The sequence below is a fragment of the Diabrotica undecimpunctata genome, chromosome 6 (genome assembly GCF_040954645.1).
Source record: "Diabrotica undecimpunctata isolate CICGRU chromosome 6, icDiaUnde3, whole genome shotgun sequence".
NCBI classification, from domain to species: Eukaryota; Metazoa; Arthropoda; class Insecta; order Coleoptera; family Chrysomelidae; genus Diabrotica; species Diabrotica undecimpunctata.
Genome location: NC_092808.1, coordinates 114,553,083 through 115,129,798, shown reverse-complemented (window position 1 = coordinate 115,129,798; position 576,716 = coordinate 114,553,083). Strand labels below are relative to the sequence as shown.

The 576,716-nt window shown below is 32.6% G+C and overlaps 14 protein-coding genes across 27 annotated transcripts in view; 7 read left to right on the top strand and 7 right to left on the bottom strand.

The window, feature by feature from the left end:
* Nucleotides 1–14,886, bottom strand: part of LOC140443772 (uncharacterized) — a 126,075-nt gene extending 111,189 nt beyond the window's left edge. For both annotated transcript variants that reach the window (XR_011951262.1, XM_072535205.1), the window contains exon 1: nucleotides 14,663–14,886. Coding sequence is in view for 1 of the 2 variants with exons in the window: in XM_072535205.1 (XP_072391306.1) it covers nucleotides 14,663–14,734 (72 nt within the window). In the remaining variant the exon portion in view is untranslated. The remainder of the gene's footprint in view (nucleotides 1–14,662) is intronic.
* Nucleotides 14,887–26,054: 11,168 nt separating this feature from the next.
* Nucleotides 26,055–33,491, top strand: LOC140443771 (uncharacterized). Of its 4 annotated transcripts, none has more exons than XM_072535202.1 (4): nucleotides 26,055–26,249; nucleotides 27,291–31,147; nucleotides 31,527–31,589; nucleotides 33,333–33,491. In XM_072535202.1, the coding sequence occupies exons 1-2, from the start codon at nucleotides 26,106–26,108 to the stop codon at nucleotides 28,110–28,112; spliced, it is 966 nt and encodes a 321-aa protein (XP_072391303.1). In that variant the 5' UTR covers nucleotides 26,055–26,105; the 3' UTR covers nucleotides 28,113–31,147; nucleotides 31,527–31,589; nucleotides 33,333–33,491. The 4 variants fall into 4 exon arrangements, with proteins under 4 accessions (XP_072391303.1, XP_072391304.1, XP_072391305.1 ...); XM_072535203.1 differs by having other exon boundaries at nucleotides 31,527–31,616; XM_072535204.1 differs by lacking the exon at nucleotides 31,527–31,589 and having other exon boundaries at nucleotides 27,291–30,774.
* Nucleotides 33,492–38,326: 4,835 nt separating this feature from the next.
* LOC140443768 (venom allergen 3-like) lies at nucleotides 38,327–54,730 on the top strand. The gene is made up of 7 exons (XM_072535197.1): nucleotides 38,327–38,676; nucleotides 40,201–40,368; nucleotides 44,191–44,287; nucleotides 44,350–44,488; nucleotides 48,294–48,535; nucleotides 50,501–50,704; nucleotides 54,438–54,730. Exons 1-7 carry the CDS (start codon nucleotides 38,551–38,553, stop codon nucleotides 54,614–54,616), a joined length of 1,155 nt encoding a protein of 384 aa, XP_072391298.1. The 5' UTR covers nucleotides 38,327–38,550; the 3' UTR covers nucleotides 54,617–54,730.
* Nucleotides 54,731–54,881: 151 nt separating this feature from the next.
* On the bottom strand, nucleotides 54,882–57,424 carry LOC140443770 (COMM domain-containing protein 4). 2 transcript variants are annotated; one of them, XM_072535198.1, is made up of 2 exons: nucleotides 57,287–57,424; nucleotides 54,882–56,048 (listed from the first exon to the last, which is right to left on the bottom strand). In XM_072535198.1, exon 2 carries the CDS (start codon nucleotides 56,036–56,038, stop codon nucleotides 55,475–55,477), a length of 564 nt encoding a protein of 187 aa, XP_072391299.1. In that variant the 5' UTR covers nucleotides 56,039–56,048; nucleotides 57,287–57,424; the 3' UTR covers nucleotides 54,882–55,474. The 2 variants fall into 2 exon arrangements, with proteins under 2 accessions (XP_072391299.1, XP_072391300.1); XM_072535199.1 differs by having other exon boundaries at nucleotides 57,321–57,340.
* A 3,047-nt stretch (nucleotides 57,425–60,471) lies between these two features.
* Nucleotides 60,472–75,873, top strand: crn (pre-mRNA splicing factor crn). Its single transcript, XM_072535196.1, has 6 exons — nucleotides 60,472–60,599; nucleotides 60,654–60,992; nucleotides 61,726–61,955; nucleotides 65,556–65,851; nucleotides 65,966–66,234; nucleotides 74,727–75,873. Exons 1-6 carry the CDS (start codon nucleotides 60,561–60,563, stop codon nucleotides 75,810–75,812), a joined length of 2,259 nt encoding a protein of 752 aa, XP_072391297.1. The 5' UTR covers nucleotides 60,472–60,560; the 3' UTR covers nucleotides 75,813–75,873.
* Nucleotides 75,874–83,384: 7,511 nt separating this feature from the next.
* LOC140443764 (uncharacterized) lies at nucleotides 83,385–109,232 on the top strand. 2 transcript variants are annotated; one of them, XM_072535192.1, is made up of 5 exons: nucleotides 83,385–83,828; nucleotides 83,890–84,012; nucleotides 90,299–90,472; nucleotides 90,526–90,651; nucleotides 104,990–109,232. In XM_072535192.1, exons 3-5 carry the CDS (start codon nucleotides 90,352–90,354, stop codon nucleotides 106,792–106,794), a joined length of 2,052 nt encoding a protein of 683 aa, XP_072391293.1. In that variant the 5' UTR covers nucleotides 83,385–83,828; nucleotides 83,890–84,012; nucleotides 90,299–90,351; the 3' UTR covers nucleotides 106,795–109,232. The 2 variants fall into 2 exon arrangements, with proteins under 2 accessions (XP_072391293.1, XP_072391294.1); XM_072535193.1 differs by lacking the exons at nucleotides 83,385–83,828; nucleotides 83,890–84,012 and adding an exon at nucleotides 90,141–90,214.
* LOC140443766 (uncharacterized) lies at nucleotides 90,661–96,799 on the bottom strand. The gene is made up of 3 exons (XM_072535195.1): nucleotides 95,181–96,799; nucleotides 94,872–95,080; nucleotides 90,661–94,775 (listed from the first exon to the last, which is right to left on the bottom strand). The coding sequence occupies exons 1-3, from the start codon at nucleotides 95,210–95,212 to the stop codon at nucleotides 94,654–94,656; spliced, it is 363 nt and encodes a 120-aa protein (XP_072391296.1). The 5' UTR covers nucleotides 95,213–96,799; the 3' UTR covers nucleotides 90,661–94,653.
* Nucleotides 109,233–123,623: 14,391 nt separating the features above from the next.
* Nucleotides 123,624–203,697, bottom strand: LOC140443763 (uncharacterized). 4 transcript variants are annotated; one of them, XM_072535188.1, is made up of 5 exons: nucleotides 172,860–173,316; nucleotides 172,676–172,789; nucleotides 141,981–142,154; nucleotides 141,802–141,927; nucleotides 123,624–128,937 (listed from the first exon to the last, which is right to left on the bottom strand). In XM_072535188.1, exons 3-5 carry the CDS (start codon nucleotides 142,099–142,101, stop codon nucleotides 126,125–126,127), a joined length of 3,060 nt encoding a protein of 1,019 aa, XP_072391289.1. In that variant the 5' UTR covers nucleotides 142,102–142,154; nucleotides 172,676–172,789; nucleotides 172,860–173,316; the 3' UTR covers nucleotides 123,624–126,124. The 4 variants fall into 4 exon arrangements, with proteins under 4 accessions (XP_072391289.1, XP_072391292.1, XP_072391291.1 ...); XM_072535191.1 differs by lacking the exons at nucleotides 141,981–142,154; nucleotides 172,676–172,789; nucleotides 172,860–173,316 and adding exons at nucleotides 203,250–203,314; nucleotides 203,368–203,697 and having other exon boundaries at nucleotides 141,802–141,862; XM_072535190.1 differs by lacking the exon at nucleotides 172,860–173,316 and having other exon boundaries at nucleotides 172,676–172,834.
* On the top strand, nucleotides 135,852–140,401 carry LOC140443765 (uncharacterized). The gene is made up of 3 exons (XM_072535194.1): nucleotides 135,852–138,393; nucleotides 138,493–138,701; nucleotides 138,798–140,401. The coding sequence occupies exons 1-3, from the start codon at nucleotides 138,362–138,364 to the stop codon at nucleotides 138,917–138,919; spliced, it is 363 nt and encodes a 120-aa protein (XP_072391295.1). The 5' UTR covers nucleotides 135,852–138,361; the 3' UTR covers nucleotides 138,920–140,401.
* LOC140442791 (uncharacterized) lies at nucleotides 153,068–154,198 on the bottom strand. The gene is made up of 3 exons (XM_072533766.1): nucleotides 153,585–154,198; nucleotides 153,338–153,528; nucleotides 153,068–153,282 (listed from the first exon to the last, which is right to left on the bottom strand). Exons 1-3 carry the CDS (start codon nucleotides 153,695–153,697, stop codon nucleotides 153,140–153,142), a joined length of 447 nt encoding a protein of 148 aa, XP_072389867.1. The 5' UTR covers nucleotides 153,698–154,198; the 3' UTR covers nucleotides 153,068–153,139.
* Nucleotides 203,698–217,560: 13,863 nt separating the features above from the next.
* Nucleotides 217,561–311,393, bottom strand: Ltn1 (E3 ubiquitin-protein ligase listerin). Its single transcript, XM_072535185.1, has 20 exons — nucleotides 311,163–311,393; nucleotides 310,917–311,105; nucleotides 298,920–299,186; nucleotides 296,683–296,941; nucleotides 292,745–292,956; nucleotides 277,862–278,052; nucleotides 268,149–268,566; nucleotides 265,449–265,850; nucleotides 261,768–261,972; nucleotides 257,761–258,262; nucleotides 256,451–256,790; nucleotides 252,192–252,631; nucleotides 247,708–247,885; nucleotides 245,521–245,686; nucleotides 240,936–241,284; nucleotides 238,400–238,543; nucleotides 233,539–233,672; nucleotides 232,030–232,247; nucleotides 224,079–224,267; nucleotides 217,561–217,900 (listed from the first exon to the last, which is right to left on the bottom strand). Exons 1-20 carry the CDS (start codon nucleotides 311,208–311,210, stop codon nucleotides 217,673–217,675), a joined length of 5,079 nt encoding a protein of 1,692 aa, XP_072391286.1. The 5' UTR covers nucleotides 311,211–311,393; the 3' UTR covers nucleotides 217,561–217,672.
* Nucleotides 307,391–309,089, top strand: LOC140443762 (uncharacterized). The gene is made up of 2 exons (XM_072535186.1): nucleotides 307,391–307,596; nucleotides 307,709–309,089. Exons 1-2 carry the CDS (start codon nucleotides 307,467–307,469, stop codon nucleotides 308,023–308,025), a joined length of 447 nt encoding a protein of 148 aa, XP_072391287.1. The 5' UTR covers nucleotides 307,391–307,466; the 3' UTR covers nucleotides 308,026–309,089.
* Nucleotides 311,394–311,519: 126 nt separating the features above from the next.
* rdx (BTB/POZ and MATH domain-containing protein rdx) lies at nucleotides 311,520–575,618 on the top strand. Of its 5 annotated transcripts, XM_072535183.1 has the most exons (9): nucleotides 311,520–311,738; nucleotides 342,549–342,579; nucleotides 497,905–498,055; nucleotides 550,170–550,291; nucleotides 551,971–552,250; nucleotides 562,820–562,997; nucleotides 565,193–565,371; nucleotides 565,671–565,813; nucleotides 569,777–575,618. In XM_072535183.1, exons 3-9 carry the CDS (start codon nucleotides 497,978–497,980, stop codon nucleotides 569,919–569,921), a joined length of 1,125 nt encoding a protein of 374 aa, XP_072391284.1. In that variant the 5' UTR covers nucleotides 311,520–311,738; nucleotides 342,549–342,579; nucleotides 497,905–497,977; the 3' UTR covers nucleotides 569,922–575,618. The 5 variants fall into 5 exon arrangements, with proteins under 5 accessions (XP_072391284.1, XP_072391283.1, XP_072391282.1 ...); XM_072535182.1 differs by lacking the exons at nucleotides 311,520–311,738; nucleotides 342,549–342,579 and adding an exon at nucleotides 397,948–398,211; XM_072535181.1 differs by lacking the exons at nucleotides 311,520–311,738; nucleotides 342,549–342,579 and adding an exon at nucleotides 422,431–422,548.
* LOC140444572 (uncharacterized) lies at nucleotides 386,101–389,518 on the bottom strand. Its single transcript, XM_072536334.1, has 2 exons — nucleotides 388,704–389,518; nucleotides 386,101–386,206 (listed from the first exon to the last, which is right to left on the bottom strand). Exons 1-2 carry the CDS (start codon nucleotides 389,516–389,518, stop codon nucleotides 386,101–386,103), a joined length of 921 nt encoding a protein of 306 aa, XP_072392435.1.
* Nucleotides 575,619–576,716: the final 1,098 nt, after the last annotated feature.

The window sequence follows — 576,716 nt, the reverse complement described above, 5'->3', positions numbered from 1 at the left end:
AAGGCTTGCTTCGAATGTGATAAGCCTATCTGCGATGATGATGCAGTAACCTTTGGTAAGTGTTTAGAATCCAATAAATAAATCTTTTCTTTGGTTTTTTACATAAATTTTCATTATTATTATTACCCAATCCATTTCATATGCATGAACCAAATAAATTACTCAAAATTAAATTTTTCTATGGTGGGTACCCAGGTACCCGGGTGTGTCCGCTTCATATGTATAATTTGAACTTAATTATTTGTGCTTAAAAAAATTCTGAAATATCTCAAAATGCACCATCGCCTTGCAATAACGACGATTCGGGTGTTCAAAGCGAAATTTTAATTTTTAATCAACTTACATGAAAAAATGTGTCGTGGTTGGCACCCGGGTAACCGGGTACGCACACAACAAAAATTGTTTAAATAATTTTTTTTATTGATACCCCATTGTGGTTATTTAAAGTACGCCGTAGCGTGTTTATGGCTAATTCAACTTTCAAAAACGCGCATGTTTTAAAGTGACAATGGCAACATCAACAGTTTTAAATATTTATCTGACCTGACAGGAGTACATAACTTGTAACGTCAAATAAATAAAATATGAATCAAATATTACTAACAAATATTTCAAAAGCTTATTTAAATATTTGGAAATCTTAATCTTTTAAATAAATGTGAAAAGTAAAGTTGGTATTGTTTGAAATATGTGTACTTCCGTTTTTTAAATCAGAAAAAATGCTGCTCAAATTAATACTACATACCGACATTCTCGGAAGCCAATGGGGTTGTACTTTCATTAATGTCACTTTCAATAATTTCTGAAACATTCTTCTCATTCTTCTCTTAAGCAATATACAACCAGTAATAACAATTAATCTGATGTGGCAGATTGTAAATTAATTTTTGTTTTTCCCATTTCTATAATAACGAAAGGTATACTGATGTACATAACAAATTCAACCATTTTACATTATCAGCTCTTATTTCAATTTTTGTAGTAATAATACACGATTTCAAAGTGTACCAATAAAAAAAATAGCGTGAAGTATTCGTGGATAACTGGTCTTTAAAACACTTGCTCTATTTCGAGCACTCCGGCTGCGCCGCCGTCTAGCTCGAAAAATCGCGCCTAAAGACCTCAATATCCACCTATTCTTTAATATGGTAATATAGCTTTCAAATGAAAATATGTATATTTCGAGCGTTAAAAAAGACACGTTTGGAAAATTTTTCTAAAAATAATCTACAAAATGGGAAAAAATATGTAGTTTTATTTTATTGTAAATAAATAAATTTATTTATAATAAAATTAAAGCACCTTTAAGATGTGGTAAAGCGTTATTTAGATTTCTCTCTTAGAGTTACAACGGATTAAAAAAAATACTTCATCGTAAGTCGAGAAAATATATTTTTTTACATATTGACGAACTTTAAAATTCAATTTTCTTCAATTCTAAATATTTTTGGTTTTTCTCACGCGAAATACCGATAGTTTTTGTTATTATAAAATATGTTAAGAATATCTTAAAGATATAAAAATTTTTATTAAGAAAGAGCTACGAAAGATAAGGGTAACGGTTCAAAGATTACCATGCTATTGTTTATAACTTTTTCACAAATGCCGGTTAATTTTGACTGTATGTATCTCAGGAACAACTGCTCGTAATTCAACTTTTTTTTGTTTAATGAAGCGTCTCTTTGAGCTTTTTTCCAATACCGTTTCCTGTATTTAATTCAAACTAAAAGTTACCGAGATATTCTGTTTGTTCATAAGCCAAAAAATTGTTTTACAATTTTAACAAAAATCTGATGCCGCCCAAATAATCCGATTTCAATTCCATAAAGTGCGTAGGATAGATGAAGTGCTCTTTTATAAGTAAAAAAACAGGCAAACCCCTATATGGTTTAATTTGAGTTTTGCAAGATTTTAAAGAATTTTACTTTCTTTTAAATATAAATTTCAACATTATTATGCGAAATCTATTGATATAATTTGTTGGACTGTTTTATATACACTAAGCGGTTGAAAACATTGAATAAGAATATTCTTATTTTTCCCTTTTTTGTATTCATTTGCTGCTATTTTGCAGCAAGGGTAAAAAATTAAAATATTATTAACCAGCCGTATCTTATAGAAAATTTAATTATCACTATTTTATTTCATTGCGACTTTGCTCCAAAATAAATACATAGTTTTAAAGTTATAAGCAAGGAAAGTAGAAAAAAAAACGATGTTTTTAATAATTTTTAAATATTTTCAAAACAGATCCACCCTGATCTATAGAGGTAATAGTCATTTATAGACATATTCAAGACATTTATCAATTAAGTATGGCAGAAGAAATTGTCAAAATACATACACAATACATAATAAAAAAACGGGTTTGGCAGTCCAGTGGGACTGCCGGTGGAAGTTACACTTCTATACACGCATTCGCCGTTACAAATTTATTTGAGAGTCAATCTGCACAATCATTACATATGTAATTCTATAGGTAAGACATAGTAGAAAGAGAAACAGAATTAATAACAACTTACTAACAATGAAGGATTGAATCAATATTTTGATGAAAATGTATATTTTTATTTTCATATATGTATGAAAGGTGTTGAATGCAAAAATTTTTTTATACATACTCTGCAGTAAAATTCATTATTTATTTTGTTATTAATATAATAATACAATACAAATTAAACTGCAATATTTATAAGTATTTAAAAATGACAATAATATACATAAAAAAAATACACTACAATACAGTGCAACATAATTCCATATAATAATACAATACAAATTAAAATGCAATATCCATAAGTATTGAAAAATGACAATAATGTAATAATATTAATAAAAAAATCCTCCCCGACTGGGAATCGAACCCCGGTCTTCCGCGTGACAGGCGGGGATACTGACTACTATACTACCGAGGACATTACACAAACGTATTTCAAAATTGACAGTTCAATCAGGATCATACAGTGATTTATTGAGATTATTATTTTGAAATACAAAAGACTAATATAATTATGAACATTTAATAAATAATACAAAACATATCACATAAATAATAATATTAATAAATATTTTATTATATGTATAATATTATATGTATAATATATATCTTTATATAATATATATAATATTAAATTATATATACAAAAGGAACATTTTTATATTTGAGAGAGGAAGAGAGAGAAAATATATCTTCTGTCTCTCTCTTACTCATTATCTTACATATGTAATGATTTCACAGATTCACTCCCATACAAATTTCCAACGTGAAGTGCGCGTATAGAACTATAACTTCAAAAATATATTAGAAGCAACACAAAAGTGGTTAGATAAGGGATAAAGAACCAAAGATGGATACGAAAAAGAAAGAGAAGATAGCATCTGAGAGAACTCACGTAAATGTCGGCAAACTTGTAAAAAAATAAGTCGAGCGTTTTAACACTAGAAGCACCAGAGCAGACATTTTAACCGCTTTCTGTTTTTAACATTTTTTTTTTGACAATTTTTGACAAATTGATAGCTTGGGACTTTTCCTTAATCTATTTCTTTTTAACAGGTACTTAGTGTAATTACTTTCTTAATATGTTTACCTAGAAAAATGCGGTCCTTATGACGGATTATTCTACTTTTCTGGTAAGTTTTTACTTATTTTCTGTATAAAATGCATCGAAAATTGTTAGTTAGTTTGAGTGTGCTCTTTGCAAGTGCATGTTCAATCTGTATTTTGACTTTCACTGTGATTTTTTTCCTTTATGCTGTTATCATGTCTCGTTGATATTTAACAGAGCAGGAATTGTTCGAGTGTTTACAGAATTCATCAGATAATAAATTTGAAGTAGGGTTGGTTATGTTAAGAAGACATATCCGGTAATGTAGATGACGATAACTGATAAAATTGATCAAGGGCATTCATCGGGTAGCGATTCTGAAGATAAAGTTGAGGTTAAGGAATTGCCCAGTACCTCTGCTTCAACTTTAAATTTAGTTTCCAATACCCCTTCAGAAAGAATTACCGAGTAAGAAGAATTCGCGGAAGCAATTAAGGGACACCATAATATGGGAATTACTTGACAACAGCGCTAGTTCACCAGGTTAGCAACTATATTATATTCAACAGTAGCTTCTATTTATGTATTCACTTATATAATATTTTTATGACTACATAGTAATGTATCTTGTTCATTTTGAAGTACCAGTCAAAATGTTCTAAAGGAAGCTGCTGAACAAACGTCTAATGCTAAGAGAAGCATTATTGGAGATTCTGCAGCTAGTGCATGGAGGCTGTTGATTGATAAACGCATACTTCGTAACACAAAATCATGTACTATTGCTGAAGGTAGAAGGCAACTCAAAGATGAAAATTGTCAAATTTCGATTGAAGAAATCGAAGCATATACCCTTACTGTAAGTTAGGGGAGCTTATATAGCACGAAATGTTAGCATAAAGATACTGTGATCTGGTACATGGTGTCCAAATTTTTTTCAAGAGACGATGTCTAGAAACAAATTTACACAAATAATGAGCTTTATCCGTTTTGATATGAGGAGTATCAGATCTGATCGATAAATTTGAACTTGCGTCAGGGGGTATGGAACCTATTTATAGATAATTGCATGTTATGCTATACACCTGTCCAAAATATATCTATCGACGAACAGCTTTTTCCCACGAAGGCAAGATGCCGCTTTACCCAGTATATGGTGAACAAAATCGATAAGTTTGGAATTAAATTCTGGGGTGCAGCTAATGTCTAGTCTAAATATATATTGAACAGATTTTCTTACCTGGAGAACGATATGCAACGACCAGTCAATTAACTTCTAGGGGAACATGTAGTTAACCGTGTAATGGGGCCATTTATAAATAAAGGAAGAAATGTCGCGACAGATAATTTCTTTACGTCTATAAAGTTGGCAAAAGAATTACGAAAGAAGGCTACCAGCATTGTTGAAACAATAAATCAAGCAAGAAATCCTTTCTTCCGCCGTAAATAAAAAACGAAAAGATGAAATTGTACAAAACAAAAATTTCAAACACGAAGACTTGACGATAATAGTGTACCAGGGAAAAACGAACAAAAATGTTCTAGTGTTGAGTTCTCTACACTCAAATAATATCGAAATGGATACAGCTAACAAGAAGAAACCGGAAACCATTACCTAACTACTACAACCACACAAAATACGTAGTAGACGTTGCAGATCAGATGGCCAGACAGTATTCAACCAAATCAGCTTCAAGAAGATGGTCGTTGCAAGTTTTTTTTTATTATAGATATGACAGGAATAAATGCTTGGATTCTATATGAGGAATCTCCTACTTCAGTTAGCAGAAGAATTGTGACAAGATCATATGACTAAGGTCAGGACAAAATCAAAGGCTACAAATCCTAAGGGTTCAACAAAGCAATCAAATAATAAACGTAGGCAATGCCAAATAGGGAACTACAACAAAAATAAAATATGTGAAATTTGTCATAAATCGTCGAATCCAAAATATGATTTATGAAAATTCCATTTCTTTTCGCAATTCCGATTAAATTTCAGGTGACAAAATTGATTTTAAAAATTCCAGAACCATATCCTCAATACGCTTATTAAAGCCAAGAATTATTCGAGAAGCCATAGAGATAAAAAAAAAGCCAAAGTGTCTCAATAAAAGAGATAGTTTTCTTCTTCTTCTTCTTCAGTGCCTTATTAGGTCCGGATGTTGGCGATTATCAAGGCTATCATGGTTTTGTTGACTGCTCTGCGAAACAGCTACGCGGAGGTCATCCCAAACGAGTTGAAGAATTCGATATTTTTCTTCGTTCCGCATCACGTGGCCGAGGTACTCAACCTTACGTTGTTTCACTAAATTAAGCACTTCTTTTTCTTTTATCATGCGCTGTAGGACCTCAACGTTGGTGGCATGGTCCACATACGATATTTTTAGTATCCTCCTGTAGATCCACATTTCGAAGGCTTCAATCCGCTTTTCTATGGCTTGCGTCAGGGTTCAGGCTTCAACTCCATATAGTAACACTTGAAGAATGCAGCACCTCACTATCTGCATCTTCGTTTCCAAACTGAGATCACTGCAGCACAGCAAGGATCTCAACTTGTTAAATCTCTTGAGCGTAGTCTTATTGTGAGTTGAGGGTAGTTCCTAGGTAAATGAATCTGTCGACTCTCTGGATCTCTTTGCTACCTGCTAGTGCCCCGGAATCTAAATTTGCACAGCTGACAACACTGAATTTAGTTTTCTTAATATTAAGGTCTAATCTGTATGTTACGCTCACAGTTCTCACTCGGTCTAGTAAGGCTTGTAGATGATTTAGGCTGGTTGATGGTAACACAGTGTCATCGGTGTAGCGGATATTATTGATGTATTCACCGTTCACTCGGATTCCCATCTCTAGGTTTGTGAAAGCTGCAGTAAAAATTTCCTCAGAGTATATATTGAAAAGATTCGGCGAGAGCACTTAGCCTTGCCTTACTCCTTGATCTTCACTTGGTCGGTCAGCTGGTCTTTGATCTTGACTTGAGCACGCTGGTTCCAGTATAAATTCATTCTTATCCAATCCTACTCTTTGTAGGGCGACGACCATCTTCTGGAGCTGACAACGGTCAAATGCCTTTACGTAGTCAATAAAACAAATATAGCCATCACAACTGACATCGCGGCAGCTCTGAAGTAGGACTTTGTAAGGTGAAAAGTGCTTCACGTGTATCCATGGAATTGCGGAATCCCAATTGCATTTCACCGACATTTTCTTCACATTTCTTGTAAATTCTGGCATGTATGATTTTAAGAAAAATCTTTAGTGCATGACTCATAAGGCTGATAGTTTGGAAATCTTCGCAAGTTTTCGCAGATCATTTTTTTTGGAGTGTTACAAATATAGACAATAGCCATTCCTCTGGGATACTACCTGAGTCGTATATGGCGTTAAACAGTTCAGTTTACTCCGTCGTGCTCACTTCACTCATCACCTTAATAGGTTCAACGGGTATTTCGCCCGGACCTGTAGGCTTACTATTCTTAGACTGTTTTAAAGCTGCTTTCACCTCGCTTTATAGTATTGACGGCTCTTTCGTGCAATTTAATTCTGGAAGGTTACCTCGGTAGTCCCAGAAAAGTTCTTCGATGTACATTTTCCAGGTCACCAACTTCTCCTTAACTGTCATCGTCAGGTTCCCGTCTTTGTTTATGAGGAGGTGTGTGTTTCTCCTCTTGTATTGACCAGTGGCTTCTCAAATCTTTCGGTGAATATTTATATGATCGTGTTTCACTTGGAGCTCTTCGATTAGTTTACATTTTTCTTGCATCCATGTCTCCTTGGCTCTTCGTATTTCTTTTTTAATTGTTTGGTTGATTTCTTGGTATTTTTTCTCGTCCCTGTTTTTCATTAATCTCCTTTGGTCCATCATCTGCAGAATGTCATCACTCATCCATTCTTTATTTTTTACTCTTGTTTTCTTTCCCAGATGTTCTTTTCCCGCATTTAGCATGAAGTCTTTGATATAACTCCATTTTTGTTCTACACTCTGTTCTTGTTGTCTAGCGGTTTCTAGTTTTTCTCTCATTACATGTCTTACGTTCTGACGAACTACGGGGTCTTTTAGAGTGTCATAATCCAGGTTCTGTTTAGGTTTACTTTTGATGAGTTTCTTTAGTTTGAGTTATATCTGGCCCACTAATAGGCGATGAGACATCTGCTCTTGGGAAGGTTAAGGCTAAGCCAAGCTGTTCTTGAATCTTTTGTTAATGAGAATAAAGTCTATCTGGTTTCTGATTATATTGTTGGTTGTATCTGCAGGTGACTTCCACGTATAAAGTCGTCTCGGGGGAAGTCTAAACCAGGTGTTAGCAATCGTAAAATTTTCTTCCCGACAAAATTGGATAAGCCCGTCTCCCCTTTCGTTTTTCTCGCCTAAGCCGTATTGTCCGACGATGTATTCTATTCTGCTTTTGCCAACTTTGGCATTGAAATCACCCATGATGATGGTAAGCTCGTTCTTCTTGGTATATTTTAGTGTTTTTTGTATAAGTGCGTAGAACTCCTCGAACATAAATTTGAATGATGTTCGTATTAACGGGTCTGCAGCTTCATCAGAATGACTCTATCAGAGAGAGGTATCACGCTAATCACAACACCAGCGACCCTTTTACTCAGAATCACTGCTACGCCATTCCAGTGATGTGGTTTATCATTTCCCGCATAATATACTATACGCTCATCCACACAGCACTGTATCGAGCCTGGCCATCTCATCTGATTCCCATCACGTCGATATTTAGTCTTTTCATTTCTTGAATGATGTTGTGTATCTTTCCCCCTTCAAACATACCAAGTATAGATTTTTTCTCACTTTTATCACTCACACTTTTTCTCTATTAGTGTTTAAATATTGGTAAGAATTTCGTGGGTTGATGACCTGGGAAGCCTTACATTTTCGTGTTCATCCTCCCCTGCCATAGAGATAAAAAAGAGATAGCCTTAGAGATAAAAAAAGGCCAAATTGTCTCAATAAAAGAGATGACGGCATCCGGTTACCATCGACATGGAGACCTCTCAAAGAAAATAGCGTCCGCTTCACCCTTCACCAAAGTTCGGTTCTTTCCAGCCAAACTTCTACACTTGACTGGAAACGAACTTCCTGATGAGTATCAAGACGTCCTAGAATCAACTCCCGTCGAATCAGTGCGGAAACCTTCTTAAAGTATAATTCGCTTGTCATTTTGTAGTTAGTATGATTTCTTCTCACTGTAATCACATTTTCTCTATGTTTTAACTTAATTTTTTGGAATATACTTCAAAATAAAGCAAAAAGCCATAATTTTGTAACAAGACCTGAATAATATAAACTAGGGTTTATATTTTGTTTATTTTTTATTTCACATTTTTCTTTTTCTATTTGGTAAAAAATATAATTTAACTCGTAATTTAGGAAATCTTTAGTGTTATATATTCTTTTCATTTCTATTTTGAAGGTACTGAAGGTACCAAGGTTTACTTCTACAAACTATAACAGCATATTACGATAAATCATCGAAATATCGGGAAACGAAGATTACCGATAAATGCGCTAGAGGAAAACCTGCTGGAAAGCACAGAGGGGGAGGCTGCCGAGGAGATGCAGAAAAGATTACGAAGAAACCGTATTAACTCATCGAAAAATAAACAAGGAAACTAAGGCTATTACGAGTATATTAATCCTAGGTCTATTATTGCATCCACAATTTAAATATTTAATAAAATTTGTTCCTAGGAAAATCTATTAAGTTTGAAATAAAATGCTGAAAAGTTTTGCAATTACTCACATTTTCAGTTTTATGTGACTAAAATAATCTTAACTAGACATTTATACGTATATAAAATGCTTTAAATCATCTCTTGTTACTTTATTAGTAAAGCTTATTAATAAGTTATGAAAAACACTCTTTTTCTGTCTTTTCAATACTCGCTCGTGCGATAAAGTGTACTTATTTTTAATATAAAATACACTATTATTTACATGGTAACTAAGCAATAAAAATACAATAATGAAAATAGTATTACATAAATATAACTTTTTGTAGGAACTAGAGATTTTCGTAAATAACAGTAGATATTATCAAAAATGAGATATTTTTAAAAAGAAAAGTTTCTGCTTTACTACTGTAAGTAACTTCAGGTCAAATTGTAAGTTTAACACAAGAAGCACCAGCATTTTTGCATAGCTAGAAGCACCGGAGCAGTCAAAATGACAGGTAATAGAATTTTCTATCGCCAGCTTTTTCTACTTTTTGTATTCTTTTTTACTTGAAAAAAAAACTATATTAAGTTAATACCTACTAATAAAAGACATATTTAGTTAATTTAAACAAATTATTTAATTATTTAAGCACAATTTATGCAGTAGCAAAATAGCAAAATTTTTGGTTTTTACATATTTTTGTTTGGCCTCTATAAGATTGGAAGCAGTCTGCACAAGGAATTTCATAAACTCCGTGTTGTTCATTTTTAAATGTTGCCTTTTATTGATCGAACAAGAGATGAAAGTTTTTTTTTTGAGGATAAAATATTGTCTTTATTCCTCTTGATTTAAGGATGTTAAAGGTAGTACCCGGGTAAAACCAGTTTTACCCGGGTACTTTGTGTATTATCCAAATTGTCTGGAAAAAAGGCAAATAGGATTGATAACTACTTGATTTATCCAGGTTATTCTAGATATATCCAATGTCAAAATGGATAAAGCAGTACATTTGAACCTTTGGTATAAATTACACTACTTACGTTTAAACTTTATTTGCTTTATTTTCTTTATTAAGAATCTAGGTACTACAGAATTATTGTCCAAAAGATATAACTAAGCATTGAAAACTTTATATAACAATACAACGAAATAAATTCGGATATGTTCGGATAAATTTCCGCGGCCAGATGCATGAAAATTACTAAGTTCTCGGGAAGAACCGCGTTGAGAATTGAAAACTCGACGTTTCGGCACCCATTTTGGAGCCATTATCAAAAGTGATACGGTTCCGTTCGAGTTCAGGGTCTTAATCTACCTACTCCTCATTATGCGCGGGAACGGTATGCGCTGACGTGGTCTGAGCTGACGTGGCCTGAGCGGTGTGGGCAGGAAGTCGCTGAAGCAGGGGTCGCCATGTTGCCGGTAGTTGTTAAGCGTCATCGGGCGTATTTAAGTTGTTAGGCCGTTTTTCAATTTCGATAGCTTCACGGATGATTCTTGATTTTAAGGAGCGGATGGGGGCTATGGTTTTTGCTTTTTCGAAATCTATTTTGTGGCCTGTCTCAATATGATGTTGGTCTAGGGCTGAAATAGTATCGGAATGTTTGACTGATATAGTATGTTCGTAAATACGGTTATAGATTCGTCGGTTTGTCTGTCCTATGTATGTACGTGGGCAACTGGAACAAGGTATCTCGTAGACACCATGGTCTTCATTAGGGATTTGGTCTTTTATGGATCTGACGAGATTTAACAAACTTGGAGTGAGTAGTGAAGATGGTTTTGATGTTTAGAGGAAGAAGAGTTCTACTGATCTTGCCAGTGACACCTTTAATAAAAGGTAGAAAGATTTTGGGTTGATCCGGCGGCAAGGTTTCTTTTTTGGATGGAATGGGGTTTAGTTGTTTTTGAATGCTCTTATTGATTTGGGTTTTGTGGTAGCCGTTTTGTAAGAGTGTTTGCCTTATTGAATTGATTTCGGATGACCTATGATTGCTATCGCTAAGTCTTATGGAACGAGAGATGAGAGTATTGACAACTGAATTGAGTTGGGCGCGGTGATGATGTATGTGACTGGGCATTAAGATAACGGTTTGTATGAGTGAGTTTCCGATACACGAAATAAGAAAAACTGTGAGGTGGCTTTTTCTGAATAAGAACATCAAGGAATGGCAAAGATGCTTCAGACTCAACTTCCATCGTGAATTGAATACTAGGATGTATTCCATTCAGGTGAGAGAGGAAGAGATCTAATGTGTCTTTACCATGGGGCCAAATGACAAAGGTGTCATCAACGTACCGTAACCAGCAGGTGGGTTTGAGATTTGATGAGGGCAGGGCTGCTGTTTCGAAATGATCCATGAAAATATCAGCTATTACGGGAGAGAGGAGGATCCCATTGGGGCACCTTTGATTTGACGATAGAAATGATTTTGGAATGAAAAGTATGTATTAGACAAGCAAGAGATGGTGTGTCTTGGGGGATTTGATGTTTAGAGTCCAAGATGGAAATGGTTTCATCGATGGGAATGTTGGTGAACAAAGAAACAATGTCAAAACTAACTAGTATATATGAGTTTTTCAGAAGATCAATAAAATGAAAAGAGTTTTTGACAAAGGAAGAAGCTTTTTCGACTAATGGTTGTAAGGATAAAGTGAGATGTTTTGCCAATTTCTGAGTTGGTCAGTTGTATGCACTGACTATGGGTCTTAGGGGGACATTGGGCTTATGGATTTTTGGAAGGCCGTATATCTTTGGAATTCGGGATGATTTTTCTCTGGGTATAAGAGATTTTTTGATGTCTGAAGGTAGAGTAGACTTATTTATGATGGATTTGGTCGTTTTTTTCTAGATAGGTGGTGGGATCGTTTGGGACGCGTTTGTATTCTGTGGAATAGAGAAGTTCGAACATTTTGTCGAAATATTTAGAAGAATTAAGAATGACGGTGGCATTATCTTTGCCGGCTGGAATGATGGCGATGTTAGGGTTGTTATAAAGTTCTTTGAGAGCGCGTCTTTCTGAAAGACTGATATTTGACGGTGGGGGTTTGGAAGTACGGAGAATTCTGGCGACATCTTGTCTGGCAACTTCGGCTTGGTCGGAAGGAAGATGAGAAATGGCTTCTTCAGTTTGACAAATAATTTTCTCAGTTGGAATTGAAAGAGAAGTGACAGAAAAATTGGGATATATGGGACATTTAGATATTGGGAAAATATTGGACACTTTCGATTGTCTTTCTCACCAAAAAGCACAACACATTTCTGACAACAAAACCCAACCTCAGAAAAGCAAACTGGACCAACTTATTTCTCAACAAAATCCAAAGCCCATTTCGAATCAACAACCTTCTACTGTTGTTCACAATTTCTCAGATATTCATATATCCGATTCAGCTACCAAAGCTCTGTCAAATTAACAGCGTAATAGAAGCATTGGAGGAAAGTCGCATACATTATCAAATCGAGAACATACACAATAATGCAACCATGACTTTAAGATTACACAGAGATGCAAAATGTATAAAAATCAAAAGAAGAATTAGGCAAGGACACACGTTATCTCCCAAACTCTACGGCAGTTCTGGAACATGCTGTCAAAAAATTGTAGTGGGATACCAAAAGAATTAATGTCGACGGCGAAATGCTCTCCCACCTACGATTTGCGGACCACATTGCTCTGATAACAGATAACTTAAAAGAGATTGGAAAGATGCTTACTGAGTTAGATGCCGCCTGTAATGAAATTGGTTTGAACATAAATATTGGAAGACACAATAAATGACAAATCAAAGAATCACTTTAGCATCTCCCGCATATCGAGCTCTATCAGACATCTTCAAAAGCAACATATTTAAAAAATATTTAAAAAAAAGACGTTCGACCAATGTGTGCTTCGAGTCATGACTTACGGCGCCGAAACACTTTCCTTAACCCAGGCTACAGCAACCAAACTTAGAGTAGTCCAAAGACAATGGAACGCTCGTTACGTGGACTGCCTCTCAGGGACAGAGCTAGAAACGAAGAAAATAGAAAAAGGAAAGGCGTCATAGATGTCATAGAGCGCATTAGCATGACTGAAGTGGAACTGGCCGGGCCATGTGGCCAGAATGAATGACGGGTTGTGAATTCAAAAAATTACACTGTGAAGACCACGAACTGACAGAATAAGCAGACGTAGACCACCAGAAGTAGACAGACGACGTCAAAAGAATCGCTGTAAATAAGCTGCAGGAGCTCAAGACCGAAAAACTGGAAGAAATTAGGTGAGGCCTATGTTCAACTTTGGACGGAGAAAGCTGGATGATATGTATATATATATATATATATATATATATATATATATATATATATATATATATATATATATATATATATATATATATATATATGCATACGGATAAAGCCCTCAACGATCTACGGATGCTGCAATAGACACAGCTCACTACGGGATAGGGAACCTCATTACTTCAATTAAAAATCAGAGTCCGGACAAAAATAAAGTAACTACTGTAATTATTTTATTCTGCTCTAGTTGAATACAGTAATTCTGATATTTTGAAAAAGTATAAGTTTCGAAGTCAATGACAAGTTTATAAAAATGTTATCATATTTCTACGATCCGTGCAAGATCAGAAAAAATAAATAAGAGGATAACTTGATCGCACATTTGATCGTCTTATATTTCTTAAACAAGCAAACATTTTTATTATAAATAGCATAATATGTATTCAAGGAATATTTTTATTAGAATAAACTGATATCGACAGTAAAATGATATACATCTCATAGTAAGAATATTTTGCAAAATAATTTTCGTTGGTAGTATAGAAGCCCCTGCCCTCGATCTTAGTGTTATTTCAACTTAATAAAATAATATATGATATTTATAAAGGTTTTATAGTGGTTGAAAGTAGCCCCTGCCCTCGATCTTATTGTTATTTTAACTTAATAAAATAATATATGACATTTATAAAGGTTTTATAGTGGTTGAAAGTTCTAAGTTGTTTAAGGACATCCTATTTGACAAGACATTCATATTGTATCATACTCTGTATATATAATGTATATATATATATATATATATATATATATATATATATATATATATATATATATATATATATATATATATATATATATATATATATAATGTATATATATATACTAGTTAACGAATTAAACTGTAAACATCAAAGTTGCTTTTGAATAAAATTATTGTTTTATTCTGCTCAAGTTGAATGCAGAAAAATCTGATATTTTTAAAAAGTTAAAAGTCAGTGACAGGCTTGAGAGACATAAATATTGTATTCTCATCTTTCCATGATGTAACGAAACACGCGCAAGATCATCAGAAAAAATAAATGAGCGAATCACTTGATCACACATTTGGTCGCCTTATATTTCCTAAACAAACACACTATTTTTATCACATACAGCACTTACCTTGATATCGTCATTTAAATTTTCTTTCTTGACAGAAACTTTCGTTATGGACACTTCGTCTTGTTTTTCCATGAACTCGGATTTTTTTTTATTTTGATATATATTTTTATTTAACGTGAAAATCAAATTCGGAAATGACGCGCGACTACAACGGCGTGAAGAGCAACTAAAACTGAAAATAGAGCGCGCCGAGAGAATCAGACTTTTGGCTTTTCAACAATGGTTAAAAGTATATTTTCGGACTTGAAGTGGGGTTCAGTCTCGCGCCATACGCGTTTAAATCTTTTCAGCGCACGTGCACAGGCAAATAGCACAGTTGCCATACTACATGAAAATTCATAACTGTACGAATTTTAATTCACTTGCAGGCAACTGCATGAATAATCTGTATAACGAACGTTTACAAACTTCTGGGAAAAGAAAGTCATTTTTTTAATTAGAAAATTTACATCAACCAAATTTAAACTATAATTTTTGTAATATCTATAAACATCTTAAAATTTATCCACCAAAAAATAAATATAAAAAAAGATTTTTTTTCTTATTATAATATTTCCGTTGATTTTCACAAATGTTCGTGTTCTTTATAGTTTGTCCATCAAGATTAACTAATTGTCAATTTCACGTAAATGTAAACACTAATCTCAAGAGATTCTTTATTTCCTCTGATGTTTTTTAATCTATCTAGTTAATCTATCTATAATAGTTATAAAAAGAAAAGTCCTTGTGTATAAGTGTGTTTTTCTAGAAACGTTCAAAATATTTTTCGACCCGAATACATTATACTTATTTCATCTCTATCAAAGTTTTTTACCATTGAAATTTGTTTCTGTTCAATATGTTTATTTTCAATTTCTGCAATATTGTTAAAATGCTAAACCAAATGATTAGGCAATATCTACATTTATATTAGATTAAGTTAAAGAAACCTATGAAAAAAACTACCAACTTCTAGACTTTCTAGATGAGTAGAGAGGCGAAAAGTTAAATCGGGTCTTGGCAGTGAACTTATATAGAGATAATCTGGCTAAAGGACTCCGCAACTGTCATTATGGAAAACCGGCTTCAGTCAAATTAAACGAAATTTGGTTAATGATAGTTCTCAGAGCCTGAGAACCAAGAGTTGTTAGTACGTGTTTTCCTCATAAAAATATTCATAAAGGAACCTGGATGATACCTGGTACTAATAAATTTAATCAAATTGATCACATATTAATATCTAAGCGGTGGGCAACCTCCGTAACAGATGTTAGAACATATAGAGGCGCAAATTGCGATTCGGACCATTTCTTGGTTATATCGAAGATAAAACAAAGAATATCAATGGTAAGAAAAGAGAAAGGAGCCAAACAAAGAAAATGGAATACATATATGTTTAAAAATCCTAAAAAGAAGAATGAGCACCAGCAGAAAATAAAAGTAATATTAAATGAAAGAGGAGAACAAAACAACATTGAAGAAGAATGGAATATCATCAAAACGACAATTACAAATATGGCAAAGGAAACATTAGGTGAAACCTCAAGCCAAAGAAACGAGGAATGGTTTGACCAAGATTGCCAACAAGTAATAAATAGCAAAAATATAGCTAGACAGAAATGTCTACAAAGGGATTCCCGATCGAATAGAAAGGCATATGAAGAACTCAGAAAAGATGCAAAGAAAATATGCAGAAGGAAAAAGAGAGAAATGTTAAATAGAAAAATACAACAAATTACAGATTATAATAACAGAAGAGAGGCTAGAAAATTTTACAAGAAAATCAAGCAATGCACCCAAGGATACATAACAAGATCAACAGTTTGCAAGGACAAAAATGGGGCAATTATCAGCGAGAAAGATGAAATAATGAAAAGGTGGAAGGAGCATTTTCAAGAGCTGTTAAACCCAGAAAAAGAACAAAACGAAGATGAAGAGATAATTCACCACACAGCAGAACAACTAGTTGATCAGCCAACATTGGAAGAAACGATAAACGTCATAAAACATCTAAAAAATAACAAAGCACCTGGCACAGATGGAATAACTGCAGAACTGATAAAGAATGGTGGATATGCGCTATGGAGGCGTATCCATAAACTAATCGACCGCATATGGACACTAGAAGTCATCCCAGAAGATTAGAAAGTGGGAATCATACTTCCTATGTACAAAGAGGGAGACAAACGACTCTGCAAAAATTATAGGGGCATAACAGTTTTAAATGTCATCTACAAGATATTATCAGGAATTATATACAGCCGCCTGGAATCGTTTTCGGAGGAGATTATTGGTGAATACCAATGTGGCTTCAGACCAAAGAGGTCAACTATAGACCAAATACATATGTTAAGAGGTATACATGAAAAATGTGTTGAATATAACATACCTATTTACAACTTGTATATCGATTTCAAACAGGCGTTTGATGGAGTAGATCGACAAAAGATGTTAAAGCAACTATCTATGTTAGGGATAACCAATAAGTTGGTTAAACTTATACGAATGACTCTGGAGGATTCCAAAGCTATGATGAGAATAGATGGAGATATGATGCAGGCATTTGATATTGAAAATGGAGTTAGACAAGGGGATGCCTTATCAACAACACTTTTTAATCTAACTTTAGAAGCTGTTGTTGGAAAACTGGATATAAACGGCTGTATTAATACAAGATCTATGCAAATATGCGCATATGCGGATGATGTTGCCATAATAAGCCGCAACAAAAGGGTATTAAGCGAAAAAGTTATAGAACTGAAAAGAGAAACTGCTATGTTTGGTCTATATATAAATGAAAGCAAAACAAAATATATGGAGTACACAAAATCGAATGAACATGAGAATCTGAAGGTAGACAACCATACCTACAAATATGCCTCCACTTTTCCCTACCTAGGCTCAATAATAAATGACAACAACAACATCAGTCAAGAAATACAAGCACGGATTCTTAGCGGTAATAAGTGCTTTTATGCATACAAAGACTTAATGAAAAGTAAGTTACTGAATCGTGAGTCTAAGCTGAGAATCTACAAAACAGTAATTAGACCAGTGGTCACATATGGATGTGAAACGTGGACCCTCTCAACCACTGATGAAAATCAACTGAGAATATTTGAGCGCAAAATACTAAGGAAGATATTTGGACCAACCCAATGCAGCGATAGTTCGTGGAGAATTAAAATGAACCACGAGCTGGATGAACTAATGCAGAGCGCAGATATTGTCAGATTTGTAAAGTCACAAAGGCTAAACTGGCTTGGTCACATAGAAAGAATGCCAGATAATCGAGCTGTAAAAGTAGTCCAGAGATGGAAGCCCCAAGGAAACAGAACAAGAGGAAGGCCCCGTAAAAGATGGATAGACGACGTAGAGAGGGATCTTAAAACCATGAACATCAGGCAGTGGCGAAGGAAAGTATCCGACAGGGCAGAATGGAAGAACATTGTTAAGCAGGCCAAGACTCACAAAGGGTTGTAACGCCATTAGAAGAAGAAGAAGAAGAAGAGGAAGAGTTCTCAGAGCCTAGATTAGAAAAGTCAATAGGACCTAGGTCTGAAAAACTATTATTCTGAAACTCTAGCCTTCTGAAGTTATTAGATTCAGGTGTTAAGTTAACGTCAAGCGCACTAATTTACAGTTAAGTGAACGATTATATTTATTTTTGAAAATAGATGAATGAAAAATAGATGCATCGTATTTTAGTCTTTAGAAAACCGCCAAAAAGTCTTCGAAAAACTAATGAACAGTGATAGAAAATGTGCTGCTAAAGCGACATAAGAATTATCATGTTTTCACTAATGGTGCACACTTATCCAATGCCAACATAGCTGCAGTTCCGGCTTATCTTTAGAAAACTGATGAGGAACAACCACACCGACAAGTGCTGCTAGAGCGGCATAAGACATCTCACGCTTTCACGCATGCAAAATACATACCTGACCTCAACAAAGCAACAACAGCATTAGATTTAAAAAAAACGCTGAATCATTATTAAAAAAAAATGAAGAATCGCCGCAGTGATACTTGCTACACGATCTACTGTTGTACTATTGTTTCTGATATTATTATATCGAACAAAGCCATGAGAAAACTGTGTCTCTGAGGACTTCGTCTAAGGACTAGCAACTCCAGTGGAGTCCTACGCTACATGTAGCTTTTTCCGTTTATAACTTAAACATCCTGGTTTTTTAACATCAAATATGTAATTTAAAGTTAATTTACCTATATTTAAAGGGTTTTTACCCATTTATTTAGTGGCTTTAAATATGTAAATCCAGATACTACTAATGATCGAATCATCATCATTCTGGCTTTACAACCCTGCGTGGGTCCTAGCCTCCTCAAGAATTTCTCTACACTCGACCCTATCCATCACCTTTCTCCGCCAAGCACGTATTCCCATATTTCTTATGTCTTTATCGATGTTATCAAGGAACATTGCTCTTGGTCTTCCTCTTCTTCTCCGACCAATGGGTCTATCAAGCAGCGTTTTTCTAGCTAGGTAATTTTGTTCCATCCGCATTATATGCCCTATCCACCTCAGACGTCCTATCTAAATATGTTTTACGATATTAGGTTCTTGGTACAATCCATGGGTACAAAGAGTTACTAATGTTGAGGTACTTCGTCGCATGTGTAAACAAAAAGAATTATTAAGAATAATCAAAGAGAGGAAAATGCAATACTTGGGTCATGTGTTGAGAGGCGAAAGATATGAATTACTTCAAGTTATACTGGAAGGAAAAGTACAGAAGTTCGACCGCTCATCCGCAGAGATCTTTCGCGCAGCAGTTTCCAAAACTACAATTGCCATTTGGATCGCCAACCTTCGAAAGAAGACGGTGCAATGAGAAGAAGAAGGTTCCTGGTATATTCTATATACCAGAATTGTCATTCATTGCTCCATAGATTTGCCTTAGTACTTTTCTTTCGAAAGATCCTAACATGTTTTCATTATCTTTTGTCCACTTGTAGAGTTCAGGTCTCTGAACCATATGTTAGAACTGGGCGAATTATTGTTTTGTAGACTTTTATTTATTTTTTTTTTTATCAAATAAAAGGCATATATCGAGCACAGTTTAATTTAATCTTGCCCAAATACTTTCGATCCCTAGATTATCTTCAGGGGCATCTGAAATAAGCCAAGAAAAGTTTTTTTATAACTAAAGAAATTGATTAACTTCGATAAAAACTCGAAGTTTATGGTTGATAAGAGTTTTTATGTGATTAACGTTTATAGACTTACTTCGTCAATTGCGGCCTATCCGACAAAAATAAAATGTCATAAACATATAATTGTACAACACACTACACTACAAAAGGACAAACAAACACTTTAAAATTATTGAAGAATAGCTACATTGCGTACAGAAGCCGGAGACAGAATCGCTCCCGATCTAACGGAAATGTTGGTGTGACATGTGACAAATGACAGCTTGGATGAGCAGTCACAATCATAGATATGTGATCTGCACCTTTTAAAAATTCTATGAAACTAAGTATTGACCAAAGGTCCAACTGACACTACTATAGGAGGTCACTGATGAAATATAAAATTATATAGAATATTTTTTAAGTAGATTGAATAATCCAGATCTCACACTCAAACCTGTCTATAATAATTCGGGTGTTAGTTTGAGAGCAACTGAAGTCGACGTAAAGTAAGAATGCAAGAAAAAGACTAAACGATATATTAGACAGTGGGTAGTTGACTACAATAAAATGGTCTACCAAACACTATCAGTAATGTAGAAAGGAAGAAATCTGACTATGTAATTAAAATACTAAAAATTAAAAATCAAAATTGAAAGCAAAGTATATAAATGTGGTGTAATCCAAGTAGTTCAGTTGAACCCACAGTCAATGGTAGAACTATAAAATTAATATGGATGTGCTCAGTGCAGGAAGTCTAAACCAAAAAAACTCTTATCAACCATAAACTTTTTTTATCGAAGTTAATCAATTTCTTTAGTTATAAAAAAACGTTTCTTGGCTTATTTCAGATGCCCCTGAAGATGATCTAGGGATCGAAAGTACTTGGGCAAGATTAAATTAAACTGTGCTCGATATATGCCTTTTATTTGATCAAAGTTCATTTATTCGAGCATTCAACCTTATATTTATTTACTTTTATTTTTGCTTTAAGAAGGAGATTGAGCCCAAAACAGAATCTGTTTATCGTGCAAATTCTGCCGTTTATCTCTGCGGTAGTAGTATTTTCAGTATTAAGCAGCGCTCCCAGGTATACAAATTTATTCACTGCCTCGATGACGTCGTTTTCTATAACAAGAGGTCGTAGGATTTGTAGTTGCGTGCTTATTTTCATATACTTCGTTTTGTTGGTGTTTATTATTAAACCCATTTTTGTAGCTGATTCTTTTATTGCTACATACGCCTCTCGTACAGCGTTTTCCATTCTCCCAACAATATTGATATCATCAGCATAGATCAGGATTTGCACTGATTTATTATATACTGAACCAGTGATTGTGATTTATGGCACATATATTACTTTTTCCAGAGCCAGATTAAACAGTATATAGGAAAGAGTGTCTCCCTGGCGCAGCCCGTTATTTGTTTAAAAGATTCAGACAGTTCTTCCTGAATTCGTACTCTACATTCAACGTTTTTAAGAGTTAGTTTTAATAAATTTACCAGCTTATTTGGTATTCCTAGCTCTTTCACTGCTTTGAACATTTCTCTTTTATTCACAGAGTCGTAGGCTGCTTTGTAGTCTATAGTCTATAAATATGTGATGAGTATCAATGCCATATTCCAGTGTTTTTCCAAAATTTGTTTCAGGGTTGTAATCTGATGAGTTGCCGATTTACCACCTCTGAAACTCGCCTGGTATTTTCCTACTATCCGCTCTGCAAAATTATGGTGCCATACGGTGACATAGTACTGTGGAAAATATTTTACACGCTGCATTTAGAAGCGTAATTCCTCTGTGGTTAGAGCATTCAAAGATATCTTCTTTTTTGTGTACTTTAATATTCCATTCATTGGGGAGGGATTTCTGTGTCCATATTTCTTTTATAAGCTGCTATAATGCCATTATGGTATTATGGCCACCTTCTTTATATAGTTAAGCTGACGATTATCTATTCCGGGTGATTTGTTTCTGGCTAGTTTTTTAACTGCACCTTTAACTTCAAGAATCTTTGGTGGTTCCTCTTCCCTCTCGTCTATTCCCCTTACCTCATCTCTTTCGTCTTCCAGGTTTGCTTCTTCTTCCTCTATATTAAGTGCCTGGTTAAAGTATTCCACCCATTTAATACATCTTTCCTTGCTGTTAATAGGTCGCCATTCTGACTTCTGCATTATCTTGTGGTTGCCTTTAATTCTTTTCTGTTGATGTTAACTTTCTTATAGAATGCTTTGAATTCCTTCTCTCTGTTGGGGTTTTTTATATATTTAAGTTCCTTATTTAGATGGTTTGGTTTTTTGTGTATCCTCTTTTCTTCTCTTCTCTTTGTACGGTAATTCTCTATAGTTGTTCTAGTTCGTCGGGTAAGCATCCTTCTGTAGGCCTCATTTTTTTCTTTTGTTGCATTCTTGTATTTATCGTCAAATCAATGATTTTTACGGGCACAAATTTCTGTTTCTATTTCCTCTTTCGCTGCTGCTTCAATGTCCTCTTTTATTTGGTTCAGTAGGAGTCTATATCTGTCTGGCCTTCTTTATTTACATTTTGATTACTTAGCTTGTTGGTGATGTTTTCCGAGTACCGTTCTGCAATTGTCGCATCTCTCAGCTTTGCACATTTCTGCAGTTTATTACGTCTGTTCCATGCCTTAAATCTATTAAGATGTGGTCAATCTGACTCGTTGTTCTTCCATCAGGAGAGATCCAGGTGTATGTTCTTGTGTTTAAAATAGGTGCTAGCGACTGTCATATTGAGTGCTGCTGCTAAGTTTATCAGTCGTAATCCATTATCGCTACTGATTTTGTGTAGGCTATACTTTCCTATCGTGGGCATGAAAACTCGCTCTCGTCCTATCCTTGCATTCATGTCACCTAATACAATCTTAATGTGATTTCTGGGACATCTCCTGTAGGTTTGCTCTAGGTCTTCGAAGAACTGTTCTTTTATTTTCTCTAGTTTGTTATCAGTTGGGGCATGTGCATTGATCAAACTTTAATTAAAGAATTTTTCTTTTAAGCGCAAATAGCATTTTTTTTAATGTAGGCTTTAAAGTCAATAATAAAGCCTTTTGTTCTTCGGTTTACAATAAATCCCACCCCATCTATGTATTGAATTTCATTGTAGCTATAATATATGGAATGGGTTCTTTTGTCAAGAGTGCCAGTTCCCGTCCACCGCATTTCCTGTAGTGCTAAAATGTCTAGTAAATATATGGGTAGCAACCCTATAAATGTAGTTTGATTAACTTTGAGTTAAATCTTTGATAATTAAAAACTAAGATGCTTAAGTTACAAAAGGAATTAATGACATGGCAACAAAGACACCACTGGGGCTGCTAGTCCTCACAGACACTTTATCTAAGAACTAGCAACCCCAGTAAAGTCATACGTTGCCATGTGATTAATTTCTTTTGTCACTTAAACATCATAGTTTTTAATTTTTAAACATGTAACTCAAAGTTAATCAAACTACATTTAAAACCCATATATTCAGAGGCAGCGAAGCATGGGTCCTGAAAGAAACATCCAAAAACAAACTCGACACATTCGAAAGAAAAGTACTGAGGAGAATACTAGGACCTGTGAGGGAAAACGGAATCTTCAGAATTCGATATAACAACGAGCTCTATCAACTGTATAAGGAAACACCCCTGTCAGACTTCATTAGAATACAAAGATTGCAATGGGCCGGACATGTGATACGAATGGGAGAGGATAGGCTACCAAAACGAGCACTGAACGCCAGAATGCAGGGAAAGAGACCAGTTGGAAAGCCAAGAAAGCGCTGGGAAGACACAGTAAGCAGCGACGCACAAGCACTTTTAGGAGTCCGTGTATGGAGAAGAGCAGCCACAGACAGACAAGGGTGGAGGCAAAAAATAAAGGAGGCCAAGGCTCATTTTGGGCTGTAGTGCCGTAGAAGAAGAAGATATTCAGAGGCTTCAAACATATGCATCCAGATAGCACTGATGATCAAATAGTTATTCCGAAAACATTCTGTGATGTAGCCCGATAGGGTTTTATTATATTAATATACCTTTTAGGTATAGAGGAACTTTTTAGATAAAAAATTTTGTGATTCATGGTATACAGCCAACTACAGGAATTCAGTTTCCTTGTAGATATTTACAATTTAGATAATAAGGACTTTTAATGTTTGGCTTCAATAAGAAAAGAACAATTCGAGGAACTATTTACTTATTGTGATCTTGTTTTCGAAAACGGTCAACACAGATACATTAACGAAAGGGATTCATTGATGTTTCTATGCCAGTTGAGACAAGATTTGAGTGACAGTTTTCTCATGGTTTTATTTGGTTACAACAGAAGACAATACATTAGTATAATAGTATATCGTGTTAGAAGATTACTAATTCAAATGTTTGTTGTGCAAAACATTGGGCCCCAAGCAATACCAAGAAATCAATTTATTCAGTAATATGTAACGGCTTTCTCTTATATTTTATACAATCCGAATCCGAATGAACCAAAGGTAATTGTATTATTAAATGCAAAATATGCCTACTTACATAAAAGCAACCGTTTTTAAGTATTTCGACAATCTTAACCAATGCACAAAAGTAGGCATGTTTTAAAACCAACATTAGTTGTAGCACCTGATGGCTATATTTTGTCGATTTTGGGACCATACTTTTCTGATTCGTTCAATAATGACGCTAAAATACTTCAACATTAATTTACCAGAGATGGAAATTATTTAATCAAGAGTTTGGTTCCAAAATGGAGACATAGTTCTGGTAGACAGAGAATATCAAGATTGTATACCATTTTTATCATTACTATGCATCAAACATAAAATTCCACCACTTTTAACAAGTGGACAAAAGCAACTTTCAAATGAAGATGCTAATAATTCACGAATTGTTACGAAAAATCGATGGATTGTAGAAGGAAGAAATGGAAATTTACGCATTCTTTAAATTCTTTGTCAATTCTATAAACATGCAACATGTAAAAAAACTAAATGATATCTACCGTATTGCTGGTGCACTATTCAGTGAGCATATAAACGAAGATCTGCTACACCTGACCGAACAAAAGAGGGTACAAAATGAAATTAAGTCCAGAAAGTGGGGTTGGATCGGTCACTCCGAAAAAATAGTTCCAGTATCGCAAAGACGGCCCTAGAGTGGAATCCCCAAGGGAATAGAAAAAGGGGTCGCCCAGTACAAACTTGGAGAAGTTCCATCATGGACGAGATAAGAGGCCAAGGAAAGTCTTGGAATGAGGTGAAGGCCTTAGCGCAAAATAGAACCTGATGACGCGTTTTCACTGAAGCTTTATGCTCCACTTAGGAGTTCAAGAACCTTATATAGATGTAATAACGTGATATTTTAGGTATTATCGATGCAGCAAGTGTCACTGGCGCGATTTTTCATTTTTTAAATAATGATTCAGCGTTTTTTTTTTTGAAAATTAAATGGTGTTTGTTCGTCAGCTTTTTAGAGGTGGTTTAATAGTTTTCTGAAGATAAGACGGAACTACAGCTATGCTGGTAAGTGGTATTGGATAAGTGTGCATCGTTAGTGAAAACATGATAATTCTTCTATCGCTTTAGCAGCACATTTCCTTTCACTGTTTTTCAGTTTTTCAAAGACTTTTCTGAAGACTAAAATACGATGCATCTATTTTTGACTACAGATTTATATTCAGCGTGCAAATGTGCATTAAGAAAAGTGTATGTTCTTTTAAAAATAAATATAATCATTCAGTTGACGTAAACTGAACACCTGAATCCAATAACTTCAGAGGGCTGTAGCTTCTGAATAATAGTTTGACCGCGGCCGGTTTTCCATAAGGATAGTTGCAGGGTTGTTTCACACAAAAGACAAAACGTTTTTTTCAGGTGGCAATTTTTAGAGGTTGGACATGCGATTATGTCAAGAAAAACAAGTACATAGAGCAGAAAATATCAGAACGCTTACCAAATACAGAGTATTTAAAAAATAAAACATAATACCTGTTAATCTTTAAATCTATCCCTATCTACCATACAGTAAAAACAACAATAAACAAAATCGTATAAAAGGCTGGCAAGACAAAATCAATAAAAAATAGCAGAATAGAAAAGCACAAAAAACTTACAAAAGATAAAATGATCTTGGTTAGGCACATGTACAACTGGGACATGAAAAGAAGAAGCGATTACCACAAGTTGTTCGTTGACAAGGCGTTTGCTTAGACAAGTAAAGAGTCTAAGACAAGGCGATTACCAGACAGAAGAGTGTCAAGAGTGAGGTTATTCGTTATTGTTTTTGTTTTGTGATCTGTGATTAAAACATATAAACAAATGGCATTATTAACAACAAATATTAAAAAAGTAGACGTTAATAAAATTTGTAGAATATGTTTGTTACATTGTGATGTAACACCTTTAAGCGATAATAACCATTACGAGATTTTAATAATGCTGCAATTATGCTTTAAAATACAGGTAAAAAATTAGGTGTTTAAGGTTATTTGCTTTTGTATCAATTTTTAAATATGGAATATTATATTTGGATAATACTGTTAATACTCACTTAATTTGACCTTTTGTCAACTTTTCTTTACCAATAAATAATTTCAGTTTTTACCAATATTTATTATCTTAATAGTTACATTTAAAATAGTATTTTCTCTATTTGAGTTCATGTACTGAGTAAACTACATGAAAATAAGTGACTTTATTACATGAAGTCACTTATTTTCTTTATGAAAGTTTTCACCAATGCAATGGTTGTATTTCTCCATTCTCCATTATTTAACAGAGTTAAAAGTACTCAAATATGACAGCTACTCGCTAATGGAGGAAAAATGAAATGTATGTTCGGATCTGTTTGCATTCTGATATGAAAATCAACAAAAATTAAAAAATCTTCTAAAAAAAATTAATGCATAGGTCTTGTGGAAAGTAATAACAAGAAGAAACATCCGCAGAAGAGATTTTATTTTCAAGCTTTCCAGATAACTGCCAAAACCGTTTGTGCACCCCAAAAATTTTCTAAAGATAACTTCCTGTGAGTGCTTTCGCAAGGCCTTTGGGAAATTACATTTAAATGTAATAAAATAAACATATTGCAATGTACCATTGTTTGGAATGTACCAAAGTAGCAAAAGAATACTTTTGTGTAAATTATAAATAAAATTAAGCAGTTGCTGTATTTCATATGTTTTAATTTAATTTAATTATTCACAATTTTGTTAGAAAGTTTGTCAAATAAATTCATTTCAAATACAAAGAGGCGTTCTACCGTGAGTTTTAAAATAAACTTCTAGTGGGAAAATATTTCACATGGTCTGTGTAGGCAGGAGCCATGCGCTGTCCCTCTGGGGTTAACGAAAAATGTACAAAAGAATTGATTTTAATTTCCCATACGCCATAATTATCATATTGGAGATTAGACATGTTTAATAATAAATTTAAAACATTAGTATTATTTTATTCCATATTTGTCAGTTCTACATACAAATTCTAATAAACACTATATTTTAGGAAGATGTTTCATACTCCTCCAACATTTGCCAGATTTGCTCGGATGAGTTGAAATTGGTAAATTTGTTCATTAAGAAGTTGAGACGGAGTGCAGAAATATTTAAAGAGATATACCAGCAGAATCACTATCAAGCAGTACACCGAGAAAGTGAGAATTTAGAGCATAAAAATAATTTGGCTTTCAAGAATGAGCAAGACAATATTTTATTAGAAAGTAATAAAAATCAGATTGAAATAATAATAGAACAGAACTTAAATGATCATAAATCCCAGCCTGATAATGATTTAAATGAGGATTTGATAGAAGACAAAACTTACTGCAATAAAACTGATCAACACATACAGGAAACTGAACATCACAGACAAACTTCCAGTTGTAATAAATTATCATCGAAATATTTGAATGATCAATATTCAGAGATATCATATATAAATTGCAATGGCTCCCATATTTTTGAGACTGAAACTGTGACAGATGATTCTCATGTGTTATCTATTAAACATAGCAGTATATGTAGCAAAAATGACAAACGATATGTTTGTAAAATATGTAATAAATATTTTTCTATTAAATCTAACTTAAGACGACACAAGAATGTAGTTCATGAAAAATCTAAACGGTTTTTGTGTGGTATTTGTGGCGAACAATTTACAGTGAAAAACTCTCTAAAACACCATCTTTACATCCATACAAACACAAAACCATATGTGTGCAGTATTTGTCATAAGTCATTTAGGCAGCCAAATGCTCTGTTAAGACATAAAAGAACTAAGCATGTCAAAGAAAAAAAATTGAATGTAATATTTGCAGTAAAAAGTTGAAACATGAATCTACTTTAAGGAAGCATGAATTAACACATCTTGCAGAAACAAGTTGAGTGTAAAAGAAGAATATATTGGTAGAGTTCATAAAAAATAAAAGATGATTATTCATAAACATTCTGGCTTTAGAACCCTATGTGGGTCCTAGCCTCCTCAAGAATTTCTCTCCAGTCGTCCCTATCCATCACCTTTTTCCGCCAAGCATGTATTCCCATATTTCTCATGTCTTCATCAATGTTATCAAGGAAACTTGTTCTAGGTCTTCCTCTTCTTCTCTTACCAATGGGTCTATCAAGAATATTTTTTCTAGCTGGGTCATTTTGTTCTATCCTCACTACATGCCCTATCCACCTCAGACGTCCTAGCTTAATATGTTTTAGAATATCAGGTTCCTGGAATATTCTATAAAGTTCGAAGTTGTATTGTCTTCTCCACACTCCATTGTCACTCACTGCTCCATAAATTCGCCTTAGTATTTTTCTTTCGAAACATCTTAACATGTTTGCATTATTTTTTGTTAGAGTCCAGGTCTCTGAACCATATGTTAGGACTGGTCGTATTATTGTTTTATAGAGTTTTATTTTTGTATTTCTCGATATAACTGTGGATTTAAGGAGTAGATTGAGCCCAAAATAGCATCTTTTGGCCGTGCAAATTCTGCGGTTTATCTCTGTGGTAGTATTATTTTCAGTGTTAAGGGGTGTCCCCAGGTATACAAATTCGTTCACGGCTTCGATGACGTCGTTTTCTATAACAAGTGGTCGTAGTATTTGTAGTTGTGTGCTTATTTTCGTATACTTCATTTTGTTAGTGTTTATTATTAAACCCATTTTTGTAGCTGATTCTTTTAATGCTTCATACGCCTCTTACAGCATTTTCGTTCTCCCAACAATATTGATATCATCAGCATAGGCCAGGATTTGCAAGGATTTATTATATATTGAACCAGTGGTTGTGATTTGTGTTGCTTTGAACATTTCTCTTCTATTCACAGAGTCGTAGGCTGCTTTATAGTCTATAAATATGTGATGAGTATCAATGCCATATTCCAATGGTTTTTCCAAAATTTGTTTCAGGGTTGCAATCTGATGAATTGTCGATTTACCACCTCTGAAACCAGCCTGGTGGTATTTTCCTACTATTTATTCTGTATATGGTGCCATACAATGACATAGTAAGTACTGTGGAAAATATTTTATACGCTGCATTTAGAAGCGTAATTCCTCTATGGTTCGAGCATTCAAAGATATCTCCTTTGGTCATTTGTTTCTGGCTAGTTTTTTAAATGCATCTTTAACTTTAAGAATCATTGGTGGCTCCTCTTCCCTCTCGTCTGTTCCCCTTACCTCATCTCGTTTGTCTTCCAGATTTTCTTCTTCCTCTATAATAAGTGCCTGGTTAAAGTATTCCACCCATCTATTCAATACATATTTCCTTATTGTTAATAGGTCGCCATTCTGACTCTGCATTATCTTCTGGTTGCCTTGAATTCTTTTCTGTTGATGTTAACTTTCTTATAGATTGCTAAATTATATAAGAAAGTTATTGTAATAAAGTATAATAAACTTAAATTGGGTGCCCAGTTAACAATCAATGTTTTAAACAAGCTCCATGGGCGTATTGAGGCCAATGTTTTGCATCTTGGATGGCCCTGTTATTAGCTGGTATTAGGTCAAGGTGAGTGCATGCCTGAGTCCAGTCTGTACAAACCAATAGATGTTCAGGATTTTGCACTTCGCCACAGTCACACTTTACTCTGTATAGCCCCATATTTTAAGTTTGACCTACATCGTTACATGCCTGTTCTGAGTCTATTTAGAGACGTCCATCAAATAGAAAAGTTTAGAGCGAAAGGAAGCAATGTAAGAGTGTAACGATGTCGTCTGGGCAAAGTGTGTAGAACATCTAATAAATTAATTGAACAGTGGTTTATTAGAGAAGCAAATATGTGTAATATTAATATTGAACCTGTAATAATTAACATTGGAGATAACAGTTCAGATTATGAAGGTGATGAAAATGAAATATGAGAAACGGAAAACATACATTCAAAATCTTGGAACAATATTATTTGAGCTAAATAATTTTTATTCTTTAAATAATTTTACTGTTACATCAACACACTGTAAATATTATTGTATATTTAATTATATTTTTTTATAAATTGTTTATTTATTTATTAATCACTAATGGTATTAAAAGAATCTATTAAGCTACTTCAAATGTAGCTGTAATTCTGCAAAAAAATTTTAAAGCAAAACTAAACATTTTATTTATTTGGTAACGACAAATTTTATAATATCCGTGTTCGGAGCAGTAGCCACTTTCCTTCACTTGCTGTTGCCTGGAGTAAATTTTCCACTTATTTCGTACGCTTTGAATTATGATGCACGGGTAAAGAACCATAGACACAACCGTATTTATTTTTTGTATTCTCGTATCAGCGTCCCCTAAACAAAATTATCACCAGCCGCCACTATTATATACGGTAGGTATCATAGTACATAAAAAGAAATAGTAGTGCAAGAGAGATAGGGCAGCGGGGAAGTTTGTTTGGACGATTCCAGTCGTACGTAATGGCGGCGGCGCTACAGTCACTCTAGGTGGGGGTATGAGACGCATGTGCCGTGGAAGAATTGAAGATTGAAGTTGAAGAATGAAGGTTGGTGTTGTGTTGGTCTGTTGGTATTGTATTATTTGTATTGTACGCCATTGAAATATTGCAAGTTGAATTTTGTTTTGTTTTGTCTTTGTTGTAATCATCTTATTGATTGTTGATGATTGTTGATCGTTAAAATGGAACAAAATAAAAGAAAAGAAAAAGCCAACCATGTTGTGTTCCTGGTTGTAAGGACCACACAAGCAGTAGATTTCGTTTTCCAAATCCGAAAAATGAAATGGACACGTTGGAATGGTTGAAAGTAATTAAGAGAGGAGTATTAAACAATTATACACCTCTTACTGTTTACAATAAATTTCGTGTTTGCTCTAGACATTTTACAGACGAAGATAAAGTGGATTTTTACCAGCAATAGGTAAGCACTGTACCTCATAGCAAATGTTTGTTAGCAAACTTAAATTAAATAATATTTTGTCTGTTTAAACTGTTATTGTTTAAATTAATGTTAATCCTATCATATGAATCTTACTTATATATTTTAAAATCATCAAAACTTATAAATCTAATTGTACTTAATTGTATTCCGCAAATATGACTTTGATTTTTAATATAAGTATTATGAATATTAATTGTAGTTAATTATTATAAATTTTGATGGGCCTTCTGGGCAACATATTATTTGGGTTCATTTCTGATGATGATAAAGATCAAGATATCTAGTACTTGTTTATTTATTAGTCCAACAGATTTATTTATTGGTTATGTTCTGTTAAAATATTGTATTTAAATTTCAGGCTCTCAGAATGCAGCAGATATTGAAGAAGAAACTCAAACTATAAGGTTTATTGATGTACATGGTAATATCAAATATTCTATATTCTTTGGTAATATATTATAAAAATATGTCTTTACATTTTTCATTCAGTAAGTGTGCCAGATGCTATAACCACTTTCAAAGCTTTGCTTATAAATAATTTTATATCTTTTCATTCACCTGAAAGCAATTGTGAAAATGATGTTAGTGAGGGAGCATTAGATAGATGCATTAGGTTTTTTTTAACAGGTGAGGTATTACCAGGTTGTAAACCTTTGGCACCTGAAGTGAATGTTGCACTTCCTCTTTCAGTTTCAAATGTTATGAGAACTCAGGTGGGAAGGTGTACTGTAACCTATGTTGCAGGATATGTAGCAAAGAAAGTATTGAAGGTTTCCTGTGAGCAATGTAAATATAATATGTTATTTAGAGTAAAGAAAGAGGATACAGATTTCATTGAAATTGAATTGTTTAAATTTTTCACCATTCAACTGTAAAATCCATTCAAATACAGGTATAAATATATGTAAATTTATTGTTAGACTTTCTCTGTATATGTGGTGTAAAAGTGTAAATGCAATTGTAAATGGCAGAGACCAGAAGTTTATTAACTTACTTAAAAATAAACCAGACTACACTATGATAGATCCTATGAAATTAGTAGCTCACAGAAAATATGAAAGTAGGAGAAAACAATTTTGTAAGTACAGGTCATAAGTGTAATTAAATTATTTCCAGTATAAAACTGTACAATTTGTATGTTATTCATTCTTGTTTACAGTTTCATATTTCCATTTTGTTGTAAACAAATAAAATTGTGTTTTCTATTTACTGGACTCATTTGGAATCTTTAAAATTCTTTTTATTGTTTTACATATATCTTCATCATCAAACATTTTCCATCTGCTCCTGAATCTAGGTCTTTCACAATTGCTTTCATCTGTATCTACCTTGTCTTATAGAACAAGGGTGAACAGTTTGGGAGAAATGCTATGTCCTTGTCTGGCTCCCCATTGTAGTACATAGTTACATATTTTACTTTAATTATACATAATCACATATTTTCCTTTTATTATACATACTTAGTTACATATTTTACTTTAATTATACTTAGTTACAAATTCATGAAATTCAAAGAAATTGCATATAATTTGTGAACACTGTGTATTTAAAAATTCTCCTTTGATGTAAGTTCTGGAAAGAATGTTACTTACTCTTTGTTTACAAAGGTTTTCAAAACATTTTAATTGTAAATGAATGAGATATTTCACTCGCCATTGTAGTACATAGGTACATATTTTACTTTAATTATACATGGGCACATATTTTACTCATAAACATAGTTTATTTTTTATTTATATATGTTTGTGTGTAAAATACATTAGATACATAATAAATCTCTAACATATACACACACACACACACACACATATATATATATATATATATATATATATATATATATATATATATATATATATATATATATACACAAACATACAAATAGCATAGCAAGACTAAAGAGCCTCATGCTGCTCTGCACTATTCAGTAAATATATAGATGAAACTAGCCTCCCATAGCACATCAGCGTGGTATGGGGGGGAGGGTGAGGAAAGCCTGGGGAGCATTGGGGCTCGAAGGAGTGGTCCCTAATTTACTAGGACCAATCTTTCTCACCTCAATGAATTGTATGCCTGAATATCCATATGGGTATGCAAGTCTCCGCAGGTAGGGCTTACTTATTTCGGTTGCTGCTTGTGTGTAATTCCATATATCATTTTGCAGGTTGCAGTGAATAGATGGTTAAGTTCAGAATGGAGCCTAGTTTCGTGGATACAGGTGAAGACCACCACAATGGCAGTGATGACGATCTTTATAATTTATTATATCTCTGTGATTCCTCAAATTTTATAAATTACAGAAATAAATAAATTTTTAAGAATATCTGTTTTTTATGTTGATGTTTTAATGTAATGGAAAACAGATATAGTCACAAAATAATAAATAAAAACTTTTCCTGTGCCAAAACATATGTCTCTATCTGATATGTTATACATTTATGGTATACAAAATTGCATAAGTGTATACTACATTTTTGGACAGAGAATATATTTTGGCATAGAATAAGTTTTTATTTATTATTTTATGACTATATTTGTTTTCTATATAATATTCAGAACATTTTGAATTTCCCGCCTAAAATTCAGAAATTTATTTTTTGAATTTCCCGCCTAAAATTCAGTATATCCTTTTTGAATTTCCCGCCTTAAATTCAGAACCTACATTTTGAATTTGCCGCTAAATTTTTAGTTCCCGATTCCGAACTTATTTGGCGCTAGAAACTCTCTCCCCACTTTTTCTCCGGCACTTACCTTACTATGGGGGGTATATACTATGGTAGGTATATTTAAACTAATAAATTTGACCGTCGCATGAGACGGGGGATCCAATCAATTGTCATCTACAGCCATTAAATTTTTAAAATAATAAACTTTTTGCATATAATCCAAGTAAATATAAAGTATGAGATGGTGAACTCATGTCGTTTGATTTGATGTGTCATATGCTAGTATCTGGCTAGTTCACTATTTTGTAAATAGTCAGACGCCCTTTTCAGGTCAATAAAGCAAATTTACCTTATGCTTTATATATAAAGCAAATATGTCTATTATCATCCATAGTGTCATATGATATGTCGCTATACATTCAATAATAACGAAGACTATATGTAATGCCATTTTGGAAGTCTCTTTGTTTGTTTTTTCTATCTAAATATATTCGTTATATTCTCTCCTTTTATTTGCTATGTCGCATATTAGGATTTGCTTAGTTGTTTATTTTATCCTCAGCCTGAGGCCTTCTGTAAGTCAAAAAATCAAAATTTGCCTAATGGTAAATCTATTTTTATCTATAGTGCCCTATGATATCTCCTATGTCGCTATAATATATTCATTAATAATGAAGATACCTTTGTCCTTTTAGAAGTTGCCTTGTTTGTTTTTTTTTATCATGTTAGGATTCGATTATTTATAAGTCAATAAATCAAAATTTACACTACAAAATCAAAACTATACGTTCAAAAATATGGAAGATACTGTCTAGTGCCCTTTTGGTAGTCGCCTTGTTTATTTTTTCTATCTGAATATATTCGTGTTATCCTTCCCTTTCATTTGCTATGTCGCATGTTAGGTTTCATTCAATTGTATTTTTTTTACTCAGCCAGAGGCCTTCTTTAAGTCAATAAATCAAAATTTGTCTTTCAGTTAAACTATTTTTATGCATAGGGTATGTAACTATACGTTCATTATTAATGAAGACAATGTGTAATGCCCCTTGGCTAGTGTTTGTTTAGTTTGTTTTTTCTATCTTAATATATTTGTGATATATTTCCCTTTCATTTAACAAATCACACGCCTCAATCAGACCAAATACAACATATTCGCTAAGGTCCATTCGCTTAGCTCGGGCCTATTTTGACAGATCTATAGCTGGAAACCTACAACACAAAAGTTCCTAGGTCACAGTATTAACAACTTAAATAAACTTTTATTACAGACTTCTTTCATTAAAAAAAGAAGAATTAGTATAAATAGTGGAAGATTATACTAAACCCATAAAATTTTGGGTAGTATATATTTAAAAAATATGTTTCAGTTGTTATAATTTAACATAAGTATTTATTATATGGTGCAGATAAATAAATATTGATAGTTGGTAATTCGTAAAGTTCTATTTTTTACTATTTAGTATGTTTTCTACTAATATTGGCTATGAGTACGTGTGCTTGGTTGTATAGTAATTTCCAGCCACTTTTAGTCTGTCAAAAAGTTACTAACTTCGAAAAAAAAATTACTAAATTCACTAGACAGTTCGGACTGGGAATAGCAAACCGACTATACCTCCTCTCCTTTCGAATGATGTATCATACGTCACCATCCGCCGAACTATTCTTCCCCACCACAAAACGCTTAAAAAATTATTTAATTCTACATAATTCTGTTTAACTTGATTCTATTTTATTTTCGTAAAGCTTTGACGTTTGTTAAACGTCAGTTATTTAACCAACAAGTGTATTAAGGGCGATTAACAATTGAGATATTTTAACGCGTGAGCGGAGCGAGCGCGTTATGTTCGAGATTGTTAATCGCCATTTTATTTCACGAGTTCGTTACAAAACTTTTCCGTCGGCCGCACTTTTCAGAATTAAAGATATATTAGTTTAAATTTTTATTTACTTAACGATAAAGCTGGATTTATAGTTTGACGCACTGTAAACGTAGACGCACTGGAAAAAGATCAACATAGAATTTTGTGTACTCTTATTTATAATTGAACGTAAACGCATGACGGATCGTAAGTGAAACGCGCTGCAACGGAAGAGTTGGCCAACTTTCATCTTTTACAGTGCGTTACTTGCGTCTGGCCAATCAAAAGGAAGAATTTTGAGCTGTCAACAAAAGTGAACTGTCTGTCCCGCCCACCATTTTGTAAAGTTGTTTATCAAGATAATCGAATTTTGATTTTGTTGATTATTTGTTACAATGAACGTTAAGAATTTATAAAATAATAATAAATAATAAAAGAATATTATAGTATCATGGTCACCAACTCTAGCCACTGTTTCTATTCATGCGAAAAAATTCCACTCCGTCGATTTATAAATTGAAATAAAATTTATAGTCCGTTTGTTACGTCTGCAGTGCGTCTACGTCTACAGTCCGTCAAACTATAAATCCAGCTTAAACAACAATCTTTTCAGCTTTTATTAACTTTATTCAAAGTTTAATTTTCCTTAGTGCTAGTTTTATTATTGTAAACATTAATATTCGAAATAGTACAATTACTGAAATTAAAGGAAGGTATTGATAAATAATGATCTGCTGTATCTATAGCATTTTGATAAATTTATATTTAAATCTTTTTGGACCTCTGTAAATTCTATGATAGAAGAAGACGCGGTGGTGCTGAAGGAAGAACTTTGACAAGGTTTAGTGGTATTTTGCCCCAAGATATAACCTGCTACAGCAGTCAATTTCCAGCCTGAAAAGTCTGCACCACTGTCACATAGTATTGAGGCAGAGGAACGTCTAAAGCAATGCTCAGTGCAGAGATGCGGGTGCTCTAATTTTAAGAATTTAGCAATAAAGGAAGGAATTTTGGAAAACGTATTTATGCCAACTGGCTGTGTGGAACATTTGTTATTTTTATAAAAAATGAAAAATCGTTTATGTGGTTATGTGCTGGAAGAAATATAGTTTTTGATCGCATTGAGGAAGGTATTTGCTTCGTTATCTACTATGGTAAATATTCTATTTGTGCGTGTTTTTGATGCTTTTATTTGTGACAAGAAACTTTGACCCCAAGTCTTGAACGTTATAAGTTTCTAATAATTTCAATAGTTCGTCCTTTCTTAACGCACCAGCCACTCCGAAAATCAATGCAACCTACAAAATGAAATACGAGTATTAAATATATAAACTTAATTTACTTGTTTATCTTTATCATTAGAAACACGTCGTTAGGAGCATCAGAGATGAATTTCTGGACTTGTTCTTTTTCAAGTGTTTTTGATTTCTTTGGTACATAACCTGTTCTTTTTTTCTTGATAAAAATAATTAACGTATTATATTTAGATATATCAATGTTTGATTTTAAACTTAAGGTTGATTTTTGCATCGAATTTTTGGACCACAAACTTGCTATTAGTCCTTTTTCGGCAATGTTTGAAAAATATGTTAACAATACAGATTCTGAATATCGTATTATTTTTCTCTCGTCACACCATGCAATAAATTCAGCGTGTTTTTTCGTACAACACTCTGCTTTTTTCAGGCAGTAAACTTAAAGATATTTTATTTGCAGTTTCTGTCACTTCTGGTGGAGTTAAATTAAACTCTTCGTCAATATCCATCTTTTGATTTTTCAAATACACAAAATTTTAAACAATTAAGTAAATAATGACATACAATGACAGATAGTACTAACTAATAAATTTTTTAGTGGGAATATAAATAGGTATATGTTTGGTTGCCTACACCACAGGTCACTGCCAAGCACAGAGCGTTTAATTAATTTATGCAAGCAATGTATGTTGTGTTGCCTATAATAAAATCGTTTATTAATAGAAAATCATTAATTAATAGGGGTCATTAATCAATGATTTTGAGGGTGTTAAAATTGATCATAAATGGACGGTCGACGGAAAATATATATTATACGTCATTCATCTGACCTTACAATTACAGTAACCTATATTTTTAGCAATTTTCAAAAACAATAATTATTTGAGATTTCTTTAAAAATTTTTTTATAGAATGCTACCTTAAAAATATTACAATTAATTATATTAATATGTAATTAGTATTATTAATTAAACGTATCGTTTCAATTACAAAATATGATTGAAATGTCAGATATTGGTAGTTTAGATTTTCTTTCCTAGCGCTAGGTGTTAAATCTAAAATAACGTAAAATTTTATAATAAAATCTTCCTTAAAAATATTATTAAAATTAATTATTAATTATATTAATATACAATTAATACAGTATTATTAATTAAACGTGTCGTTAAATATGATTGAAATATGGTAGTTCATATTTCTTTCCTAGATGGCGCCATTATGTGACCGAGAATATAAACTAAATTTTGTATTCAGTGTTTAAGTAATAAATATAACGGTTTTAAAAGATTGATTTACATAAGGTAATGTAATTAAGAAAAGCAAACCAATTTTAGGCCGACAACCGAAAGGCATAATTATGGTCATTCAATCCAAATAGAAGATGATGTGCTGTTATCGGGATACACGTAAAGGTGATTGGTGATTAGTTTCTTAATTTTAAATTCAACAATCATTTTAGTCGTGTGTTTTTAAAATAAAGTTTCAGTTAAAATATATAACGTATGTCAAATTTTTAATTGATTTTAGCAAAGTGGTTTTAAGACATCGCATTTTATGTCACTTAATTTTTTAAAACTCAATTTCCTTTTGTTTATGTCAAAATGACAAAACTAAATAGGATGCTGTTCCGTTTTATCGTGTTGTTGCGAATAGTATATTCTGTAATTGCAGTCGATTACTGTTCCTTGTGCGAAAATAGATCACATACATTGTGTTTATATCCTAATGTAAGTACCTATTTAAAATTTCAAAAAATAATTTTTAAATAGGATATAGAATGTAGCAATAGAGGATGTAAATAAATATAAAAAAATAAAATTAATGTTTATCAATCGTCTCCACTAAAATCAAGGAGGGGTACTAAACTCATTTGACCATCTAAATCACCTGGACTAGACGGTATTCATTCAATAGGTATTTCCACAGAAGGAAAAAAGCTCTCTGTGTAAAAAGTTTTGTTTAATACTACAGGCTAGCTTAGGACTGAGGGGTACATAGCAAAAGCATGGAGGCTCATAGGGGTAGCTTTTATACCCCAACTTGGTAAACTTATATGCAAATACTTGTGTGTATAGAGCAGGATTGCTATATAAACGGCACTGCATCATCTCGGTCAGAGTGTGAGTACTTTTTGGAATTCCAACAGGTGAGGTCGAGTGAATTTCTCAATATAGTGGAAGCCTTCAATAATATCTCCTATGAAGCAATCACACAGTTGCCTGGTCTAAAAGGAATCGACGAAACAAGCTGCAGATAGATATACTGCATGCTGAGTAGTCGTGTGATATATGAAACGTTACTGAGAGATACAGTGTCAGCACAGGTAACCAGAGACTGTCGGCAAAGGGAGTTTTATCTCGCCTCTTATGAAATCTCGTGATGGATGTACTGATAGCTAGACATAGCCTAATCATATCCCGCGGTAAATAACAATTAAAGAGATTGAATGCAACGGGCTCTGACTGTAGTTACAGAATGAAATTCAAGTAAGCCCCTAGAAATCCAAAAACGAAGGTTGGGTCCTCTAAGTAAGCATAAATGGTAAAAATCAAAATCTGATGAGTGAAGTAAAGTACCTACCTTGAAGTAATATTAAACAAGAGGATGACTGATCTACGCGTGAGATCAATTTGTGAGATTTTATTGACAGTTTTATCTTACTTTAGTGTATTTTAATATCAAATCAGCCAAAAAGAGTGAAACGAACAATATCAACATTAAACTCACTGCAAATTTGGACTAAAAAAACTTACTGAATGAAACATCTCGTGCATTAAAACAATTTTTGAAATCAAATTAAATTGTACTTATTTTTCCTCACATTTCCGCTAATTACGTTTATAAGTCATGTTGAGAAACAGCTTCAAAATGTGACTAATCAATATACCAATAAATTTTCTCTAGTTATAATTATTGACTGATAGATCAAAATTGTTGAATTCCTTTGGTTTCAAAATAAAAAATAGCTCTTCTAGTTTTTAAATTATCTATCTATCTAAAAAGCCTAAATTGCCCATTGCTGAACGTATTCCTCCTTAAGGTTTTGCCACTACTCTCTACGTTGTATCCTTTTTATTCAATTTCTAGTAACTCTCTTATGTCGTCGATTCAATCTTCTAGGGAGCCTACTTCTCCTTTGTCAAACAATTTCACTTATTGATGTTTATCATTTACGCTAGCTACATACAAAGCAAATGCAGCAGAAATTTTTTATGTAAATTAAATTTGTATAAATCCGTTTATTTTTTTAGAGTGATCCAGGGCCTAATTGTTTAGAATATAAAAAAATATCCTTATCAAGTGAAGAAAAACAGTATATTGTAGAGATACATAATGATATTCGAAATTTCGTAGCGTCAGGCTTTGAAAAAAAAGGAAAACTTGGAGGTCAACCACCTGCTGCTAATATGATGCCATTGGTAAATAGATATTTTGAAAGTTTGAAGTAGTATAACTTTTGAAAATTTATTAATAAATTTAGGCCTTTAATAATTTTAAAAACTTCCTTTTACAAAATATAGATTTTTAAAGAAGTATTATATTTGTTAATCTGTCTAAGTATTCTTTGACAGAGAAAATGGGAAAAATAAATAACAAAAGTATAATAAAATCATTTTATTGTTATCATTACTTGCACAACAATCCTTTGTGGGTCTTGGCCTGTTCTAAGATATTCCGTCATTTTGATCTAGTATGGGCTTTACTTTTCCAGTTATTCCGGTGCTTTTTAAGGTATTTAGGTCTTGTTCTACCTGCTCCATATATCTAAGTCAGCTTCGGCTGGCTGGATAACCACCGAGAACCATACCTAACCATTTACCCCTCAAAAATCATTAAACCATATAAAGAAAACAACGACATAGTTTTACGACCTTAATAGAATTTATTTAGCCTGGCAGAACGCAGTTGTTTGAAGAAATACAAAGTGGCAGTACTTTTTATTAAGCCAAAAAATATTTGCGAGTATACCTTATCCTGAAATATAATTAAATAAAGTTTAACAGACAAACAAAACAGTAAACAAAAAGCTTAAGTAATATTGTTAATTGGCATACCAATGCCATTTTAAGCATGTAGTTATTCCAATTTCAAATATTAATATTGGAAATTACCTAAGAAAATCATGATAGTTTCAAAGATATTCCTAGTTTTGATAAAGGAATCACCACAACAGCACAGCCGCGCTATAAATGACTCACGTTCGTATTCATAGTCCGACTCCAGCGCGTCGCTGGCTGTTCACCACCATATCTATGTTTCATAGTCGACCTACAGCCTGGTTGACGCAAGCGTAAAGCATCTTTCTCCGAACAGTCGCTGGCATGTCGCTGGATACGCGCCAGTCGCTTTCACAGTCATCTCACACTCGAATGACGCATGCCCTGTTTAGAGATTTTCGAAGCTTCGCCAGAGAAGGTATATGCATGCTCTGGCGATTCGCCGATTCGCCCGTCAATTAGAAATACGTTTGCGATGGACGATTTACATCAATATTATGTAGTTAACCGAGAAATAAATGAACAAAACGATATATTACAAGTACCCAGAAGATATATAAGGGACATGCAAAATCCATTACACTTTTATAATGATAATGAATTTCGAAAAAGATATAGATTTCGAAAACAAACAGTTATTGAAATAATGTTGCCAGTAATAAATGATAAAATGGTGAAAATTAATCGACGTGGATTACCGTTTCCACCCATTTTATGTCTTTTAGTTGCCTTGAGATTTTATGCTACTGGAAATTTTCAGGTAGGATAAATTAAAGAATATATTTTCAGAACATGATATATGTATATATATATATATATATATATATATATATATATATATATATATATATATATATAATGGTAGATCGTAGTATAGTTAATTTTAATTTAATTTTTAGATTGTAACTGGAGATCTTAGAGGATTTTCACAACCCACGGTTCCGAGATACATTTTTAAAATTTCCCGCCTACTTGCTCAGCTATTACCCACATATATAAAATTTCCTGAAGGTCTCGAAAACCAGAGAAAGAACCAAAGGATGTTTTAGGAATATTGCTAATTTTCCCAAAGTAACAGGGTGTATAGACTGTACTCACATACCAATAAAAAGTCCTAGAGGGAATATGGCCGAGATATATAAAAACAGGGAAAGATATTTTTCAATAAACGTCCAAGTAGTGGGTGGACCCAATTTAGAAATTTTCGATGTTGTAGCTCGTTGGCCTGGAAGAGAACATGATTCGATGATCTTCAATAATAGTTCAGTGAAACACCGTTTTGAGAATGGCAGTTTAACAGGATTTCTTTTTGGAGATAGTGGCTATGCTTGTTTACCGTATTTAATGACGCCTCTTTTAAATCCTGGAATTGAACAAGAAGTAAGGTATAACAGATCTCATATTAGAACAAGAAATACCGTTGAGAGATTGTTTGGATTGTGGAAAAAAAGATTTTGTTGTTTAAGTCGGGGTTTAAATAATAAATTGGAAAGAGTTCCAGAAATAATTGTGGCATGTGCAGTTCTTCACAATATTGGGATCAAAGTGAATGATGTAAATGATGAACAAGATAATGTGGAAGAAGAACTAGATGATAATGAACCTCACATACCGAATTAAGCTTAAAATATTGGACGGATTGTACGAAGAAGACTTATTGAACAACATTTTAATTGATTTCAATTTTATGTTACACCGTTTGGCGCTCTTTCACTTAGCTGTGTTGAAGTAATTAATAAATAAATACAATTCTCCCTTTCTAAAATTCCAAATTTTCCTGCTCAAACTACTCAAAATTCCATACAAACCTATCACTTTTTCCATTATAATATCAATAAATAAAAAACAAATCAAGAAAAACAAATGTATGTACGAGTAATTATAACATATTAATGTGTATAAAATAGAAAATCAAATTAGAAATTGTTAGTGGGACATCAGCTAACAATTAAAAGGTCTTTAGAAAATAAAATTTTTATTTAAACTAATATACTGAATGCAATCTATCTGTTGGTTGAATGGTATTTGCGAAAACAATATCCTATGCATAGTCCAGGTTTTTTTTGTCACAATCAGCACACTCGTAAATTGTGTTTTTTCAAATTTTATCCATACAACATATTCTACATCGTTTTTTGTCACGTACTGGTTATATTTCAATATTGATAATGGTCTGACAACATTCCATCCTCTCTTGGTTGTGTGTTCAGTCAAAGTATTGGCAAATTCAGAAGATCCTTTTTCCCTCCTCGTAGATTCGCCACTGACTACCCAACGCTTAGCTACTCTTCATACAATCTGTATTATCTTGTAAAAAACACCAAGCATTTGCAAGAAAATTGCACTTTCATATAAAAAAACGAGTTATTTATCTCGTCCTTTTTTTATGCAAGGCGCAATATTTAATTACTTAATATTATTATTAATATTAAAAAACAATATTAAAAGCTTTAATACTATTACCAATATTAAAAACTTTAATATATTATACATTATAATATTAATATGAATGAGTAGAAACGATTACATTTAAATTTGGCAAATTGTAACTCCAGTCGACTAGTTCACAAGTACGATTGCTGTGTAGATCCTTGTCATCAAATACGTCTATGTTTTCATATCGAGTAGTAAGTAACCGATCGCCCACTAGCGGTTCTCCGAAGATTGACTATGAAATAGGGGATGAAATCTCGATGGAGTGTTCGCTAACTGAAGAACCGCCGGCGACTCTTCCTGGCGACGCACTATGAATACCAGTGTTATGATACGGTGAGAATTGTGCTGTGACTACTGCGCTCACTAATCTGTAGTGCAACACCAATACGCCCAGAGGGTGCATGGTGTAGGGAGAAAAGTTTTAACCAAGTGATGCGTCAGAGGCTGACGAACTTTTGTAGATTATAGCCTTGGTACGGTAAAGGCGCAATACATTGTCTGACAACATCTCGTCTCTTCTACTCTTTGGAAAAAATGGACATGGACAAGAGATAGTCCAGACATCTCGTCTCTTCTAATCCTGGGAATAAAATGCAAATCACAAGAGATGGTTTAGAAAGATACTCAGAAATATGTGATTCATCTGAATGTGCAAATTACAACGTAAATGGAATGTGCGGAGGGCGACCCCAATCGCTGACTACGTTTGGGCCCCAAATACGCCTCAACCACCCAATCGTGGTCTTACGAGCAAACCTGCAGCATAAATAAAATTAACACGAATAAAGATGTATTTTTAATTTTTAGGAATGGGATGAGGAGTTGGCAACAATAGCTCAAAGATGGGTAGATCAATGTATACCACTAAACGCAAGTAGACAACATGATCTTTGCAGACGATCGAGTAAAATATAAAATAAATTTAAACAAAAGTAACATTTATAAAATTGTTAAATTATTTTTCAGGTCAGTACAAATATGTTGGCCAAAATGGTGCGAGTTCATTGCTAAAGAAGGACGAAGTGACAGAATTTGATATTTTCATATTAAAATGGTATCAAGCAGTAGAAAATGTTATTCCGTCCGATATACAAAACTTTGAAGGGTTCGTATTACGATAAAAATAATAAAAATACATATACTTTATGTTGTTCCGATATTTTGACATTTTTTAAAATTTGCAGCCAACCAATGTTTGTTCTTGTGAGTTGTCTCGCACAATTATTGATTCTACAGTTTTCTATTATTCTATAGATAAGGTGATCTGACCTATGATTTTGTTTTGACATTCACCCATTTAACGTATGGTCCTAAAGTTTTGGGAAAAATTTCACCTGGTCTGATTGAGAAGCAAAATGCATTTAACAAAGAAGGCCATGGAATTGAAATGTCATCAGTTATTGACATTTAATAAACAAAGCAGAATATTTTTTGGTTTGTGCTCTGCAAAATGTCTTATAACATTTATATTCGTCGAGGTGTTTATAATATGGTTGGGGGAATGTCGAAACGAGATATTGTTAATATTTATCGAGATCAAAACATAAGCAAATCGACAATTTGTCGCACAATCAGAGAATGTGAAGAAGGGATACCATGTGTTAACTTGCGTAAAAGTGGCCGACCGCGGATTTTGAACCATATAAGAGAGGCAAGACTGATTGAAGCAGCTAAGAAGAAAATTGGGGTCTCACAGCGAATACTGGCCAGAAGATTTCATGTTGGAAAGACTACAGTATACAGGACGCTATCGAGTAACAATATTATCTACCGGAAAAGAAGGAAAGCTCCAAAATACACAGAGGATCAATTAGAGAGAATTCCGAGATGTTGCCGCGCGTTAAGGCGAGTGCATTTCGTCAACAAGTTGATCGTGATGGACGATGAAAAATATTTTACTTTGTCCAACTCTGAGATGAAGGGTAACGATGGGTTTTACACGAACGATTACGAAAATGTACCTGATGAAATAAAATTCAAAAGTAAAAAAAAATTTGAGGACAAAATTCGGGTATGGTGTGCAATTTCTGAGGCTGGCTTTATCTCACAGCCCTACATTGGTGTTGTTCGAGGCGAAGACTTAAACGCAAATATTTATATTCAAAGATGTATCTCTAAATTGCTTCAGTTTGTGAACACACATCATGCAAATGATCAAATAGTCTTTTGGCCAGATCTTGCCTCATGTTATTACGCGAGAATCACAAGGGACTGGTACAAAACTAACAACATTACCTTTGTACCGAAAGCAGACAATCCCGCCAACCTACCTCAGGCTCGTCCAATTGAAGAGTTCTGGGCAATATTAAGTCGGAAAGTCTATAATAACGGATGGCAAGCACAAAATCAGGAACAGTTAAGACGCCGCATATATACAAAAATTAGAGAAATTGACGCCGAAGTCGTCCAAAGGATGATGCAACGTCTCGGGGGAATTATTAGGCAAATCGAAAATAATGGTCCCTTGTCTGCCATTTGAAGTTTGATTTGTAATAAGGATAGTTAAGTTAAATTGTTGAATAATATAATAAAAATATAAGATTATTGTGGTCAGAGTTATATGCTTTTGAAATTTTTCCCAAAACTTTAGGACCATACGTTATACATTTTACAATTCACATCCTGTTTATGTTTCCGCTTCTCTTGCTGGTCAATAAACTTTTTCCTGATATTATTTGGAGAATTATTCTCTCATCATCATCATCACTCTGGCTTTACAACCCTCTGTGGGTCCTAGCTTCCTCAAGAATTTCTCTCCACACGTCCCTATCCATCGCCTCCCTCCGCCAAGCACATATTGACATTTTTCTCATGTCTTCATCGATGTTATCAAGAAACCTTGTACTGGATCTTCCTCTTCTTCTCTGATCAATGGGTCCATCAAAGAGCGTTTGTCTGACTGGGTCATTTTGTTCCATCCGCATTACATGCCTACCTACCTCAGACGTCCTAAATATATTTTACAATATCTGGTTCCTGGTACATTCTATAAAGTTTCAAGTTGTATCGTCTTCTCCACACTCAATTGTCATTCATCGTTCCATAGATTCACCTTAGTACTTTTCTTTCGAACCTTCCTAACATGGTATTATTACTTTTTGTTAGAGTCTAGGTCTCTGAACCATATGTTAGGATTGGACATATTACTTTTTCCAGAGAAAGATAAGACAGTATACAGGAGAGAGGATCTCTCTGGCACAGCCCGTTGTTTGTTTTAACAGGTTCAGATAGTTCCCCCTGAATTTGTACTCTACATTCAACTTTTTCAAGATATTAAAGTTATGTTAAATTTACCAACTGATTTGGTATTCCCAGCTCTTTCAATGCTTTGAACATTGCTCTTCTATTTACAGAGTCGTAAAATATGATGAGTATATTATGTCATATTCCAGTGTTTTTTCTAAAATTTATCTCAGGGTTGCAATTTGATGAATTGTCGATTTACCACCTCTAAAACCAGCCTGGTATTTTCTTACTACTCGTACATACTTATTCACTCATCACCAAGGGTTTTTACGGCCGATGTTCTGTAATGAAGTTTATAGGCCATAGTCTGGAATAATTTCTTCTTGGCGTCATTTAGGCGCAGAAAACCTTATTTTGAAATATCTGTAAGATGTTTATATTGGACAAACTAAGTGGATAGCTGCGGAATTTAAGAACATGGTTTAAGAAAACTTCAACGGAGCTGTTTCGAGCCGCAGCGAGCAAGGTCATGATTGCCAATATGATTTCCAACATCCGAAACGGATAGGAACCAGAAGAAGAAGAAGAAGAAGTGGATAGCTGGATTTCATAGGTCCCAATGGGCTGATATAATAAAACCTTGCTATTTAAGGACAATTTTGATTTGTAGCCAATAAGCCACTACACATTACTTCATTTAACGTTTGCGTTTTGTAAACATATGTTTTTTCTAAGTTAGATGGCGGTTTAAATGCCTGCTGGGATATTTGGCATCTTTTGGTTTATCTCTGGTTAAAAAAAGTCATCATTTGACATTTTTTAACCAGATTGAGGAAGTTAACAACTGTCAATATATACAGGAGAACATGTTTCTCTACGTAGCGTAAATGTTACGTGAAGTGATTTAGTTCTATTAGATTTTATGCGCCATATTTTAACCATTGCTTAATGCTATTTAGGTTTTATCGAAGGTGTCTTGAGGGTGATAATTGATCTGTGTGGGATGCCAAAATAGAAGTATCGTCTGCATACGTTGCTACTGTAGTTGTTCTTATTGTTGAAATGTCTGCTGTATACAAGAGATATAGTATTTTTCGCCAAGGACGCTGCCTTGCGGGACGCCTGAATATATAGAATATATTATGTGTACTAGGTCCCTTGTTTTATCAGGAAGTGTCTATTTTTCAGGTAGGATTTTAAGAGCTAGAAGTGAGGACAAGGTAAGAGCTTCTTTAGTTTTGATTTTTCACATCATCATCATCATTATCCAGCCTTCATTTATCACGTCCACTGCTGGCCATAGGCGTTCCTTAACTTAAACTCCTCCATTCTTTACGAATTGTGCTCTTTGTTGCCAATTTTTGGTGATACGCCTGATGTTGTTAGCCCAACGTGTACGTGATCTTCCTCTACTACGTTTGTCTGATCTTGGTCTCTAATTTGTAATTTTGCTCATCCATCGTAACTCATGCATTCTCGCTACATGGTCTGCCAGTTCTGAATGAATGAAATGAACGGAACTGAAATGGAACTGGGCGATTTTCCACAACTTCGTCCTAAATAATTTATTTTTATCTTCATAAGTTTGTTTCTATTTGCTTTGGTAACATCCCAAACCTCCGAACCGTACAGTATAAGGCTTTATACCATATCGACTTTTGACAGAGAAAAGAGTATAATGCTCGTATATACATATGTGTACTAAGTTGAACTTTATATTATAGATTTTATCGAGGAAGAAAAGTAATAGGGCATTATTCCCAAATGGTATGGGCAAATAGTAAAGCTATTGGCTGTGGTGTTGCAATATATAAAGCAAAACTGGGCAATTTTTATCACCAAAAGTTTATTTGTAACTACGGTCCTGGAGGAAATGTAATAGGGCAACCAATTTACATAAGAGGGAAACCATGTTCAAAATGTCCTAACCATAAGTGCGATAGTTTTCGAAACAATTTATGTGAAAGTAAGTATTTTTGTTATAAAAAATAGGAGACAATGCTAGTTTTTTATTATATTACATATATATATATATATATATATATATATATATATATATATATATATATATATATAATAAAATAATAATATAATATAAAATTAGTATTTCTTGGGTTTAGGTTCAATAAGTAATATTTAATTTGGAACTAGATTTTATTCTCAATTGATATCAACGTTTCGGCAGGAAACTCTTCCCTTGCCTTTGTCAAGATTCTAAAATGTATAAGATTATGAACAAAAAGTTATTGTAAAATATATAATTAATATATTTAAAAACCGAACAAAATAAAAAGAAGAGGGAGATATAAGAATCAATAGAAATAAAAAGAAATACCAACGCAATCAATGACAAAAAAGATACACAGAACCTAAATAAAATATATTTCAATTTGATTTAAATAATAATAAATATAACGCCATAAAAAATTCTTAAAGTCATAACATATCTCCACTTTACCTTTTTTGAATACACCAACGATACGCCCATATAAAAATAATTATTTTATACTAATGACGGTAAATCATGAGATATCAAATATCAATTTTTACTTCAGTCAATTCATTAATGTCAGTGTCCCGTTTTACGTTTTGGTAAGTTTTTATATATTTTACAATATATATATATATATATATATATATATATATATATATATATATATATATATATATATGTATATATATATATATATATATATATATACATATATAAATATATATATATATATACATATATATATATATATATATATATATATATATATATATATATATATATATATATATATATATAGTTTGAATTTAGTTCTTGAACCTTAATATATATTTTTTTAGTGGATTTTCTTGGGCTTAGGTTCATAAAAAAATTTTTGATTTGATACTAAGACATTTTCATATATTTTTTCGACGTTTCGGCAGGAAACCCATGCCTTTTTCAAGAAGTAATATTGACTAAAAAAACATTTTATGACAGACATAATACGGTTTAAAAGTTAAACTTTTGACTTACCAAGCATGTAAAAATTCGGTACTAACAAGTAGACGTCACAATTAAAATAATATTAAAAACATAGGACATACCCACTAAGTCACTACATGTAAAATGTATTTTAAATCTAATGTGTTGTTTATTGATGTTAGTTTATCGTTTAAACAATCAGTTATTTTAACATCATAGGTGTTCTGAGATTGTCTTTTTATGTGTTTTTAAATTAAGTTAAAATATATTTAGTTCGAATTTTTGACATCTTTTTTATCATTTATTGCATTATTATTTTTTTTTATTTGTATAGACTCTAGAAGCTCTCTCTTCTGAAAAGTGAACCCAACAGGAAGAACGGCAACAATAAAAGATTTGGTTGATGGTTGATAATTAATTAATAATAATGTTCATGTTCGTATATCTTTGACATCTTCTTACAAAAGATTTGAACTCATTACGTCAATTAGAGGTTGATAATTTAATTTTAAATATGCTAAGACTGTGTCAAGCTGTAATAAATGATGCTGGAAGCAACAAACAATTATAACATAAATCTTTTTTAAGTATATTTTCATACTACGTTGATAATTTTAATTAAACTATTACATTTTTAATTTTTATGTCAAATTGGAATAATATTATACTGACATTAATTATTAATTGCTACCTGATCGGGAATTATAAACCAATTTTCAACATCCAATTAAAACTGATGCCATATACTATGTGGATGTGTATGTAAACCCCAATTTTTATACACGAGTGCATTTAGGAAGAACCAAAGATAATATAAGGCTTCGTACATGATACAATATACATATTGGAACGGGCTTAAAAAGTGAAAATGGACTTATTTGTAGTGCAACGAGCATTAATGTATTGCAATATTGATAATTGAAATAAAGGTAAGTTTTTTTTTAATAAACTTATCAATAATTTTCTTCATTTTAGGTTTGGACGTATCAAACTTCAGAAGCATTGGAAATAAAACTCATCTAGATTTTAACGAAATTGAGAATAAGTTTAATGACAGTACTTGTATAATAATCCCAGGAGGCAGCACATCGCATGAATGCAAAGAAATTTTAGGAAACGGTTCTCGTACAAAAGAACCTACTGTATGGAAAATGAGTTCGGCGGTTACAACAATAAAACGTAAGTTATGTTAACCATTTTATTACAACGTTCAATTAAACGATATAATTCCGTATATAGTATCTAACATTGGCACCCCGATTCGAATTTGTCTTATAGTAGCCGTCATACCTCCTTTGTATAGAATGGTCTAAAATCACCCCTATAAACTTTGACCAGTTATGCTTATAGTATGTGCGCAAATGCTGTGCATTTTATTAAGTTAAATTTTGGGTAGGTAGGTATACTGCCATAAACAGCAAATACATTAGGGACCCTGGATCTTTAACCGAGTGACATTAATATCTAATGAGAGACGATACATACTTTCAGCCTAGCATTAGAATTTTACACCTAGATATATAAACAAAATAACAATGTTTTTTTTCTTCAGGTGCCTTCTCTGTTACGGGTGTTGGCCACTGTTCATGCATTATACATCTAACATATTGCAGCTCTTCTTTTCTTAACGCTTTTCTCGTCCATTTTTGGACATAGGCCTCTCTTAACTCCTTCCATCGATCTCTATCCTGAGCAAAATACTTCCAATTTGTTCCGGCTATTCTTTTGATGTCGTCCACCCATTCCATATGTGGTCTTCCTCTTGGTCGTCTACCGTTGTAAGGTCTCCAATGTTGTATTGTGTCGTTCCAACGTTGGTCTTTTTGTCTAGCAGTCTGACCTGCGAAGCTCCATTTGAGTTTGGCAATTTTTGTTGTGATATCCTTAACTTTTGTTTTTGATCTTACCCAGTCGTTCCTCGTTTTATCTGACAGTAGTGTAGCTAACATTGCTTCCATGTCCCCTTCTGTTGTGGCTATTTTAATCATAATTGCCTTGATTAGGGTCCAGGTTTGACAACCACATGTTATGACAGAAAGGATGCATTGGTTGAACGCTTTGCTCCTCAAGTATTGAGGTATTTTGCGGTTCTTCAGTATCCAACTGAGTTTTTCAAATCCTGCCCATGCCAGTCTTGCTCTTCTAGTGATTTCCGCACTTTGGTTTTCTTTGTCAAGTTTCAGAATTTGACCTAGGTAGATATATTCCTGAACTTGTTCTATCTCACTGCCATTTATAGATATACGTCTGGGATCTGTCATTGTTTTTGTTTTTGTCATATTGAGAGCTGTCTGCGAGTTCCTTCATCATAATTTGTAATTCCTCGAATGTGCTCGCTATAATTACGATGTCGTTGCGAATCTGAGGTGGTTTAACTTGTCATTAACGTTGATGCCTATGTTGAAAAATTTGTAGTTTTGAAGACGTCTTCTAGGGCTAGATTAAAAAGCTTTAATATGTGCAACTCGCCTTGTCTAACTCCTCTCCTAATAAGGATGGGATTTGTCTTTTCGTCTAGTCGTACTATCATAGTTGCGTTTTCACACATCTACTAGTTGCCTATATCTCGAATCTATTCTACAATTATTAATAGCTTGTTGTATGGCCCATATCTCGATACTATCAAATGCCTTTTCATAGTCTATGAAGGCAAGAAATACTGGTAGTTGGTACTCATTTGCCTTCTCTATCAGTGTTCTCATTGTCAGCAGATGGTCTGATGTACTATATCCTTTGCGAAAGCCAGGCTGTTCAACCGGTTGGTAATTATCAATTGTGTGAGTCAACCGATTGTTAATCATTCTCATAAACAGTTTGTATATTTGATTGAGCAATGATATAGGTCTATAATTCTTTAAGTCACATTTGTCTCCTTTTTTGTGTAAGAGTACTACTAAATTCTCGTTCCAGTCTTTTGGTATTTTGCTATTATGGAGACATCTATTAAATAGCTTTGTTGGTATAGGGATTGTTACTCTCTTGCTCGTTTTTAAGAGCCCGGCAATTAAACCGTCGTGTCCTGGAGCTTTATTATTTTTTAGGTCTTTCTATTTCGAATCCCTCTATATTCGGTAGTACCTCTGATCCCACGTTTTTATTTTTCTTTTGACGTTTTCTTTTGTTGATTCATTAGGCTGGCTTTGCGAGCAGTACAAAGTTTTGTAGAAGTCTTCGACTATCTTTGTTATTTTATTTTGCTATTTGTTACATTGAGGAAGAATCAATATTCCACTGCATCTTAATCTTTCATTCATTATTTTTTGTAGATATTGTAAAATTGCGGCTATTATTACTGTACTATCGGCATCGCAAATATTGTTAATTAAAACCCATTCTCTTTTATCTCCACCGTTTCTGATTCAATAGCTTCTAGTACGATTTCTTGAGAGTAAGCGTTAAATTATGAACGGAAACTCTACATCCTTGTCTAACTCTTATCTAGTATTCAAACAGTTTTTATATTGGTGGAGATACGTAGTTGATGTACTGGTAAGTTTTACAGGAACTAACAGACAACTTGGCCAATTTTTATCGTATATTAATTCACTCCATAGTCAAATTGAATTTACAATAGAAACAGAATAAAATCAATACATTTTTTAGAGTTAAAAATTATCAGACTTAAAAACAAACATGAGTTCTCCGTATTTCATAAACCTACCCATACTGACACGACTATACACAATTCATCATCCCATCCTACACAACATAAATTGGCAGTCTACCATAGCATGTTACATAGATTAATAAAATTTCCGATGTTAAAATACAACTTTAAGATAGAATTAAATATCATCAAGCAAATAACAGTAAACAATAGGTCCAATGAACAGACAATTAATAAAATTTTAAATCAAAACCTACATAAGAAAACCCAGAAATTAGTATTTCCACCACCAGAGAAAAAAACCCAGTACCTTCTGCTCAATTACATATACATGCATGATATCAACAAAAATAGGTAAACACATAAAAAAGAAAGGAATAACACCAGCTTTTAGAACAAACAACAACTTAAGCAAATATATTAAAAACAACAAGAGCCAAAATAAAAAGCACTTACACAGTGGTGTATACAAACTTTAATGTAGGGACTGCCCAAAAACTTACATGGGTCAAACTGGTATAACGTTTAACAAATGTATAGAACATAAAATAGCTTTCAATAATAGAAAAACAGTTTCTACATACGCATATACCTTCTAGATCATAATCATTCTTTTGATGACGAATTTCAAATTCTTCACATCCAATATAACGGCCTTATATTAGAATCTATGGAAATTAACAAATTAAAAAATACAGACAATTTTGAATGACCAACTTGAGACAAACAGTCCTCCTCAACCTATTCAGTTAAAGACTATAAAGTGTAAACACATACCTAAAATAGATCACTTAAGAAAGGCACTTTGTCCAAATAGCTGTAGTGATAAGATATTATAATAAATTTTGTGGAGGTTTTAAAAGTTTTCAGTGTTTTATTGTTATATAAAATGAATTTCCATCCAATAAGGGTTGAATCCATCACTTATTTCATATTCTTACTTCAGCTATTTCTATGAGCTTTTTATGCACATTGGAGTTGTCTTATTTATTTTGTAATTCATCTTGCAAAAATTTCCTTTATCGTTTCTGAATAGTTTTATTATGACATGTGGTTTATGGTCTGAAAACAAAACAACTAGTCTTAACAATGGAAGATTCCCTCCTAGTGTCTATGTTGATTTTTTTTTTTTCAATTATAAAGGTCTTGTTCACTGAGTAAGCTCCAAGATGTTATAGAATAATCAAAGAACGAGCTGGATGATAAAAAATAATGCATTACAAAGATTACTTTTGGGTCAGATCTGCTATCTACTAATGTTTAGTTTCGATAATATTATTTAATTTAATTCTGATAACTTTTTAGGTACAAATCAGACGAAACCACCAGACAATAAATTTAACAGTAAATATAAAAGAGCTTTGGGTAAATGGTACCAAGGAGAATGTAGATGTGACATCATATATCGCTCAAAATCCATTAGTCTGTCTCCCTTCTTATCCCTAATACTTGTATGTCTTAATATTTTATTACTTAGGACATAGGTATTGTTTTATATAGATTATATTTAATCGTATTCAGTTTAATCAGTAAACTTTTCGACTTTTTCGTAAAGTATTCAACCAATTAAATATGATGTAGAACATGTATTCTTGGCTGATAGCCTTAGACACATTATTTCATTTTGTTTATACTCAGCAATCAGTGAAAATTTTTATCGACATCTCTCAGAAATTTGAAAATAATGTGTTGCAACTATTTTTGGAATGCTTTTTGTATGAAATTTTGGATTATAAAAGAAATAACAAATTAATAAATTGACTTGTATTAAGACCAAAAATATACATTTTATAAATACAAGAGTTATTTATTTAATAGTTCATCTAAAATATATCATATGACTTTTTAAGGAGTACTTAAATGCTATAAAAATAATGGAAAAATCATGTCTTTTCCATGATATCGAAACAAAGGTAAATTCATTAGAGTTCATGATGGAGAGATCACAGAGAACCCTTCAAGAATGATAAAATAGACTTCAACATCATATATATTGTCTCATAGACATTTCCACATAGCTACAGATCTATGTTTAGTCCAACAGATCTAACATATCTGGTGAATTCATAGTTCTTTTATAATTCTTAAAATTATTATTTACGATTTTTAATGAGAATTAACCAAAATTTCAGTTTATTAATTCCAATTAAAGATATTAAATGATATTAAAATATCCCAACAAAAAAGCTTCAGAACGATCTTAAGCTTATTGTCTTTTATTATCTATCCCATTTCCCAATACTAAACAGTTTCACCACAGCTGCTTGTTGAAGAACAGATATCCTGTATATATGTATGTTTTAAAGAAATTTTTAAATCTATTTTAAAACATCTCACTTTTGTCAAGAAGCTTCCTTTAATTCCACCATAGTCTTCCTTACTTCTTCTAAATTCTCAAGTAATACATTCACTGTGAAAGGAGTTAAAGCTACAGAACGGTTCTCACCATTAATTTTTAAATCTAGAATAGCACATTTAAGATCTGCATCTACAGTAGCAACAATATCTTCTAGAGGATTAACTTTAAGAGATGCTGCTCTAAATTTATCTGTAAGAGCCCCGATCTGATCATCCACAACTCTCTTCAGAGATGTACTGTGCTCCCTAGGCAATCCTAGTTGTTGCAATTCATTCTGTAAAGCATTGCTATCACAGTTAAAACGAGTAGTTGAGGTTAATATATAACTTATACACGCTATACAAGCTTTCAAATCTATATCTGCATCTAGTTTAGACTCTGAAAATAATTTTTCTGCTTTTTCCATTTGTAGAGGTGGATTAATTATACCCTGAGCAACTACTTGGGCTAAAAGTTTCAGTTTAATGGATGATAATTTCGAAAGAGTATTAATTTCCACCAAAACCCAATCTGGACAATCTGCATCTCCACAAAAACGAAACCTCATAATGGTTTACCTAAAACAAAAAATTGTATGTTAGTCATATGAGATTGGTTAATGACTTATTTGATCTTAAATACCTACTTAAATAATTAAAATATTCTCACAAAATTTTATATTATTTTATTTAGTATAGGCTAGCACAGTGACAAATGATATTTTGAAAATAAAACAAATACTTTTCTTTATTTAAGAATAATACACTATTTCTGACCAATGATGAATTCAAATCAAGAGTTGAAGTTATTGTTTTAAACATTGATGTCTAAAGTTTTTGAAATTTCTTATTACAGTGGGTTATTAAAATATATCAGTTATGTATTTACAGTTTAAATATGTAAATCAATACAAGGAGAACACACCACTAAAGAAAATGTGGAAAGGTTACTGGCTTTTTTTAGTCATAATATTTTGCTATTATTAAATATCAAAATTTGATATAAAATATCAAAACTTTTTTTTTTCAATATCAAAATACACTTATTTTAAAGTAAAATTGTGGCTTATTTCCAGTGCAAATAGTAAATTACATGGAGAACTTCATAACAAACTGCTATGTGGTGAGTAGCTATGTCCTGAATATTAGCCAAATCCGAAAATTTTAGTGGAAGCAGATGTGTTTTATAATAAATACAAACTATTTGTTTGTTGTATATACAACTGATTTATGTATTTTATCATCAAGTTCATTGTATCAGTAATGAAAATAATCTTAGCATCATTACTAATGTTGTCAATTTTATAAAAATTTAGCATAACTCAGTTATCACGTTATGATGTAACATAAACATGTTTATCCATCACAAGTCAGTTATTTACTCTCTTCTGCAAATAAAAACATAAATCCCGCTAGACACTCAATATTAGTTGACTAAATTAGCACAGTGATCAAAGTGTTAATTTACTTAGTAAAAAATTTAAAGTTCAAATCCAATTGAGTATGAGAATTTTGTTTTTCATATATTATAAGGGATTTTTTGTTAAGACAATAAAGCCGACCTGACTTAATAAAGAAGACATATTTAACTATTAACACAATAGACAAAATGTTAATTTTAATATATTACTTCATGGTTGGTACTGATAGTTAATATATTTAAAAAAACTATTGTTATGTGTAAAAATGTAAGCAATTTGGTGTATTAATTATTAAATAAATATGAATCATATTGTCAAAAAAGTAATCATGTTGACATTTAAAAATTTATTTCAGATGCATTATCAAATAATATTGAAGAAAAAAAAGATTATCACCTAAGATCTAGAAATAGACTGACATATAACTTGCCAAAGGATGGAGATGAATGTGTTTGTTTGTTCGATTAATATTTAATAAAATAAATATTAAACTATATTCTTAAATCAACTGAGCTCTTTTCTTTTGCATTATAACAGACATCATTATAATTTGATTTGACGTTGTCCGCCCACCGGTTAAACGCCAAAGTCAATATATTCTTCTGTGTTTTCGTGTGCCTTGACTTTTCGGTTTTTAATTTCAATTTTGGTGATACTTTACCACAGAACAACTAATAATTGCTTTCATAATAGGACCATATTGTAGTATGTAGTTAAACCATCGAGCAAAAAGACAAAAGAGGGAATCTAATCGTTATGAAAAGGAGACCAAAAAAGTGGCCTCTGATGGCGGACATATCCGGAAATGCGAATGCGCCAAATTTAAATTTTATAACACTTCACAATAATCATACAGTGGTGTAAGTGTATTTCCTGGCTTCAAAATTTACGAAAGTGGTATAACACGACTATCACTGAACTGTTCCGCGCTGCAATAAATAAAGTAAAGATAGCCGTGATGATCGCCAACATCCGGAACGGATAGGCACTTTAAGAAGAAGAAGGTGTAGAGGTTTTAATTTATCTATTTATTTGTTATATTACATAATATTAATATTACATAATATTAATACATAATACACTTACAATACTTTTTTTAACACTAGAACACGATAAAGTTTTAATTAAATAATAACAATAATAGTCTAAAATGTGAAACAATTGTTAAAAAACTTCAATAGAAAATAAAAATAATCTTTCATGTGACAGTTGGGACAAACAATAACATCAGCAATAACATAACCCATAGTACATAAAAGAAAAACATAACCCAACTAAATTTGATTTCTTAAACAAGGAAAGAGTCTCTCTTTCCTTGTTTAATGTGGCCTCTCAAGATGGCACTTCCTGTCTAACAATATTTTTGCCCCCACTACCTTTACATTCCCTCTTTTGTTTTTTTGCTCGATGGGTTAAACTGTGATTGGACTTTTTATCAGGTGCCATGTTTTTCGTACAGTACAGAGAGATTTGACAATCAGCCCTGTGATATATCAAAAAATGTTAACAAATGTTAAAATAACGTTTGATACAGACCATACATACTCATATGTTACATATACATACATAGAGTATGTATGGTTTGTGCGTTTGATCATAACAGCCTGTATAACGTGTTGCCAACAATTAGACGTGATGTATCAAGCGTATTAAGTTTTTAACGTGCACGTTATGAAGCATGTAAAAAGCTGGATTTATAGTTTGACGCACTGTAAACGTAGACGCACTGGAAAAAGATCAACATAGAATTTTGTGTACTCTTATTTATAAATGAACGTAAACGCATGACATGGGCCCTGATTCTAATTGAGATTTCGACTCAAAACATGTCGAAATTAATATGGCGACGTCGAAATGCGACTTTGCGAACCTTGTGGATTTCAGCTGAACTAACCAAACGACGTCACTAATTTTCGACTTATCGAAATTAATTTCAACTTCAAGAAAGTGGTTGAAATTTCATTTCGAGTCGAAATTAATCTGACATGACTGACTGGACTGGGAGAAGTGAACTTAGGTTCAGTTTAGGTAGGCGGTGTTTTGATCCTTGCAAGGAAAACTGAGGCAAAAAGTATTAATATGGCTGTGTTTTAAGGACATTTGCTAGTTTTCTAGATTTGACTGGACTGGGAGAAGTGAACTTAGGTTCAGTTTAGGTAGGCGGTGTTTTGATCCTTGCAAGGAAAACTGAGGCAAAAAGTATTAATATGGCTGTGTTTTAAGGACATTTGCTAGTTTTCGAGGAATTAGAGAGGATAGATATCCGACGCTCATAACGGAGGATAAGAAGAATGTTACGGGATACTCAAAATTCTTTTTCACTAAGTGATGCTCAATTTAGGCAGCAATTCCGGCTTAATAAACAAGCTGCAAATTATTTAATAAGGGTATTAGAACCATATTTGGAAGAAGGTGTTTATGCCTCTAGGATACCCAAAATGTTTAGGGTTAGTATTACTAAGCTGCAGTAAATTTAAAAATATATTAGAATATAACCACTAAGTCAAATCTTAGTGGTTATAACTTAAGGATCTCCCACATTGCCTTTTTTTCTTGCCATCTTTTCTTTCAATTCAAAATATAATTGAGAATGGCCACTATTTATGATTTAACAACTCAAACAAGAAAAAAAAAAGACGTTCACGTAACGTAAACAAAACAAACATTCAACAAGCGTAGTGCAGCCAATAAACAACAGGGCCAACCCAAATTTTCAGCTGTGTCAAAATGATAAAGTAAATATCCCCAGTTTTAACTACAATCGAAATGAATGAGAATCGCTAGCGATTGCGACTGTCATGGCGTAGTCGCTTTTAAATTTCGACATCGAAATGAAATAGAATCAGGGCCCAGATAAGTGAAACGCACTGCAACGGAAGAGTTGACCCAAGGTTAGTAGACTTACTAACCTTGGAGTTTACCAACTTTCATCTTTTACAGTGAGTTACTTGCGCCTGGCCAATCAAAAGGAAGATTGTGCTGTCAACCAAAGTGAACTGTCTGGCCCGCCCACCATTTTGTAAAGTTGTTTATCAACATATTCGAATTTTGATTTTGTTGATTATTTGTTACAATGAACGTTAAGACTTTATAAAATAATAATAATAAATAATAAAAGGATATTACAGTATCATGGTCACCAACTCTAACCACTATTTCTACTCATGCAAAAAAATTCCACTCCGTGGATTTATAAATTGGAATAATATTTACAGTCCGTTTGTTACGTCTGCAGTGAGTCTACCTACGTCTACAGTCCGTCAAACATCCGTCAAACTATAAATCCACATCCAGCTTTTTCTCAAAACGTTAAAAGGCTACATCAGCGCGTCATCAAGACGGAAAACGCGTTCCAAGATTGTAGCTTTAATTTTGAATATTTTGTCGAGATATTTGGCACACATATACGTAATGTAATAAAGAATGGCGGTGCAGAGCCCAATTTGAGAAATATGTTAGTGTGTGGAAATCACTCTATAATTAAATAAAATATTACAAAAAAATAAATAAACCTAACTGAATAAGAACAGTTGACAGTTAAAGTAAAAAGAGAAGACTGTGAAGTTATACATTTCATAGACGTCAAAGTCAAAACAAATACATAACCTAGTTTTCTTTTAGATTCTAGCTTCTAGGTTCTCCATATTAACCAGTTATTTTGTTTACAAAAATGGATACAAAACATCATAAAATGCCCAAAGTGGCAAAGGTAATTTATGAGGAAAACTCTTCGTTACCACAATCTAAATACTTTTTGTTACAGGTTAAGAACAAAGCTCCAGCTGAAATTCAAATCACTGCGGAACAGCTTTTAAGAGAAGCTAAAGAGCGAGATTTAGAAATTTTGCCCCCTCCTCCTAAACAGAAAATCTCAGATCCAGCTGAATTAGCAGACTATCAATTACGAAGGAGAAAACAATTTGAAGATAATATAAGAAAAAACCGAACTGTTATATCTAACTGGATTAAATATGCTCAGTGGGAAGAATCCCAAAAAGAAATACAGAGAGCCCGATCAATATGGGAGAGAGCACTTGATGTTGACCATAGGAATATTACCATTTGGTTGAAATATACTGAAATGGAAATGAGAAGTAGACAGGTAAATAATCATATATCTAATATCACTGTTTTAAATGTACTTGGGATAATATATCATTTTTATATATTTTCTGTAGCAAATGCATTTTATCAATGGCAAACCTCCTCCTCCTCTTTCTCTCACACACACATACAACATACCATTAGCATTAATATATTATCGTAATTGAGAAATATTAAGACCTGTAAAAAAATTTTGCTAAGGAATATATATAAACTGAATGTTATGCAAGTTTATAATAAAATAATTTTTTTTCTCATCCACATATCATCATCCCACATATCAGTTTAATCCTCATTTTCATGGATACTTTTATATTGTTTTATAACTGATCATACTTTATTTTATGACATATTCTTTTTCTTTTATATATGATTCAGTTAAATGATATATTTATGCATTTTTTTCGTTAGTACATTCATTGGTAAAACAATGTTTAATTATATTCTTACGTAAATTTCTTTTTATTGCTAAACTTTTATTTATTACATACTACTTTTTATGATGTGTTATCTTATTCAGTTTACTAGACTAAATATTCATCTGTTACCAGAATTTCTACTTCGACTCCTTATAAAATTACATTTACATACATTTTCGGGTAAACAATGTAATGTTGTTTATATTTAAAATTCTTAAATAAAAAGGGTGTTATGTTAACTGGAGATATCAAAATTATTTTCCTTTATATATTTACCACCTATTTATTTTAATCTGAAGATTTTTGTGTCAGGTTAATCATGCTAGGAATCTATGGGACAGGGCCACGGTTCTTTTGCCAAGAGTTAATCAGTTTTGGTACAAATACACTTATATGGAAGAAATGTTAGAAAATGTACCAGGTGCTAGAGCAGTTTTCGAAAGATGGATGGACTGGCAACCTGATGAACAAGCCTGGCAAACCTATATTAACTTTGAACTCCGCTATAAAGAGATTGATAGAGCCAGACAAATATATGAAAGGTAAGCAATTTTTAAATGTTTAAAACGTTTCTGAAACTGTTTTCTTGTGGCATGTATAAGTTGAATATTATCTTTATATGGGATTAAGCTACATTTGATTGTAGTGAAAATCACTTCAAATCGTTAAATGTTAGTTAAAAGTGTAATTTTCATTTCGACAAATCAATGAATCAATGTGGCTTAAACACTGTTCACAGAAAATCTCATCTAATCCCCAGTTAAACATTGGCCAACCATAACAAATTTGATAGTTTTGACCAGGTTGCCAAATGCTAAAAGTTTCAAGAGTAGCAAAAATAACTATTTATGTGCTTTTTAAGTTTCGAAAATCACTTGATGTTGTGAACTATAAGAAATTGTTAGAAGCCATGGGTAATATTGAAGTAGATTAAAAAGATTTAAGTACAACAAAAATTTGTACTTAATACTAGCATTTTATTGCACTTGCAGGTTATGCATGTTACTTTTTTGCATTGTATTATTTGGAGGTTGCAACAGAGAAATAATCAATTACAATATGAATTTCTTTATTTTTCAGTATTTGATATTACCAAGCCTACTCCTAATTACACTTTCCAATTGATTTCACATGGATCGGATGACTTTTCTAATAAATTCTTGAGGCATTGCTTCCCATTCACCATTAAGTGCAGCTCTCAATTCCATTATGCTCCCTGGTGTATGATTTCTGTTCCGGACCCTCAGTTTAGTCTCCTTCCAAACATGCTATATTGGATTTAAGTCTGGGCTCAATGCAGGCCAATTTATTATAGGTATTCAGATCTCAGTCAGATAGGTGGTGGTGACGCGTACGGTATGACATTGTGCATTAAAATAAAGGCATCGTCAATAAATGTTGCATATGGAACCACACATTCCTCCAAAATGTCTCTGATGTAATGATTCGCCTTTAAACCTTCCCCATATTCTCTTCTACCAGGCACTAAAACCAACTAGGTTTTTCCATCCAGGGAAATGCCTGCCCAAAACATACAAGAAGCACCTCTATGTGATCAGTTTCAGTATACAACATTGTGCAAATCACTCTCCTGACCTTCTATAGACTCGACGCCTCTTGTTGTTGCTGTGTAGGCAGATCCTACTTTCGTCCGAAAATAATACCTGACTTCATTGATAGTCATCCCAATCCAGATGTTCGCGATCAAATTCTAATAGCCCTTGCTTCTGGGCTGCAGTTAGCTTGAGGCCTGTAGCTCTTTTGATGTCAGGTTGGCTGCCTTTAGTCTCCTTCGGACTGTTTAAACTCTGGTTATGCCACTTTGGACGTCAAGCTCTTCTAAGCTCTCTCTAAGCTCTTCTTTGAGATGAGCACCAGTCAAATGTCAATTTCTCAGCAGTTTCAATACAAGAAATTAATCATCTCTCTCCATTGTTATTTCTTTATGACCTCCTCCTTGTCGGCAGACATAACCACCAGTATATTGGTGCCGACAATACACAGGGGACAGGCTTATTGGCTTAAATTTAGTTGATTTGCCACTGCCCTCTGGCTCAGACCTTCTCTCAATAATACTACTGCTTGAGCTGCTTTGACAGATGAAGTATCCATTTTTAATGCACTTGAGAACTTCATATAAGTGACTGTGACTGATGTATTAGTGGGTTGCTATAGAAATTGATGCTTATGACGTTAACCAAAACAAGTTGGTTTTTGTGTCAATTTCAATGAGTCAAATTCTGACCCCCTCTCTATGTGTTGCATTCTCTATTTGTAATATGTCATCTGATTTACGAAAAAAATCCGATTCACAAAATGAACGAGGGTGGGTGGTTCTTACGACATTCTTACTACCCAAAAAAAATTGAAGTGAAAAAAAATTATAAGATGATAGGTACTAGAGCTAAACCGGAAGTTTTGAATAAATAAGATAAAAAAATTATAAACAATTTGTCATATACCTTCAATAATAAAAATTATCATTAACCAAAATTTAAATGTAAATTTGCATGCTTCAGGTAAAGCTGTGAGCATAAACAAACTCCACTTTGGAAAATAGCCCAACTAATCTTAATTCCAAAACCTGGAAAATCAATGGAAAAAATAGAGTTCTACAGACATATTACCTTGCTCCCCATAATGTCTAATATTTTGGATAAACTGCTGTTATCAAGCATAGAGCCAATTTTAAGTGACAAACAAATAATACCTCATTATCAGTTTAACATTAGACTACCACTTTAAGCACCCTACCACTGAACAAATTCATCAGGTTTACCAGCGAATACACCAATCACCAGAAAACAGAATATATCGCTTTGAAATCTTCTTAGACATCTCCCAGGTATTTGACAGAGCTGGCATAATAGTATATTATAGAAAATCAGAAAATCTTTTCCCAACATTTACTTCCAAATCCTAGAGTCCTATCTGATTGACCACCATTACTGTATAAAACATTATGATGAGTATACCAGACTTTATCCAATTATAGCTGGAGTTCCGCACTTCTGTGTCTTCGGTCCAGTGATGTACCTGATATTCACTGTGGACTTACCTACATCACCAAAAGTTACAACAGCAACTTACGCAGATGACACAGCAGTAATGTCTTCTCATGAAGACCCAGCCGAAGTATCACACAGAGTCCAGACTAACCTAAACGCAATACAAACATCATCATTAAACATTCAACCTTGGCCATAGAAAGAGGACATAAAATATTATGGGATATATTTTGAAAACACATTATTTACCAAGCAAAAACGGCTGGATCTTAAATTCAGCAATATATACTGGTTAATAAGCCGGAAGTCAATCGACAACTAAGTTTTGACACATAAAATTATTCTAAAACCCATTTGGAGTTATGAAATTCAACTATAGCGAATAGCAGCTAGATCCAGTATCAACATTCTTAAAAGATTCCAATCCAAAGCCCTCCGAATGATAACTAATGTTCCATGGTACATTTCAACCAAGACGATTGCATAAGACCTAAAAAATGACAACTGTTAAGGAAGAAGTCACCAAACTCAGCCAACGATATGAACAGAGACTAACAGACCATTCCAATAATCTAGCCCAAACTTAGTAACACAAACAATTGGACGAAGGATCAAATAAAAGACCCAATCGACCTATTAACCATAAACTAGTTGCAAAAACCCAATAGAATTTAGAAACAGAAGTCCAACCAAATCCTAAGACACACTTTTCCAGTGCCAAGAAAATACAAGAAATTGACAACAGGCAATTTTCTACAATCCTTGTGTTAAATATTGTATAGATTTATTGTAATTATATTACAGATTGTAAATCCATAAGATAAATAAAAGCTTTAGAGATATGGGTATATGTTGAATCTTGAAAATATCTTTGACATCAAATATATCAAATGAAGAAGTTCTACAATAACCAAATAAAGAGAAAGTATCCTGAATGAGAAGCATTAGGACTGGGACAATGGACTGGGACAGGGAAAGTTTGCCTAGAGTAATCACTAATATATTTAATAGACATTTAAAGAAGACTGACTTGAAGAATTAGCACTTTAAGAAGAGGAAATTATTAATTGAATGGTTCTGTCCGAATCATTAAATATTTTACTAATCTCAACTAAAGTGATTCATTTGTTACAGATTTGTCATAACACATCCCGAAGTAAAACATTGGATAAAATACGCCCGCTTTGAGGAAAACCATGGCTTCATACACTCATCTAGACAGATATATGAGAGAGCAGTACAATTCTATGGTGACGAGCATTTAGATGAGAAACTCTACATTGCGTTTGCCAAGTTTGAAGAAAATCAAAAGGAGCATGATAGGGCGAGGGTTATATACAAGTATGCTCTCGATCATATACCTAAAGATGAGACTAAGGAACTCTACAAGGCGTATACAATACACGAGAAGAAATATGGTGACAGAAGTGGTAATTATTAGATTTATTTATTTTGTTATAGAAAATATCTTTTGTATAATATATTATCAGTTTTGTTTTATAATATAATATAATATAATAATATAATAAATATAATTTTTTCAGGTATCGAAGAAGTTATTATGTCAAAACGGAAACTTCAATATGAGCAGGAAATACTACAAAATCCAACCAACTATGACGCATGGTTTGATTACCTTCGATTAGTGGAAGGAGAAGATGATCTCGATATTACACGAGAAACATATGAAAGAGCTATTGCTAATATTCCTCCAACGAAAAACAAACAGTTTTGGAGGAGATATATTTATTTATGGATTAATTATGCGATATTTGAAGAACTTGAGGCTAAAGATTATGAAAGAACTCGCCAGGTAAAGTATGTAATAGAACAGGTCTGTCTCCGAAGTATCCCGCCGTTTTTCACAACTTCAGTGCGTTTATCCTTTGTCATCCAGCTCATTGCATCCTTCGTAGTAATCCATATTAGTTAACAACACGCTCTCATCGGTGCTTTATTAATTTTGGTAATAATCTTTAATTCGTCTGTATATCATCGAAACGTTGTTCTTTAAGCACCATTTTCAGTTTTGGAAACATGAGAAAGTCGCAGAGTATTATGTTGGCATTGTGTATTATATTTTCATCATTAATTAATTTGGCACACACGCTAGTCGCTTCCAAATTATCAGTTAGAATTCTTGCTCTCGGAATTCTACGATTCCTTTCTAGTTCGAGCACATTCAAGCTACGATCTTCGATCACTAATCTCACATTTCGGGTGTTATGCTTTATGGTCGACCACAATACGAGTCACTGTTAACAGCTGTGCGGGAATTTTTAAACCGTTCTTTTATTTTTGCTTATAAATCAATGGAATTCAATTGTTCACATCTCTCCGTCATTTTCTTGTTCTGATCTTCCGATACTTTTGATATGTTTCTCGTATCTATTAACTCTTAATTTATTAAATTATTTATTTAATATATGATCTATAACTCGACTGTAAACTGTAAAATTCTGAATAATTATGTAACAAATGTAATTTAAGTACAAACGTTTTATAGTAAAGTTTCAAAATTGTAGACACCAAATTCTGAGAAATTGGTAATCGAGTTTTAACGACGACACCGTTGCCAGGTTGTGATTATAGATAATTTATCAACTACTATATTAATAATTCACATAGTGTTAAATAGTAATTTAGAATATAATAGACGGCGAAAAACTTAACCATCTCCGTTTCGCAGATGACATTGTCCGTATCACAGATAATTTAGGAGAAGCCACAGATATGTTAAATAAATTGGACTTTGCATGTTCGAAGGTGGGCCTCAGAATGAACTTGTCCAAAACTAAGTTTATGACAAATACGGTCCCCAATAACCATTTAACTATTCAAAACAAAGTAATAGAACTGGTGGAAAAATATACGTATTGGGCCACGACATAAGAATCAGCAGGGATAACCAAATATGCGAAATCCAAAGACGAATTACTTTAGCATGGGCAGCCTTTGGAAAACTGCGATACACACTTAGGGCTACCATACCAATTAGCCTCAAAAGAAAAGTATTTGACCAATTCGTATTACCGGTCATGACCTGTGGGGCGGAAACTATGACTCTAACCAAGACTAAGGTTTCGAAATTGGGAGTGGCAAAGAGACGAATGCAACGGTCTATGCTGGGAGTGACGTTGCGGGACCGAATAAGAAACGAACTGGGCAGGCCATGTAGCGAGAATACATGACTCACGATGGACGAGCAAAATTACAAATTGGAGGCCAAGAGCAATCAAACCTAGTAGAGGAAGACCACCTACCCGTTGGGCTGACGACATCAGGCGTATCACGAAAAATTGGCAACAAAGAGTACAAAATCGCAAAGAATGGAGGAGTTTAAGGGAGGCCTATTCCCAGAAGTGGACGTGATAAATGAAGTCTGGATGATGATGATGATATTCATGATGTTAAGCAATATAATATTTATCAAATAATATTTTCAGGGCTCGTCTTAAAATTGTAAAATTTCATTATAGAGCAACTTAGTACAGGCAGTATCACCCATGATTTGTGTGACATTTGTGATTCAAGAAGCGATGAAAAACTAGTAAATGTTAAGCGTTAAGGGGAAATACATTAAAAGAGGTATTAATTCAGAGAGATCGTAAATTTGTAAAACTCTATGTTTCGGAACCAGTATTTGTTCATGTTACCTGCAGGAGCTATTACATACATCTTAACTGTTAGCGGTACTTTTGATTCTGGAAAAAAATGTTTTATCTGTGGAGAAGAGGCTACTACAGAAAAAGAGAGGGAAAACGCCAAGACATCAGAAGAAAAATATGTTTTGTTGAATCTACTGAATTTACGAATAATATTTTACATAAGCGAGTTATTTAAATTTAAAAGACGATTTTCATCGAGAAGTTTACAAGCGGCTTTTCCATACTAGAGTTAATCAGTTTACTAGCAAAGTATCATCTAGACTGCTATAAGGTGATTTGTGAATATGAACAGACAATAAAAACTTTGTACAGTAGACGACCATGACGGGACCTGGCCATAGGTTGGATAATCAAAAAGTCGGTTAAACCGTAAATCTTTAAAACCACCCTCAGAAAGACATTACATATGTAACTCTATTAAAAATATATATATTTTATGATCTATAAACAAAAAAGTAGTATGTACATACATATATGTAATTAACAATATCACTCACATGATAAATTATAAAACTTGTATAAAATGTACATATATTTATACAGTGAACGGCTAAATTATGGAATATTATCATTATTTCGAGAACCGTCAAGTTTTGAGGGAAATCCCGAAACAGGTCGATTTTTGTTATAAAACACCCATGTTATAACGTACATGATGTCACCGGTGTAGGTGTAGTGACGTAATCGCTAATTTTTTTTAAATAGAAATCGGTATAATGTGATACCTCATTTAAACGAGAATTTAATTCTCTATTTAACGACATTACATGTTTAACTAAAATATTTTTTTAAGGGTACAAAAACAATTTTTTTTTAATTTAAATTCAACTAAATCTTATATACTAAAACGCTAAGCCCTTTTCTTGTCCACCACTTTACTCAAAAACCATATTAGATAATTAAAATATTTTTTCGGAATATTATTAGTATTACGTATGAGATTGTCAAGATATACTTTTGGTACAAAAATTCACTTCCAGTTTTGAGATGACCGGAAGTTAAAATTTACTTTAAGTTTTAGACCCCACAATGTATATATGGATCGAAAGGTCTCGTCGAGACGAATCTAAATATGTACTTCCGGTTGCGATCCGACACCGGAAGTGACCCGAAACGCGCATAAAACGTCAAGATAGAGTAAATCTGACACCGGATTCGTGATCAGCATGCAAAATTAACTGCTAAATGATAACATTGTAACAAAAAACATTGTTTTCGACGAAATATTTCGTGATATTTAATACACTTTTTACTTGCATTATTATTGATGAATGTTATGTATATTCTTGCTTATATTGTTTGTATTGATCTCTTAATTTTTCTCGCAAAATAAAAATTTCATTTAAAAAACTCGATGTCGAGTTGGTTCGCTAGTTACAACTAATTATTTAATGAATAATGTACTTTAAAGTAACCAAATTATGCATAATAATTATTTTAAATTAAATGTTCGAACTGCCATCCATCGGTTTTTTGACAATATGCGAATCTACGGATACATTCATCAAGTACATTGCGGATGACTTCTGGAGTAATTAGACTCATTTCATGCCTAATTATATCTTTTAAGTCCTGTAAGTTTTAAGGTCTATTGACATAAACTTTTAATTCTATGTAACCCCACAGGAAAAAGTCTAAAAGTTTTAGATGTGGCTACCTTGCTGGCCACTCTATAACATCTCGTCTTCCGATCCACCTCCTGTGAAAACAATGATTTAAAAATTGACGTACTTCACGTGCGTAATGCGAAGGGACTCCATGTTGTTGAAACCAGATATTTTCACTAGGTAAATTTGGATTATTGGCATTTAGATACATGCTAGCAAGGACAGGTATAAGTTGATTTTTCAAAAAATTAAATAACGTTCTCCTGTTAGATTTTCTTCAAAGAAAAAAGGGCCAATGATTCTGTCATTAATGATCCCTTCCCATACATTTACTTACTGAGGATATTGCGTGTGTGGGTTTTCTTGACTCCAATATCTGCAATTTTGACGATTCACGGTACCGTGTATAAAAAATGTGGCTTTATCGGAACATAGGATTTGATTGATGAAATGTGGATTGCGGATACATAAATCCTGCATAATTTCAGAACATTGAAGCCGGCGATCGGGATCGTCGTCTTTTAATTCCTGATGTAGTTGAATTTTGTGGGGATGGTATTTTTCTTTTTTTTTTAATACGTAATACCGATCGTTGGGAAACTCCAGCATATTCACCCATTTGTGTTGAACTACTGTGAGGATTGATATTGGCGCCTCATTGATAAAACGTTAACGTTTTTGAATGCTCGAGGTTTCTTAGCCTTTCCGATTACGAGCAGGGGGATCTTATGAGTTCCATAGGTATTGCAACAAACAGAAATAGTAATTTTCTCTTTGTTCATTTTGAATCCAGCAGCTGATTTCTCATTACTGGCAGCAAATATTTTTACAGGCAATCGCTTAAAGTTTAGTCCAGTCTCATCCATATTGTAGACCTGTTCGGGCAGTAATTCTTCCTTTTTAATTAATTCTTGTGATTTATTTTTCCATTGGTCTACTGCAGTTGGATTAGCTGACCACTTTTCACCGCACACGCTTAAAAGATGAACACCGTGACGTTTTTTCCAGCGTGCCAACTAGCCATCGCTCGCATAAAATGTTTCTCCATTATCAAACTTACCATGTAGTATCTCAGCCTTTTCTTTTAAAATCGGGCCGCTTATAGGCGTACCTTTACGACGCTCTTGCATAATCCATAACCATAATGCATCATCTACACGTCCAGTAATTGGTTTCTTTAAAGTGCACCTAGTCAAGAGGACTTTATCAGACTCGATTTGTGTGCAATAATCTTGAATGGTTTTCTTGTTTCGGCGCCAGTCTTTTACGGTTGTCATTTCTACACCGAATTCGTCACTAATCGATTTTATAGAATGACCTTTTTCAAGCCGCTCTATAGCATTTAACTTGTCTTTCATTGACACTACAACACGTTTTCGTTTAATTCCACTCATTTCGAAAAGTTCACTATGTACATAACAGTATGTATGTATGTATAGTTAAGTTTGTAACTTGCACAAAAACAAACTACGACGTTTAGACTTTAATACGGCAGCGAGAGATCGACTAAACTCATTAGTGGCTAACGTACATGTAGTCGTACAGTACGGTGCTAACGGAAATACATGAAATCTAATCTAAAAATAGTATCATCCAAAAGGCGTAGGGTCGGTTGGTTAAGCCGATAATACTTTTAACACTCAAAAATGAATTTTCAAAGGGTTGAAACATTTTTTAAAGATTATACTTAGTACACCAAAAAATCATTATTCAAGGGGTAATTTTCACGCTTAAAAAATAAATGTTGGAGGATTGAAATTATATTAAGAATATCAAACTATTATTATCTAAATCATCTGATTTAAATTTTATCCTCCTTAACCCTCTCACGAATTGAGTCCACTGCAGTGGACAGATTCTTTTAACTTCAAAAAATATATTTAATTCTATGAAACTTGTGCAAAATGCATGAAATCCTTTTCAGTGGACTCTAATCAAGTAACTACTACCGCCGTCTACAATATTTATTTTGAAATTCAAAGTTTGTTTATGTTAGTATCTATAAATAACCTGACCGCGATGGCCACCTGTGAATTGCCTGAAATACGTGCCCGTAGTTTTTATGGAAAAGCAAACAAAAAGGTAAGAAAATATTTTTCTTATAGAATTATGTATTTTACACAATTGGCCCTTGTTATAATTTCAAAATAATTGAAAACTCACTGAAAACATCGCCTTGAAGTCATGTCCACTAGACTGGACGTCATGCAATATGTAACTTAGAATTTCACTCTTGTGGTATGTTTATAATGTGAGTATAATTTTCAGAGGGGTAGTAGCTTTCTTGTTCACAATTTTTTTGTTATTTTCTTGTAAGATTTATTATTGATTTAGGGATTTTCGAGGACATTTTTTTATGTACTTACCTATATTATTTTAGTACAAATAAATAAATTTTATTTATTGACATAATAGTACTTCTTCAATGGGAAATTTTATTCTATTTCAGAAAATACTTTTTGCCGATGAAGACGACAATAGGGATGAAATATGTTTACCAGAAAATGAAGAATTTATAGGTATTGACAATGATGACATTATTTATGATTTACCAGAAGGTTCCGATTTGGAATCTGATTACAATGACGAAGAGACGTATTCGCTCTTCTAAAATGGCTTAGAAGAAATACAGCCTGAAAACAGTGACGATGATATGAGTGAAGATGACATTCCATTAGCTCAGCGTATTTTGGCATTTTCATTAAAACATAAAAGTCAAGAACAAAAAACAAAAAAGGCTGAGAAAAAAAGACTGGAAATGGTGCAATAATGACAGCATGTATGGGCCAGCAACTTTGCCACAGTTTAGAGTTTAGAAGAACAGAAAATATTCATGTTCAAGGAAACAATCCAATTGATTATTTTTTATCACTGTTCACCGCAGACATAATGGATGATATCGTCTTTCAGATCAATTTATATGCTGGCCAAAACAATAAATTAAATTTTGGTTTTACAAAATATGAGTTATATGCTTTCTTGGGCATAAATTTAGTGATGGCGTACATCAGATATTCCAGAATACGGCTTTACTGGTCAAGTGATAATGGTCTGAGGATGGACCTTATTGCAGATGCTATGCCTGTTAATAGATTTGAATCTATTTTGAGGTTTTTACATTTCGTAAATAATGATAATGTAAATCAAAATAACATGGACAACTTGCGAAAAATCCGACCATTTTTGGATAAAATTCAGAAAAACTTTTTAGGTGCCACAGATCCAGAGGAATATTAATCAGTTGATGAGCAAATTATTCCAAGGAAAATTAGGTATAAAGCAATACTTACCAAAAAAACCTAAAAAGTGGGGAGTCAAAGTTTGGGTAAGAGCTGGAATTAGTGGATATATGTATCATTTTGAGGTTTACCAAGGAGCCTCAGGAGACAGAAGTCAAATTAGTAAATTTGGAGCGTGCACTGATGTAGTTTTGCGTCTAACTGATGACTTGGAGAGAATGAACCATAAAGTATTGTTTGATAATTTATTTTGCTCACTTCCCCTTATCGAAGAACTGCATAAAAGAGGTATATGGGCGACAGGAACTCTTCGATTGAATCGACTACAAAATTGTAATTCTGTTGAAAACAGATAAACAAATGAAACAAGAGGGTAGGGGAACTTCATCCGTTGCAAGTACTGAAGGTGGCAATATAATTGTCTCTAAATGGCTAGACAACAAGACTATTTACATTGTTTCTAATTGTGCTGGAATAGAACCTCGGAATAAAACAAAACGCTGGTGTAAATCTACTAAGACTACTATAGAAGTGAACAGACCATTTTCTGTTCAGTTTTATAACAAAAATATGGGAGGAGTAGACCTGATGGACCAGTTGTTGGCCCTGTATACTCTAAGGAGAAGAAAAAAACGCTGGTACATAAGAGTTTTTATGCATTTTGTGGATGTTCTTGTTGTAAATACATGTGTACATTGTGTACAAGAAAAACGGAAATCCAAAAAAAGATGTGCTTGAATTTAAAGCAAGTATTGCCAGAGCATTAATAAATTTGGGAACACAGAAAGAAAATAAACGAGGTAGACCTTCGTCTGGTACACCACCTCCCATTTTGAATAAGAAGAAACCGAATCATCATACACCCCCTGAAATTAGACAAAGTAATTGGGGGCACTGGGCACAACTAATTGATATATCAAATGCTCGAAGATGTCACTCTAAAGCTTGCAAACGAAAAACAAAACACATCTACAAAAGGTGCAACGAGCCGCTGTGTCTATTTTTTAATTTTTAAGAAAAATTTTTATGTTTTTTCACTTAATATACTATTTTCTAATATTAATTTTTAATATTTTGCAATAAAATAATTTTTCTAAGAAAAAAATTTTTCCGTAAAATTATGCATGAGATGGTCAACCTTTTTTTATAAATTTGAGCAATTAGGGAAGTTTTCACCCTTAAAAATGAATTTTTAATTTTTAAGGGGTTGAAATAGTCAACAATTATAATTAGAATATCAGACAATCATTATTTAATTCATGTGACTCTTTTAAGCTTTTCTATAGATTTTGGAAATAAGGGATAGATGTGTACTTGATAATGCTGTTAACGATAACTCAATAACAAAAATGGTTTTATAACCGTTTACCTAAGACGAATAATATGAATTGTTAATTAAAAAACTAAAAAATACTAGATCTTGTCGATTTGACAACAATCCAGAGTTTATCACATTGGTGCAATAATTGGTGCATTAGTTTAAGCACGCTGTATGCATATTTTGCCCTTTTGTTAGTTCATATAGTCCGATATCTAAACTATTTAGATGCTTCATGACCGATCCCATATATTTGCTTAGAAATTTCTTAGCGTTAGGGAAAAAATAGTAGTAGAAAAATGTTTGTTTTTGTACGCCCCTGGAAGACCAAGAATAACGCTAATCCCTAAATAACCATTTCCACTGAATTTAGTGCCTTCAATTTTGAGACTATACTGTAGTGTTTTTACAATTTAATAAAATGTCTATTGGAGAGCATTTACTTGAAACTAATAATGCTTTTTTATTTTTAGGTTTATAAGGCTTGTTTAGAAATACTTCCTCATAAGATATTTACTTTTTCAAAAATATGGTTGCTCTTTGCTCAATTTGAAATTCGTCAGAAGAACTTAACTACAGCAAGAAAAATTCTTGGAATGTCAATTGGTATGTGCCCTCGAGATAAACTTTTTAGAGGATACATTGATTTAGAGATTCAATTAAGAGAGTTTGACAGATGCAGAAAATTATACGAAAAATTTCTTGAGTTTGGACCAGAAAATTGCATCACCTGGATGAAGTTTGCCGAATTGGAAACACTTTTGGGAGATATTGATAGAGCTAGAGGTATATTTGAATTGGCGATTAATCAAGCAAGGCTTGACATGCCAGAATTATTGTGGAAAGCTTACATTGACTTTGAAATATCACAAGATGAACCGGACAATGCACGGCAGATATATGAAAGACTCTTGGAAAGAACCTCCCACGTTAAGGTTTGGCTATCGTATGCTAAATTTGAACTTAACAATCCAACAGAAGATGAATTAAATGTGCGCTTAGCTAGAAGAATCTTTGAAAGGGCCAATGAAAATCTAAAGAGCTCTCCGGAGAAAGAAGCAAGAGTGCTCCTATTGGAAAATTGGAGGGAGTTTGAAAATAATCATGGGGACGAATCGAGCAAAGAAAAAGTTAATGCCAAAGTACCAAGAAGAATCAAAAAGAGGCAGAAAGTTGTTGATGAGGACGGTGTGGAACAAGGATGGGAAGAAGTATTTGATTACATATTCCCCGAAGACGAGGCTAGTAGACCCAACTTGAAACTTCTTGCAGCTGCTAAGAACTGGAAGAAAAAAGCGGAAGATGGAGATGAAAAAGAAAATACTAATATTGTTGTTAAAAGTAGCAGTGATAGAATAAGAGAAAAGTTGCTAGCATCGGCTAAAAATTGGAAGAAAAAACAAGATGGACTTAAGGAAAACAATCCAGAAGAAAATACGAGTGAAGATAAACAAGAAGATAATAATCCAATCCTGGAACAAGAAACTGAATCTAACGACCTGGATAATGAAAATCAAAACTTCAGTAACGAAAATGATAGTAATGATGATTCCTCTTAAAAGTATTTATTCTATAGTAAATGACTGTACATATTGTTTTTGATAAAATCCTTTTATATTTTTCTTTACTTTTAAGTACCCTATCAACATTTCTATACATCATCATCATCATCACTGGTACTATAGCACTAACATATTTCGCACCTGTGAGTTTTTAAAAGACAACTCTCTTCACTCTAGTTCTCCAAATGTTTGTATGCCGAGCGAAATGCAAGCATGAGCTCTGTATGTAGGCGTTGATTAAATATCCGAATAGATCAGCAGCGGTTATGGGCAGAAGCGTGTTATCTTTACCACTCAAAAAAGTAAAAATTCAGTCAATAATCAGCGACTCTAGTGGTTATTTCTGGAAACAACTAGATATGTTTTTTCTGTTACACGAGAAAGACATGCGGATACTTCCCCTACCACTCCCACCACAACCAATTCATGGCAGTTTTCGATATGTGAAAGCAACATTGGGACATCGTAATTTTCGATGAACTGAGAAAACGTGCAAAATGTATTTTATTAAAGGAATAATTTTCTTACTGTACAGGGAACTGTATTTATATTTTGAATATAACTTGTAAACTGAGTACAAGATTAGCTAAAATTGTACCAAAATTTTGAAAAAAAATCACTTTTATTGTTGCACAGAAATGTTGCTGGATATATATATATATATATATATATATATATATATATATATATATATATATATATATATATATATATATATATATATATATATTGCAATAAAAGTAGTTATCTCACTGTTAAACAACATATGTATTTAGAAACAATTTTAAAAACATCTGATGAATAATCTTACTTAAAGCTCTAAAGGTTCGGTTTAATACGGAAAATTTTCGTTTACATTAAATTTTCGGGAAGAAAAGAAAGGCTTATATGAGATAACTGATTTTATTAAAAAGCGGTTTTGAATTATAAAAAATATAATAAAACAAAAATTAACATTTGTTTTTCAGCGATTAAAAGTAAACAAAATAATCAAACAGATATTACTTATGTAGCTAATGCTTTTCGTCGGATGATTCTTCAGCTTGCGCCTTATTTTTTGGTGCACTCTTTTCTTGTCTAAGGCATAGACATCTTTCACGTAAAGTAAATTTTTATTGCATTATTTTATGTATTCTGCAATGTTATAGTTTACTAGCTGACCCGGTCACGCTTTGCTTTGGCTTGGTTATTATACGATTAATATTATGTTAAAATTTATTTAACAGAGTTAAGTAAATATCATGAAATCCGTGGATGCATCCCCGGTATATCCAGAGAATTTAAAAATTATTTTGGATAATGTACGCCTTCGTCTTCATTAACAATATAATTATATGTCATAACAATAATGTGTAATTTAAAAGATATCAGTAGATTCAAGATTTAAATATTTATTCAGTATAGCCGGGAAGACACAATTAAGTCATGTTTGATCTCAACAAAAGTGCAGAAATTATCTAGAAGGTTGATGCATTGTGTATTTGGATGCAGTTTTATTGCTTGGAAATGTTTGGAAAAAATTTTCGCTGATAGATCATTTTGCACATGTACTCTTATATTAATGGTCAATTGAATTGGTTCGACATTTCCCCATGAAAACGATTGTGTATGCATTAATCTCATCCGCATATGTAAATCATCATCATCATCATTTTGGCTTTACAACCCTGTGTGGGTCCTAGCCTCCCCAAGTATTTTTTTCCAGTCGTCCCTATCCATCGCCTTCCTCCGCCAAGCACGTATTTCCATATTTCTCATATCTTGATCAATCTTATTTAGGAATCTTGTTCTGGGTCTTCCTCTTCTTCTTTAACCAATCCTATCCAAACCTATCAAGGAGCGTTTTTCTAGCTGGGTCGGTTTGCTCCATCCGCATTACATGGCCTACCCACCTCAGACGTCCTATCTTAATGTGTTTTACGATATCTGGTTCCTGGTATATTCTACAGAGTTCGAAGTTGTATCGTCTTCTCCAGACACAATTTTCATTTACCGCTCCATAGATTCGCCTTAGTATTTTTCTTTCGAAATATCCTAACATGTTTTCATTGCTTTTTGTTAAAGTCCAGGTTTCTGAACCATATGTTAGGACTGGACGTATTATTGTTTTGTAGAGTTTTAATTTTGTATTTCTTGGCATAACTGTACATTTAAAAAGGAGATTAAGCCCAAAATAGCCTATCTATTAGCCGTGCAAATTCTGCGGTAGTGTCATTTTCAGTATTGACGAGTGTTCCCAGGTATACAAATTCGTTAACTGCTTCGATGACGTCATTTTCTATAACAAGTGGCCGTAGTATTTGTGGTTGCGTACCTATTTTCACGTATTTTGTTTTATTGGTGTTTATTATTAAACCCATTTTTGTAGCCGCTTCTTTTAGTACTACATACGCCCCTCGTGCTGCGTTTTCCGTTCTCCCAACAATATTGATATCATCAGCATATGCTAGGGTTTGCACAGATTTGTTATATATTGAACCGGTAGTTGTGATTTGTGACGTACGTATTATTTTTTCCAGAGCTAGATTGAATAGTATACAGGAGAGTGGGTCTCCCTGACGTAGCCCGTTATTTATTTTAAAACTTACAGAGAGTTCCCCCTGGATTCGTACTTTGCATTCAACTTTTTCAAGGGTTAGTTTGGTTAGACTTACCAACTGATTTGGTACTCCTCGGTCTATTATTGCTCTAAACAGTTTTCTTCTATTTACAGAGTCGTAGGCTGTCTTGTAGTCTATAAATATATGGTGCGTGTCTACACCGTATTTCAGTGTTTTCTCTAGAATTTGTCTCAGGGTTGAAATCTGATGAATTGTTAATTTACCACCTCTGAAACCAGCCTGGTATTGCCTATTATTCGCTCTGCATATGGTGCCATACGATGGCATAGTATATTGGAGAATATTTTATACGCTGCATTTAGGAGCGTAATTCCTCGATGGTTAGAGCATTCAAAGTTATCTCCCTTTTTGTGTATGCTGCAAAATATTCCAATCATTGGGAAGTGACTTCTGTATCCATATTTCTTTTATAAGCTGCTGTAGCGCTATTATGATATCGTGGCCACCTTCTTTATATAATTCGGCTGGGAGATTATCTATTCCGGGTGATTTGTTTACAGCGTCTTTAACTTCCAGGATCGTTGGTGGATCCTCCTCCCTCTCGTCTGCTCCGCTTACCTCACAGCTTTCGTCTTCCGGGTTTTCTTCTGCTTCCTCTATATTAAGTATCTGGTTAAAATATTCCGACCATCGGTTTAGTACGTCTGTTCTTGTTGTTAATAGATCGCTATCTTCACTTGAAAACAACACCAAAATTTCAAATAAAAAAATATAAAGTAAACTGAGATATTTAAGAAACGATAAATAATAAACTGAAAGATAATTACTATTAACAAACTGTGATAATAAATGGGTTTTGTATTCTTGTGTACTCTGATGACGTAACTCAAGCATCCCACCCCAGTCGGAAGAGGCAACCGTAGTCGTAGCACAGTTTAACCACAAACTTTTCTTTTCTTTTTTCCTTTACAATTACAATGGACCGTGGAAGTGTGACGTCACAACTGTCAATTACTTTCCAAACAAAAGTTGAAATGTCCAATCTCAAGACTTTTTAATTTCTATAAAGTTAACATTTTGCTTCCTCTGCTGCTTTTTCTTTTAAGTATAGTGTTTTTAAGATAATACCATCATAATTCAGTGTTCTATTTCTATGAAATATAGTTTAAAAGTTTAAATTAAAGACATTCTAACCTTACTTTATTGATACATGCATTTTATTCTATTTTTATAAAACAACATGCTTTATTGTTTACACAACCTTGTAAAATTGTTGTAGTAACTATTAGAATACTTAGATATTGCAAAAAGCGGAAAGATTCTGTAAAAAAAATGAAAAAATAACGAAAAATACAAATTATCCACACTAAACAAGGTTTGTTTGGAAAGTGAAACTGACATATGTCAATAAAATCTACGTCATCACTTCCACGGTCCATTCACAAAATTCAAACTGCATACGAACGAGTTGCGCTTGCGCTTGTTCTGTGATTCTAGAACAATTCGCTGGTTTAGCCGGAAGGAGGCCTCAACGCCAACTTAAATTTTTGTGTTGTGTTGATTATATGTCCAATGCACGTAACATTTGTATTCTAAATTTTTCTAATTTTTAATATTTCAGATCGAACCCTGAATATAAGAGCTCAAATATAAGTAATACATAATAATCTACAAGTAAAATTCACTTTTTTTATTTAACAAAATCATTCATAATTAAGTCTTCAGATATCTTCAAATTTTTATATGTTGTCCATAGTAATTTTATATGTCGTAGTAAGGTTGTTCGGTGGTAAGTCTACGAACCTTGGGACGGTGCTGTGCCGGATGACGGACGTGATGGTACGACGGTACCTTTATATTCCGCATGATAAAATCATTTGATTTTCGGAACGTTTTCGGTAACACCAACATTTTTAAATATCGCGCCTTATTCTTAGGTCAATTCAGCGACATTTCCTTACCGAGAGACAACATCCTTTATTTATTTATTTTTTGTTTGTTGCATTGATGTCATATTATGATAAAATCATGTAGTGTAAAGTTAACTTTACTATGTAAGCAATAAAAACACAATAAACTTAATGATATTATAAAATATGTTAAATAACCAAGGGAACATACCTACTCTTTGATATTTTGTTCTGTCAAGGTGTTAATCCTTTGGGGCCTAGTGGTTCCATGAAGATACCACAAATAAAATAATTTTTGTTAACGGCCTAGAAATTATTGCTTGGAACCACAATGTCGGAGTGCATTTCTGTGTATATCCTCACTTCATACAAATCTTGCCGCCGTAATATTTTATTGTTCAGACATACTAATCGACCATGGTACAATGTGTATTCATTGTACCATGCTAATCGACAGTTGTTTTGTATAAGTCACGAGTGTTGTGAAGTGAAGAACGATAAACAATATATTTTATTTGAAATCAGCAATTTATTCGGTAAGTTTTTGTTATTTCTGTTTGTTATGCGGTTCTTTTGTGATATTTGATAATTTGGTGTTTGTAAAACTTAGCATAAATTTACTATTTGCAAATAAAATGTGTGGTTCTCCTATGGAACCACCAGGTCAGTGGGATATGCCTACATCTCTGTTTTTGTTTTACTTTAGGTGTTGGTCATTGACATTAGGAAATTGGCCTCAGACGAGACATATGCTTTGATTGACGAAATACCATCAGATTTAGAGTATGTCACTACAGGGGCTTCATCTGAGGATGAATTAGATGAGTTTGAGGATGACGAGTTTCAAGTCATATCAAATAATAGCGACAGTGTGTCAGAAGAATGACGAGGATGCTGACATTGAGGCAGCTCCAAATCAAAAATTCAAATGGACGAGTAATGCAAATTTTTTTACTACAACTGCACCCTTTACCGAAAGTTTTGGACCCAGCATACCTGAGCAAAGTGAAAGTCCTACAGATACGTTTTTATGTCTATTTCCGAATGAATTAATTGAAACCATGGTTTTTCAAACAAATCTGTATGCAACGCAGCAATTTGGTGAACGTATTATTCCCACGAATGTTGTTGAAATGAAGTGTTTCCTTGGAATAAATTTGATGATGAGACTTACGAAGAAGCCTAGTTATAAAGACTATTGGTCATCTTAATTTCAAGTAAGGGATCATTTTATATCATCGGTCATGTCCAGGGATCGATTTTCATGGATGTTGGGAAATTTGCATATGAACGATAATACAGTACAACCCCAGAAAGGTGACGAGGGCTATGATAAACTATACAAGCTACGACCAATGATTGACAGGCTAACACATACTTTTGCAAACTACTATAAATCTGGTTATAATCAAAGTATCGATGAATCGATGGTCAAATGTAAAGGGAAAATAGGTTGGTTTTCGTCAATATATGCCTCTCAAGCCAATAAAAAGGGGGTATAAAATTTGGATACGAGCAGATAGTTCTGGGTTTGTATATCAGTTCCAGATTTATACTGGAAAAATTGGCTCCGGCGAAGAAGGTTTAGGTTCCAGAGTAATAAAACAGTGATACAGTGATACAGTGTTAATTGCGGATTCCGACGTAGGTCTACAACGACTCATCGACAAGACCAACTCGACCTGTGAGCAATTTGGTATGAAAATAAACATTAAAAAAACCAAAGTGATGTCAATCCGAAAAAACCAAAACGTACCTCAACCTTGCACAATAAATGGGCACATTTTAGAACAGGTCAATAGATTTAAGTACCTGGGATGTTGGATCGATAGCTGCCTAAATCCTGATCTAGAAATAAGATCGAGAATAGAACAGGCCAGAAAATCTTTCGAAAAAATAAAAAAACTGCTTTGTGATTCTCGAATAAAACTCGAAATTCGACTACGTTTATCAAAATGCTACGTTTGGTCGACTCTTCTATATGCAGTTGAAACGTGGACCCTAAAAACATCAACCGTAAATAAATTGGAGGCCTTTGAAATGTGGATCTACCGGAGAATGCTCAAAATTTCATGGACATCGCATACCTCAAACGAAGAAGTGCTGCATAGAATAGGCAAGGAAAGAGAACTTTTTAACACAGTAAAAGTTAGAAAAACATCATACCTAGGCCACATACTGAGAAATAATAAGTACCAATATGCCCAACTTATAGTGAAAGGAAAAATCGAGGGAAAGAGAGGCCTAGGAAGGAAAAGACTATCGTGGCTCAGAAACATCCGACAATGGACAGGGCTAAATTTTGAACAGCTAATAAGAACAGCTGAAGATAGAGAAGATTTTAAAATTGTAGTAGCCAACCTCCATTGAGGAGAGGGCACTTTAAGAAGAAGAAGTAATAAAAGATTTAACCCGTCTACTTGTAGGCAAGCATCATAAAATATATTTTGATTATTTTTTTAATTCTATCCAGTTAGCCAGTAACCTTTTGAAAGATGGCATTTACTTATGTGGAACTATGAGAAAGAAACGTAAGAATCAGCCAACAAATTTAGTCAACAATAAAACAAAAATGGCAAGAGGAACTTCAGAATGGAGGATCACTGAAGAAGGTCTAGTATATCTATAGTGGATGGACAGCAAGCCAGTTCTATTTTTTAGTAACTTCCACAACCCAAATGATATCCAAACTGTTTCCAGAAAAAATAAAGATAGTAACTCTCAAGACATTGCTTGTCTTCAAATAGTCAAAGACTATAACAAGCATATGGGGTATGTCGACCAGTCCGCAAGTCTAAGAAATGGTGGCATAGGTTGTTTTGGCATTTTCTGGATCTATCTCTAGTAGTTATATTTTACATAGAGATCGGGCAGAAAACGTAACAAGTTTTTCTCTGAAAGACTTTAGATTGGCTGTAGCGTTGGGATTAATTGGAGCACAACCAGATCCAGATAAAAAGGGCAGAAGAAGTTCTCAAGGTGTACCAAATAAATTTAAGACTATAGTTCCCCCTGAAATAAAATATGATAAATGTGCCCATCTTCCAATCCACGGAAATAAGGTTCGTTGTGCCCATTGCAGTACGCGTGCGCAACAACATCGTTCTAGGTGGCATTTTTCTACATGTCGTGTTGGACTCTGTGATTCTGATTTTGGTCTAGTTTCCTAGTGGTCACTTTTTGGAACCACATGTTTTTGAAAAAACTAAATAAAAGTAATTTTTTTTTCTATAAAAATATCTCTTATTATGTGTACCGGTTCATATATCAACCAAAAAAATCAGTATTAAAAAGAAAAAAATTAACTTTGGCCACAAAGGGTTAAGTGTCAAGCTGTCAAGTCAAACTCATTTGAATGAAGCTATCTTCATCGGAACCGTCCATATTTTCTGATTTGTGTCATTGATGTGGTTTGTTTACTATGGAATTTAACGTTGAAATTAAGGAAGAGTCTTTTGAATATGACGAAAGACATATAGAGAGTCAGCTATCCACTTCAATAGATCTTGGATACTTGAAGAATGAACCAGAATTTAACTCAGGTAAGGCAATTAAGAAAATAGGTTAATTAAAAGTGATATACTTAATCTCTATTTTTATTAGCTCTGTCAGTAAAAGTTGGTGTTAAGAAAGAGTACGTTGAAGGTGACCTACGGTTTGTGGAGAGTCAACTATCCACCTTTGATCTGGAATGCTTGAAGAACGAATCAGATGAATATAACTCTGGTAAGATAAATGATAAAACTATGGGACAATCAACGATGTAATATACTACATCGTACTAAAAGCTAAAGTAAAGTATATTACATCGTTGCCCGTTGGGGACAATGATTAGTTTAGGGCAATAAACATAACGATTTTTTTTAATTGGGCCTTTGTATGTTTTATTGGATCCTTTTAACACTTTAGGTTATTGAGTACTAGTACAAGTATCTAAGCTTTAAGAACTTAAAATGTAAGTCAATTAAAAGGTTAACTCGTTATAGAGATACTGATATACTGTAAAGATTAAAAATGTTCTGCAAAAACTATTAGAAATGTATTATAACCAATAACAACATCCTATACTCCAGCCAAGAAATAATGAAATAAGTCCTATGCCTTATATCATAAGTTATCATGTAAGTTAGCTGTCCTTATGAGTTTTACCAAGAAGCATATCTGTAGCGGAGAATTTATTTTTTATTTAGCATTATAGTATATTAAGAACACAATTAAAAACAATATTTTTATAAAAAAAACATTAAATGGAATATTACAAACATCTAATATATTAATATATTCTAAAACATTTTCGATCTCATTCAGGAATTCCATCTTCTTAGTTTTTCTTGCTGTTCTGTCAATATATTACTCTCACTTATCTCTTTACTTCTTTTGTTTGAATTCCTTTTTGCTTTTGTTCAGTTTCTGGTAAAATTTTCTCGTCTCTATTGGCTTACTTAGATCTTGTAGTTCTTAAGTTCTTTGTTCATTTTTTCAAGTTTCTCTCTTCTTTCTGCAGGGGGTTTTCTTTTCTTTCTTGTATAGTTTTTTATATTCCTCCTGTGCTTGTTGGCTTCTGTATCCCTGTTCCATCATTAAATATCGTGGGCATACTGGAAAACTCAGTAGTGTCAAAGTGTTGAGAAAAACGCATTTAAATATTATTAAACTTCTTAAAAATCAGGTACACTGGCTATTCAAGTTTTGGTACCTGGATATGATTTTGAAAGATATTAACCACAGGTGGTGTGCACATGCATGTAACAATATTTGAAAAACATTATTTTATTTATGAAAACAGTGAAAAATATGGAGTTACTTGATTTTCCTTGTTATTGAATGTACCTCTTTAATATAACAGTTCATACATTTAAATCTATAAATTAATATTTATGGGGTAAAACCTTTTAGAGAAAAGAGTCTTTAATCTTTATAATATTAAAAAACAGATATACAGAGAGTTAATTTCAGACACTAACTCAGAAATAATTGTGATCACTTATGTCCTCTTCAGTATCACTGTCCTGAACAGCTGGTTCAAGTATGACAACTATTACAAGTTTTGATGTGGGAAGAGACCTGTACCAATCTCAAAATTCATCTGGTATAATGTTGTTTTTGCACAACTTCTTCATTCTTGTTCTGAAATCTGATAGGTAGCTGTTCTTTGTAAAGCATGGGTAAATCTTTTGGTTGATTTGTTGGCCTCTATCCGAAATATATTTAACCAATCGTTCAGGGAATACACAATTACTTCCTTTTTTGCTTTTTCTATCGTACAGAGATACAAGAATAAAGTTGTTTTTACATTTATAAACATTCAGAGATTTTACTGTTCTACCTACTTTTATGGTGTACCTTCTCACCTTTATTTTTGTCGCTCCAACACTTGCTTAAACTCATCGTTTAACGGTGCTATACATCACACGGAATTTACCTTAAAAGATATCGAAATAGTTATCTGCCAGAGTTATTTTAGCTTAACGCAAAACGTTAAAAATAATTTCGGTGGTACATCTCAGGGCTGATTAATTTATTAGGGGTACAATGAAGAGCTACTAAGCTATATTTTAATTATGAAAGATTAAACTGTGAAACCTGACTAAGAAAGCTCAAGTTCTCTATTAACTCACAGACGAGAAAAGGCGATATCATATCTACTTATAGAATTCTTCGGGGGATTTTGGAGGACATCAAACTTTTTTAATATCGGCAAAGATGTTAGACTAAGAGGTCATAGCTATAAATTAAAAAACAAGTCTTTTAAATCTATTGTAGGGAAAAATTTTTTGATTAACCAAGTTTTTGACAATTGGAACAGTATAGTAGAATTTCATAGTAGAATCTACTAGTTTAAATAGTTTCTAAAACAAGTTTGATGAAAACTAACTGAATATTGTACCTAATCTTATGTTAACTTTGTAAAATGTTTGTAATTTTTTTTATGGAAACTGTTAATAATGTAAGGATATATTTTATATGTTTTCTCTTCATCAGAATACATTTTGAAATTTTATGTATATTTAGTAATGTTTGCATTTTTGTAATTTGCTATTATTGTAAGAACTTTTTCTAAGAACTAATTCTTTTGGATATTATTTTCACCTTTTATTTTTATCTTGTTAGAAAATTTGTTTTATATTATATTATTTAGTTTAGTAACTCTCCTTTGGCTAGATATCATTGTATAATAATAATACTCATTAAATTACCTTTCAAAGGTTATAATTTTTTTTGGCCTGATTAAAAGTTTATGAAAAATATATAGTTCAAATTAAAAATTGTTTGTTGTGTATGCAAGTTTAATTTTTATTCATTAAAAGTATATGTTTTATTATACTTTCGTTAGTAATAGTCATTAATAACCTTTTAATGGATCGAAAATCATTAAGTTTAGATTGTGCAAAATTTTCCTAATTCTAGTCAATAGACATTGGATTTTTAAAATTTTCTGTTCCATTGCATTAATTTTTTTTTTATTAAAAAAATATATATTTTGTTTTTTATTTTAGGCTTTCTCGAAGAAGAAAACACTTCAGAAAGTATGAAAGCAATATCGCTACGTTCATGTAATAAAAAACAATGTATGGGCCAACCTGTTGAAAAAGAAACATTTAAATGTGAAATTTGTTTTAAGCAGTTTTCTTCAAAATGTAATTTGAAGAAACATTTGACATTTCACACTGGAGAAAACAAATGCGAAATTTGCTTTAAGCAGTTTTCTCAAAAATCTCATATGAAAGAACATTTGAGGACACACACAGGAGAAAAACCTTACATGTGTGAAATTTGTTTTAAACTGTTTACCTATTCATTTTCTTTGAAAGAACATTTGAGAATGCACACTGGAGAAAAACCGCATAAGTGCAAAATTTGTATTAAACAGTTTCCTACAGTAAGTAGATTAAAAAAACATTTGAGAGTGCACACTGGAGAAAAGCCTTACAAGTGTGAAATTTGTTTTATGCAGTTTTCTCGAATGGATGTTTTAAAAAAACATTTGAGATTGCACACTGGTCATTACAAGTGTGACATTTGTTTTAAGCAGTTCACAGTAAAAAATTGTTTGAAAACACATATGAAAGTGCATGGAGAAAAACCTTACAAGTGCGAAATTTGTTTTAAGCAATTTGCAGTAAAACGTTTGGTAACAATACATATGAGAGTGCACACTGGAGGAAAACCTTACAAGTGTGAAATTTGTTTTAATTCATTTTCTCATGCTGGCGCTCTGAAACTTCATATGAAATTGCACACTGAGGAAAACCACAAGTGTGAAATTTGTTTTACACAGTTCGCAACAAAAAGTTGTTTAAAAATACATATGAGATTGCACACTGGAGAAAAACCTTACAAGTGCGAAATTTGTTTTAATTCATTTTCTTATGCTGGCGCTCTGAAACTTCATATGCAATTGCACACTGAGGAAAACCGCAAGTGTGAAATTTGTTTTAAACAGTTTGCAACAAGAAGTTGTTTAAAAATACATATGAGAGTGCACACTGGAGAAAAACCTTACAAGTGCGAAATTTGTTCTAAGCAGTTTGCATATAAATCTTCTTTTGATAAACATGTGCAAATTCACACTGGAGAAAAACCTTAATTGCGTGAAATTTGTTTGGAACTATTCTCTCAATCAGTTAACTTTAAACAACATATATTGAAGAAAAACCCTAAAAGCGTTGTCATACAAATCACTTCTTGAAAACTGGGATAATTTTATTTTCTTAATGATTATTTGTTTCTTATGAAAGAATGTCATTCAATTTTATTCTCTAATTTCAGAGGTCTTAGATGAAAAATTGTATTGTAACAAAAATAAATCTACCAAAGAAATAAATGTATTTCATTATATTCCTTAAAACTTGCATACAAAACCTGTCAACTATTAAAATACCTGAGAAAATAAAATAAAAAGTTTTTACTTATAATACTGCATATGAGTATGTACAGTAATTGTCATTGTCTTTTCCTGTATCCTAATGCTTTTCTACAATGTAATTGTAATTACATATCTCCATAGAGAGCATCTCAATATCAATCCCCTTATCGACATGTCCTCTCTAGACGTCTCCCTCAAGTTTTCTTCTTTCTTCCGCTCCTACTCCTCCCAGGAACTGGTAAATCAGCATTTTTTCGTATTTGGTGATTAACGTCTCAACGTTGAACATGCTTAAAACTCTCTCATTTTGGTCTTAATTGGTGCCACTTTTAGGCTTCCCGTACTACTGTCATTCTTAATTTTACCCATTTTTGTCACTCTAAGCATTCACATTTCCGCCACATGCATTTTTTGTTCCAATTAATCTTAAACTGCCTAAAGTTTCGTACATAATAGCTACTCTTATGGCAGTTTTATCGAATTATCTCTCTCCTATTTTCATGGTGTGACAAGTAGTTTTATGCTCCTGTATTAAAGTTACTTTTTTACTCTACACAACTGTATCAAGGTTAGTAGATGTTAAGTTAGTTAACTTAAATATCTACTAACCTTGCAACTATATAATAGACGGGTTTGACAGTTGAAATGTGTACTAGAGATATTACAAAAAGACTCATCTAGTGATTCATATTTTAATTAAGCTATTTTTAAATAAACAAGCTCCTTATTTTGCTCATAACTTAAAAACTTTTCTAGTTAGAGATTTGACGTCACCAAGTAAATTAAAGTCGGTTAATAAACCAAAAAGTTATTGCAAAATGAACAACAAAATCGCTGTTTTTTAATATTTTTATAATTTTTTATTGTTTATTAAAATTTGTTTAAATGAACCTGAATTTGAGGATCTACTGTGTTTAAACTGTGTGCAAAGATGTTCCACATTGGTTAAATAGTTTTTGCAAAATTTAATTCCTTTATAAAATTTTTTGAAAAAAGAGCTAATTTCCAAAGTTAATCAGGATAATTTGAATGTATGGATCTCATTTATCTTAGGCTTATTTTCTTCATTAACACTGACATAAGAAATTGTATTAAAACTGCAATTTTTTGTTTTTAATATCTTTTAGTTACCTTTTAATTATTTCAAAACTACACAACATACTAATGTTTGTATTTTGAGAACGATTTCCGAAGTGGAAATTGAAACGTCAATAACCGTACTTTAACCTTTAATTGTAGCTTATTCCCATTTAAATAGTAATTATGGAAAATAAAGTAAAAAAATTACATTTAAGCTCCATTCGCTCAGCTCGGGCATATTTTGACAGATTCGTAGCTGGAAACCTAAAACACAAAAGTTCCTATTTCACACTATTAACAGCTTAAATAAAGTTTTATTACAGACTTCTTTCATTGAAAAAAAGAAGAATTATTACAAATAGTGGAAGTGTATACTAAACCCATACAATTTTGGGTAGTATACAATTTGAAAAATATATTTCAGGATGAATTGTTGGAAAATTACTAATATTTGCTTTGTTTTTTATAGTATTATGTATTTGCTTTGATAAATCCTCTTTGCATAGGAAAGTATAGTATACTTATTTTGTAAGACAACAAAATCACAGTTTATGTTGATTCTATCCTATGAAAACGTCAACAACAATTAAGTATGCCCTCTTGCCCTCTGATTGACTGGTGCCTGTTAAATTTTGTGGAGTTTATTTCCGCAAAATTATAGTGCTTTCTGGCAACTAGTGTTTTGACAGTATTGCCAAGTTTATCCGCTTTTTTTCTAACTAACTGCAACTAATATCAAAAGAAACAAATATTCCTTCGTCCTGTGTTTTATATAAATTAATTTTTTTTTTAAGTACCAGATTCCATAAAATAATATAAAAATGTATTGTTTCAAAGCATATTTGAGGCATAAAACATATACATAATAAGGACATGGCAATACCGCAAACGCAATTTTGACGTTTCAGGTTTCAGTTGTAGCTGTAGCTAACTTAACCGACACAACCAACATTTTCTACAGAGAATTCTTTGTTTTATATTGTAAATACCAAATTTATACTTTTGCCTAAAAATCTACTTTTAAAAGCTTTCTCTCTTTGTATTTGATTTGAGCTTTTCTTTCAGCACAGTTTACAAAAATTTTTTGAGGGCTACGTCTAGAATTACCTTTGTTAGCTATGGAAGTAAAAGCTGAAATTAAGGATGAGTTTGTTGAAGATGACTTAAGATATATAAAAAATCAACTATCCACATCCCTTAATCTGGATAACTTAGGGAATGAACTAGAAGATAGCTCAGGTAAGAAAATAGAATCCTAGTAAACAATGTGATTTAATTCCTATTTTTATTAGTTATGGCAATAAAAGCTGAAATTAGGGAAGAGTTTTCTGAAGGTGACTCAAAATATATAAGGAGGCAGTTATCTACATCTCCCAATCTGGGAGTCTTGAAGAATGAACCAGTGGAATATAATTCAGGTGAGATAAATAATAAAAGGGTGAATTTTTTATTCTTTATTATGGTTTTAAATATATTTAGCTGTATATAAGCTTAATTCTTTTCTGTATGTTTTGCTATAAATGTCACTATAGTGTTAACTGTTGGTGCATTTCGGTCTTAGTATCAAAGAAGATAGACGCTTATAGAAGACCAGTTCAAATGAACGATTTGGTTACGGTTTAAGAGGGTGGCTGCATAAACTCACAGCGTGGTGCCGTGGCCGTCGGCTTAAAACTATCTTGAAAATTTCATAATGAAATATGTAGTTAGGGGGAAGTGGGAAAGGAGTACGAACGGGTAACTTTGCACCTACGCCTAAACAAATTTCGATGCCATTGATTTGCAAACTGTCTTTTTTTTGTTTTTTCACAATAAAATCTTTATTTTCAATATATTAAATTGTTAAATTTTTAATTTTAAAACTTAAAAATGTATGATATTTACAATATTCAAAGTATTTATTTTTTTAATTGTATAACTTTGAATTAAAAATTGGTTTGTTCCAACACAACGAAAAACCGTCACATAACTTTTTATTATACTGTTTTTCTGCCCAGAAATTAACGAAACAATTTTAAAAAATTTCAATTTAAAAAAAAAGTATTCAATGAAACTTTTTACTAAATTATGAAATTTTCCATTTCGCCAAAACTTCCATTTCATCCATAATTTTTCAATAACAACAAAAAGCATTCCTGATTTATTTTTGAAATAACAAAATAAACTTTAACAGTACATTTTAATGAATAGTACCTATATGTGAAAGTTTTTACGCTGTATGGGTACTATTTAATCTTGTTTTAAAATAACAACTAATAGTATCTAAAACATAATTTTCACAATGAATGAATATTGGTGAAATTATTACAATATAGTCTTAAACTGATTTATACTTAAGATTTGTACATATTTCAATTAAAAATTTGAATTATAATAATTTTTCTAAAAAGATTAATTTATTAAAAGTTAAAATAATATTATTTTCTTTAAACAATTTTATAAAACGCAAAAATTTAATCCTATTCTACGACCACGCGGCATCTACATATAAAAATATCTAAAGTTGCATTTATTGCCCCACTCTTTCATATTTTAGAAGCAAACCGCTCCTTAGTGGTACCACGTGCAACACGTGCGTTCCACTCGACCCACTTTTCTTTATCTATGACCCATCTTTTGCTAACACTCAAAAATAACAGTGAACAATTCTTCTATAAGCGTCTATCTTCTTTGTTGGTATAATGTTTTCCTGGTTCATTTCATGACACTTTAGATTATTGGGTACTATAGTGGGTCCCACCTTGACTTTAAAGTACAGGTTCTTGTGACCAACAGTGATGCCAAATTCCATCAGAAACAGGTTTGAAGCAAATATACTTTTTTTTCTATAGGATAACTGTAAATAACTTAGGAATTAATATTATTGACATTTTGTAGCTGTCAGGGGTTCTAAAACATTTTTTTTTTTTTCGAAAAATACTTTTATGTGAATAAAATAAAATAATTTTGTATAAAACATTTGTAAATGTATTTAAGCACATACATATGTCAAACCTTAATAAATATGCAGGTACCTACATAAATAATTAAAATGTATTTAAACTGTGTATTTTACATTTCTTCTGTACTCCCGCCTTCCTCACTTTCACTGCCACTGTTGCCATTAAGGTTCATTATAACTGGGTCGATATTGTCAAGTAAATTATCCATATACCACATCTATTCTGTTTTTCTATACTAATTATGTGTCACATGTAATTATTCCATTTTTGTGGAATAACTTGAGAGTATGCTTCATGTATTAGATTTTCTACTTCCTTCTTAAAGTTTGTGTTATGTCTTGCCACAATCTTTTTATTTCACTCCATACCAGCTTTATCGGATTTAGTTTACAGTGATATGGAGGTAATTTTAGCAACTTAACATTTTTACTTTTTGCAATTTCATCTACAATATTCTCATCATACTGCGATTTTAAATGAGCTACAACATCCCACAGTTCAGATTTTAGGTAATCTTCTTCAAAATAAATATCCTTTGAACGCAACCACTCCTTTATTTCTTCCTTATTGTCAGAATTGTTCGGAATTCTTTCCAACTTTCTGGAGTGATACGACACATTGTCCATTACTATTACAGTTGTATCAGGAATATTTGGAAGAATATTTAGTTAGAAGAATATATAGTTTTAAACCAATTTTCAAAAAGAGGTCCATCCATTTCGTCATGATAGTCTGCTGTATTTTTCTTTGCTAAAAAAATTATTTCTGCTCCAATAACCCTTGTGTGCATACCCGGGTGCACACCACGACTCATTTTTTCATATAAGTTGATTAAAAATTAAAATTTTTCTTTGAACGCCCTAATTGTCGTTATATAACTCAATTTTAAGGCAATGGTTCATTTTGGGATATTTTAGAATTTTTTTAAGCACAAATAATCGAGTTCAAATTATACATATGACGCAGACACACCCGGGTACCCACCATAGAAAAATTCAATTTTGAGTAATTTATTTGGTTCATGCATATGAAATAATAATAATAATGAAAATTTATGTTAAAAACCAAAAAAAAAGATTTATTTATTGCATTTTAAACACTTAGCAAAAGTTACTGCATGTTCATCACAGATAGGCTTATCACATTCAAAGCAAGCCTTTCGTGTTTTCCTTATGTTCTTGATTGTTTGTTTGTCACAAATATGAACCGATGACTTTCTTCCTGATGCATCTCTTTGAATCGCCGCACCTGGAGCAGTCTCCACGGGAGTTACTGGCCGACCGATAACACTTTCAATAGCGATCTTGGTGTTATAATTTCTCATTATTTGAATGTTAAAATGAGGTATGAAGCTAGTGAAGCAACATCTAGCATGTTAAAAAACATGACCACTGGCCATCTCAAAGTGCGACGTTTTGTAATATATCTACTGATCATTTGGTCCATAGTGTCGACGCCAGCTTTATATTTATTGTAATCTGTGATAATATGAGGCTTCCTTTTGGCATCATCGTTTACAGCTATGTCGGAATGCAACGTTGATAACAATATAACTGCTTTATTTATTTTTTTTTTTCGGAACATATGAGCACATTGTTACTCTTTCATGGTATCCAAAAACAGTAGAGTATACTTCTCTCGATTTATTCGGAGCCATCACACTTAAAATGTAAGTTTTGTTTTTCTTCAAAGTGCCAACTAAACTTAACTTCCATGAAAGTAAGTGTTTGACAAGAGGTAATGTTGTAAAATAATTATCCATGGCAATGTTTCTACCGCTGCCCCGGTACGCGGCTGCAAGCGCTTTAACCACTCTTTCTCCTTGATTTTTCTCCCGATTATTACTTGTTTTGCCTGTGTAAATGATTCTGTGCAAGGGATAGGAATTTTCAGCGACGCAAATCCACCAAATCTTGATGCCATATTTGGCTGGCTTTGAAGGAATACACTACGTAAACTTCGTGCGACCGCGAAAAGGATGAAAGTTGTTCATCAATTGTTAAATTCTCCGTCGGCTTGTACATCTGAGATAAATTTGCGTTGAGCATCGTCCAGAGATCACGGATCGGAGCTGCTTTATCTTCTTTTGCGCTTTACTGGCGTGTATTAGCGTCATCAAATCTAATAAACCGCATGATGTTTCGAAACCTACAGATCCCCATTTGAATATGAGTTTGAATGCCACATATCACTTGTATGATCGTTGTTAGAATTATTTACACCAGAGCAAATCAAAATAGCCATGAATGAGTATATTTTTTGTACAGTAACATTTTTCCACTCTCGCTTCGAATCTGGATGCACTGCGTTGAGTGTCTTTTTATTTATATGTCGAACGATAATATCTACCATATCTAAGGTAAATATCTTCTTGAAAGTGTCGCTTATTGAAAGTGTTACAGTACTTCGATGAGGACCACTTTGCAGACGTAATAGATTATGAGATGCAGTTTGATGTTGATGAAGCGGCGTTTTATTTCATACGGTTTTGTCTTTGGCTATGTAAGCGCATGGTGTTTCCATTGCTGCTGCTTGATCCTCTCTGTCACTTTCTCCTTCTTCCTCTCTCTCTTCTTCGACGTCCTCGTCTTCTTCGTCATCTAAAAATAAAAAAAAATCATATTAGACCAAAATAAATATTAGTTACAATTTTTTATTTTGCTCGGCAAAAATGTATTATAATTTTATATATTTACCTTCTTCGGTAGATGTATCGATTTCTAGAGCAGCTGGTATTTCTTGATTATGTATATTATATTCATCGCTATCAAGAGTCTCACGTTCAGGCAAAATATCATCCGGTGGCCAGTCATTGTCATCGCTGTCAGACTCCCTGTTTGACACATTATCATCACAATCTCCTAATAATGCGCTCAAATAAGCTTCTCTTTCCGTGGCATTCAATCTTAGACAAAATTCATGCATTATTCACTTTTTCAATAGAATACATAAAGAAATTTTCAAATGAAGCACTGAAAAAACCACTGATATACATTTTGTTTTACCTTGCAAATTCAGTCCTCGATAATTCCTCCATAACGCTAAAGTATACTGCTTAGATTAGATTAGTCAAAAACTCCAATAACTGTAGCACTTATATGCACTTCCGTACTAACAAAGAACACTATTGACACTGCTTGAATATGAAGGTCTTACTATTGACACTGACTCACATCTACTGTTGGGATAGCGTCATAGGCGATAAGAGGTAAAGGCGTCTTTGAAAATCTGGTTTTCTCTACCCTTTGTAGCGGTAATGGATTTTGATAAGAGCTATGAGTCATGCCGATGCAGTACACAAGTTTACCTACGTGTTATATACAAGGTCATAGCTCTTATCAAAATCCATTACCTCCACGAGCTATAGCACGCCAATTCATTTACAAATGCTTCGGTCACTCATTTTTAACGTTTATTTACTGAGATAAATGTTAAGGAAGCCATTTCAATTGCATAAATAATGAAAAAATATCCCCGGTATGTAACAACTTTAGTAAAGTTGGTTGCGTTACTGACTTTAAACCAGATAAACTAGAGGCTGGTTCAAACTGTCAAACTTCTACCAAAGAATTCAAACATTGGTATATAACATTCAAGAATTTTTTGAAAAGCAATGAATCTAAAGATAAATCGCTAGAAGATAAAAATAAGTACATGCTTTTAATAAATTTTGTCTCGCATACAGTCTATGATTACATAAGCGACGCAATCAATCTGGAAAACCCATTGCTTTTTTCACACATACCCTCACAGATTCTGAATGAAAACATTATGCAATTGAAAAAGAAGCACATGCGTTGAAGTATTAAAAAAATGCAGACATTATCTGGTAGGAAGGCAATTCAAACCAATCACAGATCAAATCACTATTTTGTTTATATAGAATTTAAAAAATTATAGAAATTAGGTTTTTAATTTTTATTTTGATTTACCAGAATACCGCGGTATTGATTAATTAAAAATCCACCAAAATAAATAAATACATCTTTGGAATCATCTTCTATTCGATTCACCAAACAACGCTAATGACAAAAGGAACGAATAATTGACAATGACCACATCAACCTCATAGCAATTTTTATAACAAGATCTAAAAATTACCGGAACCATTGACACTGGACTGGAAAAAACAAATGATAAATGAAGAAAAATATTGGAATGAAGTACGTAAACGCATGGTAGCGACAATTAAATTTATTTCTTTAGGGTAGCAGCACCATTTTTGGCCATCTTAAAGAATTTCTTGGCCTTAATAAATCATTAAAAATCAAAAATTAGAGCTGCGGACTTGTAATTGAGCAAACGTATGACGTTAACTTTGTTTGATTTAATAGCCACGTTTGAAGTTAAATTATAAGGACATTTTGTTAGGTATTTTTAATTCAGAAAGCATATAAAAACTAACTTTGTACCATTTGTGACCACTTTGCTCCTAATGTGGTTTATTCAGAAACCATTTGTGGCCATTTGTTTAATTCTACATAGATAAGGATGATAGTTTCTAGTATTTTTAGTTACCTAACACATGTTTTTACTAAAGGTAGAAAAATTATATTTAATTACTAGAAATGTTAATAAAATTACATGAAAAGGATAGTAGTTTTAATAAAAAAAATTGTTATTACAACAGTTTTAATCAACACGAATTACTAAAATTTATAATATTTATTGATCTCTTCAACAAAAAAGTAACCCCTTGAATTTTTTTTTAAAGGTGGTTGAATTTCTTCCATTACCTCATCCTTTTCATACCAAATTTCATCCTTTTTTTGTGGCCACTTCCAATCATTCCCATAGTTTTCCATTGTGCTGATTAAAACCTTGCCATTTTTTTCGTCAGTAATTATTCCTGGGAAAAACTTACTTTCGTACTGTACAATTACGTATGTAGATACTTTGTCCGCAGTACATATGTCAAGAGGGTTCTCTTCAACTACATTCTGTATATTTTTGGCCTCCTCACAGACAGGTTCCTCCCCTGATTCTTGTGTGAGATTGGTCTTTTCTAACCCGTTTCCAATTACTTGTTTTACATCTTCAGGGGCCTTTACATTACTCACGGAAACTGTTTCACTAGAATGCCGGCATATATAAAATCTGACAGGAGAACTAGCTTTACTTCACAAGAATTTATTAATTATCTACACTCTAAAGGAATATGTTCAAGAAGAACAACACCATATAACCATGAAGGAAATGGTTAAGTCGAAAGATACAATGAGTTATATGGAAATTGGTGAATCTACCAGTGAAAACCAAAAATGTAGACATCACTAAATGGGAAACTCCTTTACCAGGTGCTCTGCACTATATACGAAGTTTACTGTTGAATTGAATTGTTATATTATTGAATCACGATAATGATGAAAGTCCAAATAACACACTAGAGAATTCTACTACTGAATCAATACCAGATGAGACAAAAAATTTACCTGTTCAATAACCTGATGATAATTATGAACCAAGATTGGAAAATTCAGATTTTCAATCTAGCTGTAAATCAGCTGGAACTAAAAATAAACCAAGATAATTGCAATATTTTGTTCGAAAATAGGGACGGGTGAATGTAGTATAATTTAGTGTTCTAAATGTTGTGACAAAATCTTGTCAGTATTTAAATAATTTGTTTGTAATTCTAATATCAAATAAAAGCCTAATAAGCAACAAACATCGGCCAGACATTCTGAGTTCTTTGTAGCACTTACACCCTAATCTAATAACACAAACTACCAGCGGTCAGTGAGAACTCTTACAGTTTGGCGTTCTACTCACAGAGAACACAAGAACTCTGCTAAGTTAAAAACAGAAAAATTAAATGAGTTAGTTCTAGAATGAAGTTTATATACATATATTTTTATTCTTATTTATATATAATATACATATATAATTATATATAGACATTATATATATATATATAGATATATATATATATATATATATATATATATATATCTATATATATATATATATATATATACAAAAAACTCAATTTATTAGGGCGGCAGTCAGAAGTTTGGCCTGGATGTTACAGAAACACTCTTTTGACTTTTGGTCTAGCTTTCGGAATTGTTTTATTTCTTTTTCAAAACACTGTAATAAGAGGAATGTGTAAATATTTACAATATATCACAATTCGTCAGTGCAACTTACTATAGTAAAATTCATTAAGCGATGCTGGGAGATGTAAACATTACCACGTGTAGGCCTGCAACAGGGCCGCATTTGGGATTATCTTTTTGTTTAGTCAAAATACATATTATCTTATAAAATACGAAATTTATATTTTAATTTTGCAAAGGTGCTCGACAAAGAACCTGATTGTTTTAGTTGAAATCCGATAATAGGGACCATTTATACAGGGCGAAAACCCCAAGAATTTATTTTTTTTGCCAACAATTTTATGTACAGAGTGCCTGCAAAAAATATAAGTTTTATTTTTAATTTTTACTATACTTAGTTGTTTGTACAGTTCTAAAAAGTTTCATAATAATTCATAAATATTATATATATATATATATATATATATATATATATATATATATATATATATTATTTAATTATATATTTATATTTAATATATATATATATATATATATATATATATATATTATTTAATTATATATTTATATTTAAATATATATATATATATATATATATATATATATATATATTATTTAATTATATATTTATATTTAAATATATATATATATATATATATATATATATATATATATATAATTATATATAATTATTAATATGTCGTGACTCGTCACTGTTAAATTATCTAATTCAACAAATTGTTTCTCATATATTAGTTTTTTCGTTACCGTTAAGTTTGGCAGGAAAGCGCTGTTGCCAAATAAAAACATATGTATTTATTACAACAGCTACCGGCCAAACCATGCCATCATGAATTGCCATCAATCAATGCCATCACTTGCCATCGTGAATTGGTGTCAGCATATAAACATTACGTTTGTTTTTCCAGTTCACTGCTAAAATATTGTCTTTGGTGCTCATGTAGAACGTTCCATGCGGTACATCTTGCGAAAACGTTGGAAAATATTTTCGGTTTCATTTCACACAATGTTTTTGTTACACAAATACTTGCTAAATTTGGACTTGCGTACCAATTGTCCGTCGAGTATATGTCCTTTATTTTCATATTTGGTTATAAAATATTTTACTACGCTACCACTAAATCCTAATAAATTGTCTCGCACTGATGTAGCACTGTATAAACTGTTAATAAATCTGATACTATTCCAATTTCACCATCACACAGCACAAACATTTTTACTCCAAATCGGTGTCTTTTCGAGGGGATATATCTAAAAAAGGAGATATGTCTAAAAAGGAGTCTGTCATGCTCTGCTGGATTTACATTGTCGACGAAGTGTAAATATCGAAGTAGTTGAAGAATGCGATCTCTGGTCATATATTTTGTAAAAAGTCCGTTTTTATCAATTAATCTGTTGTCCAGAAGTTTTTTCAATATTCGGTAAAATGTGGTTTTCGAAAAATTTGTCAAATCAGGGTCATCGTTCACCTTCTTTAAAACCTTATCAACGGTAAGTATTTCGTTGCTCATAAAAAAATTATGAATCAATCTTCTAATGTCATTTTTGTCAAAATCATCAATTTTGTCAAACTTCTTTTTCCGGGTCAGACATACTTTTGGTCCAGCGAATTGATGATTCGTTTTGTATTCCTTTATCACCGTAAACACACTTCTATCACAAACTCCAACTTTATTAGCCACTTTTTTCACAATATCTTCAACCACAAACCCGGGATTTTCTTGTCTTTCACATTTAAAAACATTTAAAATGATTTCTTTAACTTCTTTAACTTTAACAGAATCAGTGGATGACATTTTTGGTTTCAATATCAGTTATTGAAATACGTGGTTATTGTTACAGTAATCATAATCACGTATAGATAGGGTCGTTATACAAATAAAAATATATATTTAAATAGTTTTAAATCGCACAACAAATAATTGCTAATTCAACATTAACAGCATAAATATAATTTATTGTCCTTTAACCATCAAGATGACTAAAAATATACTCACAAATCGATTCAAATTACAAAATTTCAATACCGAAATTAAATACCTACTTAAATCGTGTCCGAACCTGTATGAGTTCCGACGACGTCGGCAGTAACTTGAAGAACTGTTACTTGCATGTATGCATAAAATATTCAATAATTTTATAAATCGGATTATTTTTTTACATACTATGTATTCAGTGATAAAAATAATTATATACTATGCAATAAATACTAATAGTTGAGAAAATAAAAAAATTAATAAAGTGTCATAATTATACTGTTACTTATCGGAACGAGTAGACTCATTTGGAACATTTTAACAATCATCTGTTAAATTTATCTTTGTTTATACGCCCTGCATCGCTTAATGAAAGTAGGTATAGTCGTTGAGATTATTTATATAAAGCTTTGACACTCAACATTAAAACACACATATAATATATAACATATAAAATAATGGACAAAATACATTTTAAAATTTTGTTAAGGATAGTAAAACTTCGTTTATTTAAAATGTATTTTGTCCATTATTTTATATGTTATATTTTATATGTGTGTTATTAATGTTTAGTGTCAAAGCTTTATATAAATAATCTCAACGACTAGTAAGTTGCACTGACGAATTGTGATACGATTCTATGATGCTAACCTCAGAAGGATAACTGAATCAGTATTAGTAAGATATTAGTAATCAGTATCAGTATTAGTTAGACTGAAAAAAACTAATTTGAGCGATTTTCATTTGTCAACGATAAAAGATGTAACTTTCGGATGTTGCAAATCGAAAGTCTGTAAGGCCCTACCAAAATATTGCTTATTGCAAAAAGAAAACCTAAGAATGAGGAATAATCGAATGATAGCGAAAAGAAAAAACGAGCAAAAAAAAAGAACAATGGATTAGGTAAATCAGTTATTTCTAAGGTATGTTTAAAGTTTTCACCCAGAATGCAAGCTTTGCTAAAACCTGATATAGTAACTATATTTGCTCAGTATAAACTCCAAACAACAGAGGATAATAACGTTTTTATGCCTGAAATGACAAACACAATTACAATCAACAGATTTTTTCACCAGTATGTCATCTTAAGATCAGTCATCCCATGTTATATCCCTATCATCAACAGAATAGGACAGATACCTGTCGACACATTAAAATTTATTTATTCAGAACTCTGAAAGCCTGACCGCTGTCTGTGTGGATGCGGGCTAATATAAGGGACAAACCAATTAAATGTTACAACTTACAATAATATACAAAATAGTGGTTAAGTACACAGTATTTTAAGATAATAAAATTAAATAATGTGGACTAAAAATATATTATGTATACAAACACATGCATGTACACATGTATATATATATATATATATATATATATATATATATATATATATATATATATATATATATATATATATATATATATACAAACAACACAGTTTATTAGGGCTGCAGTCAGTAGGTTTGGCCGGGATGTTATAGAAACGGTCTTTTGACTTTTGGTCGAGCTTTCGGAATTCTTTTATTCCTTCTTCAAGACACTGTAATTAGAAGAAAGTGTAAATATTTACAACATATCACAAATTGTCATTACAACTTACTAAGATATGTTGTAAATATTTACACATCATGTCGAATAAAAGAATTCCGAAAGCTCGACCAAAAGTCAAAAGAGTGTTTCTATAACATCCCGGCCAAACCTAGTGACTGCAGCCCTAATAAACTGTGTTGTTTGTTTATATCGACAGTCAATAATATCCAGTACTTCTTGTATATATATATATATATATATATATATATATATATATATATATATATATATATATATATATATATATATATATATATATAAACATGTAATTAAAAATTAAATTTTAAAACCTATAAACCCAACAGTTAGTTCTATGATTCTAAGATCCAGCACTATAAAGATGGAAAAATAACATTAAAATAAAAAAAAATATGTAAAGTATTACCTAGTTACAATAAAAACATGAAGTATTTTACAAAGTTAAGTTTCCAAACTCTATGGTACCAGTAACTCTTTTCTACTAATATTTATATATTTATTGAGAGACATATTAAATACATTTACATTTAGGTTGTTTAACAAAGATAAGTATCTATTCAGTGGGCTATTAGCACCATAGGTTGTTCTACAAAATGGAACATTAAAAGTACATAGATGAGGCAATCCAATGGTAATATGGTACTCTAAGACCAATCTGACCGACAAGAGAGGGACATATCCCTCCTCATACTTAAAGCAGGCAAGCTCATAGACCTCCCCATGATAGTGTAGTCATGGTCTGCTAATCTAATCCAACTTTGAAAGGCGCACACCTGTAGAAATTTATGCCGAACCCTCTCTAAGGTGATGCTTTAGATAGTTGTTGAACCACCACCTACAAATAATTCAAATAGTAAGCTAAGTAAGACTGGTTTTATAATATATAATTTTAGGTTAAATTTATAATTAACTAATTTTATATGTAAAAGGTCACATATTGGTATAATAGTTCTTACCTGGTCCTGGTAAAAACAAACTCGGAACGGCTGTTCTCGTAATACCGCTATATCCAACATTGATGATTATATTATCTTCCTCTTTAAAATGACTAGCGAATACACGAAAATTGATATAAATAGTTTCTGTTGCAGCATTATCTAATTAGGGCTCTTAACAGCATTCACCCATTTATCAAACATATCCATATAATTTCGTGGACTTGGAAAACGGTAACGCTTGCTAGTAGTATCCATGCAATCTGGAACACAACATCTTCTTTGTTCATTTCTTCGTTTTTCCATTGGTATTCCATATAATGTGTTCGAACCCATAATAAATCGTCTAAAATTGTACCTTTTTGCACTACTTATATAAAAAATTTTAAATTATAAAATAAATTATAAAAAATAAAACAAATACAAATATGGCGCCGTATTTGTCTAAACTCAACTTTGACTTGATCACAGCACACTCCCTCCGCGCAGGAACGAGACTAGCAGCGCAACCAAACGAATGGGCGCCTAATCCGAACGTGATTTGACCTTCGCTATCCCTGTTACCAATCTAGGTGTAATTTTATCATCGAGTTTAGATTCTAACTCGATGAAGTTTATCTATGTGACTGACAATATATTTTATATTTTTCTTGACATTACTTCAGAACTGTCTATACTGTCAATACATAAATTAACAACCATAGAACAACATCCACTTTTAATGTTGGATATTCTATAATTCTTTACAAAAAAAAGTTATTACGCATATCGATTATAAAATTGCTGATTACTTTTCGAAAACACTATCACTCGCAAAAAACAATGAAAAATATTGTTTTTCTACAATGCTATTGATTATAACGGGTTAGTTTTAATTTAACATTTTTAGAGCCCTACATTTTTGGGACCCTGATTTTTAAGTTGCAAAAAAGAGCAATTCGTTATCTATTTGGCCTCAAACAAACAACTTATTGCAAGACCTACTTCAAAAATCACGGAATTTTGACGCTTCCCTCTTTATTTATTTTGGAAACGGATTGTTTGATTCGCAAGCATCTAAACATTTTTCCCGATAGACCTGATCATGGCTACTTGATCCCGTCCACTCAGCTAGTAAAGAATTCTATTCTATATAGTGCAAAAAAACTTTATAATCACCTTCCAAGAGAAATTAAATCCGCAACATCTTTCATTAAGTTTCGTAAGATGACAAAAATCTATCTCTCTGAAAGACCATATTATTCAGTTGACGAGTTTCTTAATGTATAACAAAGAAACAAAATTAGTATTGTTTATAATTACATTTGGGTGTCTCAAGCAGTGGCTACAATTTCTCTCATTTGTTGTTGTCTTTACAAATTATGTAAGTGATATAATAATTTTACTAATTTAAAATTGTATTGTTCTGTTTTTTTATTATATTTGTTTTTGTTTTATACTTTTTGTACTTTTTGACCGATTTTTTTTAGCTTTGCCCATAAAATTGTTCAATAATTTTCAGTGACAATAAAGCATATTTCTATTCTAATGTTGAATTGAAAATTCTTTTGAAGAAAATCTGCATCACCGCGCTAAAAACTCTCATAAGGATAAGTAAAGTCAAGGAGGGACAACTATAGTGTAGAGTATGGTATAAAGAAAAAGGATATGATCTTAAGGTATACGCTGATGGAAAGGTCCACGATTGCCACGCCCAGCATTTTTCCCGGATCAAGAGTTTCGTCTATGGTTGCTTGAATGCGATTTGGGTCCATACTGTCGATGATTTTGAAAAGGTGGTATAGCACCGAGATTGGGCGATAACTTTTAGCTTCCGATGGATCTTTTCGAGATTTGAGTAGAGCGATGACATGAGATTTCCTCCACAGCTTCGTGAAGTACATGCCATTGTTGACCAAGTCCAGTAAAAAATCATGCATTAAGAATACATGGGAATGTGCATGTAATAATAAACCATGTAAAATTTGTTCAAATTTCAGCATTTCTGTAAAAATGTATCTAAACTAGAGAGAGATTACACAGTATTACTTAATGGGAAAACAAAATTCGAATTATTAAAAGTTCTCTTTTATATATAATAATAATTAATAAGTAATAATCTATACATAAAAATTGCCTATTATATACTAATGCCTATTATGTTCCTACTAGTTGATATGTGCGCACAGAATATTTAATATATATTGGGATTAGTATATTGCATTAAATTTTTCCTTAAAATAAAAAATATATATTTTGATTTTTATTTCAGGCTTTCTTGAAGAAGACAACACATCAGAAATTATGAAAACAATATCGGTATGTTCATGTAATAAAGAAATACCTATGAGCCAACTTGTTGAAGAAAAAAGAATAAAATGTGAAGTTTGTTTTAAGCAACTTGTCCATAGTTCATTAAACAAACACATATTAGTTCACACAGGAGAAAAATCTTACAATTGCGAAATTTGTTTTAAGAAGTTTTCTCAGAAAAAGAATTTGAAAACACATCTTAGATTGCACACTGGAGAAAAACCTTACAAGTGCGAAATTTGTTTAAAGCAGTTTTCTCAGAAAATTAGTTTGAAAACACATCTTAGAGTGCACACGGGAGAAAAACCTTATAAGTGTGAAATTTGTTTTAAGCTGTTTACTCATAAAAAATCTTTGGATGATCACAAAATAGTTCACACTGGAGAAAATCCTTACAAGTGCGAAATTTGTTTTAAGCAGTTTTCTCAGAAAAGTGGTTTGAAAACACATTTTAGATTGCACACTGGAGAAAAACCGTACCAGTGTGAAATTTGTTTTAAGCTGTTTAATCAGAAAACTTCTTTGGATGGACACAAAATAGTTCACACTGGAGAAAAACCTTACAAGTGCGAAATTTGTTTAAAGCAGTTTTCTCAGAAAATTAGTTTGAAAACACATCTTAGAGTGCACACGGGAGAAAAACCTTATAAGTGTGAAATTTGTTTTAAGCTGTTTACTCACAAAACTTCTTTGGATGAACACAAAATAGTTCACACTGGAGAAAATCCTTATAAGTGCGAAATTTGTTTTAAGCAGTTTTCTCAGAAAAGTGGTTTGAAAACACATTTTAGATTGCACACTGGAGAAAAACCTTACAAGTGTGAAATTTGTTTTAAGCTGTTTAATCAGAAAACTTCTTTGGATGGACACAAAATAGTTCACACTGGAGAAAATGCTTACAAGTGCGAAATTTGTCTTAAGCAGTTTTCTCAGAAAAGTATTTTAAAAACACATTTTAGATTGCACACTGGAGAAAAACCTTACAAGTGCGAAATTTGTTTTAAGCTGTTTACTCATAAAAAATCTTTGGATGATCACAAAATAGTTCACACTGGAGAAAAACCTTACAAGTGCGAAATTTGTTTTAAGCAGTTTTCTCAGAAAAGTGGTTTGAAAACACATTTTAGATTGCACACTGGAGAAAAACCTTACAAGTGTGAAATTTGTTTTAAGCTGTTTAATCAGAAAACTTCTTTGGATGTACACAAAATAGTTCACACTGGAGAAAATCCTTACAAGTGCGATATTTGTTTAAAACAGTTTTCTCAGAAAAATAATTTGAAAACACATTTTAGATTGCATACTGGAGAAAAACCTTACAAGTGCGAAATTTGTTTTAAGGTGTTTACTCAGAAAAATGCTTTGGATGTACACAAAATAGTTCACACTGGAGAAAATCCCTACAAGTGCGATATTTGTTTAAAGCAGTTTTCTCAAAAAAGTAATTTGAAAACACATTTTAGATTGCACACTGGTGAAAAACTTTACAAGTGTGAAATTTGTTTTGAGCTGTTTAATCAGAAAGCTTCTTTGGATGGACACAAAAAAGTTCACACTGAAGAAAATCCTTATAAGTGCGAAATTTGTTTAAAGCAGTTTTCTCAGAAATGTAATTTGAAAACACATTTAAGATTGCACACTGGAGAAAAACCTTACAAGTGTGAAATTTGTTTTAAGCTGTTTTCTCAAAAATCTTCTTTGGATGGACACAAAATAGTTCACACTGGAGAAAATCCTTACAAGTGCGAAATTAGTTTTAAGTAGTTTTCTCGGAAAGATATTTTAGATTGCACACTGGAGAGAAACCATACAAGTGCGAAATTTGTTTAAAGCAGTTTTCTCAGAAAAATAGTTTGAAAACTCATCTTAGATTGCACACGGGAGAAAAACCTTACAAGTGTAAAATTTGTTTTAAGCTGTTTAATCAGAAAACTTCTTTGGATGTACACAAAATAGTTCACACTGGAGAAAATGCTTACAAGTGCCAAATTTGTTTTAAGCAGTGTCCCCAGAAATTTCATTTGAAACACATTTGACGTTGCACACTGGAGAAAAACCTCAAGTACAATGAAAACCTTGTAGTAACCTAGTAATCAGTATCCATAAACAAATAGCGGCAGCAGAATGGTCGCGTTTTACATTGGCAGTGATCTAACTCGTTCTGAAACATGGACAGAAAAGTAATACAAAATAAACCGGCATTTCGTCGAAACCGAATTCGTATAAAAAATTGGTTATGTGGTGTAATGAAGTAACTGACTAAGGTTTTTCATAATCATATTCGTCGCTTATATCTACGTCACTTTGATACGTGCCACAATCGGGGGCATTTAAAGATGACTCAAACAGCAGATCTTTCACATATGCTGGTCTTTCTCTTCTGATGTTTGCATGTGCTGAAAGCTCGATATAGTGGCTCTTCGAAAGAGCACCTAGAAGTATTACTTTACTTGCACACATTTGCCATAATGCCATACTGTTATTCCAACGTAAGCAATATAGCGTGCGATTGTCGATTGGAGGACCGAGAATTAGTATCCTGCGGTTTGCCGATGACACATTAATAATCGCTTTAAAACAAGAAGAAATGGAAAACAATGTCTGGATGAGAAAAGCAAAAATATGGTCTACAACTAAATAAGAATAAGACAAAAATCATGCTTTTAGACGGAGCACAGAACAATATTAAACACATTAAAGACATTGGGGGTGACTGAAATTGTAGTGGTGACTAGAATTGTGTGTGCTGGTAAATTTTGTTTCAGATTATAATGTAGTCAAAGAAGAAATGAAACTCGATTGATAGTCGATAAAACTTTATTGTTCTGTACACTTGTAGCGTCAATGATTGACTGAGAATCCGCTAAGGGCAACTGTTATACACCTTGACTTATGGCGGCGTTGCCAGTGGGTACAATATTGTCAGGTGTATTACAAATTAAAAGTAAAAATATACTGAACATAACTTACCCCTTTGAAGGGACTTCAAAAAACATACAAATATTGATGAAAAGAAATACAATATAGTAATTCAAAATTAAAATGGAATTGTCTTTAACGGAATTTAACACTAAAATAAATTGTTAATTCACTGTGTCTTTTTCTATAGGCAAAGGACACAAATGTCTCACGGAACGGATCACAACTTTTGAAAATATTTCCACTTCTGCCACTCAAGAAACTCCATCCTTTCCAGGGAACAACCGTAGAATTCTTCCCATTGGCCACTTGTCTGGACGTTGTTGATCATTCTTGATGAATACTAGTGCACCAACAGCAACCGGAGTAGCCTGGTTTTTCCATTTATATTGAAAGCGCAGTTGAGAAATGTATTCTTTTGTGAATTATATCCCAAATTGTTGGTATAATTGTTGAACAAATCGTAGTCTAGACAGCTTGCTTGGCGGAACTTCATATACTTTAGGTTCAGGAAGCATTGTAATTGGACGACCAATTAAAAAATGTGATGGAGTAAATGATGGAAGAAGCGGATTAAAATTTTCATAAATTAAAATTCTATTCAACATTGTTTGCTGTAAAAAATGTTTTGTGCTTTTTACTGCTGCTTCCCATAGACCACCAAAGTTGGGCGAATATGGTGGTATAAAATGACAATGAATATTGTCTTTTGATGCATATTGAGTAATAGCATTTTCTTTTTTTAACAAGAATTTTCGAAACTCTTTTAATTTATTTCTCGTTCGGACAAATGTACTACCGTTATCTGAATAGACATCTGAAGGTACTCCTCGTCGAGAAGTAAAACGTTTGAGACAAGATAAAAAACATTCTGTTGTGAAATTTGATACCAATTCTAAGTGAATTGCTTTTGTGCTAAAACAAACCAAAACACAAATGTAACTGTTCAATATTATTAGATCCCGTCAAAATCAAAAGGTCATCTACATAAAAATCATTGTGAATAGTTTTAGATGCAATTGGAAATATGTTTTCATATTCTGTAACTACTTGATTGAGACATTTTATTGCTAGATAGGGAGCAGATTTTGTACCATATGTAACGGTATTGAGTTGATACGAGGATATCATCAAAAACAACTCTTATTTTTGATGTTCTACTTATTTGCTTCAAAACAGCATGATGTGGTAAATATTAGTGTGAGCTTGTTAGATTGTCTACTGAAATTTTAGTCATGACCGAATTGTATGTATTGAATAAATTGTTTTTATAAATTATAAAATACAGTGTTTGATTTAAAACGTTTTTCAAAGACAAGAAACATTGAATTGCTTTCTCGTCTGAGTCGCCAAGAGTACCTATATGAGTTTTTCCAAAGACGAGAAACGTTGAACTGCTTTCTCCTCTGAGTCACCTAAGAGTATACGAGATCATTTTAATGGAAATTTTACTATAAGTTGACCATTTTTATGGCGAGAAGTATCATTGCCAAATAACTCCTCACAATGCAGTTCATCCGTTGACATTTCAATATTGAGTTCCCAAAATTTTTTTAATTGATGATCTTGTATAACAAAATTTTTTGAAAAATTGCAAATAGAATAATTTATTGAATTATTTAAAGCACCAGAAACGATCCACCCTTATTTGGTATTTTGGAAAATTGGGTTTTTTTTCCTACAGTAATTTTTTCATCCAATATTAAATCCCAAAATAATCTAACTCATGAGCATATCAATCTCATTAGCAACACACGTTAGCCAAAGCTAATAGTATTAACCTACCGGACAAGTAGGAACAGTCAGGCCAAGCATCAATAGATTGATATAAAGGATTTCGAAAACGGCATCCAAATTTGAGCCTACGAACCCCCGAAGGTTTCGAGCCTACAACCCGCAGAAGGATTTAATCCTGCTAATGTAAAATTATGTTTTGAAAAACTATAATGAAAATATTTGATATAAATGAAAAGTGTTTAATATCGGTTGACTGTTAAAAAGATTCAATAGGAGCTGTACTTTTGCAATAAGGTCAACCAGTAGCTTACATATCAAAAGCCTTAACTTTAACACAACAAAACTACGCACAAATTGAGAAAGAACTTGGAGTTCTGGTGGCATGCGAGAAATTTCATAAATATGTATATGCTTTAAAGTTTGATATAAAAACTGATCACAAACCATTGATATCCATAGTAAAGAAACCTTCAATGAATGCGCCACCACGACTTCAAAGAATGTTATTTAAATTGCAGAGGTATGATTATAATGTGATGTATAAAAAAAAGAAAAGAATTATATATAGCTGATACGCTATCGAGATGTTGCTCGGAATTGCCTGTAATAAAGAATGATTTAGATTTGAACTTGAATCACAAATTTGTTTAGTAAGATTAAACATCAATGTTTCAAATAATCAACTGCAAAGAAGAGACTAGCAAAAACAAAACTTTAATTGATCTAAAGATTTTCATAAAAAAAGGTTGGCCAAAACAAATAAATAATATACATAAAGATTTAAAAGCATTTTTTAAGATTAAAGATGAATTAACCTTTGATAGTTTGCTGATGAGGAATAGTCAAATTATAATTCCTGATGCAATGAGGAAAGAAATGTTAAAAAGAATTCACTATGGCCATCAAGGAATAAATAAATGTAAAATGTTAGCAAGACAATCATTATATTGGCCTTCCATGACAGTTGAAATTGGGAATGAAGTTAAAGGTTGCCCAATTTGAAAATGCAAAAAGAGAACCTTTAATTCCACACAATATCCCAAAACTCCCCTGGGAGGAAGTTGGCTCTGATATATTTTACATAGGTCAAAAAATTTAATGGTGGTAGATTATTATAGTAAATATCCAGAAATTAGTCTGTTGAAAGATACAACCAGATTAACTATAGTTACACACTTAAAATCGATATTTGCTCGTCATGGAATATCAAAAATCTTTACTCTGATGGTGGACCACAATATATAGCCAATGAATTTGTTAAATTTTGCCAAGAATGGGAATGTAAAAGCATAAAGTCAAGCCCAGAAAATCATAGATATAATGGTCTAAGTGAAAGATATATTCAAACCTACAAAAAAGCGTTAAGAAAATCTCATAAAGATGGTAAAGATACATACTTAACATTGCTACAACTTAGAAATACACCAATTGATTCAAATTTATCATCACCATCTCAACTTTTAATGTCACGAGTTCTTAAAACTCAGATTCCCACTACTGACAAAATTCTAAAACCAAAATTATGTAATGCTAAAATAGTGATCAGTAATTTTCAGAAAAGACAGAACATTCAAAAAGCTTATTATAATAGAGGTACAATAAATTTAAAACCGCTTAAAAATAATAAAAAAGTTTATGTTAAAGATAAAAGCAAATTGAGAGAAGGTCTTATCACACATAAATTAAGAGATAAAACCTACTCGATTAAATTAAGAGATTCTGGGTCAGAAATTGCAAGAAATATACAATTTTTAGTTCGCATTCCTGCAACTTCTGATGATGAACATACAGATAATGAATCTAAAACTAGTGAGTCACAAAATCTTGAACGTGTCTCTGATCATCACTCTCCAATAAACTTACCTTCACAAACCTCTTCAGGTCGAATTGTTAAAAACCTGATAGATTAGATTTATAAGTAATTTTATTATAAAATAAAGGGGGTAAAGGATGTATGGAACAATTGAGGAAATTCATAAGTGTTTATTTAAAGATTTGTTAAAGAAATTTATATTTAGTCATTTTAAAAAGAGCGGGATGTGGTGTATATAAATATGTAAATATTCGGAACTCACTCCGATTGGTAACATTGTAAGAGTGACGTGACGGACAGGTGCAAGGAAGAGGAAATAAAACATAAAACCATTCTGAATCTAGATACGATAGATAGAAGATGTTTCATTATAACCTAACCTCCACTCTCCAGGCTAACCTATCCACGTGTCACACATATGTAACGTTATTGAGTTAATACAAGTATAATCGTCCTCAGGTTTGTTTCTCCAGATTATGCACTGCTGTACATTTTAGTTACATTTGCCGAAAAAACATATGATCTGAATCTACGTATTATATCAAAAATCTTATTTAACGTTTTTCCAAAGACAAGAAAAGTTTAATTGCTTTCTCCTCTGAGTCACCTAAGAAGAGTATACGAGATCATTTTAATGGAAATTTTACTATAAGTTGTCCAGTTTCATGGCGAGAACTATCATTGCCAAATATCTCTTCACAATGCAGTTTATCCGTTGACATTTCAATATTGAGTTCCCAAAATTTTTTTAATTGATGATCTTGTGGTATAACAAAATTTTTTGAAAAATTGCAAATAGAATAATTTATTGAATTATTTATAGCACCAGAAACGATCCGCTCTTATTTGGTATTTTGGAAAATTGGGTTTTTTTCCTACAGTAATTTTTCCATCCAATATTAAATTCCGAAATAATCTAACTCCTGTGAGTATATCAATCTCATTAGGTGAGTAAAATTATGGATCTGAGAGTTTAATATTGTCTGGAATTTTAATATTTGTTAAATTAATCTTTTCTGAAGGAATAAATGACGAAATCATAGGTGTTACCTAGCAACATACGTTACTGACATTGGAAAATATTGTTAATGAAGTATTTTTTGTCAATGTAGACATTACTTGATTTATACCAATAATTGATAAATTTCCAGAAGATAATGGCATAGGGGAAAAGAGGAGGGTACAGTGAGACATTTGGTAAATTGAATTTCGATTGTTGGCACCACAAAAAAAAAACGAAGTTAGCGGTATGACTATGACATTGATCTTTTAGAAGCAGTGACAGTTTGAAGCATTTTGTTCTTAGTCGACGTCAAGTGTTCAGTCTTAAGTCAGTCTGTTTATAGTAAGTCTAAAGCATGTTATTTTCTTACGCATTAGTTTCAGAAACATTTTTAAGTCGTTTAACTGAAAACATTGTGATGTGGGTACAGTGAGACATTTCATATGTGGGACATATAACTTATCTCAATGTTCCCTTATAAGATTATGTTATTTTCCTTTTGGTAAAAAATTAAACTAACTAAACTAGTCATTGTTTATTTGTAGTATGGTGCGTCCCAAGAAAACTGCGAAAACCGTTCTTTGGTTTACTGACGAACAAATATACATACAAATGAGGGAGGCGGTACTTTTAGTTACAAATGGTATGAAAATACGCTGTGCTGCCAGGGAAACAAACTTTAAGCAGATATGTAAAAAAATACAAAGAAGACCCTACTTGTAGGATGAGTCCTAACTATAAAGTTAAACAAATTTTTTCGTCAAAGTTAGAAAAAGTTCTTGTTCAACACATTGTGACTTGCTCAAAGATGTTTTATGGGCTAACTGTAACCGACTGTCGCAAGTTAACCTATGATTTGGCCAAAGCTAATAGTATTAACCTACCGGACAAATAGGAACAGTCAAGCCAAGCATCAATAGATTGGTATAAAGGATTTCGAAAAAGGCATCCAAATTTGAGCCTACGAACCCCGAAGGTTGTAGTTTAAAACAGCAGGATTTAATCCTGCTAATGTAATTTTTTTTTTTTGAAAAAATAGAAAATGTTTTAAGAGGTCACGAAAATTTCTCAAATGGTTAAGAATTTATAACCTGGATGAAACAGGGACTTCAACAGTCGCAAAAAGTTCAGTCTGAATGCCTGTTTAAATTGCCAAAGATTTTCAGTCATAAGACTTGATTATGATGACAAAAATAAAACAGTGAAAAAGTATTTTGTGGGGCAAGTTGCAAAACACAATATTATGGCTGTCGAACTTTATGAGAAAAAGTTCAAAAAACCATAAATGTTTTGTATTTCCTCTTTTTCTGCAGGTCAAATTGTTAAAATATTTAAAGAACCGCATGTTACCAGACGGCGCCATTTTTTGTTAATTTAGTAACTGATACTATTTCTTAAAGTATGTATGAGTGATCCAAAGTGTGTTTTTCTTCTCTTTTTGTAACAAGCCTTAAAAAAAGCAATAGAAGAATGTCTATTAGTTTAAACAATAATAAATCAAAAATATAGTGTTGTTTCACTGTTCCCCCAAGGGAAGGGTACAGTGAGACAATTGCACCTATTATTTTGTTTGATTAAAACTTTTTTCTATACGATATTTTTTGTAGTTTAAGTGTTCATACCCATTACCAATTAACCTAGTCATGTCTTTTCGCCATACTTTAGTAAATACATACATTTTAAATATATATATATATATATATATATATATATATATATATATATATAAATATATATATATATATATATAAATATATATATATATATATATAAATATATATATATATATATATATATATATATATATATATATATATATATATATATATATATATATGAAGACCTAAATTTTTTCGTCTCAGTGTACCCACGTTTCCCCTACCTATTTTTTTACAGAATGCTTCTGTTACTAGATTTGATTGTGCTCCAGAGTCCAATAAGTCTCTACTTACTTAAAAATTGCCACTACTGTCTTCAACCTTGAATGTTACTGTGGATAATAGAATTGATGCATTTGTTATAATTATAATTTCGTCGGTAGAACTTGGATTTGTTTGAAATAGCACAGTAGACTGCTCACTTGTTTGATTACTCGTATTATTGCAAGTACTACTTGTACTTGGTTGACTAATTGAGTTATTTAATACTAAAAATTAATTTGAATTGCTATTTTGTTGATTTGTAAAATCATTATGAAATAACTCTTAAATGCCCCTATTGCATTACAGGCACCTAAATGGCAAGTATTTTAAAATGTCCAATGTGTAAACAGAACAAAGTTTTAACAGTTTTATTTTTTTACCATCGTACATTGACATTTATTTGCATAAAATTTTGACATGATTGGATGCTTTGGAAAATTGAATGAATTGAGGTTTCACATTCACTTCTTGTTATGACTGCAAAATATCTTCTCTATCTTTCAAAAAATCTAGAAATTCATTTACTGTAGGAATCTCTGCTTTTTTGCATAGCCATCTAGGGCAGTTTTGATAAAGATGTACATAAAATAATCTGGATCTCTCTTGATTGCAACACAAACACCAAATAGACCATGTTTCCATTGAAAGTGGCCATATATTGACAATAGTCACACTTAAAGGAGAAATTCCCAAACAACCAACAAAATACCAAGTAGGGCAGCTTCAAGATAAAGAGGTAGCAAAAAATAAGCAATAGATTGGGAAACATCACGATGGGTAACCTATAGTAGGAATGGGAACTAATACAAACGGGCATGATACAAGCAACAGCCTTAGCATTGGAAAAACAGAAAAAGCCAAATAGATGAGGCACTGGCTTGATGAGGATTGCAATAGAATCCTAGCACAAAGGAACACCGCAAAAATCGAAAATATTATATAATATATATTATATAATAATATAAAAAAGACATAAGTGACACGAAGTGAAAGTACAATGTTTTTCAGAAATTGAGACCACAATAAAAACAATCAGCCGTGAGATCTATTTAGAAAATACGTTACATAATAAGAGACTTTAAAGCCAGAACTTGGGCCGTTGAAGACCACACATGAATCTTGAGAACCAACAGAGAAAATATTGCAGAGATATGGAGATTATATTGCCGAAATCTATATAAAAATGACCAAAGCCAGGAACTTTTCACCGGACACCTGAAGATACCTTCAGGGTCAGAGAAACATTCTTCGATAAAACACATACAAAGAAAAATACATAAAATATAAAATCGACGAGATGTGCATAGAGAAAAATGTTGCCATTCTGAGACTACTTCAATCCAATTGTGAGTTAAATCCACCTGAAATGGTATGGAGTCAAGTCGAAAGACATGTTGCTTCACACAACACAGAATTTAAGACCGCCGCTATGGAACAATTAATAAGAAATGCGTTTGGTGTAGTAACAGTGGAAAACTGGAAAAACTGTTGTAAACTGGCTATTAAGGAAGACCAAACATTTTGGGTTATTGATGAGTTGATGTACGATATTGATCCTGTGGTTAGCAGTCTTCGCAAATTATGTTCAACCGGGCGGAGCAGTGTTCCCAAAAGTAAAAAAATAAAATCGGTAGAATTCTTTTAAAAAATCGGTAGATTGTGGAGTAAATACGGTACATTTTGTAAAATTTAATATTTTGTTTAAATTTCATTATGTTTTGCAATTCGTTTCTTTAAGAAGAAATCAATATGTTTATTCATTTAAATCTAATAAAATAAAAAATGAGAACCGAGATACTGAACTGAAAACGAGAAGGTTGGCACTGCTGACACGTTGGCACTTGGCTGGCAGTAACATTTAACAGTAACGAAGTGGGAAATACAAGGCTTCTCTCATCTGTTGCCACATTTAAATTGGGTACATATACAAAATATTTATATTAAGGTAAAAAAATTAAGGTACAAATATAATAACACGATGTTGCGACTTCACAACTGACTGAAATTTAAATAAGTCTGTGTTTATGTTTAGTATGCTTTTTCACTGCTAAATACCTCGCTGGCTCTCCTCTGTCGCTTTAGTGAATTCCCCAGATTCCTTACTTGGAATCATATAGTAGTTACTTTATTTTCTTGGAATCCCCAGTAAATCTCAAGCCTTTGAACTATCTGTCATACCGCCGAATGTCAGCGCATTTTACGGAAGAATACTATTAATATCGTAATTAGTGTTGCCTAAATATGTCTTATATTTTATGGGTTTATAAGTTAAATAATATTGTACTAATTAAACTTATATTTTTTTTACAATCTTATACAATAACAAAAACATGTCAATCTCATATAATATGTTGATTGTTGACTGGCCTGAAGTAAGCCATGTCATGTATATGTAACGTAGCCCCCTGCTACACAGCTATATATTATATTAAAAACCTTCCCCCTAAGATCGATATCTATAAGGGGTTTTTATATTACGACCAACTCTGGTCTTATAACTGTTAGAAGTCGTCTCAATATTTGGGTTGACATTATGACTCAACATAGGTACTAATTTTACATTTGGGCTTGGACACCCAATTATTTTATTAACACTATCATTTACGTGGCTGCTAGCAGTATCTTTATGAACACTCTGTGAGTGAATATCAGGGTACAACTCGGGTTCTAAAATGAATTCTTTTTCAAGCGTTCTGGTACATGAGTGTTTCATTTGGTGTGAGTTCCGTCTAATAATTCTATTGTTACCTTCTTTTCTCACCCAATATGATCTAGGTTCATTTGCCTTTTCTAATACAATTGCTTTATGCCAATAATTATCTTTTGAACTTCTTATTACTACACTATCTCCCTTTCTAAACTCTACTGGTTTTCTTCGTGATGTCTTATCATAATGTAATTGTAATTTTTCTTTTTCTCTGCACAAATTATCATTATCATATACTTGTTTCTGGATTGTAGGTTCTAATTTATTAGCTGTAGTTGGTAATTGTCCTCTCAGGATCCTGCTCTGTAAAATTTGAGCTGGAGATGCATAAAGATTTATTATGCAGGTATTATTATATTCCATTACAAGATCTCTAAAATCATTATTTTCCTAATGGCTTTTTTTTTTTAAATTTGCTTGCTTATATTGACTGCTTTTTCTGCAAGTCCATTACTCTGGTGGTAATGTGGGGTGCATGTCATAATTGTAATGTCTTTTTCTCTATAATAATTTTTACATTTTGCTGAGGTAAATGGTAGATTATCTGCAATTAAAATTTCTGGATATCCAAATCTACTAAAGGTATCTTGAAATGAGTTGATTACCGAACTGGAGGTTTTATCTTTTAATACTGAAATGTCCAACCAATGCGAAAAATAATCTACAATTACTAAATATGCCTTTCAACCATACTCTAAAATGTCTGTACCAACTTTATTGAATCTTAGTCTAGGAATGTCATGAGGCATCATTGGTTCTTTAAAATTATTTGGTCTATATTTCTCACATATCCTGCACTTTTTTATATAGTTTGTTATATCATAATTAAGTCCTGGCCAATAAAATATACTCCTGGCTTTTTTTATAGTTTTACTGACTCCTATATGGCCCTTATGAAGCAATTTTATCATGTCAAGTCTAAGTTTTCTCGGAATAATTATTTTGTCATGCATGAATGCAATACCAGCTTCAAAATACAGTGAATCTCTTATACCATATGGTATAATTTCACTATTTGAGAGAGTGAGTCATCGTTTAAAGGCCCAGAAATGCGGAAAGCTGTTTGGAAATCCAGTGACGTACACTTACTTTTATTTTAACGTTAATTATATTTTATTTTTCAAATATTAATGTTCGAAATAGGCCACAATATATTTATTTACAAGTTTTTACTGACGTTTCGATCTCTATATCCAAAGACCGCTTTCAAAGATATAAATGATAGTTATATTTATTTTATTTGTTTATTATTATATATTTTTATAATCTTATATTGTTTATTTTTTTTTCTATCTTTAAAAACGGAATAGAGATCGAAACGTCAATGTATTAAACATGTAAATAGATATATTGTGGCTTATGTCCAACCTTCTCCCTAAAAATACAGAATGCCACAAACAAGCAGCTATAGAAAAATAAATATATCTGTCATTTGTATGTTTGAAAACGGTCTCTTTATAGAGATCGAAACGTCCGTAAATTAAACATTTGAATAAATATATTGTGGCTTATTCCCAACATCATTTCTAAAAATACAGAACGACAAGCGAAAAGCCATAGAAAATAAATAGTACTATCATTTGTATAATTGAAAACGGTCTCTGGATATAGAGATCGAAACGTCAATAAATAAACATATGAATAAATATTTTGTGGCTCATTCCCTACATTCCCCTAAAAATACAGAATGCCACAAACAAAAAGCTATAAAAAAGAAGTCATTTTGCAGAAAGTTAACTGATACCAACCGGCTGTCGCGGAAGTTACGCTAAAACGTCTTTTGACGTGACCCGTCCTTAAAGAGTTACACAATGAAATTTTTTTAAAACAAATTTTAAGACAGTTTCCACACCACCCCAGAGGTATGTCTTGTGGCGCGATACTTTTTTTAAATGGGTGTTCGCCAAGAGCCATATTGTCTTATTAAATAAAATGAACAAAACACTTAAACAGTATAATACAAAACAAAATAAAATCCTATAAAACAAAATAAAATTCTATAAAAACAAAATAAAAATAATGTTTGATGTGTTTAAACACAAACACTATACACACTTATTATGTTCTTCTCGTTTTTTTTTTGTTTTTGGTTTTTTTATGCTAATGTTCTTATTAAACTATTAGAAAATATTATTCGCTGTCTAAACCTGAAGATGCAGTGCTGCTATCGCTGTCATTATCTTCACCACCTGGTGTAATTATAATTGGCTCTAGTAAAACTTTTATATTAGTGTCAAGTTCCCACATACGATGTTCTTCTTTAATTATGTGGCCTATACATTTAGCTCATTTCTCTGGAGTTACATGGAGGATTGCTTGAATCAAAAGTTTCTTAATTTCGTTTAATTTGAACGTTTTGTTATTGCGTGCTACTTCTCCTTTCACTTGCTCCCAGATAAGTTCAATGGGATTAAGTTCGCAATGATAAGGTGGTAGACGCAGAACTTTGACACCATAATCTTTTGCAATTTCATCTACAGCATATTTAAGATATTCAATTTTCCTTAACCGTGCAATGTCAAGGAGCTAAATTTTGAGCATTGATTCTTCGTATGCAATCCCCTTTTCTGTAAGCCATTGTTGAATCCTCCCTTTCAATTTCTTTAATAATCACCTGTTTTTTTCGACTCAAATTGAAGAAAACCATCATCAAGAAACCCTGTATCACTTCCTATATGGGTGACGATTAAACGCCGTCCCTTTCCTGATGGAGCTTTTAATCCTGTATATCAGCCTTCTATAAATGCTTCGCGTTTACTTTTGACATTTACATCTTGCCAAACTTTTCCAACCTTGGTTAATCCAGGTTCCATCCAAATAATATATTTTGCATCCAGTGCTGCGAATTTTTCGTATTTTTTCTAAATATTTTCTTCTCCACAGAATAATTTCATTTTTTTTCTAATAGCATACTTTTTCTGTTGCGTTTTACGTATCGAAAGTTCATTTCGTGCATGGTCCTGATTAAGACAATACGAGATATCTTGGGTAAAGAGTCATCATTTTCGAACTCTTGAGAAATTTTTTTCAGTGTTGTAATTTCACTCCGAAAATAAAATGAATGAATTTTTCGACGTATAATATTCCTTGTCTCGTCATCCAAAACAATGCTTTTCCTACCTCTAGTTTTACCTTTTTCTTGCTTTTTATTTTCCGATGTATTTTTAAGTACACGATAAATACAGCTAACGGATACTTTTGTTAAACTGCTACAAATGTCGACCGCTTGGCTAACGTTTAATGCCATTTTTCTGCCGACAATTCCTTCATAAACGTTTCGTATCATTACCTTCTCTTCGGACGTTAACATTTTCCGTCTCTTGCGGCTTTTCATTCTTGGAATCAACATCAGAATTTTGCTGTCTTCTCTTGGAACAACTCGGTTTTTCGTCCATTGTATTTCAGTAATCTGGATATATACTATATATACAATAATTTCAAAGAATATAACTAAATATTTACTATAAAACGACAAACTATAACACTCTTATTATCAATAACACGTTTTATCAATACTACAATACAGTATTGATAAAACAGTATTGACAACAATAAGTTTACAAACTTATCACATAAAATATACTCACAAAAACACATGCACTATTTACCCATAGAAACACCAATGTTTTCTTCGTTCATTTCTTCGACAAAAAATAATAAAAACTAGTTTTACTGCATGTCTTGATCCGAATTGTAAAACCGAGTTCCCTCGCTAATTCCAACATTGCCAAACGATTGAAAAATAATGTTTTAAAATATCGATTTTTATTTTATAAATTTAAATAGGTAACGAAACGGAACTTATAAATAAAATTTATTTTATTACAATTTTGTGCTTAATTTTTACTATTGAAAAAATCATGTTTTTTGGTATTTTTATGACGGTAATAATCGCTGCGTGGAAGAATACAGGTTTTGTATGACCATAATTACTACTTGTGAACAAGATTTGGCTACACTGTACGACAACTCCTGGTCAGTTTTTCTATAGAGAAGCACAAATAAATATACTACTTTATATATTCTGTAATTTCTTATGAGGAAACGCAAATTGCAATTGAGAAAACAGGCAGTTTTCGAGGGCCGCTGTGTACATTTAAATTTGAGGATATTCCGCGTTTAAACTATGATATCACTCTTCTGAATTGAGGGTTTCTACTTTAGTACTTTTTACATGCTTGAACATTTTTTTCTTTTGGCCACCCATTGTAATAAAAATCAAAAATTACTGCCAATGCTTCATCCTGACTAGTAGCTAGTCTTAATTCAGATTGCTTTTCCTGACTCATAGGTAAATGTTTACTCACGGAATGGACCATTTCAAACATTTCTGGGTCTTGTGTATTTATATTTAAACTAGACCTAGATAGCATATCAGCAAAATGTATGTCTTTTCCAGGAACAAAATAAACATTTAATCTATACTTGAGAAGTTTAAGTCTTAAACGTTGGAGTCTAACTGATCCAATTTTGCAAATTGGCTTATTCATAATGGAGATTATAGGTTTGTGATCTGACTGAACATCAACATCAAAATTATAAATAAAATTGTGAAATTTTTGAGTAGCATAATAGATTGCCAATAGTTCCTTCTCAGTTTGACTATAATTTATCTCACTATCATTCATATTTCGTGATGCACAAGCTACTAATTTTAAAACTTTCTCATATTTCTGGAACATACAAACACCTAAGCCATTTTTAGATGCATCACATTGTAAAATAATTTTTTGATTAGGATCATACGGGACTAAAGCTGGTGATTTACAAATGATGTCCTTTAAATTATCGAAACATTTTTGATGTGAAGGGAGCCACACCCATTCTACATTATTTTTAAGTAATTGACAAAGAGGTTGAATATGTTCAGCCAGATTCGGAATATACCGTCTAACATAATTGAATGCACCCAAAATTCGTTGCAATTCTATTTTACTATTTGGTTCTTTGAGTTTGCAAAGTGATCCCACTCTATCAGGATCTATTTGCATCCCTTTGTGTGAAAAAACTTGGCCCATAAATTTGACCTCTTCTTGACAATATTGGAATTTGTCACTATTAAACTTCGCTCCTACTTCTTTAGCCCTTTCTAAAACTTTTTTAACAGTTGTATCATGTTCTTTTTGTCCGTTGACGCCCTTTTGGGCTAGAACCTTAGCAGAACTGTTTGCGCCTGTCAAAGTCCCCCTTTCATCCAGGTTATAAATTCTCAACCATTTGAGAAATTTACGTGCCTTCTTAAAACATTTTCTAGTTTTTCAAAAAATAATTTTATATTAGCAGGATTAAATCCTGCTGCCCTAGCTAAACTACAACCTTCGGGGGTTCGTAGGCCAAATTTGGATTCCGTTTTCGAAATCCTTTTTACTAATCTATTGATGCTTGACCTGACTGTTCCCAATTATCCGGTGGGTTAATATTATTAGCTTTGGCCAAATCATAGGTTAACTTCCGACAGTCGGTTACAGTTAGCCCATAAAACATCTTTTCTTTGAGCAAGTCACAATGTATTGAACAAGAACTTCTTCTGTGACGAAAAAATTTGTTTGACTTTGTAGTTAGGACCCATTCTACAGTGTAGTAGGGTTTGCTTTGTATTTTTTTACATATCTGCTTAAAGTAGACTTTACACTACATGATTTTATCATATGACAATTTCATATGATATTTGTTATGATTCCTCGACTCTATGATGTTTTAAAAAATCGTGTTTACATTGCATGATAAGTTATTGACTTATGATATGAGTGACAATGAGTGAGGTTTTATTGATTTTTTTTTTGTTTACGGTCATAGAGATATTAGATACAGTATAGGTATCAACTATTAGATTTTGAAACCATTATAATGGAAAATTTTAATAATAATACGCTGCGTACAGCGTACAGCAGTAAGAAGGAAAAGATCAGACGCTTTTGGGCTTGCAAGTGGCTCTTACAAAGAAATCGTGGACAGTGTATATCAAATTTAGTGTTGAATTAAATTAAATTAAAAATAATTAATAAAGAAACTAAACTAAAATTATGACTAAGAAGACTATCAAACACTAAACTAAGAATAAAATAAACTAAATAAATAATAAAAGAAAAATACGACACAATAGCAAACATTAGATAACAGGTTCAATATCAATGCAACAAACAAAAAATAAATAAATAATGTTGTCTCTGGGTAAGGGAATGTTACTGAATTGACATAAGAATAAGGCGCGATATTTAAATATGTTGGTATTACCCGTATTATTACCGAAAATCATATGATTTTATCATGCGGAATAGGCACCGTCCTATTCTCCTGTGACAAGCTATAAATAATTCAATCAATTATTCTATTTGCAATTTTTCAAAAAATGTTGTTATACCACAAGTTCACCAATTAAAAAAAATTTTGGGAACTCAATGAGTTAGATAATTCTATTGAAATGAGAAAGCAATTCAACGTTTCTTGTCTTTGGAAGAACGTTTTAAATGAAACACTGTATTTTATAATTTATACAATTTATTCAATACATACAATTAGGTCATATGACTAAAATTTCAGTAGATAATTTAACAAGCTCACACTAATTTACTAATCACGCTATTTTGAAGCAAACAAGTAGAACATCAAAAATAAGAGTTGTTTTTGATGGCTCGTGTGCCAATAGTTCTGGGTGGTCTCTAAATGATTTGCAATACATGGGACCAAAGGTCTTTGCATAATCTGGAGAAATAAACCTGAGGACGATTTATCCCCGTATCAACTCAATACCGTTACATATGGTACAAAATCTGCTCCCTATCTAGCAATAAAATGTCTCAATTAAGAAGCTACAGAACATGAAAACATATTTCCAATTGCACCTAAAACTATTCAAAATGATTTTTATGTAGATGACCTTTTGACGGGATGCAATAATATTGAAGAGTTACATGTGTGTTTTGGTTTGTTTTAGCACAAAAGCAATTCACTTAGAATTGGTATCAAATTTCACAATACAATGTTTCTTATCTTGTCTCAAACGTTTTACTTCTCGAAGATGAGTACCTTCAGAGATCTATTCAGATAACGGTAGCAAATTTGTTGGAACGAGAAATGAATTAAAAGAATTTGGAAAATTCTTGTTAAAAAATGAAAATGTTATTACTCAATATGCGTCAAAAGACAATATTCATTGTCATTTTATACCTCCATATTCGCCCAACTTTGGTGGTCTATGGGAAGCAGCAGTAAAAAGCACAAAACATTTTTTAAAGCAAACAATGTTGAACATAAGTTTAATTTATGAAAATTTTAATACGCTTCTTCCATCATTTACTCCATCACATTTTTTAATTGGTCGTCCCATTACAATGCTTCCTGAACCTAAAGTATATAAAGTTCCGCCAACCAGGCTGTCTAGACTACGATCTGTTCAACAAGTTTGGATACAATTCACAAAAGAATACATTTCTCAACTGCGCTTTCAATATAAATGGAAAAACCAGGCTACTTCGGTTGCTGTTGATGCACTAGTATTCATCAAGAATGATCAACAACGTCCAGACAAGTGGAAAATGGGAAGAATTGTACGGTTGTTCCCTAGAAAGGATGGAGTTTCGCGAGTGGCAGAAGTGAAAACATTTTTAAAAGTTGTGATCCATTTCGAGAGACATGTGTGTCTTTGGCCTATAGAAAAAGACACAGTGAATTAACAATTTATTTTAGTGTTAAATTCCGTTAAAGACAATTCCATTTTAATTTTGAATTACTATTTTGTATTTCTTTTCATCAATATTTGTATGTTTTTTGAAGTCCCTTCAAAGGGGGAAGTTATGTTCAGTATATTTTTACTTTTAATTTGTAATACACCTGACAATATTGTACCTACTGGTAACGCCGCCATTAGTCAAGGTGTATAACAGTTACCCTTAGCGGACTCTCAGTCAATCATTGACGCTAAAAATGTACACAACAATAAAGTTATACCGAATATCAATCGAGTTCCATTTTTTCTCTGACTACATTATAATCTGAAACAAAATTTACCAGCACACACAATTCTAATCACCGCTACAATTCCAATCACCCCCAATGTCTTTAATGTGTTTAATATTGTTCTGTGTTGCGTCTAAAAGCATAATTTTTGTCTTATTCTTATTTAGTTGTAGACCATATTTTTTGCTTTTCTCGTCCAGACATTGTTTTCCATTTCTTCTTGTTTTAAAGCGATTATTAATTTGTCATCGGCAAACCTCAGGATACTAATTCTCGGTCCTCCAATCGACAATCGCACGCTATATTGCTTACGTTGGAATAACAGTATGGCATTATGGCAAATGTGTGCAAGTAAAGTAATACTTCTAGGTGCTCTTTCGAAGAGCCACTATATCGAGCTTTCAGCACATGCAAACATCAGAAGAGAAAGACCAGCATATGTGAAAGATCTGCTGTTTGAGTCATCTTTAAATGCCCCCGATTGTGGCACGTATCAAAGTGACGTAGATATAAGCGACGAATATGATTATGAAAAACCTTAGTCAGTTACTTCATTACACCACATAACCAATTTTTTATACGAATTCGGTTTCGACGAAATGCCGGTTTATTTTGTATTACTTTTCTGTCCATGTTTCAGAACGAGTTAGATCACTGCCAATGTAAAACGCGACCATTCTGCTGCCGCTATTTGTTTATGGATACTGATTACTAGGTTACTACAAGGTTTTCATTGTACTTGAGGTTTTTCTCCAGTGTGCAACGTCAAATGTGTTTCAAATGAAATTTCTGGGGACACTGGTTAAAACAAATTTGGCACTTGTAAGCATTTTCTCCAGTGTGAACTATTTTGTGTACATCCAAAGAAGTTTTCTGATTAAACAGCTTAAAACAAATTTTACACTTGTAAGGTTTTTCTCCCGTGTGCAATCTAAGATGAGTTTTCAAACTATTTTTCTGAGAAAACTGCTTTAAACAAATTTCGCACTTGTATGGTTTCTCTGCAGTGTGCAATCTAAAATATCTTTCCGAGAAAACTACTTAAAACTAATTTCGCACTTGTAAGGATTTTCTCCAGTGTGAACTATTTTGTGTCCATCCAAAGAAGATTTTTGAGAAAACAGCTTAAAACAAATTTCACACTTGTAAGGTTTTTCTCCAGTGTGCAATCTTAAATGTGTTTTCAAATTACATTTCTGAGAAAACTGCTTTAAACAAATTTCGCACTTATAAGGATTTTCTTCAGTGTGAACTTTTTTGTGTCCACCCAAAGAAGATTTTTGAGAAAACTGCTTAAAACAAATTTCACATTTGTAAGGTTTTTTTCCAGTGTGAACTATTTTGTGTACATCCAAAGAATTTTTATGAGTAAACAGCTTAAAACAAATTTCACACTTATAAGGTTTTTCTCCCGTGTGCACTCTAAGATGTGTTTTCAAACTAATTTTCTGAGAAAACTGCTTTAAACAAATTTCGCACTTGTAAGGTTTTTCTCCAGTGTGCAATCTAAGATGTGTTTTCAAACTATTTTTCTGAGAAAACTGCTTTAAACAAACTTCGCACTTGTAAGGATTTTCTCCAGTGTGAACTATTTTGTGTGCATCCAAAGCATTTTTCTGAGTAAACACCTTAAAACAAATTTCGCACTTGTAAGGTTTTTCTCCAGTGTGCACTCTAAGATGTGTTTTCAAACTAATTTTCTGAGAAAACTGCTTTAAACAAATTTCGCACTTGTAAGGTTTTTCTCCAGTGTGCAATCTAAGATGTGTTTTCAAACTATTTTTCTGAGAAAACTGCTTTAAACAAACTTCGCACTTGTAAGGATTTTCTCCAGTGTGAACTATTTTGTGTCCATCCAAAGAAGCTTTCTGATTAAACAGCTCAAAACAAATTTCACACTTGTAAAGTTTTTCACCAGTGTGCAATCTAAAATGTGATTTCAAATTACTTTTTTGAGAAAACTGCTTTAAACAAATATCGCACTTGTAGGGATTTTCTCCAGTGTGAACTATTTTGTGTCCATCCAAACAAGCTTTCTGATTAAACAGCTCAAAACAAATTTCACACTTGTAAAGTTTTTCACCAGTGTGCAATCTAAAATGTGTTTTCAAATTACTTTTTTGAGAAAACTGCTTTAAACAAATATCGCACTTGTAGGGATTTTCTCCAGTGTGAACTATTTTGTGTACATCCAAAGCATTTTTCTGAGTAAACACCTTAAAACAAATTTCGCACTTGTAAGGTTTTTCTCCAGTATGCAATCTAAAATGTGTTTTCAAATTATTTTTCTGAGAAAACTGTTTTAAACAAATATCGCACTTGTAAGGATTTTCTCCAGTGTGAACTATTTTGTGTACATCCAAAGAAGTTTTCTGATTAAACAGCTTAAAACAAATTTCACACTGGTACGGTTTTTCTCCAGTGTGCAATCTAAAATGTGTTTTCAAACCACTTTTCTGAGAAAACTGCTTAAAACAAATTTCGCACTTGTAAAGTTTTTCTCCAGTGTGAACTATTTTGTGATCATCCAAAGATTTTTTATGAGTAAACAGCTTAAAACAAATTTCACACTGGTACGGTTTTTCTCCAGTGTGCAATCTAAAATGTGTTTTCAAACCACTTTTCTGAGAAAACTGCTTAAAACAAATTTCGCACTTGTAAGGTTTTTCTCCAGTGTGAACTATTTTGTGATCATCCAAAGATTTTTTATGAGTAAACAGCTTAAAACAAATTTCGCACTTGTAAGGTTTTTCTCCAGTGTGCAATCTAAAATGTGTTCTCAAACCACTTTTCTGAGAAAACTGCTTAAAACAAATTTCGCACTTGTAAGGTTTTTCTCCAGTGTGAACTATTTTGTGATCATTCAAAGATTTTTTATGAGCAAACAGCTTACAACAAATTTCGCACTTGTAAGCATTTTCTTCAGTGTGAACTATTTTGTGTCCATCCAAAGAAGTTTTCTGATTAAACAGCTTAAAACAAATTTCACACTTGTAAGGTTTTTCTCCAGTGTGCAATCTAAAATGTGTTTTCAAACCACTTTTCTGAGAAAATTGCTTAAAACAAATTTCGCACTTATAAGGATTTTCTCCAGTGTGAACTATTTTGTGTTCATCCAAAGAAGTTTTGCGAGTAAACAGCTTAAAACAAATTTCACACTTATAAGGTTTTTCTCCCGTGTGCACTCTAAGATGTGTTTTCAAACTAATTTTCTGAGAAAACTGCTTTAAACAAATTTCGCACTTGTAAGGTTTTTCTCCAGTGTGAACTATTTTGTGTCCATCCAAAGCATTTTTCTGATTAAACAGCTTAAAACAAATTTCACACTGGTACGGTTTTTCTCCAGTGTGCAATCTAAAATGTGTTTTCAAACCACTTTTCTGAGAAAACTGCTTAAAACAAATTTCGCACTTGTAAGGATTTTCTCCAGTGTGAACTATTTTGTGATCATCCAAAGATTTTTTATGAGTAAACAGCTTAAAACAAATTTCACACTTATAAGGTTTTTCTCCCGTGTGCACTCTAAGATGTGTTTTCAAACTAATTTTCTGAGAAAACTGCTTTAAACAAATTTCGCACTTGTAAGGTTTTTCTCCAGTGTGCAATCTAAGATGTGTTTTCAAATTATTTTTCTGAGAAAACTTCCTTAAACAAAATTCGCAATTGTAAGATTTTTCTCCTGTGTGTACTAATATGTGTTTGTTTAATGAACTATGGACAAGTTGCTTAAAACAAACTTCACATTTTATTCTTTTTTCTTCAACAAGTTGGCTCATAGGTATTTCTTTATTACATGAACATACCGATATTGTTTTCATAATTTCTGATGTGTTGTCTTCTTCAAGAAAGCCTGAAATAAAAATCAAAATATATATTTTTTATTTTAAGGAAAAATTGAATGCAATATACTAATCCCAATATATATTAAATATTCTGTGCGCACATATCAACTAGTAGGAACATAATAGGCATTAGTATATAATAGGCAATTTTTATGTATAGATTATTACTTATTAATTATTATTATATATAAAAGAGAAATTTTAATAATTCGAATTTTGTTTTCCCATTAAGTAATATTATGTAATCTCTCTCTAGTTTAGATACATTTTTACAGAAATGCTGAAATTTGAACAAATTTTACATGGTTTATTATTACATGCACATTCCCATGTATTCTTAATGCATGATTTTTTACTGGACTTGGTCAACAATGGCATGTACTTCACGAAGCTGTGGAGGAATCTCATGTCATCGCTCTACTCAAATCTCGAAAAGATCCATCGGAAGCTAAAAGTTATCGCCCAATCTCGGTGCTATACCACCTTTTCAAAATCATCGACAGTATGGACCCAAATCGCATTCAAGCAACCATAGACGAAACTCTTGATCCGGGAAAAATGCTGGGCGTGGCAATCGTGGACCTTTCCATCAGCGTATACCTAAAGATCATATCCTTTTTCTTTATACCATACTCTACACTATAGTTGTCCCTCCTTGACTTTACTTATCCTTATGAGAGTTTTTAGCGCGGTGATGCAGATTTTCTTCAAAAGAATTTTCAATTCAACATTAGAATAGAAATATGCTTTATTGTCACTGAAAATTATTGAACAATTTTATGGGCAAAGCTAAAAAAAATCGGTCAAAAAGTACAAAAAGTATAAAACAAAAACAAATATAATAAAAAAACAGAACAATACAATTTTAAATTAGTAAAATTATTATATCACTTACATAATTTGTACAGACAACAACAAATGAGACAAATTGTAGCCACTGCTTGAGACACCCAAATGTAATTATAAACAATACTAGTTTTGTTTCTTTGTTATACATTAAGAAACTCGTCAACTGAATAATATGGTCTTTCAGAGAGATAGATTTTTGTCATCTTACGAAACTTAATGAAAGATGTTGCGGATTTAATTTCTCTTGGAAGGTGATTATAAAGTTTTTTTGCACTATATAGAATAGAATTCTTTACTAGCTGAGTGGACGGGATCGGTAAGTAAACGTTACAATTTACGAATTTCTAATGGAGTAGCCATGATCAGGTCTATCGGGAAAAATGTTTAGATGCTTGCGAATCAAACAATCCGTTTCCAAAATAAATAAAGAGGGAAGCGTCAAAATTCCGTGATTTCTGAAGTAGGTCTTGCAATAAGTTGTTTGTTTGAGGCCAAATAGATAACGAATTGCTCTTTTTTGCAACTTAAAAATCAGGGTCCCAAAAATGTAGGGCTCTAAAAATGTTAAATTAAAACTAACCCGTTATAATCAATAGCATTGTAGAAAAACAATATTTTTCATTGTTTTTTGCGAGTGATAGTGTTTTCGAAAAGTAATCAGCAATTTTATAATCGATATGCGTAATAACTTTTTTTGGTAAAGAATTATAGAATATCCAACATTAAAAGTGGATGTTGTTCTATGGTTGTTAATTTATGTATTGACAGTATAGACAGTTCTGAAGTAATGTCAAGAAAAATATAAAATATATTGTCAGTCACATAGATAAACTTCATCGAGTTAGAATCTAAACTCGATGATAAAATTACACCTAGATTGGTAACAGGGATAGCGAAGGTCAAATCACGTTCGGATTAGGCGCCCATTCGTTTGGTGGCGCTGCTAGTCTCGTTCCTGCGCGGAGGGAGTGTGCTGTGATCAAGTCAAAGTTGAGTTTAGACAAATACGGCGCCATATTTGTATTTGTTTTATTTTTTATAATTTATTTTATAATTTAAAAAAATTTATATAAGTAGTGCAAAAAGGTACAATTTTAGACGATTTATTATGGGTTCGAACACATTATATGGAATACCAATGGAAAAACGAAGAAATGAACAAAGATGTGTTCCAGATTGCATGGATACTACTAGCAAGCGTTACCGTTTTCCAGGTCCACGAAATTATATGGATATGTTTGATAAATGGGTGAATGCTGTTAAGAGCCCTAATTAGATAATGCTGCAACAGAAACTATTTATAACAATTATCGTGTATTCGCTAGTCATTTTAAAGAGGAAGATAATATAATCATCAATGTTGGATATAGCGGTATTACGAGAACAGCCGTTCCGAGTTTGTTTTTACCAGGACCAGGTAAGAACTATTATACCAATATGTGACCTTTTACTTATAAAATTAGTTAATTATAAATTTAACCTAAAATTATATATTATAAAACCAGTCTTACTTAGCTTACTATTTGAATTATTTGTAGGTGGTGGTTCAACAACTATCTAAAGCATCACCTTAGAGAGGGTTCGGCATAAATTTCTACAGGTGTGCGCCTTTCAAAGTTGGATTAGATTAGCAGACCATGACTACACTATCATGGGGAGGTCTATGAGCTTGCCTGCTTTAAGTATGAGGAGGGATATGTCCCTCTCTTGTCGGTCAGATTGGTCTTAGAGTCCCATATTACCATTGGTTTGCCTCATCTATGTACTTTTAATGTTCCATTTTGTAGAACAACCTATGGTGCTAATAGCCCACTGAATAGATACTTATCTTTGTTAAACAACCTAAATGTAAATGTATTTAATATGTCTCTCAATAAATATATAAATATTAGTAGAAAAGAGTTACTGGTACCATAGAATTTGGAAACTTAACTTTGTAAAATACTTCATGTTTTTATTGTAACTAGGTAATACTTTACATATTTTTTTTATTTTAATGTTATTTTTCCATCTTTATAGTGCTGGATCTTTATAGGTTTTAAAATTTAATTTTTAATTACATGTTTAATTATATATATATATATATATATATATATATATATATATATATATATATATATATATATATACAAGAAGTACTGGATATTATTGACTGTCGATATAAACAAACAACACAGTTTATTAGGGCTGCAGTCACTAGGTTTGGCCGGGATGTTATAGAAACACTCTTTTGACTTTTGGTCGAGCTTTCGGAATTCTTTTATTCGACATGATGTGTAAATATTTACAACATATCTTAGTAAGTTGTAATGACAATTTGAGATATGTTGTAAATATTTACACTTTCTTCTAATTACAGTGTCTTGAAGAAGGAATAAAAGAATTCCGAAAGCTCGACCAAAAGTCAAAAGACCGTTTCTATAACATCCCGGCCAAACCTACTGACTGCAGCCCTAATAAACTGTGTTGTTTGTATATATATATATATATATATATATATATATATATATATATATATATATATATATATATATATATATATACATGTGTACATGCATGTGTTTGTATACATAATATATTTTTAGTCCACATTATTTAATTTTATTATCTTAAAATACTGTGTACTTAACCACTATTTTGTATATTATTGTAAGTTGTAACATTTAATTGGTTTGTCCCTTATATTAGCCCGCATCCACACAGACAGCGGTCAGGCTTTCAGAGTTCTGAATAAATAAATTTTAATGTGTCGACAGGTATCTGTCCTATTCTGTTGATGATAGGGATATAACATGGGATGACTGATCTTAAGATGACATACTGGTGAAAAAATCTGTTGATTGTAATTGTGTTTGTCATTTCAGGCATAAAAACGTTATTATCCTCTGTTGTTTGGAGTTTATACTGAGCAAATATAGTTACTATATCAGGTTTTAGCAAAGCTTGCATTCTGGGTGAAAACTTTAAACATACCTTAGAAATAACTGATTTACCTAATCCATTGTTCTTTTTTTTTGCTCGTTTTTTCTTTTCGCTATCATTCGATTATTCCTCATTCTTAGGTTTTCTTTTTGCAATAAGCAATATTTTGGTAGGGCCTTACAGACTTTCGATTTGCAACATCCGAAAGTTACATCTTTTATCGTTGACAAATGAAAATCGCTCAAATTAGTTTTTTTCAGTCTAACTAATACTGATACTGATTACTAATATCTTACTAATACTGATTCAGTTATCCTTCTGAGGTTAGCATCATAGAATCGTATCACAATTCGTCAGTGCAACTTACTAGTCGTTGAGATTATTTATATAAAGCTTTGACACTAAACATTAATAACACACATATAAAATATAACATATAAAATAATGGACAAAATACATTTTAAATAAACGAAGTTTTACTATCCTTAACAAAATTTTAAAATGTATTTTGTCCATTATTTTATATGTTATATATTATATGTGTGTTTTAATGTTGAGTGTCAAAGCTTTATATAAATAATCTCAACGACTATACCCACTTTCATTAAGCGATGCAGGGCGTATAAACAAAGATAAATTTAACAGATGATTGTTAAAATGTTCCAAATGAGTCTACTCGTTCCGATAAGTAACAGTATAATTATGACACTTTATTAATTTTTTTATTTTCTCAACTATTAGTATTTATTGCATAGTATATAAATTATTTTTATCACTGAATACATAGTATGTAAAAAAATAATCCGATTTATAAAATTATTGAATATTTTATGCATACATGCAAGTAACAGTTCTTCAAGTTACTGCCGACGTCGTCGGAACTCATACAGGTTCGGACACGATTTAAGTAGGTATTTAATTTCGGTATTGAAATTTTGTAATTTGAATCGATTTGTGAGTATATTTTTAGTCATCTTGATGGTTAAAGGACAATAAATTATATTTATGCTGTTAATGTTGAATTAGCAATTATTTGTTGTGCGATTTAAAACTATTTAAGTATATATTTTTATTTGTATAACGACCCTATCTATACGTGATTATGATTACTGTAACAATAACCACGTATTTCAATAACTGATATTGAAACCAAAAATGTCATCCACTGATTCTGTTAAAGTTAAAGAAGTTAAAGAAATCATTTTAAATGTTTTTAAATGTGAAAGACAAGAAAATCCCGGGTTTGTGGTTGAAGATATTGTGAAAAAAGTGGCTAATAAAGTTGGAGTTTGTGATAGAAGTGTGTTTACGGTGATAAAGGAATACAAAACGAATCATCAATTCGCTGGACCAAAAGTATGTCTGACCCGGAAAAAGAAGTTTGACAAAATTGATGATTTTGACAAAAATGACATTAGAAGACTGATTCATAATTTTTTTATGAGCAACGAAATACTTACCGTTGATAAGGTTTTAAAGAAGGTGAACGATGACCCTGATTTGACAAATTTTTCGAAAACCACATTTTACCGAATATTGAAAAAACTTCTGGACAACAGATTAATTGATAAAAACGGACTTTTTACAAAATATATGACCAGAGATCGCATTCTTCAACTACTTCGATATTTACACTTCGTCGACAATGTAAATCCAGCAGAGCATGACAGACTCCTTTTTAGACATATCTCCTTTTTTAGATATATCCCCTCGAAAAGACACCGATTTGGAGTAAAAATGTTTGTGCTGTGTGATGGTGAAATTGGAATAGTATCAGATTTATTAACAGTTTATACAGTGCTACATCAGTGCGAGACAATTTATTAGGATTTAGTGGTAGCGTAGTAAAATATTTTATAACCAAATATGAAAATAAAGGACATATACTCGACGGACAATTGGTACGCAAGTCCAAATTTAGCAAGTATTTGTGTAACAAAAACATTGTGTATGCAGTACGGTGAAATGAAACCGAAAATATTTTCCAACGTTTTCGCAAGATGTACCGCATGGAACGTTCTACATGAGCACCAAAGACAATATTTTAGCAGTGAACTGGAAAAACAAACGTAATGTTTATATGCTGACACCAATTCACGATGGCAAGTGATGGCATTGATTGATGGCAATTCATGATGGCATGGTTTGGCCGGTAGCTGTTGTAATAAATACATATGTTTTTATTTGGCAACAGCGCTTTCCTGCCAAACTTAACGGTAACGAAAAAACTAATATATGAGAAACAATTTGTTGAATTAGATAATTTAACAGTGACGAGTCACGACATATTAATAATTATATATAATTATATATAATATATATATATATATATATATATATATATATATATATATATATTTAAATATAAATATATAATTAAAGAATATATATATATATATATATATATATATATATATATATATATATATAATATTTATGAATTATTATGAAACTTTTTAGAACTGTACAAACAACTAAGTATAGTAAAAATTAAAAATAAAACTTATATTTTTTGCAGGCACTCTGTACATAAAATTGTTGGCAAAAAAATAAATTCTTGGGGTTTTCGCCCTGTATAAATGGTCCCTATTATCGGATTTCAACTAAAACAATCAGGTTCTTTGTCGAGCACCTTTGCAAAATTAAAATATAAATTTCGTATTTTATAAGATAATATGTATTTTGACTAAACAAAAAGATAATCCCAAATGCGGCCCTGTTGCAGGCCTACACGTGGTAATGTTTACATCTCCCAGCATCGCTTAATGAATTTTACTATAGTAAGTTGCACTGACGAAATGTGATATATATATATATATATATATATATATATATATATATATATATATATATATATATATATATGTATATAAACTTCATTCTAGAACTAACTCATTTAATTTTTCTGTTTTTAACTTAGCAGAGTTCTTGTGTTCTCTGTGAGTAGAACGCCAAACTGTAAGAGTTCTCACTGACCGCTGGTAGTTTGTGTTATTAGATTAGGGTGTAAGTGCTACAAGGAACTCAGAATGTCTGGCCGATGTTTGTTGCTTATTAGGCTTTAATTTGATATTAGAATTACAAACAAATTATTTAAATACTGACAAGATTTTGTCACAACATTTAGAACACTAAATTATACTACATTCACCCGTCCCTATTTTCGAACAAAATATTGCAATTATCTTGGTTTATTTTTAGTTCCAGCTGATTTACAGCTAGATTGAAAATCTGAATTTTCCAATCTTGGTTCATAATTATCATCAGGTTATTGAACAGGTAAATTTTTTGTCTCATCTGGTATTGATTCAGTAGTAGAATTCTCTAGTGTGTTATTTGGACTTTCATCATTATCGTGATTCAATAATATAACAATTCAATTTAACAGTAAACTTCGTATATAGTGCAGAGCACCTGGTAAAGGAGTTTCCCATTTAGTGATGTCTACATTTTTGGTTTTCACTGGTAGATTCACCAATTTCCATATAACTCATTGTATCTTTCGACTTAACCATTTCCTTCATGGTTATATGGTGTTGTTCTTCTTGAACATATTCCTTTAGAGTGTAGATAATTAATAAATTCTTGTGAAGTAAAGCTAGTTCTCCTGTCAGATTTTATATATGCCGGCATTCTAGTGAAACAGTTTCCGTGAGTAATGTAAAGGCCCCTGAAGATGTAAAACAAGTAATTGGAAACGGGTTAGAAAAGACCAATCTCACACAAGAATCAGGGGAGGAACCTGTCTGTGAGGAGGCCAAAAATATACAGAATGTAGTTGAAGAGAACCCTCTTGACATATGTACTGCGGACAAAGTATCTACATACGTAATTGTACAGTACGAAAGTAAGTTTTTCCCAGGAATAATTACTGACGAAAAAAATGGCAAGGTTTTAATCAGCACAATGGAAAACTATGGGAATGATTGGAAGTGGCCACAAAAAAAGGATGAAATTTGGTATGAAAAGGATGAGGTAATGGAAGAAATTCAACCACCTTTAAAAAAAATTCAAGGGGTTACTTTTTTGTTGAAGAGATCAATAAATATTATAAATTTTAGTAATTCGTGTTGATTAAAACTGTTGTAATAACAATTTTTTTTATTAAAACTACTATCCTTTTCATGTAATTTTATTAACATTTCTAGTAATTAAATATAATTTTTCTACCTTTAGTAAAAAAATGTGTTAGGTAACTAAAAATACTAGAAACTATCATCCTTATCTATGTAGAATTAAACAAATGGCCACAAATGGTTTCTGAATAAACCACATTAGGAGCAAAGTGGTCACAAATGGTACAAAGTTAGTTTTTATATGCTTTCTGAATTAAAAATACCTAACAAAATGTCCTTATAATTTAACTTCAAACGTGGCTATTAAATCAAACAAAGTTAACGTCATACGTTTGCTCAATTACAAGTCCGCAGCTCTAATTTTTGATTTTTAATGATTTATTAAGGCCAAGAAATTCCTTAAGATGGCCAAAAATGGTGCTGCTACCCTAAAGAAATAAATTTAATTGTCGCTACCATGCGTTTACGTACTTCATTCCAATATTTTTCTTCATTTATCATTTGTTTTTTCCAGTCCAGTGTCAATGGTTCCGGTAATTTTTAGATCTTGTTATAAAAATTGCTATGAGGTTGATGTGGTCATTGTCAATTATTCGTTCCTTTTGTCATTAGCGTTGTTTGGTGAATCGAATAGAAGATGATTCCAAAGATGTATTTATTTATTTTGGTGGATTTTTAATTAATCAATACCGCGGTATTCTGGTAAATCAAAATAAAAATTAAAAACCTAATTTGTATAATTTTTTAAATTGTATATAAACAAAATAGTGATTTGTTTGAATTGCCTTCCTACCAGATAATGTCTGCATTTTTTTAATACTTCAACGCATGTGCTTCTTTTTCAATTGCATAATGTTTTCATTCAGAATCTGTGAGGGTATGTGTGAAAAAAGCAATGGGTTTTCCAGATTGATTGCTTCGCTTATGTAATCATAGACTGTATGCGAGACAAAATTTATTAAAAGCATGTACTTATTTTTATCTTCTAGCGATTTATCTTTAGATTCATTGCTTTTCAAAAAATTCTTGAATGTTATATACCAATGTTTGAATTCTTTGGTAGAAGTTTGACAGTTTGAACCAGCCTCTAGTTTATCTGGTTTAAAGTCAGTAACGCAACCAACTTTACTAAAGTTGTTACATACCGGGGATATTTTTTCATTATTTATGCAATTGAAATGGCTTCCTTAACATTTATCTCAGTAAATAAACGTTAAAAATGAGTGACCGAAGCATTTGTAAATGAATTGGCGTGCTATAGCTCGTGGAGGTAATGGATTTTGATAAGAGCTATGACCTTGTATATAACACGTAGGTAAACTTGTGTACTGCATCGGCATGACTCATAGCTCTTATCAAAATCCATTACCGCTACAAAGGGTAGAGAAAACCAGATTTTCAAAGACGCCTTTACCTCTTATCGCCTATGACGCTATCCCAACAGTAGATGTGAGTCAGTGTCAATAGTAAGACCTTCATATTCAAGCAGTGTCAATAGTGTTCTTTGTTAGTACGGAAGTGCATATAAGTGCTACAGTTATTGGAGTTTTTGACTAATCTAATCTAAGCAGTATACTTTAGCGTTATGGAGGAATTATCGAGGACTGAATTTGCAAGGTAAAACAAAATGTATATCAGTGGTTTTTCAGTGCTTCATTTGAAAATTTCTTTATGTATTCTATTGAAAAAGTGAATAATGCATGAATTTTGTCTAAGATTGAATGCCACGGAAAGAGAAGCTTATTTGAGCGCATTATTAGGAGATTGTGATGATAATGTGTCAAACAGGGAGTCTGACAGCGATGACAATGACTGGCCACCGGATGATATTTTGCCTGAACGTGAGACTCTTGATAGCGATGAATATAATATACATAATCAAGAAATACCAGCTGCTCTAGAAATCGATACATCTACCGAAGAAGGTAAATATATAAAATTATAATACATTTTTGCCGAGCAAAATAAAAAATTGTAACTAATATTTATTTTGGTCTAATATGATTTTTTTTTATTTTTAGATGACGAAGAAGACGAGGACGTCGAAGAAGAGAGAGAGGAAGAAGGAGAAAGTGACAGAGAGGATCAAGCAGCAGCAATGGAAACACCATGCGCTTACATAGCCAAAGACAAAACTGTATGAAATAAAACGCCGCTTCATCAACATCAAACTGCATCTCATAATCTATTACGTCTGCAAAGTGGTCCTCATCGAAGTACTGTAACACTTTCAATAAGCGACACTTTCAAGAAGATATTTACCTTAGATATGGTAGATATTATCGTTCGACATATAAATAAAAAGACACTCAACGCAGTGCATCCAGATTCGAAGCGAGAGTGGAAAAATGTTACTGTACAAAAAATATACTCATTCATGGCTATTTTGATTTGCTCTGGTGTAAATAATTCTAACAACGATCATACAAGTGATATGTGGCATTCAAACTCATATTCAAATGGGGATCTGTAGGTTTCGAAACATCATGCGGTTTATTAGATTTGATGACGCTAATACACGCCAGTAAAGCGCAAAAGAAGATAAAGCAGCTCCGATCCGTGATCTCTGGACGATGCTCAACGCAAATTTATCTCAGATGTACAAGCCGACGGAGAATTTAACAATTGATGAACAACTTTCATCCTTTTCGCGGTCGCACGAAGTTTACGTAGTGTATTCCTTCAAAGCCAGCCAAATATGGCATCAAGATTTGGTGGATTTGCGTCGCTGAAAATTCCTATCCCTTGCACAGAATCATTTACACAGGCAAAACAAGTAATAATCGGGAGAAAAATCAAGGAGAAAGAGTGGTTAAAGCGCTTGCAGCCGCGTACCGGGGCAGCGGTAGAAACATTGCCATGGATAATTATTTTACAACATTACCTCTTGTCAAACACTTACTTTCATGGAAGTTAAGTTTAGTTGGCACTTTGAAGAAAAACAAAACTTACATTTTAAGTGTGATGGCTCCGAATAAATCGAGAGAAGTATACTCTACTGTTTTTGGATACCATGAAAGAGTAAAAATGTGCTCATATGTTCCGAAAAAAAAAAAAAATTAAGCAGTTATATTGTTATCAACGTTGCATTCCGACATAGCTGTAAACGATGATGCCAAAAGGAAGCCTCATATTATCACAGATTACAATAAATATAAAGCTGGCGTCGACACTATGGACCAAATGATCAGTAGATATATTACAAAACGTCGCACTTTGAGATGGCCAGTGGTCATGTTTTTTAACATGCTAGATGTTGCTTCACTAGCTTCATACCTCATTTTAACATTCAAATAATGAGAAATTATAACACCAAGATCGCTATTGAAAGTGTTATCGGTCGGCCAGTAACTCCCGTGGAGACTGCTCCAGGTGCAGCGATTCAAAGAGATGCATCAGGAAGAAAGTCATCGGTTCATATTTGTGACAAACAAACAATCAAGAACATAAGGAAAACACGAAAGGCTTGCTTTGAATGTGATAAGCCTATCTGTGATGAACATGCAGTAACTTTTGCTAAGTGTTTAAAATGCAATAAATAAATCTTTTTTTTTGGTTTTTAACATAAATTTTCATTATTATTATTATTTCATATGCATGAACCAAATAAATTACTCAAAATTGAATTTTTCTATGGGGTACCCGGGTGTGTCTGCGTCATATGTATAATTTGAACTCGATTATTTGTGCTTAAAAAAATTCTAAAATATCCCAAAATGAACCATTGCCTTAAAATTGAGTTATATAACGACAATTAGGGCGTTCAAAGAAAAATTTTAATTTTTAATCAACTTATATGAAAAAATGAGTCGTGGTGTGCACCCGGGTATGCACACAAGGGTTATTGGAGCAGAAATAATTTTTTTAGCAAAGAAAAATACAGCAGACTATCATGACGAAATGGATGGACCTCTTTTTGAAAATTGGTTTAAAACTATATATTCTTCTAACTAAATATTCTTCCAAATATTCCTGATACAACTGTAATAGTAATGGACAATGTGTCGTATCACTCCAGAAAGTTGGAAAGAATTCCGAACAATTCTGAAAATAATGAAGAAATAAAGGAGTGGTTGCGTTCAAAGGATATTTATTTTGAAGAAGATTACCTAAAATCTGAACTGTGGGATGTTGTAGCTCATTTAAAATCGCAGTATGATGAGAATATTGTAGATGAAATTGCAAAAAGTAAAAATGTTAAGTTGCTAAAATTACCTGCATATCACTGTAAACTAAATCCGATAAAGCTGGTATGGAGTGAAATAAAAAGATTTGTGGCAAGACATAACACAAACTTTAAGAAGGAAGTAGAAAATCTAATACATGAAGCATACTCTCAAGTTATTCCACAAAAATGGAATAATTACATGTGACACATAATTAGTATAGAAAAACAGAATAGATGTGGTATATGGATAATTTACTTGACAATATCGACCCAGTTATAATGAACCTTAATGGCAACAGTGGCAGTGAAAGTGAGGAAGGCGGGAGTACAGAAGAAATGTAAAATACACAGTTTAAATACATTTTAATTATTTATGTAGGTACCTGCATATTTATTAAGGTTTGACATATGTATGTGCTTAAATACATTTACAAATGTTTTATACAAAATTATTTTATTTTATTCACATAAAAGTATTTTTCGAAAAAAAAAAATGTTTTAGAACCCCTGACAGCTACAAAATGTCAATAATATTAATTCCTAAGTTATTTACAGTTATCCTATAGAAAAAAAAGTATATTTGCTCCAAACCTGTCTCTGATGGAATTTGGCATCACTGTTGGTCACAAGAACCTGTACTTTAAAGTCAAGGTGGGACCCACTATAGTACCCAATAATCTAAAGTGTCATGAAATGAACCAGGAAAACATTATACTAAGACCGAAATGCACCAACAGTTAACACTATAGTGACATTTATAGCAAAACATACAGAAAAGAATTAAGCTTATATACAGCTAAATATATTTAAAACCATAATAAAGAATAAAAAATTCACCCTTTTATTATTTATCTCACCTGAATTATATTCCACTGGTTCACTCTTCAAGACTCCCAGATTGGGAGATGTAGATAACTGCCTCCTTATATATTTTGAGTCACCTTCAGAAAACTCTTCCCTAATTTCAGCTTTTATTGCCATAACTAATAAAAATAGGAATTAAATCACATTGTTTACTAGGATTCTATTTTCTTACCTGAGCTATCTTCTAGTTCATTCCCTAAGTTATCCAGATTAAGGGATGTGGATAGTTGATTTTTTATATATCTTAAGTCATCTTCAACAAACTCATCCTTAATTTCAGCTTTTACTTCCATAGCTAACAAAGGTAATTCTAGACGTAGCCCTCAAAAAATTTTTGTAAACTGTGCTGAAAGAAAAGCTCAAATCAAATACAAAGAGAGAAAGCTTTTAAAAGTAGATTTTTAGGCAAAAGTATAAATTTGGTATTTACAATATAAAACAAAGAATTCTCTGCAGAAAATGTTGGTTGTGTCGGTTAAGTTAGCTAAAGGGCTACAGCGTGCTACAGCACAGTATATTGCTTATAAAGAATCAGTAGGTTCACTCTGCCGCCAGTCCTTTGTTCTTCATGTTCCATTTTTTTCACGCGCATTACTTCCACGCGCAGATAAATTCCAGTTTTTGATACACTGCTCAATATAATTTTTAATACACTGCTCGAAAATAAATAGGAAAAAAGTGACTTGTGGCGAAATAAAATTTAATTAGATTTTCGGAATAATGAATACTTTCCTAAATTTAGCGTTTTCGACAATTATCAATAGTTTCCCAAAATAATTATTACTGTTTGCCCTTCAAAATGTATTATGTTGAATCCATCAGTTTTGATTAATCGAATATTAATTTTTTGTATTCATTAGAAAATCACACTGTATTCACTGTTACTGGTGAGAAATCTCATAAAACGAAGAGCTAATGAGGAAACTAATTTCTATAGATGAAAAAATAATAATACATTCGAATTATAAATTATATTTTGAAAATTTGAATTTTACAATACCAGTTATAATAAAAATAGGATTATAAAAACACAAGTAGCGAACTATGAATACAAGTTAGAATAGAATATATATATTTTCACAATCACAACTTATTAATAACAAAATAATGAAATGAAAAAAGTCATATAGCCTAAAGATCCCACTGTAGGATCACTACGTTCATAACGTAGTTAGTCAAACTCATATTTTTACGTACATTTAAAATTGGAAGAATCTATCTATATAAAAGGCTAGGATGAAAAGTCACACTGTTTATTCAGTAAGGTAACTACGCCACCTAGAAAAGAAATCTGAACTACCAACATCTACCAAAATTAAATGTAATTAATTAAAAGCTGTAAAAACGTTGTTGAGGCAGAAAAAATACACTTTCGACATTGGAGCGTGTGATACGTTAAATGAAAGGGCACTACACAGTATCTTCAATATTAATGAACGTATAGCGACATACGAGATATGATAGGGTACTATGAATAAAAATAGATTTACCATAAGACAAATTTTGATTTTTTGACTTAAAGAAGGCCTCAGGTTCAGTACAAAATAAACAACTGATTGAATCCTAACATGCGACATGGCAAATGAAAGGGGAGGATATAACGAATATATTCATATAGAAAAAATAAACAAGGCGACTATTAAAAGGGCACTACGCAGTATCTTCAATATTAATGAACGTATAGCGACATACGAGATATGATAGGGTACTATGAATAAAAATAGATTTACCATAAGACAAATTTTGATTTTTTGACTTAAAGAAGGCCTTATTTTCAGTACAAAATAAACAACTGATTGAATCCTAACATGCGACATGGCAAATGAAAGGGGAGGATATAACGAATATATTCAGATAGAAAAAATAAACAAGGCGACTATTAAAAGGGCACTACGCAGTATCTTCAATATTAATGAACGTATAACGACATACGAGATATGATAGGGTACTATGAATAAAAATAGATTTACCATATGACAAATTTTGATTTTTTGACTTAAAGAAGGCCTCAGGTTCAGTACAAAATAAACAACTGATTGAATCCTAACATGCGACATGGCAAATGAAAGGGGAGGATATAACGAATATATTCATATAGAAAAAATAAACAAGGCGACTATTAAAAGGGCACTACGCAGTATCTTCAATATTAATGAACGTATAGCGACATACGAGATATGATAGGGTACTATGAATAAAAATAGATTTACCATAAGACAAATTTTGATTTTTTGACTTAAAGAAGGCCTTATTTTCAGTACAAAATAAACAACTGATTGAATCCTAACATGCGACATGGCAAATGAAAGGGGAGGATATAACGAATATATTCAGATAGAAAAAATAAACAAGGCGACTATTAAAAGGGCACTACGCAGTATCTTCAATATTAATGAACGTATAACGACATACGAGATATGATAGGGTACTATGAATAAAAATAGATTTACCATATGACAAATTTTGATTTTTTGACTTAAAGAAGGCCTCAGGTTAGGTACAAAATAAACAACTGATTGAATCCTAACATGCGACATGGCAAATGAAAGGGGAGGATATAACGAATATATTCAGATAGAAAAAATAAACAAGGCGACTATTAAAAGGGCACTACACAGTAAATTCAATATTAATGAACGTATAACGACATACGAGATATGATAGGGTACTATGAATAAAAATAGATTTACCATAAGACAAATTTTGATTTTTTTACTTAAAAGGCTGAGTACAAAGTTAATTGATCGAATCCTAACATGCGATATAAATCTTCTCAGCTATTTAATATTCTGTTTAAAAAGGTTCAAGAAAATTATGTTTTTTACATAGCTTAAGTTTTTTAAGTTTAAAATTTAATTTTTGTTTTTAAGACTAAAGCATGAAGAATCAAACCAAAGCTGGATTTTAGGAGGCCTGTTTTATAGTTTCTGCAAATAAGGTAATACTCAAATTCTTGCAGAATATAAAATAGTAGAACATATGTTACACCTAGCTAAGATACTTACTCACAGACAGGAACAGTAACAGTCGAATCTTAATTTTGAAAGACAAAATCAGATTCCACTTTCAGACAACGATGGCAAAGTGATAGCATATATATCGCTGTTCCGGAAGTATAATGACATAACTGTAAAATTTTGAAAAATTACTTTATTGTGTTGGAGGAATCATAACTTAATTTTTAACATATTTGTAAATCGTCGTAATTGTACTTACGAATTTCGCCATGACCGGTGATTCCGAAAGTACAGTTATGATGATTTAAAGATATATAGAAAATGCAGTTTTGACCTCCAACACAATAAAGTCATTTTTCAAAATTTTACAATTATGTGTTTATACTTCTGGAACAACGATATATTGATTTCCAAAGGATGTAGAAATTCTTTATGATTTCAAGCTTATCAGTACTGCAGTTCTACAAGTACTACTTAGTACAAATCTATTTCACTTTGACTTAATGAACTTTGGGGGAATGATTAGTTTAGAGCACTCAGCATAACCAAATACGGTATACTCCCTCTATAACGAACACGGTTATTACGAAGTTTCGCTTATAACGTGATACATTAGATGTCCCGTGACATTCTATTGAACTATAACCGTCTATAGCGAGGCAAATTTGGTTATAACGACAGAAAATAAGATCCAAAAACGTGTTTTTTACGTTTTTGGTCGGGTCGTGGCTATAAATAAATACCTTTTCAAACAGCCCCTCAATAAACTTAACTCCAGCCCGAAATAAACTTCTTTACAATGAATAAATACAACTGTTTCACATCTTTAAAAAATATGATAGAATGATACTGGACCATTTAAAGCAGTTAAAAATGACAGAGTTCTTAAAATTGCAGAAGCAATAGTTTATGTTATCCTTGAAAATACATTATGTAGTTGGAAAAAATATAAGTACATATTTTTTGTTTTAACGTATATCATTGATAATAAAAGTAAACAACTCTTTTATGTTTTAATATATTTCATTGACAATAAAACTAAATAACTTTTTTTCAAAAACGCCATTCAAACAATATTTATTAGCATCTTATATTGCTCCGAATGGCTTCACTGTAGGAAGTTAATGGTTTAGAAAATTACATATTCATATGTATGCGCAGTATTATTGTTGTCTGATATAACGAGATCGGCTGATAACGAGGTAATTAGTCTGTCATTTCAGTTCTCGTTATAGAGGGAGTCTACTGTATATTTTCCTCAAGGCATCGCGCACGGTGTTACAATTTTTTTTTGTAAAATATGTATATGAATGTTTAAAGTTACTTTTACGAAATAATAATTTGTTTTATGAGAAGCTACAAATTTTGAATAAAAGTATAAACTTGCCATAGTAAGTAAAATGTGAACTTGTGAATCATAAATTGTAAATTTCCGAAGAAGTTTTTATTGTATATGCTTTTAATTATTATCTTTAATTTAATTAAAATCTATGAATTTTTATATAATTTCAATGCATTTCTATAATTTTATGTGAGAGTATTAAAAAAAATGAAGATATGAAAACTGTGACACCATTTAAGCTTACATTAAATGCCAAATACAAGTTTGGTTATGATGGGTGCCCTAAACTAATCATTGCCCCAACTTTGTGTTTTGTGACTCGTTTTAATTTGGAGGTTCATTTCAGAATGTGTTTGTTCTTTCTTTTTTCTAACTAGCACTGTTGCGCACTTTTTGTCTCTCTCCTCTCTTTCTTATGGTTGAATATTTCTTCCTTTTCTATTGTCCACTCATTCTGAAATAATTTCATTTTTTCTTTGATTAGATTCATTTCTTCAGCGTTCATTTTTATGTTCAATTTCAGTTCTCTTGTACCTGCTTAATGTTTTGGTGTTCAAGAATGAGTTAAAATTTTCAGTTTTAAATTACTTTTATTGGTCTTAGTTGAAGATCTGATGTCTTGGTTTAAAAATTTAATAGTATAATAAATTCTTACTCTCACAAACAGTGCTATTAGATAATCTACCGGAAATTCCTGACAAGGTTTTGGAGGTTCTATATTGGAAAGCATATTTTTTAAATTTTTTCCAATGTCTTGACTTGTAGCCATTTCTGGAAAATATTCACAAAACACATTCTCTAGGGCATGGATGTATGTTATAAAATTCATATTGGGCATTTGTAAATTACCAAATGTATCATTTTCTGCATTTGGGTATGCCTTAAAAAAACTATATATTGTTGATTCACTCAAATCAGTTTGTTCTTTACCATATTGTAAACATGAAGGACATTTGTGTTTCTCTAAAATTTTTTTCATGAAATAGCCTCCTACATATACAAAACCATTCTTTTCGCTTATGTTTAAATTGGTGTAGTCTCTAGATTCTATTTTCAAAGATTTGAAAATATTTGGCTCAGGTATGAGTATTTGACATCTTTCAATTACTTCTGGTGTTATATTGGCCAAAATTTTATCAAATTCATCAAGACAATTTGTACCTTCAGAATTATTAAAATAACTAACCGCAAACATTTTTTTGAACGCTCTTTGAAATTGAATTGGTATTGGATTCCGGCAATTTCCACTTTGCTGTCTGATTTTACCAAATAAATTCTCAAGACAATCCTGGTTCAATCGCCTTGTAAAAATTTGGTTAATTTGCCTGGCCTTCAATACATCCCATAACCCTAGCAAAGATGATATGGTTAACCTCCAGCCAAATGTAAATTTTATTCTTTTTGTTACATCTCTGTTGCCTTGAAGAACTGTCAAAGTATTGAAAAATTCTGACATTTCCTTCAGAAATTTTATTTGTATAGAGGTCCCCATAAAAGGCCTATTAAAACATTTGGCTTTACTGAATTTAAAAGAGTTCATTAAGTCAAAAAGTTTGTCCATTTTTTCTATAAATTCTGCAGTTGTTATGGCTGCTGCTGGCAGTTTTTGGAAAGAAATGTAGGCATTGATTGCTGCTGCCAATGTTGCACTAAAAACTTGGGCTGCATATTTTACTTTCATTTTTTGAAAATTCGATGGAAAAATGTGACAATCTGTAATCCTTGGGGCCAAACGAAATTTTTGTTGTTTGTCTTGGACATAAAATGTCTCCAAATATTTTTTATCAGTAAGACCACTGTCAAATTTAAAGTTATACTTGAAAAAGTTATTTCTAGTTGATTTCAATAAATGAGGTACATCTATTATATAAAAAATTTTGGCAGAGTCACAAATAAAATAGGGTTTATCCACTAATATATTAAGCTCTTTAATTAAGCTGGAAAAATTACTGCCATGGTCTGATACAACCGAGAGAACATTCATCCCAACATCTTTCAATTTTCTAATAGTTGCAAAAAGAATGGTTTTTAAGTCATAAACTGGACAACTTGAATTAACAAAAAAATAAGCAATTGGCTGTTTCCAGTTTTGATTAATGCCTCTAGCCATCAACACCAAAACATTTTGAGCAGGTTTAAATGACTTTTTCAACGGCGTTTCATGAAATCCAACAATCTCATCCTGAGCTATATTATAAAATAATTGAGATTTTAGAGACATTTCATCCAGGCATAAAATGCAATCTCTGAAAGTGTTGGGTAGCATTTCAGCTTTTATTTTAAGAGCGTCAAATAAAAATTGGTTGAACCCAGACCTTATATTCCATTTGGCAGTAATCCTTTGTAATGTACTTTTTGAAGGCAATCGAAATATTTTCGAGAGAAACTTGTAGACTTTAGGCCCCAAGAAGTGTACTGTTAAGGCAAACTGCTTGAAATCATTGGAATACCTTGATCCTTTTGGCGATTTCTTTGACAATGATAACTGCACCTTTAAGAACTTAGCTAAGTTTGGTGTAACATGTTCTTGGAGAAATCGAGAAACACTCTCCATTGTTAGATTATGATTTTGTGTTGTGTTTTGAGCTTGAGGGCTAATTAATTTCCTTCGAAGGTTTTTAATTGTTTTTCTCAAACGGGCTTTCCTGGGAGTTCCAAATGATAATTTTGTTGGTGTTTGGATGCCTAAAAAATAGTCTTGATTTGAATGCTGTTAATAAGTAAGTAAGTAGTTAAGAAATAAGTAAATTTTCATTAAAACGAGGTAACAAGTGATTTACCAGGGTTTCTACTATCAAATACTCTAATAAGAAGTTGGAGGCACTAATTGATTATTAGATTCATCACAAATATGAAGAAATTGAATGTCATTATATATTTGCCTTACCCTTTGATTTGTGACCTTTCTCTTGATATATATCTGAAGATATATTTGCTGTCGTTGGGGAGAAAACACACTCTCCAACATTTTCGGCATCTGAAAATTATAAATAAATAATTCAACATCAAGAAACGAATGTTTTAGGGAATCCATTGACTTATCTTTCTCTTCTTAATGTATGTAAAAACTAATTTTGGATATCCCCATAAAAGGCCTATTTTGGTTGGCCTTGAAAGATTTGGTTTTATTGAATTTTGAATTCATTAATTGAAAATTTGGCTTGTTTTTTTTCTATAAACTTAACAGTTTTAACATTGTTATTGTAAGTTTTTAAAAATGAAAAAATTTATGCATCTATAAGCTTCTGGGACAAACGAGTTTTTGTTGTTTATACTAGATATAAAATGCCTCCAAATGTTTTTCTCAGTAAGACCATTGTCAAATTTCAAAATATTATTTGAAAAAAGTATTTCATGTTCACTTCAATAAATGAGATACATCTTTCATATAAAAATTGTTGTCAGAGTCACAATTAATTTTGATAATATATGCATACCTTCAATACTATATGGCATAGATTCCCCAGAGGTACTTGCTATTGCCTGTAATTCCTCAGCTGATGTCCCTAGAAAGAATAACATATATATATATATATATATATATATATATATATATATATATATATATATATATATATATATATATATAATATTAAAAGCATATTCAAAGTATATTATTGGTCAGCAGCATTGAATTGATCATAAAAATATTTTTTTTTTCTATTAAACTATTAAAGATATAAATATCATGGGATCCTTTTGCAGAACTTGGTGTAGAGCAGACCCATCTACTCTTCTTCAAGCACATTACAGCCTAGTAAAACTCATCTAGATTTTTGAAATAGCTTCAAAAAATCAGCATATAAATTATTAAAAAGTTAGACCCAGTCAAATTTCAAGCGTAGGAAGAGGCTGTATGAAATCTATGTAGACAAATGCTATAGAAGTCAAAACAGGTGAATGATTTCTAGAGTTTAGATACAGACAGTTAGGTATCTACCAAATGCATGACCAAAATTTATAATTTAACATAAATATCCAACAATTAATCTTAAAAATATATGCATACCTTCAATACTATACATCATAGATTCCGCAGAGGTACTTGCTACTGCCTGCAATTCCTCTACAGCTGATGTCCCTAGAAAGAATAACATATGTATCATATTAAGTAAAATATATTAAAATCATATTGAAATTATATTGATCAGTAGCATTGAATTTATCATAAATGATTTTTTCAGTTGAATTCTTCTCATTCACATAATTTGATACCAGATAATGTGACCCTACTCTCTTATGCTAGTGCTTAGTTCAACTATATAAAGCCTAAACCTCATTTTGAACTCCACTCCAATTAACCCATATTTTTTGTCAGATATTCATGAAGGGTGTAACCTCCACAATCTTCAAATTTCGGTTAATAAAAGTAAGATTATTTAGTTAAAAAAAAAACAATTTAACAACCTATCAGATAAGCGTATTGAAAATATAACTGGAAAATCTATTAAAGGTCTAAATATCATGGGATCCTTTTGCAGAACTTGGTGTAGAGCAGCCCCATCTACTCTTCTTCAAGCACATTACAGCCTAGTAAAACTCATCTAGATTTTTGAAGTAGCTTCAAAAAAACGGCATATAAATTATTAAAAAGTTAGACCCAGTCCAATTTCAAGCGTAAGAAGAGGCTGTATGAAATCTATGTAGACAAATGCTATAGAAGTCAAAACAGATGAATGATTTCTAGAGTTTAGATACAGACAGTTAGGTATCTACCAAATGCATGACCAAAATTTATAATTTAACATAAATATCCAACAATTAATCTTAAAAATATATGCATACCTTCAATACTATACATCATAGATTCCGCAGAGGTACTTGCTACTGCCTGCAATTCCTCTACAGCTGATGTCCCTAGAAAGAATAACATATGTATCATATTAAGTAAAATATATTAAAATCATATTGAAATTATATTGATCAGTAGCATTGAATTTATCATAAATGATTTTTTCAGTTGAATTCTTCTCATTCACATAATTTGATACCAGATAATGTGACCCTACTCTCTTATGCTAGTGCTTAGTTCAACTATATAAAGCCTAAACCTCATTTTGAACTCCACTCCAATTAACCCATATTTTTTGTCAGATATTCATGAAGGGTGTAACCTCCACAATCTTCAAATTTCGGTTAATAAAAGTAAGATTATTTAGTTAAAAAAAAAACAATTTAACAACCTATCAGATAAGCGTATTGAAAATATAACTGGAAAATCTATTAAAGGTCTAAATATCATGGGATCCTTTTGCAGAACTTGGTGTAGAGCAGCCCCATCTACTCTTCTTCAAGCACATTACAGCCTAGTAAAACTCATCTAGATTTTTGAAGTAGCTTCAAAAAAACGGCATATAAATTATTAAAAAGTTAGACCCAGTCCAATTTCAAGCGTAAGAAGAGGCTGTATGAAATCTATGTAGACAAATGCTATAGAAGTCAAAACAGATGAATGATTTCTAGAGTTTAGATACAGACAGTTAGGTATCTACCAAATGCATGACCAAAATTTATAATTTAACATAAATATCCAACAATTAATCTTAAAAATATATGCATACCTTCAATACTATACATCATAGATTCCGCAGAGGTACTTGCTACTGCCTGCAATTCCTCTACAGCTGATGTCCCTAGAAAGAATAACATATGTATCATATTAAGTAAAATATATTAAAATCATATTGAAATTATATTGATCAGTAGCATTGAATTTATCATAAATGATTTTTTCAGTTGAATTCTTCTCATTCACATAATTTGATACCAGATAATGTGACCCTACTCTCTTATGCTAGTGCTTAGTTCAACTATATAAAGCCTAAACCTCATTTTGAACTCCACTCCAATTAACCCATATTTTTTGTCAGATATTCATGAAGGGTGTAACCTCCACAATCTTCAAATTTCGGTTAATAAAAGTAAGATTATTTAGTTAAAAAAAAAACAATTTAACAACCTATCAGATAAGCGTATTGAAAATATAACTGGAAAATCTATTAAAGGTCTAAATATCATGGGATCCTTTTGCAGAACTTGGTGTAGAGCAGCCCCATCTACTCTTCTTCAAGCACATTACAGCCTAGTAAAACTCATCTAGATTTTTGAAGTAGCTTCAAAAAAACGGCATATAAATTATTAAAAAGTTAGACCCAGTCCAATTTCAAGCGTAAGAAGAGGCTGTATGAAATCTATGTAGACAAATGCTATAGAAGTCAAAACAGATGAATGATTTCTAGAGTTTAGATACAGACAGTTAGGTATCTACCAAATGCATGACCAAAATTTATAATTTAACATAAATATCCAACAATTAATCTTAAAAATATATGCATACCTTCAATACTATACATCATAGATTCCGCAGAGGTACTTGCTACTGCCTGCAATTCCTCTACAGCTGATGTCCCTAGAAAGAATAACGTATGTATCATATTAAGTAAAATATATTAAAATCATATTGAAATTATATTGATCAGTAGCATTGAATTTATCATAAATGATTTTTTCAGTTGAATTCTTCTCATTCACATAATTTGATACCAGATAATGTGACCCTACTCTCTTATGCTAGTGCCTAGTTCAACTATATAAAGCCTAAACCTCATTTTGAACTCCACTCCAATTAACCCTTATTTTTTGTCAGATATTCATGAAGGGTGTAACCTCCACAATCTTCAAATTTCGGTTAATAAAAGTAAGATTATTTAGTTAAAAAAAAAAACAATTTAACAACCTATCAGATAAGCGTATTGAAAATATAACTGGAAAATCTATTAAAGGTATAAATATCATGGGATCCTTTAGCAGAACTTGTAGAGCTGACCCATCTACTCTTTTTTAAGCCATTACAGCTTAGTAAGACCCATCTAGATTTTTGAAGTAACTTCATAAAACCAGCACATACACAATTAAAACGTTAGACTCCAATTTCAAGCATTAAGCTTAGAAAGAGGCTGTATGAAATCTACCCAGACAAATGCTCTATTAGCCAAAATAGATGAATTATTTCTAGAGTTTAGATTTAGACAGTTATCTACCAAATTCATGGCCAAAACTTACAATTTCCCACAAATATCCAACAATTAGTTTTAAAAATATATGCATACCTTCAATTCTATATGCCAATGATTCCGGAGTACTCGCAAATGATTGTAACTTCTCCACAGGTGTGCCTACAAAATTACAAAAATGAGTTCTCTCATTATTCACCTGAAAGAAAGAACATACCTTGAACTGGAATGTTTAATCTCACAAGATGAATAGATGGTTTTGCGTTTTTTTTCAACCTGCTTTTAAGCATTCCTGCAAAGGCAGGTTCCTCAAAATGTAAACTGCATATTCTAAAGTGATCATAACAATATTGAGCACTGTACATGGCAAGTTTTTCACATTGAACAATTTTCTTCCATTCTGCAAACCTAAAAATACAACACCGATGAGGTCAATTATATTAAATAGAGAATTTAGTTCTTACCGATTTTCATCCTTGGGAAACCTGAAGAAACTCAAGTTCAAGTTGTTATGGTCCCTGGAATTTTTTCTACATACACAGCAATAATAAACACTTGTTTTAGCTGAATTCATCATAATCCGTCGTTTAAAATAATAAAACCACTTAGAAAACTGGAGAAATATCACAGTAATATGTATTAAAAACGAAATAAACTTATAAAACCAACTAAATAACAACAAATAAATGAAATTTATATTATATAAATTACTGAAATAACTGTAATTTCTAGTTTCACAGCATAAACACAAACACGTGTTTGGGTAAAATCAATGTTGCCAAATGTAATCAATCAATGGATAGATACTTATGATTAATTATTTGAGAATATATTAAGTCAATTAGGCAATATGATTTTTCAAACTTTAGAAGTGTGTATAGTGGCTATGTAAAGAATTTTACCATTTATGAAATTAATTTTCCTCTTTTTGAAGAACTTCTATAATAATTATTTTATTATAAATTTGAAATATTCTTTGAAACTGATGGAATATTTTAAATCTTGCAACAGCGGCATTTTTCGCCAAATCTATTGCGCATATCTTCCAGGAGTGGATTCGAAATTGGAACCGTGAAAATGCGAGAGTGAACTTACTGATTCTTTATAAGCAATATACTGTGGCTACAGCTCAGTGTTACCAATGGCTGGGCATGGAAAGATGCACCTCCCTGTCAAAAATTATGCGATTTTGTCCAAAATTATGCGCTGTGTTGTAAAACGTGTGAAGCAATCAACAAACATCAAACAAACCTTATTTTTATGTCCTTACTGTCATCTGTCACGTCCTGTCAGTTGTCATTGTAATAGTGATTGAAAATCATGATTGAAAATGGATTGAAAGCGTGTCACAGTCACAAAACAAATAAACAAAATGGTAAATGATGGTAAACAAAATAAACAAGAAACTGAAAAGAAAATAAGTAGGATTGAGGTTTAATTTTTATTTGTTGATTTAAGAGTATGTTAACTGTCATATAAAAGCTTGGCTAGGTTAGAGTGCCTTAAAATGCGAAATGCCCAAAAAAAGTGTGTGATACTGGTACACCCTTGCCCTTGATGGTTATGTTATAACTTAAAAACAAGAATATGGCGCATCTAGACTGGATTAATTTTAATAGGTGAGTACATAATTATATATATTTTTATCCTATTTAACTACAAGTCATTTGATTGTGGAACCTGTTCACTTTTTAATGCTTATATGGTACTAAGAATAAGAACTATTCCATCATCATAGGCATATGAAAATATGCTCTTAAAGTGGCAACTGGGAACTGCAAGGTTCTAGTAAAATATCTATGGAAACTGAATACAATAAAAATTATAATTATGACTCTTTCCTACATATTTGTAATACTTTTTTTATAATTATGTAGTTTAACTTTTTTTTATTTTATTTCAGAATACCTTATGTACTGTGTCCTGTGTCATGAGCAATTGATGAACCTGTCTAGTTCCTCCATGGTATTTTTCTATGTTTCCTAGAGACAACTTATTGTGGAAGGAGTTTACTTATGTGCTTTTGAGGATAACAATGATACTCCTGTTATTCATATCAGCAAAGAAAATGTACCTTTGCAATTGAAAACTGTTGCATATACCTCAGATCGGTAAAATGTGAATACAAAAAGAACATGTTCAACTAATTTGTCTTCCTCAGAAACTGAAGACATAAAAGTTTGCAAATTATTTGCCAAGTTATTTTCTTTACTTAAAATATTATCAGGAAAATAGGATATTTTGAAAAATATACATCATTTGTAATATTTTAGCTTTAATAATCAGTTATGAATGGTACTTACAAGTAAACAACAGATTAAATATCTTAAACTAATGTAAATTATTCTATTAAAACAAAAACATAGGTATACTTAAAGTAGAAACATACTATATTAAAATACAAGCTACTGATTGTCTTTCCATGTATTATGGCCTAGCATTTTTTTGGATGGTATGAATTTTAAGCAACCGCCATTCTTTTCAACTCCTGCTTTGGTTGCCAAAATAGCCTTTGCTGTTGAAGAGTTTAATAAATTCCGTTTGTCACTTTTTATGTTAAACAAATCACTAAATATACGTTCTACACTAGCATTAGAGAATGGCAAAACAAAAAGTAGCTGTAGCGTTTTTTTTAAATTCGGAAATAAAAAAGCATTAGCATCATTTTTTAAATTAAATATTTGAGACCAATATTGCTCACAGTCATCTGAATTTAAATTTAATTTTTCAAAGTCTAATAAAGCGTGTCTTCTCCATTCATTATCTAACTCCTGAATATTAACATATTCTTTTAAAATAGGGAATTGATTAGTTACACATTGTAATGATTTTATTTCAAAGCTTTGTGCAATTTTGGGATCCAATATTGAAATTATTTTATAGATAGGGTCGTTAAAGGTGAATCGATTTTTAATATTACTAACTAACTCTATATAGAATTCTAAAATACATTTAAAAAAACTATCAAATTCTTTTTGGTTCAAATTTGGCTTTTTTTTTAATTCTTTCAAGCTTTCTGTTGCAGCAACTCCTATATAAATATCATGTAAACTAACAAAATTTGTAGGGTTTTCATGGTTAAGTCTAAATATGTCGTTGGTTCTTTTTATTACAGACATCTTTATAAAATTAGAACACAGCGTTCTCAACAGAGTTTCAGTTTGTGGCTGAACCTTACAAAGAAGTGGTTTTTCTGACTGAAAGAGTAAATTGAAATCTGTCATTAGTCCTAAAGAATATGACATAAACTCTAGATACACCGGTGTGAACAAATTTGACATGGTTTCCAACATTGTTTCTGTTGTAATTGACGGGTCTTCAAATACATACTCTGTCAAATATGCTCTAAGTGGCTCATATTGCTCAAGTACTCTATCGACACATTCTTTAATAGATAACCATCTTGTTATGGCTGGAGAGAGTATCTTGTGAATTTTCACTTGAAAAAAATTTTGGAACTCTATAAATTTGTGTCTCCTCAAAGCACTCCTATTAAAATGACTGCCTATGTTCCGTAGCAGATCTTCCACATGCCTAGGTAATTTTAAACAGGCTTTTGATGTAGCTAAATGTGCCATATGACATGAGCATCTAATGCATACTATGTGTGGAAATTCTTCTTTTAACTTGGAAAATACAGAGTTAAACTCTCCAACCATAACATTGGTGGTATCTGATGAAAACCCTACAAAATTAGTCAGTGGAATATTCTTTGAAGTTAAACAGTTCTTTAGAATACCATATAAATCACTAGCTGTTGATCCATGAGCCTCGACAAGATCAAAAAATTGTGTTTTGGTTGAATTATTTTCATAAATTATAGTAGTGAATGCACATTGCTTTTTTACTGAAATATCAGTAGTTTCATCCATAACCAAAGAAAAAAAACATCCTGGCTCCCTTAATTTAATATATAGTTCTTCAAGAAAATTATACCCCAAGTTATTGCAAATAATTGACTTAGCTTTGGTTCGTTTTAAGTGTAATTGTTTAGCAATTTTCGAGTCATAACATATATTTTGAATTAAAGGAGTTAGGGTGTCTACTAATAAAAATGGCAGGTTATTGCTTGCCAACAAGGCACATAACTTTAACTCTGCCGTTTTTACAGCTACATCATCAGCATTTGGTTTATACAATTCAGTGAGTTTAGTATTGCTCGCCACTTTTGTCCAATTTAATTTATGCCTTTCACTTATTGAATGTTTTAGTAATACACTTTTATGAGCTACAATATCACAATCACATACCTTGCAATAGGCGTACTCATTACCCTCAGATGATGGTTGTTTTATTGATTTTTCTAACCAATTCTTAAACTGTGGTACACTTTTCCAAGAGCTGTTAAAAGTCTTCTTTTTTTCACTCTTTGATGCTTTCTCTATTTTTATTTTCTTTTTTGCTGGTTTAGGATCATTCTAAAAATATAATCATAATTTAGATGGTGTAAATCAATAAAATATTAGTCAAAGTCAAATACAAATGTATTTCACTACTGTAGTAGTTTTAAATCTTTCTCATATTATACCTAATTTCTGTAATTATATCTGATATTTGTAGTTTATAGTTTAATTTAATTATATTATCTATATAATTTTAATAAATAAATACGATATGAAGTCTGTGTTTTTATGTAATTTTTATAAAATTATCAATTGCTTCAATACATTACCATAGTATCGCCATTGTCACTCATAATATGAGAATGTGTGGGAGCAGGATAAATAGGGGAGCCTTCAACTTGATGACTGCAACCTGGCTTTTCTACATCAAGTGGTACTGGGGAATCTTTCTGCTTATTTGTCTCTGTTTCCTGATGTTTACTCTAAAAAACAATTTGCTTTATTAAAACACAAAATTTAATTTTAAGAAGCTTAAAAGATCTATACAAAATCTACTGAACTTTTACCTCTCATTCACAGCAGGTATATGTTGGTAATTTTGATTTTTGAAGAAGCATAAAGATATTGTAAACTATATGGTACTTAAAAAAACCAATAAGTACCATTAATTATTGTATAGGAAATGATTTTTTGATGTGAACAAAAAATAATTATTTTAAACTATTGAACATGCATCCTAGAAGGTACAAATTTAGTTATGGTTAATGCTTATGTGATTTCTCTATTATATATATATATATATATATATATATATATATATATATATATATATATATATATATAAATGATTGTAACTTTTAACTATTTTTTATATTTACCTTAAAACTGAAAAGCCACTTATCCATTTTCTATATATTTTTTAGTTTCTTTGCACAAACACAACACACAAAGTAACAGTTGAAGAAGTACACTTGAATAATTAATTTTTTTTTTCAATTTGTGCCTTATATTTATATATGTAATTTAATGTGAAATCCCTGTAAATACAAATGTGAAGTACCTACCTACTCAAATATATGTGAAACCTTTCCTTCAATGTGTATTGATTGGGTATTGTCAGATAGGGGGATTTTTCTGGTGAGAAATATTTGCTTGGGGAATAACAGGGCACTTTATAGTTAGATTCTTACTACAAAGAATGAAAAATGATTTTAATGTAAATGTTATTTATATTATACAAATGACCTTTTCCTTTTCAGTACCTTTCAATAATTGCTCCCTCCAAATAATGGTGAAATTTTTAAAACAAATTTATTTTTTGGTTTTGAGATATTTAATATGTCTTGGCAGACCTCACCCGCCTACTCCTGTTACTATGGGAAATTGAGATTCATATACTTGTTATGCAGTTTTTTTCGGTTTCTTACAAATTATTACATATATAGAAATTATTACATTTTATGATCTGACAAAGTAAGGAATAGAGATTCCTATAATTTTGTTAGATACACTTCTAGATGTTAACCTATGGTATTATTCTATGGCCTCATGAATGTTGCTGCTGTCAATTCGTTCGAATTATAAAAAAAACAATTCAGAAGAATTTAAACATTGCTGAAAAATATTTGAAAGATTTAGGAATATGACAAAATAAAATATGAGGAAAGCTTTGAACCCTCATTTAGCTTGAGTTGTACAACAACCAGCATTACACTTATCAAATACCCCTATACCAGGCCCATTAGAAATGACCACCAATAAAAAAAAGAAATTGCAAATACTAAAAAAGATAGAAAACGCGATATTTTTGCACATTTTGTCTGTCCTGGTTGTGTATGGAGAACATTGTAGCATGTTGCTCTGAATGCACAGAGAACAATTTGGAGTAAAATTCAAAGTTGTATTTTGAGCAGAGAATTTTTCTGTTTATTGTTATAACCAAATTTGTGTAGGTTAATATTTGTATTTTAATAAAACATCTGTAGGAATTTTGGAAAACATTTGTTTACCAAGTGCTAATAAAAGTTAAACAAAGCAGAAAATTAAAGGTTTTAGATTAATTCCTATATTTTTTGAAAAATAAAACAACAAAAATAGAATAACATAAGGTCCTTAAGTAATAGACACGTAAACCGACAAAATACTTAAAAACATTATGTGAATGTTATCTGAAATTTGTAAGTCATTTAAATTTTGGTCCTGATGGACTCCACAGGTGACTTTTTCAGACCACCCGTCCACTCCCGGGTTAACCCTAAACCACTCTTAATGAAGGTGACTCAGGTGGCCGAAAATCAATTTTTACATGTTGTAAATTTATTTTCGATATAATGCCGCCATAGAATGGAAATTTTCTTCCATAAAGTAATTTTTATTTGCTAAAGTTAATGCTGTATAACTATAAAATGTCAGGTCAGTACAAACATCTTTTTTTAAAGGAAAAAAGAAGACGCGGACTCTTCTTATAAACGTTGTAAGCTGTGGCTTGGCCTTGGCTTTTTCTTTTGCTTAGCTGGATTATGCGAAATTGTGCGATTTTATGAAGGATGCGAAAATTATGCGCTGGGAATTAAATTATGCGCAAATCGCATAATTATGCGCCGATTGGCAACACTGCTACAGCTACAACTGAAACGTCAAAATTGCGTTTGCGGTATTGCCATGTCCTTATTATGTATATGTTTTATGCCTCAAATATGCTTTGAAACAATACATTTTTATATTATTTTATGGAATCTGGTACTTAAAAAAAAATTAATTTATATAAAACACAGGACGAAGAAATATTTGTTTCTTTTGATATTAGTTGCAGTTAGTTAGAAAAAAAGCGGATAAACTTGGCAATACTGTCAAAACACTAGTTGCCAGAAAGCACTATAATCTATGGGCGCGTTCAGCAGACGGAGCAGCTACCGCTCCGCTACTTCCGAATCCATCGGTTAGCGCTGGACCAAATGTCATAAGTCAAAACCTGCTGGATTCCGCTACCGCTACCTTATCTGTCAATGTCAAATAATTTGTCATTTTAAAAATTAAATATTTTTGTTCTTTGTTTACGTTTGTCAGTAGATTGCCAATTTAGCTTGACTTTTAAATATTATTTAACTTTACGTCACATTCATATAATAGGAATATAGAAAGGAATGACATAATTAGAGTATTAGTGGAAGAACTTGCGGACGAGGAAAATAATATCCAGCTAATTGGAAATGTTGTGGATCAGTTGACACAAAATGAAGAATTAGAGCTAAATAATGTTGAGAGAGCTCAAGTGCCTCCTAATCAAAATTTTTATGAGGAAACCATTCACCAATAATATATGGGAGATCTTTTTGTAAAGCATTTTCGCATGAGTAGGGAATGTGATGAAGTAGGTTTTAGTAAAGATTATTAGTTCTTTGAAAACTACATATAAATATTTTAGGTAATTCCCATATTCGTCAAAAACAAAGCAGGAAATAATATAAGCGGGGAAACAGAAATTGCCGAAAGATGGAAAGAGTATTTTGATGAATTACTAAATGGCAATAATAAGTCAAACCAAAGAGAATACGTGGAAACAGAAGCAAGAATCGAACACTTAGAAGACATAGAAGATAATTCACCCAGCAAAGAACAAATCGAGGAAATCATAAAAAATCTGAAAAACAACAAATCCCCTGGAAGCGATAACATAACAGCAGAGATGATGAAATATGGTGGAAAACTGCTAAATAATTGGATATACAAGATCATAAAGGAGATATGGATAAAAGAACGAATACCCGAAGATTGGAAGGAAGCCATTATTTGCCCATTACACAAAAAAGGAGACAAAACAGAATGCAGTAATTACAGAGGAGTAGCGTTACTAAATACCGTATATAAAATCCTATCAAAATCCATAAAAGATAAGCTAGAAAAAGAAGTTGAAAATATAATAGGCGAATACCAATGCGGATTTAGACGAGGGAGAAGCACAACGGACCAAGTATTCATAATCAGAGAATTACAAGCAGAAAGCTATGAACACAACTTACCAACGATAGCGCTATTCATCGACTTCCAGCAAGCATACGATAGAATAAAAAGGAAGGAATTAAAAGAGACCCTTGAGGAACTGGGAGTTAGCAGAAAGTTGCGTAACATGATACATCTTACTTTAGAGAATACAGAAAACAGAGTCAAAGTAAACAATCATGTATCGGACAAATTTATAGTAAACGAAGGATTAAGGCAGGGCGATCCTTTGTCATCATTACTCTTCAATTTATGCCTAGAAAAAATAATGCGAGAAGCGAAAATCAATAGAGAAGGACTCCTATATCATAAAAGACACCAAGTTTTGGCATTTGCGGATGATATAGTGTTGCTGGCAAGAGGAAAAAAAGAGCTACAGGAGATAGTACAGAGAATAGTAAAAGCAGCAAAGAAAATGGGACTTTACATAAATGAAACTAAAACAAAATGTATGCAGTGGACAGATGATCAGTTCAGGGATGGACAAAAGTTTAAAGTAGAAGTAGAAGAAAGATTATCATACGAATTCGAAATGGTAGAAAGATTTACATACCTAGGTACAATAATATCACGCAAACCTAACATTAAAGAAGAAATACAAGCTAGAATAATGGCAGGCAATAGAAGTGTACATGCTCTTAGTGGAATGTTGAAAAGCAAGTTTTTATCAAGAAAGGCAAAAATACAGTTATACAAAACAACTATACAACCAATAGTAACGTACTGCAGTGAGACATGGACAATGACAAAAAATGAACAAAATTTACTGGAGATATGGGAAAGGAAAATCCTGAGGAAGATATATGGAGGAATAATAAGGGACGGTTTATGGATAAGAAGATCAAATGATGAGTTAAAGAAATTATATAATCAACCTAACATAATAGGAGTCATAAAGGCACAGAGACTAAGATGGCGAGGTCACCTAGAAAGGATGCCGAACACGAGGACTTCAAAAAGGGTAATGAACTACACTATAACTTTAAAAAAGAGAAAAGGAAGGCCAAAAAATAGATGGAATCAGGAGGTAGAAAAAGATATGGAAGAAATTGGACTACAAGGCCAGAAAAGAAAAATGAATAACAAGAAGGAATGGAGAAAAATCACATATCGAGCCAGAGAAGATCTCAGTACATAAAGAAAAGCGAAAATGAAGAAAGAACAAACTTTTTAAGCCATGGGCCTCTAAGGCCTTTAGTGCTATTGTATATATACTCAGCAACTAGGAAATTTAGGAGTTATACCCATTTCAATTCAATACCCTACAATTCCTTTAGATAAAAAGTGGAACATCTATTAATGTGGCGAAAAGGCAAATAGAACGATGATACTTGTATATATTTTGGTTCATTAATATTTATGTTATATTTACAAACTTTTCTTATTTGGCTTATAAACACACTTTCCTCTGTAAAATAATTAATTTTAATAAAACAAAAGCTACTAAAAATATATCATTTTATTTACAACATTTTACAAGTTTTATTTACAGTGCTATAAATGTAGTTAATACAATAAACTGATTTGGAAGAAGAATATATGAATAGTATGATTACAAAAAAAAATAACATATACAGTCACAAAATAAGATAACAAATCAATTCAGAAAAAGTCACAAGGTATAATGGTATTAAGTTATCTAATGCATGCAGATAATGTAACACTAAACACAATACAAAAGCTGAAGTCGAAAGTATTACAAAGTTGGATCAGAATTATCACTTTTGAAGGGGAAAACTGATAGATTAAAAATTTGGAGCTTCTTTGAAGAGTTAGCTAATAGAAGAGTTCTGGGAGTAAAGCTGTTATAAGAGTAATTGAATCTATGAAAAGAATATAAAAAGTCTGCACATACCTAGTTGCAATATTGGAGAATAATAAACAAATATTTTGGAGAGAAGTTTGAAGCAGGTGCACAGGCTGTTGATAATTTTAAATAGAACTATTAAGTCTTTTTGATTTCTATATACCTCAAGAGAAGTTCAGTATACATTCTAATGCAACATATTCACAGTATACATGCATCCATACAATGGCATGACAGAAAATTGGACAATCTTAAGTTTCAGTTTAGATGCAATGTAATAGGAGGACAAAACTGTAGACCAGTAAATGAAAAGGGATCTAACCATGGAGAAGGAGATCAAATAGCAGAGATGTAAGAAAAATCTTTGATGGTTCTCTTCACAAATCCAAGTAGCTTCATAGATTTCTGTATTGTTGTGGAAATGTGTGATTTATAGTTATGAGTCAAGGTTCACACCTAGATCCTTGGTTTCAAAAGTAGAATATATGGTTAAATTGTGTTTACTATATTCGAATATTATTGGGGGATGAGGAAGGTGCAAATGAAAACTATGACATTTTGACGCATCCAAATACCATTTTGTGTGCTCCACTTAGAGGCGATCAATATCCTTTTGCAGACTTCGGCCTGGCATTTGTTTATTTTAAAGCATTTTAAATCGTCAGTAAATATATAGTAAATTTTCACTTACTTGAAAACAACATATTAGATAGTTGACAATTAGATTAAACATTACACACAATTATCATCTAAATAAGGAAAGCTATATAGTGCCTGAAAGAAAGACTTTGATATGTAAGTAATAAAACCATCAACGAATTGAAACAATAATTACATCTATAGGCATGATAACAACAGAACTAAAAAACCAGAAACAGAGAGGAATATCACCAGCTTTCAGAACAAACAATTACTTAAGCAAATATAATAAGCACCAGAGCCAACATAAAAAAACATTTATACAGTGGGGTATAACAAACTTAATCAAAAACCCAACATACAATATTACATCTGTTAAACCAGTAGAACCTTAAACAAATGTATACCAGAACACAAAAGAGCTTTCAACAACAAAAAACAGAGTCTACATGCACACTTCACTTTTTATATCATAATAATTAGTTTAGTGAACAATTTCAAATCCTTAAATTAAGAAATTTATGAACCCTCACACTGCACCATAGTGAAAAAAAAGGACCCTTCTGGCTGTATATCTTTTTAACTCTATATACACACAAAATTAAAATCTAAGTATATATCTACACATTTCTTTAAAAAAAAACCTTAATTTGTGTTAGTTAGAGGTGAGAATCACTATATGATTCACGCAGCCTTGTTGACTGATATTGTATATTACAGCAGTGTGCATCACATGCCGATTCACACAAAAACAAGTCCATATGATTCATGCGACCGTGTTTATCAATGTAATATCGTTTATTACAATTATATGTCCATTTCCACAATATAGGCCATTTTACAGAAAAATACAATTTTGCTCTAAATGAATATTATTTATTTCCAACTGTTAGCCTGTAGGTGTTTGTTGATTTCACTGTGTACTCTGTGCAATTCTTTATACTGTGAAAATGAGTTAAAAAAAACAAGAGAAACTAAATAGTGTAATGAAAACAATATTTTTTTAATATATAAAGTTTTTGTCAATTTCTTATTAAAATAACAATGTATTTAAATAATAGTTTTCGTTAAAAAATAAATATATAATAGTTGACTTAAGTAGTTTTTATCAGTAACCCACTTTTCAGGCTGTGAGAATCAAACATTGGTTCACATATTTCAGAGGCCAAATATAGTTTCTGTTGCTTACAGCCGACTATGTTTTAACTGCATTAATGATACTTTGATATGAGAGACCACAATTGCTTCTCAGAGCTTTCATAATTTGTGATGTGTGAGCATTACAAATGCGTGTGTATTCGATATTTGATTCTCGCGGCTGTAAAATCGTATTATCCGTGTATCACATTATGCTTCTCATGGCAGTGAGATGTATTAAAATATACAGATATAATTCTGAATGACCAATTTGAGACATACAGCTTTCCCCTTCTTTATTTGTTCAGAGACTATAAAGTGTAAAGCAGACATTTGTTTGTCAATTAAGAAAGACAAAATGCTGAAATAGCTGTAGTGGGAAGAAATTATAATAAAAGTTATAGAGATGTAGAAAACAAAAGTTTTCAGAGTTTTCTTTTTAGATAACATTAACTATAAGTAATGATCAATTTCGACGTAAACATTTTTAATAGCTAATATATGAAGTGAAAAGAAACAGTCATTAAATTGTAAAGATAAATAATGGATCACCTTTTTGTTATTAGGAAACAGCTGGAAAGGAATTAGAAATCCAATCAAGAAATACCTCTAAACAAGTTAAATAAATTCAATGGATATGTCCATATAATAAAGTAATATATGGCTGAAAGTAAAAACGTAAAAACAAAACAAACAAACACCTAACCCTCAATTTTAGTACAGAAATGTCATGAATGACATTTCTCTCAACATGTTGGATGGAGGTAGCGATACATTTTTACGCTACCAAATTTGACAGGCCGCTCCGGAAGTAGCGGAGCGGTAGCGGTTTCATTTTGCAGACATTTACTCAACAGTTGTGGAGCAGCTCCGCCTGCTGAACGCGCCCTATAATTTTGAGGAAATAAACTCCACAAAATTTAACAGGCACGCCACCAGTCAATCAGAGGGCATACTTAATTGTTGTTGACGTTTTCATAGGATAGAATCAACATAAACTGTGATTTTGTTGTCTTACAAAATAAGTATACTATACTTTCCTATGCAAAGAGGATTTATCAAAGCAAATACATGATAATATAACAAATAAAGCAAATATTAGTAATTTTCCAACAATTCATACTGAAATATATTTTTTAAATTGTATACTACCCAAAATTGTATGGGTTTAGTATACACTTCCACTATTTGTAATAATTCTTCTTTTTTTCAATGAAAGAAGTCTGTAATAAAACTTTATTTAAGCTGTTAATAGCATGATACTATGACTAATATCACCATATGGGATGTAAGGGCTTGTCAAAATATGGCCTCTTATACACTCCCACGGTGCCTTACAGAGGGCCTTCGACCAGTCTATTCGAAGTACCCTCTGCGTATCTTCCATCTTAGGTATTTATTACACAGGAAATAAATGAAACTCGGTTTAGGAGGTGGGCAAGGCCCAGCCACAGAGTCTAAAGTGTTCGTAGAACTGGAGCAGCGCCCCGACATCGGACACCCAGGGCGCAGAGACCCTATTTGGGAGCCGAGACTAGACTGACCGAGAGCTGAAAAATGTCGCATATTTATAAGTATATTAATATTTATATGGCATTTTCAGATCTCTCGGCCAATAGAAAAATATAAAGATGTTCAAAGGCGGGGCGATGCGCATCAGGGTGCGTATTAGTCCACGACTAAGGCACCAGGATGACACTAACAAGATAGGATCTTCCCGTAGCACCACAAACCATACATATGAGTATGTATGGTTTGTGCGTAGCACAAAATCGGTCGTGTTCGCGCATGCCGTCATTGGAGATCAGATTTGAATTCTTGTTAAAGTTAAATGGGATTTTTATGCATTCTGTGATGAAATTATTTAATTAGCAAAATAATAATATTAAATAAAGGTTTAATAATTACAATAATCGTACACAAAAGGATATCTCCAAACTATTTAATAAAGATTATTTATTGACACATACAAAAAACTGACATTACGAACGTGCAAGTCTCCAATTACGTCACGACTTATGCGCAATATCTTATCTTCTTAATCATAGTATCATGGTTAATAGTGTGAAATAGGAACTTTTGTGTTTTAGGTTTCCAGCTACGAATCTGTCAAAATATGCCCGAGCTGAGCGAATGGAGCTTAAATGTAATTTTTTTACTTTATTTTCCATAATTACTATTTAAATGGGAATAAGCTACAATTAAAGGTTAAAGTACGGTTATTGACGTTTCAATTTCCACTTCGGAAATCGTTCTCAAAATACAAACATTAGTATGTTGTGTAGTTTTGAAATAATTAAAAGGTAACTAAAAGATATTAAAAACAAAAAATTGCAGTTTTAATACAATTTCTTATGTCAGTGTTAATGAAGAAAATAAGCCTAAGATAAATGAGATCCATACATTCAAATTATCCTGATTAACTTTGGAAATTAGCTCTTTTTTCAAAAAATTTTATAAAGGAATTAAATTTTGCAAAAACTATTTAACCAATGTGGAACATCTTTGCACACAGTTTAAACACAGTAGATCCTCAAATTCAGGTTCATTTAAACAAATTTTAATAAACAATAAAAAATTATAAAAATATTAAAAAACAGCGATTTTGTTGTTCATTTTGCAATAACTTTTTGGTTTATTAACCGACTTTAATTTACTTGGTGACGTCAAATCTCTAACTAGAAAAGTTTTTAAGTTATGAGCAAAATAAGGAGCTTGTTTATTTAAAAATAGCTTAATTAAAATATGAATCACTAGATGAGTCTTTTTGTAATATCTCTAGTACACATTTCAACTGTCAAACCCGTCTATTATACAGTTGTGTAGAGTAAAAAAGTAACTTAATTGGCCTAATACAGGAGCATAAAACTACTTGTCACACCATGAAAATAGGAGAGAGATAATTCGATAAAACTGCCATAAGAGTAGCTATTATGTACGAAACTTTAGGCAGTTTAAGATTAATTGGAACAAAAAATGCATGTGGCGGAAATGTGAATGCTTAGATGGATGAGTAGAGTGACAAAAATGGGTAAAATTAAGAATGACAGTAGTACGGGAAGCCTAAAAGTGGCACCAATTAAGACCAAAATGAGAGAGTTTTAAGCATGTTCAACGTCGAGACGTTAATCACCAAATACGAAAAAATGCTGATTTACCAGTTCCTGGGAGGAGTAGGAGCGGAAGAAAGAAGAAGACTTGAGGGAGACGTCTAGAGAGGACATGTCGATAAGGGGATTGATATTGAGATGCTCTCTATGGAGATATGTAATTAGAAAAGCATTAGGATACACGAAAAGACAATGACAATTACTGTACATACTCATATGCAGTATTATAAGTAAAAACTTTTTATTTTCTCAGGTATTTTAATAGTTGACAGGTTTTGTATGCAAGTTTTAAGGAATATAATGAAATAGATTTATTTCTTTGGTAGATTTATTTTTGTTACAATACAATTTTTCATCTAAGACCTCTGAAATTAGAGAATAAAATTGAATGACATTCTTTCATAAGAAACAAATAATCATTAAGAAAATAAAATTATCCCAGTTTTCAAGAAGTGATTTGTATGACAACGCTTTTAGGGTTTTTCTTCAATATATGTTGTTTAAAGTTAACTGATTGAGAGAATAGTTCCAAACAAATTTCACGCAATTAAGGTTTTTCTCCAGTGTGAATTTGCACATGTTTATCAAAAGAAGATTTATATGCAAACTGCTTAGAACAAATTTCGCACTTGTAAGGTTTTTCTCCAGTGTGCACTCTCATATGTATTTTTAAACAACTTCTTGTTGCAAACTGTTTAAAACAAATTTCACACTTGCGGTTTTCCTCAGTGTGCAATTTCATATGAAGTTTCAGAGCGCCAGCATAAGAAAATGAATTAAAACAAATTTCGCACTTGTAAGGTTTTTCTCCAGTGTGCAATCTCATATGTATTTTTAAACAACTTTTTGTTGCGAACTGTGTAAAACAAATTTCACACTTGTGGTTTTCCTCAGTGTGCAATTTCATATGAAGTTTCAGAGCGCCAGCATGAGAAAATGAATTAAAACAAATTTCACACTTGTAAGGTTTTCCTCCAGTGTGCACTCTCATATGTATTGTTACCAAACGTTTTACTGCAAATTGCTTAAAACAAATTTCGCACTTGTAAGGTTTTTCTCCATGCACTTTCATATGTGTTTTCAAACAATTTTTTACTGTGAACTGCTTAAAACAAATGTCACACTTGTAATGACCAGTGTGCAATCTCAAATGTTTTTTTAAAACATCCATTCGAGAAAACTGCATAAAACAAATTTCACACTTGTAAGGCTTTTCTCCAGTGTGCACTCTCAAATGTTTTTTTAATCTACTTACTGTAGGAAACTGTTTAATACAAATTTTGCACTTATGCGGTTTTTCTCCAGTGTGCATTCTCAAATGTTCTTTCAAAGAAAATGAATAGGTAAACAGTTTAAAACAAATTTCACACATGTAAGGTTTTTCTCCTGTGTGTGTCCTCAAATGTTCTTTCATATGAGATTTTTGAGAAAACTGCTTAAAGCAAATTTCGCATTTGTTTTCTCCAGTGTGAAATGTCAAATGTTTCTTCAAATTACATTTTGAAGAAAACTGCTTAAAACAAATTTCACATTTAAATGTTTCTTTTTCAACAGGTTGGCCCATACATTGTTTTTTATTACATGAACGTAGCGATATTTCTTTCATACTTTCTGAAGTGTTTTCTTCTTCGAGAAAGCCTAAAATAAAAAACAAAATATATATTTTTTTAATAAAAAAAAATTAATGCAATGGAACAGAAAATTTTAAAAATCCAATGTCTATTGACTAGAATTAGGAAAATTTTGCACAATCTAAACTTAATGATTTTCGATAAATTTGATCCATTAAAAGGTTATTAATGACTATTACTAACGAAAGTATAATAAAACATATACTTTCAATGAATAAAAATTAAACTTGCATACACAACAAACAATTTTTAATTTGAACTATATATTTTTCATAAACTTTTAATCACGCCAAAAAAAATTATAACCTTTGAAAGGTAATTTAATGAGTATTATTATTATACAATGATATCTAGCCAAAGGAGAAATAATAAACAAGCCTAAAGAGAAACAAGATAAAAATAAAAGGTGAAAATAATATCCAAAAGAATTAGTTCTTAGAAAAAGTTCTTACAATAATAGCAAATTACAAAAATGCAAACATTACTAAATATATATAAAATTTCAAAATGTATTCTGATGAAGAGAAAACTCTGATGAAGAGAAAACATATAAAATATATCCTTACATTATTAACAGTTTCCATAAAAAAAATTACAAACATTTTACAAAGTTAACATAAGATTAGGTACAATATTCAGTTAGTTTTCATCAAACTTGTTTTTGAAACTATTTAAACTAGTAGATTCTACTATGAAATTCTACTATACTGTTCCAATTGTCAAAAACTTGGTTAATCAAAAAATTTTTCCCTACAATAGATTTAAGACTTGTTTTTTAATTTATAGCTATGACCTCTTAGTCTAACATCTTTGCCGATATTAAAAAAGTTTGATGTCCTCCAAAATCCCCCTAATAATTCTATAAGTAGATATGATATCGCCTTTTCTCGTCTGTGAGTTAATAGAGAACTTGAGCTTTCTTAGTCAGGTTTCACAGTTTAATCTTTCATAATTAAAATATAGCTTAGTAGCTCTTCATTGTACCCCTAATAAATTAATCAGCCCTGAGATGTACCACCGAAATTATTTTTAACGTCTTGCGTTAAGCTAAAATAACTCTGGCAGATAACTATTTCGATATCTTTTAAGGTAAATTCCGTGTGATGTATAGCACCGTTAAACGATGAGTTTAAGCAAGTGTTGGAGCGACAAAAATAAAGGTGAGAAGGTACACCATAAAAGTAGGTAGAACAGTAAAATCTCTGAATGTTTATAAATGTAAAAACAACTTTATTCTTGTATCTCTCGATTTGTCTTTTCCATTTTGTTATACGCAGTGCACAATTCACATATTGATATTATAGAACATAAATTTCTGGAATCAGCAAGCTGAACCCATGCATAGTACGATAGAAAAAGCAAAAAAGGAAGTAATTGTGTATTCCCTGAACGATTGGTTAAATATATTTCGGATAGAGGCCAACAAATCAACCAAAAGATTTACCCATGCTTTACAAAGAACAGCTACCTATCAGATTTCAGAACAAGAATGAAGAAGTTGTGCAAAAACAACATTATACCAGATGAATTTTGAGATTGGTACAGGTCTCTTCCCACATCAAAACTTGTAATAGTTGTCATACTTGAACCAGCTGTTCAGGACAGTGATACTGAAGAGGACATAAGTGATCACAATTATTTCTGAGTTAGTGTCTGAAATTAACTCTCTGTATATCTGTTTTTTAATATTATAAAGATTAAAGACTCTTTTCTCTAAAAGGTTTTACCCCATAAATATTAATTTATAGATTTAAATGTATGAACTGTTATATTAAAGAGGTACATTCAATAACAAGGAAAATCAAGTAACTCCATATCTTTCACTGTTTTCATAAATAAAATAATGTTTTTCAAATATTGTTACATGCATGTGCACACCACCTGTGGTTAATATCTTTCAAAATCATATCCAGGTACCAAAACTTGAATAGCCAGTGTACCTGATTTTTAAGAAGTTTAATAATATTTAAATGCGTTTTTCTCAACACTTTTTTGACACTCAACACTACTGAGTTTTCCAGTATGCCCACGATATTTAATGATGAAACAGGGATACAGAAGCCAACAAGCACAGGAGGAATATAAAAAACTATACAAGAAAGAAAAGAAAACCCCCTGCAGAAAGAAGAGAGAAACTTGAAAAAATGAACAAAGAACTTAAGAACTACAAGATCTAAGTAAGCCAATAGAGACGAGAAAATTTTACCAGAAACTGAACAAAAGCAAAAAGGAATTCTAACAAAAGAAGTAAAGAGATAAGTGAGAGTAATATATTGACAGAACAGCAAGAAAAACTAAGAAGATGGAATTCCTGAATGAGATCGAAAATGTTTTAGAATATATTAATATATTAGATGTTTGTAATATTCCATTTAATGTTTTTTTTTATAAAAATATTGTTTTTGTGTTCTTAATATACCATAATGCTAAATAAAAAATAAATTCTCCGCTACAGATATGCTTCTTGGTAAAACTCATAAGGACAGCTAACTTACATGATAACTTATGATATAAGGCATAGGACTTATTTCATTATTTCTTGGCTGGAGTATAGGATGTTGTTATTGGTTATAATACATTTCTAATAGTTTTTGCAGAACATTTTTAATCTTTACAGTATATCAGTATCTCTATAACGAGTTAACCTTTTAATTGACTTACATTTTAAGTTCTTAAAGCTTAGATACTTGTACTAGTACTCAATAACCTAAAGTGTTAAAAGGATCCAATAAAACATACAAAGGCCCAATTAAAAAAACCGTTATGTTTATTGCCCTAAACTAATCATTGTCCCCAACGGGCAACGATGTAATATACTTTACTTTAGCTTTTAGTACGATGTAGTATATTACATCGTTGATTGTCCCATAGTTTTATCATTTATCTTACCAGAGTTATATTCATCTGATTCGTTCTTCAAGCATTCCAGATCAAAGGTGGATGGTTGACTCTCCATAAACCGTAGGTTACCTTCAACGTACTCTTTCTTAACACCAACTTTTACTGACAGAGGTAATAAAAATAGAGATTAAGTATATCACTTTTAATTAACCTATTTTCTTAATTGCCTTACCTGAGTTAAATTCTGGTTCATTCTTCAAGTGTCCAAGATCTATTGAAGTGGATAGCTGACTCTCTATATGTCTTTCGTCATATTCAAAAGACTCTTCCTTAATTTCAACCAACGCTTATAGAAGAATTATTCACTGTTATTTTTGAGTGTTAGCAAAAGATGGGTCATAGATAAAGAAAAGTGGGTCGGTCGAGTGGAACGCACGTGTTGCACGTGGTACCACTAAGAAGCGGTTTGCTTCTAAAATATGAAAGAGTGGGGCAATAAATGCAACTTTAGATATTTTTATATGTAGATGCCGCGTGGTCGTAGAATAGGATTAAATTTTTGCGTTTTATAAAATTGTTTAAAGAAAATAATATTATTTTAACTTTTAATAAATTAATCTTTTTAAAAAAATTATTATAATTCAAATTTTTAATTGAAATATGTACAAATCTTAATTATAAATCAGTTTAAGACTATATTGTAATAATTTCACCAATATTCATTCATTGTGAAAATTATGTTTTATACGGGCTTTACACCAACAATAAATTCATGAAGAAATTCATGAAGTCGCTTCAAGGTCAAATTTGACGTGTGTAAAGCACAATTTGACATCCAATTTTGCCGTGAATAACTTCATGAATAAATTCGTGAAGAAATTGACGAAATAGAACATGTTCTATTTTTCACATTTATTGGACGTGAATTCAGTGTCACCAACCTGTGTAGATTTGGCGCGAAGTAGGGATAATAATTATTTTGCTTTTGATTATTGAACCATTTGAACCAAATTGAACTTTGCATTTTTAAGTCGTGTCAAGTAATAGTTATGGAAAAGAGGTAAGTTTAATATTCTATAATAAAAGACAGAAAATAATATTATGTATTTTTTTTTTAGGAAAAACATACAATTTCGAAACAGAAAACTCTAGTTTTATTTACTTTTCTCTTTCTTACATCTTTTTTTCAAATATTATTTATTTAATGCTTTGAGAATATATTATATTATATACATGATATTTTGGAAGATATTCCATTACAAATACGAAGAAACATGTTTTTCATGCATGATGGTGCTACACCACATTACACAAGAATTTGTAGAAGGTGGTTACATGAACATTTCCCTGATAGGTGGATAGGCCGGGGTGCGGATGCACCGATTCATTGGCCTGCTCGTAGTTGTGATCTTAATCCAATGGACTTTACAGTATGGAGTTATTTGAAATCAAAAGTGTATAACACTCCAATTAATACAGTAAATGAGTTAAGAGACAAAATTGAACAAGTATTTACCGATTTACAAAACGATCCAGTAACATTAAATGGATTAATGCGTTCGCTAAATAAAAGAATAAGATTATGTATTCAACAAAATGGAGGACATTTTGAACAGTTATTGTGAAATATTATTTTCGCCATTAATTAAATGTTAAGTATTAATTAAGTTTTCCATTAATTTGTAATATTATTGCTAACACAAGTGTCAATTCCAAAGCATACTTGATGAATATTAAGAAATGTAACGATTACAATAAAATACATGTATACCTTCGAGTTTAAATAAATCGAAAACGGTGATATCTATCGAAATATATTACAAGCGCACCTTTTTTGCGTAGAAAAGTCTAAGGAAACAATTTTTAAAATATGTAAAAATTAAAAAACATGTGACGCAATAACCCCCACTTACCCTCCAAAACTACCCTGTATTAATATAGGATGTGGTAGGTGGTGACATGAAATTAATTATCCTAATGTCTTATAATCACTCCCAAAATATGAACTCCGTATTCAAAACCGTTTGGAAGATATTTGAAAAAATAAGAATTTCAATTCACCCCTTTAAAGGGTTGTATCTCCCTTATTATTGTTTTATAAAAAAGTGTACATAAAGAAGTACCCTTATTTTTGGACGTACTATGAGCTCTAGAAATTAATGTACATAATTCTGGACCACCTTGTATATAGTACCTAAATATTTGTTAATAAAAGATTATATAATTCTACCTTTTTCTTCACCCTTATCTTTTACTTGGTCTAGTCATTAGGTAAATGTTTTTATCATCTTGAAAGTTTAAAAATTGATTAAACAACATTTTCCAAGAGATATGGGTGCTTTTGATTTCTGAAACAGGAAAGGATGGTTTTCTTTGAAATGCCAAGTATTATAAGATTGCAAAATGAAAAGTATGGAGATAGTAGCTAGGTTTTCATATTCGACTCATGATTCTCAAAACCAGCAACTTGCAAAAAAGAGTTATAAATCATTAATTATCCAAATAATATCAAGGATGTATCATGGAATTCTAAAAATTTACAATAAATGCTCTAAATACATCAAAGATTGATTTTAAATTCTGATACTCGCTGGATATATTTTCTTTTTGAACCCAGTATTGATGGAACCGGTATGGATAATTCTGTATTATTGATAGGATTGTTAAATTAAGTTTGCATCGAGTCCATTGATCTATTTTTTAGAACCAGATATGGATTATTCTATATTATTGATAACGTTTTAAATTCACATTCAGAAGTCCACTGAAACAATTCACTAAGACATCCTGAAATTTTGTATAATGAATCCCAGATATGTAACAAAATGTGTATGGAAGAAGAAAGTTTCCCATTTTAGTCAATGGAAGTGGCTGTACAGTTGAAATGATTCAATTGAAAAATCAAAGTGGAGACAATTTTGAAGATGAATTGCTAAATAAAGACATTATTGAACTTAAGTTGAAGATGTTTGAGAGCCCTATAAAATATTTTTTTATGGGAAAACCTCAGTAGGATCATTAATATACATATAATTTCTTTATAAATTTTTTATTAAATTTTTCTTTGAATAATCTAATTTTTAAACCTAATAAATCTATTTCTTTTCAATTCATGTCTTCTGCCAGTTCCATTTCTCTGACATGTTTCTGTTGTGTTCTCTTCTCCGCTTTTTCTACATAAAGACTTTGGCCTGCTACTAATTTTATTCTTTCCTATTAATCTTCTTACTCTTATACTTTATTATTCATAGTTTCCTTCCAAAGTTGACTATCTTTCTTTAAAAATGCAGGATTCCATATCCTAGGAATAAAATCTGTAAATACAATTTTTTATTTAGAAAAAAAATAGTTTGTGTATAACAAATATTAAAACTAGCTTTTATTCCTGTTATTATGATTCTTCATTTACCATTTAAATTATATTATATTTAAAAATGATTGTATTTTTATATATTTAGTTTAGTCCTACCCTACCCTACTATTCAATAAAGTAAATTGTAATATGTTAGACAAATTATTAAAATTGTAAATAATCAGCTCACAAACTAGTGGTAAAGTATTACTGGTTTTTTTTATTTGTTTTTAAGTATTCATTTCTTTACAACTTCTCTTTTTGATTAGAATTGTACACATCTCAATATTCTAACAATAAACATACCCATTTATTTTTATTAGGTATCTCTTGAGAATATATTATGAATAGTGGTTAAAAGATTATAAAAAGTATTGTACCTTTCTTTCTTCTTTACTTCGACTTGGTGCAGGCAGGTATTGTATTTAAATAAAGGCTTTCATCATTCTAAAAGTCACAATGAATTGATTAACATTTCTGCTAACAGCAGTTAATTTTTAGTATGTAATGAATGCTAGATTTTCTTGTTCTATCATACAAAAAAAAATAAAATTACCGCTTTTTCTGTTTCTGTAGCTATGTTGTCCTTATTAAAGTTATTTGAAATTATCTTCTGTGTCCAAAATCAACAGTTTTCACTAATTACATGTAATTTCCACTAATTTTTACCTCTTGGTCAAGCTCTTACTCTTTACCAAATTCAGCATAATTTTTTGTACAATCTTAATCACTATTTTCTTTTTAAAACGATATTGTTTTCTGATTATATTTCCAAATCCAAAATATCTTTATTCAAACAAACAACAATAAATAACATCCAATAATAAAACCATTGGTACTACTGAAATAATGACACTTGATGTAAAAATTTATTTGAAGTCAAAGAAACTTTTACATCCAAGAAATTCACGAATTTATTGACACAGAAATTGATGAATAAATTCATGAATTTCTTCGTGAATTTATTGTTGGTGTAAAGCCCGTATTAGATACTATTAGTTGTTATTTTAAAACAAGATTAAATAGTACCCATACAGCGTAAAAACTTTCACATATAGGTACTATTCATTAAAATGTACTGTTAAAGTTTATTTTGTTATTTCAAAAATAAATCAGGAATGCTTTTTGTTGTTATTGAAAAATTATGGATGAAATGGAAGTTTTGGCGAAATGGAAAATTTCATAATTTAGTAAAAAGTTTCATTGAATACTTTTTTTTTAAATTGAAATTTTTTAAAATTGTTTCGTTAATTTCTGGGCAGAAAAACAGTATAATAAAAAGTTATGTGACGGTTTTTCGTTGTGTTGGAACAAACCAATTTTTAATTCAAAGTTATACAATTAAAAAAATAAATACTTTGAATATTGTAAATATCATACATTTTTAAGTTTTAAAATTAAAAATTTAACAATTTAATATATTGAAAATAAAGATTTTATTGTGAAAAAACAAAAAAAAAGACAGTTTGCAAATCAATGGCATCGAAATTTGTTTAGGCGTAGATGCAAAGTTACCCGTTCGTACTCCTTTCCCACTTCCCCCTAACTACATATTTCATTATGAAATTTTCAAGATAGTTTTAAGCCGACGGCCACGGCACCACGCTGTGAGTTTATGCAGCCACCCTCTTAAACCGTAACCAAATCGCCCATTTGAACTGGTCTTCTATAAGCGTCTATCTTCTTTGTTTCAACGTTAAATTCCATAGTAAACAAACCACATCATAGACACAATGACACAAATCAGAAAATATGGACGGTTCCGATGAAGATAGCTTCATTCAAATGAGTTTGACAGCTTGACACTTAACCCTTTGTGGCCAAAGTTAATTTTTTTCTTTTTAATACTGATTTTTTTGGTTGATATATGAACCGGTACACATAATAAGAGATATTTTTATAGAAAAAAAAATTATTTTTATTTAGTTTTTTCAAAAACATGCGTGTATCTTTACCATCTTTATGAGATTTTCTTAACGCTTTTTTGTAGGTTTGAATATATCTTTCACTTAGACCATTATATCTATGATTTTCTGGGCTTGACTTTATGCTTTTACATTCCCATTCTTGGCAAAATTTAACAAATTCATTGGCTATATATTGTGGTCCACCATCAGAGTAAAGATTTTTGATATTCCATGACGAGCAAATATCGATTTTAAGTGTGTAACTATAGTTAATCTGGTTGTATCTTTCAACAGACTAATTTCTGGATATTTACTATAATAATCTACCACCATTAAATTTTTTGACCTATGTAAAATATATCAGAGCCAACTTCCTCCTAGGGGAGTTTTGGGATATTGTGTGGAATTAAAGGTTCTCTTTTTGCATTTTCAAATTGGGCAACCTTTAACTTCATTCCCAATTTCAACTGTCATGGAAGGCCAATATAATGATTGTCTTGCTAACATTTTACATTTATTTATTCCTTGATGGCCATAGTGAATTCTTTTTAACATTTCTTTCCTCATTGCATCAGGAATTATAATTTGACTATTCCTCATCAGCAAACTATCAAAGGTTAATTCATCTTTAATCTTAAAAAATGCTTTTAAATCTTTATGTATATTATTTATTTGTTTTGGCCAACCTTTTTTTATGAAAATCTTTAGATCAATTAAAGTTTTGTTTTTGCTAGTCTCTTCTTTGCAGTTGATTATTTGAAACATTGATGTTTAATCTTACTAAACAAATTTGTGATTCAAGTTCAATATCTAAATCATTCTTTATTACAGGCAATTCCGAGCAACATCTCGATAGCGTATCAGCTATATATAATTCTTTTCTTTTTTTTATACATCACATTATAATCATACCTCTGCAATTTAAATCACATTCTTTGAAGTCGTGGTGGCGCATTCATTGAAGGTTTCTTTACTATGGATATCAATGGTTTGTGATCAGTTTTTATATCAAACTTTAAAGCATATACATATTTATGAAATTTCTCGAATGCCACCAGAACTCCAAGTTCTTTCTCAATTTGTGCGTAGTTTTGTTGTGTTAAAGTTAAAGCTTTTGATATGTAAGCTACTGGTTGACCTTATTGCAAAAGTACAGCTCCTATTGAATCTTTTTAACAGTCAACCGATATTAAACACTTTTCATTTATATCAAATATTTTCATTAGTTTTTCAAAACATAATTTTACATTAGCAGGATTAAATCCTTCTGCGGGTTGTAGGCTCGAAACCTTCGGGGGTTCGTAGGCTCAAATTTGGATGCCGTTTTCGAAATCCTTTATATCAATCTATTGATGCTTGGCCTGACTGTTCCTACTTGTCCGGTAGGTTAATACTATTAGCTTTGGCTAACGTGTGTTGCTAATGAGATTGATATGCTCATGAGTTAGATTATTTTGGGATTTAATATTGGATGAAAAAATTACTGTAGGAAAAAAAACCCAATTTTCCAAAATACCAAATAAGGGTGGATCGTTTCTGGTGCTATAAATAATTCAATAAATTATTCTATTTGCAATTTTTCAAAAAATTTTGTTATACAAGATCATCAATTAAAAAAATTTTGGGAACTCAATATTGAAATGTCAACGGATGAACTGCATTGTGAGGAGTTATTAAAATGGTCAACTTATAGTAAAATTTCCATTAAAATGATCTCGTATACTCTTAGGTGACTCAGAGGAGAAAGCAGTGCAACGTTTCTTGTCTTTGGAAAAACTCATATAGGTACTCCTGGCGACTCAGACGAGAAAGCAATTCAATATTTCTTGTCTTTGAAAAACGTTTTAAATCAAACACTGTATTTTATAATTTATAAAAACAATTTATTCAATACATACAATTCGGTCATGACTAAAATTTCAGTAGACAATCTAACAAGCTCACACTAATATTTACCACATCATGCTGTTTTGAAGCAAATAAGTAGAACATCAAAAATAAGAGTTGTTTTTGATGATATCCTCGTATCAACTCAATACCGTTACATATGGTACAAAATCTGCTCCCTATCTAGCAATAAAATGTCTCAATCAAGTAGTTACAGAATATGAAAACATATTTCCAATTGCATCTTAAACTATTCACAATGATTTTTATGTAGATGACCTTTTGATTTTGACGGGATCTAATAATATTGAACAGTTACATTTGTGTTTTGGTTTGTTTTAGCACAAAAGCAATTCACTTAGAATTGGTATCAAATTTCACAACAGAATGTTTTTTATCTTGTCTCAAACGTTTTACTTCTCGACGAGGAGTACCTTCAGATGTCTATTCAGATAAGATAACGGTAGTACATTTGTCCGAACGAGAAATAAATTAAAAGAGTTTCGAAAATTCTTGTTAAAAAAAGAAAATGCTATTACTCAATATGCATCAAAAGACAATATTCATTGTCATTTTATACCACCATATTCGCCCAACTTTGGTGGTCTATGGGAAGCAGCAGTAAAAAGCACAAAACATTTTTTACAGCAAACAATGTTGAATAGAATTTTAATTTATGAAAATTTTAATCCGCTTCTTCCATCATTTACTCCATCACATTTTTTAATTGGTCGTCCAATTACAATGCTTCCTGAACCTAAAGTATATGAAGTTCCGCCAAGCAGGCTGTCTAGACTACGATTTGTTCAACAATTATACCAACAATTTGGGATATAATTCACAAAAGAATACATTTCTCAACTGCGCTTTCAATATAAATGGAAAAACCAGGCTACTCCGGTTGCTGTTGGTGCACTAGTATTCATCAAGAATGATCAACAACGTCCAGACAAGTGGCCAATGGGAAGAATTCTACGGTTGTTCCCTGGAAAGGATGGAGTTTCTTGAGTGGCAGAAGTGGAAATATTTTCAAAAGTTGTGATCCGTTCCGTGAGACATTTGTGTCCTTTGCCTATAGAAAAAGACACAGTGAATTAACAATTTATTTTAGTGTTAAATTCCGTTAAAGACAATTCCATTTTAATTTTGAATTACTATATTGTATTTCTTTTCATCAATATTTGTATGTTTTTTGAAGTCCCTTCAAAGGGGTAAGTTATGTTCAGTATATTTTTACTTTTAATTTGTAATACACCTGACAATATTGTACCCACTGGCAACGCCGCCATAAGTCAAGGTGTATAACAGTTGCCCTTAGCGGATTCTCAGTCAATCATTGACGCTACAAGTGTACAGAACAATAAAGTTTTATCGACTATCAATCGAGTTTCATTTCTTCTTTGACTACATTATAATCTGAAACAAAATTTACCAGCACACACAATTCTAGTCACCACTACAATTTCAGTCACCCCCAATGTCTTTAATGTGTTTAATATTGTTCTGTGCTCCGTCTAAAAGCATGATTTTTGTCTTATTCTTATTTAGTTGTAGACCATATTTTTTGCTTTTCTCATCCAGACATTGTTTTCCATTTCTTCTTGTTTTAAAGCGATTATTAATGTGTCATCGGCAAACCTCAGGATACTAATTCTCGGTCCTCCAATCGACAATCGCACGCTATATTGCTTACGTTGGAATAACAGTATGGCATTATGGCAAATGTGTGCAAGTAAAGTAATACTTCTAGGTGCTCTTTCGAAGAGCCACTATATCGAGCTTTCAGCACATGCAAACATCAGAAGAGAAAGACCAGCATATGTGAAAGATCTGCTGTTTGAGTCATCTTTAAATGCCCCCGATTGTGGCACGTATCAAAGTGACGTAGATATAAGCGACGAATATGATTATGAAAAACCTTAGTCAGTTACTTCATTACACCACATAACCAATTTTTTATACGAATTCGGTTTCGACGAAATGCCGGTTTATTTTGTATTACTTTTCTGTCCATGTTTCAGAACGAGTTAGATCACTGCCAATGTAAAACGCGACCATTCTGCTGCCGCTATTTGTTTATGGATACTGATTACTAGGTTACTACAAGGTTTTCATTGTACTTGAGGTTTTTCTCCAGTGTGCAACGTCAAATGTGTTTCAAATGAAATTTTTGGGGACACTGCTTAAAACAAATTTCGCACTTGTAAGGATTTTCCCCAGTGTGAACTATTTTGTGTCCATCCAAAGAAGATTTTTGAGAAAACAACTTAAAACAAATTTCACACATAAGGTTTTTCTTCAGTGTGCAATCTTAAATGTGTTTTCAAATTACATTTCTGAGAAAACTGCTTTAAACAAATTTCGCACTTATAAGGATTTTCTTCAGTGTGAACTTTTTTGTGTCCACTCAAATAAGATTTTTGAGAAAACTGCTTAAAACAAATTTCACATTTGTAAGGTTTTTTTCCAGTGTGAACTATTTTGTGCACATCCAAAGAATTTTTATGAGTAAACAGCTTAAAACAAATTTCACACTTATAAGGTTTTTCTCCCGTGTGCACTCTAAGATGTGTTTTCAAACTAATTTTCTGAGAAAACTGCTTTAAACAAATTTCGCACTTGTAAGGTTTTTCTCCAGTGTGCAATCTAAGATGTATTTTCAAACTATTTTTCTGAGTAAACAGCTTAAAACAAATTTCACACTTGTAAGGTTTATCTCCAGTGTGCAATCTAAGATGTGTTTTCAAACTATTTTTCTGAGAAAACTGCTTTAAACAAACTTCGCACTTGTAAGGATTTTCTCCAGTGTGAACTATTTTGTGTCCATCCAAAGAAGCTTTCTGATTAAACAGCTTAAAACAAATTTCACACTTGTAAAGTTTTTCACCAGTGTGCAATTTAAAATGTGTTTTCAAACTACTTTTCTGAGAAAACTGCTTAAAACAAACTTCGCACTTGTAAGGACTTTCTCCAGTGTGAACTATTTTGTGTCCATCCAAAGAAGCTTTCTGATTAAACAGCTTAAAACAAATTTCACACTTGTAAGGTTTTTCACCAGTGTGCAATTTAAAATGTGTTTTCAAACTACTTTTCTGAGAAAACGGCTTAAAACAAATTTCGCACTTGTAAGGATTTTCTCCAGTGTGAACTATTTTGTGTACATCCAAAGCAGTTTTCTGAGTAAACAGCTTAAAACAAATTTCACACTTATAAGGTTTTTCTCCAGTGTGCAATCTTAAATGTATTTTCAAATTATATTTCTGAGAAAACTGCTTTAAACAAATTTCGCACTTATAAGGATTTTCTTCAGTGTGAACTTTTTTGTGTCCACCCAAAGAAGATTTTTGAGAAAACTGCTTAAAACAAATTTCACACTTGTAAGGTTTTTCTCCCGTGTGCACTCTAAGATGTGTTTTCAAACTAATTTTCTGAGAAAACTGCTTTAAACAAATTTCGCACTTGTAAGGTTTTTCTCCAGTGTGCAATCTAAGATGTGTTTTCAAATTCTTTTTCTGAGAAAACTTCTTAAAACAAAATTTGCAATTGTAAGATTTTTCTCCTGTGTGAACTAACATGTGTTTGTTTGATGACCTATGGACAAGTTGCTTAAAACAAATTTCACATTTTGTTCTTTTTTCTTCAACAAGTTGGCTCGTAGGAGGTTCGTTATTACATGAACATACCGATATTGTTTTCATAATTTCTGATGTGTTGTCTTCTTCAAGAAAGCCTGAAATAAAAATCAAAATATATATTTTTTATTTTAAGGAAAAATTTAATGCAATATACTAATCCCAATATAACGTGTGTTTTTTTTAGAGATATAGAACTTTAAAGTGGAATAAAACAAAGATTATTTTTTATATGAACAGGAAATTAACTTTATTTGAAAGATAATTTTTTGACATTATATTTTAAATATGATTTCTAGCATATGTACACCAAGGCTGGCTCTGACGTAGTCTAATCTGGAGGTCCAATTTTCGACGACTTTTTCCACTATTTGTGGCCGTATACCGGCAATAACGCGGCGAATGTTGTCCTCCAGTTCGCCAATCGTTTCAGGCTTATTGGCATAGACTAGCGACTTCACATAACCCCACAGAAAATAGTCTAACGGTGTTAAATCGCACGACCTTGGAGGCCAATTCACGGGTCCTAAACGCGAGATTATGCGGTTACCAAACGTTTCCCTCAATAAATCCATTGTGGCACGAGCTGTGTGACATGTTGCGCCGTCTTGCTGAAACCACAGCTCCTGCACATTATGGTTGTTCAATTCAGGAATAAAAAAGTCAGTAATCATGGCTCCATAGCGGTCACCATTGACTGTAACGTTCTGGCCAGCATTGTTTTTGAAGAAGTACGGACCAATGATTCCACCAGCCCACAAAGCACACCAAACAGTCAATTTTTCTGGATATAGTGGTTTCTCAACATACACTTGAGGATTATCTTCACTCCAAATACGGCAGTTTTGTTTGTTGACGTAGCCATTTAACCAAAAGTGAGCTTCGTCGCTAAACAAAATTCGCTTATGAAAGTCGGGATCAACGGCAATTTCGTTTTGGGCCCATTCACCGAATCTACGCCTTGCAAGGTGATCGTGTGGCTTCAATTCCTGCACGAGTTGAATTTTGTAAGCACGCAAACCAAGATCTTTTCGCAAAATCTTCCATAAAGTGGATGGACACATATCCAACTGCTGTGCACGATGGCGTATAGACTGATTCGGGTCTTCCTCTATACTACCCTCAACAGCAGCAACAACATATTCTGTACGCACTGTACGACGTCTCTGTGAATGCGTATTATCATTAAGAGTGAACGTGGTGCGAAAACGTTCCACAGTTGATCGAATTAATTGCTCTGATGGGCGATTATATATACCATAAAATGGACGTAGTGCGCGATACGTATTCCGAACAGAACTATGATTTTCAAAATAAATTTACACAATTTGAAAGCGTTGTTCAGGCGTCAGTCTATTCATATTGAAATGTCAAACTAAAGTAAATAATAATCACCTGACAGCTGTCAAAATGGCCGCCCCTTAAAAACGTGTTGCCAACTTCTATTTCTATACCTCTAAAAAACCACCCGTTATATTTAATATTCTGTGCGCACATATCAACTAGTAGGTACATAATAGGACAGTATATAATAGGCAATTTTTATGTATAGATTATTAGTCATTAATTATTATTACATATATAAAAAAATTTTTAATAATTCGAATTTTGTTTTCTCATTAAGTAATACTGTGTAATCTCTCTCTAGTTTAGATACATTTTTACAGAATACGCAGAAAATTGTTTTGAACAAATTTTACATGGTTTATTATTACATGCACATTCCCATGTATTCTTAATGCATTATTTTTTACTGGACTTGGTCAACAATGGCATGTACTCCACGAAGCTGTGGAGGAAATCTCATGTCATCGCTCTAGTCAAATCTCGAAGAGATCCATCGGAAGCTAAAAGTTATCGCCCGATCTCGGTGCTATACCACTTTTTCAAAATCAACGAGAGTAGGGACCCAAATCGCATTCCAGCAACCATAGACGAAACTCTTGATCCGGGAACAATGCTGGGCATGGCATTCGTGGACCTTTCCATCAGCGTATGACACCGTAAATCGTAAAACACTTCTCTCCAAAGCTTACAAAATGTTAGGTTGATCTGCACCCCCCAAAAGACAAACTCCAAATTCAAAAAATCTGAAAAAATTTGAGAAGGTATATGTGATGACTAGAAGTATTTTGACAACTTTTAAGCAAACTTCATGTTTTCGTTTTTGAAAAAACTCAAAAAAACTACTTTTTTCCAAGTATAAAGTGGGAAAACCAAACATAGGATTTTGTTTTGTTTTTTTACAGCATCAAGATATAATTATAAGAAATACTTATGAATTTTTTGAAAATTTTTGAATTTACAGTTTTGTCCCAATAGGAAAAAATAATATGTTTCGGCTTATAATAAAGTTACCGGTAAGAAACCGAAAATTTTTTTAATAACAACATATATAAAACTGTAAAAGTGGAAAATATTTGCAATAAAACCTTAAATATTTTTTCCTAAACATATGAAAAATCTCGTTAAACAAGAATTATGTCTTGAACTGTCGCCTTCCAATTGTAATGTAGGGAGATGGCTCCATCTGAAACAACGGTAGTATTTATCATCGATAGATAGCATTACGTTCGGCTTCGAAACGCTTCAAACGAAACGTCATACTAAAAGGTTGCCATATAAATTACTTTGTACAACACTTTGGCAGATTATAACAAAATTTAATATAAATGTTATCGGTTTGAATTTTGAACCGGTCATGCTGAAACTTACAGAGTTACAGAATAGTAGATACTGCAACTTTTATTTTGGAAGTACGATATCATAAAATTTACACTCTATAAGTAATATATCTATAATAAAAAACCTATTTAGTTTTAAAAAACTATTTAGGCGTTTTTAGTTAATGATTTTAATATTTATAAACAATAGTGCCCCTTGCATAACCAGTGGCGTACTCACAATTTTTCTGAGGGTTGGGTATGGAAATTTTTTTATGCTACCTCCATTGTGAGTCCCTAAAATTTGGGTTTTAGTTTAATTTAAAGTACTCAAGATAGCAGTGCCAAAGATTCAGGTATTTATTATCCTGCCTACCAACTAAAACCACCCTCTCTTACTTCTGTGCATTTGACTGTCGCATGTACCGTACTCCGAAAGTGGGGAGGCCACTGTAAGACTGACGACACTCTTTTTTTGGAACACTCCTTTCTCTTATCTAAATCTTATCTATTGTTCTGAAGCTATTTTCCTGTTGCATTTTAAAGTAATTACTATTTTAATGGGAATAAACCACAATTGAAGGTTAAAATAAGTTTATTGACGTTTGACATTAATCCAACTTGTAAATACAATACATTTTGGAGACAGCTATCGCCGTATTCCCGTTCTTCTCCACCAATCCTGCCGGTTTAAGGCATGCTCCTCCTCCAAACCTTTTGATTCCATTGCTCTTCTAATTCCTTCATTCCATGAGCGTCAAGTTCTATCTCTTTTTCTTCTTCCAGGGGGCTTCCATTTGTGAAGTTTTTGGGGCCAACGTTCGTCAGGCATTCTCAATAGGTGTCCAAACCATTTTGAACCTCTTTTTTCTATTCTGTCAATGACCGTTTGTGTAGCAATCATGTTATTTCTTATATATTCGTTGGTCTTCCTTTCCTGCCATGATGTTCTAGCACTTCTTCTCAAATAATCCATTTCAACTGCTCACAATCTTCTCTTCAGGTCTGCATTAATTGTCCATACTTCAGAGCCATAACAAAGAACTGATTCAACCATGGTTTGCCCTATTCTTTTTTTGTTCCTTTTGGAAATCTTGCGATCCCACCATAAGGAGTTCAGAGATCCTACAATTTTACGTCCCTGATTAATTCGGTGTTTAATTTCGGTTTGTCTCAAGCCGTTCTTAGCAATGAGTGCACTTAAATATTTAAATTTTTCCACTTGTTTGATTTCCACGTCCTCGTCGATCAAAACTTCAAACCTTGCATCTGAATTGATAACTAAATATTCTGTTTTCTTCATGCTGACTTGTAACCCCCATTTTACATATTCTCTGTATAGACGCTTCATCATAAATTCTAGATCATAAGAATCTTGAGCTAGGACGACTTGGTCTTTCGCAAAGTTCAGGGAGAACACTACGTCATTTCCTATGTGGATTCCCATTTCCTGGCAGTGGTTTTTCCAATTTTGGAGGGTTGCCTCAATATATAAATTAAACAGTAAGGGTGACATACTGCATCCTTGTTTTAGTCCTTTAGTTACTTTTATTGGCTCTGATAGTCTATTTCCGATTTTTAGGTAAGTAGTGTTATCCCTGTATACTTCTGTGATTATTCCTAAAAGGTATGGACTAATGTCGAGTTGTTGTAAAGCTTGCCACAATTTAAGTCTTGGAACTGTATCATACGCCTTTTCTATGTCGATGAAGACTAGATCTTTGGTACCAACTACTATTCTTTTTTCTATTAATTGTTGGAGTATAAACAAGTTATCAGTGCAAGATCAAAGATTCAAACGCCAATAAACTTATTTTAACCTTTAATTTTAACCTTATTCCCATTAAAATAGTAATCACATCTTATCTCTGTCGTTGGCCCGGTTGGTGTTTCCTTTTTTCTTCTTTCTTTTTAACCTCTTCAGGGACGAATTAATTCTTTGAATAATAAAAAGTCCAATATTTTTCTATATTTTAATTATTAACATCCGGATACATGAAAAATTGCAAAAAAAAATATTGTCAAATTTGACATTGTAAAAGTCAAAAATGAAAACGTACACATATGTTGCCAATGGGCGGATGATCTATTGATGAAACGATTCCATGCACTCTGGGCACACACTTTCCTGACACTGCTTGCATCTATATCTTGTTCTGCGTTTGCAATTTCTGTCATGACATCTTGGTGGATTTTTGTAGTCCATTTTCATTGAATAATGTTCCAATCCATTCAAGCGAACTTCAGGTGCAACTTTTGTCCACGTCGTTTTCTTTTTTGAAGCAGAATTTTCGGATGAGGGTCTTCCTCGTTTTCTTGTATTTCCATTTAACTCAATTAAAGTTGAAGCAATAGATGCTTTAAATTCTAGTAAAGATATTTTTGACGATTTGGCTTCTCTGAACAACAAACAAGCATTTATAATTGCAACATTCATGAAATGAAAAACAATTCTCAGATAGAACTTCTTGTTTTTGATGGCATGTGGATAATGAGCAATCATTCTATCTGATAAATCTACGCCACCCATGAACCGATTGTACTGAATAATAGCCTGTGGCCTTTGAACCTCAATGTAAGTCTTTTTTTTCCTATCCCATCTTCTTACAGTATCTTGAGGATCCTTACCAGCGAAAGATGAAATCATATGAACAAGGTTATTGTCTGCCCATCGTAGCACTGTAATGTTGTTTTCAGATGTTGTCACGGAACATGAACCTCTACCTTTTTTCTTAAGAATCTTACCATCCGTCAGTTTTTCGCTAGCTTTGTGTATTCTGTTAGCTCTGACAGTTCCTACTACATGTATATCTGCATCTTTTAGGTAGATGACTAATGGTATAGAAGTGAATAGATTATCCAAAAATATTTTGTGATTGAGACCTTCTAATCCTGAACACAGCCTCACAACTGTATCACCAATGATACCCAATTCTGATTTATTTTGATTGTTTGAGGACTGGTACATCTCAAATTTTGATACATAGCCATTTGCTGAAGCTCGTACCCATACTTTAAATCCCCATTTCTTGGGTTTAGATTTAATATACTGCTTATTTCTACTTCTTCCTTTGAATGGAATTATCATCTCATCAATAGCTATATACTCAGTTCGTGTTGCAGCATCAGCAAATGTTCTACTCAGTAAATCAAGAAAAGATCGTACTTTTATAAATGCGTCATCATTATTCTCAGAAATTTCATCGTTATTGTTGAAGTGTAAATATCTTTTTATCTCTTCATATCTTTTTAGGGACATAGTGTTAGCAATTTGATAAAAACTCAGACCTGGAACGGATGACCAATACATCCGATAGGCAGGGTATTTTATGTATGTCATCATGATGTTGATAGCAAAAAATTGTTTTATTTCAGCAATGCTAACCGAAAATGAATGTTTTCCAGATTGAAGCGCATAACGAATTGTTTCTGTAGTAATTAGCTCGAAAATTTCATCAGGAAATAGTTTCACAAAGAAGGAATATGGCGTATCGCCATTTATATTGACTTGATAGTTACCTCGAAAAATTGGTGGATTGTTTATAAAGGCATTATCCTTTTCTGAATACCAGATTTCGGAACTCTGTATTGGTACAGGAGGCTCAGATGACAATGCTGAATCGGTTGCCCTCTTCTTACTGTATTTTTGTTGTCTGTATCTCAAAGCCAGAGGAATGTCATCATAGTCACTATCAGTATCAGAGCTACCATTTGATTCGGAAAGTTCTTCCATGGTATCTCTGTTATTTGGCAATTCCAATAAGGAATCCAATTCTTCTTCTGATTGGCCATCATTCTCAATTTCAATTTCCTCCAAATCTGAATTGTTTGGATTTTGCACAGAACTGGTTACTTTCTCTGTTTTTCTGCTATAAAATGATGATGTAGGTATCTCTCTAAACATGGTGCCTTATTCTAAAATGAAAATAAAAACAAAATTATTTTGACATTTCTGCACCACGTATACAAATGTGTACGGTTATTTTCACGTAATTTACTCAAGACACCAAAATAATATATTTGATTTTATTGTACGATCTTGTATATTAGATATGTATTCTGTACTCACCAATTTTTGTTGCACAAAATTATGTCAAATTGAAAAAATACAGTGCCTGGACTTCTTCTCATAACCTCAAAACACCGTCAAGGAGACACGTGAATATAAAAATATGACGAGATACAAAAGTCAAGCGATTTTGATCTCTATTTCGCTGTAACTTGAGAGGGGGGATTGTAGACGTCCACAACGGTTGCCGCTACGTAAATGAGAACCACGTTTAAAGTATTATTACAATATTTTAAACGAAACGTACACAAATGTCCAAATGAACATTATCCAAATGCTTTTATCCAAAAGTTGATAATTACAAGTCAAAAGAAATTGCACACCCATAAAATAGTACAAGTACTTTCATTCATTGTCATATAACTGTCCTCTTTCTGTATAAAAATATTTTCAATAATTTAACACATATTTCAAAATATATCTCTTTAATAAATAAAAATAACTTTAATAATTTAAATAATATAAAACATCACTTTTCTTTCAACAAACAATAACATATACCTTACTCCTATATCATATGTTAACATCCCTCCCCTTAAGAAACTTCCTCCTTAATTGTCAGACAGTTACAACATTGACCGAAGATCACCCATTATCTGCAATACGGGATAGTTTGAACTATGTATAACCAATCACTATATAAAAACTCTTGTACCCGAATGTAAGTAGTATTTTGTTTATTTCTAATTTATTACAATTCTACAGATTTTTTCTCTTACCAATTTGTGGGTTGTTACTTTGTCTGCTAAAGTAATTTTATGCATATTAATAAACACAGACACGTAATATTGGCATAATTACTATAATTTTTTGGTCTATATCTTTGTAAGACAGCACCCTAATATGGGCTTTTTTATAATTTCAGCATATAATTTACTTTGTACCACTGACCTGATGATGCTTTGCAAATCTTAGAAAGCGAAACCGGTCGTCTTGGGTAGTAAAATTAAATTGATTGTGAGTAAGTCTAATTTCTTTTACCTCTTTTAAAATGGACTCACACAAGCAACACATTCATGATCTATTATCTTTTGTTTATTCCTTACCGACCATCTAATAGTTGATCTACCACGTAAAACCAAAATCTTGAAAATTTAAAACTTGATATTTTGTATTGTGTTGTATGTATTGTATATTAAAATATACTCGCTATATATCGCTACTTCAACACAAAAGAGCCACAAACCGGTAATTGTAAAATTAAGTACAGTTACTTTCGAAATATAATAAACACTAGAGACTTCGCCCTGTGGACAAGGCATTACAGCCTGCAAGTCATATACTGCAACTATAAATATCTCAGTAACTTTTTGTTTGTCTTTTTCTTTTTCTGATCTTGAAAGAATTTTCTCTTTCAGCTGGTTTTTGTTTCGCTTGTAAACTTGGTTTATCGTCAGCATTATTAGAGAATGTACATTCTTCACACTGGTCTTTCTTGGACTGACAGGAGATATTAAAGTCTATCACAAAAATGTGATCATGCATTTGGTGTGGAATATATTGTTTATCCTCAGAAACACATTTATTAACATAATTTCGGTGTAAAGCAGAAATTGTAAGACTGCCTTCTATGTATTCGCTTTTAGAACGAGATCTACAATAATGGCTCTCGATTCTCGGAATGGAGCTAATATGATCCCTGACGTCGTCGTAGAGATGGATTAATCTGGTGATGATTATTGTGTCTTCCTCTAAGATCTTCATCCTGAATGCCTTTGACAGTACAGTTGTTGTTCTTTTTCCTGATGGTTTTCTCGGAAATATCTAGGGTATTCATAAAGAATATTTTGCATACTCTCTTAAGTTCAGTACCTAAAGGCAAATGTATGCGTTGTTAAAATTTTTGCGTCTACTGTCAACGCGTATAATATAACGATACTTTGGTAGAATATAGACTTTTTATTAGATATCAGAGCTGGGAACAAATTAATTACAATTAAAAATTGAGCATGCACTTTACTTAAAAGTAAATGTAATTCATTTCCCTCTGTAGCTGTAATGTGATCGTTATATTTTCTTTTTCGAGATAAAAATGTGATTACTTTTCACTATGGTATTAAGAACCCTAAACAAAATTAAAATAAAAATACAATCAGTCCCATTAAAAATAACTGATACGGAAAGCGAACCAAAAAGGATTTTTTGTTTCCGGAGTGTAAATTTAAATAAATGATTCATTGTAAAATTTAAGTAAAATTGCTTGCTATTTCTATCATGAACTAATTTGCGGAGTATACATATTCAGACAATGTCCAAATAAAGGTAAAAAAAATGCGGTAGGCGGTACGCTCTCACTTAAAATTGGAAATACACACACGTTGTGTAATATTCAAACTTCTAAATTATATTAAAACAAGATTATATATTATCACAATAAAGACAATATACGAGTAAGTAAAAAAAACTGCATTTTACTTTATAATAAAATTTTACTCTCATAAAAAATGCAAAAGAGTTGTATCCCAATATATGGCCCTTTTTTTATTTTAAATGATATAGGGCTCCGATAATATCATAAAGCAAAATGAACATATTTCGTAATACATCCTTTTTGATTAAGAAATAAAAATTACATTAATTTATAAACGTCAAATATAGTCTATAAAAAGTTAATTCTATAGTGGTTTAATAACTTATTAAATTTAATAGCTTAGTGAATAAATAAATTTAATAATTTAGTGAATTTGTAAATAAACAAACTAAATTGTTTCCCCGTAATAGAGGAACACGGCTCAAAAAGGATATCCTTTCAGACGAAAGATCACTTTATTGATGTGAACATTAAAAATTGTGCGATAAAATATAATAATTTTCAAACAAGTGATATAAATAAAATTGCGACTCTTCCTATAGAAAATAAAAAGGATATTAAATGTTTCAAACTGGTCTTACATAAGTACAATTTAGATAATATTTGGGCATATATTAAAAAAATTGGAAGCGAAAATTTGGGTAGACTACATTCCATGACAGAGGCAGTTAAAATTTTGAAACTAACAATCAATAAACAGATAAAATGTATTGGCAGAAATCGTATCAAAGTTTTACTATCATCACGATTAGAAACTAATAATCTTGTTAAAAATGAATCACAAAAAAAAAACAAAATTTAAGAGCATATATACCAAACCATTTGATAGAAATTAAAGGCTCAGTTAGGGATGTAGATACTCAATACGACATTAATTATCTCAGGGAAAACATTGAATCCTCGTCTGTTATACATATTTGTAGGATAAAGCGTAGGGTACAAAGGGAAGATAAAATTGATTATATAGATAAAAAAATCTATAGTTGTAACTTTTGAGGGTAATATTTAACTATATAGCTTTTAACAGAGTTTATTTTCCTGTCGAACAATTTATTGGTAGCGTTGTTCAATGCCATCTTCTTCTTCTTCAGTTCCGTATCCGGTCCGGATGTTGGCAATCATCAAGGCTATCATGGTTTTGTTGACTGCTCTGCGAAACAGCTCCGCGGAGGTCATCCCAAACCATTGTCGGAGGTTTTTCAACTACGATATACGACGACGTCCCGGTCCTCTCCTTCCAAATACTTTACCCTGCATAACGAGTTGAAGAATTCGATATTTTTCTTTGTTCCGCATCACGTGCCCGAGGTACTCAAGCTTACGTTGTTTCACCAAATTAAGCACTTCTTTTTCTTTTCTCATGCGCTGTAGGACCTCAACGTTGGTGACATGGTCCACATACGATATTTTTAGTATCCTCCTATAGATCCACATCTAGAAGGCTTCAATCTGCTTTTCTGTGGATTGCGTCAGTGTCCAGGCTTCAACTCCATATAGTAACACTGGACGAATGTAGCACCTCACTATTCGCATCTTGATTCCCAAACTGCGATCAATGCAGCACAGCAAGGATCTCAACTTGATAAATGTAGACCGTACCATTTCAATTCTGGATCTAATCTCTTGAGCGTAGTTCCATTGTGAGTTGAGGGTAGTTCCGAGGTAAGTGAATCTGTCGACTCTCTGGATCTCTTCGCTACCTGCCATTAGTGCCCCGGGATCTAATTTTGCACGGCTGACAACTATGAATTTAGTTTTCCTAATATTAAGGTCCTGGTTTAAACTCAGACGATAGCTTAAACTTCGAAGATTTTTCCTTCCTTATTATATTCCACAAAAGTAATAATACCAAGTTATTATGAAAATGCAGCTGTCAGTTCCATTGCGCCAGATAAGGGTTATCTGGATTGAGATTGGGATAGTGTTACGATAAATAATGACGTGTCATATGACTAAAAACTGTAAACATATTTATTGCTAATATCTTTTCTGTTCTAGTCATTTCGGCGATACTTGTTTACCTGCCGGCAGAAACCTCTAGTCCCTTAGCCAAAATACCAGTCTATGAGTCACCTTGTCGTCTAATGGGTGGAAGGTCATCGACTCATTGCCAGATCCTTCTAGATAACGGCATTTTATATATAAATGGGACATTTTATTTGGAGGAACAGTTAGTTTTTGGAAGATCGCGCCGCGTTTTTAAATTTGTAACGCACGTATTATAATAAATTAATTATAAAATAAATTAGTACAAATAAAGACTTTAAATAAACTTTTAAGTGTTATAAGTGTAGAACCTTTAATAAATAAATAAAAACAATAAATTAGAATTAATAAAAACATAACAATAGGATTGAATAAAAATAAAAGTCTATGTTCAAAACATTTATCAATGCAAATTTATAAAATATGACTATTCTAAGTAATAATTTGGAAAATAACCAGTATTATTGCCTCATTTTAATAACATTCAACTCTTATATAGTTTTCAAAATAAAAATGCAATTGTCAGCGAGATATCCTAAAGTTTAACAAATTTTGTTAACTTACCAAGTGGGAGTGAAAGTTTTTAAAAGGTTCTGGGTTGTCACCCCTGATTGTCGCCCTTTGTTTCAGCTAAGTCGAGAATTTTCCACGCACTGTTTCTATCGATGCGGAGATATTCTCGGCGCGCGGAAAACGTCGCGAAAGGTTTTCCAGAACATGTAATTCTCCTTATTTAAGCCGCTGAGGCGGCCTTTATTAGTATTGGCAAATTGTTTTGTAAGCGATATTAGTGCGAATTGTAAGCGATAATTATTAATGTAATTAGAATTTGTAATATTTGTAATTATGTGAGTTTTGAAGTTAAATAAAGTTAGTTAAACCTCTGAAGCTACAGAAAAAAAAATAACAGTACAGAAATATATTGGGTTACCTGGATTTTTTTATCGATATCCTAATTTGAATTAAGAAATAAAAGTCTTCTTAGGTTTTGTAATTTATGTAAACAAAGAGAAAAATATTTTAATATACTTTGTTATTTAATGCAGATATCCGTAATTAATGTATTATTTATTTGGAATAAATAAAAAGTACAAAAAAACTGTTTCGTTGATTTTTTAATTTGAAAAAAAAAAACAATTGCTTTATTTTGCAAGTGCTCACTATTTAAGTTTCGTGTAAGAGGTAAATATAAACTTTTTGGTAGTTGTCTTTTAAAAGAGTGTAACCATTTAGTAATTACTAAAAACATAAAAATTTATACGATTCTCAATATCATTTTCCTATCCAGCCTCCGATTATCTTATAAGCCATTTTATGGAAATTATTATTGACATTTGATACTCTAACTAAAATCCATCGGAGTTAAAGCATGGAGAAGAGTTGCCAGAGACAGGGGCGAATGGAAGATTGTTCTGAAGAAGGCTTTGACTCATGACGAGCTGTAATGCCACCGATGATGATGATAACTCTCTCTTAAGTTATTAATTTTAATATTTTTACTACTTTTAGTTAATATTATTTTATAGGTTATTATAATATTGGTTATTTCCAATAAATTTTTTTTGTTGCATTTCATAATTTAGGTCGAAGATGTGCCTTTCAATGCTTCGGATGATGTGCCTAATATTAAAGTATAAGAGTTTCTGCAACGTTTCATTTATTAATAAAATATATTTAACTATTACTTATTTTAAGGCCCAGTAAAAATAACGTCTAATACGAATGTGCCTATTTCACAGGCTCCCTGGTAAACACCAATGATTTGGGGTGCAATTTTATAAAACTATTTAATTAACCAGATTCACTTTATTCTCATTAAAAAAAAGCATCCGGATAAAAATTTCAAAATCTAGTCATACTTGACATATGAAAAAATGTACTTAATCTAGTAATTATTCTATTTTTAGTATTACCTAGGTAAAATCTCCTTTTCTGTTCTATTTTTGCAATAACACTTATAAATTAATCCAGAAGAAATTAAAATATATATTAGTATTTATTGGTTAGCATACATACATACATAATATACCTAATACATAATATGCACTTACATCTCAAATATTAAATTTTTTAAAAATATTTCCACCAGAGCTAAAATACTGAAGTTAGTGGCAACATCGCAGTACCCTCTATTGTCTAGTAAATAAATGCAAAGTGTATATTTATAGTGTTACGAACATGCATTCAGCATGACCACTGTAACGGTTGCATCTCGAAAGCGACTAGAAGTTTCCAGGGATATCGAGTGCGAGAGAGAACAACCCGTCACGTAGGCGAATTAGAGGTGGGAATGTTCTAGAACATAGTAACTTTGGTATATATATATATATGTAACGATGTTAGGAGTTAAGTTTAGTTGATAAGAGAGTACCGAACTGTAAACTTATAAATAAATATATTTATATAAATTCGACGGCGGGCGTAATTTCGGCCGGTAATCCCTTGGCCTACCTGCATAAATCAAGGGGTACCATTTATGACAGGGGTAATTTCGGCCGAGGGGTTGATGTTTACGATGAGATTAAAATATTGGTAATTACGCTTCATAGTTTCTGTAAAATATTAATTGTGTATTTATTTGGAAATACCTAATCCTGTGTACCTGTCGGAAATACCTTTAATTTACTTATCTCTTTATTCTAATAACTATGTTGTACCTACTTAAGATTATTCCTTTAAATGTATAAAATTCACAAATAACAGGTATAAAATTATTATAGCTAGTCAGTATTATAACTTATCTTGAAGCTACTAGTCGATAGAAAGCATAAAATATATTATTTGTATACGATGGCATCTGTTTCAGTAATTAAGAGTTCACGCGGTTGTGACTTACTAGTTGTAGAAAAGTTTCAGTTTTGTAAACAGGACGTATTAAAAAGTTGTGAAGTACGTTGGAGGTGTATAAAGAAAAATTTAAGATGTTTAGCCAAACTGTACACTGTTGGTGCGGAATACACAGTTACTAGAAGTCCAATCCAGTAGAATTAATCCACAACCACGAGTCCGATGAAACTACGTTGGAGAGAAAAATAGTGACGACTTCATGCAAGCGCAAAGCTGAGGAAGACATATCGGAGAAACCTTCAAAAATTATTAAAAGCGTTCTTTCAAATCATTTGCCAGAGAATTTGTCATCGATAGATGTCAGTCTAATAAGAAGAAATTTGTACAACAGCCGCCGTAAGCTCTTACCAGCCCTGCCTAAGGATATTCACGATTTACATTCTGTACTCGATAGTTATGGACCGAAAACCACAACAGGTGAAAATTTTTTGTTTATTAACAGCACAGCTGATAATATCATTGTTTTTTCTTGCCATACAAATATAATAAGTTTATGTAAAATGAAAGATTTTTACATGGATGGCACATTTTCTTATTGTACAAAATATTTTTATCAGTTATTTACCATCCATGGACTGGAAAATGGGCATTATGTTCCTCTTTTGTATTGTCTGTTGCCCAATAAGACCAGTGACACATATATGAGACTTTTTCTGTTGGTAAAATCTAAAATTTTTGAACTTTATAATATTGTTTTTGAACCGAAGGAGGTATTTGTGGATTTTGAAATCGCAATTCATAACGCATTAAAAGTTGTCTTTCCCAAAACCAAACTAAATGGTTGTAGATTCCACTTGCACCAGGCGTGGTATAGGAAAATACAATCATTAGGGTTAACCCAAATGTATAAAGATAAAAACTGCGAGGAAAGCAAATGGCTTACTCATACTTTTGGGCTAACTTATTTAGACCCCTCTGAAGTTGAAGATTGTTTCATATTTGATCTCATGTCATACAAACCGGACCATAAACTTATAGATAAATACGCAGACTATTTATTAGAAAACTACATAGCGCCAGAATCTCATTTTCCACCAAATATATGGGCATATGAAAACCCATCAATTAAAAGAACCACAAATGCCTGCGAATCATTCCATTCGCACTTTAATTCTAGTTTTTATTCAAGTCACCCTTCTATATTTATTTTTATAGAAAAATTAAAAGATTGTCAGATCGATGCATATTTAAAAATAAAAAATTTAAATATTCCAGCAAAAATTAAAGACAAACAAGTAAAAAACAAACTAAAATTTATCGAAAACATGGTAAATATGCTTCGATCTGACAATATTTCTAGAATTAATTTCGTTAAATCTGTATCACATCAAAACGTTTTTTAAAAATTTATAGTTTACTTAATTTATAGAAATAAGTTGATGTAATAATTTTATTGAAATAAAGAAATATTTTAATATAAAGCATTCTGTTATTTTATTTGATTTGCGGCCGAAAATACCTATGAGATAAGGAAGCAACTTAAAACCTCCGGCCGAATTTACCTACCGGCTTTTAGTACCTGCTCTTTTTCCGGCCGAAATTACGTCCGCCCAAATTCGAACCGCTTGTTTTATTTAATCTCGCTACAATAGAAACACTTTATTAGTGTTTACTCTAATAAACTGACAAGAATTAAATGTTTCAATCTTTCATAGAAAAAAACTTTATTTAGTTGCAACTATGGCTATATGTATGTTAAGAAGCAGAATACATTTGTTTCAAATTTCAATACTTCAGATTACTAAAGAGCAAATCCTTTTTCTTCATACCATACTCTACACTATAGTCTGTCCCTCCTTGATTTTACAGTACACGAACATACAGCAATGCAATCCGTATATGAGTTTTTAGCGCGGCGATTCCGATTTCCTTCGAAGGAATTTTCAAATGAACATTACCAGGGTTCTAAAAATGTTAAATTAAAAGTAACTCGTTATAGTCAATAGCATTGTAGACAACAATATTTTTCATTGTTTTTTTGTGAGTGATACTCATTTTCGAAAAGTAATCAGCAATTTTATATATAGCTCTGAAGTAATGTCAAGAAAAATATAAAATAGATTGTCAGTCAAGTTTAAGTAACGTTTTATATTGTTGATTAGTTTAGTTCAATACAGTTGAGAATAAATAAAATTAAAATTGTTGATGGTCAGTTCACCTAAATTAAATTATAACAACGAATATCAAATGAGCTTATAATTATTACTAACATTGTATTGAGTAGCTCACTGCTTATTTGGAAAATTTGGATTCTAATTGCAGTTTTTTGTTATTCTTAACGACTGATTTCCAACCTGAAATTAATGTCATTTTAATGTGTTTACACCCTCATTAAAATTTAGTATAAATTCTAAATATGAAATTTATTTTAGTTAGTTCATTTGATTCATTGCAGTTCGTTAATTGTTAGTTCAGTTAGCTCATTTTTTAGTTAGTTCATTTGATTCATTGAAGTTCATAGACTATAGTTATTATTGTGGTTTTTTGTGTTATGAATTTATTAATGGAGAACAGTACTCTGAAACATCCCCAGGGGAAGGCATTGTCATTGGTTAGACAACGTGGTGAATTATCGTGTAAATCAAGAAAATGATTGACTTAATAAAAAACATAATACATAAAACATAAAAATAATACAAACAGAGCCAGTAGAAACCGACATTTCCGAAAAAACAATTTACTCTGTAAGAAAATTCCTCGGCACTTGGATTACAACCAGCAAAACAGACGATCCAAGAACAAGCTAACTTTATTATTGCGTGATAAAACTTACGACGAAGGAACAAAGAGTAGCATTCGTTGAATAGTGCATGATTTTTTCATAAGAATGCACCCACAACACTACATAAAGACGAACATCTACCTAATTTTTCTAGAACTACACTGCATAGACTAATTAAGGACATGGGATTTGTGTACACAAAACGGGAGAGAAAGTCAATGTTGATAGAAAAACCTGTAATTGGCGCCACCAATATTTGCGAGAAATTTGTACATTTTGGGAACAAAACTACATTGTACATACAAAACATTGTATATTTGGATGAATCATGGATAAATATTAGTCACAGTGTCAATTATCAATGGAAGGACACTTTAGTATACATAGGAATGCATTTTCGTTCGTGGACTCACTACAGACAATGGAGCCAAACTAACTTTTTTAGCAAAGAAAAATACAGCAGACTACCATGACGAAATGGTTGGACCTCTTTTTGAAAATTGGTTTAAAACTAAACTTCTTCCAAATATTCGGATATTTATTTCGAAGAAGATTACCTAAAATCTGAACTGTTGGACGTTGTAGCCCATTTAAAATCGCAGTATGATGAGCGTATTGTAGATGACATTGCAAAAAGTAAGAATGTTAAGTCGCTAAAATTATCTCCATACCACTGTAAACTAAATCCGATAAAGCTGGCATGGAGTGAAATAAAAATATTTGTGGCAAGACATAACACAAACTTTAAGAAGAAACAAGTAGAAAATCTAATACATGAAGAATACTATGAAGTTACTCCACAAAAATGGAATAACTACATGCAACACATAATTAGCATGGAAAAACAGATGTGGTATATCTGGACAATATCGACCCAGTTATAATAAACCTTAATGACAACAGAGGCAGTGAAAATGAGGAAGACAGGAGTACAGAAGAAATGTAAAATCCACAGTTTAAACACATTTTAATTATTTATGCAGGTACTTACATATTTATTAATGTTTAACATATTTATGTGCTTAACTACATTATTATACAAATGTTTTATACAAAATTATTTTTATTTTATTCACATAAAGGTATTTTTCGAAAAAAAAATGTTTTAGAACCCCTGACTGCTACACAATGTCAATAATATTAATTCCTAAGTTAAGGTCCATTCGCTTAGCTCCTGCATATTTTGACAGATTCATAGTGGGAAACCTTGTCAATATTAATAGCTCAAATATACTACTATTGCAGACTTCTTCCTTTGAAAAAACAAGAATTCTAAATAGTGGAAGTGTATACTAAACCCATAAAATTCTTCATGTATATTTAAAATATATTATTTGAGTTGTTAGAATTTAACATATTGTAGTAAATATTTGTATTTTTCGCATTGTTTATTTTATTTAATATAGTTTTATTGTTTTCTTATTTTTGTTTAATTCTTTTGTTAGTTCTGTTTAGTTAATTAGTTAGTTCTATTTTGAATTTTATTATTATAGATATTCAAAATTTTCCGTTTGTTCCATCAGCTAATGCACTGGTAAGTTTTTCTCTAACAAATATGATAAAATGTTCATTAAAAGTTAATATTTTTATATGAGTAAGGATGCTGTTAAATTACAAGGTATTGAAATTGCACAAAAGTTTATTTAAAATGCCTACCATTTTTTTAAATTATTTGCCAAATGAAAACTCTGTTGAGGTAAGTTGATCATTAAAATGTATTCCTCGAATTAGGTAAATGTTACAGATGTTCTTAATAACAAAAATATTTCAGTTAACAACCAAATGTCTGAAAGCCTCAGAAAAAAATGTAAGTAAATAGAAAGTTGGGCCTAATAAAACCCTCACTTTAAAGAAGCAAAGTCGCAAAAGGAAATTAACAACTGACTTAAATGATAACAGCTTCAAAAATTAAATTCGCTTAGAAATTTATGGCATGTATGAAGAAAGTAAGTTTCTATTATGATATGTAAAAAAATATATTTTATAAAAAAGTTAGGCTCATTTAGTTTATACCGTTAAGTTGCGCCAAATGTTGGCAACCAACTTACAAGTTTTTGGTAGCTAGCTTGAGTTTCTTGAGAATAGTTTCAATAAACGAATAAATTTTAATATTATCCAGCAAATTTTTTTAAGTGATGATAATAACGCTGAATAAGCAATATTTTAAATGATATATAATCACAAAACATACTCAATATTTTGTTATATAATCCACATAATAAAGTACGTTAGATAAAAAAAGGTAAAATGCTGTGTCATCCAAAACTAGTTTCTGATATGAATAATAGAATATAAGTATAAGCTTGCAAAAAAGGTCGACAAAATACTCTAATAAAATAAGCTATGAGTACATGTCATCATTCAATCTTCGCTTATCCACTGCTGGACATAGATCTCCCTCATAATTTTCCATCTATTTCGATCTTGTGCCTCTTGCATCCAATTCCTATGACAACATTTTAGATCGTCAGTCCGTGTTGGTGGATGACCTCTACTTCGGTAGGCATCATCTCTTGGTCTCCATTCCAGTATCCGCTTTGTCCATCTATTGTCTGTCATTCGAGCCACATGACCTGCCCAGTTTCATTTTAGTGTTGCTACTCTCTCTACTGCATCAGCCACTCCTGTTCTTTGTCGTAGCTGGCGATTTGGGATCTTGTCTCGTAGTGAAACGCCCAACATAGCACGCTCCATCGCCCTTTGACACACACGGATCTTTTGAACTGTTTGAGTACATGTAATGTATAGAAATTTCCAGCTACTTCTAGTCTGTCAAAAAGTAACTAACTTCGCAAAAAAATAATTACTAAATTCACTAGACAGTTCAGACTGGGATTAGCGAACTGAGTATATTTATAGTTATCCTATGGGAAAAAAAATAAATTTGCTTCAAACCTGATTCTGATAAAATTTGGCGTCACTGTTGGTCATAAGAACCTGTACTGTAAAGTCAAGGAGGGACCCACTATAGTACCCAATAATCTAAAGTGTCATGAAATGAACCAAGAAAACATACTAAGACAGAAATGCCCCAAAATGTAACACTATTGTGACATTTATATTTATAGCAAAACATACAAAAAAAATCAAGCTTATATACAGCTGAAATCTACTGAATGTATTTAAAACCATAGTAAAGAATAAAAAATTCACACTTTTATTATTGATCTCACCTGAATTATATTCGTCTGGTTCATTCTTCAAGACTCCCAGATTGGGAGATGTAGATAACTCTACATAACTCTGTCTCTTTATATATTTTGAGTCAACTTCAGAAAACTCTTCCCTAATTTCAGCTTTTACTGCCATAACTAATAAAAATAGGAATTAAATCACATTGTTTACTAGGATTCTATTGTCTTACCTGAGCTATCTTCTGGTTCATTCACTAAGTCATCCAGATTAAGGGATGTGGATACCTGATTTTTTATATATCTTAAGTTATCGTCAACAAACTCATCCTTAATTTCAGCTTTTACTTCCATAGCTAAGCTAACAAAGGTAATTCCAGACAGTAGGCCTCAAAATTTTTTTTGTAAACTGTGCTAACCCTGTGTGCTAGTGTGCTGGAAACACCTAACCTAACCTAACCCTAACCCTCTTATCTATGGCTGGAAAGCTCAAATCAAATACAAAGAGACGCAAAAGTATAGAAAAAGTCTAAGAAGTCTAAGAAGAAACTGAAGAAAGTCTAAAAGCCCATGAAGTTAGCTACAAATGATCCGTCAAATTTGTGTTTGCAATATTGCCATGTCCTTATTATGTACAGTCCATCTAATTTACCAACCGTTGCACGTCATTATCTACGTCAAAGATCGAAGTTGACGTAGTTGCCAAAGTATAAAAATATCCTGAATCCATTTGATATCAAATAGGTCACATAATTATTATTATACTCTTTACATCGACTATTTAAATTCTTACGTGACATTTTTGAAATAAAACACACTAATTTTGTTCTAAAAAGAACAGAGTTTATTAAATAGGTAAAAATATAAAACAAGAGGTATTCACTTTAAAATTTAAAATAATAAAGTACAAAAAGTGTCAACACCGCAACTGTCAAATAAGTGTTACCAATTTATGCCAAAATTTCACCTTCGTGTGCCTTCCTTCGATTACAGTTACAGTGTGTTCCGAACAAATGTTCTCATAAAAACGATTTATAATGCATTTATACAAATTAAATGAAACATATGGTTGTCTATTTCTTTAAGTTACCATTAATAGAAATCTTTAAATATTAGTTCTACGCGTATATAATAACATATGTCTAGGGGCTACTGGCAATTGCCTTGTAGCAAAGCCATCAATACAACAGAATTTTTTAAGACAAACAATGATATCTTACTCCGCTTAATTTTATTCTCATTATCATTTATACACCGTAAATCATTTAATTTTCAAAAAAATATGCATCTCAATGAGTAGGTAAATGTTTTTTGTTTACATTTTATACATAATAATGTAAAAAAGTAATAGTCTATTTATAGATAAAAACGGATTAAAATTAGGGTGTAGATTCAACCTCCATAAGGAACATTACAGTGAGATATTGGATTATAATGTAATACTGTCACGTTTTTGAAAAGCATTTTTCGTCCCGGATATTTTATAGTTTATAATCTACGTAGGATAAAGTATAATGTTAGTTTTTCACATTTATCGTTTATGTAATAAATAATAAGTTAATTTAGGTAGTTTGCCTGTTACTAAACGTATTGACATAACATACAGTCAACAGTTTGTGTTCTGTTCCAATGTTCCCTGTGCCAATACCCTAAGTTTAAATATCGTTCAACATTTTGGACATTAACTCAATCCTCTCTCTGGTTATTAAATTTATTAGATACGGTTTTTTGTTGTTAATAATAAAAATAATACCTATCTAAAAACTTTATACATTTTTGAACGTTATTTTTTACGCTTTACGTTTTATTTAAATTTACTGAAATTCCGTTATCTGTGACGGCAACAACGAATTGATTCACGAACCATTGTGTCCAGTCTGAATACAGGTTTACATTGGGAAAAAAAAGTGTACCAGTTTTATATGACGGGAAGTGTACCTTTGAAACAGTCATCGAGCAAAAAGACAAAAGAGGGAATCTAATCGTTATGAAAAGGCGACCAAAAAAGTGGCCTCTGATGGCGGACATATCCGGAACTGCGAATGCGCCAAATTTAAATTTTCCGACACTTATTAACAGTAGCTATAAAATAGTTTTCAGAATGTGTCTTAGACGAGAAAATTTTAATTAAATATTAACGATAACAGTCTAAAATGTGAAATAATTGTTAAAAAACTTCAATATAAATAAGATTTCATGTGACAGTTGGGACAAATAATAACATAACCCAACTAAATTTGATTTCTTAAACAAGAAAAGAGACTCTCTTTCCTTGTTTAATTTGGCCTCTCAAGATGGCACTTCCTGTCTAACAATATTTTTGCCCCCACTACTTTTACATTCCCTCTTTTGTCTTTTTGCTCGATGGAAACAGTACATTTTTATTATGCATATTATCTTATAAAATCGGGTATTTTTAAAAAAATTTGGTACTAGTGTAATAAGCCAGAACCATGTCTACTGAGATGAAATTTATATCAATGAATTCTGCTTCACTTACTTATTATTGTGCAATGATTGTTATTCAGTGCAAAACGTTCTTTTTTTTTAAATTTCCATTTAAAATATGCCCGATTTTTAAAAGCCACCGCCATTATTCGACATTATTTATCATGAAACAACAAGAAATGACAGGAATGACAACTGTTTCTTATGGTCAAGAAGGGTAATTTTAACCAGTGTTGCCATAGTTATGTAAAATTATGTTTTCTAATGAAAAATAAAAATTTACCTAAAACGTAAAGTTTATAAATTATTACCTACTTTTAACTGAAAATTCTAGCTTTTTTACAAGAGTCAGGTTAGATTTGGTAACGTTACTTTACGTTTATTATCACGTTTTCTTATGAAAAATAAAAATTTTGATTTTTAATTATACAAAATTTTATTCTTATTACTGCTTTTTTACCAGCGTTAGGTTAGATTTGGTTACGTTGGTTTAGTTTTTGGTTTTAATTTCATGTTTTCTTATGAAATATAAAAATTTTTATTTTTAATTATATTATAACATTTTATTCTTATTACTGTTTTTTTTTACCAGTGTTAGGTTAGATTTGGTTTATTGGTTTACATTTTTAATAATAAAATAAGACGATGGTTAACGGGTACTCGTTTTGCACGTGGTTATTAAGATTGCGTCTACCTGTTTTAATTAACGTAATTTTCATGAAATTTTTAGATCTTTTAAAGGTTAAAACTGGCAACAATGTCAAAAGTACATAAAATTTAACTTCTTGCGCATGGCCGCCATATTGTTTTGATATATTAAAAATCTTGATTATTTTAAACAATTTTACCAATTTTTTCATAATTTAACAGTAAAAAACAGTGATATTTAATATGTCTTAGTTATGTTTTTTTTATTAAGACATGTATATATACTTTTCTTTGCTTTTTATGTAAAATCTTTTTATTAATAGTACTTTTTTTGTTACTTTTTCTGTATTTTAGATTATTTGGGCACTTTTACTAGTTTAAAGCAAAGAAAACATTAAAATTTGAGGGTTTTTTTACTTTTTCGGCTAAGTCCACAAAAAATTTGGCATTTTTGAGGCGTTCCGGATTACTAAATAATTACCAAAATTTTTAAATTTATATAAAACACGAACGAATTAATATTTGTTTCTTTTGATATTATTAGTTGCAGTTAGTTATTAGAAAAAAAATATATAATTGGCCTTTGGTAGATTAGCAAATAAACTTGGCAATACTGTCAAAACTTTGAAAACACTAGTTGCCAGATTGCAACAGATGTTCAGCAGATTTTAATTTTATGACTATCTTCTTATAATTTAGGGATGAAATGGTACCTATATCTACATGGAGATTAAATTATCATTATTGACATCTTAATCCATAAAATGTGAATAACAAAGTAAAAATATATCGATAAAGATGTTTAATTAAATTTAAAAACTTAAGAATTTAAAAGCTTAAAAAATTAAAGTTAATTTAAATTATAATAAATTAAATTTAAATTAATTAAACTTCTTTTAAAAACTAAAAATAATGTTTAGTAACATTAATTAATAATATATGGCATGCTCTTTCCTGATTTATTTGTGATATGGCAACACTGCCAAATACAAATCTGTCCCTCATTTGTAGCTAACTTCATCGGCACTTCCTCTATACTTTTGCCCTTTTGCCCATATAAAATATGTAAACACCATCGAGTTAGAATCTAGATTCTAGATTCTAGAATCTAGATTCTAACTCGATGGTAAACATACAAAATGGCGATGTATTGTGCGAAAATCATAATGTTTTCAAATTTAAATCAAACACACGATTACAAGATCAACTTCGTAATGCTTCGTAAGAAACCATGAAGTTCCTGCAACTTCGTATCAAAACAATAAACAATAACAAAAGTATTCATGTTGTGGACACTTTTTAAAGCGTTCACCGAGTCTATATATTATACGTCATTGGTTGCAACTTGGGTTGCAACAGCCTTTACGCAATACAATCAAATACAATAGGTTCGGGTCAGGGCCATCTATTCCGAAGTGCAAAATCGCGTTGTCCTTGCGCAGCTACGTCACTTGCAGCGTAGTATTCACATTGCTCCTAATTGTATACATAAGCACTCGTAACTTAGTCATCCTAAATATGGATATTTTGCATATTATTTTACTTTCTTCATACATTTTAAATAAAAACAAAAGTTTATCATATTTTATTAGTCAAATATGTCTAATTTTTATGCGAATTAAAACTAATAAGGTATTAATACAAAAAAATAGCTACTTATTTAGGTACCTACATACTTGCACTTTTTATAAACTTCTAAGGAACAAAATTTTTATATTGCACATAATTGGTAAATATATACTTAAATTTAAATACTTAAAACAACCGTCACTTACAGAAGTCAGATGCCAATTTTCAAAATAAATAACTATATATAAAGCAGTTTTTAAAAAATTTAGTTTAAAAATATATAACTATATACATTATGCGACAGTTTTTTGTATTTTTCTTTTATTAGTACGTGCTAAAATAATTTTTTTATTAAAATCTTTTATACGGAAGTACATACGCGATCGAAAAAATATTTTCTTAGCATCTTCAGGACAATCAATATTAATACTTGCGGATAACAGACTTGAAATATATTGTTTGCCAGTAAATATGGTATCTCCATTTAAGTTTTGAAAAATTTGCTCTAGTTTTTCCAAATGAGCCATAAATTCGTTAGAAGGTTTACATAGTCCACCTTCTGTCAAATGATTGGTCCAGGTGTAAGACGTTGAACTTTGTTTAGTTAAATTTGGTAACTTGCCTTTAAGCTTGTTACAAATATATCCTCCTAAATGTTCTAGTCCATCATATCTTAAATCATCGAGTTCTTCAGAGAGGACTATATCATCTCCATCCGTGGGATTGGTGTCAATGATTGTTTTTTTTGAAGCAAGCTTTTCCACCATACTACCGCTCATAGTTAATGTAGGAGTACCATCGTCTTCTACATTACAGTAATCTGAAAAAGCACCTTCGTTTTTTCCCATTAAATAAGAACGCAGTCTGTATTTAAAATCTAAAGAAGTTGGATGATCGTTCAAACCACCTTTCGCTCTTATGACCCCAAAAAAATTCTCCAAGGGATCTTGGTTTAAGCGTCTTGTCAAAAGGTAGTTCATATTGTATCGTTTACCTACATCTTCAAGCAGCAACTGCAGAGCCTTGTTTGATATAAGAATACCTACAATGTTTTATAAAATGTAACAAATGTGTTTTTACTTTGATATATTGTGTTACCTTTTTGGAACGGAAGCAATGATTTCTTGCCTTTAACGCGCATTGTTGAAATCATGTCAGACATTCCTTTTAAAATATCATTTTGCTCTTCTAGCGCCAAACCGTAAGCCCGGTTTCTGGTTCGAGTGTCGCTCACAGGAACGCTTACATTAAAAACATCAAACCAGTCGTTCACCTATAACAAGTTAAAACAAATTTGTAATTAATGTTTACCTTACAAATTATAACACTTACTAATTTAAAAACATCTGCTAGTTGTGTCCAATTTGTGTCTTGATTAATGAGACCAAGCATGCCGTACCTACTAATAGCCTTCGATACCGTATGGGAGAATAATTTTGCGGCATATTTTACTCTCTGTCTATGAGCTCCTCTGACATTGAGCTTTTCTTTGTCTGTTTTGTGGGTAATTTTTAAATCAGAACCTGCTGTAGCATCAAGAACAGATTCAACACAGTCCTTATTCAGTTCTCCTCCATTAAAAATAAAACCTTCATCCACAAAATGATTTCTGATAAGCTTTAATAAGTGTGGCACGTCAGCAAAAACATAAACATTTTGACCATTGTGTGGGTTTTAAAATAAGGTTTTGATTCTGTAATTTCCAATTCTGTGTGCAGTCCTCTATTTCCACCTCCCAAATCACAAACCATGGCTAATACTTGGAAACCTAGAGAAAATTTATAAGTTAATATGAGTACCTAAATATGGTATGCTGGTACTCACCTGCTTCTTCTACAAATGTAATAATCTCAGATATAATAGAAAAAGTCATTTTTGTGTCATAATTGTAATAGACAGGTTGTTTCCACTGTTTAAATAAACCTGTCAGCATTACGACTTGCACATACGCAAATGGCTGTAATACTTGGTCTTCCGATTTATCGTAGACATACTCTTTTTTGATTTTCATCTCATCAAATAACAAAGTACAAACTTTATCTTTCGTACTAAAGCTGGAGTATTCCACAATTTTAAAAGAGTTTTTTAATGTACCAGGCTGTATTTTAATGTTTTTTAACCAAGATTGCAGTGTAGATACTGCGAGATACGGAAAATTTCTTTTTATCATGAGTCTGTAAGCTCGAGGTCCAGCTGAATATAATGATATGGCTTTTGAAATTTCGGATGTAGACCACAATATTCGTTTGTTATTTTTAATTTTTTTAATTTGATTTTTCGAAAAAATATTTTCTACGGCTGAAATAGTATTTTCCATTGCAGACACCTTTGCTGTTGCCACATTTAGTTGTTGCTTTAGAAGTGAAATTTCATTAATCAGTTCTTGATTCCGGTGTATTAGTGGTTCTGTTTGTGTGCTAAAAATATTTTGTTTTTAATATTTATTTATAATTACCATAAATTAAATAATAATTTTACTTTGGAGCACTATGACACGCTCTATAATTTTAAATTTTAAAGCATAAATTTTAGAAAAATTTACCTTTTCTCTGCAGTATTATTGTTAAAACCATCACCCTGAATAAAACTTTGAGAGTTATCTTCAGTGCCTACTTGTTTAATGTTAGCCCCAGAGCCTTCACGTTTGCTACGGAAATTAAATAATAAAGATACAAACAAGCAATAAGTAAAAGATTTCTAAGAAGTTCTAAAGAAGCTTATATCTACAAAAACAATTACATTTAATTACCTGCTTAATAATTCATCAACGACTTGTTTTTTTTGCCTTTTTTTTATTGCGCCATCGTGGCTTATCGTGGTAACCTCAGGTTTCATCATAGGCAAATTCCTGTTGGGTACAACATCGTTTTTCAAACCCCTATAATTTTTCGGCCGATAATTCAGTAGTTGATGCTTAAGATTTACATAAAAGTCAGTCTCTGTAAAATGTTTTGAACAAATATAAGCCGTCTTTGGGTTAAATTTATCTTTCCTACCGGTGGCGTGCACCCACTGTTTAATTAGATTTTCCTCTTTAGGGAAACGAAAAAACCTCGTGTCAAGGCAAGGATTTCGCTTGCTCTGGTTATCAGAGGAACAGACAAATACCGCACAACGCATATCGTAAAAATTAAAACTATTACTGTGAGAAAACTCCGAAATTTATAACTGCACTCTTCGGATGCTAGTTTCTGACTGACTACACTACGCTGCAACTGACGTCACTACCTGGCCGACGGTCATGCGACGTGCGCAATATGTTACCTCTGTAGTTTATTATACCATGCATACCTTATTACAATTCGTCTTCGATGCTCGCGCATCCATGTAATGTCAAATATTTTATTAAGTTATGCCTGTCAGAGGAAGGTTCTGATATATATGATTTAATTCGTTTTTGTGTTTTGTAATTATTGTAATTAAAATTTATTGTTAAAGTTTAATTTTAATAAACTTTATTGTTAAAGTAAAGTTAAGAATTTAGTTTAGAATTACAGTTTAAAATTTTAACCAAAGGGATAGAATATAGTAGTAGTCAGTCTTAATTTAAATTTTAAATATTTGCACCGTACAGAGGGCACAATAAGCCGAGTTCATGTTAGAACAATTGCGATTTTATTTTCATGATTTCCCAAGTCGGCGATAAAAAAATCGAACACAAAACCATAGGAAACATTCATAAAAAAAAACAACGTAAAAATGTAATATCAAAAATTGCGGAAATCGCAATTAAACTTTTCTAGTACAATCTAGGCAATATTTTTAATCGCATATTTTCTATCATTATCGTTCTAACTCTGATTTAAACGAATGAAATCATTAAGTAGCCTGTAATTTTAAAGTACTAACAAATCAAATCATAACCTAATAAAATATTTGACATTACATGGATGCGCGAGCATCGAAGACGAATTGTAACAAGGTATGAATAGACACTTGTCTTTTTGCTGGATGGATTTGTCATTTGTCATCCTAGTATTCCTAGTCACTCCTGTAAGGTATGAATAGGATCGGTTATCGAGAGCTCTCCGTGCCGTAATAGTTACGACGAAGACCGATTGAGGACGCTGGCACGCATTGACATTGGCATGGGCCATCGAGCAAAAAGACAAAAGAGGGAATGTAAAGGTAATGGGGGCAAAAATATTGTTAGACAGGAAGTGCCATCTTGAGAGGCCAAATTAAACAAGGAAAGAGAGTCTTTCCTTGTTTAAGAAATCAAATTTAGTTGGGTTATGTTATTATTTGTCCCAACTGTCACATGAAATCTTATTTATATTAAAGTTTTTTAACAATTGTTTCACATTTTAGACTGTTATCGTTAATATTTAATTAAAATTTTCTCGTCTAAGACACATTCTGAAAACTATTTTATAACTACTGTTAATAAGTGTCGGAAAATTTAAATTTGGCGCATTCGCATTTCCGGATATGTCCGCCATCAGATTCCACTTTTTTGGTCGCCTTTTCATAACGATTAGATTCCCTCTTTTGTCTTTTTGCTCGATGGCAAAAATTCTTATGGTATAAGCATATCAGATGATGGTAGAAGAAATGGAAATGATGCTGTCAGTGTGGACATGTGGGTGCAAGAACAACGAAGTTTTGAGAAAAATGCGGTCATATTTTATAAAAAGCAGGGTATTAAACATGATAATCTTGAGCAGAATGATTTCTATTTAATAATTATGAATAAATCACAGACATATATGTTAGATAAGTTTGGTGAAAACATAATTGCCATCGATTCAACACATGGTTTAAATGGTTATAACTTTGAACTTACAACATTAATGGTTGTGGACGAATTTGGCGAGGGGTTTCCATGTGCATGTAAGTTCACAAACCAACAGGACACATTTATACATAAGCTTTTTTTTTGAAAAACGTAAGGATGCTCTAGGACATATAATTACTCCTAAAACTTTTATGTCTGACATTACGGGGGTATTCTACAACGCTTGGCAGCAAGTAATGGGCAAACCTGGTTATCAATTATATTATGCATGGCACATTGACCGTGCCTGTTAACAAAATTTATCAAAAATATCCAGCAGTGACAAAAAAAGTGGGTGTATAAAACTTTGAAATATTTGCAATATATTCCAGAGACAGAAAAATTTCAAACCAGTTTAATTAACACTTTAAATTTATTTTATAAAGATCCAGATACTGTAGAGTTTGCAAAATATTTTAAGAATAATTATAGTACCTACTAATTCCAAACTTTGGGCAGTCTGCTATAGGGGAGAATGTGAAATTAATACCAATATGTACCTAGAGTCTATGCACAAGACAATAAAATACTTGTATTTGCAAGGTACAACTGTAAAACGATTAGATAAAGGCTTACATGCTATTTTAAAATATATTCGAGATAAAGTTGTTGATAGAACAATAAAAAAAACTAAAAGTAAGCATACTAAACGCATTTCTCCAATTGTTTCAAAACATCGTCAAGCAATAACATTATCTTTTGAGGTAAATCAGAATGAAAATGAAACGCTTTTATCAACATTTGGTGATGATAATACCACTACTGTTACAAAAGTAAACGACATTTCTTGTTGTGAATTACAGTGCAAATACTGCAGTATATGTGTGCACGTTTACCAATGTTCGTGTGTAGATTACTTTTTAAATAACACAATATGTAAACATATACACTACGTAGGATTACATAATAATAAACCACCGACAGTATGAAAATTGTAATACTGAAGTTGAATCTATGCAGAAAAAAGTTTTTACTTTGCGAACAAATATATCTGAATAAGTAAGAGAATCTTCAAATGTACAGGTTGCAAATCTTCAATCAAATCAAAGGTTGAATCTTCAAATTTACAAGAATGTTGCAGCTATTTAAAAAAGGCTTCTTTAATATTAAATGTTGAAGCTAATAATGTGTCGCTGTCGCTACCCAATACTGTTAGATCTGAACCTACAAACAAGAAAATTGAGAAGCAATTGCAGTTTTTCTCTACAAAGAAGAAACAAAAACTTAAAAAAACTTTTGTCAAAACGCCAAATATGGATGAAAAACAGTTAATTTCGGATGTGTTAAATACACGTCCGTATATTAGCTCAAATGTGGATAACGATCACAAATATTGTAAAAGTACTAATAAATAATTTTTACAACAAAAATTCTTGTTTTAAAATTCCATAAAATGAAATAAAATTCAAGTTTTTCAAAACCTGCTTCATTTTATAGTCAACTTTTCTGTAACTCCCTATGAATTTGTCTCTGTTAAAAACAACTATGAATTTTTTCCTTGTCTTAAAACAGATAAAAGTTAATGAAGAATAACTTTCGCTAAAAATAAAAATAATTAAGTTTCTTAGCACAGTCTCCGTGGACACATTGTAAATAATAACTTAATAATTTTTAGAATATACTAATCCCTATGGCTTATAACTTAATATTTTTGTTTTTGAAAAAGCGTTCACTTGCAACAAACGTTTAAATTGCGCGCGGTTTTAAGTAAAGATACCAACCTGTAGCGAATATTACAACCAGCACGGAGAGCTCTGGATAGCCGCTCCTGTATGAATAGATGCTTGTGCAAAAAGACAAAAGAGGAAGAGGGAATGTAAAGGTAGTGGGGGCAAAGGCAAAAATATTGTTAGACAGGAAGTGCCATCTTGAGAGGCCAAATTAAACAAGGAAAGAGAGGCTTTCTTTGTTTAAGAAATCAAATTTAGTTGGGTTATGTTATTATTTGTCCCAACTGTCACATGAAATCTTATTTATATTGAAGTTTTTTAACAATTGTTTGACATTTTAGACTGTTATCGTTAATATTTAATTAAAATTTTCTCGTCTAAGACACATTCTGAAAACTATTTTATAGCTACTGTTAATAAGTGTCGGAAAATTTAAATTTGGCGCATTCGGATTTCCGGATATGTCCGCCATCAGAGGCCATTTTTTTGGTCGCCTTTTCATAACGATTAGATTCCCTCTTTTGTCTTTTTGCTCGATGGACAAATCACACTGTTTGTCCAGTAAGGGAACTAGACAACTTGGGAAAGAAATCTGAAGATATGAACTAAAACTGAAAGCACAGAATAATACTCCATGGCCATGAATAATGAATACTCCTTCAGGCCTCAATGCCTCAACCTCAACCTCAACCCAACAACAAGAAGCCAAAAGCCATCACTTTGTCGGGTTGTTGGAGAACTACGAATCGAATACGAATGTGTTCATGTTCATAGTACATAAAAAGAAATTCATGTTCATGTTCGTAGCATAGAATAATCGAACACACAATCATTGTACCATGGAACACAAATGTGTGTTTGGTTATTCTCTGTTTGACAGGCCGGCCAGGCCCAAAAAATTTATTTCCCCAAATTGTGTTTCAAAAGTTGCCAGATTTTGAACAGAATTCCCCAGATTTATATATTTAAGTTTTTAACAAATCTTCTCCTACATGCATGCAACCCGTGTTGCACTGTGTGTTGCCTGCCATATAGGTTACCGATATTATATTCAGGATCGGTTATCGAGAGCTCTAGGATCGGTTATCGAGAGCTCTCCGCAAGGTTAGTAGATTTTAACCTAAAATCTACTAACCTTGAGCTCTCCGTGCCGTAATAGTTACGACGAAGACCGATTGAGGACGCTGGCACGCATTGACATTGGCATGGGCGCGAAGAAAAATCGTAATCATCTTTAATGTAAAAAATTGTTGTTTAAATTTAAATTTTTTTACATTAAAGATTCATTTGATTTTAGTTCTTTCATTAATAATTTCCAATTACCACAAAATTATGTTTTAGTTAGTTTTGATGTAACATCTCTTTTTACTAATTTGCCTTTAGATTTAATCATAAGTAGTGTTGAAAAACATTGGAATGAGATTTCACAACACACTAATATTGACTTATTACATTTCAAAACACTTATCAACTTTGTTTTTGATTCTAATATTTTTATATTTAATGGTGTATTTTATAAACAAATTTTTGGTAGTCCTATGGGATCTAGTCTTTCACCCATTCTAAGTAGCTATGTCATGGATGATGTTATCAGTGATTGTATCAGTAATTGCACTTTTTTCATTCCTTTTATTAAGAGATATGTAGATGATTTAGTTTTGGCACTTCCTAAACACAAAATTCATGAAACAGTCAACATTTTCAACAGTCATAATCAACATATACAATTTACAGTTGAGGAAGAGGTAGATAATTCTCTACCATTCCTTGACATGAGAATTGTAAGAAATACAAACAATATGTTGAAAACCAGATGGTTCAGAAAACCCATATGTAGTAATAGATTTATAAGCTATTACTCTCACCATCCAAATAAGATGAAAATGAACCTTATAACAGGATTAAAAGAACGTGTTTTAAAACTTTCTCATCCAGATTATCTACAAGAAGATCTTCAATTATTAAAAAATATTCTAATTGAAAACTCTTATCCTCCAGATATGCTACATAGGATGCTTTTTTCTAATATTGGTAATATAAATAATTTAACACCATTTTTTGGTCAATCTCAAAACATTGTATCTAACAATCAGAACATCTATTATCATTCACTACCTTTTATACCATCATTAACACCTAAATTAATACAAACACTAAAGGTTATTGACAATATAAAAATAGCAACAAAGAACATCAAAACTATTTCATCTTTATATTCTAAAACTAAATATCCTATAGACAAATTTGAAAAAACGAATTTAGTATACAGCATAAGTTGTACTCAGTGTGAGGCTGAATATGTTGGTGAGACCGGAAGAAGTCTTTCAAATCGCATTATTTCTCACAAAAGTGATTGCAGAATTAAAAAAACCATCTTGTGCTTTGGCAGAGCATGTAATCGATAAAGACCATATTATGGATTTTGATAACATTAAAATTTTATGTAGTGAAAGTAATAAATTTAAAAGGACTTTTTTGGAAATGGTTTGTATTAGCAAAAGTGATAATAATTTAAACAAAAGATCAGAAATTCAAAATTTAAGCAAAATTTATAATTATATTCTTTCTTTATGATTTATATATAAAACTTGTAAAATGTCATATTTAATTCTCCATATATCTGTTACATTCTTTCAGACATCTGTCAACGGTGAATAAATCTTCTTCTTTTTGTTACTAAACAAAAAAGAATGTTTAAACGAAATTTTACTTTTGGCAATATAATTGTCAAAAATAAAAATTTTACGTTGGCATTTATGACATTGAGGCTATTTGTAATTGGTTGCTATTTGAACTTATTTATAAATTCAATTATTTTTGTATTATAAAAAAATGTTTTCAAAATTATAAAAATTTTCGGAGAAACATTTATTGGATTAAAACATTTTTATACTAAATATTTTGAAGATGTATTAGCAGTAATTTTTACTTACTAAACTAATTTTTATTTGGTAAGTTAACAAAAATTGTTTTTTCTTTTTAGTTCAACCTTGTAAGTATTTTGTCTTTTTTAGCTCTTGATAATAATTGTAAACACAATTGAAAGCTCGAGAATAAAAAAAATAGTTAACCAATAGCCCTTTTATTGACTCCAACCCATCCAAAACAGTTACATAACAGGGGGTGAAAGTAAACATTTGAATGCAAATGATAATGGCCAAAGACTGATTACATTTGACCAACGTAACAATAAAGTAATTCTAGAACTATACTTATATATTTACCACTTTTTTCTTCCATTTATTTTCCTCTGGGAACCATATTTACCCGTTCGGACTGGGAACAGTGAATTCGTGAAGGTTAATCAAATAAACTTATATTTCATGAAAATATATCCTTTATTTTTAGATCCATATTAAGAACCAAGAAAAATAAATATATTTAGAAACAATAATTTCTATTAACAGTCAAAATAAAATTCTGGTTTTAAAACAAATTTCTACAAATTGGACAAGAACTCTTATAGCTTGTTCGGAACCACTTATATAAGCAAGCAGAATGGAACTTTTTCTTGCAAGTCTGACAAGATAACTTCGGCAGTTGGTACGTTCCTTGGTGTAGAACAGCAAAACAGATATAGCATTCCTCTACGCCATCAAACTTCTTTTCTAAATTGTTGTTCCACAAAGAGAGACCATTCCATATTTTTCCATTCTAAAAATTAATAACAGCAATGAAAGTTTTATAGCATAACGCAACTTTTGTATTATACGAGGTATTTTATATGTATATGTTAATAATTTAACAGGAGGATTCTACTTAAAAATGAGACAAAATGTGCCTTGTTACTTCGTTGTAGGCTGTTTAATCCAATAGTTAAAAAATATTTTTATCCCTTACTTTTATAGGTACTTCAAAAACATTTAGAGCGATGTATGCAAAATTTGGTAATACTGTTTCTCAGAAAATAAATACCCTGTTTCCCTGTCTACGGCACAAGTAGTTTTCCAACCTAGGAACAATTCAACTATACAAGATTATGGCAAAAGAGGCTTTGAAACCTTCAACGAAGTAAGACGTACTTGCAGAAAAATAAAAGAAGCAAATAAAACAGTTGCTATTTTTGCAAATTTATGTAGTAATTATCAACAGTTTATAAAGAGTTAAGTGATAATTATTTGTATTAGTATAAAGCTACGAAAGTAGACGTTAAGTCATGTTAGAGGCGCTTGCGCGACCTGAAAACCCTACACTAGACCTTAGCCAGAAGGTTACACGAACTTTACTTTTTTAGTATAAAGTGAATACAAGTATATTAAACTAGTGATTTTGCCCGTCGCCATGTGACAGGGATCCAATCAGTTACTATCTACAGTCACTTCACTCATTTTTTTTTAATTCCTCCTATTTTATCGTATCTCCTGAAATTTTTTCTGACTCTGACTCCGTAAGTATTTTAGTTTGAAGTCGCCGCTTAGATTCGGCTTCTGAGCTCGTTGTTCTTCATTTTGCTGAGCTTTAAATTCCCTTCTTCGAGCATTCTCAAAAGCACAAACTTTCAAAAGAATTAAAAATTAAATTTTTAAAATAATAAACTCATTGCATGTATATAGTAAATATAAAAAAACATAAAGCATTAAATTATTTTTCTCAATAAATCTTACCTTAAAATTATAGTAAGCAATATTTTGTAAATTTTACGAAAAAATTAATTACTGATGAAGTAGTAAAATTTTGGCAAAAGAATATTTGAATCATCAATTTCTAGAATAAATTAGCAATAAATGAACCGTATCGTTTCAAAAATAAAATTTGACTGATAAGGGCTCAGTAGGTAGTTTTGTAGTAGGTTGAAGTGTCAGTTGGTAGTTCAGATTTCTTTCCTATAGCCCAGGAAAATGAGTAGTGTGGACATTTGTAACAAAAACCTACACGTTTCCTGTAGTCGATTTTTTGGACTTAATTAGTTAGGATATTTCTATCCCTATTTGTTGCTTAGAAATTTGAAAAATAAGTCGTAAATTTCGGTTTTTTATAAATGGTAATAACTTTTTTAAAAATCAACTTATAACCTTCATATTACAAGGAATGTTGGATGTTGTAGTGCTTAAAATATTGTAACGAAATAGCCCATCTCCGATACGACATAATTATTAGAAGGATAAATCTAGAAAACGCAAGAATTGACATTTCAATAGCGCCCGTCTTCGATGCGCTTTCGATGAGACGAATTAGAGGTGGGACTACTCCAGAAAATTCGAGAATAATACTTTTTGGTATATATATGTAACGATGTGAGGAGTAGAGTTTAGTTGTTAAGATACTATCAAACTGTAAACTTATAAATAAATATATTTATATAAATTCGGACCGCTCGTTTTATTCAATTTCGCTACAATATGATTAAAATTTCAAATTAATCGGTCAAATAGTTTAAAAGTTATTTAATTTGTCTATCCAAAATTAATTTTTTTGCAATAATATAATTCAGAAAATTATGTAGCTATAGTAATTATACGGGTATCTTCTAAAAGAAGATTTATTCTACTAATATTATTAAAAAAAAATTAAGAAAAATAATTTTAAATACTGCAAAATAATTTTGAAAAAAAAGGTAGATTTTTTGCTCATAAACAATTGGAAAAACTTTTTAACTATTGCCTACAGGAAAATTATTTTTTAATATTTGGAAAGCCTGAATTTTTTTACAAATTTAAAAGAAGAAAAGTTGTCCTAGGACAATTTGGGACGAAGTAAGCCCCCCCTTTTTTTTAATTGATAGTATCTTTGTTTATAACAATTAAGAGATCTTATTAGCGTTATTCGAAAGAACATATTTCAAAGTTTTAATGTGCAAACTTAAAAGATGGCCTGTTAATGGAATCGTTCACTAAGCTTCAAAATTTGGTGGCTTGAAACTTGCGGGAGCGGTGGAGGAGGAAAGAGTTGTTAAGAGAGCTGTTATCTCTGGTTCTTGTTTATGAATATCTGGTTCTTATAAATTTTTCAACATAGCATATTAACACATTTCTTACCCACATTGTATATGTGGGTAAGAAATAGACTTTTTTTGGCAAAAGCCACCCGCCTAGCATGTTTAGCAAGAAATTAAACCCGAGTTTATTTAAGATTATTTCCAAAGCAATACATAAACCTACACTATTTTTAGAAATAACTGAATAGAATAATTCGTTTTTTTTCACAAAATCTATTATAAATAAATTATTTACGAAGTTTATTAAATAGATTTATTTAACCATTTAATTATTTAAATAATACACATAGGAACAAGCTGAATTTTGCAGAGATTATTAAATTTGGGACTCCAAAAAAGATAAATAGTTTACCACTTTTACCCTCAGGCTTACCCATAAAACCCCCATCGTAGGGGGGTGAAAACGCAAAAACATCGATTAACCAAAAATCTGTACACCGTAGAAAAAAATGTTTCAAATAAAAAATGTAGCTGAGATAATTTTAAACAATAATGTTTATTGGCACTTTTTATGTTGAATGAACCGTTCTGTCAGAAACAACACTTTACACCGTCGATTTTGAATGTCAGTTACACACGCGAAATCAAAGTTCAGTAAAATTTGTATCAGATCGACGGTAAAAATTCGATATCTTTTAATACAAGTGTCCTATCGACAAATATCAAGATGCGTTTTAAAGGTAAAGAGTTCAGCTTTCGTATGCAATGTTTGTGTTTTGCCGCAAATAAACTCAGATTTTATAAAGGTGTTCAATAAATAAACGTGACGCGACTTTTGACATTTTTTACGATTCTCGTGAGATTAATAAAATTGATCACTTTCATTGACCAGTCGTAGTAAAATTTCCATTTTTAGAGATCAATCTTTAAAACCTATGACATGAAATTTTAATTTTGAGTTGTGGCAAGAAACATGAGGCATTTGAAATATGACTAAAAAACGCAGAATTTAATGTTTTACATTACAAACGATCGCACGTAACGGGAAAAGTCTCCAAGAAGACGGTTTTTAGATAGTTTGTTAAGTGAAAAGTATAAATCCATCGTTTTTAGGAATATTTTAAATGCCTCACATTTATTGCTAAAACTTTAAAACTTGAAAACTAAAATTTCATGCTATAAGTGTTGAACGTTAGGCTCTAGTAATCGAAACTTCATAGTGGACAGTCAATGAAAGGGATATATTGTATTGATCTTACGAGAATCATAAAAAGTGGCAAAAATGGCGCTACGTTTATTTAACACATTTATAAAATTTTTAGTTTATCTAGTTTGGAGTTTATTTGCAGCAAAATACAAAATTGATTTTTGTCGATAGGTCATTTGAATCAAAAGATATCGAATTTTTACCGTCTAGCTAATACAAATTTTATTGAACATTGATTTCGCGCGCGTAACTGTCATTCAAAATTGACTGTGGCTTCAAGCGTTGTTGTGAGAGAACAGTTCATTCCACACAAAAAGGGCTAAAAGATTTTTGTTTAAAACTATCTCAGCTACATTTTTTTCTACGGCATACAGATTCTTGGTAAATCGATTTTTTTGCGTTTTTACCCCCTTCGAGGGGAGTTTTAGAGAGGAGCCCGGAGGTAAAAGTATTAAATTTTTTTGCTCCCTTTTGGGGGGCCCAAAATTAATATTCCCGGCAAAATTCATATTGATCGTATGATTTTTAGAGGTTCAGTGGCATTTTCGTCTCTGACGACTGGAGTATAAAACGTAATTTTGCACATTAAAACTTTAGAGCACGTTCTTTCAAATAACGCTAATAAGATCTCTTAATTGTTATAGACAAAGATGCTACCAATTTAAAAAAAAATTGACTAACTTCGTCCCAAATAAATTGTCCTAGGACAACTGTTTTTTTCTTTTACATTTGTAAAAAAATTCAGGCCTTCCAAGCATGAAAAAATAATTTTCTTGCAGGCAGTAGCTAAAAAGTTATTCGAATTGTTTGTAGGCTAAATTTTTTTTTCATTTTTTTTAATAATATTAATAGAATAAATCTTCTTCTTTCAGAAGCTACCTGTATAATTACTATAGCTATATAATTTTTTCACTTATATTGTTGCAAAAAAAAATAATTTGGGATAAACAAACTAAATAACTTTTAAACTACTTGACCGATAAACTTTTGATCATATTTTAAGCCCTACAAGACCCAACATTCCGTGTAATATGACGGTTATAAGTTGATTTTTAAACAAGTTATTACTATTTATAAAAAACCGAAATTTACGACTTATTTTGCAACTTTCTAAGCAACAAATAAATCAATTTAGAAGATTACCGGACTTTGCGGAATGCAATGATTTATCAAACTTATATCGTTTGACAATACTCATTTGTTGTTTGTCACTGTTATTTTTGTTAAATAACAACATATGGCAGATGTGGCGCCTGGCGGGCCATGTGGACAAAATGAATGAAGGGCAGGGCACTCAAAAAATTATAGTGTGGAGACTACGAGAAGAGAGAAGAAACAGAGGTAGACCACCTACACAATGGACAGATGACGTCAAAAATCACTGGGAATTGGTTGTAGGAAGCTCGCAGAAGACTGGATGAAGTGCTAGGGATAACTGCCACTACTCATACAATGTAATGCAAATGCATATAACAAACACTATTTGAGGAAGCAACAATATTAATTTGGAAAGTGAACAACTTTTAGAATATATTCTTCTTTGTAATCTGGTTATGCAAAATATAAGGAACAGCCATAACTTTGTAACAAGAAATAGGGAGGAAGTACTAGACATCATACCAAGTACATACATCGAAGCTTACTGATTTAGAGTTGCAGGATATCGACTACCGAGACTAAACCTTCTCTGTCAGATCTCAGAATAATCACATTAAAATTAAACTCGAAAAAACTTAAGTCACCACTCAAAAAGAATCCGAAACTGGAAAACATATAAAAATAGTTTGATAGCGAATCTACGACGGGGCCAGACTAACATACAATCTGAGCACCACTTAGGACTGCGGCAAAGATTACCGAAATAAATGAGATAATATTGGACTCTTATTAGTAAAGTTGAAACATTCAAAGTAGTAAATAAACATCGGTGCAACTTGTTGGAACAATAATCTGTCGAAAGCAAGATCCGAAACACTAAAAGAGTTAAGAGTTACATTAAGAAATTCATGTTTTACAACAAGAAATTAGAAAACCTAAAAGTAACAACTTGAGAAAATTTTTTTTAAGAAATTGCCTCAATGTTTCAACGCTCACTACGGCATAACTAAAAAAGGTCATCGCCTTATACAAGCCAGATGTTGACTTTACAAAGAGTGAGTATGCAAGTGCGATGTCGTTACTAGAAACGCACTTGCTGGGAAGCGAACCGGTACCGGAAATTTATGAACAGAAATACCGTAAAAATCTATCCAGGGGAGCACATTATCTGAGAACATATGAGATAGCAGAAGAATTTACCTAATATAGATATAAGTACTAAGCCCCTAGAAGGAATAGGACTACGTGGGCTACTTTAATTACAGAGAAACTATCTGAGTAGCTAATAGCTATTTAAGATAGTACTTAACAGAATTCAGCGATTGTACGTTTGCGTTTACTTAATAGTCATCGCCCATCTTTTTTCCAGGCTAATAGCAATTATCATGTTTGTTGTTTCAAACAACCTCCTAGCTAGGTTGATTTTTTGACCCAATAACTAAATTTTATGAAACTGCCACTTTAAATATCGTTAACTTATCATACGATGTATCCAATAGTGTATCTCTATCTTTCATTTGTCAAACCGCTATAATCACCCGTCTGATCATATCCCACTAATCTTATCAATAAATATCAACATTAATGGTGATTGCTTTTGAATTTCTTGAATAAAAAATAAGTTATGGGTTTTATATGTGAAAAAGATATACCTGATGTATTACACATTTTTTAAACTGTAACAACCATTGTTTAATACTCGATCCAGCAATCTGTTTTTTACATTGAAGTGTCAGTCCACCAAGAGGGTAGTTTTGAGGTAAACTTATAACTAAATCTTCTTGTATCTCGTCTACCGTGTATATTGCTGTGATTTCTCTTGCCACCTGCGATACTTTAAGCTGGAAAGTAAAATAAAAATATATTAATAATGTACTGCATCATTTTTCAATTAGGTATAGGGTATTTTTGACGCTATAACGATATAATAGAAACAATCAGTACCTGTTTATATTTATAATGTGAAGACATGTTGGGATTGTAACGAATGCCATACGTTTTATTACAGAAATAACACAATCTAAGGCGTTACTTTGTAGCACGCTAAATTTCTTTATTACGTGCCTGTATGGTTAACTATGTCTTGAGATTACTAATTTTTATCGCTTCGAATACGTATAAGTGTTTAAAAGGCCCGTAAACTTAAAAGACTATTTTAGTAATAAATTATGTTTGGGTTTAGAAAATTCATACGTTCCCATAAAAGAATACGTTGTCTTTTAAACCACTCCATTCAAGTATTAATTATGCATAATCCTTCTCAAAATTTTATTGGTTTTTAGTTAAAGGGATATTATTTTCTCATGGGAACAAATATTTCGGACCAAACTACACATCTCCTTCCCAAAAATTAACTAACTTAGGTCTAATTTATAAAAAGCCAAAATCCGAAGTGAGTTCTCAGTTGCCAGTAATTATTTGAACATCAATAAGCATTCAGACGTGAACATTTGAAGTTAAGTTACGATAGAGAAACAATTTTGTGGTAAGTCATTCACAATTCGTTTTTAATTAATTGCTACACTAAGAGATCCATTTTTTTCATATATTTATAGAGTCCGACTGGCAATTCTTTTCTGCCGCTAGCATTCACAGACAAACCCCTTCTGTTAATGTTGAGGGATTTTATCAATATTTTTGCCGAAGAGGCAAACATATCGTTGTGCTACATCTAGAGGGCCACCTTTTTTCAGAGATGAACACATGTTCCCATTAGAGGTCAGTGACTCTGTCAGAATGTAAGTGCCAGAGATAATTTTTTGTTGTTTTTGTGTGCGGTTTATCTATTTTTTATAAATTTTTATAAAATTTTTATAAATTATTTTTAAGATTAATTAATTAAGTATAGAAATGATGGAACTTCCTGTTTTTTTGTAAAGTTAATTTTAGAATAAAACGAAACAATAGCCAATGGAATTCGTTCAGATTGCAGTCAAATATACATTTGATTATCATTTTTTGTTGAGAGATATTAAAGTTTTAACCAAAGTAAAGACTGCTATCTGTTTTAAAGTATAAGGTTATTGATGACGATATGTGTCATTATCTGTTTTTTATTAATATGTATTTATTAATAAAAAATTTTGAGCATTAATAAACAATGCTTATTGTTTAGCAAACTCCCTGACTTGAGCAATGTGGTCTTCGTTAAGTATTAACGAGAAGCTTTTTATTATCTACTTTTGTCAGCTTTTTCGCTACACTACAACTTATGATTTATTTGTATTTAAAACTAATCGATTGAGTTAATGATAAAATTATTTGAACATATTTTTTCTGAGATTTGTTATTTAATTTATTATTATTAATGTTAGTTTTTGGTTTAAAACAGATTTCAAAGTAATGTTACTATAACAATGTGTAAATTGGTATCATCGAAATTCTCGGAATGAGAACTTCCTCATCCCTAAATTTTTCCTTGATTATCGTCGCGTGTATTATATTCAATACGAGTTTTTACACAACCAAACGCGTCAAAGAAATTATGGGGTTGTGAAGCAAGCACACGTCTTTGTTTTTCTTACACAGTCGATAGATTTGAATGTGCGTTATGCTAATCCGGATGTGTCAATCTATAGAAATCCCAATCTAGAAGTAAATGAGGAGATACATAACAAGGCTTTGCTTTTGATCGAAGAAATGTATTACGTCATATGCATCAGTTTGTTGAAGGCTAAACTCAACAGAAACAAGAGAAATTAAAAAAAATAAAAACGAATCAATTAGTAACTCTATAAGAGAACTAAAAAATGACAGCAAAACTAATTATTTCATGTGGAGTAGCAGACGTTATTGAAAGAATAACAACACTAATATGGAACTGGGTACGCAATATAGCAAGAGCAGTTGATGATCGATGGACGAAAATAATTTTGAAATAGAGACCAGGAATACAAGCTAACAGAAACAGATGTCGATTCCATATGAGATAAACAGATGACATAAAAAGAGTGACTTTAAATTGGATGCGATGTAAGAGGAAAAGTATGCGAGGGGACTATGTTCAGCAAATGAATTGGAGGCTAGATGATGATCTTGCCAAATATAGAAGGCTAATACATTAACATCTCGAAAAATGTTTCAGTTACATAAAAGTGATAACACTGGAAAAAAGTGATAACTAGTAACTCCAAAAGAAGTGGACAACGAAATTAAATAAAAACATCAATACTAGAAAAGCACCTGGATTTGATCTAATCACTGGAGAAATCTTAAAACAATTCACTGGAAAAGTCGTAGTAAATCTGACATACTTTAACAGAGCCTCATTCAGATTAAGATATATTCCCAATATATGGAAAGTAGTCGAGGTCCTAATGATCCTTAAACCTTGAAAATAACTAAATAAAATATAATCGTATAGGCCGATTTTTTTACTACCTGTGATTTCAAAGATATACGAGAAGATATTCATGAAAGGGACGGAACCTCTAATAAAAGCTAAATATTTAATTCCTTGGGTTTAGAGTGTATAAAGTAAAAGAATGATTGGAATCGTCCATTTCGAATAGAGTTTTAAATAGAGTAGGGTTAAGCAACAGTACATTTATTTATTTATCGTATGGCATACAATAAGAACACATATTTAAAAAGCAATATAAAACATTACATGGAGTATTACAAACGAACATCTAATGCATTAATATAGTCTAAAACATTTTCGGTCGCATTCAGGAAATCGTCAAAAACTCCAGGGAACCGCCTTCGGGGGCATTCTTCAACAATGTGACGGACGGTCTGTCGTTTCGCACCAGTCACACTCCGGAGTAAGGGCTTTTCCCCATTTATGTAAGCTGTCAGCACATCTACCGCTTCTTGTTCTTATTCTGTTTAGCGTTGTCCATGTACTCCGGGTCAGTTCAAAGCCTGGCGGTTTCTGTTCGATACAGGCCATTTGCTGTGCTTCCTGTGGTGAGTCGCGCTCCCATTGTCTTCTCCAAGCGTTGGTGAGGTCGAAATGTTCCTGATGTAAGGAGGTGGCCCTTAACACGACAGGATATCTGGAGCCCAGTCTGTTCATTTCGATATCACGCCTATCATGGTGGATGGATAGTTGATGGTTAGACTGGATTTTTCGATATTCTCTGAGAAGGGAGTGACTTCTTCGTAGTTTCGGCGGTGGAATGTGACTCAGGATGGGAAGCCAATAGTTGGGTGTTGGTCTAATTGTACCTGAAATCATTCGCATTGTCTGGTTTAATTGGGTGTCAATAATCTTCGTGTGTTTGCTATTGAGCCATACTGGGGAAGCATATTCAGCTGTCGAGTATACAAGTCCGATAGCAGATGATCTGAGTACGGAGGCTGAGGACCCCCATGTGGTACCACATAGCTTTTGGATTATATTATTTCGCGTTTTCAGTTTTGCTGCCGTTCTTTGTAGGTGTTCTTTAAAACTTACAGTTCTGTCAAGAGTCACTCCAAGATATTTTGGTGTTGAGTTATGAGTTAGTAGTCTGTCTTCAAAGTGAACGGACAGTTTTTTGTTGGCTTGGGCATTATTTAGATGGAAACAGCACACTTCGGTTTTCTTCGCATTAGGCCGTAGCCTCCATTTGCGAAAGTATTCTCCCATAATGGCAAGGTCATCCGTTAGTATTGTTTCTGTAACTGCCATGTTATTATGTCTTGCTGCAATGGCCCAGTCGTCAGCGTAGCCAAATTTCTGCGAATTTGTCCTAGGTAGGTCCGCGATGTATAAATTAAACAGTAAGGGTGCCAAAACAGATCCCTGTGGCAGTCCATTGCTGAGCTTCATTTGGACACTTTTTGAGTTGCCCATTGTGACTTGGAAAGGTCTGTCGGTGAGCATGCTATCAATGAGTCTAGTTATCTTTTGACACGGGATGGCACGGATTAGTTTGCAGATTAGTCCTTGCCTCCAGACGGTGTCGTATGCAGCTGATAGGTCAATGAAAGCAACGGATGTTTTTTGCTTTCTTTGAAAACCTGCTTCAATATGTGTTGTTAGGGATAGGATCTGATCTGTGCAGCTGCGGTTAGGTCCGAACCCTGCTTGCTCAATAGGTATCAATTCAAATATGTTATTACTAATTCTGTTGTAGCAACAGTACATAGCATAATAACTTAACAAAACAACATAGCATAATAACCGCTGCTAAAGAAAGCATGGGAACACGGAAGATTAATGTAAATGGCGAAAGAAGGATCAAACCATGGTTCACCAACGAAATTAAAACTTTAACCTGTGAAAAACAAAAAGCGTATGTCCACTATCAAAGTAATAAGAGTCCACAAACCCACAAACTACCAGCACTGTGTAACCACACGGAATAATGTCAACTCGCAAATAAGAAATCTAAAGAGGGAATAATGGTCTAAATTCACAACAGAAATGGAACGTGATTTATACGGTGTACAACGAAAAGTGTGGAAGATGACGAAGAGAAGGAAAAAAGCTATTAACGAGTAAATATAAATAGTATACATGGAGAACGATGGAAAAAGTATATAGAACAGCTTTACAAGGACGAAGATAGAGAGATCGATGTAAAAGATGGAGGAACCGGGAACAATAACGGAAGAAGAGATCATTACGAATATAGAAAGATTAAAATACCGAAAAGTTCCAGGTCCGGATACGATTACGAATGAACTACTAAAATATGTAAGAACAGCATTAACAGAAAATATTACGAAACTATTCCAAAAGATCCTTGAAATGAAATGCATACCAAAGGAATGGAAATCAAGTATAACGATCCCTATACACAAAATAGGGGACAAAAATGAACCATCTCACTATCGAATTATTACGTTGCTCGACACCAGTTAAAAATTACTGAATAAAATTACTAAGATACTTGCTGAGAAAATAATTGAAAAGTATCAAACATGCGAAGAGCAACAAGGGTTTTGGTGTAACAGATCATCTGTCGATGCCATATTCACAAGACAAATATGAGAGAAAGCAGGAGAATTTAATACACCTGCATTCATGTGTTTTATCGACCTCACTAAAGGCTTCGATTGAACTTTTACACAGAGACTATAACATCCACTATAATACAGATAATAAAGAATATTAACTCTGATCACAAAACAAGAATAAAAAGAGGAACTAAACTAACGGAGGAAGTCAACATTCAATCAGGTTTAAGACAGTGTACAAAATGGGCAACAGAGCAATTAAGATTCTATGCTATGCAGATGATGTACTAATAATATCAAATAATGAAGACGACCTACAACGAATGGTCCACACTTTGAAAGCTAACGCAGAAAAGTTTAACTTGAAAATATCAGCACTAAAAACAAAGTCCCTCGTTATTACTAGGGAGCCAGTGAGATACAAAATTGTAATAAACGAAGAAATAATAGAACAAGTATCGAAATTCAAATATCTGGGAACGCAAATATCGTATTATGGAAACATCTCCAAAGGAACCCGCATACAAGCTAATAAAACATCGCACGTGTCATGATGCCTACGAGACGTGATATGGAGAAATAAGAACATGTGGATAGAAGGAAAAACACGGATACATAATACTTGTGTACGACCGATATTAACCTATGCTATAGAAAAAAGAGCAGAAACAACAATTACAAAGAAAATCTTAAGAATAATAGAGATGAAAACACTGAGGCCGATAGCAGGCAAAACTTTAAGGGACAGAGTCAGTACACAAATCAGAGACATGTGTAAAGTATATGATATCGCCCGATTTGGACGCCAAAGAAGACGAGAATGGAATCAACACATTAAGAGAATGGGAAGAGAGACTTGCCCGAATAGTAAGAGATGGAGAACCAGAAAAAAGACCACAAGAGAGACCCACTAAAAGATGGAGAGATAGCTGGCAGTCAACATAACAAATACTGCTAAATCAGATCTGACACAACAGACCTTAATGCCTAACATACGAAGAAAAAGAAGAAGGGTTAAGGCAAGAAGAAGCCTACTCGGAGCTAAAATAAATAAATGCAGATGTACAAGATAGTGTGTCAGGAGCAGTTCTGTAGCTAATATATACTTATGGATAAACTAAACTTAACAACTAAAAACAATAAAATTCAACATAGTCCTGTTAGTGAAAATAATACTCAGGTACCAACTTCTTCTTTTTTTCTTAATTCAGACGAGACACGTTTATCTTTGGCACTTGGTCATAAGACCTTTGTACATACCCTTTTTTCATTAAACAAAGGCCAACAGTTTCCTCATTGATAGTTTTAGGACCTCTTCTGGTTCAATCCTCAGTTGACCAGTGAATATGACTTCAGCGCCCCACATCACTTAACACATTGCAATGGCATAGGATGTGTATGGCACTATCTTCTTCCATTTCGACTTTACTGCATTATGATTCATTCACCTAACCTAGTTTAAACAGTTGTTTTCTTAACCGACAATGTTCAATCACCCTTTTGGTGACTATTTTAATCTCTCGTTGTGTATTGAAGTTTATCAAATTGTCCGAGAGTTTTTTTATTAATATTCTTGATTATTTTCTTAGTCCTGATTTACTCTTGAGTGGCTCTCCAATTTCGTATCAGCCACCTCTTAACAAAGGATTCTCTCGAGCCTTGTTTTGAAAATAAATCTGCTCGTTCGATCAAAGACACTTTGTTGTCTTCTGCCGAGTTGCTGGGAAGATCTTTGCAGTTCCTCACCAGTTTTGTTTTGGTGAGTAGAGTCTTTACGGAAATGTTGCTTTATCTTTGCCTTGGGGGCCTCCATCCACGATTTCATGAATGCAGGCCACTGCATCAAAAACATCAGCCGGGAACACAGTTGTATTTGACCTAGGCTGTATGATTTGTTATAATTCCATATTTGCCCAAAGATTCCTGTTCAAGTACCATCGATAGTTTTAAATTCATCAGTGAACCATATTAAGTCCCCATTAATTTTTGGGACTTTTTGTTTTCTAGATGGTATAATTGTGTTAATATTCTCAGTAAAGAATAGTTCTAGTATCATCATATCCGAGTTCATCTGAAATATGAATTCCTCAGCTATAGTCCCAGTAATTTCGGGTAACTATTAATTCTGCCTCCTGCTCTGGATAATTCTGCCTCCAAGCACTGTTTGCTTTAAGTCTCAGGATGGTTATAAAGACTAAGATCCCATATGCAGATATTGCAAAATATTTGGGTATTATATGAGACGCTAGGTTACGCTGGAAACTGATTTTAAAACGAAAACGTAAAACGTAAAACTTATATGGACATACGACATCTAGTTGCGGGGTTGTGCTAAACAGAATAATTTAGACAGTGACCTCCATAAGGACTTAGAAATGGTACTGTTAACAAGATCATTGAAAAAATTGTCAAGATTCACGAACAATTGTGATGTGAAAAATAAAAAAGGAGAGTATAGTGCAAGTGATGTACACACTAAGGAATACTAGTAAGTTTGTCTTTAGTCTTAACCTTTTTTGTAACAATTTAACTTAAAGAAAAAATTGTCATTGATCATACTGATTGATTAGATTGAATGTTCATAAGCATCTTATTGGTGTTCATTAAATAAAATAAAAAAAAATTCCCTGCACTTCTATTCTCCAGATTATTTTCAATGGAAGTTTGTTATAATATACGAAAAACTTAAAACAAATAAAAGTATGTACTTACCACCATATTCTTAAATTTGCTCTGATATGTCATCACATCGTTCAATTCTTGTGTAATAAGACGAGGAGATACGTATATTTGAGTTACTTTCTCCACTACTTGCGCTAATTTGCTATCCAAAGTTGTCCACCATTGTCGGACTAACGCCGGTAGTTGTGCTAAAGTAGACGAATAAAGCCAGCATACTAGTTGTTCAATTTTCTCGCTATCACAAGCATCTAAAAAAGAAATGTAAAGAATGTATAGAATCGAGTGGAATATATTTGAATCGATTGGAATCTATTTTGAATCGATTGGATTCGATTGTAATCAAATGGGATCGAATGGAATCGATTTAAATCGATTGGAATCTATTTTGAATCGACTGAAATCGATTTTAATAGATTGGAAACGATTGTAACCGACTTTAATCCATTGTAATAATATCGAATCGATTGGAATCGATTTGACTTGATTGGAATCTATTTTGAATCGATTGGAACCTTTTTGAATCGATTGGAATAGATTTAAATATATTGAAATCGATTGGAATCAGCAGGAATTGGAAGCAGCAGATACTGCATCTATTCTAACTCCATATATTCTCACTATGGTTTGGAATCCACCAAAGTAATATCTTTGAGTAAAATTAGATTAGTATTGTCTAAAGCGTCATCTAGAATATTACCTTGTGCACTATCCTATACGGAACTCCTTCTACAATGATGACTAATAAAGTCGCCACCAATTAAAACTCTACCTTTAATTTGGCTAAATAAATTTTCCCAATCTTTGGATGAGACATATATTTTAGGAGGTTTGAAAACACATAGTATAAATAATTTTACTTGTTCCAGAAAAACACCTCAATCCTCTTTATTTGGATTATAATTTATTATAATCTCATAATTTCAAGTTTAACTAACTTTTTCGGTATTCTTAACTTGGATAGTTCTTTTAGCATTTTTTTTCTATCTACTCCATCAAACGCCTGTTTGAAATCAATATACAAGTTGTAAATTGGTGTTATATTCAACACATTTTTCATATATACAACTTCAGTGACAAATGACAATTCAGTTTTCATTCCATTTCTCAATTTTCATTTTTTTTATTACATACATATGTCCCAATTCTAATAAAATAAGCAGCTAAAAACTATATCTAGAGACTAAGAAATGTCGGCATAAATAAGAAGAATCCTTTGATATTTTAGCAATTTTTTTTTGGATGTGCATTAGAAGTTTTTCGAAAAACTAAGTTTTCAGTTTTTAAAAGGATAATACGCAATATTCACAATTAAAGGGCAACGAAAAATTATTAAACGCTATTGCAGCGTTGATATAAATTTAAACCTATATGTGGAACCTTTCAACAGACAGCATAATGAATGGATAACATCCGAAGAAATCTCATATTTATTTTTATAAGCCGCAGTTAAAAATTTATGATCAGTTTGTTCACAATATAAAAAAAAATACTTTTTATACATTTTATACATTTTTATACATAGATATTTAAAACACAAACCTTTTGCGCTCATTTGAGGTTTCTTTACAAAATTGTCCATAATGCATTTCGATTTCCCTTCACCATAATGTAAAACTTCGGTTGGCATTAATTTAAACAGATTGTTTAAAAAAGTGTTCAATAAATTTTCATTCCTAAAAATATGTCGGGGATTAATATACTTAATTCGTATGTACATCAATGTAGAAGAGCAGTCGAACTAACAGAATGGATAATAACTATACTACACCAGTCTATCTTGGAAAAAGTCATTGATTTTAAGTAAAAATCTTATACAGATATTTAAAGGTTCTAAAAGGCATGTGAGGAATAGCTGATAAAAAAATCCGTGAAGACGTACAGTTGATTTTGCTTTGTTTTTGTTTTAAACAATGTTAAAAAATCATTTTTTGCCTATAAAACGCAGTTTAGAGAAAAATAGTTCAAATAAAAATTGTAGATCTTAAAAATTCCTTAAATTTCCGAGTTTCTAAATTAAAATAAAATAATATACAAGTAACCAACATAGCTGCAAAAACCCTTAATTTTGCAGTAATTTATAAATGTTATTAACTTTGTTTTTAGCTATTCATTTCAGATATTTGTTTATTCCGGACAGCAATTATTTAAACTATTCTATAAGGGTTCATTTTTAAGGAATTTTATATTGTAAGGTCGCTCTACAGGAAACAAACTGCGAAACGGAAGAAAAACTGCGAAAAAGGGAAAAAATACCTGGCTTCGAACTACTGGGTGCTATGTACCATCGATTATACGGCACAGCAACGTACGTTAAACAGAACATAGAAAACGCCGTCCTTGTTTCCACGTGTACTGATGATGAAATTCACAATGTTTTTGTAAAAATTGGAAGCATCACCGTTACTAACACCTACAAACCACCGGCTATATCCTGGCCAGCTCAAGTCATCGACACACATCCGCACCCGTCAATATACGTGGGGGACTACAACAGTCACCATGAGCGGTGCAAATATAAACAATGCAACAGTAATGGGAATGCACTAGTAAAATGGGCGGAGGACGAACACCTATCACTAATGTTCGACGCTAAAGACCGACCTACATTCATGTCAGCAGCATAGAAGAAGGAGTACAATCCGGATCTATGTTTTGTCTTTACTAATAAAAACGGGCAACCTCTAGCAGTCTCTAGAAAAGTAATTAACGACTTCCCACCCAGCCAACACCACCCAGTGATCTTAGAGGCAGAAACCCAGATTCCTATAATCACATCCATCCCTCGCCCACGTTGGAATCTAAAGAAAGCCATTTGGGGTAGCTTTTCTGCGGAACTGGACAAGACTCTAGACTGGATACCCCCTATCATCAGAAATTACAAAAGATTCGTTGGAGCCGTAATGAGCACGGCCAAAAATCATATACCAAGAGGCTACCGAAAAGAATACATTCCTGGTTGGTCCCAATAACAGCGAAGAATTGTATCAAAATGTCCTGGAAAGCGGCGATCAAGAATTAGCCGATGAACTGCTCCATAGCCTAGATGCAGCAAGACAACAAAAATGGACGGAAACTGTAGAAAGTCTTAATTTTAAAATATCAAGTAGGCAAGCATGGACACTACTAAGAAAATTATGAAGCTGAACTCCCATAACAAGGAAAAAAACAACAATTAACCCAAACACTATTGCCTCACATCTGGTATCGACATTTAGGGCCCCGAAAGATAAGCCACACACAATCAAGGTAAAACGAGAGCTCAAAACTTTAAAATTCCAATCTGCAGAAAGCGAATACTCTCGCCCTTTCACTTTCGAATAAGTCACTATAGCTCTCAAGGATGTAAAGCCAGGTAAAGCCTCAGGTTTTGACAATATTCATCCCGAATTCCATTCCGAGAGAATGGATGGCCCACTTTTTCACAGATATGAAGACCGGTACCATACCACAGGAACTCAAACGCTCAAAGACCATTGTCATATTAAAACCAGCGAAACCAAATAATAACAACCCTAAGAACTACAGACCAATAGCCCTGCTATCGGCAACGTTCAACCTACTAGAAAGACTTATCTATAACAGAATTAGTCCAAAGCTACTTGAATCAATACTGGTTGATCAGGCAGGTTTCCGATCGAAAAGAAGCTGCGCAGATCAGGTTCTTTCACTTACAACATTTATTGAGGTAGAGTTCCAGAGAAAACTTAAAACTGCAGTCGCATTCATAGACCTATCAGCGGCCTACGATATAGTCTGGAGAAAGGGCATGATATACAAACTCCTCCGTACAATCTCCTGTAAATCCACCGCTCGAATAATCAACAGTTCAAGCTCGAATAATTCAAGTAGTCATGGGAACCGACATCAGCACCTCAAGAAAACTGAAGAATGGACTGCCTCAGGGATCTGTCCTAGCTCCTCTTCTCTTTAGCCTGTACATCGCTGATATACCAGAAACCAGATCAAGGAAGTTTGGTTACGCCGACGACTGGGTCTTTGCAACAAGGTGTTAGTCATTTGAACAAACAGAAGAAATCCTTACGGCAGACTTACACACAGTGGGAAAGTATTTCCGTAAATGGAGGCTCCAACCAAACGCTACCAAAACAGAGGTTTTCAGTTTTCATCTAAATAACAAGCTTGCAGGAAGAACACTGAACATTCAATTCGAAAACAGCACATTCGCCTACAATATAACACCAAAGTACCTTGGGGTGACTCTTGACAGAACTCTATATTTCAAGGAACATCTGTCAAAAACAGCGGAAAAACTTAAATCCAGAAACATCATTCAGAAGCTGCGCGGCACACATGGGGAGCATCGGCTTCCACCTTGCGATCATATGCCCTGCGCCTTGTCTTCTCAACTGCGGAATACTGCTCTTCAGCCTGGCTTAACAGCCCACATATACACAAAGTAGATGCCAAATTGAACAACACAATGAGAGTGATTGCTGGTGTTATCAAATCCACCCCTACGCAATGGCTCCCAGTACTGAGCCACATTCCACCACCAAAACTACGTGTGACTGCGGACAACCCCAAACTATCTGATTTCCTAATGGCGACTCCCGTGTCGATAGAATATATAAATAAGTTAGATGTTTGTTTGTAAACATATATGTAATGTTTTATACAAAATATATGTAAATTTAAATGTAAATGTGTCAAATGCCATACGATAAATAAATAAAACTTAAGGTACATAAAATATTTCATTAAATTTGTTATTAATAATCAGTTTGAAAAAAGGCTGACTTTTTAGCTTATAAACATTTATAATAACTATCGACATTTTTATGTCAAACGCTCGTAAGTAGACTCAATGAAAAACTGGTAAAAAGACAAAATTTCCAAAAAAAGACAAAACCTATAACCAATAGGAAACAAGATAGCATTTTTTTCTTAAAATCATATTTCCATTATTTATTAACATTAAGGGCTGAATATTGAACAGATTATAAACGAAGATCTAAATTTTATGATCCATTTTATAGATGGTATATACCGAGGAGTAAAAAGTTATAACCCGTTAAAGTGATGGTACTCGTAAAATGCCGCCACGGTACATTCCACACTCAACACTCCTTTATCAATTACAAATTTTACTGGCATTATTCTATCACTCGTTCTTACAACATCTACTACGTTACCTTTCATTTTACTATCAGTAACTACACCAACTGCATTCCTAGTGTTACTTTTCCCTACATACCCCACAATTTGTATCACTCACCTAGTTCTGTCGCCCTTGTCTTTTCCATGTAATCTTTTAAATGCAATCAATTTGTACTCTTCCTCTTTTAAGCGCATCTACTAACTCCACACTCTTACCTGTAAGAGTTCGAAGATTCCAAGAAACTATCCTAATTTTTCTTATCTCTAATGATGTTCTCCCTCCCCCTGAAATAGTCCTCACCCGGAAATCCCAACGAAGGCTCAGTTTGCTCCGGAACATTTTACCTCAGAACATGCTATTATTTCAGTATAATTTTTATTAAATTACATTGGAGAAGGTCTTTTCATTTTTATGACCTGAAAAGATTTTCGGACATTTGATGCTTGAATGCCTTTTCTATCAGCATCATATCCTGCACGATTTAGCCAACACACCACCAATTCAACTAAAGTACAGCATTACCCCACACCCGCATGCATTTTTCTGTATAGGCCAGGATCCCGACTGTAAGGACTGCCCCATAAGCCAATGTATTGTTGTATAAGTTTTCAAGGAGTATGCAAGGAAATTCAAACAAAAATATTATTTTAAATTCACGGTCAGGAGATAACAAACACAGAGCGAAGCAAATCTAATATTATTAGTTTTCAAGGAGTATGCAAGGAAATTCAAACAAAAATATTATTTTAAATTCACGGTCAGGATATAACAAACACAGAGCAAAGCAAATCTAATATTATTACATAATCTGTTCTTTTTTTTTTGAAGGACACTAAATGGAGCATGGTATTTTCACTAAAATATACTCAACCGATAGTCATACAAAAATATTCTTTGCATGTTATTTTATACCTCTATTAAACGTGCATTGAATGTACAAAAAACCAGCACTATAAAAGCAATTGTTTGGTTATTTATACAACTTTTCTCATAAAACAAATTACTTTGCATTACTTTGCAAATGCATTTCTTAATAAATAATGTAATTTCTTAAAAATAAAACATTCGAGAGCAAAGATAATAAAAAATTGAGTTTTTTTTAAGCTTGAGATACTGCTATTGTTTTATAATAATTGTTTTCCATTTTAAACGTTTTTATTACCGCTGATTTATTTTTAATTAACTCAGAAGATACATTCTGAATTTTTGAATATATTATTAAAAATTCCTCACATTTAGTACGAAGGCGTTTACTTCTGCTGTGTTAATTGTAATAAATACCTGAGCCAATCCGCATACTGGAAACGAAGTTCAGTGCTAGCACTGTCACACAGCGTCAAAAGAACATCCCAAAGAAGTAGATATGCCAGAGAATAAGTATACGAATCTGTCATCGGTTCAACTCTGCAACTATCTTCACCCAACCTAAAAATATGAAATAAAATACTAAAACGCGTTATATTTTTCTTTTATAAACAATATGGCAGGCCATTACCTATTACTGTCTCGCACTGAAATACTTAATGTTGATACTACTCACTTGAGCTTAGAGCTCACTTACTTAGAGCCTGGTTGACTATTTTCATTAGGTTGATAATAAGAAGCTGCTCAACACAGACATTTGCATGTCAAATATGTCGATCATATTCACATTCACTTATATTTATCTGCTTTAGTGTTCAACTAGATATAAACAGATCAGCTTATAGGTAAAAAGAATAAGACTTACAATCAATTTATTCTACCACCAACGACCGGTTTCGCATACTATAAATTGCTATGCATCTTCAGGTCAACGGTACATGGTAAACTAAATGATGCCGATACAAGGATTATCATTTAGTTTTCCATGTACCCTGGACCTAAAGATGCATAGCAAATTATAGTATGCGAAACCGGTCGTTGGTGGTAGAATAAATTGATTGTGAGTAAGTCTTAATCTTATTTCTTTTTACCTATTTGAAATGGACTCGTACAGGCAACATATTCAAGATCAGCTTATCTTCAACTTATGTGCCGTATTCTAGTCTAGGTATAAACCCAACTTCTGGTCCTCTTTTTTACTCATATAAGTTTATTGTACGTGAAACGGTTAGATAATACATCCCATAATAATGTACAGGTGAATTAGCGGTGTGTAAATGGGTAGGAATAAAAAAATATGAATACTCAATACTCACCAACATGCAAGGTAAGCATGGTACTTAATTACTAAAAATTCAACCACTGAAAACCAACCCTACTCAAAGTGCGTTAAAAATATCACCTCCGACACAAGAGACACCTCAAAATCGCCATATATAATGCTCGGTCACTCTCTGTCGAGGAAAGATTCTAGGAAATGGAGAAAGAGCTCTCAAAAGTGAATTGGGATATTGTGAGTATAAATTAAGTTAGAAAAAATGGAGAGAATCTTATCACAACCCCATCAGGCTATTTATGACACTACAAAGGAGAAAAGAAATCGACGGTCGGAGGCGTCAGTTTCTTTATTCCAAAAAAAGCGAACAGCATTGTGTCAATAAATCAAATCTAAACAAAGTGCAAATATTCTACGATTAAATATCCTGTGCACTCAACAAACGTCTTGGTCACTTTTTAATAATAGGTGACGATTTCAACGCCAAAATAGGCACTAAGAAAGACCCCTCTGATATAATATTGGAGAATTTTGGAACCAAAGGCAGAAATGATAGAGGCAAACAACTTTCCTCTAGAAAAACAATCTCTATCAAATGAACAGCTTCTGTAAAAATAAAAACACAGAAGATGGACATGGGAAAGCCCTAATGGAAACACGAGGGACGAAATCAACTATTTCTTAACAAACAAAAAAGGATTATTTAAAGACGTAAATGTACTTACGTTTCACCGATGATATAGTCATAATAACTAAGGATCTAGGAATGGCCAGAGAGATGATACAGGAACTCGTTGTGGCTACAGAAAATGTAAGTTTAAATGTAAACATCTTGTAAACAAAATTAATGACAAATTTGGTACCCAACCAGAACATCAGTATTGGTGGGCAAGAAATAGAACCCGTAGATAAATATAAATACCTAGGACATGAAATTATGATTGGCAGGGCATCCGCTTAGTTTTGACATATAGAGTGGAAACACTTACCTTAACACAAAAGAATCGACTAACAAACTGAGTGCCACACAAAGAAGAATGGAGCGATTCATGTTAGGAATAACTCTGAGGGGCAAAATTAAAAACGAACAGATTAAGAGAAGAACCAAGGTGACTGACGTCATCGAAAGGATATATCTAGAATGGCAGATAAGCAATGAACCAAGAATGGGGACCAAGGAAAGACAAGAGAAGCGTCGGTCGACCACGTACACGATGGACTGACGATTTAAAAAGGCTAAATAAAAACTGGATGAAAGCGGCGCAAGATAGATGGGGTTGGAAACATGAGGAAGAGGCCAATGTTCACCAGAGGACTTTTGAGGCTGGATTATGATAATGAGATCGGTAGATTAAGATGTTTAGGGTACGTTCAAGCCGGAAAATAGTTACCTGATACGAAAAATCGGGGAGTTGCAAGTTCTTACAATGAGTAGGAGGGAAATACTAAAGGAGACTTGGCGGTAGATGCGTAGTGAAGATCTATGTGCTAAATATGTGTATAAAGAGAATTAATATCGGTATCACCCGAATGACACTGAGTTTCTGAATACATAAATACTTGTTAAGTAAAGCTGGTAAGTTAATACCATTACCCTGTTGCTTTCTGTCAGTTTTTTACTATGATTGTATTAAGTTTTGGATTAAGAGGTTACAAATTATTTACACCAATACTTACTTGAAACCCATGAGCATGCTATTAATAATTTCGTGCGTTTCCACCAATTTTTCCTTAAACTGCTCGAAAATCAGGCCATTGTGATGCGGAGTATTGGTAATGACAGCTTCATTATCAATTTTAACCAAACCAGGTACCAAAACTAACAACATTTTATATCCCCACGACTGCAAGTTCGGTTGTGAGTTTACCAACAAGACACAACCTTGTTTTAAGAATTTTGTCCATTTTGGTAATGTCGATTCACTTAGTTTAAATATTGTATCACAGTTTATGTTATCAAGGAGCTTCGATAGTTCTTGTATCAGGGGTATATATTTCATAATATCCTTCTTGTCTTTAAATTTATCTGCAAATTTAAAATACAAGGTAGAATACAAATATGAAAACATACCAATAAAATCAGATTGCTGGATTATAACGATCCATCAAAAAAAAAAGTGGAACAATAAGCGGTACTATAGACTAGCGATGAGCTTTATACTATATTTTGCTATAGGCTTCTTAAAAACTCAAACACCATGGAAGCATGTGGGCAGTGGCGAAACTTGATGAAAAATTTTGGGTAGACAATTTTAAAGGAGTAATCCTTATTTCAGGAGTGAGGAAAATAAAACAGAATATTTTTTAAATATTTTATTTTCATAAACAAGTAAACACAACAAAAACATGGACACATTTTTTAAAACAAAAAATAAACTTCCTCAATACATAGTTCAACTCCTATAACAACTATATGGAAAAAACTGAACATAATGTCTAGATCAAAACCCCATAACTGAATCAACTTTCTAACTCAAAATAACACTATTTATAAAGGTCCAGAAGAAATATCCAATATACTAGCATCTACTTATGAATATAACTCAAGTAACTTAAATTGGAAGAACCTCTTCTTTTAAAATTTTTTACTGTGTCAACATCAATAATTGTTCGAAGTATATTGGTGCACTCATTTAGGTATATTTCAATTGTATTGTCATTTTTCAGATTTTTAATATTTTGTGTCATTTTATGTATTTTTTCGATACATAAGCCTACATCACCAGAAATTTTTGACTGTAAAATCAAATAGAGGTGGTCTGTGAAAATAAAAATTTTGTAAAAAAGACGTAACATAAGCACAAATTTAGGATTTAATAAAATATTTTTAATAGCAATTGCTAAGTTGGTACTCTCTGGGTCAAATTTGTCTGATTCTATAATTATTTCTGTGACATCCAGTAATTTTTGATAATATTTGTCAATTGTAAAAACCGATCTTGAATGAAAATTCCATCTAGTTCCAACAGTACGTGGCAAATCAAACCCCATTTTACGGAGTTCTGCCATTCTTAACGGAGATCTACTAAAAAATGTATGAAAAGCGGATAAGTTACAAATAAAAAGTTTAACATCCTTAATTTTTTTTTAACCATAGAGTAGAACTAAAATTAATTGGTGTGCATAACAATGAATAAAAATGGCACGAGGGCAGGTTTCTTTAATTTTAGTTTGAACGTTACCTTTGGCGCCCGACATTACACTAGCGCTATGTTTGGCATATTAATTTATCATTTTTTATCTCGTTGGAATGTAAAACGTGAATAATTTTTTCTGCAAGACCATTTGCTGGTTTATCACTAGACACGTCATAAAATCCCATAAATCTTTCACATATGTCTTTTTTGTACACATACCTTAATATTACACTCAACTGGGATTTGCAGGATACATCACTTGTTTCATCAGCCTGAACAGATATAAAGTCCGCTTCTTGCAATTCTTTAAAAAATTTCTGTCTGATAATAGGTACATTCCACCGATTCCAATATATTAAATTTATAGTTCATGAAAATTCTAGAGTTTTTTATAATAAAATATATTTTCGCAATAGTAATGTGATTAAAATTTAGTAACTTCTACTAACCTTTATTTTTTGAAGTACCAGTTTCATCATGTTCTCGAAAAGCTAATTCTTGACAAGCCAAAAAACGAATTACATCTATTAAACGACTGACAATTTTGTGATTTTTAACAACACGCTCGTTGTGACGTTGAGTATCAATTTTTTTCTGTGGTTAATTGCATGATCTATTCGAACTTTTCCCAACAAATGGAACATTTCTTGCGACGAAATATGTTTTTTTGAGGTAGCGTGTTTGCTAGCTTTGTCCACAAATTTTTTTATAGTATCTATTCGACTTCTAGTCCAAGATGAATCGTCTCCAAAAAACAGACAAGAAAAACAATATAATTTATTTTCAGTTTCGCTGCCGCAAAGCCATGTAAACTTCTCGTACCATTTATGATTGAAATGTCTTGTTGTTTTTCCATCTTTTTGTGATAAACTTAATTTAGGTCGTTTTTGACTACTTTTCAATTTAATTTTATCTTCTAAGTTAAGCGCCGAAAACAAATTCTCTTTTAACAACACGACGGGGTCGAAATTAACTGAATCCATGTTAAACTTTTTAAAAAAGAAAATAGATCATAGATCTATTGAACGCTCTTAAATCACCTGTCTGAGAGAAGTTAAAAAAATTAAATAAGATTTCCACAAGTCGTCATAGCATTAAAGCATTCTCCAATAAATCAAATAAGTATTGTTGAAAACCCGCGCGACATATATCAAGGATTTAAGTTGGTCCGTTGTGCTAGACAAATCAGAAACTGTCTCTTCGGGACATAAATTTCGCCATCGTCGGTATATGTCGGACTCTGTCGGACTGTGAGACATCCCTGCGTTTAATAGACAAATATGGTATTGTCTTTATATAGGCTCCAATCGCTAAAGATTTTTCGTCCTAGGTTTAGAATTTGTTCAGTTTAATTTTAATTTTTCTGTAATAATAGTGCAGGATTTTAGTATATTTGGCTAATATTAATTATTTTTAAAGACATTTCTAAAAATATTCTGGGGATTTTTCTATTTGGGTAGACAATGTCTACCTTGTCTATTCTTAAGCGTCGCCCATGCATGTGGGTATCCTTCTAAGTTGTTGGAAACGCCGTTTTACAAATCCCTCAAATGAGAGACGGCCGAAACAAAAACAGTGACTACTCTTATAAAAACTGACACATTACAGTCGAGTATAATTCACTTTTTTTTTACAACAAATTTGCCGGTTAATCCAGACTAAACACGCCAAGTCTGCTCTCTATAAAATCTCTTCCAAATCTTAACTTCACTTCCCATAAAACTTAACACTGCTACTATATTACACATTTTCCCATAATAAAAGACGAAAAACGAAAAAACATTACGAATTTGAAGAAAAATTAGGACCAACACCTAAACCAACTGCCTTCGACAGAGGCTCCACTGAGAGTAATGTAATTATCTTTAAAATTCATTCGCCCAACTCGGTATAAACAAAACATAAATGGGGATATTTCTGTTTAATTGACGCGCAAAATATCCTAAAGTGGCTCTCGATCAAAGAATACCTAAGAAATACGCATCTGTGAAATATAAACACACTTTAAAATGTGTTTCATTATAAATATCGGTGACGCAAAAAGGATTGAAATACTTTTTCGGTGTTTTAATACATACAAAGTGATTTAAAATGCTACAAGTTTATTCGGGGAAAACCCATCCGTTACGGATACATTCTGGTGCATTGCGACCAGTAAAGGTTACCTTGTAAAATTTCATCCCTACACTGGAAGTGGAGATAAATTACAGGGTAACTCGTTAGGAAGTTCCGTAGCAGAAAAACTGTTTATAGGCATTTTACCACAGGAATCTGTTATCTAAATTAATATTTTTTTTACAACTTTACCTTTACTGACAAGGCTGAGGGATTAAAAGATACACTGTATCGGCACAATTAGAAAAGACAGGATTGAAAGAGCCCCGCTAAAAGAAATAAAAAAAATTCGTGGAACTTCCCACCCTCTACATAGCGAAGAACATAAGCTCACTCTTGTTCGCTAGAGTGATAATAATGAAGTTACTATGGCAACTAATATTTCAATTTCAGAAATATTTACCATATGAAGCTGTAACAGATGGTCCATAAAAGATAGAAAAATTATAGTGGTTCTCCAATCAAACGTTGAGCAAATGTATAACAAGGCAATGGGTGGTGTAGACTTATTCGATAAGCTAAGAGATTTGTATAGGATTAGAATTCGATTTAAAAATTGTATTGGGTACGGTATTGGACGATATTCAAATTTTGCTTGAATTAGACAATAGTCAAAATCCTTAAAACATGTTGCTGAGGAAATTTGTTTGGATAATGTGGATCATTTGGTGGATAAAATTGAAAAACAACGAAGGTGTGGCAAATGTGGCAAGTGCACCAAATATCGGTGCTTAAATGTAATGTAGGACTTCATCCCGAGCAATATTTCGTTAAATATCACCAGTTGTAAAAAACTGTAAAAAAATTAATATAAATTAATGTTTTATAAAATATTGTGTCCTTCCTTCATTGCCCAGCGTATAATATATCATACATCATAGACAGTTACAGATAAAAAACGTAAATCTTACACATTGCTATTACAAACGAGTTCTCTTTGTTTCATTCTTAAGTTTTGATTTTATTTAATTTTGGGCATTAATGGGTTAATCATTTATAATATTACTTACCAGCGAGATACAGCCATGTTTGTAATAAATCGGAATGTATACTTTCCACCAAAACATCTTGCCATTCGTCAACAAAACTGCTTGATACATCCTTTTGTTTTAATTCTTTAATCTTGTTATCTGTATTGACGTATAAACTGACCACCGAACAGAGTATTGCTTGGTACTAAAACAGGATTTGTAAATTCAAAATATTTAATGAATATCCATGGATATGATGTTCCTTCCAAAAGATAATATTTGTACGACTCTTTGAATAGTTTGCAAATCGATTAGACTGTTTTCGTGCGGAGAATCGCTCTTGGGTAGCTTTATTTCAATACAAAGTTACGTATCCTGTTGTAATCTTGTATCTTTATATAACCCTAAGATTACAATATGGTTAATTAAAAAAATTAAATTAATAAAGTTTCTGGAATGCACTTATTATATTATATATATTATTAGATTAAATATTAACAAGATCATTTTAAAGTTCTCTACTTTAAAGTGTATAATATGTACGAAAGTAGATATCCGAAGATTTCTATTGACGAAATCCCAATCCAGATTTTTGCTTTAATCTGTGCCTTCTAAGAATTGCAAGTCAAAACAAACGATGCTAAACGATGTAAAGAGAGAAAATGGGGAATCTAAACATTGTATTCCACAACATATCTCCTCATCTAAGCAAAAATCCTTGGCGAATTGGTTTCTTGTACTCATAAAGAGTATATCGAAATAAAAGAAAGACAGTTAAGATTTGATTTCCCGTATAATGCCTCTGTATATTCGCTTATATGTATTTCCTCCTAACAGGATTCATCAGAGCGACATCGAGCGAACAAGCCACAAAACCCTTTTTATAATCAACTGTTTAAAACTTTTAGAACGAGAAAAAATACAAGTGAGTGATTTATGGCTTACAGTTACATATTAAAAGGTAATAAAAGATATTTTACGACTGGCCGTTGAAATCTGTTAAAGAGAAACAGATACACAGTTGTTTTTGTGGCGATTCAGTGTTTTCTCGAGATTTACCTAAATTAACAGACGATTCAAATATATAAAAAATAGCCTGGAGTTGAAGGTGTAGATTGAAAACAAGTTGGGAGATTTGTGAGACATTTAACGTACTATTTTTCGATCCTTTTTATAGAAAATACTTTTAAAAATAAATATATGACAAGGAACCATGTCACAGGGATGCACTGTGTATTATAACGACATATTGGGACCGTATTAAGAGAAAAATATGGTTTGGCGATATGTTTCAAGGATGTAACAGATGCAGTTCTATTATGTTAATAAACTGCATGTAAATATTTTTTTGCTTAAATATTTAGCCAAAATGTAATCAATGGTAACGTAGCAAAAAATAATTCTACATGAGAATCCATGGCATCATTTTAAACAATCTCACACAGAGAAATTTTGAAACGGAATCGTCAATAAAATTTTATAAAGTTTGTTTAATTGTTTATAACCTCAAAAAGTTAGTATACGAAAATAATTCAGGTGGAATAAATTTGGACTCCGCAGTTTTTTTTTTCTTCAAATTTGTCAGAGTAGGGCATAGCGATTTCCATATTTGATTAATATATTTGAATAATTTTTATTTAACATTTCTTTTATTTTTCTTGTACTCACTCCTGTTGCATATTTTTACACTAAGGTATTTCAGAACTCAAAGAAAACCCTGAAATAAAATTTAAACAATATGTATATATATATATATATATATATATATATATATATATATATATATATATATATATATATATATATAAGCCAAAATATAAACTTATGACGAAATTTAATGAGGGGAGGCAATCGGACGCTTTCTAGTCACCGTCAAATAAAGAAACATAAAATGTCATAGTATTATTAGATTTGCTCCTATTTGATTCATTTTAACACTATACAATACATTCACGATTGTTGTTTGTGTTACAAATATATTCAGGAAGTATAACACAAAAATTTATGTTTGAACACAAATTTTCAAATGATTGTTTAAAAGTCTCAGTTTTCTCTCTTTAGTAAGCTAAAGAATTTTAATAATAAATATATTGTTATTAAATTTGAATTTTTCTTATAGTTTTAATATTTATTAAATATTTTTGAAAAAAAATATATATCTTATCCTTTTCTAAGAGATTCTCTAAAGAATATTTGAACACTACAATAAAATCTTTAATACTATACCTGAAGTGAATCATAAAAATCTTTGAATTTTAGGCAATTTGATGCCCATGACACTAGGGACAAAACGGCAAAATCCCAATGTCTTTGGCTAAGTGTGTTAAATTTATGTTCCATCATAGCTGCACACAATCTAATAACCTCAACAATTTCTTGACAGTCTTGCCAACTTATATCACGACTGAAAAATAAATAGAAATATAATATAAAATGTATTTCCATTTTTACCAAATAAACTTAAATTCTTATATTCTACTGTAAATAATTATTATTTTAGGTATTACCATTCGTTCGTTTACACCATAACACGATGAAGCAGAGACAAGAAGTGTTAGTATACAGTGTTAATATGCATACCACCGGTAATGGAGGCTATAGCTCAGTAGCTAATAAATTAGAGGTCCCAGGTTCGCTAGAATTGACAACAGAAATTTTTAAATTTCTCATTTAATTGAGCCGCCACCGTGCTTAGGAAGGTTCGTAAAGCCGTCGGTCCCAGCTCTGTAATTGATCATTAAGTTATGTTAAGGGCGCCTGCGCGACCTGAATACCCTAACACTAGACGTTAGCCAGAAGGTTACACGAATTTTACTTTTTACCGGTTGTACAGGGTGTCCCAAATTGGTATGTTTTGCAGGGTATACTGAGAACTAGAGAAGATAGAAAAAAAGTAGTTAAGATGTCATGACTAATATTTTGTTAAAGTAACCATTGCCCAATGAAATCATCAATAGCTCGCCACATTAGCTAGATACAGGGCGATTATTGAAAAATGTCGAAAACGACAGGGTTAAATATCTTCTTTATTAAGAAAATTTTTTAAAAACTTCATTGGAATTTTTGATAGATATATTATGGAAGAGTTTAGTGGCGCACGAGACATTTTGTTTAGGGGGTCTCAATAAGGAAATATAATACCAACTTTATATGGGACACCCCATATATTTTGACATTTTTCGTTTAAATTTTTAATTCTCTTTCACATGATATAACATGTTATATATCTCTTTTCAGTTTTTGAAGCTACTATGCAAATAAAATGTTTATAGTTGACGTCATGTTTATTTATAGACACTTAAAAATAAAACACTCGCAACAATGGTACCACATTTTAACATTTTATTATGAGGATATTAATCTCTTGACAGTTTTATTTAGCAAAAATAAAATCAGTACTTACCTAACCTGAAAGTAAAGTAAATACTAACTGCTTATTGTTGGTTCAAAGTGGATTATTATTTTTAAAATTGATTCCATATTATAAAAAAAAATAGCACGAAATAGAACACACTGTATTTTATTACCTTTTTCGTTTCCATTTATATTTTTTTTTCCAAAATAATTCTTTTTTTATTATTGCTCTGAAGCTAGTTTTTGTGACAATATAATTTACTAATTTGTATTGGGAATAAGCCTTAATTTTACTTTAAAATAAGTTTATGTTGACGTTTAGATTTCCGTAAATTAAATTTTTTTTTATCTAAAATAACATATTGTTACAGCTTGTAAAAATGTTCATTTCGTAAAGTAGGTTATATAAAAGGTATAGGTAATAGTAAAGATAATATTTAGCGACGAAGTTTGCATATCTAGTGCAGGAATATTTAACTGACACAATGAACTAGAATGACTGAAATCCTCACTTATTTTAGGGGATCTGAAGGTAAGGGAGATTCGGTTTTAACGTTAGTGTTTTGTCAAGCCTAATAAATTAGTTTATCATATATTTGATGATAAATGATAAAATAACTGCTGTCGGATGTATGGGTACCTTAAAAACAAATTGAATAACATTTTTGATGAGAAATGTTTAGCCGAGAGGAATACATTTTTATTTCAACAAAATGGAGCACCTGCCCTTAATGCCGAATTCGTTGGAAAGTGTTTAAATGAAAAATTTTATAATTGATGGATTGGACTTATAGTCTTATGGTCCTTGTCCTTGTTCACCAGAAGACCTGGAGTTAAAGAGCTACGTCGATAAATAGGTTGGAATAAATTGTCGAATTCTGAAGATATCGTGGACGAATCACACTTCCAACGTAGAGATGCTTAGAATGATGAATAGAGATAGGTAACTGCTAAACACAACTAAAGAAAAAGAATGCGATTCATTATTCAGAGAAAACGTCGCAGTTTAAATGCTGAAGAAAAAAGGTTCCACGATATATTATCATGATGACAGCCGATGTCTGAAGATAGATGCACAGAAAATAATGTCAACTTTTAGGATAATTTAGCAATTATATCAAGATCCGATGACTTGATAATGATTCAATGTAAGAGAGCTGATCCTTTTTGTTCCACTACAGATCCACTTTTTCTTACCCTTCTGTCGACCATTTTTAAACATAGGTCTCTTCCAACTCCTTCCATCGACCTCTATCCTGAGCAACGTACTAGCAAATTTATTCCGGCTATTTTTTTGATGTCATCTACCCATTTCCATCTGGGGTCTCCCTTTTGATCGTCTATCTTTGTAGGGTCTCCAATGTGGTATTGTGACCTTTCAACGTGGTGTTTTTGTCTAGCAGTGTGACCTGCGAAGCTTCATTTAATTTTGGCAATTTTTGTTGTGATATCCTCTACTTTTGTTTTTGATCTTACTCAGTTGTTCCTCTTTCTACCTCACAGTCATATACCTAACATTGCCCTTTCCATTGTGGCTGGTTTGTTCATATTTACATTAGTTAGGGTCCAGGTTTGACATCCATATGTCATAATATTGGTCTTGGACTATCTGTCTCAGAGAGGAAAATTGTGGTAGAAAAAGGAGTGGTGGTTGACATGACGGCTGGAGTGCCGCAGGGGTCGGTCCTAGGGCCCACGCTGTGGTATTGGCATATGAAGGAGTTGTGAGCCAACAACACGGAGAGGGTGTAACTCCTTTCGCATTTGCGGACGACCTCGCTATGCTGGTAGTGGCTCGGGACAGCGGGGACCTTATTTTTGATGCACAGCGTACATGCGATTAAATCAAGGAATGGATGAAAATGCATGACCTATAACTGGCTGCGAGTAAGGCCGAGGCTATAGTTCTCAAGGGACCAGGGAAAAGAGACGGGATAACATGCAAATGTGCAGGAAAGAGAGTGGTACCAAAGAAATGCGTAAGGTATTTAGGTGTGACCCTGAGTCAAAACGGAAGGTGGAGGAGCACGTAAAAGCGGTGATTCAAAGAGCTGCGGTAAGATCCGCCGCGTCAATCGTCCTCTACGCTGCGAGTCTCTGGTGTACTGCAGTTTTAACAAAGGCGTACAGAAAGCAGCTCACCCGAGCAGATAGGAAGAGTCTATTGAGGGTGGCATGTGCATACAGAACCGTCTGTACCGAGGCGCTTGGAGTTATCGCCGGGTCTATTTCGATACACGTACTAGTGAAGGAAAGAGGAAGAATATACGAGAGAAGAAATGAAGACATAGCAACAGAACGTTTAAAAAAAGAAAGGGAGAGGTCCATTTTGGTGTGGCAAGAGGAGTGGAAAGAGATGGGAAGGATCGTCACATTCTCTTGTATGAGTACAATGTCTCGTATAACATCCGAGTACTTCAAAGCTACATCGATTTGATGGACAATCCTGGTTACAGTTTTGAATTTGTACCATGTGATTTCTTTGCCTTCCCGAGAATCAAAAAGAAACTACGCGGTACACGTTTTAAGACGCCAGATAAGGTGGTCGAAGCATACAATGTTTTCCTTCTACTATTTCTGCAAAAGTTTTAGTGTACACCTCGTTCCACATGGTATGAGAAACCATAATCTTCAATTATTTGTCTAAATACTAAATAGTCACACGTCCATAGTGCAACACAAGATCATGGACCTTTTTAATATTCTTTTTTGTAATAACGGTTCTGGACGCTCCACACGCATGTTCGTCTGTATAGGACTGTCTAACATATTTAAACTCACGACACCATTTTCTCAGTTTGCCATATGTACCGTAGATTCCCCTAATGTATCTACCAAATCTTTATGAATTTCCGTTGCAGTCATCTATTTAAACGCAAGTAGGCTCGTTGCTGGACCCGATCCATTTTGATACCGATACGTTACTCTCTTGAATTCGAACGTCTGCTGTAGATATGATCTAACGCCTTGAGACTAATAATTTTCTAGACATAACAGGTTACAATGATAATAGATACTTGTTTTGATTTATAGGTGTCTGGAGGCGCAAAGGGATCAACCTTCATATAACGAAATTTACATAATACATAACTGATATCTGTAAAGGCGTATTAGAATAAACCATTTTTGAGCATTTAAAGTACTACACTTGAACTACTACGTAACACTCAATGAGTAAAAAGTATCGCGATGTAATTCTACATTGTTTTTGGGCTTAAAGATTCAGCAACGGTCACGGCGTTCTTCCCGACAGCGGATGAACGTTGATTATAAGCCCGGAAAAAATGTAACAACCGGATACTGACCATGAACTTAAAACTTACAGCTTAATTACATATTAAAACTAATTTACTTACGTATTATACAGGAACTGTGGCACATTCTTGCTTCTAATTTTTTCCATTTGCGTAAATACCTCAGCTATTTGAACGTCAATGTCGTCACACCGAATTAAACTACGCAACGAGACAATATTATCAATCGCATCGGCTTTATTGTGAACGAAATCATAATTAATATTCTGACTAAGAACTTGAGTCAAATGTAACTCATAAGAGATATCCGTTTTTGACGCATCCTGTACAAATTCTTTATAAACACTTTGTAGATCTTCGGGTAATAATTCTGAATACAGAAGATAAGCCACTGCAGGCCACTGCCAACCGTATTTTCTGGTATTTTCTTTTATAATCCTTTTAAGATTTGATCTAAACAACTTATCGGTATTGTTTAATGTGGACTTCATTTTCATTTCTGTTAATACGTAGAAATGCACAATGGAATCAAAATACAGCGTCTAAAAGATAAAAGCAATAGCACAAAAGTTAAAAAGTAAGCATTGTTAATTCATGATTAAATAATCGGTTTCTAAGCCGTTCGTTAATTTCATAGTTAACTTGTAGCAAAATTGTTTCCTTAAATTACGAATATTAAATATATAAAAATTTATTTGATACGCCCCTGACTGATGGCGTGACAGCGACCTAAAGCTGTTGGCTTCTCAAGGTTTTTGCCGAATCGGCTGAAAACAAAAATTAGCAACGTAGTTTGCGAATTTGATCTAACCTAATAACGTTTTAATTTAAATCAGTTTCCACAAAAAATTTGAATATGGGCACGTTGGGGACTAATTTCATTTCCAAGGCGTCGCAGAAGAGGGACCCTATTGGCCATGATGTAAAATCTGATACGAGAATGTACGATTTTGACACGAGGAAGATGGGCATAGCTAGCAGCATAGTCAAGAAGAGCAATGGAGGGACTGGGCGAGGGGCGAGTAAACATCGTATTCGTAAGAGGTTTGAAATACCGGCGAAGTTTCCCGTAATTCCATGTATGTGGTGAGAAGATAATTTTCTTCTGTTTCATGAGATTTGATAACAGCGTCCTGATGGCTAAGTAAGCCGACATGGTTTTAAGTGGAAAATAAGTAGCCGAGTTTGAATGATCACATATAGTTATTATCCAGAATAACCTGAAATCCAGTTTTGGTATTTGAATTCATACTTTATTGTCCCTTTATATCCCCTGCAAGGACTGTTCACTGTCACACTGCGTTTAGACTACAGCAAACTGACAAAGGAGCTAACCTTACATATTTTTATGTCATTTATAGGCAACCCGACAGTAACATACTACAGTAAAGTACATTCGTTCAGCCAATTCCCAACTGTAAACAAACGCACGTGTTGATATTCGCCCTCTCATTCGTCAAGAGGCTATTAATATATTTGATTGCCTTAAGCCAGACGGATTCCCCTTTTACAGGTCCAAACTTGTCAGTCTGTTTATTTATTGATGTTTCGAAAAGTTGTATTTCCTTATTAGTCCATTTATTTACGGGTTTTGCCGTAAATATTAAAGAACCGCTTGGATTAACATGAAATTTGGCATATACATAGCTAACGGCAAAGAAAAAAAGTGATATTGTGCCGATGTGTGCTTTTGCCATGGGGGTGAGTTTCACCCCTTCTCGGGTGTGAAAAAACATGCGTTCAAATTAAGTCCTTCTTCTTCTAATGGCGCTACAACCCTTTGTGAGTCTTGGCCTGCTTAACAATGTTCTTCCATTCTGCCCTGTTGGATACTTTCCTTCTTACCTTTTATTTTATACAGTTTTTGCACAAAGTCAATACTTATCGAGTTATTTGCGAGTAAATATGATCATTTTTTTAATAAAAAAAAACATGTTTTAAGACGGTTTTCCGCAAATAGCTCAAAAAGTAAATATTTTATCGAAAAACATATTCTTAGCAAAAATATAGCTTATAAAAAGTTGAAAAATATGATGTACTTATACTTATATGAAGTCTGTAGACTCAGTAAAAGCAGAGTTGTAGCTAATGAAAAGTGATTCAAATTTCAAATCGAATATTTCAACGAGAAATATCAAAAAAATGAAGCACTTTTCGGGGAAAACTCGCTGTCGGGGAAAGTGCTTGTTTTTTTTTATTCTTTCACGTTGAAATATTCGATTTGGAATTTGACGAATAAGAACCTACTTTTCATTAGCTACAAATGTGCTTCTGGCTTTATACGTACACCATTTTTTTTGCTATTTTATAAGTAATATTTTTGCTAAGAATATTTTTTCGATAAAATACTTACTTTTTGAGTTATTTGCAAAAACCGTCTAAAAACCTTGTTTTTTTTGTTGTTGAAAAATGAACATATTCACTCGCAAATAACTCGAAATGTATTGACTCAGTGAAAAAACTCTATAGAACAAAGGTTGCTTCTAATTTGTCAGTTTATCCAATCCCTGACTTATTTTGAAAGTATGTTTTTTCACCCCTGAGAATGAGTGAAACTCACCCCTAGGGCAAAAACGCACATCGGCACAATATACCTTTTTTTATTTAACATGTTAGCTATGTGTATGCCAAATGTCATGTCAATCCAAGCGGTTCTTTGGGGAGGTTTTATCGTGAGTGAATGGAATATTTCTGGACTTGAAAACGTATACAGAATGCAGTTTCATAACTTTACCGATATTTTCGATGATGCTGGTTTTGTTACAATACATATTATTTTTCCCTAGGCTATTTTGACATTCTCTCAATCAACTAAGTACATTAAGTTATTGAAGATAAATAGAATAACAAAAATGTCAACTCCTTGATATTGATTTAACCCTCACTCCACCTAAAAAAAGACCAGTGAATGGACATTTTGACGTTAAAACGAAGGAAATGATTATAAATGTATTTAAAACGGAAATGCAGGAGAACCCTACAATGTCGAAAAGTGCGATTTCTATTCGAGTAGCAGATAAAACAGGTACTAATATTGTTTCTCCATTATTTTCTGATATATTTCTCCATATTTCTGAGAAAAATTTAGTCCTACAGAAATAAAAACCGCAAAATTTACTACTTAGACGAGACTTGGCTAAACGTTGGTTACACCAAATCTAAAGTATGGGTCGACAATTCGGTAACGTCTTATAAACAAGCGTTTTTAGATGGACTTTCTACGAGGTTAAAAAATCCTGCAGGTACATGTTTATGTGCTTTTTCACTTCAAGTAAGTTTTAAAATGATAACATTTTCAGGAAAAGATGGGTTTGTTCCAGAAGGGCTGAGGGTGTTTGAATAAAAAAAAGTGGGAACTACTATGAAGAGATGGACGGAAAATCTTTCGAAAATTGGTTCAAAAATATACTGCCCCGATTAGAAGACAACTCCATCTTCGTATTGGACAACGCGTCTTATCATTCCAAAAAACTACTGCTTCTAGAAAAGCTGACATCCAAGGGTGGCTGAAATAAAAAAATATAGGGTTTGAAGACTCCATGTTAAAAGTGCAACTGCTGGCTATCGTTAGGGAACATAAGGGACAATATAATAAATATATCATTCATGAGATGGCAAAAAACCAAAACAAAGTAGTGTTAAGGCTGCCCCCATACCATTGCGAGCCCAATCCGATTGAGCTCATCTGAGCAGAAGTAAAAAATTATGTAGCTGCCAAAAACACTACTTTTAAATTTGCAGATATGAAAAATATTTTTTATGATGCAATAAATAATATTAGTCCAACTACGTAGCAGAAATGTGTGCAACACGTTCCACAATAAGTTGAGTCCAAAATGTGGAAGTTGGACAATATAATAGAGAACCATATCGAAAGCATAATAATAAATCCAGACGAAGACAGCAGCACCTCAGGCTCTGAGTAATTTAAATGGTATGGTTTTATGCTTTGATAAACTTATGACAATGCTACTTTATTCAAAATGTTCACTTTGTTATGTATATCTCAGTTAATGAATATTTTATTTTAGCACATTTTTCTTCAATGGAACATTAAATTTTGATCAAAATTATTAAATTTCAAGAAATTCTTACACTAATAGTTTCAAAAGTAAATATTTTTAAAAATCATATGATACACCTCAGTACGACCCTGTTTAGCTTTCACGTGCGTTTATTTACAGGTGGGAATTTGTAAAGTGAATGTAGTTTAATCCTAATCAACAAAACATAGGTCATATATTTGTAGAAAAAGTTGATATCCTGTTCGGTAAATAGAAATATAAATTTTTGTTAATACATTCTTTTTGACAATACAAAAGAGTAAATAAAATATATAAATAACTGATTTTAGTACTTACATTTTTAAACGTTTCAATATATACTTGACATACACACAAATCATGTAGAATTTGTGCAACGTATTTTTCTGGACGGTCAATAACTTTTAAAATAATACTAGGTTTTTCAATATCACCACCAGAGGTGTCTTTGTCTTCCTCATCATCCTCCTCCTCATATTCATCTGGCAAAATATCTTTAAGAGTAGACGCAACTATCCCAAGTTTAAAGTAAATCCAAGTGAAATATCTAGCAATATCAATTTTATCAATTGTGTTCGAAATGTATTTAATTTCTTCACGAGGGTTACTCAACTCACCACTGATATATTTGGCTACTTTGCACAGTTCTTCTATATAACTGTAACATAAAGGATTTTTACTTTACCACAGAATCAATAAACTACGAATAAAAATAATTTGAAATATTGCCGCTTGAAGGATGATAGCTCGAAGGATGCTGATATCAGCTGACGCCGACAACGCTGTCATTTAAAGTTGCGATCATAAACATTGAACTTATTACCACAGCTAAAGCTAAAGATGATGTCTTGTCAGAGTTATTCAATATCACGATATGTACTATATTGTGTGTGGAGATTGATGTTCTTTCCACTCTTAGGTAGAGGATTCTTGGTTAGTCGAATCCAATCTTGGATCCATGATTTTAGCCTTTCCTTCGAAAGCAGAGCGAGTATAATGTAAGAAAATATTAGAAGAAAAGAATTAGTGCGCGTACACTAACATCGCGGATGGTGGGTCTATATTGTAACGCGCACAAAAACTTTGAAGAGCAACTATATAATAATCGTTGGCTTTAAGAGAAGACTCAACCATGTGGATATCGTTGCGTCTTCGTCCATTAATCCATGGCAACTGAAATCCGTACGTGTCGACTACACGACCAATGTATTGATGGAATTTGAACAGGGTCGATGTAGGCTAAGTTTAAATAGTAAAATCTACTCTGAGACACCTTGTATGTAGAAAATATTTAACAATTAAAAAATTGTAATAAAATAATAATTTAATCAGTGGCATAGTATAATAGAAATAGACATGTTTGATTATAGTGAGAATTAAGTATAATTGCAGGTGTTTTAAATTCCTTGAACTTATAAAGAAAAGTATAAAGGAATGTAAACGGTATTAAAAAATTATCAAAATTAATGTTTCTATAATTAAATAAAACCGCACTGTATCTCATGAAGGAGTAATATTTTACTCTGTGACTTGGGTTAAATCATCATATTTTAACATCAAAATTGTACAATTAAAACATTTATACATGATGCAAATGAAAACCTAAGGTTATGGTAATTTTGACTTACCTTTTAAAGGAATTTATAAATTTTCTTTCGACGAATACCATTAAAAATACAGTTAAATGTAGAGGTAAACTTTTATAAACCGCTCTTAAAGTGTTAACAACTACATTGATTAAATAGTTTACATTTGCCTCGTCTAGATTACTTTTCATAAACTCTTCTTCTACCACTACTGCAAGTTTAGACACTAATGTTAAGCTTTCTTCTTTATTCATATTTTTACATAATAGAGTAACCGCATCTTGCCAAGCACTGGTTAATTCATATATCGTTTCTGTCGATATAATTTCGTTATCAATATTTGAATTACAAGACAATCTGAAAAGAGCCAGTAGCAATTGATCGCTGTATGTTAATAATAGGTTGTCTGTATAGATGATGGCACAAATATAAGCTGCAAGGCTCGTACAGGTATCAGCAGTAACTACGTGGTCCGAATAATTTTCTACTACTGATACCAGCTTGGATATGATGTCGGCAACAGCAGAATCACAAATAAAAAGTTCTAAAATACAAAAAAAATTAAAAAATTAATTAAACCATTTAACACAATGTATTTCTACAACTATTTCAAAAAGTCTCTTATGAGTGATTAGTAAATAATAAAAATATAAATTTAAATAATATAAATTTACAGTAGAGTGAAAATTTTCTAGTGTACAATGGTATATATTTAAAATTTAATTCGCATAAAATTTTCCAAACGGATTACAATTTCATCAGAAAGTTTTCGGTCTTATCACACCACCATCAGTAAACACGTAGTTGGCAATTGAAACTAGGCACTTAAAAAGGAGTAATAACCGTTTGATTACATTTTAGATGTATTAAACATTTAAACAAAACGACAAGAAGTTGATTGAAGTAGATAAAAAATTTAACTTTAAGGGAACATATTGTTTATCAGTGCCATCCTAACAGTCAAATTTTCTCTTTCAGAATAGTCAGTTTAATGTCAGTCAGAAATTTTCGCTACCGTGAAATTGTGTTCGGCTCGTTTTATTTTAGGATTTTAATTTAGTAATTAACTTTTTATTTCCTTTAATGAGGAGGGAGAAAATGTTAAAACGATTAGGAAGTGCATTCGTGGTGATGTAGATTCAGCCCTACTCAAATAATTCAAGCAGTGTTGTAGTTCTTATACTCCTGTGTCCGGGCCACTTTTAAAGGAGAAAGCTTCAGAGTTCGGAAAACTGTTTGGTGAAGATTTCACATGCTCTAACGGCTGGCTAGATCGGTTTAAAGCCCGGCACTCAATTTCCTTCGCGAAAATTGTTTTAGAGGCAAAATGTGTGGACGAGAACGTGACAGGTGATTGGTTATAAAACACATGGCCACAACTAAGGCAACCAAAGAAGGATGAAGATATCTTGAGTGACGATGAAACTGGTGTCTTTTACAAATTAACGCCAGACAATACTTTATATTTCAAAAATAAAAAATTTGTCGGTGGAAAGTTTTCAAAACAAAAAGTCACGGCTTTTGTTTGTGCAAGCATGTACAGAGAAGTACAGTTTGTACAGAGAAAATAAAGCTTTTGGTTATTTGGAAAAGTTTACATCCTAGATGTTTCAAAAACATAAAAACACTGCCTGTAAACTACACAGCCAACAAAAAAGCACGAACGACGTCTGCTATTTTTGAAGGAGAATTGAGAAAGTGAGATAAGGAACTCTCTTCAAAAAATGACAATTGTGCAGCCCATTTCAAGCTTAATTTAACCAATATCAACCTAGTTTTCTTACCAGCCAACGGCATGAGTGTCTTGCAGCATATGGACCAAGGAGTCATAAGAAGTTTAAAGTGCCATTATCGGAAACAGCTTTTGAAAAGGATGATTTTTTGTATGGACAATGGGGAACCCGTGAACATTACCATCCTTGATGACGTCTTCAAACCAACGAATATACGGCCAGCCTATCTTCAAACCAACTTATGATATAAGAAAGTCTAAGATGGGCCAAAAATTCAAGAATCCGTTATCCACTCCAGGAATTTACCGCAATTCCTGTAGTTGTGGTGCAGTGTATATTAGACCAATAAAATGCATTGAAATACTAGTTTGACTGAATAAAAGAGAAACTGTTGCGTTGGTTACTGCGAAAAATTAGCCGTGACAGAAAACAGCGTTACACAAGCCAACTACCGAATTTTATTCGAAAAAAGACCAGTGCTCAATACACACTTCTATTCACGGATGTTCAGGGAGGCTATCGAAATTTAAAAACACCCAATTAATATTAATTGTAAGGAAGAAGCTCTAAACAGGATGTGATATCTACTCAATACTACGAAATATAAGAATTCTCCCCAGACGCTCCGAGCGTTTCAATATTGACAAATTCTTGTAGATATAGTCGGTTCGCTATTCCCAGTCCGAACTGTCTAGTGAATTTAGTAATTATTTTTTTGCAAGTTATTTACTTTTTGACAGACTAGAAGTGACTGGAAATTACTGTAGAACCAAGCACACGTGCTCATATCTAATATTAATGTAAACAAACGTAATGTAAACAAACAAACTAACTTACTAACTAACCATTACGGATCTATACCGGAAGGTCGATAACCATTCCTGAAAATGATAAACAGCATTTCCAGTACCAAGTTGTGGCGTATAGGAATCGATCCTGGACCGGCGCAATATTGGATACTGGGAGGCAGGACTGAAGCAGTTTTACTGATGAAACTAGAAGATAACCTAGAAGAGTTGCTAGAAGAGAAGTGATAAAATAGGATATTTTGGTGGTAATAGGTAGGCCATGTTGCTCGAGATAACTCTGAAAATCGACGCAGAGAATAACAAACTGGGGATTAAGTAAGAATATGAGAGGAGTGGGCAGACCGCAGAAGAGGTAAATGGATGATATCAAACATATCGTCAGCAAGCAATGGATGGGAATTGCCCAGAGTAGACATCAGCAAAAACAAAATAGAAGAGGCCTATGTCCAGCAGTGGACGAACACGGACTGAAGAAGAAGATTTTTTTAAGAAGGCAAACACGAGAAGAGTTGAAGGAATGCAACACATTTATGAATTAAATATCATCATACGCATACTCATCATCATCATCAACAGCTCTGCAACTCTAGATGAGTCTTTACCTCTACCATCGGGCATTTTCAAAATGTTGTATTGGGAAACCATTCATCAATAAAATGGGGATCCATTCCATTAGTGAAAAAATACAAAATTTCTTCAAAGTTAGAAAACTTAGAAAGTTTTCAAAAAATCTAAAAGATAGCACATTAAGCAATTTTACAAAAAACACATTAAAAATTCACTTGCGAAGTCACACACATTGTGTGAAGTAGATACATTGTGAAGTCACTTAAAGTACCGTCTTTTACATTCTTTTGAAATCCTTCGAACTTTTGAAGAAATTTTATATTTCTTCACCAATGTCATTCCTCTATAGTAGTAGTACTTTTTAAATTTTTAACCATGGCTCTGAGGATAGCTTTGTAAGCCGAAGGCGCCCAGCATGGAAATAAATATTTTACACACTTTTCAAATACTTTTTCATTCACATTGTCACAAGTCTGTATTTAATTTTTAAAATTCGTAGAATTAGAAAAATAACTTAGGTATATTAAAGAAACTATAACTAACGACTATTATGCATAAACCACTTAAAATAAAAAAAAATCTTAAAAGTAGAGCGTAACTCTCATATATTTTATTTATTTAATAATTTCATGAAAGTACTTCATGAAAGCACTTATATTAAAGAAACTATAATACGACTATTATGCATAAACCACCTGAAGTAAAAAAAATAGAGAGCCTGTCTCTCATATTTAATACTACACATTACTTAGTTATAGCTTGTCATAAGCAGGTTGTACATTTTACTATAAACAAAAATATTTAGTAAGTCAAATTATTACTTTCTTCAAATACTGACGATTCCAACAATAAACTTCCTCTAAACTAGAATAAACAAAATCACCTAATTTAACACTTTATTACAACAAATACCTTAATTTCGACAATCAATTGGACTTACCTCCATCTTGATTCTCAGTTAGCGCAACCTTAAACAATATACTTAAATCTGGTGGACACTCATCGACTACAATCTTATCGGTGATTGACACGATGAATTTACTAATTTTCTCCGTTCGTAACCACTTCTTTACCAATTCATCCTTATTGTATGGATGAGATAAAGCTTCTGAAATACACCAACTTAAACATTCTTCTGATGTTATCTGCAACAATATTATTACATAATTACAAAAATAATGATCAATAGTATAATATCAGCTGACTTTGGTTCTAACCTAATATCTATTATAATAATATAGTACCATATTATAACGATACTTGTGGGAAAAAATGTGATGACACATAATATCACTAGTGGAAAAATTTCAAACTACAATTTTAGCAGTCTAATTAAATTCTGAAACAGAAAGAAAGAAGCCATATTTGGTTTTAGTAGCCAAATTACTTTGGAGACAATAAAAATCCTAAAGAACAAGTGCCTCTTAGGGGTGCTATTCCAACCTCTTGACAAAATGCGCAGGTACTTTTACTACACTAAAGGAGACAAGCACACACTCAAAAATTACAGACCAATAAGCCTGTTACAACATCCATAAAACCTGCTTACCAAAATAATTACCAACAGAATATCAAAAAGTTCGATAGTTACTAGCCTGTTGAACAAGCGGGATTTTACAAAGATTATAGTACCATAGAACACCTATAAACAATACTGATACTTATAGAAAAGTGTAACAAACAAAATGAACCTTTTCATTTGGCATTTGTGGAATACAATAAGGCATTTGATTCTATAGAACTCCGTGCCATATTAGAAGGAATGAATGGCGAAAGGGATTGAATCCAGATATACGGCAATACAACTATGCAAGAAAACGTAGCAGAAGGTCTAATAACGAAAGGAGTTAGACAGGGAGACACTATCAAGAATCCGAACAACTTGGGCAGCAGTAGAAAAACTCAATGTTGTGCTGAAAAACAAAAATATACCATTAAATCTAAAGAAAATGGCATTCAACAGTTGTATCCTACCAGTTATGACCTATGACTGTGACACTTAAGGATTATCAGCCAATAGATTAAGAACAATACAGAGGGCCACTCAACGAGCTATGTTCCTCCCCAGAGCTAAGAGTTGCGCAAATAAAATGGAGCTGACTATGACACGGGGCAGGATAAGACAACGAAAGATGGACGAGAACATTGTACGTTTTAGACCATGTGAACACAGTCGTAGTAGAGGAAGAATACAAAAACGGTGGCTAGATGACATCAAAGTAAAAGTGGAGAGAAACTGGCATCAAATAGCAGAAAACAGAAGAGAGTGGAGTTCTGATTGGGAGGCCTTTGTCCAGAAGCGGATGCAAACAAACTGAAGAAGAAGATTTGGTTTTTCTTATCTTTGAATCACATAGCTCTATAAAATAACAAAGCTGATTCTACAATTTCCGATTTATATTTATTTTACCATAGGTCTAAATTAAAATTTTACTACCTAACAAATAAATGTCTTCAATAACATCCAATGGACATGGCATGGACATAGTGGGAAACTAGGTTAGGGAACAATCCTTTTTGTCTTAGTCCTTAGATTTTACAAGAAAATGTTGGTGTGAAATTGGATACTTCAAATTTTACAGTACAAACGCTGGTGGACTTATTTTTTCCGGATGAGTTTCTTACATTACTGGTGGAACAAACTAATTTATAAGCTGCCCAAGAAATTGAAAAACTCAGAGCAATAAAACAATCTAATAGGTTATCAAAGGCAAGACGTCAGTGCTGCAGAAATGAAAGTTTTTATTGGAGTTTTTGTTGCAAATGGGACCTTGTACTTTTCCATCAATTGAAAATTACTGGAACACAAACAAGCTATATAATGAAAACTTTTGGCGCTCACATATGAACCGAAATCGATTCCAGTCGTTACTTCGTTATTTTCATTTGGTTGATAACTCATACCATCTACCGATAGATTATACAAGGTGAGCCAATACTAACTTGTACCCTTTTGTGTCTTTTCAAACCCATCTGGATGGTATACATCCTAGTATCCAGGTTACGATGGAAATGGAAACTGATTTATCCCTCGACGTTATCATCAAGAAAAACCAATCCCAATAAAAAAGGTTTTTATTACTCTGTTTATCGAAAACTCACACATACCAATCGTTACTTGCATGCCAACTCTCATCATCCACCTTCACAAATTAATTCAGTCCTTAATACTCTTGTCTCCAGATCAATACGCCTTCGCGATCATGCAAGTAGACCCGCTGAGCTCTTTTCTTTAAAATAAGCTCTCATCCAAAAAGGTTACCGCGAAAATCACATCAATAGCAGCATCTGCAAACATGAATCTCCTACTCAATCTCAATCAAAAGACTCAGACTCTCATCAAACGAAAGCTTTTCTTCCTTACATCAAAGGTGTCACTGACAAAATCGACAAAATTTTTTTAAATCAAGAGGAATAAAAACAATATTTATCCCCCAACAAAAACTTTCATCTCTTGTCCGATCAATCAAAGATAACATTCCAAATGAACAACACGGAATTTATGAAATTCCTTGTGCAGACTGCCCCGATTCTATATAGGCCAAACAAGAATCCAAAATAGGATTTATGAACATTCCATTTCTGTTCGCAATTCCGATTCAATTTCAGCTCTAGATCAACACCATATTCATACAGGTCACAAAATTGATTTTGAAAACTCCAGAACTATAGCTCCCATCCGCTTTTATAAACCAAGAATTATCCAAGAAGTCATAGAAATTGAAAAAAGGCCAAATTGCCTCAATAAAAGAGATGAAGGCATACGGTTACCTTCTACATGGAAACCTTTCATAAAAGAAAATATCGTCCCCTCCATCCTCGAATCAAAATTCCAGTGTCAGAAATGTTCGCTCCAACTCCCGCGACAATCCCCACGTTAACCCCTACGCCAACATCGAGTCAGGCCTCGTCACCATCGATAGTATAAATGTACTGTCCCCTGTTCCAAGTGGTAGTAGTGCAGTGAATATTTATCAGTGTAGTAGTGTCTGGGGTCTCGGGAGGACTGAGACCTCGAAAGCCCTGAAGAAGACATCAGAGAGGATGTCGAAAGCTCGAAACAATGCTCATAAAATTCTTCAAAAGGTAACTTCTAGATTAAAACTGCTAAAAGTTCAGAGAAGAATTCGTCCGACAAAGCCATGCCGTATATGTACGCAAGCAAAAAACGCGTTATTTCTGTCTAGCCTGTAACCCTTTGCGTGGAAGATTGTTTTTAAGAAGTTCCACAAACAATAAAATATTATTTTATTTCTTGAATTTGAATTATTTTCTGCATGCATTTTCTGTTCATGCAAGACAATATTAATTATTGTTTTTTTCCCAGAAGCCATCCATAGATATTAGCACTGATATATTCCGAGTTTAATCATAGCTGCACAAAAATGACAAGTAAATACAGTCCGAGATAACTCGTAGTTGACGTCCTAGAAAATAATGAAATCTACGAGTTATTTCGCAGTTGGCAGTCAACGTGTTAATCATCAATTGTATTTTACATTTTTGTTTTGATGTATCGATTTTCAACGTGGAAATCGTTTTTAATTTTTTTTTAAATAAAATGTATTACAAAAGTTAACAAAGGATTGTATTAAAGTAAATGGGAAGACAAACTACTTACCTTCGAAAATGTATTTAAAATCTGCTGTTTTTCCGTACTCTCAAGGTATTCAAACATCAAAAAAATTAAACTAACAACGTGTTTGCAACACCACTCTGGACCAACAAGCCACATATGAAGAATTTTGGTATATACATCAATCAGTTTGGAATCAGGTACTTTTTGTTTCATCTTTTCATTGAGGTTCGAAAAGAAGTTCTTCGTATCAAAATCAATTACTAGTGAGTAAAGGTGTTTAACCAACATTCGCGATTTCTTTTCAGAAATGTACTTAACATAATCTTCACAGATGTCATAGACGAGTTTGTTCAAATGAGTGTAGTACAGTTTATCGTCAGAAATTGTTTTGGAATGTTTATGTTTAGAATCTTGATTATCAGTTTCATCGCTGCTGAACTTAACCTAAAATATATTTATTATTTAAAGTAAAGATATGAATTGAATGTAGTTCAACTCAACAAATATTGGGTTACCATCCTGAATATGATGATCAAAGAAGCTACATGCTGCAAAAACACTGGCTGTAAAGGAAAATCCATGTGTTTTGCACTAAATAATAATATTAGTATAATATTAAATAGTAATATTTATTTCAAACATTTTTATTTAAAAATTCCTTTATATATATATATATATATATATATATATATATATTTATGTTTTAAAAAAAGGGTTCAATAGGCGGTACTGTAGACTAGCGCGAAGCTTTATATTAATCAACAAAATTGCTGCTTTTACTATCCTCTTCACAATTTCTTAATATTTTCAATCAAATTTCTGTTCAGCTGCAGTTTTTGTAGGTGTATCTTTTTTAACCTTTTTTATCGCATTCGCTGAAAGACCTTTTTTACGTTTCCTGTACAAAAAATTGTAAACCATTTCAAAAATCAAAATAACAAATTATGGTCATTTTTGGACATTTTGTATACCCAACGGCCACCCCCTCGTTAGGTACACAAATGGACTCTTCTGCTGTGAATGTATAAAATATCATAATGTTTACCCGTAACTCTCTTTATCGCACTTTAATACAACAGTCGAACTGATAATTGCAAAAATCCAACATTTTATTTATATGACATTATGAAAATATAAATAAATATTATTTGATATTAAATTTAATGATTATATAAACTGAATAAGATGTTTAAAAATAACAAGTTATATTAAAAAATATTTTTAAAATTTAAATAATATATTTAAAATGAAATAAAGCAATTTTATTATTTATCTATTTTTCATATTTTAAACAAATTTAATCAATTATGTTTGCTCCTAACTCCACCTGTTAACGTATTAACAAACCATACGTTGTTTACTTAGGACAAACTTGTCAAATTCAGACAAAATATTAATAATAAAATATAAATAAATATCATTTGATAGTATATTTAATTATTATATAAACTAAATGATGTTTAAAAATAAAATTGTATTTAATTTAATTACTATTTAAATGGGAATAAGTCACAATTAAAGGTTAAAGTACGTTTATTGACGTTTCAATTTCCCCTTCGCAAATCGTTATCAAAATACAAACATTAGTAAATTAAACAATATTTGTTTAATTTATATGAAATTGTTTTAAAACGAGAATTATTAAAAAAATTAAAATATGATTCAATGCTGGTATTAATCGGATGACATTTATGACTTGTATTAAATTTTGACAATCGTTACGAATCGAATCTTTTAGTGACAGATATTATTTTTTATTATTTTTTACTTCTCACTGAATGTCTATATTTTGTTAGTTATTTTGAATGCAATTTTTAATTTAAACCTGCTTAGAGTAAATATATGATGACTAGAAGCCTATTCTATGACGCTACCTGTGACTACGCCGTCTTGTGGCGCTAGTTACGTGACGCTCGCCTCAGCATTTTATTGTAGAGAAAACAAAGTAATACCACGCCAGTATAGAAGATTCGCTTCAAAAAGACCCTTTGAGTTACATCACAGAACGTTTTCGGACTAAAAAATCCATCATCAGTGCAGTTAACAGGTATACATTAGAGATACGCCACTAAATATGTGCGTAAAACCCCTTTAAATGATATTAAATTTATTATTTATTACATCTTTGCTAATAAATTCGTATGATGTTAAAGTTTTAAACAGATATACTGCATGGCAACGCAAGACTCTCAATTGGGGTTGCTGGCCCTAAGCCGTTGTCTCTATATGGACCCTAGGTAACAACTATCAATCATGTATACCTGGTAACTGCACTGATGATGGACTTTTTAGTTCGATAACGTTATGTGATGTATCCTGACAAGGTTTTTTTTTATAAATATATATACTTCCTAATCCTTTTACAAAGGATTTTTTAAATAAATTTTTTGTGATTTATGGTATACAACCAACTACAGGAAATTCAATTTCCTTGAGGATTTTAATATTTATTTATGTTTTGTCTTTCAATTAAACCACAAATAATTGTATGTTAATAACTTTTTTCGGAGCTTTTGATTTAGTTAAAACCCATTGTCCACTGGAATGGACCCTCTTGTCAAGTGGAAAATTATAAAAAACTTATAGAATTAGCTACAATTAAGTAATATATTTTTTTCGTTGATAAATAAATTGGACCTGAAAGGGTTAATGCAGATCTACTGATGTAGACGGACTACAAGCAGTGATATTAATTATTTTCAAGCCAAATTGAATTGTGACAAAAATATTTTTACAACTTACCTTAAACTGTTTCTTTGATTTATGGGTAACTTTCAATGACTGTAGTAGATCCAACTGCTTATCAGCGATCTTTTCTACGCTATGTCCAGGTAATTCCTTAACATTAAACAAAGTATCTCTAAAAACATCTCTAATATTTTCTAAAAAGAATTCTAGGCAAACATTTAGGTACTCGGAGTCAAAGTTGCGGCTCCAATGCTGTATTAACGTCGATATTTGATTAAACAAGGTTTTATAGTTTACTTGATCTTCAATTAGACACCATTCTACTGAATTAACGAGATGCGCTTTTATTAAAGTTTTACAAAAAGGAAGATCAGATTGCCTTTTTAAAATCACGTATTGAAGGCACTCCACGAAAGCTGTGGCTACCGCTACCGATTCTGAACGACTAGAAACAGTGGATTTTTGATTGAGCCTAAAAAGGAAAATTACAGATTTTTATTAAAAATAAGGAAATATAAAATATATCAAAATACAAATCGTATTTTTAGTTTTTTTAATTTTTCTTAAACTTGCCGTATTAACTCTCTATGTGTTAAAAATGTCACTTTTAGGTTTTTATCTACCTTAGTTTTTTATTAGCCTTTATATTTAGCCGGGTAAACAGCTACACATATAGCCCAGGGAAATAAGCATTTTTTCATGACACTCGTCCGGCCAGGCAAACGACAGTTGTTTTGAGTAGTATGGTCCTCTGTAACAAAAACTATATGTTTCCTGCAGTCGATTTTTTGGACTTAATTAGTTATTAACAAATTAAAGTCAAAAAACGGAAAATTTTTGCTTTTTTCGTCCATCAGCAAAAAGTGAAGCATTTTAGACAAATTTTAGAAGAGAAGAAACTTATAAGTCATATAAAAACCTTTAAAATGGCGTTTTCTAAATGTTTTTATCCTTATTTGTTGCTTGGAAAGTTGCAAAATAAGTCAAAAATTTCGTTTTTTTATAAATGTTAATAACTTTTTTGAAAATAAACTTATAACATTTATATTTCATGGAATGCTGTGCCTTGTAGTGCTTAAAATATGGTTAAATTTGGTTATTTCAAAGTGATCAGTCAAATAGTTTAAAAGTTATTTTATTTGTTTATCCCAAATTAATTTTTTTTGCAACAATATAAGTCAGAAAATTATATAGTTTTATTAATTGTAAGGGTAGTTTCTGGAAGAAGAAGACTTGTTCTATTATTAACATTAAAAAAAAAATTAAGAAAATTAATTTTAAATATTGCAAAATAATTTTGCAAAAACATGTCGCTTTGTTGCTTATAAACAATTAGAATAACTTTTTAACCATTGCCTGCAAGAATATTATTTTTTTATATTTAAGAAGCCTGAATTTTTTCACACATTTAAAAAAAAATTGACCTAAAATAATTTGGGACAAAGTTAGCCTCTTTTTTTTTATTATATTCATAGCAGCTTTGTTTATAATAATTAATAAATCTAATTAGCGTCATGTAAAAGAAAATACTTTATAGTTTTAACGTAGCAAATTCTAAAAAGATTGCCCTGCAACGAAATCGTCCACAAAGCTTCAAAATGTGGTCCTTAAAATCGGCTGGCTTCAAAACTCACGGAAGCCGAAGGGAGGGGGAAGGAGCTGTTAGCTGTATCGCTGGTTCTTATTCTTGGGTTTTAACGTTCCTTTTTTAATTTGTATGTACTGTTTGCGTACATTACGAATATGCATTATTTCAATAAATTGTTAAATAAACTATCTAATTTGCTTCAAATTTTTTTTTCAATTTTTATTATAATATTTGAGATAATTTTTATTTAAAAACATAAATATTTATAATTAGTTTATACCTCTTTAATAAAATTGTAAATAATTTATTTATAATAGATTTTATGAAAACAACAAATTGTCCTATTCAATTGTTTCTAAAAATAGTATTGCTTTGGAAATATTCGTATAAGTCGTCCCAAAAATGCAACTCAGTAATATTGGCAATATAATTTTAAAGTCATCTACTTTAAAATATATGTTTATATATATATATACATATAAACATATATATATATATATATATATATATATATATATATATATATATATATATATATATATATATACAGGGTGATTGATTAGTGTAAGGATTAGTTTTAAAATTAGTTACAATCTTACAGGCTCTTCCATAAGATGGTGGCAGACCAAACTTTTGTTTTTTTCTGCTTCACTTCCCCATCACAACAATGTAAAGTTTTATTATATTATACCGGGGATTTAAAAAGTTCTAACCAATATTACCTGAAAATCGTATCAAGTTTAACTCCCTGTATAATTAAAAAGGAGTATAGGAACATTGATATATTGCAACCATAGTTTTTTAATAATTGTTAAAAATTATAAAACATATTTGTTTTTATAATATTCGTTAAATCAAATACAGGGTAAGTCAAAATGCAAGTACATTATTTTCTTGGTAATTTTAAATAGAACACCCTGTATTTTATATCACTATCAAAAAGTACTAATATCGTACTTCAATTTTTATAAAGTACTCCCTATACCTAAAGTTATCAGTTTTCTAGATATTTTTATTTTTCTATCAAAGTATTAATTTGGTAGATATTTTAACGTTTACCAATAATTATTTTGAGTCGGCCATGATTGATTTGTCAGAAACTGACAGTTTGACATTATTGTTTATTAATTCAGTATTGGGATACACCGTAAATTAGCAACAATTATTATTTAGTAATTCAGTAATTAATTCAATTTAAATTAGCAATAATGAATTTTACTACTGATGAAATGGTAGATATGATCTGGATATTTGGGGAATGCAATAAAAATTCATTACTATCAGCTAGAACTTATCAAGAATGGTTTTTAGATAGGCAGCAACCTAGACAAGATACATTTGAAAAAATGAAAGATCGATTTAACCGCACTGGTAAGGTGGTCCCAAGGTCACCGGAATTCAATAAAATGGACTCATTTTTCGGGGGTTACGTTAAGAACGAAGTATATAAAATACCACCAACAAGAAGGGATTATGAAAAATAGAATCCGAATTGCATTTCAAAATATTTCTTTACAAATGCTTAGTAGGTAATGTAAGCAACTCTTTCAATCACCGCTTTCAAGTATGCACAGATGTTTTGGGAGGTCATTTTGAACACCTTACTTAAGTAAGATAAGTTAAAATTACTATTATTTTTTATAAATTTTATTTCAAATAAATTGTTTTCTTTTATGTGTCGCTATTTCGTTACTGAATTAATAATTATTATTGGTAAACGTTAAAATATCTACCAAATTAATACTTTGATAGAAAAATAAAAATATCTAGAAAACTGATAACTTTAGGTGTAGGGACTACTTTATAAAATTTGAAGTACGATATTAGTACTTTTTGATAGTGACATAAAATACAGGGTGTTCTATTGAAAATTACCAAGAAAATAATGTACTTGCATTTTGACTTACCCTGTATTTGATTTAAGGAATATTATAAAAACGAATATGTTTTATAAGTTTTAACAATTATTAAAAAGCTATGGTTGCAATAGATCAATGTTCCTATACTTCTTTGTAATTATACAGGGAGTTAAACTTGATACGATTTTCAGATAATATTGGTTATAACTTTTTAAATACCTGGTATAACATAATAAAACTTTACATTGTTGTGATGTGGAAGTAAAGCAGATTTCAAATTTAAAATAAAATACAGGGTGTTCCATTTAAAAAAACATAAGTTTGGTCTGCCACCATCTTATGGAACACCCTGTAAGATTGTAACTAATTTTAAAATGTGCAGTTTAAATCTGCCTACAATTTTTGTCAATAACTTTTTTTGTAATTCTTACTATAACAGATCTACTGAGATTTCTTAATTGTTATAAACAAAGCTGCTATGAATTAAATAAAAAAAGAGGCTAACTTTGTCTCAAATTATTTTAGGACAATTTTTTTTTCTTTTAAATTTGTAAAAAAATTTAGGCTTTTTAAATATAAAAAAATAATGTTCTTACAGGCAATGGCTAAAAAGTTATTCTAATTGTTTATAAGCAAAAAATCGACATGTTTTTGCAAAATTATTTTGCAATATTTAAAATTAATTTTCTTAATTTTTTTTTAATGTTAATAATAGAACAAGTCTTCTTCTTCAAGAAACTATCATTACAATTACTAAAACTATATAATTTTCTGACTTATATTGTTGCAAAAAAAATTAATTTGGGATAAACAAATAAAATAACTTTTAAACTATTTGACCGATCGCTTTGAAATTTTAACAATATTTTAAGCACTCATAGACACAGCATTTTATAAAATATAAATGTTATAAGTTTATTTTCAAAAAAGTTATTAACATTTATAAAAAACCGAAATTTTTGACCTATTTTGAAATTTCCTAAGCCACAAATAAGGATAGAAACATTTAGTAAACGCCATTTTGAAGGTTTTTATATGACTTAAAAGTTTCTTCTCTTGTAAAATTTGTTTAAAATGCTTCACTTTTTGCCGATAGACGAAAAAAGCAAAATTTTTCCGTTTTTTGACCTTAATTTGTTAATAACTAATTACGTCCAAAAAATCGACTGCAGGAAACATGTAGGTTTTTGTTACAGAGGTCCATACTACTCATAACAACTGTCGTTTGCCTGGCCGGACGAGTGTCAAAAACAGGGTACTTTTTTTGCTCATTTCCCTGACCTAATAGCTTGGTACAAACATAAACAATCAATGGCACCACTCTAATGAAATAAAATAGCGCAAAAGAAAAGCAAGATCAGCGTTCGTAAAGATGAATTCTCTTTTCAAAGTGACAATTCACCATTTCGTACCAAAATCTCTATCATCAGATGCTATGTATTTTCTATGTTATTATATGGACACTTTCTGAAGCTTCTTTAAGAAAGTTCGAGGCCTTCGCAATGTGGTGTTATAGACGCATCAGAATTTCATGGGTGGATCGTGTGAGTAATGTTAAGGTCCAACGTAGAATGGGTGAGATTATTAACACAATCAAAGAGCGCAAATTAGAATATATTGGCCATTTTATGAGAAATGAACAGATATATGGCTTGTTACAACTCATTCTTCAGGGCAGTGTATTTTGAAAGAGAGGACCAGGGAGAAGAAGATTATCTTGGCTTCAAAGTCTGAGAACATGGTTCAATACATCTACAACCGGACTATTCGAATAGCTGCAAGCAAAGTTAGGATAGCCAGGCCGATCCCCAACATCATAGGCACCATTTTATTTACCATTCTGGGCTTTGTCTCTCCTCACCCCCTTAAAAAGCTTCTTTCATTGGCACTTTCCAAAATACTAAATTATTAGAGATACTAAGAAGAGCAACTATCGACGATAGATATATTAATTTGATTTTCAATTCCAAACAGAACGTTACTCTAAAGAATATTTATACACGCTTTGAGTATTTTGTGGGAGTACGTCCAACTTGTATTTTTGGTCCTCTATTTAATATTTACGCTAAGGATATCCGCAGTAAACCATTGTAGGATGACATTAGTGGTATTTCTTTTCTTTTTTTGTATTCTAGCCTTGGTGTAGAGTATAGAACCTTTAGCCACGTAATTACATATAAATATTAGTATTCATTCATTCAGGATTGTACAGGGAGGGCACTTTTCACGATGAGGGGTTCATCAGAGTGACTTCATTATAACACACAAGACATAAATCACGGTTAGATAGGTGGGCAACAAATAGGTACACATACAAAGGAAATATCCATTCAAATGATCAACTTTTTCATTCACACCTTTAATTTAATTTTTTGCAGAAATACCATAATCAATTTAAAAAATGTTGTATTGTCTTCACTTCTTAATGGTACATTTAAGTTTAATAGCATCTCCACACTCACATCTGTCTATTGGGAGAAGTTCGATTTTGTGTAGATGCTTCGGAAAACATCCATGATCTACTTTAAATCTTAGGATGGCGACACTGTATTTCTACTTAGTGCAACAACTTTGTAAAATTGGTTCGCAGCAACTGTTGGTTGTAATTTAAAACAAATCAGTGCCTGTAGTTTCACCGAACTGAATCCAAAGTCTATCCCATTTAAACTAAATAGGCTGTTTTACATATGCAAGGAGATCACATGTGTTAAATTCTTCAATCAATATATGTGGGTGCTTTAGTGGATTTTAAGTAACCGTCATTTTTGTCAAAATCGAGTTTTTTATAAATTTGAAGTTGCTGCGTTTTGCTCTACCTTCTGATAGTTTTAAAACTAACATCGGACCATAAATAAGGAAAATACGGCATTAGCAAAACACAGTAACTGACAGTCCACCGAGGCTTCTCCCAGTGCAAAACACAGTAACTAACAAAAGCCATATCACAACCAAGTAATTGCTACGTAGTTACTGGGTTTTGTAATGGTTTTTGTAGTTACTGTGTTTTGATTTGAGAAATCGTCTTCAATTTATGCGGAATGTCCAACCCCTCCTACTCTGTAACCATGTAACTGTAAACACAGCGTGTTTTTCAAGCAGTTCGAATCTACTCACCAATCATATTCTAGCGATAGCGAAAATTATGACGAAATTAAAATTAAGGCAAAAAAAAAGAAAATTGAATACCAAGAAAAGCCAGTTCAGGAGTCATGTCAGGTAAGTAAGGGTATTGAGTAATGTGGTTTAGGACATTAAAATGATGTATAGGTACAATCAAATTAAATTAAATAATTTTTTAGGATGAGACAAAGAGAACAATAATGTTACGGCTGAATCACCCAATGTCCTTCTGCAAAGTAAAGAAGATACTTTGTTTGTTGGTTAGTTTTTGGTTTATTTTTTAATTAAGTAAATTTACTATTTACTTTGTATTGTTTTAAGTTAATAGTACTGAGACAGAAATAATCAACGAAGTGAATCGAACAACACAAACAAGGAAGAATAAACATAGACCAAGGGAAAAAGAAAAAAATGAAAGGGATAAGGAAAAGCATCCTATGAGAGCCGTGTGTGAAGGTAAATGTGGTAGGATGTGCAAAAAAATAACAGAAGAACATTGGAACAATATCTGGATGGAGTACTGGAATTTAGCGTACACGAGTAGACGAAAGTGGTTGTATAAACAAAAGAAGCTTGGTTCTGTTAAACGTAGAACCCAGTCAGCAAAACGTAAGAGGTGTGAATCAAGGCGTTACACTTTACCGCTAGAAAATTATACTGACATGGAGGTATGCAGATATACTTTTTTGAATACCTTAGGGTATTAACGATTCTGTAATAACCGAATTAGTAGCAGTAATTAATCAGATCAAGGAACGTAGAGGTTGATGCCGTAAGCATATTGAGTCATTTAAGCAATCAGTGAGTCATTATCGTAGAAAAAATGCCACTAATTTTAGGTATTTACCGACAGAGTTGACATATAAGAAAATGTTTGATGCTTTTGTAACAAAACATCCCTCTGTAAAATCGAAGTATACCGTCAAGTTTTAAAGGAAATGAATATTTCACTTTGCCAACCCAAATCGGATATCCGTGAAGAATGCAAAATGTTAAAGAACACGTTGGAAAATAAAGAAGACGATAAAATTCAAGATCAGCTAAATTCCCACCGTACTAAAGCAGAAAAGACTCTACCGAATTCTACTCTAGACTATAAAAAAGACTCTACCGAAATAGCAAGTTCGACGAAAAGTATATACTCTATGGATTTACAAAAAGTGATTATTTTGCCTATTATGCCTCAAAGGAAAAGTGCAATTTTTACTAGCCGACTTGTTGTATTTAACCTTACTTTTGCTACTTTAAGTAAACAATCTAAAAATAACAGATTCTGTGAACTCTGGCACGAAGCTTTAGGTGGACGTAAGGCTGAGTCGATTGTTGACGCTTTATTAGAAGTAATAAGAAAAGAAAGAGATGTCTCTCATTTTGTATTTTGAGCAGATAACTGGTCATCCCAGAATAAAAATTGGGTTCTATATACTTCCTTGATAACTGAAGTCAATCATTCTTCCGGACCACAGGAAATCGTTATAAGATATCTTACAAAGGGCAATACGCACATGTCTGCTTATGGAATTCATGGCAATATCGAGCAAAAAATACTAAGAAACAGAAATATCTATGATTTTCAGGAACTGACTTAACTTGGAATAACTCTGGAAAAAATGTAGAGGTACTTGAGTTAAAAGAGTTTCACTTGTGGCAAAATAAAAAAATGACACCAACTAAGAAACTAGAGGATCTTTTAAAGGGTTTTCTATTACAAAATCTGGTAGAAGTTTTTTTTACACGAGGAAGTAATTGTATAAAATATAAAACAGATTTTGAGGACGATTATCAGGAATTAGATTTTATACAAAAAAAAACACTGTCCAAGCACGTTTACGCCCAAAATTTTAAATATTCTTGGAATCTCAAGCGACAAAAAGGCACTCATTTTGAAAAACCTAGTACCATTAATGCTTAATTTCGGAAAACCGAAAGTTCTTTTGACAAAGCCTACCAGACTCAGAAACATCTTTAGACTTGGTGGAGCATGAACAAATGGATGTCATAGATTCCAATATTTAAATAAAACATATCGGTTCTTTTGCTTATTTCGTTTCTATTGTTTAGTTTTCTGCTGTTACCAAACCGATGTGTGTCTAGTTTATTCTTTTTGTCATTTTAGTAATATTATTTGTTTTTGTTTTAAGTACAGATTTGTTTTTTTTTTGTTAGTTCCTAATTTTTAATCACAGTTTTTACATTAGTACGTTTTTGTTTTATATTCTGTATTTTATTAAAATAAATATTGTTTTATCATATTGTTTTAATTTATTTTTGCAAAACACACTAACAGCACTTACTGTTCTGAAAAATTGAGTATTTTTAAGTATGTACTAAATTACAAAACATGGCAAAGGCAACTACTGTGTTTTGTTATGGAAAAATTTATTTAAAATCTATGCAAAATTAGTTTTCACTTGCGATCTCTACTTCTAAGGCGGGTTATTCCTTTCAATAATATTTTAAAAAACGTGAATAGAGGTTGTCTAACACACCGTCAAGTTTTTGTTTGAATTTATTTAATAATTTCTTACAGCTTGTACATTTTATAAAAATCGAATTTTCTCCATTGTTGTAAAAATGCAATTAATGTGTTTTGCCATGAGACAGCCGAATTACCCTTGTGAATGTCTGTATGTCCTTTAACCCATACGAATTTAACATCATATGATAAAGCTGATAATTTTAGAAACTGTTGAAAAATGTTTAATATGAATACATTGCTGTTAATTGTGACTTTAAAGTTTTGTAATGCATTTAATACTGATAATGAATCAGTGCACACGACAATTTTGTTGTGGTATTTCTTTCAACTGTATTAAAATATTCTACTTGAGGCATGTAGATGATACTATGATTACTTCTACGTTACTGATTGAATGAAATTGAAATCTGGGAATTAACGAGACAATATAAATACTGAATAATAATTGAAATCGTAGAGTTAGTCCAAACTAAGTTTTTATTGTCAAGTATTAAATAAATATTATAAATTATTTATGTTTTAGTGTTAGTGTAAATGAATCATGAAATCAATTTTCAAAGTTAGAGTATCTCAAAGAAACCCAAAACTTTATGAGGTCTATAAAACTTATGAATATTTTAACTTTATAGTTTCAACAATATCATTTTCAATGATTTCCAATCTGATAATAACGCCTGATTTATTAAAAAAAAAAAAGATAACTTAGAGTTGTTATACTTACCCTAACCATAGATTTTCAAAAAATAAGTTGTAAAATTGGGGTGCATTATCATCAATTGTCTGAGGTAGATGAGATATTAAAGGCAACAAACTTGGGTATATAATTGAGGCATTTCCTTGACCTCCTTGTTTGAGAATCTTCCACAATTTTGGTAAAAATAATTTTTCTATATTTATGTATGTCCACCAATCCTAAAAATAGAGCATTTTAAATTTTACATTTGTTAAATAAATGGTGCACTGTATACCCATGTTCGTTCGCCAACCAGGGCACAGATACCCTGGTTGACCAAGTCAGCAGCAACGGTTTCTACACAATAGCCTATGCAGACGATATTGCTGTCCTGCAAAGCGGTAAGTTTGAGAACACACTATGTGGGAGAGTACAAGTTGCTCTCCGGCTAATAAAAACATGGTACAATTAACACTGACTATCTATAAATCCTAAGAAAACAGAGATGGTCCTCTTTACCAGGAAAAGGAGAATCACGGGCTTAATACCCCCAAGGTTCTAAACTACAGTCTAAATTTTTCTGACGAGGTGAAGTACCTTGGTATTACCCTTGACAGGAAGTTAACATGGAACTCACACTTAGATGGTAGAGCTAAAAGAGCATATATTGCCTATCAGCAGTGTTGACGAACAGTCGGACGCACCTGGGGCCTTTCGCCCAGGGTGATCGCCTGGGTCTACACTGCTGTCATTAGGCCAATGCTAACTGACGGAGCTATTGCTTGGGTACCAAAAGTGCTACAGGCAACAGCGATTAACAAACTAAACAATATTCAGCGGATGGCTTGCATAAATATAACAGGTGCCATAAAAAAAACACCAACTGCTGCAATGGAGTTGATCATTGGCATCACGCCTCTAGATATATATGTCAAAGAGGTGACGCTAGTGACAATGATGCGACTGCGCTCAGCTGGTGCAAACCTTGATGTAGGAATGGGACAATTGAGAACTCGTTTCTGGCGGGGAGAGCTGGATGCGCTACCACTGATATAGGCAGGCTGCGACTCAATTGAACCAAAGTTTGTCTTTAACAAACCCTACAAAATAGAAACAAGACAGTATAGGGAGACAAACGTGGCAAATGCCTATTGCATATACACCGATGGTTCCAAAATGAATGAAGGCTCAAGATGCGGGATATACTCCAGATCACTGAACCTAAGAATAAAGTGGGGTATGGGCAAAAATGCCAGCGTAGTTCAGACAGAACTAACTGGTATCTCCATAGTCGCAAATGAGATAACTCAAAAAGGTATAGCAGGGAAAATTATAATGATCTGCACAGATAGCAGACAAGCGCTACTAACCTTGAATAGACCACGTGTCACATAAGGTTTAGTAATGGAGTGTCACGAGTCACTAACTCAAGCTTCGGATGGTAATACCATCATCCTGAGGTGGTTTAAAGGACATAATAGGAATAAAGGCAACCGCATTGCTGACCAATTATCTAGGAAGGCGGCAGACCTAAGACTCTTAGGACCTGGGGATCTTTTTGGTTGGTCAACTACAACAATCGCGGAAATTGTCAAATGTCACTCCCATACGCAAACCGTAAAAAGATGGGAAGAAGGGCAAGGATATAAACTTGCCAGGATAACACTAAGTAACCTTGAAGAGTTAGCATCAAAGAAGTACTTGGGAATGACCAGGAAAAACCTAAGTTTGACAGTTGGTTTTTTAACTGGTCATTGTCAACTAAGCAAACACCTCCACACACTGGGGCTAGCAGATACACCTCTATGTAGGAAATGTGAACGAGAAGACGAAATTGTAGAGCATGTCCTATGTGAATGCCCAGAGTTATCGTTAATACGAGAGTACGCGTTCGGCGAGTCCTGGCCCACACCTGCCCACATAAGAGAGATGTCTCTTGGTGACTTGTCCTCCTTCCTAGAAATGGCAGGATGGACAATGGGCTAAGGGTGACAGCGCCCTGGGAGGATGTACAATGCGTCAATTGTGGCCTAAGTGCTGTGAAACTTAACTCGCCCTCCCTACTCTACAGATACACATACCCATGTTTGTATATCGGCCCCGAGTTATCTAAGGCATTAAATATCTTAACACTTTAGGCAACAGGACCCGAATTTGAAAAATTGTATGCCAATCCATTATACTGTTTTGACATAAAGATATGATGCTTTATGTTAAGAATAATTAAATAATTTTTTATGCATGTTATTTAACAGCTACATGGTTTTTTGAAAGCAAAAGTGTCCAAGATAGTAATAGCAATAATCCAAGAAAATAATTATTTCTCGGAACTTCGCAATAGCCACGAATTTGGCCAGCGTTTCCGTTAATGTATACCTAGAGTAAGAAAACCTATACGTTTTCTGCAGAAATTTCGGCGCTGTTTTTTTTTAAGTATATATTAACAATTTAAGTCGAAAAATATAATTTTTTCGAATTTTCGTTTATACTTTTATGTTAATACTCTTCCCTGAAAACTGTTTATACTTAAATATAAACATTTTATATGTTGAGAAATAGGAAAATCTTCAAAATGGCGTATTCTCAAATTTTTACACTAAATTGTTACTCCAAAAAAAAACAGCAAAATAATGCAAAATCGTTAATTGTTTATAACTTTTATAAAAATTAACTTTTCTGATTGTTTCCAAAGGGGAATCTTGTAATATCTAACAAATCCCCAAAATTTCAGCTCGATCTACTAATTAATTTAAAAATTGTTTATCCCAGAGGTCATTTTTTGTAATAACATAAAATAATGAAGATACCATAATTCTACAGGCACCATATGAAAGGTGAAAACTTTTATTTTTAATATGCAACAAAACAGTTAAAAAAAATTATTTTTATAAGCAAAAATTGTTTGCAAAGATACTAATCACATATTTATAGACTACAAAGCAACCTAAAACTCTGTGAATAGAAGAGAAATGTTTAAAGCAATGGCAGAGCTGGGAATACCAAATTAGTTGGTAAATTTAACAAAAATAACTCTTGAAAAAGTTTAATGTAGAGTACGAATTCGTGGGGAACTGTCTGAACCTATAACGGGCTGCGCCAGGGAGACACTCTCTCATGTATACTGTTCAATCTGGTTCTGAAAAAAGTAATCAAATCGTGTCACGTGTCACAAATCTCAACCATTGGTTCACTATACAATAAATCAGTGCAAATCCTTGCCTATGCTGATGATATCAATATTCTTGGGAGAATGGAAAACGCGGCACGAGAGGCGTATGTAGCATTAAAAGAATCAGCTACAAAAATATGTAGGTTTAATAATAAACACGACGTCATCGAAGCAGTGAACGAATTTGTATAGCTGGCAGCGCTCCTTAACATTGAAAATAACATCCTTCTTAAATCCCCAATTATATCGAGAAATACGAAAATAAAACTCTATAAAACAATAATCCGCCCAGTCCTAACATATGGTTCAGAGACCTGGACTATTACAAAAAGTAATAAAAGCATGTTGGGATGTTTAGAAAGAAAAGTACTTAGCGGTGAATGGACCACTAAGTACTTTTCTACTTTGGAGCGGTGAATGACAATGGAGTGTGGAGAAGACGATACAACTTCGAACTTTATAGAATATAACAGGAACCAGAGATCGTAAAACATATTAAGATAGGACGTCTGAGGTGGATAGGGCATGTAATGCGGATGGAACAAAATGACCCAGTAAAAAAACGCTCCTGGATAGACCCATTGTTCAGAAAAGAAGAGGAAGACCCAGAACAAGGTTCCTTGATAACATCAATGAAGACATGAGAAATATGGGAATACATGCTTGGCGGAGGAAGGCGATGGATATGGACGACTGGAGAGAAATTCTTAAGGAGGATAGGACCCACGTGGGGTTGTAAAGCCAAAATGATGATGAACAATTCGAATAACTTTTAAACTATTATTCGTGCACGAAATATTTTTTCTTATTTGAAAAGCTGACAATTTTTACACGAATTTAAACAAAAAAAGTTACTCTGGAATGATTAGGTAAAAAGTAGGGATTTTTTCATTCAATTTGTTTATAATAATTAACAAATGTAATTAGACTCATTTTAAAGATACAACTTAAAGTTTCATTATACAAATTTTAAAAACGATTAAACTTAAACAGCATTGTTTGTGAGTGTTAAAAAATGAGACTGAAATGAAGATGTCAGAACCTGTGGAGGGAAAACTACAAATTCAAGCATTCAAAAAATGAAAAAGAACTTCAAAATAATGTAAGTTTCTGTCTCTCCAGTTCTAGTTGATGAATTTTTATCTTTTTTAATTTATTTGTACTTTTTGTGTACACTACAAATATGAAATGTGTTAATAATACTATGGGGTTCAAAGGAGTAGTGAGGCGCAATATAAGATGTTGCTTCCAGATAACATCTCTAGCCTCTCCTACTCAATTCCTATCCTCACCTCCAAGAAGTGTGATCTTGATCACACGGGTGAATCCCGGTAAACCTGAGCAACCCTATTGGAGATTGGGTAACCAACCCCAATGGAAGGTAGGGTCAGGGCGGATGAGGAAGGGAGAAAGCATAGCTTGTTCAGAAGCTATAGCCAGCAGCCCTGGCACTGGACTCGGGTGCAATAGGCCGATAACCTGTTCACCTTAAACTCAGCTATCACGAATGCTACGAACAATGAACTAACCGGACGGACCAACGGACAACGACCAAAGCTACGGAATAAGGACTTAATGATGGATTTGCGACTGGGAACCTGGAATGTCCAAACCATGCTGCAGGCAGGCAAAATGCAAAGTATTGCACAGGAACTATTGAAGTACGAAGTAGACATAGCAGCTCTCCAAGAAATCAGATTTAAAGGGCATGGTTGCATAAATAAAAAAGAATACAGTATGTACTACTGTGGAGCAGAAAGACAAGGAGACTTTGGAGTGGGTTTTATGGTAAACCATAAATACCGCAGGTCAGTATTGGGTTTTACTCCAGTTAATGAAAGAATATGCAAAATACGTCTAAGGGGAAAATTTCATAATGTTACAATTATTAATATCCATGCCCCAACAGAAGCAGCAGATGAACTAGTAACCGACCAATTCTATGACCAACTACAAGTAGAATGTGAAAACGCACAGAAGAGAGATGCAGTTATAGTTCTGGGTGATATGAACGCGAAGCTGGGAAAAAATATATGCAGAATCCTTTGGTAAGCATAGTTTACATGATATTACCAGCAACAACGGTATGAGAGTGGCACAGTTGGCAATGGCAAACAAACTAAGAGTTGTTAGTACGTGTTTTCCCCATAAAAATATTCATAAAGGAACCTGGATGATACCTGGTACTAATAAATTTAATCAAATTGATCACATATTAATATCTAAGCGGTGGGCAACCTCCGTAACAGATGTTAGAACATATAGAGGCGCAAATTGCGATTCGGACCATTTCTTGGTTATATCGAAGATAAAACAAAGAATATCAATGGTAAGAAAAGAGAAAGGCGCCAAACAAAGAAAATGGAATACATATATGTTTAAAAATCCTAAAAAGAAGAATGAGTACCAGCAGAAAATAAAAGTAATATTAAATGAAAGAGGAGAACAAAACAACATTGAAGAAGAATGGAATATCATCAAAACGACAATTACAAATATGGCAAAGGAAACATTAGGTGAAACCTCAAGCCAAAGAAACGAGGAATGGTTTGACCAAGATTGCCAACAAGTAATAAATAGCAAAAATATAGCTAGACAGAAATGTCTACAAAGGGATTCCCGATCGAATAGAAAGGCATATGAAGAACTCAGAAAAGATGCAAAGAAAATATGCAGAAGGAAAAAGAGAGAAATGTTGAATAGAAAAATACAACAAATTACAGATTATAATAACAGAAGAGAGGCTAGAAAATTTTACAAGGAAATCAAGCAATGCACCCAAGGATACATAACAAGATCAACAGTTTGCAAGGACAAAAATGGGGCAATTATCAGCGAGAAAGAGGAAATAATGGAAAGGTGGAAGGAGCATTTTCAAGAGCTGTTAAACCCAGAAAAAGAACAAAACGAAGATGAAGAGATAATTCACCACACAGCAGAACAACTAGTTGAGCAACCAACATTGGAAGAAACGATAAACGTCATAAAACATCTAAAAAATAACAAAGCACCTGGCACAGATGGAATAACTGCAGAACTGATAAAGAATGGTGGACATGCGCTATGGAGGCGTATCCACAAACTAATCGACCGCATATGGACACTAGAAGTCATCCCAGAAGATTGGAAAGTGGGAATCATACTTCCTATGTACAAAGGGGGAGACAAACGACTCTGCAAAAATTATAGGGGCATAACAGTTTTAAATGTCATCTACAAGATATTATCAGGAATTATATATAGCCGCCTGGAATCGTTTTCGGAGGAGATTATTGGTGAATACCAATGTGGCTTCAGACCAAAGAGGTCAACTATAGACCAAATACATATGTTAAGAGGTATACATGAAAAATGTGTTGAATATAACATACCTATTTACAACTTGTATATCGATTTCAAACAGGCGTTTGATGGAGTAGATCGACAAAAGATGTTAAAGCAACTATCTATGTTAGGGATACCCAATAAGTTGGTTAAACTTATACGAATGACTGGAGGGTTCCAAAGCTATGGTGAGAATAGATGAAGATATGACGCAGGCCTTTGATATTGAAAATGGAGTTAGACAAGGGGATGCCTTATCAACAACACTTTTTAATCTAACTTTAGAAGCTGTTGTTAGAAAACTGGATGTAAACGGCTATATTAATACAAGATCTATGCAAATATGCGCATATGCGGATGATGTTGCCATAATAAGCCGCAACAAAAGGGTATTGAGCGAAAAAGTCATAGAACTGAAACGAGAAGCTGCTACGTTTGGTCTATATATAAATGAAAGCAAAACAAAATATATGGAGTGCACAAAATCGAATGAACATGAGAATCTGAAGGTAGACAACCATACCTACAAATATGCCTCCACTTTTCCCTACCTAGGCTCAATAATAAATGACAACAACAACATCAGTCAAGAAATACAAGCACGGATTCTTAGCGGTAATAAGTGTTTTTATGCATACAAAGACTTAATGAAAAGTAAGTTACTGAATCGTGAGTCTAAGCTGAGAATCTACAAAACAGTAATTAGACCAGTGGCCACATATGGATGTGAAACGTGGACCCTCTCAACCACTGATGAAAATCAACTGAGAATATTTGAGCGCAAAATACTAAGGAAGATATTTGGACCAACCCAATGCAGCGATAGTTCGTAGAGAATTAAAATGAACCACGAGCTGGATGAACTAATGCAGAGCGCAGATATTGTCAGATTTGTAAAATCACAAAGACTAAACTGGCTTGGTCACCTAGAAAGAATGCCAGATAATCGAGCTGTAAAAGTAGTCCAGAGATGGAAGCCCCAAGGAAACAGAACAAGAGAAAGGCCCCGTAAAAGATGGATAGACGACGTAGAGAGGGATCTTAAAACCATGAACATCAGGCAGTGGCGAAGGAAAGTATCCGACAGGGCAGAATGGAAGAACATTGTTAAGCAGGCCAAGACTCACAAAGGGTTGTAGCGCCATTAGAAGAAGAAGAAGAAGTTAATAATACTATCAATAAATAAAAACTGTAATTTGTTTAAACAATTAAAATTTTTTTTTTTAAATTCAATTTTTTTATTATATTCTAAAGTACATTCGTTCAGCAAATTCCCAACTGTAAGCAAAGTTGATATTCGCCCTCTCATTCGTCAAGAGGCTATTAAATATAATTTATTGCCTTAAGCCAGACGGATTCTCTTTTTACAGGTCCAAACTTGCCAGTCTGTTTAAATTCAAATTGTAGCGTGTTGGTTTTTAAGTTAATATATTGTGTATTATATGATATGTTATAGTTATTGTTAAGTTATTTATCGGTCGTGTTATTGTTTTAGAGTTTAGTTTAAGTGTTTAGTATTAAGTTTTATAGTGTGTAATAAACTTTTAGTATCCAAAAACAAAGTATTTGTTAATCGAAAGTAAAAATAGCTTGCGGTAATCACTTTAATAAAGGTAAGAGAAACCAATATTTTAATTTATTGATGTTTCGAAAAGTTGTATTTCCTTTTCCCGGTTTTTGCTGTAAATATTAAAGAACCGCTTGGGTTGACATGAAATTTGGCATATACATAGCTAACAGCAAAGAAAAAAAGTGATATTGTGCCGATGTGTGCTTTTGCCATGGAGGTGAGTTTCACCCCTTCTAGGGTGTGAAAAAACATGCATTCAAAAGAAGTCCAGAATTGAATAAACTGACTAATTCCAACCAACTTTTATTTAATACAGTTTTTGCACAAAGTCAATACTTATCGAGTTATTTGCGAGTGAATATGATCATTTTTCAATAAAAAAAAACTACGTTTTTAGACGATTTTTCGCAAATAGCTCAAAAAGTAAGTATTTTATCGAAAAACATATTCTTAGCAAAAATATAGCGTATACAAAAGTAATTCAAATTTCAAATCGAATATTTCAATGAGACATATCAAAAAAATGAAGCACTTTTCGGGGAAAACTCGCTGTCAGGGAAAGTGCTTGTTTTTTTTATTCTTTCACGTTGAAATATTCGATTTGGAATTTGACGAATAAGAACCTACTTTTCATTAGCTACAAATGTGCTTCTGGCTTTATACGTACGTGAAAAGTATTGACTCAGTGAAAAACTAGTTTATTCAATTCCGGACTTATTTTGAAAGTATGTTTTTTCACCCCTGAGAATCAGTGAAACTCACCCCTAGGGCAAAAACACACACCGGCACAATATAACTTTTTTTAACATGTTAGCTATGTGTATGCCAAATGTCATCTCAATCCAAGCTGTTCTTTGGGGAGGTTTTATCGTGAGTGAATGGAATATTTCTGGACTTGAAAAAGTATATAGAATGCAGTTTCATAACTTTACCGATATTTTCGATGATGCTGGTTTTATTACAATACATATTATTTTTCCCTAGGCTATTTTGACATTCTCTCAATCAACTAAGCACATTAAGTTATTGAAGATAAATCGAATAACAAAAATGTCAAGCACTGATACAGCCGATGAACTGCTTAATATTGATTTAACCCTCACTCCACGTAAAAAAAGACCAGTAAATGGACATTTTGACGTTAAAACGAAGGAAATGATTATAAATGTATTTAAAACGGAAATGCAGGAGAACCCTACAATGTCGAAAAGTGCGATTTCTATTAGAGTAGCAGATAAAACAGGTACTGATATTGTTTCTCCATTATTTATTTTAGAGTGCGCAAAAATATACTGCCCAGATTAGAAGACAACTCCATCATCGTATTGGACAACGCGTCTTATCATTCCAGAAAATTGGAAAAAATTCCAACTACTGCTTCTAGAAAAGCTGACATCCAAGCGTGGCTGAAATAAAAAAATATAGGGTTTGCGGACTCCATGTTAAAAGTGCAACTGCTGGCTATCGTTAAGGAACATAAGGGACAATATAATAAATATATCATTGATGAGATGGCAAGAAGCCAAAACAAAGTAGTGTTAAGGCTGCCCCCATACCATTGCGAGCTCAATCCGATTGAGCTCATCTGGGCAGAAGTAAAAAATTATGTAGCAGCCAAAAACACTACTTTTAAATTTGCAGATATGAAAAATAATTTTTCCGTCGACCGTCCATTTATGATCAATTTTAACACCCTCAAAATCATTGATTAATGACCCCTATTAATGAATGATTTTCTATTAATGAACGATTTCATTATGGGCAACACAACATACATTGCTTGCATAAATTAATTAAACGCTCTGTGATTGGCAGTGACCTGTGGTGTAGGCAACCAAACATATACCTATTTTTATATTCCCACTAAAAAATTAATTTAAAATGAAGTAGCCGCTGTTAGTACTATCTGTCATTGTATGTCATTATTTACTTTATTGTTTAAAATTCTGTGTATTTGAAAAATCAAAGGATGGATATTGACGAAGAGTTTAATTTAACTCCACCAGAATTTAACTTCTTCTATCACAGAATTTACAGAGGTCCAAGAAGACTTAAATATAAATTTGTCAAAATGTTATACAGCAGATAATCATTTATCAATATCTTCCTTTAATTTCAGTAATTGTACCATTTCGAATATTAATGTTTACTATAATAAAACTACCACTAAGGAAACTTTGAATAAAGTCAATGAAAGCTGAAAAAATTGTTGTTTATCGTTAAGTAAATAAATATTTAAACTAAGATATCTTTATTTCTGAAAAGTACGATCGACGGAAAAGTTTTGTAACGAACTCGTGAATTAAAATGGCGATTAACAATCTCGAACATTAACGCGCTCGCTTCGCTCACGCGTTAAAATATCTCAATTGTTAATCGCCCTTATTAATACACTTGTTGGTTAAATAACTATTTATGATGCAATAAATAATATTAGTCCAACTACGTGGCAGACATGTGTGCAACACGTTCAAAAATAAGTTGAGTCCAAAATGTGGAAGTTTGACAATATAATAGAGAACCATATCGAACCCATAATAATAAATTTAGACGAAGACAGCAGCACATGTAGCTCCTCAGACTCTGAGTCATTTAAATGCTATGTTTTTATGCTTTGATAAACTTATGACAATGCTACAACTACTTTATTCAAAATGTTCCCTTTGTTATGTATCTCTCAGTTAATGAATATTTTATTTTAGCACATTTTTCTGCAATGGAACATTAAATTTTGCTCACAATGATTAAATTTCAAGAAACTCTTACACTAATAGTTTCAAAAGTAAATATTTTTCACGTGCGTTTGTTGACAGATGGGAATTTTTAAAATGAATGTAGTTTAATCGATTTTCTTTCGTATAATAAAACTTTAATTCTTTATCTTTAAAATGGGAATAATTACGTTTTTTAATCTATATCAATAAAAATGAATCATCGATGTTTGTACGGGCATCACATCAGAACGACTGTACCAAATTAGATAATTCTTTTTTTGTTGTGTTTGTTATAAAAAAAATAAATTTCCAAAAAATGTACGGAAAGACCTTAAAATCCGTTTTTCTGTCATTTTAAATCGCAAAATAACTAACAGATGGCGCCATACTATAACTAACAAAGGAAGCTATGATTAACAAAATAAATTTCAGTATTGATTTAAAATCTGAAAATAGAATAAAATAGCGTAAAATAGAATAAAATGGAATGCAGTAGAATAAAATAAAGTAAAATAAAACAAAATAAAATTAATAAAATTTAAAAATAAAATAAAATAATATAAAATAAAATAGAATAAAATAACAAAACTAAAATAAAATAAATTAGAATAAAATGAAATAACGCAGAGTAAAATAAAACTAAATAAAATTAAAATAAAATAAAATAGAATAAAATAGAATCTAATAGAATAGAATGGAATAAATTAAAAGAAAACAAAATTAAATAAAATAAAATTAAAAAAAAATAAATGAAATTAAATAAAATTAAAATAAAATTAAATAGAATAAAAGAAAGTAAAGTAGAATAAAATACAGTAAAATAGAATAAAATACAATAAAATAAAATTAAATTAAAACAATAATAAATTAAAATACCATAAAATAAAGCAGATTAAAATATAATGAAATAGGATAAAATAGAGTAAAATAAAATAAAATAGGATATAATAAAATAAAATAAAATCTTAAATTTTCACCAGTATGCTAATTCAATTGTTTGGTCTGTCATTTGGTCTTTATTTTATTTTTTTTTGTTTCTAATATTGTAGCTTAATATAAGAAAATTTATGACGCACCATTAATATTTGACAATAAATAAATGTTATTTATTTCATTTGTGACTTTATAAAAGAGAATAACAGTTCAACACTGAAGCGTTTGTCAAAAGTTCATACAAATTTTCTACAATGGAATCAACAAAAAAGGATTGCGTACGATACTTTGATAGAAGCTGTGGACATTGGATCTGGTCGAATTTACTTCCTTGATGCTGGGGATCGACAGATAAAACATTACTAATTTTACTGTTATTGACAAGGATCAGATCGCAATAATTTGTTCGGGTTTGACACCGTTTGGAATGAATGTACAATGGCCTACAATCCTCACTAGGATTTCTTTGAGAGCCTAGTATTTTGAATTAAATTTTCCTCAGGGCCGCAAGTACAAGTGGTGGTATGAAATAAGTTTATTACAAGTTACGTAAAAATAATATAATTATAAATTATATGGACTGTTTTGCATGTAAAAAGTAGGAAAATGTCTTTTACTTGACTCCAGGAATGTAAAGTCATGAATTTGTTTTTTTTTTGAAGTCGACGGGCGAAATCTTTCACAGCTCTCTAGAACAGCATCTATGTTAGCAGGTTGGGAAGAAACTGAAATTCTCAAAATGTTTTCAACGTTCTCACTAGTTGGCCTGGATCTGTACTTGTTTTTTATGAACTTCAGCTTACTGAATGTAGATTCGCAGACATATGTATATTCAAAAATACACAAAATTTTCTGAGCACAGTCAATAAAGTTAGGAAATTTGTCATTTTCAACTGCTTCCCAAAACTTATAGTGAGCTTTTTCCTTCTTTTTTTCTTCAAAAATACTTTTGAGCTCTGTATCATTCTGAAGATCAATTAACTCATTTTTCAAATCCCTAGCTTCGTATCCAAAAATAGAAAGATGAGCTACATTTGCTGTTGTTATTGCCCATGGATTTTCCACCAAGCGAAATGGTTCTTGGAACTTCCTGAAGTCACTAAACCTCACAGACATTTCATCCTTTAGGTCTGCTAACAGCTTCGGTAGGTCAGAAATCTCTTGACTTTCATCTAGACTTTCATCAAACAGTGCTTTAACGGAAGGAAAGCTGGAATAATCTTCATTTGATAATTCTTCAATATATGTATTCAGCTTCTGCTCCAGTGAAAACACAATACTCATCATTTTCGTTACAATGTTATTGTAGTCTGCTTGCAATTTGGTCAATGTTTCATTCATAATTCTCATTGTATCAGTGAGAAACGCTACTTTAAGCCACCAACTAAAATTAGGAATATCAGGAAACTCTTTATTCTTTGTCGCCAAAAAAGAGTAATCTCATGTCGAATGCTGAAGAAACGTTCCAAAACATTACCCTTACTCAGCCAACTCACTTCTGCGTGGTAAACAAGGTCCCCATATTGCGACATAAGTTCTTTCAAAAATTCTTGAAACTCTCAGTGGTTTAGTTCATTTGATCTTATGATATTTACAAGTGTTTTCATAACACAGCTGACATTTTCACCAAATTTAGCAGCTGAGCTTTCCTGATGAACGATACAATGGAAACTCAATAAATTATCATTTCCCAAGTGTTTTTTCAACAGCTGAACAAACCCTATATTTCGCCCCAACATTGATGGGCAACCATCAGTATACACAGAAAAAACCTTTTTCAAATCAATGCTATGCTAGTTCAAAAAATTTAATATTGTGTTCAAATAATCAATACCTCGAGTTTGTCCAGTCATAGGAATCATGCCCAAAAAATCTTCTTTAAGAACACAATCCTTCTTTTAGGTTTAAGAAGAAGAGGCGGTTTAAGATTAGAGAAACATAATATTATGTCATATTTATTGGAAATACTCGATATCATTAGCACGAGCAAATCCTACCCTGTCGTCTAATTTCCTATGAAATTAAAATGGTAAATGTTTTTAGAGTCCATTTATTTTTTCGGGCATGCGTATTTATCAGTCCACAAGGTTTTGAAACATCTTTACTGGCCGGAAAGTGCCACTGTGGTTAGGGTAAAGATGACTAATGCGAAATGCGGTACAATGCATGGCGCCGCACTACACTACTGTAATCTGATTAAATACATAAATAGAAACATAATTATATTATAACTCGCAAATTTTGTTTTACTGCCTAGTAGTCTGAGAGCCGCAAAAAATAGCTCTGAGGGCCGCATGCGGCCCACGGGCCGAATAGTGAGTATGGCTGGACTAGACAGAACTTTAAAAGATATTCGTGACAATCAAAAACATTTTTGGTGGAACCATGATTATATTTTCAGACTGCTCCTTTAATAATTATTCCCCAATTAACTGCTGCGGCCGAACTAAACGCATGCCGATACTTTGATGAAAGTACATCATCCAGTTTGTGGCGGCATGTAAAGACGTTCCAATTGACAAATCACATGCGAGTGTTTTTGCAACAAGATCAAAGTGCAATTGAATTTCATAAGCAGTTGTCAAATATTGGATATGGTAAAGTCGCTATTGACACCTCGGCCGAATTCATTTCATTACTCAGAGAATTCTCTTACTTAACAAACTCGAAAGAGGAGATTATTAAACTTTGATACATTTATTTAATTTTAAGGCGACACGGAGTTCCGTGTGTCAGCTAGTTATTATACATAAATTAAGTGCGAATTAAAAAAATTAAAAATCAAAAAAAAGCTTTTCAAATATGAAAAAATATTTCGTTTATGAGTAATAGTTTAAAAGTTATTCTAATTGTTTATAAGTTAAAAATAACAGTAACTTATCAAAACAATTTTTTGTTACAAAAATGATTTTTTGCTACATATTAAAAGTATAACTCTTCATCTCTCATATCGTACGGTAGGATTACCGTACTGTAGAAGAGACAACAAATGCTTAAATTTGGCAATAGACAAAAAGACGAAAAGTGTATTAATGCCTCCAGATTACTAATGATAAAAAAATGAAAAAATAAAGTTAAACATATTAGCGAAAACAATAAACTGGATTGATTAAAAAATGTGGTCAACAATGTACAAAGGATGTTAGGCCAGGAGATACTCAAAATTCAGAAAGCTTTAAATTCAAGGTGATTACAAAATTTTTAGGATAATAATAACTTACCTTTATGTTGGACATTGTCAAAAGTGTGGCTTCCCAAATTTTAGGTAAAACTGTTGGATCATATTCATCAAGACCAACAAAGACACTGTTGACAACTTGGGATCCCTTATCATCAAACAGAAAAGTAGCTTTTTGGCAGACTACTGATATAATACTAAAAAAGGAAGCCCTTACATGAGCTACTTTACTTTTAGAGAATTTCCAAAATTTTGCTAAAAATAAAAAAAATAGCAACGAATACAGAAGAATATTAAAAAAATTTATTTAAAATCCTTTATAAAAGGTATATAATTAAAATACCCAGTCGGGCTATATCACAAAACGTTTTTGGAATCTATATTCCATCATCAGTGTGTCTAGGTGTACATGTTTTGAGCCACTAAATATTTGGGTACAAACTCATTAAATGATATTAGTTTAAATTTATGTTACATTATTCGATCTTATATGTTAAGATGTTAAAGTTACAGTGGAATTGATAACATGGCAACGTAAGACTCTACATGAGGTTATACTCGAATGTAATGTGTCAATTTTTGTCAGAGTAATCACTGTTTTGTTTTCGTGCTGTGTCTCATCTGATGGATTTGTAAGACGGCGTTGAAAACAAATTTAAAAGATACCCACATGGTTCCAAGCAAAAGCTTGAGTTTTTAAAAAGCCAAGTTTCGAAGATTGCGTCAAGATAATTCAGTGCCCAGCTTCCATCCTCATTTTGTTTGTCCCTGTTGTCATTCCAGACTATTTTTGCAGCTTGTGAGACGCATTTATGTTGTTTTGCAGTGAGATTTAAGTCCAGTTCTAACCCCAAAACTTTAAAAGGAGATATAACATTTAGTGAAAATCAGGTACTTTTTTTGTTAAATTTTTTAAAGTTAAAATATACATTTTCCGTCAATAATTGCTTTCATGACAAGTTAAGAAATTGTAATAAGTAAAATTATAAATATTAGGGAGTGGCTAACTGTCATATTAATTATTCTCATAAAGTTTTAAAATTTAATATTGACATATGACAGCTAGTGTTATTTTCTTCACATTTGGTATATACCTAACCATAAATTTAAAATTCGTTTTGTTTTGTTTTTAAAAAGGTTAACCTCTATGCATAGTTCCATTTAAAAAGATATTTTTCATTTGTAATAATTTATTTCCGCTACAAAATGTCGCCCAATAATAATTTAAGTTCCTTATAGTGTTCCCAACGTCTAGATTTGTAAACCGATAGCAATATTGTAAGTCGTTTTTGTATTTTATTATTATTATTTATATTTGTAACTGTTTGTGATGAGACAATAATAAATATGTAATTTTTCTCCCTAAAAAAGAGTATTATTTCCTTTGAAAAGTTTCTAACCCCTTTTTGTATTTTTTAGGAAAGAAAAGCTTATCTTTCCATCCAGCAGGAAGATTATTGTAAGCGGCGTACATTTTAAATAGCTTAGGGACTTTCTTGTGTTGTTTTGTCCAGGAGATCCATGTAAGTACCCCTTTTGATTCACTTTTTGTTGTTACCCCATTCCAGTCCCCTTGTTTCATTCACTTTCTCACGACCCAGCTCTCCAAACAAACCAAGAGCAGCCGTTCGCAAACGTTTCGGTTTGTTCTGCTTACCCTATCCCCAACCAAGCAATTTCTGTCCCCAATTTTCAACCCCCTATAGTAATACCTATGTGGTAGGCAAAATAACCGTCACAACATTATACATTTTAAAGTAGACGACTTTAAAATGATATTGCCAATATTGTTGAGTTGCGTTCCTGTGACGACTTTACCTGTAAGATAGTTAATTCGATTACATGAAATCAACTTTAACTTAAGAATATCCGTCAGAAAAAATCATGGCATGTAATTCGTGTTTAAAAAGACAAACAATTAAATATCATTAATTGTTAATTTTATTTTATAATAGTTATTTTTTTTTGTATCAATCATTTGTTGAACCAAAGGTTTTATATGTTTTTATGTACATATCTATATTTAAACTATCTGTTGAAATAAATTGTTTTTGTTTTAACTTACGTATTTTATTTATTCTACTACCAACAAGTTCCCTGATTAAATATTAAACTTAAACATTTTGATAGTTATATTTCGACCAGACAGAAAGACTCGGTATCAGTCTTAGGTAAGTGTTTTTCTATTTCCACTAAACATATTTGTTATTTATTTATACAGTGTGTTGGCAATAACTAATCGATAATAGTAACTGCAATATCTTTTACATGTTTTGGTTTTCAGAACATAGTTAGTTGTTTCTTAACTTTTTCTAGATCTAAGGTTTCTTAACTTTCTCCTTTTATCTATAAAAAGTTCAGTGGCGCTCTTTTTCTTCGTATCTATGGAAATTTTATCTTATCTAAATATCTATATATCTCTTTATCTATTTATGTATGTCTATATCTATCCTATCTTATTTATCTCTGGTAATTTTTATTTCGAACCCATGACTCGTTCCTCATCAACCATTTAGCTGCCGTTCGCAGTATATCCATTGGTGACCTTTCTAGCAACATGAAACATGGGTTACACATTGGTTTAACTTTACATTGTCATCTTCACTAACCTTATCAGTTTAACAGAAGAAAGGTGACACTATTGAATTCTCTGTTTTTTTCAAGGACGTTTCATTTCATTCTTAATACGAATGTGGTATATTATTGACCGACCACGGTTGAATCCACTGTATTATTCACCCAAAATTTCAAGAGTACAATCTGATCCCCTTTTTTGTATAATGGGCATAACGAACCGATATTCCACTCTTCAGGCATTGGCCTTTCTTCCCATACTCTTGTTGTAATTTTGTGGATTTTGTATGGTAAATGTCCATCTTCATATTTGTTGAGTTCGGCGGGGATTTAATTTTTTCCTGGCGCTTTGTTATTCTTTAATTTATGGATTTCCATGTTAGTTTCCTGTAAAGTCGGTAGATCAACTTCATTGTCATTAAGTAAAATTAATTGTATATCTAGAGCACTATCCTCATCAGTGCACAGCAAATCCTTGAAATATTCCATTCACCTCTTAACGATTTTCTTCTTATTGGCTATTATATTACCTTCTTGCAAAAATTTAATCGCGGTTTAAATTCTTTTCTGGCACTACTGATATTTCAATAAAGAATTCTTGTTTCGTTCTGATTTCTTAGAGTTCCCTGCTCTTCAAGTATTTTAGTCTCAAGCTTCCTATTATTTCTCTTATGAACATGTTATCCCTCCATCCCTCCTGTGCTTCTTATAAGATCCATCTCCTCTGCTAACAGGTCGACGGCAAAAAATATCCTAAGAAATTTTTGGAGAGCCCTTTCGTAGTATTAAATTTCTCACTAGTTTGTTTCCTATTATTGGTACATTATCATATGCTTTTTCTAAGTCTATCAAGGTTATATGTGTTTATCTGTTCTAAATTGTTGATCTTCCGGCTTCCGGCAGAAAATGGTAGCGATTCCTCTATAGTTTTTGAAGTTATTCCACATTCATTTTTATACATTGGAATTATATATGCATTGCGTCATTATTTTCTATTCAGACATCGTTAAAAAAGTTTTTTTACACCTCCAATAATGTACTGCATCCATATTTAGTAGGATCAAATGGAATGTTTCCTGGACCTGGTGGTTATTGACGCTTGAACCGCTTCTAGCATAACGTCATAATGTAGCTCAGTAGGTTGTAATTGTATATCTCTTTCAGTGTATTTTAGTGTTGAAAGCCTTCTTTTAATCGATGGAACCTTTATTTGATCTAGAGTTCTATACGAAGGCATGCACGCTAAAGATGGCCTCCCTCGTACTAAGTTCATTTCTGAATCCAAAGTGTCGTAGATGTGCTTGAAGAGCTTCACGATTATTTGGATGAAGTATAAGATAATAAGTTTAGTTTCATATTAATAAAGCGTGCTGGGAAAAATATTTAAAAATAAAAATTTCTGCTCACCGTTAGAAATAATGCTGTTATTCAATTCAGATGTATTTTTTATTTGTTCAGCAGATACTTTCTCCAAGTATAAGCAATAACCCTGTAGACAAGATATCAATACTCGTTCATATTTAGCTTCCGCTTCTTCTGCTGATACATGTTTTAGATTGCTTAATGTCTGGGCAGTTTGAACTAGTAAATTATCACTTAGATAATTGAGAATTTCTTCTTGACAAAAAACAATTGCCTCTTGAATTTTATTTGGAGGAAAAGCATCCTAAAAAAGAAGAAATTTATTATAGTCAACAAATAAATCCATTACAGGTTTTTTAAAACAAAGTTTGACGTTTATGAATATTGCTGGATTCTTTTGACAATAAATTAAAACAGTTGATGATGGGTAAAAGCATAAACATATAATATCTAGACTGAGCGCTACAATATAAACCCGTTCCCCAGTGCAACAGAGAAAAATGATGCAAAGCAGTAAATAAACTATTGTAAATAAACTCCCACAATGCGGAAACACTTTTAGGCACCGCCACTGTGTGCCGAGAGATCAATTAAGTTCATAGGTTCGCAAAATAGATATCAGTTTTATGACTTCGGAGAATGAACGAGTTGTTTGTACGTTGTCTTTCTTGGAATATGGCTGTTCTGTTTTTCTCTACAGGGAAAGGGATATATACATGACAACAATTTTGAAAAAATTAAATTAAGATATAAAAAAAATTAGGAGACAAGATTATGATAACCGAGCAAACATGAAGGGAAGGTATGTTGGGCTTCAAAAACGCAAATGAAGGTTCTAAGGTGTCAGATGGTACAATAGTTTTTTTATCTTGTGAAAGTGTTTTGAAAATTTTTTTTCGTCATCCACAAAAAGATGGGATGTTATGAGAAAAAATTAGACAATATGGTCCAGCAGAATTAATTCAATAAAGCCCCTTAAACTTTATATAATTAAGGTTTGTGAAAGTCTTCTAGAAGTAGCTAAAGATAATTTCTTTCAGATTGATGCAAGACATAATGCGAGTTCCCTCTTAACGTCCGCACAAAATTTTCAATTTATTTGTGGAATTATTATTTGACATGATGTTTTATTTAATATAAGTATTGTCAGCAAACAAATGCAAAGTGCTACATATTAAAGTATGTCAAACCTGACCAATAATTTTAAGAAATTCTTGTACAAGCGAAAGAAGTAGCACTCCCTCTCGAAATTGAAGAAGACTTTTCACCGTTACCAACCGATAGGATGAAATTTAAATCAAAACTGTTTGACTATTAACACCGAGATGTGACCCCTTATGATCCAAAAACCGCCTTTAAAATTAGTTTTTTCATAAAATTATAGATCAAACTTTAAGCTCACTAAAAAACCGATTTGACTTAAATATTATATGAGTATGATAATATTTTCGGATTTTTTAGCAACATATTCAAGTTAAGTGAAAGCGATCTTTTAAATATATATATATATATATATATATATATATATATATATATATATATATATATATATATATATATATATATATATATATATATATGGCAATATTTCTGTTATTTGTTCCTAAAAAGATGTGATTTTTAGTTTTGGCTTATTTTCTAGTATTTTATAAACAACGCAAGGTGTCTGTACTCTTTACGCCATTACTTAGTTAAGTAAATGATTTAAAATGGGTGTGAACAATAATTTATTTTGGTATGATTTTCTTCTGTTTGTTTCATTTTTATATTTTACTCCACAAATAAATATGACTTCTAAAGTTCCGTTTTTTGCTTTATTTCAAGCACCTACCAACCTAACTACCTTCAAAAAAATAAATAAAAAACATGTTCCAAAATGCCTTAAGTGACGCCAAAATCCTTTTTTGCACACAGACGCTTTTTTCATAGCTCTTATGAGGGCCCAGTTTGAATTGTTGACCTGCTAGATAGTAATATTAGCTGAATTTTAAACAATTATCAAATATAAAAACGATTCTGTATGGTTTTATACATGCATGATATTCATCCACCTACCCTTCTCTGGGTATTTCAATTTTGTAGCTGTTTACTATTCAACTAATCACGTGAGTATTTAAAAATTAATATTTTTATTGATTTTCTATAATTATTCAAATACCTTCCTATATGGTTAATACAAAAGCTTACCATATTTTCTTTATACAATAGTAATCACGTTTTTAAAAAATAAATCTCTTAAAAAAGTGATAAAATATGCATACTATATTAAAAACTAAACATACCTTAAAAGATTGTGAAGCAGCACTGGCAGCAGGTGCATAAGTATCATATTGTGAAGTAAACCAAGGGGCCATTAATTGCTTTAAGTAAGGAGCAATATTCCTTTTCACTTTAAGTATTATTTGATGATGCACATTATGTGTTGCTTCTCTGACTCTATTGTCAGTATCTGTGACAAGAACACTATAAAATCTTGGCCACACTGGCAATAATGTCTTTACAGTATCTTGATCTGACTCTTTAATCAGAGCTGCTAATTCTTGTAGTCCCTACAATAATAATAAAAGAATAATAATTACATAATAGATCTGATCTCACACTAGTTAATAAGCTTAATAGGCAAACAACACTTATTGATGTGGCGATACCCAACATCAATCATTTGCGTGTTACATAAAATGAAAAGATCGCCAAGTACAGAGATCTAGAAATACAAATCAGGAGACAATGGAGAATGGAAAGTACCCAGACAGTACCTATTATTCTATCTACTAGAGAAAATAAAACAGCTAGGTCTAAATGAACATTTCCATAAGGCCATGCAGAAAGCTGTACTCGCGACGTCCAGATGTGTAAGAAAATTTTTGGGAGATACTCCAGCATACCAAGTCACCTAGGGCTCGATAATAATGAATTATGATTTATGTTTAGGGTCGCTGCCTGGAGATCGCCAGGGCACGTCTAGAGTCGGCGCTGGACGTGACAGTATGCGGGACGTCGGTGGCAGGGTGTTAAGGAGGCTGGTCTGTCATACAATCAGCTATAGCCCAACAACAAGAATAACCACAAGTGAACCAAACAACAGCAGGAGCTCCACGCGCTGAAGGTGTTGGGCTGGAACATCAGCCGGCGCTCACTCAAGCGGGACGGCCGAGGCAGCGCATGAAATGGACTGTGTCTATAAACGAAAAAATTTTGCGCTTCTATTACAAGGTGATGAACCTCAGTTGAGAACCGATCGGCTATTGACAACATCTGTATGCCGAATTTTGCAGGGAGTATCCAGAAATTCTGATACTCCAGAGAAAAAGTATCTGAACAGAGAATAGCTGATCAATACCGGGTAATTATAAGAAATGTTTTTATCTCCGAGACTAGACGCAATACCATTAGAAGCGAACGGGATATTCACAACCAAGAGATAGTTGTAGATTAAATCCTTAATGAACAGACTCCTGAGCCTCTCATACAAGAAACTCAACCTGTTAATATGCAGCAGAACAACAACGAGTTGCACGATAGCTTGGTAACTGAAACTTGCACTTGCCGTACAAGAGTTTAATGGGACAAACTCACTTAACATGCCACCGCTACCAAAAATAAACTCTTGTAAGAAACTAAGTGCGCTGTTACAAATTGTGAACACTGAAGTCCTACCTAATTATATTGTGGAAGCTCATACATTAGAATATTTGCATATTCTGATTTAGTGTGCAGCAACAGCAATTGCTAATGTTATGGACATTATGATCAGAACACGATGGGCTACTCTGCCCTACTAGGAAAGAACCCGTATCTACAAAATTTGAAAAATTGGGATATTTGCACCATATGAATAATTATGATTTATATAACATATTCACATAGAGAAAAACCCGTATTTTACATTTCTAAATATTTTATAAAAGAATATAGTTTCCCCATAAACGCCAAAAATGACTATTATCCTTAGTATAAACCTGGCATTTAACGCTTCATAGTAAAAACCTGGTATATGCTTAGCAGATACGGGTTTTTAACGTAGGATAAAACGATATGCGAGGTTTTTTCTAAGAAATAGAGCAACGCCGCTAATAGTTTCCACCACCAAGTGGAACTATCGTTAAAGAAAAAGAAGAAAGCTTATGATTATCATGATTTCGTCAAGGCCGTTAAAACGTGTAATTTGAATCGTGTGGTGGTGAAAAAAATGGGAGTTTCCGATTTTCTTATCTCGAAAGACTTATCATAACAGTCAAAATTAAAGAAAACAGAGTCACGTATTTACCTATCACAAATTGTTAAAGTAATTGTGAAGAAAGATAGCAAGATTTTACACGTTAAGATTGATGATAGCGAGAAATTGATTGAGATGGACTTTTGCAGCTCAGAGTGTTAAAATCTGGGATAGAGGACCCCACACCTGTGACGAAACCTTCTGGGGTTACTAAGAAAAGAAAAAAACAAATATTTAAAAAATTTAGGTCAAATTATACCGGCGAATCAATTTTGGGAAGAATTGCCAACTTACGATTAATAATAATTTTCATTTTGTATTTTTAAATAAACGTTTTTCGTAAATACTTATGTTTTATTTAACAATTTAAAATATTTAAATATTTCGAGGCAGTTATATAAATTTTATAATAATTACATAGTTAAAACCAAGCTTAAGACAAATTTGGATAATACGTGGTTTTGGCTAAGTAAACTTGACATAATTCTTTGCTTTGTTAGCCCGTATGTCGCATAACTAATGTCCATATGGTAATTTGTTCTTTCTTAATAGGGCAGTACTAATATCGGAAGGACTGAAAACAGAATTGCACCCTGGGAAAAAAGACCGTTGAGAAAAATTGAATTATTGCGAAGGGATATTGGACAAATTACGGAATATATCCGAGGAGTAAGAAGTCGAAAAATAATTAAAAGAACTGAAGAAATAATTCTGAACACTCCAAGACACTTACAACATGATCCAGAAAACAACACAGCTCAACACTGCCTAGAAACATTAAAACAAAAACTCTCCATTTATTCAGGTCGCCTAAGAAGATACAAAGTTAGTAATAACCGGAAATGCGACAATATACTTTTTGAGCATACAGAGAAGGCTTCCTATAGGAAACTGAATTCCACTGTAGAAAATAAAAATAGATTCTCCCAAGCCAAGAAGACATTCATGAGTTTTGGGGAAACAAACTTTCGACACCAGCTACTCATAACAACAATGCTGCATAGATTGAAGACATGATTAACAACTGTTAACACTACAGTAACATTCCTTAAGAAACTTTCACCACTGAAGAAGTTTCGAACATTATCAAAGAGCTTCATAACTGAAAATCTCCTGGAACAGATGGAGTTCAAAACTTCTGGCTAAAGAAGTTTTGGAGTGTTCATGAGCTTTTAACAGTATTAATTAATCATGCTATTTCTAATCCGCAGGAAATATCACCATTCCTTACTCAGGGAACCACTTATCTAATACCAAAGGATCCAAATAACACCCAGATCTAGCCAAATATCGCCCAATCACTTGTCTTCCATCTTCGTACAAATTAGTAACATCTTGTGTAGGCCGGCGTATCTACCAACACTATTCTTTAAACAATAGCATAGAGCTCCAACAGAAAGGATGCGCTAAGGGTTCCATGGGCTGCAAAGAACAACTTATAATCGACTCGAACAATTCTAATCAGGCATACACAAAAAAAAATGAACATTTTTACTGCCTTCATTGACTACAAGAAGGCATTTGATTCAGTATCGCATAAATGGCTTATAGATATATGGAAAATATTTAAAGTCAATGATACTATAGTGACCTTTTTAAAATATATAGTGATGGAGTGGAAGAAAATTCACCTTCAAATACCTGGTAAAAACAACATCGAAACTGAAGATATCCCAATTAACCGGGGCCTTTTTCAAGGGGACTCATTGAGTCCTCTTTGGTTCTGTTTAGCGATGAACACACTACTTCAGCTACTGAACTTCACTGGCTCAGGTTTTAGCATCAAAAATAATAATACTGTTGTGGCGGAGCTTAATCATCTGCTGTATATGGATGATTTGAAATTAATAGCTTCCAGTCGAAACCACCTGGATCAGATGCTGAAAACTGTGGAAACATTCTCAAATGATATCAGTATGTTTTGGACTAGACGAATGCCGTATTGTAAATATAGTCAGAGGAAAGGTTCCGTCCGGAAGTTTCGATATGCAAGATGGCCAAAACATTGAGGCAATGGGGGAAAATGATATATACAAATATCTCGGAGTAAAGCAAACATGGAAAATTGACCATAAACAAAGGAAAACCAAATTAACTTCTGAGTTTGTGCAAAGAGTAAAACAACTAAATCAGTAATATATTAATAGTAAAACTCTGTTTAAGGCATTAAATATGTACGCCTGTTCCGCGTACTGTTAGTAACATATTTAATAAACTTTGCGAATATATATTTCTAAATTTTATAAAAATAAAAAACCAAAAAATTTTGCAAGGTACAAAACTCTCCCCTACTATAGTCTAGTCGCTATTGAAAACAGCTTAACCCAGCGTAAGATAAGCCGATTAGAGGAACTATGTACTTTGGTAATGATTAGACTTCGGCAAATATGCATATTGCATATTTTGCATATTTTATGCAAATATTTCATATTTTGGCATATTTGTATAAAAGTTTGCATAAAGTGCATAAAAGTTCAGATTTTTATACTGTATTTGAAAATTTTTAAACATACCAATTTATTTCAATTCTTGTATAAAATTTTGTAGTCATTTTAATCAAGAAATGATCTAAGTACGTAATCTCTACAGGTACAAAACATTTACAATTTCAAAGAAGATCAATTTAAGTAGCCCTCAACATTCTTAGAAAGTCTCGGTCACTGAGGCATTCAGTTATTGGATAATCGCTAAGGGTTCGCTCATTTGCATTTTATGATCTAATCCCCAAATCTATATACAATTTATTGTATCTTAACAGCAGGTAAACGGCTAATAGTTTTGTTCCTAATTTAGGGATTTTCCAAAATCTCCCAGTTTATTGAATTAGGTACCTAAACATTTCTAATTTGATGCTCAGATTTGTAAATCATTTTTGTTTTGATATTCAAAGCGTAAACACTCGTTGTGCGTAACAAAAAGGAAGATTGTGATTTTATAATGTCTAAAACAACCAGTGCTTCAACTTGGATTAAACCTTATAAAGAGCTGTCTATGGATATGGGAAAAATCTACTGTTCAGTCTGTGGCAAAATTGTAAGTATCTAATATTTTCTATTAAATATCTAATATTTCATACATACAGGGTGTTTCCAAATGACACTTACAACGTTTGACTGTAGATACTTCTCGAAAAATTGAACAAAACGATATAGTTAATGAGGGGTCAAACTTATTTACTTTTCGAGATACAGGGTGTTAAAATTAAAAAAAAAATAAATTCTTTTAGTTAATAACAACAATAACTTTATAACCAATAAACGTATTTACTTGAAATTTAGTACTCGTAGGTTGTTTTTAAATGAAAAATAGCTTCCTTTAGTGAGAAAAAATTGTCCATGGTACAATACAATGGTGTGTATTTAGAAAAATGTTTCACCTTTACTTTTTTTTATGAAGTCAGCTATTCTAAAACACAATTATTTTTATTGTAATTGAATTAACAAAAAAAAACTTTTGTTGAATTTTAAAATAAGTTATATGATGTACTAATGGTTAGTAACAAAAACTAATTTGTGGATTAATACTGCATTTAAAACACTTAGCGAGTGTTTTTTTTCCAAACCAGTTATTTGATTAACCAAAAACACCTTGTATATTTTTATATTTTAAAGGTTGGGTTAAAATAAAGGTTTCTATTTTTATTTATAGATAGCATGTGAGAAGAAATTTCAGATAGACCAACATATGAGAACTGCTTCACACATTGCAAAAAAAGGAAAAATAGGAGGAAAACATCAAACTTCAATGGCTAAATGTTTCCAATCTACTTCAAAAAAATTAGATGAGCAAGAAACTTTTAATGAAGACTTGTGTCGCGCATTAGTGTCTGCAAACATACCGCTTTCAAAATTAGCAAATGTAAATTTTAGTTCGTTTCTAAAAAAATATTGCAAACTTAATGTTCCAAGTGATCGGTCTCTAAGAAGAAATAATGTGAACGGGCTATACTCGTCGGTGTTAATTAATATTAAGGAAGAAATTGCAGATAATTATTTTTACATATCTGTAGACGAAACCACTGATTCCTCAGGAAAGTATATTGCTCATTTATTGATTGGTGTTCTTAAAGAAGATACCTTACCAAAATCTCATCTTATTTCATGCCAGCAACTTGAGAAAACAAATGCTTTAACAATTTCGCGTTTTATACAAGAAACATTAGCAACTTTTTTTCTTCCGACAACTATCCTTCTAATAAATTACTGCTTATTTTATCGGATGCTGCTCCTTATATGGTGAAAGCAGGACAAAATTTAAAAATATTTTTCCCAGATTTAATACATGTTACTTGTGTAGCGCATGGATTAAACAGAGTTGCAGAGGAAATACGAAAAAAGTTTCCTCTTGTAAATACCATGATATCCAGTGTCAAAAAAGTATTTCTTAAATCTCCTATAAGAATTCAACTTTATAAAGAAATGCTACCTAACATTCCTCTTCCACCACAACCTATTTTAACGCGATGGGGAACATGGTTAGAAGCAGCTAATTTTTATGCAGATCATTTTGTTAAAATAAAGAACATAATTGATACGTTAACAGATGAAAGTTCCCAATCTCTTTTGGATTCTAAACAAACTTTTCAGAGTAACTTGCTTCAACAAGAACTTTCATTTATAAAATCAAATTTTAGTTTTGTTCAAAAAACAATTACTCAGTTAGAATCACCAAAACTGTCATTGTTCGAAAGTACAGCATTAATAAAAGAATTTGCGTCATGTTGTCGGAACGTTAGAGGTAATATTGGAAAAGATATTTTAAAAAAATTTGAAGCTACTATGGAAAAAAATAAAGGTTACCATATTCTTTCTGAAGTAGTCAGTGTTCTAGCTGGAAATATTTCGGAAACAATTAATTTAGAACCAAATGTTTTGGTTAGTTTGAAAAATGCTCCCGTTACATCAGTTGATGTTGAACGAAGTTTTTCCATATATAAATATATGTACTCAGACAGAAGCCACAAGTTTTTGTAAGAAAATTTTGAACACCACTTGGTCATTTATTGTTACCATAATTCTAAATAAGTTTATTCATACTTAAAAATGATGTAGTTACTTAAAATAAATGTAAATCTTAATGAATAGTAGGAAATATTTAGTTATGTACACTTTTTTTTTTAAATAAAATTGTTACTATTTTACGATTTTTTTATTTATTTGTATGCATATTTTGTAAAATATTTGCATATTTTCGGGTAAACATGTGCATATTTTCTACATTTTTATTTGCATATTTGCCGAAGTCTAGTAATGATACATTGCCGCGTAGGCGCAAAATTTCGGGCCAATGCTTTTTAAATGCATTCATTTTTTTCGAATCCTGAGAAAACTAATAAATATTTTTGAAAAATTTAAATGCAGAATGAAAGATTACATTATTACTGAGGGCCGAAAGTCCCTGAAAACTTCTATAATGTTTATTTTAATAAGTTACAGGGGTGAAAAAGAAGAGAAAATTTAGTGTAATTTTTAATTTCAAATATCTCATTCAAAAAAACTTTTTGTTTATTCTAAGGGACTTTCGGCCCTCAGTTATAATGCAATCTTTCATTCTGCATTTAAATTTTTCAAAAATATTTATTAGTTTTCTCAGGATTCGAAAAAAATGAATGCATTTAAAAAGCATCGGCCCGAAATTTTGCGCCTACGCTCTTAATATCTGCAGAAATATTTATGAACTGACGATTAACAAAATCTCTTTAATCATTTAACTCGGGTACATATTGATTTGATTTTAGATTTATTTATATTAATTTACGCCAAAAAACGAATCTATTCATGTAAATTTTATAGCATTTGCGTAAAACGTTAACTTTTTGCATAAAATGTGTGTGATCCCCTTTATTTAATGTTTTGTATTTTGAGAATGAATTCCGAAGTGGAAATCAAAACGTCAAATAAACTTAATTTTAAAGTAAAAATAGTAAATTGCATATTCCCTTGTTTATTCCCAACAAAAATAGTAAATACAACAAAATAGCTGCAAACAATATTAACCATATTTTCAACTTAAATTGTGGTTACTTGCCAGTACAGACAGTAATTAATTCTAATCATACAGTTACAATTTGCCCTTTATGACTCACCCTTTATATGTAATACGAAAAGAATTCAAAAATATAAAAATCATGCTGAATACAACCCTTAAGACTTGTTTACACGAGTAGAGTTGTGAGGAGAGTAGAGTAGCGAGTAGAGTCAACTCTACTCGCTACTCTACTAAAAATGGCTTGATACCGTTCACACGAGGAGAGTTACAAGTATAGTACTTATGCTAGTATACTGTGGAGTAGGTGTTTGTTTAGTACACTTTAACCCTTTCACTGCTCTTGACGAGTATACTCGCTTATAAGCTGACTGCTCTTGACGAGTAAACTCGCGTAAATCATAAGAACTGTTTCAATATGCAGTAGAGCTTTGTTATTCGATATATGACGTCACCTGCTCATAGACAAGTCGAATCTTGCGTTCCGTCTCTGTCCGCGCACACCGACAGTACATACGCTCAGACTGCTTGACTGCTCTAGACGAGTTAACTCGCATAAGTTACTATACAAAATATTTGCTTGGTTGCAATTTGAACTCGAATCAGTATTGTTTTACCCGTCGTGAAAATGAGTCGGAAATATCTTACTGATGCAGATCTCGCGCGTATGCTAGAAGAAAGTGATTTTGAAGACGATTTTATGAACGATTATGAGAGTGACGATGGATGGCCAAAAAGCGATGAAGAAGATGCAGAAGGTAAACTAAATATATATTTATTAAGCTTTTTGTACTGCACGTTGATCTCAAAACGTGTGTTGTATATTTTTGTGTTTGTGTTGATTTTATATAAGCATTTCTTTAATTTTAGCATCAACGCTCGTGGAAAAATCACAAAATGTTGCTGAAAACGAGACTGAAGATGATGCAGAAAATGAAACTGGAGATGAATTGAACAACACACCAGCCGAACAATTAACAACAACTATGGAAGCTGCGGCATTTGTTTGGAAAGATGAAACGTTTTTACCAGTCATACACCTTTTTGATAATACTAATTCTGGATGTAAAATTGATAGTTTATCAGATACACCACATGCTGTAGATTTTTTTGAAAGCTTTTTCACGCCCCAAATAATAAAGAAAATTGAAGATGAGACAAACCGATACTATGAACAGGAGAAGTAGACAACAGGTTGATGTGAATTCACATCTACAACGATGGAAATCGGTTAATATAAATGAAATGTACTGCTTTTTAGCAATCAATCTGTTGATGCCCCAGACGAAAAAATCAAATGTTAATGATTATTGGACTAGTAAACCTTTTATGAATACTCCAATTTTTGGGCGCTTCATGACAAGAGATCGCTTTCTACTAATTTTGCGGATGATGCATTTTGTTGATAATGATGAAGAGTCTGTCAACAGAGATAGTTTACGTAAAATAAGGATTATAGTCGATCATTTGAAATCTAAATTTAGAGAAAATTTCAGTCCGTTTCAAAATCTTTGCATAGATGAAAGACACATTCCTTCAAAAAGACGTCGGTTTGGAGTTAAATTTTTTCTCCTTTGTTATTGTGAAACCAGCTATGTTCTCGACTTCATCATATACACGGGAGCCACATCTAATATTGAAGAATATGAAGTTGAAAAACTGGGAAAATCTGGTGACATTGTTATGTCACTTTTGAAGCCTTACTTGAACAAGGGGCATAACTTATTTGTAGATAACTGGTACTCAAGTCCTATGTTATTCTCACAACTTCACGATCTAAAAACGAATACCTGTGGAACAGTAAAGTCAAACAGGAAATTTATGCCAAAAATTGACAGAAAACTTAAACGTGGTGAAGTTGTGCCCAGATCTACAGATAAACTTCTCATGCTGAAATAGCAAGATAAGCGTGAAGTTTGCATGCTCACTAGCTGCTACACTACACAACTAAAAAATACGGAATGTGTAGATTATCTTACAGGAGACATTATCAAAAAACCACATTGTATCATTGAATATAATAATAATATGGGATCAGTCGACAAATGTGACATGCTACTTTCATCTATAGAAAGTGTCAGAAAAACCATTAAATGGTACAAGAACGTGTTTTTCAATTTGTTGGATCTGGCTGTATTAAACTCTTATCAGGTTTATAAAGCCAAAACTGGTGAAAATATTCCAGTAGCCAAATTCCAACTCAGGTTAGTAGAAGAAATTATAGCTAAATATCATGTTCCACCTTCCTGCATGGGAGGAGGCAGAAGATGTGGAGCTGACTGTGACTTGATGCTCACAGAAAGACATTTTCCTGATGTAGTTCCACCGACAGCCTATAAAAAAAATCCGACTAAGAGGTGCGTTGTATGTGACAAAAATAAAAAACATGCAGAATCAAGACATATGTGCTCCGTCTGTCATGTAGTACTTTGTGTTGTGCCTTGTTTTGGTATTCACCACACAAAAAAAGACTTTCGATTCAAATGATTTACAAAAATTGACATCATCTTTATAGCTCTGTAAGAATGATAAGTGGTTTCTTATTTCTTTTTGACTTTTGTTCTTTACTATCAATAAAAACTGTCTGTCACTTTGTTAACTCTTATTTCATAATCAGATATCCGAAAAAATCTGAACTAGAAATTGAAAATAAAACTGTTCTGCTGGTGTATTGGTCCTGTATGGTGCGCTGCTCCAGACGAGTATAATCGCCGGAGTGTCAACTAGTCAACTGTCCAATAACGAGTATACTCGCATTCGTGGATTTAACGCGCATGGGACAGGCATCATCTTTTAAGGTTCCCACAGTGAAAAGGTTAAAAATATGATTGAAAATATTATTTTCAAACATCACTTATTTTTTGGGATGATGATTATTCCCCTATAGTTATTGATCATTATTTTAAAATGATTGGATGATTATTTTATATGAATTTTACAAATAACTTAAATAATGACCTGTATAATTCATAAAGAAATATTATAGGAATTTCTCAATATATTAAATGAAAAAAACTAAATCAAAGGATGAGAAAATGAAAAATAATAAATTGTCAGCGAAAGAAGATGGGAAAGACTAAAATAGTTCCCAGTAACTATTATTACTGGTATTGTAAAGTAAAAAATATGAAATTAAAAAAAATTGCTGTTTTTACTATTCTCTTTACAATTTCATAATATTTTCAATCAAATTTCTATTCAGCGGCAGTTTTTGTTGGTGTTTTTTAAAGCTTTTTACATGCTTTATCACATTCATTAGTAAGATCTTTTTTGTTTCCAGTATAAAAAAAATTATGAAACATTTCAAAAATCAAAATAACAAATTATGGTCAGTTTTGACATTTTGTATACCTAACGACCACACCTTCGCTAAGTACACAAATGAACTCCTCTGCTGTGACTGTATAAAAAATATGAAAATGTTTTAATAACTCTTATCACACTTTATAATACAATAGTTGAAGTAATAATTGCAAAAAATCAACATTGTATTTATAAGAAATTATGAAAATTTCTGTATTTTTAAAATTTAAATAATATATTTAAAATTAAATAAAGAAATTTTATTATTTATTTTTTATATTTTAAATAGATTCAATAAATTATTATATTTGCTCATAAAGCCACCTGTTAACATATTAACAAAGCATAAGTTGTTTACTTATGATTATGACAAAGCTGTCAAATTCAGACCACATATTAATAATAAAATAAATATCATTTGATGGTAAATTTAATTTATATATAAGCTAAATAATATGTTCAAAAAAATAATTGTATTTATATGAAATTATTTTAAAATGGGAATTATTATTAAAATTTAAACAGATGATTCAATGTTGTTATTAATCAGATGACATTATGACTTTTATTAAATTTTAACAATCCTTAGGAATCAAATCTTTTTGTGTCAGATATTCTTTTAATCTTTTACTTCCCATTTAATTTACATATTTTGATAGTTATTTTTCATGTAGTTCTTAAACCTGCTTAGAGTAAATATATGATGGCTAGAAAGGAATTGAAGGAGAGTAGTGAATTTATGTCAAAAACCGCTATTCTATGACAGCATATTAACCTTAATCTTTGTAGTAGAATCTTTTTTTGAAATTTTTTTGAATATCACTTGAGTATTTGGGTCCAAGGATGTGTCTATCTCATCAGTAGTGCAGGAAAAACCAAAAGGAGTATCTTTTATTCCTGAAAATCCCGCAAACTGTGGTATAGATGTCCCCAGAAGTTCTGCACTTCTTCCACTATTAGATGGCTGCAATTAAAGGAAATGTAAATATATTTAAGGAAATATGGCATTTAAATTTGTTACCCTCGCATTGTTTTTTGTTCTATTTGCCACTTTATGCTTGCCACCCATGATCTTACTTATCACATATGATTGTTAAAGTTGTTCACAAGTTTGGAATAAAAAATTCTAATATGAAAGTAAGACAATATTTATATTCTGGTTAAAAGCATCCACAAAACTATGTAACTTCGCAAAATAACCATACTTTATGACTTTGACAAGTCTACTTCTTCTTAACACATTTAGACAAGAGTTGCCTGCCTTTCAATGTGAATGGGTATGTCGCTATACAACCAAGAACCAAGTACACCGCACACCAAAGAAAAAGCTGTTAAATGACAATTGGCATAGATATATTGACAGATGCTACCATCTGCTGTCAATATTTGGAAAGTAGTTGAAAGTTGGGCGAGTGGGCTCTAGCAGATTTTTCTGTGGCAGTTTATAAAATTGTTATTTAAATATTAATAAACTGATTTTAAGTGATTTTTTTTGTGTAGATAACGTGACATCTATTTATATTTTTGAAACGGACTGTTAGGACATGCTTGAATATGCCATTTATTGTACCAGAGCAGTCTACTTATGCAATATTTGGTGAGTATACTAGTGTTTTGAAGGTTATCTTCAAATTTGATTTACATTTATACATTGCGAAGCTCTAGCTCTCCTTTTCAAACCAAGGTAGTCATATATATCGTTACGACTTTTGAAAGAAATGCTGATGAACTTCTAAACTGCTTTTCATTGTGTACAGTTTGGTTGTCATATTTATAAACATCAGATCAGGATTATTTTTACTGAAATTCAAATAACTATCGATTATTATGATCTAGTTTTATAAAAAGAAATTAAAGTCAGGCCAAGGGCTTTAGTATTTAAATACCTACATTTATTTATATAAAGCAGATAATATGGTTTTATACAAGGACAGTTTTTTTATTATAAAAACTACAATTAGGTTTTTGTTAGTTTAAAACTGGTTTCTTCTTTACTAGAGACTGGCTAGTCTGTAATTTTTTGGAAACAATATTGAAATGGATTTATTTTCTCTTGACACAGTGAAAATAAATAACTGGGATTAGGATAATTAATAAATATAACAAAATGCAGAAGTGACTTCAAAACCCTATCTGTAATTTTACTAGAACAGTAGCAGTTTATCTAATCCCAATGTTACTCTACAGGTTAATTTCTATTACTATTGAAAAAATATAATTCTGTCTTCAAAACTATCACTTAGTCTATACTGCATCCATAGAACTTATAGAAAAAAACAATTGTAAATGTGAAAAATACTATCAATTGAGTACTAGTTCCTTAAATAAGTAAATGTACATAGCTTGTAGTAATATTCAGTTACAGAATGTATGACTGGTTTCCCAAAAAGATTATGAACTAGTGTTTGACTAAAGTATCCAAATAATATTCAAATGTTATGCAGTTTTTCAGATATATTGACAGAATTGTTTAAAAAAACTGAAAGTGGACAATCATCCAAATATACAGCTGACAATATTGAAGCTGTTCACTTCAAATTCCAAAAACATTAATTTCAGCAGTAGCCTAACAAATTTCTTTTTGTTATATGATAGTTGCCAACTTATTTTAAAGATCTACTTAAACTATCCCTATGAAGTTTGTATTTTAAAGAGCTCATTCTAGTGGATTATTTAAACACTATTGATGTTTTTTAACAGTTTAAACATAATCAAATTAATAAAAATATTGTTAATATAGTGTGTTTCTAAAATGAGCTTTAATTTTTCTGTTCTGAGCAGAATGTGATGTCATCTGGAAATTTTCATTTATGACATACTCAACATAAATCAACTGTAAGATGAGGAATTACAAAATTGATATTTCCAACAGCAAATCAAGAACACTAAAATCCCACTTCCAACTAGGTCTTGAGGTTCATAATCAAGAAAAACTCAGAAATCTCGTAACAGAAAAGTGTGAAGAGGTTGGTACCTCAAAACAAAGTTTACACAAAATTTTACTGTATTGCAGTAATTTGAAAATAATTTTGATATTAAAAAATTGTGTTTCTTTTTTTTGATAATTTTTAGGTTATACTTAATATTTGTAATAAAAATATGTATGTATAAAGATGAGAAAACACAAACAACATCTAAAATAAACTATGCAAAAGTATAAAATAAAAGCTTTCAATAATTTATTTCGATGGATGGAGTCCATTGTACCCCTTGTGTACCATTTGTGAGTGTTTTATTTTTAAGTGTCTTTAACATGACGTCAACTATAAACATTTTATTTGCAGAGTGGCTTCAACAACTGAAAATAGATATGTCATATCAGGTGAAAGAGTATTAAAAATGTGAACGAAAAATGTCAAAATATATAGGGTGTCCCATATAATAAACAAGTTGGTATTATATTTCCTTAGTGAGCCCCCTAAAACAAATTATTGTGCGCCACTGTACCCTACCATAATATATCCTATCAAAAGTTACAATAAAGTTTTTTTACAATTTTTTTTAATAAAGAAGATAATATGACCCTGTCGTTTTCGACTTGTTTCAATAATCACCCTGTATCTCGCTAATGTAAGATGTTTACTTTAATTTTTGCCGAGCTTTCCTTGACTGCATCGTTTTGGATGATATATGTGTTTCTGCATCTTTCTGCTATTCTTTTTTATATACCTAAATACCTTATTGAGTTGTCCTGCAGATTTTCAACTTTTATCTTTGTGGTGTATTCTGGTGTTTTGTTATCATATATAATATATATATATCTGTATCATAGAGGTAAACGGTAGTAACTCCATTTTTTTATTTTTTAATTTGGACTTAATACTTTTGCTAAGTTTGCCATATTCAAATTTTATTTGTGGCAAAAGGTGGTATACGAATTATTATTGGTGGCCTATATATTCTTATAAGAAAAAGTAGTATATCCTTTGGAGAATGAGGTGAAACGTGGTAACTCCATCAGCTGGTGGATTTGTTTATCAGGCGTGCTATTTCTTGCCCAATTTTTTTTAAACACTAAATATTTTCGAAACATTTGTACGCACTGTTCTTAAAAACGATAATATGTGACTGGGAGGCTTTGTGACACAAGATATTAGGGGAAGGCATGAAGCATTTAACAAAACACCTGAAGCAGTTTTGAATCGAATACGAGAAAACATTCAGTCGTTTCCTTGCTATGACAGTCATTATTCTCGGTCAAAAACTGCAAAAAAATATCTCGGACCAGAATTAGGCCCTGAAAAAATGTACAAAAATATATACCTTAAAGTGTGTGGAAGAGAATATTCCAAAGAATGAAACGGTTAAATTAGGGCCGTATAAAAAATTTTCAATACCGATTTTAATTTAGCAATTTAATCGGTTTCGGTTGAACGTGTGATACTTGCGATCGTTTTATGCTACAAATAAGAAACTGTTCCGAACAAGAAACGATATCAATACGGCAAAATTATGAACAACATCTTCAAGATGCAGAAAATCGATAGAAAATGAAGCAAACGATAAATAGGAAAATTCAAGTTATAATGTATGATATACAAAAATACTTACCTACGCCTTGTTTACCCAATAATTAAAGTTTTTGCAAGTTTAAATTATGGACTGTAAATTTCATGATATATGACGCCGCAGAAAATAAATCTTATTGCCTTATCTGGGACGAATCCGAGGCTGGAAGGGGTGGCCACGAAATTGCCTCGGCATTGACTAAATGAGCTATGACAGTTCTATCACAAACTGATGTGGAAGAATTGGTTATTTTGTCAGATAATTGCCCCAGTTAAAACCGCAATGTTATGGTAATGATGAGCTACTTTTGTGTTTTTATTTGCGCTTACGTAGGCACTTAATGTTTTATACACTTTATCTGCTGGCAAATGCTGAGGCAAAAGACCTTAAGTCACAATATTATCCAATATATAAAAAAAAAATTATCACGCTAAGACAATATAAGACAATATTGTTTAACTAATATACAATATTACAATTATATAAATATATAACTTCATAGGTCTTCAGATTTAGAATGATTGCAATAATTTTCTGGAATTCATCTTATTTACTCATTATCCCAAAACTTCACTAGATGGACATACTACCATTTACCTCTACGGTACAGATATATATATATATATATATATATATATATATATATATATATATATATATATATGTGTGTGTGTGTGTGTGTGTGTGTGTGTGTGTGTGTGTGTTTTCATTCGAATTTTACACAACAGTAGCTTATGATCGTTTCCTATTTCTGCTGATGTTAGTGCCCTTACTTTCAAAATTTGGGAAGGAAGTAGCTTTCTATTTAAAAGAATATAGTCGATCATAGATATTTGTCCTCTGGAATTTTCAAATCCAATCAACGTACGGCGTTGATTGGAGACCATCACCTAAAGACTCTGTTGTACGAGCGCTAATGTCGTCGCGTTAGCAACAACCGGACAATGACACTACCATTGAGTAAATTATACGAACGACATTGCCGTCGGCGAGTCCGCGTTATCCTGACGTCAAGCGTTGCTATCGCCGCCGGTAGCGTTGATAACGCGCAGTTCACGTGTTTCACATAGCGCGTATGAAGTTATACGTAGCGCTAACTCGCGGATTTGTGGCACTGTCCTATTGTTGTCTTTGTATTATAAAATATAATTCTTTATTTTTAGTAATTTTAAATAACAACAAACGCAGAAGATAGTGAGCAGGTAGAAGATAGAAGATATTTATTTTACTGTTTAATTTTGAAATATTGCTTTAGTGAGTCAATATTTTAAAATGCATAGAAAGTAATATGTATACATAAGTATCACTTAGGATTGCTTCCGTTTTTGTAAACAGTTTTTATTGCAGATTTTATTTAGAAGAGAATTTTACATTTCTTTATTACTGTGTCCTTCTTCTATATTTTTTCACAGACAACCCCAAGCAGTTCATCAAAAGAAGCAACTGACATCCGACAGTAACCAAAGAATTTATCTTTATACATCCGGTGTTTTAAAAACATTCTATGAAACTGCCCTGTCGACAAACCAGAACACAGCACAGGGTGTTTAGTGTGTACCACACCGTCTATTTTTTCTCCGATTAGTTTCTTCGTATTGTAAAATTTGTAGGAAACCTAAATAACCTATCTGAATCGTATCCATCTTACAACTAGTACGTCAGGACGGCAAATGCGTCCCCAAAACGCTCCGTAAAAGTTTTGAGCCGCGCTAACAACGCGACGCAACTACAGTCAGGTATAACTTGGAACTTATGCGCTCTGTTTTCCGCGGCAACAACGCGACGACATTAGCGCTCGTATAAAAGCATCCTTAGGTATCTGTTATACGAACGCTAATGTCGTCGCGTCAGCAGCGCTGCGTTAGCGTCATCAATGATGTGGCCGTTCGTATAATTTACTCCATGCTATAATGTATTAATCTTAAGATTATAATTACTAGGTTTATTAATTAATTAAGTTAGGTTAAGTTGATTGATTTTATTTTCTTCTTTACCTCAGACCAAAATTATATTCTGAATACATTTCCGATATATTTGTTTGATGTTATCTTATGGTCTAAAAATTAAAAATAATAACAGAGTTGTTGGAGGTAGTTAAAAAAGTAATGACAACCTTGAATTTTTTTTATTTGGCCTATTTATTAATAAGCAAAAATATTCAAATGCATTCATTCATTTCAATAATTAGCCAAACGGGTGGTACATTTAGGACATTTTGATTAAAGTTATGGTAACAGTTTTAATTTAAAATAACTAGAAATAAAGTTTGTTAATGATAATTATTTAAAAGTTACGAATTCGGAAAGGTTATTCTTATTACAAGGGATCGGTTCATGAATCGTCATATTTGTTCAATGCTGCTAAATCTTCATGTTTGTACCTACCATATCTTTATATATGAACTGCCAAAGTTAAATTGTGTTTGGTATTGAGAGAGAGAGAGAGAGAGAGATAAAGAGAGTAATAAATCACTATTAAGTGGTCATTTCTTAGGCGTATAAATATAGGTAGATATATTTATACGTGTATAGACTAATGTGGACTATAACTTTAAAACTAAATACTCACGTGACTACTTCAGGATAAAAGTGCCAAAATAAAAAATTGTCAAAATTTCATTTGTGTGAGATAATGCCCAAATATTTGAGGAGTAACAAAGAGAAGAAAAAGAAATTACGATAAAAAACGATAATTAATAGATTTTGTTCAGAGCCATCAGAGTAGATAGCAACTTTGTACGCTGCCACTTGGCAGGTGGGAACATTTCTAGAGACGTCTTTATGGCCTTTTAATTTGAGTTTGTACACATTTACGCATGCCTGATGATACCAATCTAGTTAGAAATAGTCTGCTATCTCTTGGGCCTACGGTATACAAGGAAGGTAATAGGGCCAGTGCTACGCTTTAAGCGCCTATTATTATCCCTGGTTTTACCCAAGGTACCCATTCTATTCATGTTGAGTCGACCTATTCAAAAAATCTATATGTTTCTGCCGGCGTTTTCATGTACTGCCTTAAAGACATCTAAGTTAAGCTTTTTCGGAAGATGTACATTTTGCATGTGAGTATATGTAATATATATACAGACATCCACCACCTCAGTGAAATCTACTCCTTTCTTTTAACAGTAGACAAACAGCATATGAAATTCAATAATTCAACAGATTCCTTTTTAGAATAAGATTATTACATTACCATATTATCACATAGTTTAACAATAGACTCTTAAGTAAAAAATCATACAGCACATTCAATTATAATAATCAACTTTTCTTTAAAAAAAAATTTAAATACGACATCATTCTATACTACTCCTCAACCTTTACATAATAACTAGGTCTTGGAATTAACCAAGATCTAATTATCAAACTCTTGTTAAAGTGATCTTCAATCACTTTAACAATTTCAATTTTTCTATTTGATTCTAATCAAATACAGGTGCAGACACCCAATGAAGGCAAAGACCACTAAAATCTCCATTCTACTTTGACCATCAAGGAAAGATGAAGATTTTAGAGGTTAGAGTTTTCAAACCTGTAAATCAACCACATTGTCGGCTTTACATGACATAAAGTTCAGGTTAACAATTAAATAAAAAAAGATGTAAAACTCTCTAGAGAGGACTTTCTGTCTAATACACAATAGTAATAATTGTGCGTTGTCTTTATGCCAGTCTTTGTAAATTTACAATACATGTATTTTGTGAAAAAAACTTATACAATTTTTTACAAAATTTTTATAACTTTGACCAGCTTTCTTTACGGCGATAATCTCAAATCGTAAGTAACTTAATAGACTGTCAAATGTTCATGTATAACTATTTGTAGCTCATCCCTGATGATGTCGATGACTATCGACGAAATATTGGAATAATAAAAGAACAAGAGTACACTTAACCTATTCTTTCAGCTGTGTTTACCCAAAGAGTCTCAAAGTTTATTTATATTTATATATATATATATATATATATATATATATACATATATATATATATATATATATATATATATATATATATATATATATATATATATAGAGAGAGAGAGAGAGAGAGAGAGAGAGAGAGAAAAGAGAGGCTATGAAAAAACAAGTACATGAAATCGTAAAGCATAACAACAGACGCGATAGCAGAAAATTCTATAAATCCATAAAAGAAAGCACACAGTCATTTAGACCAAAACTAATGATATGCAAAGACAAGGACGGAGAACTACTAACAGAGAAGCAAAAAATTATAATGAGATGGAAACAATATTTCGAAGAAAATCTAAATGCAGACAACGAAAATGAGCAGAACGAGACAATATATTATACGGCGGAACTGCACATCAAAAATCCGAGTTATGAAGAAGTAGTTCAGATAATAAATAAACTAAAAAACAATAAAGCACCAGGAACGGACGGAATTTCGGCAGAATTATTAAAGCATGGAGGATCCGAACTCTGGGAAAGAATCCATTACCTAATAACATTAATATGGACGAAGGAGCAAATGCCAGAGGAATGGACAGTTGGCCTCATACAGCCAATATATAAAAAAGGAGATAAGAGGGAATGCCAGAATTATAGGCCAATTACATTGCTAAATGTAGTATACAAAATTCTTTCTGGTATAATCTACAATAGATTACTAGAATACTCCGAAAATATAATTGGTGATTATTAAAATGGATTCAGACCAAATAGAGCCACTACAGATAACATATTCATACTAAGAACGATACAAGAAAAAGCTTATGAATACGACATAGACCTATATAATATGTATATAGACTTTAAACAAGCTTTTGATAGTGTGAAAAGAGACAGAATGCTGGAAGACCTTTGTAATCTAGGTATACCTAAGAAATACATCAGCCTCATAAAAATGACGTTGCAGGGTTCAAAAGCCGCAGTCAGAGTAGATGGAGAACTGACTCCCCTGTTTAACATCAACATGGGAGTAAGACAGGGTATCAACCATGCTATTCAACCTAGTTCTTGAGGCAGTCATCAGAAAAACCAATATAACCGGCCATATAAACACCAAATCAGTACAAATTACTGCATATGCAGACGATGTAGCCATCATTAGTAGGAATAAGCCACGACTAATGGAAGTGTTCAAACAAATTGATCCTGAAGCAAGAAAAAGAGGTCTCAAAATAAACGAAGCAAAAACGAAGTATATGACAGTCAAAAGAATAACTGACAATGAAAATAATATCACAATAGACAACTATACTATCGAACGAGTGGATGCCTTTACATATCTCGGCACAGAAATCAATCAGAAGAACTCCGTAAGTAGCGAAATTAATGCACGTATTTCCAGCGGGAATCGTACATACTATGCTAATAAAAGATTGATGACATCGAAATTATTAGACAAAAGAACCAAAATGACTATCTACAGAACACTGATTAGACCCGTAGTAACCTATGGATGTGAAACTTGGGTAATGACGAAAAAAGATGAAGCCCAACTCAGGACATTCGAGAGAAAAATACTGAGGAAAGTATATGGCCCGGTACAAGAGGAAGAAGTATCTTGGATCGTCGCAACATCAATTTTATATTTTTCCTTAGTATATGCTAAATGTTTAATGCTCTCTCCTCATTAGTTCCCTTTACATTGCAGTGTCCTATCACCATCGCGTAATACGGTATAATATCTATTAAAGCTGCAAGAAACTGTTATAATACAACAACTTACTCAATAATTATATTACTCATAATTCATTGCGTGAAATAAACGAATCTTTCGTGACATAACAAAAGCAAAATATAAAAAGAACCACTTTTTCTGTATTTCAAAAAATGTGTAGATGTTTTGTAGGTAGGTTTTCTTCAAGTGGACGTATTATTTAATTGTTTAAAGAGTATGATGTATTAAAAAGAAAGTCAAAAATAATAGGAAGAGTTAATTTTTAATCATTTTAATTGCACTATTCATCACAGTAAAATTAACCTAAAAGTATTTTCTTTAAAAAAAAAAAAAAAAAAAGAGGTTAGTCTTTGTATGTGGGTATATTTTATTTTATAAAAACCCTTAAAAGGGCAACATTACAAGCACGAACGTTTTCGGAACAACTGTTCCATCATCAGGTTAAAATACAGGTTACCATGCCTGAGCCACCAAAATATTTGGGTAAAAACCCTTTAAAATGAAAAATGTTACCAAAGATTGTACATGATGTTGATAATATTATATGATGTTTAATATTTTAATTAGATTTTACTTCAGGTAACATACACCCATGCTTAAGTGAGTTCCAGTGTCCGGAGAGTAAACCTCTTCAAACGGACTACGGCTGGTGCCAGCCGTAGTCCGTTTGAAGAGGTTTACTCTCCGGACACTGGAACTCACTTAAGCATGGGTGTATGTTACCTGAAGTAAAATCTAATTAAAATATTAAACATCATATAATATTATCAACATCATGTACAATCTTTGGTAACATTTTTCATTTTAAAGGGTTTTTACCCAAATATTTTGGTGGCTCAGGCATGGTAACCTGTATTTTAACCTGATGATGGAACAGTTGTTCCGAAAACGTTCGTGCTTGTAATGTTGCCCTATTAAGGGTTTTTATAAAATAAAATATACCCACATACAAAGACTAACCTCTTTTGTTATACGTGGTATACAGCCAGCTACAGGAATTATTTTCCTTGTGGATTTTATTTTCTTTTACTTATTTAGTTTATTAATAAACAAATGATATATTAAAATTTATTTAAAATGTAAATAATAATTTTAAGTTATAATTAAATATACTTGAAATGCTTGTGCCCTTGCTAAATATGTCAGTAGGTGATAAGTTTCTAGTGCTCACTGCTCACGATATACAGGGTGTTTCAAAAAGGCATGTCGTAAATTAAATCACCCATTTCGGGGACAAAAATAAATTGATTGAATCCAACTTGCCTTAGTACAAAAGTGTACACAAAAAAAGTTACAGCCCTTTGAAGTTACAAAATAAAAATTGTTTTTTTGCATTATCCCCTAAACTAGTTGACATTTTCTAATTAAAATGGACACGTTATTTCTTGTTCTGAAAGCATTTTTCATACAAAAAGAAACAACAAAATCTAAGCGCACAGAAAAATTTTAAGGGGGGTGTGCAGCACTAAATTCCCCCAAACTTTTAAGTACGTTCAAATCAAATGAATTTTGTGGCAACATTCGTTTAACACATTATTTTTAAAACTTTTTTGCCTCCTATCACTTTTTCGAAAAACTAGTTTTTTCCTAGTTGGCCATAAAATTACAACTAGTTTCAACCGATACAATAATTACAAGTAGTTCCATCAATAATAGTCAATAATTTGAAGCTATCATTTATTGTGTAAATAAGATGAATATTAAAAATTTTGATATTACAATGGCCTACACATTTCAGGAAATGGCAGATATGCATTTAACTTTGGGTAAGTTGGATCAGATTAAATTATGATTTCAATAAACTATCGGGGTGAATGTCAAGGAAATAGTGATGCAGCCGCAAGGCGTTATGTAGTAAAATACCCCAATCGAAATACACCCGATAGACGATTATTTCTGACCATTGATCGTCGTTTACGGGTACATTCCAACCGCAAGTTGCTGGCAATAGTGGTCGTCCACTAATGGATGAAAATATTTTAGAAATCATTGAAGAAGTCCCTGGAACAAGTACAAGGGTAATAGCTGCTCAACCAAATGTTCCTCACGTAATGGTTTGGAGGCGTTTGACGGATCAGCTGCTTAAATCCTATCACTTAACAACGATTCAAGAGTTATTGGTTGAAGATTAGCCTAAAAGGATTGGATTTTGCGATTGGTTGTTAATGGAAAACACTCGAAATGTCAATTTTATTAGAAATATTTTGTTTACCGACGAGGCTACCTTCAGTAGGAATGGAATAACAAACCATTATATCGAGCACATTTGGGCCGACGAAAATTCTCACGCCAAAAAAACGACTCACCACCAAAGGACTTTCAAAGTTAATGTTTGGGCAGGAATTGTGGGTAAAAATCTAATAGGCCCAGTATTTCTTCCCAACAATTTAAATGGTTATAATTATTTGCAGTTCTTGGCAAACGATTTACAAGAGTATTTGGAAGAAGTGAATATTGCAATAAGGCAAAATATGTGATTTCTACAAGATGGCGCTCCACCGCATTACAGTAATGAAGTCCGGGAATACCTTTACAGGCAGTATCCTGGTCGGTGGATTGGAAGGGGTCGTAACGCACCTATTTCTTGGTCACCCAGAAGTCCAGGTCTTAACCCCATGGACTCTTGCTTTTGAGGGTTTATGAAAAAGAAAGTGTATTCTGTAACAATAGAGGACGAACAACAATTGAGGGTTAGAATAATTGAAGCTGCAAATCAATTTCGTCAGAAAAATATGATTTTTCAGCGCATTCGGTTTTCCTTATTAAAACGATACCGAATGTGTGTTGAAGGAAATGGGGGTCATTTTGAACATTTATTGTAATATCATTTATAGAGGTTATAGACATTTTTGTACTTGTTAATTCATTTAAGCCATTTATTTAGTTGCACGTAATTTTTTAAAGGTTAATGAAAAGGACCGTAACTCAATAAAAACTGTTTTTTGAAAAAAGATAAGAGGCAAAAAAATTTTAAAAATAATGTGTTAAACTAATGATGCAACAAAATTCATTTGATTTGAACGTACTCAAAAGTTTGGGGGGATTTAGGGCTGCACACCCTCCTTAAAATTTGTCTGTGCGCTTAGATTTTGTTGTTTCTTTTTTATAAAAAATGCTTTCAGAACAAGAAAGTAACGTGTCCATTTTTATTACAAAATATTAAGTAGTTTAGGAGATAATTCAAAAAAAAACAATTTTTAATTTTGTAACTTCAAAGGGCTGTAACTTTATTTTTGTCCCCGAAATGCGTGGTTTAATTTATGACATACCTTTTTGAAACACCCAGTATATTAAGAAGCTTGTGTATTTGGTGTCGATGATATACAGTGCGCGTCCAAAGTCCGACTTCCTCTCTTTTTTCTACTATACCATAAAAATGCTTTTTTTATAAATGCTTGTAGTACTGAATTAGGACACCCCTATATTATTTTTATGCTTACTCAGTATGCTCCTGGAAAGTCAAGAATTTTTCTTGCACTGGGAGTAAATTTGAGTTAATTTATCAATTTAAAGATCGCTATCTTGAAACGGCGCGACATCTGTCTATATAAAAATTAGGACAACAAGTTACACTATTTGTCCGGTAGGGTAACTACGCCACCTAGGAAAAAAATCTGAACACCAACATCTGAAATTTCAATCATATTTTGTTCTTGAAACCGTACGTTTACTTAATAATACCAATAATATTAATTACCTAATATTAATAATATCGGTTACTGTAATTTTAAGGTAAGAAGCAAAATCATTTAAAGCTTTATGTAAGTTTAGATTGAAACTCATAGCGACACCTAGGAATGAAATCTGAACTATAGTAACTATAATAACAATATAAATAATATATTGTATTATTTTGTTCTTGAAACGATACTTTATTACTAGTATTTATATGCAAAGAAAAGTAAGTAAATTAGTTGAAATGCAAAAAAGGGTCACTATATTCCGTTTCTAAGCGTCTTTTTAGGAGTAAACCGCTCGCCTAATACGGTTGATTTATTGTGAATCATTCTACAAACTAATGATTTAAATATTCTTACTTGAAAATTTTAATACTTAATCAGTAATTAATTTTTTCGCGAAATTGATAAAAATATAGGTTACTGTAATTGTAAGGTAATATTTTTATTAAGCAAAATATCTTTTGAGCGTTTTGTTTTGGGGGCAGAATAGTTAGATCCTGGATCCTGGTGTATGATACACCATTGGAAAGGAGAGGGGTAGCGAATATGTTAAGACAGAAAAAACTCACATGGCAGCATTGCCAAAAGGGCATTACATCATATTTCCTATCTCCGTTATTATTGGTCCAATTGGAGCGTGTGATGCGTTAAATGAAAGAGGGTGATATAACAAATATTTTAAGATAGAATAAACAAATAAGGCGACTAGCAAACGCGCACTACACAGTATCTTCATTATTAATGAACGTATAGTTACATTCGAGATATCATACGGCATTATAGATAAAAATAGTTTAATTAAAAGACAAATTTGGATTTATTGACTTAAAGAAGGCCTCAGTCTGAATACAAAATAAACAACTGATAAAATCTTAGCATGCGACATAGGAAATGAAAGGGGAGGATATAACGAATATATTAAGTAAGAAGAAACAAAGAAGGCAACTACCAAAAGGACATAATTATTATTTAAATGGAAATAAGCCACAATTAAAGGTTAAAGTAAGTTTATTGACGTTTCAATTTCCACTTCGGAAATCGTTCCTAGCATAGAGCACTATGGATAAAAATATATTTACTTTAAGACACAATTTTGATTTATTGACTTAAAAAAGGCCTCTGGTTGAGCTTAAAATAAATATTGCTCAAATTCCAACATGCGACATAGCAAATAAAAGGGGAGGATACGACGGATATATTCCTATAAGGAAGAAAATCTGAGCTGCAACCAAACCACTCTCTCAGGTTCTTCAACCAGGAAACGCGTCTTCTTCCTACGTTTCTCCTACCCTCTACTTTTCCTTGAATTATGAGTATCAATATGTTGTATCTTTCGCCTCTCATCACTTATGTCCGAGATATTGCAATTTCCTTTCTTTTATTGTATTTTCCATTTTCCTCTCTCTTCCTATTCTCCTTAACACTTCTGTATTCGTTACTCTATCTACCCATGGAATCCTTAACAATCTTCTAAATATCCACATTTCAAACGCGTTAAGTCGATTTATTGTATTCCGGTTTAATGTCCATGATTCATCTCCATAGTAGAGTACACTGTGTACATAACATTTAATTAGCCTTAATCTGAGGGCCAATGTCAGATCTTTGCTGCATAAAATCTTTTTCATTTTCACGAAGTTGGCACGTGCTTTTTCAATTCTGACTCTTATTTCTGCAGTATAATCGTTATTTTCTGTGATTATCGTTCCCAAGATAATGCATCTTCGTTATTAATGAACGGATATGATGATAACAGACACAGTATAAGGTAACTTTGGTTTATTGACCTAAAGAAGGCCTTTTACTGAGTAAAATAAACAACTAGCCGAATCTTAGCAAATGACTTATCAAATCAAATGACGTGAGACGTATAGTACATCTTCTAAATGTGCCTATCTTCTAGAGATGTAGGCGACCACATAGTACATACAATGCAAATAACGTGCCATATATATATATATATATATATATATATATATATATATATATATATATATATATATATATACGGCAGAAGTGCACCAGATCATACTTTTATATTTATTTGGTTTACAATACAAGAAGTTTATTGTAGATGGCAATTTATTGGAACCGCCGTCGCATGCGACTGGCAAAATCACTAGTAATCTTATAAAAACCTAGTAGAATACTGACTAACACAAAAGTTTTTAAGTATCACATGCCATATATAGTCATTTAGGAAAAAAGTGATATCAGGTTGAATGCTCGAATAAATTAATTTTAATCAAATAAAAGGCAGATATCGAGCACAATTATTATTAAACCTTGCCAAGTATTTTCGCTCCTAGAGCATCTTCAGGGACATTTCGACAAAATTAGGCTATCCAACAATATGGATAATATATGAATAATAATAGATTCTCTCTCCTGATGTCACCCAATATGTAGCTTCTTCGAATTTATAAAATAATTTTAAACTGTTGTCCTTTATCTCTTGTTGTGTAAATGTATCGGTTAATGTTTATGACATTCACAATATTGTTGGATAGTCTAATTGTGACGAAATGCCCCTGAAGATGCTGTAGGAGCGAAAGTACTTGGGCAAGATTTAATAGAAACTGTGCTCGATATCTGCCTTTTATTTGGTTAAAATTCATTTAGAAAAAAGGTCCATAACGTAAAAATTTTGAAAGTTACTTAAAAAAATTTTAACTGTACTAGAATGTGAGAAATTAGAAAAATTAATTGATCTGTTCGAGTGTTTTTCGTAAAAGCATATTATGAGAATTAAACGATAGAAATTTTGAAATATATCGCACGACAATCTAGGAACATAATGAGTAACACAAGACTTTTCCAATGATATATTACTTGCCATACGATCTCATTTACAATAATTTGACAAAATGGCATACGTCATACATTTTCTACAGGTACCTTAGTTAAGTTACCCAAAAATGTATTAATTTAAGTTATATATTTCAGAAAATAGTTGGGATGGGGCGGATGTTGGACACTCACTGGATGTGAAGATTAATTCTAAGAAGCCATATTAGTTCATAAAGAAATATGCCTGTAATATATATTTTCCTTCTTCTGGTGCAACTCATATCGGAGATTGGATATCATAATGGTTAGTCTAACTTTAACTGCTCTTAGCATTCACTCAAGTTGCGTAGTCAGGATTAGAATAGTGCGAAATCTTTTTGATTTGAATAGAGGTGAACTCATTTTTGTCACAGAGCATGCGAATGAGATAAAAGAAATAGTAAGAATAACAGAATCATGGATGAAACCCAACTCTGTTACGGACTACAATATTGGAAAAGCTTTAATATATTTATTCGATAAATTGACAAGTTATGGCTCAGCTCTACGAAAGTTGTATATAAAATTAGTAATAGCATTATTCTTAGTAACTTGTCTTATCGATGCTTGCTTCTTATACAAAGATATCACAGGAAAAATAATAAAACTGTCGCATCAATTTAGGGAGTAATTTGAGCACTTCTGAATACGATTGAAGAAACTTCCTCAGATGTTGAGAATACAGATGGACAGAAAATCGATATCTAATTACAAGTTTATATAAAAAAAGAAGGAACCTCATTGAGTAGGTTACAAATACTGCCGAGGTTGCTATGGTAGGTAGCCGATCGTACACTTTCTTGTGTAGATTAAAAAGATCGTATCTTTTTACTTTACTAAGAGCGTATCTTTTTTGAAGATCCTCGATCTCTTTGCATTTCTCTTCAAATTATTTTTCTTCTGTCTACTTTATCATCTTTCTGATCTCGTGGTTAGTCTCCCTGTATTTATTGTTATATGTGTTTCTACGTTGTCTCTATTGTTCCATCATATTGAGTATCTCGTCTGGATTCCCAACTACTTTCTCCGGTGTATCTGCGGGGCTATCGTCATTTATATAGGCGTCTGTCTGTCTGGTGGTTTAAAAAATGTATTGATAATAATCATTGAATTCTGCTCTTTGCAAAATTGCAAGAGACCCTTTTGCATTCTGATTTCCAGACTATCGTTTCCTACACCTAGGACTATCGTGATTTCCCTAGTTTTCGCCATTTTCAGTGCCTGTTAGATATCCCTGTAAAATGCTTCCGCTTCGTCTTCGTCTGCATTCGCCGTAAGAGCATACACTTGATCAAATTCAGTTTGTTGTGAGATTTTACTTAAATATCATTTTTCTTTCTGAGATAGGAAAAAGCCTTCCACTACGCCCTTACATTTTTTATTAACTATTACTGCAACGCTGTGTCTGTGTTTGTTGTCCTCGCTACCTGAATAATATACTGTGCTTCATCTGTCGAAAAACAACCTGAGTTGGGCCATCTGGCTTCACTGATGCGCATCTGAGAAGGAATTCGCTGAGATTAACGACCTGAGAGGTGCTGTATTTTCCTCCCACGTCGGATGTTGGCTTCCGAGAACCATAAGCAGTAACGTCGTTGTTAGTTTCTATCACTATGATGATTGTACTAGGGATATCCACATGGATCTTTAATGTAGTGGTTTCCCCTTGCCTTTTAAAGCCTTATGCCGGTGACCAAGTTTTTGGTTCGTCCACCTTCAGGCCGATTTCTCGAACCCAGAACAAAAGTGTGCCCTATTATTTGATAGGTTTCACATTTTTACGGGTTAGATTTTTAGTTATTGTTATGAAGGTAGATTTCAGCCATTGTTGTGACTTTTTCCAAATTAGATTATTATTGAAGATCTATGTAAGTCTTTTTATTACGTTTTTGTCCATAATTTTCAAGAATTCTGAAGGGAGTAGTCTGGTTTTGTAGCTTGTGGTTGCTACAAAAAGTATAATTTCTGAGTTTGGTCGGTTATTTGCCAAAACAAATGAGCATATTTATGGAATTAGCGATTACTTCATGAAAATTGATGTTCAATAATAAAACGTAAAACAACAGTTGTCTGCAATTAGAGACCGACCGAATGTGATTTTTTTGGCCAAAGCCGATGCCGAAGTTCGGTCTGTAGGATACCTTCGGCCGAAGGTGACTAAAAATATCCCTATTCCTATTATATGTTAATAATTTAAATAATGTGCATTATATTTTTATTACCTGATATGTGATAAACAAAAATATGAAATTATGAGATAAAAAAGTCAAACGAATAGAAGCGGTAATAGAAGCGATAATAAAAATAAATAACAATAAAAAACATTAAAGTCGAAACATTCATAGTCGATGGTCGATGTTTTGCCATTTAGGTATCTAGTCAAAACACCAGGAATCATGAGTTTTAACAAATACAATAAAATTATTATTATCAGAATTTCAGAATTATCAGAATCAGAAACGTTTTAGTTAAGGGTATAAAATTGGGTGTAAATACTATTCAAATTATCAAAGACTCGCCGAAGCATATTGTTTAGAGATTATTTCATTTCTATCGTATAGTATACTGACAGAGCATTTTATTATTCCAAGAGCATTTTATTATTCCACCTTCGGCTTTATTTTGGCCGAAGCCGAATTTTGGCCGAAGGTGGCCGAAGCCGAATTTTGGCCGAAGGTGGCCGAAGCCGATGCCGAAGCCGATTAATCGGTCGGTCTCTATCTGCAATTGCTACATCATCATTCAATCTTCGCTTATCCACTGCTGGACATAGATCTCCCTCATAATTTTCCATCTATTTCGATCTTGTGCCTCTTGCATCCAATTCCTATGACAACGTTTTAGATCGTCAGTCCAACGTGTTGGTGGACGACCTCTGCTTCGGTAGGCATCATCTCTTGTAGCAATTGCTACAGAATATAGTAATCTTGGCATGTTTCGCAGAATTAGTCGGAATAAATCCACAGATTCATGAATTTTATCAAACGTTAAAAATTGTTAGGTTTTTTATTGATTTGTATTTGTTGACGTAAATATGTATTTTGAAAACTTTGATTCATTGATCTACCAACCAAGGCATCGGTCAATGGTCATCTTTAATATCAATGAAACTTTTATGTCAAACAAGCAGGTGACTGGATTAAAAAATAAAATGTTGTTTTGTAGAAAAACTTGGGTTTCTTTTCTTAGCCACGTTACCTAAGAATTCCCTTCAAAAATAAAATTTACAAAAATAATAGGTTTTATTTTGTTTATTCCTGCGGTCAAATTACAACATTCAATTTTGTTATCTTATATTTTTAAAGTTCCGCCACTGGTTATAGTTCCTTAGACTATTATCAAAATGTAGGTTCGAGTGAATGTAAGGTTTCTTTTAGTTCAAGTAACAATCGTGGGTACTTACAGCAAATAACTTAGAAACTTTCTAACTTTATTCGAACTAGCTCATTGAATAGTAAAAAAAAGTTTCGAAATCGCGTTAAAACTGGGGCTTTTATCTTAATCAGTTAATTTTAGTTTTACTTTCGAACTTTTCAATTTTATAGAAATGGAAAGTTTGGGTAAATAGGCATTTTTATGTAGTTTTGTTATTATAGTTTGTTCTTGAGAGCAAAATTGGTAGATTTTATTGAAAATATAAGAATATTTTATAAAAATATGAGAAAAGGTTATTTATATACAAAGACGGGAAAGATACTAAACAAAAAAAAGGAAAAGTGTGAAATATGATAAATTAAGCTACATTTTGTAAAGTAGAAACCTCACAAAGAAAAGTTTATAAATATTTCAGAATACATAATTATTTATCTGCAGAGGAGGAAAAGGCAATACATAAAAAATAGGAACAGATGGAAATATAATCAACTACACTAGATCTTATAAAGTAGAAACCTAATAGAGAAAACTGAAATTAAAATAGTATAAAATAATTGTTTATATTATCAAATAATGTGTTTTAGAACACATTGCCAATGCAGTTCGAGTAGATCTTCTATTATCTGCCGTTTGTATTTAAAATTTACGAAACTTATAGCTTAGAGCTAAGGATCATAATTATTCTCACTAAAAATGCCGTCTAAAGTATTCATTATTCCATTATTCATATTTATTCCACACTTCAGGTCATAACACTTCGCTGTAATTGCAAAACATCGACCACTTGTACAATTAAAAAAATCGTACCTCTCAGCTTTAAAATTGTTTCCCGAAACTAACAGAATATATATCCTAACAGAACTAACTAACAGACTAACAGAAATACTAGAAAAATTAATGGGAATTCTCTCAAATCCAGTGGTCTACCTTGGATAAAAACGTTTAGTTCCGTGAATGTCGATGGAACTATGAACTATGGCCAATATGGTGAACGATACTGAAGAATTACATTTTAAATACAAGTATTTAACCATCCATATTTCGACTCTCAGACTTCTTCTTAAGACTTAAGATTTGAGTTGAGTTGATTTAAGTTTAAGATGGACGTTTTTGCTGGTTTACATTTCGAAATCTTCGATTAGATAGGATGAAATTAGAAAAGTGCTAATTCCACTTATTCTATTTGAGTTTATTACTGGTATTTGCGATAGCTAAATCTGTTAAATATTTTTTGTTTTGTGGTTAAATAGAGCAATAGCTTTAATGAGTCACACACTTAAAACATTTTTGAAAATAATACACAGCAGAATTGTTAAAACTCTTCAATATAAAATTAGTGACGAACAAATTGGCTTTAGAAATGGTATGAGCACAAGAGATGCTTTGTTCGGCTTGAATGTGCTGGCCCAAAGATGCATGGATATGAATCAGGACATGTACTTATGTTTTGTAGATTTTGAAAAGGCATTTGATAAGATTCAACTTGTAGCTTGTAGATATATTAAAAAGCAAAAATATTTTACTATTGACAGTCGTAATATGAAAATTATATTTAATCTATATTGGAATCAAACTGCCAAGGTAAGAGTTGACAACCAGAATACCCGAGATATCAAAATAGAGATAGGAGTCTGTCAGGGTTGCGTGCTGTCGCCACTACTCTTCAATGTCTACAGTGAGGCGATATTTAAAATAAGCGCTCTCAGATTCAATAGAAGGTATATCTATCAATGCAGACGATCCAGTAATAATTACCGATAACAACAATGATTTACAGAACGTAATGCAAAGACTTAATGAATGCTGTCATGAATACGCACTATGGATGAATTTGAAAAAAACTAAATGCATGATCATGACTAAATCAACAGATGCAAACATCCAATTGATTGTTGAGGATACTGTAATTGAGAGTGTGGATGTCTACAAATAATTAGGAACATAGATAGCATCAAACGTAGACCAAACTTAAGACTTGTATTGAAATAGCACGTGCGTCATTCGTTAAACTTAAAAAAATGTCTTTGTTGTCGGAATACAACGTTAGTACTACGCCTAAGATTGCTTCGGTGTTACGTATTCACTACTCTTCTTTATAGCTTGGAAGCATGGACAATAAAACAAGTTCATCTGAATAAGTTGGCCGCCTCTGAATTTTGGTGTTACAGAAGAATCCTACGAATATCATGGACTCAAATAATGTCAAACGCGGAAGTTACTAGAAGACTAGGAAATGAAGCTGAAATAATACTGACTATCAAAAGAAGAAAACTTGAGTACTTAGGCCATGTTATAAACAGGCACACAGTGGAGACAAAAATGTGCGGGAATGGGGTTGAAGCTTAACAACCATTATCTGACAACGCTGTTCTTTGCAGATGATCAAGTACTAATTGCAAGCTGTGAAGAAGATGCAGATTATATGCTTAGAAAGCTCAAAGATGAATACGAAAAATGGGGGATGAGTATGAATATGTCTAAAACAGAATATATGCGAATAGGCAGTGAAGACGAAGACCCGGATTTGGAAATTAGACAAATGAAAAGGTGCTACGAATACAAATATTTGGGAAGTATTATCTGCGGTAAAGGAACAACGGAACGAGATATAGACTATAGAGTGCAACAAGGCAGGAAGAGTGTTCAAATTCTGAATTGGATACTTTGGTCCAACAAAGCTACTATGAGAACTAAAATGACTATCTACAAAGTAATTGTAGAGCCCATTCTTACATATGGAGCAGAATGTTGGCAAATGACAGTAAAAGGAAAGAAAAAAGTTGACACGGTTGAAATGGACTACCTGAGAAGAGCTTGCCGTATATCAAGAGTAGAACGTATACCTAATTCTGAAATTAAAAGAAAAACAGATAGAGTACATACAACTTCTGAAAGAATAGAAACTAGACAGTTAATATGGTATGGACACGTACAGAGGATGGACGACAACAGATGGCCAAAAAGAGCTATGGAATACAATCCAAGTAATAGAAGGAAACGAGGAAGACCAGAGAAGTCTTGGATACAAGGTGTTATGGAAACCATGAAAGACAGAGCCATTGATGAAGACACCTGGAGAGATAGAAAAAGATGGCGATCGAAATGCGGAAAGCGGCAAAAGCTGTAGGATCCCCGCTTATATATATATATATATATATATATATATATATATATATATATATATATATATATATATATATATATATATATACATATATATAAACAGGCAAAGATACTCATTATTGCAGCTTATTATGCAAGGCGAAATTCAAGGAAAGCGAAATGTGAGAAAACGAAGTCATGGCTTAAGAACTTGAGGAAATGGTCTGAATGCAGTAGTACTGAACTATTTAGAACGGCAGTCAACAGCTTCCGCACAGCTATGATGATTTCCAACCTTCGTTAGAAGATGGAACTTAAAGAAGAAGTTATTTAGGAAACTATTTAAACACAAAACAATATATGTCTACTATAATTAGTAGGACTAACTTTTCTGCTTGTTCTCTAGAAAGCATTCTATAAATCAACAATGATGGATACAAAATTTTTGCCTTGCTTAGCTCAATTAGTATTCTTATTATTTTATTATAACAATATTTTTTTCATGGCCTATGATAATATGATAATCTTCCTGTGGTTGCTGATTCTGCTCGAGTTGGTTTTTTTTACTGGCTGCTAAGTTTTTAGTTTTTATAGTAGTTCTAGTCGTACAAATACAATTATTAAGAGACAGTAGTATAGAACCATCTTGGGCGTAGGTCTCTCCTCGCTAGCGAGTCTGCTGATGAATCGATAAACACAAAAAAGGCTCCGTCTTCTCGACCATGGATGGCAACTCTTTTGCCGGGGTCTCTCAGAGCATCTCTCTCGGTAAGGGACCCGCCTTTCTTTCGTTCGATAATGATAGCTTGTCCATATTCTCCCTTAAATGGTCCCTTCATATCGATCTATTATATGTAAGAAACTAGCCATTGCCTGCTATGCAATAAGATTTGTTTCGAAAGAAATCAATTTAGCATCTTCCAAAATAACATATTTTTCCTTGTTCGAGTCTCATCTTCGATATGGTCTTCCTTTTTGGGATTCTAGTACAGCTGCCCAATCTGATTTTTAAATTACAAAAAAGAGCAATACGATATCTGTTTTGCCTCAGAACAACACATTACAGAAACTGCTTCAAATTTAACGCTTTCCTTTTTATATATTTTAGAAACTGTGTGCTTAATTCGTAAACACCTACACGTTTTTCCAGCAAGACCTAGTCATGTCTAATCTACCAGAAATTCAACCTTTGTCGTTTATTTACCGAAATCTATATTAGATTAGGTCTGAAGGATCATATTATTAGTAGAAGAGTTGTTTAACGAATAACTAAGAAATTACAGTATCTTTATGTACAAGTAACTAAAGTATTATATATATATATATATATATATATATATATATATATATATATAATTTTAGTATGCAAATTTCAATTTATTTAAATATTATAATGGCTTGTTTATTTTATCATCTTTTAATTTGTGTAATTAACGATTTATGTAATTTAAGTAAATTTTAATTTTTATTGTTATTTTCTGACTTTTTGTAAGCTTTGTCCATAAAATTGTACAATTTTCAGTGACAACAAAGCATATTTCTATTCTATTCTATTTCCAATTGCTACATTGATTCATAACTTCTTCCATCTAAATATATTTCTAGATTTAAGCAGGTTTGCTTTCATCCTTCATTCTTTTGTTTTATTCTTGATGTATTTATTTTTTACCATTGTCTTGTTCTCGTTAAGTTTTTTATTGGATTTTTTTATTTATGTTAATTCCATATATACATTTAAGTTATTTTGACAAGTTTTTTTATATATATGTTAAATGGCTTTTATCAAAAATTTCGGAAACATTTTCATATAATACCACCTACCTAGACCTTCAAAATATTGCGGTATATCGGATAGTTTGTTTCTGGCTTATGTCTTTTCACAAAATTCAAATAGTCCGGATTACCTTGAATTGTAATTGTTTTTATATAACATAACAACGAAGTCTATTATTTGAGAGTAAGCGGTACGTAATATGACATTAAATATCTGCCCACCTTTTTTCGACATTGGACTTCCTCAATAAAGAGTTACGATTGTTTTAGGAAAATTAATCGACCTCCTTTTTCGTCTGTATGTCAAATGTAATAAGCGATAAATTAAACGTACAGGGTCATTCGTTTATATCATTGAAGTATATACAATAAGCAATAAATAGGAGTTAGAACATTGTCATAAATTAAAGATTCAAATAGAGTGAAAATTATGGCTTATATTGCCACACTTATGATCATCAGTTAAAAATCGCAAAAATATGTAAACGAAAGACTCAATATACGAGTTTGTATACGAGTTTCGTAGATAACAAACATCAGAAGATATTATAACCCTTTTGTGATGGATCATTCTGATTATACACCGTCATGCAGATCGTCGTAATATCTATGTCCACACTGTGCTGGTTATACCGATATCATATTGAGGTACTTAGAGGTTGACAGTATAAACTAAGCGGATATGGGAGAATACTGTACTTTGGTTGCATTGATGGTGTGTTGGCCAGATCGTGCAAGACATGATGCTGATAGAAACTGGATTCAGTCATGAAATGTCCGAAAATCTTTTCAGGGTATATTAATAAAAAGACCTTCAATGCAATACAAATTATACTAAACTGATTGCATCTCAAGCCATCCAGCTGAACCTGTGCCGAATTTCCAAGTGAGATTCGGATTTCCAGGTGAGGACTATTTTAGGAAGCCCACCGTTACAGTTTTAAAAAAATCAGGATAGGGTCATGGAATCTTGGAAGTCTTACAGGTGTTGTAGTTTCGCAACTTTATAAAAATATTTATTAAATATTACATGGAAATTATTTCTACGTCGTACCGGTGACCCCATCTAATTGCCGGTAGTACGAATCATGTTAGAAGAACAAACCACTCGTTGCAAGCATTAAGCAACATCGGCTCTAATAGTCGCCACCACTTAGAATTTCTTTCCACGTAGACTATCACCGCCACAGAATATGAGGCAGTACATTGAGGACTAGAAATGAAGTCGAAAGTGATATACTGGAATTAGCAACAGCATTAGATATGGCGATGATTAACATATATTGTCAAAAGAATGAAAGTCAACTTTTCCCATACAAAAGTGGAGAAAATCACTCCCAAATAGATTTTTTCATGAGAAGAAAGGAAGACACACGTAAATTGAATGACTGCAAAATAATAGTTAAGTAAGACTGTGAGCCAACAACATAACCTGCTCGTGCTGGACATAGAAGTAAAAACGCAACCAAAATATCGAAGGGGGTCATATGGTGGATCTTAAAAGATGAGAAAAACGGGAAAGAAATAAAGGAGAAGAGAAAACTATATAAACAGTGGCAATAAAATAGATCGGACACAGATCTTGAAAACTATACGGTTACCAAAGAGGAAGCGAAAGTAGCAGTAGCAAAAGCTAAAGCAGAAGCGTATACAAATCTATACGATCAACTTGATACCAGCCAGGGTGAAGATAGGATAATATATAAAATAGCCAAACAGAGAAAAGGGAACAAAATATTTTAATCAGATTATAATTAGAACTAGAACTAGAGTATTGAGATGCTAAGTGTTCTCTGTCCTGTTGTATGGAGTTGAGGCGGACAATTACAGAGGCGACAGAGAAAAACTCATTAACTTTGAAATGTGGTGTTATCGAAGAATGTGGAAAATATCTTGGACACAACGCATAACAAATGCGGAAACGCTACGAAGAATGAAAAAAGAAATACTCAACACTATAAAGAAAAGAAAAATGAGCTACTTTGGTCACATACTAAGAAACGAGAAATACGATTGGATGCGGTGGTCATACAAGGATGGGTGGAAGGCAAAAGAGGACCGGGGAGAAGACGCACGTCCTGGCTGAAGAATCTGAGGCAATGGAGTGGGAAAACGTCAATAGAACTTTTCAGAACGGCTGCAGATAGTCAAATGGGCCATGATGATCGCCAATGTCCTTAGGGATGGTGCACGTTAAGAAGAAGAAGAATAATTAGATGTACTTTAACAGTTTATTAAATAAATAATTTGACAAATTTCCCATACAAAAGTGGAGAAAATCACTCCCAAATAGATTTTTTCATGAGAAGAAAGGAAGACACACGTAAATTGAATGACTGCAAAATAATAGTTAAGTAAGACTGTGAGCCAACAACATAACCTGCTCGTGCTGGACATAGAAGTAAAAACGCAACCAAAATATCGAAGGAGATCATATGGTGGATCTTAAAAGATGAGAAAAACGGGAAAGAAATAAAGGAGAAGAGAAAACTATATAAACAGTGGCAATAAAATAGATCGGACACAGATCTTGAAAACTATACGGTTACCAAAGAGGAAGCGAAAGTAGCAGTAGCAAAAGCTAAAGCAGAAGCGTATACAAATCTATACGATCAACTTGATACCAGCCAGGGTGAAGGTAGGATAATATATAAAATAGCCAAACAGAGAAAAGAGAACAAAATATTTTAATCAGATTATAATTAGAACTAGAACTAGAGTATTGAGATGCTAAGTGTTCTCTGTCCTGTTGTATGGAGTTGAGGCGGACAATTACAGAGGCGACAGAGAAAAACTCATTAACTTTGAAATGTGGTGTTATCGAAGAATGTGGAAAATATCTTGGACACAACGCATAACAAATGCGGAAACGCTACGAAGAATGAAAAAAGAAATACTCAACACTATAAAGAAAAGAAAAATGAGCTACTTTGGTCACATACTAAGAAACGAGAAATACGATTTGATGCGGTGGTCATACAAGGATGGGTGGAAGGCAAAAGAGGACCGGGGAGAAGACGCACTTCCTGGCTGAAGAATCTGAGACAATGGAGTGGGAAAACGTCAATAGAACTTTTCAGAACGGCTGCAGATAGTCAAATGGGCCATGATGATCGCCAATGTCCTTAGGGATGGGGCACGTTAAGAAGAAGAAGAATAATTAGATGTACTTTAACAGTTTATTAAATAAATAATTTGACAAAAAACAGTTTTGCTAACTGCTACAGTAACACCAATGGTCACCAAAATAATAAATGATGAAGTTTTTTAAGCACTTCAAAACATAAAGAAAAGTAAAGCAGGTGGACCAGATAATATATCTGGAAAGGTGGACAACTATAAGAGAGACATGAACTAAAATATTTGTTTAATAGAATTACGGAAGTGGGATAAATGCCAGACGATGGGAAGTATATTAGTGCCCGTTTATAAAAACAAGGGAGATGTACAACAGTGCACAAACCACAGGGCCATAAAACTATTTAGTCATACCATGAATATAATATGGGAGATAGTCATAATTAATAGATGGATATGTGAAAAAACCGAAATATCGGGAAAGCAGTTTGGTTTTATGCAAGGAAGATCATCAACAGATGAAATATTCATTATAAGTATGCATTCGTACTCATATGTATTCATTGATTTTGAGGAAGCATCTGATAGATTTCTTCGAGAGATTCAATGGTGGATGCTCAAAAAAAAAGGAATTCCCGGTGAGTATGTGAAGATTGTGAGATACATATGAGGCAGTAAGAACTAGTATTACGACAAGTGTAGAGGAGACTAATACAATTCATATAGGATTGCATCAGGACTCGGTGCTTAGTCCTTATTTATTCACACTAGTGTTGGATCAAATAAGAGGGAAATTACAGTGTAACATTCTCTTGTGCTTGATGTTTACTGATGATATAGTGTTAGCAGAAAATACTGAAAGGGATTTAGAGCAAAAACTGGAACAGTGTAAAGCTGTTGAGGAAAAGAGTTTAAAACCAATAGGACAAAACCAGAATATTTGGAATGTTCATTTAAAGATTGAGTTACTACAAATAAAATCTGTTTTAAAAGTAAAAAGTTTGGATAGTAAAATTATTATGTAAAGTAATATTTTTAAGTACCTAGGATCGGCATTACAGAGTCATAGAAAAATCTGACATGAAGATCTATCTTAAGAGTGGGATCTTCTTCTTCATATGCCGTCCCCATTAACGGAGGTTGGCGACCACATTTTTAAAAGCTTCTCTGTCTTTTGCAACGTGGAATAATTCGTCTACAGTCATGTTTGTCCAGTCTCGAATATTTCGCAGCCATGACTCCTCTTTCTACCTATTCCCTTTTTGCCATCGACTCTACCCTGCATGATGACCTGCAGAAGACTATATTTATTATTTCTTAGTATGTGTCCAAGGTATGCAGTCTTGCGTACTTTTATCGTTCTCAACAATTTTTTGTCTCGACCCATCCTTCTCAGCACTTCCTCATTGGTGACCCTGGCAGTCCATGGGATTCTCAACATTCTCCGGTATATCCAAAGTTCAAAGGCTTCAATCTTTTTAACTATTTGCGCTTTTAGTGTCCATGTTTCTACCCCGTACAATAGTTGCGAGTGGGATAGATAGATAAGTGGGATAGATAGATAGATAAGTGAAAGGTGTGTTGTGTGACAGAAAAATTCAAATGAAACTAAAAGGAATATCCTATAAAACTGCCATAAGACTAGGTATGTTCTATGAAATTGAATGTCGGGTATTACTCAATATATATATATATATATATATATATATATATATATATATATATATATATATATATATATATATATATATATATATATATATATATATATATATATATATATATATATATATATATATATATATATATATATATATATATATACATCAAAATAATCTAGGGGACACCTCAATTAATAGATTTAAATCAGTGTTAGCTGCAAATATAAAAATAAATAATTTATGTTTTTAACCTCTTTTGTCATTTTAACGATTATTGTACCAACTTCGACAGTAATACTGATAAGAATGGCTATAAAAAATTTAACAAAACTTCAATAGCGTTTTTTGTCTATAAGATAACAAGTAATATTTCTTCATCGGTTCTTGATTTTCGATGTCTATGTGGATTTTTATTTAGTTTTGAAATTGCCAATAAGGGAGAGACATCATTTAAATCGCTGAACGCAGTGGCGTACTATCGCGATGTTTCAAGCTGGCAGAAGTCAGCTGTTTCGGACAGATTAGAAGCCTTCGAGTTATGGGCCTACAGAAGGATATTAAGAATAAGTTGGGTGGATAGAGTCATGAATGTCGAGGTGTTGAGAAGAATGGGAAAAGATAAAGAGGTTTTAAATACAATTAAAGTCAGAAAACTGGAATATCTGGGACATGTCATAAGGGCGAGTGTTATAACTTGCTGCAATTAATAATACAAGGAAGAATACAGGGTAGAAGGAGTCGCGGAAGAAGACGCATCTCCTGGTTAAACAATTTGAAAGCTTGGTTTAACTGCACTTCTGCTGACCTCTTTAGAGCAGCGGTATCGAAAGTGCGAATTGCTATGATGGTTGCCAACCTTCTTAGAGGAGATGGCACATGAAGAAGAAGAAGATCTTCTTGGTCTTTACTTCTGCTTTTATTTCATTGTTCCACCGGTTCAAGACCAATTTAAATTGGTTATTGGTTTTGTCATGAAGTATTAAATAACGAGTTAATAGACTTCTTATTTGTGCTATGTAGACCTGAGTCTGTCTACTCAATGGCGTGCCATTAAATACTACATACTGTCTACACTGTTGTATGGCTTTGCGAGATGGACTTTAAAGGCAAGAACCATGTCACGTCAGGATTCTTTTAAGACCCGGTTGTACCGGGGTTATTGAAAATGCCATGGATCGAGAGAGTATCAAGTGATCGAGTGTTAGGAAGTTAAGCGAAGAAAAGTAGCTTATTTTGGCCATATTATTAGAAACGATAAATATGATTTTCTGCAGTTAATCGTTGAAGAAGAAGGAAGGAAGGATGCGAAAGACGTAGGAATGAAAGAAGTTCTCTTCGCTGCCAAACTTAACCAATGGCTCGACATGAGGGACGCCAACACAATTATATGATTAGCACAAGATAAAGAAGAATTCCAGTTAATGGTCACCAACCTGTGATGAGGAGAAGGCACATGAAGAAGAAGAAGAATGACATGACAATGCCCTACTGATTTTTCAGGCAAAATCATCCCAAGCGATGAAGCACATTTTCACCTTGATGGCATTGTTAATCGTCATTTTGTATTTGGGACTATGAAAACCCACTGTAGAAAAAAAAATATGCATCCACAACTTGTTACTGTGTGGTGCGAATTTTGGGTTGAAGGCATCATTGGACCATACTTCTTTAAAAATGCGGCTGCTCAAGTAGTGACTTACTGGTGCTCGATATTGCAACAAAATAACGAGAGGTAATTTCAGCCTAAATTAGATGATATTGATGTGAACGACTTGTGGTTTCAATAAGACGGTGCCACATGCCTTGTCGCCACGTTAACATCCGGTGAAACAATTGAATGTATATATATATATATATATATATATATATATATATATATTATATGTTCCTAAAGATTTCCACGGTTAGTACAAGTAAACCTAGAGCTAAGATTAATACTATTATAAAAATTAGTATTAAACTCAATAGTCTTCCGGGTTGAACCGCATTGATTTTTATTGCGCCAAGCTCTTCTCTCTGATGTCTTCTTCAGGGCTTCCGAGATCTCTCCCGAGCCCCCAGACACTACTACACTGATCGATAATCCCTTCCCTACATTAGATCTGTAGTAGACACTACTACACTGATCAATAATCACTTCACTACGGTAGTAAAGTGAATAATCAGTGTAGTAGTGTCTGGGGGCTCGGGAGACTGAGACCTCGGAAGCCCTGAAGAAGACATCAGAGAGGATGTCGAAAGCGTATCTTAAATATAGATATAGATAGACGCCATAGTGCTTTAAAAAACAACTCAATTTAATTAATTATGATGTCAGTCTTATTATTGATAGAATTTGGATCTTTTTTTATGTAAATCATCTCCAATATGCATCTTTTGCTGTAATTTTGTTCTTTTTCCAAAAATCTGAACCTTTTCAAAATCAAAAGAATGGTTATTTTTTAGAGAATGTTTGGCTAAGGCTGTTGTGTTTAATCCATTGGTCTGTACACTATGTTTGTGTGCAACAACTATTCAATGCAGGTATTGGTATATTCGCCAATTTGGTTACGTGTTTTATTTTTATGTTTTTTGTAGAGTGTTGGTTTCCTTGCAGTTAGAAGTCTTTAAGCATCATCTGTATTATTTAAAGTTTTTGATTACATTTCAATTATTTGAGAAATAGGGAAAGAATTTTAAGTATTTTTTCTGCCATGTATCTATATTATTTTGAAAATATTTTAAAATATCTATTAACGTACTTATATTTACAGATCATCATGCATTCGACTAGAGGCAATAACTGTAAGTATGTGATCTATTTTTTGACTAATTGTATTTTAAATTTGTTAAATTTTAAGAGAAGCCCAGCGTAATATTATACTAGATTGCTATTGCTTTGTATCTAATCAAATTACTCTGATAGATTTTTTATATGCTAACTATTATTTAAGTGAAAGATGCAAATAGTAGGAGTATTACGTTGCAGAATCAATAAAATATTCTTGTATTTTCGTTCTGATATGATTCTTAGGTTTAACCAAGGAATATAGACGCTCATGGAAGCTTAGAGCTTATGACGACGATGTTCTCCCGTTTTTAATTTAAATAAAAAGCATTTGTAATCCGGTCGATGGAGTAGCTGATACTCAAATTGTTTGCGTATTTCATGCAAACCTTATACAATGAGATTTTTGGGGACACATGAAGATTAGAAATTCACAATATTACCGTTGTCGATCAATTTGTGTACCTAGGATACCTGATACCTAATTTCGGAAGGTGCACTGAAGAAATAATGCGAAGTCCATCAATTGTTGGAGTTAAACTAACAAAAATCTGGTAAAGCAATGAAATAACTATCGAGACTGTATGCTGCCGAACACTGGACTCTCAAGGCAGGAGAAATATGAGGCTTATGTATGTATTTGAGATGTTCTGTTGATTGCCGAAGTATTTAATTAAAACTGATCGCTTACCATCACCTGGTGGTCAGAAGAACAAATTGGTCAGTAACACGAGAACTTAACAAGTAACAGAACAAATAATAAGTTATTTCGGGCACGTTTTTTTTTTTAAATAAGAATGGCTCTAAACCATCTAAAAAATAATAAATGTCTGAGAGACGTTAAAATTACGGTTGAAATGTTGAAAATTGGTGACATAAAAATAGAACATCTATTAAATATTTTAATTAATATAATCGTAAAAAGTAATCGACGAAGAAAAGGTTCGTCAAGAATGGTACAATTCTGAAGTCATTCTACTATTCAAGAAAAGAGATAAAGCGGACATCGAGAATTACCGACCAATATTCTTACTACCACCTGTATAAATTACTAACTGAAATCATAATTAACTGCGTAACGAATGAGCTCGACTTTACCAACCTGTGGAGCAGGCTGGATTCAGAAAACATTTTATTACTATAGACCACTTGCACACTGCAAAAACACTAATAGAAAATTGTCAAAAATCATGAGACTCCATCGAATTATGGGCTGTGCTAAAATATATAGAAAACACACCTATGGATTCAAGATAGACCAACTGCATTAAAAACGAAAATGCAAGCATGCAAATAAAGCTGGACGAAAACACAAAAACGATTCCCAAGACTACAATGGGCAGGTTGTAGGTTTTGAAGACTAGTCTCTAAAAGTGAAAATTCCATAGTGACTGTTCAATGAAAGTGATACATTATATTCATCTTATAAGAATCATAAAAATGGCAAAAATTGCGCAAGGTTTATTTATTTAACACCTTTATAAAAACCGACTTCATTTGTAGCAAAATACAAAAATTTCGTACGAACGCTGCACTCTTCACCTTTAAAAAGCATTTTGATTTTTTTCGTTAGGAAAAAAAAAATGTTTTCCGTTTTCCCCCCTACGAGGAGGAGTTTTAGGGGAAAGCCGATGGTACGAGTGGTTAACTTTTTGCATATTTTTGCGTTCCAAAATTGACATTCTCAGCAAAATTCAGTTTTGTTCGTATGATTTTTAGAGGCTTTTTGGTCTCTGACGACTGGAGTATAGTACTAGTTTGTACCTACGGAGTGGAGACCATGCCCCTTATCAAGAATTCAGCTAAAAAAATACAAACAGAGCAATGGAATTTCATTAATTACAAGATTAGAAACGCTGAGTTAGGGTTTAGAACGAAGGGATAGATCAGGGGTATCTTGAAAGAAATAACAAAAATGAAATGCAGCTAGAAAGTTTACATAACCAGATATGATGATAATAGGTGGACACAAAGAATCCTAGAATTGAAGATTGGGAAAACCTCAAAAAAGATGGGTAGATCATATAAGAGCAGTGGCAGGCAAACAGTAGATTATATTGGCGCAAAATAGAGAAAGATAGAAGTAATTGTGAGAGACCTAAATTCAAATAGATGGAAAATCGTTGACGAATAATAGGCTCAAGAAATAACAGACTACGCTGCTATATTCCCAAGATGTAAGAGCAAGGGAAAGAGAAAGTAGTATTATTATTTTTCCCTGGCAACATTTTATTATATTTGGCATATTTGGTAAAATAACTTTTGGTCAAAATAACCTGACCCTAATCCAAATAGTTACAACTATGTATATAAAATTTTTTGATTGGTTATGTGTAGAAATAAACAAAAAATCTCAACCTCTAGGTAACGTAAACAAATCTCTAAAATTAATTTATTACTACTTAACCTCTACATACTAGTGACATTATATAACATTGCTAACTATTCTTACATGCAAAAAGTATAAAACGATCAAAAACAAGATTATTGATTTTTGTTCTCTGCAATTACCATTCCAATTTTATTTTCCTACTACTATTATTTGCAAATTAATCATGAACAACAAAAATCAAACGAGGAAAACCTCGAAGTATAATGCTAACGGCACGGTATTTGTACTAATTAAAACAATTTTAAATAAAAGTCACCTTGCTGCTAAAGTACTATGTCGAGAACTGACAATGAAAATAGTAGTGTGTATTATCGTCGCATATTTTATTTTATGAAGTCATATACATTTTCTAAAAGTTAATTATTGATTTAATTGGATGTATGCAAGATTCTTTTTGTTTAAAAAAATAAACAACCTACATTTTTCAGACGACATAGTCCTTCTTGCAAATAGCCAAGAAGAGTTAATTGATCTCATACGATTGGTTGAAAACGAAAGTCAAATATTGGTCTGCAGTTAAACATATCAAAGATCATGATAGTGGGTAGACTACATAACAATCATCCACACATAACCAAGATTGAACAGTTTGAGGTTGTGAGATCATATTTATAGCTGGGATAATTGATCACAAACACAGGGTCACTATAGGTAGAAATAAAATGTAGATGTGATCTAGCAAAAGTCGCCGTAGGAAAGATGGACAAAATATAGAAGGACTCTCAAATTTCACGAACTCTAAAAATGAGGTTGATCAACTTCAAAGTCCATCTCCAACAATTAAAATACTTTGTTTGACATGTTATGAGAGTAGAAACAGAAAACATGGAAAGACTTATTATCCAAGGAAAGTTGGACGACCGAAGATCACGAGGGAAGATCTCCAACAAGATGGATCGATCAAATTACAGGCATAGGCAAAAGACGTATGCATGAGTTAAAAGAAATGACCAGAGACAGATCTTTGGAGACTATCATCGACTGTTAGAACATCACAGCCAATGAAAAGCTGCTCAAAAACAGATTTGTGATATATATTATGTATATGTACATGAGTAAACATATTGGTATAACGTCGAACTTTAAAATAAGGACCACTGATGGGAATTCGTAAATTTGTGGCTAGTCAGAAGTTAACAAAACAGTTTGATTTAAATATATATATATATATATATATATATATATATATATATATATATATATATATATATATATATATATATATATATATATATATATATATATATATATATATATATATGTGATAAATTTCCGCGGTCAAATGAATGAAAATTACTTAGTTCTCGGGAAGAACCGCGTTGAGAATTTATTACTCGACGTTTCGGCACCCATTTTGGAGCCATTATCAAGAGTGATACGGTTCGGTTCGAGTTCGGGGTCTTAATCTGCCTACTCCCCTCACTCGAGACGTACCAGTATCGTGTTCTGTATTGCAAGAACTGTCTCTCGGCACTGAGGTCTCAATCTGCCTACTCCTCTGTCACTCGACACTGAGGAGTAGGCAGATTGAGACCTCAGTGCCGAGAGACAGTTCTTGCAATACAGAACACGATACTGGTACGTATCTTTTAGCCAAACATAATATAACAGTGGCCCACCAAGGCAACAACCTTTTAAATAAATATTTCACTAAACTAAAAACACAAACTCCAAAACTCAAAAAATCACATGTTGTTTACGAGATACCATGTATGAACTGTGAAGGTGTCTATATCGGGCAAACCAGTCAACTGCTTCAATCCAGAATTCGTTCTCACAAATATGACAAGAACAATGTCACTGCACTTACAAAACATGAAAATGAGAAGAAGCATAAATTTGACTTCGAAAACATCAAAATTTTAAAAACCGAACAAAACAAAAAGAAGAGGGAGATCGATGAATCAATAGAAATAAAAAGAAATTCCAACGCAATAAATGACAAAAAAGATACACAAAACCTAAATAAAATATATTTCAATCTGATTTAAATAATAATAAATATAACACCATAAAAAGCTCTTAAAGTCATAACATATCTCCACTTTACTTTTTTCGAAAATATCAATAATACACCCATACAAAAATAATTACACACTAATGACAGTAAACCATCAGATATCAACTTTTATTTGTCACTTCATTAAGGTCAGTGTCCGTTTTTACGTTTTGGTAAGTTATATATATATATATATATATATATATATATATATATATATATATATATATATATATATTACAATAACTGTTTGTTCTTAATCTTGTTCATTTTAGAATCTTGACAAAGGCAAGGGTTTCCTGCCGAAACGTTGATTTTTATGGAAAATGAAATCTAGTTCCACATCTAATATAATTTATTGAACCTAAAGCCAAGAAAAACTAATTTTATATTATATTATATATATATATATATATATATATATATATATATATATATATATATATATATATATATATATATATATATATAAAGTAAAAATTAATGGCATGTCTCGCAAAACAGAAAACCAAAAATGGTATATCGATTGAAGGTAACCGTATATACGTATTTCTGACTATTGGTCTTAGTACGGTGCAGCCAAGTTAGAAAAGGAGCATATTAATTTGGGAAAGGATCACTACAGGAGCAATGCAACCAATTTGTGGCATTAGAGTTAGAAGACCTTGATGGTTTCCAGGGCAACATCTAACACCAACCACGGAGGAAGCTACAACTACCTGTAAGTGATCCTTTCTTAAGTTAATATGCTCCTTTTCTAACTTGACTGCACCCTACTGAAGACGACCAATAGTCAGAAATACGTATATACGGTTGCCTTCAATCGATATACCATTTTTGGTTTTCTGTTTTGCGAGACATGCCATTACTTTTTACTTTTATTATTCACTCTCATTATCCTTTTCCATTTATATGTAACTCTTGAAGATCTCAGTCGGATGAAAGGAAAAAAGAAACAATCTAGATGGTAACTATTCCATATATTGGCGGAAACGTTTCGTTTTGTATTTACAAAACAGCATTAGTCCATATCTGTAAGAGTAACGTTCTCTTAGAAGGAATTGAAATGATCTTTTAATTAAAAGAGAAAGCCAAAAAGTTGCCTCTCGTATTGAGTGAAAAAGAGATAATAATGTATAAAAGTAACTTCCATGTGAAGTAATACAATATCGATGGTAAATACAGCTAGTATACTACTAGAAGGGATCATATGTAGTAAGCAGAAAAATGCTGTTTCTATTTGCACAACAACTTTAATATATGTTCCGAAAGATATCCGCGGTTAGTACAATTAAACCTAGAGCTAAGATTAATACTATTACAAGAATTAATATTAAACTCAACATTCTTCCGGACTGAATTGCGTCCATTATCATTGCGCCAAACTTTCGACATCCTCTGTGATGTCTTCTTCAGGGCTTCCGAGGTCCCGTTCTCCCGAGCCCCCAGACACTACTACACTAATCACTTACCAATGCATTACCAGCATTTATCTAGCTAGTACAAGTATTAGAAAGAAATGAGGCATGGAAAAAAGGTCGTGAGAAGAACCATACATAGTATATAATTTCTTTTTTATAATCCGCAGAGTTTGTATCCGTTTAAAGTGACCATCTCTCTAAACGGCCAAAATTTGATGACATTTTTATTGGCTGTTATTAAGAAGAAATAAATTGCAAAGCTTTTATAAATATAATTCTAATATCAAAATAATTACGATTACAGTTGTCATTTTTCAGTAATCTTGAATAATTATATACGTTTTGAATTGTTAGCGTAATTAAGGAAACTATAACGAGTCGGTTACTTTATTATGATATAATTTTATCGTTATTGACGTACATCACAAATTGTACCGCAATTTTAACCGCAATGTTATGAGCAAAACAAAAAAATTAAGCGTAAAAATATATTATGGTATGCCACTGTGTGAACCCATTCAAACAAAAACAGAATTTTGATATATTTTGTAACAATAGATCAAAATCCAGGTATGTTAAAGTGATAACCGCCACCCTCAAATAACTGTCAACGTTTTTAATAAATGATAAAACGGGCAATGTTGGGCGTACATTTATAATTAAGAGGGCTGGAGCTGACTAGACTTAAGCGGTATACGAAGGGGCCAAACATTTTGTTTAAGAATTTACCACAGGAAATACTTAAAGGTACATAAAATGTTAACGTAATTTTAATAAAATAAACACATGTAGAACTGATTTAAAAATAATGTTAATTTTAGGGATATTTGATTAGAACATTATAGGTAGTTAAGTTGTTGGGATAATTTTGCACAAAACGCTATGTGTTTAGAAATGTGTTTATGTGTTAAAAAGTGCATCACAGTGTGAAATGTGTGTTCGTAAGAAGACACAATGGGGGCTATGATGTATCGTTTACGTAAACAATTACATAGAAGTGTAAAATTCAGAAAACGTACATCAGATTACAGTTCTAAAAAACATAATGTGTAAAAACGGTATGATGTATCATATCATGCGTTGTTATGCGAAAAATGATCAAGCCACCTGCTTCGGTTATTATACTTTTTCGTACATTTCTAGCTTGTGACGACCGAACCTGTAGTTTTGTATATTCTGACTATATTTCTTACACTATAGCGGACAATTGCAACATATTCGCGATTTCCGAATTGGATCTTCCAGAATTAAAATATCTAACAATAATTGAACAAATTTTCTCATCGATAACTTTACCTCTACCCATTGTACAATCCACAAACGGCAAAAAGCTTTACAAATACTACAATATACATTTGACATATTAACTGACAATATTATTGTTTTGATGCCATTTTTTCATAGCTACCTCTGGATTTAACGTAATTATAAAAAAATCAACGTACAGTCTGTCCCAAACCCTTCTTTCAGTGCGTCACTAATTTTGACTTCATATAGGATTTTAAGAATGTCGAGAATTATTGCATGACATTTTAGTTAAATTTGACAGTTGCAGGATCGTAATCTCTCTTTTTCTAATTGAAAATAATTTAATAATTTTAATATTAGTCTTTGTTCTTTCTCGGCATATTTAAAATATTTTTATGACAAATACAAAATTAAATTTTCACTGTAAAATGTCTGATAATACTATCCTGGAATGACAATTATCATTTTATCAGTTGACATTGTGAAAGTACTGTCACGATCGAGACAATCTGCGTCAAATTATATTTATGCGCATCATTGATTGGATATCTATTTAGCGCATTCTAAACTCCAACCAATTATACATCCGTAAGTAGAATTAGCTTTACGATAAATAATTTTCTATATAAGGTCTATGTATAATAATCACAGACTCACGTTTTTTTCTGTCACTTCTAGCTTAATGTGTTAGAGAGAATTCGATCAACTATGACGCACTGAAAGAAGGGTTTGGGACGAACCATATGTCGACATAAGTGAATGCCTAGCCAGGGTTTAATAAAAAAAAAATTTATTGTTGAAAATAAATAAAAAACCATAAGGGTAATGTTTTTAATAAATATTAATAAAAATGCCATATTAGTTAATATGGGAACTTATAAAAACATGCAGAGTATATGTAATTTGTTTATGGTAATCGACTTAAACTGCAAATTCCATAGTTGGGCCAACTGTTATGGAAAGGGGCTCGTACTCTACCTATAGTCATTGGTTTATACATACATACTTCTGAACTTAGTAAGTCAATGTCAAGAAGTTAATATTACTAAAGGAAGACTGCTAAAATACGGTTGCGGCACTTTGTAGCATTGCATTGTCTATGCCCCTTTGTAATAGAAGAGTAGAGACTTGGAGATGGATACAGTTAACATGAACATTACTAAATTCGAAAAAAGCAGGACAAATAAGTAATCCCACAACATGTTAACGTCGAAGATATCCAGCTCGTCGATAACATACAACTTATAAGAATACCCAACAGAATCAAGATTTTCTTCCTATTGATATGATTTTGAAAAAAGCGGAGTAAAATAGTTAGGAGATATTTATAATAAACGCTGGAATTGAGCTCCTTTGGTTAATTTATAATATCCAAGATGTCTGATGAGTTTTTATTATCTCTTTACCAGGATAAAAAAGTCCATAGGAGTTAAATCTGGTCACCTGGAATGTTGTCAAAGCACACCGCTTCAAGACAACGATTGGAAAAAATTTTAATCAAGAAAATATCTAATTTCTAGAGTATAATGGGCAGTTATTCCATCCTGAAACCAAATAGTATAATCTATTTGACCAGGATGATTAATGCATATAAAATGCAACATGTAAATGCTTCAGAAGTGAATGTTACGAATATCGCGGACACATCGTTCACCAATGAAGCGGTCTTGCAAAAGATAGCTCAACAACAACTACTACTTTTACCGGTAAAACAAAGTGAATTGTCACACTTTGGTCACATAATGCGAAACTAAAAATACCATATCCTTCAGGATAGGAATCATATAGACGACTTATTTCGTGGCTTACGAGCTTGAAACAGTGGACCAGAAAAACTTCGTTTTAATTAAAAAATCCACAAGGAAAATAAATTCCTGCAGCTGGCTGCAGGAATGCATTTATCACAAAAAGAGGTTTAATCTTTGTATGTAGGTATATAGTATAAAACCCTTAAAAGGGCTACATCAAAAAACTTAAACGTTTTCGGAATAATAATTCCATCATCAGGTTAAAATACCTAAAATAAGTATAAACCATTTAAGTAAAACAAACGTGAATGAAATGTTGACTAAGGTTAAAAAGCAAAATGGTTATACTTACAGGTTAACATGCCTGAGCCACCAAAATATTAGCCCTAATAATAATAAAAATAATATCCCTAATGGTTGTTAGGTGGTTGGTTAGGGTTGTACCCTAATATTTTGGTGGCTCAGGCATGTTAACCTGTAAGTATAACCATTTTGCTTTTTAACCTTAGTCAACATTTCTTTCACGTTTGTTTTACTTAAATGGTTTATAGTTATTTTAGGCATTTTAACCTGATGATGGAATTATTATTCCGAAAACGTTTGTGTTTTTTTATATAGCCCTTTTAAGTATTTTTAAATATATACCTAGATACAAAGATTAAACCTCTTTTCGTTTTAATTATTTAAGGAAGCCGTGAATAAGGTTTTGTTGGCTAGAGTTATTGCGCCCACGTCCAATGAGGATAGGGCACTGCAAGAAGAACAGTTACTAACATAGCTGCAGAGCCCATATTTGCTTATACCTTATTCATAATTACCCTGTACATCCATAGGATGTGTAGAACAATATGACAGGCTCCCGACAGGACCTGAAATGCGCCGTGTCGGTTTCTTTTTATACTCGGTATACAGTAAATTAAAGTATGTCATACCATACGACATATGTGGTAGAGTTTGACAATTTTTTGGTATAAAAATATATCCTTTCATTTTATCATTTAAAAAAATATCGATGACGTAATTTTTTGTAAGATGGTTGGCGGTAAAATTAATTTGTTGCAAAAAAATTGCTCGAGCTTTACACCTGAAAATAATCCACTCATAAAATAATGAAGCATTTATACACTTTAGGAAGGCACTGTATTTAATTTGCAACAAAATGTCAGTGATTATTAAGACATTAAAAATGAAATCCATAACTTTTTGGACTTTGCCGAATATAAGGCAGAAAAATAGAGCAAACCAAAATGCAAAATAGAACCGAAGGTACAACATTTGAACTTGTCAATGTATAGTTGCGACAAAACTGGCATAAGTAAGTAAAGACGATATAAATAGATATCAATAGCTTAACTGTTATTTTAAAAGGTAACATAATAATATTGCTGAAAAGATTTTTTTCCAACACAAAATACCTATGTAAAATAAAATAGCATAAAATTTGTATTGGCATCCAAAAATTATCCTTGTAATAATATTTTTGGTTTATCAATATAAAATAGAGAAGGACTTATTATTCCAGAAAACTGGAGTTATGAGGAAATTGGCAACTGAAACTGCTATTTTCGAGTCTCGTTACGATATACTTGCTGCATCTAACGAGATTACGAACATAGGCGTCACAATTAAATCTCTTGTAGGTATACAATTAAAAAGTAGTTTCTATAATATTAAATTAATTTTATTGGTGGTATTTTGTGTATGATTCTACCAGTGTTGTAGTAGTACCAGGATATATATATATATATATATATATATATATATATATATATATATATATATATATATATATATATATATATATATATATATATATATATATATCTTCTTCTTCTTCAAGTGCCATCTCCGCGGCGGAGGTCGGCAATCATCATAGCTATTCGGACTTTTGAGACGGCTGCTCTGAAAAGTTCATTTGATGTACATCCGTACCACTCTCTCAGGTTGCGCAGCCATGACATTCTACGCCTCCCTATGCTTCTCTCTCCTTGGATCTTTCCCTGCATAATCAGTTGGATCAAGGTGTATTTCTCTCCACGTGTAATATGTCCGAGATATTCTAATTTTCTTGTTTTTATTGAATTTAAAATTTCCATTTCTTTGTTCATCCTTCCCAGAACCTCTTTGTTTGTGACGTGTTCTGTCCATGATATTTTCAAAATTCTTCTGTACACCCACAGCTCTGATGATTCCAGTTTTTTCATTGATGTCGCATTCAAGGTCCAGATTCCATTCTCTTAGTTCCAGTTTTAAATCCCTGGTACATAGAACTCTTCTCATTTTGTTGAAATTTGCTCTAGCCTTTTCTATTCTTATTTTTATCTCCTGATTGTAATCATTTGTGGAGTTAATCATTGATCCCAGGTATGCATATTTGTCCACTTGTTCGACGTTATATATATATATATATATATATATATATATATATATATATATATATATATATATATATATATAATAAATCTGGTTGGTTGTCCATAATTGCTTAAATTTTCTGTTAACTTTTCTTCATTTAGCCTGCTTTTGGCATGAAAATTTGTTGAGGCCCCAAAATTAGGTTGTCACTGTTAATGTCCTATTATTAGCTTGGGTATAGATATTTGTGAGATGAGTGCTTTTCATCGATATAATCTACTAAGGATAGAACATGTTGATATTTTTACAGGTAACTGATCACCGATGCAACTGATGTCACATTATCGACTAAAATGTCCGACGTTAATTTGTCAGTGATTAATGCGAACATAGTTACCCCCGACATTTTAATGTTAAACAGGTAACATTATGTGTTAAGTCAATATTTTGGCGTATTCTTTTTGGTAAATCAATAAATTCGTTAAATTTTTAATATTTTGCATCCAGTCACCGCAGTGACGTGCGATGCGCAACTACGTAAATACCTGTAATATATATATATATATATATATATATATATATATATATATATATATATATATATATATATATAATGTTTTATATATATATATATATTTTACAGGTATTATATAATATATATAATATATATATATATATATATATATATATATATATATATATATATATAATGTTTTATATGTTATAAAAATACTAATTTTTTAATTTTACAATGTTATTGTTACAATTTTACTTATTTATATCTTTGATTTAAATGTAAATAACAACGAAAATACATAATTATTGTACATATATGGACAAATCCCCATTATTTTTAACTTCATAGGCGCCTCGATTTATTATCCTTCAGACCACTTCTAAATGATTTTTTTGAAATTTTTTTCAATAAATATACTATTTTCCACTATATTGGAAAGTCCTCAGGCTATTTTTTTTTAATTAATAGTTTGTAAGACGATGAATTGTTAATTTCAATGAAAAATGCGGAATTTACTGCGTGTGTTTTAAAGAATAAGCTACATTTCTTCTTCAGAATTCAGCGGATCGTTCTGAAATGTTTACTGAAGTTGCTTTTGATATAGATGGGTGTATACTACAACAAACTTAAGTTTGGGAATATGACTCATACCTCGACGATGCCCAATGAATCGTGTTTACTAGTGTTACCATGGAATCGATCAGTGTGCTGCTTGGCAGTGTCTTAGTCTGAGCAGTACGGACGTATCAGTACGAGTCGCAGAGAGTATTTGACTTGTCTTGTTGATTTTATTTTGTTGGATATTTTATTATTTTTTTCTAGATTAGTGCTTAGTATAATAGTAGTGGTTGGTAGTAGTAATTAGTGTATTATAAAGTAATTTAGTGTGTTTCGATCAATTAATAATAATAGTTATTTAACAATGTGGTTCCTAAAAAGATAAGAACAAAATTAAACCATCATACTTTTGAAAAGATACTCTTCAAATCATCTGGAACAAATTGTAGGTAGCGAATAACCGGAGACAGTAGGTATGTCCTAATGGAAAGTTATGATATTCGTGTAAAACGAATAGGATATTTAAAACAGCTAATTCAATTTCAATCTCATGGTACATCCATAATTTATACCGACGAAAAAGTGGAAAAACTTTAAAAGAAACTGATTTCTAAGGGCAAAAGGCAGATTATAGTTCATACTGGAGGAGAGACTGGATTTGTACCTAACGCTGTGTTAATTTTTAAATCAGGTGCGTGTTTATAATTAAAAAGTAAATTTTAATAATAATAACAGTAATGTAAGCCATAATTACTTTTAAAGTTTCATAATAAATCAAATTCTATTGTTGAGAAAAAATTCGTAAAAAGCTTATTAACGACTGTCTATGAAACTAAGATCGAGGCAAAGGTTGTTCGGCAACAAGTTTTTGATAAACATTTAGTAAAAATAATAATATACAATGATATAATTCGGTCCTGGTAGTTAATAATGCACTCTATCATAATGTGCTAATAGAAAAAAATGTGACGTCTGCTAGGCGAAGGGATATTATGGTAAAGTGGTTACAGGAAAATAGTATTCCTTTTCAACAAACACTATCCAAACCGGAGTTTGGTTAGTGTTAACCTTGGAGATATAAAATTATACAAGCCCATAAACCACGTTTTCTACCTGTTTATGTATTATATTATGAGCTTGAACAACATGGACATAAAGTACTTCGCTTGCCTCCCTATTATCCGGAGTTAAACCCTATCGAAAAAAATATGGGCTTTGGTAAAAGGTAGAGTGGCAAATGATTCATCCGAAGAAAGCCTTGCTGAGGAAATTCTTGTTTAGATAAATACATATATTATTTAATTAGTTAAAATAAACTACTTAATTATTTTTTTTGTAATGTTGAAACCTCTCCTTCGTGATAATTTAATAAATTATAAGTATTGAGGAATTTATTATTTATTAAAGTACTTCTAATATTTTACTCATTACTTTATCGAGTGCAACTGACTATAAACTGCATAATAATTAAAAACTAAGAAAATAAAAATTATCAAATTCATTTTTCACTTTAATTGAATATACTTATGAAAAATTATTTTAAATCTACCTGTTTCAGCCTGCCACTGGGTAGAAACAGTCCGCCCACCGATGCGACGCTAAACACTACGTCACAATCCCAAACTTAAATTTGTTGCACTCTAACCTATGAGTATGAAAGTTGTGCACTAAGGATAACAGACTTATTATAAAATTAATAAGAGTAGCAAACATTTTATCAATGTCCAAATTTTTAAGTTTTCTCTCTACACCTTTTTCAGCGTTTATGATGTAAAATTTTGCAAGCATTTTATTCGTTGTTGAAAAACAAAAAAAATCTATGATTTGTAGAAGTCTGTGCCATCAAAAATAAACCCTAGGTAACATTGTTTTCGTTGCAGTATTATTCGTGATCAATTTGTGTTATACAACAATATCCCGAAAACCTAAATCGTATACTTAAACGCTGAAAAAAAATATGATAATTGTATTTGTCGAGGTTTTGATTTTTTTTGTGAGTGCACCAACTGCATCGGAAACCAAAAAAAAAAGATTTTGTACGTTGTAATATATTGATAAAGATATTAGTCTAGTAGAATAAAATAGAAATAGAATATATATATATATATATATATATATATATATATATATATATATATATATATATATATATATATATATATATATATATATATATATATTAGCAAAAAGTTCGCTTTGGCAATAAAAGTTTAAGGTAGCTAAGTGCCATACAAAATAATAATATAAAAAATGTAAATATATAATAAACCTTAAACATTCTGTGGAATTTATTTTATACTTCATACATGTTATATAGGTATATATTTCAGCAAATCGAGCATTTTTTTTTTTCAATAAGTTTATACATTTTTTTGTACAGCATTCAGCGTTTCGTTAAATTGATCACGCTCGGTTTTCCCTCATTATCAAGTAATAATATAAGTAATAAAACCCGTTTAAAAGTTGGGCTGTTATTTTAAAAATCAAGTTTTTTTTAAATTATGGATTAAAAAAATTTTTAACAACAAGCCTATTTACAAAAAGAACGAAACTAGTGATATACAGAACTCTTATCAAGCCCATCCTCACCTACGCGTCGGAAACATGGACGACGACAAAGAGCGATGAAGAACGTTTAAGATGCTTTGAACGTAAAATCCTCCGGCATATCTATGGAGAAGTACAGGAGGGCGGATTATGGCGTAGACGCTATAATTTCGAACTGTATCGCCTGTATGACAAACCTGATATTATTAGGTCCATCAAAATAAACCGGCTGCGGTGGTTAGGTAACATAGAGAGAATGAATGAGATGGATTCGCCAAAACATATTTATAACCAAAGAATAGATGGAGTGAGAAGCAAAGGCAGACCCAGAGCACGATTTAAGGATCAGTTGGAGGAAGACTTGAAAATGTTGGGAGTACGAAACTGGAAAGCCAAGGCGAAGAATAGGAGAGAATGGAGACTTATCCTTGAGCAGGCCAAGATCCACCATGGGTTGTGGAACCAATGATGATGATGATGAAAGTTTTTTTTTAATGAAAAATAATGGGGATTTCATATATTTTTTTCGTACATCACTGATATTCCTGAAACAAGAGTCTGCCATTGTTATCGACTACTTTGGACGCAAATATTTATTCATAGGTTCCATCCTTGGTGCTTTTAAATGTTCGGTTATGGTGAGGAGTGTCTTTGTGGGGAGGATTTAAAACACATCAACAGAAAACAGAATTTTTTGTGAATGTCGATCGAATCCAAGATAATCACAATGATGATTATAAAATAATTATGGATTTTTTTTTAGTTTATTATAGAAAATAATTTTTAGGCCTCGATGGAAACTAATGCAGGAAATCATTGTGGTGTATAATGCCAATGACACCCTTTTTGCAAAGAGCCATACCTAGTTAAAACACTTTTCCCAGTCATACAAAATTTCCTTCTAGGCTATAGGATAAATCAGGTTACCTTCTTAGAAATTACTCTTCTTTGTCACAAATTGTACGAAGTTTCTTTGGTTTAATTTGTAGAAAAAGCCGCGCATTTATAAAACAATATAAACATTTTTTTTTACTTTTGTTTTTAAACTGTATATTGCCTACGCCTTTGACTTAAATATTGTGGGTCGATTTGCCTCCTCCACTGTTATCATCATCGAACTTACCGAGTGCAGCTTGGCGAATGGCATGGAACTTGTGCCAGTTCTCGTTTCGTTTCGAGGTGGCCCAAATATCGACAGCTCTGGAAATTATTATAGTACATCATGATTATGTAGTCCGTCAGTGGTCGGTAGTATGGGTAAACGACTATTACTACAACAATAACACGATCAAGGAGATCGCCAAATTTCTTTGTCTGATTATTCTGCCGTAGAAAATGCCGTGCGAGACTGTTACGCCGATCGAGGCCAAGGGCTTTTATTTTACTCGTCTTTGGCCGAGTTCACACAGTTGTAAAAGTGACTAGATCTAAATTTTTTGTTTTTCAATTAAAGTTTTAAATTAAAGACCGTAAATAAAAAAATATCTACATATATACATTATTGTTACAAGATTAAAAAAATAAAAGCACATTAACTTTTTTTTTCAAAGAGTGAATATCGAAATATTTTAAAGAATAATCTCACAATAAAATACTAAATAACTGTGTCCACGACTGTTTTAAAACAAACCCATTTTTTATTCGTTTTCTCAATTAAAATGATATATCTTATGCACTATTGATCGATCAATCACTACTTGATCGTCTGCAAAGCTTAGTGTATATAGGTATTCGTTTCGTACCGGTACTCCCATGTCGTCGCATTTTATTTTCCATGTAGTCAAGGCTTTCTCTAAGTATATTTTGAATAGGTTTGGAGATGTGGAACAACCCCACAGGAGCCCTCTTGCTGTGGTGAAGTCTCCTATGATTCTTGTTCCCATTTTAGTGGACACTTTATTTTCTTTATACAGAGCTTTTGTAGCTTCTATGAGTTCCGTCTGTATTTCTAATTTGTACATTGCCTCCCATAGTTCTGACCTTGGTACAGAGTCATACGCCTTTCTCAGGTCCACAAATGCCAATTGTATATCTCTATTTTTTGCTTTTTTCTTTTCCAACAGTTGGTCCAGTGTGTTTTTTATGGTCTATGCATGATCTTTCTGCCGTGAAGCCTGCCTGATCCTTCCCGATTTTGCCTTTTATCGCTTGCTCTATCTTTTCTTGCAGTATCTTCCCATATAATCTTCCTATTATATTACGCTTATTGCTTATACTTTCTCTGGAGAATATATTAATGATTTTCTTACTAAATCATTAGACAATGCAGTACCTTGCAACTTCTGTATTACATTTAGGTATTTTTAAGGTTGTACTCATAATAGGAACAATGGGTGCTTGCCGGAGTAATGATATGACAATGTAATGAGAGTAATAGAGTACAGGACTGTGGATCAGCTTAGTTAGTAAATGTGCCTAAAACCAAGACAAAAATGCCTCGAAAATTTACGGTTAATTTTTATGACATATGCAAAAAATACATAAGCAGTCGTCCTAGTTATATTACAAGTGATTTTCTATTTATAAAATATAAGAACAGTAAACCCACTTCCAAAAAAAATTTAGCAAAATGGGGAAAGATATTGCTGCTTTTTTAAAAATACCAAATCTAGAAAAATATTCTGGACATATTTTTCGCAGATCTTATGCAGCTCTACTCGTTGATGCAGGCGATGACATACCTGCTTTAAAACGCCATGGCGAATGGAAATCGTCAGTAGTTTCTGAAATATACCCAGACAATTCCTTAAAAAATAAAAATGATACAGCTAAAATAATATCAAGCTACATTCAAGTAAATAATCTTAATTCGTATGTGTATGTTCAGAAAGAGGGGATGGCCTTAATTCTTATGGAAACAATAAAAACATTTGGATAAAATATTAATTTAGATGTTATTAACAAATGCTATAAGCCTAACAAATTGTTCAAATACAACAATTAACTTAAATAATTAATATTCAATTGTAATCAGTTATAAATTAATGTTGATTGTTTTTCGTGTTATAAATAATAAAAATATTATATTTACCTCAATAAAATTATTTTCATAAATATCTAACAGTCGTGGATAAAATATAGTATTATATTCGTTTATAATGGCTATTATTCACACGAGTGATTTACCTACTCCCATTTACTAACGTCCCAAACCCAGGCGTGGTCGTCGTTTTGAGTAAGGGTCAATATGCTCGGTTATCTTTGCTTCTTATATTATCAACATTGCTTATGACGTTTTAATTTTTTAAAACTTCCAATGTAATTTAAATGTATTTATTCCTTTTTGTAAGTGGCTTTTATAAATTCCTAGATTTTTATAAAATCAGACCATGATGGTCTGATCAGACCGAAAACGTTTTGAAAATTATGATCCTTTTGAATATTTTCATTATTTTTATTAATTTGGCTCAAGAGTTCAAACCACAACTCCAAGCGATTCAAGACCAAATTGGAGAAGTAGAAACCGACATAGAGAGCATTGCAGAAACCTGGAAAAATTACTGCTTGTAATTATACAAAGACACTTTAAAAGATGCATAGAACATAAATAACTAAGAAACAAACAAAAATCAGGAATAGATGGCATACCAGCGAAGACTCTTAAGGTAATGTAGGAAATTGGCATAGGTGTAATACTGCATATTATGTGCAACATGATATGGATCCCAGGTGAATGCCCTGATGAGTGGTGGAATCAACCTTTATCCCTATTTATAAAAAAGGACCACTAACCGTATGCAGCAATTACAGAACCATTGACCGAACTTTATACTTCCAGAGACAGCCAAAGAACAATTTACAAATGCTGCTCTGTTTCATGTAGATTACACAAAAAGGCTTTCCCCGTTAATCCAAACAAACATCCAGTGGCTAAGATTAAAAACACATCCAGTTCGATGGCTTTCTTGAAAGACCATGCATAAACTCATATCGTTTTGCTGGACCTAACGTATTAGATTTAATTTCGATGCAGGGCATCCGCCAGCCGCTTATACGTATTTCAACCTCATTAGGTCTTATCAGAGCGACATATGCAGTTGCTCTGAATCGAAACCAAATCTCTCCCGTCATAGGACAATAATTATAAAAATAATTATTTACAGACGTTACAACGCCATCTAATATCAACACTAGGAATCCTAAGATTTCCTACTTGGCGAAACTAAATTCAAATTTTTACCACTATGCCTTCTAAAACTTGTTTTCTAAAAATTTGTCAACAAAATGTACTTTACCGTACAATGATAAGCGTCTTTTTTTCCTATGTTGATTTAATGCAATGGTAAGGCGTTGTACTGTTTGCCGTTTAAAAGTTCCAAGTCTTGTTTGATAATTCGACTCATGGTTCTCAGCTCAATATCCATTTCCATTTCCCCAGCCATAATTTTTTGATTTTGAACAGGATTTCGGTTAATTCTGGACCTAACGGTGTTAATAAAATGTGACGTACGAGCCACGCGAGATCTTTTAAGGTCACTTACTCCTCCCGTATCCAAAAACTTAACAGTACGATACACATAATTACGCGTAATATTTAACGATTCTCTGTGTCTGTCCACTGTCAACCTACCCGCTCAAACTAGAGTGGAACGTCTTAGCACGTTTATAGTTTACATGTCAACTGTCAGTAATGTCAACATAACTTCCGGCTGCGTTCCGTTTGACAGCCGTACAAGCTTCGTTTACACCTGTATTATCCTGAAATACAATACTCTCCAAAATTAACGCACCATCTTGAATGTACCGTAGGTTTGAAGCTATTTTTCTTCTAAATCGTTAATTGGGTTTCGATGGTTCATGTTATAGTTGTATTGCAAGAAATTTACGAGAAATATCACCGGTTTACTCATATACAGGGTGTAAAAATAAAGTTGTGTTTTTCATCTTATTTTCCAACACAATATTGCGAAATAACTTCATCTTTTCTCAATAGTTTTGTAAATAATTCATCTTAATCTTCTTCTTAGAGTGCCGTCTCCCTACGGAGGTTGGCAATCATAATGGCTATTTTTATTTTTGAACTTGCTGCTCTAAACAAATCAATCAATCTGCATTGATACCAATCACGTAGATTTTTCAACCATGAGTTCTGCCTTCGGCCAACAGATCTTCTTCCTTGAATCTTTCCCTGTATTATGAGTCTCAAAATTTCATATTTTGGTCCCCTCATCACGTGGCCTAGGTATTCCAGTTTTCTGGTTTGTATAGTGGTGATTAGTTCTGTTTCTTTACCAACCTTCTCCAGTACTTCTTTATTTCTAGTTCTATCAGTCCATGATATTTTTAATACTTTGCGGTATAACTAGAATTCGAAAGCCTCGATTCTTTTTAAATTGTATTTTTTTAATGTCCGCGTCTCAGCTCCATATAATAATACTGAAAATATATAACAGCGAATGGTACGTAGTCTGATCTCCAAATTTAGATTTTTGCACGTTAGGAGTGGCTTCATTCGTATAAATACTGATCTGGTAATCTCTATTCGCCTGTTTATTTCTGCAGTATGATCATTGGTTTCATTGATCAAATTTCCCAAGTCTGTCTTTTTTCCCTGTCTTTTTGTAATTAGCATGTACTTCGTTTTCTTTAGCGTTTATAGTAATTCCCATCTCAGCACTATTCATACTTAAGCTTTCGATAAGATGTTGTAGATCTTCTATACTCGTTGCTATGATCACAGTGTCGTCTGCATATCGTGAGTTGTTAATTAATTTTCCGTTAACGGTAACTCCCGCTTTGATATTATTGAGCGTGTTTTGGAAAATTTCTTGGAGAATCCTTAATAAGTGAAAAGTATGTTATGAACATTTTGTCTAACCATGTAATTCCCTTTGCTTATTACACAGGAAATAATTTTCTTTTAATGCATTATATCGCACGACCATATGTTGTACATATGGTCCGTGATTTTTTGGACGAGGTTGGTCTACAAACCATAAACTGGCCACCCCGCAGCCCTGATAAATGCCGTATAGAATTTGTGGAATATAATAGTTTGGGATGCAATCAAGAACAAATACAAAGTAATTAGAAATAGAGGCGGAAATACTCGTTGTTACTTGTTTTTGACAAAGGGACATTGTTATAGATTATTTAGGCTATGATTTCTTAAGCTTTAAGACCGCTTTACAGCTCGCAAGAAAACTTGCTGCAATTTCTTGCATGACTAACTTTCATGCAAGTCTTTATGTGCGATTTTACAGCTCGTAACTCGGCTTGCAATGCAATTAATGTCGATATTTTTACCTTTAACCTAACTTATAAACTTTTGTTTTTTTTTTTAATTACTTATTGCTATTGATTTAACACTATTCAGTAAATTTCGAAATGCCACGACTATTAAAAATCAAACTTCCTACAAATTCCCCTAGACTTGCATGAAAACTTGCAGAGAAAATGGCACCAAACCGATTATCGCACAATTGCAAGAAGTTGCAGGAAATAATCAGCTGACGACATACTGCGCATGCCTGTAGGCAACTTTCTTGCGTCTTGCAGGTATAATTGCAAGCTGTAAAATGGACTTTAGTTATTTTAAATGACAATAAAGTTTATGTAAGCAGTGTTTTTTTGCTTTCATTTACTGTAAATATTCATAAAAAATTGTTACATTTAAAGTTTTGTATAATCTTTGATAATAGAGATATCGAGATATTTTTTTACGAAAATGTTGAGAAAAGATGAAGCTATCTCCTAATATTAATAATATCGAGCGTCTGTTTCAAATAAAATATTCCACAGAGTGTTACAAAATAAGATAAAGGACACATCTTTATTTTTACGCCCCGTATATGAGTAAAACGTTAATATTTCTCAGAAAAAATTGCTACAGTAATTTCTTAAAAATAGACCTATAATGTAAAAAAAATCATCGAAATCAAAGGTTTAGAAGAAACAGCTTCAAACTTATTGTATATTTAAGGTGGTGCGTTAATTGTGGAGAAAAGTGTATAATAGATATTAAGTAATAGAAATTATTTATAATTACGATGCCGTACTATATATCTAAGTATTTTATGTAATTTAATTTTAATCTGACCGTCAAAACTCTATCTTATCACAATTGATTATTTCCAGTTTTATTATGTCACAGTAATCCGGACATTCTTGACAATTAAGGAATTTAATAGATATTTCTATCAATATTTACAAGTCCTTGATGTAAATTAAATGACCACAAAAGAAGACTTTCAGTTTTTTTTGTTAACTTACGTAAAACGAATTTATTTGACCCAATAATTTCCTATAAGATTAATAGTAACGACTCTTTAATAATGAGTTGTTATTCCTATAGCGAGGTCGTTACAATTACATGACCTCTACTGATTCGTATTCATAAAGACCCTTTCCTCTTTCCTCTGTTCGACCCTCCCTGTATATAGAAGTCGTATAAGCAGTGCCATGACAGTTATTTTCTTAAAAAAAAACATTAAGAACGTTTTAAAGTTGAAGAATGATTGAGTTTGAGGAGAAAGCTAAAAATAGATTTACACTGTGGACCGTTTAATAAGATTGAAAATAACTTAATATTTAGTGACGAAGAAATTGATTGAAAGTTATAATCACAGCATTTTTTTATATTTTAAGATTTTTTATTAATGAGCTCTAATCTCTCATTGGGAATGAAGCACAAATTGTTTTAAGATAAAAATCCGTTTTCAAAATACGGTTTATATCTAATTAGTTCTTACAGAACACTATGCTCATTTAATATTCAAACAGAAAATGATTGAGAACTTGAGATTAAAAACCAAATGGTAGGTACAAGTAATATAATTTAAATAGAGAATTACCTCTTACAGAGTGATTCTAATAATGTTCCAAGTAAATACTAAGATATAATTCAGGTAGATGTTTATGTTTTATCACATAACTGTCTATTTGGTACAAATTACAATAATATAGTAAAGTTTAAATATTGTTTAAATGCTTGTTAAAAGATGAGGATCTAAACTTCCGAGGTGTTGAATCGGGTTTATGTCCTAACGTAGTGAAAAAAAAATATTACCATAGTTGTATTTATTAACATAGTAGGTAGATATTTTTATTTGTAAGATGTATACACTATGTATTTCATATGACGTCTTTCAATAACTGAATTATAACTGAACAACTGAATTATAATAAAGGTATACTATAGTATTTATTAACATCGTATGTACATTAGCTAAGTACGGAATAATTATATTATTATTATATTAATCATGTTTCACTAATTGACATATTTAAATTCTTTAATAAAGCTCAACTTGATTGAGATTGGCTGAATTACAATTGTCCAAGCCAAGAGGAAAAAAAAATTGACAGTGTCGGAGATTAAGGTAGTAATCATCATTCAATCTACGCTTATCCACTGCTGGGCATAGATCTCTCTTATAATTTTTCATTTGTTTCGATCGTGTGCCTCTTGCATCCAATTCCTATGGCAACGTTTTATATCGTCAGTCCAACTTGTTAGTGGACGACCTCTGCTTCAGTAGGCATCATCTTTTGGTCTCCATTCCAGTATCCGCTTTATCCATCTGTTATCTGTCATTCGAGCCACGTGACCTGCCCAGTTCCACTTCAGTGTTGCTTTTACCTCTACAGTCTACAGCATCAGCCTCCCTTGATGTTCGTCATAGCTGACGGTTTGGGATCTTGTCTCCCATTCAAACGCCCAACATAGCACGTTCCATCGCCCTTTGAGCCACACGGATCTTTTTCACTTGTCATCTTGTTGTCACTTGTTCTCCTTGTCATAGTCAACGTTTCCGCTGCTTAAGTCAACACTGGCACAACACACTGATTACAGGTTTTTCTTTTAAGACATATTGGTATGCCGGACGATTTGAAAAAGTGGTTCAACTTGCCGGAGGCTGTCAAAGTCAGTCTTATACCACGGAGGAGCTCAACGGTTTGATTACCTTTTCCTATGCTAATCTACTACTACAATGTTCATTTAGAGGGATAGGTAAGGATTCTTTATTTCGATAGGATGAACATGTGTGTCCCCGTTTAGGATCTTGCGATCCTCTTTAAGTTAGCTTTGGATGTTGTTGTGGTAAAGCAGAACAGCAACGAAAGATACACTGTGGTAGTGGCGGATGTAGTGGAACATCTTGGAAGCTGTTGAGATGGAGTCGCCAGTTCAATCAGAGATGGAATGCTTTCTGGATGTGATGTTCTTTCCGGAGTGTAGTGTTTGTGTTTTGAGCTAGATGTGACAAAGACCGAGTCTCTATACCCTGGCCGCTTAAAACATGGAATCCAAGGTCGCATGATCACTCAATGCAAGCATCGACAGGCGCTCGAAACTAGACCTTATGGGAAACTGTTTACACCGTCATTATTTGTGTCATGATACTATAACTTAAATGTTTTATGTATCATGATTTGTGTTTCACTTTCGCTGGCTGGTGAATTTTGTGAAAATGTTTAAAATTAATGTAAATCAATAACCTCTAAAAAACGGTGTAAATATATTATAGCAACATTGTTAGTTCGTTTTTGTTGAGCAGTGTAAACGTGGGAAAAATGGTAACATAGGAAGAGAAATATTTAAGAGTGCGTGCCATTCACATGATCATTCCATCTTTTCAGCGGCTCAACTATAGTTGCTATTGTTCCTGCAAGCCGTTTTTACGTCTACATCAAACTTCAGAACTAGTGTATCGCGCTAAAATTCTGTTATTGGATGTTTGCGTTAACGACCAGACCTCGTCAACTTTCGAGAGACGGTTTGCCAGAGGTAGCCCAGTGTGATTATGTTTGTGATAACATGACAGTGATGGACGCTACCGTTTCGATGTTATTTTAGTTTTATCAGTCGCTTAGACGTCCCCAACCGACTCTAGAATTTGTGACAGGGGGCCTCAGCGCAAGGTTACTTTCTTCGGATAATTCGTATCCGTAGATCTTGAATTCCAGTCGTCTAGTCCTTTGGACTAGACGATATGTTTGAACACCTTAATACAAAACTGTTTAGATCAACGAAAAGATGTCTACCTCACCTTCATCGACTACGAGAAGGCATTTGACAATGTTAAACATGATATCATGATGGAACTACTACATAATAGGGCCAAAATTGACCAGAAGGAGATCAGAATTATTCAGAATCTATACTGGAGCCAAATGGCAAAGGTGAGGATTGATCAAGATCAATATACGGATGAATTTAAAATCCGGAAAGGTGTCCGCCAAGGCTGCATACTCTCTCCGATGCTTTTTAATTTATATGTTGAAAATATATTTGCGGAAGCATTAGAAGACACGGAATTAGGCATTAAGGTGAACGGCATACCAATTAGCAACCTACGCTATGCGGACGACACAGTGATTATAACTGATAATTTGGAAGATCAGCAGATATTACTTGATAGGGTGAATAGCATAGGTAAAAAATATGGCCTCAAAATCAACATTTTGAAAACGAAATATATGGTCATTAGCAGAAACCCTCCAGAAAACCCGATAATATGTATAGGTGACGATCCTATAAAACGCGTGAAAACTTTTAAATACCTTGGCACTACAATCAATGACCAATCGGATCCACAAGAGATAAAAACCCGAATACAAATGGCAAGACAAGCTTTTGTGAAATTCAGACCGCTCCTATGTAATCAAACCCTAAATTTCGAAATACGCTACAGAATGGTCAAGTGCTACATATGGTCCATCTTGCTTTATGGCATGGAAACGTGGACTTAAAAAAAAACATCTATCAACAAACTTGAAGCATTTGAAATGTGGCCATTGAGAAGAATGATGCGCATACCTTGGGTGGATAGAGTTCGAACCGATGACGTCCTTAAGAGAGCCGGCGTGGAAAGAGAACTCTTTGAATTAATTAAAAAACGCAAGATTGGTTACCTTGGGCACATATTGAGAGGAGCAAAATATGAAATACCACAGTTAATCCTACAAGGGAAGATCGAAGGTAGGAGAGGAGCCGGCCGCAAACAATTATCCTGGTTAAGGAATATTAAAGAATGGACAGGAATACATAATACAGGCGAGCTGTGTCACGCCGCCAAGAACAGAATTCTAGTAATGAGATAGTCGCCTACGCACTTTGGTGTATGGCATGTTAAGAAGAAGAAAAGTCCTTTGGAAGGCTCTTCTGGTTTTGTTTCTCTCCTTTATTATTTCCTTTAGCTTGTTCAGAATAAGTAGTGATCTGTTGTTCGTCTTTTCCATGGCTTGCTGGATTCTTCTTGTGATTTCTTCTATTTTTCTTTCCACTTATTCTGTTGATTCGAATTCTCTCTTCATTTTCATTTGGTGTAGCTGTCGTCTGTAGTGTAGCCATTTCCATCTTTCTACCTTTCTACCTTTACGCAAAATGTGACCAAGACATCCAATTAACAGCTGCAATAGTTCAATGGATTTGCTTAGGTGTATTTTTGTACATCCCTTTCCGTTAGATTTCTTTCGCACAGCTTACTCCTATTGTTTGTCTTAAAGTCCTTAAAGTCGGCACTGGTAAGATGAAGGTTTATGTATTGCAAGTTGGATTTTTCAGTTTAAATTTATGTTCTTTAGATGTTTTGTATTTACTTCGTTGTAAAGTTATCACCTGGTTATGGCGGATCCTAGATATATGCATTAGTTTACAACCTCAAAACTGTTGTTTTGCACGCTGCATTTTTGATCACCATTTCAATATTTTATATCTGCTGTTCTGTATCGATTTCATTACATTGGTTTCATGTCTTATGTATAAGATATCTTCTTTATATCAAAGTATGATGTAATTTGCTTGGTTAATAAAAAATAGTCATCGTATTGGTCGGTGTAGTGTTCACTTTTCTCTGGTGCTATATTAAAAAGCAGACATGCCATCTACTATTTAACAACTCCCAAAAGTCTCTCGAAAGCTCTTTAAAGTACAAACACGGTATCAGGGGTAATAGCCAATTAAACAGTTTTATATACACATGTAATTCACAATTGTTTGATGATACTCTTACCTATATTTAAAGTAAAAATAAGTTTTTATCTTAAACAATCATTACAAAGTCCAACATAAACAAACGATTAATGGCAAGAAGTTAATAACATGAGGAAAGTGAAATCATATTCTACTTTTGCACGCAAGTAAATATTTTAGCAAAGAAGTCGATAAATAAAAATATTGGTTGCACAAGGCTATCATTCGTAAAAATAGATAACAGTTTTCCAGCGTCGTGAATTTAATTGATATATACAAATCAGTGCGCATCGATTGAGCTATTTAAAAGTTGGACGTTACTGAATTTATGGTGACAAATGTATTCTGATTGTTCTTTTATTAAACAAAGTTTGATAAATTTAACGATCTAATAAACTTCAAACGATTTAATAAAATTCGAATATTATCGAAACATCTCGTTTAAAATCTACTGATTTTGGAGTGGATATTGTTTTTGTAAATTATCAAAGGCAATTACGCAGAGTGTAAATATGCTTTATTTATAGTCTTCGTGTAAGAGGTACTATATTTCCTAGCGCTGAGGTACACATTTCGAATATAATTTGGTGGTTGTCTTGTCTGTTCTGTTCTGTTTGGATTTTTTACAGCGACATACAGTTCCTTTTGTGTTCAATTAAATTTATTTCTACACGGAATTAGTTAAATTCCTGAAGTGGATAACACGTCTCTTAGATCTTTGGTCGACCTTAGTATCTTATTCTTCAACGCTTTTTCTAGGTGTTTGAATTCTCTCCTATCATACTCAGGTTCGCATCTTCGGGTAGCACGTTCCGTTAACGTTTTAAGTCTAATCTCTATTATTAAGGGTGGTGCTTCGAGTAGATGTTTGTAGGATGTACTGATAATTGTAGGACTTGTTCGAATTTTTCCATGAACAATTTTGCTGCCTGTTCATAAAACCCTCCGTCCCGCTGAAAAAGGTTGCAGCATAGTGACCGGCGAAACTGCATTGAAACTTACAAGTAGTCATTCGGTTTTGGTCTGACATCCTTTATTTTTTAAAGTCGTAATAGGAGGTGATTTTATTGCACATGTGGGCCAATCCAAGAAAGGATATGAAGCAGTACATGGAGGACTAGGCTTTAGAACTTTTTTTTTAGAACACTCCACAGTCTGTGCAATTTCCATCCGCAACCTTCCCTATCCTTTCTAGATAGGCCCTGAAGGAGCCGTACCCTGTTAGGAACTGGGTGAAAAAGTAATTGGTGTCTCTGTCCCCGCACTTCATCCAGTCTGCGATATTTGGAATTAATACCCTCGTCCAGGCCGCTCTATGCTCATTTGTCCATTCTTCCTGCCATTCCGTTATGCTCCTATTCCTGGCTATTATTTTCTCCTGCTCATCCTTCCCGTAGGTTTCTGCCCTTTCTTTCACCATCAAGTGGATGGGTAACACACCCGCGATCACTTGTATGGCCACCGTTGATGTTGTTCTGTATGCACGTGCTACCCTTAGTAGTGCTTTCCTTTGGGCGTTCTCTAGCATTCGTCTATATTTCTTGATGTTAAGCACTTGTTGCCATACCGGTGCCGCGTAAAGTATAGTAGAGTGGACCACTTCCATTAGAATTCTCCTTTTGGCGGTCCCCGGACCCCCCACATTGGGCATAATCCTTGTCAGCGCCGCAGTCCTCGCCTCTGCCTTGCTAACGACATATTTCACGTGCTCGCCAAAAGTTCGCCTCGTATCTAGGACTACTCCCAAGTACTTCACTTTTTTGGCAGGTACGATCCTTTCTCCCTCCAGGACAAAAACTATATGGTCTCTGGCCCTCGGACCCTTGAGAATCATAGCTTCAGTTTTCTCGGCCGCTAACATGAGATCTCTGCTTCCCATCCACGTCTTCACTTTGTTGAGGGCTCGATTCCCTCTCTGCATGATTGACCAGTTTTCATCGTGTTCCACCAGCACCACCAGATCATCCGCATATGCTATTGCCTGTACGCCGGTGCCCAGGTCGGTCTCCAAAATCTCGTTGTAAAGAACATTCCACAGCAATGGCCCCAGTACGGAGCCTTGCGGCACTCCTGTCGTGGTTCTCATAGAGTTACCTCTCGCAATGTTGATGCATCTATCTGTGAAGTAGTTCCTAACCAAATTCTGCAAATAGGAAGATATCCCCAAGTCGCCCAGTAGTCTGACGATAATTTCCCAGCTAGCGCTATTAAAAGCATTTCTTATATCAAGGAAGAAAGCCACCATCCATCTGCTCCTACATATGGATATCTCCCTCTTGATCCTGCTTATAGCCTCTACCGCAGATTTCCCTTTCCTGAACCCATACTGCCGGTCGGATATGCCACCCCTCTCCATTATTTCCCTCTCTAGCCTTGTCTTCACAAGAATCTCAAAGACTTTGCCTAAGATATTTAACAGGCATATAGGTCTGTACGCCCCGGGCTCCTCTAATTCCTTTCCTGGTTTAGGGATAAGTATGAGATTTGCCGTTTTCAGGTCTCCTGGGAACTCTTGTCTTCTTAGCAGGTTGTTCATAATATCCTGTACCCATTGCACTTTATCCTCAATGATGGTTTTTATTATCTCGGGTACCACTCTATCCGGTCCAGGCGCTTTTCCTGCTTTGAGCGTTTTGCCAGCTTCCGTCACCTCTTCCCTTGTGAATTCAGTCACCGGTGTCTCTAATTGGAGTGGTATAAATCTTACTTCTTCCCTCTGTGGGAAAAGAGCCTCAGCCAGTTCTTTCCTTCGACTTTCCTCGATCTTAAAGAAGCCTCCTGCCCCTTTAAAACTCTTGACAACTATTCGGTAGACGTCTCCCCAGATATCATTTTCAAGATTTTCGCAAAGTTCTTTCCAACATCTCCTTTTTTCGCCATTTATTTCTCGCACCAGCTCTTTCTTCATGGCTTTTAATCTTTCTGCCTCCTCTTCCATCACTCGATGCCTCCCTCTGTCCCTCGTGACTTTTCTTCTTAGCTCGATGTAGCCTCTTCTTATTTCTTCAATCCTCTCCGTCCACCAATAGGGACGACTGTTTGCTCTCCTTCCCCGCGGACTGCACCTTTCTGCTATATCTTTTATTTTCTCGTATCCCTCTTCGAAGTTTCGGGCCTCACCTTCCATTCCTTGGATTTCCTCTTTAACTCTTCTTTTGTCAAGATATTTCGACCTGCCTCCCTCCCTTGGTTTTGTTACGTTTCCTCTAATTTTAAGCAAAATGTATTTGTGATGAGTGAATATTTCTCCATCCAGAACGTCCCACTCTGCCACCTTTCTACTTATCGGCGTCGTTGCCATTGTGACGTCAATATGTGTCTGACTTTCTCCTCTGACGAAGGTCGCCTTACCGTTGTTGAGTACCACCAAATTTAGAGTCTGGATAATCTCATTCCACATTTCTCCCCTCTCATCATTCCTTGGCGCCCCCCATGAAATAGACTTTGCATTCAGATCCCCAGCAACGATTAGTCTTTTTTTTCCTACTATGGTTTCTGCTATTTCCTCTACCAGATTCTTATAATCTCCTAGTGGGATATTAGGGGAGATATATGTCGCCACTATTGTGACGTTCCCAAGATCCAGGATCAGAAATCCGGCTTTCCTCTGGCAGGTTTTCACCCCCAGCTCTCTATTTCTAATGTAGACTGCTACATCTTGCCTTTTGTCCGTGATCCAGCCTCCTTGGGCTGTAATCTTTTTATTTGGCTCGGACACTATCAGCAGGTCCGCTTTTAATTCCTGTCCCCTGATCCTGAGCAAATCATGTGCCGCCCTACATCTCCCCAAATTCACCTGCACTATTATCAACCCTTTAAATTCATCCCCAGTAGAGTCGAATTTAAAGGCCTAATCTTCCTCCTACCGGCGCACTTGCGCCTCTTCCCCTAGAGTCTCTTTCGGCTACGAGCTTCCTGAACTCAGGACAGTATTCCGAGTCTGTCCTGTGGTCCTCGCTGCAGATTCCACAATGTGGCGCATTGTTGCATTCCCTGGCGCTGTGCCCTTCCTCCCAACAGTTCAGACATTTGTCCCTTACAGCCCTTTCTTTACATTTGTCTCTGGTATGCCCGAAGTGCAGACACGAGTAGCAGCGTATTGGTCGGTATCTGGGTGCCATGACCTTACAATTCACCAGTCCTATCAGGACCTTTCTATGCCGTATCAGTGCATCAGCTGCTGTTCTACTAGCTTTGACTACTACCGTATCTCCCCCAAACCGTCCCTCTTTCCTATTGCAGATTTCAATTGATGCTCCTCCCTCTCTTGATCCCACAGTGTTTCCCAATGCCCTTATGACTTCCCCATCTTCCAGTGTTTGGTCAACGTCGTGTATTAGCACCAGCTTTTCCTGAACTTTCGAGTTAACATCCAGGCCTGTTTTTGACGCGATCTGAGTCGACAGCTCCGTGATTTTTTCCCTGGGTCCTATCAGCTCCAGACGTAGGTCTCCTTGTGCTGTCTTTCTCATCTTTTTGATGTCTACCCCGCTGTGTTTTACATCCACTTTCTGTCTGACCTCTTTTACCATATCCGCGTACAACTTCTCGCCCCCTTTGATGGTGATGTTTCCTCTTTCTGTCCTTCTTCTGCAATTTGGAACCACCAGTGTAATCTCCGCTTCAATATTCTGCAGGCTATATTCCAGCGCCTTTCTTAGTTCTACCCAGGGCATGTTCTCTCCTACTACGCAATAGAGATGTTGCTCGCTCTTTCCCTTGTTCCCTACCTCCTTTATGGCCTCTACTAAATCCATGGCGCTTGTCAAGCTGTTTAATCCTCCCTGTTCGATCGGGATCGTGTAAGCGGCATTTATGGTTTTTCAGCTCCTTCCTCCCCTCATTTCAGAGGTAAACCAATTTAGGACATAGTTTGTATGATCCTTACCTTGTTCTTTTACTAGTTGATCCAATCCCGTGTGGCTTTGTGTCCACTCCGCGATGTAGTTGTCTACTAATTCGTTTTTCTCTCTTTTATCCAACGCAATTATCACATCTTTGTTTCCTGTTGGGACAATTTCCCTTCTCTCTGCTGTTTTTGTCCTTTTAAAGCCATCCTCCGGCCATTCTTCATTTACATATTTCTCGTATTCTTCCTCGCTCATACCTCTCTCTAAACAAGCGGCAATCTCCCCCTCCATTCTTTTTTTCCTCCTTTCCATGTCCTTTTCTATGTCCTCTATTTCCACTTGGACACTCATGTCCCTTTTCTCTATTGTTTCCATTATGAGGATCTCAGGTTTTTCTTGGTATTTTTCCATTTTGGTCTGTAACGACTTAGACATGTTGTGTAGGGCCGTTATCGCAGTCTTAATTTCAACCTTGGTTTTTACGTGCTCCTTTGCCATGTTGAGGAGTGCCTTCGATTTCTTTAGGACCTCTTCCACCGCCTTTCTTATCGCGCTTAGTTCTTCACTTTCTCTCCTCTCTTCTACGGCCTTATCTTCTCTTAAGTCGTCCATATTCTTACTCTTTTGCTCTTCGGTCCCTGCCTTTTTTCCGATTATCCCGTTCTCTCCCAAGCTATCAGTCCTCGCAGGTGATTCACCTATGGAGTCTCTTCTTCCCAAAATCTCCGATTCTCTCTGTTCATCAAACTGTTTCCACTCCGTGTCCTCGTGCCGGTCGTCATCGTTCTCCTTGTGTTTTTCTCGTTTCGTATCCATGTATGTTCCCACGTGTCGGGAAGAATAAAGGTCCAGCTGGACAGTGCTCCCTTATCCAGCTAAGGCATTTATCGCCCCGGGAGGGTGCCAGGTATCCCGGGGGCACCGTTTGCGACTGCTTTCCGCGCAGCCATTCATCCCTTGGTCACGGTGGCTCACGAGCCGGGATTGCGGGTTTTTTATCGAGGTGCGCTCCTCTTGATTTGCCTCGGTTTTCTCCGGTAGCAGTGGCAGCAACGCTCGTATACCGCCTGGTGTTCCTCAGTGTAGCTGCTTACCCTACACTGTGGGGAGAAAGGATAATGGATGGATAAGGAGTGGGTGATGCTATCTGATTGTACTCGCAGTTCAGGTCTGATGTATTTTGGATATTTTGGTCGTTGACCATTTGGTGACTGTGATTTATGCCGTAGACATGGAGGGTGGCAGTGAGGGCCTGAGGGCCTTCAAATTTTTGTCAGGGATTGATACAATCAGATGAAGGATTTTGGGTGGGGGGAGAAGGCGCAGCAATTGGGAATGATTGCTGCGCCTTTCAGCGTCCGGCGGCGGAGTCCGGCGACCACCCGGTGCACCGACGCCGGACGCTAATTTGGACTGTTCTTGGTTTCATTGGTCGTGCTCCCCTCACATTAATAGAGACCAAGACCAATTACTCGGCCTTCCACCACGTCGAGGTCATTCCACAGTCCCGGAAGGAGGCTTTGGAACTAGAAATGAAGCTGGAGATGATATGATTGAATTAACGACATCATTAGATATGGTGATTGTTAGCACATTCTTTCAAAAGAGAGACACTCAACTTATTACGCACAAGAGTGGACAAAATCACTGCCAAATAGATTAATTCATAACCAGAAAAGAAGATATACGTAAATGTAAGGACTGTAATAGTGACACAGTAAGCCAACAGCATATTGATTGTGCTGACCAAACCAAAAATCGAAGAGGACCACAAAAAATAAAGTTTTGCATGTTAATAAATGAGAAAAAAAGTCTATTAAGGGCAAAAATAGTAGAAAAAGTATGTTGGAACGCGAAAGGAAGTCCTAATATAATTTGGAGGTGCAGTATCATTATACATACTGTTATTGAAAACAACGTCAGGAAAATGTTTGAGAATAAAGAGACCTGGTGATGGTCAAACGAAATTAAAAAAAAAAAACTAAAAGAGAAAGGACAATTATATAAACAGTGGCAAGAAAACATCTCAGACAGAGAGCTTCAAAACTATACGGTTGCCAAAAAGAAAGCGAAAGTAGCAATAGCAAAAACATGTAGAGCAAATAAAGCAAAAGATTTTAATCAGGTTAGATGTGTCCGAGATGAAAATAATGAAATCTTAGTTCGAGAAAAGGATATCAAAAAGAGATGGAAAAAGTACTTTAACAGTTTATTAAATGAAGAATTTGACAGAAAACCAGTTGAGTTAACGGAGACAGTAACACTAATGATTACCAAAATAACAAAAGAGGAAGTGGTTCAAGCACTTTAAAAAATAAAGAAAGCAAAAGCCTAGAAAAAAGAATATTCCTGGAGAAGTGTGGACAACATTAGAAGAGACGGGAATAAGTTTGCAAACAGGTTTATTTAATTGAATTATGAAAGTGGGACAAATGCCAGATGAATGGAGAAGCAGGATATCAGTACCTGTTTACAAAAACAAGGGAGATATATAACAATGTACAAAGTACAGGTCCATAAAACTACTTATTCATACAATGAAAATATGGTAAAAACTTAATTGATTGATAGACTTCTTCTTCATGTACCATGTCCTTTCAGAACGTTGGTTACCATCAGCTATCTTAATTTTATTCACTGCCACCCTAAATAGCATGCTTGTATCAACACCATACCAATCTCGCAAGTTCTTCAACCATGAGGTTCTTCTTCGTCCTGGACTGCGTTTGCCTGCTATTTTTCCTTGCATGATATTTTGTAGCAACCTATATTTGGGACCTGTCATTACATGTCCGAAATACTCCAGCTTTCTCTGCTTGATGCTTTTTATGATCTCAGTAGGCTTGCTGAGACGTTCTAGTATTGTGGAGTTTCGAATCTTCTCGACCCAGGAAACTTTTAAAATTCTTCTATAGCACCACATTTCGAAAGCCTCAAGCCGATTTAGATCGATTTTATTCACAGTCCAGGACTCGACACCATAAAGTAAGACCGAGAACACGTAGCAGCGAAGTATGCTCCTCAATGCCAATTTTAGGTCTCTGTTACATAACACCTTGGACATCCTCCTAAAAGCCGCTCTAGCCTACTCTATCCTAGATCTAATTTCGCTAATTGATAGACGAATATGTGAAAAAACTAAATATCCGATAATCAGTTTGGCTTTATGCAAGACAGCTTAACAACATCTGCAATTATTATTACAAGTCAGTTGATGGAAAATACAGGAATAAAAACAAACGCTCGTATGGTATTCACTGATCTTGAGAAATCATTTCATATGATATGATAGTTCCTCGAGAGTTTCTATGGTGGGCACTTAATAAGATAGGAGTTTCCGGTGAATATGCAAGTATTGTTAGACATGTATGAGAAAGTAACAACTAATGATAGGACATGGTGTGGAAGATACTGATAAATTTGATGTGGAAGTAGGATTACACCAAAGTTCGGTACTATATATAATGTCCGGTTTATATCGTCCTGCGCCTTCCGGTTCCCAGTCTCCATTCACGTCAATCGGCCCAGTCTCCTAGTCGTAGATCTCTTTCTGACATTGCCTTTAGACTCCATCAAGCCATGTTCTGGACTGGAATCAAATGTATGGTATCTTAGACACAAATATTGCTTTTACCAAAAAGTCATAAATGGGTACCAAAGGGTTTACCAAAGTTCGGTACTATATATAATGTCCGGTTTATATCGTCCTGCGCCTTCCGGTTCCCAGTCTCCATTCACGTCAATCGGCCCAGTCTCCTAGTCGTAGATCTCTTTCTGACATTGCCTTTAGACTCCATCAAGCCATGTTCTGGACTGGAATCAAATGTATGGTATCTTAGACACAAATATTGCTTTTACCAAAAAGTCATAAATGGGTTAATAATGAGGTGAGGCAATCAGGTTATGAACTGAAAAATTCGCTTGCAGTATCTAGAGTATTTCCTGAATTGCGTAATTATTATAAACATAAAAAAGAGATCATCAGAAGCTTCTGATGTTCTCTGAAATTCAACCAAAAAATACCACTACCAAAATACATATAATAAACACATCTGATAATCCTTCTAAAAGTACTTCGAAAATTATATCGGAATTTTCAAAATGTAAAAAAGGAAAGTAAAATAACACTATCAAACTGGGATAACACAATTACAGATTCATTAGAAATAGTCAATACTTTTAACCTATTTTTTAACAATGCTCCATTGTAAGCAATTGCGACTATCCCAAAAAAAGCGTTATATATATTTGTAACAGCACTATTTTGGATGACCAACTTCTTCTTCATCCGTACACTAGATTAGAATTAAACGAATTATTAAAACAAAAACTAAAAAACAAAAAATCTCAAGACTTTGATGATTCCCTCAGATTTTACTAAAAAAGGTTGTTTCTTTTATAATATCGCAATCAACATGTTTAGTTAATGTATCATTTTCAAATGGCGACTTTCCAGATTATATAAAAACTGGAAAAGTGCTACTACCATTCTTAAAAAACGTGACTCTTAAATAATTACCGTCCAATAACAATTTCTTCGGTATTTTTAAAAGTCTTTGAATACAGCTATTTACAAAGACTTTTTGTTTCGAAATTTAAAACAAGTTTTAACGCAGAAACAATTAATAGTGCTTTATTTTGCCCAGGCCGAATACCGTCTAGGATACGGGATTGCTGGTATCCCCCATTACTAGTTGCAGACAATATTTAAAAAATTTAAAATTCTGCCTTTGGCCTGTCTTTATATTCTGGAGACTTGTATATTTGTATTTAATAACTTCGAAAATTGTAAAACAAATGGGCAAGTTCATAACTTAATACTAGATATAAAGATACCTTACGTGCTCCCATATGCAGGGGAAATATATATTTCAGGATAATTTAAAGGAATTTTTGACTGCAAACATTTTCTATTCAGTTGAAGAATTTTTTAAATTTTAAATGTTAGTCTTTTGTTGTTAGTTTGTTTAGTAATCACATATATCCAAACCGTTATTGTGTTTGATGTGATAGTAAAGTTTACACATTTGGATAAAACATTCACTTCTGAAGTAGGGAGTTTCCTATTATTATTCGGAAGCTGTTTTCCTGTGAAATTTTAATATTATTTATTATCTTTAATGGGAATTAACTACAATTTCAGTTAAAAATATGTTTATTTTGACGTTTTGATTTTTACTTCGAGAACGATTTCAGAAGTGGAAAAGTCGAAAGGTTAAAATACTGAAATTCTCATAAGATTATAGAATGTTTACCTTCTGAAATATTGACATATTATTCCTACCATACTGTCTATTGTGGTATTGGTTTGGATTAATGAAAATTTCAATATCGATTTGGACTAACTGACATATCTTAAGGGTCAAACGAAGTTTTAAATAGCATATATATTCCAGAGTGATCATCACGGAACTTCACAGTTAAGGCATATCCCGCTTCTCCTTTGATAATGTCTTTAGTAATTGCAGCTGAAACGTAATAAACTTATAATTCTAGAACGCTGAGTATAAACCCCAAAAACAATATACCCTTCAAACCACCACCGTTCGCGAAATCCTCGTTGACTACCGATTTTGTTTTTAAAATTATTTCCTTGCTGAAAAATTGTGCATTGTCTTTTTTACAATAAAGTTAAAATTAAGATTTGTTTCATCTACCGATTTTACTCTAGTCCAAGCTGTAGAGACAAAAATGAATGATTTTGAGCATTAATTAGTGAATTTTTGAAACCAGTACAGCGATGGCAACGCCTGGAGAAACCTCCAAGTGCGTGCAACTCCAAACTATTGGTTATAATTTTTTTATGGCACTTTTGAGATGCAAAAACGGTTTTTTGGTTATTTTATTGGATCAAATCAACATTTAAGTGTAAAATGAGTACCTAATTATGAAATTACATAAAAAATGTTGAATTTGAGCTATGCTATAATGAATTTAATCCAATTGTCTATGCAAAATTAATGATTGAAGTCCAAAAATGTCAATTTTACGCCATTTTTTATTTTTGAAATAATTTGGTAATTTTTTTATGCAAATACCATTGTATTATGGCTCTTTTAATTATTACAAATCAAAAATGAGACTTAAAATCCAATCGGTTAATTCCTTCCCCGAAATATGTTTAATTGATTATAAAAAATATTAACAGCCTATAAATTTTACAGACCCGAACTTTTTTTTTTAAAGATAGAGATCTAAGATAGAGATTAGATAGATAGATCTATTTATTATAAACAAATTTACTTCTTGGTGGATTATATGTTTATATAGAAATAAAAGTATTTGCTTAAAACATGTTTCAACCCCTTATTTATTGTTTTGAAGTATGGGCAACTTTTGCGTTATAAATTAATTACTCCGTCACTGTACCTTACACAATTTTTTAGTTTATTGATTCTTATAGCTGAAGTCAAGAAAAACATTAAAAACAGTTTTTTACGACTAATAGAAGTAGAGTTAGCTTAATTTGTTTAAACAATCACAGCTGATTTGTTTATAACAATTAAGAGTTTAAATCGACGCCATTCAAAGGCTTATATTTTATGAGGATATAATTTTTATTTTAAAAAAACCGCTATTTATAGTCAAAAAATATAAGTAAAGTTGACTGTTTTTTCTAGTAGCTGAGTTGGCTCAGTGGTGGGGGAACTCTTCTCTTGTCGGTCGTTTCGGTGAGAAAAATACATAATTCGGAATTTCAAATCCTCGGTGCTCTGAAAAATTTATCATATCTCTATTGAATATGAACCAATTTCGCTCTTTTTTATCTGGGCTAGTGGAAAATTTTGTGAACATTTGCGATATTATTTTTTGTTGCCATTAAAACTTTACTGACTATTAACATTTTTTTTTAAATTATTTTTAATTATCTTTATTTTAAAAATGATATATTTTCTATACTTGTTATCATTTTTATATTTTTTATACTTTTAATACTCTTTATGTCTTGCCGTAATATTTGTCTTTGTCAGTATATTCTATTAGATAAATCTTGCCATAAAATACCTCACACACGTCACGATTTGCCCGATAGTAGCAAATATACGTGTCTAAAGCCCCTTTGGCATGCCGCCATATGTGATTTTTCTTTATCATCGTATTCCATTAGTCAAATTCTGTCCCTTTATTATTTACTTCTTCAGCTACCCTCTTTCCAACGACCCCTTATACGTCACGATCTAACCAGCCGTTCTCGAGCTGAACGACGTCAGAGTGGAAGTGAAGGGTGGTAGCCCAACCGTCGCAACCTCTACTAAAGTTTAAAAAGTTAAGTTAACTCCACTTCTATTGGTTGTAGAAAACTTTTTTTTTAAATCTTTGTCTTGACTTTAACCATAAGAATCGATAAGTTAAAAATATGTCTAATGTCTAGGGAGCGCTGTAGCTTAATTGATTTATAACGCAGAAGTCACCCCTATTTCAAATCAATAAAGAAGGGGTAGAAAAATTTTCTGAGCAAATATTTTTATTCCTACATAAAAATCTAATCTACCAAGAAGAGAATCCGTTTAGAAGTAGATCTCTATCTTTTTTTTAGAAAAAAGTTCTGACCCTGCAACATTTTAAAAATTTTCATAAACAATTAAACATATCTCGAAAAAGAATTGACCGGTTGGATTTTACTTTCTCTCTTTCGTCTCTTTTTTCTTTTCTCTTTCGATTTGTAATTAAAAGAGCTGCAATATAATCGCTAAAAAAACTTTTAAAAAGTTATATCAAAAATAAAAAATGGCGAAAAAAATTGACGTGTTTGGACATTAAATCGTTAATTTTACATAAACTGTTGTGTCAAATTTAATGCAACGTAGCTCAAGTTCAACCCTTTTTTATGTAATTTCATATTTTATTCATTTTTCCATAATATATTCAAAAAGAATAAAAAAAACACCGTTTTTTGCACCTAAAAGTGCCATAAAAAAATTATAACCAACAGTTCACGTTGGTGAACTACGGTAAGAATTACGTTCGGGTGTAACAATTCATTGGAGCGAGTTAAATCAGTTAAAACAGGAGTCACTCCACCACGCTCCAATGCTCCAGACCATCCCTTTCCCCCCTATAGGTCTGATGTGCGATAGGGGCACAACTATCAGCCAAATGCTCTTCATGTGGGAGTCCTGGGTAATAGAACTCCAACATGATTCCCTAACCGAATCAAATTCAGGACAGTATGTCGCTATAATCCTGTTATTTTAATGTGCCTTATCCGCGAACTAAAATTGCTTACTTAGGCCTCAAGTCTCCGCTCTGAGCTAGGCTCAGTTCGGAGACTTGGTGCTAAAGGGGTTGAGCCCTACGTGCCCGGACGTTTTTCTCTACAGCTTGGGCTACTTATTCACTGTTACATTCTTTACACTGTTGCGTGCGAGTAAACCAATTGACAAAACATTTTTTTTTAGTCAAAATATTCGATCAAATTATGTCGATCTGCCATGTTGATCATTTGTCGCACATCACCAATATTGACTGACGGGTTTTCATGCTGTCGGTCCACCTTCATAAATTTCACAATCACTAAGGCTAATCTAACCAAATTTAAATTTGTGTAGTACCTCAAAATTCAATAGTTTTTGATAGTGCCTCATCACCAAATGTAGTTTTTAGATCATCGATTCACTCTTTAACTCAAAACAATCAAAAGAAAAACAAAACCATTGCTCGAAAATTTTCACCACTTATATACATGTTTTTCTTTCTTTATTGTCTGTTGTAAAGTGATACTGTGGTTGAACTGCTCAATATTATTATTTTTTTTTTTACTAAAGACACAGAAGTGTACTTACATTAAAATCTGGTCAGTAAGACCAATTATCAATTTGTTTCTAACTTAAATTACTAATGAAATTTTAAAATTAGGTGTCTACTCACTAGTATCTTTCCTATTATTTCTAATAACTAGCATTAAATTTAGCATGCATACTCGCACAACACTTTACTCTGCTTTTCACTCACTCATTATACCAGTTCAAAAGGCTTTGTTCTTTTGAGCCTTCTTTCTAGGTTCGTATTGTCGAGGAGCTGGATAGCCTCGACGTTTACATGATGATGGAGTCGTTCTTCATGGCTCCCTGCAAATTTCTTGATTATCTGATTGACGTCTTCCATCTTGAGGTCCCGGTGAAGGTCGTTGTTCCTAACATACCAAGGCGCATCTACGATGTTCCTCAGTACTTTATTCTGGAATATCTGGATTACTTTGATGTTACTAGGCTTGGCACAGCCCCAGAGTTGGCAGCCATAGGTCCATACTGGTCTCAGTATTTGTTTATAGATCAGGAGTTTATTATTTATGGATAGAGACGAATGTCTTCCCATTAACCAATACATTTTCTTGTAGCGGATGCCTAGTTCTTCTCTTTTCTTCTTCACGTGAGCTTTCCAGCGAAGTTTCGCATCAAGAGTGATCCCCAAGTACTTTGCTGATGTTGCAATAGGCACTTGGACATCATTTATTCTAATAGGAATATTATTAATTCTCTTATTGGTAAAATTTATATGGACTGATTTATTCTCATTCAGTTTAATTTTCCATTTTTTGGTCCATTCATGGATTTTATTTATTGAATTTTGTAGTTTTTCTGTAGCTTCTTCGACGGTGTCACTTACCGCTAAGACAGCAGTGTCATCTGCGAAGGTAGCTATGGTGTCGTCTTCTAGTTCAGGTATATCCCACGTGTATATTAGATTTACACACATATATATATATATATATATATATATATATATATATATATATATATATATATATATATACATATATATCAATATTATTGATATTTTGAATAATTTCATTGACATCGAAAATGAAAAACTTTCTAAAACACATCTAAAATGAATTTGAAATATTTTTGAGCTGTATTACTGTGATAACTTTCTTCACTTAATTACCTGTGATGTTAGAAGTCAAGGTATTATACTTCCTACACAATCTTTATTGTCATGTCTCTTGAAATGTCAAGTATACACCCAGAAGCTTATAGGATTATCCTGTTTCCTTTCTCTTCTTTCATACCGACGGGTTAAACATACGATTTTTAAAAGTCATATATTTAACTCGACTTTTACTGATATTATATTATTGCGTTATACAATTTGACATCGTTTAAAACTTTTCTTCTTCATTTCGCTATTACTTTTTCTATATTTCTATTACTTCCATTCCCCATTTATTCTTGTGCTTTCTACCGAATTGACCACAGCTAAGAAATCTATTTTTCCTAAATATACGTCTTCTCAGTGGCGGCTCGTATCACTTTTAGAAGGTTGTGCCAGAATTTGGACAGCTGCCTAAATTATGGTAAAAGGCGCGGATACCCTTACATTATGTAGGTATCTACTATTTCTGGGGTGCCAAGAAATTGTACAAAATTGAACAAACCAGTTCCGTAAATTAATTAACAATAAAAAAACTTAACTTACCACCAGTATTTACTGCTGGTAGTACTTAAAGTTTGTTATTACGATTGACTCTCTAGAGTCTATTTACAAAATTATAAGAATAACGCATTACACGAGAAGACGGTCTTCTCATGTTCGAACACAGTGCCGTACAAAACCATATTAATAACAATAGAAACGGTATTATTTCCAATTTTGCAACAAGAAAATGTATGTTTTGTTATGTGTTCAAATTTTATTCTAGTATTGTGATTTCTGTAATATTTAGATTAACTTTTGTACATCATCTTTTAATGTCATATTGGGATATCAGCAAGTGCATGATATTAAACTGAAATATTTTATTTGCTTTGCCTCTCATAATATTCCCTAGATATTGTAACATGTTGATCTTAATGGTATTCAAAACTTTCTGTTCCATCTCTCTCAACACCTCGATATTCGTGACTCGATCTATACAAAATATTTTCAGTATTTTGTAAGATCATAGTTCAAACACCTTTAATCTAGTTGTAATGACCCTTTTTTAATGTAGTAGCTTCCATTCCTTTTAATAATACGTAGAAAACATGGCATCCAAGTAATCTTATGTTAAAAGCAGTTGTGATGTCTCTGCTGCAGAATACCCTTTTTATTTTATTGAATGCATTTCTTGCTTGTTTCTCGACTGGACAGTCCGGTTTTCTTTACGTTTGTCCGGCCACGAAAATCTGGGCAAATCAATGGATTATCCGATTATACATGTCGTGACATTTCTAATGGTACTTGTCTTCTTAACTCAATATACTATTTCAATTTTAGTAGTGTATCATAAAGTCAAAGATGTGTCCTTATACACAGACCCTAAAGCGGTATTTACAGGCCTTTATGGAGTACAAAAGAAAGAAGGACTCATATCTAGGTTAGGCCTCCTGTCCAAATGTATTAAACAAAATGTCAAATTTAATAAAAAAAGAAGTGTGTCGTAATCCAAATTACTCTAGGCATCTGTGTATTTTATATATAATAAAGTACATATACTTTCAACAAATGATATAACTTGTTTCGCTCAGCACCCACCGTTTCGACGTACTGCTTACATATTTTGTGAGAATAGTTATCTTGATTACGTATCAATGTCAAATATCCTAAACAGACTTTCCTGGTAAATTTGTTAATGGGTATTCTACTCGGGTATGGCTCAATTGCATTTATTTTAATGTAATCCTGGAATTTATGTGCCATATATAATGGGTTATTAAAAATAACTGTATGCAAACCCGCAAAAAGATTTATTAAATCTGACTTGTCTAGAAGCCGTAGTACTTATTGTTAAAAAAGTATATAAGTAAAAAGCCTTTTTCGGTACTGTCTTTATTTGATGAAGGTTGTTAACAAGTACAGGTGCACATCTGCTGATTTTGGATAGCTTTGTACAATGCTGTTGTGTTCATATTCATGCAATCGCGGATGTTGTTCATGAGTATTGTCGGGCAACCTAAACCTCGTTTTCCTTCTACTTAGGATTACGATATACATGCCCCAGAGTCCCCTTTCTCCTCCCATTTTTCTCAGAACTTCTTCATTAGTTATGTGTTGTGTCATACCACTACCATAACAAGTTTAAGTTGGCTAACAGGTTTATCAGGATGTCTTCAGCATCCATAAAATTAGGATCATTTATTATATCTTCTAATTCTTGTAAATCGACACATCTGCAAAAAACATAAATATGTAGACTAGTAGCAAAGAGATTTCGTTTACTTTATTTATTTTTACATTTATTATCTAAAATAATATTCGTTAAAATATTAGTTACCTACTTACCGTGAAATAATTTCCCAAATATGATTAAAATTCCAAACTTTTTATGCAAATCGCAATAAACAAAATATTTAAAAAATTCCAACGATTTCTGCACAGATTCACATCGAACTCAATACTGAAATGTAGCATATTTTGATATCGCTACAGCGACCTATTTATAAGACAGTAAGATAAATTTTATTCTGACGATTCAACAATCGATCTTTCCTAGATTTTTTATGAATATTGTTTATAATAAACATTACTCAACAATTATAATCCATTGAAAGATCAAAAAGTGCCGATATGAAACTTTTATTATTAAATGTGTAAATCTCAACAAAGTCACCAAATTTGTCCAATATAATTTTTTTATTGAATGAGTATTGGTAATATATTGAACTGAATTTTTGAATTGAATTTAAATTTAAATAAATTTTAATGATTAAAAAAAAATAAAATTTTCAGTGATCTATAGATACGACGCTGGCTTATAATGGATTAAGAAGCGTTTGGAATTATAGAAATAGTTTCAATAGGTACCCAGTGTACATCATTTTAAGTCAAAGTTTAAAAGGTTGATGTTTATTAATTTTCTTAAGATTTCATTAAAATAAGGTGCAAATATGGAAAGAGTCACCCAGTATACTCGTGTGTTCACTAGACATTCGAACAGAGCGAGCCAACAGACAAAGGGTGGCGGCCCTGCCTTCTGCCTTCAAACCCGCCCCCTGACATCTGTCCTCGAATTAAGGTTATAGTATGTACGCCTGCGCCGGCCGGCTGTTTCAGCTTCCCACGATTCTCTGCTTTTGGTTCAATTCTGATTATGTTGAATGTTGTGTATTATAACGCGGAATCGATTAATCGATTTTCACGCGCGAGGTTCGAAATCTAAAACGATTATTCATTTGTAAAATTGTGTGGTAGCTCGTGTTTGATGCATTTTCTCTTTAGATTATCTCTTAATCAGTACTTGAAATAAAGAAAGCTACAATTTCATTTTTAAATTAAAGGTGGAATTATATTTTAAACATCGATTGTACTATTACAATATCAATTTCTGTTTCCTTGTCAGCTACAGTGGCGTACTGCCTGTATTTTCATTTTATTGCAATTAATAAGAAAAACAACTTTTCTACTAAAGCTAACATAATTTGAAATTAGTTCGTTACAACAGATCAGTTCTTAAATATTAAGAATTTTAGTCTACAAATTTCATAGCACGTCATTATTTAGTATTTAAGTTTTATGTTGTCGTGGTCAACTTTTAATTCTATGCTACACAGCTAGAAATGAAAATACAAATTATTGGTTTAGGCATAATGAAAAAATAAGTATTCCCAACTGTATAACAAACTTTTCATAATGACCAACACATATATCCGCGTTGGAAAGAATTCAATATTCAATCTGGTTTCTGCGATAGATTTTTATTAATAAAGAGCGTAGATTTTTATCACGGGACCCGCACACAGATATCTATCATCATTAGCCATTCTGAGTCCACTGCTTAACATAGGCCTCCTGTAAATATTTCCATTGCATCTTATCTTGAGCACCTTGCATCCAGGTGTGCTGGATGCTCTTGATGTCGTCTGACCACCTTGATGGAGGACATTCTCGATTACGATAAGCATCGTATCTAGATCTCCATTCTAAAATTTTCTTGGTCCATCTCTGACTCTGGCAACATGTTCTGCCCAGTCCATTTCAACGTTGTAATTCTTTTAACTGCGTCTGTTAGACTATTTTTTCTCCTAACTATTTGATGTGAAACTCTGTCTCTGATGGATGTATTCAATATTGACCTCTCCATTGCTCTTTGTGCCACTTGTATCGTATTGATTACTTTTCTGGCAAGGCTCAATGTTTCTGCTCCATACGTTAGAACTGGGAGTATATATTGATCAACGACCTTTCTTTTCAAGCACATGGGAATATCTGATCTAAAGACTTCCCTCAGTTTTCCGTAAGCTGCCCATAGTGCCCATGTTAGTTCTATTCTCCTGTTTAAATCTGTTGTTTGATTGTCTCTTGGCTCGTGGCCCATATACTTATAAATATACTTACACTTTTTCAATTTGCGTGCCGTTAGTTAAAATATTTTTGGTCAGTACAAGGTTGCTCATGTATTGTGTTTTGGAAAAGTTAATTTTAAGGCCAACTCGTGTAAAAGAGCTCTGAAGGTCTTGAAGAAGTTGGCAGGCATGATCTACCCTGTCTGTAATAAGGACTATGACGTATTCTATAACTTTCTCTATCAAGGATTTTATTACTTGTAGGTGGTCATTTGTTCCAAAGCCACTCCTAAATCCGGCTTGCTCTAGTGGTTTTCGAAAATATAGCTTAGGTCCTAGTCTGTTAGTAATTATTCTCATAAAGAGCTTATATAAATGAGATAACAAGCTGATAGGTCTGTAGCTTCCAATTTCTGTTATATCTCCTTTTTCATGCAATAGTATCATAATGCCACTATTCCATTTTTCTGGTGTAATTTCTTCAAACAGAAGAATTGGATCATAAAGAGTTTTTAAAGCTTGTATGACGGTTTCGCCTCCTGGTTTTATCATTTCACTTACAATGCCATCTTCTCCAGGTGTTTTGTTGTTCTTCATACCTTTTAGCGCTGTTGTAATTTCCGCTTCGGTTATATCTGGAAGTTTGTCTGAACCTTGGTTTTGTTTTGCTTCTACCTCTGGAATGTGAGCATCTTGACTATATAATGTTCTGTAGTACTTTTCGATGACTTTCAGGATCTCTTGTTGTTCATTTATGGCATGAACTTGTTTATTTTTTAACTTATAAATATTCCTCGTTCCTGTCTTCAACTTTCGTTTTAGAACTTTTAAGATTTTATTTTGTTCTATGGTATTATTTGGGTATTTAATGTCAAAGTTCCTTATGTCTTTCCTAACGGCTTTTGAAATGGTTTTGTTTAAATTCCTTCGCTCTGAAATGTTCGTTGTGTGCTTATCTTTCATTTCCCGTCTTTTTTCCATTAGGTATCTTGTGTCTTCTGCGTGTTTTTCATTTCTCCTTGTTTGCTTGGTTTGGCACTTCTTCTGTGCCTTCTTTAGGACGTCCTCCAACATTTCTTTAAGCTGATCAATATTTGTTTCATCTGGCACGTCTTTCTGTAGGTTACTCTCTATTCCTTCCTGGTATGCCCTTGTGTTAGTAATCGCAGTAAATGTAACATTTTTAGTCCTTGTTACCATATTTCTTTTTTCCTTTTATATGTTCAAGACTATCTTCGCTCTTACCATTTCTATAATCACTTCCAGTTGAAAATTTATTTAATACGGTTACGTATTGAATAGCGTCTTTTTTGATTTAACAGATACATTGTATTTACTAAAAATACTCTAATTCTAATTATATCTGCTTGTTAGTAATGACAAGCAATGAAACATCAAATGTCGTTCCAGTTAAAGCTTCCTTCCAATTATAGTGTGCGTTAATACTGCTCTGCTTCCCCGCAATTGGTGGTGAAATTATTAATAACATCTGGAGTCTGAAAGACGTTCAAACTCTGTTGAAGTAAACAACGAATTTAATGGAAAGGGCTAACTGTCAGCGAAATGGATGGTGGTCGGAAAATTAATATTGAAGACGTGCTACTACAAGTAGATAAAAAAAACCATGGACAGGGTGGAACACTTTAGATATCTGGAAAGTTTAATTGACTGTAAGGTTGAGAGCGACGAGGAAATTTCGACCAGCATAGAACTGGTACGCAAAAGCTTCATTAGCTGCTGTTTTGTATTATGCAATAGAAGTCTCTCGTTGAAAACGCGTCTAAGAGTGCTACGGTGATACGTCTGGTCTACTTTGCTTTATGGATGTGAAACCTGGGCAATAAATGTAAAAAGCCTAAATAGATTAGAAGCCTTCGAGTTGTGGCGTTACCGTCCCATGTTCAAAATCCCGTGGACAGCACACGTATCGAATATGTCCTAGAAATCATGCACAAAGACCGAGAATTGATGAACACGCAAGAAAACAATTCTCCTGGCTGCGCAACATTAGACTATGGAAAGATGAAGGTAAAGTAATTATTTTATGTAGCTACCGACCGAGAAGCATTCCAGCAGCTTGATAAGAAATGATAGAAAGCCAGGGTGTAAGAGTGACAAACTTTTTTGCATCTTTTTGGGGTCCCAAAATTGACGTTCTCAGCAAAATTCAGCTTGTTCGTTTAGTTTTTAGAAATCAAATCTTAACGACTGGACTATTGGTCGCAATTTTGGAACGTTGCAACAGAATTGTAGAAAAATGTAGGAACAAACCGATTATGTAATAAGTATAAAAGCTAAGTATGTGGAGACAAGTTTGGATTCGAACTGCGTTCATTAGCCACAGATCATATTAATGAAACATTAATGACTTACAATTAAATGTATTATAATATACCCGACTTAAAAAATCTTTAAGCTATTTACGCGAAATATTTATTTTTGTTTTCCGATAAATTGAATTCAATCACACTGATTTGTTGAATGAAGCAACTAAACAATATATATTAACTAGATCCGCAATGTTTAGTTTGTACAATTTGGATAATAACTCTTTGGAAGAGTCCATATATTTGACACATTCGAAAAATATGTGGTTTGTCTCCCAATGAAATGTCGCTACACTCACAAAAGGGGCTTTGAAATACTACTATTTTAAATGGGCTGGGAAACAACCATGATGAATTTTAATTTTAGTAATAGTGGAAGATATGATTTGGAAGGAGAAAAGATTAGGTGAGGAATGCTATTGGGCAGAGTTGGGTGAATTGAATAATAGTGACTCTTAAGTTTAAGCTTCCCATTTGTTCCTGATATCTTATTTTATTAGTGGCAAGAAATCGTTATTACTTTCAATCGTTTCTATTTCAGTGTCACAAGCACTCTTGCCTGCCGGCAAGAGTGCTTGTGACACTGAAACTTGACTTGACTCTGGACTTCTTTATTATCAGTAATACCTGTGGTGCTTCCGCTGTCGATCTCACCATAATACATCCCGCCTTAGTTGATAAGGTTTCATGGCAGGTTCTGCCGTATACACTTGAATGCGATCACTTTTCTATATGTATTGATTTAGAAACAATACCATCGTCCTTTTTGATAAACCCGTCTACTAAGTGGGACGATCTTAGAGCAGATTGGAACAAATTTCGAGAAAATATAGATTACTCTTTTAGTACTCGGCCAGAATTTAATTCGTTGACTATCAAAGATAAGACTGAATTTATATTTTCTCCTATTGCTTTGCGTGCTTCAAAATCAATGCCAATTAAAACTCCGTTTAAACCATTAACTCCTAAACCTATTTGGTGGGATAAACAATGTGCACACCTGTTTAGTGCAAGAAAGCGTGCCTTACATAAATACAAACATCAAGCTAATTACGAAAATTTTCTTATATACCAAAACATATTTAAAACCGCTAAAACTAAACGTATCTTCAAACAAAAACAAAAGCAGAGCTGGATGGGATTCTTAACTAAATTAAATAAAAACACGCCACTAAAAGATATTTGGAACACTATTAGACAGATTAAAAACAAATCCGAGAATAATATCCTAAATTGTCTAATCTAATGAATATTCTAACTTCTAAATAATTTTATACATCTATTCTAATTCTCACATCCACGACATGCGTTTGAGTTTAACTTCTTCTTCTTTAGATGCAGATCCACTAATGGATGTTAGCGATCACATTTTTCATTAATTCTCTATTTCTTGCAATATGTATCAGAGATTGTATGTCGTTAATCCCTGTCCATTGCCTTATGTTTCGGAGCCAGGACATTTTCTTGCGTCCCATTCCTCTCTTGCCTTCAATTTTACCCTCGATTATAAGTTGGAGGAACTGGTATTTTTCATTTCGCATGATGTGACCTAGATACGCCGTTTTCCTTTTCTTGATGGTTTCGAAAAGTTGGCGTTCTTGGTTTATTCTTTTAAGGACATCTATATTTGTGATTTTCGCTGTCCATGGTATTTGTAGGATACGGCGATAGAGCCACATTTCGAAAGCTTCTAATCTGTTTATATCCCTCGTTTTGAGTGTCCAGCCCTCTACGCCATATAGCAGCACTGACCACACGTAGCACTTAGTAAACCTTAGTCTCAGTTGAAGATCGAACTCTGAACAAGTCAGTACCTTCTTGAATTTTACGAAAGCTTGTCGAGCTTGCTCAATGCGACATTTTACTTCCCTGTCCGATGCCCAGTCTTCAAAAAGCCACGATCCCAGGTATTTAAATTTACTCACTCTTTCAATGGACTTAGTATTCAGTGTTATGATGGAGTTTTCAAGTGCATCCAAGTTTCTGGAGATGATCATAAATTTGGTTTTTTTGGTATTAATCTCTAATCCCATTCGCTTACTGTATTCTCCGATTATAGTGACAAGTTGTTGAAGATCGACTATGTTGTCACAAATTAAGACACCATCATCAGCATATCGTATGTTGTTGATCAGTACTCCATTCACTTTGATTCCCATCTTTGCATCCTCCAGAGACTCTTGAAATATGGCTTCCGAATAAATGTTAAATAAAAGAGGGGAGAGCACACATCCCTGTCGAACGCCCCTTCTTATATGTATGGGTTTGGATATAGAATTGTCTATTTTTAACTGTGCCGTTTGATGCCAGTACAAGTTTTCAATGCACAATGTTTGAGTTTAACGTTAATTCGTATAAATTGAATAATGGCACATGTGCAATGACTGTCCAAAATGAGTATAATAATAATAATAATGTAAGTAATGTAAGATCCTCAAGTCCAAAATGACAAATGCCGATATGGATGCCAAGCCCAAGAAACCATCCAACATCTTACCGGTGGCTGCCAGGCATTTGTTGGTACTGATTATAAAGAACGTCATGACTCAGTAGGAAAGATTATCCACCAAGAACTAGCTGACAAACTGGGACTTCTCCAAACCGACCATCTTCCTTATTATCAATACGTCCCTGATAGAATGCTTGAAAATGACAACTACAAGCTATACTGGGACCGCACTGTGCTTACAGACCAACCAGTGGCCCATAATAGACCCGATCTCATACTAGTTAATAAAATTACTAGGCAAACAACACTTATTGATGTGGCGATACCCAACACCAATAATTTACGTGTTAAATACAACGAAAAGATCGCCAAGTACAGAGATCTAGAAATACAAATCAGGAGACAATGGAAAATGGAAAGTACCCAGACGATACCTATTATTCTTTCTACCACTGGAGTCATCCCGAAGAGCCTCCTAGAAAACGTAAAAAAGCTGGGTCTAAATGAACATCTATATAAGATTATGCAGAAAGCTGTGTTACTTTCGACGTCCAGATGCGTACGAAAATTTTTGGGAGATACACCGACATACCAAGTCACCTAGGACTCGATAACATGGAAAGAGTCCCACCAGAGCTCAATCCTTTTGATACCGTAGGTATCTGGGATGAGTGAATTCTTCCCTTAGAGGGAGTGTGAGCCGTATGGCTAAATCTGGATGTAAATAAAAAATATATTTAATAATTAGGAATGAATATTGTCGAGATCGGAATGTTTGGACGGATAAATGCAAAGACCAAAAATAATATAAAGTGTAGAGGCAACAGCTGATTGCCAAGTTCCTTGAAACAGTAAGAAAGGAAAGCCAAAGATACGGTGGAAGGTGGAAGAAGATTAGACTAGATATGATTATCCAATTCTCTCTTTAATGTAAGATCCATGTTCACTTATTCTAACATTTAATGGTCTTAATGTTTCACTCGAATAAAATGTTTCGCATTCACGAGGTATTTTATAAACACTGTCTTACTTTCTTGTTCATTGTTAGGTTTAACTTTTGATAAAACAGATCCAAACGTGTTGATTGTTTTAAATGGCTGGCCTAGATATTAACCTCGCGAAAACAGAGTACCTATCTACAAGTGAAGAAGACATAGAAGATCTACAGATTGATGACAACATAACAATCAAAGGAAAGGATAAATTCAAATACTTGGTATATATATATATATATATATATATATATATATATATATATATATATATAATGATAATAATCGAATGATCCCCTTTTTAATATTTATGTTGGGATTTTTAATGGTAACTTAAATAGCTGTTAGTGTGTATTGGTTTTCCATACTTTATATCCTTTATACTCTATTGAGCTTATAACATCCAGAAAGAGTAGTTAGTTTTCATTTTTCTTTTTTTCGTGGCGAATTTTATCGATTCTTCTTTATTGTTGATATTTATTAGGAATTTGTCCAATTATTCTAATCCATGAGGTCATATTAGGGAGAATATATCATCTAAGTATCTCCAGCATAATATGAGTTTTAAGTATTAATTATAGTTAATATTTGTTTCAAATTCTTCCATGAATATATCTGCTAATAATCAAGGTAAATACCCATTGTTAGACCAAAAATTTGATGTATAGAAATTATTTTTAAATGAAAATAAGTATTGTCAGTTATACCTATTGGGAGCTCTTTACTGTAGTCCTATTACAGAAAACATCGAGACGCGTGAAGTATTCCCGCCATGCTTAAGAGGAGCTCAAATAAGAACGAAAGCTCTCGAATATGAAGAAATAAGGTGTTTCTAGCAATGTCCTAATACCACGCATATCTCCAACTACGTCTAGAAGGAGAACTGATGTGACACAAAAGGCTAAGCAGACTGTGTCTGCCAGAAGTACCGACGAGAAAATTACAAAAAGGAGAAAATTAAACACTCATAACGTCCTTCCCAAAAGATTGTGCTGGTGTAAGTTATAAATCTGCTCTAATTTGGAGTAGCGATTTCCAAGATCTATCCGGACAAAATGTTCTTCGAAAAAAAAATATATAAGACCAGTAAAAGATACCCAATAAAGCTTATCCACGAAGCTGCATGTGCTACTCGACATGAAGGATGTTGACTTTAGTTGATACAGGCTGAGGAATAGTTCTTTAACGCCATAAAGGAATTTCTTGAAGAAAGCTGAAAACTCACTAAATCCAAATATTGGCTGGCGTACCATTCAGTAAAATAAAATACTGAGGATCGAACACTGGACAATTCTGGATTCCAAGTCAGCCGCCGATGGAGGACTACATGGAGTCCCCAAGCGACACAGTAAAATATTTGGTGCAAAGGTCTCACGTCCAAGTGACAGAGTATTGTCTCATAAGGAATAATATATAATACACTTCTCCAAGAAATTAACGCACCACTTTGAAATATTAAACTATTTTATTAGCGTTAATAAAAATTTCCATTGTTATGTTATATTTTGCAAGCCAAGTGTATATGCTATTCCTACACTCTATATTAATTGACTGTGCTTTATCGCTATAGTTTTTTTTTGCAACAAAACAAAACGAAGCAAAAATTATACTAATTCTATAAATATACTAATTTCCAAGTGTTCTCGAATTTTATTCGGCTACTGTTTAATTGTTGATTATTGTTAATTGTGTTTATTATGGAGCGTCAATCACGTAATTTAACCCGAGATGAATGTGCCTAAGCAGTGATACTGTCGGAAGAAGGTTGGAGTTACCGAAGAATTGGTCGTCGGTTTAATGTGTCCTACACATCCTTCTCACGGGTGTTAGAAAGATTCCTCGAAACAGGGAATCATACTCGCAGACCAGGGCAAGGACGAAACCGGGTAACTACCCCTATTCAAGATCGATTTTTAAGAATTTCTGCTCTTCGACAACGTTTTGTAACACATCGAAGTCTACAAATTCAGCTTCGAGACGTGCATGCTATACAAATTAGTACTGAAACTGTTCGCCAGCGACTTAGGGAATACAACTTAACACCTAGGATTGCCGCCCGAGGTCCTCTATTAACTGCAGAGCATCGAAGGGGGAGACTACATTTTGCCAGAGACACGTTAATTGGTTAGAGGCTGACTGGGAACGAGTGCTATTTACTGATGAATCCTGATTTTGTTTGTACAATAACGACAGACGTGTTCGTGTGTTGCGACGACCCAACGAACGATATGCTCTATGTAACTTCTCACATACCACATTTTTTGGTGGAGGATCCGATATGGTGTGGGGTGGTATTTCTTTGACCGCACGTACGGACCTAGTGGTCATACAAAATGGAACTGTTACAGCTGAAAGGTACATATTGAAGATCCTGAAGCAACATGTAGTACCATTCGCTCCTTATATCGGTGAAAATTTCTTACTAATGCAAGATCATGCCAGACCTCACGCTGCACAGATCGTCAGAAATTATCTAGAAGAGGTAGAAATTAACACTACGGAAGGGCCAGCATACAGTCCGGATTTAAATCCGATTGAAAATCTCTGCGATATCCTTGGTAGGTGATTAAGAGCGACACTGATCCAACCAAACAACTTACAGGAAGTGGGAGAGAGGCTGTACAGATTTGGAGAGAACTAGATCAAAATGAAATACGGCAATTAATTTTAAGTATGGACCAACGATGTGAAGTTGTTATACGTAGTAGAGGTGGAAACAATCGTTATTAAGACTTTTTTCATATTTTAGTTTACTTTTCTTGTCATTATTTTTTTAGAATTTTCCGTTTTATTTTTTGTTTCTCCTGTACTTCAAAATTTTCTGATGATTAGACAAATTGTTATAATTACTAATACAATGTAGAATAAAACTGGTGAAGTTTTATTTTTTATTCTTTGCCTGTTTACAAATAAAATTGATTTATTAAAGTGGTGCGTTAATTTCTTGGAGAAGTGTATAATATTAGCGGTATTAAATACAATGTTACGTATGGAAACCGATAATACAGTTCAGTGAATGATAAATAGGAAACTAAAACGAGAAAATGAGAAAAGATCTTTGTTATTCAAAAACTTTATAGTTCTTATCTATGACATCTATAAGTCGAAAGAAAAAAATGTTTTCAAAATGGAATTTAAAATTATTAGTTAATTGGTTAATTATTAGTTAATTTATTTTAAATCCAATTAACTATTAGTTAATTGGATTTAAAATAAACTTTTTCTAAAAATTACCAATACGAAACGCATTAAAACTTAATCGATTATTTCAACCTAGAGCTTCCTGAGTTCCAACAATGATGATTCATATTTTAAGTAAATATGTCTAGTAGCATCAGTATTTTATTATATCAGAAATCTAAGAATAACAAAAAATATAAATATGAGAGTAGCAAGAAGACTATTATTATTTTCCCATTATCTCTAATAAGGTTTATTTAGTGAATTGTTTTTAAAGCCCATTAATTAATTTTCCATATTTTTTATCTCGAGCCAGTTTTTTCAGTTGATTTAAGTTCCCCTTTTCTCTTCTACCATGTTCTTCTATTCGTTATAACCATTTCTTTCTGGGTATTCCAACTTTTTTCTTCAAATTATTGATCCATATGCATGACATTTACAAATTTGCTATAATTTATTATACCACAAATATACATGATGATCTCTCGATATTCTTAGTACTCAGCTTTCCCAATTTTTTAATTTTTTGTTTCTCACAAAGCAAGGAAGTTTTGTTGATGTGACAACCTCGCTTGGAGCTGTAGCGATCACCGAAATGTCCCCGATTCGCTCCGATTGCGTCCGAAATATAACTTTTCCATTATTTGAACGCTGGAGCGGGGAGATTGCACTCGCTTCTTATTCAGTTCATATCGAACTCTTGAAGGTAGTGAGTCGTGTTGTATTTCAAAGCGCATTAACTATTTAATATTTTTATCTAGATATTTTTGATAAGAATTTCATCGATTCAAAATGACAACGCATATAATAGTTTTGTAACATGAAAATTAAGGTGTGTTTAAGTGATACTTCTGTAGTGCAGTGATTTTTTTTTCAAAAAGACATTAAAAATAGTGCACTGGAACCCCCAAATTTGGATTATCTTTTGAAAATGGCCCTCGCAAGGTAATTTTATTATCAGTTATGTTTTGATTAAATCAGACTGCGTTAAGATCTTTATTTTATAAGGATTCTAAAAATAGAAATATATATTGTACTTTTACTACCACTATAATAAATAGGGGTAGAATGCTGGTTTAACTACGAGGACAAGGGGGTGATTATGCTTCCAACGGTCTCGAATCGTAAAGTGGTATCGGCAGTTAGCCTTTTTGTACCATTTTTTATAGCGTTCTTTATCTAAGTACATTGTCTTCTGATGTGTCGGGGCCGTTGGACTCTCCTGGAGTATCCAAGGTCTCGGTCATTGCCCGGAAATTTACAATGAATGCATTTTTCATTTAAACATGCGTAAGATAAATGTAATAATTAAAAACCTTCCAAATGTATAACTAATGTTTTATATCTTTGCGTGTCATTGATTTTCGCCAAAGGCGATATATAAGTTTTGTGTGATTTTAAAGCACGTGTTTGATACTGTTGACTGTTTGTTATTTGCGGCTATGGGAGGCGGGACTTAGAAAAAGGTTGTTGGCATCGAATATTTCCTCAAAGCTCGTTTCTGGTCTAGGTTTATGAAGTCCGTTAATACCTTTTTATTTAAGTTTATAATATACAAAGAAGGGCTATCTAACATCATTTTTGAGTTGTCTTATTTTGCATAACTATTTATAGCATTAGTTTTCTTTAGAACTTTGGTAATGAATATACTTGATCACTGGAGTATTTTGTTTACCACTACTTTTGAAGTTTATTGTGCCTTTGCCATTTTCTTATAGATTGTCAGTAAATTTAATTGCCGTTTACCTTTGATATTTGTGTTCAAAATCGGGAAAGGTCTTCTTTTGTTTATATAGAAATTCTTGGGAGTAAAATTAGAAGTTTTACCCTCTTCTTCTCATCTGCATTAATATTAATTTTATTATTTGAATTACTTCCTCCAGCCATGGCGTTTTGAGTGGGCAGTCAATAAATCTTTTATCTTTTTACTGTTTAATTTCTTGTATCTGTAGTGTTGTAATTATTGATTAATCGGCATTTTTACAAATTGCTTTTATCCTTCAGATGTCCTTTAATAGCATTGTTTCAAGTTGGCCATATTTAGTGCCTTTATGTAAAGTACAGGCGTCAATATGGTCGAATAATTCGTTTTGAAAGTTCAGTAAGTTTATAATAGGTACCTCTTAAATTTAATTTATTGCATTACCACTACCGATGTCTAATACTTTCTCAAAATACAAATTTGTGTTTTAGTTCAATGAAATTAAATTGAAATCGGGGTTTATTTCCATTAAATATATATTTTCAGAACCATATTAAATCGCATTAAAATATCTTTTACGAAGTCGTGGAGCTGCGGTTAATGATACAGATACAGTCCAAATACAATACAAAAACTATTGAAGTTAATGGATGACCAAAGAATTAATGTACCAGTGGAACTGCTGAATTTTTGTAGTCAATATGATCGATACCACGAGAAATGTTAACGTCAACACCTATGCATACCGAAAAAATCAAAAGTGTACAGATACCACCGAACAATAAAATAATCCCCATGTCACACACTGAAAATCATCTTAAAAATAATTTATACCAGGCTATATTCAAAGCTCTAGGTGGATATTATTGAGCTTTATTTGACCCCAACGTACTTATTCAAAACTGTTTTGACCCTTTATCAAAAATAAGTTTTGCTTGACCAGTATGACATAAGATTGGTTACTTAATAGTAATATGTAGTAATATAAAAAAATTTCTTATTTAATTTTATTGTCTCATTCATAATGAAAATTCAGATATATATATTATACATTTTAAAAAGATATTGTCATTATTTTTGACGGATCCAGTGTTACTATGCCCTTTACACAAAAAAAGAGAACCAACTAAAATGCAATAATTACTGCGGAATAACTCTCCTAAATACAGCATACAAGATACTGTTAAACATCTTGCATGAGAGATTGAAGCCTATACCGAAGCATTCCTAGGAGAATATTAGGCAGGTTTCAGGCGTAGACGTTCAACTATTAACCAGATTTTCACACTAGGGCAAATTCTTGAAAAAGACCAAGAGTTGTCAGAAAATCAAACTTCAGCGAAATATTACAAAGTGATTTATTGAGCTATACTATTCCTTTTAGTCAATACCTAACTCTTTACTTTGCCATTTAATGTTTTAAATTTATAGAGAAATTTATAAAACGGTGGTTGAATTATACCTAGCTGAAATTATAGTTCCCAGCCATAAATAACAATTACTATTGGCGAGTTAAACTTTTATCCCTCTATAATATAGGACAATGATTTTCGCTACAAAAAGCAGAGGAAAATGTGTCGGAACAATAAGAGTTTAGATACTTTATTACAATTATATAATTTCCATTGTATAAATGCCTTGTTTTGTTATAACCTTTATGTATCACAAACTACTATACAAATTCCCAGACTGTATTAAATACATTTTTTTAAAACCAAATCGCCAAATTTTGATATTGCTGTACCCAATGGTTTTATATCTTTGGTATCAGGGCCCTGTGTCTATCTACCTGTCTGGACTCAGGTAAAAGGCACTGAATGTTGGTTTTATTTTGTTTACCTGGTTTGTTTGATACTGGATTTGTTTGATAAAACTTTCTTTTTTATTATTCTACCTACAGGTATGTTTTGTATCTAGAAAAAAATAATACAATTTTGTAATCAGAGATGTGAAAATTTTAATAATACTTGCATTCTAGAGAGATTGATCTTTACTTTTACTAAGCCTAATATAAGTACATACAATATTGATAAAAGTACACTACAAATTTTTAATATGTTGTTTGAGCAACGTTTTAAAATTATTAAGAGTATTACATTTTTTTATAGATGCAGCAAACCGATTAAATTTAAGTACCACGCAATTACTTTACCTCCTATACCATATTGTTTAAGTTTAGAAATCAATATTGTCCTGTCGATGGTCTAAAAAGCTCTTTTTAAATCAATAAATTCTAGAAGAATTAAATATGAATAACTCTATGTACAACACAACCTAATTCTGGAAGAATTAAATATAAATAACCCTATGTACAATACAACTTTAGATAGTAGACAAGAAACAAGCTACTTATAAAACATTTGACAAACAAATGTTTATACTCCATTTGGGAATTATGGATAGCACGGTTTTAATGACACAGTTCATTTTATGCGAACGGACTAACTAAAAATTTCAGTGCATTTCCATGATAAGTTCTAAAAAAGTCTGACGTTTTTTTTTTCCAATGAGGCAATACATATTAGTCTTTTAATAAAAATGAAAATATGATTCTTTAACAGGCTTCAAAACGTCAGATTTTTAAAGATGTTATGTGTACTTTTAAGTATACTAGTCAAGCGATGTAATGGCGATTCATGGAAGACCAATCAAATCAAATTGATCATGTATCTGTTTCACTATTAATAAAACATGAAGACTCGAATTTTAAAAACTAAACCAATACAAGCTGTTATTTATATGAACATAGGTCTTTTTATACTATTTGATTAATTGTGTATTCTTCATTAATAAACCAATCTCTATATTCCCAGTTGCACTTTGTGTGTAGCTCTAATTACTTAACGTTCGTCTGTACATGTCCGAGCACTTTTGTTAAACCGCCGAAAATACGAACCTAATCAATTAATTGCTACTCTACATCTCCCTCTGCATGGTCTTTATCATTCAAATTTCGTTTCTCTTCTCCCATACTTTCCCTTATATGAAATCTCTCTCCCTAATGCGACGAGGCAATCCGAATATAGGGATAGGGACAAGGGTGAGAACCTTATTTACCACCCTATGTTCTGCTAGAATTTACGGCGGCCTTAAGCGCTTGGGAGCGGAGATTTTGGGTGTCTTGTTGCCAAAGATACTATCGAAAATTATGGTTATGTGATGGGAGGTTTAGATCTCTCAACAGTAAGTATATGGATTGTAAATGGCTGTTATGAGATTGTATACACTAAGTACTGTTTAGATAAACTAATTTCCAATTTTGCAAATCTGATTTACTATTGTCAGCTGCTATGTTTTTATCGTAGATATAATTTTTACATTGCTTTAGGTCAATATTTAAGGAAATAGCAAATTAAAACACATTACAATTTTTATAAATCCTGCAACTATTAAACTTAATATTCACGTAATCACTTTGACCAATCTAATCTATTTCATTATCTCATTATATCATAACATGATTATCTAACACATGATGGTTATGTCTATGTCTTATGTTTGCTTTGACACGCTGGTATTTGTCCACGTGGGTGGATGAAGCTCACTTGACGGTCGGAATAAAAATTAATAGAAAAAATAAGCATGTGTGCGTTAACAATAATAATTTTTTGGTCGACCCTGAATGAAATCAACCTATAGTAATTAGAGATAATGGTTGTCTGACCTTGTCGTCCAAAAGTTCGTTCTGAACGTAATTTTTGCCATAGTTTTAATATAAAGATAGCATTGCTAAAATTTTCAATAGTCTGGTGGCTTATGTATCTCATATACCGTTCCATTTGATCAAATAATCTTATCCACATCGAGTCAAAGTTAGTACTTCGATTAAAATGAACATTAACAAATCATCAACTTAAAAATAATAAAAGTAGCGCAAAATGACATTGAGTCGACAAAGTTTAAATTGTTTCTTTTGGTTAGGAAATAATAATATACGTACTACAGGGATCTTTATTTAGAACGTTGATAATACTTGACAATGAGATACAGTACATATTTTTAATCGTCTTCTTTTTTGGCTATTTTTAAGCATTTTATCATCTGCTTTTAATCAAAGAAATTTGTTGTTTCAATCAACCTTTTGCAGATAGTCTCGAACATTTTAGTACAGTATGTGGAATTTCACTTTTATGTACATGGGGACCGTTTTTAGCATTGTACCATTTTGACTCGTTAAAATAATCTTCATTAGTTTTAAAAGTGTTTTTGAATACGTTAATAGATAAAAATAATAATTAGATAACTAGTAACCCCTAAGAATATCAACAGACTGATATATCTCTTAGATATGATACGGAAAGATTTTAAAACAAAAATTTAATTCTTAGTTACTACAACAGAAGAATTTTGAATAAAGGAGTAAAATAAGAGGACTCTTTATTTCCAGCCCATTCTTAGTTTTAAAAGAATTCTGAGAAAAAAAGCTGATTAAGACCAATCTCGTGGTAAACTAAATACAAGCAGTTACTTACTCATGCTCATAAAAGCAATATAACGACCTGGACTTGACCAAAACGTAAAAAAATATGGACCGAGAAGTATTTAAATCTGGAGAAAACGAATGAGACAATTACCTAACCACACATAATTATAATTCGAAATAACAACTTAGCTATGATTGGACGATTGGAAAAAGGCCTAAAGAACTAATAAAAGAATGAATCACGATGGGAAATCAGACTTACTGCAAAAACAAGACGTTACAAAAAAACAAAAGATCTTAGAGGAGAAACATTTGTTAATATATGTTTTATTAAAAAATGATTATCCTTTGTTGTTTATAAATAAGGAATTTTCAAGATTCGACCTAATGGAAAATAATAACTTGGAACGGAATCCTACAGCATCAACAAGGAATAATACGAGGAAAATAACAATACCATACATAAAAGAATTATCAGAAAAACTTAAAACGATACGAAATAAATCAAACATTTCAATAACATTCAAAACAACAAACACATTGAGATCTATTTTATCTAAAACTAAACTTAACAATGAACAAGAAAGAACAAAGAATTGTATTCATGAAATACCTTGTGAATATGATCATTTTTATTTAGGTAAAACATCAAGATCATTAGATGTTAGAATAAGTAAACATCAATCTTATATTAAAAATAATAATTTGATAGATCTTAAATATGTAAACACGCATAGGAAAATGAATATAGGATTCAATGGAACTATTCAAGTATAGTCCTAAAAGAAACAGATGGTAAAAAGAGACAAATCAAAGAAGTGGCTCTAGTTATGCTAAATGCGAAATCAATAAAAAGAAGATACCACGATTAGTAAGTCAATAACATATCGGGGATACATTTGTGTTTTTAAATAATATACATATATAAAATCAGAGTTTGGTGTTTATTGAGAGTAAACTAAAATGTAAGACCATTGTAGTATTATGAGGTTTATATCCTGGTTTTTCCTCATGTTTTACTATGGAATCACTAACAGGAGAATTTTACTGTCATCATTGCATGTAATTGTCTTTTTAAAGACGAATCACATGCTTTGATTTTTCTGATGGGTATTCTCAAGTAAAAGTTGATTTCATGTAATCGAATGTAATCTTACAATAAAGTCGTCCCATGAACGCAATTCAACAATATTGGCAATACATTTTAAAGTCGTCTACTTTAAAATGTATAATGTATGTCTGAATTATCAATATAAATGAGTCAGATAAAATTAAATTATTAGAAGAATTTTCCACCAAGGTAACAAAAAACAAAATTTGTTTAATTGATTAATGCTTTGTATTTTGAGACCGTTTTACGAAGTGGAAATCGAAAGGTCACAAATAAACTTATTTTAAAAAAAAATTGTGGCATATTCCCAATAAAAGTAGTAATTGCAACAATATATTAATATTCATAATAACATTTTTGTTATTCGAACAACCATATGTGAAACATATAAAAGCAAACCGATTAGAATGGATAGGACATATAATGAGAAGATACCAAACATATATAATTGAAAAAATGATCATACTGGACCCCAAAGGGCACACAAGCAGAGGAAGGTCAAGAAGGAGATGGAGATAAGTTATCAGAATAATTGGATTTGATAGTAAACTACAGATTTAGAAAAGAGTGGAGTAAAATTATACAGATAGGATGCCCCTAAAAATATAAAAATTAAGAAAATAATGTGTAATCCGATTCATAAAATTAATAATAATGATATAAAAAGTATATTTTAAACAAATTGTCAAAATATAGTTTATTTAATCAAAATAAAAAAACAATAATCCACTCAACTATAATTCCCCTCTTTCAATTCGTAATTTTAGATTAACTGTTTTATTGAGTTGGCAACGGTTTGCCGAATATTTTGACCTCACTGTTGGTTTAATCGACAATGACAGACTAACGTTGGTATTAGTAATGACTGTCCTTAAACACGCACACGCGTAAACTCACAATTCATTAATTACAGTTACCTTAAAATGTGTGTATTCGGAGGTGGTGGTATTGAAATGACGAGGGTCCATGTCGTGTTTTTACATTAAATGAAATAATTAGCCAGTGCTACAAGATATGGATCGTGTAGTCGATTAACAATCAATTTTGTAGATTTTTAATCTTTATAATCGGTAACACTTTTCTATGCTAAAACTACTGTATATTTTTTTCGTACAACTTATATTGTGCTCAAAAAGGTTCTGAAACTGTTTTCTTATAACATGTCTAAGTCAAATACTATGTTTATATGGGAATAAGCCATAATTTATTGCAATGACAATTACATTTTACCTAAAAAATGTAACATTTCGATTTCCGTTCCGGAAATCGTTCTCAAACAAGATTATTAAATATTAATAAAGTCTCATGATTTTATTTTGAAAATACTTGACTAACTAAAACTTCTACGAGAAGTGGACATGCGTTTCTGTTATCTCGCTCCCTTATGGTTCGGTCGCCGTTCTTTGCGCATCTCAGAGACAAAGTGAAACGTGCCAAGTGGTGGATAATTTTTATTAAAATAAATAGTGAACGACAATAAAACTACATAAATTTTATATTGCGAACATTTTGCAAAAGAATACTGATGGTAGAAGCTATATCAGCTTTTTTTTCAATTCCTATTAGCAAACCTTGGCGATTTAATACATCCTTGTATAGATTGTAAGCTCTTTGTAGCAAAATTTATAGTTCTAAAAGGCTCTATTACCTCTATAACATTAAGCGGGTATTTGTAATTAGAGTTGACAGATGTATCACGAAAGTTTTGCCACCACAGTTGCAAATTTTAGTCGACCCAACTTTGGTTCAAAATAAAAAAAATCTAATATAATTTACCTCGTACATACTTCACCTTCCCTTGATTATAAATATGTTTCAGACGCTTCTATTCAACTGAAACTGTGCCAGATACCTAAAAAGTAATTATATTCTATGACTGTCTTGTAAAAAATTATATCACTATTAATAATCTCTCTAACTTTTACATGTACTTAACAAAAGCAGAGTTCTCTAGCTCATTAGTTGATTTTCGTTATAGGTATAGACAATATTGCGGTAACATGTTAAATGACGTCAAGAATTGAAGCGCATTATGGCAACGTTGCTAGGATTTAATAAATACTAATCTCAAGATTTTCTCCTGAGCAGAAAAAAATTCTGTTAAAGTTCGATAATGAAGAGGATTAAATACCTTAGTATAAAAGAGAAGTACTAAAGGCACAGTATACTTCAATTAAATAAAGGTTGAAAATAAAACTTTCTATATTTAAAATTTCAATTTGTAATCACCTGATTATAGCGTTACCAACTTGTAACTACTCGCGTTTTTAATATGCTTAAAATAACCCAATAAGTAAATTAAAATCCAACAAGAGAAAAATTAAATTTCAAAGCGATCGCAATCGTGTATTTCCAACGCAATAGTTACCTACCATGTTACGAGCATTATTTGTGGATTGGAGGTGTATTACGTGAATCTGATTCAGTTTATTATTTTTAGAAATTGCGCGGGAGAGAAAGTTTTCAAACACTTCGAAAGTTCAACTACAAACGAATCGATTTCCTCAAATTTCTCCCTGAAACCGAGAACAGTGTAGGAGACAGAAATTTTTGTGCGAAATAAATATACAAGATGATTTACTATTATTGCATTGATCACGTTTTCAATCTTTAGCGGTTAAATAATACAATGAAAAATTATGAGAGTCAATACGTTGTAAAAGATTTTATTTTTCCATTTAAGTATTATCCACAAGGAAACTAAGTTCCTGTATTTGGCTGTATACCATATATTAAAAAATTTTTGAATAAAATCCTTTATAAAAAGGTATATAAAAAACCCAGTTGGGCTATGTTAAATTGACAAAACGTTTTCGGAATAAGTATTCCATCATCAGTGTCAAGTTAATACATGGATGTAGCCACTAAATATGGGGGTAAAAACCCTTTAAAAATTACTAAATGAAATTTAATTTACATTATGTCTAATTTACAATTAAGATGGTAAAGTTACCGTTGGATTGGTAACATGGCGACATATGACTCTACATTAAGTTGCAAGTCCTGAGACGGTATGTCTACGAGGACTTTATTAAAGCAACTCTGTTTGCAACTCTACCTTTTTATAAAGGATTTTATTCAAAAATTATTTAAGTATTAGTGTTACTATAAGATGTTAAAATATACATTTCTAGTGTGTTCTGAGCCATCTAACAAACAAGTAGGGTGGGAAGTTTAAATTCCACAGAATTACTTTCAATTACTTGATATTTTCATTATTAACCTAGGTTATAATTTCGACATATAATTAAACATAAGTAAATGTTAAATCCAAAACTTCCACTAAAAGCTTGCCACCACTTTCTTAAAAATAAGCTCACATAAATAAAGACAATAAATATCTTATATACCATTTTACAAAAAGAAGTTGTAAGTTTTTTAAATAAATATCTGTTCATAGAATTGAATAGTTACCAAAATTCATTTTATAAAAGCTTCTAAATTCGGGACTTCGCCTATTGTTGTTGTTTAAAGTAAGACGTGTTGAAATTAGCTGGTTAATTAATTAAAATAATAAATAATGGAATAGAATATATTATGCAATCGTAAAATAGGAAAACACTTGGCATAACTCATAAATGTTATCAATTCCAAAAAAGAAACAACCATGCTGGGCGCGTTGCTGTTTGTCAGATCAGTGGCCGTCGATGTATGTTTCAGGGCCCATCCAATCTTCGGTCGCGTCTCATTAATGGTCACGATCATAGTTTGGGAAATGATTATATAATACAGAACTGTTTCCCCAGAATATAATCAACTTGACATGATAAAAACAATTTTTGTGTGCTAATATGTACAACTAAAAGAAGGGTTTTTATACTATTTATTTAACAAAATGACCGTCAGGGATAGTAACGGCGACCTTCCAATATTGATTTGTGGTTAAGAATCAGGACTGATTTAATGGTGGAGAATTTTTAAGACAGTTAATTTCCAAAATTTCGAGTAAAAATTGTAATAAAAATACAAATAAATATACATAAAATGTATAAAATGTTTATGTAAAATGTTGATGTTTACGTAAAATTGCAAAGTTCTGATTTAATTCATGAGCATGTTGGTTAAATGGTCGACATATGTTTGCAAAACTAGCTTGCTGTTCAGATGTATATTTTGAAACTTCTTTCTTTTTGACGTATGTATACTTTTGGGCATATACCCTAGGGAGGTTATATATTCCTGAACTTTGGTTTTTCATATCTGTACCATTTTTCTTCAAAAAGTTTGCTACCTTATAGGTTGTTGGATCTTTGATTTAAACAATTTATCTATAGATCACTATTCTTGTTATTGTTATAATGTTATTTATGCTCATAAATATGTACAATAAGTAACAAAACATTTAAATGGGCTCACAACAGAAGAATTTATTTAAGATGAAGTCAACACTAAAGTAGTTTTATCGAGAAGCGATAGGGCATTTAAACAAATAAATATACCTGTACAGGGGTGTACTCTGACATGAGTAATATGTTTTTTTAAATAATACTTAAAACTACGTAAAATTTTTAACTTGTAATGTACTGAGAATGGTAATACAAAAATTGCTATAATTTACTCTTATTTAGAAAATTAAATTTTTGATGGTCGCTTTAGATTTGAAAATCATGAACATTAGAGCGAAAATAGTTAAAATATAACTATCACTATATATAATGACAAGTGTTTTTTCAGTAGAACTGTATTGCACTTTGTTGAAAATAAATATAAATAAATCTAAACGATATGATATTGATTGTATAATTAAATAGTCATTCAAAATAAATACTTGATAAATTTCCTTGAGATAAGATTTTAAAAACAAATTATGTTTGGATCGTTTATTTTACATATAGATTTGGTCATAAAAATAATTACTTTAATATAGGGGGCTTCCACAATTGGCTCAAACCATTTACAGAAGAAAGTAACGTTATAAATAATCGATTACGCTGTTAATGGTGTATTGAGTGGTTGTATTTAACTAAAATAGTTTTAGAAAGTGATTGGTACTTTTACTAAACCGCCATGAAAAACAAAAAATCATATCAATGCCGTTTGATTGTTAAGAAACTGCAATTGTAGCGAAACGTATTGTTAAGATGGGAAAAATATGTTACTTTTACTGCAGATAATATAAATGAATATATGATTTTATAGCGCAGGGTGTTATAACATTTTTTTTTTAGCATTGGTATTTATTCATTTTTTATTTTATACTTCTAATTTTTATTGATTAAATATATATCGTCCAGCCTTTAACGATAAACTATTAATGTAGATTAACCAATACAATTTTGATTTGTATAATTTGCTTATCACACTCTAAGTTGCATACACGGGGTAATTCTTTGTGAGTTTCAATTAGACGTTAAAAATTAATATCTGAAAATTTAGTACGGTTGGTTTTAAGATATGCCCAATTAATATATAATATTTAGAGCCTTTTACCACTTCCGGTTATATCGGAAGTTGACTGAAACTTATATTATACATTGCCCTCTACATTCTTATACATTTAACGTTTCTTTAGCATTCTCTCAATAGGAAGTCATGCAATCTTATACAAAAGTTGTAGGAGGCTGTAAATATTTTAGATTAATTATGGAGTGTCTTTAAAAATCCCTCATCCTAAATTTTCATATATTAATTACGTTATGTTTGTCTAAATTGTCAAATTGGAAAAAATCGCTCTGTACATATATAGTCACCTACCAGGCCCGGCTGGTAATATTTTTGGGATTCAGAAATGAAATACTGCGGTGAGCAACTTGGACTATATATCAAACAAACGATCCAATTGAGTAGGGAGTTACAGAAAAGTTTGTTATGGGCCCAAGAACTTACTTCATCGTCGCTACACTTGCATAGTATGAGATTTAAATCTTGTATAGTTTATGCTTGTTAACAGCTATTCTATTTGTGTATAATTTGTAAATAATAATTAGTTTGTAAATTTGTTAATTCCATTGATTATTTAGAAATAAAAGTAGTGTCAGCAAATGGAACGTTTTATGCAGCCAAAAAACACGAAAATAACCATTTTTGAAAAGTATGTTTATAATTTGTTAAGGCATTTTTGACCTACGCATAGAATCTGCTTCATACAGGAAAAGACAAAAGTTCATCATCATCATCATCATTCTGGCTTTACAAACCTGCGTGGATCCTAGTCTCCTCAAGAATTTCTCTCCAGTCGTCTCATCCATCGCCCTTCTCCATCAAGCACGTGTTCCCATATTTCTCATGTCTTCATCGATATTATCAAGGAACCTTGTTCTGGGTCTTCCTCTTCTTCTTTGACCAATGGGTCTATCAAGGAGTGTTTTTCTAGCTGGGTCATTTTGTTCCATCTGCATTACATGCCCTAGCCACCTCAGACGTCCTATCCCCTAGAAAAAAGTTCATCAAGTAAAATTCGTTGCTAATATTTAAAACTCTTCTTTTAATATCATATATTTATTATGCCTATCTATTTTAAATATTGTGTTTATATGAAGTTAAGCCAAAATTGATTGTAATGATAATTACATTATTGACAAAAAAAATTGACGTTTCGATTTCCATTCTGGAAATTCTCAAAAAAAATTATGTACTTAAGAATTTTGTTAAAAAGAGTGTATAACCGTCAAAGTTGTAAAGGTTATGGCATTTCAATAGTCATGCGTTGGCTCAACAGATATGAGGGTGGATTTGATGTTTGCCCTTTGGAACTTCAAAATCTAATTATTGTAAGTGTGTTGCATATGTATTGTGAATGATTGAAGACGATGTGTCTTAGAGTTTCTTAATCTGCTATTGTTGGTATATTCTTTTTGTTGACTTCTTCTTTCAATTTGGCAACCAAAGCCAGCTACATTCTGCTGATGGGTTTGCTACAAATTTTTTTTCATTGGGTAGGATGAGGACTGCTTCTTTGATTCTTCTGTTTGTCATGTCTGTTTATTTCATGATTATTGATGCATCTTTCCATTGTACTCTGTGTTCATTGTTCCGGGCATGTAATTTGCCAACGTCGCTGTATTTCATGCATGTTTCATGCTCGCTTATCCTGACAGTGGTCTTGCGGTTTCTCACAGTTTCCTCAAAGCGCTTTACAATTTTTTATACCGTCGCCTTATTGATAGGAGAACGGTTTGGGACAGTATCGTTGTCCAAGTTGTCTACTTCCTTATAAGATCTTTTTCTATCGATGTAGCCCTTCATCATTAAAACAGTAATTCGCTCATTTTCATTAAAAACCATATTTATTATATAGATTTTAAAAACACATAAAACAACTGTCAGCTTTAGTTAATAATACAATTTATTTTACTTTACTACTACTTTAAAACTTTTCAATAAACGTCAAGCCATTGTTAGTTTTATTAATTAATGTCAAAATTACAGCATTATATTTTTACTGAATTAGGTACTTCAAAACTATTTGGTACTGATGGATTTATTTAAGACCTTCGTAACTATATAAAATATTAAGTGTTATGGCCATATGGTTGAACTCTTATTGAAGTAAGGATTCCAGTAATAATATTCCAGAGTTTTGTATTTAAAAAACTAAAGTTACTAATAATATAAAAAAATTATAAATCTGGCAACATTGCAAGCATCAAATTTGAAATATCCTTATTCCAGAATAGGCGTATCCCGGTTTTTGTACAGTTCGTGATAGTAAGTGATAATTCGCTTTTCTGTGCCCCGTTGTACCGGTTTGTTTGCTTATGTCATAGACCCCATCTTAAATCATCAAGGACCAAGGACCAGCAACTTATGTGGAGTCGTACGTTGCCATGTTATCAAATCCACTGGTAACTTCAACATACAAATATATAAGATTGAATAATGTTAACTAAATTGTAACCTACAACTTTGAACGGGTTTTACTCAGATATTGAGTGGCTCAAAACATGTACACCTAGACACTGATGATAGTATATGGATTCCGAAAACGTTTTGTCTTTATGACATAGCCCGATTGGGTTTTTAATTATATACCTTTTATAAAGGATTTTAACTAATTTTTTGTCTAGCTTTTATTATTTTCTCCTCATTTTGTTTACGTTTTTGTTGTTTTTGTTGTAAGCTAAGCCTCTATAGAACGATCTAGCCCTTTCAGATGTGCAAAACTGACTCAAGTGGACCAGATCGTTGAATTTTTCCTTAGAAGTATTCCTTAGCTCTAAAAAACATCTATATGAAAAAAGAGAAAAGGAAGGGAATTTTTAAAACAAACTCACCTGTATATAATTGTGGTGGCAAAATAAAACACTTCATCGGAATTTGTAAATGGTTTGCGTATAATTGACGTGTCCCATTGTCCATTGTCTGGTCCAAAATTGTTACGATCAGAAGAAGGATGTGTTCCTATGCTTTTTAGATTACCAAAAAGCGTTTGATCGTGTCCAACACCACAAGTTAATGCAGATCCTCAAGAAAGTTGATATAGACCAAAAAGATATAAGATACATTGAAAACTTGTACTGGCATCAAACGGCACAGTTAAAAATAGACAATTCTATATCCAAACCCATACATATAAGAAGGGGCGTTCGACAGGGATGTGTGCTTTCCCCTCTTTTATTTAACATTTATTCGGAAGCCATATTTCAAGAGTCTCTGGAGGATGCAAAGATGGGAATCAAAGTGAATGGAGTACTGATCAACAACATACGATATGCTGATGATGGTATCTTAATTTGTGACAACATAGTCGATCTTCAACAACTTGTCACTATAATCGGAGAATACAGTAAGCGAATGGGATTAGAGATTAATACCAAAAAAACCAAATTTATGATCATCTCCAGAAACTTGGATGCACTTGAAAACTCCACCATAACACTGAATACTAAGTCCATTGAAAGAGTGAGTAAATTTAAATACCTGGGATCGTGGCTTTTTGAAGACTGGGCATCGGACAGAGAAGTAAAATGTCGCATTGAGCAAGCTCGACAAGCTTTCGTAAAATTCAAGAAGGTACTGACTTGTTCAGAGTTCGATCTTCAACTGAGACTAAGGTTTACTAAGTGCTACGTGTGGTCAGTGCTGCTATATGGCGTAGAGGGCTGGACACTCAAAACGAGGGATATAAACAGATTAGAAGCTTTCGAAATGTGGCTCTATCGCCGTATCCTAAAAATACCATGGACAGCGAAAATCACAAATATAGATGTCCTTAAAAGAATAAACCAAGAACGCCAACTTTTCGAAACCATCAAGAAAAGGAAAACGGCGTATCTAGGTCACATCATGCGAAATGAAAAATACCAGCTCCTCCAACTTATAATCGAGGGTAAAATTGAAGGCAAGAGAGGAATGGGACGCAAGAAAATGTCCTGGCTCCGAAACATAAGGCAATGGACAGGGATTAACGACATACAATCTCTGATACATATTGCAAGAAATAGAGAATTAATGGAAAATGTGATCGCTAACATCCATTAGTGGATTTGCATCTAAAGAAGAAGATTGTCCATTATAGGAATCTCGGTGTTTGAAAAGGCGTGGATGATTTTTCAATATTTCGAGTTCTCTGATTGGTCTTGATTTATATGTTGGTTTAGTTACGTAAATTTGGTCCAAGAATAGTAACCAGTTTCTTATAAGTGATTGATCGACCTCTACGACATCGAACGGATTTGGTTTTACTCGACATGATCTAATTTTCGTGTACCAATCCTCAGGAAGTTCAGCCATAATTTTTTGGTTTATCACACCCATATCTCGATCGCACTCCATGTAAGTATGACCTCGTATTGGGAAAATTATTTTGATTAAGTCCACCCTTTTTGCAGTATTAACTACATAGTGAAGATAACGGAAAACAGTGAAGCTTTTATTTTGGCCGCCACATGAATCACAGAATATGTGGAGGTGACGAACTGACAGACCAAGCTGAACAAAGATAAAATGGTGCAGAAATGACACTACTTCGTTGCTTTGCCTTTTGTGGTTTCAGGAAAGCAATCAAATGTAGCATTTTCTGTTGACAATACATGAATGTTAAAGGAGTGAAGCGTCAGTTGTCTCTTATAGTAGACGTCGTTGGTCAGAATACTTGGAGTGGATAAATTTTTTTCAAAATCCATAGCGACTGCTTCACAGTTAACATTCTGCATTGCTGCTTCCCTTGCCCTTCTCTTTCTTTCATAAAATGCTTCCGCTATGGATATGTGTAGGCTATTTGCCAAAGTTATTCGTTTTATTTCAACTTCTATCTTTTGTTTTTCAGATGCATCATTTGTTTCATTCAGTTTATTGTGAAGGACCTTAAGGTCAGCCATGAAATGATCGCAAGCACTACACGTATCACTCCGCGGATAGCCGAAACTAATGTTAAAATGCCTATTAAAGATTTTTCGATATGTTTCGTAAGACACAGGAGCGCCCTTATCGGATTTGTACATAGTGTACATTTTTCTTTCTCTTCCTTTAAAATGCTTTAAGTATGTGTTCAATAACTTAATCTAGATGTTGTTTTGGTAATGCGTGTTTTTTTTATTTTTTCCGCGTTTGTCAATTGGTGCACTACCAGTAGCTTTTAAACTTTTTTTTAATATTTTCAAGCCTCTTCCCACCAATTCCATGAAGGCTTAGAAAAGCTTTGAAACAAGCTGGGACGTCAGTAGTTTTATCGTCAGTCGTTATTCTAACTCTAAAGGAATACGTTGCATCATGCAATCTTGATGTAGCTTCATCTCGGGTTCTTCTTTGCTTTACGGGCATTAACGTTATTAGGTCTGCCAAGTAAATATTTTGTTCATCACGCACCATACGGTTAAAATTGTTTATAATGTTTGATCGGTTTTATTGATCTACTGTTTTAAAACACTTAAGTCTCTTACATTGACAATCGTCACCTGTTTCATGGCTCTGTTGTCTTAACCGCTTCATTACTTCATTTATTCGACTTGTAATTTTCCTTTTTCTAGTGTTTTTTTCGCGACCCGTATCATCTCTTGCACTATCCGTCATTTTCGAGCACAATAACACGCACTTTATTTAATGAAGGCTAATCGCAAACTTAGACGTTTTTAGTAAACAAAATGCGGCGTGTACTCCCCCGACGTCCCGACAAGCACACATTCCACCTTTCTCGGATTCACGCGAGGGCCATTCGCCTTTCTTACCTGTACGAAGAATTTTATAACGTGTTTTAAGCTATGAGGATTTGTCTTTTTCCAATGTTTGAATGACTCACATAAAACTACCACTAAAAACCTACATATTGCTGCTCTGAACAAAAAATAATAAAAAATTGACATTTCGCCTTTCTTCCGTGTGGTCGTCATATCGAAACCTCATACTTCAAAATTTACAACTCTTTAGGAGATCGAAAAAACTTCGATACTTTTAATACATATTTTGTCTTTCTTAGTATTTATTTAACAACTTAATTAAATAAAATATAATTTATTAAAATATCGTTGTTATTCTTATTATCAACTGTTGCAAGTTGCAACAGTTTAGTTACTGTATAGCATGAATTACCGTAAAAATTATCAGTTGAAAGTGTGTACGCCATGTATACCTATCGGAAACTGAAAATTCAATAAACTGATAAAATTACCAATAAGATACTCGAGAAAAAGATGTATAGGAGATGGTAAAATAAGAGGATTATTCAGACTCACATTACGTAAGTATAATAAATACTAAATTTGCAGTACAAAATACAGTAAACATAGTGTAGGAGGGCTAATGTTGTCACGAAGTAGAAACCTTTATAAAATCTTTGGGGCAGAACTCTACCCACTTTGTATATTCGATTACGAGCTACCGCCTACAGAATCAGTATAGCACTATTGCTTGTCAACCCCCGTTATCGAATTCGGCACCTGAATATATCGGCCTTACCACTACCAGAAATAATAAAACTGTTCAATAATTAGTAAGTTTATGTTTCAGCTGGTTTGTTATTTTTAATCCAATGTTTTTATCTGGAGGTGTTATCTTGAACTTTCCTTGCCTCAATTGTTGTTAAATGCGGCCGTAAATACTTTTAGAGAAAGTAGTATTTAGAGAAAAGTTGTAGCTTGATTAAATGTCCACATTTTTAAGTGATTAACATTATGTAAATCGTTTACCGAGCTGCTACTGTAACTATTGATGTGAGAAGACTTTGTGAATTTCACAGTTTAGTTTCTATCAAAGCGTTTTCTACAAAATTACATCCAATACCTAATGATTTTTTTCTTGTCTTTATTATCTTATTATCGCACGATTCTTCTCGCGACATAATCAGGCAGTGTAGCGACACGAAAAATTTAACTGCTATCAGTATCTGAGATTTTACATAATAATACTTAATTGCCATCGCAAGAGAGTTCCATTATTTTATTGCTGAACAATATTACGCGCCGTTAATGCTTCTGGCTAAGAAATATATAATATAAGATCTTCGCATGTACGAGGTTCCTTTAAATTTTTAAGGCGATGGACGTAAATATTACCATCGAAAATGAATTTATTGTTTCGCTCGTTGTTGATGTCATATAGAACATGTAAAAAGCAGGTTACTCACACAACATCCTTCATTCGGGCAAAAAATGAATAGCCGTTTTTCTACAGAAACGTTATAAAGATCCACTCAATATTGTACTTTTATATTGGTATCCAAGACGTCATCGTCAGAGGTTTATAAGATTGTTCATTCAAAAGGCGTGAAAAAGACCGTTTTTAAAGTAAACAACGTGAATTGCCATGTGAATGGGCCGTTGCATATGTTGTGTAGTCTGTTTTGAGTACTCAAAATTGTACTTGTTTTAGAGGTCAGATTTTGGTATGCACCATTCCTAATTGACTTATTCCAATGGTATGGTGACGATATGTTTGTTTTTCCTAAAAAACCAGCTGCTTTGATGTGCTTCTTCGTACAACATTTGTTGCACTCGGTTATGGTTCTTTAGTTTCAGCTCATAATGTATGTCAGTTGTTAAATTATTCAGTATCGAACGCGGACAAATCTTCTTGAAGGTCAAACGTTCGAGTAGTGTTAAATATACACCAATGGAGCTAGCATCTTAGTGCCATTGTAAGTCATATGACAAGCTTCCAATATTCGTACAACACGCGGTTTTGAACGACCTTCACAATTTATTTTTGGCGAGAACTAAGAGCAGATTGAATTGAAAAATATTTATGAGCGATAAAATCAAAATCTGATCTATAAGACCTTACAGGAAAATCACTTTTGATGCCTTAAATTCTTCTAGAGCACAAGAAATGCTTAAGTAATAATCTCTCTAAAAAGGTAGTATTACGAGTCCATTGCCATTCAAAATACAAGAAAAATATACACAATTCTCAATTTGAATAGCTGCAGTAAATTTTCGAAAAACCCTCATTGGAATTGGTGAGTAGATGTAATAAGAGAACTATATATATATTAACATTTATTACTAGATAAGTAAAACGCAACTGCTGGGTTATTATCAAACATCCAGATATCTGACATATCTGAGCTGTTGATACAATTGCTGACACAATAGCTAAGCAGTTGTATGTAAATCTATATACCACGTATTTTTTTGTTTATAACAAAAAATAAAACAACCTTTTACGGAAAAATTTAGAAAGTTTTGTTTTCATATAAGAAAATTGTGTTGAACTGATCTTCCAGCGTCTCGAGCAAATTTTATTTTTCCAGTTTTTATTTTCATCAAGAAGTATTGGTTCATTTTATCGAAACAGATAAAAATTAATTTAAAACAAAAATTACGATCCAGCTGATCTAGCTGAATGCTATTATATATATGCATTGTTTCATTAATCATTTACCTTAAAATGTGATTTTTGTGAAGCCTATTTCACGTGAAATATGAGTTGGAAATGGTATAGTATTGGTTCCAATACTAGTTGGTCGCCTGTCCATACGACGTCGAGAGTGCATCTATGCAGTCAGTTTGGACAGCTAGTAGATGATCCATGTATTGCTCCGCAGTCACACTTGTCGTCATTTCTATTCAGCAGGCCCAATTTGATAAGGCTTGACTTGGTCGGTGCTGATCGCTTGAAATCAAACTCTGGAGTTTCTTCTTCTTCTTCACATGCCATACACCAAAGTGCGTAGGCGACTATCTCATTACTAGAATTCTGTTCTTGGCGGCGTGACACAGCTCGCCTGTATTGTGTATTCCTGTCCATTCTTTAATATTTCTTAACCAGGATAATTGTTTGCGGCCGGCTCCTCTCCTACCTTCGATCTTCCCTTGTAGGATTAACTGAGGTATTTCATATTTGGAGTGGAGTTTCTGCTGATGAGTAACAGTCTGGTGATTCGTGAAAGATGCGCTAAAGAAGCTCTTTCTTGATTTTAGTCTGCCGGAATAAAGTTGTCGAAGGTTTGTTTGGATCTTTCGGTGAATTCTTGGACCTTTCTAGGACAGTCAGGATCCGAGAGACATGAAGCTTTATCGAGTTTATTCAGAGGGATTGGTCTCATGCAGCCGGTAATTTGTCTGACGTTTCGTTCAGACTGACGTTTACTTTCTTGGCGTGCCCAGATCTCTTCCACCGTTGAGAAGTATATCGCCTGCGCTGTTGATCTTAGTACTGTGGGTTTCGCGCCCTAATTACTATTGCTAAGTTTCCTTAAAAAGTTGTTACGCGTATCCACCTTTCATCGGATTTTCCCGCAATGAAACTTGTATGTTAACAAACGGTCTTGTGCGACTCGAAATATGTTGGTTTTTTGGTGTTATTCCAGGTGATGTTGAGTTTTCTTTCTTCCTATCGGGACCGAAGGTTGAAGAAGTATAACTCAGTTTTAGTTGAATTTGATCGTAGGAAATTTTCTTTATCATCACCAAATTCAAGACAGCTTCGAATGTTTGTTTCACGCTTCAAAGCTTGAACTTTGGGCTGTGATGTCTAAGTCTGTAAAATCTTCTAATGGTATATTCTATATGATTGTGACACAGGTTCTTAACCCAAATATTATATTGTTTCTTCTTCTTTCGGAAACTTCCATGTAACGAAAAGGCCTGGATTTTTAGTTATACGTTGATTAGAATCAAAACTGCACTCTTTCACATTCAAGAGAAACCATGATCAGGTGAATATAGCCAAAACAATTATAAATAGGATACTTTATCGTTAAATATGTACTTATCTTAATAAAAATTCTTAGTTTATATTTTTTTGCAAATCTATGTTCAAATAATATTCGTTAAATATATGTTCCTAATATTGTGTTTTTATTTTTAGGTAAGTTCCACATTCGTAAATAATCACTCCTAAACTGTGGGTACGTATTACCTGTATTTTAATGTACGTATTACCTGTATTAATGATACTATTGTTTTTTTTATTGTATTTTATACTACAAATTAAAAAAAAAAGTTAATGTGAATTGAGATATATGTTTTGTTGGTCATTATTAATTTATCATAGGAATTTCAGATATACAGACATTCTCGTTTCGTTTTTCGTTTTCATTCGAAGGCCCTGTACCAACAAATCTACAGTTCACAACATTATTTTTATATTTGAAAATACTGGTTGTGTCAAGAATTGTAGAAAATGTACGAATAGTGATGAAGATGAAATCAACCAGCTCGTGTAATTGAAGAAGAACGGGAACAGCGTGAAACTGCCGTATGTAGTCTAACTGAACTCAATTTTCCTTGTCAAAGCACCCTTATTTCAAGAGAAACTGGTATTATTACTAGAACTGTACGAATCATTTTAAAAACAAACAAGTACTATTGCTACAAATTGCAAAAAACTCAGAAAATTTTCCTTGCTGATTATGAACGACGGATGGTATTTTGTGAGGACATGATCGAACTTACTAATCGTGCCGAAGATTTCATGAAAAAAATCTTGTTTACAGATTAGTCTTCTTTTTCTTTAATTAGCCATCACAATCCATCCGTTACCGTAGGGTACTCTAGAGAAAAAAGTCAACGTTTGGGCTAGTATTTTAGATGACAACGTAGTTGGACCTTTTTTCATTGAGGGTACTTTGTGTCGCCGTAAATACCTGGATCTCCTGAGAAATCACATAATTCCAGCAGTTCCTCCATGCACGGGTGGTATTAGATTTTTTAAACATTACGTTTCCAGATAGAGTTCCTCTTCTTCTCTTCTTCTTCCTCTTTATAAGCAATTCTGATTGTTCATTGGCGGATTAGTACCTCTATGGAAGGTTGTCACTTCATCTTTTGCGCGGTCGTCCAATACTTCTTTTGCCGATTGGTGACTTATCTCTTGCTATTTTGACGACATGGGTCTCCTCCATTCTGCTCAAGTGATAAGAAGATAGATGCTTATTATTAGTACAAAAGGTACCATAAAAATGGGTCTCCTCCATTCTGCTCATGTGGTAAGAAGATAGATGCTTATTATTAGTACAAAAGGTACCATAACAATGCCACCTCGTTCTCCTGATTTTGCACCTTTGGACTTTTTCATATGGGTTATGTGCAGCAACAAATTTACCGACATGAGCATGAATGTGTCGGAAATTTAGTTTTACGTTTTAAATTACGTCAAAAAATCATTCAGACCTTTCAAAGCAAAACACCCGAAATGTTGTTCCTTGGCGTAACCTGGTGGAGTTTTTGAAAATTTCGTAATATTTATAAACAAAACGCCCGTAAATTTTTGAAAAATTAGCTAACTTGGGTTACGGGTCATAGGACATTGTATTTTTTTTAAACTCATGTAAAAATGCCAAAATTACGAGTAAAAAAATTAACTTCCTACATGTTGATGAGTAATTTTAAATGTTTATGAGCTTAAAATCTCATTTCTTTTGTAAATTAATTTTGCAATATTTAATATAAAAATTTTAATCGTTAAATGAATTAATTTGATAACGTAAGCCCTTATCTTCAATTTGGTCCTTTTAGATTTCATGTAGATCCAATAGTTAACGCATAATAACGTTGTAGATAAAAGCTTTCTGGGAAAAACAATTTCAATTTTGCAATAACTATTAAGTGAAACTTATAGCTGAATGCTTGAAATTTTTATATCTGAATATTTGTTACTTGTGCATTTTTAGAAAAGTTATTAATAATTTCGAAAAATCGACTTTTAAAGCTATTTTTGCAATAATTAAGCAAAAAATTAACAAAAATAACTGTACAAACTCTCACTTTAAAGTATTTTTCATACTTTTTCAGTAAAATTGTATGACTTTTCCATATACACCAGTAGTATTTAAAATCAAATAGGGATCTTACATTGTTTATAAGTAAAAAATGACGTTTACTATTGTGGATATTTTGTTGATTACATATTGTTATCGCCAAATTTATTAAAAGCATGGTTAGATACCCTTTATCAAAGAGTGCCACGAAATAGGCTTTTATTTTGCTAATTACTCTGGCTTATATGGAAGAATTTTATTTTTCTATTTAACTAACTCTTAGACATTATTTTATACTTGACCATTTAATAATCATACCAACTCCAATCCATTTGCTTCTAGATTTATGGTGTTACGCTTAACCATTTTTATTGTATTGATGATTTCTCCCGATGTACTAAAATTTTCTTGTTTTTTTTTGCAAACAATGACAGAAAATAAAATGAGCATTCAAAACATTGAAATATTGACTCGATTTATTTGGATGGGCGGCTAATTTTGTGTTCATTAATAAAATACTCGTGTTATACCTTAATAAAAGCACTCAAACTTTGTTTCCTTAATGATTGCCAAGTAAATAGACTCTCCCTGTTTACTTTGTTATATAAAACGGACATAGTAACAGTTTTGTTTTATAGTTGTGGCGCAATTTTACCGTGCTTTCATTAAATTTTTAGAAATGATCAAAAATAAATAATCGTTATTGTCGAATTGAAGGACGGGGTTCGAAACCGAAACCAAAAATAACTGATACGAACCTGTATTCGTTTAAGTACGCAAGTAAAATGTATCTGTTTTGTACGTCCTTGTCACGTGTTCCACTCTCGTTGTAAAAAAAATAAACACATGGAAACGTTACACGGTCGTAATCCTGCAAAAGTACAAGCAGGATCTTTCATTATTTTACTCATTAGAGGAAACGTTGAAAATCACGTGTGTTTCAGTTAAGATGGCGATATTTCGTGACTTTAAGTAAGTACTCACCTGGTTCACGTGTTTTCAACGTACGGGATTGATATATTTACCTTTCTGATTGATTAGATGCCGTATTTTTTCCATTAAAGCTTTTAATTAAGGCATTGCAAAAGCACATGTAGGGTATTTTCAATTGTAGAATCGCTTATTTGAAGTGCACAAATTAATAAACAGTTGTTCTTTCTAAAATGTTTCTACAATATTTTTATTAAGTCACAAATAGTTTTGTGGATGAACGTTGTGGATGTTTAAGGTGAAATAATGATCCATTTTAAGTTTTCTTATAAATCATAAGTATTTTTTTAATATATAGTTGATTATAATATTTATTTTTATAAGCTTTAAATTCAAATGTACTGTAAATTTGATTATTGTTTTTATGTTGAGTTGTACTTTGTGACATTTTCAAGAAAAACTGTTTTCGTTATGTACGCGGATAATTTTTTGTAGCGAAAAAAAGTTTTGTATTGTTACACTACTTTAAAATAACTTCATTGAACACCAATTTGTTTACAATACTTTTACAGACTGACAACTATACTAGACTTCAAAATTTCAATTACAACTGTTATAAACTGTCAACAACATCTGTTTATATACAGGGTGGTCCTTAAGTAATTGTACAAACAGAAACCGTAGATTCTGCACTTTAAAATATTACGATTTAAGCCTACTTGCTTTAATAAAATGTTGATATTAAAAAAGATACAGGGTGTTAAAGTGGAAATTTAAAATTATATTTTTCGCTATAACTTTTACGTTTGTAAATATTTTTGCACAAAAATTTACAGTTGGATGCTTTTGCGTAGGATAAATTATAATTGTATACCTACTTTAATGTAACTAATAGAGGGCGCCACATATGCCACATGGTTGGCATAAATTTGCGCTTAACTTTTTTGCTCTTTAAGTTAGCTCTATTTGTGTTAAAGAATATTAAAGATACATTATTTTTATAAAGAAAAGCTATACTTGTTAGTAACCTGAAAATTTAACCGTTTTTGAGATAAATGCATTTTTTAAGTCAGTTGCACAATAATTCTTAGTTTGAAATTTGTGCGGTAAAGTACTGAATACCTGTAGATAAGCATAATTCATAGTTTATTCTTATTAAAACAACTCAAAGATGATAATGTAACATCACAAAATGCTTTGTTATATGTGCTAAATATCTTATTGAAGAAAATATATTTCATCTTCTTCTTTAGGAGCCGTGTCCGTATTCAGACGTTGGCCGTCATCATGTTTACAATTTCCCTTTGCTATCGCTTCTTAAGTTTCTATAATGGCGTTTGATTACTTTTTCTCTATTGTAAAATGCTAAAAACCCAAAATATGTGGTTTATGCAAGATGATACACAACCACATTCTAGAGAGAAGGCAGTTAGAACTAACTTAAATACAACTTTTTTGAACGTTGGATTGGTCGTGGTAGTCATATTCCTTGGCAAGGTGGTGAGATATTGATATAATTATTTAATTCATAAAAAATCCGAAAAGAATACTTATTGTTCATTAGGTGAACTGTTTACCCATTTTTATTAGGACAAATAGAAACTAGAGCACAGGTATTGAATAACACATATTATGTGTCCTGTTTCATAATCCTCTTGCTACAAATCTAACCTGAAAGACTCAGCATTTTTGCAAAAACATCATCGTTGTCCTAATAACCGATATTGTTATAAATATAATAAATACACAGGCAATTTAGTTCAGCATAATATTAGTTCGTTAGTAAATCATAATAGTCCATTTGTTCGAGATGTAATTATAGTTACTAGTAAGCTGTAACGTAATCATATGAATAAGTAATGTCATCGATATATTCATCCATTATACATTATAGCCACTACGTAGCCCCGAATTTAATCCGCTTAATTTTGGAGTATGGGGCGCATTAAATCAACGTGTCTATAAGAATCCCATAAACATTTGCAACGAACTATGGGAAGAAATAAATACTGCAGCAGTTTCTTTAGAATCAATGGTGCTATTTAATATGAGACGATCTTTTATGGAATATATTGGATATATTGATAAAGAAAATGTAAACATATTTATAAAACACTTACTTTGACAAAAAGTTATGTTATTTAGTTTAACTATTTCTTAATTTGATTTCTAAACAAAATGTTTTGATTATGACTTTAATTTAACATAAAACGTAAAACGTTTGATGTCAAATCCTATTATTCTGTTATTTTGTCAAATCCTATTATTAATTATCCTGCTGATATATTTATTTTATTTAATATTTCGTTAACTATTAACTTTAGTTAAAGGTATTTTATACCAAAATTCAGAAGTATTAATGTTTTTGTCTATTTTTTCTTCGTTGCCTGGAGTAATTGCCTTAGATCAGAATTATGCAGCTGATTTTTAAAATGCAATTATCTAGAAAACTGTTGAGTTTTGAAGTTATTAACAAGTATACCTTTTTTTTGTCAAAATAATGTATCTTTAATATTTTTATTCCCAAATACAGGTATCTTAAAGAGCAAAAAAGTTAAGTGGAAATTTATACCACACATGTGGCATAAGTGGCGCCCTCTATCAATTACATCAAAGTGTACATCAAATTATAATTTCTCATATTTAAAAGTACCCAGCTGTAAATTTTTATACATAAATGTTTACAAACGTGAAAGTTATAGCAAAAAATAAAATTTTAATTTTCCTCCTTCTATCGGAGATCGATTTTCTCTTTCCGAACTATTCGTACTATGTTTGCGGCTGCCCTGAAGATATCTACTCAGCTACAATTATACCATTCTCGAAGGTTTCTCAGCTAGAAAATTCTCCTTGGGTAAACATTTCTCTTATTTTTGATCTTTCCTTACATGATATGTCTTAGTATTTCGTATCTACTTTTCATCCCTGGTAATACAGTGTATTCGGTAATCCCTGTATTCCAGTTTTTGCACTTTGATTGCCTTAATGGCTTCGTACTCTTTAAGTTCTCTTCTCACACACTCTTCTCACAATTTAAGTCTATCTTTGATATCTGTGATAAGATTGCCGTCATTAACTTCAATAATTTTTTAATTTTTATATAATAAATATATATAATAATAAAATTTTTTATTAAAAATCCTTTATAAACTTATATAATTTATAAAGGATTTTTAATAAAAATTTTTGTTATATATGGTATACAGCCAAACTACGGGAACTTAGATTCCTTGTGGATATTCAATAATACACTTTTTCTTTCGGTATTTGTTAATTCTTTTATTTTTTTTATTTGTATATTAAAACTCACATATTTTCTTGTTCTATTTCAATGCATTGATTCCTTAACCATTTCGCTTTAGTCTCCTTTATCTTCAATATTTTTCTATGTAGTTCTTTGTAACTTAGTTCATTCGTCCCCTTTTCTTCTCTCTTCCATTAGTGTTAGAATTCTGAGGTCATCCACTTCTGTTTTTTATACACCTTTTCTGGTTGTAGCATTTCTTCGCCCGCCTCAAATAATGCCTTTTGTATGTGAGATCACTTTTCATCGACATCACCTGATGTTAAGATTTTATCCTTCACTTCATTAATTTTTGTATTAATTTGTTTTTAGTTTTTGATAAGTCGCCATATCTTTTATTTTTGGAATATCCATTGTTAGCTTACTTTGTGTCATCAACTATATAATAACTATATAGTCGATAGAGACCACTGTATAAACCTCTGTTATTTCGGATTAATTTATTAACAGTGTTAAAAATTGGAAGTAAAAAAAAATAAATGTACCAGAAGTCCTTCCGGAAGAAGTAGAATCGACAATTACAAATATAAAAAGCGGTAAGCAGCTGGATTAGATGGCATAACAGTGGAACTGCTTAAAAACGCTAGTAAAAAAACCTGGAAAATCCTATTCTTCGTTCACAAATTGTTGAGAGCACGAAATATGCCTCAAACTCATAAAACGGTCGTAAATCATAGGCGTTCCTAACAGGCGTATTCCATAGGCGTTTATAACAGGCATATTTACGAACTGCTAAAGATCAAGATGTATACCAGACTACTGGAATACAGCCAACATAGATCTCATTCATAAGAAAGATAGCAAAGAGGATATCAAAAATTACAGACCTATAAGTCTACTACCAATCATATACAAGATATTCGCAAAGATCATCAACAACAAATTCAGTACCCTGGATCATATCCATAAGCTTCGAGAACTAATGAGAGCTAAAGAAGATGAAATACCGCTAGCATTAACCTTCATAGAAGCATTAACTTCAAGAAGATTTTCAATTCTATATACCCCAAGGCAGAAATAGAACATTGATTAAGAATACCTTAGTCATCTAATATTTGCAGACGACATCGTTCTGATTGCTAATAATCCTGCAGAACTACAAGAACCTATAAGCGACCCAAATGCAGCCAGCAATGAAGTTGGCCTAAAAATGAACTTAACAAAAACAAAAACCATGTACAACGAGCTAGTGGATGTCCTAAACAACACTGCACTTAATACAGTAGACGAGTATGTATACCTGGGACAATTAATACATACATCTGGCTCCTTACTCGCAAAAATCAACAGAAGAATAAAACTGGCTTGGGCATCTTGTGGTAGAAATGCAGTTATATTCAAATCGAAGATGCCACTCCACCTGAAGAAAAAAGTATTCGATCAGTGTATACTACCAATCATTACATACGGCTGCGAAACTTGGACACTAAAGAAAGAGTAGAGAAAAGAATATAGAAACTCAAAGTTACTTAAAGGTAAATGGAGCGATGCATGCTAGATATATCAAAGAGAGATCGAAAAAGGACAGAATGGATAAGACAGAAAAGCAAGGTCACTGATTTAATCCTCAGAATTAGATCTTTAAAATGACAGTAAAATGGATAATTCACTATAATTACACTGCGGTATCCAAAAGGCGTCAAGATACCACGAAGACGTCCAAATTTAAGATGGGACTATGACATAAGGTAAAACATGACACAGAAAAGCGGATATTAGACAATCGTGGGCAGAAATGAAGAACGACTATGTAAGAGACGTAATATGTTAATTATTCATCGATAGAAATTAACCTCTATGATTTCCTACCTGTCGCAACTACATAATTTTTTTCTAATAAAACGATAACATCCAAAAGCTTCTTCTAAAAACTACTAAAAATTTTATAACTTATAACTATATTTATATTAACTGCTAATATTATCAGAATTAACATTTCCAAATTTAAATGTTCAACCTTGTACATGGCAAAAAATATCCCTAACCTCGAGTTAATATTCAAATATATTGACGAATATTATTCATACTTCCTTGTCAAAAAGTTTTTCGATCCACTATACTAACATTTAATATTTTAACGTTGTGATTGTCTTTGTGTACATTAGAGTAGCGCTATTACTTCTAAAATATGGCCGATATATACGAGAAGGTGTCAATAAGTTACTTTTTATTGATTTTACACGCTGAATTCATCTCGGTCATATAACATTTTTAATAAAGCACGTAATATTTTCGTGTTCTACACACACGTAAAGGTATATTCAAGGTAAACCATAAATCTTTCTCTGTATGTAGTCTAAGTCCCAGTGGAGATTGACAACTATTATCTAATTTTCTTGTGGATATGCGCATGCGCACCGTAAAATAATTCCTTCAAGTTCCACAGCTGTGATAAGAATATCTTTTTGTCTTTCCCAATCTCACCTCTGAAAGTCCTAAATTCGGTAATGGTGATCTAGGTAAAACTGATCGAATCAAACCTTCGTGGCTCTGGCCCCACTTTAACTTTAATCAGGTTCCATATACTTTCAATAGCACTAAGATCTGGTGAAGCTGAAATATTAGTGATGGGTCGTTCACGAAATTTAACCCGAAAGACCTGGTTGTCGAACTTATTAGGACTTGGGTCTTTTAATACGCGGTTCGAACATGATACTAGAACTGTATCTGCCACTTTCTTTAGAAGAATAGTAATTTTACAGTATCGATTTTCGTGTGCGATTAATAATTGATATAACCACAAATTTTATTTTTATTTCTCTTTATCTAACCATCCAGTACATGTTTATTCCTAAATAATGAGGTCTATAGATGGTAGTTGCATCAGTAAAGATCCGAATAACCCGAAATACTGATCTAGGTCTCTTAAGCGATCTAGATCCGTTGATCCAGATTTTAAAAAGATCCTATATTTCTTTGGATAATAAATACCTATTTCTATGTTTTCTGTGCTCTCATAAAATGTCCAAAGTATTTTAATTGTTGGAGATGGACTTTGCTGGATAGACGTTTGCTAACTCGTAACATTCTTCTCCAACAGAACATTTCAGTGGCGTCTATCTTTCTTCTTTTCGCTTGTCGTAGGGTCCAAATTTCACAACTGTATGTCATTATTGGGAATATTAAGCAGTTGATCAACCTCATTTTGAGAGTTCGTGAAATTTGAGACTCCTTCCATATTTTGGTCATTTTTTCTATGGCGACTTTTGCTAGATCACATCTACGTTTTATTTCTGCCTGTAGTGGCCCTGTGTTTGTGATCAATTATCCCAGACAGAAATAATAAGAGCTCACAACCTCAAACCGGTCAATCGTGATTATATGTGGATGATTGTTGTAGTCTATCCACTATCATGATCTTTGTCTTTGACATGTTTAACTGCAGACCAAATATTTGACTTTCGTTTTAATCAACCAGTCGTATGAGATCAATGAACTCTTCTTGGCTATTTGCAAAAAGGGCTGTATCGTCTGCAAAACGTTCCCTCTGGATATAGACCGTTAAAATACTTTGCGCTATTTTCACTATTAACAATAAAGAAAGGTAAAGCAGCGCACTGAAATGTTGCACATGTGCAATGTTGCAAATGTCCCAAATTTGAACGGTAATGTTCTCTTGGTAGGATTTTAAATGATTTGTACCAGGCGGGAAAAACCTTTTGTTAGATAAAAAACATTACTGGAGTTTTCTCGAAATCTATTACTCGTAGCATTTGGATATGTGTCTATCATTGCAGGAAATTTCTTCTGGTTTCCTTAAGTTGTACCTTGCGTTTCCAGTAACATGCAAATAGATTGTTTCGACGTACGTCGAAAACAACACAGAGGAATCACTGGAATATCGTAGAAAGCAAAAAAAAAGTTAAAAAAAAGATGGTACAATAATCATGTCTTATGATTATTATATTTACGTTGAGACGAGTAATAGTACTGAGGAAATATATTTAAAAGAAATAAGTTGTTGTACAAGAAATAATAATTTACGTTATAAGACTGGAAAGTCGCGTTTTTCTCTCTTCTATTTCATAGGTACGGTTTTCGAATCTGCACTACTTCAGCTATAAATGCCACCCAATGCCGTCTTCATGGAACCATTTCCTGTGACGTGAGATCGTTTGTATTGTAAAAGTTTAAATTCAGCGTTTTTAGGCCTATTTCAAATGCCTTATATTTATTTGTTGCCGAAACTCAAGATCAAAATTTCATGTTTTACATTTGAAAGATTAGACTCTAACAATGGAAATTTCGCGAAACGCGCGAAAGTTTATTTATTTAACAGCTTTAGAGAAACTGACTTTAATTGGGCAAAATACAAAAATTGCATACGAAAGCTGCACTCTTTGTCTTTAAAACCCATTTTATTTTTTGTCGATAGGACGCTCTGATCAAAAGATATCAAATTTTTACCGTCGAGTTAATACAAGTTTTATTTAAAAAAATTATTTCGCGCGTTAGTGACATTTAAAATCGCCGGGCCCTTCAAGCGTTGTTTCTCAGAGAATGGTTCATTCTATATAAAAAGTGCTAATAAACATTTTTAAACATTTTTTTCTACGGCGTACCGATTGTTGGTAAATCGATGTTTTCCGTTCCTTCCTTACGAGGGGGGGTTTTAAAGGGGAAGCCCTGGGCAGGAGTAGTAAAATATTCTTTGCAAATTATTTTTTGTAGCGTTACTAACAAAATTAGTTTCCTGTATATTGTTTTTGGAACATCCTGCATGGATTTTGTTTGCTATATCAACTTTTTTATTGAATCTTCAAGCTGGCCTTCTGCTACAGGAGGATTTCCATACCCGTGACGTTTTAAATTTATAATATCATCTCCTCCATCTACGAGTAGAGTTGCTGAGCTTCGACGAAAGAAGTGATCTCTGAATTCCGGATTTTCTAATTTAAGATTTTGCTAGCGACTTTTCCTACAGAATGCAGTGCTAAACTAGGGTTGAACACTCCCATTAAAAAAAATAGCCTTTTATGTTTGGTATGCGGTGGTCTCAATTGCAAATAATTGCTATAAAGTTGCAAATCTCCTTCGAGATTTACAATAAATGTTCTGGTGGTATTCGTCTTGGTTATGTGGATTTTAATTAAAAACATGTTTTTGTTTAGAAACATACAATCCACGTCAACCACGCAGTGTTATTAGTGTACTATCAACATTGTTTCCTTATCCTAGATAACATTGTCATATTAACGAGCTTCTTCTTTTTCGTTTTCTTTGCTGCTTTCAAAATTTCTCCTGGAATTCTATTTCCTGTGCCCTTCTTGTGGACAATTCAAAATCTAAATTCATATTTTTTAAATTTGCGAACTCTCGAAACCAGTTTGACAAACAACAAATTAAAAATTAACTGTCACTTCATAATAAATCGCAACGTTGTTATCATAGTAAAGACATCAAGGCCGACTGTATTATCAAACATCGATTGGAAAGATAAAAAATAGGAATCGAAAAAAGCTTTTGGCGGCCCGTAACGCTCATGTTCTGGTTTTGACCAGTCAAACATTATTTTCTTGACAAAAAATTGTCCAGAAATTGCATATTTTCTGGCCGATCTTAAATAATACTATTTGCTCGTGATATTCGTTTAACTTGTAAAAAACGAACAAAAATACACACATTAAATCGAATGTTAAATACAGCCTACTTTCTTTCACACCAGCAATAACAAAACAATTTCACAAACATTCAGAGCAACGAAAATTCATACAAATAAATTATCGGAGATCTAGATATGCCCACTTCATATTTTGAACGGTACTTTGTTTATTGTTCGATTCTTTAAATATTCCGGTCAGATGCAAATTTTTTGACTTATCGAAATAATTATTCTCGGTACTGTTTGTGTTTAGACGGAAACATCCTGCTTTCATAAATTTCTACCAAATAAATACATTGACAACGTCAAATGTTGTATTAATTCAGTATTTTCCTATTTAAATCGAATTTATATTTTAACGAAGCACTGGCGGCATATTGATTTAAAACAAAAACAGACATTTTAAAGGCTTGATTTACACCCAAAAATTTAACCCCGTTGTTGTTTTTTTATTTTTACCTTTATTGCCCTAATTACAAGTTTTTAGCCGCGTGTTTTTAACATTAGGTCACCTATATATAATACAAAAATAAAAATCAGCTATTCTTTTTCGTCTTTTATTAAATACCACTTACATTCTTTAAAGAAAAATGTTATATTTTTAATATACCTTTGGTTAGAGATGTTACAATATCGTGGTAATAATAAAACGAAGAAAAATGAATACACGGCAATTTTGTAGCTGTAAAAACAACCTAACAATAATTTCTGCTATTAGTACTTAACATTATAGTCCAGTCGTTGGAGAGTTGACCCCTAAAAATCATACGAACAAGCTGAATTTTGAGGAGAATATTAATTTTGGGACCTCAAAAAAAATGCAAAAATTTTACCACTTTTATCTCCGAGCTTCCTCCAAAAACCCCCCTTGTAGGGGGTAAAAAAGCAAAAAAATTGATTTTCCAAGAATCTGTATGCCGTAGAAAAAAATGTTTCAAATAAAAAATGTAGCTGAGATCATTTTAAACAAAATGTTTATTAGCACTTTTTGTGTAGAATGAATCGGTCTCTGAGAAACAACGCTTGAAGCGACCGTCGATTTTGAATGTCAGTTACGCGCGCGAAATCAATATTCAATAAAATTTGTATAAGCTCGACGGAAAAAATTCGATATCTTTTGATCCAAATATCCCATCGACAAAAATCAAGATGTGTTTTAAAGGTAAAGAGTGCAGCTTTCGTATGAAGTTTTTGTATTTTGCCGCGAATAAACTCAGTTTTTATAAATGTGTTAAATAAATAAACGTGGCGCGATTTTTGCCATTTTTACGATTCTCGCGAGATAAATAGAATTGATCACTTTCATTGACCATTCGTAGTAAAGTTTCCATTTTTAGAGATCAATCTTGAAAACCTATAATATGAAATTTCAAATTTTGATTTTTGGCAACAAATATGAGGCATTTGAAATATGAATTAAAAACGTAAAATTTAATGTTTTACATTACAGACGATCGCACGTCACATGAAATGCCCCCAAGAAGACGATTTTTGGATGTAGTTTATAACAGAAGGTTTGTTCTTTTGAAAAACGTAATAGTGTAATTGAAAAAATTAAAGTTTTAAACGTTTTAGATCGTTTGTTATGTGAAAGTTTTTTTCAGTTATTCAACGTTTTTTAAACATATTTCAAAACTTAAAACTAAAATTTTATGCTGTAGGTTTTTAAGATTAAGCTCTAATAATCTAAAGTTCATAGTGGCTAGTCACTTGATAGTGTAGAACACTTGAATCAAAAGATATCGAATTTTTACCGTCGAGCTAATATAAATTTTATTGGACATTGATTTCGCGCGCGTAACTGACATTCAAAATCGACGGTCCCTTCAAGCGTTGTTTGTGATATTTTATGTGAGTTTTTATATTAAAATTATTTTAAAGATAATAATAATTTTCACGGCTATCTGACATATAGGGTGTTCTTTTATGGCTCGTAGCTTAGTGAGTTTAAAAATTGTAAATTTAAAGTTGTCATAACTTCGTTATTAATAATAATGTTTTTCATAGCTATTTAAAGTCACTGCAAATTCAGGTTCGTAGGAATTTTTTAATTAAAAATTCTCCGTTTTCGAGTAAGAAAAAGTATCGTAGTATGCGCTGGATGTCGTAGATTTGAATGAACATTTTAAATTATTTTATTTCAAATCCTTAGTAAAAGGTATATAATAAAATACCCAAACGGGCTATATCACAAATACACTACAGAACGTTTTCGGAATGTAAATTCCATCATCAGTGTAACCTGAAAGTATATAACCACTTTAATTTTTACCGTCGAGCTAATACAAATTTTATTGAACATTGATTTCGCGCGCGTAACTGACATTCAAAATCGACGGTCCATTCAAGCGTTGTTTGTGAGAGTTTATATTAAAATTATTTTAAAAATAATAATAATTAAAGTGGTTATATACTTTCAGGTTACACTGATGATGGAATTTACATTCCGAAAACGTTCTTTAATGTATTTGTGATATAGCCTGTTTGGGTATTTTATTATATACCTTTTACTAACGATTTGAAATAAAAAATTTTCTGATACATGGTATACAGCCAGCTACAGGAACTTTAGTTTCCTAGTGTATTTTAAATTATACTCCGAAATAGAGCTTTTAATACATGATATTTGAAAAAAAAATTGGTTAAAATCAGCTAATTGGTTAAACTTAAAATTTTGTATAGGTATTCCAATCTAAATGGATCACACTGTATATATATATATTGTTATGATGTATTGTTTGTTTGAATGATGAGCAATGAGTGTTTTTAATAATATAGGGTTTTAATCGCGGTTCTCAAAGAATTAGTTTGTAAGTACTTTTTTAAATTATCTTTATTATAACTATTATGAAACACACATATATATATCTAACCTAGCCAATGTAAATTTAAAATAAACTATCTTTAAATTGATATTCTTATAAAACTAATTAAATTCTATAGACAATGTAAAATGTAAACAAACTATCTTCAAAATTGAAATTGTTATGACACTAACTAAATTATATTAACAAAATTTTGTACCTTTCTTTCACTGAATGCCTAAATGAACTGTTTTCCACTATATAGATTCTAATCACCACTGAATGTCTTCGTACTTCGGTTATCCTTGTTTTTGTGAAATTACTTTTTCCAATTATCAGCTTCTACCAATTTAAGATATATTTTTCTTCACCATCATTTATAAACCACCAAGCAAACCAGCAAAACAGCATTTATATTTATTCTTCTTTTCAATATACCAATATCCAATTATTATAAGTTGATTTATACTATTACTTTTTTAATCTTCAATAATTATTTGTGTATAATTATAAATGTGCATTAAAATATATGCATAATTTTTAATCTTCATTTAACTCACTATATTAAACAATTGGACTATTTGTAACTGAATGGACTGGACCTACTTTCTTACTAAAACTTTTCTGACTGCACTATCTTGAAAATTCTGAACAATTGACTTCACTAACTTAATGAGTCTATCTTCTACTAACTTTCATAATAAACTGGCCTGACTGACTTACTAAAACTGTCATCTTGAATCCAAATCACGGGTATTTATATCTTTTCGGATGTTCCAGAAACATCTGGTAAGAGATCATGTTCGATTTAGTTCTATTTCTTCTATATCGATGTTCTCGAAAAAAATATATGTTCGTTCCACAGACATAACCATTATTTCGAGAATGTTCGACCGTAAACAATGGTCAAATTCTGCATTCTGGAGAATTCGTTCATGTCCTATTGATAATTTTGTTGACATTTAGGCTTTTCAGATCAGAATAAACATTTAAATTAGTAACTAACACTCTAATTTAATAAAATACACATTTTAAACAATATATTATTATTATAACCCCACTTTATATTCGTATTATGATTAATTTCTGTCTGTCAATTTACTGTATAGTTGGTTGCCTATGCACATGGCTCACTTAAATATATTTACAACATTAAAATACAACTTTTTACAATTATTATATGCTAATTTCTTAAAAATGCCCTCACATAAATAATTTTTATTAAATTCTCTAGTATATAACTTATTAAAATAAACAAATACTTTTAATATCTAATATTATGTAGTATATAATTTATAAATTATTTTCTATAAACCCCAATCGTCACAATATATATATATATATATATATATATATATATATATATATATATATATATATATATATATATATATATATATATATATATATATATATTTCTTGGAAACATTAAGGATTTTTTTAACAGTGCTTTAGATTGGCGTAATAGTGATTGATGCAAAACATAAAAACATTAACTGTACTTTTTGGTTCATTGCCAGATGACTTGTTACATTCCGTGGCATTTGCATCCTGCAAAATTGTATTCATTTCGATTTAAATTACAGCTATTTGTACAATACAAGATTTGTTATTGTTTAGCTGTATCATTAATTCACACTACTCCGGCACTTTTTATTTTATTCGTTCGACAGTAAATCACAATAACCTATTTTACAATTTTCATAATAATCTCACAGACATTTCCCGTAAAACTTCTCTATTTTTATATTTATTTTTTATTTTGGAAAAATGTCAACAACTCATTAGGATATTATTTTGTCTGTTCTCTCTCCAATGGCGCTATAGCCCAAATAGAGCCTTGCCGGTCCAGCGCCGATCATCTCCAGGTTCTCACATCTAGCAAATTTTGCGCGTCCGCTGCCATTTCATCCTCCCATCCGTTGCCTTCCCTTTGGTCTTGCGCCCTGCATTTTACTATCTAGGGCTCTTTTTGACAATCTTTCATTCTTCATTCTAGCTGCATAACCAGCACATCGAAGTCTCTGAAGTTTAACGTTAAAACGTTAAAATTTCATCTGCTATTGTAAGTAAATATGGATTAAATTTTTTTTCTGCCAGGATATTTATTTTTCTTCTACCTTGTTCACGTTTATCTTCAATTTTGCTTTCTATATTAAGGCAATAGTTTTTAGTGTATATTCCTTTTAATATAAATATCTTCTTTATACTTTATAGTGTTAATAATACTGTTCAGTTTATTGATTCGTTTGATTTTATTTATTTTTATGGCAGGCTTTAAAGTTAAAGCCTTTCTAAGTAAAAAGAAGCGGTATGGTATTTATACTCTTTTAGCACAAATCAAAACAAACAATTTATTTTTAATAATAATATAATAACAAAATTTTAATTTAAAAGTCCTATAAAAGCTATATAATTAAAAAGACCCTTTCGGGCTGCATAACAACAGAACGTTTTCGGACTAACTAGTCCATCATCATTACATTTACCAGGTGTACATCATTCAGTAAAAACCCTTAAAATGGTACAAAATTTGTTGTTTATTACATCTTTAATAAGTTGGTGTGATGTTAAAATTTTTAACAGATACCCTGCATTGCAACGTCAGACTCCCAATTTGGCGGTTGTTGACCCTCCGATGGGTTCTCTGTATGGACTTTAGATGGAAACTGATTAAAATGACATTTTTAAGACGGATATATTTCTAATGGATTCCTAGCATTTCTCGCTTGCGAGATATAAGCCTTCAAGCCATTTTTATTTTGACCTATACAATACCAATAGTAGAATTAGAGTAAAATTTTTTGTTTCATTCGTTATATAGCGACCTTATATTCAACTTAGCATCGGAGCACGCCAGGCAGAGCATGCTTTTTCGATTTCCGTTTTTTTTTTTATATTTCGTCAATAATATTGGTTCCTCTAAATTTATCTAATAATCCAAGGAGGCAATCTAAATTATACGCAAGGCGATGAAAATTTAACGATACTATTATGTGGTAAATTACTATGCTAAAAACTAAGGTCATAATAAATTAGCACAAGTTGTAAAAAATCTCGAAATAAAAAGAAACTCTGAGTGCTTTGTGTAAATCAAATACGCCGGAATTTTTAAACATAAAACAAATATGTTCCTGATCGAAAACTAAACTATTCTAGAATAGAAATAAATAAAAAAATTCTTATGATGTTGATAATTTAAAGAAATAATGTTCGGTATGGCTAATTTTTTTTTAGAAGAAAGGTAAAGTAGATTTATTTTCCTCCGTCTTCTGACTCTTAGAATCTGTAGGTCTTCTTCCAAATCATCAATCCATCTCCTTCGTGGTCGTCCTCTGCTTCTTGTGTCCTCTGATTTTTAAAATGTTAATCTCTTCTTGTATTCGTGATCTGACATCCTAGCAATGTGTCCAGCCCATCTATGTCTCTGCACTTTAACGAATTTCACAATATCTGGATCGGTGTATAACTGATATAGTTCAAAGTTGTATCTTCGACGCCATAGCCCATTTTCATTTACGGCCCCAAAAATACCAAGAAGTCTTTTATCATTTTGAGATAAGGTCCAAGTTTCAGCCCATATTTCAAAACCGGTCTTATTAAGGTCTTGTAAATATTGAGCTTTATTGCACGTTTTATATTTTTATTTTTTAAATGTTTCTGGAGACCGTAAACAGTTGTGTTTGCTATTGCTATGCGTCTTTTTATTCCGTCGCTTGTCGTGTTTGTTGCGTTTACTAGCGATCCAAGATATGTGAATTATTTGACTTGCTCAAAAGTATGGTTGTTAATTTGAATTCTCTGTTGGATATTGCGGATTTTTAGAAACCAACATATATTTGGTTTTTTCCTCGTTTAACACAAGTCCTAATTCACTTGCCGCGTCCGCAAGCCTTGTAAAACATTGCACCATGTCTCTGATACTTCTGCCCACTATAACTATATCTTCATCGAATGCGAGAATTTGCGTCGATCTATTAAAAATAGTTCCTGTCATATTTAATTGTCTGCCTTTACCAAGGCAATATTAAAGAGGAGACACGGCAGCGCGTCCCCCTGTCTTAGACCATTATTAATGTCAAAGAACGTAGAGTTTTCTCCTTCAATTCTAAAGCATGAGCTTACGTTTTGCATTGTTAGTTGGGTCAACTTAACTTACTTAGAATAGAAATGATGAATAGCCATGATAGCCATGATGATTGCCAACCTCCGTCGCGGAGATGGCACGTGAAGAAGAAGAAGAACTTACTTAGGTGGGATCCCAAAGTCTATCATTGCATTGTATAATGCAGTCCTTTTCACACTGTCATAGGCTGCTTTGAAGTCGACGAAGAGATGGTGTGTATCTATGTTATATTCAGTGACTTCTAGAATCTGCCTATGTGCTTGAATTTGATGTGTAGGTGACATTCCAGCGGTAAATCCGCATTGATATTGACCAATAATATCCTTTGTAGAATGTTTAAGTCTTTCAAACCATACATTGTCGAGGATTTTATACGCAGATGCTAACAGAGTAATGCCTCTATAGTTCTTACAGTAAAGTTGATCACCCTTTTTATGCAACGGACGTATTATTCCCTTTAGCCACTCTTCTGGTACCAATTCATTCTGCCATATAAGTGCTATTAGTTTATGGATTGCTGAAAACTGTATTTCCTCGTTTCATTTTTATCGAATAAACTTTGTATCTCATTGAGAGTATTTTGTTCGTATTCCCTCTTCTTACGTCGATGTATACGTTTTTCTCTCTCTTTTAAGACGTCTATACTCTTCGTTTTTTCTCCGTGTACAACATGCGTCGATAGTTTTTTTATATGTTTAGATTTAAACTATAACATGAATATTTTGCCTAACAACTTATAATATATAATGCAGTTCTGATAGATATGGTGGGTCAACAAGAAAGGAATATCGAAAATCGAAACGCAGGTCAATAATCAAGGACAAGTTAAAAGATGCGGATAAATATTGTACTGCTGATATATTTCAGTATGGACATGCTACATTTTAATATAACTCTGTTAATAAAATTAATATTGCTTTCTTCTTCGAGATTTTACCATAATCAAATTACTGTAAAAAAGAAACCGTTGTTACACCCACATCAAGATTTTTAAAAAAATATGACTATAAGTATGTTATCAAAACGACCAAAGACAATGTTCAACAGTAATCATCGTAACGGTTATGTAGGTGGATATCGATTTTATTAATAAACAATTTCCGCCCCAGACTACAAAACATGCAAAAAATTAGATTTTTGTTACCGATATTGATAAAGGAAGTAAACAAGTTTAACTACTTAACAAAAATTAGTTTATTAATTAAAAGTTTTATACATATAGCATGTTACGTGAGTGAACACGAAACAATAATTACATTTTTTTGGGTTACTAAAAGTCTGGAAAATAAAACTACAACTCCATGTTAAGTTGTCCTTGATGTGGTACATTTATAACTTTTCCTGTGATCGGAAAAAACTTTTATTTAATGTATATTATCTACCCAATTTGTTGGACTTTCATATATATTTTATAAGCAATTAGTCAAGAACTACGTACTAGTTTTAAATATACATCGAAAAATGTAAACGTCTTAAACTTAAAAAAGTTGAGAAAAAGTTAAAAGAATTGAGGGGCAGGTCAAATCATCTTGATTTATTCCAAATACTGCTTTAAAGCATTCAAATTATTATTTGTGTCTTTAACAATATTTGTACTATATTCCTACTTTAACTTACAACACATTTACAAAAAAATTACATCACTAGTTAACTTTTTGTTGGCACATTGGATAAACTTAATTTGTGTGATCGGTTTGTTAAAATATGACACACAGGCTTAATTAACAATGATTCATCTAACTCATACATTATTCCAAATCAAATTTTGTGTACTGATATAATCTATTTTTTTGTGTTTCATAAATTACAATTGCATCTATTTAATAAGTAATTGGCTATCTGTAGCTGTATCATTAATGGAGAAGTGTAAAAAAAATGTGGTATATTGATATAAACTCTATTGGTTCTTTGCACAGACCCACAGACGTCATAATTCAATTATTGCTTCTTTACACAAACGTCATCGTTCAATTTATACGATTTAAATCAAAACGTTTAAGTCACGCATGTCGTCAATGCGACAATTTGGAAATGGCTTCCCGGTAAAAGTTTTTTAAGCTTTGAATTTTATATAGGTAATTCGCTGAATTTTAAAACCTGCCTGTTATATTTCACTTTTCGGGAATAGACAGTTTATCCAAAAACGACGGCTAAAGTAATATTTCAATCATGATAATGACAGAGAGTTGGAGTAGATCGGTGTGTTATAAACTAAAGAAAGCAATATCAATTTACTAATTGTCTACGGATACGGAAAAAACATTACAAAACGCCAAGGTGCCGAGAGGACATAAAAGTGCATACTCAAACCCCCTGGACCATTCACAGCGCAAACAGACACTAATAATAGAAATAAAAACAATATAAATACACTAAACACATAATAAATCACGCCGTACTGGCTAGTGTAATGTAAACAAAACAAATACTATATTTAACAATGTATTTATATTTAATTTATTTTTATTTATTAATTTTATTTGTCAAAACTATAGAGTGGTTAAAGTTGAAAACTATCTGTAGTATAGTTTAGACACTAAATTCAAGGAAATGGTGATGACCATTCTGAGTTATTCCTGGTCTTCCAATGGCGTACAAAATTTATTTTGTAAGATAGAGATGAGGTAACGAGCCTTGTATTGAAGAATTTTTACAAATTATATATAGGTACTACTATTTTCTTATTAGTGCTTTATCAACACATATGTGTATGCTCAAGTTAAATAAAATAATTAAATTTATCAAAATACAATTTGAGTGAAGATGTATGAGGCGAAATGATTGCATCAGTTACAAATTTTTAGTGGTCTGGTATTTTCAGTTTTTTAATTAGCAATTTATATAATTCGTCCTGGGTAAACAGATATAAAACCATTTTGGTCGCATTATTTCGTTCAAAACGTTTTCAGACTTATCAGTCCATATTCAGTGAACTTAAAAGTAAGCAATACCACTAAATTAATAAAAAGTAGGATAAAATTTTGGACTAAGATATGAAAAACATGTGGTTTGTTACTTGATGCATTCCAAAACATTCTTCCATGATGAAAAAATTGTTTGATTGGGGCTAGATATTAATCTTATTGATAATATACTTTATATTCCAGAACTAAATATTTTAACTTGGTTTATTCATATTATTTTTACTAGTTATGAATAATCGGATTTATAATGACGTAGTTACAACTTATCACGTAGGACATCGGTGCAATAATCCTTAGCAACGATAGTACTACGCTGTAATTTTTGAAAATCTTCTTTAAGCACTAGCTAAAAAACTAATATTAAAGTGACGGATAATATTTGTCTGAGTCTAAGTGAGAAATATTTATATGTCTGGTAGTGTTGATATGTTTTCTGAGCTCTGTCTTGGAAAATGTTAATATTAATTATAATATTGGGATGAATTTAATAATGAGGCAGATTGAAGCACATTTCATTAAATTTGTATGAATAGCCTCTATTAAAATAAGTAATATCTCGTTTTAGGGTGGCTAATCATCATATATGATTGTAACACAAAACTGCCAAGTTTTATCTTATGGTCTAGATACTGAATAACGTCGGAAGTGTTATGTCTTGGTCGGAACTGTCATGGAGCAACTTGTATCATCGATGACATCTGGCCTATCTTGGGATAACATTTTCGAGGTTATGTATGAGGTCCGGTAAGTGATACATGTATGTAACGTGGATCAGCAGATTTCAATCAAGTGTACTGTTGCTTTGCTTTCTTAATATTCTGTCACAATTATATTCGAAATTGTTTTTAATTGTTTGCCAAATTGAATGAAGGATGACGTTTAAGTACAATAAGATGAGTTCGAACATAATGCATTTATGTGAGAGTGTAAAAGCAAACTCATGTGCTTGGGACATCGAAATTATTTCTTCCATCTAATCACCATTGTGTAATAAGAGGTCTTAATTATGTCAGTTTCTTTTCAACAATGTAGTAAAAATAGATAAAAAACAGAGCTGATGAAGGAAGGTACCAAGAAATAGATAATAACTGTAATATTAAATAAAAAGAATAATAATTAAAGTTAATATGCCTAATATCAATATTCCGGAGAGTATTGGAATGCATAGAGAAACAGACAGAGAAATTATGATGTTAAGATTAGAAGATGATATAGAATACACATTTTCGTCTCGTTCTGTCCATGCACAGGCCAAGCAGAGTATATATGTTATTAAATTATGTAAGATTTACCAATATCCAAATGATTAAATGCCTTCAAAATCATATTCCTGGCAAATATAGAAGTATTTCTCTTTAAGTAGATAAGCAAAAAAACAAAGAAAACATAATAGGCTTGACTTCCTGAATTACAATATTAACAATACAGCCAAATGTGAAATAGAAGATTAGGTCATTATACTAATCAAATAATTAAGATTTACTTTGAATAATGAAGCGTAGTGATTAAGACAAAGTAAGCACTTTTGCGGAAGATCTTATGTCTGAATTTCGAACTCATAATTAAGAAGCTCATGCAGAGACAAAAAACCCATTGTAGACATACATTTTTTTGGACATTTGGTCGGGAATCTACAAAGATATCTCAGTCCAGGACGCCACCTGACTGACCTTAGTGTAAGATTCATTCTTGGTACTCCCGGCGGTAGTTCCCGAGGTACTTTAAAACGCCCTTTCGTCGTCGAGTCTACGCCGAACGTCTACCTGCTATACTAGTCCCTCCTCTGTCATCCAGCGATCCGGAAGCGGAATGGTCGCTGTAAGGCCGAGCATTAACTTCCGAAGTACTTCCTCCATTATCCACAGACTGTCAGTAAGGAAGCACCCTGTTTTCCCTGTTTCCTCTTTGTTTGGTCCCAAAAACTTTCTTTTTTATATTGAGAGAAACACCGTTCCAAGTAGCGCGTGGAAGACCCTCATCGTTCCTAGTATGGTATCACTTCCAGCCTAGCATTTCCTCCTTCCCCACAGTCTGACTCACATAGTCTAACTCGTACAGTGTTAACTCTCTTTTCGCCCCATATCAAAATGTATTTCCTCAACTTACAGCATCTTTCCCTCTTACCCTTGCCGTTGGTCCAGCTGTCTTTTTTCCTCTTCTTTCTTCTTGATCACTGCACGGTGTGTACACTAGTTCAACTTGCTTTATTTTAAATAATTTCTCTCATTGTAACAAAATTCACACCTGTCTCTCTTTCCATTCTGTTCGCAGTATAGGCATTCATCCGTGTCAGTCTTTCCGAAACTAGAGAGGTAAGCCCTAAAACACCCGTGTCGTGTGAGCACCTGCGTTAGGAAATAATCCAGTCGCCTGTGACCACAATCTACCCAATCTCTTATGTTTGGAATCAGCATCCTTATCCACTGTATCTCCGTGTTGCTTCATTCTTATTGCCATCTTTCAATTGACTTTTCCCTTTCCTGACTTCTCTCGGCCACAGTAAGATCTCTTCTCTGATATAGCTCTTTTCTTTCCACTGCCAACACATGCAGCGGAACACATCCAGTGATTGCCTACAAGGCTGCATATTTTAGACATACTGGACGCCCCATATCAGATGAGTCTACCGATCAAAAAAATCTAAATTTGTGATATCACAAAAGATATTGCAAAATCAACCAAAAAAAGCAGTCATGATCTTATCACGAGTGGGTCTAATACTAAAAAAATTTACCTGAAGAGGGTAACAGCACAGAGTGTAGCTCCCACTGTGTTATTTTTTCTAGCTGTTTCAAAGATGTTGTTTATTGTTAGATTGATAACAGATTGCAAATTGAAAGTTAAAAAAAAATCTAATATTAGAGATGAACAATTAGTCATATCCATTCGTTCATAAAGTAACTCAAAACATATCTATCTTCTTATTCGGGCACCAACCATAGACGAAGAACACATAATGAAAGTCAAGCGATTATCCAGCGTTACCCTCCCAGCAATACACCTACTGATTCTTTGCATGTTGATATAAACGATATATATATATATATATATATATATATATATATATATATATATATATATATATATATATATATATATGATAATATTTAACGTCGACAAATGCTTCAAAATTATAAGAATAATTTGACAGCATGATCAAAAAATCCAGAAATTCGTCAGGCTGTGACAAATATAATCGCATTAATATCTCTCTCATTATCTTGAGCGTATTTCATTAAATTATCATATTTTCGTCTTATTACAATAGAATACGCGCCTCTGTTCTTAGAGCCTGTTCGCCACTGAGTCAATCGGATATATTTGTTGCATTATTGTAAGAGCCTGAATGTCAGGTGATTTTCTGATGTTTTGTTAAACTAAGATTATTAAATACATTTCTAGGAACTAATTGTAAACATTTCTATAGTAAATAGCGTTTTTATTTTTCTTAATCAAAGTTGATGATGTTCAAATCATGGAATTTAACATGATGAACGAAACTATTATATACTTTTTAACCATCCTAATTATTTTTTACAAGGTCTGTGCCAGATATTGAATATATTCTCGTATCTACATATATAGTCTACACTTAGCTTCGTATTATTTTTCTATGATTATATCGTAACTTCAATAATTTTTACGTTGTTCGAATTTATAAATATATGCAATCAATAAGTTTGCCTCTAGTTTTTTTTTGACAATATGTATTTTAATTTTCATAATTCATTGTTAAAGATGGATATTTATCGATTTTCTCATTTTATCACGTTTTTTTTTTCCTAATTAAACATTTTTATTACTATACCTATGTATGTAACGTAGTAACAAAATTCAACATAGTTTTATTGATCGAGGACTTTCATATTTCTTGTTTAACATACGTATTTATTTGTTTAATCTATATTAAATTTCTAATTTGTAATAAGGCTCCACGTTATCGTTAAAAGTTGGTTCCTATATTTTTAACAGCAGATTTCGCTTATCTGAAGGCAACAACGCGTAGCGCGTGTATTTAATAAAGGTGCGTAATAATTAGTGTGAATAAAGAAAACGAAGGTCGACCTTGTTTGCAACACGAGCGACTTTGAATTTGATAATTCTCTCAAACGACGATGTCGATCAGCTGTTACCTGTTGATGATTGATGCTGCCATTATCGAGTATACATTTTATTGTATAGCGCTTGTGCTCTGTAGATTGTAGCGATATCATTTTTCTTGTTAATTTTTTCGGAAATTAACTCTACATACTGAGTAAAAAAAATTCTCTCTGCAACATGGTATTCGGTAGCAAATTATTTTGACTGTAATACATCAAAAACCACTGGCTGCTTCGTTCTTTAAATAAAAATGTAGTTTTGATGAATAAATTTGTGTAAAATTGATGTTTGCTGGAATTTGAGTAAATTGTATTGTTTTAGTGCTCATGAGTTGCTTTCGTTGGCAAGTTCTTTAATACTTCTTCTTAGATTACATCGGTTCCATTTTCTAAAAGTCCTGTTCTGGGCTTAATTTGCATATTTCAGATTTTGCTCTTTTTTATAAAGGTCTCTATCAACCTATAATTTGGTACTTACTCGAATCTGGATACTGCCACAATTTTTCTGCCCAGTATCGGGCTGCGTCTACTGCCTTTGTATTTGCGAGTAGCCATAAATCATCGAGCGTGCACTGTGATGGACAAAGTGTGCATACCCTCAGGTTTTCCACATTCTGTATTTACCCATATTCACAGAGTGCGGCGTTACCTGTCTTTATAATATTTTTCTTGATTTAAGTCAGCTGTTCCCTGGCAGTTCCTCGAACTCGTATAATTGTGTTTTTCATCGAAAGTTTGCCCGAACTTATCCACTTATTGAGAGACGCATCTGCGGTCTTTTGGTGATATGTACGAAACCAGTTGCCCAGTATAGTAGCATAGGGGGTCGAGACGTTGAGAAACACAAGGCCTTGGCTGTTGACTTTAAAACCTATGGATTTGCACCCCATTTGCTCCCTACAAGTTTCCGGAGAAGGTTGTTTCTCGAAGCCACCTTTGGTTTTGTACATTGTCGACCATGTGCTTCGGGAAGTCCCTGTGTGGTACCACGAGGCTCAGGAGATTTCACCCATGTGGTTAGGTATGTCCCACCAAAAGGTGGACAAATAACAAAGCTTAAGTTAGCGACTTCAGACGTTTTAAAATACTTTCTTGTCATATGAAGATTGATAATTACATTATTAAATAAAAAATAACAAATTGGCAAGAATTAATAAATGAATATAATTATGAAAATAACTTAGTTAAAATTTATTAAAGATGCTAACTGCATATGAAAAGATACAGGTGGGTTAGAGGTTATGTACTTATAAAAATATATATATATATATATATATATATATATATATATATATATATATATATATATATATATATATAATCAATAAAACTATTCATAAAAGCAAGTTAATAATTAGCAACAAAGATATAACTACACTATAAAGTTTATAATTTTGAAACGAAAGTAGACACAATATGAAACAGTTCAGGAAAATGTAACTTTGCAGCAATGTAAGCGGTACTTGCTATGGGACAGCAAACGATGTAATTTACAACAACAAACTTCCACGTTTGGAGTTGGCAATAGACAAGTAATAGATACGAAAAATAAACTCTGATCGGTTTATAAAAAATAGTTGATTAAAGTGAGCCATGAGTTTTTCTTGAACTTGAGAAGAAGACATATACAAACCATCTTTGTGGTACTTCGACCTATTGGAATTTTTAATGATCACTATATATCAAGGATGCCACGAGAAACTATAAAAGATGATGAGGAGTCTCAGAAATATAGAGAGTTTCTGTGAGTCTTTCATGGGGTGTATTGGCTTTCCCAATGCAGGTGTCTTATGTCAGTATGTACGGTGCTACTTACTCTAGCAATTGACAATATGCTGAGGTGTCCATTTGCAAATAGTTGCGCCAGTCATCAGGTTCGTCTCAGTTTTTTCACTAACGCGACGTGAAAATACTGGCTCCTTTTCAGAAGCCACTCCCTTGACCATCTTGTTTTTTCCCTCTTCATCCCTTTCCCCCTTAGTTGTATCGTTATAGTTGAAAAAAATAAAAGAAAGTAGCCGTGTTTCCTCCATATTCCAAACAATGTATCTCAAAAAGATTTACTAAACAAACTTCACATAACTCAAGACTCTGGATTGGAACTAATGTAGAAATCGAAAGAGGAAACACGTAGTGTGTGTACACTGGACAAAACGTGCATTTTGTCGTACGTATTGTATGCCCGACAAAACGTACAATAAGATGTAGCGCGAAACCTTTACATTAAGTTGCGATGTCAAAGTGATTTCAGTTTAATTTTATTTTTACACAAAATTATACATAAAAGAAATAGATGTATATATATATATATATATATATATATATATATATATATATATATATATATATATATATATATATATATATATATATATATATATATATATATATATATATATATATATATATATAATATTTTATATCAGGTGATGAAAACTATTAAGAATTGGTATTGTACCTAGATCTATGTTGGGCTAGCTACTTATTTCGATCCCTAAACTTTGGTGAAATTTATTATTGTCGCTTCTTTCAATGTAACAGAATTGCAAACGACACACAATTGTTTAATCGACAATCTGAGGGTACATTATAAGTACTTACTTTTTTTTGTTCCATAAATTTAAAGATAAAATTGTTTTGGAGTCCAAAAACAAAATAATCTTTTTTAAACTCTTATCACGCTTAATATAAACATAACAAATGACCTTGTTTTAATTAATTTCTTTTTGTCATATTAATTGCCAATTTTAGTATAAAAAAAATGCTGATATCATATCGTTAAAAAATATAATAAACTGTTTTAACAAATGCTGTACGTGCTTACTAGTTATTTAACAAACCGACATAATTTACTGGGAATTGCACAATTTTTTCTAAATTAAAATTAAAATGTTTACCTCCGAAATAGTAAAGTAGTTCACAGCTTGTTTAATCGTAAGAGTAGTAAGAGTTAGCTGATGTGGCCGGTACACGCAATTTCTAGAAAAAGTAGAACGAGATCACCAGAGAGTCTCGATTTCGCATGCATTTTTATTTTACGCGATGCATTAAATGTTGTAAAAATGTATATCGAAGAGAAATTTATGGTATAGTTTATGAATGGCTCTAGTTTTAATATTAAAAAATAAAGAATAACTCAAATCATTTATCCCTGAGCTCATGAAACATTCCTTAAAATCCTGGCGCCAACATAAACAACGCTATATTTTTATTTGTGAGAATGGAAGTTATTAATTAGCGAAGCAGGTCTTTCAACGAGTAAACGATGTATTATACTTCTTTCTTCTTCTTCTTTTGATATAGACATGACTCTGTCTGTTTTTCAATGTGCCTCCAGTAAGTTGTCGTTCCATCGTTTTCGTGGTCTTCCTACTGATCATCTTCCTATTGGGGAACCGTCTCTTGCCGTCTTTACGACTCTATTTGTTGTCATTAGGCTTATATGATCATTCCATTCTACTCTTCTATTTCTTACCCAGTTTTTGATGTTCTTCACCTTGCATCTATGCCGTATATCTGTACTTCTAGCTCTTTCCCATAGTGTCTTACCATCAATTTTTCTGAGTGTTTTCATCTCTGCTGTTTCTAACATCCTTTTTATTCTCTCTGTGTCAGGTCTTGTTTCTGCCGCGTATGTCATTATTGGTCTGATGACTGTTTTGTAAATTCTGCCTTTCGTTTCTTTCCCGATATTTTTATTTCTCCATATTGTTTCGTTTAGGCAGCCTGCGGCTCTGTTTGCTCTATTCACTTGATCTTCCACTTCGGTTTCGAGCTTTCCGTAGCTAGATAATGTGATGCCTAGATATTTAAACTCCATCACTTGTTCTAAGATCTGACCTTCCAGCTCCAATTTACATCTTAGTAAATTTGCTGTTATAACCATGCATTTTGTCTTTGTTGGGGAAATTAACATAAGTTTTTTAGGTATTATACTTGCTCATAGAATATATAGAAACTAGCTATAGCCTGCTCCAGGTTGTACCCAACTTCTTATGAATAATTGCCGTATTCTAGAAAACTTACACAATCATAAAACAGAGTTCTTTTAAAGGGAAACTGAGACTTAATATTACATGATTCATGATTTAAAGGAGCTCTTTCTGAAGTAATATATAAACATTACGTGTTGGGCGCTGGTTCATTGACTGTATATGTGTAGAAGGCAGTTTTGTTTTCAGGTAAGAGATAATATCTCGACAATATTGGTTGTTGGATGGACAATAGGCAACTAACAATGTCAGATCAACCATCGTTTGTTTTCCTGCATCTGGTATTATTCTAGAAATAGTAAGAAACTTAATTCTTTATAGGTAATGGGTAAATAAGAAAAATGGGTATAATACATCACTAAAACGTCAAAAAAATTTCTTTGAAATTAAGAACGAAGATATTCAAAGCCCTTGTTTTAAGTACATTTTATCGTACTTGAGATGAGAGATCTAGACATAGACCATATACCAGAAACAATTTAAATAAGATATAGAAATTTCAAAGAACCATGGAAAGACATATTGAGAATACCATTGCTAGATAGAAGGAAAAATGAGAAGTGATGAAGAATAATGGATCCCAAATGTCTAATTTTGGAAATTTTAATATTATATAAAGGTCATTGGTATAAAAAGGCTTAGAGAGAAGAACTGAAGTACCACCAGCCTAGCCAACAATTTAATTCTAGGATTAAATAGCAACTTCTGATTATAGCTAGACATTAAGTAATGTTTATATTATGTACAATGGATAGCGAATGGCGGTATTGTCCGGTAACACTGTGTTGTGGGATATTTCACTAGACTTCACTAGTTTTAGGAAACACTAAGTACTATTAATGATTGATTTAATAATTAATGGGCTTGTGAGATTTTGCAACTGATTTCTATGAAAGCTTTTACTCAACTGCTGGTAATATCCAAATTATGCAGGCGGCTAGCGACGAGGTTTTTACCCCAAAGTTTTAAGAAAAGCAGAAGATAGAGACGAATTTGCAGTGGTTATAGCCAACCCTAAAAAATTTAAACGCAGAATGAAAGATTACATTATTAAGGAGGGCGGAAAGTCCCTTAGAATAAACAAAAAGTTTTCTTTGAATGGGATATTATAAATTAAATATCACACTTAATTTTCTCTTCGCCCCTAATTTTTTTCGCCCCTGTAACTCACTAAAATAAACATTATCGAAATTCTTAGGGACTTTCGGCCCTCAATAATAATGTAATATTTCATTCTGCATTTAAATTTTTCAAAAAATACTTATTAGTTTTCTCAGGATTCGAAAAAAATGAATGTATTTAAAAAACATTGACCCGAAATTTTGCGCCCACGCTCTTAATGCTACTATTGACTATTTTGACTTTTTTTAATTGTTGTTGATCTGCGTGCGCTTTTTTCCATGTTTGATCCTAAGTATATGAATCTTTCTACTTTTATGTATTTATTTTAAGGCCCATTGTATTGGAATATTTATTAAGCTTGTCGATTTTTTTTGCATGTGGCTGCTATGCTATGTTAAGGGACAGGTGTCGTCTGCGAATTTCAGACCTCGAACTGGTTGTGTAGATTCCATGTAATGCCTGTTCTATTACCGGTTACGTTTCCATTATTCTACAGCAAATATTCTGAGATTGTTCTGAGATATATTATTAGCACAATTTATAATTACAGATGGAATACCAGCAAATGTCATATCTTTCTCAATTCTTCTTTTTTTTTGATTAAATTGTCTCAAAACAAAACAAGCTAGGACATACGTCGCATTTGTGTCTGACACTGACAGTTTTAAAATTTTGTGGCAATTTATGTATGTTGCTGAGCATAATTATGGAATATTCAGTCTGTCTATTGTTATAAATGGAAATATATGCAAAACACATGTAAAGCACGTGTTAAGATGGAGATTTTTTTTACTTACAATTATTAAACATTATATATATATATTTAGGGATTCTACAGTATTCACTGCCTTCCCTCGCTCAACCGTTTCCATCTCTCTCTGTTGTTCCATTCTCCATCGTTTAGTCCTCTCTTACTCATGGCGTCCCATGAGGATTCACCGAAAATCCCACCAGGATTTTCGGGGTCGTCCTCTTTTAATCCTTCCTATGGGGCTCCATTCGGTTATTCTATTTATCCATCTGCTGTCGCTAGTTCTTCTTACATGTCCATACCACTTTAGTCTTTTTTGTTCTATATATGTTAGTATGTCCCTCTATTGATGTCCTTTGCTTTATTTCGTCATTACTTCTCCTATCCATTCTTGTTCCTCTGCAGCATCTTCGCAGGCATTCCATCTCTGTTGCTACTATCTTACTGCTGTTTTTCTTGTTTATGATCCAATTTTCAGCCCCATATGTCATAATACTTCGCACTAATGTTTTATAAATCTGCGTTTTAGTCTTCATATTTAGGTGTCTATCCCACCATACTGAGTTACGTTATCGGATTGCTGTTCTTGTTTGTCCTAATCTTTGTGTAATTTCTTCCTCCGTTGTTGCCTTTTTCGTGATTATAAACCCCAGGTATTTGAATTTATCCTTTCCTTTGATTGTTACGTTGTCATCAATCTGTAGATCTTCTATGTCTTCTTCACTTGTAGATAGGTACTCTGTTTTCGCGAGGTTAATATCTAGGCCAGCCTTGGTATATTCTTCTTGTAGTTTCTTCATCATGTAGCTGAGGTCGTCTTGGTCTTGTGCAATCACTACTTGATCGTCTGCAAAACTTAACGTGTATAGGTATTCGTTCCGTACCGGTACTCCCATGCCTTCGCATTTTCTTTTCCATGTAGTCAAGGCTTTCTCTAAGTATATTTTGAATAGGGTTGGAGATGTGGAACAACCCTGCAGGAGCCCTTTTGTTGTGGTGGAGTCTCCTATGATTCTTGTTCCTATTTTAAAGGACACTTTATTTTCTTTATACATAGCTTTTGTAGCTTCTATGAGTTCCGTCTGTATTTCTAATTTGTACATTGCCTCCCATAGTTCTGACCTTGGTACAGAGTCATACGCCTTTTTCAGGTCCACAAATGCCAAGTGTATATCTCTATTTTTTGCTTTTTTCTTTTCTAACAGTTGTTCCAGTGTGTATATGTGGTCTATGCATGATCTTCCTGCCGTGAAGCCTGTCTGATCCTCCCCGATTTTGCCTTTTATCGCTTGCTCTATCTTTTCTCGCAGTATCTTCCCATATAATCTTCCTATTGATGATATTACGCTTATTCCTCTGTAGTTTTCGCATCGTTTTCTATCTCCTTTCTTAAATATAGATGTCATAAATGCCGCCGTCCATTCCTTTGGGAGTTGTTCTCCATTTATGGCTTTCTGAAATATCCATTGTATCATCCTATGTAATTTTTTTGATCCGTATTTTATAAGCTCAGGTGAGATGCCTCCAGGTCCCGGTGATTTCTTATTTTTGATTGCTTTTATGGCCGTTCTCACTTCCCTATCTGTTATTTCTATTTCTTGTTGTGGGAATCTGCTTCGTCTTCGCCTGTTTTCTTTTCCAATGAATTGTGGTCTTTGTTTTGTTAATAGTTCCTTGTAGTAGTCCTTCCATTCTTTGTCCTGTATATTTCCCAATTTAATTTTTTCTTTTGAGTTTTGTTTCAATCCTCTCAGTACTTTCCATGACTCCGAAGTTCTTGTACCTATTCCATTGTACCATTCTTCATTCTTTTGCTGTGTTATTTGTTTTTTCACTTCTCTATCTTTTTCTCTATTATTAAACATTAACAATTACCTATTACACTCACTATCGCGGAGAGAAAATAATCCTGGTTCAAAATAAATCAAATTATTGGATAGAATGCCATGGATTAAATAAAAGAAGATAAATATATACCACAGATGATGAGTAGATGGGTGAATAGATAAATACCAATTATAGATACTGAATATGGAACAGAAAAAATAAGAGGAGTTAATGTAAGATCGACTGAAAACCAAGTTTTGACCTAAATTTAAAAAATAAAAGTAATGTTTTTCCAGTATATAATTTTATAGAACACAAAATACGTGGATGTCGATCCAAACAATTTTTCTGCCATCTCAGCCGATGTTGCAGAACTAAAGCTTAACTAACCCATTTAGTTAATGTAATCATTCAAATGTTATACGAAAAACCGTGTTAATTGATATAATTATTACTGCAGCACATCAAAGGATTTGGAGTAGGTCGACGCGATGTTGTAAATAGCAATTTTTTGTTGTTTGTCAGTTTATTGGATTTAGATTATATTAATTTACATTTCTTATTAGACTGTCTTTTTTATCTCAGTAGTTGTTTCGAAAGAATTGTAGTTCAGGACTTTCAAATGGTTTATTTTTAAAGGATTTACGATATTGATGTAATTTATAACTATATTTTTTAAAAATAAAACGTAACAGAAAATAAGCTGTAATAATAATTATTATTAGATTAAACTACAAATTCCCGAGAAGTTCCATAATAACCATATATGCTGGATGTAGTTTGGACATACTACTGGACCCATTTAAACAAGGTAAATATATTTGAGACCAATCTTTGTGATCTTTGCAATTTGACAAATTTGGATCATATATTTTTAAATGTAGTAAAATTGGTAAACATTGAACGAGAGTACGTCAAGGGTGAGTTCTACCCTCAATTCCTTTTTAATAGGTATGCTGAATGTATAATCCGATTGTCGCCAGAAGAACGTCCGGTGGACCAAGAATCAAGGGCATTGTGATAAAACAACATAAGGTATATAGACGATACAGTGATCATAGCAGAAAATACAGAACAGCTTCAGATTTTTATGAATATACACACAGAAAACAGATAAGGACACAGAAAACAGACAAGAGAGACAAGGGAAAACCGGCGCAAGAAAGATAAATTTGCACCACTTAGAAATATCTTTGAATTATTGAACGACACATTCCTAAGATACTTTACTCCAGGAGTGAATGTCGTAATTGATGTGATGCTGCCCCCTCTTTGGAGGAAGGTGCTTTTAAAGTTTTCATGAAAGATAAACCAGGAAAGTATGGGATTCTCATCCTGATGTTAGCACATTGTAAATATCGTTACGTTCTAAAAATGGAGGTTTATTCTGGAAAGGTGGAAAGCACGTACCAGAGTCTAGAGGATCAAAATATATTGTGAAGGGTCTAGTTGAACCAATAAAGAATACAGGTCACAACGTTACTACAGATTGCTATTACATGTCCCTAGAATAAAGCCCACTAAAATACTAATTTTCTTATCTACACAACATGGTGATGACGTGGTGAGCAACGATGCCAAGTATAAGTCTGTATAAATGTATTCTATAATGCGACCAAGGGTGGAGTCGACACAATAGACCAAATGGCGAGGAAATACAGTTCGAGCAGATTTACACGAAGATAGCCATTATGGGCTTATTACCCACAACCATGTGGGTAATAAGCCATAACTTATTACCCACAATGGAATATAAAGAAACGTTATAGAAGGGTTCTTTTCTTCCAGGAGCTAGGCATCGAACTAATAAAGCCTCTTGTCCAACGAAGGGCTGTGAATATGAAGCGGTTGCAAATACCTTAACATAACATCAGAGAATGAGCAGAGAATATGAATATGAGCAGAGAATATTACATGTCTCTTGGACATGTAATGAGAAACAAATATGATTTTCTGTAGAACAGTTATCCTGGCTCAATTATTTGTAACATTAATATTAAAGTTATTACTAAGTTCTTTGCTATTGCTATATGTGTGTGCTCAGAAAGAGGGGATGGTATTAGGTAACCTATATTTTAAAAATTAAGGATGTTATATTAAATATTTATTTTAGAACCTTTAAGGAACTGTATGTTGAAGCTTAGTAAGTATTGCTATATAGCATTATTATTTGAGTTTATGAAGGCTTCTCATTTTAAATGATTTTATGATTTTCCTAAATCATACACAAGTTATAAAGAGCCTTGATTAGTTTTTTTTTAATTTATTTCCTCTATGTGCATAACGATTTCATTAGCAATAATACGCTAAACTGTTTTAAAAATACCACTATTACCGTATTTTTTAGATACATCATTTGGTGACGACACTTTATTGTTCCTATCATGCAGGAGATATATTTAATAACAATAATTGACTAGAACCTTGAATAAATTACTCACATTGTGACATTGAAATAATTTTCACGTGGACTAGGAAAGGATTTGTTTCAGTTTTGAGGTTAAGTACTGATAAAATATTGTTATAAGATATAACACATTGACAAGGACACTGTTATTTTTGCAAAAATTATCAACACCTACATAATATTTGGAGTGAAGCAACATAACATTTAAAAAAACTGATAACATTCTTTATCTGTACGTAATTGTGGAGTAGTATTTTTAAGCCATTACAATGTTTTTCGAATGACGCTACATTTCTATTGTTTTCGTACAATATTTTTATTCATTGGTTAAGTTTTTACGCATTTGAACTAATAAATATTTCGTGTTTTATGAATCAAATACTTCGATTGATTTGTTTTCATGTTTATTTCTATTAATTCTGACACGGTTTCTTTTGTTTTTATGATTGAATCTGTCTAAATAATGAATAATGTTGTTGAAGAGTATTTTTGATGTGACTTTGCATTAGCTTTGTGTAGAGATGGCTGTATTTCATATCTCTGATGTATTGGTAGTTGACCTTTATGTTCATTTATGATACCAGTGATACCAATCGGCAGAAAAAATAAAAATGGATGCAAAATCTGATGATGTCAAGGAGAAATGTAAAAAACGACATTAACTTTCGGACGATCGCATTATTTATTATTTAACAGTATAATTATTTATTTTGTTATAAAATAAAAACTATATATATTTTAACTAAGTTTACTAAATTTTAGACAAAATTTAAGTTGAATTTAAGTAAAATTTTTCATTTAATTTCTACAGTTTGTATATAAATATAAATTTGATTACAAGTGAACGCATCGCATTTCTTACGTTTCATAGATGCGCGTGATCTTATTTTTTCTTTATAACAGTTAAGACAACTATCACGTTAAGCTAGATTTGTTTTTCTTCGTCGGGAGTTTTTTGTTTATGTACTAGTCTTCTTTCTCCGAGTGAATATCTCTTTCCAAAACCTTGTCTGCTAGGTCCTTAATATAATAATAATTTCTAATTTCTTCTTGTCATGCTTGCGTTAACAATTTCATTAATTATGTAATTTAAAATGATACATATAAATTAATTCTTATAAACATTTATATTATAAAAAATATATTGTCACTTAAAGATTAACGTTATTTTACAAGTTTGAGGACCAGGTACCCAACAGCAATTGTCTACTTGGTTGCATTATGAAAAACAAAGTAACATAAAAGTTGTCCTTTCTCAAAATTTGTCTTCATAATGATGTACACCAAGACGGAATAAACCGAAGACAATACCTAATGCCTGAGTCACATAGCACAGGCTGTTAAATTTTACAAGGAAGATGTAAATCATGCAGCAAATTTATGCCGCTGGTCCGTCCGAAGGTTAAAATGAATCAGCATTCTTTATTAAACTTTTTCTTTTATTTAAAATGACATTTCAACCACCTAATTTTTAAATACAAATATTACATCAAATCTTTGGACTATACTAATCTAATACACGATTGATTTTCTACACGTACTTTATTTCTACTCGTACTTAGTAGGTACGAAATACGAATACGGGTACAATAATCCGTCATAAATTTTTAATTTTAATGAGCGAACGAAACAAGTAAGTGCTGTAATTCGAACAAGTCCGTAATAGGCCCCTTAAACGAGCTGCGTACTATAGTTTTTGCACGAAGAATTTTTTGTGAAGTGGTCGTGAAAATACTTGAAGAAGTCACATATCTGGATAAATTTAAAAAAGTGGATAATATCCACATATTATGTTTAAGGATATTATTTAAAATTATTTAAACCTAAAACCATATATTCCCAACAACAATGTGCAATAAGCTTTCATTTTTGTTAGTTTGAACTAGATTTCAAGATCTCTCATTGAAAGTTTTACCAACATCGACTTAAAATAATCTAAAACTGATACGTTTAAAAAATACACACATTTACTACAAGACTGACATTTGCATGAGTAGAAAAAGTGTTTTTAATTCTTTGCTGACTTACTACATTTGGAAAAGATTCTAACAACGAATTGATGATATAATTGTGCAGATTTTGTACTAAAAGTCTTGCACAAATTAATTTTTCGACATGTCTAAATTAAATATTCTGTGCTGAAAACGCTTTTGTACTCAAACTACCTAAATTAGAAGTTTTGATACAAAATATTCTCCTGAAGGTAATCGATCGGACTTTTCCCTCGTTTTTGCTCGTTTTCCACCAGCTAAATTTCTGGCTCGTGTTCCAGCTAAAATTCTATCGTGTCATAGGGTTGGTATGCCCTCGCCGTCTTTTCAGCTACGCTCCTCCAACCAACGTACTGAGGGCTCTTTGTCAGGTTCTAAAACGAACATTCAGTCAGTAGGATGTTGCCAAAGTTTACCATCAATAGCTACACTGTATAGAGAATATTTAATTCCCATAAAGTGTGTTAAAAATAATTACAATAATTACAAATCGCAATACAAATTTTTTATAATAAAATATTACCATCTACTGTTTTAAAACTGTTACAAAATTATTATTAATAAATTAGCTGTTTTGATTCTTCTTTATCGCATGAAGTATTTTAATATTAGTCTAAGTATGAATGTACGTAAGGGAATAACATACTTTATTAGGTAATTAGGTTCAAAATTTGCATTATTCTATTTTAAGACTAAAAATATGGAATTATTGTTACATTATTTTTAAATATGTAAGTAATCCAAATATTTTTTAGCTTTGAAGATGGATGTTTATGATTCTTTTTATGATTTTGACGTGGAAATCGATAAAAAGTGCAAAAAATTTTACTATTACTGTAGCAGTTTGCGATGCAACATAATTACCTGCTATCGTTTTCAACAATTATATATATTAAGGTATAAAAATCTTATGGTGATGTTGCCGATATGAGCGCTTTAAACGTATACTTCTTCCCGTCAGCTGCACAGAACGAATACTACAATAAGAGGAATATAATATGTATTGACATTAAAAACACCATAGACAGGGTAAGAAAAAGAGCTAAATTCCTAGGCGCGCTGTCTTTCTTAAATACCTATAAGACTTTCATCAGGCCCATCATCGAATACAAGGCGTATGTCTACGCGTCACTAAACAATCGCCAAACCAACACCATTGTGGCAACATAAAGGACAGAAAGTGCATGAGGAAACTTGCAGATCATCCCTCAGCATTAATGCACCAAATAGCGAATCTACCATCAATAAAGGACAGAGTCCGCTCCCTTAGCAAAAGATACGTACTCCACACAATAGCTAGGCTCCTACAAAAGAGCTAACCAAACGCTAATGACTCCTTTCCACCGCCGAAGGCATATCTCTCACCAGACGCCCCCAAATAAAAGTTCCAGTCCCTCCAACCAAGCTTCTACACTTTGATGGTAACGAACTTCCTGATGAGTATTATGACGTCCTTGAACCCCCCCCCCCCCCCCCAATAACGCAGATAAAATAACTGCACCCCAAAAACGCTGATCCAGAGCTGTACCTCGTATGGCTGGTGACACAGGACGTACCTTCGACGCATGGCTTGGTTGGCTAGTCTAAATTCTCTCTCATTACACTCTTTTCCTACCCTACCACTATCAAATGCCCGCTCTTTAGCAGCATACCACCTAAAAACTACTCACTCGCAACTAACGTTGCCCATCCCTACCAAAGCTTCCGCACAAAAAGGGAGCAGCCATTCCTTGAAGAAGCTTAAGCAAGGTCCTAACGTTCAGATTCATGTATTGAAGAAAAACTTTCTTTCGTGTTCAAAAGCAAAAAAAAAAGAATAAATATCAAAAAATATTTAGCTCAAATACAATAAGATATTAACGCAGTAAGAATACATTGTATCTCGGGAGTTAACAAAGACTATATTGTAGAAATACGTTAACGAAAAAAACTACACATAAACAAATTTAAAAAAGCAGATCTTAAAATACAATAAAACCAGTTGGACAAGATAGAAGTAAATTCAAAACAAAAAATGTCATATCATCATATGCAGCTTTCAGTAGATCAAAGAATGTTTCAACTATAAAAGATATTTATAAAGATCCTGTTAATCCCACGCATCACCTGTTGACTTCGATCTTTTTGACCAGCTTTTTTTTATTTTCTTCTGTTTCTTACTAGCCTTTTTGCTTCGTTTTATGATATTTTGTTTTAGTTCGTTTTCTGTGGATACTGGCATTTTTTGTTTCCAAAAATGGTACGATCCGTTTACCGTGCTTCGGAGAGCACGTAAAGCCGTCGGTTCCCATGGGCGAGTGTGTATCGACACTATCTACTTGAAACGGGGTTAACGATGCAATTGACGTCGGAACCTGTCCGAAAGGATGTCCCCGACATCATAATCATCAAGGCCTTTCATTCCGATGGATGTTTGGCGCTCTTACTTAGAGCTCTCTGATTCGCTTATTTCGGTGAATTACTCCGCATTCTTCTTGTGCATTATCAGAGTTTGATGTACAGATCGAGTGCATAGTTCCGTCCAGTTTCTCACTTACAGTATTTTGATATCTCTCACGCCTTGGTCCTCTCATCTCTCTCTGGGTGTTTCCCTTGGTCTTTAAGTTTCTGGCTTCTATCTGGTGACCTTCTTAATCAGTAGGTCGTTTTTCCTTCTCTCTATGTGTTTCAGCCGTCTTAGTATTTGCGCTTTAAAAAAACTAACTATATTTTCTCCCTTCATTGTCTCTTAGTTTATGGTTCATTTTTCTTCTCATTTCTCCGTTTTCCATTCTTATCGGGCCCATAATTCTTCTGAGGATTTTACTTTCGAATATTCTTAATGTTTCTTCATCTTTATCTGTGAGGCACATTGTTTTAGCTACGTATGTAACTCTGTATATTTTCAGTTTTGTATTTCTGGTTAAGTTATTGTCGTTCATTAGCCTGGTATCTCCAGTATGCTTTGTTGCTTGCTAGTATTTGCTCTGTTACTTATTCCCTTCTGCTATTTTTGCCATTCACAATATTAATCTCAAATATTTAAATTGTTGAACTCTTTCAAAAGTTTAGTTTTCTATCTTGATTTCTTTCGTCTTGTTATCTTGTTTATAGATATTTTGTTTATCCGTTGGTAATTTCTAGACTACTTTTCCATGCTTCAATTGCCAGAATTGTTACTGCTTCTTTTAATCTTTCCTTGTTTCTTATCATAAGAATTAGGCCATCTGTATATGCTACTATTTGTGTTGAGTAGTGGGCTATAGTTCTGTTGCAACATATTAGAAAGAAATGCAGAGACACGTCGATTTTTAAAATTGTTTGTATTTTGGATAATAGCAACTGTGATGGCATCAGCATAACGTCGTCATAATGTCATTCATTTGTTTTTTTTTTAATAGAAACCTATATTTTTTTGTCAAAATTAAATAGACAAAGAAATTCTGTGGATGGCAATATGTACTATTATTGCCTTAAAGTTAGTAGTTTTTGTATATCAGCTGTTACAAATTAAATAATTAGTTAGGCAGTTTAAATAAGATGCTCAAATTGAGATCCTCTCACTTTTTGGCAAAAAGACAACCTTTGTTTGAATTCTGAATAAAGCTCTAGAATAAAATTCTTAGCATGTGAATTGTGCGCATCTATTAGCATGTTTAGTTTAAGGTTGGCGTATTGCCAAGAAGAGAGGAATCTGAATTTGAACTATTTTTTATTGTTTTATGTCTGACACTTTTGTTTGTGCCATTGTAAAAATTAAACATGCTTTCTTAAAATTGTCCAACTAATTATTTGACTTTTAACACCTTGTATATCAGAAACTAATAACTTGTAAGGCAATGAAACATATTGCCGTTCATAAAATTTTGATAGAAAAAAATATAGGTTTCCATTTATGTCATGATGATGTCATCTCAGATGCTATTATCCAAAATAAAAGCAAAAACAAATTTAAATATCGACATTTCTTTCTAATATATCACAATTCTGAAATATTGAGAGTGGGTCCTTGTTAAATGAACACAGTGTATCTGTATTCTAATAATGTCACCTATCTTTTCCATGTGTCGTTATTACGTGATTTTATGTAAATTAAAATATATTGGAAGTTAAGTGACTATGTTCTTTTTTGAGCGAAAATTCGTTATTTCATTTTCGATGTTATTTTATAATTTTTTCTTACAAATAATTTTTTCGCAATAATGCCTTCGTCGAAATTGGCAACAATGCCTTCATCGTACTTTGGCTCGTTTGCTCGTTGTTAGAGAGAGAATTGTTTCCCAACTTGGGGAAAACAAACTCTCTGCCAGTGTTTCCCCTCCAAAAACCATCCTCTGCCAAGGACAGACTTATATAACACGTTACTACACTAACAAAAAGACTAAAATTCTAACAACATTTCAAATCAAAAAGTTTTTCTTTTAACTTGTATTTGGAAAGTAAAATGTTTTTATCATATGTTGAAGAAATTAAATGTGTTTCCTAGTTGGATTAGACAATATAACCCATACATTACATAGCTGATCCAGCCATTAAAAATCGCTTCTGTGGTTTTCCAAATTAATTGAAGGTTTTACTAGTATATATATATATATATATATATATATATATATATATATATATATATATATATATATATATATATATATATATATAATATAAAATTAGTGTTTCTTGGGTTTAGGTTCAATAAGTAATATTAAATTTGAAATTTGGAACTAGATTTTATTGTCCATTGAAATCAACGTTTCGGCAGGAATCCCTTGCCTTTGTCAAGATTCTAAAATATACAAGTTTAGGAACAAAAAGTTATTGTAAACTATGTTAAAAACTTACCAAAACGTAAAACGTAACACTGACATTAATATATAATTATTTTTGTATGGGCGTATTGTTGGTGTTTTCGAATATATATATTACAATAATTATGTACACATTTTGCCCATTCCTTCTTATCTCTTGCTAAAGTCCTTGCTTCGGGCTTGTTTTTCGTCTCTAAGAATCTTGCGAGTGCTTTATCATATGTTTGTCGTGGGATAAAGTACTTCTTTTCATTCACTTCTGTATGTTTGCCTGCTGCATTACCTCCACTAGTCTTGTATCTTTAATTCCTTGTAAAAACCCTATTAAATTAATTGTTTTTCAATAAATTCTGGTGTCGATTCCATCGGTAGGTCTAATCTTATCTTGGTGTTTCGTATTTTGTCCATCTTAGTTATGCCTCTGACTCTTCTCTTCATTTATACATCCTATATTTTCCTTTTTTGCCTCTCTCAATACCCATGATTCACATTCAAAAGCTGATACAGGTTTATGAATAAATTTACATTTTATATTTGTTTTGACGTTTGATCTCTACTCCGGAAATAGTTGTCAAAACAGATTATTAAAAAAAATTGTCAAACAAATATAACCAAAAATTGTTTAGTGGTTAACTTTTTTTCAAAACTGACGTGTGACTTACTTAGCCTCGATCTTTTGGGCAAATAGCCATGCTTTTAGTTGAAAAAATTCTGAGAGTGGTGTTTGTGCCCTCAGGATGATATCAAATTCTGATTATTGTGTGTTTTGTATTAGTAATTTGTACTGTGTGCTGTATATGTATTATGTATAATTGTAAGTGATGTGTCTCCGACTTTCTATTAATCCGCTTATATTGATATATTCCTGTTGTTGACTTATTTTAATATTGGCAACCAGGGCATTGGCAACATTTTTCTTAATTAAGTAGGATGAGAGCTGTTTCTTTAATTTTTCTGTGATTTGTCGGTCTTATATTGATTTGAACACATCTATTTTTGTTTTTTTTTTTTGAAATTTCTCTCTTGCTTATACATTTGGTAATAAACTATTCAGTTAAAAACTATAAAGTGAAAACACATAATAAACACAGATCACTTGAGAAAGGCACTTTGCCGAAACCGCTGTAGTGATTTTAGAAGAATTTATAATAAATTTTGTGGAAGTTTTGAAAACAGAAGTTTACGGTGGTTTATTTTTATATAAAATGAATTTCTATCAAGTAACTGTCGAATCTATCACTCATTCCATATTCGTTTAAAATCTCGTTCCATATATTCAAGTTTTTCTGTAATTGCTTCTTCTTCTCTGCTCGAATGACTATATCTTCTGCAAACGCTCCTTCTGAAATGTCTACCATTCGTAACTGTTTCCTACATATATTTTTATTATTTTTAATGTGCATTTCATTCATATACATTATTAACAATGTTGAGCTTACATCTCTTCATTGTTTCTTAAATTTACTTTTTTTTAAATATTTCTGATTGTCTTTTTCTGACTGAATACATGATTGTGATTGTTTTAATATATTATGTTCCTATGTATACATTGTTCTTTTCATTTTATTTCTGATTCCTCTTTACTTCAATATTGCCCATAATTTTTTTTTGAGACTATCAAAAGACTTAGCAAGATCTTTAAATGCTTAACTGTAAATAATGTGATTATGTGTGCTTCGTCGTTTTTGAAATCCACTATATGTATATATATAGTGGATTTGGAATAGAAATTTAAAAGAGTACACATTTCATTTTTATTGCTGCAAACCCACTATTTAACGTTTACTTCCTTACGTTGTCAGCAAATACTTCTGGTTCATTGTATATATATATATATATATATATATATATATATATATATATATATATATATATATATATATATGATCGTTATATTTATATTTGTTTTGTATATTTCAAGCATTTAACACTTTTTTTTCTTTCCAGGTAAGTTCAACACAAATATATCTATTTTTGGAAAATGGGTATGTATTAAGACTCACTAGCAGGGTGTATGTCTATCCACTTTTTAAAATTATTTTAATGTTTTTTGTTTTTTTAACAATACGATCATTTAGTTCTTTACTTATATGTTTAAAAAACTAAAAAGAATAGTAAATCCAATAGCAAAAAATTACTAAAACTCTCACCAGAACAATTTATCAGTTTATGATTGAAGAATAATCTTAGGCGCTGGTCTCCAATTACGCCGTACGTCGCGTCTGTATATACACACATCAAAATAATCTAAGGGGCACCTATATTAATAGTGTTAAATAAATGTTAGCTGCAAATACAAAAATAAATTTATGTTTTTAATCTTTTTTGTTGTTTTGTCGATTATTGTAACAATTTGAACGGTAATGCTGATAAGAACGGCCATAAAAAATTTAACAAAACTTCAATATGCGTATTTGGCTATAAGATAAAAAAAGTAATATTTCAAAGAGACTTTGCTGAGGTCCTCCACACGACCAGGTGTCATTAATAGTTTGTGGTTAAAGCGTCAAGAAACTGGTGATGTTGCTGAACGTGATGCAGGCCGTATAAAGATAACCAACCAGATTAAAGACCGTTTTTTTAGGTTACAGGCTTTGCAAGGTTACACTGTAAGTGCATCACAATTACAAATGAGGCTGCAAAAGACCCATCAGGTGTTTGTAAATAACCAAACCACTTCAGTGGGCACAAGACCGCGCAAATTGGGTTAGACGTGAGTGGGCCTCTACTTTGTTCACAGATGAGGCCCGATTTGGATATGCATCAGATACAAAAGGGACAAGAATTTGGAGAACATCTGGTAATGCTGAACGATTCACCACCATGCAAGAGGTTAATAGACAGTAAGGCGGCTATATAATGGTATGGGGTGGAAGAACCAATCTCGTTTGTCTGGAACGGTTTCTAAATGCAACACACTAGGGCGATATTATTCTTGAACCTACTGTTAAACCCTTTGCACAACAAGCTGGCCCCCAATTTCAACTAATGCACCACAAGGTGCATCTGCTACTGCTAGGGTCGTGCGAAAATTCCTCGAAGATAATGAAATTGAGGTTTTACCATGGCCTGCACAATCGCCAGATTTAAACCCAATTAAGCACATATGGAACATATTAGGCAGACGCATTTTACAACAAAATATTGGGTTCAATGCAAGACAGCAACTGTTTGAGGGCCTTTCAATGGAGTGGAACACAATATCGCAGCAAGACATTGACCATCTGATCATGAATTATAGATGTAGAACTAATCAACAACCGTGGAGGGCATACACTATAATAACTTAACCTAAACACTACTTTGTGGAAGTTTTGGGGCAATAAATTAGTTTTTTATTATTTTTTTTTGTTGCCATTCTTTGACTTATGGAGTTCTCTTTTAATTTTCTTGAGAATATTGCAATAATTCTAAGAGAAAAATGTTTATTTTATATTCAAGACACTTGTTTACACCTTTTTTACAATAATATTTAAAATAAATTATTTGAAATCCTTCTGTAATCTCGCGTTTTGTATTTGTCCCCTAAATTATTTTGATGTGTGTATGTACTTGTATATACACCAGTTGACGCTGATTTCGGCGTACAATAAGATATCGCATCCATAATTTATTATATTTATAAAGCATACAGACGCGACGTATTCCGCAACGTTAAACGTCTTATTGGAGACCACCACCTTAGCATTTTTTAAACTCTATTTTATTGTAATCACGAATTAAATATTAATTACAAATCTAGATAAAATAATTTTAAATAATCCAATCTCACACATTGTGTTTCTTAGTGTATATATTCAGAAATGCCGTTCTAGTCGCTCCTGATAAAGCGTTTATGAGGAAATAATGTTGGGGAAAGATGAAAGATGAGAACGTGCACAGGAAGAAGACCTCGTGATTGTACTTTTCCAACATGGTGTTTCCAGGGATAAAAGGACAAGGCCACCTTATACCCTTGACAGTTTTGATATTTATTAGTTCTGAATTTCCTTCTATTTAAATGTTGATTAATTGTGATGCTCTAATCCCATTTTTAGATAAAAACAGCCCAATTGTGAAAACAATTTTGAGTTACTGTATAAAAGATTCTTTTAGTAAAAAATTAAGAAAATTAAAAGAGTGTTTATTATAATTGAAATAAAGAATTTTTTTTAATCATTTTTGGAATCGGTCTGCGATATACCGACGATATAATTTTGATATCTGGTAAAAAAACTTAAAATCTTGTTTGAAGAATTAAATAGTGAATCAGAAAAGGTCGGAATTCATATCAGTAATATTATGATGTCAACATATAAAACTATGACAAACTCAAATGAAAACATCTCGATCACATTCAGATTAGATACACAAAACACGTGTATTTGTATTATTGTATTTACTCGAGATAAATAAACAAAAAATAATCTGTTTTTCGCTGTCTGCTTGTTAAGAGAAATACAGCCCGAGAGTTGCCAATATAGAAAATAGACGATAGTTTGACGACAATTTGTCGATTTTAAGTAAGCCTTTAACAGGATAAAAAGAAAGAAGTACAAAAGCTCTGAAATAGACGGAATAATTATTATATAAGCGAGTGGGTCTATACCATTCGGCGTTTCTGGCTTTCTAGCCTCCACCTTTTTCTATTTCTCCAATTATCATTTTGGAGGTTTCTGGTTCACACGACATCTTCCACTGCTTCTTTCCAATGATGCCTCGGTCTCCCTCTTCTCCTTCGATGAGCTGGCTCCCACTTCCATATCCATATTGTTATAAACAACATTTTAAATTTGCAATTTTGTAAAATATAAATAATTAATATATATTAATACTGTTAGTCATTTCGATTTTATTTATCTGTTCTTTAATGTTATTTTTTAAACATTTTTAAACATTTTCAGTTTAGTTATGTTGCTCCAAGAGAAGGTTAAAACTTTTAAGATGTCTTAAAGTAACATTTACTAATGATATTTTGTTTTCTATTCATAGCGAAAAATTAATTTTGCTTTGAGATGCCATATATGTATACACTAGTATCGCAACAAATCCTTTTATAACTACGCACCTCGTGACTTTAGACATAAAACAGAAATCGGTGAAATCGCGTTCTTTAAATATTTCCCGAAGTTTGCAAAACAAAAGCTTATGTGAAAGACAAACCGACAAGAAAGAGTAGGTGGCTTGTACCAATAACGGATAATCATAATGCAATTGTAACGGCCCAGTTAATAAAAGAAAACTCTACACTCTCTCTATCTTTCTTAATTTTCCAGTGCCGCATTAAGGACTATTGCTAATTGTATATATACATACAAAAAATTTTTGGTAAAACATTTATAAATAAACCTAACAAGACATAAGTTTCACGTTAATTTAGCTTTTATTCTGATTGCTGTTGAATATAAAAAAATATTAGTCTTTAATAGTTTTAATTGTTTTTTTATTTCAAATGATGTCGATGTATATTTTATAAAATATTTTTTAACATCAATTTTTAGGATCTATGATGATATACTGATATCTTATTCTTTCAGTCTGTTTGCATCAACTCCTGGACAAAGTCATCCTCATGAGTTTTCCACTCTTCTCTGTTTGTATGTCCTCTCATAGAAACGCATAGCATAACACTAACATAGCTCGTTCGATGGTCTTTGGCGTCATAGTCTCCATTCTATAGGTCATAAGTGGTAGGACACATTGAATGTCCTGTTCTTTAGATTTATTGGTATCTTTTTGTTTTTTAACACAGCACTGAGTCTTCCTACTACGCATTCAAGTACTAAGTCATTCGGATTCTTCTAGTGGTCCGTGCCATTTAGTTCTGTTTGCCTAGTTTGACCGTGTGACCTAGGTAGATATACTCTTCGACATTTTCGATCTTACTTCCATCTAAGTCTATTATGATTTTGATTTGCCATCAGCTTTGTTTTATTTAAATTAATTTTTAAACCAATTTTCGTAGATTCTCGTTTAACACGTTAAGCCTCATATGCACCAGACTGGTGCGCATCATGTTTTTATTACCGACCATGCGTAACAATTTGGACTACAGCATATTGGAGCTTATTGTGTTTAAGTGACTGTGGCCACGGGTAATGAGCAAAATAATAGACATGATATATGGACAAAACATAGGAAAGCAGATCATCCAAATTGTAACGTACAATGGAAGAAAGGTGCCCAGAAGTTAGGTACTATTATGGGTAACAAAAATTAACCCAAGGGGAATTAACCCTTGGAATATAAGTTAGACGGAGGATTCCAGGTCTAGAAATGTTCAATATGCAAATAGGCACTCAGGTGTTTTGAAGGACACAACGGCGAGCTTTGGGACGTGGGTCAACAGATCACTTATTAAGAACAAAGGATACTGAAGTCATAAGGAATAAAGAAAATGAATCGTACTAACGATTGTAACTGAAAAAGATTGTAACTAAAAGAGAAAACCCAAAATACATATATAGATAAATAACAAGAAACAATCACACTCACCTTATATGTGCATTCAACAAACCTGAATTTGAAATACGTGAATTAAAACTTTATACAGAACGGAATTTTAAAACACTACAACATAATATGCTACGAGTGCGATGGTGTAATAATAGCAAAGTGTGGAAACGCCCTACAGAGACTTTTATATACACTTGGTCAACACACATCGTTCTTCTTCTTTTAGTTTCCTCTCCGATTGTCGAACGTTGGCGATCATATTGGGAACTATAACTTTTTTTATGGCAACTCAAAACAGATTAGCAGATGTCTCTTGACACCACTCTCGGAGATTTCGGAGCCAGGATGTTCTTCGGCCTGGGCCACTTCTTCTGGCTATCTTGCGCTGTATTATGAAGTGTGGAAGGTTATACCTGTCTGAATGTCTCATCACATGACCGAAATGTAACTTTAGAATTTCTAATGTTTTTGTAATTTCTGTAATATTTTTCATTCGGTGTGAAACTATTTCATTTCTTATTCGGACATCCCAATGTATACGCAATATTCGTCGGTAAATCCAAATCTCAAAGGCCTCCAATTTTTTCATTAGTGTTTTTTTTAAGAGTCCAGCTCTCCATGCCATATAGAAATATGGAGAATTTGTAACACCGTATTAATCTGATTTTAAGGTTCAATGTAATATCTCCATTAATGAAAATGTTCTTTTGGCGACTCTGGCTTTTTCAATGCGTATTTTATTTCTTTGCTCATATCCCAGTTATCGTTAATATTGGCTCCTAAATAGGTAATATTGTGGACTCTTTCTAACTTTATTCCATACGTTCTGATGTTCATGGGTCGTAGTCCATATTCAACACATGTTTCGGTCACCCTGTTTATAAGTCGTTGTAACAATAATTAGTGCCGTATCGTCTGCGTATCTGACATTATTGACATTAATCCCGTTGATTTTAATGCTTGCATCTGTACTGTAAGGCACCAAACCGCAGAAAGAGAGGAAGACCCAAGAAATCTTGGAGAGAGGGAGTAACGAAGGCGATGAGCGCAAGAGATCTTAGAGAGGGCTAATGGGATGATAGAGTGTCATGGAAATTAGGCATCGGACAACGTCGCAAGACGTTTTAAAACCGATTGATATATATATATATATATATATATATATATATATATATATATATATATATATATAAGAAAAAAGAAGTACTTGTGACTCGTTTGGAACAAATATATAACTGTTTTTGGATGGGTTGGAGTCAATAAAAGGGCTATTGGTTAACTATTTTTTTATTCTCGAGCTTTGAATTGTGTTTACAATTATTATCAAGAGCTAAAAAAGAAAGACAAAATACTTACAAGGTTGAACTAAAAAGAAAAAACAATTTTTGTTAACTTACCAAATAAAAATTAGTTTAGTAAGTAAAAATTACTGCTAATACATCTTCAAAATATTTAATATAAAAATGCTTTAATCCAATAAATGTTTCTCCGAAAATTTTTATAATTTTGAAAACATTTTTTTAATACAAAAATAATTGAATTTATAAATAAGTTCAAATAGCAACCAATTTTGGCAACAATATATATGTTCAAATAGCAACATAAAATTTTTATTTTTGACAATTATATTGCCAAAAGTAAAATTTCGTTTGAACATTCTTTTTTGTTTAGTAACAAAAAGAAGAAGATTTATTCACCGTTGACAGATGTCTGAAAGAATGTAACATATAAATAAAATGTAATATATAAATCATAAAGAAAGAGTATAATTATAAATTTTGCTTAAATTTTTAATTTCTGATCTTTTGTTTAAAAATTATTATCACTTTTGCTAATACAAACCATTTCCAAAAAAGTCCTTTTAAATTTATTACTTTCACTACATAAAATTTTAATGTTATCAAAATCCATAATATGGTCTTTATCGATTACATGCTCTGCCAAAGCACAAGATGGTTTTTTAATTCAAATTCAAAAAACAGTTATATATATATATATATATATATATATATATATATATATATATATATATATATATATATATGTGTGTGTGTGTGTGTGTGTGTGTGTACTAAGGCTTCTTTGAAAATAAATTCGGAGTAAATATTAAAAAGTAGAGGCGATAAAATACATGCTTGCCTTACTCTACGTCGTATGTTTGCACATTGATCCCATAACAATATTTTGATAATACCGAGGTATTTTTGATCAATTTCAACCTTTTTTAAAACACCGATCAGTTTGTCGTGGGTGTAAATTCTCTGATAAGCTAACAACTAATAATATGAGCCAATGATAAAGTATATTATGGCCTTGTTTTACTTATATAACTGATATTAACCTGATTACTCTTCCTATTTGTACTTTTCCTATAGTGCCCCAATTTTATTGTTTATTGATTATTTGTCAAATAATTTTCGACTTGAAAACGTTTAGGGAAGACCTACTTGCGACAACGTATACAAGTGGCTAGGTGATGATAACATTTAACTTAATTATTTATATGTCATGATTGAAAGTATATACAAAAAAAATTAACAAAACACGTAACAAACCTTTATAGATACTTTATCTATAAACGCGAAGCTGCTGAATGACAAAATTTGGAATAGGTTCTCTTAGTAACACCAAAATAGTTTTAAGGATCATCAATAACAAAAAAGATACACAAAAAATGTATTAAAACAGTAGAAAAAGCACCCATCCAAAATGAGATCAAAACATTATGTAACAAGAATGTAACAATTTACAGAAAGTCAAAGAAAAATATTCTAGTGTATCACTTTTTAAATTTATTGCTAAAACTATATTAATTTCACATTTTTCACTATATTCTCTGAAATATACACTATAAACTAATTTGTCCGGCTAAGCCAACCCTGCTATTTTGTCACTTTTCAGTTGGAGAAGAGTGTTCTAAATCGATTGTTTCAGAGTCACAATAACATTAACAATTTTGCGGGCACTTTCTTTTCGTTGTTACACAATTTCGAGAGAGCTGCAACAGCGCCATGTCGGTGAGTCGGCGTGAAAGTTTTCATATTTTTAGTTTTTTCAAACATTACCATATTGTACGTTAGATTTAATACTAGTTAAAAGAGAATCCAGAGCCGTCGATGAGGGTTGTACGAAACACCTCTTTTTAGTAAAATTATTTAAACCTCATTAACTTAATTTAACTATATTTATTAACTTATAAACTAATCTTAATGGTTGACAGCACAGTACACTCACTATATATTCAAAAAAAGAATTATCTCTTACAGAGTGACCGTCACAATTTTATAAGTAATTACTAAAATTCTAATGTTACAGCAAATAGATGACTGTACAAAATTCTAACGCCAAAGCAAACAGAAGACTGTATTTCCTGACATACTTTTGGCCCATAATACAATATAAATGGGTAATAAAGTTTATATACTGTTTAATATGCCAAGATTCTAAAAGATAAATAATGTTTTGACAGTAACGGAGATTAGAGTGTAAACAATGGTAACTGACTTTTTTTAGTTTTTGAGGATGAGCTTTTGAAGTTTTAAAAATATTATGTAGACCTTTTAGTTAGTTTTTCAGCTTTTGAGACAACAACATCTACGAGATTGGTTACTTACCAGAAGACTGGCTACCATCAATGTTCATTCCACTTCCTAAAAAACCAAACGCTAGAAAATGCGAAGAACATAGATTAATTAGTTTGATGAGCCATGTACTTAAAGTACTCGTTACTATCATTCACTCGCGCATATACACCAAATTAGAAGAACACCTGAGTGAAGTTCAATTTGGATTCAGAGTACGATTCGGAACGAGGGAAGCACTTTTTAGTTTGCAAGTTCTAATACAGAGAGCCAGGGATGTCAACTGCGATGTGTATGCATGTTTCATTGATTTCGAGAAGGCATTTGATAAAGTCCCACATGGAAAACTAATCGATATCCTAAAAACATCAGGACTCGATGGTAAGGATATAAGACTGATCTCAAACTTATATCTCCAACAAAAAGCAACAGTATGATTAGAAAATGAACTGTCCGAGATATTCACAGTCGAAAAAGAAGTTAGACAGGGTTGCACATTGTCACCGGCATTATTTAACATATACTCTGAAAACATCTTTAGAGAGGCCGTGGACGAATCAGAAGATGGGATTGCTGCAAATGGCCAACTTATAAACAATATTAGATATGCAAATGATACTGTGTTGCTGGCAGATAGTGCGCAGGGGCTTCAAAGGATGATTGATAACGTTGTAGAAGCATGTAACAAATACGGCCTAAAACTAAATTGCAAGTATTGTTAATATGTGCTGTAAATGATTGTATGTGTGTAGAGTGTTCCTGTTTAGTGATCGTGTATTGTGTGTTGCATATGTATTGTATATGATAGAGTCATGTGTATACGGGGTTTCTTATTCTGCTATTGTTGGTATATTCTTGTTGGTGACTTCTTCTTTAAGTATTGGCAACCAAAGCCTGCTACATTCTGCTGATGGGTTTGCTACACATTTCTCTCATTAAGTAGGATGAGGGCTACTTCTTTGATTTTTCTATTTCATTGTACTCCTATGTTCATTTTCCCAAGCTTGTATGTTTCGTGCTCATTTATCCTCACACTTGCTCTCACTTGGTCTTGCGGTTTCTCCCACATACAAATGATTGCATTTACAGGGTAATAATAATCAGAAAAATTAAAAGGGATAGTAACTAAGTACAACATCACAACAACATTTAAAACAACCAATACACTTATATCTAACCTATCCAAAACCAAACCGAGCTACACACAAAAGAGGTCAAAGAACTGCATCTATAAATTACCCTTGTCAACAATCTTGGCAGTTATACGCACCGTTTTTTAACTAAATTATTTAATAATCTTTTTTGAGAACGATTTCCGGAGTGTAAATCGAAATGTCAAAATTTTTAGGTAAAATTTAATTGTCATTACAATCAATTGTCTTTTATTCCCATATAAATATAGTATTTAACTCATGGTTATAGCAAATAGACAATTCAGTCCATAGCATCACTTTCCGCGCTGAAGTAACATGTATTATCAGAGGAGTCTGAGAATTCACTGTTGATTCTATAGTTTCTTCTATGAGGTTATATAAAATCCACATTTTTCTTTAATTACATGATCTATGGCATTTGTCCAGTATTAACCGAATGTTGTTGTCAGTTAATGCTTCATAAGTTCACGAACATCGTTAATTTTAAATTTTTTTATTGTGTCTAGCCACATAACCTTTCATTTATACCCACATCAAATGTATAACATTTAATTCACAGCGGTAGGGCGGTAAACGAAGCAGTTTTATCCCACGGCCTTTAGCTATTTCATCCAGAACATATTTTTAAAAATGTTCCTTCCGAGAATTGACCACCAGAGCCAGGTCGAGGTAGCGCAAACTGTCCACAAGCCGTTTATCAACCCCTTTATACTTAGTCAATATACTCTTATTTATATTATACATAGTAAATAAATTACTTCTGTGAATTGTACACTGCCCTTTCTAATTGACAACTTCTCGCCCTTTAGTGTACTGTCAACTATTAAGAAATACAGTATAATAGATTTGTTAACGAACAAATGGCTACAGAGGCATTCAGTGGCATTTTCATCTCTGACGACTAAAGTATTCTAGATTAGAACTAGGGTTCTAGATTATAAATATTTTAATTTATTTTTTCTTTAATAATGAATTGATACTTGATTAAACTATACAAAGTCCATAAACTCCACAAAGTCCTGTGCTCCAGCTAAAAGCCAGCAACTTTTTTTATGGAGAGTTATAGAAAAAACAGGGTTCCCAGTTTTAATATCTGGTAAACCTATAAATATCCCCATTCCATGAAATACTGCCCTATGTCATTTCTTTCTTCTGTATGGATTGCTCCTAGGTCCCGTTATTGACAGTTATTGTCGCATAATTCGATTTATTAGACTGCCCAGACAGTGTATAGATTTGTTTTTATCCAATTGCGTAAACCCAGCACGATAGAGTTGTTAATAGGGCTTTCAGTGTAGCCTGTTAAATTCTGCTTCGGACTCCTTGTCGACCAGAAGACTCCTAGTCCTATATCTTCGACAGACTTGGAATTGATGATTGCCAATTGCTTCATAATGGCGCCTTACATTGTTTACCAAGACGGCTAAGGTCACCTTCAGATAACAGCTTTTAGTGTCTGGCAGTTCGCCAGCACACGTTTGGATTAAAAAGTCCTTTGTGATGTTAAAGGACTCTCTTCAACATGTACACAAAGCATCCGTCCCTGGTCGAATTATTTCAAATCGAGGAGCACGAGGAGATTTATCACTAAGTCTTATTAGGACATCTTTTATTAATCCCATTTTATTCTTGGACCCCATTTTCCCCCATAGAGTTTCTTTTACTATATTATTGTTGATTTTTACAAATTCATGTCGTCAAACGTTACAAACATTTTTTAATGGGACAATGAATAAATATGCTTCTTTTGCTTATCCATGTATTAAAATCCTTCGCCGACGGACTTGTTATTTTTTCAATGTTTTTAATTGAAAAATGTTAGTTTTTGTTTGTGTGTTTGATTTGAATAAGTGATCATAAAAATGTAATTTAGTATGGAGAGTGTTCGTTTCAAACAGTATATTTAATTTCAGTTCTTTTAGAAACCGAAATAATTTATCGTTCGTTTTTGAATGTACTACCACATAAAATTTCACTGAAAGTTAGCGTCGTGATAGTTTGTCACAGAAACCTTTCAATAAATTTTTAACTGATATGATTTCCATCTCGCATTAGTCACTTCCTAGTTTCTCTTGGCTCGGAGGTTAGGTTAGAGAGTTGAGAGAGTGGCTAGCAAAAAGGACATCGTCTTCGGAGCATGAACATGTAGATATGGAGCGCGCGTATAGGAGCTTTCCCCTTTGAGATTACTTTACGTTCTTTCTCATCGAAGATAGTGATGAGATGGATCTCTGTCTTCCTGGTTCACGCGATTAATATTAAATTTACACCCGCGCATTATATATAGAATGTCCCAGTAAGGTAGAATACATATTTTTTATAAGATGCATAATTTTGTGCATATTGTGTAACAAATAAATTGTGCAGATGATTTCTAGTTTTCTAGAAGACTAGACTAGATATTTTTTACATTACTAAGATTATAATAATAAATAAATTAAATAATAATAATTCAATACGTTAATAAATAGATTTACTGTGGATAATAATTCACTGTTTATTTTTTTAATCAAAGTTTAACAAAAAAATGTTATAATATGAACTAGTCTTCATTTTGTGATTGTGACACATTGGTCACATACAATCAAATTTTTATTATAAAAATTTTTGTTTAATTAATTAATCCCATACAAGATCTAATCCAGATTACTTGCATCCTCAAGATATCTCAAATATACCTAATAGAACATCAAATTTTTTGTTTGTCAAGACAATATATCTCTGTACGAGCTTGTAATAATCTAGTACGTCTGCTTCTACGTCTTCTATTTGTATTTGTTCACCCGTTACTTAAAATGTTATAGGTAATAGCGCTTCTTGAAAATATATTACTGGTTACTTACTTCTCCATAATTTTAAATTCTTTATATTGGTTTTAAAAGTATTCACCGTTACCTTCTATACACTTGTGCACATTAGTAAACCAATTATAAATCTTATCATCATTAAGACCAACATCGTTAGGAGTATACAGAGGATTTTATTTCTCTTCGAATTTCTGAGAAAAGTTCCGATAAAGAAATAGTTGTACATAATTCCACGTTTCTTATATAATCTTCTAATAGAATGGTAGACCATATGTCCAGTTTTCTACACAACACAGACCATCATTTTCTTGGGAGCACTGTGACGTTGCATGATGTTTGTTGTTTTTGTCTCTCCTTAGAGCATCCAAACCCTTAAATGTTTATTTGGTATCCAACTTTCGTCGCCATTAAAACTGTTGTATACTAAATTTAATGCCTCTGAGTTAAATCGTTTAAGTATTTCATTACACTATGTTAGTAGAGCTTGATTTTGATGTTTAGTAAAATTGTGTGAAATCCAAAGCAAACGCTAACCAATGTTTGCTGATGTTTTCTTGATTGAAGTTTAAGTTCTTAATTACCACTGAGATACCGTTGTTTTTGACGGTGACTTATGTCCAAATGCAGTTCATTCCAAAGATGCCTGAATATGAACCAGAATGACCTAGACCCCTAGACTTAAGAGACGCCCAATTCATTACAGATATCTTTGACATCAAGGTTATCTGCTTTTGTCAATCCTTTTAATTATGTATTCGGAAGATATGATGGTAACTATGATGATAACCGAAGCATTTTAACACCTGCCCGTGCATGTTAATGCAGTAGTGGAGTTTAGGGAGAAGTATGGAGCAATATCATCATCAGTGGTATTACAACCTTAAACATGTCCAAATTGTCCAATCCATTTAAGACTACCTCTCTTTATGAAAGATATAAGCCTACCATTTACTATTTCTTTATACTCCTCGTACAGCTTGAAATTATATCGCCTATAACATTATCACATATTGCTTCCACTATTCTTAGTATCTTTCGAAGATAAGCAGACGGTTTCCATCTTTTTTGGAGATGGTCCATGTTTCTCACCCAGATGTCACCGTTGGTAGGATGGGTGTTCTATATATTGTTTCACAAACGCGTTAAGAGGGATAAAAAAGAAGATTTATTGACTATTAAAAAGTGGAAATTGTTATACCTGTGAAAGGTCAAGAATGTAAAAAAAGATCAATCGAAAGGAGAAGACATTTTTCATTCAAAAATCTGCGGAACTGTTTTAACATCTCCAATTTTTAGATCAGTTTCAAAAATACGCTTAGCCTTGATTAAATGCCGCCAACCTTCAGAACGAAGTCGGCACTTGAAAAGAACTAAGTACGTACGTCAATATAAAAGAAACACCACTTTTAATATTCACTAAAAAGTGTCATATTGTCTTATGTGTAAATGTTTTAAGAGGATCTAAGACTAGAAAATTAATATCGTATTAAAATACTAATGATATAGTTCTAGTAACAGTAAGAATTTAAAAAGCAGATCAACTCGGATACTATAATGTGGCATATACATATTTTTCATGTATTCTATTTCTCTTTCACGCACACGTTGATTATACCGCCACCATTTAACACATAAGTAAAACAAAAACGTGAATAGTAATTGTACCTATTAAAAACATTTCCATATTGTAAAAAATCAAATTGTTAATCATATCCACTTTACACAAGTTACAATCAAATCAACCTTCAAAAGTTTCATTAATAACTTTTTAAAATGAATAGGTATCACGTTTTATTCATTTGCTTGTTAGTTTATTTTAATTGGATTTGTAGAAATACTGAAATTGAACGTAGGTGAGGTATTTTAAAGAGTCAAGAGAAAAAGAACACATAGAAAATTGTTAGAGCATAACGCGGACAAAAGTTGCCACAATAAATTTATATAGATTGGGAGCCAGCGACTGTAATTCATTCTTGTGAACAATATGAGAACAATGGTGATGTCGTCCAATGGTGATTGAGTTACGTCAACGAAAACGATGGCCACATTTTAGTTAGATACGTTATTTATTTAATTCATAAGGAAAGTAATACTGGATCCGTAACAAGATTATATTCTCTCTTCTGTATCTTGCTACTTTTCTGATGTACCCTTTCTTTAAACTACTCAAATTGTTCTCTATATACAAATTACATGAATTATTTATTATGTTCAATAGAATAATTTGTTTAATTTGTATTTTGAGTACGATTTTCGAGCTGTAAGTTGAGACCTCAAAATAGTATTTGTAATTATATTTAGATGTGGTCTATTCCTAGAAAATATAACAGTTTAAATGTAAAATGTTCTAAGAAAATAGCTTCAGCGCATTTTCTTTTTCTAAAGGTCTCACATTACGCTCTTCTAGTTGTCTTCATTCTAACGATTTTTGATAAATCCTGGCTGTGCGCTGGACAGCTCAAGTTAGCGAAAAGTATACATTTTTTTTTGTTAAGGACATAGGCGCAAAGTGTCACTGGTCAAAATGGTCCATGTGTTTTAAATGTATTCATTTTTTTCGAATCCTGAGAAAACTAATAAGTATATTTTAAAAATTTAAACGCAGAATGAAAGATTACGTTATTACCGAGGGCCGGAAGTCCCTGAAAACTTCTATAATGTTTATTTTAATAAGTTACAGGGACGAAAAGAAAAATTTAGTGTGACTTTTGATTTCAAATATCTTATTCAAAAGTGACTTTTGGTTATTCTAAATAATGCTATATTTCATTCCGCGTTTAAATTTTTCAAAAATACTTATTAGTTTTCTCAGGATTCGATAAAAATGAATGCATTTAAAACGCATTGAACATTTTGACAGGCTACATTTAATTGTGGATGGTTTGAAAATGTATTATTGTTATCATTATTTAAGTATAGGCAATAATACCATTAAATAGTTTTTTTTATTTGATCAGATAATTATTATGGATACATATTTTTTGCATTTACAAAGCATTACCTTATTTAGTGTGAATTTTTGCTTCATATACATATATTCCATATTTCTTTTTTTTATGTCAATAAAATTGTTGTTTTTTAAAATATCAAAATTAGAAACAGAAATATAAAAACAATATCGAAATTACACACCAAACTAAAAACACCCTTAAATATTAAAGAAAGTTCCAATGTGGTGTACTCTCTACCCTGTAATAATTGCAATAAAGTATATATTGGAGAAACGTCCAGAAATTTTTCCGGAAAATTAACATCGCACAAGAGTGACATTAATCTGAATAAAGTACAAGCCAAGAGAATCTGAAGGTAGACAACCATACCTACAAATATGCCTCCACTTTTCGCTACCTAGGCTCAATAATAAATGACAACAACAACATCAGTCAAGAAATATAAGCAGGGATTCTTAGCGGTAATAAGTGATTTGATGCGTACAAAGACTTAATAATGAAAAGTAAGTTACTGAATCGTGAATCTACAAGGCTTAGAATCTACAAAACAGTAATTAGACCAGTGGTCACATATGGATGTGAAACGTAAACCCTCTCAACCACTGATGAAAATCAACTGAGAATATTTGAGCGCAAAATACTAAGGGAGATATTTGGACCAACCCAATGTAGCGATAGTTCGTGGAGAATTAAAATGAACCACGAGCTGGATGAACTAATGCAGAGCGCAGATATTGTCAGATTTATAAAATCACAAAGACTAAACTCGCTTGGTCACCTAGAAAGAATGTCAGATAATCGAGCTGTAAAAGTAGTCCAGAGATGGAAGCCCCAAGGAAACAGAACAAGAGGAAGGCCCCGTAAAAGATGGATAGACGACGTAGAGAGGGATCTTAAAACCATGAACATCAGGCAGTGACGAAGGAAAGTATCCGACAGGGCAGAATGGAAGAACATTGTTAAGCAGGCCAAGACTCACAAAGGGTTGTAGCGCCATTAGAAGAAGAAGAAGAAAGTACAAGCCTGTGTATTAAGTGAACATTCTATTACGATGGGCCACACGTCTAACTATGATCGAGCAGAAATATTGAAAAGGGAAAGAAATTACAACAACAGACTGTTTCTAGAAAATTGATTAATTCAAACTACACAAAATACCGTAAATAAAAGAGAAGGCATTGAAAATCTTAGTGCTGTATACAGTAATCTTCTTTTAATGAAGAAAACAACTAAATAAAAGTTCTTTATAAAAATTACACAGCTTAGAGGGATTATTCCAAGTTCAAATAAAATAATTTTTTTATTTGTGATTGGTTTTTTTCTTCTTAATTACTTAGTAAAATAAACTCTTGCTTGTTTAATAAGTGCAAACGAAAGATTTTTACATATAATGTTAAAATGTGCGATGCAGGTTTGCACAAACATAGGCACTTCCTCTGTCAAACTAACCTAAAATGTATATAAAAATAGAAGAGACATGGAAACCATAGTAATAAGTTTTGAATGAAAGAAAACAGAAAAGCAAATTAATAAAATGTCGTCAAATGTTAAGTAATTCTGTTAATTTTATAGTAACATCCTCACAAGGGTAAGCCTGTTGAAGATACAGCAACTTCATTGTCTAATATAGTTTTTTGTTTTCGTTTTTAATATGTTTTGAGAAAAAAGTTAAATAAACTAGAAAGTTTAACAAACCTTAAAAAATTTTACTTTATTATATTACTACTATTAATTATTAACGTGTCTAAGATTACATCTCATGTCGTTGCCAACAAGGAACATTTTCTTCTGTATATTATATTTAATTTTAAGGGAATTTTCTAATATAAATTATTTGTTTAACACGACCGTGTTTGTTTTCACTAAACTGAACTCATTAGTGATCGGCTCTCTTTCTATAAGAATTACGAAAAGCCAGCGTTTGGCCTTAATTCTAGCAGTCAGTCACAGATTTAAAACTATATCTCGGCCGACTATACCAGTCGGTCGATTATAATAATTATAATATAGACTGGTTTCACATTAAATAACTATAACGAAAAATTACTGACTAATAGTCGCTATTGTCAATACGTTACCGTGACACGACATGGCGAAGTAAGATACATAACAGGGGCATTTACGAAACTGTTAGATTTATGACCGGACTATGCATATCGTAGTGTAATCAAGTAAAGGAAATTAACAAAATAATTTAATAAGCACTAATAGTAATAGAATAAAAATTGAGCTGTGGGTTTCAAATTTAAAAAAGAGTTTTATACTATATAATACTTTTATATCCTAAAAAATACAAACAATCTAGTTATTCCTGATTCCTGGTGATAAAGATTTCCTATATACGTTTTAGTCTCCACTTTACAACATCAGTGCACAGATTCTAAATGTGCCGGTGGGAGATGGCTTCTATGCGCTGTATTATAGTCGATGTATGAGATAAAGTTTTCAAAATAATGAAATAACAAATAATAATATAAAATTTGTTATTTCATTATTTCGAAAACTTTTTCTCTCATACACCAACTATAATACAACGCATAGAAGCCATCTCCCACCGGCATGTTTAGAATCTGTGCACCATAAATAGCTGTACTGTTAAGATGTGTACGACGTAATTGTTTTGCCCCTCTTATGAACCATAAGATAGTTTGGTTAGCAGAAAGACTTTTGAAATTTGATTTTAATACAGGGTCTCTGCCATCCGCTTAGACGTATTTCGACCTTCTTAGGTCTCCTCAGGGCGACATATGCAGAAGCTCTGGATTGAAAACAAATCTCTTCCGTCTAAAAGTATAGTAGTAGTGGAGCAAGCGGGGTTTAAACCCACTTTGGTAACCTGTCCATCGGAGTCTCCGATGTGAACGTGTCGATGGCATAGTTTGACCTTGGGGGTGTACAAGAAGTACAAGAAGTGATCAGACAATGACCAGAGGATAGCTGAGGAAGTACGAGAAGCTTTCGTCAATGACCAGAGGGTCATAAGAACTCATCGCTTATCTCTAAATCTCTTCTTCTCTCCCTCTAATAGGTCACCCTATATGTCGAGTGCAAAACTCATCGCTTATCTTTCGATCTCCTCTTCTTTTCATTAAATTTGTACAGGGTGATCGAAATAAATTTTGTACTAAGACTTGGAAAATTTTTGTATGTGTTGGTGAGTTAAAAAAAATAAATAAATAAATTGTTTGTGTATGGACTTGCCTAGCCTTATAAAATCTATCTAGCCTAGCCTAGCCGATCTCATTTTTATTCTTGAAACTTGTAGAAATTGTAATCCGAGAGGTTTCATTTAGGTACATATTTTTTCGAAGTGTTGTATCATTTCATATTTATCATCTTGGATTACTTTATCTCTACATGTTTTACATTTACTTAAGGAACTTAAAGAAAAAAAAAACAACGTACCAAATCTAAAAGTTTATTTATACAAGATCGTTTAATTCATACTATTGGTAAATAGCTCGTTCCATAAGTTTGTTTTAACGTCCATCCAATACGACCACGTCACCTGATCAATGATCAACGAAAGATAAGCGATGAGTTTTGCACTCGACATACAGGGTGACCTATTAGAGGGAGAGAAGAAGAGAAGAGATAAACGATGAGTTCTTACGACCCTCTGGTCATTGACGATAGCTTCTTGCACTTCCTCACCTATCCTCTGGTCATTGTCGATCACTTTTTCAGGGCAGGTAATTACATACAGGTGAGACAGGTAAGGTGACAAAGAGACAGGTGAGGCAGGTAAGGTGACAATTCTTCGGGAAAGAAGAAGAGATCTAGCTATAAGCGACCTCTTCTTACGACCTTCTGGTCATTGTCAATCACTTCTTCAGGAAAGAAGAAGAGATCTAGCGATAAGCGACCACTTCTTACAACCCTCTGGTCATTGTCGACACTTCTTGTACTTTTTGTACATCCCCAAGGTCAAACTAGGCCATCGATGCGTTCACATCGTAGACCCTGATGGACAGGTTAACAAAGTGGGAATAAAACCCGCTTGCTCTACTACTTATAGTTATAAAAATAATTATATAGGACGTTACAACGCCATCTAATAACAAAATCACTAGAAAGAAATCCACCTTGCATCTACTTCGTATATCTATACTTCTAGCTCTGTCCAATAGTGTCTTACCATCAATTTTTTAAAGTGTTTTATCTCTGCTGTTTCTGACATTCTTTTTGTCCTCTCTGTGTCAGATTGTGTTTCTACCGCATATGTCATTATTGGTCTGATGACTGTTTTGTAAATTCTGCCTTTCATTTCTTTCCCGATATTTTAATTTCTCCATATTGTTTCATTCAGGCAAACTGCGTATCTGTTTGCTCTATTCAGTTGATCTTCCACTTCTGTTTCGAGCTTCCCGTAGCTAGATAGTGTGATGCCTAGATATTTAAACTCCATCACTTGTTCTATGATCTGACCTTCCAGATTAAATTTACATTTAAATTTGCTGTTATAACCATGCATTTTTTGGGGAAATTAACATGTTAAATTTTTTGGCGGTTATATTAAATTGTCTACAGCATACGTTGTAAATCGTCTTCACTTTGAGAGAGTAGTAGTAGTTAGGAGTTCATTCGATATTTTGTCCTCTCCTGGTGATTTTCTATTTTTTAATTTTCTTAATGCCTCCTTTACCCCCTTCTCCTCAATATTTATTTCTTCGTTTGTCGTCACTTGTGATGTTAATGGTTCATTATCATCACCTTTAGCAAATAGGGAATTTTTTAGGTATTTGTTTATTAGTTGCCTAGTTAGTTGTAATTAATTATTGTTAATATATCCTTAATATTAAGACTAGATATAAAATAAGGGAAAATTTACATATTAACTCCTGGACAAAATTAACGCACCACTCATATTTTTCTCAGTAATCTTTATCTATTGATAATTTACTGTACGACAAGTTGCCTATGGACCTTGTTTGATAGTGAAAGTTGTTATGTAAGCTAATAATAGTCTTGTTTTAACAATAATTTGTATTAAACTTCGTTTTAGACTAAAAGTGAGTTAAACTCTTCATAAAAAGTGCCGATTAAAGCAAAGTGCTTGTGAGAAACAAGCTTTCTATTATGATATTTTTCATCACATGCATCTTTGGAAGTTCATTTGCATAAAAATCAAATAAAAAATGAACCGCCAAAGAAATTTGTTCATGGCGGAGGCAGTGCGAGCATCGACTCTCCTAGATGAAGGATATTCAATGCGATACGTTGCAGGTTTGTTAGGAAGACATCATTCCAGCATCGGTCGCAAGGTGAGGCGATATAATGAAACAAGGTCGTACCATTGAAGACCAGGGCAAGGGCGAAAACGTTGCACTAATCAAATTGATGATGGTTTTTTGAGACAACGTGCTCTCAGAGATAGGAGAGCCACCAGCAATTTGCTAAAAAATGAACTAGCAGATGTTCGAAATGTCGCGATATCGTCTCGAACAGTTAGAAGACGTTTACATGAAGCAGAATTGAGCAAAAGGAAACCGGCCAAAAAACCCTTGCTTACCAGAGAACACAGGGTTCAGAGATTGAATTTTGAAAGATGGCATCAAAATTGGACCATCGATGATTGGAAACGAGTTCTTTTCTCCAATGAGACTAGAGTAAGCCTAAAAGCTCCAGATGGTCGTGATCGTGTCTGGCGAAGGCGAGGAGAAAGGTTTGCCAGCTGCAATATCTCTCCTAAAGTAACTTTTGGTGGTGGCTCTAAAATGTTTTGGGGGGAATTTGTTTTGAAGCTCGTACGGAGTTGGTCCCCATACGGACGAGGTCTGTGAATGCACATTATTACTTAGACAACATTATTGTCGAACATGTAATTGACAGGTTATTGGCTACCTAAATGATGTTGATATTCCATTATTAGAGTGGCCACCTAACAGTCCGGACATGAATCCTATAGTGCATCTATGGGACTATCTCAAAAAAATGATTCGAAGTCGTAGACCCCCTATTGCCAATCACAACCAACTCATTGAGGCCGTTATTGAAGAATGGGAGAATATACCACAAGCTTTTGTTGAACATTTGATATCAAGCATGCCTCGACGCATAAATGCAGTCATAAGAAGTAGAGGAGGGCCTACACGGTATTATGTTGACCCAGATGCATTTTATTATGTTACTTTACTGATTTTTTCTTTTTGCAATTTGGAGTTATGCTAGCTTATTTACGCATTTCCGACAAAAACAAATTTTTAAAGAAACAATAAGGCAAATTAAGGTCATGATAAAGTCATGTTGGACTTATTTTGTAGGTGTTTATTTTTATTTCAATGTAACTTAGTTTTATTTTGTGTTCATATTGTAAATATTTAGATTAATAACTAAAGTGGTGCATTAATTTTGTCCAGGAGTTTATTTATAAGTTTTTAATGGGCTGGACAAGATAGAAACACTCTTTAGTTTTAAACATTCATAGAAGGTGTTATATCCTCCAACACCACCAAAACAGTAGAATTAATTATTCAAGTACTTATTTAGGCAATAAAGTCGCGCGCTTATGATCGTTATTTAAATTATTGCTTTCTAATAAACTTATTAGCAAATCACCTAATTAAAACATATTTAAAATGAATAGGTAGACATGAGGAGGTTCATCTTGTAGTTTCACAGGGTTCTTTGGAAGATAAACGAGAGAAATAGAGGATAACCAGTATTTTAAACAGAACAAATATTGAAAAAGTATACACAACGACTGTTCAATGTTATCTTAAGTAGGTAACCGGAAAAATGAGGTGAGAACAACGAAAGGTCACAATTTTATTCAACAATATTTCAATGAAATTGACGAGGTTCGTTAATATACATACATAATGTGTCAATTTTACCTAATAATTATTTAACAGACACAAATAACAATACTCTTCATAAAATTTCTTGTAAAATGGGTTCTGTTTATTAAAATATTTTAGTAGTAACTCTTATGTCAATAATAAATATGCGGTGTCAGGGTCTAGTAATAAAAAAAACATTTTTTTAGAACGTGCTGTGTATTTTCTTACAAATAAGATCAAAGCCCTGCATTTTAAATAAAACGCACTCTATTTTACTCTAAATTGGGAATATTCATCTTTTTTTTTTAATGCATTTATATCAGATTGTATTTTCTCAAATCTTCAAAACATTTGATCAATTTTAACGGGGCATCGAAATAATTTTGTATTTATTTGATATAGTTTCAATATAGTCTCTGGGTACTGTATAACTATACGATTTTGATAATTATTTCACGATTTTGATGAATATTTCATAATAATTATGACATATACATTGTCAAATCTAGTGGAGGCTGGTACTATAAATAGGTCCTTATACTCCAGCAAATAAAGAATGAAATGAGTCATACGCGTGTCGCTTAGCTGCCCCTATGCCTTTTACCAAGAAGCGACTCAGTAGCGGAGAATTTATTTTTTATTTAGCGTATGGCATACAATAAGAACAAATAATTAAAAGCAATAGAAAACATTAAGTGGAGTATTACAAACGAACGTCTAATATATCAATATAATCTAAAACATTTTCGGCCGCATTCGGGAATTTCATCTTCTTAGTTTTTCTTGCTGTTCTGTCAATATATTACGCTCCTTCTCTATTTACTTTTGTTTTAATTCTTTCTTGCTTTTGTTCAGTTTCTGGTAAAATTTTCTCTATTGGCTTAGTTAGATTTTGTAGTTCTTGAACTTCTTTGTTTATATTTTCTCTCTTCTTTCGTGTTCCATACCATGCAAGTTAAACGTTTACTTTGTATTCCAGTTCTTCCTTTGACGGAATTTTTCGTTTTTATTGACGCTTGTAAAATGAAAGAATTTGCTTCGTATCAATAATCGTTGATTTAGCTGCTAATTCAGCTGTTGCTTCAAGTTTATTTTTTTATGTGTATACATTTTGACATAATGTTAGGACATTGATCAATTCCGCTATTAAATAGACTAACTCGGTTATTTTGACACTCAATAGAATTAAATTGTTCTCAGAAATAAACTTCGAATCTTGATAATTGCCTTCCGTTCTGTTTACTACTGAATAAGTAGGATCAATTGCTGGAAGGATTGTATTTGTAACAAGACGAATTCATGAAAACTTACTTTATAAACTAGATCTAATGTATTATTTTTATTATTACAAGCAGAAATATAATATTCTGGAGGAATGAGGAATAAGGAGGAGCAAGGAAACATATTTTCTTACGGGCCGTCAATAATCGAATTCAAAATTTCTGAGAATTGATGATTGGCACGTGATTTCGGGAATTTTCGACCAGTTACGACGATTGATTTTGGATAACTAATTTCATTCTTTGTTTGTTAGACTATACCAAAAGCCTACTTCTTAAAATGAAACTTAATCCTTTTGTTTTTTTTTTTTTGAGATGAATTTTTCCATCATCTTTTCGTTGAAGTCAGAAATGTCTCCAACTATAGTTTTTTCGATGGACAACATGGCAAACGCCGTCATTCTATCTTTCGACGTTGTATTCCTTAGAAGCATCTTGATAAATTTAAAAGTACAGAAACATCTTTCAGTTTCTGCAGTTGTCATTGGTATCGTCATTAAAATAATCAAAACTTCTTATTTCACAAAATGTTGAATCCAAACCATATGGTACTATTAAATTGAAAGTACGTAAGCAACCGATTACATTTTCGTTTTCTTGTATTATTTCTAGCCGCGAGTAAAATATGGTCAATTCCAATATCTGTTAATATTTGTCAACCATTGAAAATGCATTGCAGAAGATATCAAGGTCTTCTAAACCTTTCTATAACGTTTATAGTTTTCTCTTTGAAACAACTTTATATGCACGAGATAGATGATTTATAAAATCGAATCCATAAGTTTCTTCTGCAGATAAAGATAAATTCAAACCCCATGGAGAAAAACCTCAGACATGGATGCAAGAAAAATGTAAACTAATCGAAGAGCTCCAAGTAAAAAAAAGATCATATAAATATCCACCGAAAGATTCGAGAAGCCACTGGTCAATACAAGAGGAGAAACACACACCTCCTCATAAACAACGACGTTAACCTGGCGACGACAGTTAAGGAGAAGTTGGTGACCTGGAAAATGTCCATTGAAGAACTTTTCTGAGACTACCGAGGTAACCTTTCAGAAATAAATTGCATGACAGGGCCGTCAATACTAGAAAGCGAGGTGAAAGCAGCTTTAAAATAGTCTAAGAATGGCAAAGCCACAGGTCCAGACGAAATACCCGTTGAACTTATTAAGGTGATGAGTGAAGTGAGCACGAAGGACTGTTTAACGCCATATACGATTCAGGTAATATCCCAGAGGGATGGCTATTGTCAACATTTGTAACACTACCAAAAAAACGACCTGCGAAAACATGCGAAGATTTCCGAACTATCAGCCTTATGAGTCATGCACTTGACATTTTTCTTAAAATCATACATGCAAGAATTTACAAGAAATGCGAAGAAAATGTCGGTGAAATGGGTACGCGTGTAGCACTTTTCACCTTACAAGTCCTACTTCAGAGATGCCTCGATGTCAGTTATGATGATATATTTGTTTTATTGACTACGCCTAGGCATTTGACCGTTGTCAGCACCAGAAGATGGTCGTCGCCCTACAAAGAGTAGGATTGGATGAGAAGGACATTCGGATCATCAAGAATTTATACTAGAACCAGCGTGCTCAAGTCAAGGTCGAAGATTAGCTGACCGACCAACTGAACATCATGCGAGGAGTAAGGCAAGGCTCTTATCAATATATACTCTGAGGAAATTTTTACTGAAGCCCTCACAATGAGGGCTCACAACCGATGAGATGGGAATCCGAGTGAACGTTGAATACATCAATAATATTCGCTATGCCGATGACACTGTGTTACTAGCAACCATCTTAAATGATGCCTTACTAGATCGAGTGAGAACTGTGAGCGTAACAAACATACATACAAGGACTAGACCTTAATATTAAGAAAACTAAATTTATGGTTGTCGGCCCTGCAAATTTAGATACCGGGGCACTAATGGCAGGTAGCGAAGAGATCCAGAGAGTCCACAGATTCACCTCGGAACTACTCTCAACTCAGAATGGGACTACGCTCAAGAGATTAGATCCAGAATTGAAATGGCATGGTCTACATTTATCAAGTTGCCATAGTGGCCACAGAAAAACGGATTGAAGCCTTCGAGATTTGGATCTACAGGAGGATACTAAAAATATCGTATGTGGACCATGTCACCAACGTTGAGGTTTTACACCGCATGACAAAAGAAAAAGAAGACCAAATAAAAATATTTTGTCTTTTGTTTATGTTAAGAAAAGTCTGAGGTTCTGAAACTGTTTACTTATGGCATGTTTAAGTTAAACATTGTATTTATATGGAATTAAACCACAATAAGTGATAGTAATACAAATTACATGTTACCTTTGTTTTTGACGTTTGGATTTCCACTTCGGAAATTGTTTTCAAAAATGATTAAATATAATCTTTCTTATAATCGGTAGTTAAAAACCTAAAAGATTCGTTTAAAAAAAAGATTTATAAAGATTTTAAAAAATTTATTGAATGTAAATGATAAGTACAGTTGCAAGAATTTTAAGATCAAATCAATCTAAACCATAAAATACTCAATTGATCCATTTAAAGGGAGACACCGAGCGAAGCTTCGAATTTTGTACTTGTTATATACAAGGAGAATTGGAAGATAACCGATTTATGACAAGACACATACTTTCTCCGACGAGTCAACGTTTACATCTAATGGTACTGTAAGATTTGAAAATTGTCGATGGTGGCGTGATATTAATTCCAATTTTAATAGCCAAACGCCAGATCAGAAATGTATATAAAAATAGAATTGTCGGGCCATACTTTTTGTCAAAAAACAAGTTATGACAAACAATGATATAGTAAATAGGTTGGTGACAAAAAGATACAATATCTTTGTGAAAACTTCGTAATATAAGGAGAAGAAACTAAAATTGATGCAACGATTAAAATTTAAGTAAACAGTTAAAGAAACAGAATTTAGTTGGTTTGGTTATCAGAAAAAATTAAGATTAGGTTCATGAAGATGAGAATTTGAAAAATATCGATATTGTAAAAGGAACTATAGAGCGTTCCACGTTAAGAAAATAACATTAGGCTTATGGAGATCAGTGTTGCCAAAACTCTCAGGCATGCGGTTTACTAGATTGTCGATATATTTTTCGAATTTCCATTTTCAATTAACATTTAACTGTAAAGTCAGAATAACAACTGAAGAACCACAAAGCCTTATTATCATTATGTAGTCTCAGATAACGACATAAAATCGCTGACATACGCACACCGTATTATTTTAAGTTGCAATTAGTAATTAGATATACGCATTCCAAGCGGTCCGTTTATTTGCTTTTAAATCTTTAATAGCCGGCAAAGTGCATGATTTAACTAAGCAATATTTTCTACTGATTTCTATGATTCATGGTATATGATATTCTTACCGAAAAACAATTAAACTGTCGTTACTATAATTAAAATAAGATAAAATAAAATTATCTTTTGTAAATACTATTTATTTAATTAAAATCATTTTCCCTACTTTTCATCTCTTGTTTCGAATGGACACTTTTGGTCAATTACGTTAAAAAACAATTATTTAATTCATGTCTGTGAAAACGAAAATACAAATTATACAACCCTGAATCGTGCTTGTGTTCATCGTGGCATCGCTGCGCTTCTATCGTCCATAAGAAATACATGGCCCTATCTCCGCAATGTTATTTTCTTAACGTGGAACGCTGTATAGAAATGATCGAGTAAATATAATCATATAAAGCCAGGAAAATGGAAGTAACAGAATACAATTTTAACCCGATATATTTTTCTGTAGTGGGTACCTATTGATTTTCGACAGATATTTCACAAAAATAATGTCGCAAATTACGATGTACCCTCTTATGGACGAACACTTAAGTTAAGAACAAAAAGAGCTTATTAATATGAAAAAGAAAACTTACATATAATTATGTAGCGCTAATGTTGACTATGGCAGCTAGACTGGACAAGTTACATAGGCCAGATGCGCAAGTCTAACAAAATGTGCCTAACAGTAGAAAAACATTCTTAAGCCTATATACTAACACGAAATCACTATTTATGGAAACAATTTATTTAACTCCATTACCTCACGGATCGTAAGAAGAAACTTTCCATAAATGGATGTTATAATAATTATTATCTGTTTGTCAACAAACCATATAATCATATTCCTTTCTTATGTTCCTATATAATTCCAGGGGTTTTTTGCATAATGCAACAGAAAATTTTATTAGATCATTGGAAGTTTTTAAATTTAAATTAACGCAACTCGTTGGAAGTCCTTTTATTACTCATCTAGAACCTATATAATACTTTAGAATATAAAACGTGCTTTCTCGGTAATTTTATTATGCAGTAAAATGATGCCACGACGATCCAATTTTACGAGCTAATGAAAACGTCTCTTCGACGAGGACGAGAGTATTCGGCATTTATTATAACTTTCAAAATACGGTACTTGCCACCACTTAATTATCCAGTTTATTTAACTTTTTTGATTTCTAAAAGCAACCTCTCTAAAAGATAGAAATATTTTCATAATTCTTTGTATAATATAGTACTTGGATAAATTGAAATCCATCCTAAAATTCCAGTTTAAGAAGTTGAATTATTGCTCATTTAACAAACCCCTCAACGATTTCCAAAATTTCATGTGAAAACACAGGCCTACAAAAAAAATGTTTTGGTGCCGTGAATCTTTAAGCCGATTTTTACTTTATTAGGGGCGATAAATCGAAATATGGATTCCGTTTGTTTGTATCAGCTCTATGGATAGGGAACATTCCAAAATTAGTAGTTTTAATATTTGAGATAATGAAGAATTTGCTATTCAAAGGAATATACATTGTTAATTAAACTTCTTCCTCAGTATATTTGTTGTTCTCACTGTATTATGCCTTATTTAGGCAAGGAATAAAACTTTAATGTCGTTACATTGAAGGAAATAAAACAGCTTGGAAAGTATTGTTAAACTTTTAAAATAATACATTTACCACTTTACCGCTTCAAAATCACTATGAGTGCTGCTATCTTTCGATGCCCAGTTAGTAAAATTATTTCCATAAGTATCCGCTAGATGTCATACTCATTCAGGTTTACTGCTGTTATTGTTGCCTTTGTTGCAGTCAGTTCTGTTTAGATATTCATATCAAATGTACATAACCTCCAATTTTTGTGAGTTGTTCAGAGTGTTGTATCAAATATTTTCCTAGTTTATATTGGTTTGACATTCTAAAATGAGTAGTGCAAGTCGCAGAAGTTGTGTTAATCATCCTGATATTTTTAGTTACGTTTGTGAGGAGTATACATTACAAAAAAATAGGAAAAGTATTACTGACTTTGTGAAACGTGCATATTTTGGTGTTCTTCTTGGTGATCAAGATAAAACATGGGTACCGCATATTGTATGTAAAACATGAACAGAACACTTACGATAGTAGACCACAGGAAAAAGAAAAAGTATTAAGTTTGGCGTGCCAATGGTATGGAGAGAACCTACAAACCACGTTGATGACTGTTATTTTTGCCTGGTCAATGTTTCAGGGATCAATAGAAACAATCGCCAAAAGTGGCCGTATCCTGATTTGCCTTCAGCCAGACGCCTAGTACCCAACTAAGAGGAATTACCGATTCCAGTATTCCAAAAGTTACCTGACATTTGTGAGAATGAAGGAGACATTTTTGAACACATTTATGACTCCAATAAAGACCGTGATAGTGATTACAACGGGGCAACAGCAAACCCACAACTATTTAGTCAAGAAGAACTAAGCGATCTCGTTAGAGATTTAGCCTTATCGAAGGAAGCGTCGGAACTTCTGGCTTCTAGTGGAACAAGGCACAAAAATTACTTTTTATAGAACAAGGGAAAAGGAACTGCTACCCATTCTTTAACCAAGAAGAAAACCTTACTTTTTTTTGGACGTTAAGGGGCTCTTGGAGAAAATGGGACTTCAACACTACGATGCAAATGAATGACGTTTGTTTATTGATAGCTCCAAGCGCAGTTTGGAATGTGTTCTGCTTCACAATGGAAACAAGTTTGGCTCAATACCAATTGCTCATTCAACCGTGATGAAAGAAGAATATGCTACAATAGCTTTAGTTTTACAGAAGATAAAATACCAGGAAAATCGCTGGGTGATTTGTGTAGACTTGAAAATGGTAAACTTTCTTCTTGGGCAGCAAAGCGGCTACACAAAATATCCGTGTTTCTTGTACCTCTGGGATAGTAGGGCCGAAAAACCACTGGATTAAGGGAATCAAGGAAGAAAGAAGATATTTCCATTGACGGCAATGAACTTCATGAAGATGAAGCCGAAGAAGTCCGACCTCATATACAGCGCATCATTTTTTACTCCATGAAAAATGCTTGGGGTGGAGGAGTTATATGTATTGGCCTAACTACGCTCATGTTTCGTATTTAAGAATGTCAGCCCTTAAACGCTAATTGATTTCTGTCTATTTTAGACACTACATAAATATGGAGCTGTAACATTTTTATGTTTTTAGTCTAGTTTTAACTCTTGTATATAAGTCTGCTTTAACCTTTGTGTAAGAAAGTTGAATAAATACTTTTATTCTTGTAATACTTTTAAATTTTTATTCAACTAAATCGTTTTTAAAAACTGCCTCTTAGACCTGTCTGTGGCTGTTGTGTAATTTTTTCAACATTTTCTGCCATATTCTCTGTAGCTTGGGTGCTGAAGCTATTTTCAACAATGTTTTCTAATAATTCTTTTATTTGAATTGCTTCAATAATTTCTTCTTCCAAGGTCTCTTCCCCATTATCAACATTAAATTCAAGATTAGAGTCGTTAAGAAGACCAACTATCTCTTGCTGTGACAGATTTTCCAATTCCCGAAAAGATTGTTTGGTTTTGCCATTTTTGAACACTCGATCCATTTGAAATGATTAATATATTGTACTTTTGTATTCCCAATGGTGCCATTGGAGACCCCCACAATGGACCAATGATTCCATTTGGATTGATTGATATTTATAATGTTTACATAAACAATCTTATAAATATTCGATAACTATAATACACATTATTAAATAAAGACAATGTACGGAAACAAATATATTTTCTTCAGGCAATTACTTGTTGAATGGTCCTGAAGATACCATGGACATACAAAGTCACCAATGAATAAGTACTACGAAGGATGAACACAACCTCGGATTTGGTCAACAAGAGAGCATGATATGGAAAGACCTCAACATAGCTATTCCGTATAGCAACCAACAAAGTCATCATAACCAGAATGATCGCCAACGTTCGGAACGGACAGGCACCCTAAGAAGAAGAATTGCTTGTTCAATTACTCACGTTAGGAATGACTTCCTTCCAAAATCTTCAGTGAATTGTTGATAGTTGTGTCACTACGAAGTTTCTCATTCATTTCTGACTAACGCTTGCTGATAGTACTACCAAATAAATCAATGCAGTGCCATCTAGCAGGAAGGTGAGGCAACGCAATGTCGTTTGCCCATTCGACATAAGTAGTTTGGTATGCCGCTAAAGCAGAAAATATTGTCATGATCCCAACGGATCATCTGACTGGAAAGGGTTCTGTCCATCTCAGAATCATCAGCTGCGTGGCGAACAGAGCTCTCCGTGTTTGAAGACCACTTTTGAACCCCATTTGAGTTTTTCCCATATTCTTTTACTTATTTCCCATATTCACTATATAATCGGGCGTGAATAACATGAATCATTAGGCTATTTGTGCGACATTCACCGCATGCTTTACCGTTGGAATTCATTGGTAATGTAACAAGACATACATTTTAATCCCCTATAAAATATTATTTTTATTTATAGTTTTTAAATTATTTTTTATTTTAAACTGCCAAATCATTATTTTGATAGCTATTTATTCAAACTATCTTTATATAATAACTATATTTTCATAAAAGGCAACCTTTGAAGGTCTTTATTTCGATCCTTTTCTTTCCTCTTCATCAAGGGTCTTTCGTCACGAACTATCCCAGAAGAACATGCATGACCTTGTTATAAAAAAGCACAGGTAGGAATTTCATTATTTCAATTTCAAGTTGATCCCTAACGATTTATTTTCAATGCCTCAAAGGTGAAAGGTTGTTTTGTAAGAACTTTTACGACTTGCTTTTATTTCACGGAATATCTTTTGGATAGAATCAGACAAACGTTCATCCGCGAAATTGAAAGATTTCAGTTTTAATGGTGGAATTTATTGAAGTGTTAATATAAAATATATTTTATAGGTGAAATTATTAATTTTATGTTATTTTAACAACAGAGCATACAAAGAGAAATAAACTGGTGATTAAATAAGATACAGTATAGAGATTTGCTTTTCAAAATTCGTATTTAGTTTTCTGGCCAATTTTATAACTATTACACAAAGAGTACTAAATATAAATTATTTAAAAATCTACGCAGTTGGTTTTTTTTTTACTTTTTGAGGATACATAATCCAGGAAATGGAACGGAAAACCAAATTCGATAACGAATTAATGTTTTAACCGCATATCTGTATCTTGTTCACTCCGTATTATTCGCGGGGTTCTCGTTTAACCCAATTAACATTGCATATAGCTAATGAACAATTTTATTTATTTTTAAAACATCTAGAACAGTTGCTCTAATTATTTAATGGAGCGTAAACAATAGTTTCAGATTTTTATTACAGATTATGTAATCGTAAGTATGGATTGCTTATTGAGTTGTTTTCATATTTAAATCTATTTACAATATAAGCAAATAACGGTTTCTTTGTATTTAGTATTAATATTATCGAATTAGGCCATACGACATTCATTCTAAATAGAACTATACACTTGAAAAGGGAATTAATTCACATATTCCAGATATCTAAAGTAATGAAAGACCCTTTTCATTTTATTAAGTTCTAGGTGGCCTTTTTTGTGCTAAACTACTGTCTACGAATTTCCTGATTTACATGACCGCAATTTGGTTGCACCGTACTTAGTTAGCCGCTATTTCTCGCTTGGATTTTGTAGATGTTCATCAAGAGCTGTTTCATATTCTAGCTATAGCTGTTTTATGTTCTAGCAGGGGAAAAATCTAGATATAAGAAACGTAGCACAAAAGGAAAAATATCGTTGCATATATGGAGAAATTGATATTGTAGTAAAGTCGTCAGTAAGAATTATTCAAATACTTCACTTAAATGGAACTGTTAAACCATACACACAAATTGTTAAGCCATGAAATTCTGCGTCTTCCAGGCCATCATCTACCGTCTATCTTTTCTCTTAATAATAATTAAAACATATTGTAGGTACCTTTGATTTTATTTCTCATGATGCGAGATATTTTAATTTTGATGTGATTGTTCTTAAAGAGCGTAAGCGCAAAATTTCGGGCCAATGCTTTTTAAATGCAATCATTTTTTTCGAATCCTGAGAAAACTAACAAATATTTTTGAAAAATTTAAACGCAGAATGACAGATTACATTATTATTGAGGGCTGAAAGTCCCTTAGAATAAACAAAAAGTATTTTTGAATGAGATACTTGAAATTAAAAATCACACTAAATTTTCTCTTTATTTTCACCTGTAACTTATTAAAATAAACATTATAGAAGTTTTCAGGGACTTTCGGCCCTCAGTAATAATGTATTCTTTCATTCTGCGTTTAAATTTTTCAAAAATACTTATTAGTTTTTTTAGGATTCGAAAAAAATGAATGCATTTAAAAAGCATTGGCCCGAAATTTTGCGCCTACGCTCTTAATAATTCTTTCGCTTTATCTAATCTTATCAACACATCTCGATTTATTACGTGATCCATCCATATTTTGTCGATGGGTCTATACAACCTTAATTCAAAACCAACAGACAACAATGGCGAGAGTCCCAAATTCTACTTCGAACAAAAACACCGGAAAACCATAGCATCTCGACAGTAGACACTTTTTTATTATAGCTTGATCGTGACATCTAAATAATTTTGATATTTTACAAAATGCTCTCTCGTTTTATTCAACGATAGTCTGTATTTTTCTCTCATCTTGGTAACTCCATTCATTATATTTGGAAGTTGATTGGGACTATCCACAAAAGTTATTATATGTAAGCATGTCTTAACGCTTATTTGTGCTCCATTTACATTAATTTTGCCACCTGCCTCGCAGAATGCTTCTTCACAGATGTTTTTTTCTAAATATATCTTATACAGTAAAGGTGGCAACATGTATCCTTGTTTTACCACCTCGTGATGTGGATATCGTCTGATTCTTCGAAGAATGCATATGGATATGCAATACAGGCTATTTATAATCCCCAGATCACATTGATTAATTCCAATATCTTCTCGTATTTTCGTTAGTCTGTCGTGTCTTACAATGTTGGTTGGTTTTTATAACAACTACACTGAACAAGGAACTCAACTCATCCTATCATCCTATATGATTTTTAATGCTTAATTTATATTTTATAAATATTTCAATTACTATTTTCATTGGAAATAAGCCAAAATTTAAGTTTAAAATAAGTTTCTTTAAAAAAAACTTATTTTAAACAAAAAATTGTTTATTCGTAATAAAAATAGTAATCGCATAAAATGCCACAAGAAAATAGCTTCGGAACAATATAAATATTTCGAAAAATATTTTTATCTGCCATCTATGGTTTACCATATTTATATGGCCGTTTTATTGTTACAGACTGCCGGGGGTGAGTGACTGCTCGGCCGGGCAAACGGCCCGGGTAACCTCCAATCTGCACCCGACGAGTACTATGGCCGTGAGCCGAGTCCCGAGCCCACCGCCACAGGAGGTCAACACGCCCGTAGCCGAAAATTGGTGTTATACACAGGTCAGTATTTTTGTTCATGTATTTATTTGGACAATTGTTTCTTGTTCAATTATAAATTAGAAATAATTTTTTACTTTCAAATAAATTAACACTGATTGATGTTTTGTGTAAAGAATTTAATAAATCAAAATTTTTAAAAAAATAAATTCGACAATCTCTCTGAAGTTGATCCGAACCATGCTCAATTCAGTTATGAATGGAAGAAATGAGAACTAACTTGACTTTGTCGAACTTTAACTAAAATGCATTATAGTCGAGGAAATATATAGATGGCTTCCTCATTGTAAATTGTAATGTTCATGTACCTATTCAGAACCAATAAATCTCTACATCCATTAAAACTAATTTCACCTCACACTGTAATGGACCCCTTCGAAATGAATAAATTTTCTGGATAAGTCACAACGAATTGTGTACATGTCCAAACACGTATACGACGATTATCACAATGCCCCCCTAAAATAAGAGTAGTCGGCGAAGGGTACAGATTCTTCTCGTCAGTTTCGATGTTCCAGAACTTTTTTTGGCAAATACTTGATTCTGGGTCTTGTATTAATTCTGGCACTCATGAACACATATGGTGATACTCATATGATGTTGAACCCTTTCCATGAGGCAGTCGGGAGACATTTGCTCCCCTGAGCATAGCTAAATGAATCCATTTTTGTCTACCAAAATCGTGAAAGTTGATCGATCGAAAAATCACATTGTAAAAATTTAAAAAATAGCTAGCTATTCATTAACTACAATATTTAAAACAAATACTAATTACTCCATTCCAGCCTTTAGCAGTCATATGCCGGAGTTGTTTAGCCTATAAAAGTCTCTTTATCTGTAATTGTATAATGAACAAGCTCCATCAAGCAATAAGACGAAAACGTCCAGGAAATCTCTCACTTGGTGTCATTCTTCTGAATAGCCGATTTATTGCCTTGATTTTAGATATTTTCGATCTTTGGGCCACTAAAAAAGTCGTTTAAAGGTAATCGTTTTCAGTCGGATGAAGAAGTACAAAATGCCGGAAAATAATTCTTCGAGCAAAGTCACAAGAATTCTTTAAGCAGGGTATACATCGGTTGGTGAGACAATGGGATTTGTGCCTTAATTGTAGTGGCAATTACTTCTTGATATATTTACCAATAATTTTTTTGGGTCAAAGATGCGTTTCAATTGAACAAATCTCGTACATGTTTTTATATATTTATTACGGTATGGTAAAATATTTCACTAGTAGTAAATTTTGAACACTTATTAAAACTATATTACTAACTTTCAGTTTTAATAATTATTGCGAATATAATCATTTAAATGTAAAATAACAAATTCTAGTGTGTATAATTTTTAGATTCACCCAGTAAAAACACTGAAAATATGGTGGTGGCGCATACAAATATACTGTAATATCGCCAATCGTACTAACTCAAATCGAATCGAGGATGTACCTACAAAGATAGTATGAAACTGTGTTTTTAGCACGCGAGCGCACGCACTTTATTTTCTCGGTTACCTAAATAAAAGTGGATTTTTTTTTTTTTTTTGTTTTTCGATAAATTTTATGCGAAACAAGGTCGACATGGTTTTGGCACGAGCTCTTGTTCATTTCGGGTGCCATTCAATAAATATAATTATAAAGAAAATTAAAGTTGACTGTTTTAATGGAGAATTAACTTAATATGTTTAATAAATCTCTGTGTATTGGGATTAAATATATATATATATATATATATATATATATATATATATATATATATATAAATTTTATTTTGTTATAATTGTTCTGCATTCAATGAAGGTCAAATTATACCAATTCATGATTTCAAAAAAATTGTGAATATGTGAAATTTTGAAGAGGGCATTATTGGCATTCGTTTTTTTAAAATTGGAAGATTTTATCCGTTAATGCAAAAGAAATAACCAGTAGAATAAGCTAAAAAAAAAAGAACTAAACCTTATGTCGAAAGCAAGGAGCTGTTTTGGTACTACTTAATTATTACTAAAAAGAAAAGAAGGAGGTGTGTCATATATATCAAGACACTTCTCAAGAGGATACCTATGGCAGAGCTCGCATTATTTAACATTTGGCGTATTCACAAATGCAAGGCTAGAATAGACATTAACCTGAAATTAAAGCTCAGTTATAAATATACGACAATTTATCGCGGAATTCTGCTGATAAGGTTCTAATTATATAGACGATTAACCATGAGGCTGGTTTAAGTTTCAGGTAGTTATGCTGGAGAAAGTTGTTCAAATTTTTTTAAACAAATTGTAACAATCAATTTTTTTGGACAAAACAATTTTTTTTTAATTTCTTGGATTATTCTGGACAAAATAGGTCACTCGTAATTTTCTGTAAATTTGATCGTTTTCGAGTTATAAAAAATTTAAAACTGAAGACAACGCAAAATTACCATTTTCAAGGCTTAAACCCACAAGTAAAAAATTTTATTTTTGAATTTACCAAGGACCTAATTTCAAGATCAAAACTTGTTCTATCACTTGCCGATAAGTATTTTGGGCTTATTTTATTTTAAACATTGTTTTTTAGTTGATAATGAAGCGCTAATGAGAGAGAAACAAGATCTATGGCACAAATTTTTGCTGGTTTGAATTCTCATTGTACAAATGAGCGTCCCTGCTGCCATACGCGTTTCATTAACAATTCATAAATAATATTTTAAAATAAAATAAGCCCAGAGCTGATAGAAGGAATATAAGGCTTGAACTTGAATTTAGGCACTTAATGATTTTAAAAATAATATTTTTTACTTGAAAATCATCGTTTTGCGTTTATTTATTTCAGTTTTAAATTATTTATAACTCGAAAACGATCAAGTTTAGAGAAAACTTACAACATACATTTTTGTTCATAATGACCCAAAAAAAACCTAAAAAAAAATTGTCCGGGCCAAAAAAATGGATTATCACAATTTGTTAAAAAAAAAAAGTTTAAAAAAATTTGAACAACTTTTCGCCTGGGCGACCTCTTGAACTTTATTTTGGGGTATCTAATAAAAGTGATTAAGCAAAAAAATCTCATGGTAATATTTATCCGAACGAACCCGAGATTTTCTATATGTACAGAAATTCGCCTTGTCTATATGTAAAGAAATATTATAACACAAGTTTTAATGTAAAACATACCGTATTTTTTTTATTTTTGAAGCGAAGCTTCTGTAAGGCGTTGTGTTAATTTTTCTCTGTAGTACTATGCTGAGGCGAGCGTTACGGAAGTCGCGCTGCGAGATAGCGGTGGGTGGTTCGCCGTCACAGTAAACAGTTGGAAGAGTCTATTTATGCGACGAGGAAAGTCCGTTATATAATAATATATAATAAAATTACTTTATTCAATTTTAAAAATAATATTTAAATTATAAAAATATAGAAAATGTAGTATGAAGCTTCGCGCTAGTCTACAGTACCGCCTGGTGTACCACTTTTTTCTATTAAGATTTTGACTGTCTGTAGTTCAAAGGTCTGTGCAGGTCTATTATTGTTGAGCAGTAAGGAGAAAAAAGTATCAGTGCACTGCAAGTCTTGTTGGCTACATACGTTTTATTAGTGATAGAATCAACTTCTGATAAATACACTTAGATGTATCTTTCTGCTATTGTTAACGACTTTTATCCCCATATTATTTAAGACTTATTAGGATATCACCACCATTTACAAGGTTTGCTGCAATGGTTGGTGTAATATGGATTTATCTGTTGTAACTTTATACAAGTGCACAGATTCTAAATGTGCCGGTGGGAGATGGCTTCTATGCGTTGTATTATAGTTGGTGTATGAGAGAAAAAGTTTTCGAAATAATGAAATAACAAATTTTATAATATTATTTGTTATTTCATTATTTTGAAAACTTTCTCTCATACATCGACTATAATACAGCGCTAGAAGCCATCTCCCACCGGCACATTTAGAATCTGTGCACTGTACGTATGTATAAAATAAATGTATATAAAAGTCAAAGAATTGGTAACTAGATCTTCTTAAAGTAATTACTTAATTACTGTTGCAAAATAACTATGAAATAATAAAATACTAACATTGATTTATAAATATTCCAAATCTGGAGTATTGTTGATCTATTCGTCTACGTCTAAAATTTTTTGCTTTTTGCTATGAAAACCATTTGATTGCTCTTTTTTCAAGCATGCTATGGTTGTGGATAATTTGTAATGTTTGTTTTGTTTATAACATAGCACATGGCCACAAGCCACAATACGTACGGGTGTAACCGATTGTCAGAAACACGCTAGAAGCACATTTTCTGAAAAGGATTTTACTGTGTTGTTACACCGCTAGTCTATGAAATTTTGATATATGACTTTTGCTTTTTCAAGCGACCCTTTACTCTTTACTGGACACATCTATAGCTGGATCGATTACGTTTGCATTAGTTTCTTCAAAACTCAAACCATCGCTTTCAGAATTACTCGTTTTCAGTTATTGCATATTAGTACACTCGCGATCATAAAATCCGGGTCATCTTGAAAATTTCAAGTTTCTTAAATATTTTTGCCTCTGGTGCAGTAATAACCTTTTTTTTGGCTAATGTATTTTTTATTTGTCATCAATGTTTGTTTTGAAAGAAAATAAATGATTTTTTATTGTTTGTATTGTAAAAAAACAGAAAACAAATCAAATTGTTGATAAAACAGACATATGAAAAAAAAAATGGAAAATACAGAACGTGGTAAAAAATAAGTGAAATTTCAATGACCAATATCGTGTATTGCCTCCCCTTGCTCTAATAACCTCTTGCAGACGACGGGGCGTACTCTCAATTTTTCTCCGGATTACATGTTGTGGTATGTTATTCCACTCTCTCACTAACAGATCCTTAAGCTCCTGTGCGTTGTTAGGAGGAGGTGTATGGGTTTGAATACATTTTTTCAAATCGTCCCAGAGATGTTTGATGGGATTCAGGTCCGGAGACCTACCTGGCCAGGGTACCCTCGTAATTCCAACTTCGTCCAAGTATTACATACTGATCCTGGCAACGTGCGGTCGCACGTTGTCCTGCATAAAAACGGCGTTTTCTCCAAGCCCTGCCATATTGGGCATAACATGTTCTTCCGGAATCTCCGTAATGTACCTTCGTGCAGTTAGGGACCCATTTTCGATGAAGGGTAATTCTGTGTGGAAGTCGGAAGATATACCTCCTCAAGCCATGACCGAGCCTCCACCAAATGGCATTCTTGGGGCAATGCAAGCTTGTGAAAATCATGCACCGGTTCTCCTCCAAACTCTTACACGTCCATCGGATCCAGTTAGGCAGAAACGGGATTTATCTGAGAATAACACTATGCTACAATCGTTAATTCCCCAATGCGCGTATTGTCGAGCAAAAGCTAGTCGTGCAACTCGAGGCACCCGGCGAAGTGGCGGTCCTCTAGCCATTACCCGAGAAGATAGTCAAGAAGAACGAAGTCTTCTTCTGACTGTTGCAACACTAAAATTGCGATTTCGTACTTCCTCTAGACGATTTTGATGCATAACCGCAGTTGAGGTCCGGTTTCGTAAAGCCTGAAACACAAGGAAACGGTCATCTAGTGCCTTGGTCGTTCTTCTCCGTCCAGAGCCAGGTCGCCTGGTTAGCAAACATGCCTCCTGAAAGCGTTGAAGCACTCGTTGAATCGTAGAAAGGCTTACGCCAACAGTTCTTGCGACTTGCCGTTGAGTGTGACCGTCTTCCACAAGTGCAACAATTTGTGCGTTTTAACAACAGTCAAAGGCATTTTTGTCAAAAAATAAACACTAATAAACACTAATGGTGGCAATAATAAACGTTTGTCCGTTGCATTTGAACAGAAAGTCGAAGTACAAACGAGACATTTAAAACAAGCGGAGTTACAGGTAGCGTTCATTTTGGGAAGTGTGCACTTTACCGCGAAATCGGCACTATTGGAATTCTTTGTTACAAAGGAAACCACAACAATTCTCAGAAACATGCATTAGTTTGTATTTGTGTTATTATTATTTACGATAAAGCTCGTTAAAAATGAAATATCGGTGATTTTCAAGGTGACCCGGATTTTATGATCGCGAGTGTATATCATGTATTTAGTGTATTATTTAGTTATGAAAGAACGGACAAAATATGTCAAATTCAATTTAACAGCTATGTCACTTAATGCAACAAACAAACCTTAAACGAAAAACTTCCCTAAACTATTACGTAATGACAGTTGGCGTAATAAAAAACGCCATTAGATTAAATAAATAAAGAAAGAAGAATACCCCTTAAGCGCAATAGGTATGTCCAATTCAAGAATTTGTATATTTCGAATTTTTAGATATCGAAAATTTGACAACGAATGAGAAGCTCTAAATAAACAATAACTCTATCGGCTCATTTGTAGAAATATTCGGGAAATATACCAAAAGATCATCTTGAGTATATACATATATGTACAAAAAATTATTAAACAAAATGAACGTGATGTTTCCTGTACAAGAATGTTAATTTCACATTATGTAAAATTGTATATGACTGAATGTCCAATGGTCCAAGTAAAAAAATAACATAGTCAAAAAAATTTTTTTCATTTATTTACTAACCTTAAGAATATAAAATAAACTTAATCTTCTCGTTAATATTCGTCGTTTGATTATACCAAATGTACGACCTTGAATGAATATGCATATTTGGTCAATAACTTTCGGGAAAGCGTCAGGTAAAGGATTGGATAAAGATGGTATAAGCCAGTTTGGTGAAGAACTTTATTCTAAATGTGAAATTTTCGGTGATAGGCTGTCACCTGCTCAGCACCTAAATGGAAAACTTATTTAGTACCAGTGGTGGAAGTTAGCATCTAAAACTTATATATATATATATATATATATATATATATATATATATATATATATATATATATATATATATATATATATATATATATATATATATATAATTATGCTTGTCATAATTAAAATAATTACAGATTAAAAGCAATCCATCAATTTCTCAAATCATTTGTAAATAAATGATTAAACTAGTAGTCGAGGAAGTATAGCATAAAATAGACCTTGCCGTTGATATTCCGCAAATTAATATTGATTTGAATGGGATTTTGAGCGTTCAATTCGTAATAATTTCTACAAACTGCAAACTGTGACCGTATCTGATCACGAAGAAATAAAAAACTGTATTTGTGAATTAGAAAAATGCTTTTTAAAAGTGCATTTTTGTAAGTTAAAAAATGTATGTAGTCCAGTAAATGAACGTGAAATACGGCGATACCCTGTAATTTTCCATGTCTCCACCAAAAATTTGGATATAAGTTTTCACCTTTCACTTTTGTCGTTGTTGGCTATTTTTATTTTTTACGTGTAAAAACTACCACATAAAAATCGTATAATTGTAAATTAAAGCGAGTAATTGGTTCTTATCGTTTTTTAATGGAGTGAATGAATGTCAATTGAGATTAAACAACGTAATTTAAGATTTTATCACAGCTTATTCCCTAAATTTCACCCCCTAGATTAGTTATAATTAAAACAATGTCATTGAATATATTTTTTTTGGTATTTATTTTTTAGGGGTGAAAACGGCGCCAGTTAGAAAAAAATCATAATTGTAAATTCAAGCAATTTGGAATTATTTAAATACACTGATATTTATTTACCGTTTTAAATTTTTACCACATAATTTCTACCCTTATAAAAACCACTCCTTGCAAAGAATTTCGAATAGTTCTAGTATTTTTTTTTATTGAAACTATAAATACAATAATTTTTTATCATGTTATATATTTTATCATATTTTATATTTATATAATAAACCAATATGTTTATTTTATGAATTTATTTTATTTTAACTTAAAAAACAACCCTTATTAGTTTGTAAGGATGGATGAAAGTATGTGTGTGCCTTAACAGCACATTTTGTGTATCTTACATTGCTCTAGTATACGCGTTGTAATATCTCCTAAAATATGTGATTGGTTTTTTACTCAAAGTCGATTAGCTTTTAAGCTATGAAGTACTTAAAAAAACCATTTTGTAGGTTTGTTTAAGGGCAATAAGATAATTTATATTAATTTTTTTAAACCCTTATTTTTAAAAGGGTTTTAGTTGAAAGGGCTTGATTGAGTCACTAATCACGAGTGGATGCAACCTTTGAACACCAATATCTTAACAAATTTTTGTCTTACAGAACCAAAAAAAGTCATAAATATAAAAATAATATAAAAAAAAAACAAAAGCAAAACCTATATAACACTTTCAAAGATTTATGATGAGTTTTCCCTGAAAAGTGCCTCTTATTTTGGTTATTTCACGTTGAAATATTCGGTTTGGAATTTAACAAATAAGAACCTACTTTTCATGAGTACAATTCTGCTTCTCCTGGGTCTACAGACTTCATATATTTTTGCTAAAAATATTTTTTTTTGATAAATACTTGTTGAGTTATTTGTGAAAAACCATCTGAAAACGTGGTTTTTATTTTTAAAAATGAACATATTCACTCACAAAAACTCAAAAAGTATTGACTTGGCAAAACACTGAACAGAGTAAAAGTTCCATTTCCGGACATGTTTTTAACGTATGTTTTTTCACCCCCGATTTCATCTTTTTCGAGTAAAATAAGTCCAAAAGTGAAGTAAGGGTAAGAGGAACCTAAATCCAAATTGTCAAGCAAATCCGTCGTGACGAGGAAAATTACACTTGAAAACGGTAATTTTTTACTGGAGTAGACAGGTAGTTTTCAAAAAATTGGTTTCAATATACTGACATCATATCGAAATTAATATTACAATTACAGTTTATCTGAATTCAAATGGATTGTGTGTAGTTACTCTGAACTAAGCAGCTTGGTCACCGATATATCTGGTCTAGCTTACTTATACTTTAGTTCTGTTTTCTTGCAATACTTATCGATATTGCCAGTAATTTACCTGACATATCACCTACGTCTTAATGCAACCTAACCTTACGTTGTTTCAACTCTCGTGCGAATGAGGCAACGTTTTAAAAGAGCCAACACTTTTTTAATTCCCGTATGATCAAGGGACCTATATACAATGGGGCTGTTTCATGCAGAGCTAAGTTGCAGACTCTTTAGGAAAGAATCTAAAACAGTCAACCATATGTTGCATGACTGCGAAGTACTAGATCGCAGGAGCTGAGAAAAACTTTTTGTACACTACCAAATCCGATGCACTAGACCTGTATCAGCTGATACAGAGTTCCAGACTTCTGGAATGGGTATCATGAATAAATGGAAGATATAATGTCAATAAGAAGAATATACCAAGGCTGGCCTAGATATTAACCTCGCGAAAACAGTATCTACAAGTGAAGAAGACATCGAAGATCTACAGATTGATGACAACGTAACAATCAAAGGAAAGGATAAATTCAAATACTTGTGGTTTATAATCACGAAAAAGGCAACAATAGAGGAAGAAATTACACAAAGATTAGGTCAAACAAGAACAGCAATCCGACAACTTACCTCAGTATGGTGGGATAGACACCTAAATATGAAGACAAAAACACAGATTTATAAAACATTAGTGCGAAGTATTATGACATATGGGGCTGAAAATTGAATCATAAACCAGAAAAACAGCAGTAAGATAGTAGCAACAGAGATGGAATGCCTGCGAAGATGCTGCAGAGTAAAAAGAATGGATAGGAGAAGTAATGACGAAATAAAGCAAAGAACATCAATAGAAACAGACATACTAACATACATAGAACAAAAAAGACTAAAGTGTTATGGACATGTAAGAATAACTAGTGACAGCAGATGGATAAAGAGAATAACCGAATGGAGCCCCATAGGAAGTCCCATTTGTATTTCTTGAAATAATTGAGGATTTAAGAAGAATATTAATCCCAAAATAGTACTTGTTGTGTTATTTTCAGTATTGACGCGCTCCCTGATATACAAACTCATTAACTGCTTCGTTGTCTTCATTTTCTATAACAAGTGGCCGTAGGATTTGTGGTTGCATAAAAGGCGAATAACATATAGTTAAAAATATTTGGTGAATTGGGACCAAATTGGATATATTCAATATTAATAAAAACGTTCTAATTACTTTTACGAATTAACAAAAAATAAAGAATGAATAATTTTTAATAACTACCATTTAATAACTACATTAAAAAATAATGACTTGCGTCCTTGTTGACAACGTAGTGCTTAGAGAAGTACCCTTTCGATCAAATGTTTCGGTAGCAGATTCGAATCTCGTCATGCAAGGGATTTTTCTATTAAAATAAAATTTTCATGTTCGTCATAATGGTACTCACCCGAGGCACTGCAGTCGATGCTTTTTTAATAATCGACCGATCATTTGTAAAAAAATGAAGCCCATCTTACATAGTAACAAGTAATTTATCAATACAGGCATTAAACAACACACAAAAGATCTCGTTAGATTGTAAGGTTAAATGGTCCTATATTATAATTTACACTGCTGGTAAGGCTAAAAAAAAAATAATAAACTTACTGGGACTGGGATCAGCAAACCGAGTACGTCTTGAATATTTATATAAAAGAGTGACATTTTATAACAGATAGAAACATTGAAAACCGAACCATGCAAAACAGCGTAAATAATAAAGATCGGAAAAAATTAGAAAACGAGAAATGATCGCAGTGTATTTACTGCTAAGGACATTAAGTATTAATTTATCAGAATGAAATATTTGACAGATCCGGTTCTGTGTTTAACCGAAACTGGGTCAATAAATATATCCCTTTTTTGTCGCAATACTATTATGTTTGTATTATGAATATGTACATGCAGAACGTTATTCTAATTACTATTTTTTAAAATCATGTGTATCAGTAGACAATATACAGTATGTCACTAGAACTAGGTACGTAAAATGTAGGACTGAATTGTAAATATAAAAATAAACAAGGCGTTTTGAATGTCGTAAACAGTTAGATGTTGAAAAATTATTTTTATCAGTGGGCGGTAATTTTTTTCTTGTTTTGAGTTGTTCATAATTAAGAATTACTAGGAAGATCCTATGTAATTTATGTAAATATTGTGGGACAATAGTTTACTACGTGCTTGGCCGTTAGTTTTAGATAGAGAAAAGCGGATTAATTTAAATTTACAAATCTTATAAACTCCTAGGTTATAATCTATCTATATGTTAGTCCACATATGCAATGTACTGGGTGTACACTGTGCAGTTATTACGTTTTAACCCTTTAAGTAGCTAAACTTGTTTTGTTAATTACAGCTCCTAGTGCATATTCAATCTGACCTCATTAAGCCTCAATCGATCATCACCATTCTGGCTTTACAATCCTGTGTTGGTCCTAGCCTCCTCAACAATTTTTCTCCAGTCTTCCTCTTCTTCTCTGTACAATGGCTCTATCAAGGAACGTTTTTTTATTTGGGTAATTTTCTTCCATCCGCATTACATGCCCTATCCACCTCCTTGACTTTTTTTTTTTTCGAAAAAACTTTATGTTATGTTATGTTATTACTTTTTGTTAGGGTCCAGGTCTCTGGAGGGGAGAAGACGATTGCGCCGATGGTGTCTGCTATAATCCGGTCTCAATAAAGTGTCCTTTAAGCTATGGGTACGATTGCGCCGGCAGTAGATTTAATCTTTACAGCATATAATTAATTAGGTGTAAATGTCTCAAGCAATAGTAAAACATGTTTAGTACTTATCTTATATACTTATCCATACAGCGGATTTTGGCGTTTATTTTCCGGTTCGTAGTAGTAAATCTAAGATTAATTGCCACTAAAAATAGTTCTTCTTCAGTGCCTTATCCGGTCCGTATGTTGGCGATCATCAAGGCTATCATGGTTTTGTTGGCTCCTCTGCGCAACAGCTCCGCGGAGTTCATCCCAAACCATTGTTTGAATTTTTTCAACCACAAGATACGACGGCGTCTAGGTCCTCTCCTACCAAATACTTTACCCTGCATAACGAGTTAAAGAATTCGATATTTTTCTTCGTTCCGCATGGCCGAGGTACTCAAGCTTAGGTTGTTTCACTAAATTAAGTACTTCTTTTTCTTTTGTCATCCACATGTAGGACACATGTAGGACATCCACATCTCGAAGGCTTCAATCCGCTTTTCAGTAGCTTGCATCAGTGTCCAGGCTTCAACTCCATATAGTAACGCTGGAAGAATGTAGCACATCACTATCCGCATCTTGGTTCCCAAACTGAGATCACTGCAGCACAGCAAGGATCTCAACTTGATAAATGTAGATCGTGCTATTTCAATTCTGGATCTAATCTCTTGAGCGTAGTCCATTGTGAGTTGAGGGTAGTTTCGAGGTAAGTGAATCTGTCGACTCTCTGGATCTCTTTGCTACCTACCATTAGTGTCCCGGGATCTAAATTTGCACAGCTGACAACCATAAATTTAGTTTTCTTAATATTAAGGTCTAGTCCGTATGTTACGCTCACAGTTCTCACTCGGTCTAGTAAGACTTGTAGATCATTTAGGCTGGTTGCTAGTAACACAGTGTCATCGGCGTAGCGGATATTGATGTATTCACCGTTCACTCGGATTCATATCTCTAAGTTTGTGAGGGCTTCAGTAAAAATTTTCATAGAATATATATTGAAAAGAGATGCAGGGACTGCTTTGCTTGAGTCTATTAGTATTATATGTCTATGGAAATTTTTATTGGTGGCGCCCTCTAAACGGCTATATGCAAAACTAAAAAGACAAACGTCGTATAATAACCAATAGTTGTTTGGCAGATATTGTTTTTGTGTCTTAATCACATATATAAAAATAATACTCTTTTTTTATGTAAAACTTACGTTTATATTATAAATGCTTCTCAAGAGAGAATATAAGGAATATTAGATATAAATTATTAAAAAAGTATTATTAACGTGAAAAATCGAGAAGTAAAATTTTCCATTTAAACTAAATTTTTATAAAAAGATTTGAAATAAAAAAGTGCTAATCTTACCTACTTTCCGTATAATATAAAGACTATAATCATAATTCAATTATTCGGGCAAAACTTTGTAAGTTTATCTATGTAGAGCAAGCGTATTTCGATTTATACTCTTTAAAAATTTATAAATAAAAAACTACTTACCATTATCCTTGTGTACGATAATGAATTACTTGCTTTTTTCGTGACTAACTGTTCGTATCAGATCTACTTATAAAAATAATAATGGTATTTAAAACTGTGAGAATTGGGTAGTTACTTTCAAATCCTATTCTGCACGACATTTTCTTCATACCTACCTAATAAGTTGACCTCCCAAATATGTGATCTACTAAATCGAGGTCATATTTTGGTATGTGCTTTGTCCGTCCCTCTTTCAGCTGTTGATACTTGTTAAAAGTTTCTATTACTTTCCAAAACGACCTGACAGTGATTTTCAAGGTTTGAAAAGTGTTGTTTGACCCTTAAAAAGGGTTATCCCAGGTGGCATTAAGTCAGGTAAATTTCGAGATGAAGACAGTTCTTAACACAGTGTGACATTAAAAAGAATACAGCTGCGTTTGAACTAAAATAACATCGTAACAAGATTATTTATATATCTTTTATTTTTATATTTTTTAAACATATTAAATAGATATGATAAATTTCTTATATCAGGAGTGTGGAGAAAATGTAGAAGAATACCAACATAATAAAGCTGCAATACTCAAAATGTAATGCCTTTTATTTTCCGCAATGATTTGAAAAATATATAAAAATTGATTTTGTATATAGTGTGACATGTTGACCTTTCTGCTTGGTTGTTTTGTGCCGTCATTCTTGCTTTTTGAATAAAAAAGTGGATAAAGCCTAACAGACTAGAAGAACATTGAAGTTTAATAAAAATCAAGTGGACGATTGATTTTTAGACTGCTTTTAAATTATGCATATATAGTACAGTACGCTTGTTTATAAGTAAGGTTACCACAGAAAATACGCATTCGTTATGGATTACACAAGTTTAAGTGGACGAATAGTGTAACCCAAAATCAATGTGGAAGATACCAAAGTTTTAAACCCTTACTAAACCCTCTAAAATCACAGACAAATATAAAAAGCATTTGAATATTTTAGTCGATATTTGAAACGTTGATATTTGATCCAAAATTTTTTTTTGCAATCTTTCGTTGGACAAACCCATTTATTTTTTAGATACTTTTCGGGCTTTCGGTGTTAACCCGTAATTATTAATATTTACTTCACAATCACTAAACATCAGTCTGATAGTCTGATGGATCCCCAAATATAATATAATTTTAATGAGCGTGTTATTTTTTTATCAATGTTTTTGTATTATCATATAGAAACTGGGCTATCAATAATTTTCGAATGGATTATAGTATTACATATTAGAAAAATCCTTACTAGTTATAATTACCACAATATACTATTATACATAGCTATAAAATTTTACGTCAACCAGTTTGATTATGCATATTTAAAATAAACATTTTGGATAAATCCGCGAACAAATTGATGCTGGGTAGAGCAATATATAAAAATACAAATATAACCTAGTTTTAGCTCGGTAAGTATTACACAGTGACTTACATAATTTTCTAATTCGAATTTTATCTCCTTATTGAAATATTGACTTTAAAAATGTTTTCAAAGTCAGCGTTGCGTATTTGCCATTATCTTGCGCTTTAAATTAAAAATACCAAAATAGTTTTCGTGTGGATTTAGTTAAATAACATGTCAGTATATTATTAAATTATTTTTTGTTAATAACATTGATCAGAATAGCAAAAACAAATCCAGAAATTAATGAAATTTTGATTTATACTATTTTTTAGGCTTAAATTAAGAATGCTTATGAAAAAATATATTAATTAGATAGTAATGTTTTATGACTAAATCTGTTTTATGTTAAAAAATGATAAACAGTACCTTTTTTTTTTTTTTTTTCGTCTTTATAGAGGGGGGGTCTGGAATCTTCAAAAGACATCTTAGTCCAGGGCGCCGCCTGACTAACTTTAGTGCAGGATTCGTTCTTCGTACTCCCGGCGATAGTTCCCGAGGTACTTTAAAATGCCCTCTCGTCGCCGAGTCTACGCCGAACGCCTACCTGCTAAACCAGACCCTCCTCTGTCATCCAGCGATCCGGAAGCGGAATGGCCGCTGTAAGGCCGGCATCACTTCCGAATCACTACCTTTATTCATTCATTCTCCATTCATACACATCCACACTCTATTCATCAGCAAGGAGGTTCCCTGTCTCGTTCCAGGTAGCGCGTAGAAGACACTCATCGCTCCTAGTTCGGCATTATTTCCAGATGGGCATTTCATATAAACAGTACCTAACACAATTAATATTTGTTTATTGTCAATACAACTTTGCAATCTTCTGTTCATAGATAGTACTAATCTCCTCACGTTATATTCGACAAGCTCCTCCCATAGTTTACATCTATTCCGTGGCCTTAGGTTTCTTTCCTTTCATTTCTTTGTCAACTCTGCCCACACATTTTCGATGGGGTAAAGGTCTAGACTCAGACGAGGCCACGGAAAACATTAACATGAGTTTATTCCAACCATTCTGGAACAGTTCTACTCGTATGCACAGGTAATTATTATGTTGAAAAATGAAGTTGTTATTGGGGTATCTCTGGATTACCGATGAAAACATTATGTTCTCCAAAATATGTCGGTAATATAATCCTGTTCATCGGATTCAATCCTGAATCACGTTCATCAAACCTATGATTTCTTGGCCTATAAACTCTTATTCGACCATTGCTATTGCAATGAAACACTTTTTCATCGGAAAATACAACGTTAGACCAAAATGTTTATGAATTCATTACAAAATGCAACTGGTCTCCTCTTGTGATTCTCAGTCAAAAAAGGTTTTTTTACAACTGTACAATTTATCATGTCACTTGCTTTAATCCTTCTACGTGCAGTGCGAATGCTGCCCGGAAACTCCATCTCTTCGCTAGCGTTTCAAACTGTGGCAAAAGGAGCTTTCCTCAGATAATCTTTTTTTTACATCTTTAAAGTGAAGAAGGAAAATCTGCATACAGACACCTGTGACTCACACAGGTAGTGTTAGACCTTTGACACCTCGTCCTGTCACCCCTCCGAGACGGTTGGCGTTTAACTAAAACCTCCCCTCTGTCACTCCAGACATCAGGATGGAAGGGCTGGTTAAGGCAAAACATCTTTCCTGATGCCCTGCTATCACTCGATTCCCATTCTTTCTCACACATTCATTGGGGAACCACAACCACACAAACCACCAAAGACTTTAAACCCCCTGCCTTAGCGACGCTGCCACCGAGATGCTACTCGTTCTTTTTAAAATTCTGTTGCGAGTTCACTCTCCTGCCGTTCGTTTGAAGAGAGCGTTGATAACTGAGCGTTGAGCCCTGATAAATTTGTGGATCCGTGTCCACCACCACTCATCCATCATCAGTTTTTCCACTATTCCTCTCACGAAATCAAACATTCTGCAGTTACATTCTCTTTCAAACTTCTCTCTTTCATCCGCCCAACGCTCACACTCCAACATCGTGTGTGTCACAGTATCCGAGAGACCACAGTAAAGGCACTGATCGGACTGAGCCCTCCTAAAAATGAAAAGGTAGCTGCGGAAGCAGCCATGGCTTGTGAGCATTTGCGTCAGATAATAATCCAGCTGCCTATGCCCACAATCCACCCAGCTTCGAAGGTTCGGGATTAGTGACTTCGTACACTCCGCCAAATACGTGTTCCCTCCCACTCTTGCTGCCACTGACCAATTGAAACTAATCTCTCGGCCAGTCTTATCTCAGTCATCTCTCGCTCTCCAATATTCCACCCCCTACGACTATTAATCCTGGCCCTTTCACCTGTCAACACATGTAAAAGAACACAACCGGTGATCACTCACAGAGCGGCAGCTGACGCAGTCCTGTAGGCACATGCTACCCGCAACAGACTAGCTCTGTCTACGCGTACCATGAGCCTCTTGTAAGTTGGTATTTCTACCGCCTCACTCCAGACTGGGACCGCGTAGAGGACGACAGACTGCACAACACCGTGAAGCGCCCTGCTCCTTTCGGATTTGGGTCCACCGATATTCGGCATTATCCTCCCCAGCGCCGGATAGCCTCTCTGATATTATCTACTAACACCTCATCTTATTGCTCTGTGGAGATCTTCTGTCCTTTTCAACTACCCAACTGTGCTATAAAATGAAAATGATGCCATCTTTGTTTGATTTTTCATATTTATGCACATATGGCTCACGTTCAGATCTGCAGCAACTTGTCTTAAAGACCAACCTTCTTCGAGTTTGGCAGTTGCTCTTGTTTTTTGCGTGTCATTCAAATACAGTCTAGGAATTTTGGACGCGTTTAATAGCTTTTATTTTATTTTTCAATACACGTGAAATTTTTGACAAGCACTTTGACATTTAGCAAATCCGTAAGACTCTGCGATTTTACAATATTACAATTTAAAAATGAAGGAGTAATCTATTCTATAATTTTTAATCTAATTAATTAATTCATTTTTATTACAATCAATTGTTGTGGTTTAATCCCATATAAATATAATATTTAATTTTATATTCCATGTTATCAATTATTTATTGCTTGCGTCGTAAAATTTATGACGTCCTATAATAGTATTACGTATATTTTGTATTAATTTCAATTTTTGTAGCGTTCGGAATTTGTGTTTCTGTTTACAGTAAGATAGATCAATTTTTTTCTTCGTTACAACAAAAAATATTTATTTTATTGTACCTTTTAAATAATTTAGCACTGATGAATATATTATGACGAAGGTATACCTTTACATAGACATACTTGATAATTTGATAAAGGATTTGATAAATATTACAATTTATCAACTCATATATTTTGTATTTAGTCAACAGGATAAAATGTGGTTAAAAATCCAGTTTCCCATATCAGTTTATGATTAAACCACCAAAGATGAAAAACAGAAGAAATATTCGACGAGATCTTAACAGTGTTCTCAAAATTTTTGTGGAAACCGAAAATAATATACCCCAAACCACAAGAAAATATGATTCTACTATTCGAATATCAAACAACATGCGGCCACCACGTATTGAGAGCAGTGTAAAAATTGAATTTGTGGGAGCACCGTGGGAATATTTGTACAATATATATGCATACATATGTACATAATGATGCAGTACAGAGAGTAGCAACACTGAAATGGAACTGGGCAGGTCACGTGGCTCGAATGACAGATAATAGATGGACAAAACGGATACTGGAATGGAGACACAAGAGATGATGCCTACCGAAGCAGAGGTCGTCCACCAACACGTTGGACTGACGATCTAAAACGTTGTCATAGAAATTGGATGCAAGAGGCACAAGATCGAAATAGATGGAAAATTATGAGGGAGATCTATGTCCAGCAGTGGATAAGCGAAAATTGAATGATGATATATTGGATACAGACCAAGTAAAGGTAGAAGTGCGAAGATCACGAGGAAGATTCCCAACAATATGGTTCGATCAAATTACAGATGTACGCAAAAACCTATGCATGAGTTAAAAGAAATGATCAGGGACAGTGATCTTTGGATACGGACAACACACGACATCATCACGATGACCACTACACTCTTTACGAAGGCCCGATCGGTCAGATCGGTCAGAGAGAGAGATACATACTAATATTTTTAATTGTTGCAATCATAGTATGTTCCTAATAGGACTTTTCATCAGCCGGCATGTTTTTCGTACAGACAGATTTAACAATGACGTATAATATATATTGTTTTTTGCTCTTACTTCCTTGTTTAGCAGATTTTGTAGTTCTAGTTCGCTTCCGGCAATGAGATTAATACGGTATCGTCGGCATATTGAATGTTATTAACAATTCTTGTATCTCATCCAGAATTCCTGCAAACATCTCTTCCGAATACAGGTTGAATAATAATGGCTAGAGTATACAACCTTAACTCCTCTTTGGATTTTTATGGTCTCACTGACCTGCATTCAAGTTCTAACAAATGCATTGTGGTTCCAATAGAGTTCACGTATTATGTGCATATCATAATTTGGCATATAAATAAATAAAAACTGTACCAGATAAAGTTGTCATCATGTCATCAGCATATAGTCGTACAGTGATTCAATACACTTTAAGATAGGAAATTATGGAGACGTAGTGAAAGACCGCATATAACTAGTCAACACTGAAAAAGTTAACATATCCTTAAGTATATACTAGGTATCGCTATTATTGGCATTATCATATATTGTACTGAGGGTATTTTTTTGTGGCATCTTAATACAATTTACTATTTTTATTGAGAAAAAGCCACAATTTTACTTTAAAATAAGTTCTCAAAGTACAAAACAGTAATAAATGAAACAAATTTTGTTTTTGTTTAATAAAAAAAAAATTTCGGAAATCGGAAATCGAAAGAAGTGGAAATCGAAACTTCAAAATAAACTTATTTTATTAAAATTGTGCCTTATATCCAATAAAAATAGTAAATGAAACAATTTACTACAACAAAGGCATAGAGATAAACTAAATTCCCTTTATTATTTTTTGTATAATTATTTATTATTTACAGTGTACAACAGGCCTTGTAGGCGTGGGGCAAAACATTACGTTTAAAGTACTTTGTTATTTTTCAATAAAGTTTTTGACGATATTTCTGCATCTTCTTCTGTATTCTGCTTCTCTTCTCCAGTCCAAGTCACATTCTTCCTTTAATTCACTCTCCACTTTGTGCCTTGACATATGACGTAATTGTAGATTCCTTGTACTACTCACACACTTCGTGTTGCTTCTTCTCCATCCTACCTCATTCTTTATCCCTCCCAACATGCTTCCGAGTATTTTGCGTTCCCATCTTCATAGATCTTAATACTGCCCTGTTAAGAATAGAAGTCGTAACTGACAAAATCCCTATTTTGAGATATTCGATGTTTTAGATTTGACTAATTGCCATCAACTGTAATGACTTATTAAAAATCTTGTTACAACATAGCAATATATTTTTTAAGTACAGTAAGTTAATTTAATGAGTGCGTGCAACTTTCTTTCAGAGTATTTGAAATTAGACTTTTGATAGATAAACAAAATAACATAAAGTCATAATCAGTTTTGTTAATCATCTGAAGCTCTAGGTTCCATTTAAGTTGGTAAATTATTCCAAAACGTTTGTCTGCTTTTACGCATGTGTCTACACAGTTTGGATATATTTAGTTGTTTTCTTTCAGTCGTTATGCCTCTAGGAATGGACTTGGGTGAAGGTTTTGTCATTCCCTGTTTTGCAATCTTTGCGTTTAGAATGTTTACTTCACTTTCTGTCTCTGAGGCGAAGCTGGTTTGTTGTACGAAAAAGTATATTTACCTTTAGAAAAATTTACTTGAACCATTTGATTTAGGTATGGCCTGGGATTAATTTTATTTAGTTTATATGCAGAAGTACCATCTTGCCATTCAAAAAAGTCAGCTAATTCCATAACAATTACTTTAGCATTACTTGCTGCATTTGCCACTGCATCCAAAAAGTCTTTAAAATCGTATATTTTACCCATTTTCTTCATGCAGCGTTCCACTTGGCGGTAGAATGAGTCCGCAGCCATGAAGGTATGGCCAGGCTCAAAATACTCAAAATACTTTCATTTTGAATTTATTTACTTTATAGTTCCCAGAAATTCCTTAAATAAACGCATTTTGTGGTAAATCTCACAGTAGTTGTATAACTGTTTATCAATTCTATGAATGTTATGTCGGACAGAAGATTTGATCAAAGAATGGAAAAGAAAATTATTTTTGAAGTGAGTAAACAAATCTTTCCTAGCTGAGCGCGTTCGGCTTACAAAGTCATCTTCAGAGCTATGCTACAATAGAACAATGATATAAATAACTAATTTAAAGTTCAAATGTTTCACTTACGTTAAGTTTCTAAAGTATCACTACTAGGAAAGATCATTTGGTAAAAAATTCAGAAATTTTCTTTTTTATAGCTGGTTCTACATATGTTAAAATATTTCATTGAAAAAAAAAACACAAAAAAGACTGGACTTCACAAAAATAAACAATAAAAAAATTTTGAGGTATGGTATGTCCGAACCCGAGAAAAAGTTGGTGTTGGAGTTGAAGCAGCAGATATAATGAAGCAAATCGATTGCCAGCCTTTTAAATGATTTCTCAACGGTTACAATTGACATGTCGATTAATGACACATTATGATTATTAAATTATAATTGCAATTGTCAAGCCACATTTTTAGCGTCTGAGACAAAAAAAATTTATAGAATGTGCTTGCAATATCCGACTTACTCCGTCCGGCTATTCCTTCGTGCCATAAAATTGCAGTTGGTACTGTTGGCTTTCTAGCAGTGACGACAAAACTTTCATTAAAAGCAATTATTCTAGGTGTAAAAATAATCTCCTTAAACATATCCATTCTCGGAAGCATTATGACCTAGAATATCACAACAAAATAAAACATTTATAATTAATATAATATTTTATTACCTTTTGCAAATCCGCTGAAACTACTATATGTATCGTCCCAGTTACTTTTTGCAGACGAGTCAGTGTATTTATTTTGATGTACACCAAAGTTGGTGCATTCCTCACAGTTATCCACTAATGCATCGTTTTTGTGAGACGTGGATTTTGAATGCAAGTCAAATGATTCACACAACCAGTACCCTTCGTGTCCTAATTTTACAAATGAAATATTTAAAGTTGCGACAACTTCTCGATATAAATAATACGAAAACTTGATATTTGGATATTTTTCAATAAAATTCTGGTAGGTACATCTTTATTATGATGTCACTGGGAAGATAACGTCGTTCTGGTGCGTGTTCCCGACGGTAGTGTGATTCTGTGGGTTTGAAAGATTCTATATGTTCTTTAATAATATTTCGATCTATTTTAATTTTTCCTGTCTTTCCTTGTTTATTCCTGTTGACCGTCACTTTTGAATTTGTTTTGGTAAGGGTATCTCTAATAACTCTGACATTTTTCTTTTCATATCCCAGCGTTCTCATAAAAAATATTTTGCAGACACTTTGTTTGCATCCGTCATTGTCTTGAATATATAAAAAACTTTTCGACCTTCTAGACACAACACTAGCTGTGGTTTTCCGTTTGGTTACTTCAGATGCATTATTAAAAATAAAAATTTTCTGTTCGTCTTTTTGCAATTTCCAAAATTCTCCATTTATTTCTGTTCGTCTAATCTTCACTTTATTTAAACCTTTTTTGTTTAATTTCGGTTCCTCAATTTCTTCCGTCTCTGAAACTGACAAAATAAAATCAGGGTCATTATCATGCTGAAGTTTAGGTTTCTTCACGATACGTCGTCGTAAACTATGTATTTTCTCCCTTTGTTGGTTATTTAAAATATGCAGCATTTTAAATGCTATGCTATTTCTGTCCATTGTTACTGGTTCAGTTAATAAACTTTAATGTAAACACACTATACAATAAGTTTAATTAATACTAGTAAATAACTGAAAATCAGATACGCCGAATAACGCTTACAACCGTTTAATTTTTAGGTTAAGAAACTAAAAGGCGGGAACACTATGAATGATTAGTTTAGATCTTCCTGTTAGAATATTTTGTCGAAACGACACAATTGTTAAGCAAATTTGTCGTAACTGCAAATCGTCTTGTGAAGATACGACTAAAAATATTAACAAATGGAGATTCGACAAATTGGCTTAACATAAACTCTAAAAATGCAGATCCGACAAAATTTTAAAGTGGAATTACTTATTTTTAAACAGCAGATAGGACTTTCATTCTTAACATATAGGTAGATGATTTGGCTATCAATGTGTTAGAATAGAATAGACCTCTTAAATTTACATATTTTCAGTAATTTATTACAAAATTAAAATAAACTTTTATGCACTGGGTATGGTAGAAAGCATAGATTAGACATTATGTTTTGTAATAAATTATGTTATCAGTAAAAGTATGCATTTTTGTCTATTTTTAAATTAAAATAGAGAAAACCTTGATCTTTGTTATCGGTAGTTGCATACGTTAGTGTTGAACGCAAATTTAGTTTTAAATACTTTGTAAATGGGCTATTAAAATTCCTGGTTGAAATAACTTCGTGACTTGAAATATATGCTTTGAAACTCAATAAATTTATTAAATATATTAGTTTGTTTTTATGATACACACATATTCCCTTTTTAGTAGCTGGTACAAGGCGTATAACTCAACCTTGTGTTAACGGTATTTATTAATTAGTCATTATATAAAATGTATAACATACACAAGTGAAAAATATGAGATAATACGAGAGGGTTTTACTACTTCATCCCTTTGTTGGAAACGTTTCATATATAAATCTAAAGTTCCTCATCTAAAAGTTAAACTAAGACACAAATATAGAGAATAAAGCGTAATAAACTTACAAAATATGTAGCTCTAAAGATTGATCTTAATAACATAACCATAGAATTACTTAAAAGATCAGATACAGAAAGTTCCTCTTTCATGAGGAAGAAGCACGTGTAAAAAAAACATAACTAATTCAGTTACAATAAACTTATTAGCCATGGAGATATACCATACTAGGTTTGATTTATCTTTTCGGATTATCTTTTGTTGCTATGACGTAAAATATTTGGAATATTTTTCTGATACTTGTAACATTGTAGGTCTCCATTAGCTACATTTGTATCATGTGTCTTACGTCTTTTATCCATACGCTCAGTGTTTTTTTTTTTCGATTACTTCTGGAACCGCTCACTAACAGATCTTGAGGATTCCCCTAACTAATAGGCTAATTGAGGACTTTCATTTGACACATACTTCATTTCTACCCACGATTGTCAACTATTCGCTTTTCTGTGGTCTTCTTGGTCTCTTAACGCCTCTTGGATACCACAGTGTAATTCTAATTGACCGTCTATTGTTAGTTCTTCTCGCTAAATGTCCCGCCCACTGCCATTTTAAAGATTTAATTCTGTGGATTATACCAGTGACCTTGGTTTTCTGTCTGATCCATTCTATTCTTTTTTGATCTCTTTGTTATACCTAGCATTCATAGCTCCATTTACCTTTGAGTGACTTTGAGTTTCGCTATTATCTCTTTCTTTAATGTCAAATCGCAGCCGTATATCATGATTGGTAGTATATACTGGTCGAATGCTTTATTCTTCAGGTGGAGTGGCATCTTCGATTTGAATATAACTGCATTTCTACCAAAAGATGCCCAAGCCAGTTTCATTCTTCTGTTGATTTCTGGGAGTAAGGAGAAAGTTATGTATTAATTGTCCCAGGTATACATACTCGTCTACTGCCTTAAGTGCAGTGTTGTTTATTATTATATAATGGTCATCCACTAGCTCGTTGTAGACGGTTTTTGTTTTTGTCAAGTTCATTTTTAGGCCAACTTCATTGCTAGCTGCATTTAGGTCGCTTATAAGTTCTTGTAGTTCTGCAAGATTATTAGCAATCAGGACGATGTCGTCTGCAAATCTTAGATGGCTGAGGTATTCTCCATCAATGGATAGTTTTGTTCTGTCAGTTCATTTTGCTGGATATATTTTCTAGAGTTGCAGTGAAGAGTTTTAGTGGTCTCCTTGTCGGATGCCTCTGGTAGTGGGACATTTTGGAGTGTTTTCATAAATTTTTACCTTACCTTTTGCTTGTTTGCATATATTAGCTAACTTCTCTAAGTACGGTTTTGTTAATGCCTTTGTTGGTCAAAGCTTCTGTTACTGCCTTGGGTTATATATAGAATCGAAAACCTTCTCGAAATCTATGAAGATAACTTGATCCATTCAGCCACGATAATGTATTTGACTACTTGAATTTGTTAATGATGTATTGCCCTATTGCATTTTTTAACAAAATAGTCCTTCGCCTAGAGGTAAATTAAAAATAAATTGTAAACATCAGTATCACAAAAATCAGTAGATTGACAAGAAACCATACTTTCATTTATTTAAAGTGAATATTTAGTACCAGCAAGGGATTACATAGTATAGGGATACTTTTCACGGTAAGGTGCCTTTCATAGCGACTTTATTACAACACAAGACAGGTAACGACTAGGAGGTAAATATATAACATAAGGATAGACAGAGAAAACAAAGCTATACTTATACAATCACATTACACATTCCATCCTAAATTTTTCTTTTAGTCCTTATTAAATATCCCCAAAAAATTTGGTTCCGCCTAATATTACGACGAGAGATATATAAAATAGAAGATTGACTCTGAGGAAGAGGTATTTGTTCTTTTATCAGATTTTCCAATAGATACTTAATAGCAGCATCATTATATCTGCATCCGAACATCCAATGATTGATATCGTCAGTGTTACCATTAAAATCGCAGAATTTTGTTTCACTTACATTAAATTTATGAAGATAGGCTTTCACAGTAGCATGATTAACAAGGCTTCTAACAAACATTGAATTATCTCTTCTATTGAGATGATTTCTTGCAGCAAAAGGCGCGGTACAACAGGATAAAAATTTTTATATAGGTTGTTACTTCTGTTGCAGAAAGCATTCCATTCAATTTCCCACTTTTCTTTTATATCTTGTTTACGCAGCGAGACTAAATCACTTATATTGTGCTAACTAATTGCTAATCCTTTTGAAGCCGGTTCTTTGGCAAAATAATCTGCTTTGGTGTCAACCAAGATACAGGATGTTCCTTTACCCAAATGAAAGATACTGAATTATTTCTTTTAAGTAACTTCAGTTGATTTTCTAAAATTTTGACGATAATACTGTTTTTGTTATTATGCGAATTATCTAAAGCAGACAACGCAGATTTTGAATCCGACATTTGAGTACTATTTGTTGATCAGACATTTTCTTCTCAATAGTCCATTCCAGAGCTTGATATATTGCAAACAGTTCTGCGAAATAAATGGAACATTGTTGGTTTAATTATACAATGTGTTAATCTGTTGTTGATGATCTTTGTGAATATCTTGTATATCATTGGAAGTAGACTTATAGGTCTGAGGTTTTTGCTATCCTTTTTGCTACATTTCTTATAAATGAGAATTATGCTTACCTTATTCCAGTGGTCTGGTATGCATCTTGATCTTAGGCAGTTCGTAAATATGCCTGCTAAGATTTTCCCGGAAGTATTCAAATTCTGCCACTTTTTTAAAATTATAGACAGCATCTGCTTCTTTTATTATGATTGTTTATGATCATTAATATGGCTTCCCTTATTTCCATATATTGCGTTCTTTTTGTTTGTTCTCGCTCATCATCACCACATCATCCGTGTACGCTATGCACTGTTTCTTGCTATTGATTGACCTGCTTGTGCTCATATTTGAACATCGTACGATTTGTTGAAATACTAGGTTGAATACATTCGTTGGTATCGGATACCCTTGTTTTAAACCTTTATTCACCGTGAACTGACTTGAAAAGCTTTCTTCCATCATTACCTTGTTTCTCGTGTTCCTAAGCGTCATTCTCACTAGCCTTATAAGCTTTTTTTTATTTCCAATTTTCTTATGACCTCATATAGCATTCTCCGGTTTATTTTACCTATAAGGATAGTATAATTCTAATGATGCATAAAACAGCCCTCGCTGAAATTAAGCATGGCATCACAAGTAATATCATCGCATGCTTTCTATTTTTTTCGTTTCAAGATTTTCAATATATTCAAGATTTTGGTATTTTTATCAAGTTATCAATAGCAACAATGAATAATGATACTAATACTTCATTTTATTTATCTATACCGCTAGGTGTTGTGATCTTCTGTGTAAGAGACTTTGGTAACTGTTTACAGAATGTGAGAAACGAATTCAGTTGGCCAGCTTTTAGCTATTGCAGCAGTAATTAGATAAATATATTCCAGTACAGGATAGTGTATTGCTATTTTCTTATCAATTTATTTGTATTTTCTATTGTAAAGAAATTTTTAGTCTTATTGTCAAAAAATATAATAAATGCCCTTAAGATGACATTTTTGATGGGATTTTCTGCCATGTAAAGCGATTGTTTAATTAATTTATATTTCTAACAGATTCGATTTAAGAATCTTATCTCCAGTAAAGTAAAGGCATTAAATTCTCTCGTAAATTTGACCTTATCAGTGATGGTAATTTTTGTGCAATTGAACCAATTTTTTTATCCAATTTGATTTTATTATATCGATGGGTCGGTCGAGGAGACGAAAGTGGGTTGAAATTGAAAACGAAACCACTCACAGTACGCGATTATCTGCCAAAATGTAGGTCGTTGAATAGGCATTAGCGTAGAATTAGGAAAATGTGTAGGGGTTATTTGAATATATTTATTTGAAAAATAATTGGTTAATTTATGAATTTATTGGGTATTTATGTTTTGAAATGATTGAAATGAATTATTGGGTATTATTAAAATGATCAATAATTATATTTGGATATTTTTTGTACCACTGATAAGTATATTCATTGCATAAAAATTTTAACAATAGTGCTATAATTAACATATTTACTGATCTACAAAACGTGCGAATAATGGTCCCAATGGCATCAAAATATATATATATTTGTCTGCAAATTTTGTATTTTCTTTAAATTTTTCATGTTTGTTGATCATCTCGAATATTATTTTAGTCAAAATTCTTTAAACAATTTTGTATGATACACCAAATGAGCTTTCCAATAAATATTACAGTTCGATAATAAAAGCATTTCTGCTACTATGTTAATCCTATTTTTTACTAAAATATGAATTCCTCTATCTTTTGGTAAATAAATTCACGGTATAACCTTCAAATTCATACCTAAAATAAACGGAAGAACACACGTATCCAATACCAGCCGGGAATGGCATTCAAATCTTGTGGCGTTCTTCTTCTTCTAGTGCCGACTCCACTAATGAAGGCTATAACCGTTGCAAATTCTATCTGCTGCTTTTCTTAAAAGCGTCTATGTGTTCAACCCTGTTCAGTCGCGAATGTTTTTCAGCCAGAATATTTGTGGTCTACCCGGACTCCTTTTCCCTTCGATTTTACCCTTCATAATCAGCTGCAACAACTCGTAGTTCTCATTTTTAAGTATTTGGTGGTATATGACATCAAACAAACCTTGAAGATCTAAACTGGAGGTGAATGGATCGATTATCCAGCAAAAGATGAAGTTTAAATGCGTAGGCATAAAACTATCAGGCTATGGCGATGTTGAAGCAGAAGTAAGAGAACAAACAACGAGAGTAACATAAATAGCTGGATGTCTACCTACTACAATATGGCATAATAAAAACATTGGCATTGAGGCTAAATAAAGAATATACAAATAAAGGCCTTTAAATGACATACAATAACCGAAATGAATGAAAACAAGTGAAAACATAAGGAATACATGTGGGGTAGAAGATATTAACGGTTGGGTGCTAAACAGGAAAGAAGAGTGGGACGAACACGCAATACAATTTTTATTTTTATTTTTTTTAAACGATTTCCTTGAAGAAAATTGAAATTAATTGTAGTTTAGTCCCATATAAAATATTATTTAACCTCCTTATTGATTTATAATTTCATTAATCGTCTAAGTAGCATCTTGGTTTCTGAACAAGTTTACAATTTCACGTTTCTATAGGTGTCCAGCTAAGGTGTCTTATTGTGAATCTCAAGATTAATTACAAACATATTATTACCGGCTGCGTTCTTTACTTATTGCTTTCAATTTTTTTAGATATGGATTAAAATTATATTAATAAAATTAAGAACATTTAGAATTAGAAGATTTAACTCTTAGCTGATAAGAATTCATTTTATATAGGTATAGAATAGAACACTAAAAGCTCCTTTTATAAAGAAGTATGTGTTACGACCATGGATCATGTATTTAGACAGACAATCCTTAGCATTGTTGCTAATATTTAGATGGATGAAAACATTCTAACGTTCTCGCTCCATCTCCAATGAGCCCGCTGCGCTGTTTCGTCGGACGCTGAATCAGTTTATTCGGTACAATTATTTTCGAGTGGCTGCGACTCCATTCCTAACCCCGTTTTCTGACTAATTGGGGTCGTTTGTCAACGTTCAGTAGTAATATAAGAATTCGGTCATTCGTTTCATTTCGCGTATGATATGATTATGTTTTTTTTAAATTTAGTCAGCAATGAATAGGAGGCAATGGCTTTAATGATTCGCGCTTTTATTAATTTATAATTTTATAATCGAATGTATCAAATATAATTTTGGGTAATATCTAAACAATCTTCTAAACAAAGACAGTTTTATAAGGTTTTATTAGTGTAGTATTTTTATAAAATTGGATATTAAGTATTTTTTAACATATGCCAAGATTGCTCTCATAATAAAATCGAATATAAAAAAGTGCACAAACAACAAAATCAGCCACGTTCTCACTGAGGATCTACTACTGATAGATTTTGTGCTATGACTATACCACAATCTTTATTTTATTGTCAAATTAAATAAGGCCATAAATCAAAATTGAGGTACCTACTCTTACTTAATACCTCAAAACATATTGATATAATCCAGATAATTTAGTAATAACCTAATTAAAAGTTATGGTTCATAAATTATTGTGGAACTGTTCAATAGCATTTAAAATCTAGTATCGATCCGAAATCGATAAAATATATGTAATACATGGTAACTCCTTAAATGGGAATAAGCCACAATTAAAGGTTAAAGTAAGTTTATTGACGTTTCAATTTCCACTTCGGAAATCGTTCTCGACATACAAACATTAGTAAATTAAACAAATTTTGTTTTTTTGTTACTTGGTGAAAAATTCTTCTAATAATTTAATTTTATCTGACTCATTTACATTGACAATTCAGACATACATTATACATTTTAAAGTAGACGACTTTAAAATGATATTGCCAATATTGTTGAGTTGCGTTCCTGGGACGACTTTACTTGTAAGATAGTTCATTCGATTACATGAAATCACCTTTAACTTGAGAATATCCGTCAGAAAAAATCATAGCATGTAATTCGTCTTTAAAATGACAAACACATGCCATGATGACAGTAAAATTCTCCTGTTAATGATTCCATAGTAAATTATGAGGAAAACCCAGGAAAAAAACCTCATAATACTATCCCGACATGGTAAGTATTTGGTCGTACATTTAGTTTACCCTCAATAAACACCAACTTCTGATTTTATATGTTTGTTATTTAAAAAACATAAATGATGTATTCTTTATATGTTACTGACTTACTAATACTGATATTTTACTTTTAATAACTTCCTCTTTTAATATGGATAACCAGATCTGTCTGGATAGTATTATGAGGTTTTTTTCCTGGTTTTTCCCTCATAATTTACTATGGAATCACTAACAGTAGAATTTTACATGTCATCATGGCGTGTGTTTGTCTTTTTGAAGACGAATTATATGCTATAATTTTTTCTGTCGGATATTCTCAAGTTAAGGTTGATTTCATGTAATGTAAATGGTCTTACAAGTAAAGTCGTCCCAGGAAAGCAATTCAACAATATTGGCAATATTATTTTAAAGTCGTCTACCTTAAAATGTATAATGTATGTCTGAATTGTCAATATAAATGAGTCAGATAAAATTAAATTATTAGAAGAATTTTTCACCAAGTAACAAAAAACCAAAATTTGTTTAATTTACTAATGTTTGTATTTTGAGAACGATTTCCGAAGTGGAAATTGAAACGTCAATAAACTTACTTTAACCTTTAATTGTGGCTTATTCCCATTTAAATAGTAATGACTTTAAAATGCCACAAGAAAATATCTTCAGAACAATATATGGAAACTCCGAGGCAATTCTCTGAACATCAATCTCGTAAGAATTGTTAAAAATATTTTATAAAATCATTCATCATACAAATTATAAAAAATTAAAACCGACAAAATTTGGATTTTGAAACGTACTTAGATATAGAGAGATGTTTTAAGAGCGTAGGCGCAAAAATTCGCCTACAAAAAATATTTTTGAAAAATTTAAACGCAGAATGAAAGATTACATTATTACCAAGGGCCGAAAGTCCCTTAGAATAAACATAAAGTTTCTTTTGAATAAGATATTTGAAATTAAAAATCACACTTAATTTTCTCTTTTTTTTTACCGCTGTAACTTACTCAAATAAACATTATAGAAGATTTCAGGGATTTTCGACCCTCGGTAATAATGTAATCTTTCATTCTGCGTTTAAATTTTTCAAAAATACTTATTAGTTTTCTCAGGATTCGAAAAAAAAAAACTGAATGCATTCAAAAAGCATTGGCCCGAAATTTTGCGCCTACACTCTTAAATTTAAAGTCTGAATAAAGCTATGCCTAGATGTAAACCAAGGCGTATTTGTTTATTTTCTGGATTATAACAAAGCTTTTGATACGGTAAAACATATACCATTAATGCAATTACTCAAACTAAAAACATTACACAAGCGATAACATTTGCTATTATAATTGATTCTAAGGACAGATTCGAGGCAAGCGCAGCATTATGAGAATAATGTATTGGTTCAGAAAAGTGGGAAAATTATTCGTTTGCAGTTCTGTTAATGTTTTTCGAGCTCAGCAGCAGCGTCCAGTGATAAAACTGATTTAAAGATAATTAACGTTCATAGTGGAAATAAGTACGACTGATCCTCTGAGGCCAGTCTATTCTTTAATATCATCTCATAATTTTATTACCAATATGTAACTAAATGCGTATAGCGACAACACAAATTTATTAAGTACCTTATAATATGATCATCTTCAATAAAATGTCTTACGTTTTCCACATATTAGAAATAACCAAAGTTTATATTTTCTCCCTAATGTGTGTTCGCTAACTTCAATAGACACAAAAGCAATGAAAATGAAAAAGTTCGAAAAACATTATACTACAGTCCATCTAATTTACAAACCGTTGCACGTCATCGGCGTCATAGCCCGTGACGTCACATGATACCAACACGAAATATTTAGGCGGTAGGTGTGTTCTTTTTTAGAATCACTTTGCCGAGTAAACTGGCATTACAGCCACTAGACATATTTTATTATATACGCGTAGAAATAATATTTAAATATTTCTATTAATGTTAACTTAAAGAAATAGACAACAATATGTTTCATTTAATTTGTATAAATTCATTATAAAGCGTTTTTATGAAGAACATTTGTTCGGAACACACTGTAACTGTAATCGAACGAAGCTGAAATTTTGGCATAAATTGGTAACATTCATTTGACAGTTGCGACACTTTTTGTACTTTATTATTTTAAATTTTAAAGTGAATACCTCTTGTTTTATATTTTTTCCTATTTAATAAAATCTGTTCTTTTTAGAACAAAATTAGTGTTTTATTTCAAAAATGTCAAATGTTAGAATTTAAATAGTCGTTGTAAAGAGTATAATAATGTTACGAACATGCTTTTGACATGGCTCATATAACGGTTACAACTCTAGCAAGGCCACAAGAACATTCGCGATGCATCGAGTGAGAGACAGAACAACAGGTCACGTAGGCGAATTAGAGGTGGGACAACTCCTGAATGTTCTGGAACTTAATACTTTTGGTATATAAATGACGCGATGTTAGAAGTTAGTTTAGTCGATAAGAGAGTACCGAACTGTAAAGTTATAAATAAATATATGTATATAAATTCGAACCGCTCGTTTTATTTAATCACGCTACAGTGGTGTCACGGTGTGAGGATAATTGATTTATTTAAAAATAAATTCAGCAGCGACTTTTGAAAAAGACTTTTGAACATTTTAAAAAAAGTACGCGTGCCTGACCAAAGATGCTGCTAGTACAACTCTCAGTAAAACAGTTGCGTGAGCAGCTAGAAGAACGCGATGAAGATTGCAGCGGGTCCAAGAAGATCCTCCAAGAACGACTGAAGAATGTTCTTAACAAGAATGGAGATGACCCAGAGACATTCCATTTTCAGTCAGCAGAAGAAGCAGTTTTAATGAAGATCGAAGAGAGTTTCAGAAAAAATGATAAGAAATTTGAAAACGTCTCTCAAATGATAGAAGAATCTTCTAAAAAGGATGATAATAAATTAGAGAATGTTCCCAAAAGATTCGATGAAACATTCGAAAATGTATTTAGAAGATTCGACGAGACTTCACAAATAATTGAAGAAATATGTATTCAAAACAATGAGAAATTTGAAGAAGTCTCGAGAAAATTCGATAAGATACAGAAAAATGTAAACGACAAGATAGGAGAAGTAGAAGAGAAGATCAAAAAATTAGAGACCATGATAACTAACACGAAAGTGCTACCACCAGTTAATACAGTAGCCTTAGATCCGGTAGTGAAAGAAGAATCACCGAGAGACGAAATGACAAATCATATGAGATTCAAATTGCCACCATTTGATGGAAAGTCCTCTTGGTCCATATACCTTAGACAATTTGAAGCTATTGCGACAGCCAATCATTGGACAGAACAAGAAAAAGCTGTTTCCTTGACTGCCGCTTTACGAGGTGATGCTGCGGATATCCTAAGATCAATTCCTAAGGGTCAAGAAAAATGTTACCAGACCTTGTTCACTCGACTAGATAAACGTTACGGAGATGCCCATCTACAACCAGTGTACAAAGTACAAATAAGAAGTAGAATCCAACGAGCAAGTGAGAGTTTGCAAGAATTTGAAGCAGATATTGCTCGTATAGCGTTGTTGGCATATCCAGAGGCACCAGACAACATTTTGGAAGAAATTGCTGTAGATGCCTTCGTCAATGGGTTAAGAGACAGTGAACTACAGAAAGCTTTACGACTAGCAAGACCGAAAGTTTTAGATGAAGCGCTCGGTATTGCCTTGGAACATGAAACAGCTAGTCAAGTTTCACGGAGCTATCGAGTACGAACCTCTGAAGAGAGCGACGAACAAAACGAGAAACGTCTGGAGGAAATCGTACGGAAAGTAGTTCGCAACATGATGCCGAAGAGACACGAAACCAGATGTTCGAATGATGGCGACGTAGGTCACATTCGCCGTAAATTGCAAGAAAATAATACAACAGTCAGAAAGCTAGAACAAATGAAACACAGGGCTGGAAAGAGTCATTCAAATGATGATGCTCAGTCAAGACGGGCATACAGTGCAAATCGTAATCATTGTCTTGAATTAGAAGAACGACTTTGCCCCGTGAGACGAACCGCCGTCATTAATGATCAATGGCAGCCTCAACAGCTACAAGACGCTCAAGCAGATGATCCATGTATAAAAAGAGTATTGGATTGGATGCGTCGAAGTGGAAGACCTTCTTGGCAAGACATTAGTGCATGTAGTCCAGAAGTCAAGTGTTACTGGAGCCAATGGAATTGCCTAGTGCTGAAAGATGATCTTCTGTATAGAACCTTTGAGAACGATGATGGTACAGAAACTAAGCTTCAGTTGATTGTACCTAAAAGTAAAGTGTCAGAAGTTTTACGTCAGTTGCATGACGGTTCATCAGGTGGACACTTTGGTATTACGAAGACTCTGCAAAAGGTTCGAGAACGGTTCTATTGGGTGAACTGTAAAGATGATGTAAGAAGATGGTGCCGGAAATGTGAACTGTGTGCAACCAGTAATGGTCCAGTTGGTAAAAAGAGGGCACCCATGAAACAGTACAATGTTGGTAGTCCTATGGAAAGAGTAGCAATCGACATTGCAGGTCCACTTCCAGAGACGAATGATGGAAATAAATATGATTCTCGATGCAAGAGTGAAAGCTATGAAGTAGGTGATCTTGTTTGGCTTTATAATCCACAACGTCGTCGAGGCTTGTCTCCCAAACTGCAAAGACAATGGGAAGGTCCGTATGAAATTAAAAAGAAAATAAATGACGTAATATACCGAATTAAGAAGTTGCCGAAAGGTAAACCAAAAGTAGTTCACATAAATCGTCTTGCACCATATGCTGGTTCAAATGAAACAAAAGAAGCACGTACCCTTCAACATAAGATCAAAGATGACCGGCGACCAAGCTTTAATAAAGTTATGTCAAATTACGCAGAGAGAAAGAGTGCTAGATTCGGCGTGACCACAGAAGTTCAGCAGGATCTTTTTAGTGTTCCGCATAACGTCTCTCTAGCCCACTGTGTTGCCCAAGATCTTGAGATGACTAAAGGAATCCCATCCGTATTTTATAAGAAATTCGGTCGTTTGGACGAGTTAAAAAACCAGCAACCTAAAGTTGGAAGAGTACTGAGATTAGAAGATGGTTCTCGATCTTTGCTATATATGGTGACCAGGAGGTCGTATACAGACAGGGCAAGCTACGAGGATATATGGCGTGCTCTAACTAATTTGAAGAAAATTGTGTGCAATTACGACATCAAGAATTTGGCCTTACCCAAGATAGGCCATGCACTAGATAATCTGGACTGGAAGATTGTCAGAAGCATGCTTGAAGTGATCTTCCGAGAAACCGGCGTACGAATTACTGTGTGCTGTATTAATCCGAAGAGATCGTGTCTTTCAAAGTCTGTAGACTGTTATTTCTTCTTGAGGGGTTCATGCAGAGCTGGAGAGTCCTGTAGATTCCGCCATCCTGGGCCTACATATAGAGTTACTGATCGGGACGCTCAGATTTAAGAGGAGAGCAGTGTTACGAACATGCTTTTGACATGGCTCATATAACGGTTACAACTCTAGCAAGGCCACAAGAACATTCGCGATGCATCGAGTGAGAGACAGAACAACAGGTCACGTAGGCGAATTAGAGGTGGGACAACTCCTGAATGTTCTGGAACTTAATACTTTTGGTATATAAATGACGCGATGTTAGAAGTTAGTTTAGTCGATAAGAGAGTACCGAACTGTAAAGTTATAAATAAATATATGTATATAAATTCGAACCGCTCGTTTTATTTAATCACGCTACAATAATAATTATGTGACCTATTTGATTTAAAATGGATTCAGGATTTTTTTATACTTTGGCAACTATGTCAACTTCGATCTCTGACGTAGATAATGACGTGCAACGGTTTGTAAATTAGATGGACTTTTGTATATTGAAATTGACGTTTGATGCCAGATAATTCAGATAGAATATTTCGTATTTCGTGCAACGTTAAACGATGTGTATGTGTATGTGTAAACGAATGTGTATGAATATTACCTAACAGTTCATCCAAATGTTGTAGAATTCAATAAAATTCGTTCTTTATTAAAATCAACTATTTGCTATTTTCTACTAATTAGCTTAAAAAAAAAGTAAAATATATGCTTATGATTTTCGACGTTACATTAATATCTTTAAAATATTTACTTGAATAGGTCAAAGGACATAATCCTTGTATCGTTTCACGTGTTACAAACAGTGACCATATAATAATATAAAATATTTTGCGTTTTGCAGATTTCACGGTTGTTTTAAAATAATAAATAAAGTCTTATTCGCAATCGTAGTGAATGTTGTAATCATTACTTAACGATTAAATGAGATAGATACCTTCAAACTGCATTTACTAAATTTAAATATTATTTGGTACATACCAGTTTCCTCATGAAGTTCAAAAGAATCAAACGATCAATAAAAATACATAATAGCAAACGTCTGATCCCATTAACACCCAAGATATTTTGTTGAAAAAAATAAATTATTTTTAACTGAATCTTATTAGGAGTATTATTATAAGCAAAAAATTAAATTGAAGTCATACTTAAAAATGATTTGGGAAATGACCGCCCTCATGACGTCGTACAGTTAGTGGTAATTGCGCAGCAGGTCGTTTTTTCGGTTTTGTTGATTTTTCATTGCAAAACCATGAGATTGGATTATCATTTGTTAATCGAAATAGTCTCCAGGCATTGACAACAGTCATATTGATCATTTTGTAAACAGCACCCACCACCATTTTTTACCTCATAACAAAAATCCTGTAGTTGCTTACTGCCTGGTCGTGTAAATCAACTCCACTCATGCATTTATTATACACATTGAAAATATGTGGCCGTTACACATCTACTTTTTCTTTGGATACTGATGACCAGTGCCAGCGCTTGACGTACTAATAGGTTGCAATTTGTCATATTTGGTAACAACTGAGACTGTGGTGATTGTCTTGCCACCTAATAAAAAGAAGCACTGAATCACTATCATAATAGTGTTCAAAAGATCCTCTATTTCTTTTTGAATATTTGTACTTTTTTACATTTTTGAGTTCGGTTTTCTCTTATCGTACCAGTGGAACGATAACTTAACAAATTACATGATCAGAGTGCACTGCAGTAATTTTGAGAAGATCAAGAACTACCCGAGATCCTAAGGGTAAATCGTAAACATAGGATTTCCTTTATCACCACAATAAGTGTCAAAGGCATGACAACATCCTGTGGAACTGCACAGCATCCAGTTCTTATAACAACAGCGTACTGGTTTTCACTTTATATATTGTTTACTGGAATGCCGACCATAAAACTTTACCATAGCTTAGTCGATTAACAGGTTTTCATGTAAAACGTCCCACTGTTAAACTTTTTTGATTTAAAAGTGACATTAGTGGCCGTAATTTTGTCGTGGGTATTCAGATTATCGTTATCTACTAAGTGAATATACCTATTTCCTGGAATCGGTTCCTTGACATAGTTTTTGCGACCACAGGCACTCCAAGATCTTCATCAAGACTCCAATAATTACGTTCGCTTGGTAGTTTATGATAGCCAGTTAGGAGTAAAATTGTCACAAAAAGTTTTAAATCCCTGGAAAGGTTATATGGAATGAGAGTGGAGTGAGTCCCACGTGAGCACGTCTCGGATTCTAAGTGCGCAGACCTTTGACCAGTACGTCAAAGTGGACTCTTCTCGCTTCTAGCAGCCCCCAGACCATATTACCTTTGGCCATGTTCCAGAACTATATGTTGATATAGAAATCAACTTTTTAGTAACGAGCCATTAATAGTTAGTCACAATAAGAATGCAAACTAAAATACCCTGATTAAAACAATATTTAATATGTTATTTACGATTCTAATCATTTAATATTTTCATTATTTTTTATCTATAATTACATTCCTTTGTTATTATAATATTGTATTTATTTTGCTTTAGAATGACTAGTAATACATTTTTACATAATTATATAATAAGTAATTCTCAAAATTATTTATTTTTTTTATCAAGTTTTGATAGTTTTAAAAACGTAAGTTTAGTTGAGCGCTCACGGCACAACTGTTATAAAACTACGGTCTGAAACCGATTGCACTCCTGAAACTAGTTTCACACTAAAATTCAACCGATATTTAAAACAGTTGCGTCGTGGGTGCTCGACCTAATGTACAGTATTGTGAGATATTAGTCACAAAACTGGCCTGAATGTTTATAAAATCTGTGTCGATAATTAATATATTAAACATTAATATTTTGAGACACCTAAACATTATACCCCAAAACTAATTATAAGGTAAATTTATTAATAAAAAAATTTCCGTTTTATTACTTTTGTGTTTGTTACATTAAAGTAAAAACTTTATATACCAAACTTCTGGAACTGGTAACTGGTCTATCATATCCATATCATGGTTTCTTTTCGTGTTTTGGATATCGTCGGTGTCGTTCCGTCAGTCGAAGCTCAAACTTCAGACTTCAGCTGAACATAGCGATCGGTCGGTTATGTCGGTGGGACCTTCGAACTTGCTTGGGTAGGGAACAGAGAAGAAAGGGGTCCTCGAAAATAAGGACACGCACGCCTAGAAACAGACACAAAGAGCGACCCTTACCTTCAGTAGCGCAGGTATAAAAGATTTATCAATGTTTCTTATACCATGGTTAATTATGATTTCCTAAATTTTAACTGGATCTGATAAAAATTGGATTTATATCTATAAATATAAAATACTCAATGAACGAGTATTTAAGTATCTCTATAATAGTTACAAAATACTTTTTTGTCTTTTATAAAATGCTTTTACCAAAGTAAATGATTTTTTCAAAGTTTACATAAAAAAGATTTTCATATTATTATATAAAAAAACAATTCAGACTGTACTTTTTCAAAAAGAAATACCTTTAATATATTCGAAAAATCTTTTAATTCCAATTAATACAAAATATGGTAAATAAACGTTTAACAATATGTTGTTATATTATCTAAAAACTAAAGAAATTCCGAGATAACCGAAATACATTAGAGGTAACATAGAAATTTTGGATATTTCTAATTTAAATGCAGTTTAGCATGTAGTAGCGAATTTTCTTATGTTTTTCATATATCAAAGGCTGCTGCTGAGGCTTAATATACCATTCCTTTTCGTCAGAAATATGTAGTTCCTTGGGAATTACAATTAAAGTAGAAAAATAACATAATTTTCTAAATAACTGCAAATTTTGAATGAAATACATGTAAGAATGTTTGTCATTCTGTTTCAGGTAACAGAGATATGGACAATTAAAAAGCCGATTTGAACTTTAAAGACAACTCTCGGCATTCACATGCTCTGGTGTGAGGAGTATACAAAAATCTAGGCCATGATGGATTAAAAATGAACGGTGTTGCAAGGATTCCTTTTTATAATTTACTCTAACCACCTTACCTAAACAAACCAAACCCAACTTAACATAACCCATAGACACTACAAAATAGACTGATGGTTGCAATACCAACCCCACCTTCTTCCCGTGCGACAGAGAAAAATGACGCAAAGCAGTTCCTGCATCTGTTTCTAATGGTTCATATATATCGACCACGCGACTTTCTCATTGATTATTTAGGTCACGTGGTCGATAAACCCGGCCTATTAGAAAGAGAAACGGGGACTACTTTGCGTCAGTTTTCTTTGTCGCACTGGAGGAACTGGCTGGTATTGCAACGATCAGTCTGTCTTGTATTATATGTCTATGATATACTCCAACTGAACATAACCTAATCAAACCTAAGCAAATCCTTATCACTAATTTCACCTAATCCTGCCTGCTCACGTATCTCTAACATTTTCCTTTTTGTACCCGATCATTTAATTGTCGGTGTCTCAGTATCTAGAAGCCGGATAACAAAACTTCTTACACATTCGTATTCTGCGTTATCCAAGCGACGAGAAAATGCACATATTAAATAAAGATTTATTCGGTAAATTCGATAAATAAATTTTTAAAGGTATTTCGAAAAATTACAAGAAAATGAATCACTACATGAGGCGACAGCGATACGAAATGCTAAAATAAATGATACAGGGAAAGATAAGAGAAGGAAGGAGTATAAGAAGGAGAGTATCATGGTTGAAAAATTTAAGGGACTGGTTTAGATGCAGTACTATATAGCCATGGGTTATACAGAGATTTTTAAAAACTCGGATTAACGGGTCTGAATCACTTAAGAAACTCAGTCAGTAATCAGGACTATCCAATTAGTGGCTGTTGGCGACAATTCTGGCATACTCGTCTCGGTCTTGTGTGCCTCTAAAAAGTGCATGGGCTCTCGAGGTTTGTCCAATCCCTTATGTTTTTAAGCCATGAGTATTTCTTTCTTCCGATGCCCCGTTTTCCTTCTATCTTCCCTTCCATAATAAGCTTTAAGAACTGTTACTTGGAATTTCGAAATATATGACCCAGATAAGCAGTTTTTCTTATTTTTATTATTGACAGCAATTCTCGTTCTCTGCCCATTTGATTTAATACTTCGACATTTGTTGTGTGATCTGTCCAGGGAATTTTAAGTAGTCTTCTAAATACCCACATTTCAAAGGCCTCCAATTGGTTCATCACATTGGCCTTTATGGTCCAGGTTTCTACACCATATAGCAGTATGGAGTAAATGTAACATTTGACAAAGCGATATCGAAGCGTTAAGTTAAGGCTGCTGTTGCTTAGCAAGATTCTCATATTAGTAAATGCTGTTCTGGCTTGCTCAATCCTGCTACGTATCTCTATATCTGGATCTAGATATTCAGTTGTCCAACTACCGAGATATCTGAACTTGGGGACTTTTTGGATGTTCTTATTGTTTACTCTTATATTTAATTGCATATTTCGTGTTCTGCTAACCACCATTACCTTCGTCTTGTCTATATTAATCCTCAAGCCCAGTCGTTCTCCTTCAGACGATGCTCATGGCATGATCGTCTAAAATCATATATATTGTGACTCCACATCAACAGTCATACAAACATGTTCACGATTTAATATTATCTTTTGATTGGGATAAAATTTTCATGTCACTGTAAACCATTTATCGCAATGACACTCTCTTATTGAACTTTATCCGTACACCTGGATGTAGGTCCCTCTCAATTACTTCCATTTTTCTAATGTGCCAATCTACTGTTTGCCCGTCTCTTTTGAGGTCTCCATATGGTTCTTTTCGTCTTTTTTGGTCTCAAGGGTTCATCCGTATGACAAAACGTTCTAAGTATGCAGGGTCAGTGGGGAGGAACACACCAATTTCTAGAAGTATATTGTAAATTTAAAAATAGTTAGGCGGCCGTAGCTCAGTGGCTATGTTAGTGGCTTAAGAAGCTAAAGGGCCCGGGATCAATTCCCGACACTGACAATTTTTTCAATTTCTAATTTAACTGTGGTTGTTATCCAGACCTTAGCACTAGACCTTTGCCAGAAGGTTACATTAAAGATAATTAAAAATATCTCGTTTTGTTATTCGATTTTCTTTTGTTTTCGAGTCATAACGATAACTGAATTTTGTAACATAACTCAATTATTATTTATAACTGGTGTTTTTTTTAAAGGTATTGAACTTTGAATTGGAATAAAACAAAGACAATTTTTTAACATGAAATTGATTTTATTCAAAAGATAATCTTTTGACATTATAATTTAAATATGATTTGTGGCATATTACCGCCACGGCTGGCTCTGACGTAGTCTAATCTAGAGGTCCAATTTTCGATGACTTTTTTCAATATTTGTGGCCAGCTCCAAGTGGTCAATCGTTTCAGGCTTATCGACGTAGACTAGCGACTTCACATATCCACACAGAAAATAGTCTGGCAGTGTTAAATCGCAAGATCTTGGAGGCCAATTCACGGGTCCGAAACATGAAACTATGCGGTTATCAAATGTTTCTTTCAATAAATCAATTGTGGCACGAGCTGTGTGACATGTTGCGCCGGCTTGTTGAAACCACAGCTCCTGCACATCATGGTTGTTCAACGGAAGGAATACAAAAGTCAGTAATCATGGCTCTATAGCGGTCACCATTGACTGTAACGTTTTGACCAGCATCGTTTTTGAAGAAGTACGGACCAATGATTCCACCAGCCTACAAGGACACAAAACAGTCAAGTTTTCTGGATCTAATGGTGTCTCAGCATACACTTGAGGATAATCTTCACTCCAAATATAGCAGTTTTGTTTGTTGACATATCCATTCAAACAAAAGTGAGCTTCATCGCTAAACAAAATTCGCTTATGAAAATCAGAATCATCGGCAATCTCGTTCTGGGTCCATTCACAGAATCTACGCCTTGCTAGGTTTTAGTAGCTTCAATTTTTACACGAGTTTGATTTTGTAATCACGCAAACCAAGATCTTTCCTCAAAATCATCCATAAAATGGATGGACACATATCCAACTGCTGTGTACGATGGCGGATAGGCTTATTGGGGTCTTACTCTATGCTACGCTGTACATCAGCAACGACTTCTTTTATACGCACTGTACGACATCTCTGTGGATGCTTCTTATCATTGAGAGTAAACGTGGTGCGAAAACGTTCCATGGTTAATCGAATTAATTGCTCTGATGGACTATTATGTTGACCAAAAAAAGGAAGTAGTGCGCGATATGTACTTCGAACAGAACCATGATTTTCAAAATAAATTTGCACAATTGGGAAGCGTTGTTCAGGCGTCAGTCTATTCATACTGAAATGAAAACCACACCAAATATGAATCACTTGACAGCTCAAATGACCGCCAGTTAAAAAAATGTTGCCAACTTACATTTCTACACCTCTAAAAAAACACCCCTTATATCAATTATTACAATTTTAAGTCCTTGTATTAAATTTTATTACAAAATTTGGATAAAATAAATGTTGTTGCGCTAGTCGCAACACTTACGTGTGGCCAGACAAAAATTTAAAGGCAACAATTGAAACTCATGTTAAGCAGAAATCTCAGGATGCAGTAATTTGCTATATTAGAAATAACTAATTCACTATATTAGAAATACTGCAGCCGCTAATAAAGCAAACCATGCAGCAATCAGGAGAGAATCTCACTCTCTTCGTGGACAAAGAATACTTAAACTGAATTAATTTAAAAAATATCGCCGAAAAAAAGTCGAAAACAAGTAAATTCGAGTAAAAACATGTTAGCTATGAACATATCCTAAAACTTAAGTGAAAACCCTTAAATGTAACTAGGTTGTCTTAACATGTTTTAAGTATATGTTTCATATGAATCTAAATTTATACTGGTCAAACAGCATAAATAGTTAACAAAATATAATAATTATTTTTTTTATAAAATATAGATCGGACTAAATTTTGTAGATGCATCTTAAATTATATACTATATATTTTTTAAAATTGTTTAAATTCATGAGTCCCCGTTCCACCGGATACGCCTGTGTCTGTCTCCCTCGCATCCTTTGAAAGAGAGAAAATCGGCCTTGATGAACCCCAAAATCATTGTTCTCGGTGGAGCCCTTGCCTACACATTTTCAAATAAAAAAAAGAGAAAAAAAAAGAGAAATCTCGACTGGAACTGTTCGATTCTGATGTCTGCTTATGTGTAAATTGTGGTTGTGGATGACCCGTTTTTTATGATTTGCTTTTTTTATTGCGAGGTTAAGTGTGGGTTAGAATTGTGTTTCTTGTTTAAGATTTCACTCTTACTAAACGTTATACCAAGAATACTAAATAGCTGAAGATGATCAGAGGCGGCATTGCAGGACGAATGTGATATTTAAACATTTTCAAAATACGTATTATCTTTTAATATGAAAACTAGTAATAAATCTGTTAATTATTACTAGATTTATAATAAAATGGATAACACATTATTAATTACGTTTGATAATAATGCTTACGTTATCTTAATATCGTCTAACTAAGAATAGGCGACAATATATTAATGTCCAAAATCAGTCAAAATCTGATAAACGACTTTAATGTTCTGAGAAAGAAACGGACATTAGTTTTGACAAATAACTCGAACATAAACTGGAATTAAGGGGCATGACTCAAGGGTTTTAATTTCTTTAATGTTTGCTCTCGTAACTACACATTAGAAAGAGATTAACATTGAATAGGAAATATTTCCACTAACCACGTGTCAATTGATGTTCTAGCGTGTGGACATATTAAATTTGTGCTACACAAACAGGAAAAAAGGAGGACATACTTTATCTTCTATTGTTGACCTATTTTGTCAAACGTCTTTCTGCTCTTCACTAGTTATGAATTTTTCATTTACCTTATTAACGGTTTAAGAGTTCTCTTCAGCAAGGTGACGGTCCGGTAATTGGTAGGATTTCTAGTATTTGCTTTTTTATGTCATAATCATCATCATCTTTAGCTTGACAAGTCTTTTTGGACCTTGGCTTGTTCTATGATTTTCCGCCATTTGCATCTGTTTTTTATGTGATATTTGTGTATTATATTAATATTAATTGTAATACTCGTCATCCACTATTCGGGTCTTCGCTTTTGCTGTTAAAATATGATATTTAAAATTCCCAAATAGAGAAAATCATGTTTTCAATTATTGTTTCTCCTCAGTATTAAAGAGTTCATTTGGAATGGCAGGGATATTCTGTTTTTAATTTACATACAGTGTGACCCATTTATATTGGAAACACCTCTATAAAATTTGAAGTTGTTAACCGATTTTAACCAAATTTTTTTTTAATGTCATGTAATAAAAGGTCTATTGCGGGACAAAATATGAAATATTTAGTTAAATTTTCAGGGCATTCTACGATACTTTTTCTTCGTCGAAAATGGAGAATCTGTATTAGGGATTATTTTATTAAAAAAATTTCTACACCACTGGATTTAGAGTGGCTTCAAATAGCTATGACAAAAATTTCATTAAGATATATTTATTAATAACAAACTTATAACAACTTAAACTTTTAAACAAAATTTTAAAACTCACTAAGAAAAAAACACTCTGTATTAACGTTAAAAAAACACTCTGTATTAACAGAAACATGGAAACATAATTTTAGTTTAAATCCTAGTTACCTCTACCAATCCACCATCTAATTGGATACATTTGTCGTAGCGTTTATGAATATTCCTAATTACATTTCTTAGTTGTTAGGGAGTAATTACTGAAAATGCATGTCGAATTCTTGCACGAAGTTCGTTTACGTCTCTTGCACGGGTTTGGTAAACTTTTTGTTAGGTAACTCCCCAGAGAAAGAAGTCTAAAATTGTGAGATCAGGAGTTCTGGGTGGCCAATCTATCAACGGACTACCCCAGCCTATCCAACGGTTCGGAAAATTTTCATTTAGCCATTGCTTCACGGTTCTGGCGTAATGAACTTAACACCCATCTAACTGGATATACAAATTTAATCGTTCATTAATAATTGAGAGCTCATGAATAGCATCCCACAAGTCGGTGTTTAAAAATTATAAAAAGTTCTGTGAGTTCAAGTTTTCTTCAAAAAAGAAAGGACCAATAACTCGCTCGTTCAGTATACCACACCAGACATTGATTTTTTGGGAATACTGGATTTTACAGTTTATTACCCAATGGGGATTATCTGCTGTCCAATAGCGACAATTCTGTGATGATCGTGGCTTCTGTGGCTTCGTCGGCAAACAACACGTTTTTAAGACATCGCCGAATACTCTCTCGAGGCACATTCAAATATAAACTGGCAATCCTTAAACTGGCATTAGGGTTATTTCTGAAATGATCTAAAATGATTTGATCATTTCCTCTTCCTCTTTGTAACGGGTTATTTTTTAAAATTAGTTCTAATACTGCACCATATTCATTAAATATTCTATTAGTTTTGTTTACCGTACCGCAGCTAATATTAGGACGATTTCACATGTCTGTCATTAAATATTGTACAAACTTCCCTGGCACTTCTATCGTTATCTCCCTAAAGACGTATAATTTCAATTTTTACTCTCAAACTTAATCTTGCAACCATGACACAAAATATTATTAAAAGAATTTGAAGTAAATATCGTTGCAGTTATTATGCATAAATTTATGCTAGCACTGAAATTTGTATGCACAAATAATGTCAAACAGTAATTTCGTTGTCATGGCAACTGAGATTTAAGTTGTAGCATGTGAAGTTAATGATAATGTAAGTGCGTTACTTGCATTAAATTTTTATGCTATTTTAAACATTTTTTTGTCTAGTAGTGGTTTATTATTAAAATTATTTGAAAAATAATTAGTTTTATGGTTTTCTGTTGATACAGGGTGTTCTTTTTTGACTCGTAGCTTAGTGAGTTTTAAAATTTTAAGTTGTCATAACTTCGTTATTAATGAATATATTTTAATGAAATTTTTGTCATAGCTATTTAAAGCTACTCTTAATCCAGAGGCGTAGAAATTTTTTTATTAAAAAAATCGCTAATACAATTTTTCCATTTTCGACGAAGAAAAAGTATCGTAGACTGCCCTGTAAATTTAACTTAATATTTCATATTTTGTCCCGCCATAGACCTTTTATTACATGACATTAAAAAAAAATTTGGTTAAAATCGGTTAACAACTTTAAATTTTATAGAGGTGTTTCCAATCTAAATGGGTCACACTGTATATTAAAGTTATTTTAGACTTCTTTTATATAAGCTATCCATTGCTCTATTTCTGTTAATATTCCATAAAAATGTAATTAATATAAATATATTGAAAATTTCACGATATATGTTTTACTTTTAAAGTTTTCTTCTTTTCTTGACATTTTAAACTATAAAATGGAATAGATTTATGAACACTTAAATTAGAAAGTAGATACTGCCTTAATCTATTTGACAGCCCTGAGACTAAATTTGGAGAAAACTACTGATGTTACATTAGGTACAGGTCTACCCTACCATTGGTGTTTATCAATGATAACCTAGTATTAGGATTTCACACGGGACAGGATGTTGTCTCGTCCCGCGTCCCGCACTTATCCATTTGACACGTCCCGCAGCAAGTATAGATAAAACAACAAAAATTATTCACTGTATTTCATAGAATTTTATGCTTCCAGATCTAGATGAAATTATTACATTCACTATTCTATATTTTTAGTTATGTTATTAATGCAAATATTGTTCTGGTTGTATTTTATTATTTTTTACGTCTTGTTTACGTATATCATCAAAACTATTATCGTAAAAAGTTTATTATTTTTTTGTTGGTTATATCACATGTACCCAATCAAACATGTATCAATAATTAGTGTTCATTCAGTTGTCATTGTAACTTACAAAAGCATTCCAACATCCGAATTAAATTCGGTAAAAGTGTATAGGGCGCGGCATAACTATTATTCCCACGCTTCGCCATTGTGCGCCCAGTATTTGATTTAATTTTTTATTGAAACCATCGGCACGCAACGGGTCAAACTGTTAATTTAGAAAATCAAAAGTCTAGACTGAACATTTGGTTGTTCGATTATTCATTACTGTCTAAATTAAACATCTGTACATTGTGTTTTTAAAGTTGAGTTTAGTGCATGAGAAATATACACGTTTATTTGCCAAAAAATTTATACACTAATATGTCGAACATAAAATAAAATAAATTCATAGAAAACGCATAGCCGCCGAAATGTATGACAAATATTAATTTCTGTGTCAATCACAGACCGAAAACCCAGGATTTAAGACACAAATACTTAGGTTGTTAGCAATACATAGAAAAAATTATTATGCGCAGAGAAGAAAGTACAGTAGAACAAATCAATATTTTATATTATATTTTTATGAGGTAGTGATACGTATCATGAGTAGATGATGCGTATCAGTAGATGATTCAAAATATGATTTCAATTTTGTATTTATATAAAGTACTAAAGGCACGGTAGGCATATAGCATAAACCGATATAACTGAGTATCAAAGGACCGACATAATTCTGGAACTTAATGAAAGCCTTTACCGAACGTCCAAAACGTAACCGAAGTTTCCAAACACTACACGTCTCTATTCTGAGTTATCTTTAATTTATTAACCCCAAATTCAATAGAATTCCGCCTGCAAGAACAATACAAAGACAATGTTGAAAACATTAGAGGACAAAGATCTATGATAGAGTATATTCTGTCGAATAGAGAGTTACACCCCTCTCAAATCGTGGATGTAAGAGCACTAACATCAACAGAAACAGGAAGCCATCATAAATTGGTATTGTGCAAAATCCGAATGAAAACACATATGTGATAACAAAACAGCAGAATACACAAGGTACCTATTAAAAAAAAAGAATAACAGAAATACATATATCACAAAAAGTGATGGAATCGAAGAAAGCCGGGCAAAAATTAAGGCGTAATATATTAGCCTAGGATAAGGAAGTTCTTGGTTTACCAGCAAGTTTACCAGAAATACATGTCAACCAAAACACAAGAGGTATACCATAATTACAAAACAATAAGAATATAGATACCAGGCAGGGAAGACTGGAATAAAGGTGTACCCATAAAAGCTGCTGCTACCTGGTACACAGATGGCTCAAAAACATCGGAGGGTGTGGGAGCCGGCATAGTAGGGACAAATCAAGGGATAGATTTCCCGGTAAGTCTATCTAAGGATGTGACAGTTTTCCAGGCGGAAATAACTGCAATCCATCACTGCGTGGAAGAAATAGAAAGGCAGGAAAGAACGTTCTGTTCAGTTGCCATCTTCACAGATAGTCAGGCAGAGCTTAAGGCACTCAATTCTGTAGAGGTCAATTCTAAGCTAGTATGGGATTGCGTGTGTGCCCTAAATAAACTAGGAGACCGTAGCAAGGTTACGGTAGCCTGGGTACCGGGGCACGAGGGTCATAAGGGCAATGAAAAAGCAGATGAAATGGCCAAACAAGGCTCATCATTGCCATTCATTGGACCGGAACCCTACTGCGGAGTTGCTAAATCAGTAACAAGAACGGCTACAAGGAGGTGGGTAGCTCGCAAATCTCTGGAATGGTGGAGGAATTCACCAGGACAAAGACAGGCGAAACAGTTCATTACAGAACATTCGCCAAAATTTACGGCAGACCTAATAAGCAAAGACAGGAAAACAGTCAAGGTCATAGTAGGTCTTCTAATAGGGCACTGTAAGCTGAATAGGCACTTGAAGCTGATGGGATTATCAGATGATGACCTGTGCAGATTCTGTCACCTCGAAGAAGAAACAGCAGAGCACATTTTATGTCAGTGTGACAGTCTGGCAAATGTGCGGTTCTTTGCATTAGGAGAAGAAAATCCACCGGCAAATAGTATATGGAAGGTACAGTCTCGAAGCTACTAGACTTTATAAAAAGGGTCAGGCTAGAGAATGTTATCTAGGACTAGAGGACCACAATAGATCTGAAAAGGTCGCAGTGGAATAGGCCGAAAGGCCACCTCTCTTAATCTAAACAATAAGAAACGAAACAACATGCACTTATAGGAAAAATAAAAAATGATCGCTGGGAACGCTTTTCGAAAGAAGTTGAACATGATTTTTATGGTCTGCAAAAGGAAATAATGCGCTTTATAAGAGGTCAAAGAACGGAAGTAATGGAACTAATAGAACCAAAACACAAGAAAAGGATACATTCATTGGCTACCTAAAAAAGCTATATACAGAGGAAGAAGAAACTACGCTAGAACCGGAAATATAAAGAACTTAATATACAGGGAGTTCGTAAAACACTTGAAAAGATGAAGAACAGAAAAGCTGCAGGTAAAGACGGAATACCAAACGAATTACTGAAGTATTGTAGAGCAGCAATGACAGAAAATTAACAGCATTACTCAATAAAATTATAAAACACAATAAAATACCGGAAGAATTGACAACGAGCGAACTAATTCTACTGTTCAAAAAATGTGATAAAGAAAAGCCAGAAAACTACATAGGTGTAAACTTGTTAAATACTACCATAAAACTTACAACTAAAATTTTACAATAACTAATGAATTAGAGAATAAGTGTAGCAAATGAACAACAGGAATTTCGTACTGGAACATCGTGTACAGATGCAATATTCGGCATAAAGCAAATTACTGAGAAATCACTAGAGCATAATAGACTAGCATTTCTGTGTCTGAGCGACTTAAAGAAAGCATTTGACAGAGTAAGACTCAAAGATGTAATCCATCTCCTGTATAATACAGAAGTTTCCATAAATATCATAAAAACTATTGAAAACATCTACCAAAACAACAAAATGGAAGTCAGAACAGATGGACAAGTTCAGAACCTATAGAAATAGGCAGCGGAATAAGGAAAGAAGATACAGAATGAGAAACGTAGAAGTAAAAATACTCGCAGACGACGTAATATTGATAGCCCAAGATAAAGATAGTCTGGAAAGACTGGTCAACAGATTAACATAAGAGCAAAAAAAATATGACAATCTCATTTTAGAAAACTATTGAACAAGTAATGGAAATAAAATACCACCTTGGAATTACATTGTGCAGCTATGGAGTCTTGGACAAAGAAGTGAGAAATCAAGTACAAAAGGCAAATAGACTTACAGGATGAATTAATAACACTATATGGCGAAACAGACACATTAACACTGAGATGAAGTCAAGAATTTATAAAGCCAGTGTAAGACCAATAATGAATATGCCTCAGAAACAAGACCCGACACAACCACAACGCAAAGGCTACTGGAAACGGTAGAGATGAGAGTGAGAGTACTGAGAAGATTTACAGGAAATACGCTGAGAGATCGAAAGAGAAGCGAAGACATTCGAAGAAAATGTACCGTACAGTGTATAAACGAATAGACAATCAATAGAAAAAATTAATGGAATAACCCCGTAAGCAGAATGGGGGAGACCCGTGTCGTCACAATAGCAAGAGGTAAGTTACCAATCGGCAGAAGTATCGGACGGCTGGGCAAAAGACGGGTTGACAACCTAGATAGATGTAGTAATTCGCCAATGAACAAGCAGAATTGCTTATAAAGAATAAGAATAAGAAGAAGAAATTCAATAGGGTTCGACCTTGGACCAAGCTATGTATCAAGTATCAAGTTTTTAGTATTTTTCGTTTATAGTTATAGCACTTATAGTCCTTAATAATAAATATTAAAAGTATCAAAAATTTTAATATATAGTTTGTTCTCATAAATTGTGGAGATAATTACAACATATTCAAAATATATTCTAGCGAAAATGAATGAATTAATTCAATATGCTAACGTAAAAAAACGAAATAAGTCCCACCCAAACAACTCTTTTCTGAATCTTAAAACTTGAATTACTAAATTTTTAGGTAACTGAACTAAGCCTCAGTTTTATTAATAGCGTCTTGGCGCCATTTTGTAAGATACTTTTAAATGGGACCATGGAGAAATTAATATATTATTTGAAAGCACTTGTATAAATCATTAGGTCGCTGGATTTTTTGATTCTTTGTGGCACCGTTTCAAAATCCCCATTAAATTGTGAAAATCTTATTAAATTAACTCTCGGTGAAAGAATAACTCTTTCTTCCCAGATGGATAACCTCGGTAGTGTCATATATATGCCAAAAAAATCATAATTTAAAAATAAACCGACCTTTTTTGAGGTTTATCTCCATACATATAAACATATACATAAAAGAAATTTAAAATAACAATTAATATATTTGTCCCTTTCATCTCTACGCCCATGACTACTATATCTACTAAATATTCAATGATAACACAGAATACTAATCACAACATTCTGTGATGATAATAAAATAGTTTGGAAAATTAAATAATGTATAAAATTAGCAAAACAATATTAAAAAAGATATGCTTTTTCCATTTTATGATTTTTAAAACCAAAGTGGCAAAAATGAGAACATAATAATTAAAAAAAATATATTATATTCCCTCATAGGGATCGAACTCGCGACTACTGGTTCTAAATACCGCGCTACAACTCATTCGACCAAAAGGTGGCTAATCAATGTCATTATTTGACAAGAACATTATTTAAGATGTCAGTTTTTTGGTTGTATTTTGTGTTTGTGTTTATTTATTTATTGTATTCCAAAAATGGAAAGATTATTACGAATTATAGAAGTTCCAGGAAGAATATTTATTTGTAAAAGACTTTTGCCAAATGTATATATCTACCGAATTAATATAAAAAATATCTTATGCTTGTTATATATTTTTAAATTAAAATATTTTCATTTGTTTCAGGTTAAAGTAGTTAAATTTAGTTATATGTGGACCATAAACAACTTTAGTTTTTGTCGAGAAGAAATGGGTGAAGTTCTGAAGTCTTCTACATTTTCCGCTGGCGCAAATGATAAATTAAAATGGTAAGAAAACTTTTATATTCTAGAAAACAATATTTTTGTTGGGATATTTGTTCAGATCGTTTACTAGCAACGAGTATTTAATAAGTTTTTAAACTATATACCTACAAAAATTGTTAATTACTGTAAAAAACACTATTGGGAGTTATGAAATAATAATGTGAACATACAGAGGCGTGTTGTATTCTGAATATAGGGGAATGGCGGTTTAGTGTTATGTTTGAAAGAAACTCTTATTATTTTTTTTATAAACTGCTGTTTTTTTAAATTGTATCCAAAAATCTAGTAATATATTTATGATTGTAATATCTGAATTGTATTTATTTACTCATTTACAACATTTATTCAAACTATTTCCATGTTTCAAGCTCTATTTACATTTTACTGAAGATTTTATTTTATTTATAAAGTTATTCTCCAAACTAGTCACAGATTATAGTATATTTGTAATCTTTAAGCTTTCGTGATACCTTGAATTCCATAACTAGCTTACATTGCTGCCGAATTAAATTTTAATGTATTAGAACAGCCCGTTTTTAGAATATTCTTGTATTAATTTGTACAGGGAGGCTTAAGAAAAATATACTTGTTAACGCGTGAAAATCTCGACTTTTCTTCGGGCAGAAATTGTAATTGTAATGTAAGTTGCGAACATTTGGCGCAAATCTCGGTGACAATTTAATTATAAAAATGAATTGTCGTGTTTAATTTTTCATAAATTCTCCTTCTTTTTCGATGTTTCCATAAATTATTAAGTTGTAATTGCTCTTATTAAAATCACACTGTTGTTTATACGTTTATGTGATAACTCTTGAAGGAAAAGTCCTATAGTCTTAAAACCCGGTAAGTTGCTCTTGGCTACAAGAACGCTATTGAAATAGCTGAAGTAGGTATTTCTCTTCTTATATTCTTATGCCTTTACTTTACTCTTGAAACTTGCTACATTTATTCCTCTAAGAGTAAGGGATAATACTATTGATTTGTAGTCAATATTTTCTTCTCTTATTGTTATGATTTTCATTTTTCTTGAAGAAAAAGTTCAAGAGTTTTGAAACTTGCTACATAGGTTCTTTTGATGTAAGGAAGAACATTTGATTTTTTTCTTCTCGTATTCTTATACATTTTCAATTTTTGTCAAGAAAAAGTTTCAGAGGCTTAATTGCTTGTCTGTAAAAGTTTTTTTTTCCGTCAGCACTCACCATTTTACAACTGTCCTTTTTATTATGGTTTTCATTAGGTGGCAGTTGAAATAAAAAAAAATTAGCTAGATATTTATGTATGATACAAAACATTTCTGTTCCAATGTTCCAGTATCACTGCACATAATGTTTGTACTTTCCTATTGGTTTAAAATACGAATGTTAAAGTAATAATATTTGTAATATTTCCTGTTCTTATGTAGTGTCCAAAGTTTCAACTCCTTCAACCTCTGCATTATACAGTGTTACATTAAAAATTCAATTGTATTACTAATTTGCAAGAATATTATATATATATATATATATATATATATATATATATATATATATATATATATATATATATATATATAAGCTCATTTAAAAATATATGGCTCATTTAAAAATGATATATTGTATAAATATATATAAATGATTTAAAGCTAAGACATTTTCTTTTATAGCTAATTTTTACAATATTGTTAATTTAAGTTATATTTTCAGGTGTTTAAGAGTGAATCCAAAAGGTCTGGATGAAGAAAGCAAAGACTATTTATCATTATATTTGTTACTAGTGTCGTGCAATAAAAGTGAAGTTAGAGCCAAATTTAAATTTAGTATATTAAATGCGAAACGCGAAGAGACAAAGGCGATGGAAAGCCAACGAGCGTATAGGTTTGTGCAAGGAAAAGACTGGGGCTTTAAGAAATTCATTAGACGGGATTTTTTATTAGATGAAGCCAATGGTCTTCTTCCAGATGATAAATTAACGATATTTTGTGAAGTGAGTATATAATTTTACAATTTTTTAAATATATAATGCTCCTAGAATAGATACTTCATAAATCTGTATATTTTCAAAAGAGTCCATCAAAAAATGATCAATTTAGTTATATTTTTTCTATCTTTTTTTTGTAATTTTTAATGATGATATAAAGATCTGTATTTATAAACATATGTTATGACATTATCATATCATGAGTTTATAGCAAATAATGTGAAACATGTGATACTTGTATTTAGCGTTTTATGACTGAAGGTATTATGATCAGCTTTTAAGATGCACTTCATCATTATTATCTCCTTCTCTAATCCTATACTTGTGTACTAGAATATATCATCATACAGGGCCTGTTTGCGTCCACTGTCGGACATGGGCCTCCTAAAAATTGTCCAATTATTTGTGTCCTGTGCTATTACAACACTTCTGAGCCTTATGCCACGCATTAAGCGTTCCATTTTTCTTTGGGTTATTTTTAACTGTCTGGCTGATTTTTAAGTAAGTTATTTGGCTGCATATGTTAAGGAGAGTTTATACACGCATGGATTTGCTGGCGTCAGTATTTGTTGGTGCACCAGTAAAATAAAATGCCATGTATAAACAGTTACTGGTGAGTAGAGGCGAGCAATTCCGAAAAGTGCATGATTTGTGCCAGTAAAGTTAGAATCTTCCAACTTTTCATGTGCCATTAACCATTTTATCGGCATTTTAAATTGAATTTTCGAGTGTAAACCTTTGGGTTTTATGGTTGGTTATTTTAAATTATAGTATTATTAAATTTGTGGTTAAGCAATTTTAACAATTATCACTTAAAATGAACTGTTCGCGAGGTAAAAAATGGAGTTCCCAGACATTGTAGTATTTTATTGTAGACATTTCTTCTATTTTCTACACGGCTAGTCATCTCTTCAACATTACTTTTTAGAATTAAAGGACAACCTACACGGACTCCAAATTTTATTTCCTCAATTGACATATATTACCATTGTGTAAACGACCACGACAAGTTGGAATTGAAAAAAATATTCCAAGGTGCATACTTAAAAATGAGACTGGTGTGCCAAAATATTAATCTAGTATAAACCTTCAAGTCATTCAAGAACTATACCTAAATCATCTGTCCACCTATACACTAACCTGCTGTCCTACAGATCCTCAGAAGTACCCAGATTGCCTTGACTTCTTTGTAACCAAAGGATTCTCCAACAAATACCTCACTATCAAATCTAATTATGATAGTACCTCAGATCATAAACCAGTAATAGCTGCGATTCATACAAATATCCAACAAAAACCAAAACCACTGATACTCCACAATCAAGCTATCAACTGGAATTTATTTAGTGTAATATTAGAAAATGAAGTAAACTTCAACACATCTTTAAAACCACACCAAGAATTTAAAAACCAAGTACAAAAATTTACAGAACTAATACAGTATGTCTCGTGGGAATCAACTAAACCATTAGTCAGAACCCAAAACAGAAGTCACTGCCCTCTTAGTATAAGAGAGTAGATTAAAGAAACGCCACCTACAAAAGATCTGGCAAAACACAACACACCCTGCAGATAAAACAAGCTATAACAGGCAGTCAAACGTTTAAAAAACTACCAATCAAGCATTAAAAAGGAGAGCTTCCAAAACTATGTCGAAAACCTAACGTCGACAGAGGATACAAATTACAGCTTATGGAAAGCAACTAAAAATTAAAGCAATCCAAAGAACTTATCCCACCTATAAGAAAACCTGATGGAAGTTGGGCAAAAACAAATAAAGACAAAGCAGAAATCTTCGCTTCACACATTGAAAGAGTTTTTAAACCACTCTCAACATACAAATAAGAAGATCATCATCATCATCATCAACCTGTATGCGTCCACTGCTAGACATAGGTCTCCCTCAGCTCTTTCCATCTGTCTCTGTCTTGTGCGGTTGAGATGAGAAGATACAGATGACGAAATCATAGCCTTTCTTGATTCTAGAACACCATCAGATGAACAAATACAACATATTACACCAAATGAGGTACAGTGCATTATAAAAACAGACCTAGACCTCAAAAAAGCTCCAGGACACGACTTAATTACGGGAAAAATTATGAAAGAACTATCGCGAAAGGAGACTACTGTATAAACTAAAAAAGGACCTACATGCATGACATACTATACTCATAAGTACCTAAAAGAAAGATATTTCCAGGTAAAATATGAAGACGAAAAACCGGTCTACATCTTATAAAGGTAGGCGTTCCTCACAAGGTAGCGTTCTTGGGTCGATTCTTTACCTAATATTTACCTCCGGTTTGCCTACTGACAATAAAATACATACAGCTACATTTGCGGACAATATAATGGCGGTACATTCAGATCCCGTTGAATCTAAATGAATCTAAATCAAGCCACATAGTATTCACTAAATGCTATAGCGATTAACCTCAAATATTACTTAACAATGATCCCCTTCCAAGGGTAGATCATCATCATCAGCATTTGGCTCTACAACTCTATGTGAGTCTTGGCCGCGTTTACTATTTCTCTCCATTGTTGTCGGTCCTGAGCAGCTATTTCCCATTGCTGTATTCCCATTTTGCGTAGATCACTGGCTACTGCGTCCTTCCATCTCTTTCTTGGGCGACCAACTGACCATCTGCCATCTGGCCTTTCCCAGAATGTGGCGTTCAGGAGTCTTTCGTCACTTGATCTTAGTACGTGGTCCGCCCATCTTATTCGGTTTGCTTTAATGTAGCGTACTATGTTTTCATCTCCATATACTGTCTGGAGTTCATCGTTGTGTCTTCTTCTCCATTCTCCTGTTGTGTCTTCTCTGCAAGGCTCATAGATAGTCCGCAGTATCTTTCTTTCCCGTACCAGTAATTTTCTCGTTTCCAGCTGGTTCAGAGTCCATGTCCCGCTTCCATACGTTATTTTGGGACGAATTATTGTCTTGTACACTTTTATTTTTGCTGGTGTTAAGAGTATTTTTGATTTAAGTATGGTCATTAATGAGTAATATGCCCTGTTTCCTGCAATGATCCTGGCTGCCACGTCCTTTTCAATATTTATTTTCAGATGTTATGATCGCTCCCAGGTACTTGAATTCTTTGACGACTTCAAAGTTGTATTCATTAATTGTTACGTTTTGTCTCTTGGGTTCTTCGTACTACCTTCGTATACCATGTACTTGGTCTTGTCCTCGTTGACCTTCAGACCAACTTCCTTGGCTCCGTTTTCGAATAGGGTGAAAACTTCTTTTGCAACTCTGGTTGATTGTGCAATTGTGTCCACGTCATCCGCAAACGCCTATAGTATTTTTGATCCTTGGGCTGCAAATCTGTTTGTCAATTGTGGTTGAGCTTTCCTTACCGCATGTTCCAGTGCAAAATTAAATAGCTGGGGGGCGAGAGGATCTCCTTGTCTAAGCCCGGTGTCAATGAGGAATTCCTCCGACGTGGTGCTGCCAATTCTGATCCGTGCGGAAGCGTTCTCTGTGCTCACCTGTGCTAATCGTACCAGCTTTCAGGTATTCCCATTTCTACCATGGTCTGCCACAATGCTTCTTTGCTAACAGAATCGTAAGCTTGTTTAAAGTCCACGAAGGTTTGGTGTATATCACGGTTGAGTTCCCAGTTTTTTTTCCAACACCTGGCGTAGGACGAGTATTTGGTCTATGGTCGACCTTCTAAGTCTGAATCCGCTTTGGTAGTCTCCTATTATTTCCTCTGCGTATGGAGTTAACCTTCTAGACAGTATTATGGATATAATTTTGTACGTTTTATTGTTTAACGATATTCCTCTATAGTTCCGACATATTTGTTTGTCTGCCTTTTTGTGGATAGGTACTATATAGCTTTCATACCAGTGTTTCAGTATTTCTTCTCTTTCCCAGACTTCTCTTATAAGATGATATATCTCAAGGTGGAGCTTTTCTCTCCCTTTGTTTAGTAGTTCCGCCTGTATGCCGTCTGGGCCTGGGGCTTTATGGTTTTTTAGGAGGCCAAGGACTGCCAAGGCACATTGGCTGAACGCCTTTGCTTGATGCTGATGGGCACGTCCGATTTAAAGAAATATCATAATTTGCTATAGGCAGCCCAGCTAAGGGATATTCTTCTTTATAACTCTCTTTGTCCACTTCTCTCTGCTGATTTTGTAAGTGAGCTTAATTTCTTTTTGTCCGACCTTGATGTTGTTACTGGGTATTGGGTGTTTTGGTTTCCTTAATCTTCAGTTCCACTTTCTCTGTTACTACAACAAGTTCTTCCAACATGTCTTTAAAATCGCAGGTTATTACTCCTGCTCCAAGGAAGTGTTCACCTTCAATGCTTATTCCTTTTTCCTCCTGTTCCGCATTTTAAAAGCATTTTGGTCAATGTATATATATATATATATATATATATATATATATATATATATATATATATATATATATATATATATATATATATATATATATATTGCATACCTCACAGCATAGCAAATGTGCACAATAACATCACAGTTTTACAGTTGGTAATGAATAAGTGAATCATATAATATATGTATAGGTTTATAAATTATGATAGCTTTTTAAAAAGTCACAGAGGTCAAAGGAATCACATTTCTATGCAATTAACAAATTAATTTTATACCATCATTAAAAACAAGTCCGATTTTTTGTCTTAATTTATTTTACTAGGCATATTAGTTTGTGTTGACATACATTTTTAAAAATTATTTTCTGTGTAAATGCTATTTAAATATGTCTCTTTACTTCAAAAAAAGTATTCGTAAATCAAACTATCGGAGAAAAAGCGAAAAAGTAATATAAATGTGCAATTTTCTTAAATTTTAATCATTGATTTTAGTTTAGTGATGTGATAAGTAATTTTTTTTAACACTATTATTCAATTAGTTTTTAATAACAATATTCGTTCGAATGATCACGACTTACTGTTTCCAACCATTTCCTCGGACGTCACTTCTTAATTTTTACCATAAACTATTCAACAAAAATTTTAATATTTTTTCTCTCCCTCAAATAGTAAACAGTACAGATAAATACAAAATGTTTAGTAACACGTATCAAAAATGATTTGCTTTTCAAAATAGATTTATTGTAAAGTCATTTAGTTTTTCTTTTTCATACGTTAGGTCTATGGCCTATGTTTACTGAGTAATTTAGTCTTATTTGTGATTCCGCAGATCAGCTGTTTTGCCATCTCTATGGTGATCTTCCCGGTAGCGTTCTTCCGTTTAATTTACCATATCTTACAATTGTTCCAATTCTATCTTCTCCCATTTTCGTTACATGTTACATTTCAATTGTATTTTCGTTAGCTTCTCCATCTCACTATACCTTGGACATCAGATTTTGACCCGATATTTTCGTTTCTTATTCGATCCCATCTAGTTTTTAAGGTCTTCATCTCAATTATTCTTAGGGCCTGTTTTGTGTTCTTTGTATCAGCTCTTGTTTCTATCTTATTCTTCGATGTTTCCATCTGATTGGTTCTTTGGGTATAAGTTATACATTCCATTTTATCTGTTGATATTGTCATCAGGTATTCTTTTGCTGTTTTGTGAAATGTGTGATCATCAATAGATCTCATCTTTGCTACTGGCCAACGATATTTTCGGTTGCCTTTTTAAAATATGAATGTAATAAGTAATGCTTGTTTTTCACTCTTGAGGTACACTTTCTTTTCCTACATTATTTTATTGGAAGTCCTCCATATTTTATTTGTTCGTTTGTAATTGTATCTTCTGTCGTTTTTCTATTTTTTAGTTCTCGTATTGCATTTTTAACTTGATGTTCTGTTATTGTCCATTTAGTGTCTCGTATGTCTATTTTCTCACTTATGTGTCTATTTCATGCGTGATTTAGTACCCTTTCAGACGAACCGACTGGTGTCGGACACCAGTGTCCGCTACCGGTGGTTCGTCCGCCACTCAAACGAAACACCGGTGGCTGACACTAATTATAATTACATCAGTTTAAACATGAATCTCGGTAAAATAACATTAGCGACAAGTGCATTGTTATTAATTCGAAGGTGACGCAGGAGGGGACAAATAAAGAAAAGGTTATGGGTGCATCCAAAATTACTGCAGAAATATCAAAAGCTTTTTGCTCTCTTTCTGTATATTTTTTAAATTTTGATATTATTCCTCTCTATGCATTTCTTTTAACAATGTTGTGGCTATATTGTTTTAATTTATGGGCCGAGAAAATTGGTTCTTCTTCAACATCAGTTATAAAATCTTCTGTACTGAAATCTAAATTATCTTTCATACTTACTTTTTAAATTATTAAAACATAACTGGAAACAAGACACTAAAAGTGACACGTGTGAACCTTTCGATTGAAAACAATACTCTGCTAAAAATAAAACAGGGTCCGGTTGCCGGATTGGTGGCGAAGGTGAGACACTAGTCGGCGACTACTGAGCAACTAAAATCAGTAGGACACTAGTCGTCGTCAAGTTGCTCGTCTGTAATCGTTCATTTAAAACAATGCTTTACTGCAATTGAACACTGGTGGCGGATACCGGTGTCCGACACCAGTTGCTTCATCTGAAAGGGTACTTTTAGTTGTCGAAATTATTTGTGCACAATCGTCAATAAAGCTGTGGATAAAATGAGATTATTGTATTAGTTATTGTATTGTATTAGTATTATTATTGTGAAGATTAATATAGACAAGACGAAGGTAATGGTGGTTAGCAGAACACGAAATATGCAATTAAATATAAGAGTAAACAATAAGAACATCCGAACATCTAGATCCAGACATAGAGATACGTAGCAGGATTGAGCAAGCCAGAACAGCATTTACTAATATGAGAACCTTGCTAAGCAACAGCAGCCTTTAACTTAACGCTTCGATATCGCTGTGTAAAATGTTACATTTACTCCATACTGCTAAATGGTGTAGAAACCTGGACCACAAAGACCAATGTGATAAACCGATTGGAGGCCTTTGAAATGTGGGTATTTAGAAGACTACTTAAAATTCCCTGGACAGATCAGACAACAAATGTCGAAGTATTAAATCGAATAGGCAGAGGACGAGAATTGCTGCCAATAATAAAAAGAAGAAAAACTGCTTATCTGGGTCATATATTTCGAAATTCCAAGTACCAGTTCTTAAAGCTTATTATGGAAGGGAAGATAGAAGGAAAACGGAGCATCGGAAGAAAGAAATACTCTTGGCTTAAAAACATAAGGGATTGGACAAACCTCGATGCCCATGCACTCTTTAAGCTACACAAGACCGAGAGGAGTATGCCAGAATTGTCGTCAACATCCACTAATTGGATAGGGCACCATAAGAAGAAGAAGTATTAGTTTTACCCTATTTTTAAATTTATTAAAAGGTTTTGATTATGTATTTCTTGGTCACAAAGTAATTTATTTCCTTTCTATTTATTTGTTTTGTTCTCCAAGTTGCTGTGACACAAAATTTCCATAGGGTGCAAGAGAAAGATTAATAATAGTTTGGTACCGAGTTTGGCATTAAGTGTACAACTAGATAAATACTAAATTTATAGTTTAATTGGTCTTTTCATCAACTTCGATTGACTTAGTTTCTTAACATTTACTAGTTGCAGCCTTTCATTATTGATTCTTCTATTATACAGTTTTCCATTATTTGTTCAAAGTTACTCTCTTCTTGTACCTGGAAGCCATTAGGTAACTGTTTTGTTGGTGTAATAACGTTATTACATTTCTTATTATTAATATTTTCATTGTGTTTATTCAAAAGTAAATATTTTTCCAACTTCTTGTAGCCATTTTTCATTCGTATGTAAACTCAGGAGTGCAGAGATAAGCCGATTTTTAGCAAGTCTTTCAAAAATGTGTGTGTAACGACACGAAAATTTACTGTAAAATAAGTTTATTTTGACGTTTCGATTTTCACTTCAAATTTGTCTTTGAGGTGTTAATTTTAAGACAAATTGTGCGTTTCAGCATTTTTGTAGCTTTATCAACTCTATCAGATATTATAATGATATCATCGACAAATCTTAGGCGATTCGGATCCTCTCCATTTATATTAGTTCCCATATTATCCTCTCGTTCCATTCGCTTGAACATATATTACAGCTGTCAATGTCGGGGAGATAGTATCACCCTGTGTAATTCCACGTTATATTCGGAACGTTCTAGTATCTTTATGCAATCGGGCAAAAGCTATAGCAATTTCGTAGATGCTCTTAGTCAAGGCAATATATCGATAGTCGATACAGCAGTCAGCCAATTCTTGAAAAATTTTATGATGATCTATGTACACTTGTACATGATCATTTGTTCGGTATCTGGAGTGGAACCCAACCTGTTGCCAAGGTTGATAACTATCCAGTTTTTTCAGAAGCCCTTTGTTATTATCTTCATTAATGGTTCGTATGTATGGGAGAGCAAATTAATAGGTCTGTAGTTCTTTAGGTCTGAAATATCACCTTTTTGTGCATTATGGTTTTTATTATGCATTTGTACATTATGCATTTGGCATTGTCATCTTGTCGTCAAACAAACATTAACGTTTCTCCTCCTTCTTTGATTTGTTTTATGACTATCCCATCTTTTTCAGGTTTTGATTTCAGCTATTGTTTTTGATATCCGAGAGAGCTCTTTTTATTTCCTCTGTTGTTCTATCTGGGATGTCTTCTGAGCCTACATTTTGGACTTTTGGCATTTGGCTTTGTTTATGATCTGAAAGTTCTTCTCGAATTTACAGGTCTGAGTAAAAATCTTGAGTAATTTTTAAGATATCTTCTTTATTTTTTTTTAGTTTTTCCCTTTTTATTTGCAAGTTTGCAAATATTTTTCGATCCTTCATTAATTTTTCGGCGCAGAACCTTTAAAAATGTATTTATATCAATGGCTTGAGCTATGGGTTTAGTGATGTAATCTCTGACATATTTTCGAAATGATTTTGAAATATCTATGTTTATTTGTCTTAAGTGTTACAAAATTATCTGTGAATTTGTCTTTCAATTCTCTTCTTTTGTTTATAAGATCTTTAATAGCTTGGGTGAGTTTATCCTCCTTATCTTTTTCCTTATATTTTCTATGAGCGTTTTCAATCGCAGTATTTATTTGCATGTTTGTCACCTATGTCTAATTCATTTTATGTTCTACTTGGAGTTCTGAAGTTATGAGATTCTGATAATCTACTCTATCATCTGTCGATTTCCATTTATTAGAATGCCTATTTGCTAACATTGCTCTCCCCCTCTCTCTCTCTCTCTCTCTTCTAATGTTGATTAATATTTTTGCTATAACCAATGGATGAGTCACAACAGTGAGTTTATTAATTACTATATCATCTTGGACAATATTTTTTTGGTTTGTGATTATGAAATCAATTTCGTTTTTCGTTATGCCATCTGGACTAGCCTACATCAATTTACGTTGTTGGTTCTTTTTGAAAAATGTGTTTCTGACATAGAGCTGATGATGCAACAAAAAATTTAGTAGCATACTTCCTCTATCGTTTCGCTCACCATATCCAAATGAGTCTATAGCCACTTCTGTGTTATCTTCTTTAAATCCACTACTAACAGTATTCAAAAACATCGAGTTTGTTGTTCATTTTGCAATAAATTTTTTGTTTATTAAGCGAATTTAATTTAGCATATCTCATTTTTTGTATGTTTTCTGAAAAAAGTTGTGTGTTGACGTCAAATCTCTAAATAGAAAAGTTTTTAAGTTATGAGCAAAACTGTTTATTTAAACGGATGATGATTTAAATCCCTAGATGAGAGTCTTTTTGTAATATCTCGTACTACACATTTCAACTGTCAAACCTTTCTATACAGTTGTGTCGAGTAAAAACTTAATAATTGGCCTACTATGTGAGTTGAGTTAAGCATGGCTCTATTGAATTTTACTTTATCAAGATTTAGTTATAGAATAGACAATAGAAATATATTATCGTTTTTCTCTTCATTATCATAAGCTAGCATATGAATTTTTTTATACAAAAACATTGGTTATCTACTAAGATCTTATATAAAATATAAGATTAAATAACAATTACAAAAAATAAAAAAACCGGCAAAAAAATAAAGAACTACTAATAAAAAAGCGAAAGCCAACCAAAACACTAACAAAAACACCAAAACCTGGGCACGAAGGACTCACATCCTCGAGCACCGAGTCGCCGAACTGGGCATAGCCCGTAGCAGAGACTTGAGGCCCGACAGATAAAAGCGTCTCACGCTAGCCCGCAATTGAAACTGTGTTTGAGTTCTTGTACCCAGGACTCCCACACGAACAGATTTGGCTGATAGCTGTGCCCCTATCGCGCACCAGAATGCTATAGGGGGGAAAGGGATGGTCTGGAGCATTGGAGCGCGGTAGAGTGGTTCCTGTTTACACGAATTAATACACCTCGCTTCAATAAATTGTTGCACCCGAATGTGATTACAAAGGGTGCACAAGTCTCACAGGCTGGGTTAAATCAAATTGATTGCTTGCTTGAAAACACAAAATTTTATCAAAATATTTATTTTAAACATCTTGAATAATGCAACTACCACATTTACCTTTTCTCTACAAATCATACAATTCTATTTTATTTTATTTTTTCAGGTAAGTGTAGTAGCGGATAGTGTAAATATTTCAGGCCAGTCGAATACAATACAGTTTAAGGTTCCAGAATGTAGATTATCAGATGATTTAGGATTACTGTTTGAGAATCAGAAATTCAGTGATGTCACGTTGTCAGTTGGTGGTAGGGAGTTTCAAGCACACAAGGCGATATTGGCAGGTAATTTTTAGTTTTATTACTCCATACATTTTTCACACGTTTTTCTTTTACAAATCTTTCATTTTCTTTTTAACGTTTAGTTAATCTGGAACTTAATTTAAAAAAAAAATTGAAATAAGAATTCACCGTTTTGCATGTTTGTTGTTGTAATGTGTGTTATCTTAAATGAAACATTTTTATATAATAATAAATGCTACTAAAATATAAATAAAAAGGTACTATGTATTCTTCTTCATGCTTTTGTTATTTTGGACATTTTTAATAGTTTTCTCATTTCTAAAGCTCAAATTTGCAATATGTGAATAATTGGGGGGGGGGGGTTCGAACAACGCGTTACAATGAAAAAAACACAAAGGATTGTACACTGGACTCCACAAAAAACACATTATTTTTTTTTTGTTATGGTACGGGTGTCAAAACCCGACCATTTTTACTGGTGTTGAAGCAGCAGATAGAGTGAGCCAAATGGAATGCCAGCCCTTCAAAAATCTTTGTTTAGAGGCCCTACGATTTATTTTGTTTATCACTACAATGGGACTTTAGTAACAGAATATGTGCAACCAGTAGGATCTATTTCACATCCCTCAATAGTGCATCTCACAGAAACTTGCTGCCAAAAGGACAAAAGAGCTTCTTTGGATTGTGCGCTACAATAAAACATCGTCTGAGCATGCCGATTGGTTCAACGAAGACGCAAGACGAAGTTGATGCAAGTGGTTTAACAATTCCGGAACCCTATTCATTCGTTTGCTTTCGGAATGCCAGTAATGAAAGAATCGGACTGCCTGACAAACCTATGAGGAGTAGTAACTATAATTGAGTGTTTTTTTTTTCAATACCTATCTTTGTCTTTCATTCTTATCAACAAAAATTTAGGAACTCATCAGTAGAGTTACGAGATACTCTGGAGCAGATATTGGATCGAATCACAACCGTTTAGTCCCTGATGCAAGAGTTAGGCTAAAACGAATACAGAAAAAACATCAGCAAAATAATTTTACTATTTCAGATGCCAACAAAAGAAAAATAGATAATGATGTTTACAATTACATGAAAGAAATACTAGACTTTTTGAAAGTGGTCACTTAGGGGTTACGTAGGGTTTAGGTAGGGGGGGGGGGTCTTGTAAAACGTTAAAAGTTACGTAATACTTAAACGCTCCCTTTTCAGTCTTAACTCTCTTGAGGAAGTGTAGTAATCATTGTGATATCGGGTATGGTCCGACTCAATAGATTTCCGTCTCTGGTTATTTCTATTACATCATGCACAGGTCTTTGACAACTATCTGTGATCTGGTCAATACATCTTGGAGATCTTCCTCGTGCTTTTCGACCTTTCTTTGAAAGATGATTCTCCCATATAAGTGATTAATTCGACCGTTACTTGATGGAAATTCATTTTATCTAACAATAAAACACTGAAAACTGTTGTTTTCAACACTTCCACAAAATTTATTTTAAATTATTATCACTACAGCTGTTTTGACCAGAGTGCCTTTCTCAAATCCCATATTGTCTATGTCTAACTTCATGACATGCCCAAAATATAATCCAATCCAAAATATTTTAATTGTTGCAGTTGGATCTAGCAAGAAAGTCTCTCAGTGGTCTTTAGTTATTTTAGAATGGAAATTCCTGATTGCCTTAGTGTCCAATATTCGCATCCGTATGTCGGTACTGAGAATATTAATTAGTCGACCAATCTCACTTTTAGGGTTTTTTTAATATTGGGGTCTTTCTATATTTTGGTCATCTTCCCCATAGGAATCTTGACTAGATTACATCTACGTTTTATCTCTTCCTGGAGCGTCCCTGTGGTATCAATGATACCAGATACAAGAATGAGTTTATACATCAAACGGTAAATTTTGGTTATATATGGATGATTGTTGTGTTGCCTATCCACTATCATGATTTTTGTCTCTGCTATTTTTAATTCCAGACCAAACCTTTTACTCCCATTTTCAACCAGCCGTGTGAGTTCAATCGGGTCTTCTTGGGTGTTGGCAAGGAGGGCTGTATCGTCGGTAAACCGTATATTGTTTATTTTTCGGCCATTTATTGAGATGATTGATTAGCCATTATTGAACCATTTGAATACTCCTTCCGAGAGATTACGGAAATATATATGGTAGTTACTTCAATAGTTGTATAATCTGATCTAGCTTTTTATACATATTTATGTTTTATTTACAGCACGCAGCCCCGTCTTCCAGGCGATGTTCGAACACGAAATGGAGGAACGGAAACACAATCGAGTTGATATAACAGACGTGGACCACGAAGTATTGCGAGAGATGCTGAGGTTTATCTACACGGGAAAGGCCTCAAATCTCGAAAAAATGGCTGATGATCTGCTAGCGGCAGCAGATAAGGTAACTAACTATTAACCGATACTCTTTATCATAGTAGCAATAATATTCATGTAGTAAATGTTAAGTTAGTATATTAAAGAAAATTCATCATTGGTATGAAGCAGAACAAGGAATATTTCTTAAGATTCATTGTATCATCCTATCGATATTCTATTTTTATTGTTATTCTGTAGGAAGTGTATGACAAATAGGAAGTTTACTTCTTTTTGTATTTTTGTCTGACTATACACTTGTTTAATATGTTGTAATCTGTCAATAAAAAATTTATCTTATTTAAAACATAATAATTTTTGTTACAGTATGCTCTCGAGAGGCTGAAAGTGATGTGTGAAGAAGCATTATGTACAAATTTATCAATAGAAAACGCAGCAGAAATTCTCATTCTGGCCGACTTACATAGTGCCGACCAGCTTAAAGCTCAAGCCATAGATTTTATTAATACGTAAGTTTTATATAAAAACACTCAAATTTTTGATATTTAGTAATTACAACCTTTATTTGTAACGAACCTATAACTACCGTCTAGTTTGATATTGATAGATAAATTGAGATTGTTTGTAAAGCGCTTGCAAGGTGGGCAAAACGTCTTAATAATTTTATATAAATATTCCCATTGCAATTAGACCTAAGCTTTCAGTATACACCGTCTTCGTCCCATAAAAAATCCGAATACAATAGAAATCTGTTTCTATATTTAAGTTATTGGCAGACATAGGCGTGCCTTCGGTCGTCCACTGCTGAGCATAGGTCTCCTAAAAACTTCCATTCAGATCTTTCGCTTTTGCAATGAAGTTGGTACATATCCTCCATGTCGTCACTCCATCTCTTCGGTGGTTTTATAGGGTTTCCTCTATCATCTCTTGGTTTCCACTGCCAAGTCCCTCTTTGATCCATCTATTATCTTTCATTCTGGCGATGTCCCCTATACACTTCCATTTAATTTTAGTTATGTGTATTATAATGTCCTCTACACCACTCCTTCTATGAACTTTTTCAATTCTCATCCTATCTCTCAATGTTACGCCCAAGAAAGATATTTCCATTGTATAATAGCCACATGCAGCTTATAAAAGAAATATGAACACAGAAAACCCTCCCCAATGATTGGACAATTGGAATACTTTGCACCATACACAAAAAAAGAGATATCTTTGAATGCTCTAACCACAGAGGAATTACCCAGGAAAATATCAGGCTGGTTTCAGAGGTGGTGAATCAACAATTCATCAGATTACAACCCTGAAAGAAATTTTGGAAAAAACACTGGAATATGGCATTGATACTCATCACATATTTATAGACTACAAAGCAGCCTACGACTCTGTGAATAGAAGAGAAATGTTCAAAGCTAATCAATGATACCAAATCAGTTGAAAAATTTAACAAAGCTAACTTATGAAAAAGTTGAATGTAGAGTACGAATTCAGGGGGAACTGTCTGAACCTTTTAAAACAAATAACCCGCAAATAACAAATAGCATTAAAAGAATCAGCTACAAAAATGGGTTTAATAATCAACACCAACAAAACGAAGTATATGAAAATAAGAACGCAACCACAAATCCTACGACCACTTGTTATAGAAAACGACGTAATCGAAGCAGTGAACGAATTTGTATACCTGGAAGCGCTCCTTAACACTGAAAATAATACTATTGCAGAGAATAACCGCAGAATTTGCACTGCCAAGAGATGCTATGTTGGGCTCAATCTCCTTAAATCCACAATTATATCGAGAAATAAAAAAATAAAACTCTACAAAACAATAATACGCCCAGTCCTAACATATGGTTCAGAGACCTGGGCTCTTAACAAAAAATAATGAAATCATGTTAGGATCTTTCGAAAGAAAAGTACTAAGGCGAATATATGGAGCTGTGAATGACAATGGAGTGTGGAGAAGACGATACAACTTCGAACTTTATAGAATATACCAGGAACCTGTTATCGTAAAACATATTAAGATAGGAGGTCTGAGGTGGATAGGGCATGTAATGCGGATGAAACAAAATGACCCAGCTAGAAAAAAGCTTCTTGATAGACCCATTGTTCAGAGAAGAAGAGGAAGACCCAGAACAAGATTCCTTGATAACATGGATGAAGACATGAGAAATATGGGAATACATGCTTGGCGGAGGAAGACGATGGATAGGGACGACTGGAGAAAAATTCTTGAGGAGGGTTGTAAAGCCAGAATGATGATGAATAGCCACTTGACAATGCTTTACCAAATAAACTAGAAATTAGGATTGAAATTTAAAAAATTAGAAATAGATTTTTTGACAGTGACATACGCGTTAATAGAATGGAATCCAGGAGGAAGAAAGGAAAGAGAATAAATATCAAAGTGATTGCAAGAAGTTGAAGAAGACTTACAAAACGCAGGAGTAAGAGAATGGCAGGGAAAAACTAGAGACAGAAAAAAATGGAGAAATATCGTTAACAAGATAACATAAGCAAAAGGTACTGATCCCGCTTCTTCTTCTTCATGTGCCTTGTCCGTTCCGAACGTTGGCAATCAACATGGCTATTCTGACTTTGTTTACGGCAGATCTGAATAGTTCAGCAGATGACAATCCGAACCATTGCCGCAAGTTTTGGAGCCACGAGTGTCTTCTCCTCCCTGGACCCCTTCTGCTGTCTATTTTCCCTTGAATGATCAGTTGTAGTACTCTATATTTATTATGTCTCATAACGTGACCCAAGTATTCCAACTTTCTTTTCTTTATACTTATTCCTACCTCTCTCTCTTTACCTATCCGGCGTAGTACCTCTTCGTTGGTCACGTGCTCAGTCCAGGATATACGTAATATACGTCGGTAAGCCCACATTTCGAAGGCCTCTACTTTTTTCATCATTGTTGCGGTCATTGTCCACGCCTCCATTCCATATAACAAAACCGGGAATACATAACATTTCAGAAGTCGAATTTTGAGAGGTAGGGTGAGGCTTTTAGAGGTGAAAATTTGCTTCATGCTAGTGAACGATGCTCTTGCCTTTTCTACTCTTATACGTATTTCCTTTGCTTGATCCCAATTTGAGTTAACTGTTGTTCCCAAGTAGATGTACGAATCCACGTGTTCAATTCTTTCATTGTCTAATATCAGTTGCTGTGGTGGTTGTTGGGTTTTGCTTACTAACATCCATTTGGTTTTTGTGATATTTAGTCTGAGTCCGTATTGTGCACTTGTTTTTTGTATCTTACTCATTAGACAACTCAGTTCCTCCATGCTACTTGCTAGAATCACAGTGTCATCAGCATACCTTATGTTATTAATTATTTCTCCATTTATCTTTATGCCTTCTGTGCTTTCCTCCAGCGCTGTCTTAAATACTTCTTCTGAGTATATATTAAAGATAATAGGAGACAAGATACAGCCCTGTCGTACACCTTTCTTGATCTCAATTTTATTGGTCAATGTAGATCCTACTTTCACTTTAGCTGTTTGGCCCCAATAGAGACTCGCTATTGTTCGAATGTCTCTGTAGTCGACTCCGATCTTATGGAGAACTTCAATTATCTTTTCGTGCTTTACGTTATCGAATGCTTTTGCGTAGTCTATAAAGCATATGTACACGTCTTTGTTCATATCTCTGCAGCGCTGGATGAGTACCTGTAGACTAAAAAGTGCTTCTCTTGTCCCAAGAGAATTCCGAAACCCAAACTGCGAATCTCCAATGTTATCCTCGCATTTTTTGCTTATTCTGTTGTAAATAACCTTGGTGTATGCCTTCGAAATGTGGTTAATTAGACTTATCATCCGATGTTGATCACAAGACTTTGCTTTTGGTTTTTTCGGTATGGCAACAAAAGTTGACTCTAGCCAGTCTTCAGGAAACTCCCCGCTGTTATAAATATTGTTAAAGAGTCTGACGAGTGAGTCTAGAAATTGACTGTTTGTTTCGCACAACATTTTCAATACTTCCCCGTACTGATCCCGCAAGAAATAGAATCTAGAAAGCTTTTGCGACTTAATCCCACATCTGCTTGTAGTCATTATAATGTATATATTGATTCCTGCCAAAACTCAAGTATTTGTTTTGGCAGGAATCAGCTGGCACTTCGGTATCAGCTGCTAATTTAACAGTTTTGGCAACACTGTCTCAAATGCTTTTGTTGGCTAAGAAAAATAATTTACACATTGTAAACTTCCCCCCGTTTCCCCATATTCAACGAATATAACTCCATTTTTATTACTGGAAATTAAAGCAATTCAGGTCTTTTTTCTAGGGTACAAAGGTCTTAAACTTGATTTTTATTTTTAAACCATAATCTCGGTTCAATTAGACGAAATTAGTATATTTACCAAAGCAAAATCAAATGTGTACAATTAAGGTCTGACTGTATAGGAAATTTTAAATTTAAACAAATATTTTTTTGTTCTAATCAATTATCGTTTTTTTAGACACGCTACGGACGTGATGGACACTCCTGGTTGGAAGTCAATGATCCAAACCCATCCACATCTAATAGCAGAAGCATTTAGAGCTTTAGCGACACAACAAATTCCGCCTATAGGGCCGCCAAGGAAACGAGTGAAGCAGAGCTGAAGCTCGTGAAGCGCTACGAAGCCAAGTCGACTGCTTTAATGTGTTCAAAGTTCAAATTAAAGAGAAAGAAATGAAATCCAGAGACACTCTTTCACCTCTCATGTAAATTATAGACAGAAACACACGGATATCGAGTGCTGTTTTTTAGTGATAGGCGTCCTTAATTTCTGTTTGTTTTTTGTCACCTGGTAATGAGGAGGTTTACAGAAGTATTACCTAATATATTTTTCCACAAAATTTTAGATTTTAGAAAAATTTTATTAAATCCAATAATAAATAAATTCCATAAAATTTTAGATATTAGAAAATTTTTATTAAATCTCCATGTCTCTTTAATTTTAAGTTTGGTGTAATAAATTGAAGAATGAATAAGTTGCTCTTGAACTGATTATTGGAGTTAACCAAATTTAATATTATTAGTATTTTTTAATTGATCAATTTCGTATTAAAATGTATTTCACTGTTTTTTTGTTGTTGTCAGTTTTAGTTTTATTAATGTCCACTTTTATTTTTAAAGACTTCAAAGATATATTGTGCGGACATATTACCAAACATCGTTTTTTTAAGTTGTGAGACAGTTACAGCTAGGATAAACGCTGTCATAATTTGGCGAATCTGTCAGTTGTTAACTGTCATTCTATAATTCATCTATCTATGTCTGTGGGGTTAGCTAACACAGGCCTTGCTATGTACGTAAACAACGGATTTATCGTCTTTAAATAGTGCAACAGTACAATTAATATTGTTTTCTATTTCAAATAAAATTATAGAATTTTACTGTGATCTATAGTAACAATGCGTTGACAGGTAATCTACCTAAACCGGCTTCTTTTAATCTTTTCCTGACAGATAAACAAGAAATTCTAATAGTTAATTACACAACTCCGGTATATCTTTTTCTCTACATATTGTCAGATTGCATTCAGTAATGAGTGAAGTGCCAAATGCTTAATATATCGAACCTAGTTATCCGAGAAACAATTGGTCGCATTTTTTTAAAAACAATTTAAATATTCTACTAATCTTTATCTAAGTTATACTGAATTTTAACACGATAATACAACATTGATAACAATACAAGTTTAAATAACAAAAAAAGTTTTTTGGTTCATTTAATACTCTTTTCTCCATATTAATTTTTTATTGTTATTTTAGATCACTTTTTTTCTGAATTTTACTGTTGCCGTTTTTAGAATACTATTTAGCAATACTTCCTTATTTGTAATAAAGTCTGTCCATGGTACATGTGCCGTTTTCTGATAACACCAACTCTCGACCATTCTATTTTCTGTATATCGTGATTTTTTTTCAGTGTTCATGCTTCTCCATTTATTATGATTCCCTGTGCCGTCCAAGTATAGCTTCCTATAATATGGCTTCACTATATATAGTAAATAGTATGAGAGACAATACACATCCTTGTCTGACTCCTCTTAGCATTTTTACTTCTTCAGAAGGTTAATTAGTATCTGTTTATATCTTGATTCTAATATAAGTGTGTGATATTTCTGACCCCATGTTTATCAGTATATTTCGTTTTTAAGGAGTCAACCAGTTTGTCATGTTAACTTTATCTAATGATTTCTCAAAATCAATAAAGCATGTATACACATATTGATTAATGTCTACACATCTTTGCACTGATTGACTGCAGTCCTTTGGGAGTAATATTTTTCGGTATAAACGGTGACATCAGCCATTGCTGAAGAATTATGCCCGTTAAAAAATAATAAAAACACTCTTATATAATATATTATTCCGGCCGCTGTTAGTTAATTTAGTTTCAATTCCGACGATTTCGGATATTTGTCTCCCAGGTTTACATCTGATTTTCCAATTCCTGAGTATGTTTGTCCTTTCCCCTTGTATCAATTTTAGGTCTAACGCTAGCCTATTAAAAAAAAATATATGTTTTTGGTTTTCCCCTTCAATATGTACTCCGTTGATTCTCGCTTATAGTTAGAAGACTTTATCTGATGCCAGTAGCTAAAACAACTAAATAACTAATAAATGTTACTTGATCACACCGATTTTATGTGAAATTCCCTTTGTTCTCATGTCTTGCGCTGGCTTGTCTTGCTTTATCATTTAAGAACACATAAATCAATGGAACTGAATACCAAAAAACATAGGAGGATGAATGCTTAACCCATCTCTACCATAGTTCTAAAGAAGTTCTTGTCAAAAATAGAAACAAGTTCGAGTGATGGGGAAACTTTTTCTTTTGCATGGCAATATTTACTAAAGAAATATATATTTTGCATTTTTGGTTATGTTGTTTGTTGAAATAAAAATATTGATTTTTCGGAAAAACTTATTGTGAAATATTACAAAATAAACGATTGTTCGCACAAATAACTTGTAACAAAAATAGCCATTATTTTCTATTATTTTTCGAGCGCGGGCAACTATATTTGGGTATTGTATCCTAGATATGGCCTTATAAAATTACTGCAACACGACACGCACCAGCCGAAGCGCGCGGTCACTCAAACACACCCACACACTACGCAGGGATAGATTTTAACGTTTCGGGGACTGGAGATGGTCCACGGGCCGTAGTTTCCCCATCCCTGACCATTTGACAAACTGTATCTTTCTGGTGATAAGATATGATAGTTAAACTCAAAGTATAAATTGATTGTCTATGATTTTCCAAAACTAGGAATGAAAATAAATAGAAATTTTTTTAGGTTGTGTTAATTTTAAAATAGTTTAGTTCAAAAGCAGTGCATACGTTACAAACTGAAAGTTTGATATGGATGAATTCACCTCATTTAACTTTGAAGATAAAATGACAAAAATACTTTAAAATGTTTCTTTTATTAGTTCGATTACCTTCATACCTTTTGTTTTTTTAATAAGCTTTTGTGAATCTCCTCGTTGTTCTGTGATTGTTTTGTTATGTAACTTTTTCTTTTTTTGTAAGATAACGTGTTTTCATTTTGGTGCGGCGAGGTGACGCTATATTCAAGAGTAGCCACATTTGAAAACTATGAATATTTTATTATATTTAAAGTACCATTCGAACTGTAATATTCTGGTAAAAATTGTTATTACCACTATATATCAATAAATATCATTAAAATTAATCATTTTTTGACATACTATAAATATTATTTCGATTCCGTAATGTGATACTTTACCAGAATGTTTTTTGTAATACTTTTGCTAAATTTAATTATGTGGTCATGATGTTGGCCCCACTATTGTGTTATTCTCTCTTAGAGAGTCTTTATAGAGTAATTATATAACTAATTTTTAAAAGTATATTAATTTGTACCTTTCAGATATCCAGTAATCTCATTATGATGTTTGAATAATGATGATGGACTTTACTTTTGCTTTTTTGTTTTTGGAAACGCTTTTGTAAAAAGTAACAACGAACACAAGAGATCTGAGATATTTAGACACCTTAAACACAAGTTAAACTTTTCTTTCGGGTCGCCGTTCTTCTCTATGAACTTCTCGTTTGTAAAAAATCTGCTACGTAGACTTATAATATGTTTCCAAAGATTTTCTATTTTCATTACAGAAGCCACAGTCCGCGTTGTGGATTTGCCTATCTTTTTGAGATGCTATATTAGGACAAAGAATAGTAAAGACATCACTAACCAACTTGATATCGTTTTTGTCCTTTTCGAGAGAAAACATGTGTCGCATTACTTGGTTTAATGTTTGAGGTTATAGTGAGTGCTAATCTACATGGAGAGGTAATTTGGCCAACATCATTTATGCCAATCTTTGACTTCTTGTTGTGCTACTCCTATCGAAGATTGGAAATAATTTTTACCGCTAATAAAGGACTCGTTTGATTTGCAGCCAAACCAGTTTCTCAAATTGATTGTTTTATATTTTGAAGTAGTATTTTTGCCCTTTCATATGGTGTTGCAAATATTTCACCCTTTTTTTATTGTTATAGTCGTCATAAATGCCAGTTCCTTCCCTATCTGGTTGTCAGTTCCATGTTTGTCACTCTATCTATGGATCTCATCTTTAGTAGATACACAGTATCTTATAGTAGTACTACTTCTCAATCGTAATATTTGAGAGTCCAGGCATATACTACATATATGTAGCATCTCAACAGTCTTATCATAGGAATATTTTTATATCTCAGCTGCAGAACATTTTTTTTTTCATTTTAATGAATTGGCTCAGCAAAATCGATAATTCTAATTGATATCAAAAATCTTTGACTAGCAGATACTTAAAATATACATGAATCATTTTACAAAATCGTTAAAATCCACTAGAAAAGTTAACTGGCTGTCACAAATATGCTGCCAATTTACCCTCTCATTATCTCGGTCAAATTTCATTGTTAACATTAATTTTACCTTTTATTTTGACTACATATCCCTTTGTTCAAGTTCCCATTTTGTCAATGATTTTCGTCATATAGGTTTGACTGACCACCATTTTTTTTTAACTTGGAACTTCAATTTGTGTTTGTGTCTTAAATTATTTTCGGAATATACAGTTTTAAGAACTAAGTTGAATATTTGTAGCGTCAATCAATAACCTTCTTTACTGGATATATTCAAGTTAATATACTTATAATCGATTTATTTTTTAATGTGTTAAATGCTTACGCTTGAATTTTATCTGAGCGAATTGTCGATACTGCGGAAAAAGGTGATCAACGTAGCTACCTCAAAGTATCTTTAATAATTGTATTACCTAGCAATATTTCCTAGCCTTCTCATTGTCATTTTAAAATTGTCGGCTATGTAAAATGACAAAAATCAATTTCCGAGAGTAATTTCTAGAAAATTCAAGCGAATGCAGTTCTTTTCAATAAAATCGTTATGTTGTATTTAAAGTCTTTACTCGCCGCACTTATAGACTAGACGATGTACCGTAGGAATCGTTCTTAAAAGCGACGGAACCATTATGTCGAAGCAATTTTGGTTCTGATCTAAATTGATCTGGTTGAAGAATAATGAGAATGTCTCTTACAAAATTTAAGACAGATATTAGGTCACATGGGCTAGACATAGTATGTTATCTGATCCACTCTTTGTTAAGTTAAAAATTGAGCTACCCTCTGGTAAGTTGTTAATAGACCTGCATCGATAACAAATAGTATGTTGCTAGCAATTGTCTCAACTGTGACGTAGTTGTTACATGATTGTTACATTGTCTTCTCTTTGCTGTGACAGCTACCTCAGAGCATGTTATTTGTTAGAAGTGTCTATATTACAAATTGAATGCTTACTAAATAGTGCCTATCGGAGAGTGGATTGACGTAATTTTTGGTCTAGTGACTTCATTATTAATGCCATTGTTTTATTTTATTTACTGATTATCACAATAAATACTGTATGAAGGGATCAAAAATATTTATTGAATTGCAAAAACCCTTCAACTATTGTACAAAGTGATTATTAAAAGTTAGGTTGTAAAAACTGTGTAAATAAAAGTTTTGTATAAGGATGTAATTATTCTTCAGCAAGATCTTTTTAGTTCTCATCATTAACAAAAACCATTTTAACGTTTAATCTTACATTACAAAAATTTCGTTTAGTCTATGTAAAACAAAAACATAAATGTGATATATATACGACCACAGCTGGTTCCTATGCGGGGACACTCGACCTTGTAATTTGTAATTTTAGTGTTATTATTTGTCTTGATCTCCTGGTTTAAGTTTAAGATCAAACACAGCAGATAAATAAAATCTTGCGATCTTTATTAGTGAATTCTCATTAATTTTACCTTCTACAATATCCTATTCCTACAGTAACAAAGGTTAATGGGGCTTACATAAATATATGTGATAAATTTAATGGTTAGTAAATTCAGATTTAACCATACGGCTCACACTCCCTCTAAGGGAAAAATTCCCTCATCCCAGATACCTAGGGTATCAAAAGGATTGAGCTCTGGTGGGACACTTTCCGTGTTATCGAGCCCCAAGTGACTTGGTATGCTGGAGTATCTCCCAAAAATTTTCGTACACATCTGGACGTTGAGAGCAGTACAGCTTTCTGCATGGTCTTGTAGAGATGTTCATTCAGACCTAGCTTTTTTATGTTTTCTATGAGGTTTTTCGGAAAGACTCCAGTAGTAGATTATAGTACTATATATAGTAGAATAACAGGTATTGTCTGGGTACTTTTCATTCTCCACTGTCTTAGTATTTGAATTTCCAGATCCCTGTACTTGGCGATCTTTTCGTTCTGTTTAACACGAAGATTATTGTTGTTGGGTATCGCCACATCAATTAGTGTTGTTTGCCTCTTTAGTTTATTAACTAGTATGAGATCTGGTCTATTATGTGCTACTGTTTGGTCTGTGAGCACAGTGCAGTAGCAGTGTAGCTTTTAGTTATGATTCTCAAGTATACTTTCAAGAACATATTGATAATATGGGAGATGATTTGTTTGGATAAGTCTCAGTTTGATGGCTATCTCGTGATGAATGATCTTTCCTACCGAGTCGTGCCGTTCATTATATTCAGTTGCAGCAAATGCCTGGCAGCCCCCAGTAAGGTGTTGGATGGTTTCTTGAGCTTGACATCCATATCGGCATTTATCATTTTGGACCTGGGGGTATTTGACGACATATTTCCGGTAATTTTTGGTTGGTATAACCTGATCCCGAATGGCGAGTAATGAACCTTCTGTTTCAGGGAACATCTTTCCTGATGTCAGCCAAAATGTCGACGCTATATTGTCGACACGGTCTTGACTGACCTCATTTAGATGTCGCCCGTGCAGAGGTTTGCCCATCCAGGCGCGCATTTTTTCGTCTTTAGTAAGATGGTTTATGCGCATTTCTGGTTCCCTC

Excerpts from the sequence above, each read along its gene's own strand:
- LOC140443771 (XM_072535204.1), top strand. The coding sequence starts at position 26,106 with ATGGCATTATTAACAACAAATATTAAAAAAGTAGACGTTAATAAAATT. Across the intron at positions 26,250-27,290 it reads AATTATGCTTTAAAATACAG|GAAGATGTTTCATACTCCTC; the intron begins GTAAAAAATTAG and ends ACTATATTTTAG.
- LOC140443768 (XM_072535197.1), top strand. The coding sequence starts at position 38,551 with ATGACAAAACTAAATAGGATGCTGTTCCGTTTTATCGTGTTGTTGCGA. Across the intron at positions 44,288-44,349 it reads TGATCTTTGCAGACGATCGA|GTCAGTACAAATATGTTGGC; the intron begins GTAAAATATAAA and ends ATTATTTTTCAG. Across the intron at positions 44,489-48,293 it reads GATATACAAAACTTTGAAGG|ATTTTATCGAGGAAGAAAAG; the intron begins GTTCGTATTACG and ends TTTATATTATAG.
- LOC140443770 (XM_072535198.1), bottom strand. The coding sequence starts at position 56,038 with ATGAGGTTTCGTTTTTGTGGAGATGCAGATTGTCCAGATTGGGTTTTG.
- crn (XM_072535196.1), top strand. The coding sequence starts at position 60,561 with ATGGATACAAAACATCATAAAATGCCCAAAGTGGCAAAG. Across the intron at positions 61,956-65,555 it reads GCCAGACAAATATATGAAAG|ATTTGTCATAACACATCCCG; the intron begins GTAAGCAATTTT and ends CATTTGTTACAG. Across the intron at positions 66,235-74,726 it reads ATTATGAAAGAACTCGCCAG|GTTTATAAGGCTTGTTTAGA; the intron begins GTAAAGTATGTA and ends TTTTATTTTTAG.
- LOC140443764 (XM_072535192.1), top strand. The coding sequence starts at position 90,352 with ATGGAAGTAAAAGCTGAAATTAAGGATGAGTTTGTTGAAGATGACTTA. Across the intron at positions 90,473-90,525 it reads TGAACTAGAAGATAGCTCAG|TTATGGCAATAAAAGCTGAA; the intron begins GTAAGAAAATAG and ends TATTTTTATTAG. Across the intron at positions 90,652-104,989 it reads ACCAGTGGAATATAATTCAG|GCTTTCTTGAAGAAGACAAC; the intron begins GTGAGATAAATA and ends TTTTTATTTCAG.
- LOC140443766 (XM_072535195.1), bottom strand. The coding sequence starts at position 95,212 with ATGGAGGAATTATCGAGGACTGAATTTGCAAG. Across the intron at positions 95,081-95,180 it reads TCGAGGACTGAATTTGCAAG|ATTGAATGCCACGGAAAGAG; the intron begins GTAAAACAAAAT and ends ATTTTGTCTAAG. Across the intron at positions 94,776-94,871 it reads CGATACATCTACCGAAGAAG|ATGACGAAGAAGACGAGGAC; the intron begins GTAAATATATAA and ends TTTTATTTTTAG.
- LOC140443765 (XM_072535194.1), top strand. The coding sequence starts at position 138,362 with ATGGAGGAATTATCGAGGACTGAATTTGCAAG. Across the intron at positions 138,394-138,492 it reads TCGAGGACTGAATTTGCAAG|ATTGAATGCCACGGAAAGAG; the intron begins GTAAAACAAAAT and ends ATTTTGTCTAAG. Across the intron at positions 138,702-138,797 it reads CGATACATCTACCGAAGAAG|ATGACGAAGAAGACGAGGAC; the intron begins GTAAATATATAA and ends TTTTATTTTTAG.
- LOC140442791 (XM_072533766.1), bottom strand. The coding sequence starts at position 153,697 with ATGATGAATTCAGCTAAAACAAGTGTTTATTATTGCTGTGTATGTAGA. Across the intron at positions 153,529-153,584 it reads TTTCCCAAGGATGAAAATCG|GTTTGCAGAATGGAAGAAAA; the intron begins GTAAGAACTAAA and ends TTGTATTTTTAG. Across the intron at positions 153,283-153,337 it reads ATTAAACATTCCAGTTCAAG|GCACACCTGTGGAGAAGTTA; the intron begins GTATGTTCTTTC and ends GTAATTTTGTAG.
- LOC140443763 (XM_072535191.1), bottom strand. The coding sequence starts at position 203,488 with ATGGAAGTAAAAGCTGAAATTAAGGATGAGTTTGTTGACGATAACTTA. Across the intron at positions 203,315-203,367 it reads TGAACCAGAAGATAGCTCAG|TTATGGCAGTAAAAGCTGAA; the intron begins GTAAGACAATAG and ends TATTTTTATTAG. Across the intron at positions 141,863-203,249 it reads ACTCAAAATATATAAAGAGA|CAGTTATCTACATCTCCCAA; the intron begins CAGAGTTATGTA and ends TATATAAGGAGG.
- LOC140443762 (XM_072535186.1), top strand. The coding sequence starts at position 307,467 with ATGAGTCGGAAATATCTTACTGATGCAGATCTCGCGCGTATGCTAGAA. Across the intron at positions 307,597-307,708 it reads CGATGAAGAAGATGCAGAAG|CATCAACGCTCGTGGAAAAA; the intron begins GTAAACTAAATA and ends CTTTAATTTTAG.
- Ltn1 (XM_072535185.1), bottom strand. The coding sequence starts at position 311,210 with ATGGGTGGCAAGCATAAAGTGGCAAATAGAACAAAAAACAATGCGAGG. Across the intron at positions 296,942-298,919 it reads CTGCTTCACAATCTTTTAAG|GATGCTTTTCCTCCAAATAA; the intron begins GTATGTTTAGTT and ends CTTCTTTTTTAG. Across the intron at positions 217,901-224,078 it reads AAAAATGTGTAATACATCAG|AATGGAAAAATATGGAATGG; the intron begins GTATATCTTTTT and ends ATTAATTTTTAG.
- LOC140444572 (XM_072536334.1), bottom strand. The coding sequence starts at position 389,518 with ATGGTAACAAGGACTAAAAATGTTACATTTACTGCGATTACTAACACA. Across the intron at positions 386,207-388,703 it reads AGCTACAGACCTATCAGCTT|ATGTGTCGATTTACAAGAAT; the intron begins GTTATCTCATTT and ends TGTTTTTTGCAG.
- rdx (XM_072535180.1), top strand. The coding sequence starts at position 441,937 with ATGGAGCAACTTGTATCATCGATGACATCTGGCCTATCTTGGGATAAC. Across the intron at positions 550,292-551,970 it reads GCAAATGATAAATTAAAATG|GTGTTTAAGAGTGAATCCAA; the intron begins GTAAGAAAACTT and ends TTATATTTTCAG. Across the intron at positions 562,998-565,192 it reads ACACAAGGCGATATTGGCAG|CACGCAGCCCCGTCTTCCAG; the intron begins GTAATTTTTAGT and ends TTTTATTTACAG.